This window comes from Gorilla gorilla, chromosome 2 (assembly GCF_029281585.2).
Source record: "Gorilla gorilla gorilla isolate KB3781 chromosome 2, NHGRI_mGorGor1-v2.1_pri, whole genome shotgun sequence".
Lineage (NCBI taxonomy): Eukaryota > Metazoa > Chordata > Mammalia > Primates > Hominidae > Gorilla > Gorilla gorilla.
Genome location: NC_086017.1, coordinates 66,945,763 through 67,476,106, shown reverse-complemented (window position 1 = coordinate 67,476,106; position 530,344 = coordinate 66,945,763). Strand labels below are relative to the sequence as shown.

Genomic DNA, 530,344 nt, shown 5'->3' with positions numbered 1-530,344 from the left:
CTTTGGTCTTTGATGATGGTGATGTACAGGTGGGGTTTTGGTGCGAATGTCCTGTTTGTTAGTTTTCCTTCTAACAGTCAGGACCCTCAGCTGCAGGTCTGTTGGAGTTTGCTGGAGGTCCACTCCAGATCCTGTTTGCCTAGGTATCAGCAGCGGAGGCTGCAAAACCATGAATATTGCTAAACAGCAAATGTTGTTGCCTGATTGTTCCTCTGGAAGCTTCGTCTCAGAGGGGTACCCGGCTGTGTGGGGTGTCAGTCTGCCCCTACTGGGGGATGCCTCCGAGTTAGGCTACTCAGGGGTCAGGGACCCACTTGAGTAGGCAGTCTGTCCGTTCTCAGATCTCAAACTCCATGCTGGGAGAACCACTACTCTCTTCAAAGCTCAGTTGGAAATGCAGAACTCACCTGTCTTCTGTGTCACTCACACTGGGAGCTGTAGACTGGAGCTGTTCCTATTCGGCCATCTTGGAACTGCCCCGCTATTATATACATCTTTAATTTACTAGTCTACCTTCAGTGATATTATACCACTTTGTGTATAGAATAGGAACCTTACAATAATGTGTTTCCATTTTTTCTTCCAGTCTTTATATTATTATTCATAAATTTTGCTTTTATGTGTTATAAATCTCACAGTATGTTATTTTTGTTTAAACAGTTATCTTTTTTTAAAAAAAGTTTTAAATTAAAAAGTTTACATATACACTATTATACTTAATCTTTTCCCATGCTATTTTGTTGGACAGATCCATATGGTATCATTTTTCTTTTGCCTGAAAAACTGCCTTTAACATTTCTGGTAGTATAGGTTTACTGTCAAGGAATTCTTTCAACTTTTGCATGTCTGAAAGCATCTTTATTTTTCCTTCTTTTTATAAGATATTTTTGCTGGACATAGATTTCTAGGCAGACCTTTTTTACTTTCACTATTTTAAGATGTTACTCCACTTCTTGTCTGCAATGTTTCCAGTGAGAAATATGATGTCACCCTTATCTTTGTTCCTATATGGTTCCTAAGTCTCTTTTTCTCTGACTGCTTTTAAGATTTCCTCTTTATCACTGGTTTCAACTTATTTGATAGCAATACACTTTGATATAATTTTCTCCATGTTTCTTGTGCTTGGACTTAGTAAAGCATCTATATCTGTGGTTTAACCAAATTTGGGAAAATGTGGGTCATTGGTCATTATTTCTTAACATATTTTTTTCTGTCCCTCTTCCCTTCTTTTAGGGACTTCAGTTACCCATGTATTAGGCTACTTGAGGCTATTTCACAGCTCACTAATGCTCTTCATTTTTCCTTTTTGACTCTTTTCTGTTTCATTTTGAATAGTTCCTATTTCTATGAGTTTAAGTTTATTAATCTTTTCTTCTGTGTAGTTTAATCTACTATTAATTCCATCTAGTATACTTTTCATCTCAGACATTGTAGTTTTTATTCCTAGATGCTCAAGTCTTTTAAAAATATCTTACATGTCTTTACTTATTTAAAATAACATCTCTGTCAGTTCTGTGTTGGTTTCAATTGATCAATTACTCTCATGATGGTCATGTATTCCTTCCTCTTTGCATGCCGAATAATTTTGGATTAGATGCCAGAATTTTACCTTGTTTGATATTGTGTATTTTCGTTTTACTTTAAATCCTTGTGCGGTTTGTTCTAGGATGTAGTTAAATGACTGGGAAATAATTTGATCTTTTCAGGTTTTTTATAATTTTTAAGGTAGGTCCAGAGTAGTACTCAATCTAGAATTAATTATTCTTCATCAGTGAGGCAAGACCTTTTTGAGTACTCTACCCACTGTCCCACAGGTTATGAGTTTTTTTCAATCTGGCTGATAGAACCAGGCATTGTTCCCAACCAACCCTGGACAATGTTTCCTCTAACCTTACCTGTTGATTTTCCCCTTGGTTTTGGGTAGTTTGCTCAGATTCATGTGCTAATAATTACTCTGCTGAATATTCTAAGGAAACTTCTGCAGATCTCTCTCTTTCTGTGCTGCTCTCTCCTCTCTGGAATTCTGTCCTAAGGTTTGGTTTTCCTAGACTCTCGGCTCAAAGACTCCACCAGGCTTACTCTGTTCCCTGTTTCTGTGCTGCAACTTGGACACATTCCCAAGGCAATAAACTGGGACAATCTCCCAGCTCCCTGCATTTGTGCCTTCTCTTTTAGGAATCATTGTCCTTTGATGCCTGGTATCCAGTGTCTTCAAAAACCATTATTTCATATTTGCTGCCTAGTTTGTTTCTTTTTATTTTATGTGAGTGGGTAAATCTGGTTTTTGTTACTTGGTCTTGGCTAGAAGTGAGAGTCCCAGCAATTTAGTTAGTTATTTTGTTTTAAAAGATGGAGTCCTGGCTGGCATGGTGGCTCACACCTTTAATCACAATACATCGGGAGGCTGAGGTGGGAGGATTGCTTGAAGCCAGGGGTTCAAGACCAGCCTAGGCAACAAAGCAAGACCCCATCTCTAAAAAAATCTTAAAAATTAACCAGGCATGGGGGCACATGCTTATAGTCCAAGCTGCTCAGGAGACTAAGGGAAGAGGATCACTTGAGCCCAAGAGCTAGAGGTTGCAGTGAGCCATGATTATACCACTGCATTCCAGCCTGGGTAACAGAGTGAGACTCTGTCTCAAAAAAAAAAAAAAAAAAAAAAAAAAAAGAAAGAAAGAAAAAGAAAGACATGAGACAGGAGGTCTTGCTTTGTTGTCCAGGCTAGACTCTTAACTCCTAGGCTCCAATAAGCCTCCTAAGTAGCTGGGACTACAAGTGTGGGCCACCATGCCCAGCTTTTAGCATTCCAGTTTTAACAAACCTCAGGCTTAAGTTTGAGAATTCTGTTAAAATTTGAGAACCATATAGATACATGTATTTAACATTCGGTGATTATTTTGTTAACGCTATCAACCACCATTTACCATGAAGACAGTATTACATGAATCAGTAAATCTAATTTTTAGAGGAAAAAAATTTGTAGATTAATTCTCTCGTTTCTATGTTTTGTAGCTTAGAAGATATTTAAGTAATTGTGATACATTAAAAAAAATTTCTGCTGGGTGTGGTGGCTCATGCCTGTATCCCAGCACTTTGGGAGGCCAACGTGGGTAGATCACGAGGTCAGGAGTTCAAGAACAGCCTGGCCAATACGGTGAAACCCCGTCTCTACTAAAAGTACAAAAATTAGCCAGGCGTGGTGGCAGGCGCCTGTAATCTCAGCTACTTGAGAGGCTGAGGCAGAGAACTGCTTGAACTTGGGAGGCAGAGGCTGCAGTAAGCTGAGGTCGTGCCACTGCATTCTAGCCTGGGCAACAGAGTGAGACTCCATCTCAAAAAAAAAAAAAAAAAAAATTCTGGGCTGGGTGCAGTGGCTCACGCCTGTAATCCCAGCACTTTGGGGGGCTGAGATGGGTGGATCACCTGAGGTCGGGAGTTTGAGACCAGCCTGACCAACATGGAGAAAACCCATCTCTACTAAAAATACAAAATTAGCTGGGTAGGGTGGTGCATGCCTGTAATCCCAGCTACCTGGGAGGCTGAGGCAGGAGATCACTTGAAACCGGGAGGCGGGGGTGGTGGTGAGCTGAGATCCCGCCATTGCACTCCAGCCTGGGCAATAAGAGCGAAACTTCATCTCAAAAAAAAAAAAAAAAAAAAAAAAATTTCTGGCCGGCCATGGTGGCTCATGCTTATAATCCCAGCACAGATCAGTTGAGGCCAGGAGTTCAAGACCAGCCTAGCCAACATGTGAAACCCTGTCTCTGCTAAAAATACAAAAATTAGCCAGGCGTGGTGGCTCATGCCTGTAGTCCCAGCTACTCTTGAGGCTGAGGCACAAGAATCACTTGAACCTGGGAGGGAGAGGTTGTAGTGAGCCAAAATCATGCCACTGCACTCCAGCCTGGTGACAGAACAAGACTCTGTCTTAAAAAAAAATAAAATAAAAATAAAAAATAAACATGAAAATATTTGTACAGTCAGGAAGGATGGAGATTTGGGCAAGGGGAGGGAGATTTTGTGAAATAACCTTATTAATGTTGCAGTGGTACCTGGTAAATAGTCTTGGATATTTAGCTTTAAGCTACCTAATTTCTTTAACTGTGAAACTTTTTTTTTTTTTTTGAGATGGAGTCTCGCTGTGTTGCCCAGGCCGGAGTGCAGTGGCACGACCTTGGCTCACTGCAACCTCTGCCTCCCGGGTTCAAGCAATTCTCCTGCCTCAGCCTGCTGAGTAGTTGGGATTACAGGCGCCCGCCACCATGCCTGGCTAATTTTTGTATTTTTAGTAGAGACGGGGTTTCACCATGTTGGCCAGGTTGGTCTCAAACTCCTGACCTCAGGTAATCCACCCACCTTGGCCTCCCAAAGTGCTGGGATTACAGGCATGAGCCACTGCACCTGGCCTAACTGGGAAACTTTTATAAATGCTAAATGGTAGGCCGGACGTGGTGGCTCATGCCTGTAATCTCAGCCCTCTGGGAGGCCGAGGCGGGTGGATTACCTGAGGTCAGGAGTTGGAGACCAGCCTGGCCAACATGGTGAAACACCGTCTCTACTAAAACTACAAAAACTAGCCAGGCGTAGTGGCGCACACCTGTAGTCCCAGCTACTCAGGAGGCTGAGGCAGAAGAATCGCTTGAACCCAGGAGACAGAGGTTGCAGTGAGCCAAGATCGTGCCACTGCATTCCAGCCTGGGCAGCAGAGCGAGACTCTGTCTCAAAAAACAAAAAAAGAGGAGACAATAAAGGGCACTGAGAGTAAGGGAAGGTTTTTAACTTCATGGCAGAGAGCTTGAGTTGTTGAGAGGTAATACGGTGGGCCAAACGATCCAAACACTCAGAATTCACATACCAATCCCCTTCTGGAAGGGAAAGTGGGTGGACAAGACTCTCTGTAGAAGCACAGATATTCTTGTACTGTGCAGATAAATAACAATGTTTAGAGAATGTGAACTTTAAACAAGAGCAGTGGTGAATTACAGTCAGATGAGATCAAAGTAGAGTTTACAAAGGTTAGGAGGAAATGGCAAAAATTATACTGTCATGTAATGAATAAGAGGACTACAACAGAATTGAATCAGTCTCGCAGAGAACAAGGTGAGTGGCATGGATTAAACTGTTGAGAGGATTAAATGGGATAATGCACATTAAGTACAATGGCATATTGTAAGTGCTCAATAACCACTTATTGCTATTAAATAGTACCGCTATTTATAGAATATATCTGCTCAAATGCTTTAAAAAATTCAAAGGCAGGCCATGCACGGTGGCTCACACCTGTAATCCCAGCACTCTGGGAGGCCGAGGTGGGCAGATCACTTGAGGTCAGGCATTCAAGACCAGCCTGGTCAACATAGTGAAACCCCATCTCTACTAAAAATACAAAAAAAAAAAAAAATTAGCCGGGTGTGGTGGTGTGCACCTATAGTCCCAGCTACTTGGGCAGCTGAGGCAGGAGAATCACCTGATCCCAAGAGGCAGAGATTGCAGTGAGCTGAGATAGCACCACTGCACTTCAGCCTGGGTGACACAGCGAGACTGTCTCAAAAAAAAAAAAAAAAGGAAGGAAAGAAAAAAGGAAGAGATATGGTTTCCTTAATAAGCTTGCATTCTAATGAGACATAACAATCAGCAAAAATAATTATAGTTGTACCTGGGTATTTGGGGAGATTGGTTCCAGGATCCCCGTGATACCAAAATCTGCAGATGCTCAAGGCCCTTACAGTTGCCATTCTGCATCTGCAGGTTCCACATCTGCTATTGGCTGAATCTGTGGGTTTGAAACCTGAAGATACAGGGGGTCTGCTGTCTGTACATTATTAAACCCAAGGGACTGGAATGTAAATTCCGTATACATATTTGTGACTAAAAAGATCTCACTAAGAAAAATAGTCAGAGGCTGGGCGCGGTGGCTCACACCTGTAATCCCAGCACTTTGGGAGGCCGAGGTGGGTGGACCACCTAGGTCAGGAGTTCGAGACCAGCCTGGCCAACATGGTGAAACCCCCTCTCTGCTAAAAATACAAAAATCAGCCGGGCGCAGTGGCATGTGCCTGTAATTCCAGCTACCCCGGAGGCTGATACAGGAGAATCGCTGGAACCCAGGAGGCAGAGGCTGCAGTGAGCCAAGATTGCCCCACTGCACTCCAGCCTAGGCGACAGAGCAAAAAAAAAAAAAAAAAGAAAAAGAAAATAACCAGAGATGAGGAAAACATAATACCTAGTGTAGTATGTTATGAGTACATGCTTTTGAGTCTGGGCAACTTTATACAACACTGTGTTCAAAAGCGATGATTAAATGAAGTACATGGCTTAGCAAGTGATCAATAAACTACAGCAATTTTTCTTGTGGGGCTCAATTTCCTCATTTTTAAAAATAAGAAAGATTCTCTTCTGGGTTTGTATTGACAAAAGAAAGGTGAATAGAAAAATATTTTATTTTTAAAATATTTTTAAAAATAGAAATGGCATCTCACTATATTGCCAAGGCTGGTCTGGAACTTCTGGGCTCAAGTGAGTCTCCCATCTTGGCCTCCCAACATGCTGGGATTACAGGTGTGAGCCACCATGCCTGACCTAGAAAAATAAAATAAAATAAAAATAAATTTGGGGTCTGGGCATGGTGGCTCACACCTCTACTACCAACACTTTGGGAGGCCAAGGCGAGTAGATCGCCTGAGCTCAGCAGCTGGATACCAGCTTGGGCAACATGCTGGTCTCTACAAAACACCAACTCTACCAAAAATACATAAAATAGCTGGGCATGGTGGAATATGTCTGTGGTCCCAGCTACTTGGGAGGCTGAGGCAGGAGGAAAAAGGGAGGGGAGGGGAAGGGAAAGGAGGGAAAAGGGAACAGAAGGGGGAAGGGAGGGGAAAAGGGAAGGGTAGGGAAAAGGGAAGGGAAAGGAAGGGGAGGGAAGGATGAAGGAAAGAAAAGAAAGAGAAAGAAAGAAAAGAAAGGAAAGAAAGAAAAAGAAAAGAGAAAAGAAAAGAGTTTGGCCGGGAACAGTGGCTCAGGCCTATAATCCCAGTACTTTGGGAGGCCAAGGCAGACAGATTGGTTGAGCTCAGGAGTTTGAGACCAGCCTTGGCAACATGGCAAAACCCTGTCTCTACAAAAAATAACACTACTTAGCCAATGTGGTGGCGTACCTGTAGTCCCAGCTACTTTGGGGGCTGAGGTGGGAGGATCACTTGATCCCAGGAGGTTGAGTAAGCCGAGATGATGCCACTGTACTTCAGCTTGGGTGACAAAGTGAGACCCTGTCTCAAATAAATAAATAAATAAATAAATGTAAGAAGGTAGTATAGTGTAGTGGTTTAGAGTGTTAATGGCTGGGTGCACTGGCTCACACCTGTAATCCCAACACTTTGGAGGCTGAGGTGGAAGGATCGCTTGGGCCCAGGAGTTCCAGACAGGCCTGGGCAACATAGCCAGAATCCACTTATTAAAAAAAAAAAAAAAAGAGTGTTAATACCAGTTAATACCAGAAGAAATGGGTTCTTATAGCTGTTCCACTGCTTTTAGCTGTGTGACCTTGGGCAGAATATTTAATCTCTCTGACCCTGATTATTTTTATCTGTACAATAGAGATATTACAGTCTGCCATTAACATCCTGTTTTGTAATTTACATTAGCCACTTGATGTGTAGTGTATTCTTACTGAAAAATCTGTTTTGACAGCTTTTGTTTTGGTTCAGGTTTTGGAGGCTAGAGATGGAGAACAGAATTCTTTCGATTTATTTTGCATAACTAAACAGAAAACATGGATTAAGATTTGGAATAAGTTACAGGGAGGAGGGCTCATACGGTTTGTCTTTTGAATTTAAGAAGACCGTAAGAATTAGTTGAAGATTGTTTTAAGGAATTCTACTATATAAAACTAAAAACAGACATAAGGCCTAAAGTGTGAAAGGAAAATAAATCTTGGGGCCTCCACCTCACTAAGCTAAAGAGAAAAGTCAAGCTGGGAACTGCTTAGGGCCAACCTGCCTCCCATTCTTTAAAAAGTCACCCCTCTGCTCACTGAGATAAACGCATATCTGACTGCCTCCTTTGGAGAGGCTAATCAGAAACTCAAAGGAATGCAACCATTTGTCTCTTATCTATCTATGCCCTGGAAGCTCCCTCCCCACTTAGAGTCTTCCTGCCTTTGCTTTGAGTTGTCCAGTCTTTCAGAATGAACCAATGTTCATCTTACATATATTGATTGATGTCTCATTTCTCCCTAGAATGTATAAAACCAAACTGTGCTCTGATCACCTTGGGCACATGTCTACAAGACCTCCTGAGGCTATGTCATGGACGCGTGTCCTCAACTTTGGCAAAATTAACTTTCTAAATTAACTGAGGCCTGTCTCATATTTTGGGGGTTCACAAAAGGATACAAGAAGGTCTGTCACTTAGCAAGCTTCCAAAATGCAATTTTGAGTTATTCAACTGCTAAGCAACTCTTTACATGTATCTCCAATGCAAAGGAGGGTACTTCTGAGTAAAGAAGTTTTTTGGGTTTTTTTGTTGTTGTTGTTTGTTTTTTTAAGACAGAGTCTCGCTCTGTCGCCCAGGCTGGAGTGCAGTGGCGCGATCTCCGCTGACTGCAACCTCCGCCTCCCGGGTTCACGCCATTCTTCTGCCTCAGCCTCCGGAGTAGCTGGGAGTATAGGCACCCGCCACCACGCCCGGTTAATTTATTCTATTTTTAGTAGAGACTGGGTTTCACCGTGTTAGCCAGGATGGTCTCGATCTCCTGACCTCGTAATCTGCCCGACTCGGCCTCCCAAAGTGCTGGGATTACAGGCATGAGCCACTATGCCCGGCCAGAAGTTTTTGCTTTTAATTGCCCAGGGCCACTCCTAAGAAATAACAGTCTCTGAAGGGTAGATAAGGTAGTGCTACCAAGAGAAGCGTTACTCAGCAAGCCTTCAAAAATATAAAAATAACTTACTGTTTCTGAAAGTTTGCAAGTTTTTCTTATTCAACCCCATCCTATGGAAATATACCAGTTGGAATAAGCAACTACAGAACCACATAGGACGGCACTACTAGAAAAATAGATTAAATCTTTATCCTGGCAATGAGTCTAACACATTTATCATTGTTGTGAATTTTAAAAGGTGTAGCAGGCCAGGCGCGGTGAGCCACCGCGCCAGGCCTGATCATAAACACTTTTAAAGTGAAGAGGCTTTCCGCTTCCTCAACATAAGGAGTAAATCTTTCATGCTGCTTCTAGGAAAAAAAGTACAAGAAAAGCAAGACTTCCTCGTTGCCTTCTCTTTAAAAAGCAACAGCCGATGAACACGTGTTGGAGCGCTCTCGCCTTGACAGAATTAGAGATCTTCAGAATCACTTGGCGTGGTGGTCAAAGCGTCTAGCCCTAGCTCATTAGGGTGCCACAGTTTCTCGGCCCACAAGTCAGCTTTTAACCACTTTTCTCCGCAAAAGGCCGGACCGGTCTTCATGCGTTAACTAAAGCAAGCGTCTGGTCCCGTGTGTGAAACGTGTAAGTTCATGGCATCAGGGAATACCCATCGCGCGTACCGTAATAGAAGAGGGCGAGGTTCCTCACCTAACCCATAATGCTCAGCTCGCCTTTCCGGAAGCAAGGACTATCACCCCGACAATGCCTTCATCCGGGCGGAAGCGTCTCACCCTGAGTCTGATTTGGCAGTGACGAAGCGAGGTATTGTGGGACTTTGTCCGTCTCCCAGTACGCATGTGCCTCAGCCGGCCTCTCCCGGCTCCTGGGGCCACGTCCGGGCGGTGGCGTCGTCGAGAGATGCACGTCAGCGAAACTGGCCAATCCCCTGCATGCGCAAGCGCAGTGGCTCGGGCGCACCGGAAGCGCAGGGGGATGGGGCGGCGGTGACGCGATTCTGTCCGCGTTGGAGGGGCCGGGCCGCTGCTGGAGTCGCCGCGGCCGCCGCGTGACGTGGCACAGCCAGAGCCTAAAGGCTAGAGCCGGAGCTGCCGCGCCAGTCGCCTAGCAGGTCCTCTACCGGCTTATTCCTGTGCCGGATCTTCATCGGCACAGGGGCCACCGAGACGTTTCTGCCTCCCTCTTTCTTCCTCCGCTCTTTCTCTTCCCTCTCGTTTAGTTTGCCTGGGAGCTTGAAAGGAGAAAGCACGGGGTCGCCCCAAACCCCTTCTGCTTCTGCCCATCACAAGTGCCACTACCGACATGGGCCTCACTATCTCCTCCCTCTTCTCCCGACTATTTGGCAAGAAGCAGATGCGCATTTTGATGGGTGAGTGAGGGGCTGCGAGTCAGGCGGGACCTGGGAAAGGCAGGGTCTCCACAATTGGGGTGGCCTCTGGGCCTGTTTTTTCCTCCGCCCGCTGTGGTGGGGGAGGGGCGCCGGGTCGGGGGTCGGGAGGAATTCTTAAGGGGGAACAATGGAGCGGAGGGTGAGCGATCCCCCACGCCCCCGATATGTCGCCAGACGAGACAGGGACAGGGCTTCGGGCAAGATTTCTTTCTGGACTCGGCTTTTTCTCCTTGATCTTATTGAAAGCTGGACAACATTGGGCAGAGATGTGGGGAAAGCCAACTCTGGGAAGCAAACACTTGGCGAGGCCCTTTCTGGGGGTGCGATCTGCATACCTTCTTGCCCGGGTGTGGACAGCGGTCAGGAGGGAGGCAGAGCAACTCCAGCCTTTTCCCTCCCCCTCTGCGTTTCGTGTACAGTCCCTGCACACTCCATTGGTATGTAAGCCAGCGGCCACACGGAGCCTGGAGCCGCCCGGGGCAGGAAGTTGCGGTGGCCAGGGAGCACCCAAGGTTTCCGAAGAGTCTGGAGTCCTTCAGCGCTCACTTTGCTAAACTTGGCCTTGCGCTGGATTCCGTTTCAAGTTTTTCGCTCCTTGTTAATCTCATTCTCCGAAAACTGAGCTTATCTTCTATTTCTTTGACTATTTTCAAAAACTTTAAATGTGTTTGGTTTATTCTAGGTTTTCAAGCTTATTTTTAGGCGGTCTAAGGTCTAATGCAAAAAAATTTTAGAAACGAATTTTTAAAAAATACCTGATAAATTTTCAAGTAACTGAACTGAACATCATGACGCTGAATTTTATGGTAGTCTTGTTAAATAGTAACTACAGTTTTTTAAAAATTTCTTTTTAGAAAATTGGCTTTTTAAAAACTACTTTTTAGGGGGCGTGTTTTTGCTCAGCTGAGGGAGAAGGGCTGTCAGTTGGCTGAAGTAAGCAACCGCTCCCGGTTACTGTAAGCAGTCTACATCACAGCTGAGCTCCATGGACTAGAATAACGCTGAAAGAAGTCCCTCTAACTTTGAACGTTGAAACTTGTTGGTTCATTAGCTTGTTTTCTACCGGAGGAGGTTTTATTTTTCTCTTCCTTTTTTTTTTTTTGGAGACGGAGTTTTGCTCTTGTCACCCAGGCTGGAGTGCAGTGGCGCAATCTCGGCTCACTGCAACCTCCATCTCCCGGGTTCAAGAGATTCTCCTGCCTCAGCCTCCCGAGTAGCTGGGATTACAGGCATGCAACACCACGCCTGGCTAATTTTTTGTATTATTAGTAGAGACGGGGGTTTCACCACGTTGGCCAGTCTGGTCTCGAACTCGTGACCTCAGGTGATCCACCAACCCAGGCCTCCCAAAGTGCTGGGATTACAGGCGTGAGCCACCGCGCCCGGCCGGAGGTTTTATTTTAGAGCTGTACTACCATCAAAACTTGCAGACACAAGCTTCTGTAATATTTCAAGGTATATAAAGAGTAACAGTATATACATTGGCTCATGTTTATTTTCCTCTTAGCGTACTTACACTTTGTGAATCAATTGTTTATGATTCATTCATAAAGTGTTTTTTCTTTCAAAGTTTCTTAGATTTCCTTTGTCAAGAGGACAGAATTATTTTAGGAGGGCAAGCATATTTAAGTTTTCAGTGGCTGAAAGTTGGCAGTCTGAAAAAGGATCGGAAGTTAATGGGAGGACTTCGGACTGTGATAAATGAATTTCCAGTCTGTTCCTTAAAGAGATTTAACAATATATGGTTATGTTCCAGAACACATAGTATATTGGTCTTTTTACTTAAGATTTATTGTAAATGAATTGCTATTTTTCAATTCCTTAGTCTTTTGTGATTGATGAAAGTATCAGAGGGGCAAGGAAGATAGAAGTATGCTACCAGCATTTTCATATATTTACTATATGGGGAGGCATTTCCCTCCACCCCAAAAAATGATTCGAAGAAAATGGGAGAGAAAAAATATTTAAGTTTCTGCATTTGTGCGGAGGATTTAGGAGTTACTTGTTTTGAATGTTTTATTACTCAGGCATGCTATCGTTTTGCACTTTAATTTTGGGATAATCAGTTTTCCTTGACTAAAAAACACTTCAGTCACAAGATCGACATTTATGGTAACTCATCAAAGGAAGTATCAACGTACGAGGGAGATATGTGCATGAACAGGGAAAAAGGTGGTTTGGAAGTTTGATAATTCTTACATTTTTCTGTCTGGCTTTATGAGTGACTGACAGCAAAAATAATAGATCACTTTTAAAGTGTCTGCCCCATTCAACTGTTGGAATTATTAATGTTTTACATTAGTGTGCTTCGTTTTTCTTTATAAAGCTTAGATAAGATTCATGCCCTCCTGAGTCAGTGTTTTATTCAGACTTTACCATTTTAAAGTATAAAGGAGATAGCAGTTAGCTGATGTGTCAGGTTTGCCAAACTACTATGGAGAAGTTTTAAATTTAATTCGTACACCTGCTGTTCTTCAAAAGTTCAAGTAACTTTAAAAGATATTGGAAGTTAGCTTGTAGTTAACTGTAATTAAAAAACCAACACAGTGTATCAAATTTAACATCATCTGAACTATTGATTGACAGAAATTATGTACTAGTTATAAGGGGAAGTTATGCAAGTGATGATATTGCCCATACTGCTCGAGTTAGGAAGCAATAGCTTCTGGCCAGGTGTGGTGGCTCACGCCTATTATCCCAGCACTTTGGGAGGCCAGGTTGGGAGGATCACATTGAGGCCAGCCTGGTCAACATAGCAAGACCCCATATCTATTTGAAAAAAATAAAAATAAAGCAATAGCTTCTGTATTTTATTTTGTTTATTTTTTTTGAGATGCAGTTTCACTCTTGTCAACCAGGCTAGAGTGCAATGGCATGATCTAGGCTCACTGCAACCTCTGCCTCCTAAGTAGCTGGGATTACAAGCGCCCACCACCAAGCCCAGCTAATGTTTGTATTTTTAGTAGAGACGGGGTTTCACCATGTTGGCCAGGCTAGTCTCGAACTCCTGACCTCAGGTGATCCACCTGCCTTGGCCTCCCAAAGTGCTAGGATTACAAGCATGAGCCATCACACCCAGCCAGCTTCTGTATTTTGTATATATTTTTTAAATAATTATGTTTTTTTTCCTTTTGAGTAGCTGAGACAACAAGGACATGCCATTAGACCTGCGTGGCTAATTTTTGACATTTTTTGTAGCAAGAAGGTCTCACTATCTTGCCTGTTCTTGGGCTGAAGCGATCCCCCCCACCTCAGCCTCGAAAAGTGCTAGGGTTACAGGGCGAGCCACCGAGCCTGGCTGCATTGTCCTATTTTAAGTCTGGTTTCTGTATCTTGATCCATGATAAGATGTAACGTTGTTAAGTGAATCCTTAAATTATGTATATATCCAAAAATACTAAGGTGTTCTGCAGAGGAATTACTAATTCTGATCTCTTTACTTTGAACTTTCCAGTTCTTGCCTGTTGAAAAGCTGAAAAAGTGTTACTTTTAAAAAGTTTGCTGATATCACTGTAGTGTAGTATCCCAGTGTAGTTCTGTATTGTCTTGAATGTGACTGTGGTTTTGGGGGTCTAGAGATGTTCAGGAGAAAGGATCCTATATTTGTCACTTTAAAAAATATTACCAAGCTAAAGAGTGGTGTTTTATATTTGTTTCTTAGCATATTTTCTAAATCCATCTATTTATGTAATTTTTTTATGTTTTTCCTCTTGATTCTAAAAGTAGTATATGTTTCTTCTGTTAACATTTAGAAAACAGGTAAAAGAATAAAGTGATAATTACCTATCTGTAATTCCACTATTCTGTCATATTTACTCTCAGCCTTATTTTTATTTTTATTTTTTGAGACAGGGTTTTGCTCTGTCACCCATACTCTGGGGCACATACAGGTGGCATGATCATAGTTCACTGTAGCCTTGAACTCCTGGATTCAAGCAATCCCTCCTGCCTTAGGCTCTGGAGTAGCTAGGACTACAGGCGCCACTATGCCCGGCTAATTTTTAAATTATTTTGTAGAGAATGGGGGTCTTGCTGTGTTGCCCAGCTGATCTCAAACTCCTGGGCTCAAGAGGTCCTCCTGCCTCGACCTCTCAAAGTGCTGGGATGACAGGTGTAAGCCACCACACCTGGTACATGCTCAGCCTTTTAAGAGGAAGTTTTTGTTCCTCTAAAATTGTAGTTGTGATGTTTAGTTTTGTGTCCTCTCTTTTTGATTTAGCTTATTACAAGCATTTTCTCAGGTTATTGGTTGAACATATAACTGCCAGCCTTTAAAAAAACAGGCTCTTCTGATTATGTGAATATAGGAAACAGAAAAGGCAAAAATCCTGTTTCATGCCACTGGCTGATAGGTACAGCCATCCTTAGATGCACCCTTTTGCATTATTATAGTAGTGCAATAGGCTGTCAGAAACTTTGATAATTTCCTGCTAATTAACTGATAAAAATGTAGATGTTTCTCATCCGTGTGTAGAAGCAGAACCTAAGTTCACATTTTCCCGTATACCTGGTGGCCTGAGTTTCAGTTTGGTTGGTCAAGCATCTGATGAATTTGATAAAATATATTTGAGATGGAGTCTCACTCTGTCACCCAGGCTCGAGTACAGTGGTGCAATCTTGGGTCACTGCAACCTCCGCCTTCTGGGTTCAAGCAATCCTTCTGCCTCAGTCTCTCCAGTAGCTGGGATTACAGGCCCCCTCCCACCATGCCTGGCTAATTTTCATATTTTTAGTAGAGAGGGTTTCACCATATTGGTCAAGCTGGTCTCAAACTCCTGACCTCAGGTGATCCACCTGCCTCATTCTCCCAAAGTGCTGCGATTACAGGCATGAGTCACCGTGCCCGGCCAAAATATTAAGATACAGTATGTCCACCAGAAAAACCTAAAGGCAGGATGGCAGTATGTAAATAGTATTTGAGGTCTCTGGCATCAGAACTAGGTTTTTTGGTTTTGGCTTTTTAGAAAATTTTTTAATAAAAAAAATCAAGATATAATACATAGACCATAAAATTTACCCTGTTAAAGTGTACAGTTCCGTGGGTTTCAGTATATATATTCAAAGTTGTGTAACCATCACCATTGTCTAATTCCAGAATTTTTCATCATCCCTCAAAGAAACCTGATACCCATTAGTAATAATTCCCATTCCCCTTTCTTCCCAGCCCGTAATCTGTTTTCTGTTTCTATGGGTTAATATATTCCGGACACTTCATTTAATGGAATCAGGATTTATGGCCTCTTTGTCTGGCTTTTTTCACTTGGCATGATGTTGTCAAAGTTCATTCATAATGGCCGGGCGCGGTGGCTCACGCCTGTAATCCCAGCACTTTGGGAGGCTGAGGCGGGCAGATCACGAGGTCAGGAGTTCGAGACCAGCCTGGACAACATAGTGAAACCCCATCTATACTCAAAATACAAAAATTAGCCGGGTGTGGTGGCAGATACCTGTAGTCCCAGCAACTCAGGAGGCCGAGGCACGAGAATCCCTTGAACCCGGGAGGTGGAGGTTGCAGTGAGCTGAGATCGTGCCATTGCACTCCAGCCTAGGTGACAGAGTGAGACTCTGTCTCAAAAAAAAAAAAAAAAAAGAAAAGAGAAGAAAAAAGTTCATTCATATTATAGCGTATATTAGTACTTCATTCTTTTCTTTTTTTTTCCTTTTCATTAAATTCACATAAGCACCTCATTTCTTTTGATGGCCAAATAGTAATTACATTGTATGGATAAACCACATTTTATTTATCCATTCATCAGATGATAAAAATTAGGTTGTTTCCACTTTCTAGCTCTTCAACATTCATGAACAAGTTTTAGTGTGGGCATGTGTTTTAAATTCTCTGATAAATACTTAGGAGCGGAATTGTGTCATGGTAACCGTCTTGAACATTTTGAGGACCTGACAGACATTTCCATTTTACATCCTCGTTTACATCCCCACTAGCAATATATGAGGGTTCTAATTTTTCTGCAAGACTTAGGTTTTTAAATATCTTTTCTTCTGTTTCTGTGACTGTGGGGGACATTTCTGGACATTAAATGTCTCATCTGAAAAGTGAAAGGTTATTGTGAGAATTAAAGTCCAAAAATGTATAGAATCACCTACTATGCTTAGAATGCAGTAAATATTCAATTTTAAATTATTATTTTAAACTATTATGCAGCCTGGGCACCATGGCAAGACCTCATCTCTACAAAAAAATTTTAAAAATTAGCTGGGCATGGTGGCGTGCCCCTGTAGACCCAGCTACTGGGGAGGCTGAGGTGGGAGGATTGCTGGAGCCCAGGAGTTTGAGGCTACAGTGAGCCATGTTTGCACCACTGCACTCCAGGCTGGGTGACAGATGGAGACCCTGTCTCAAAAAAAAAAAATGTATATATATGTACACACACACACTTATAATTATGAAGGTATATTTCAAACTTGTAGATAATTTGAAAGATAAAGGAAAACATGAAAAATCTTTTTATCCATCTGAAAATACTCTTTTGTCTTTCCAGTCTTACTCCTTTCTGCAATATTTTTTTCTCCCTCAAAGTTGAGATCATTGGATCTAACTTTTTTTTTTTGAGACGGAGTCTTGCTTTGTTGCCTAGGCTAGAGTGCAGTGGCGCAATCTCGGCTCACTACAGACTCCGCCTCCCGGGTTCAAGCGATTCTCCTGCCTCAGCCTCCCAAGTAGCTGGGATTACAGGCACCCGCCATTGCGCCCGGCTAATTTTTGTATTTTTTAGTAGAGACGGGGTTTCACCATCTTGGCCAGGCTGGTCTCAAACTCCTGACCTCATGATCCATCCACCTCAGCCTCCCAAAGTGCTGGGATTACAGGCGTGAGCCACCGCACCCGGCCTCAATTTTTCATCACTAATTATGATACTAGCTGTAGGTTTTTTATAGATGTTCTTTTTTTGTTTTTTGTTTTATTTATTTATTTTTTGAGACAGAGTCTTGGTCTGTTGCCCAGGCTGGAGTGCAGTGGCATGATCTCGACTCACTGCAGGCTCCGCCTCCCGGGTTCAAGCGATTCTCCTGCCTCAGCCTCCCGAGTAGCTGGGATTACAGGCGCCCGCCACCATGCCTGGCTAATTTTTGTATTTTTAGTAGAGATGGGGTTTCACCATGTTGGCCAGGCTGGTTTCAAACTCCTGGCCTCGTGATCCACCCTCCTCGGCCTCCTAAAGTGCTGGGATTTCAGGCGTAAGCCACCGTGCCCGGCTGGATCTAACTTTTTAAATTTAAAATGTAAGTATTTCTTGCTGCCATAATTATGGGCAAAGGTTTGTTTTTTTGGGTTTTTTGTTTGTTTTTTTGAGACGGAGTCTCGCTCTGTTGCCCAGGCTGGAGTGCCGTGGCGCGGTATGGGCTCACTGTAACCTCCACCTCCCGGGTTCAAGCGATTCTCCTGCCTCAGCCTCCCAAGTAGCTGGGTTTACAGGCGCCAGCCACCACACCTAGCTAATTTTTGTATTTTTAGTAGAGACTGGGTTTCACCACGTTGGCCAGGCTGGTCGCAAACTGCTGACCTCGTGATCTGCCCACTTCAGCCTCCCAAAGTGCTGGGATTACAGGCGTGAGCCACGAGGCCCGGCCTTGTTTGTTTGAGACAGGATCTTGCTCTGTTGCTCACGCTGAATTGCAGTGGTGTGATCATGGCTCGCTGCAGCCTTGATCCCCTGGGCTCAAGGGATCCTCCTGCCTCAGCCTCCCACATAGCTGGGAATATAGATGCGCACCACCCTGCCTAATTTTTGTTCGTTTTGAGACAGGGTCTCAATTCTGTTGCCCAGGCTGAAGCACAGTGGTGCGATCACAGCTCACTGCAGCCTTGACCTCCTGGAGTCAAGTGATCCTCCCATCTCAGCCTCCCCCAGTAGCTGGGACTACAGGCATGTGCCATCACACCCGGCTAATTTTTTTTTTTTTTTGAGACGGAGTTTTGCTCCTGTTGCCCAGGTTGGAGTGTAATGGCGCGATCTCGGCTCACTGCGACCTCCGCCTCTCAGGTTCAGGCAATTCTCCTGCCTCAGCCTCCCGAGTAGCTGGGATTACAGGCATGTGCCACTACACCCAGCAAATTTTGTATTTTTAGTAGAGACGGGCTTTCTCCATGTTGGTCAGGCTGGTCTCTAACTCCTGACTTCAGGTGATCCACCCGCCTTGGCTTCCCAAAGTGCTGGGATTACAGGTGTGAGCCACTGTGCCCCACTCACACCTGGCTAATTTTTGTATTTTTTGTAGTGACAGGGTTTTGCCATGTTGTCCAGGCTGGTCACAAACTCCTGAGCTCAGGTCATCCACCTGCCTCAGCCTCCCAACATGCTGGGATTACAGGTGTGAGCCACCATGCACAGCTTCCCAGCTAATTTACTTTTTCTTCTTTAAAGATGGATCTCGCTATGTTGACCAGGCTGGTTTCAAACTCCTGGGCTCAAGCGATCCGCCCGCCTCAGCCTCCCAAAGTGCTAGGATTACAGGTGTGAGTGACTGCCTGGCCAGCAAAGATTTCTGAGGTAGTTTTCCTGCTATAGTAACACTTTGGTCAAAGTGCAGGTCTAGTTAAGGAGAACAAGTATTCCAGTACATCTTTAAATACAGTTGCTTGTTTCTGGACACGGAGGGGAGGGAGACCATTGCTGGGCTATACAGATTAGTCTTATCTCGGCTAGTTGAAAATTGGTAATAGTTTTCATTTTGTGGAGAAATTTCATTGCCAAATATTGCAACATTAAGGGAATACATAAGAAATGACTGAATTGTCTCAAAATTGTTGGACCAATGTTTTTGAGTAAAGAACTATAAGTTTTAAGTGATGACTGTATATGTTTAATTCATGCATTAAAGCTTATAAATACCTTTTTTAAAAACTTAATTTGCATTTATACAGCATTGTTATTTTTGATACAACTGCATAAGATATTCTGTGTTGCTGTGAGCCATTAAACTGTTGTCTTGTAATTTATATTTAGAAAATAATTTGTGGATACTTAAAAGTCATTATGGGTGCATTATTTTTCCCCTTGAATTCTGGGGTGACCTAGAAATGGTTGCATGATTTTGTAAACACTTCCCTTTTTAAAAAAGTAAAATGAGTATGTAAAATATTATATATTTAAAGCCCTCAAGCAGTCGTCTTCAAAAAGATACATCAGGAAATGTAAACAGCCCAACACTTTAATAAAAAAAAATCTACTTGGACAATTTTTTTTTCCTCTTTTCATAAAAGTAATAAATGTTTTTTGGGTAAAAAAAATTCCTATCAGTAGAGGAGCAAGGAAACTAATTATTCATACAATATTCATATAAGCACATATAAAACCTATTAAAAGAAAACTTGGATTACCTATATGCTTTTGTATAATTTAAAATGATATAGTCATGATTTGTCTTGGATTTCTTCCATTCTTTTCTTTGTCAGTATTTTTGGATTTACTTTTTTTTTTTGAGACTGAGTTCCGCTCTTGTTGTCCAGGCTGTAGTGCAATGGCACGATCTCGGCTCACTGCAACATCCGCCTCCTGGGTTCAAGCGATTCTCCTGCCTCAGCCTCCCGAGTAGCTGGGATTATAGGCATATGCCACCACATCCAGCTAGTTTTTGTATTTTTAGTAGAGATGGGATTTTACCATGTTGGCCAGGCTGGTCTCAAACTCCTGGCCCTCAGGTGATTCGCCCACCTCAGCCTCCCAAAGTACTGTGATTACAGGCATGAGCCACAGCGCGAGGCCTTACCTTGTTTTTAAATGACAATCTGAGGTCCAGTTGGACCTCCGGTGATAACTGGCAGGTACCATAGTTTTGTGTGTGCGTGTGTGTGTGTGTGTTTTTTAATCAGCGTCTCAGTTTCAATTCTGACTTGGCTTAATCATATTTGAACTTAAAGGTTAATTTTGGTTAACTTAAAAATCTGATGCTTTCAAGAGACAGCTTTGTTGAACCATTTAAAGATCCAGTTGTTTTTTGCCACCCCCCTTTGTTTTATATCTTGTTACTAAAGATGCCAAACTTTAATGTAGCTCCTTTTTATGTATTTTTTAGAATTATGTTTTCTGATTTTTTTGATAATGTTCCATGCTCAAAAAATAAAACACTTGTATAACAGTTGGTTTTTATTATTATGCTCATTAATGAGGGCTTGATGTGGGCTGATCACACTGACTAGTATTTGGGAAGGAATAAACCTGTATCCGAGTACGAAGTGGGGAACAGGGTTTTACAGGACAAAGGAATAAAAGGCTTGAGTCTCCAAAAAGAACTTAAAGTTATTCTTAGTAGGGTACAGAGTAGAAAGGGTTGTTAAGACGGTAGAAGGAATCAGAATTACCTGTAGCCTTCACTTCTGTTTTGGACTGATAAAAGATAGACTTACTTGCATAGGAATGTAAATTAGATAAGTGAGATAATTTCAGCTCTTTTTTAACTTACTAGCATTCCTTTTATGTGCTAAGTCATGCTTTGATTTAAATATTAAGAAAGTGTCCTTGTTTAAATCAATACTTGATTGAATCGATACAAAAATCTGTGATAAGATAAACCCAGGCGGCCAGATATGATATCCTAAGAACAGTGATAGATTCAATGAGGTTATTAGATGTTGATCTTTCATTTATGAGGGCTTTAGCAAACACTGCAGAATATTCAGGTTTTGAGAGATTCATACTTACAAGCATTTAATTTGTTCTTCACTGTCACCCTAAAAGGAGGTATAGCCTCTTGTTCTAGTGTGGATTTTTTTTCACAAGCAAACACATTCCTCCCTACTTGTACTTCTGCCTCAACTGAATCATTTTAAGAATTTAGGCCAGACACAGTGGTTCACATCTGTAATCACAGCACTTTGAGAGGCTGAGGCGGGCAGCTCACCCGAGGTCAGGAGTTCAAGACCAGCCTGGCCAACATGGTGAAACCCCGTCTCTACTAAAAATACAAATTAGCTGGGGTGTGGTGGCACGCACCTGTAATCCCAGTTACTCCCGAAGCTGAGGTAGGAGAATCGCTTGAACCTGGGAGATGGAGGTTGCAGTGAGCTGATATCGCACCATTGCACTTCAGCCTGGGTGACAGAGTGATACTCTGTCTCAAAAAAAAAAAAAAAAAAAAAAAATTTAGATATTATATTGTAGATGAATGTGATAGGGTCTTTTATTATTATACTTTAAGTTCTAGGGTACATGTGCACAATGTGCAGGTTTGTTACATATGTATACATGTGCCATGTTGGTGTGCTGCACCCATTAACTCGTCGTTTACATTAGGTAATGTGATAGGGCCATTTTTATAACAGGTTAATCAGACTTTGGTTTTCATTTTGGCACATTTAATGTTGAAATAGATTTAAGCAGGGGTAAAATTGGCTTCATCTTCCTTTATCATCATTATAAGGTCACTAGGACATAGTTACATTAAGTTCATTAGAACATAGTTATACCACTAGGACATACTTATACCAGTGTATTTTTTACCCCTTTGCATCAAAATCTGTTACCCAAATTTTACTCTGTAAATAAGAGAAAATATTTTTACAAATCTTAAGAATTCTTTATTCACTTACATGTTGTCTGAATCAACTTTTAATTTGTGTTTTTAAAAATGGTAGTACGGCTGGGCACGGTGGCTCACGCTTGTAATCCCAGCACATTGGCAGGCCCAGGCTGGCAGATCACTTGAGGCCAGGAGTTTGAGACCAGCCTGGCCAACATGGTGAAACCCCGTCTCTACTAAAAATACAAAAATTAGCCGGGCGTGGTGGTGGGCGCCTGTAGTCCCAGCTACTCGGGAGGCTGAGGCAGGAGAATTGCTCGAACCCAGGAGGTGGAGGTTACAGTGAGCCGAGATCATGCCACTTCACTCCAGCCTGGACAACAGAGCGAGAGTACGTCCCCCGCTCCCCCGCCCCTCCACCCCCCAAAAAATGCTGGTAGTTCATAGAATTTAATTGGAAGAGATCTTAGATGATCTGATCCAGTCCCTTTATTTATGGCTAATTTCTCTGGTCTCAGTGTCCTAAAGTCACTCAACTAGTTTGTCGCAAAGCTAGAGATTAGAGCCTAAGTCAGCTACATACTTGTTACTTTTTACTAGTACATGCTGTCTGTCTTGGTCTAGAAAGCAGAATGGAAAGGCTTTCTGTAGGAAGTGTTGCCTTTGGGAATCAGAAATAAGGTCATTTCATTTCTAACTCATTTAGAAGTTGTCTTGAACAGTCAACTTCTACTTTTGAACTATAAATTTATTGTAAAATTATTTCTTGGAGTGTGCTTTTGGTCTGGATTTTAAATCTATAATGTCTTCTTCTAGTTGGATTGGATGCTGCTGGCAAGACAACCATTCTGTATAAACTGAAGTTAGGGGAGATAGTCACCACCATTCCTACCATTGGTAAGAAAATTTACAGATGACTTTATATCATATGTTGTAAAGTGAAATATATACAGTCTAGTTTTGAGATTGTCTTTTTGTTAAGCATGTTGATTATCTTAGAAGTACTTTTAAAACAGGCCGGGTGCGGTGGCTCATTCCTGTAATCCCAGCACTTTGGGAGGCCGAGGCGGATGGATTGCTTGAGCCCAGGAGTTCAAGACCAGCCTGCATAACATAATGAGGCTTTGTCTCTGTTGATGTTTAGGTTTAAATATATTTTTTAAAAATAAAAAGAAGTACTTTTAGAACACTATTCTAAGAAAATTCCACAATAAAAGGTTTTATTTTCTTAATGACGCTGCACGGCGGTCATTTTTGTTTTTCTTTGTAGGTTTTAATGTGGAAACAGTAGAATATAAGAACATTTGTTTCACAGTATGGGATGTTGGTGGTCAAGATAGAATTAGGCCTCTCTGGAAGCATTACTTCCAGAATACCCAGGTAAGGGATACTGTATGTTTTTATAACTTTTCTTTGTGGGTTTTCATGCTCTAAAGTTTATATTAGTATCTAGTATTTACTTGGATATTGGTGTTTACTATGAGTTGGCATTTGTCTTATCACCACTTCCACATTCTTCAGTGGACTCTCACTTAGGCCTTGAAGGCTAACTTATATAGGGTGGAAGAGTTGTAAAGCAATTGCGGTAAGTGTTTGGAAGATGGGGTGGGTGCTGGTGTAGTTCACAAGAATGAATTAGGTCTCTTATCCATAGTTCTTTGCTTTCCATCTTAGTTTAGAAAGTAAGGTCTGTATAAACTGTCATTGTAGTTTCTGATGAATGTAAGACAATTGATAGTCCTTTGTTTAGCCCAGTTACTTGTTTACTTTATTAAATACAGTAAAGTCAGTTCGCTGCATTGATTTGTAAGATATTTTTATATTGCCACATAGTATGTATATATAATACTGGCATGGAAGAGACTTTAGTGATCCTGTAGAACAGGAGTTCTCAAATTTGGGGGTGGCACGTAAGAATCACATAGGGACCTTTGAAAATCCCAAGACCTGGATCATCCCCTAGACGACTTGAATCAGAATCTCAGGGGATATAATCCAGGTACAGTAGTGTTTCTTAAACTTTAATATGCATATCAATCACCTGGGTATTTGTTAAAAATACACATTGAGTCCATAGGTCCTAGCTAAGGCCTGAGATTCTGTATTTCTAGCAAGTTCTCGGGTTGTGCTGATACTACTGGTCTGGTATCTTACAGCACAGCACTATTGACATTTTGGGCTGGGTTATTCTTTGTTGTTGGGTATGGGGAGGGCTCTCTATGCATTGTAGGTTGTTTAGTGGCATCCTTGTCCTCTACCCACTAGATGGCAATAGCAGCTGCCCTCAACTAGCAGCCAAAAATCTCTCCACACCTGCAAAATATCCCCTGGGGGCAAAATTGCTCCCTGCCGAGAACCACTGTTCTATCTAACTCTCTTACATATGAGGAAACTGAAACTTGGAATGACTTATCCAAGATGGGAGAGTTTGTTCTCACTCTACCTTTGTTTAACCTGGTCCCACCTCGATTGTGTTTTCTACCACCCAAGGAATTTCTTGTCAGTTTTTATTACTTAAGTTAATAATTTTTTTAAATGTGATATCACTGCCACTTTATATGTTTAAGACTTGCAATGTCATCTTGTTATCAGCCTCTTAAAACATTGCATACAAGTGGGGTTTATTGCCATCAGGTGGCAGTGAATACCCTAGGTGAGTGGCTGGGACAACCAGGTTTACATAGTATGTCATATTAAATAAGTGGTACTACTTTTTTATTTAAAAACGAGAATGTTTAGGCCAGGCACGGTGGCTCATGCCTATGATCCCAGCACTTTGGGAGGCTGAGGCGGGCTGATCACGAGGTCAGGAGTTCAAGACCAGCCTGACCAACACAGTGAAACCCCGTCTTTACTAAAAATACAAAAATTAGCTGGGCGTGGTGGTGTGCACCTGTAATCCCAGCTATTCAGGAGGCTGAGGCAGGAGAATCGCTTGAACCCGGGAGGTGGAGGTTGTGATGAGCCAAGATCGCACCATTGCACTCCAGCATGGGTGACAAAGCAAGACTCTGTCTCAAAAAAAAAAAAAAAAAAAAAAAGTAGAATGTTTATGGTCATCAATATAGCTGTGACTAGAAAAGATACTTGATACAGAGGCACATGCTTTAAAAAGCTTCCTTATGGAAAATGTTAAATACAAGGTGAACATTCCTTATCCGAAATTCTTGGGACCAGAAACCACTGTTTCTGATCTCAGAATTTTGGGGGTTTTGGAATATTTGCATTGTACCCAGTTGAGCATCCTAAATCCAGAAATCCAAAATCCGATATACTCCAGGGAGTTTTTCCTTTGTTATGTTGGTGCTCAGGAAGTTTTGGATTTGGATTTTTGGATTAAGGAAACTCAATCTGTACACCTACAAATAGAATAGCATAATAAACTCACATGTATGTATTATGCAGCTTCAGTTACTAGGATATAAGCAGTGCTGTGTTGTTTCATACTCATCTCTAATGTGCTCTACCCTCTAGACAGTTTGTTTATTTTTTTTGAGATGGAGTTCTCGTCCTGTCACCCAGGCTATGGTGCAATCTTGGCTCACTGCAACCTCTGCCTCCTGGGTTCAAGCGATTCTCCTGCCTCAGCCTCCCAAGTAGCTGGGACTTCAGGCATGCGCCACCACACCTGGCTAATTTTGTATTTTTAGTAGAGACGGGGTTTCACCATGTTGGCCAGGCTGGTCTCGATCTCCTGACCTCATGTGATCCACCTGCCTGGGCTTCCCAAAGTGCTGGGATTACAGGCATGAGCTACTGCGCTTGGCCAATATATTTTGAAAGAGTTAGATGTGAAGTAAAACCTTGCTAATCCTTAAGCCTAATAATTCTTGACCAAGGGTAACCCTGGGTTTATCCCTAGATTTGTTTAGAATGCTTTTAATTTACTTTGCATTCTTAATTTGAAATTAGACCCAATTCTGGCCTCTTTGGACCATCTTAGAATTAAAAGTCCAAGTACTGCTTCCTAGGGAGTTCATGCTAGCTGGGGAAAGCTTTATGTGTTACCTGACAGAATCAAAGCTAAGCTCTTAGCTTGCATTCCCAGCATTACTGATCAGTTCTCCTAGCTATAAAATTTAAAAGAAACTATAGCTTTAACCATGTTTCTAACTTATACTAACAAGCCATGGCACAGTGTGTAGTAAATTCCTCTTATAATTCCAACTAATTTGCCATTGTAAATAAGTAAATATTTGGCTTTTCAAATAATTTCATAGCACTGGGCTTATCTGTAGAATCCTAGCTTTTCTTCACTCTTGATTCTAGGCTGTTCCAGGAAGAAAATAATTAGGGATTAATACCTAAAATAATTCTCCTTCTCAATAATGTTACTTTGGGACTGATAGCATTATTTGCATTTTAAAACAAAGGCTGGGTGCAGTGGCTTATGCCTGTACTCTCAGCACTTTGGGAGGCTGAGGTGGGAGGATCGCTTGAGCTCAGGAGTTTGAGGCCAGCCTGGGGAACATAGTGAGACCCTGTCTTTACATTAAAAAAAAAAAAAAAAAAAAAAAGAATAAAAATGGGAAGTTAGCAGTCAAAATAAAATTAGGTCCCTTTTAGGGGCATTACCTCTTGTAACGGGTAGGTTTCAGGACCGGGTGCTATGGCTTATGCCTGAAACACCAACACTTTGGGAGGCCATGATACGAGGATCACTTGAGGCCAGTAGCAGTTCAAGACCAGTCCAGGCAACAGAGTGAAACCCTGTCTCTACAAAAAAAAAATTAAAAAAAAATTACCTGGGCATGGTGGCATACTCCTGTAGTCCCAGCTACTTGAGAGGCTGAGGTGGGAGGATCACCTGAGCACAGGAGTTGGAGGCTGAGGTGAGCTACAGTTGCGCCTCTGTACTCCAGCCTGGGAGACAAAAGGAGACCTTGCCTCTTTTTTGAAAAAAAGAAGAAACAAAAAAATGGAAGGTTTGGTTCTAAAAAGGAGTAGCTTTTGAAATATGGAAAGGAGGAGACATATTTGCTAAATAAATGCCCATGATAAGCCAAGAACAATGATAGATCTTTTATATCTCTGTGATTGCATTTAATCTTTAACAAGCTTATGAAGTTAGTAGTATTTTTATTTTATTTAGACGAGGCATAGTCAAGGATTAGGTAATATATATAACAAGTAGTATAAGATTTGAATTTGAGTCTGTCTTCCCACCACACTATATTGGCTCCCAAAGCATCAAACATTATTTTTTGTTTTTGAGATGGGGTCTCACTCTGTTACCCAGGCTAGAGTGCAGTGGCACGATCATGGCTCACTGCAGCTTCAGTCAACCTCCTGGGCTCGTGTGATCCTCCCTTCTCAGCTTCCTAAGTAGCTAGGACTATAGACATGTGCCACCATGCCCTACTAAAATTTTAATTTTTTTCGTAGAGACAGGGTCTTACTCTGCCCAGGGTGATCTTGAACTCCTGACTTCATGTGATCCTCCCACCCCAGCCTCCCAAAGTGGTGGGATTAGAGGTGCCATGCCAGCCAAAAGTTTTCTCAAAGGATAGGATATTTAAAGTGATGGTTTTCCAGGTGGTGTAAATGCAGTGTAAAATAAAATAAAAAAATTAAGTTATGGTTTCCAACAGAGATAAAGGAAATGGACTTATAATTTGCTAAAACAAAGGAAATTGTCATTTAATGGATGTAAAATAAGTGTTAGATGCCCCTGGAGAGCCCAGTACTGTGGTAATCCTGAGAGGTAAACAGAAAATGATGTAGGATGGGGCTGGGCGTGGTGGCTCACACCCGTAATCCCAGCACTTTGGGAGGCCAAAGCAGGCAGATCACCTGTGGTCAGGAGTTCAAGACTAACCTGGCCAACATAGTAAAATCTCGTCTCTACTAAAAATACAAAAATTAGCCAGGTGTAATGGTGGGCGCCTGTAATCTCAGCTACTCAGGAGGCTGAGGCAGGAGAATTACTTGAAACTGGGAGGAGGGGTTTGCAGTGAGCTGAGATGGCACCACTGCACTCCAGCCTGGGCGAAAAAAAAGATGTAGTATAGTCCTTTGCCCTTAGTGGATGTAATCTAGTTCCTTTTTTTTTTTGAGATGTAGTTTGCTCTTGTCACCCAGGCTGGAGTGCAATGGCGCCATCTCGGCTCACTGCAGCCTCCGCCTGCCAAGTAGCTGGGATTACAGGTGTGCCACCATGCCCAGCTAATTTTTGTATTTTTAGTAGAGATGGGGTTTCACCAGGCTGATCTCGAACTCCTGATCTCAGGTGATCCACCTGCCTCGGCCTCCCAGAATGCTGGGGTTACAGGCGAAAGCCACCTCACCCAGCCTAGTTACTTACATAAATCAGTAGTGCAAGACAATCTGTTATAAGTGACATGATCAAAATTGATACTTTAGGAGTCAAGGTTTATCTTTTTTTTCTTTTTTATTATTTTTATTTTTGCCCCCCCTTTTCTAGCTGAAAATTCTATACTTTCCCATTTGAAAGTTCTTAGAAAAACAGTTCAACTAATTGCTTCCTAATTCCTTCCATTTATTTTGTAGTATAGAATTCTAATAATGGGCCAGGTGCCATGGCTCATGCCTGTAATCCCAACACTTTGGGAGGCCAAGATGGGTGGATCACTTGAGTCCAGGAGTTCGAGACCACATGGGCAACGTGGTGAAACCCCATCTCTACAAAAAATAGAAAAATTAGCTAGGTGTGGTGGCACGCACCTGTAGTCCCAGCTACTTGGGAGGCTGAGGCGGGAGGATCATTTGAGCCCAGGGGGTCAAGGCTGCAGTGAGCCAAGATTGTGCCACTCTGCTCCTAGGCAACAGAGTTGAGACCCTGTCTGAGAAAATAAGCTAATATTTTTATCTCTAAGAATTGATAACTACCTTCCTTTTTTTAAAGAATGTCTTACTCGATCAGGTAAATCTTGAATTTTTCTTTCTTTTTTTTTTTAAGAGGTAGGGTTTTGACATATTGTCCTGGCTGGTCTCAAACTGCTGGGCTCCAGTGATCCTCCTGCCTTGGCTTCCCAAAGTGCTGGGATTACAGGAGTGAGCCACTGCGCCCAGTCTTGGATTTTTCTTGCTATCATTTTCTTAAGATGTCTTCCTGATCTAGAGTTGGCAGGCAGCATTCTGAAGCAAGTTAATTTTTTCCTTCCATGATGAAGCAGATAAAAACTGTAGTGTACACACTCCTGCTATCCCACCCCCCTTTTATTACTCTGTACATGCCTTTGAGTCAGTAAGCTAATTCAGTTAGTAAATTCATGGGGTTTTTTTGTTTGTTTTTTGAGATAGGGTCTCGCTCTGCCACCCAGGCTGCAGTGCAGTGGCGCAATTTCAGCTCCCTGCAACCTCCGTCTCGGGCTTGTGATTCCTCCCACCTCGTCTCCCAAGTAGCTGGGACTAAAGGCATGCACCACCACACCTGGCTAATTTTTGTATTTTTTTGTAGAGATGACCTTTCGCCATGTTGCCCAGGCAGGTCTCAAACTCTTGAGTTCAAGCAATTTCAGGCCTGATCGTTTGCCTCAGCCTCCCAGAGTGCTGGGATTACAGGATGAGCCACCATGCCTGGCCAAATTCACGATTCTTTAGGATCCTTGATTTGTTATTTTTCTTTTTGTTCCTACTTTGTGGCTATTTTGGTACCTGCACTTAAATGTGAGAGTGCAGAGGGAAGGGGAAAAATAGATACAATTTATTCTTAGGGTAGTTGAGAAAAGTAGTTAATTGGTGAAGAATAAAAATTTTTTAGATTTGAAATAGCACTAATAAATTAAACTTACAAATAGTTCTCAAATCAGCTTTTAGCATTACAGCCTTAAGTTCTTACTTTTAAAGAGACATTTTCTTCCTAATGTCTAACCATTGGTACCATTTTGCTGCCTACACTGTTTCATATAGAGAGTGTCGTTTAACTGTTAAAATTTACTGAAACAATTTTTCCCCAGGGTCTTATTTTTGTGGTAGATAGCAATGATCGTGAAAGAATTCAGGAAGTAGCAGATGAGCTGCAGAAAATGGTAAGAAATATACTTTAAATTCATCATTTTCAAGGTGTGCTTTTCTGGATTAAACTGGTGGTGTTTTAGTACATTTTGACTATGATTAGATTACACAAATGGATTGGGGGGGCTAGAAATAAACTTAAGAAACTATATTATCCACAGGTTCTTTATAATGTACTTCAAAATCTCTTATAGAGCGTTTTAAAAAACACATGGAAGAGTAGCTACTTCAGTAAGTTGGGAGGAAGGCAGAGCAGTGTTGTTTTTTTTTTTTTAGAATGCTTCATGGGTAATCTTGATGCCTGTCTCTGGCTGAGGATATCTGATTTAGCTCAGTCCCTTACTTTACAGATATCAAATCTATAGTGCTGTAGCAGTTTTGACCCTAGGAATCTTGGTTCAGATGTTTTGTTCCCAAGGTCATCGGTTCCATTTTCTCTATGCTGTGCCAATAATTACTTCAGAAATGTTTTTTAATAGTAACCATTTAAGGATAAGGAATTCCTTCTGAAAGTAGAGACAAATGTTTGGTTCACAGTGGCATTTTGCAGCCTTCCCATAGATTGGATTAATGTTTTCATGTGTTCGTGTTGTTAAATGTACTAAATGGAGGAAGACTGCTGAGAATCCTTGTCATGATTTTAAACTTGTAGCCATAAAATATTTACTGAAATGAAATCTTAATTCTCGTTCATTCCTCCTTAGAGGGCAGTTTGTAAAACCATTGTGCCAGTATATGTGTAACTAAGTCATTGTTGGATTTTTGCCTGAGTCAAATGTCACCAGCTTTCCCTCTTCAAAAAAAAAAAAAAAATAGCTTAGTTGAGACATACTTCACACACTATAAATGTCATCCTTTTTAAATGTGCATATCAAGGGCTTTTAGCATACATAGTTGTACAACCATCATCACAATCTAATACTAGAAAATTTTCATCACTCTCAAAGAAATCTTGGACCATTAGCAGTCATTCCCATTTCCTTCCTCTCCTACACCACACTCCCAGCTTCTGACAGCCACTAATTTGTCTTTATACAGTCACCTATTCTGGACATTCACATAAATGAAAACATACAATGTGTTCTTTTATGACTGATTTTTTCACTTAGCATAATTTTTCAGGGTTCATCTATATTGCATCATGCATCAGTACAACTTCTGTTCTTGGTACTTTTTTTTTGTATTTTTCATGATACTGCCAACACCCAGATAATTGTGTTATTGTCCCACTGTTGGAAAGGATAGAAGTCCGAAAAGAATCATCATCTATCTAATATCTAAGTACTTCTGCTACTAAGTACCATAAGAACCTGCCATAAACATTTTATTCCCATATGTATTTCTTGCCCTTATCAGTCCTGACAATGGGTAATCATGAAGGCTGAATGATGAGTGATTTGCTTTAATGGGGTGTCGGATGATTGACTTGGAAAACAGTTCTGTCTTACTTGAAGGCATGATTGTTTGCTCTGGATTTAAAAACTGAAGGATATGAGACTTCAGTTGTAAGAGTGAACTTTGTGTCGAGAAATTAGGTTAATGTTTAATAATGTATTTAATGCTGAGTAAAGTATATATAGGAAGACATTTTCAAAAATTGGATTCCGGTTGGTAGTTGTTAATGCCTTACCTTTTATTTCCAGCTTCTGGTAGATGAGTTGAGAGATGCAGTGCTGCTACTTTTTGCAAACAAACAGGATTTGCCAAATGCTATGGCCATCAGTGAAATGACAGATAAACTAGGGCTTCAGTCTCTTCGTAACAGAACAGTAAGTATTTGGAGGTTGATATTAACCTCTTGACTATTAAGACTTACTAGGATAGTTGTGTCAGCTAGTATTCAGTTTAAACATTTATTATCTCCTTTGGACAAATAATGAGCACATCATTTATTTAAAAATATGGTAATAAACTTTAAATACCTTATTTGATTTTTGTAAAGATACGGAAAACTACTGTAGAATAGGTCTAAAGATTATTGATAGTTTCTTTTTTCTTTTTTTTTTTTTTTTGAAGGGAGAGGTGGAAGGAATGGAAAGATTATTGATAGTCTTAATTTTAATTTTGTATCTTTTAAGTAACCCTACAGCAAATATTTTGAAATCTGGCTTTCTTATTAAGGGTCCAGTAATGTTTGTTTGCTTGTTTTAAAAGTGGAGATGGGGGGCTGGGTGCGGTGGCTCATGCCTGTAATCCCAACACTTTGGGAGGCCTAGGTGAGCAGATCATCTGAGGTCGGGAGTTTGAGACCAGCCTGACCAACCAGGGAGAAACCCTGTCTCTACTAAAAATACAAAATTAGCCAGGTGTGGTTGCGCATGCCTGTAATCCCAGCTACTCAGGAAGGCTGAGGCAGGAGAATCACTTGAACCCAGGAGGTGGAGGTTGCGGTGAGTCGCGATCGCGCCACTGCACTCCAGCTTGGGCAACAAGAGCGAAACTCGGCTCAAAAAAAAAGTGGAGATGGGGGTCTCGCTTTGTTGCTAGGCTGGTCTTGAACTCCTGGACTCAAACAATCCTCTCACTATCTCAGCCTACCAAAGCGCTGGGATTCCAGCCATGGTGCCCAGCCTTGTTTGCTTGTTAACATAACAGTTTATGGAGGAGACTAGGTACCACGGCTCACACCCGTAATCCCAACACTTTGGGAACCCAAGGCAGGAGGATTGCTTGAGGCCAGGAGTTCCAAACCAGCCCGGGCAACAAAGTGAAACCCTATCTCTACAAAAATAAAAATTAGCTGGGTGTGGTGGCATGTGCCTTTAGTCCCAGCTACTTGAGAGACTGAGGTGGGAGGACTGTTTGAACCCAGAAGTTGGAGGCTGCAGAGAGCTGTGATTGTGCCCATTGCACCCCAGCCTGGGTGACAGAGCAAGACTGTTTCTTTAAAAAAAAAAAAAAAAAAATTTGTACTTCTCTAAAATTGCTTATCATTGATCAGTGATTCAATGATGGAGATAAATTATCAGAAACTTAGTGTCATAGGCTTTTTACAGTAGTTTTGCATTAACCTGTAAATAAGGAAAATACTGTGGCTGTGGTAAAAAATGAAACAAACAACAAAGAACCTATTGCAGGCCGGGTGCAGTGGCTCACGCCTGTAATCCCAGCACTTTAGGAGGCTGAGGCGGGTGGATCACGAGGTCAGGAATTCAAGACCAACATGGCCAAGATGATGAAACCCCATCTCTACTAAAAACTACAAAAAAATTAGGCGCAGTGGCAGGCATCTGCAAGCCCAGCTACTCTGGAGGCTGAGGCAGGAGAATCACTTGAACCCAGGCGGCAGAGGTTGCAGTGAGCCGAGATCACGCCACTGCACTCCAGCCTGGGTGACAGAGCGAGACTCCGTCTCAAACAAACAAACAAACAAACAAACAAACAAAAAAAAAAAACAACCTATTGCCTGTTTGAGATATCTCAGGCTGATTTGAAGAACATAAACTGGGCCGGGTGTGGTGGCTCACACCTGTAATCCCAGCACTTTGGGAGGCGAAGGTGGGCGGATCACTTAAGAGAGTTCGAGACCAGCCTGGGCAACATGGTAAAACTCTGTCTCTACTAAAATTACAAAAATTAGCTGGGTGTGGTGGTGCATGTGCGTAACCCCAGCTACTTGGGAGGCTGAAGGCACGAGAATCTCTTGAGCCTGTGAGGCGGAGGTTGTAGTGAGCCGAGATCATGCTACTGCACTCCAGTCTGGGCAACAGAGTGAGTACTCTGCCTCAAAACAATCAGTCGATCAATCAATAAATAAGCAAGCAACACTAACTGTAAATGATACAAGTTTTCCATGCTGTGAAGGTATGAATTTGAGCCTTTCCCCAGCCACCTAGGTTACTGAGATTTGGTATTCAAATAATTGGCAACATGGTATACCTGCAATGGCCTTGCAACATTAAACTGGTCAAAAAAATTAATAAAAGTAAACTATGCCTTAAATGTAAATTGTTTTCTAGGTTTTTTTTGATACTTTCACACAGTTATTAGAGATAAGATTCGTTGCCATTTAAAAGCAAGAACTTTTTGGAATGCATGAGACTAAAGATAGTGAAATTGTCTGAAAAGCTTGCCCTTAAAATATCAACAAACCCTACTCTTTCTTTTTTTTTTTTTTTTTTTTGAGATGGAGTCTCGCTCTGTCGCCCAGGCTGGAGTGCTGTGGCACGATCTCGGCTCACTGCAAGCTCTGCCTTCTGGGTTCATGCCATTCTCCTGCCTCAGCCTCCTGAGTAGCTGGGACTACAGGCGCCCACCACCACACCTGGCTAATTTTTTGTATTTTTAGTAGAGACAGGGTTTCACTGCGTTAGCCAGGAAGGTCTCGATCTCCTGACCTCATGATTCATCCGCCTCAGCCTCCCAAAGTGCTGGGATTACAGGCGTGAGCCACCACGCCCGGCCTAACAAACCCTACTCTTTCAAAAATTTGCCTCTTCTACTTTGAGTTTAGTTTTATGGGAAACGAGAGTTATAAAAACCAGATGGGTAGTTTATTAGTTACTAATTTCCCCATGATTTCTTTTTTCAGATTAAGTGGTAGAAAGTTTACTAAAAGGGAACCAAAAACCAGCACTGAAAAGAAAGCTGAATGAGGGGGGAAAATCTTGTCTAAATATAATGAATAGGTAGAAGTAGCTTGATTAATTGAGACGGAGTCTCACTCTGTCGCCCAGGCTGGAGTGCAGTGGCACAGTCTCGGCTCACTGCAACCTCCAGAATAGGTAGAAGCGGCTTTATTTTAAAAAATAATTTAATCTAAAAAAGTAGAGACAAAGTCTCACCATGTTACCCAGGCTGGTCTCGAACTACTAAGCTCAAGTGATCCTCCCATCTCCACCTCCCAAAGTGCTGGGATTTATAGGTGTGAGCCACCACACCCAGCCAGAAGTAGCTTTAAATATGGGAGAGTTTTGTGAGATGCAAGAGGTGTGAAAAGACTCTTAAGTTTGATTAAGAAAGTTTAAACACTGGTGTTATATATTAACTTTGTTAGTCAAGTATTTTCTTGTCTTTTCTTTACAGTGGTATGTTCAAGCCACTTGTGCAACACAAGGAACTGGTCTGTATGAAGGACTTGACTGGCTGTCAAATGAGCTTTCAAAACGTTAAATGAAATTGGATATCTAACCAAGGACATGTTTGATAAAATTGGTCTAGGCTTGTTACAACAAAATTAGTTTGTATCTTGGTTATTAAACAGTATCTGGGACTGGTTTGGGCAGAATATTAAACTTATTTTGTTGCCAATTATTGTTTACCGAGTATAATGTTGCTATTTAGCAATGTGCTTGGTTTTAAAGAAATTCTCCTTGGGAAAAAAGTATCCTCTTTTAATTTTACTTCCCATAAGCGTAAATGCCTGGACATAGCTCTTGTGAAACCTTTAAATAAATTGTTTTGAGTGTTTTTTGAGCCCCAGACAAATAATGTTTTAAAGTTATCCCCTTGCTACTTTACTGATACCTTTATCATTCCTAAGACAGTTTGCTAATTTAAAAATGTAGCATTCCATTTGTATTTATTTCTCTCCCTTGCCAAAAAGATTTTCTAATAGTGCTTGTACCAGCCAGAGAAAGATCCAAAACACTACTCAGCTCTCTTGCACTGAGGAAATTTTTCCCCCTACATTGACTCCTGGCCTACATCAGCCAAACTTAACCTTGGTGGGGTTTGGATTTGATAGCCAATTAGTTCTGTGCTGGTTGCAAAGAATTGATATTTAGATGGTTTTTAATACTCAGCAGATTGTCTTCCTTTATATTGTGTCTTTTTTATGTTGCATGTTGCTTTTGTTATCAGCCTGATTTTTTGCTCAGTATATGATAGTTCTGCTGATGTTTTGTTTATTGGGCAGACATATCTTCATTAAGAGTTTTTGGAAAACTCATCAAATTCGATGAATACATTTTCTTCATAACCCATTTGGAATTATTCCTAATAAAATGATAAAATACGTAATTGTGTGTGTTCTTTTTGAGTTTTGAAGGTATTTGAAATGTATTTTCTTATGTAGCCAACTTTGCTTGCATATTTTATGTACTGTGAACAGTAACACAGATCCCACTGGTAGGTTACTCATTGTATAAAGTGGAGATCTAGATTGTTTTCATGTGTATAACAGCATGAGGAACACTATTAAAAACATAGTTTTCTAAAGTCAGATCAAGGGTAAAAGGAGGGCCTGGCATGGTGGCTCACGCCTGTAATCCTAGCACTTTGGGAGGTTGAGGCAGGAGGGTCACTTGAGACCAGGAGTTTGAGATCAGCTTTGGCAACGTAGTAAGACCCTGTTTCCCCTGTCTCTACTTAAAAAACTAAAAACAAAACAACAACAACAAAAAAATCAGGTGGGGGGTGGGGAGGGGCGGCATGTGGAGTGGGGTAGGGAGAGTAAAAGGCTGTAATAAAATGAACTGCCCAAAAAGCATGTATGTATATATGTGTTTTTTAGTTAAGGTTAATTAAACAAAAAAATTCAGGTGCTACTTGTATGGCCAATATAGAGACTTAGTGATGCTACTTTCCTACAAAAAAGTTTCACAACCACTTTTCTTTTTAACAGGGCAAATTTTAGAACTTTAACAGAAAGCTGCATATAATTCATACAAAGGTATACCTCATAAACTACATCTATTAAGTTTTAAGGGCTCAACTTGATAACTGAGTAACTTAGTTTCTGTCTATATTCTCATGTTGCATTCTTAATGGCTTGTAAAGATTCAGCTAAATTTATGGATTGAAAATTCCAAAATCAAATGCATACTTTTAAAAAAATGTGTATTTTTGAATTGTCAAATAAATAACAATGGCCCAGCGTGGTGGCTCACACCTGTAATCCTAGCACTTTGGGAGGCCAAGGTGGGCAGATTGCCTGAGCTCAGGAGTTCAAGACCAGCCCGGGCAACATGGTGAAACCCCATCTCTACTAAAAATACAAAAAAAAAAAAAAAAAAAGAGTCTGGTGTGCTGGTGTATGCTGTGGTCCCAGCTACTTGAGAGGCTGAGGCAAGAGAATCGCTTGAACCTGGGAGGCAGAGGTTGCAGTGAGCCAACATAGCGCCACTGCACACGGTCTGCAAGACTGTCTCCAAAAAAAAAAAAAAAAAACAAAAAAAACCACTGGATTAACCAAAAGGAAATTAGAATTAGTTGATGATTAGGTAGGGCAAAGTGTATGTTTAGTTTGTGTTACTTGTTAGAAATGCAATTTCCCTAGCCAACTGGATGAATTCTCCTTTCTTCCTTCCAAAGAAGACAGGTGTCATTTCCTGTAGGATCAAACTGAACTATAGTATAATTGTTGTGTGTGTAGTCTTACGGGGCATCAACTAGGAAATATAAAACATCAGTGAATAAGTTCAGCGTTAGGGCTAGGTATTTAACCTAGTTATGCAAAGGTGTTTACATGGACTGTAAAGGGACTAGAGAATCCATGTAATCTTACTCGTAATGTAAGGCAGCTCTTAGTACCATTGGAAATTACCTTTTTTTTTTTTTTTTTTTTTTGGAAATTACCTTTTTTTTTTTTTTTTTTTTTTTGAGATGGTTTTACTCTGTCACCCAGGCTGGAGTCCAGTGGCAGGATCTTGGCTCACCGAAACCTTTACTTCCTGGGCTCAAGTGATCCTCCCATCTCAGCCCCACAAGTAGCTGGTACTACAGGCATGAGCCACCATGCCCAGCTAATTTTTATAGTTTTTAAAGAAAGTATTAGGCTGGGTGGGGTGGCTCACATCTGTAATCCTGGCACTTTGGGAGGCCGAGGTGGGTGGATCACCTGAGGTTGGGAGTTCAAGACCAGACTGACTAACATGGAGAAACCCCATCTCTACTAAAAATACAAAACTAGCCATGCATGGTGGTGCATGCCTGTAATCCCAGCTACTCGAGAGGCTGAAGTGGGAGAATTGCTTGAACCTGGGAGGTGGAGGTTGTGGTGAGCCAAGACCGCACCATTGCACTCCATCCAGCCTGGGCAACGAGTGAAACTCCATCTCAAATAATAATAATAATAATAAAGTATTAGCAACTTGACACGTTTACTCCTAAAAATTATTTTTTCTTCAGTCTTTGTATTTTTTTTTAAAGTTCCTTTTTTTCTTTTTCCAAACAGAAGTGGTTTAAATGCTTTGGGAGAAAGTATTGAGAGATAACCCCTAGCCTTTCCCTGTTTTATGCAAACATAAAATCACTGTCACTGTCCTTATTTATTGAAGTATTATGAAATAGTTGATGCTATCAAGATTCAATGCTTACTGTTCATTCAAATGTTAAACCTACTGTTGGTCAAGCAATAAGAGTTCTCTGTGACCGCCCCTATTGTACAGAACAGTTGATTATATCCCTAGATTAAAAAGTATTCTGTCAACTAATTGTCAAATAATGTCAGTAGAGAAACTGAAGAGAAATTGTGATTCCCTTACAGGATCACTTGGCAGCATCAGAGTTGAGGATAGTACGATTATCTGCTCTCTGGTTCCCCTGTCCAATAAGCATTTTTTTTTTTTTTGTCCATAACATTTCCCATTGTCTTTTGTCTCACTTTAACATAAGCTGCTTTTCTGTGATGTAATATCTTGATATTTTGTTGAGAGTTTCAATTTCCATGAAATTTTCCACTTACCTTATATACCCTCCATTGAAAATAAAAAAGGCATGGTAGCTCATGCCTGTAATCCCAGCACTTTGGGAGGCTGAGGCGGGAGGATCCTTTGAGGCCAGGAGTTTGAGACCAACCTGGTAAATACAGTGAGACCTCCATCTCTATTAAAAAAAAAAAAAAAAGAAGTGTATCTTTTGTGGAAAGTATTGGTGTCTCATTCAGACACTTCAGTTTACTTGAGTATACAGAATTATCTTTCAGGCAGTAGTAATTACTTTCAGGTCACTTACTATGATCAAACTTTTGTTTTTGAGACAGGGTCTCGCTCTGTCGCCCAGGCTGGAGTGCAGTGGCATGATCACAGCTCACTGCAGCCTCAACCTCCCAAGCTCAAGCGATCCTCCCACCTCAGCTTCCCACATAGCTGGGACTACAGGCCCACGCCATCAGTCCTGGCTAATTTTTGTAGAGATGGGGTTTCGCCATGTTGCTTAGGCTGGCCTTCAACTCCGGAGTTCAAGTGATCCACCCACCTAGGCCTCCCAAAGTGCTGGGATTACAGGTATGAGCCACTCTGCCTTGCCCAAATTTAATTAAATGTGAAATACCTGGTTCTTTGTCATGGAGGTTTGAAAGTGACTCCTAACTTGTCATTGAAAACAAGTGCTTTTTTTTTTTTTTTTTTTTTTTGAGATGGAGTCTCACTCTTTCACCCAGGCTGGAGTGCAGTGGTGTGATCTCGGCTCACTGCAACCTCCACCTCCCGGGTTCAAGCGATTCTCCTGCCTCAGCCTCCCAAGTAACTGGGATTACAGGCACACACCACCATGCCCGGCTAATTTTTGGTATTTTTAGTAGAGATGGGGTTTCACCATGTTGGGCAGGCTAGTCTTGAATTCCTGACCTCAGGTGGGATTACAGGTGTGAGCCACCGCATCCGGCCAAGTGCTTTTCAATGGGGAGAAACTGGAGAGAAAACAAGTGCTTGTACCTTCCGGTAGCTTGTACTTCTGGATGTTTCAATAATGTAAATATTGGTTACCAGCTTTGGTACAATTAGTATGAAAACTAGATTGAATAATAACAGTCTGTAAGTTCATTACCTGAGGGTCTAATAGGGAAAATATATTTCTACTAGTATATACATGTGACATTGCATTCATGGGCCACTACTGGAAGGTTACTTGGCTGCTGTTGTTTCTTACTATGCTACTTTTAGAGAACTATCCCTTTATCTTAAATGGTTAAATTCTAATAAGATTGTGAGAAATGAATAGCAAAAGTGCTTATCTAGACACAGGCAAAGAATAATTAAGGTAGCTGTACTATTGGATGCCTGCCAGTATGGCTTCATGTGTTAGAGGCAGCGGAGTTAGGTTCCTTCCTGACCTTGTCAGTCATTTTTCTATATTGTTCAAATGATACATTTTCAATTTTTTTTTTTTTTTGACACAGAGTCGTGCTCTGTCACCCAGGCTAGAGTGCAGTGGCATGATCTCAGCTCACTGCAACCTCTGCCTCCTGGGTTCAAGCGATTCTCCTGCCTCAGTCTCCAGATTAGCTGGGACTACAGGCGAGTACCACCACGGCCAGCTAATTTTTTTGTATTTTTAGTAGAGACGGAGGTTCACCATGTTGGCCAGGCTGGTTTCAAACTCCTGACCTCAAGTGATCCAACCGCCTTGGCCTCCCAAAGTGCTAGGATTACAGGCATGAGCCACTGTGCCCGACCACATTGTCAATTTTATTGGGCATGTAAGTACTTGGTGTTGGACAGCTTATCCTTGCTTTCTGGGAACTCACCAGATTTTGGTTACAGTGTTTCATTTTTTTAGGCTGGGAACTAAAGGGATGTATGAAGCACAGACTAAGAAAGATTTGCCTCCCGGATGGTCCTGAAAAGGCAAGGGATGATGGATTATTATATTATTTATTTTTTAAGGAGGGGTGGCTAAACAACAAATAACATTTTTAAATGGACAAAGTATTTCAAAAGACATTTCTCCAGAGATATATAGATGGCCAACGAGCACATGAAAAGATGCTTAACATCGTTAACCATCATGGAAATGCAAATCAAAACCACAATAAGATGCCACTTGACACTAGGATGCCTATAATCAAAAAGATAATAAAGTGTTAATGAGGATGGACGGAAACTGGAACCCTCATATTGCTGGTGGGAATGCAAAATAGTGCAACTGCTTTCCGTAATAGTCTGGCAGTTCCTCAAAAGGTTATCACAGCACCCAACAATTCCATTCCCTGTATGTGCCCAAGAGAAACAAAAACACATATTCACTCAAAAACTTGTACACAAATGTTTATGGCAGCATTATTCATAGAAGCCAGGAAGTGGAAGCAATTCAAATGTCTGTCAACTAATGAATGGACAAATGTGGTACGTCCATAAGATGGAACATTCATCATAAAAACAAACTCCTGATACATCCTACAACAGTAAGAACCTTAAAAACATCCTAAGTAAAAGAAGCCAGTCACAAAAGACTACATAAATTATATGATTCAATTTATATGAAATGTCCAGAATAGGCAAATCCACAGAGACAGGTTAAGTTGTTGCCAGGAGCTAGGGGGAATGGGGAGTGACTGCCAAGTGAGTATGCAGCTTCTTTTGGGGGCCAGTCCTTGTCAACTGAGTTGATATGCAGTGACAAAAAAAGCTCTTAAGGAGAATGGGATTATGTGACGTGAGCCACTGTGCTGGCCTGATTCCATTATTTATAATAGAATTATTAAAAACTCTACAGCTGGGATAGAAATACCCTTTCTTGGTTTAAGATACCCAAAACACTATAGCCCAGCTTTTCTGAGGAAGGCCACTGTTTATTTCTAACTGACTTTATCTTTGGATGTACCATTTCTCCAAACTATTCCACAGGGGATATAAGAATTATATGCAATAAATCCTTTTTTTAAATTTAATTTTATTTTATTTTTGAGACAGAGTCCCGCTTTGTTGCCAGGCTGGAGTGCAGTGGCGTGATCTCAGCTCACTGCAACCTCTGCCTCCCGGGTTCAAGTGATTCTCCTGCCTCAGCCTCCCCAAGCAGCTGAGACTACAGGCGCGCGCCACCATGCCCAGCTAATTTTTGTATTTTTAGTAGAGACAGGGTTTCACCATGTTGGCCAGGATGGTCTCGATCTGACCTCATGATCCACCCGCCTCAGCCTCCCAGAGTGCTGGGATTACAGGCGTGAGCCACCGCGCCCAGCGCAATAAATCCTTTTAAAAGTGTGTATATCACATTTTAGAATAACTGAGGGAGTACAATTGGAATGTTTGTAACACAAATGAATGCTTGATGTGATGAATACTCAATTTACTCTATCAAAAGAAATATGTCCCACATATATATATACACCTACTATGTACCCATAAAATGTTTTTAAAAGTTGATAAATATGTTTTTTTCTGGAGAAAAAATTTGTTTTTAATTTTTTTTTAAAAAAGGGCTATGTGTGCTGCCTCACATCTATAATCCCAGTACTTTGGGAGGCTGAAGCGGGAGAGTCATTTGAGCCCAGGAGTTTAAGACCAGTCTGGGCAACATAGAGAGACCCCCATCTCTACAAACAATTTAAAAAATTAGCCAGGCATGGTGGCATGCACCTATAGTCCCAGCTATTCAGGAGGCTGAGGTGGGAGGATCGCTTAAGCCCTGGAGTTTGATGCTGCAGTGAGCTATGATCATGCCACTGCGCTCCAGCCTGGGCAACAGCAACACCCTGTCTTATTTAAAAAAAAAAAAAAAAAAAAAAAAATGTGTGCTGACTGGGTGGGGTGGCTCATGTCTGTAATAGCACTTTGGGAGGCCGAGGTGGGTGGATTGCTTGAACTCAGAAGTTCAAGGCCAGCCTGGGCAACATGGTGAAACCATTTTTTTTTTTTTTGCCTATAAAATATACAAAAATTAGCCAGGTGTGGTGGTGCACACCTGTAGTCCCAGCTATTTGGGGAGGCTGTGGTGGGAGGATTGCATAAGCCCAGGAGGTGGAGGTTGCAGTGAGCTGTGATGGCACCAGTGCCCTCCAGCCTGGGTGACAAAGCCAGACCCTGTCTCAAAAAAGAAAAAAAAAGTGTTTATATTATCCAGTATAAGAAAGCCAACTAAATAAAGCCTATCCATTTCCCCTACTGAACCATCTTCAATATATAAGGAACACAAATGGTATGAAACTAGCACAAATGCAACCTAGGAATACTTCAATACACTAAAAAAAAAGTACATCAATACTTCATGATAACATCATTAAAGTGAATTACTGGGCAAAATGGACTGTGTTATATAAATGCTTTGACATATATTCAATACATAAATTGGACAGAAGATAGAGATGAATAATTCAGTTTTCTGTGAAATTTTGCAAGGAAATTTTAAATTATGAGTAAAAATCTAACACTGACAGTATGAACATGGATTTTTGACAACCCAGAATTTGCTAGCATAGCAGATAGGTGAACAGATTTACTATATTTAAGATTATTTTGCCATTTATATATAAAATTAAAATTTAGGCTGGGTACCGTGGCTCATGCCTGTAATCCCAGCACTTTCAGAGGCTGAGGCAGGCAGATCACCTGAGTTCAGGAGTTCAAGACCAGCCTGGCCAATATGGTGAAACCCTGTCTCTACTAAAAATACAAAAATTACAAGCAGTACTGTATGGTTATTTTGAAGTTAGTGCTAAGAAGAAAAAAAAAATCACGAAGTTAATACAGCTCTAGTAGTTTCAACATTTAAAAAAGTACTTTCATATAAAGTGAGAACACAGAACTTATATATTACCCATGTCAGTTAAAGCAGTTAAAAATTGTCCTCCCTACCCCCTACAACATGAAATCTAGAGTGGTTTTTTGAAGACAGGGTCTTGCTCTATTACCCAGGCTGGAGTGCAGCGCACCTTGATCACAACTCACTGCAGGCTTGACCTCATGGGCTCAAGTGATCCTCTGGCCTCAGCCTCCTGAGCAGCTGGGACTACAGGCATGCACCACCATGCCTGGCTGATTTTATTTTTTGCAGAGATAGGGTCTCACAATGTTGCCAAGGCTGGTCTTGAACTCCTCAGCTCAAGTGATCCTCCTGCCTCAGCCTCCCAAAATGTTGGGATTACAGTCAAGAGCCACTATGCCTGGCCCTCTAGATAGTGTTGCCTTCCTGTACTATATTAAGCAAATTATTAAAATTCTCAAAACACTGAAATATTTTTTATTTGTGTTTAAAAAATTCATTTTCAGGGCAGGGGGAGGGATAGCATTAGGAGAAATACCTAATGTAAATGACGAGTTAATGGGTGCAGCAAACCAACATGGCACATGTATACCTATGTAACAAACCTGCACGCTGGGCACATGTACACTAGAACTTAAAGTATAATAATAAAAAAAGAAAAAAGAAAATTAGTTTTCAGTTATGGAAGGTTGGGCTTGTAATCTCAACTACTTGGGAGGCTGAGGCAGGAGGATCATTTGAGCCCAGCAGTTTGAGGCTGTAGTAAGTTATGACTGCACCACTGCACTCCAGCCTGGGTAACAGTGAGACTCTCTCTCTTAAAAAAATTATGCTGAGAATATTTTCTGAGTTGTCACATGGGTCTTGTGATAAACTAATAATGCAAACTTTTATTTTTCATTATATATAAATATTGGATTTATCCCAACCAAACTAGTTTGCAGGGAACCTCTGCCTTTATTTCAACGGCTGGAGAATGAGATACAAAAGACGTCAATTTCCATCGTAAGAACTTTCCACAGTAGTGTTCTTTGGACATTCTCTCTCTTGTATTAGGCTCCTCAGAAATCTATCTCCAGACTGAAACCAGCACATTCTGATGAGATCATAGCTTAGTACTCAGAAAAATCACTACTCAGTGGAATTCTTGAAATTTTGAAACAACTGATTTTAGCATACAGAATTTCAAAAAGAACATACATTACAGCCAGAAACGATTGTTTGCTCATGAATTTTGATTATTGGCAGACACATTTGCTGTAGCGGCAACTGTGCAAGAGTTCATTTTAACAGAATAATATGTTCTGAAATACTCTTTTATAATCAATATAAAATTTTAGAATGTTAATTCCTATAGCAAGAACTTGTGACATTATAAAATGTGGTTTACCATAGAAAGTCACTAGATTTCCCATGTTTTCTTAAAATTAAATGTACTAAAAAATCCAAATGTAATAGAAAAATGCAATCACATAGGTGCTTTAAACAGACATTTCTGAATAACACTGCATTCTAACTCATGAGTACAAAGAAATGTGTATGCTATTTATACATTTTCTTAGTGTTCCCTACCTTTGGACTCCAATCATTTTAACGTATCTGTATACTGGAGATTTGATCACAGTATATGGCACTTCACAATAACATTCCATGTCCTAATAATCTGAAATGCCTGTATACAATCTGAGTATATTGTTTAGTCAGAAAACATCAAAATTAAGAATATAGGACATGGAATGTCTGTTAAGTGCTGAGTTCTTCTGACTAGAGTTTAATCTAGCCAGTGTTAATGTGGAACCTGTATGCTTTTTTCATGGGCATGTTTGAATTTTTTCTTTCAAAATGTTTCTCAACTTTTTGATGTGACACTTTGTTTTCTCCCAAGTCACTCTAAGGGTTCTATCAACATCTTTCTTTGAAAACAGCCCAAAAACATATTTTTAAAATGAAAAAAAAATTCACAAGAGAATCAAGTTTTGGTTTTAATCTATTATTTACATATTTGTAAACTGCTGTTAAAATGCTCTCAAAAATGTTATTTAGGAAGGCACAATTTGGTAGCATCAATTTTTTATTTATAGTTTTTTCTAAACAAGATCCCAAGAAACTTCCACTTTAATTTTTCCCTTGGAGTACTTAAAGTACTTCAAGGTTCAATGTCAAATGCAGATAAAACCCCTTCATTTTCAAACTTACTAAGAGTTAACAATACATTTGATAGTGAGCAGAATATGAAAGTACAGATGTTATCAAAAGAGAAAAATTCTTATGATACTGGGTTCAGAGATTAAAGAATTTGAAACAAGGGCTTTCATGACTGGGGAAAATCAAAGCTTTTCTTGAAGGGAGTGGGCTTTTAATACTCAAGCTATTAATTAAATGCAGAAATGAGATAACATAGTTATCCTGAACATCAAAAAAGCAACAGCTAATACAGCTAATGCATTATAAATAATGTATTTGATAACTGAATTAGTAAAGCATGGTTACCACTCTAGGCTAGACACTAATCAGTATAACCATTTGTAGTTTCTAATTTTAAAAAGTTTGGCTTCATATTTAAATTTCATTTTACTATATATATATATTACATATATACACACTGTTGTCTGTAACTCAAACTATAATGCTTGTCTGTAAAAAGAATAGTTTTTTATTTCAGAGATGCTTAAAAGTCCCACTACTCACCCTTTTTCCTGTTTATAAAAACCAACAATTTTGAAATTACTTCTAGTGTAGAAATGCTCAATGATTCATCCAAAATTTCAAGCCCATATCAGTAGGTAGTTTCTCATAAAGTAATGTGCTGTATTTTCTAATATCATATGGTCAAATACCCTGTTCATTTATGAACATTTTTCATGGGCAAGAGTAACTGAAGACAATGGGATCAAGTTGAATATGTTGCTACTCACTTTGAATACTAAATTGTGCTTGCATCCTAAAAATTAAAATGAGCTCCAGTAAGAATTAGAATATAAACTGTGTTCATTTGTACCATACACTAAAAACTAAAATCCTAAAAATAAGAATGAAAATACCTTGTTCATTGAAAAATGAAAGATGAGAAGCAATAACAATTGGTGACGATTTATTTTTATCTTTTGTTAAAGCTCTGAAATTGTAGTAAATCGCTAACTAAATTGAGGTAGAGGTAGACCCTAATGTTACTCCTTCCATGTGTCAAGTCTCTCACCTTAGGTCTCTAAGGTCACCTATAACTTAAGTCTCTCACCCTTAACTTAAATACATTTTCCCTCTTAGTACATAAGCATGATTCATTTTGGAATGTGTTGTCATGAAAGAAAAATTAAGATCATTCAAATGGTACTTTAAAAATTCTGAACTCCTAGCTAAAAAAATTCTCTTATAAAAATGTACACAAGGGCCGGGTGCGGTGGCTCACGCCTGTAATCCCAACACTTTGGGAGGCCAAGGCGGGTGGATCACCTGACGTCAGGAGTTCAAGACCAGCCTGGCCAACGTGGCAAAACCCCATTTCTACTAAAAATACAAAAATTAGCCAGACATGTTGGCGCATGCCTGTAATCCCAGCTACTCGGGAGGCTGAGGCAGGAGAATCGCTTAAACCCAGGGGGCGGAGGTTGCAGTGAGCCGAGATTGTGCCATTGCACTCCAGCCTGGGCAACAAGAGTGAAACTCCATCTCAAAAAAAAAAAAAACAAAAACAAAAACAAACAAACAAAAAACACGCTAATTCAATCTTCCTTTTCTGAGAGTCTCAAGTTGGAGAAAAATAATTCAATTTTCTATTTTGCTAGTAAGAAATATATTTGTTTCTCCTCCAATTGTAGAGGAAAACAAGGAAAGAGAAGATGTATGATGCAAACATCAACAGTTTCATAACGAAGACATCAGGAACGTAACTAGGAGGGCTGAACATTTTACCATTCCTCCTTGAAGGTTACATATAAGCTTTGATTCATATTAAATTTTCTGCTAAAATAACTACTTCCTTTTCAGACTTCAATTCCATTAAACACACATCTATTTCCATTTTAAATCACATACAAGTGCTATGTGATCAGAGGGATGGGAAACACTAGGTAAGGCCTGGTGGGTGGTAACTTCTTCATGACTAGGTAATGGAATCACCTGTTCAACCTCTAAAGCATTTAAGTCAATGAAAATGTAATCTAGACATCCATGAAAGCCACCAACATAATTTGTGTAAGCAGGTTCACCACAAGCACTTTTCAGCTTGAAGAAATGCGTAAGAGACATATTGCATCTTTCCTCCTCCCCATTGGAAGCCCAGTCTTCATGATCCTCTGGAATGCTGCCATTGATGACAAAATGATACATTCCTGTTGATGGTGTACTATTAAAGTCCCCACAAAATATAACTGGTATGCCAGGATACAGATCACATGAAACATGTCTAATGTGAGCCAAGGCTACTGCCATTTGAATGAGGCGAATATACCCACCTATGAATATAAAAAACATTAATGTAAGTATTTTTTAAAGTTGTCTTTAAGTTAAAAAAGAAAAACTACACAAATTACAGTCTCTGGGTGACGTTCAAGATATGCATTTGTGTAAAACAGCTTTAAACAACTTTAAGCGTGTTTAAGTCACTTGTGATACCAAATAAAACCTACCTTTAGGATGCCAGTAAAGATGGGTATTAGCAACACATAACCTTTTAGAAGAGTCCTTTGTAGACTGAAGAACTGAAACCTAAAATAAACGGAAAGTGCCAAGAGTTCAGTTGGCATTTGCAAATCTCCTGAATGTTTTTGTTTGTTTGTTTGTTTGTTTGAGTTTTTTCGAGACAGTCTCACTCTGTCAACCAGGCTGGAGTGCAGTAGCGCGATCTCGGCTCACTGCAAGCTCCGCCTCCCGGGTTCAAGCGATTCCCCTGCCTCAGCCTCCCGAGTAGCTGGGACTACAGGCGCGTGCCACCACGCCCGGCTAATTTTTTTGTATTTGTAGTAGAGACGGGGTTTCATCGTGTGAGCCAGAATGGTCTCGATTTCCTGACCTTGTGATCCACCCGCCTCGGCCTCCCAAAGTGCTGGGATTACAGGCATAAGCCACCAGGCCCGGCCTGTTTTTTATCTAAGACTAATGGCGAACTAACGTTTTCTTCCATCTCCTTCCCTTGATGAACTAGGACTGCAGTCATGAAATCCGACTTGTTATTTAAGTTTCAGGATCTACATGACTAGGTTCAGTGTAACATGTTTTAATAATAGTCCAATATAGGCCGGGCGCGGTGGCTCACGCCTGTAATCCCAGCACTTTGGGAGGCTGAGGCAGGCGGATCACGAGGTCAGGAGATCGAGACCATCCTGGCTAACATGGTGAAACCCCAAACCCCGTCTCTACTAAAAAAATTAGCCGGGCGTGGTGGCACGCGCCTCTAGTCCCAGCTACTAGGGAGGCTGAGGGAGGAGAATCGCTTGAACCCGGGAGGCGGAAGTTGCAGTAAGCCGAGATCGCGCCACCGTACTCCAGCCTGGGTGACAGAGACTCCGTCTCAAAATAATAATAATAATAATAATAATAGTCCAATATATAAAGCTAGTAATATAAACAATACATTTTACATGACAACACTTTGACTGGAGAAAGTGTTTTCAAGCATAAGCACAGGCTTTGGAGTCAGGCAGACCTGGGTTTGAATACTCATTTCACCATTTATAGCAATGTGACCTGCAAAAAGATGCTTTTCTAGCCAGTTTCGTACTGGCAGTCACTGACAATACCATCCACCTCATGGGCTGTTGTGTGGAGTCAATTAAATGATCTTATAAGGTGCATGAAACACCTTAGGTACTTAAAAAATGGTAGCTGCTCTTCTTATTATGAACAAAATCAATTACTTAAAAACTTTAACACAAGAATGACATCTATAAAATGGGAATAGGGGACTTACTGTGAAGATTCAATGAGCCTATGATTTAAAAAAAACTAGTTTATATTTATGGAGCACTTCAAAACACACCACGCTCTTAAATTTTAAGTACTTTAAAATGTGCCAGAACAGTGCTTGGCAAGTAGTAAAAAACATTAGCTACTATTGTTCTTGCATTTAGCGTGTGTCCCTCTCGCTAGATTGTAAGCACTGTAAAAGTCCCTGCTAGTCTTGTTCAAGGCAACCTGCAGTGTGGCAGGCACACCAGAGGTGTTCAAAAAATATCTGCTGAATGAATGAAGAGTAAACTTTGTGCTGAAGATACAAGGGCAAACACACCTTTCAACAATATCTGGATACTTTCATCGCAGTTTTAACCCCCACCTCATTCCTCGCCTTCCTGGCCCCTTAGTGGGACAGTATGTGAAGAGACGGGCGGAGCTACTTTACCTGAAGAACAGAAGATCTCTGGAGCACCTTCTCCTGCGCTGATGGGTACAAAACTAGTTTCTCCAGCAGTTCTTTGTGAAGTGGGTCGGACTCGAGGGCTTCGTAGAACGAAATGTCATGCTGGCTAAGAAGGCTGAACTTAGACTTTCGGTAGAAAGTGGCCAGGCCTTCGTGCTGCTTGATTCGAAACACCCCCTCAAGCCCGAAGGCCTCTAGGGCGGGTACCAAGCTGTCAGAAAACACTGCGCGGTCAACCTCCTGCAAACAGATGACATCGGCGTTGTAGCCGGTGAGTTCCTTCTGGATAAGGTTCTGGCGGTAGTCGAGCTCCAGGGCGTAGGGGGCACAGTATGGGTACAGAACCGTTCGCGAGAACTCAGTCTGCGCGTACGTGTCTGCCAGGATGTTGTAAGAGACAGTGCGGATGAGAGCGTCCTCAGTCACCTTCTTCGTGTAGAGATGCCGGTGGTCAAAAGTGCAGGTGCCAGGCCCAGCCTCTACCACACATACACTTTCCAACTCCTGGCTGTGCCCAAAGCGCTGCCCATCGCCTGGGGTGCAATGAAGCTTGAGCCTTAGCCCGATGTCGGCATTGGACGGGGTGTAGACACGCTCCTCCACATCAGTCTCAGTCCAAGAAGAAGAAGGTGAGGAGGGAGACAATGACGAAGGGACACCGACCTCGGGCTCCGCCGCTCCGGGCTTGGCTTCCTTATACCAGCGGAAAAGGGAGCTGGCGGGATCCCCAAATTCGAGGCTGAGTTTGGGGCACACAGGGAACCCGGCCATGATGTAGCGTGGCAACTGCAGTTCGGTGAAGGCGGGCGGGTTGCGCTCCACCTTGTACTTAACATCGCCGATCTGCAGCACCGCGCCGTCTTGCCAGGCATCCACGTTGAGCACGTCCTCAGCCACTGCCTCTTCCCGGTAGTACAGCTTCACCACGGGCTCGCAGGCCACAGCCGGCTCAGGCCCCGGCCCTGAACAGGCCGCACCGCCGCTAGCATTCGGCCGGCTCTTCCTGCTCTTCTTGGCGGCGGCCGCCTTAGCGTGACCCTTTAGGGCATTGGTAGCGATGCGGCTGAGGACTCGACCCAGCGGCTCGCTCTGGTCGCGCTGCATGTTCTTGTGGCTACCATCAGCCAAAGCGAATGACAGGCTCAGCTTGGGTTCCGAAGGTACACAGCGCACTACAGCGCGCTCCATCGCTCCCGCCGCTGTCTGGCTCTCCGCTTCAGCCCGGCTCAGCTTCTCCACCGCCGTCCGGATCACCCGAAGCGCGGCGCGGGCGCCTGGGAGCCTCCACATGAAACTGGTGGCCTAGCGGTCGACAAGACCCGCGGCCGATCAGCGGCCTACTGTCAGGTGGAGCTGAGGAGCCGAGGCCGCCGGCTTTGACTCATTCAGACCTCGCGACTTCCGGCTAGCGAAGAGAGGGAATGAAGTGCTTCCGACTCGCACTTTCGCCTAGCGCGTGGGCACGCATGTCTGTAATACTCTGAAGATTAATTTTTACCTACAAGATAGGTCAGAATTATAGGGAAGTGAAGAAAATATAAAGGTGTCAGAGGAAAATACTAGACTCCACGGTTTTGTCGAAAGTGCACGCTGGTGACGGGAGGGCATGCCCTCCAAGCCGGAAGTGGATAGGGTGGTGTCACGTGTTCCGCTTCGCTGGAGGAGGTGGACACCTGTCTTGGAATCTTGGCTGACTAGCTCTCCTCCCTGCGCCCGGGGCTGGACTGCGCTAGGACGTGGAGGCCTCCACCCGGATTGCGAGCTTTACTCGCAGTGTGGAAGGTGTTGCCCATTTCATCTCCACCACTTTGCCGACCCTGATCGCTCGTTTCGGTGGCGTGGTGGGTTCACCCCAGGCTGAGCCAGCGCCTACGCACCTCTGAGCAGAGCCTTTGTAGTAGTTAACAACGAACGATATACAATAACTCCGTTTAGTGAGCGCAGACTATGCGAGAAACGCTACACACACTATCTTATTTAAGCCTCATAGTTCTTATGAGGTAGGTCTCTTTATCCATCGCTTTACAGATGCAGAGTCCCGAGATATTACCTGTTCAAGGTCACACAACTATTAATTGGCAGAAAGAAATAGTACTGACAAACTGCGGAAGGCTGTTTGTTATTTTTTATTAGAGACAGGTTGTCACTTTGACGCCCAAGCTGGAGTGCAGTGGCCTGATCATAGCTCACTGCCCCCTCGAACTCCAGGGCTCGTGCGATCCTCCCGCCTAACCCTCTCAAGTACAAACAGGCAAGAGCCACCCAGTGTTTATTTTTAGTTAGTAAACAGATAGGAAGACTCTATTTAGTTACTACATTTAACAAAATTACAGGATCTCAGTTAAATTCAATTTCAGATAAGGAATAATAATGGGGCATATATTAAGAAATAGTTGTTTATCTGTTTATTTTTTTATTTTTTAGGTAGGGCCTTGCTCTTTCACCCAAGCTGGAGTGCAGCTGTGCGATCTTGGCTTACTGCAACTTCGGCTTCCAGAGTTCAAGCGATTCTCGTGCCTCAGCCTCCCAAGTAGCTGGGACTACAGGCACACACCACCACGCCCAGCTAATTTTTGTATTTTAGTAGAGAAGGGCTTCACCATGTTGCCTGGGCTGGTCTCGAACTCCTGACCTCAAGCAAGCCCCCCGCCTTACCCTCCCAAAATTCTGGGATAACAAGTGAAAACCACCTCCCCTGGCCTAAGGAATCGTGCACTTTATTGCTATTTCTTTTAAAGGTCTTGAAGAAGCCAGGCCCAGTGGCTCACGCCTGTAATCCCAGCACTTTGGGAGGCTGAGGCGGGTGGATCTCCTAAGGTCAGGAGTTTGAGACCAGCCTGGCCAACACAGTGAAACCCCGTCTCTACTAAAAATACAAAAAATTAGCTGGGCATGGTGGCGCACGCCTGTAATCCCAGCTACTAGGGAGGCTGAGGCAGGAGAATTGCTTGAACCTGGGAGATGGAGGTCGTAGTGAGTTGAGATCATGCCTTTGCACTCCAGCCTGGGCAACAAGAGTGAAACTCCGTCTCAAAACAAAACAAAAAAAGGTCTTGAAGAACGAATGAATTGCTTTACCTGTAGACCAGAAAGAGGTCCAGTGTGATGAGTAAGGTGAGACCAGGGGAGAGTAGCAGATAAGAAAGATATGCATCCACCAGATTGTGTAGTGCATTCTAAGCCATAGTATGAAGTTCTGGATTTCTTCTAAGAGGGCCATTAGAGTTGTTTTGCTTGCAATTATGGAAAAGCTTTAATTTTCATTTTCTTGAAAGGGGAAAAGCTAAAAACATTTGGTTTTAATTGCAAGAAAAAAGGTGTTTGATACTGTAATTGTCATTGGCCTCCATGTAATTATTTTTTTATTTTTTTATTTTTGAGATGGAGCCTCACTCTGTCACCCAGGCTGGAGTGCAGTGGTGTGATCTCGGCTCACTGCAGCCTCCACCTCCCGGGTTCAAGCGATTCTCATGCCTCAGCCTCCCAAGTAGCTGAGATTACAGGTGTGCACTGCCATGTCTGGCTAATTTTTGTATTTTTAGTGGAGATGGAATTTCACTGTCTCTACTAAATATGTTGAAACGCCGTCTCTACTAAAGATACAAAAATTATACGGGGTTTCATCATCTCTACTAAACATGGTGAAACCCTGTCTCTACTAAAAATACAAAAGTTAGCCGGGCGCAGTGGCGGGCGCCTGTAATCCCAGCTACTCGGGAGGCCGAGGCAGGACAATCTTTTGAACCTGGGAGGCAGAGGTTGCAGTGAGCCGAGATCGCGCCACTGCCCTCCAGCTTGGGAGACAGAGCAAGACTCTGTCTCAGAAAAAAAAAAAAAAGAAATATCTTCAGAATTTAATTTAGACATTTTGCCTGCATCAATTGGTTAGACAGATTTATGCTTTCTTTGCTAGATGTTTTAAAGTCATAAAACTGTTGCTTCCGTGATATTTTTAATACTTGCTTGATTTGTGTATAAGTTAAAACTATGAGGTCAGGCTGCTGGGCTCTTCTGAAACCTTGCACACGTTTTGATATGAGCTTTTGTCTTTGGCTTTGGGCCTCTGGATTCTGAGATCTAGACAGGTGGCCATGGTGAAGCCTGGAAACGTGTGTGTCTGTATCACCTGGACCACCAGCTGCATGTAAAGCTGAGTGCAGTATGGCCCTGTCCTCCCTGGCGCAACTCTGCATCCTTATCATGTTGGGAGGGGTTGGAACCTCCACCATCATCTTCACAGCTTTATCCTCTGTACTTGGCTCTATACCTGGTATGTAAATCCAGGACACAGATGGGCTCTGCCCTTCATAGCTGTCCTGGATGCCACATGGATACTCAGGAACAGGGTGACTGGGGTTGGAGAAGGACAAAGGGATATTGGGAAAAGTGCCTGTGTCCAATATCTGAAAGGCCTTGGTTAAGATGAGACTGGCTGATGCAGGGTTAGGTTAGTTTTGTGTTTTCTTTGCTCTTTATTTATTTATTTTTTGAGATGGAGTTTCACTCCTGTTGCCCAGGCTGGAGTGCAACGGCATGATCTTGGCTCAGTGAAAACCTCTGCCTCCTGGGTTCAAGCGATTCTCCTGCCTCAGCCTCCTGAGTAGTGGGGATTACAGGTATGCATCACCACACCCAGCTAATGTTGTATGTTTAGTAGAGACAGGGTTTCTCCATGTTGGTCAGGCTGGCCTCAAACTCCCGACCTCAGGTGATCCACCCGCCTTGGCCTCCCAAAGTGCTGGGATTATAGGCATGAGCCACCATGCCCAGCCACTTTTTATTTTTTTAAGACAGGGTCTCACTCTGTCACCCAGGCTGGAGTGCAGTGGCAACATAATAGTTCACTGGAGCCTTGAACTCCTTGGTCTCCTACTTTAGGTACACGCCACTACACCCAACTAATTGTTTTTTATTTGTTGTAGAGATGGGGGATCCCACTATGTTGCCCAAGCTGGTCTCAAACTCCTGGGCTCAAGCGATCCACCTGCCTCAGCCTCCCAAAGGGCTGAGATTAGCAGTGTGAGACACTATACCTGGTGGCTTTGTTTTTTCAAAATAAATAACTTTCTAGAATGGAAGGGGCTTAATGAAAATAAATAAATAAATAAATAACATAAATGGCTAGTTTTGCTTTCCATAAGCAAATGAAATACAGTTGTTAAGAACAAGTAAATTAGATAAGTGTGAATGGGATAAGCATCTACAAATAAACTTGTCATAGTTTCAAAAACTTTTTCAGTAATTTAAAATCTTAAAGTCATGCTGTATTAAATGAAGTAATAGATAATTATAAATTGTCGGCATTGGCTGAGCACAATGGCTCATGCCTGTAATCCCAGCACTTTGGGAGGCTGAGACGGGAGGATTGTTTGAGCCCTGGGCAACACAGTGAGACCCCATCTCTTTTTTTTTTTTTTTTTTTTTTGAGAGGGAGTCTTGCTCTGTCGCCCAGGCTGGAGTGCAGTGGCGTGATCTCGGCTCACTGCAAGCTCTGCCTCCTGGGTTCATGCCATTCTCCTGCTTCAGCCTCCTGAGTAGCTGGGACTGCAGGCACCTGCCACCATGCCCAGCTAATTTTTTGTATTTTTTAGTAGAGACAGGGTTTCACCGTGTTAGCCAGGATGGTCTCGATCTCTTGACCTCATGATATGCCCGCCTCAGCCTCCCAAAGTGCTGGGATTACAGGCGTGAACCACCATGCCTGGCCCGAGACCCCATCTCTTAAAAAAAAAAAAAAAAGTAAAATGTCTGAGTTATTTCTAAGTGAAAATACTGAAACATTAATTATTAAACTTAAGTTTATATACTTTGATGTCTTTTTTTCATTTTTCCCACTTATTCTCAAGTTCTGTTTTTTTTCATTTTTTTGATGTCTTGTTTCATATGATATAGAAAGCTAAATATATTTGGATTCATTAATAACACATTGAGAAAACATATCTTTTTAGAAATTATTAAGTGGCTGTTGTCTGCAAATACTGATATAAAACAATTCAAAATTACTGACTTCCTGGGTTTTCACTAGAAATTAGGGTTACTAAGAGTTAAAATTCAAAGTAATATATGTAATTAAAACTACTGAAAGTAAGAAATAATTTTGTGGCCGGGCGCGGTGGCTAATGCCTGTAATCCCAGCACTTTGGGAGCCAAGGCGGGCGGATCACGAGGTCAGGAGATTGAGACCATCCTGGCTAACACGGCGAAACCCGGTCTCTACTAATAATACAAAAAATTAGCAGGGCGTGGTCGCGGGTGCTTGTAGTCCCAGCTACTAGGGAGGCTGAGGCAGGAGAATGGTGTGAACCCGGGAGGCGGAGCTTGCAGTGAGCCGAGATCGCGCCACTGCACTCCAACCTGGGCGACAGAGCGAGACTCCATCTCAATAAATAAATAAATAAATAAATAAATAAATAAATAATTTTGTATACCGAGTACGATAAAAACAACATATCTTTTTATTGAGGAAAAGTTAAGTCATGAGTATATGTGCTTTTGTTTAAAAAGTTTTGGCTGGGCACGGTGGCTCACGCCTGTAATCCCAGCACTTTGGGAGACTGAGGCGGGTGGATCACAAGGTCAGGAGATCGAGGCCATCCTGGCTAACACGGTGAAACCCCATCTCTACTAAAAATACAAAAGAAATTAGCTGGGCATGTAGTCCCAGCTACTCGGGAGGCTGAGGCAGGAGAATGGTGTGAACCTAGGAAGCGGAGCTTGCAGTGAGCCGAGATTGCGCCACTGCACTCCAGCCTCAGCGACAGAGCGAGACTCCATCTCAAAAAAAAAAAAAAAATTGTTTCTAGCCACTGAAACAATAAGAAAAAAATGAAAAACTTTTGCCTAATTAAAGGCTATTTAAAGATTGTCTTAGAATAAATGTATGGCACTTTGGGAGGCCAGGGTGGGTGGATCACCTGAGGTCAGGACTCTGAGACTAGCCTGGCTAGAATGGTGAAACCCCATCTCTATTAAAAATACAAAAAAAAAAAAAAAAAAAAATTTAGCTGGGCGTCGTGGTACGTGCCTGTAGTCCCAGCTGCTTGGGAAGCTGAGGCAGGAGAATCGCTTGAATCCGGGAGGGGGAAGTTGCAGTGAGCCAAGATTGCACCACTGCACTCCAGCCTGGGTGGCAGAGTGAGACTCTGTCTCAAAAAATAAAAATAAAAATAAATGTATGGAAAAATGTACACAAAAATAAATGGATATAAAAAGTTGGAGAAAAAAGTTTAAAAACTGTAAGAGTTTATAAAAGGCTTATGGATTTCTTATGTGGTCAAAGTTGACTGAGACTGGATCTATTTGTTTATAAGGTTTTATTATTAATATTTATTTATTCATTGTTTGTTTTGTTTTTGTTTTGTTTTGTTTTGTTTTTAAAAGCAGGGTCTTGATCTGTGACCCAGGCTGGTGTATGGTGGTGTCATCATAGTTCATTTGTAATCTCAAATTTCTGGGCTCAAGCAATCCTCTTGCCTCAGTCTCCCAAGTGGTTAGGACTACAGGTATGTAGCCATGCCTGGCTAATTAAAAAACTTTTTTTTGTAGAGATGGGGTCTCGTTAGCTGTGTTGCCTAGGCTGGTCTTGCACTCCTGGCCTCAAGAGATCTTCCCACCTTGGCCTCCCAGAGTGTTGGGATTACAGGCGTGAACCACCATGCCTGGCCTTATGGTTTTATTGAAATTTGCTTTAGTAATACACTGATACAAAACTAAATTTGGTTCTCTCATTCGAACATGATTTTCTGGTGGTATTAATAAAAGATAGTAAGCCAGGTATGTTGGCTCACACCTGTAATCCCAGCACTTTGGGAGGCCAAGGCAGAAGGATTGCATAAGCCCAGGAGTTTGAGACCAGCCTGGGCAACATGGCAAAACCCTGTCTCTACCAAAAATACAAAAATTAGCTGGGCATGGTGGTTCATGCCTGTAGTCCTAGCTACTCTGGAGGCTGAGGTGGGAGGATGATTTGAGCCTGGGAGGCTGAAGTTGCAGTGAGCTGAGATTGCGCCATTGCACTCCAGCCTGGGTGACAGAGCCAGACCCTGTCTCAAAAAATAAAATAAAATATAGTAAAAGATTTTGTTCACTTTTTGAGTAAATTGCAAAAGAAAGAAGAGAGAGAGAGAGAGATACAGATTGTGTGCCTCATGCTGTCTTTAAACAATTTTTAAAAAAATTTTTTGGGTCTTACTCTGTTGCCCAGGCTGGAGTGCAGTGGCATGATCTTGGCTCACTGCAACCTCCATCTCCTGGGTTCAAGCGATTCTCCCATGTCAGCCTCCCAAGTAGCTGGGACTACAGGTGCGCACCACCATGCCTGGCTAATTTTCATATTTTTTGGTAGAGACGGGGTTTCACCATGTTGGCCAGGCTGGTCTCGAACTCCTGACCTCAAGTGATTTGCCTGCCTCAATCTCCTAAAGTGCTGGGATTACAGCTGTGGCCCACTGCACCTGGCCTGATTAAATTTTTTAATTAAAAATATTTTTTATAGACATAGTCTCACTCTGTTGCCCAGGCTGGAGTGCATTGGCTATTCACAAGTGCAGCCATAATAGCTCACTGCAGCCTTGAACTCCTGAGCTCAAGTGATCCTCCCACCTCGGCCTCCTGAGTACCTGGGATTATGGGCACAGGCCACTACATCCGGCCCTGCTCTCTTTGTTAGATCTTTTCATTATTTGGAAAACTGAGTCTTCTCTCTATGAAAAAGTGAAGGATTTTGCTTTATAAAATCTTTTGTTAAAAAAACTATGGAATGCTTCACAAATTTGTGTGTCATCCTTATGCAGGCACCATGGTAATCTTTTCTGTATCATTTCAGTTTTAGTATTATGTGCTGCCGAAATGAGCACTGCTTTGTAAAATCTTTTAAATTTTTACTTTGGCTAAATGAATAACTGTTATTTTACAGTGACCTGTGATCTTCTTTTGATCAAATGTCTTAAAACTTTCCTCGTTTGTTTTCATTTAAAAAAAATTTTTTTGAGACAGTGTCTCACTCTGTCATCCAGGCTGGAGTGCAGTGGTGCAGTAATGGCTTACTGCAGCCTCGACCTCCTAGGCTCAAGTGATCCTCCCCCCTCAGTCTGCCAAGTAGCTGGGCCCACAAGTGCACACCACCAACGCCTGGCTAAGAAATATTCTGTAGAGACAGAGTCCCCTGATGTTGCCCAGTCTGATCTCAAACTCCAGGGCTCAAGTGATCTTTCCACCTCGGCCTTCCAAAGTGCTGGGATTACAAGTTTGAGCCACTGAGCCTGGCCTTTTCTATTTTAATTGAGTGTTTTTATCCTTTGACATACTTGACAGGCTTCCCAAAGTCAAATTTCAAATTCTAAATTAAGTCTTTTCGGCCTCAAACTAACCTTAGGTTATCCCAGAATGGCCCCTGGAAGACTAAGAGAGACGTATTAGGCTTATTTGATATGTAAATTATACAGGAAACCTTTGCATTACATTTATATGAACATGTTATTAATATGTGTTTAAAAAGTATATGAGATTCCTAAAAGTCTGATGTGTCTTTTTGTATGTTATCAGTCATAATTATGGCTACTATGTAAACTTGTTATAGACTACAGAAAAAAACAAATTTCCTTGTCAATCGCATCATTGTTGTAAACTCTTACCAGGTCTTTCACCATAGCCATTCTAAATCTTGTTGTTTGTAGTAAATTGCTTTATTCTGATGTTTTTTCTAAATGATCTTTGCAAGCAAATAAAATCCTAAAGCATTGTGTCTTCAAAGAGGTTTATGAAAAGGATAAAAAGTCTGATACATACTCTGGAATACAGGCCTCTGTTGATTATTCAGTTGGACCGAATAAGAACTTTAGAAACTCCAATGGTAAAAACTGGACTTAAAATTGCTAATTTATCAAGTAGAACAAAAATTAATTACATGGGACGGAACTGATGAGGACTGAAATGATTTTAATGCCTTTTTTGCTTGAAACATTGCTTTTTATTATTATTTTCTTTCAGAGTTAAGAAAACTTTTTTTCTCTGCATTATCTGTAGTTTTATAGCAATTTGGTAACTTTTTGGTATATTTTGTGAGTAAAATTGAAATATTTATCTTTCTCTCTACCTGATATCTCCAGAATTAGGAAACTATTCATGAGTATTCTTGTTTTATGGCAATATACTTATTTGTATAAGCTCAAGAAGAATCTGTTCTTGTAAAAGAACACACTTTTGGAAACATTGGCTATTAAAAAGGATGTACATCGGCCAGGCGTGGTGGCTCACACCTGTAATCCTAGCACATCTAGAGGCCAAGGCAGGAGGATTGCTTGAGGCCAGGAGTTCAAGACCATCCTGGCCAACATTGTGAGACTTTGTCTCTATAATAAAATTCTTTTTTAAAGTAAAAAAAAAAGGACGTACATTGTATCAGTCAGGGTTCAAAGTGGGAAGCAGACCCAGTAAGATATAATACATATCATCTATATCTATATCTATATCTATATCTATATGTATATATGTGTGTGTGTATGTCTATACATATATATATTTTTTTTTAACAAAGAATTGGCTTATGCAATGGAGGGGGCTGGTTAAGCAAGTCCATGGTCTGTAGGGCAGACTATCTGTCAGGAAGGGAAGAACCAGAAAATGGAGAGCAGTTATAGACCCAGCTGCTGTTTGGAGTTTGACTCAGGGCATGCCCATCTCTTTATTATTATTTTTTTAATTTTTAATTTTTTAAAATAGAGACAGAGTTACACCATGTTGCCCAGGCTGGTCTCAAACTCCCTCAAGCAGTCTGCCTGGCTCGGCCTCCTAAGGTGCTGGGATTACAGGGTTGATCCACTTTGCCAGGCCTAAATCTTTTTAAAAGGATTTCTACTGATTGAGTCAGGCTCACCCAGGATAATCTCCTTAGATCAATGTCAATTGACCAGGGACTTGAATTGATCTGTAATCTCCTCACAGCAGGCCTAGATTAGTGTTTGATTAATGACTGGGAGAAGGTGGGTATATCATACACAAGATTGCTGCCTTCTCTTTAGTTCTTCTAGTTTAGCCTAACCAAATTGACATTCAGGCTAGATATGGTGGCTCATGCCTATAATCCCAACACTTTTAGGAAGCTGAAGCAGGAGGATTGCTTGAGTCCACTAGTTTGAGGCAAGCCTGTGCAACATAGTAAGACACTGTCCCAACAAAATATTTTTAAAAATTAGCCGATGTCATGGTGTGTGCCTGTAGTCCCAGCTACTCAGGAGGCTAAGGTGGGAGGATCCCTTGAGCCCAGGAGTTTGAGGATGCAGTGAGCTATTGCTGTAGTCTCAGCAATGCACCAAGATGTAACAGTTTCTCGTTGTCTGAGATAACACCTGGAGTTATTTGTCCTACCTCCAAGATGATTAAGGAGCGCAGACCCAAAGGTTAGTTTAGAACGAACGTTTAATAAGAGAAAGAAGAAAGCTCTCTGCCAGCAGAGAGGGGGACCTGAATGGGGTGCCCCCTATGAGGCTGGGGTCCAGGGTTTTTATGGACTGGGAAGGGGAAGGAATGTGCTTCTTCCCCCCACCCCGCTACCCTGGGGCTTGGCCTGGTACTAATCAGGAGCTGAAATGATGATTCATAGAAGCTGCTTAGCTTGGCTCGGGACCTATCAGGAACTGAAGCGAAAGTTTGGCCCTGGACCTTGGCTCAGGACAAATCAGGAGCTGAAGTGATGATTCCTACAAGCTGGATTTACAATCCAAGTAAAGGAAAGTAGAGTGCCCACCGGAACCTACTGGAGCCCACTGTGCCCATACCCACAAAAGGAAAATAAACTTTTTTTTCCCTGGGAGCCCATTGACTATACAAAGGACAAAGGCATTTCTTTGTTCCTTTATGGGAGTGAGGAGGAGGTCTGTGCAAGTTTTTGTACAAATGGGCTGGAGATTTTTCTATCTGTGGAGCCATGGGCATGTCTCCAGGCACAACACCCTGTGCTAGTTCCCTTATTGGTGCCTGCCGCTTGAATTTTTTCCCAGGCTGCTTTTTATGTTATGTGGGGATGAGGCACTGACCCATGGGCTGGGGGTTCTCTGGGGACCCTTCCCTTGCTATCTACCTAAGGCAAAAGCTAGCTGACTCCTTTCACTATGATGGTGCTGCTGCACTCCAGCTGCACTCCAGCCTGGGTGACAGAGCGAGAGCCCTGTCTCTAAAAAATAAACCCTAACAAATTGACATAAAAAAACTGTCTAATCTGCCATAGGACTAGAGTTTACAAGAGAAAAGGTGGCATGGTGCAGTGGTTCACGCCTGTAATCCCAGCACTTTGGGAGGCCGAGGTGGGCGGATCACCTGAAGTTAGGAGTTCAAGACCAGCCTGACCAACATGGAGAAACCCCGTCTCTACTAAAAAAAAAAAAAAAAAAAAATTAGTCGGGTTTGGTGGTGCATGCCTGTAATCCCAACTACTTGGAAGGCTGAGGCAAGACAATCACTTGAACCTGGGAGGTGGAGGTTGTGGTGAGCACTCCAGCCTGGGCAACAAGATCAAAACTCTGTCTCAAAAAAAAAAAAAAGTCACATTATTTATACAAGTATTTTATTTTCTACAGAAAGACAATTTGCTTTTACAAACTACCAGGAAGTTTTACTTGTTCATTCACTCGCTTAAATGACATTTTAGAGCACCTACTGTGTGCCAGACACAATAGTGTAGGCTGTACTCTCATTAAAAAAAAAAAAAATTACGTAGCAACTGGCACATAGAAGGTGCTCAAATATTTGTTGAATGAATATGCTGTTAACACACCAGCAGTATTCACTTCCCTAATTTAATTTTGGCACATAGTATTCTCGTAGGCTATTATCATTTAGATGTAGTATGCATTGTGCAGCTCCAAACAGCAAAATTTCACATCTTTCTCCCAGCATACCACTAAATTCACACACCTTAACCTGTTTGATTTTGCCAAAGAATTCCTGAAAGTGCTGTGTCAACAAATAGCAAATCTAGAAGCAAGATAAATTATATTGCTGATTAGTTACAATATTTACAGGGTGTCACTAGGGGACACTTGAAGACTTGATTCTCTTGCTGAGAGTGTTTCCATAAATCTATTTTCCAACAGATCTAAATTTCCAGTCTTGCAGTTTTCCACAGTTTGAAGATTCTAATTTCCTGGTCCCCTTCCAAGGAAAGGCAGTTAGGTTAAAACAAACAAACAAACAAACAAACAAAACCTCACACCCCATTTACTTGAGTAACGAATTATTGTTGTGACAGGTAATCCTAACCCCTTGCAGCTTGGCAACTGCCTCTCCAGGCAACCTTCACCCAGCCCCTCCGGCTGGGGCCGCCACAGTTTCCATGGCGACGACGTTGTTTCCAACCGGTCAGCGACCGCCCTTCTCCAGCTACTCGTTTGAGAGCCGGTGGCGTTCCGGAGGTTTCTCCCTCGTTATCCCCCTGCCTTTCACCTGAGGAGAGGCTCTCTCTCTCTGGCGTCTGCGCAGCGGGGAAGTAGTGAGAAACAATCAGGTACTTGTTCTCTGCTTTTCTCTTCCTTTCTCTCCCAGGGCAGGTATCGCGATTTGGGTGCCAACTTAAACACTCTTTCAAGGCAGGAATCTCCAAATCCTGTAGGCATTCATGGCAAATATAGTTGTTATCACAGTACAATTTTTTTTGAGACGGAGTCTCGCTTTATCGCCCAGGCTGAAGTGCGGTAGCGGGATCTCAGCTCACTGCAACCTCTGCCTCCCAGGTTCAAGCGATTCTTGTGCCTCAGCCTCCTGAGTAGCTGGGATTACAGGCGCCTGCCACCACTCCCAGCTAATTTTTGTATTTTTAGTAGAGATGGAGTTTCACCATGTTGGCCAGGCTGGGCTCGAACTCCCGACCTGAGGTGATCCGCCCGCCTCAGCCTCCCAAAGTGCTGGGATTACAGGCGTGAGCCACCGCGCCTGGCCCACAGTAAAATTTTTGAGCATTTACATGACATTTTATATTTGCCATGCATCAAGTATGCCTATTTTTTGCTTGATCATAGCATCACTTTCTTGGAAGACAGCAAGACTAAGATATCATACTGATGTTTAAAAATATTAATGATTGGCTGGGGGCGGTGGCTCACGCCTGTAATCTCAGGACTTTGGGGGACCGAGGCGGGAAATCATCTGAGGTCAGGAGTTCGAGACCAGCCTGGCCAACATGGTGAAACCCTGTCTCTACTAAAAACACACAAAAGTAGCTGGGCGTGGTTGCGCACCTGTAGTCCTAGCTACTCGGGAGGCTGAAGCAGGAGAACCACTTGAACCTGGGAGGCGGAGGTTGCAGTGAGCCAAGATCGCGCCATTGCACTCCAGCCTGGGCGACAGAGCAAGAATCTGTCTCAAAAAAAAAAAACAAAACAAAACAAAACAAAAAACAACAACCATTAATGATGTTAAATATCAGCTTTTACTGGGAAGGGGATCATCCCTCAACAACTGGATTTGTTGTGGTGGTGGTGGTAGTGGTTTGCATCTCGGGAAAATTTTGCACCCAGAATGCTACAGCTGTAGGGATATTTACAGAGCATCTAATTCGATTCCTTAGTTTCATCCATTAGGAAACAAGCCCTGAAGGGGAACTGACTGGCTCATTGCTTCATAAGTGAGTTTTAGAGTTCTAACAGGAATCCCTACCAACTTACCTCAACTGTCATTCTTTAGACTAATCCCATACTTGGGAGGAAGATCCAAAAGTGTCTAGAATTTTATTTTTGGTATTGATATGTTAGATATGTTATGAATGTATCGAGGCTTGCTGACATAATAATGGCTTTATGGACTTTTTCTCCTCAGAGTACAGAGTACTTTAATCTTTAGGGGATCAAGATGTCAGATGCAAACAAAGCTGCCATTGCAGCAGAAAAGGAAGCTCTGAACTTGAAGTTACCCCCCATTGTCCATCTTCCAGAAAACATAGGCGTTGATACACCAACACAAAGTAAGCTGCTAAAATACAGAAGATCCAAGGAGCAGCAGCAGAAAATTAATCAGTTAGTGTAAGTAGCATATTAGTAGATAATTCTTGCTTGGAATTCAAGTAAAATGATTAGTGTTCATATTCTTATAAAAAGTTTTAACTGTGGAGGTTGTTCATGGGTAAAATACTATTTTCAAGTTAATTAGAAAAACAATTGAAAAGTAATTGTAATGGTAGCAAATATTATACACTGTACACTGACAAACATTGTTCTTATCGCCTATACTTCTTACAACAATCCTATAAGGTAGGTACTATTGTTAGCTCCATTGTTTAGATGAGTAAACTGAGGTATAGAGAAGTTAAGTAACTTGCCTAAGGTTGCACAGCTGGGATTTGGACCTGGTTGGTCTGGTTCTAAAGTTCACATTCTTTAAGCACCACATTATTCCTCCTTTCAATATATTATAACCATACTGGTCCCTGAAAGTAAAATCAAATAACTGAACCTCTACAATTTGAACAAATACTTAATAAAATATCTTGAAACTACTTATATTTGAAATTTTTTTGCTACAAAAGGAAACAGAGTTCGACATCCTACTCACCGCCCCCGCCAATTTAGTGGAAATTAAAACTAATTTGGGTACCTGCTGCCAAAGGCTGTGATGAGGTTGGTTCAGTTCAATTAGACAGTTACTGAGAATTTCCTAGACACCCGATTCTGCTGGTTTCTAGGGATAAATAAAAAGAAAAATACATGGATTTCATTTACGAAATTCCAAGCCAACACTTAAACTATAAAATGAGGTTTTCTCTTTGGTGGATTTCTGTTTCCCTTTCTACATTCTCTTTCCTTTCTTGGTCGGCCTTATTTAAAAACATTTTTTTGCAGCTAAGTATCATTGCCAATTTAATAATTTTAATTTTTGCTAATTTTACTTTCCTTACAATTAAACAGGTCTATTAATCATATAACTTCTTTAGATTTACATTTGTATTAGTCCAGCAATAATTTACTCATATTTAAATATACATTTATAGGGTATATAAACTAATATCAGTATATGTACTATTAGAGATGCTTAAGTATTCAAGACTTAGACAGAAAAAAAAAAAAGATGACATGCCTGTAATCTCAGCATTTTGGGAGGCCACAGTGGGAGGATTGCTTGAGCCCAGGAATTTGAGATGAGTCTGAGCAAGGTAGTGAGACCCTCATCGCTACAAAAAAAAAAAAATTAGCCAGATGTGGTGGGGCATGCCTGTGGTCCTAACTACTTGGGAGGCAGAGGCAGGAGTATTGGTTGAGCCCAGGAGGTCAAAGCTGTAGTGTGCAAGATGTGATGGCATCATTGCACTCCCAGCAATGAGCAATGGAATGAGACCCTATCTCAAACAAGCAGACAAAAATAGTCTTAAAAGAAAAAGAGAGGCCGGGTGCAGTGGCTCACACCTGTAATCCTACCACTTTGGGAGGCTGAGGTGGATGGGTTACCTGAGGTCAGGAGTTCAAGACCAGCCTGGACAACATGGTGAAACCCATCTCTACTAAAAATACAAAAAATTAGCTCGGCGTGGTGGCAGGTGCCTGTAATCCCAGCTACTCAGGAGGCGGAGGCAGGAGAATCTCTTGAACCTGGGATGGGGAGGTTGCAGTGAGCTGAGATCACACCACTGCACTCCAGCCTGCGTGACAAAATAAGACTCCATCTCAAAAAAAAAAAGGGGGTGGGGGAGAGATGCATTCCTCCTTCATTCCTAAGATTCTATTCAGTGTTTCAGTAGATTTAGAGTAGAGAAGGGAGTTCTCTAGGAATTATACATTGTTCCTTTTTTTTTCTTTTTGAGACAGGGTCTTGCTCTGTCATCCAGGCTGGAGTATAGTGGCACGATCTCAGCTCACTGGAGCCTCAACCTCCTGGACTCTCGTGATCCTCCCATCTTAGCCTCTCAAGTGGCTGGGACTACAGGCGTACACCACCACACCTGGCTAATTTTTTGTATTTTTGAAGAGACACGGTTTCGCCATGTTGCCCAGTCTGGTCTCAAATTCCTGGGCTTAAGTGATCCATCTGCCTTGGCCTCCCAAAGTGCTGGAATTACAGGCATGAGCCACTGCGTCAGGCCTAGATTGTTTTTACTCCATGACTTTTCATTATCTTGCATTATCATGTTGAACTACTTGCAGTTTCACAAATATACTGTATTTTTCACAGTTTAGAGATATGCTCTGCAATTTCCGTCACTGCACCGTCTGCCCGAATATTTATCCTAGTTCTTCCAGGTTTAGTTTATGGACCACCTCCTCTAGAAAGCCTTCTCCTAACCCCTCTCCTGCACGCATTTCTCTCACAACAGTTTATTTAGCAGATAGTAAGTATCTGCTGTTACACAGATACTTGTTACTGAGGAGACCATAGAAAACACAACAGACGGTGGCTTACACCTGTAATCCCAGCACTTTGGGAGGCTGAGGCAGGTGAGTCACCTGAGGTCAGGAGTACGAGGCCAACCTGACCAACATGGCGAAACCCTGTCTCTACTGAAAATACAAAAATTAGCCAGGCGTGTTGGCGGGCGTCTGTAATCCCAGCTACTGGGGAGGCTGAGACATGAGAATAGCTTGAACCGGGGAGGTGGAGGTTACAGTGAACTGAGATCGAGCCATTGCACTCCAGCCTGGCAACAGAGCGAGACTCCATCTCAAAAAAAAGAAAAAAGAAAACACAACAGAAAGGATTGTGTCTTTGTTTGTATGCTAGTGAGAGGAAACAGATAGTAAACATGTAAAAAACAAAAAAGGCATGTTAACCTTTTAGATGATGATAGATGCTACGAAGAAATAAGACAGTGGGGCCGGGCACAGTGGCTCACTCCTGTAATCCCAGCACTTTGGGAGGCTGAGGCGGGCGGATCACAAGGTCAGAAGATCAAGACCATCCTGGCTAACACAGTGAAACCCTGTCTCTACTAAAAAAAATACAAAAAATTAGCCGGGCATGGTGGCAGGCACCTGTAGTCCCAGCTACTCGGGAGGCTGAGGCAGGAGAAACACTTGAACCTGGGAGGCGGAGGTTGCAGTGAGCCAAGATCGTGCCACTGCACTCCAGCCTGGGTGACAGAGCAAGACTCCATCTCAAAAAAAAAAAAAAAAAAAGGAAAAGGAAAGAAATAAGACAGTGGGATAGAGAGAAGATATTCCCAGGGGCACCACAGGAAAGGCCTGTGGAGGTAATATGTAAGGAGAGATCCAGAGAATGAGAAGAAGACTGTCATCTAAGTAAACATGAGAAAAGCTCTCTAGCAAAGGGGATAGCAAGCATGAAATCCCTGAAATATGAATACTTTCAGTACATTCTAGGAACTGACAAAGACCAACATCTCTAGAGTATCATGAACCTGGGGAAGGGTAGTATCAGGTGAAGATGGAGAGGGAGGTGGGAGCAGATACTGTAGGGCCTTGTCGGCCATGACAAAGAATTCAGATTTTATTTTTAAGTCCAGTGGAAACTACTGAAATGTTTCAAACAAGGAAGTGACATGAAACCTGATTTACATTTAAAAGATATCACTCTGGCTATTAAGAATAGACTGAGGTGGAGAGGAAGAGGGCAGGAATAGGGGGACACAAAGAGACCAGGGAGGATGCCACTACAGTAGCATAGATGAGAACTTATGGTGGTTTGGATAAGGCTGGAGACAGTGGAGGAGGAAAGTAGGTTTACAAGAGATGTGTGTCAGAGGCAGAATCAGTAGGATTGGCTGTTGGGTTAGCTTTGGTAGCTAGGTGGATAGTAGTACCATTTATAGAGAATTGAGGAAGTCCAGGAGGTGGGGGGTAAAAAGCAATAATTCTCTTTTGGAGCTTAAGTGCCGTATAACATTTAAAGGGAAATACATTAATAGCAGTTGGATATATAAGAGAAGAAGTCTAGGCTGGAGATGTAAAAATTTGGGAGTCACCAGCATGTAGATGATTTTTAAAGCTATAGGGAATTGTTGGAATCACACAGAGAGCGAGAGCAAGAGTTAGGCAAGAGAGAACACGGGAGAGAGCGCAAGTGAGCAAGTGAACTGAGAAAGGCAAAGGCCTAGGGCAAAAGGTTAGATGTGTGGAGAAAAGTCAACCAGCAGGTAGTGTAAGTATAACTGGTAAGGTAGGAGGAAAAGCAGAAGAGCAGGATGTGATAAGCACAGAGTATGTTATAACACAATGTACTTTTATTTTCTTTCTTGTCTTCTCCACTTTGACATGCTTAAGGAGAGGGATCTCAACACAAATCACAGGGTTTGGCATGTTATTGTTGATGAATGAATGAAGGGATGAATGAATTTTTAGGGAAGAACCTTGCCTTATTGTGCTTTATCCAGATCTGTAAGTAGTACAACTTTTATTTTGGTGCTTAATTTAAAAATACTGCCTCAAAATTACCTGAAGCATAGTGCTGTATTAATACTGAGATTAGAATTGCTATGCATTTATTTGGGAAAAATGCATTTTGAATTATTGGTTTTGTTTTATTTTTCCTGGATATGTTCACAATGTTAGGTTCATTTAAAAGAAAAAAAATGTTACTTCAGTCAGCGCTCACTTTGCTAAACTTTACCTCTTACTGAATTCCACTTCATTTTTTTCCTTCTCCTTATTAATAAGCTCATTCTTTGAAAACTATCTTGTGTGTGTTTCTTTTCGCTACTTTCAAAAACTTTAAGTATATTTGGTTTATTCTCCTTGGATTTCAAACTCATTTTTAGCTGTCCAAAGGTCTAATGCAAAAACTTTCAGCCGGGCGTGGTGGCTCGCGTCTGTAATCCCAGCACTTTGGGAGGCCAAGGCGGGCGGATCATGAGGTCAGGAGATCGAGACCATCCTGGCCAACATGGTGAAACACCATCTCTACTAAAAATACAAAAATTAGCTGGGCGTGGTAGTGCATGCCTGTAGTCCTAGCTACTCGGGAGGCTGAGGCAGGAGAATCACTTGAACCCTGGAGGCAGAGGTTGCAGTGAGCCAAGATCACGCCACTGCACTCCAGCCTGGCGACAGAGCAAGACTCTGTCTCAAAAAAAAAACAAAAAACTTTCAGAAACCATTTTTTAAAAAATACCTGATAAAATTAAAGGTTTTTAAAAAAAAACTGGAAACATATCTTTCTGGGTGGCCATGGACTTTGGGATTCTCCATCCCCTTGCTATCTGCACCTGTTAGATGATAGGAGCGCAGACTTCTCTTTTTCAAAGGTGGAGTGAAGTCTGTGGATAGAGGGAGTTCCTGGGGTGAGGTAGGATGTAAAGAGTCATGGGCAGAAGTGGACCCCCTACTAGGACCAGTCCCTGGGAATGCTTGGCTGAGCCAGTAACATTTTGTAGCTTTCCAGAGTCTCAAGAATGAGCCTGCCTTCTTCCTTAGCTACTACCTCATCTCTTGATTCAAGCCAGTTTCTCTCCTTTACTGCATGTGGTTTCTCACCCAGTCATTTGAAATTATCAAGTTTTTATTTATTTATTTGATTTTATTACAAAATTTTTTAGTTTAGCTATGATTATTCATGTTTTTGCCGCCCCCTCCCTTTTTTTTCTGAGACAAGGTCTCACTCTTTTGCCCAGGCTGGAGGGCAGTGGTGCGATCTCTGTTCACTGCAACCTCTGCCTTCCTGGCTCAAGCAATCCTCCCACCTCAGCCTCCTGAGTGGCTGGGACTACAGGTGTGTGCCACCAAACCCGGCTAATTTTTGTATTTTTCTGTAGAGATGAGGTCTCACCATGTTGCCCAGGCTGGTCTTGAACTCAGGCGATCTACCTGCCTTGGCCTCCCAAAGTGCTGGGAGCCACTGTACCTGGCCTGTTTATAATCGCTAATATACAAATCAAAAACAGTCAGGTAGTGAAAAGGCTCACTTGTGTGTTCTTCCCAGCTCTTTTTATTTATAGCCAGTAGGAGAAAACATGCTCCAGAAATTGTTGCTATGTTAAAGGGTGGCATTTATATATAAAGAACAGGAAGTCAGGCATATTTATGTTGGGATAATTACAGTGCAGGGCTAACTATGACTAGTGCCAACTAGCATACCAAAGTATAAGGTAAATTCCTTGGAAGTAGCAATCACTGAGAGCTAGACTTTTTAGGGAGAAATGATGGATGAAGGGAAGCCTGGCCAACATCTTGAAGATTAACAAAGAAAGGAGGAGGATATCCAGGCACATTTTCTACTTCATGTGAGAAAGTCTTAGGAGTTTTAGTTTAGTACAGGCTTAGTAAGATTGAACAGGGAAATGAGGCTGCTCAAAAAGGCTAATTCAGTTTTAGGATACTTTAATAAATGTAGCATGTCTAGGAAATGGGAGAGAAAATTTTCACTCTGCACTGGTCAAACATATGGAATTCTGGGATCACACTTTAAGAGGGACTTTGAGTGCTCACTTTGGCAGCACATGCACAAAAATTGGAACAATACAGGGAAGATTAGTAAGGTGTCTGCGCAAAGATGACATACAAATTTGTGAGGTGTTCCATATAAAATAAAAATAAAAAGAGGGACATTGATAAACTGGAATAGCTACAGAAGTATCCTAGTCTATTTTTTATTGCTATAACTGAATACTACAGACTGGATAATTTATAAAGAATAGAGGTTTAGGCCAGGCGTGGTGGCTCATGCTTGTAATCCCAGCACTTTGGGAGGCCAAGGTGGGCAGATCACAAGGTCAGGAGTTCGAGACCAGCCTGGCCAACACAGTGAAACCCCATCTCTATTAAAAATACAAAAATTAGCCAAGCATGGTGGCGGGTGCCTGTAATCCCAGCGACTCAGGTGGCTGAGGCAGGAGAATCACTTGAACCTGGGAGGCAGAGGTTACAGTGAGCCGAGATTGAGCCACTGCACTCCAGCTGGGCAATAGAGCTAGACTCTGTCTCAAAAAAAAAAAAAAAATTTGGGTGTGGTGGCTCACGCCTGTAATCCCAGCACTTTGGGAGGCCAAGGCAGGAGGATCACCTGAGGTTGGGAGTTCGAGACCAGCCTGACCAACATGGAGAAACCCCATCTCTACTAAAAATACAAAATTAGCCAGGTGCGGTGGCGCATGCCTGTAATCCCAGCTACTCGGGAGGCTGAGGCAGGAGAATCACTTGAACCCGGGAGGCGGAGGTTGTGGTGAGCCAAGATCATGCCATTGCATTCCAGCCTGGGCAACAAGAGCAAAACTCTGTCTTAAAAATAAAAAAATAAAATAAAATAAAATAAAATATAAAAAAAATAGAGGTTTATTTAGCTCACAGTTCTAGAGACTGGGAGGTTCAAGAGCATAGTGCTGACATCTTGTAAGGGCCTTCTTGCTGAGTGATAACGTGGTGGAAAGCATCACATGGTGAGAGGGCAAGACAGTCAGAGAGAGCTTGCTTTTATAACAAAGCCATTCCAATGATAATGAGCCCACTTCTTTGATAGTGACATTGATCCAATCATGAGGGCACAGCCCTCATTAACCCATTAATTCATTCATGAGGACAGAGGCATTAAGTTTCCAACACGTGAACTTTTGGGGGACACATTTAAACCATAGCAAGAGGAGAGTGAGGAAATTTGAAGGAAGCTGATTCACTTAATTAGACTATAGGCTCTGCCATCAATCAGGCCTGAGTTCATATACCATCTCTGCAGCTTATTAGCCATGTGAATTTGGCAAGTTACCTAATTTATCTTCATGTTCCTATCGGTAATATGGAGATAGAAATAGTGTGTATGTTTTAGGAATGTTGTGAGAATTAAATACATATGAAGATCTTAAGCCTATGCCTAAAACATAATAAACTCATAATAAACAGTAATTCATTGACAGGAATAATTAAAGGAACCAGATAAGTAAACATGGACAAAGAATATGACTTTTTTCTGTATAGCTTCAGAGACTAGAAGTTACAAACATACAGCTCAATATAAGAAATTTGTTTCTAAGAATATGAGCTAACTGGCCAGGCATAGTGACTCACACCTGTAATCCCAGCACTTTGGGAGGCCAAGGCGGGTGGATCACCAGAGGTCAGGAGTTCGAGACCAGACTATCCAATATGGTGAAACCCCGTCTCTACTAAAAATACAAAAATTAGCCGGGCATGGTGGCATATGCCTGTAATCTCAGCTACTTGGGATGCTGAGGCAGGAGAATCACTGGAACCTGGGAGGCGGAGGCTGCAGTGATTAGAGATCACACCACTGCACTTCAGTCAGGCAACTGGGCCAGACTCTGTCTCAAAAAAAAAAAAAAAAAAAGCTAGCTAACAATAAATTGAGCTGCCTCAGAAAGTGATCATGGTGGTGGGGTGGGGGAACAGAGCAAGATGGTGTAATAGAAGGCTCCACTGAACATACCCCTCAACAGGAACACAAAATTTAACAATTTTCTACACACAAAAAAACACCTTCATAAGAACCAAAAAATCAGATGAGAACTCACAATACCTTGTTTTAACTTCATATTACCTAAAGGCACTGAAGAGGGCAGGAAAGAGTCTTGAATTGCTGATACCAATTACCCCCCATCCCAGCAGTGGCAGCATGGCATGGAGAGAGAATCTGTGCACTTGGGGATGGAGAGTGCAGTGACTGTGAGACTTTGCATTGAACTCAATGCTGCCTTGTCACAGAGGAAAGCAAAACTGAGCTGAACTCAGGTGATGCCTGCCCACAGAGGGAGCATATAGGCCAGCCCCAGCCAGAGGGGAATCGCACATCCCAGTGGTCAGAACTTAACTTCTGGCAAGCCTTATCATGGAGTGCTAAAGTACCCTGGGGCCCTAAATAAACTTGAAAGGCAGTCTGGGCCACAAGGACTGCAACTCCTAGGTGAGTCCTAGTGCTGAGCTGAGCTCAGATCCAGTGGACTGCAGGGGCACATGACCTACTGAGACACCAGCAGGTGCTGTTAAGGGAGTACTTGTGCCACTCCTTTCCTAACCCCTAACCCCAGGCTGCACAGTTTGCACTCCAAAAGAGACCCTTCCTTCCGCATGAAGAGAGGAAAGGGAAGAGCAAAGAGAATTTTGTCTTGCATCTGGGATACCAGCTCAGTCACAGTAGGATAGGGCACCAGGCAGAGTCATGAGGCCCCCATTCTGGGCCCTAGCTTCTGGATTACATTTATTGACACATCATTGGCCAGAAGGGAACCTGCTGCCTTGAAGGGAAGGACGCGGTCATGGCAGGACCCATCACTTACTGACTAAAGAGCCCTTGGGCCTTGAATAACTATCAGCAATACTCAGGTAGTACACTGTGGGCCTTGAGTGAGACTCTGAGGCATGCTGGCTTGTCTGAAATTATCCAGGTTAGGCCAAGCACATTCACAGCCCTGTTGGCTATGGTGAGAGATGCCATCTGCTTGAAAAAAGCAGAGGAAAAAGTAAAGGGAAATTTGTTTTCCATCTTAGGTAGCAGGTAGGGCACAGTGGGGTAGAGCACCAAGCGGGCTCTTGGGGTCCCTGATTCTAGGCCTTGGCTCTTGGATGGCATTTCTGGACCTGCCCTGGGCCAGAGGGGGAGCCCAATGCCCTGAAGGGTGAGTCCCAGGCCAGGCAGCATTCACCACAAACTGACTGAAGAGCCCTTGGGCCTTAAGTGAACATTGGGAGTAGCCTGGCAGTGATCTATATGGGCCTGTAACATTGGTGGCCGTGGGGTGAGGCTCCTCTGCCTGTGAAAGGGGAGGGAAAAGTAGGAAGGACTGAGTCTCATGGTTCGAGTGCTAGCCCAGCAGCAGTATAATAAGACACCAGGTAGATTTCTAAGGTTTTTGACTCCAGTCCCTAGCTCCCAGTTGGGATCTCTGGACCCACCTGGGGCTTGGGGGAACTCACCTCCTGAAAGGGAGGGACAGAAGCCTGTCTTGCTTCACCACCTGCTGATTGTAGAGACCTATGGCTTTGAGTGAACATAGGTGGTAGCCAGGTAGTGGATACAGTGGGTCTTGGGCAAGACCCAGTGCTATGCTGGCTTCAGATCTGACCTAGCACAGTTGAGTGGTGGTGGCCATAGCAGTGCTTGTGTCATCCCACCTCCAGCTCCAGGCAGCTCAGCACACAGAGAGCGGCTCTGAATGTTTGGGAGAGAGTAAGGGGAAAAAAACCAAGAGTTTCTGCCTGGTAATCCAGAGAATGCTTCTGGATCTTATCCATGACCACAAGGTGATACTTGTATGAGTCTGCAAGAACCATGATGTTACTGGACTTGGGGTGCCCCCTAATGCAGATATGGCTTAGATCACGACACCCAAGTTCCTTCAAATACCTAGAAAGCCTTCCCAAGAAGGACAGACACAAACAAGCCCAGACTGCGAAGACTGCAATAAGTACCTAACTCTTCAGTGCCCAGACAGTGAAGAACTTCTACAAGCATCAACACCATCCAGAAAAACACGACCTCACCAAACTAAATAAGGCACCAGGAACTAATCTGGAGAAACAAAGATATGTGACCTTTCAGACAGAGAATTCAAAATAGCGGTTTTGTGGAGACTCAAAGAAATTCAGGATAACACAGAGAATTTCGAACTTTATCAGATAAACTTAACAAGGAGATTGAAATAATTAAAAATCAAGCAGAAATTCTGGAGTTGAAAAATGCAATTGAAATACTGAAGAATGGATCAGCGTTCTTTTAATAGCAGTTTTAATTACAGAAGTGATCAAGCAGAAAGAATTGGTGAACCTGAAGACAGGCTATTTGAAAATACATAAAGGAGACAAAAAAGAATAAAAAAGAATGAAACATGCTTACAAGATCTAGAAAATAGCCTCCAAAGGGCAAATCTAAGAGTAATTGGCCTTAAAGAGGAGGTAGAGAGAGAGAGACAGGATAGAATGTTTATTCAAAGAGATAATATCAGAGAACTTCCCAAACCTAGAAAAAGATAACTGACATTCAAGTACAAGAAGATTATAGAACACCAAGCAGATTTAACATTTAACCCAAAGAAGATGACCTCAAGGCTTTTTTTTTTTTTTTTTGAGATGGAGTGGAGTCTTGCTCTGTCGCCCAGGCTAGAGTACAGTGGTGTGATCTCAGCTCACTGCAACCTCAGCCTCCTGGGTTCAAGTGATTCTTCTGCCCCAGCCTCCTGAGTAGCTGGGATTACAGGCACATGCTGCCACACCCAGCTAATTTTTTTGTATTTTTAGTAGATATGGGGTTTTGCCATGTTGGCCAGGTTGGTCTCGAACTCCTAACCTCAAGGTATCCACCTCCCTCAGCCTCCTAAAGTGCTGGGATTACAGATGTGAGCCACCATGCCTGGCCCCTCAAGGCATTTAATAATCAAACTCCCAAAGCTCAAAGATAAAGAAAGGATCCTAAAAGCAACAGAAGAAACAAATAACATACAATGGAACTCCAGTATGTCTGGCAGCAGACTTCAGTGGAAACCTTACAAGCCAAGAGAAAGTGGAATGAGATATTTAAAGTGCTGAAGGAACCTTAGACTACTGCATCTGGAAAAAATATGCTTTAAACATGAAGGAGAAATAAAGACTTTCCTAGACAAACAAAAGCTAAAGGATTTCATCAACATCAGACCTGTCCTACAAGAAATGCTAAAGAAGGTACTTCAATCAGAAAGAAAAGGATGTTAATGAGCAGCAAGAAATCATCTGAAAGTACAAAACTCACTGGTAATATTAAGTACAGAGAAAAAACACAGAATATTATAACACTGTAACTGTGGTGTGTAAACTACTCTTAAGTAGAAAGATTAAAAGATGAACCAATCAAAACAATAACTATAACAATTTTTCAAGACATAGTACAGGTGTCGAGCAATGGGCTTCTCTCATGACAACTGGCACAAGTGCTGCAAGACAGGGGCAAGAGTAAGCCCTCCCACAAGAAGTGGAAGTATGAGCTGGAGTGCCCCGCTGCCAACAGCAAGATTGGCCCCTGCTGCGTCCACACAGTCTGTGTGCAGGGACGTAACAAGAAATACTGTACCTTGAGGCTGGATGTGGGGAATTTCTCCTGGGGCTCAGAGTGATGTAGGTGCAAAACAAGGATCATCAATGTTGTCTACAATGTGTCCAATAACAAACTGGTCCATACCAAGATGCTATTGAAGAACTGCGTCGTGCTCAGTGACAGCACACTCTACTGACAGTGGTGCAAATCCCACTATGCATTGTCCCTGGGCTGCAAGAAGGGGGCCAAGCTGACTCCTGAGGAGGAAGAGATTTTAAACAAAAAACAATCTAAAAAAATTTAGAAGAAATATGATGAAAGGAAAAAGAATGCCAAAATCAGCAGTCTTCTGGAGGAGCAGTTCCAGCAGGGCAAGCATCTGGCATGTATCACATCAAGGCCAGAACAGTGTGGCCCAGCAGATGGCTATGTGCTAGAGGCCTGGGAGTTGGAGTTTTATCTTTGGAAAATCAAGGCCCAGAAAGGCAAATAAATCCTCATCCTTTCTGTATTTGCTTATGTAATAAAGGTGTTTATTGTTCTGTAACAAGAAAAAAAAGACATAGAAAGTATAATAAGATATAAATAGAAACAACAAAAAGTTAAAAAGCAGGGGGATGAAATCAAGGTGTGTAGAGTTTTATTACTGGCTGGGCATGGTGACTCATGTCCAGCTTAAACATTCAAAAAATTTGAATTGAACTTAAAACATTCAAAGAATTTGAAATAATATCAAGCACCTTCTCTGACCACAATGGAATAAAACTAGAAATCAATAACAAGAGGAATTTTGGAAACTATACAAACAGATGGAAATTAAAAAATATGCTTTTGAGTGACCAGTGAGTCAATGAAGAAATTAAGAAGGAAATTGAAAATTTTCTTGAAACAAATGATAATGGAAATGCAACATACGAAAACCTATGGGATACAGTGAAAGCAGTACTAAAAGAGAAATTTATAGCTATAAGTGTCTACATCAACAAAGAAGAAAAACTTCAAATAAATAACCTAGTGATGCATCTTAACAAGTGACAAAAACAAGAGCAAACCAAACCAAAATTAGCTGAAGAAAAGAAATAATAAAGATCAGAGGAGAAATAAATGACATTGGAATGAAGAAAACAATACAAAAGATTAATGAAACAGAAAGTTGATTTTTTTGAAAAGTTAAACAAAATAGACAAACCTTTAACCAGACTAAGAAAAAAAGAGAGAGGATCCAAATAAATAAAATCAGAGATGAAAAAGAAGACATTACAATTGATACTGCAGAAATTCAAAGGATCATTAGTGGCTATGATGAGCAACTGTATGCCAATAAATTGGAATATCTAGAAGAAATGGATACATTTGTAGACACATACAACCTACAGAGATTGAACCATGAAGAAATCCAAAACCTGAACAGACCAATAACGTAATGAGATTGAAGCCATAATAAAACGTCTTCCAGCAAAAAAAGCCCAGGCCCTGATGGCTTCACTGCTGAATTCTATTAAACATTTAAAGAAGAACTAATACCAATGCTACTTAAACTAGTCTGAAAAATAGAGGAGGAGGGAATACTTCCAAACTCATTTTTTGAGGCCAGTATTACCCTGATACCAAAACCAGACAAAGATACATCAAAAAAAGGAAACTGCAGGCCAGTATCACAGATGAATATTGATACAAAAATCCTCAACAAAATACTAGCAAAACAAATTCAACGACACATTAAAAAGGTCATTCATCGGCCAGGCGCGATGGCTCACGCCTGTAATCCCAGCACTGTGGGAGGCTGAGGCAGGTGGATCACCTGTGGTCAGGAGTTTGAGACCAGCCTGGCCAACATGGTGAAACCTCATCTCTACTAAAAATACAAAAATTAGCTGGTATGGTGGTGGGAACCTGTGGTCCCAGCTACTCAGGAGGCTAAGACAGGAGAATTGCTTAGAACCCAGATGGCAGAGGTTACAGTGAGCGAAGATCATGCCACTGCACTCCAGCCTGGGCAACAAAGAGCAAAACTCCGTCTCAAAAAAAAAGAAATTGAAAATCCCAGAAAATAATGGAAAGATATTCCATGTTCATTTATTGGCAGAATTAATATTTTTTTTTTTTGAGACAGAGTTTAGCTCTTGTTGCCCAGGCTGGAGTGCAATGGCATGATCTCGGCTCACCGCAACCTCCACCTCCCGGGTTCAAGTGATTCTCCTGCCTCAGCCTCCCGAGTAGCTGGGATTACAGGCATGCACCACCACACCTGGCTAATTCTGTATTTTTAGTAGAGATGGGGTTTCTCCATGTTGGTCAGGCTGGTCTCAAACTCCTGACCTCAGGTAATCTGCCCGCCTTGGCCTCCCAAAGTGCTGGGATTATAGGCGTGAGCCACCGCGCCTGGCCCAGCAGAATTAATATTGTTAAAGTGTCTGTACTACCCCCCAAATATCTACAGATTCAATGCAATCTCTATCAAAATACCAATGAGATTCTTCACAGATATAGAAAAAACAATCCTAGGCCGGGTGCAGTGGCTCACGCCTGTAATCCCAGCACTTTGGGAGGCCAAGGTGTGTGGATCACCTGAGGTCAGGAGTTCGAGACCAGCCTGACCAACATGGAGAAACCCTGTCTCTACTAAAAATACAAAATTAACCAGGCATGGTGGTGCATGCCTGTAATCCCAGTTACTCAAGAGGCTGAGGCAGGAGAATCGCTTGAACCCAGGAGGCGGAGGTTGCGGTGAGCCGAGATTGCGCCATTGCCCTCCAGCCTGGGCAACAAGAGCGAAACTCTGTCTCAAAAAAAATAAGTAGATTAAAAAAAAGACTTAAATCTAAGACTTTGAAACTACTACAAGAAAACACTGGGTGAAACTCTCCAGAATATTGGAGTAGGCAAAGATTTCTTGAGTAATACCCCACGAGTACAGGCAGCCAAAGCAAAAATAGACAAATGGGATCATATCAAGTTAAAAAGCTTCCTCACAGCAAAGGAAATAACAACATGATGAGACAACCCATAGAATGGGAAAAAATATTTGCAAACTACCCATCTGACAAGGGATTAATAACCATAATATATAAAGAGCTCTAACAACTCTAATATAGTTTGGATGTGTGACCCCACTGAAATCTCATGTTGAATTGTATTCCTCAGTATTGGAGGTGAGGCCTGGTGGGAGGTGATTGGATCATGTGGGTAGATGTCTCATAAATGGTTAAGCACCATCCCCTTGATGCTGTCCTCATGATAGTGAGTTCTCGTGAGATCTGGTTGCTTCAAAGTGTGCCTTCCACCCCTGCTCTTGCTCCTGCTTTCGCCATGTGACATGCCTGCTCTTCCTTCACCTCCCACCATGATTATAAGCTTCCTGAGGCCTCCCCAACAGCAGATGCTGCTATGCTTCCTGTGCAGCCTGCAGAACCAGGAGCCAATTAAACCTCTTTTCTTTATAAATTACCCAGTCTCAGATATTTCTCTCTTTTTAAAAAATTTCCTTTGTTTTTGTTTTTTGGAAACAAAGACTCACTGTGTTGCCCAGTCTAGTTTCAAACTCCTGGGCTCAAGCAATCCTCCTGCCATGGCCTCCCAAAGGACTGGAATTACAGGCATGAGTCACCACACCTGTCTTAGTTATTTATAGCAATGCAAGAATGGCCTAATACAAACCCTATAGGAAAAGAAAAACTAATAATCTGATTAAAAAATAGGCAAAAGATCTAAATAGACATTTCTCAAAAGAAGACATGAAAATAGCAAACAGGGGCGGATCACCTGAGGTCAGGAGTTCGAGATGAGCCTGGCCAACATGGTGAAACCCTGTCTCTGCTAAAAATACAAAAATTAGCTGGGCGTGGAGGTGGGTGCCTGTAATCCCAGCTACTCAGGAGGCTGAGGCAGGAGAATTGCTTGAACCTGGGAGGCAGAGTTTGCAGTGAGCTGAGATTGCGCCACCCACACCCCAACCTGGGTGACAGAGTAAGACTCTGTCTCAAAACAAAAAAACAAAAAAGAGGCCGGGTGCGGTGCTCACGCCTGTAATCCCAGCACTTTGGGAGGTCGAGGTGGGCAGATCACAAGGTCAGGAAATCAAGACTATCCTGGCCAACTGGGTGAAACCCCGTCTCTACTAAAAATACAAAAATTAGCTGGGCGTGGTGGTGCGCACCTGTAGTCCCAGCTACTTGGGAGGCTGAGGCAGAATAGCTTGAACCAGGGAGTCAGAGGTTGCAGTGAGCTGAGATCACGCCACCACACTCCAGCCTGGCAACAGAGCCAGACTCCGTCTCAAAAAAAAAAAAAAAAAAAAGATTTGGAAGCAACCTCAGTGTCCATAAACAGATGAATGGGCTGCGCTGTCTATGGAGTAACCATTCTTTTGTTTCTTTACTTCTCTAATAAACTTACTTAAAAAAAAAGAAAACAAAACAAAAACAAAAAACCCAGATGAATGGATAAAGAAAATGTGGTACATATACATAATGGAGTACCATTCAGCCATAAAAAAAGAATGAGAACCTATCATTTGCAACAACATGGATGGTCATTATGTTAAGTGAAATAAGGCAGGCACAGAAAGACAAACATTGCATGTTTTCACTTTTCTGTGGGCACTAAAAATTAAAGTCATTCACTTATCTGTGGGTGCTAAAAATTAAACTCTTTGAATTCATGGAAATAGATTGTAGAAGGATGGTTACCAGAGGCTGTGAAGGGTAGTGGGGGAGATGAGAGGAGGGAATTGGGGATGGTTAATGGGTACAAAAAAAGAAAAAGGGCAAGGCACAGTGGCTCACACCTGTAATCCCAGCACTTTGGGAGGCCTAGGCAGGTGGATCACTTGAGGTCAGGAGTTTGAGACCAGCCTGGCCAAAATGGTGAAACCCCATGTCTACTAAAAATACAAAAAATTAGCCAGTCCTGGTAGCCTGAGCCTATAATCCCAGCTACTTGGGAGGCTGAGGCAGGAGAATTGCTTGAACTGGGTGGCAGAGGTTTTGGTGAGTCGAGATCATGCCACTGCATTCCAGCCTGGGGGACAGAGCGAGACTCTGTCTCAAAAAAAAAAGAGTAAGACATAGTATTTGCTAGCATAACAGGGTAACTATAATAAAAATAATTTAATTGTACATTTTAAAATAAAAGAGTATAACTGAATTGTTTGAAACACAAAGGATAAATGATTGAGGTGATGGATACCCTATTTACCTTGATATGATTATTATGCGTAGCATGCCTGTATCAAAATATCTCATGTAATCCATAAATACATACACCTACTATGTACCCACAAAAATTTTAAAAATAAAGTGATGACTGCCACCTCTCTTCCAACATCCCCACCCATCTCACAGTACTCTCATGGTTCTCTCAAGCTGTGCCCCTGGAGTACCATGGGTACAGCTTGATATTGCTGAGAGGATTCATCTATTAGGTAAGGTACCAAACTAGATATGCAAGATCATTTCCAAATATGCTATTCTGATCATTCATTCACCAGATGCTTATTGAGCTCCTACATCTTCGTGGATACTATTTAAGTGGTGTGGGGAGAGCAGTGAGCAAAATAGACATGGTCCTTGTCTTTATGCTACTTACCAGTCTTTAGTTTTATGGCTCCAGTGGACACCCTTTCCTTCAGATTTTTTTCTTTCTTTCTTTTTTTTTTCGGTTCTCCTCTTACCTACCTGATGGTATCTCCTTTGCTCATTCAATTGTTGTTTTTCCTCATTCCTGTCGTACTTGACACCCTCCAATTTTTTCTGAATTCTCTTTTAATTTCCCTTGTATGCTTTTTTCTTTGGCCATCTCTTTTAGTATATCTAGCCTTATAGACTATTAGATTTGTCTTCCTAAATATGTTTCCATGCTCAAAACCTCTCGATTACTCCCCATTGTCTATCGGATTAAAAAGCTTGTTTTTGAGGCCTTTAGCTGGATATTTCAATCTACTTCTCCAGACTTATCTCCACTTGACACTGTCACCTTTGGGTGGATTGAATGACCCCTGCTTCCTTTTTCCCCCTTTGATCCTTTCCTTGCCTCCTGTTTCTTGGGGTCTTTGTTTTTTTAGATCCCAGGAAAACTATGTCTCCACCTGAAATCCTCTCTTTCATTTAAAGCTCATTGCTAATGGTAACATGTATGTGGCCTTCACAGATGAAAGTGAACTTGTCCCCTCTGTGAACCACAGGGTACCTATATGGCATTCTGTTTTTTTCTTCTCACTTAATCAGTTCATCAGTCCTTGAGATTTGTTGTTATATTTTAATAGGATCTAGTATTGTGATTTACATAATATAGGCATTCAATAAATATTTATTGACAGATTAAGGGATTATACAATAGGATTATACAACTTAATTTAAAGAGAAAATTATATCTTATGGATGCAAAAAAATCTATAAACAGTTTTGAAGGTAAACTGTTTCTTGAGCAGCTACTATGTGCCAGGTACTGTTCTAGGTACTGAGGATAACCACAGTGAATAAAACAGTTTACAAAATATTCTATATCAAACGATGGTAAGTGCTTTGAAGCAAGATAAGTGAGGATAAAAAGGATGGATATCGAAGGAGGTGCTACTTAATATGGGGGTACGGGGAGGCTTCTCTGACAGACTGGCAGACATTTGAACAGAGATAATACATATAAGTGCCCACTATTCATTGGGATTAATTTTTAAATGGTCAGTAAGTTATACTTGAAAAAATTTGATTTTGATTTTTAGTTTTACCCTGTTACATATATATGCATTATTTAAAAATTAAGGTCTCATTGATAATGTCTGTTGGGATTTGTTTCTCATAAAAAATTCAGTAAGATAACTCTTGAATATCTCTTAGTATAGTTGGAAAAATGCTTAAATTGTAATGTTTTAGTAACTTATGCTAGTGTTATCAAGAGAGTCATATTTCTAACTATAAATTTCAGAATTGATGGAGCCAAAAGAAATTTAGACAGAACACTGGGTAAAAGAATACCTCTATTACCACCACCTGATTATCCTCAAACTGTAAGTTTATGTTTTCTCGTTAAAAAGTTTATCCTTATATCACTTTTATTTGTAGTTAAGACAATCTCAATATAACTGATGTTTTAAAAAGGAATAATAGATATATTTAAACTATATATTTAATTTTTAAACAATTTAATTTTAAAATGTTCTCCTTGATTTAATTATATCCTGTTTGTTTTTGACAGATGACCAGTGAAATGAAAAAAAAAGGAGTGAGTTCAAGTTTTTATATTTCTTGTTTGAAAATGTTCAAAGAAATTATTGCAAAGTAGTTTCTTCTAAGACCACCTGCTAAGTCCCATTCTAGAAAATAAATAAATTTAGAAACTGAGGTTTTTATTTTCTCTTCCCAAGGGAGCAAACATGTCATGAACAACAATATGGCAATATAGATTTTGTTTGTTTGTTTGTTTTAAACAGGGTCTTGCTCTGTCACCAAGGCTGGAGGGCAGTGGTGCGATCTCGGGTCACTGCAGCCCCGCCACTCGGGCTCAAGCAGTCCTCCCACCTCAGCCTCCTGAGTAGCTGGGACTGCAATCACATGCCACCGTGCTTGGATAATTTTTAAAATTATTTGTAGAAATGAGATCTCACTATATTGCCCAGGCTGGTCTTGAACTCCTGGACTCAAGTGATCCTCCCACCTTGGCCTGTCAAATTGCTAGAAATACAGGTTTGAGCCACTGTGCCCAGCCAATATGGGTTTTAAGAATTACATTTTTGTTGGCATTCACTATTTGCAGATTAATTACGTAAATATTTTCATTCTTATTCCAAACAACTGAAAAAAACTCAAAGTGGCAGTTATAAAGGAAATCCATCTCTCTTTTTCATTAGGGTAATAATTGAGTATTCTAATATTGATATAATGATATAGTAGCCACTCAGCAAATATGTATTGAGAATCTGTTATGTGCTTGCTGCATGCTAGGTGCTAGAGATTAAAAAAAAAAAGACACTGCATGAGTGACAACAGGGGACTTATGATATGATTGGTGGAAAGACAAAAGCATCTAAAATTTCTTTACTAGCAAAGGATAACAGAAACGTACGGAGCTGGAGACATGAAAGAGGAAATCATGCAGCATGTTTTCAGATGGGGTATAAGCTTCTCAAGTCCCTTAAAATTCACTTTGGGGGATAGAGGCTGAAGATGTGAATTCAGCCTCTATGAATTCAGGATATTTGGAAGAAACTCTTTTTAGCTTTTCCTTGTTTTGGTTTTGGTTTTTAAAATGCTCTTCTTCCTCCTTACCTGCCCATCCAACGTTTCTGGAGAATTTGGATGTGGATCTTTCTTTTTACTAGGTATAATTACTGATACACAACATTCCCAAAACATTAATAAATATTTAATGTACAAATTGCCAAATGTATTTAATATTTGTGTGTATGTGTTTAGTATCCTCACTGTTCCTAGCCAGGCATACAGTCATTCACTCCTGAGCCCACTGCTCTTGGCAATATGGCTTCTAGGAATTCCATCACTTCATCATGAATGTCATCAGTAACTACTAACTGCCAAATTCAAAGGATATTTTTTCTTTTATGTATTTATTTATTTATTTGAAATGGAGTCTCATTCTGTTGCCCAGGCTGGAGTGCAGTGGCGTGATCCCGGCTCACTGCAACCTCCATCTCCCAAGTTCCAGTGATTCTCCTGCCTCAACCTCCTGAGTAGCTGGGATTACAGACATGTGCCACCACACCCACCTAAATTTTGTATTTTTAGTAGAGATGGGGTTTCATTATGTTGGCCAGGCTGGCCTCGAGCTCCTGACCTCAGGTAATAAACCCATCTCAGCCTCCCAAAGTGATGGGATTACAGGTGTGAGACATCTCGCCTGGCCAAAAGATATTTTTTCTATACTTCTCTCTCTTGGACCTCCACCTGTCTCTTTTTTGAGACAGAGTCTCCCTCTTGTCAGCTAGGCTGGCGTGCAGTGGTGCGATCTTGGCTCACTGCTACCTCTGTCTCTCGGGTTCAAGCGATTCTTCTGCCTCAGCCTCCTGAGTAGCTAAGATTACAGGCGCCTGCCACCACGCCGAGCTAATTTTTGTATTTTTAGTAGAGACAGGGTTTCATCATGTTGGCCAGGCTGGTCTTGAACTCCTGACCTCAAGTGATCCACCCACCTTGGCCTCCCAAAGTGCTGGGATTACAGGTGGAGCCACCGCACCCAGCCTCTACCTGTCTTTTTAAAAAAACTTCGATTAGTGGAACAGAATAGATGACCCAGAAATAGACTCACACAAGTATAGCCAGCTGATTTTTTCTTTTTTCTTTTTTTTTTAGAGACAGGGGTCTCTCTTTGCTGCCCAGGCTGGTCTTGAGCTCCTGGGCTCAAGTGATCCTCCTGCCTCAGCTTCCTGAGTAGCTGGGACTACAAAAGCATGCCACCATCCCCCTGATTTTTGACTAAGTTGCGAAAATCATTCAGTGGAGGAAGAATAGTCTTTTCAACGAATGGCGGAAAGCAACTGGATATCCATAAAATAAAAAAAACCTCAGCATAAAGCTCCCACCTTGTACAAAAATTAACTAAAAATTGATCATAGGAGTAAATGTAAAACATAAAACTATAAAAAAAATTAGAAAAAGGCATAGGATAAACATAAACTATAAAACTTTAAGAAAAATCTAGCCTAGGCAAAGAATTCTTAGGTATGTCCTCGAAAGCACAATCCAGAATTTTTTTTTTTTTTTGAGACAGAGTCTCACTTTGTCGCCCAGGCTGGAGTGCAATGGCGCGATCTCGGCTCACTGCAACCTCCACCTTCCCAGATCAAGCAATTCTCCTGCCTCAGCCTCCCGCAGAAAATTTTTAAAAACTCAGTAAATTAGACTTCATCAAAGTTAAAAGCTATTGCTCAGTGAAAGACCCTGTTAAAAGGATGAAAAAACAAGCTACACACTGGGAGAAAATATTCACGAATCGGCTATCCAACAAAGGACTTGTATCTAGAATATATAAATAACTCTTTAAACTCAACAGTATGAAAGCAAAAAATCTGATTAGAAAATGGGTAAAAACGGGCCGGGCGCTGTGGCTCACACCTGTAATCCCAGCACTTTGGGAAGCCGGGGCGGGCGGATCATGAGGTCAGGAAATCGAGACCAACCTGGCTAACACGGTGAAACCCCGTCTCTACTAAAATACAAAAAATTAGCTGGGCGTGGTGGCGGGCGCCTGTAGTCCCAGCTACTCGGGAGGCTGAGGCAGGAGAATGGCGTGAACCCGGGAGGCGGAGCTTGCAGTGAGCCGAGATCGCACCACTGCACTCCAGCCTGGGTGACAGAGCAAGACTCCGTCTCAAAATAATAATAATAATAATAATAATAATAATAATAATAATAATAATAATAATAATAAGTAAAATAATAAAAATAAAAAGGAAAAGAAAATGGGTAAAAATGGTCAGGCGCAGTGGCTCATGCCTGTAATCCAAGCACTTTGGGAGGCCGAGGCGGGCGGTTCGAGACTAGCCTGGCCAACATGGTGAAACCGTCGCTACTAAAAATACAAAATTAGCTGAGTGTGGTGGCACACACCTGTAATCTCAGCTACTAGGGGTGCTGAGGCAGGAGATCGCTTGAACTCCGGAGGCAGACGTTGCAGTGAGCCGAGATTGCGCCACTGCACTCCAGTCTGGGCGACAAGAGCGAAACTCCGTCTCAAAAAAGAAAGGAAAAGAAAATAGGTAGAAGAAAAATAAGGTAACGCTGTAGCCCGTCGGGCGGCCCCACAGAGCCGCCACAGCCTCCGGCTTTCCCCAACCCAACGTCGGCCATCGGCTCCGCGGAGCTAACCATGGCAGACGTGGAAGACGGCGAGGAACCCTACGCCCTGACCTCTCACTCCAGGAGCGCAGGCTCCAAGTCGGGAGGCGACAAGATGTTCTAGCTCAAGAAGTGGAACGTGGTGGCCATGTGGAGCTGGGCCGTGGAGTGCGATATGTGCGCCATCTGCAGAGTCCAGGTGATGGATGCCTGTCTCAGATGTCAAGCTGAAAACAAACAAGAGGACTCTGTTGTGGTCTTGGGAGAATGTAATCATTCCTTCCGCAACTGCCGCATGTCCCTGTGGGTGAAACAGAACAATCGCTGCCCTCTCTGCCAGCAGGACTGGGTGGCCCGAAGAATCGGCAAATGAGAGCGGTTAGAAGGCTTCTTAGTGCAGTTGTTCAGAGCCTTGGTGGATCTTGTTATCAAGTGCCCTTCAAAGGCTAGAACACTCTAGGGGATTAATTCTTCAAATAGGAGTCGATGGATCTGTGGTCCTTTGTGACACATCAAAGGCTTGGTTTAGCATTTTGTCAGTTTTATTTTCAGAAATTCTCTACAATTAAGAAGATAATTTATTAAAGATGATCCTTTCTACCTCTGTGGTGTGTGTCGCACACATAGCTTAGGAGTGCTATAAAAAAGGAGAGAACTTCAAACTGAATCACCTTTATAATTTACCCATTTCTATACAACAGGCTGTGGAATCAGTTTCATTCAGAGGAGAACTTTTTGCATGCTTACGGTTGATCAGTTAGAAAAGAATGCTATGGTAACAAATAAAGTGCAGTTTAAACCCCCTCCTCCCAAAAAGAAAGATATGAACGGACATTTTACCATAGAGGATATATGGATGGCAAATAAGCACGCGAAAGATGTTCAACATCATTAGCCGTTATGGTAATACAAATTAAAACCTTGATTCGTTTTCACTACATACCTATTAGAATGGCTGAAATAAAAAACAGTGAGAATTTCAGCTGACTTTTGACACTACTGACCATTTATTTCCTTTCTAACATTCCTTTATGTTTATTCATCTGGTTCTCTATTATTTCTCTGTCATCTCCACGGGTTCCTTTTTCTTGACTGGCTGTAGCCACTCTTCTCTTTCCTTGAATCGCCATGGATGATTCTCTCCTTTTCTGATTTCAACTACCTTTCATATATTGATGACTCCCAGAGACTTTTTTGCACAAATACCTCTGATTCAACGTGTCAAAAAAATGAGACCACAAGCTTCCTCCATAAGACACCTCTTGCACATTTTCTATTCTAGTTGTTATCACCATCAATCTGGTTACTCATACTTGAAATATCTGAATCTGAACTTCTTTTTCCCCCTCCCCAACTACCTCCCTCCCATATACTTAGTTCCCAAGAGCTCTATATGGTTCTCAAAACAGTCATTTTCTTGTCCTAGCCTTAGATCACAGCTTCATCTCTTGTCTTGACCACAGAAGCCAACAGCAGCTTTTCTTTCTTTTCTTTTCTTTCTTTCTTTCTTTTTTTTTTTTTTTGAGACAGAGTAGTCTTGCTCTGTCACCCAGGCTGGAATCCAGTGGGGCAATCTAAGATCACTGCAACCTCCACCTCCCGGCTTCAAGCAATTCTTGTGCCTCAGGCTCCCAAATAGCTGGGATTACAGGCACATGCCACCATGCCTGGCTAATTTTTTATATTTTTAGTAGAGGCAGGGTTTCACCATGTTGGCCAGGCTGGTCTCAAACTCCTGACCTCAAGTGATCCACCTGCTTCAGCTTCCCAAAGTGCTGGGATTACAGGTGTGAGCCACCGTGCCCGGCCAGGAATTGCTTCTTAATCAACTACTATGATATCGAGCACCAAAAATAGTTACTTAATGAATGATTGATGAATGAATAAATATAAAAACACATGTTCAGTAAAATATAACAGCTGTTATAATAGAAGTGTGAAGGGACTACAGTGAGAGCACAATATAGAAAGTTTTTTTTTTTAAAATTTTTTCTGTTTTTTGAGACAGTTTCTCACTCTGTCACCCAAGCTGGTGTGCAGGGGAGTGATCTTGGCTTACTGCAACATCTGCTTCCCAGGCTCAAGCGATCTCTTAGCCTCATCCTCCCGAGGAGCTGGGACTACAGGTGCGAGGCACCACGCTCGGATAATTCGTATTTATTTATTTATTGTAGAGGTGGGGTTTCCCCATGTTGCCCAGACTGGTCTCTCACTCCTGAGCTGAAAGGGATCCACCTGCTTCGACCTCCCAAAGTGCTGGGATTACAGGCATGAGCCACCGTGCTGGGCCAGGAAGTTTTCAAGAAAAATTTTGAAAGTACATCACTTGACTTAGATAGTGTTTTGCTAAGGAAGATTATATACTTTAATATATAATCTAAGGGTCAACATATTTTTGTTTTAGGAGATGAAATGGTTTTAGAAAGGTATAAGTTATAGATACATAATTAGAATAATGAATTTAAATTTCATTTTTTCTTTCTTTTTTCCACAACAAAAACCACATTCAATAAATTTCCTTTCACTATATAGTCATATAATAATTTTATTCAAGCTTAGTTTTCTATCTAATATTTCAGTGCTTGACCCTGACCTGCTTTCTAGAACTGCTATAGGTTTGGGGTATTGAGAAAATATCATCTTTGTCTGTATAATTTATTTATTCATGAGATTCTTAACAAATATCTATGCATACTTGATCCTGTGCTAGATGCTGAAGATTGATGGACAAGATGGACATATAAGCCCTTATGAAGCTTATATTTTAATGAGGAAGACATATAATAATCAAATTAACAAAATTTTTCTATTTCATTTAATAAAATTGTGATAAGTACTATGAAGGAAATACAGGGTAATATGGTAGATAGTGACTGGTGAGGGAGTGGGGCCATATTAGGCATGTGGTTAGAGAAGGCGTCCCTGAGGTGGTGACATTTATGGAGTCCTGAATGGTAGAAAGGAGCCAGCCGTGGAAAGACCTGGGGTTGAGAATTTCCCAACAGAGGGAACAGCTAAGTTTAAGTTACCTGAAGGAGAAAACAACTGGGTATGTTCCAGGAACTGAAAGAAGGCCAGCTGCTGATTGAGCTCATGGGAAAGTATAAAATAAACTTGAAAAGGGGGTCAGGAGCCAGAGATGAGGGCCTTGCAGGCTATGGTAAGTTGCTTGGATTTTACTCAGAGTGGCAATTGGAAGTCATTGGAGGATTCTACCCATGGGGATAACATAACTTGATTTACTTTTAATGATAAAAAGTCACTTTGACAATTATATGAAAAAGCCCACTTAGATTCTTTAGAAGATGGATTGTGGCTACAGCAAAAGTATAAAGGAAGAACCAGGTAGTTGTACAAGATAACAGTCTAGGTGAGAGAGAATAGTTTAGACTAGAGTGATAGCAATAGAGCTAGAGAGAAATTGTTAGACTCAGGATATATTTTGGATGTAAATGCGACAGGACTTGCAGATAGGGTGCATGTGGGCAGTGAGAAAAAGAGGAACCAAGGATGATTCTTAGTCTTTGGTCTGATTTTGCAGGGTAATTGGCGACACTTATTATTAAGATCATCTAGAGAGGATGGAAGAGCTGGAGTAGGGAGAGGACCAAGTTCATTGCTAGACAGAGGTCAGCCCATTGATATAGTGAGGGACTGGGGACTATCACACAAGACTTTTAAGATTAAGCAGTACATGGGCCGGGCATGGTGGCTCATGCCTGTAATCCCAGCACTTTGGGAGGCCAAGTCGGGTGGATCATGAGGTCAGGAGTTCGAGACCAGCCTGACCAACATGGTGAAACCCCATCTCTACTAAAAAGAAAAAAATTAGCCAGGCATGGTGGCCCACGCCTGTAATCTCAGCTACTCAGGAGGCTGAGGCAGGAACATCGCTTGAACCCAGGAGATGGAGGCTGCAGTGAGCCAAGATCATGCCATTGCACTCCAGCCTGGGCGACGGAGGGAGACTCCATTTAAAAAAAAAAAAAAAAGACTAAGCAGTACATTAATGGAGTGGACATAGAAAATGTCCTTCTGTAAGAATTTTGGAGTGAGCAACTAATTGAAAAAAAATAAAAGTAAGAGACAAAAGAAAAAATGTCCATCTAGGCTACACATTTAAAAAATCTTTTTATCTCAAAATAATTTTAGACATACGGAAAAGTTGCAAAAAAGAGTACAAAGAATTCCCCTGTATGCTTTATCTGTTCCCATAATGTTAGCATCTTTGCCTGTAACAATGATTACTATGGTTGTTGCCAAATAGTAATTTTTCTATCATTTCTTTTACATTTTTTGTTGGAATTCTGTAGTAAGAAAGAACTTTTAATATTTTTCTTCACTTATTCGTTCATTTAGATCAGTGTGGACTATAGATTTTTATTTTAACTATTAAGTTATAATGTATTATTATCATTAATAATAATTATTTTGTAGAGATGGGGTTTTGCTCTGTCGCCCAGGCTGGAGAGCAGTGTTGTGATCATGGCTCACTGCAGCCTTGAACTCCTGGACTCAAGCCATCCTCCCACCCCAGCCTCCTGAGTAGCTGGGATTACAGGCATGAGCCACAAGGCCTGGCTTTATTATTAATTTTAAAGTTTAGTTGTTCCACATTTGGCCAGTGGGAGCCCTTAAAGTTGACTCTTTCGTCTTTTTTTACATATCCCATCATTCTTTGAGCATGTCCTTACTTTCTGGCACAATAAGATGTTCCAGGATCATGCTATGTATACTTTTTCTATTCTAGCCCTATAATCAGTCATTTCTCCAGGGATCTTTTGCTCCTTTTAGTGGAGAATGGTATTTAAAAACCATGATATGTGTGTTAAATGTTCTCCTTGATACTGAGTGTCATTGCTTCCTGGCTTTCTCAGCAGAAGATCTAGAAAATAATTATTTCTCTCTCTCTCTCAAAACCCATGGATTCATTCTGATACCTCCTATTCCAGTAACACCGCAGGGTTTGTTCTAGCCTGTCCCCCTTTCTCTATGCATAGCTTCCTTCTCTGATAGTGAGGGATCTGGCTTTCATCCATTAGCCACAAGGTTTACTTATTTTGTTAAATCCTGGAGTATACATAAATAATTTCAAAATTGCTAACTCATACTACTGTGAAAAACAAACCTCACCATAGTTTAATATTCACCTATTGTCTTTTGTACTTAGCATAAGGATATATGGTTAAAATATTGTGTTCAGTATTGGTTAGTTCTACACTCCTTTTCAATAGGTAATTATTAATACATTTTCAGCTAGGTAATTATTAATAACTTGAAATTCAGGTAGGTTCATTGGTTTGTTTTCATTTGGAGTTTCTTTTCTCCCTCATTCATGATGATATCTTTTACTTATACTTTGAGCAGGTAAAACAACAGCAAGGTTTAAAATCAGAACTATACCAAAAGTACACCTCAGAGAAGCATCTCCCATCCCTTCTACCCTGTTCCCATGCCCCCATACTTTCTATCTGTTCCAAGCTACTGTTTCATATAACCAATCTCATTAATTTTTGATTTATCCTTCCTGTGTTTAATTTTTTTACAAATGAACAGGTATGTTTTCTTATTTCCTTTTATCTTATACAAAATGCATCATACTGTAGATACTCTTGCATTTTGCTTTTTTTTGTTTGTTTATTTATTTTTCTTTTTTTTTTTTTGAGACAGAGTCTTACTCTGTCACCCAGGCTGGAGTGCAGTGGCACAGTCTCGGCTCACTGCAACCTCTGCCTCCCAGGTTCAAGCGATTCTCCTGCCTCAGCCTCCCAAGTAGCTGGGATTACAGGTGCCCGCCACCATGCCCAACTAATTTTTGTATTTTTAGTAGAGACGGGGTTTCACCATGTTGGCCAGGCTGGTTTCAAACTCCTGATCTCAGGTGATCTGCCCGCCTCAGCCTCCCAAAGTGCTGGGATTACAGGTGTGAGCCATTGCGCCTGGCCGCATTTTGTTTTTAACTTAATAATGTATCCTAGAAATCGCTCCATATCAATTTTTAGAGATCTTTCTCATTTTTCACTATTGCTGCACAGAACATGAATGTATGTATCAGCCACTCTTAAATGTTTCCAGCATTTTGCTGCAATGAATACCTTGTATATGTATGCTTTCATACTGCTGGAGGTATTGTTTTAATTTCTCTAAGTGGGACTTCAATATGTAGTCTTATTAGATATTGCAAAATTTATTTCCAAAATGTGCTAGCCATTTATGAGAGTGTTTGCTTCCCCATAGTTTCACAAAAGAATGTGGGGGTCATATTTAAAAAAAAATTTTTTTGTCAATCTGATATGTGACAGATGGTATCTCAGGGTAGTTTAAATTTGCTTTCTGTAATTATGAGTAAGATTATACATTTAAAATATGGTTTAAGTGCCATTTTAATTATATTTTTATTGTGAAATGTTAATTTATATCTTCTGCCCATTTTTCTGTTGTAGTTTTGATGTTGTTTCCCCCTAAATGTTTACAAATTGTGATAAAATACACATAACATAAAACCATCTTAACCATTTTTAAGGGTACAGTTTAGTAGTGTTTTATTTTTTTATTATAATTTTTTAAATTTTACTTTACGTTCCGGGATACATGTGCAGAACGTGCAGGTTTGTTACATAGGTATACGTGTGCCATGGTGGTTTGCTGCACCTATTGACCCATTCTCTAGGATCCCTCTCCTTGCCCTCCATCCCCCAGTGGGCTTTGTTTTGTGTTGTTCCCTTCCCTGTGTCCATGTGTTCTCATTGTTCACCTCCCACTTATGAGTGAGAACATGCGGTGTTTGGTTTTCCATTCCTTTGTTAGTTTGCTGAGGATGATGGCTTCCAGCTTCATCTATGTCCCCGCAAAGGACATGATCTCATTCCTTTTTATGCCTGTGTAGTATTCCATAGTATATACGTACCACATTTTTTTTTTTTTTGAGATGAAGTCTCGCTCTGTTGCCAGGCTGGAGTGCAGTGGCGTGATCTCGGCTCACTGCAATCTCCGCTTCCTGGGTTCAAGCAATTCTCTGCCTCAGCCTCCCAAGTAGCTGGAATTACAGGTGCCTGCCACCACGCCTGGCTAATTTTTTTGTATTTTTAGTAGAGAAGGGGTTTCACCATCTTGACCAGGCTGGTCTTGAACTCCTGACTTCATGATCCACCCACCTCGGCCTCCCAAAGTGTTGGGATTACAGGTGTGAGCCACCATGCCTGGCCATGTACCACATTTTCTTTATCCAGTCTATCATTGATGGGCATTTGGGTTGGTTCCATGACTTTGCTATTGTAAGTAGTGCTGTAGTAAACATATGTATGCACGTGTCTTTATAGTAGAATTATTTATATTTCTTTGGGTGTGTTCCCAGTAATGGGATTGCTGGGTCAAAAGGTATTTCTGGTTCTAGATACTTGAAGAATCGCCATACTGTCTTCCACAATGGTTAAACTAATTTACATTCCCACCAACAGCGTAAAAGCGTTCCTATTTCTCCACAGCCTCGCCAGCATCTATTGTTTCAAAAATATGGAATGCTTCACGAATTTGTGTGCATCCTTGCACAGGGGCCATGCTGATCTTCTCTGTATCATTCCAATTTTAGTATATGTGCTGCCAAAGCAAGCACCGTTTAGTAGTATTTTCACATTCTTGTGCAGCGAATCTCCAGAATGTTTTCATCTTCAAAACTGAAACTCTATACTTATTAAATAACAACTCCTCATTTCCTCTTCCCTGTAGCCCCTGGCAACTACTATTTTGTTTTCTGTTTCTATAAATTTAACTGCTCTATTTACTTTATATAAGTGGAATAATGCAATACTTGTTTTCTTGTGATTGGCTTATTTCACTTAGCATAATGTCCTTAAGTTTCACCCATCCCCTAAATTTTAAAGCATTCTTTACACTTTGTCTGAGATGTATGTTGCAAATATTTTCTGCCAGACTGTCAATTGTCTTTTGACATTTTAAATTGTTTTTGTTATGCAAACATTTATGTTTTTATGTAGTAAAAGTTAATCTATTACTTGTTTCCTTTTTTGTATCTAGTATTTGAATCATAGCTAGGAAGGTTTTTCCTGTACTCAAGTTATAAAAGACTTCATCTATGTTTTTCTTCCTGATCCTTGTATAGTTTCATTGTTTAAGTTAAATTCTGGAGTTTGTTCTTATGTATGGTGGAAGGTATGAATTATTTTATCTTTTTCCAAATGGCTAACCAGTTGTTCCAGAAATAGTTATTAAAACCTTCATATTTTTCCCAGTGATTTGAGATGCCATGTTTATCATATGCTAAATTTTCTGATATACTGGTGTATTTTTGGACTTTCTGTTGTTTTCTACTGGTCTGTCTATCCATACACCTGTGCTACACCAGGCTTTCTGGTATGTTCTACTGTCTCCTAGGGCTAGCCCTCCATTGCAGATTTTCTTTCTCAGGGTTTTCTTGGCTATTCTTGCATGTTTATTTTTCCACATGAACTTTAGGATCAACTTATCTAATTCCATAAAAATATATGTAGATATTTTTATTGGTATTGTGTTAAATCAATTTTGGGAAAAGTGAAATTTTCATGACGTTAAAATGTCTTTACTAAGATCAAGTGTCTTTTCATTCATTCGTGTCTATTTTTAGTCAGACCATTCTTATGGGAGAATTTATGAAATTATATTATACTACTATTGTACTGGAATATAATCTCAAGAGAGCATGGGCTTTGTCTGTTTTGTTCAGCTACTATATACCCAGCATTTAGAACAATGTCTGAATATTTGTTGAATCGGTGGATATACTATAATAATAAGTTAGGTAATAAGGAATAATAAGTTAGGTAAAGAATCTTTGTTTTGCCTTGAGAAAATGAAAACCATACTAAGAATATTAATTTGGCAAGAATTCATCATAAATAAAGAAAAAGATAAAATGGTTTATTTGTGGGATGTACTTTTGGATTAAATGGTTTTTATTCTGAAAATGTTATTTTTCAGAATATTTTTAATCTGAAAAAATGGTGTCTTAGGAAGAGAGAGTTCAGGAGTTACACTGAAATGATACAACCATGCAGAACATTTAATTTTTTCTTATGTTCTCAGTTCAACTATATTTATATGAAGCAATGTGTAGAAAGTAGTCCTTTAGTACCTATTCAGCAGGAATGGCTGGATCACATGTTAAGGCTGATACCTGAGTCTTTAAAGGAAGGGAAAGAAAGAGAAGAACTTCTTGAAAGTCTCATAAATGAGGTGTCAAGTGACTTTGAAAACAGCATGAAGAGATATTTGGGTAAGTAGCATCTAACACACACCAGGCTTCTTTCACCTTGGCCTCCCCCCGTCCCCACTGAATCAAAAATAGAAATAAGCAAAATGAGTAATGAACACTATGTATTTAAACTATATCTGGTTTTTTTCTTCTTTTCTTTTTATTTTTTTTCTTCGAGACGTGATCTCTGTCGCCCAGGCTGGAGTGCAGTGGTGCTATTTCGGCTCACTGCAGCCTCCGCCTGCAGAGTTGAAGCAATTCCCCTGCCTCAGCCTCCCGAGTACCTGGAACTTCAGGCACACACCACTATGCCCAGCTAATTTTTTTATTTTTTGGTAGAGATGTAGTTTCACCATGTTGACCAAGCTGGTCAACCTGGGCTCAAGCCATCCGCCCACCTCAGCCTCCCAAAGTGCTGGGATTACACGCTGAGCCACTCAGCCCGGCCTAAACTATATGTATTTCTTAGATACGATTTTTATTTAAAGTTTTTATTTTGAGTCTATACTTAAGTCAAAATCCTTACAATTTAAGGGTACTTTTTGTATTTTTTTTATTAGCTAACATCTCTTTGATTTTTTACTTTGTCTTTATGATTTTAGCTATACTATTTATAGGTTTGCTAGAAAATACTAATATGTTTTGGGAGATTTATTAGGGGTATAATCTTTGCTATTTTTTAGAATAAACTTTTTTCCTTTTTAAAAATTGACAAATAAAAATTGTATATAATTATCATGTACAATACGTTTTGAAATATGTGTGGAATAGCTAAATTGAGCTAATTAACTGATGCATTTTTTTCACATATTTATCATTTTTTGTGTGTGGTGGGAACATAAAATCTACTCTTGACAATTTTCAAGGGTACAATAAATTGTTACTAACTAGTCACTATGTTGTATAATTGCTTTCTTTTTTTTTTTTTTTATGATGGAGTCTCACTCTGTCACCCAGAAGAGAGTGCAGTGGTGCAATCTCAGCTCACTGCAACCTCCACCTCCCAGGTTCAAGCAATTCTCTTGCCTCAGCCTCCCAAGTAGCTGGGACTACAGGCGCCTGCCACCATGCCCAGCTAATTTTTGTATTTTTAGTAGAGACGGGGTTTCACCATGTTGGCTAGTCTGGTCTCAAACTCCTGACCTCAGGTGATCTGCCCTCCTTGGCCTCTCAAAGTGCTGGAATTACAGGCATGAGCCACCGCGCTTGGCCTCCATGTCGTATAATCTCTTGAACTTGTTCCCTCGTATCTAACTGAAATTTTGTAGCCTGTGACCAACATCCTCCCAGCCCCTGGTAGCCACCATGAAATGCATTTTTTTAAGTGGCCATGCTAGTGACTTTTGAGTAGATGGAATGTGAAAAACTGAGATCTTATTAAAGCTTTTCGTTATCTGAACTCTACTCTAAAGTAAGGCCAAAATAGTACCAAGAACTTGATTTTGTTTCAAATAAAGGAGTTTTTTCTTACATTCCTTTTAATGCACAGTAAACTATACCATCCAAAATCAAAAGTTAGAAACTTTGATATTAATAGATTGTGCAGAGATTTTCAAGAAGCATTAATATATCCGTGTATTTTAGTGCAGAGCGTTCTTGTGAAACCACCAGTTAAATCGCTTGAAGATGAAGGAGGTCCTTTACCTGAATCTCCTGTGTGAGTAAATTATTTTAAAAACAGTACTTCATCCAATTTTTTTTAATTTTTTAATTTTTTTTATTACACTTTTAAGTTTTAGGGTACATGTGCACATTGTGCAGGTTAGTTACATATGTATACATGTGCCATGCTGGTGCGCTGCACCCACTAACTCGTCATCTAGCATTAAGTATATCTCCCAATGCTATCCCTCCCCCCTCCCCCCACCCCACCACAGTCCCCAGAGTGTGATATTCCCCTTCCTGTGTCCATGTGATCTCATCCAATTTTTGATATAGATAAAAAATAAACTGATCTTACATTCAAGTATACAATTGTGATGCTCAAAGGTATTTTGAACACAGCTAAAAAAAAAAAGTACTCTTGTTTTTCCCTCAGAGGTATTCTCTCTACTATGCTCATTTAGTTCTGCATACATAACTGGGGAGATCTTTATGAATGCATAGCTTAACTTAGCCTTGAGTAAGCTTTGGGGTATGCCAGACAGATTTCTCCAGCGCTTTTCTTTAGTCCTAAAGACTGTGTTCTTTCATTTTTACTGGGATAACTGAGCCAAAGCACAGTGGAAGTTAGCAGAGCTCTCAGATCTGGCCCATCACTCTGCCTTACTCACAAATTATTTCTGTTCTCTCTGAAGATAATGCAGTTTTGAGTTCTTGATGTGTTTTTATTAAATGCATGTATCTTAAGGTTCCCATTGCTGACCACAGTTCCCTCTTCTCAAGCCCCAGTTTTCTCACTTCAATACTAATTTCATGTTATAAGCATTATTTCCTAAAGTTTAGGGTGTATTATTTTAATCATGTTTGATATGGTGTTTTGCTTTTCCAGAGGCCTAGATTATTCTAATCCTTGGCATTCTAGCTATGTGCAGGCAAGAAATCAAATATTCTCTAATTTGCACATTATTCATCCAACTATGAAAATGTTACTGGACCTTGGTTATACAACATTTGCTGATACAGTTTTGTTGGACTTCACAGGAATTAGGTAAAATCCTGTTAAATTTAAAATTTGAATGTCTCCTTGCTTGAGTCTATATTTTTGACTGTATTATTTTTAAAATGGAATCCTAAATCTTCAACACTTTTCTCTAGATTTTAGAGTTTAAAAAAATGTATCTTGTTTGTTTCAACAATTGTGTGGGTTTTTTTTTTTTTTTTCTCGTGATGGAGTCTTGCTCTGTCATCCAGGCTGGAGTGCAATGGTGCGATCTCGGCTCACTGCAAGCTTTGTCTCCCTGGTTCAAGCAATTCTCCTGCCTCAGCCTTCCGAGTAGCTGGGATTACAGGTGTACACCACCACACCCAGCTAATTTTTGTATTTTTAGTAGAGATGGGGTTTTACCATGTTGGCCAGGTTGGTCTAGAACTCCTGACCTCGTGATCTGCCTGCCTCAGCCTCCCAAAGTGCTGAGATTACAGGTGTGAACCACCGAGCCCGGCCCAACAATTGTGTTTTAAGACCAATATGTATCATTTGCTTCAAATCACATTTCTTTTTCTCATAAATAGAGCTAAAGGTCCAATTGACTGTGAATCACTGAAAACTGATCTATCAATACAAACTAGAAACGCAGAAGAGAAGATAATGAATACATGGTATCCAAAGGTTATAAATCTCTTTACCAAGAAGGAGGCACTAGAAGGTGTTAAATCTGAAAAATTGGATGCATTTTATAGCTGTGTTTCCACACTTATGTCAAATCAGGTACATACGCTTTATATATATTAAATGATAATGTTATTAAAATTAGTTCAATATTTTAAATAGAATTCCACGTAAACATAGTGCTAAGTAATTATTTTGAAATAAATTAAAATATTTCTACTGTAATTTTATTTAAATAATTTTAGCAGAAAAATACTGCGTTTCTGAAACTATCTAAAATGAAAGGAAATCTAGAAGTATATATTAGTGTTATGAGTAATTACTTGGCTCATGCCTAAAGGATATATAAGTTAATTATAGCTTTATTTGGAGTATGTTAACAAAAGAACTATTCTAGTAACATATTTTTGAATTTATTAGATTCCAAGTTGATTGATTCTCATTTTGTTCTCAGTAAAATCTTGGTTTAAAATGTTATTGATCATTGTATAAGAGGTATCTGGTGGAAAAAATTTTTAAAGTTATTGATCATCTTTAAATGACAAATAGGGAATTTTTAATTTTATGAAATTATATTTATGGCCTCCTCAAATTTTTACTGTTGAAGATATACAATTCTAGAAAAATAGTTTTGAAGAAAAACTTTCCCTTTTGGTAAAGACCTCCAACAATTCCATGAATTTTGTCTAGCATATTTAAAAGGATAATATACATATTTAATATCTAGTATGTAATGCTGTAACTAATATACATGGTTTCCTTTCTACCTTTACCCTCTTAAGAGGACTGTGATTATTTAATAAAAGTAAAGAGATGAGGAATGTCTTGAAGATCATTTAGAACCATGTTTGTTTGCTGGGCTAAATTCCCAACAGTTGGTTCTCTATAAGAAACCATTATTCGTACTTTAGAAGCTCCTTGTGCACGTTTCTAAGTTCCAGTGGCTTTACCTTCACCCAGTAGTGTGCTAGAAATATGGCTCTCCAGGAAAGAAAATCACCCTGAGGCTGGGCACGGTGTCTCACACCTGTAATACCATCACTTTGGGAGGCCCAGGCAGGTGGATCACTTGAGCTCAGGAGTTCAAGACCAGCCTGGCCAACATGGCAAAACCTCCTCTCTACTAAAAATACAAAAATTAGCCAGGTGTGGTGGCATACGCTTGTAATCTCAGCCATTCGGGAGGCTGAGGTACGAGAATAGTTTGAGACCGAGAGGCAGAGGTTGTGGTGAGCCCAGATTGTGCCACTGCATTCCAGCCTGGGCAACAGAGTGAGACTCTGTCTCAACATAATAAATAAATAAATAAATAAATAAATAAATAAACAAACAAAAGAAAAAATAATTACCCTGATATGTAGTGTTTGTCGACTTCTGTGGTGTAAATATTCCCACAGTGGTAAATTTCGAGCTTCTAAGAGTTTAGCAACTGGCTCACAAAATTCTTGAGTATTTAACAATTGGCTCTTGAGAGAACAGGAGCTAGTTCTAGCATTTCATTGTACCTCACTCCATGTGCATGTCCCCCCATTACGCACTTACCTCTGGCTGTCAGGCCTCCCCTCCCTTCAGTCTTTACCATGTTGTTTGATCTTCTGGAACATTTTCTGTACCAGGGACAGAATTACTAAAGAATGTGAAAAGTTCTGAGTCACCATTTTAAGATTGTTGATATTCTATTAAAAAATTAAGGTTTGGCTGGGTGTGGTGGCTCACGCCTGTAATCTCAGCACTTTGGGTGGCTGAGGTGGGAGGATCACTTGAGCCCAGGAGTTCAAGACCAGCTTGGGAAACAAAGTGAGACACTGTCTCTAGAAAAAAAATTAAAAATTAGCCAGGAATGGTGGCTCATGCCTATTGTCCCAGCTACTCAGGAGGCTGATGTGGGAGGATTGCTTGAGCCCAGGATCCCAGGAGCTCGAGCCTGCTGTGAACTATGATTGTGCCACTGCACTCCAGCCTGGGCAACAGAGCAAGACCCAGTCTTAAAAAACAAAAACAGGCTCGGCGCAGTGGCTCACACCTGTAATCCCAGCACTTTGGGAGGCCAAGGTGGGTGGATTACCTGAGGTCAGGAGTTCGAGACCAGCCTGGCCAATATGGTGAAACCCTGTCTCTACTAAAACTACAAAAATTAGGCGGGCGTGGTGGCAGGCACCTGTAATCCCAGCTACTCAGGGGGCTGGGGCAGGAGAATTGCTTGAGCCCGGGAGACAGAGGTTGCAGTGAGCCAAGATCGTGCCATTGCACTCCAGCCTGACCGACAGAGTGAGACTCTGTCTCAAAACAAAAACAAAAACAAAAACCAAAAAACCAAAACCAAAAACAAAATTAGGGTTTGCATATAATGTTCTATTTATTGTTTTAGGTTACCTTTGTTAATGTGTGTTCTCACTTATTTGTGGGAGCTAAAAATTAAAACAGTTGAACTAATGGAGATAAAGAATAGAAGGATGGTTACCAGAGGCTGGGAAAGGTAGTGGGAGAAGTGGGTGGGGGGTGGGGGGTGTGGTAAGTGGAGATGTTTAATGGGTACAAAAAAGTTGGAAAGAATGGATAAGCTGAGTGTGGTGGCTAACGCCTGTAATCCCAGCACTGTGAGAGGCCAAAGCAGGCGGGTCACTTGAGCTCAGGAGTTTGAGACCAGCCATGAGCAACGTGACAAAACCCTGTCTCTACAAAAAATACAAAAATTAGCCAGGCGTGGTAGCTTGTGCATGTAGTTCCAGCTACTCAGGAGGCTGAGGTGGGAGGATGGCCTGAGCCCAGCAGGCAGAGGTTGCAGTGAATCGAGGTCTTGCCACTGTACTCCAACCTGGGCAACGCTGTCTCAAAAACAAAAAGTAAACAAAACAAACAAAAAGAAAAAAGAAAAAAAAAGAAAGAAAAAAGAAAAGAAAAAAGAATGAATGAATAAGACCTAGTATTTGCTAGCACAACTGGGTAACTACAGCAAAACATAATTTAATCATCCCTTTAAAAATAACTAAAAGAGTATAATTAGATTGTTTCTAACACAAAGGATAAATACTTGAAGTGATGGAAATCCCATTTACCCTGATGTGACTATTACACATTACATTCCTGTATCAGAATATCTCATGTAACCCTTATATACACCTATTATGTACCCACAAATATTAAAAATTAATAAGAACATATCATGCTGATTAGCTGGGTGTGGTGGCACGCGCCGTAGTCCCAGCTACTCAGGAGGCTGAAACAGGAGGATTGCCTGAGCCCAGGAGTTCAAGGTTACAGTGAGCTATGATGGCACCACTGCACTGCAGTCTGGGCAACAGAGTGAGACACTGTCTTAAAAAAAATATGTATATATATATATGTGTGTGTGTGTGTGTGTGTATGTGTGTATACACATATATATATAGTATGCTGAATGAAGATAATTTTCAATTAAATGGATTGATAGGATGTTTTAATTATAGACAATTATAATCAGATATAGACAATTATAATCAGTTTACTGATTTTAGTTAAAGGTTGAATTTGTACTCTCTAAAGTAACAGTGATTTATATCACGCAGCTAAAGGATCTATTACGGAGAACTGTAGAAGGATTTGTAAAACTCTTTGACCCAAAAGATCAACAAAGGCTGCCAATATTTAAGATAGAATTGACATTTGATGACGACAAAATGGAATTTTATCCTACCTTTCAAGATTTGGAAGATAATGTTTTGAGTTTGGTAGAACGAATAGCTGAAGCTCTGCAGGTATTACATCTCTACCCATCGGGAAAGAATTTTAAATTATTTGAATCGAATCTCTATGCAGTGTATATGTACATACAATGTTATGACTCTTTCTGTTATTTTCCTCCCCCAATTATTTTAAATTAGAAATTGCTTTCTCTTTGAAAAAGTCTCTTGAAGGCTGGAGATGACATTTTCCTTCTTAGAACTTTTCTTGTAGCTATGAATTGATTTTTTTTTTTTGCATGTCTCATCTCCTCTACTGAGTTGTGAGCTTCTTAAGAACAAGATCTAATTGATATTTGTTCTTTCTAGAGATTTCTGGCATAATTACTTTGTCAATAAATATTTGTCAGCCAGGCGCAGTGCCTCACGCCTGTAATCCCAGCACTTTAGGAGGCCGAGGCAGGCGGAACACGAGGTCAGGAGATCAAGATCATCCTGGCCAACATGGTGAAACCTCATCTCTACTAAAAATACAAAAATTAGCTGGGCATGGTGGCGCGTGCCTGTAATCCCAGCTACTCAGGAGGTTGAGGCAGGAAAACCCCTTGAACCAGGGAGTCGGAGGTTGCAGTGAGCCAAGATCATCCCACTGCACTCCAGCCTGGTGACAGAGTGAGACTCCGTCTCAAAAAAAAAAAAAAAAACCAATAATAAATAAATAAATAAATAAATATTTGACAAATATTTATTTGTCAGTAAATAATTAGTCAATAAATATTTGTTGAATGATAGAAAACTAACCCAACTTAAGGTTTTCTTTGTTTTGTTTTGTTTTGTTTGAGACAGGGTCTCACTGTGTTACCTAGGCTGAAGTGCAGTGGCTATTCACAGACATGATCATAGCACACTGCTGCCTCGAACTCCTGGGCTCAAGTGATCTTCTTGCCTCAGCTTCCCAAGTAGCTGGGACAATAGGCACGTGCTGCTGCACCTGGCCCAACTTGTTTTATGTTAGACTACAAACTATACAATTTTAAATTATTATTTTATGTCAAGTTATTTTTTCTTGGGCCATTGAAATCTGAAAAGAATGTTTTAAAATATAGTATAAGATCTACATATAGGCCGGGCGCAATGGCTCACGCCTGTAATCCTAGCACTTTGGGAGGACGAGGCGGGCGGATTGCCTGAGCTCAGGAGTTCAAGACCAGCCTTACCAACATGGTGAAATCCCATCTCTACTAAAATACAAAAAATAGGCCAGGCATGGTGGCTCACGCCTGTAATCTCAGCACTTTGGGAGGCTGAGGTGGGCGGATCACGAGGTCAGGAGTTCGAGACCAGCCTGACCAACATGGTGAAACCCCGTCTCTAAAAATACAAAAATTAGCTGGGCGTGGTGGCGCGCGCCTGTAATACTAGCTACTCAGGAGGCGGAGGCAGGAGAATCGCTTGAACCTGGGAGGCGGAGGTTGCAGTGAGCCGAGATCGCACCAATGCGCTCCAACCTGGGTGATAGAGCAAGACTCCATCTCCAAAAAAAAAAGATCTACATATAGATTAATTATACAGTTAGATATTTATTGTATACCTTGTTATTATTTTTATTTGTGTTAGAATGTCCAAACAATCCCCTCTTGGCTATCAGGAACTTCAACATCAGTAAATCTTGACACAGAACTTCCTGAACACGTGTTACACTGGGCTGTTGATACACTGAAGGCAGCAGTACATCGGAACTTAGAAGGTGCAAGAAAGCATTATGAGACATATGGTGTGTATGACATACGTAATATTATACCATTCGTCACTTTATTTGTGCTAGAATTTGGTCAGGTGTTTGTTTGTCTGGGGCTGCCATGAAAGAACAGGGAGAGCCAGAAGTGAGCATAGGCGTAGCTTTTGGCAGAGTCAAGAATCAAACCCAGGGAGGCCGAGGAGGGCGGATCACAAGGTCAGGAGATCGAGACCATCCTGGCTAACACGGTGAAACCCTGTCTCTACTAAAAAATACAAAAAATTAGCCGGGCGTCGTGGCGGGCGCATGTAGTCCCAGCTACTCGGGAGGCTGAGGCAGGAGAATGGCGTGAACCCGGGAGGCGGAGCTTGCAGTGAGCCGAGATCGCGCCACTGCTCTCCAGCCTGGGCGACAGAGAGAGACTCCGTCTCAAAAAAAAAAAAAAAAAGAATCAAACCCAGTACATTTTGTTGTCCAGTCCAAAGGGTGCATATGAACTGGAGCAGGGTGATAAAGTCAAAGGCAGAGAGAAGAAATGTTGGGAATAATTCAAGGGTAAAAGCAAGGTAATTTCTGAGAATAGTTTCAAAGAGCCTGTAGCTCAATTTTATTGGTCTGTAGTCTTCTCAAGTGTGTGTGAGGTCAGGATGTATGGTTATTCTTTGACATTCTGTTAACCAACATCTTCTATTAATTGGTGTATATGTACCCCTAAGTTATTCTTAAAAGCCTCAAATACTCTATTACCTTTGTTTTAAAATGTCTGTGTTTAACTTGGTTTGCTTTTATTCTACCCATTTTCTTAAAATATAGTAAATCATGTATGTTAATACTCTATTAATAATAATATTTAATTGAGTAGGTCCCCATTCCATGATCATATAAAAAAAGTGTTTTATCTTCTAAAAAGGGTATTATTGAGATTTTAATTAGATTATTAATTTTCAGTTGAAAAATATAATTGGCTCCTTGATGGGACTGCAGTTGAGAATATAGAGACTTTTCAGACAGAAGATCATACTTTTGATGAATATACAGAGGTAAGTGGTAATTGTTTTTATTAATGCGTTTTGAATTTTTTTGTAACATTAGGATCTTTCCATCCTAAAAAGTAAATGCTTAAATAGAATTTCTTATTTAAAGTATCATTTCAGTAAAACTCATTGTCTTACCTTATAATTTCTTTAGTCATTCATTTACTCACTTATTAATTCAATAAAAAATTCCTTATCACATTCAGACACCTAACAAGATTTGGTGATGCAAAAATAAATGAAAGGGTGGGAATGGTGGCTCATGCCTGTAATCCCAGCACTTTGAGACGCCAAGGCAAGAGGATTGCTTGAGCCCAGGAATTTGAGACCAGCCTGGGAAACATAGTGAGACCGTGTCTCTACGAAAGTTTTTTTGTTTTTGTTTTTGTTTTTGTTTTTTAAATTAGCCAGGTATGGTGGTGCATGCCTGTAGTCCTTCTTACTCAGGAGGCTGAGGCAAGAGGATCACTTGAGCCCAGGAGGTTGAGGCTGCAGTGAGCTCTGATTGCACCACTGTACTCCAGCTGGGCAACAGGGTGAGACACTGTCTTAAAAAAAATGCATAAGCACTGTCTTCAGGAGCTTATATTTGGCCTGGAAGCCTGACACGGAAATAACAACTATAGAGATAAGTACTAGAATAGAGATATGGACAAAGTGTTGTTTGCTTTGGGAAATTGGTGAAGAGATTATGCAAGAAGTGAAATGTGAGTTGGGCTTTGAAATAGATTTTATAGGTGGAGAAGGGAGGGGATGCAGCATGAACCAGGGTGTTCAGAGAATATAAATGAATGAAAATAGTTAAAGAACAGGGAACAGGGACACAGTACATGGAAGATTTAGAATATGATGAAGTTCGAAATGTAAGTTGGAGCCACATGGGAAAATCCTGGAGTATCTTTGCTCAAGAGTTTGTACTTTGTTCTGAAGGTTTTTCGCCATGGAAGTAATCTATTCGGATCTGAGTTTTAGAAAGATAATTCTGGGCTGGGTGCAGTGGCTTACACCTGTGATCTCAGCACTTTAGGAAGCCAAGGTGGGTGGATCACCTGAGGTCAGGAGTTCGAGACCAGCCTGGCCAACATGGCGAAACCCCATCTCTACTAAAAATACAAGAATTAGCCAAGCATGGTGGTCCATGCCTGTAATCCCAGCTACTAGGGGTGCTGAGGAGTAGGATCGCTTGAACCTGGGAGGCGAAGGTTGCAGTGAGCGGAGATCATGCCACTGCACTCCAGCCTGGGCAACAGAGTAAGGCTCCATCTCAAAAAAAAAAAAGGTAATTCTGATAGTAGTGGGGAAAAGGCAATTGAAAGAAAAAAGATTCCTACCTCCTCAAGGGACCTTGTTCTATTGGTTAAAACTGGCATATTTCTTCATTTTCCCCCTTTCTATTGACTGTTTAGATTTTTTAATGTATACTTTATACATCTTAATTTTTCTAACATCTTAAATTTTAAACATATAGAGTTTTGTTTTGTTTTTTGAGACAGGGTCTCACTCTATTGCCCAGGCTGGAGTGCAGTGGCATGATCATGGCTCACTACAGCCTTAACCTCCCGGGTTCAAGCAGTCCTCCACTTCAACCTCCCGAGTAGCTGAGACTGGAAGCGTACACCTCCATGCCTGGCTAATTTTTTTAAGAAGTATATATATATATATATATATATATATATATATATATATATTTTTTTTTTTTTGTAGAGGTGGTGTCTCCTTATGTTTCCCCAGGTGGTTTTGAACTTCTAAGCTCAAGCAGTCCTCTCACCTTGGCCTCTCAAAGTGTTGGGATTGTAGGCATGAGCCACCACACCCAGACTGTACAGAGAAATTGTAGGAATTTTACAAAGCATACCACCTACATTCTAGGATTTTGCTATATTTATTTGTCATTCCATCCCTTTTAAAAATTCTTTATTAATTTCAAGAGAAATTAACTTTAAAAAATCAACTTGAGATTTAGTTTACATACAATAAAATGTACCCATTTTAATTGTACAGTTATATGAGTTTTGACAAATGTGTACACTCACGTAACCATCACCAGAATTAAGATGTAGAACATTTCTTCTACCTCAGAAACTTTCCTTATACCCCATCCTGGTCAATTCTCCCCAACACTGACCTCAGGAAACTGCTGACATGCTTTCTGTTACTATAGATTAGGTTTTTGTTTTCTAAAGTTTCAGATAAATAGAATCACATATACATACTCTTTTGCATCTGATTTCTTTTATTAGCATAAAGTTTTTGAGATTTATTTGTTTTGTGTCAGTAGTTTTTTCCTCTTTTGTTTTTGTGTGTGTGTGTTTTTGTTTTTGTTTTTGTTTTTGTTTTTGAGACGGAGTCTTGCTCTGTTGCCCAGGCTGGAGTGCAGTGGTGCAATCTCGGCTCACTGCAACCTCCGCCTCCCAGGTTCAAGCCATTCTCCTGCTTCAGCCTCCCGAGTAGCTGGGATTACAGGCACCCACCACCATGGCCAGCTAATTTTTTGTGTTTTTAGTAGAGATGGGGTTTCACCATGTTAGCCAGGATGGTCTCGACCTCCTGACCTCATGATCCGCCCACCTTGGCCTCCCAAAATGCTGGGATTACAGGTGTGAGCCACCGCGCCCAGCCTAACTTATTCCTTTTATTGCTTAGTAGTATTTCACTGTATAGGTGTATAGTTTCTTTATTCATTCATGTTTTGATGGATATTTGAGATGTTTCCAGTTTTTGGCTATTATGAATAAAGTTACTATGGTCTTCTGTTTACAAGTCTTTGTGCAGACATATGCTTTCATTTCTCTTTCTAGGAGCTGGATTGCTGGGTGGTATGGGAAGTGTATTTTTAACTTTTTAAGAAACTGTTAAGCCAGGCATAGTAGCTTGCACCTGTAGTCTCAGCTACTCAGGAGGCTGAGGTGAAAGGATTACTGGAGCCTAGGAGTTCGAGTCTGCAGTGAGTTATGATCATGCCACTGCACTCCAACTTGAGTGACAGAGCAAAACTCTTTGTCTCAAAAAACAGAAGAAACTTAAATTTCTTTCAAAGTTGTTATACCATTTACAATCTCACCAGCAGTGTATGAGATTTCCAGTTCTTCCACATCCTTTTCAACCTTTGGGATTATCAGTCTTTTACTTTTTACTATTGTTTTATTTTTTCCCACTGCACTTTCACATCTAGATTATCAGTCTTTTTAATTTCATGTGTATATTGGTATCCCATTGTGGTTTTAATTTGCATTTCTCTGATGACTAATGATGTTTAACATCTTTTAACATGTCACGTTCCATCTGTGTATCTTTTTACTAATAAAAATAAAGTGTCTTTTGTTTGTACATTTTAAATTGGGTTTTTATGTTTTGTTGTTGAGCTCTAATGGATGTATTTTATTGGACTATATTGTTATAATCAATGTTATGGAGTTTTAAGAATTCTTTATATATTCTGGGTAAAAGTCCTGTATCTGAAATAGTTTTGAAAATATTATCTCATAGTTTATGCCTTGACATTTTATTTTTATAACAATGTCTTTCAAAGAGCAGACATTTTAAATTATAATTAATTCTAGTCTATCAATTTTTTTCTTTTGAGGTTCATACGTTTTGTGTTCTAAGAAATCTTTCCTACTGCATGATCATAAAGATTTGTTCCTACATTTTACTCTGGAAGCTTTTCTTAGAATTCCTAAACAACACATGTGATTGTCTAGAAGTTTTATAGTTGTAGCTTTCACATTTAGGTCTATGACCCATTGTAAGTTAACTTTTGTATGTGGTGTGGGATATGGGTCATGGTTCAGGTGTTTTTCATGTGGACATCCAGCTGCCCCAGCATCATATATCAAAAATACTATCTTGTACTCGTTGAATTATCTTGCCATCTTTGTTGAAAATCAATTGACCCTATATCTGTGGGTCTATTTCTGGATTCTCTATTTTCCATTGATTTATGTATCTGTTCTTATGCCAGTACCATGCTGCCTTGATTTCTGTAGTTCAATGGTAAATTGTAAAATCAAGTAGTGCAAGTTCTCCCACTTTGTCCTTTTTCCAAAATTATTTTGACTGTTCTAGGTGCTTTGCATTTCCATATACATTTTAAAATCAACCTATCAATTCCTAAAGAAGCCAGCTAGGATTTTGGTTAGGATTCCATTGAATCTCTGAATCAATTTGGAAAGAGCTGCCATCTTGAAATAGAAGCTTTCAATACATGACCATAGTGTGTATTTAAATTTATTTGAACCTTCTTTAATTTCGCTCAGGAATGTAGTTATAGTTTGCATTGTACAGCTCTTGCAAATATTTTCCTAAATCTGTCCCTTAAAATGTTTCGGGTTTACTGGATTTTCTTATAAATAGCATTTTTTTTTTTTTTTTGAGACAGAGTTTCACTCTTGTTGCCCAGGCTGTAGTGCAATGGCACGATCTTGGCTCACCGCAACCTCCGCCTCCTGAGTTCAAGCAATTCTCCTGTCTCAGCCTCCTGAGTAGCTGGGATTACAGGAGCATGCCACCACACCGGACTAATTTTTGTATTTTTAGTACAGACAGGGTTTTGCCGTGTTGGCCAGGCTGGTCTTGAACTCCTGACCTCAGGTGATCCGCCCACCTTGGCCTCCCCAAGTACTGGGATTGCAGGCATGAGCCACTGCGCCTGGCAATAAATAGTATTTTTAATAGCAATTTTTATTTACAGTACAGTGCTGAATAGCAGCAGTGAGATAGGGCATCCTTGCTGTGTTTATGGTCTTATGGGAAATATATTCAGATTTTCGTCATTAAATACATTAAGAGTAGGGTTTTTGGTAGATGCCCTTTATCATGTGGATGAAATTCCCTTCTATTCCAAGTTTGCCAAGAGTTTTTATCATGGGAGGGCACTGAATTTTGTCAAGTATTTTTTGGCATATATTTAATTGATCATATGGATTTTCTCTTTTTTTCTGTTAATATTTTGAATTATATTTATTGATGTTCAAATATTAACCCAATGTTGTTTTCCTGGGATAAACTTGAATTACCCCCAAAATTTAGTGCCTTAAAATACCAGACTTTATTATCTCATACTATCTGTGGGTCAGGAATCCAGCCTTGGATCAGCTGGGTCCCTGTGGCTCAAGGTCTCTCATAAAGTTGCAGTCAAGCTGTCAGTTGGGGCTATGTTCTCATGAAGGTTTGATTGGGGGCAGAATGATTCCAAGTTCACTCAAGTGGTCATTGACAGGATTCGGTTTGCCACAGGCTATTGAATTTCTGGTTTTGGATACATAGATATTTAGGATTGTTATGTTTTCTTGATGAACATTCTTTATTATTATAAAATAACATTTTAAGTCCCTGATCTTATATATATATAATATATATAAATATATATAAAATCGGGGATTAAAATATATAAATATATAAATAGATAAAATAGTATAAAATATATATAAATATAGAAATATATTTATATATTTTTATATTTATAAAATTTATATATAAAATATATTTTAAAATATATATTTATAAAATATATAAATACATTTATAAAAAACATATAAATATATAAATATATATAAAATCAAGGATTAAAATATATAAATATGTAAAAATATATAAAATAATATATAAAATATATAATATATAAATATATTCATATATTTATATATAATCTCACCAGCAGATATAATCTGGTGAGACTGTAAATGGTATAACAACTTTGAAAGAAATATTTATATATTTATATATTATATAAATACATAAAAATATATATAATATATACAAAATATATAAATATATGTATATTTTTTGAGATAGAGTCTCACTCTTGTTGCCCAGGCTAGAGTGAGGTTAATACTTTTTGTGTCCTAATGTGGCACGATCTCAGCTCCCTGAAACCTCCAACTCTTGAGTTCAAGTGATTCTCCTACCTCAGCCTCCCTAGTAGCTGGGATTACAAGTGCCAGCGACCACGCCCAGCTAATTTTTTTGTATTTTTAGTAGCCGTGGGGTTTCAACCTGTTGGCCATGCTGGTCTCGAACTCGTGACCTCAGGTGATCTGCCCACCTCGGCCTCCCAAAATGCTAGGATTACAGGCATGAGCCACCATGCCTGGCCCCTGATTATATTTCTTATTCTGAAGTTTTTACTGATTCTAATACTCTAGCTTTTATTTTACAAAACAACTTTATTGAGAAGTAATTCACATATTATACAATCAATCTACTGAAAAAGTATAATTTATTTCTGTCATTTACTGTTTCACATATTTTGGTACTCTGTTATTAAGTGCAAATATATGTGTAAATGTCATATCTTTCTGATGGATTGACCCTTTTATTATTTTAAAATATCTCTGTTTATCTCTAGTAACATTTTTTTTTTTTTGAGACAGGGTCTTGCTTTGTTGCCCAGGCTGGATTGTAGTGGTGCTGTCACAGCTCACTGCAGCCTTAACCTCTCAGGCTCAAGTGATCCTCCTGCCTCAGCCTCCTGACTAGCTGGGAATACAGGCATATGCCACTATGGTGGGATAACTTTTGTATTTTTTGTAGAGAAGGGGTTTCGCCATGTTGCCTAGGCTGATCTCAAACTCCTGAGCTCAAGCGATCCGCCTGCCTCAGCCTCCCAAACTGCTGAGATTACAGATGAGAGCTACCACACTTGGCCCTGAATTTTCTGTATACAATATCATGTCATGTGTAATAGTGATTGTCTTACTTCCTTTCTAATCTGAGTTCGTTTTACTTATTTTTCTTGCCTAATTTCACAGCTAGTACCTGTAGTACAATGTTTTGTTTTGTTTTAGTACAATGTTTTGTTTTGTTTTGTTTTAGTACAATGTTTTGTTTTGTTTTGTTTTGTTTTGTTTTGTTTTAGACAGGGTCTCACTCTGTTGCCCAGGCTAAAGTACAGTGGTATGATCTCAGCTCACTGCAGCCTCAAGCTTCCAGGCTCCAGTGATCCTCCCACCTCAGCCTCCCAATTACCTGGGACTACAGGCACAGGCCACCATGCCTGGCTAAATTTTTATTTTTTTTATTTTTAGTAGAGACAAGGTCTCACTGTGTTGCCCAGGTTGGTCTCAAACTCCTGGGCTCAAAGAATCCATGCACCTCGGCCTCCTAAAGTGCCAGGATTACAGGCGTGAGACACCGTGCCCAGCCAATGTAGTACACATTTTTGTTTTGTTTTGTTTTTAAGACAGGGTCTCACTCTGTTACCCAGACTGGAGCGCAATGGTAGAATCCTGCTCACTGCTGCCTTGACCTCCCTGGCTCAAGCAATCTTCCCACCTCAGCCTCTCAAGTAGCTGGAACAACAGGCGTGTGCCATCACACCCAGCTAATTTTAGTATTTTTTGTAGAGATGTGGTCTCACTATATTGCTCAGGCTGGTCTCAAACTCCTGGATGCAAGTGATCCTCCTGCCTCAGCCTCCCAAAGCTCTGGCATTACAAGAACGAACCACCCTTATCTTGTTCTTGATCTTAGAGGGAAATGTTCATTTTTTCATCATTAAGTATAATATTAGTTGTAGGTTTTTCCTAGACATGCCTTATGAAAGTTGAGGATGTTACCTTCTATTCCTAGTTTGTGTTTTTAACATGAAAGAGTGTTGGGTTTCGTTAAATGCTTTTTTTTTTCTTTTTTGACTGGTCAAGTACCCAATAATGAGAAAGGGGAAAGAGTAGAACAAGCAGTTTGATCTGTGATTGACTGTGAACAATCAAATGAGATAACTCACTACCTTTACACCAGTTTGTTTAATGCTTTTTTGGCAGCTATTGACACGACTATGTGTTTTTTTCTAATATGCATACTTTTTACCTTATTTGGTTTTTATGGGTTCATGAAACTATTTTGTGAATGCATAAATGCATTATTACTTTCACAAATTCAGAGATGGTATATAGTTGCCTTTTGGTAGCTGCAGGTATTTGTTCTAGGACCCCTGTATAGATATCAAAATCTGCAGATGCTCAAGTCTCATATAAAATGGTATAGTATTTGCATATAATTTATGCACATCCTCCAGTATACTTTAAACTATCTCTAGATTACTTATAATACCTAATGCAATATAAATGCTATATAAAGAGTTATACTGTATTGTCTTTTATTTGAATTATTTTATTGTTATTTTTATGGCTTTTTTCAAATATTTTCAATCTGCCGTTAGTTGATTCTACAGATATGGAACCCATGGATACAGAGGGCCAATTGTATTCTCTTTAATTTGTATTTTACCATATATCTCAATACAGTGCTATGCAGAGAATAGACACAATAAATGTTCTATGAATTACCAACTAAATTTTTTGTGGTCTGGGTATAACCTGTAGTGTCTATAAGTCCTAAATATCAAGACCAAGTATATGTTTCATTAAAGTTTTGTTTGTTTGTTTTTGTTTGTTTGTTTGTTTTTTTGAGATGGAGTTTCGCCCTGTCGCCCAGGCTGGAGTGCAGTCGTGCCATCTCCACTCACTGCAAGCTCCGCCTCCTGGGCCCAAGCGATTCTCCTGCCTCAGCCTCCTGAGTAGCTGAGACTACAGGTGCCTACCACTACATCTGGCCAATTTTTGTATTTTTAGTAGAGACAGGGTTTCACCATGTTGGCCAGGATGGTCTCAATCTGCTGATCATGATCCACCTGCTTCGGCCTCCCAAAATGCTGGGATTACAGGTGTGAGCCACTGCACCCGGCCTCATTAACTTTGAAAATGATTATTTCCTTAGGTCTATTATTTTGTAGTGACATTTTCTAGAATTTTGTAATAATTTTGGGATAGTTTATATAACTATTTAAAAATTTACTTTTAGATTTAGTAACATATTCCTGGATTTCTTTGTCAGTTTCTGATATACTATAGTTGTGGTTAGTATGCCTATTTTGGGGGAAATTTAAGAATGATGAACTGTAACATCTGTACAGATGAACTTATTTATTATTTATTTATTTATTTATTTATTTATTTATTTGGGTTGGAGTTTCGCTCTTGTTGCCCAGCTGGAGTGCAATGGTGCAATCTCGGCTCACCACAACCTCCGCCTCCTGGGTTCAAGCAATTCTCCTGTCTCAGCCTCCCGAGTAGCTGGGATTACAGGCATGCACCACCACGCCCAGCTAATTTTGTATTTTTAGTAGAGACACGGTTTCTCCATGTTGGTCAGGCTGGTCTCGAACTCCTGACCTCAGGTGCTCTGCCCACCTCAGCCTCCCAAAGTGCTGGGATTATAGGCATGAGCCACCACTCCTGGCCTATTATTTATTTATTTTTTTAGAGACAGGATCTCTGTTGTCCAGGCTGGAGTGCAGTGATGTGAGCATAGCTCAATGCAGCTTCAAGTTCCTGGGCTCAAGTGATCCTTCCACCTCAGCCTCCTAAGTAGCAAGGATTAAAGGCATGTGCCACCATGCCTGTCTAATTTTTTTTTTTTGTTTTTTGACAGAGTCTCAGTCACTCAGGCTGGAGTGCAGTGGTGTGATCACGGCTCAATGCAGCCTCTGCCTTCTGGGCTCAAGTGTTCCTCCCACCTCAGCCTTCTGAATAGCTGAGACTACAGGCACACGCCACAACACCTGGCTAATTTTTGTATTTTTTGTAGAGATAGGGTTTCACCATGTTGCCCAAGCTGGCTGGCTAATTTTAAAAAAATTATTATTTTTTTTTTGTAGAGATGGGGGTTTCCCTATGTTGCTCAGGCTGATCTTGAACTCCTGGCTTCAAGCAATCCTCCTGTCTCAGTCTCCCAAAGTGCTGGGGGTTTACAGGCATGAGCCATCATGCCTGGCTTATACAGATGAATTTATAAGATGCTTGTGATTTGTGTAAAAATAAAACAGGACAGGGGAGTAGTTAGCAGTATAGTTAAAAAAAGATTGGTCATGAGTTGCTAATTGTTGAAACTGGATAATGGGTACATTTTACCTATTTTTGTATGTTTAAAATGTTCCATGAAAAAATTTAATGTAATTGTGAAATAGAACATACATAGTACATATGTATAGACTGATAGGTAATTATAACCTAGGTGTTAATAACCATGTAGCTTAAGAAAGAGAACTTTGCAACACCCAGAAGCCACCACGTGCCTCTCCCCAATTATAACTTTCTTCTGTCTTTATTGGTAACTATTACCCTAACATTTCTTGCTTTCCTTTATGGTTTTACCACCTATGTGTGTATACTTAAATAATATAGTTTAGTTTTGTCCACGGTAAGTTTGTATGAAAGGTATCATACTGTATATATTCTTTTGTGTGTTTCTTCTTTCATCATGGTAAAATTTATCCATATTCATCTTTTTTCAATGCCATGAGTTCTGTCTACCCTTTATTTGGTGTTTTTTTTTTTTTTTTTTTTTTTTTTGAGATAGAGTCTCGCTCTGTCTTCCAGGCTGGAGTGCAGTGGTGTGACCTCGGCTCACTGCAATCTCTACCTCTCAGGTTCAAGCGATTCTCAGCCTCTTGAGTAGCTGGCATTACAGGCATGTGCCACCACACTCAGCTAATTTTTGTAGTTTTAGTAGAGACGGGGTTTCACCATGTTGGCCAGGCTGGTCTGGAACTCCTGCCCTCAGGTGATCCACCCGCCTCGGCTTCCCACAGTGCTAGGATTACAGGCGTGAGCCACCGCACCTGGCCTATTTGGTGTATTTCCAACCAAGAACAAGGCAGGTGCTTACGATAGTCTTTGAATCAATTAATTATTATCTTCCCCCTTGAACACTGAAAAATTTAAACCCAATTCACCACATCCTAGATACTCTAGAAAAATAGGACAGCATTGAGAGAGAGTAACATGAAGGAAAGTTCTCCTGAAGGAAGAATAAAAGGAACAGGCCATTTCAGTAGAGAGTGGAGATCAAGTGAGAAGGTAGGCAGATAGAAACATTAAAGGTGGATTGTGCAATTAAGTCAAAGTTTGTCCAAAGTTGGTAAGTGTGTTTCACTTTTACCAAGTACCACATATCTTGTCAGATTTTCTTGATACTACTTTGTTTAATTTTAAAAAATTACCCCAGTGTTTGGGCACTAAGAAGTTGACATACATTCCAATATCTTGGATCTTGGTAATTGCAGAGCATCTGTTCCTGGATTATTATCATTATATTTTTAACAGATGGAGTCTTACCCTGTCACCCAGCCTGGAATGCAGGGTGCCATCATAGCTGACTGCAGCCTCAAACTCCTGGGCTCAAGCGATCCTCCCACCTCAGCCTCCTAACAGTAGCTGGGATTATAGGCTCAAACTATCATGCCTGGCTTGGAGTATTTTGACAAAAACCAATAAGTTCCTTATATATATGTGTTTTTCCTAAAGGTTGAATTAGAATCCTTGACCATGTGGACGTAAAGTGAAAAAAATAGAATCTTTAATGAGCTATCAGTAATGGCAAAAGCAAATATTTATCCACTATGCAAATTGTTACATGATATAAGTTTGTTTCTAAACAGAGAAATGGGTTGACTCTGGGGATAATTTTAAAAAATAATTATTGAGGGAAATTTTACCGTGTGGTATGTTCAGATTTTGATACTGTGAATGGTATCGTATTGGATATTTACTGGTAGATTGACAAATTCCTTAATGAAAGAATAGGTGAAAAAAATATGTATGCAACAAGGGAAAAAATTTTAGTCACTTAGCAAAAAAGAAATAAAGTTGTATTTATATTATATAATTAGGACTGTCGTAACAATACAATATTATAAAATCACTGAAAGTTCTAAACTTTTTTTTTTCATTTGAACACTTTTTTTCAAGTTTATAGAAAAATTTTTCAGTCTTGCCTCAGAAATAATGCTTTTGCCTCAGTGGATTCATTACCCTATGGTGCGTTTGGATTGTGAAGATTTGAAGACAGGCCTGACAAATAAAGCAAAAGCCTTTGCAAACATATTATTAAATGACATAGCTTCAAAATATAGAAAAGAAAATCAATGGTAAGTAGAATTAATTCCCAAGCTCAGAATTATATGGCTAAAAGAAGTATTTTGCTAAAGTAACTCTTGTTTAAAAACAAAAGCTTAAAATATGTAAGTACGTACAACTTTTTCTCCATAGCTGCCTCCTATAGAGGTGCCTTTGTAGTCCCATTGGGCTGGATTCTTTTTGTTTGATACTGTTTGATACCTTTTTAAATGCAACCCAGGATTTTTTAAAAAAGAAATGGAAATAAACCAGATTCAGGTACAGGTTACGTGATAATAATAAGATTGTAGACTTTTGGTGATATTGGGCAGATCTGGGATCATCCCTGACCCCAATATTTACTTATTGTATCACCGAGCTTATTTTTCTCATCTGTAAAGTGGAGACAGTAATACCTACTTTTCAGGGTGGCTATAAAATTGGATTCATAAACTAGTGGCCTGCTACCTGAGTGTGTCATGTAGATGTGTTTTGCTTGTTTCACACTGTGTTTTATTTTGTTTAAACAGATTTTGGACTTGCTACCATCATTTTAAAATTAGGAGTATACACACGCACGTGCACACACACACACACACTTTGGATTTCTTACCTTTCTTGAAAAAGTGGGAAGACCATGCAACATGGGGCCTGCTGTGGTAAATGGAGCTAAGAAGCAACTTTGCCTTTTAGAGAGGGAATATGTCCTGTGGTTTGTTCACCCAGTGCTCAACCAATTCATCATCCAATTTATTGAACTCATTTGTTGTCTGTGTGTCCCCAAAAAAGCTTGTAACTTCTGTAAAGATGAAAACTAATGTATGTATAGCACCTAGCACACTGCCTGGCACATGGTACTCAATAAATGTTAACTATTATATTTATTTTCCCGGAAGCAAAGTGAAAAAATTGCATGCTTTGGAATCAGAAAGACATTTGAATACTGATTGCCATTAACTAGTTCCATAACTCTGGGCAAGCTACTTAATTTTCCTGAGCCTCAGTTTCCTACTGTGTCAACTATGAAAAATAGTACCTTCCAGGCAGGCACGGTGGCTCACGCCTGTAATCCCAGCACTTTGGGAGGCCAAGGAGGGTGAATCATGAGGTCAGGAGTTCGAGACCAGCCTGGCCAACATGGTGAAACCCCGTCTCTACTAAAAATACAAAAAATTAGCTGGGTGTGATGGCAGGTGCCTGTAACCCCAGCTACTGAGGAGGTTGAGGCAGGAGAATCGCTTGAACCCGGGAGGCGGAGGTTGCAGTGAGCCGAGATGGCGCCACTGCACTCCAGCCCGGGCTACAGTGCGAGACTCCATCTCAAAAACAAACAAACAAACAAAAAGAAAAAGAAAAAGAGTACCTTCCTCGCGGGACTAATATTAGGATCACAGATAACATTTGTAAAATATCTAGTGCCTTGCTTGGCATAGAATAGGAGCCCAATAAATATCTTAAATTGAATAAGCAAATATATGACAGTCAGAAGTCAAATTTATCAGGCATATTCTGTATAAAAGTATACTACACGAGAAGATATCAAAGAGGGTAAAGTATTAGAACCTTTCCCTTTCTTGAGAGTTGTAACCATCCTGATGAGTAACAACAATGACAATGCCATAGTTAGTAAAAAAAAAAACAAAAAAAAACCAAAAAAAAAACACTTTATAAGTTTATGTTTAACATTTTTTTTGTATTTATTTTTGTAGTATCTGTGATTTTTCTGGAAAATTCCATACTTTTCACAAAATAATTATCTTATTATAAAGCTATGATATAAAAGCAGCTGAAAATTTATCCAGTTTCCTTCACCTAGTTTATTCTTTGATTCCTCCTGTTTAAATTCTGTACTTTAGATAACATCAAAAGGAGGAAATGTGTGCCACTAGGTTAAGTACAAGGTCACTGAAGAGCAATTTGCTTACTTCACCGTTTGGTTTAGCATCTGCTTGGGCCATCTTGCTCTCATCATTTTGTTTGCCTCCTTTTCTTTTGCTGAAGTATCTCTGCCCAAAGGACTCAGATTCTGCACTAGCAAGATGATCCCCAGGAGGATTATCTGTCTTTTTGCGTTATCCACATTAATGCTTGCTCTTTCTTTTTTTTCTTTCTTTCTTTCTCTTTCTTTCTTTCTTTCTTTCTTTCTTTCTTTCTTTCTTTCTTTCTTTCTTTCTCTCTCTCTCTCCCTCTCTCTCTCCCTCCCTCCCTTCCTTCCTTCCTTCCTTCCTTCCTTCCTTTCTTCCTTCTTTTCTATTAGAGACAAGGTCTTGCCATGTTGCCTAGGCTGGTCTCAAACTCCTGGACTCAAGTGATCCTCCCTCCTCAGCCTCCCAAAGTGTTGGGATTACAGGTGTGGGCCACTGTGCCTGGCCACATTCCTCCTGTATTTCTGATATTCAATAATTAACTGTAAAGTCCTACATGATCTGATTCCTGCTCACCACTTCAACTTCGTTTGCCATTCCTAAAGTATGCCAAGCTTATTACCACTTTATGGCCATTGTCCTTGCTGGTTTTTCTTCCTGGAATCTCTTTTCCTGGTATTTGAACAACTCATTTGTTTTTTCCCCTCACCTTGAATATTACCTCCCTAGAAAGGCTTTCTCTGGCCCCTCCGTATAAAATAGTGGCTTCTTCTTGACACTCCATCATTCTTTTTCCTTTTACGTTGCTTTATTTTTCTTCATAGCTTTTTTTTTTCCTTTAGAGACAGGGTCCTACTATGTTGCTCAGACCGAAGTGCAGTAGCACAATTATAGCTCACTTCCACCTCGAACTCCTGGGCTCAAGGGATCCTCAGCATTTTTTTTGCTACCCAACAGTGTACATATTTGTGTGCTTTTGTCTCTTTCCTCAGCTTCAATACAAGCTTTATGAGGGCAGGGTCTCATTTGCTGCTATATTTAGAATTTTCCTTAGCATATTGTAGGTACTCAGCTATTTATTAAATGAGTGAATGAGCAAGTATAATTTCCCACATATTTCTCCAAATTCCTGCATGAACTAAAAAATCATTTACCTCTTTTACACTTTGTTTTTACATGGTTTTTTCCTGATATTTCTAGTAATAGAATGACAATACAGATTTCTATTTCTTACTTAAAATTAAAAAAAAAATTTAATAGAGACATGGTTTTGCCATGTTGCGTAGGCTGATTTCAACTTCCTGGGCTCAAGAGATCCTCCTACCTCAGCCTCCCAAAGTACTGGGTTTACAAGCGTAAGCCTCTGTGCCTGGGCTAGATTTTTTTTCTTAAAGAAAAAATTAATTTTAATTTTTAAAATTTCAATAGTTTTGGGGGGTATAAGTGGTTTCGTTACATGGGTAAATTCTTTTTTTTTTTTTTGAGATGGAGTCTCACTGCAACCTCTGCCTCCCAGGTTCAAGCTATTCTCCTGGAATCTCCTCAGTCCCCCAGGTAGCTGGGGCTGCAGGCATGTGCCACCATGCCTGGCTAATTTTGTATTTTTAGTAGAGATGGGGTTTCATCATGTTGGTCAGGCTGGTCTTGAACTTCTGACCTCAAGTGATCTACCCTCCTGGACCTCCTGAAGTGCTGAGATTACAGGCATGAGCCACCACGCCTAGCAGTTAAGTTATTTAGCGGTGGTTTCTGAGATTTTAGTGTACCCATCACTCAAGTAGAGTACACTGTACCAATATGTAGTCTTTTACCCCTCACCTGCCTCTCAGCCTTCCCCACACCGAGTCCCTGAAGTCCATTATATTACTCTTTTGCCTCCTCATAGCCTAGCTCCCACTTATAAGTGAGAATATACGATATGTGGTTTTCCATTCCTGAGTTACTTCATTTAGAATAATGGCCTCCAGCCGGGTGCAGTGGCTCATGCCTGTAATTCCAGCACTTTGGGAGGCTGAAGCAGGTGGATCATGAGGTCAGGAGTTCAAGACCAGCCTGGCCAACATGGTGAAACCCCATCTCTACTCAAAATACAAAAATTAGCTGGGCGTGGTGGCACACGCCTGTAATCCCAGCTACTAGGGAGGCTGAAGCAGGTGGATCACGAGGTCAGGAGTTCAAGACCAGCCTGGCCAACATGGTGAAACCCCATCTCTACTCAAAATACAAAAATTAGCCAGGCATGGTGGCACACACCTGTAATCCCAGCTACTCGGGAGGCTAAGGCAGGAGAATGGCTTGAACCTGGAGGTGGAGGTTGTGGTGTATTGCACCACTGCACTCTAGCCTGGGCAATAGAGTGAGGCTCTGTCTCAGAAAAGAAAAAAAAAAGAAAAGAATAATGGCCTCCAGCTCCATCCAAGTTACAGCAAAGGACATTATTTCATTCCTTTTTATGGCTAAATAGTGTTCCATGGTGTCTATATACCACATTTTCTTTATCCACTCGTTGGTCGATGGGCACTTAGGTTGGTTCCATATCTTTGCAATTGTGAACTGTGCTGCTAATAAACATGCTTGTGCAGATGTCTTTTTCATGACTTCTTTTCCTTTGGGTAGATACCTAGTAGTGGGATTGCTTGATTGAATGGTAGTTCTATTTTTAGTTCTTTAAGGAACCTCAATACTGTTTTCCATAGTGGTTGTACTAATTTACATTCTCACAAGCAGTTTAAGTGTTCCCTTCTCACCACATCCATGCCAACATCTATTGTTTTTTGACTTTTAAATTATGGCCATTCCTGTAGGAGTGAGGTGGTATCTCATTGTGGTTTTAATTTGCATTTCCCTGATGATTAGTTATGTTGAACATTTTTTCATAGGTTTTTTGGCTGTCTTCTTTTAAGAAATGCCTATTCATGTCTTTTGCCTACTTTTTGATGAGATTATTTGTTTTTTCCTTGCTGATTTGTTTGAGTTCATTGTGGATTCTGGATACTAGTCTTTTGTTGGAGGCAGAGTTTGCAAATATTTTCTCCCACTCTGTGGCTTGTCTGTTTACCCTGCTGATTATTTCTTTTGCTGTGCAGAAGCTTTTTGGTTTAATTAGGTCCCATTTATTTATTTTTGTTTTTGTTGTGTTTGCTTTTGAGGTCTTAGTCATGGATTCTTTGCCTAGGCCAATGTCCAGAAGCTTTTTTCTGATGTTATTTTCTAGAATTTTTATGGTTTCAGGTCTCGGATTTAAGTCTTTGATCCGTCTTGAGGAGATTTTTGTATAAGGTGAGAGATGGAGATCCTGTGGCTGTTCAGGTTTCCCAGCACTATTTATTGAATAGGGTGTCCTTTCCCCAATTTATGTTTTTGTATGCTTTATCAAAGATTAGTTTGGCCCAGATATTTTAAAGCACAGGAAAAAATTCTATGAAATGTAACTTTAGTTGAATAATGCTGTAGGATATCTAGGTTCATATCCTACATGGGATATTTTAAGAGAACTGTTAATTAAAGAAACTATGTATAAGGGTTTGAGGGTTTGATCTGTTTACTTGCTGTACTGTCATGTTTCACAAGAGGCACTAATAATAATAAAACTAATAATTATACTAATGATTATAGTTATCAGTAAATAGAGTGTACTATGTGCTAGACCCTTTGCATTCATTGTTGTATTACAACAATCCAGAAAGATGAGTGTTACCTGGGTATTTAAGAGAGTTGAAGAGGTTGCTAAAATTTTTTTCTAATATGCCATAATTTTGCATGTAAATATTACCTTAATTTTATAGGTTTTATTGATGTATAGTATATACTGAATTACAGCAGATAAGCTTTTTTTTTTTTTTTTTTTTTTTGAGACAGGTTCTCACTCTGTCACCCAGACTGGAGTGCAACGGTGCAATCATGGCTCACTGTAGCTCAACCTCCCAAGCTCAAGTGATCCTCCTGCCTCAGCTTCCCAAGTAGCTGGGACTACAGGCATGTGCCACCATGCCCAGCTAATTTTTGTATTTTTTTTTTTTTTTGTAGAGACAGGGTTTCACCACTTTGCACAGGCTGGTTTTGAACTCCTGAGCTCAAGTGATCTGCCTGCCTTGGCCCCTCAAAGTGCTATGATTACAGGTGTGAGCCACTGCGCCTGGCCAAGCTTAAATATTTTTAAGATACCTTAGTGAATCAAGCAATTATTTTTAGGATATCATAGTTCTTATTTTATAGTAATCTTCATAACACACATTTATTGAATATGATATAACATTAATTACCATAAGTCTATTAAAGCAGAGTATTATGTCAGTATTTGCAGTGAATTTGAAGCAATTAAAGAACATGCATTAAAAGTCCCTGAAACAACAGAAGAGATGATGGATCTGATATCTTATGTAGAAAAAGCCCGGACTGTAGGAATCGAAGAGTTGATTTTAAGGATCCAGGTAAGAAATTTTAATTTGCATATTTTGGTTTGTTTTCATTGTGAAATATGATTTTCATGGTGAAGATGTGTAAAATATATAGTTACACAAATAGTTGTAAATTGAGCGGTTATATTGCCACCACCTAGGCCAAGAAATAGGATATTGTCAGCACCCCAGGACTCTGCATATAACTTTCTGATCGCCATGCCTCTCCTTCTCCCCTGTCCTCCTCTACAGGTTTCCAGTTGATTTTTACAGTAATTTTAGCTTTGAATTTCTTTTTTTTTTTTCAATGTTGCACAGCTTTGTTTTTTTATTATTATACTTTAAGTTTTAGGGTACATGCGCACAACGTGCAAGTTAGTTACATATGTATACATGTGTCGTGTTGGTGTGCTGCACCCATTAACTCGTCATTTAACATAGGTATATCTCCTAATGCTATCCCTCTCCCCTCCCCCCACCCCACAACAGTCCCCAGTGTGTGATGTTCCCCTTCCTGTGTCCATGTGTTGTCATTGTTCAATTCCCACCTATGAGTGAGAACATGCGGTGTTTGGTTTTTTGTCCTTGCGATAGTTTGCTGAGAATGATGGTTTCCAGCTTCATCCATGTCCCTACAAAGGACATGAACTCATTCTTTTTTATGGCTGCATAGTATTCCATGGTGTATATGTGCCACATTTTCTTAATCCGGTCTATCATTGTTGGACATTTGGGTTGGTTCCAAGTCTTTGCTATTGTGAATAGTGCCGCAATAAACATACGTGTGCATGTGTCTTTATAGCAACATGATTTATAATCCTTTGGGTATATACCCAGTAATGGGATTGCTGGGTCAAATGGTATTTCTAGTTCTAGATCCCTGAGGAATTGCCACACTGACTTCCACAATGGTTGAACTAGTTTACAGTCCCACCAACAGTGTAAAAGTGCTCCTATTTCTCCACATCCTCTCCAGCACCAGTTGTTTCCTGACTTTTTAATGATCGCCATTCTAACTGGTGTGAGATGGTATCTCACTGTGGTTTTGATTTGCATTTCTTTGATGGCCAGTGATGATGAGCATTTTTTCATGTGTCTTTTGGCTGCAAAAATGTCTTCTTTTGAGAAGTGTCTGTTCATGTCCTTTGCCCACTTTTTGATGGGGTCGTTTGTTTTTTTCTTGTAAATTTGTTTGAGTTCATTGTAGATTCTGGATATTAGCCCTTTGTCAGATGGGTAGATTGCAAAAATTTTCTGCCATTCTGTAGGTTGCCTATTCACTCTGATGGTAGTTTCTTTTGCTGTGCAGAAGCTCTTTAGTTTAATTAGATCCCATTTGTCAATTTTGGCTTTTGTTGCCATTGCTTTGATGTTTTAGGCATGAAGTCCTTGCCCATGCCTATGTCCTGAATGGTATTGCCTAGGTTTTCTTCTAGGGTTTTTATGGTTTTAGGTCTAACATTTAAGTCTTTAATCCATCTTGAATTAGTTTTTGTATAAGGTGTAAGGAAGGGATCCAGTTTCAGCTTTCTACATATGGCTAGCCAGTTTTCCCAGCACCATTTATTAAATAGGGAATCCTTTCCCCATTTCTTGTTTTTCTCAGGTTTGTCAAAGATCAGATGGTTGTAGATATGTGGCATTATTTCTGAGGGCTCTGTTCTGTTCCATTGATCTATATCTCTGTTTTGGTACCAGTACCATGCTGTTTGGTTACTGTAGACTTGTAGTATAGTTTGAAGTCAGGTAGCGTGATGCCTCCAGCTTTGTTCTTTTGGCTTAGGATTGACTTGGAAATGCAGGCTCTTTTTTGGTTCCATATGAACTTTAAAGTAGTTTTTTCCAATTCTGTGAAGAAAGTCATTGGTAGCTTGATGGGGATGACATTGAATCTATAAATTACCTTGGGCAGTATGGCCATTTTCACGATATTGATTCTTCCTACCCGTGAGCATGGAATGTTCTTCCATTTGTTTGTATCCTCTTTTATTTCATTGAGCAGTGGTTTGTAGTTCTCCTTGAAGAGGTCCTTCACGTCCCTTGTAAGTTGGATTCCTAGGTGTTTTATTCTCTTTGAAGCAATTGTGAATGGGAGTTCACTCGTGATTTGGCTCTCTGTTTGTCTGTTTTTGGTGTATAAGAATGCTTGTGATTTTTGCACATTGATTTTGTATCCTGAGACTTTGCTGAAGTTGCCTATCAGCTTAAGGAGATTTTGGGCTGAGATGATGGGGTTTTCTAGATATACAATCATGTCATCTGCAAATAGGGACAATTTGACTTCCTCTTTTCCTAACTGAATACCCTTTATTTCCTTCTCCTGCCTGATTGCCCTGGCCAGAACTTCTAACACTTTGTCGAATAGGAGTGGTGAGAGAGGGCATCCCTGTCTTGTGCCAGTTTTCAAAGGGAATGCTTCCAGTTTTTGCCCATTCAGTATGATATTGGCTGTGGGTTTGTCATAGATAGCTCTTATTATTTTGAGATACGTCCCATCAATACCTAATTTATTGAGAGTTTTTAGCATGAAGAGCTGTTGAATTTTGTCAAAGGCCTTTTCCGCATCTATTGAGATAATCATATGGTTTTTGTCTTTGGTTCTGTTTATATGCTGGATGACATTTATTGATTTGCGTATGTTGAACCAGCCTTGCATCCCAGGGATGAAACCCACTTGATCATGGTGGATAAGCTTTTTGATGTGCTGCTGGATTCAGTTTGCCAGTATTTTATTGAGAATTTTTGCATCGATGTTCATCAGGGATATTGGTCTAAAATTCTTCTTTTGTTGTGTCTCTGCCGGGCTTTGGTATGAGGATGATGCTGGCCTCATAAAATGAGTTAGGGAGGATTCCGTCTTTTTGTATTGATTGGAATAGTTTCAGAAGGAATGGTACTAGCTCCTCCTTGTACCTCTGGTAGAATTCGGCTGTGAATCCATCTGGTCCTGGACTTTTTTTGGTTGGTAAGCTATTAATTATTGCCTCAATTTCAGAGCCTGTTATTGGTCTATTCAGAGATTCAACTTCTTCCTGGTTTAGTCTTGAGAGGGTGTATGTGTCGAGGAATTTATCCATTTCTTCTAGATTTTCTAGTTTATTTGCGTAGAGGTGTTTATAGTATTCTCTGACAGTAGTCTGTATTTCTGTGGGATCGGTGGTGACATCCCCTTTATCATTTTTTATTGCGTCTATTTGATTCTTCTCTGTTTTCTTCTTTATTAGTCTTGCTAGTGGTCTATCAATTTTGTTGATCTTTTCAAAAAACCAGCTCCTGGATTCATTGATTTTTTTGAAGGGTTTTTTGTGTCTCTATTTCCTTCAGTTCTGCTCTGATCTTCGTTATTTCTTGCCTTCTGCTAGCTTTTGAATGTGTTTGCTCTTGCTTCTCTAGTTCTTTTCATTGTGATGTTAGGGTATCAATTTTGGACCTTTCCTGCTTTCTCTTGTGGGCATTTAGTGCTATAAATTTCCCTCTACACACTGCTTTGAATGTATCCCAGAGATTCTGGTATGTTGTGTCTTTGTTCTCATTGGTTTCAAAGAACATCTTTATTTCTGCCTTCATTTCGTTATGTACCAAGTAGTCATGCAGGAGCAGGTTTTTTAGTTTCCATGTAGTTGAGCGGTTTTGAGTGAGTTTCTTAATCCTGAGTTCTAGTTTGATTGCACTGTTGTCTGAGAGACAGTTTGTTATAATTTCTGTTCTTTTACATTTGCTGAGGAGTGCTTTACTTCCAACTATGTGGTCAATTTTGGAATAAGTTCGGTGTGGTACTGAGAAGAATGTATATTCTGTTGATTTGGGGTGGAGAATTCTGTAGATGTCTATTAGGTCCGCTTCGTGCAGAGTTGAGTTCAATTTCTGGATATCCTTGTTAACTTTCTGTCTCATTGATCTGTCTAATGTTGACAGTGGGGTTTTAAAGTCTCCCATTATTATTGTGTGGGAGTCTAAGTCTCTTTCTAGGTCTCTAAGGACTTGCTTTGTGAATCTGGGTGCTCCTGTATTGGGTGCATATATATTTAGGATAGTTAGCTCTTCTTGTTGAATTGATCCCTTTACCATTATGTAATGGCCTTCTTTGTCTCTTTTGATCTTTGTTGGTTTAAAGTCTGTTTTATCGGAGACTAGGATTGCAACCCCTGCCTTTTTTTGTTTTCCATTTGCTTGGTAGATCTTCCTCCATCCCTTTATTTTGAGCCTAGTGTGTCTCTGCACGTGAGATGGGTTTCCTGAATACAGCACACTGATGGGTCTTGACTCTATCCAATTTTCCAGTCTGTGTCTTTTAATTGGAGCATTTAGCCCATTTATAGTTAAGGTTAATATTGTTATGTGTGAATTTGTTCCTGTCATTAAGATGTTAGCTGGTTATTTTGCTTGTTACTTGATGGCAGTTTCTTCCTAGCCTCGATGGTCTTTACAATTTGGCATGTTTTTGCAGTGGCTAGTACTGGTTGTTCCTTTCCATGTTTAGTGCTTCCTTCAGGAGCTCTTTTAGGGCAGGCCTGGTGGTGACAAAATCTCTCAGCATTTGCTTGTCTGTAAAGTATTTTATTTCTCTTTCACTTATGAAGCTTAGTTTCACGGGATATGAAATTCTGGGTTGAAAATTCTTTTCTTTAAGAATGTTGAATATTGGCCCCCACTCTCTTCTGGCTTGTAGAGTTTCTGCCGAGAGCTCAGCTGTTAGTCTGATGGGCTTCCCTTTGTTGGTAACCCAACCTTTCTCTCTGGCTGCTCTTAACATTTTTTCCTTCATTTCAACTTTGGTGAATCTGACAATTACGTTTCTTGGAGTTGCTCTTCTCGAGGAGTATCTTGGTGGAATTCTGTGTATTTCCTGAATGTGAATGTTGGCCTGCCTTGCTAGATTGGGGAAGTTCTCCTGGATAATATCCTGCGGAGTGTTTTCCAACTTGGTTCCATTCTCCCCGTCACTTTCAGGTACACCAATCAGATGTAGATATGGTCTTTTCACATAGTCCCATATTTCTTGGAGACTTTGTTCATTTCTTTGTATTCTTTTTTCTCTAAACTTCTCTTCTCACTTCATTTCATTCATTTGATCTTCCATCACTGATACCCTTTCTTCCAGTTGATCGAATCAGCTACTGAGGCTTGTGGATTCGTCACGTAGTTCTTGTGACTTGGTTTTCAGCTCCATCAGGCCCTTTAAGGACTTCTCTGCATTGGTTATTCTAGTTAGCCATTCGTCTAATTTTTTTTCAAGGTCTTTAACTTCTTTGCCATGGGTTCGAACTTCCTCCTTTAGCTCAAAGTAGTTTGAGCATCTGAAGCCTTCTTCTCTCAACTCGTCAAAGTCATTCTCCGTCCAGCTTTGTTCCGTTGCTGGTGAGGAGCTGCATTCCTTTGGAGAAGGAGAGGCGCTCTGATTTTTAGAGTTTACAGTTTTTCTGCTCTGTTTTTTCCCCATCTTTGTGGTTTTATCTCCCTTTGGTCTTTGATGATGGTGACGTACAGATGGGGTTTTGGTGTGGATGTCCTTTCTGTTTGTTAGTTTTCCTTCTAACAGTCAGGACCCTCAGCTGCAGGTCTGTTGGAGTTTGCTGGAGGTCCACTTCAGACCCTGTTTGCCTGGGTATCAGCAGCGGTGGCTACAGAACAGCGGATATTGGTGAACAGCAAATGTTGCTGCCTGATCGTTCCTCTGGAAGTTTTGTCTTAGAAGAGTACCCGGCCGTGTGAGGTGTCAGTCTGCCCGTACTGGGGGGTGCCTCCCAGTTAGGCTACTCGGGGGTCAGGGACCCACTTGAGGAGGCAGTCTGTCCATTCTCAGATCTCCAGCTGCATGCTGGGAGAAGCACTACTCTCTTCAAAGTTGTCAGACAGGGACATTTAAGTCTGCAGAGGATTCTGCTGCCTTTTGTTTGTCTGTGCCCTGCCCCTGGAGGTGGAGTCTACAGAGGCAGGCAGGCCTCCTTGAGCTGCCGTGTGCTCCACCCAGTTCGAGCTTCCCGGCCACTTTGTTTACCTAGTCAAGCCTCGGCAATGGCGGGCGCCCCTCCCCCAGCCTCTCTGCTGCCTTGCAGTATGATATCAGACTGCTGTGCTAGCAATGAGCGGGTCTCCGTGGGTGTAGGACCCTCCGAGCCATGCACAGGATATAATGTCCTGGTGTGCCGTTTGCTAAGCCCGTTGGAAAAGCGCACTATTAGGGTGGGAGTGACCTGATTTTCCAGGTGCCGTCTGTCACCCCTTTCTTTAACTGGGAAAGGGAATTCCCTGACCCCTTGCACTCCCCAGGTGAGGCGATGCCTCACCCTGCTTCAGCTCATGCTCAGTGCGCTGCACCCACTGTCCTGCACCTACTTTCCGACACTCCCCGGTGAGATGAACCTGGTACCTCAGTTGGAAATGCAGAAATCACCCGTCTTCTGCGTCGCTCACACTGGGAGCTGTAGACTGGAGCTGTTCCCATTTGGCCATCTTGGCTCCACCCCCTTAGCTTTGAATTTCTTTAGTTTCACTAATTGTGTGTATGTCCTTAAAAATATAGATTTTAAAAAATATTTTTTCTTTTATAGTTTCTGCATTTAATAGTATGTTTTTACCTTTTCCAGCACAAGATTATGTACCTATTTACCTATATTTTACTCTTATTCTTTGTTTAAAAAACTTTTAAAAATGTTAAACAACACATATACAAAAATTACATAAAACATGAATTGTACAATTTGGAATGTTCTAAAGTAAACAGCCAGTAATTACCACCTAGGAAAATAAATAGAACCTTGCCAACGCTCTAGAAGCCCATCATAATCCCTTGTCTTCTGGATGTTAGCACTATTCTGATTTTTTTTATTTTTTATTTTTTATTTTTTTGAGATGGAGTCTCGCTCTGTCACCCAGGCTGGAGTGCAGTGGTGAGGTTTTGGCTCACTGCAACCTCCACCTCCTGGGTTCAAGTGATTTTCCTGCCTCAGCCTCCCGAGTAGCTGGGACTACAGGCACCCGCCACCACGCCTGGCTAATTTTTGTATTTTTAGTAGAGACGGGGCTTCACCAGGCTGGTCTCGAACTCCTGACTTTATGATCTGCCCGCCTCAGCCTCCCAAAGTGCTAGGATTACAGGCATGAACCACTGCGCCTTGCCTATTCTGATTTTTATAGTGATTACTTCCTTGTTTTTTTTTATAGTTATACAACTTAAACTTGCATTTCTAATCAATATAGTTAATTTCTTCTGATTTTGGTCTTTATATAAAGGGAATCATACCGTTTATATTCTTTTGCCTCTCGTCAATGTTATGTTAGTAATGTCATTGTTCCTTAACTTTAGCTGATTTTCATTGCAGTCTAGTATTCCACTCCATATTGTATCCATTCCACACTGTATACAATAATTTATTTTAAAAATTTTACTGTTCTGCATATTTGGTTGTTTCTGCTTTTGATATTACTGGCAATGCTTCTATGAACATTTTAACACATGTATCCCAGTGCACACATTCCTTCATTTCTTCCAGGTGTTATAAGATATGCTTTTATTCACCTTTACTAATTAAGGCAAAATTCTTTTCTAAGTAGTTCCAGTTTTAGACTCCTATTAGCAGTGCACAAAGTGTCTATTATTTTAACATTCTTACTTGCAATTGTGAGATCATTTAAATTTTGCCAGTCTATTGGGTGAAAGTGATGGTATTCTCAATTTGCATTCTCCTAAAAAGAAATGAATTTGAACACTTTTCATATGCTTATTGGCTATTTGGAGTGCCTCTTTTGTGAAATGATAGTACATACATTTTGCTCATTTTTTTGGGGGGTTATGTACCTTTTCCTTATTGATTTGTAGCAGTTAAAAAAGTGGTAAAATGAACATAACACAAAATTTACCATTTTAACCATTTTTAAGTATACAGTTCAATGTAGTAATTTTTAATATATTGTTAGGTATCTTTTTATTCACTCTGTAATTTAACTTTTTAATGGTGTTTTTGATGAACAGAAGTCCTTAATTTTAATGCAGTTAAATGGAGCAATCTTTTATTTTATAATAAATGGAGCAATCTTTCTTTCTTTCTTTCTTTCTTTCTTTCTTTCTTTCTTTCTTTCTTTCTTTCTTTCTTTCTCTTTCTCTCTTTCTCTCTCTCTCTCTCTCTCTTTCTTTCTTTGTTCCTGTTGGAGACAAGGCCTTGCCATGTTGCCTTAATTTTAGTGCAGTTAAATGGAGCAGTCTTTTATTTTATACCTAGTGCTTTCTGTGTTTTATTTAAGAAATCCTCTCCTACCTTGGTTCAAAGATATTTTTCTTCCACCCTTTTCTAGAAGCTGTTTAGTTTTGCTTTTGAGATTTAGGTTTCAATCCTGAAAATTTATTTTTGTAAATAATGTGAGGTCCAATTTAAATATTTTCCCATATAGATGAGCAAATACATATTTATTGAACAGACTGTCCCCACTGTGTCCATATATGTGTAGATCTGTTTTGAGGCAGCTTGTTCTGTTCCATTGGCCTTTTTTTTTTTTGAGAAAGAGTCTCGCTCTGTCGCTAGGCTGGAGTGCAATGGCGCGATCCCAGTTACTGCAACCTCTGCATCCTGGGTTCAAGAGATTCTCCTGTCTCAGCGTCCTGAGTAGCTGGGACTACGGGCACGTGCCACCACACCCAGCTAGCACCACCACACCCAGCTAATTTTTGTATTTTTAGTAGAGACGGGGTTTCACCGTGTTGGCCAGGATGGTCTCCATCTCTTGACCTCATGATCTGCCCGACTTGGCCTCCCAAAGTGCTGGGATTACAGGCGTGAGCTACCATGCTCTGCCAAAATTTATTTTTATATACTAATTTAATACCCATCGCTCAATTTTTCTTTTAAAATTTTCTATTTAAAAAATTGAACTTTAGGCCCTGCACAGTGGCTCATGCCTAAAATCCCAGCACTTTGGGAGGCCGACGTGGGTGGATCACCTGAGGTCAGGAGTTCGAGACCAGCCTGACCAACATGGTGAAACCCCATCTCTGCTAAACACAAAAATTTAGCTGGGCGTGGTGGCACACGCTTGTAATCCCAGCTACTTGGGAGGCTGAGGCAAGAGAATCACTTGAACCTGGGAGGCGGAGGTTGCAGTGAGCCGAAATTGCGCCATTGCACTCCAGCCTGGGCAACAAGAGTGAAACTCTGTCTCAAAAAAAAATTTTTAACTTTAATATTTATATATATTTTAAATTTCTCTTCTTAATTTTAATAGTTTATCTGAAGATTATTTTGGAATGTCTGCATATACCATTATATAACTTGCAAATAATGACAGTTTTGTTTTTCCTGATCAAATGTTACACATTTGCAAAACTTTATTTTCTTTGCAACAATGGACTGTCTGGGACTCTAGTACAATGTTGAATAGCAGTGGATGGCAGGTTTCCCATCTTTATCCCAACCTTAAGGGGAAAGCTTTCAAGATTTCACTATTAAGTATGACATTTGTCGTAGGTTTTATACAGGTACTTTTGCCAGATTAACAAATTCCCTTCTATTGCTGATGTGCTACTAGGTTTTTTGAAAAGAAAAATTAGTATGAGTGGACTTTGAATTTCACTACATGCTTTTTTGCATCTACTGTGTTGATCATTTGCTTTTTCTCTTTAATCTATTAATATAACGAATTACACGGATTGCTTTTTATTTTAAAGTTTTATTTCTATGTGCATTGTGTATACATAATATATAGAATGTACAAAATACATAATGTTATTTTCAATACATAATTTTATATCTATATTATATATAGATGTACGTATATATACATATACATATGTATAATATAAAATCAAAAACCTTAAATTTGCCTTTGAATCTGTATTTCAATTCTTAAAAATTAGTACTACAGTACAGCTTATAGAGCAATGAAAGATATAGAGGGTAAAAATATTCAACCTGTCTACTCAGATAATCTATTGTTTAAAGAGTTTTTTTTCTTTGCAACTCACCTCCAACTTTTTTTTTTTTGAGACGGAGTCTCACTCTGTCGCCCAGGCTGGAGTGCAGTGGCACAATCTCGGCCCACTGCAACCTCTGCCTCCTGGGTTCAAGCAATTCTCCTGCCTCAGCCTCCAAGTAGCTGGGACTACAGGCGTGCGTCACCAAGCCCGGCTAATTTTTGTATTTTTAGTAGAGATGGGGGTTCGTCACATTGGCCAGGCTGGTCTCTAACTCCTGACCTCAGGTGATCCACCCGCCTCAGCTTCCCAAAGTGTTGGGATTACAGGTGTGAGCTACCGTACCTGGCCAACTCACCTTCAACTCTTTCTGAACTATTACATACCGCAATATTCTGGACTATTGCATACAGTAACATGTGAAGTAGGCCAAAAAGGTGGTGATGTCAGTGAAGATACAAAACAAAAGAAAAGATACTAAAATCTTTGTCATCAAAGATTCAAAAATAAAAAAATTTATAATAATAAAATAATTTAAAATCCTTTAAAATCAAAATTAAAGGACTTCTGAAGATTTAATTACGTTTTTCAGTCATAAACAAGGGAGGACCAAAAGTTCCTTTATGTTAAATCAACTGCAAGTGAAAACTTTTTAAAAGCCTTATTTCTAGCATAAAAGTATACAATTATGTGGCACGAAGCAAGATAAATAATACTGCAGCTATTGAAATACCCATCTGGTTTGGGTGATATATAAAATATCAGTTAATAATCTGAGTCAAATTGAAATCTGAAAGGGTATTAGATATTGTTGTTGGTTCTTCTCTTTTTCATAATGATGTAGATTTTCTATATGACATATTATATCCAGAGTTTCTTTTGTAGGAATCTAAACGCCAAATGAGTTACTTTTTAGATGTTTTCCTATTTCCTCAAGAAGACTTAGCTTTAAATGCAACTGTCCTCATGTGGCCTAGGAAAATTAATCCCATCTTTGATGAAAATGATGAGGTAAATATATTTTTCAATATGTATTTTTGTAATCTGACATTTCAAGCACATCATTCACATTTAATTTTCATATCTCCTGGCCATCTAACTTTAAAAGTAATTTTGTGTGTCAATATGAGTTTGAGACTGGCCACACTTATGGCCCTCTAGGCTTAAGACAAGCTGTTAGGCTTAACTCACAAGGTCTGGTAAGTAGTGGGGCTGACATTTAGAAAGTCAGAACTATTATATAAATTAATAATAGAAGCACTTAACTGAGAAAGTGCTTTCCATTTATTCAATTATTTAACTCTCATAAAAATCCCACGTGCTCCCATTTCTTCCATTTTATAGATGAGAAATATGAGACTCAGAGAAATTAAATAGTTCAATATCACAGTGATAAAATTTACAATTTTATATCAGACTGAATATATTTCAGATATTGAAAAAGTCCTAATGTAAATCAGTTTAACCTGAATTGGGAGGTAAGATGGTATTGTAATAAAAAGCATGGCCTTCAATCAGATAAACCAAGATTCTAATCCAGATTTTGATTTTTATGATTTTGTGAACATGAACGTGATTTCCATAAGATTCAATTTCTTTTCTCTGAAATGAGAATAATAATACCAGTAATAATATAGGTAAGGTATTTAATAGTTCTTGATACATGGCACATGCTCAATAAATGGTAATTTATTGTTATCCTAGAATCTGTTAAATAAAGTATTTAATTAATGAATACGAGTTGTTAAAGTCACTTTGGAGATCTAGGAATGTTTTTCTGTGTGGTTTATTATTCTTTGCATTTCTATATTAGTAATTATAGGCATTGTTTTATTTTTGTACTCATTTTTACTTCTCTGATGGTTTTTATTATTATACACAGTATTTGGATTTCTGACATGATAATTCTTTGTTACAGATTAACTAACATGATCAAATTGTCTTTTAAAAAGCTAATTGAGAATGCTAAACATAAAAAAGAAAATGAATTAATGGCCAAGAGAGAGAAACTTATTTTGGAAATAGAAAAAGAATCACGCCGCATGGAGGAGTTTACAGAATTTGCAGAGCTGGAGCGCATGCAACAGGTCTGATAAATATATGAGACAATAGCTATGGCCAGCCCATAGAGTCATATAGGACATGTTAACATAAATTTAAAAATATAGAAAAATATGTTTACTAATTTTTTATGTTTACTCTATATTTTTCTACATATTACATATATACATATATATTTATCTAATACTATAATATACAGTAAAATACATAAATATGTATTTAAATACTTTATATGTAGTCTCAGCCTCCTGAGTAGCTGGGACTAACAGGCATGTGCCACCATGCCCGGCTAATTTTTTGTATTTTCTTGTAGAGATGGGGTTTTGCCATGTTGCCCAGGCTGGCAAACAAAGACCTGACTCTTAGGCCCAAAACTGGAACTATGTTATCTTTCTTGTGACTCAGTTCTCTATTTGTAGAGTAGACATAATTGTACCTTTTGCTCTCAATCATAGTTATGTTGTGAAGTTAATATTTAAAGTTGCTGTATAGGCCGGGCGCAGTGGCTCACTCCTGTAATCCTAGCACTTTGGGAGTCTGAGGTGGGCAGATCACCTGAGGTCAGGAGTTCGAGACCAGCCTAGCCAACATGGCAAAACCCCGTCTCTACTAAAAATACAAAAATTAGCTGGGTGTGGTGGTCCGCATCTGTAGTCCCAGCTACTCAGTAGGCTGAGGCGGGAGGATCACTTGAACCAGCGGGGCAGAGGTTGCAGTGAGCCCAGATCACGCCACTGCACTCCAGCCTAAAAATAAACTTGTTGTATAAATACAAGGACATATTGTACACAGTATCATAGGATTTTATTTTTATAACATTACTTGAATATTTTTTAAGACAAAAAACTTATTTGCTTTCAGTATGTGACAGATGTAAGACAACTACAAAAACGTATTCAGGAATCTGAAGAAGCAGTGCAGTTTATTAATAAAGAAGAGGAACTTTTCAAGTGGGAATTGACAAAATATCCTGAACTGGATAAATTAAAAGTTAACATTGAGCCCTATCAGAAGTTTTTTAATTTTGTTTTGAAGTGGCAACGATCAGAAAAACGGTAATTGCTGGTAATGTAATAAAAATCAAGCAAATGATAGAAAATAATTTGTAAAATATAAATTGATTTTTTTTGGTTAAGTGTTTAAAAGTAGGATTTATATGTCCATTTGAAAGAGAACCAGGTACCATGTAGGAGAAGCATCCAGTGCTGCTAAGGTCCCACTAACCTTACTAATACAATATCTGAGATCCTTTTCTGGTTTATGAGCATAATGATTGGATTTTCATGCTCATGTGTGAGAGATATGCCTCCCTCAAACGTTGTTACAATGTCGGCACATTACCCTTCTGACATGAAAAATATATATATATAATATATGAGTTGTCATTTTGGTTTCTGAGAGTCAATTCCCTTTTTAATACAATAGATTAATTTCACTAATGTTTACCCCCAAAATTAGAAGTATGGAGTCAAATTGCATTTTATTTTTATTTTTGTTTTATACTTTCAACTTTTATTTTAGATTCGGAAACATGTGCAGGTTTGTTTCATGGGTATATTGCATGACACTGATATTTGGGGTACAAATGATCCTATCTCCCAGGTAGTGAGCACAGCACCTAATAGGTAGTTTCTCAGCCCTTGCTCCCCTCCCTCTCTCCCACCTCTAGTAGTTCCCAGTGTCTGTTGTTCCCATCTCTATGTTCATGTATACCCAGGGCTTAGCTCCCACTTCAAAGTGAGAACATGAGGTATTTGGTTTTCTGTTCCTGCATCAATTTGCTTAGGATAATGGCCTTCAGCTGCATCCATGTTGCTGCAAAGAGCATGATTTCATTCTTTTTTAAGGTTGCATTGTATTCCATGGTGTATATGTACCAAATTTTTTTTATTCAATCCACTGTTGATGGGCACCTAGGTTGACTCCATGTCTTTGCTATTGTGAATAGTGCTGTGATGAACAGACAAGTACATGTGTCTTTTTGGCAGAATGATTATTTTCCTTTGGGTATATACCCAGTAATGGGATTGCTGGGTCAAATGGTAGTTCTGTTTTAAATTCTTTGAAAAATCTCCAAACTACTCTCCACAGTGGCTCAGCTAATTTACAGTCCCATCAATAGTGCAACAGTGTATAAGCATTCCCTTTTCTCCACAGCATCTGTTTTTTGTTTTTTTGTTTTACTTTTTAATAATAGCCATTCTGGCTGATGGGAGATGGTCTCTCATTGTGAACCTGCATTTTATTTGGGTACTGTTAATCATCCATTTATAATCTGATACATATTTTAGCACATGCAGCATAGTCAAAATGATTATTTTAGCTCTGTCTTTCTACCATCAGCTCTACTTGTGTGCCTGAGAAAAACTGTTAACAGCTCTTGCCCTCATTTTTCTCTCTTAAAAAACAAGGGGTCTAGCCTAAAGGATCTCTAAGGCCCCTTCAAACTTCAAAAGTCTGAGTTCAATAATATTTTTTCTTTCAATTCAGGTGGATGGATGGAGGGTTTTTGGACCTCAATGGGGAAAGCATGGAGGCTGATGTGGAAGAGTTTTCCCGAGAAATTTTTAAGACACTAAAATTTTTCCAAATGAAGCTAAAGAAAGAATTACAAGAAAAAAGAAAGGCAGCAAGAAAACGGTCTTTGGAAGAAGAGAAAATTGAAGAAGAACCAAAAGAGAATGCTACTATTACTATGTGCAGTACAGTCATGGAACAGATAAAAGCTTTTAAGGTATAAATATATATAATAACATTTTAATATTATAGCTATCTTCTCAACTTTTCTGTTACCTAATATATAAATTATAAAGCCTATCTTCTGGTTTTACATGTTTATTATTTATTATTATTAATAATTTTTGAGACAGGGTCTTGCTGTATTGCCCAGGCTGGAGTGTAGTGGTGACTCACTGCCACTGCCACCTCCTGGGCTCAAGCGATCCTCCCACCTCAGCCTCCTGAGTAGCTGGTGCTACAGGTGTGTACCACCATGCCTGGCTAATTTTTTGAAGAGATGGGGTTTTGCTGTGTTGCCCAGGCTGGTCTCAAACTCCTGTGCTCAAGCAATCTGTCCACCTTGGCCTCCCAAAGTGCTGGGATTACAGGCATGAGCCACCACACCTGGCCTATTATTACTTTTTAGATAGGGTCTCACTCTGTTGACTGTGCAGTGGCATAGTCATAGCTCACTGCAGCCTCAGACTCCTAGGCTCAAGAATAAGACACTATTTCTTCCCCTTTGGCTAATGAATTGGGTCTCTGTCACTTGTAATCAAAGGAGTATGGCCAAATGAAGGTACTGAGGAGAAACAATCAGAAAAAAATAAGATTTTGAATTCCTCTGCTATGCCTCAGCCTCTTGGTCAAGCTCTGGACTCAAAAGCCTTCATCTAAGCATTTTGCAAATGCTAAAATTTTTTAATGTATTCACTCCCACCTCTGTTCTAGGCATGGGTACTTGTGACAGAGCTGAGTGATTGGTTTTGGGAGGAAGTGGTAAGGGCAAGAGAGGGCACTTTATTCCTCTCATCTTTTGAATTACATCTGTTTGCATCTTTGATGTTTTGGTGTCTCATTCCCACAACTTTAGCTCCTCATCATGAAGCACCACCGTGGAGTGTAGGAAAGGCTGGTTAGGTGGTGAATGGCAGCCACATTTGGGGCAGATCAAGGAGAATACACATATAAAGCCAGATCTGGCAAAACTGGGGCAAAGAATTCCTCTGGCCCAAGAAAGGCAGTAGAAGATTGCTCAGACCTATTAGGGCAGATTGCATACTTCCTGAAAATGACACTAAGTCATTTTCCTATGGAAAACATAGGAAGAGTATACCATTGTTTATAATTTACTATAATAAAACTAAACAAACATAATAAAATAGCCTACCATTAATTCAGCATAATCCAAACTTTGAAGTGAGGTTATAACTATTTTTTCTAGATGAATACATTAAAAAATTTTAGCATTTGCAAAATGCTTAGATGAAGGCTTTTGAGTCCAGAGAAATTGTTGACCTATGGATTCTGAATCTTAAGAATTACTCAAGGCCAGGCATGGTGGCTTATGCCTGTAATTCCAGCACTTTGGGAGGCTGAGGCAGGCAGATCACCTGATCTGAGGTCAGGAGTTTGAGACCAGCCTGGCCAATATGGTGAAACCTCTCTACTAAAAATACAAAAAATTAGTTGAGCATGGTGGTGCATACCTGTAATCCCAGCTACTTGGGAGGCTGAGGGAGGAGAATCATTTGAACCCGGGAGGCAGAGGTTGCAGTGAGCCGAGATCATGCCTCTGCATGCCCAGTCTGGGCAATAGAGCGAGACTCCAAAATTACTCAAAAAAGCCTTGATAGAGCTATTCTCATCATCAAGTGCTAATGAAGAGAAATAGAAAGGTTTGGAAGCAGGCTGGGTATAGCGGATGACACCTGTAACCTGTAATCCCAGTGCTTTGGGAGGCCAAGGCAGGAGGATCATTTGAGGCCAGAAGTTCAAGACCAGCCTGGGTGACATAGTGAGACCCTACCTCTACAAAAAATAAAAAATTAGCCAGGCACGGTAAAAAAAATTCAGCTACACCTGAAGTCCTAGCTACTCGGGAGGCTGAGGTGGGAGGATCACTTAAGCCAAGGAGTTTGAGGTTGCAGTGAGCTATGATTATACTGCCGCACTCCTGGGCACAACAGAGTAAGACCCTGTCTCAAAAAAAAAATAAGGGCATAAGTTTACTAGGGCAGACCACTTAGCCTATACTAAGTGCAGCAACACAGGGTAACAGTTTACTGGGAAGGATTTGGAACCACACTGCTTAGTTATAGCACAGTTCTCCACTTGGCAGTGGCATACCTTGAGCAAGATATTTAGCCACTTGTGCCTCGGTCCTCTCATTTATAAAGAGAGAATAAGAACAGTTTTTTTGACAGTCAGTAATACATCCTTAAATTTCCACTGTCAGCATGCCCAGAGTGCAAACTCTGTGATTGGATTCAAGCATTGTTCCTGTCTATGTCTATTCATCTCAGAGATTCCATGGCTGTCTGATTTTTTTTAACTTAAAAATTATTTTCAATGTTGAATACATTTGCGTGGTCTAAAAAATATAAAAAGAGATATCTGAAAAGTCTCCTCATGGTTCTCACCTATATAACTCAGGTGATCAATGTTATTACCTTCTTGTGTATAGTTCCAGAGTTTTATTACATATATAACAATGTGACTATATATTCTTATCCTTCTATCTTTTTACATGAAGTGTAGCATACAATGTATATTATTTTCTTTCTTTGTTTTGCTTAATTTATCTTGGAGACCTTTTCTTCTTGTATATAGGGAGCTTCTTCATTTTTTTCACACCTATATAATGTATGTATGACTAATCTGGTGTGTGTGTGTGTGTGTGTGTGTGTGTGTGTGTGTGAATTGCATGTGTTTGAAGGTGTGACTGCAGCATAAATTGTGGAAGAGTAAATGCCAGGTTAAAATCTACAGTTGAATTACCCTCCATAGAAGTTATACCAATATATACTCTCATCAACCTTCATAACAAAATATCATCAAACTTTAGGTTTTTGCTACTCTACTAGGAGAATTTTCATTTCTCTTACTGCAAGTAAAATTTTAAGCATATTTTCATATATTTCATATATTTAAGTGTTTTATATTTCTTTTCCTGTAAACTGTTTTAACTTACCTCTGCCTATTTTTCTGTTGAATTATTGACCTTTTTCTTATTGATTTCTTTTCTTGTATATATAGGAGATTAGGCTTTGTCTGTGATGTGAATATTTATTATTTGCTTTTTGACCTTGCTTATGATAGCTTTTGCCTTGTGGAACCCTTTTATTTTTATGTAATTATTTTTATTCTTTTCCTTTATGGCTCTTGGATTCTGAACTGTAGTTTAAAATGCCTTCCCCATGTCAAAATATTTTTTTCTAATACTCTTATAGTTTGTTATTTGTTCATATTTCATTCAGGATATTTGAGGTTATGTTCAGGAAGGATCTTGGTCTTAGTTTTCTTGTAATGTCTTTGTCAGATTTTGGTATCAGGGTTATGTTGGCCTTATAAAACAAACTGGGAAGTTTTATTTTCTCTATTTCTGAAAGAGTTTTTTAATAAATTGATATTATTTCTTTCTTATTTTAGAGAAACATTCACTCATGAAACCATTTAGCCTGACGTTTTGTTTGTAGGAAAGGTTTTAAAAACAGACTCTCTCTCTATATATATTTTTCAAGTACTTATTTATTTCTTCTTCATATTCCATGAGGACCACGGGTTAGCTAAGTCTCTGCTCCCAGTTGCAGTCCTGTTCTGCTCCTGAGTTTTCTAACTTCCAGGACACAGGCTATGTCCTGAGCTAATGTGGGCCAATCTCGCATTAGAGAGAAAGAGCAAGGGCTGAGCTAAACCATGTACCTGAGTTTAGATCTTCCACTCAGCTGTGACATACTTCATATCCACCCATATTACGTTGGCTGAAGCAAGTCCTGTGCCAATTCCCCCTCTAGGGGACGGAAAAGAGAATTTCTTTAATAGATATAGGGGCTATTCAGATTTTGTGTTTAATTTTGGTAGATTGTATTTTTAAGGAATTTGTCCATTTCTTCTAAGTCATTGATTTTGTCGCCATAAAGTTGCTAATAACATTTCTTTATTATCTTTTAAATGTCTGTAGAATCTATAGTGCTAACTCCTTTTTAATTCTAAATATTGATTATTTTAATTTTCTCTCCTTTTTGTTGATCAGTCTAGTTAGGAATTTAGTTGTTTATTGTTGGTCAGAGAGCTCACGTATCCCTGTCTGGTTAGAGTCAGTTACTGGTTCTTTGCTTCGTCTGTTTGTGGAGATCATGGTTCCCTGTTTGCTGTTGTTTTTGCTGGATGTACATCTGTCTTTGCATTGAAGTATTATTTATTCCAGTGTTTTTTGTCTGGCTTGTTTTGGTTTATATTGGATATATTTGCTTAGAGTTTCTTTACCGCTAGGTCACTGCTTCCTTTTCAGCTCCAAGTGGCACCTTAAGCCCAGGTTTGGCTTGGCTCTAGTACCTGATGGGAGCGCTGCCCTTACCGAATGCAGACGGTCCCACAGGGTATATTCTGGCAATGTGGGAAGCTGGCTAGGAGTTTGTGCCCAGGAGACCTGTGGGACAAACCTCCTACAGTGTGGTGCTGCAGAATAGCCACTCTGATTTGGCATCTTCTGTGGCTTACAGAGTAACATTTCCAGGGCTGGGGATGGTAGTCCCACTTCCTCCCTTTGTCTCTGCTTGTCCACAGGAATTATTTATCCCTTCAGGCACTGGCGTTGCTTCCTGTGGGTTAAGGCAGGGCAGGTCTTCTGCTAGGGAACCCAGGGTGGTGGGGTAGCTGGTTGTCCACTTTGACCTTGCTCTTATCAGGGTAGAAACAGTGAGTTGGGGGGATATTTTCTGCCCTTTTGGTACCAGACAGAATAGAGGGAGGGGCAATGCAGATGTGGAAGTCCGATTCTCTTACTGTCTGCTCATCTGCTTGGAGTTTTTTCACTTTTGTGTGGCCCAGCTACTCATGAGGCTACTCAGGAGGCTGTAATCCCAGTTACTTGGGAGGCTGAGGCAGGAGAATCTCTTGAATCCAGAAGGCGGAGGTTGCAGTGAGCCGAGATCGCATCACTGCACTCCAGCCTGGGGGACGGAGCAAGATTCTGTCTAAAGAAATAAATAAAGAGTATGTCCTTTCTACTTTTTAGATGTTAAAACTTCATTTATTTAAAAAATACTTACTGAGTGCCTGTTATGTTCTGATGAATTCTAGGGAATATGTGATGATAAGCAAAAACATGATGGTGATAACCAATGGGAGGTTAAAACGAAGTCCTTAACTAAGCAAAACAAAAAGTGTGCTAGTTTATGGTCCTCCAATTAAAAAAATTTACAATATTAAGTTATTACTTATACAAAGTTAAAACATGACTCATATAAAAATAAAATAGGGGGCCAGGCATGGTGGCTCATACCTGTAATCCCAGCACTTTGGGAGGCCAAGGCAGGCGTCACTCAGCAGAGATAAAACATTATTACATTTTGGGATTTGGGCACACATATTTTCCCCATTCATGCTATGTATGTGTGTTTATAACTATATATTATATATTTCTGCAAATAGTATATATAACGAATTTGAATTTCTAAAATAATACTTTTTTTTTTTTTTTCTAAATAGAGACAAGGCCTCACTCTGTCACCCAGGCCGGAGTGCAGTATTGCAATCTTAGCTCACTGTAACCTCAAATTCCTGGGCTCAAGCAGTCCTCCCACCCCAGCCTCCCAAAGTGCTGGGATTACAGGCATGAACCATTGCGCCTGGCCCTTCATTCTTCTTTTTTACTCTTATAATTTTCCTGGCTATTTTTATATGCTTATTTTTGCAGGTGAACTTTAGGTTCATTTTCTTAGTATCTCTCTCCTTCCAAATCTAATTGAGGTTTTGATTGTACTGATAGAAATATATTAAATAAATTGAAGAAATGTAACCCTTATATCATCAAGGCTTCATCTATGGAATCTATGTGTGTGGAAGTCAAATGAGTGACTCATAATTGTTTATATTTTTGCCATTAGGAATATATTCCTACTGTCTCCATTCTGTGCAATCCAGGAATGAGAGCTCGTCATTGGAAACAGATATCAGAAATTGTAGGCTATGACTTGACTCCAGACTCTGGAACTACACTGAGAAAAGTTTTAAAATTAAACCTTACCCCATACTTGGAACAATTTGAAGTGATAAGTGCAGGTGCAAGCAAGGTAAACATAAAGATCAACTGAAATACTTTATGTGATGACTTCGTTAATCAAGTAATCATAGTTTTTGTTGGGGTTGAATGTGTATAGCACTGGATAGCGCGGGAGGTGGTGGGGGAGAGTGATAGAAGACCACTCTCCGGCCGGGTGCGGTAGCTCACACCTGTAATCCTAGCACTGTGGGAGGCCGAGACATATGGATCATCTGAGGTCAGGAGTTTGAGACCAGCCTGGCCAACATGGTGAGACCCCATCTCTACTAAAAATACAAAAATTAGCTGGGCATGTCGGTGGGCGCCTGTAATCCCAGCTACTCAGGAGGCTGAGGCAGGAGAATCGCTTGAACCCGGGAGGTGGAGGTTGCAGTGAGCTGAGATCACACCTCTGCACTCCAGCCTGGGTGACAAGAGGGAAACTCTGTCTCAAAAACAAAACAAAACAAAACACTCTTTCCCTCCCCACAAAGTGTGTACTTACTTGTCCTGAATCCAGACAAGAAATGACTCCTTTGATCTCCTCTTAATTCTGCCACATTCCAATGTCGTTGGATGATGTGCTAGTGTTGGTACATAATTTTTTCATTAAGAGTACTGTTGTATATGTGGCATGTGATATGTATGTGTTCTAGCAGGGTAAGTATGGCCCTAAAGAATGGGTTCTTGAAGTACACAGAAAACATCTTCAGACTATGGGCTGCCGTAGAAAGGCCACTTCAGAGAAAGTGCTACAGGTATTTTATTCTCTTGTCCATTTTTAATATTGACAGCAGTAGTTTTCATAGCAAGTGAATTCTTTAAAACTACATAATTGTTCTTCTTAGGAATTTTTAAATTGTTGAAAAACCTTCTAACTTAAAAAGTTATACTGTACTCACAGATTATCTTAAGGAAATGATAATGTAATACATCAAATTCTTACTGAATTCACTAGGGAAAGTCAATATAGTAAATAAGATCCTTTCTTCACCATCCCATTCTTTCTTCATTCCTCCGTTTTAGGAATTTTCATTAGAGAAAGCCATGAATACAATGATAGGAACTTGGGATGATATTGCTTTTCATATAAGTCTATATCGTGACACTGGAGTCTGTATTCTTTCTTCAGTGGATGAGATTCAGGCCATCCTTGATGATCAAATTATAAAAACTCAGACAATGAGAGGCTCACCTTTCATCAAACCATTTGAACATGAGATCAAGGTATGTTAAATGTGATAATCAGCTCTTGGTCATTTATACAGATTGCAATCCTATTACATATACGCTCTCATGGTAATAAGTAGCTTATTGGATGGTTTTTTTAAGTATTTATTCAAATCATAGACATATAACTTTGATATTTTATTTCATAAAATACAAAATGATATTCAAAATTTAATATAGAAATATATACATCTGAGACATAAATGATTTTTAAAAGAAAAATGTCTTATTAAAATCTTCTCCAATGGCAGTGATAGACTTGAGAGGAAAACAGGTGGTATTACTTATTCTAACTTTAGAAAACCTAGACCCTGTTTTTTGTTGCATTCTTGTAACTTGTAGTAACCATATTTTAATTATAGTTGTAAACAGCTAGCATGAGGATCTTTTAGAGTAATTAATAAATTATTGTTCACTTGAGAAAAACAAATGGTATTTGAGGCTCCAAGATTATTTCATATCTTATTGGATATGAAAACTATCCTAACCGGGGACTGTATAAATTGGGGAAAGACAACTGGATTTTTTACCCTGATATCAATTGATTTGAAACTATGTTTCAGATGCTGCTCTGGAACTTTGCACTTATTAACCCACTTGATCCCTGCAGCAGACCTTCAAAGTAGGCACTGTTATTATCTGTATTCATGGACAAGGAAACCAACGTATAGGAGGATAGGCAATTTTTCTAAGATCATCTAGCTAATAAGTGACAGAGCTGGGGTTCAAACCAAGGCAGTTTGGTTTTAATATGAGCAAAAATAGTGTTTTATAGAAGATTTTGGCTGTCATTATTCAGAGAAAACAGAGTAATGTTCTTCCAAGAGGACATAAGGCTGGACATTATCCCAAGAAGCAGGCTAACCTAGCCTTTCCTGATAAGATATTACTTTTCTGTAGAAATTTACTTGTCTAACAAGAGGAATTTAGAAGACAAATTTAAAAGCTGTCTTAGAGATTTTTTAAAAATCGGAGATATGAGACAATCTCTTGACACAGAGACTTAGGCACATATTTAAGAACCAAAGAGAGATATTATATTAATGGTCTTCAGCTAATGAAATATCTTGTCATTTCTAGGGGATCTTGAGAATAAGGAGGCTTATTTCATTTTATTTTTCATTTCAGTTCATTTTTCTCCAAATTGTGTTGATGTAGAGTAGAGCAGGATTTCTCAACCTGTCACTGTTGCTATTTTGGGCTCTATAATTCTCTGTGATTGGGGCTGTCTTCTACATTATAGGTTGTTTAACTGCATCTCTGGCCTCTACCCACTAAACATTAGTAGCATCTTCCCCCATCAGTTGTGACAACCAAAAATGTCTACAGACATTGTCAAATGTTCCCTGGGGTGGGAGGCAAAATTGCCTGTGGTTGATAACCACTGCTGGTAAAGAAGGATATATTCTTGGATGGTTTTGGGACTCCAGATGGCTCACCGAGAAATTAGGAAACTGGTCAAAATAACGTTACAGTCATTTCCAATTGTGAGTTCCAGTGATTTCCTAAATGGAAAACCTCAGACCTCTTAGAATTTTTCTAAGCCTTTGTGAGACATACATAAGTAACCTTAAGCTGTGAGATGTTTGCACTTATTTAAAAATAATAGTAAATTTAAAATGTATTTTCCTTGCTATAATTTATAGCCTTTCTTTAATAACTAGAATTTAGTGCAGTATACTTTTCATTAAGGCCTGGGAGGACCGCTTGATTCGAATACAAGAAACAATTGATGAATGGTTAAAAGTACAAGCTCAATGGCTGTACTTAGAGCCCATCTTTTGTTCTGAGGATATCATGCAACAGATGCCCGAAGAAGGGCGTCAATTTCAGACAGTGGACAGACACTGGAGAGATATCATGAAGTTTTGTGCTAAAGATCCAAAGGTGAAGTGTTTGTTTTCTCTCTCACAGTAGGTGAACCTTTGTTTTTGGAAATTAAGTAAAACATGTGACTTTTTTTCTGATTATAAAAATTAAACTTGCTCATTGTATACAAACTGGAAAGTTCAGAAAAATATAAGAAAGCATAAAAGTATTAAAATAAGTTTACTTTTCAATTCATAAGATACATTGCTTGTAACTCTTTCCCGGTGGAGCTGCTTCAAATGTACATCTGATTCACATGCCTTCTACTATAAACACTCACTGCTCTCCTCCTCATAAAATAAATAGATAAATCAAATCAAATGGAGAGAGGAGAGAGTGAGAACAAGAGAGAGGGAGAGAGAATGAATAATGTAGGTGACTCACCTGACATTCTACTAGTGACTCTGTATACTCGGAGTGATGGGGAAGAATCTGCTGTTCTCTCCATTGGTCTCACTCAGTTCTTATGTCTCTCCCAGTAAATGTTGAAAGACAGACTATATATTTTTCATACACACAGTGAACATAGTCCATAGATATGCATCCACTTTTTCATCTGGTATTCAATTTAAGAAATAACAATTTATTCCCATGCTGAATGAAAAACTAGCTGTGCTGGACTTACTGAGAGTCAGTAGTACACTGAAATTTATGAGTTTTAAGGATTTTGCTTTACCTGTTGACTTCAGAATCTTTGTGAAACATCATTTCTTGCAGATCAGAGGTCAGCAATTTTTTTCTGCTAAGGGCCAAATAGTAAATATTTTAGGCTTTGCAGGACAGGTCTTTCTTGCAGCTACTCAATTCTGTTGTCGTTGCAGTGAGAAAGCAGCCAGAGATAATCTGTAAATGAATGAGTGTGTCTGTGCTACAATAAAATTTTATGGACACTGATATTTTCATATGTCACAAAATATTCTTCTTTTGATTTTTTTAACTTCTAAAAGTGTGAAAATAATTTTTAGCTTACAACTCATACAAAAACTGACAGCAGGCTGGATTTGGTCTGCAGGATGTAGTTTGCCAACTCCTTGCTGTAAATTGTTACATTTATGGTTGACAGTAGTAAAAGTAAGAATTAAATCGAGCACCAGCCAAACAGACTTTTCTCACATCATTCGAAATAATATAGGAGAAATGACAATATGCATGACAATCATAACTTGTCATTTTAACTAGTGTCTTTGGATAAGTATTTATAACTTACTGAATTTTAATAGTTTTTACACTACAAAAAATTTCATTGCACATTTTATAAACCTTTGACCTTTTTTCATAAACCTTTTAACATTAAAAGATTTTAACATATAGTATAGATTGACATTTAAGTCTTATAATTATATCTGGCATAAAAGTGCTGACTTGAATGCATGTGTCTCGTTTAGGTTCTTGCTGCCACTTCTTTAACAGGTTTATTGGAAAAACTACAGAACTGCAATGAACTTTTGGAGAAAATTATGAAAGGTCTTAATGCATATCTTGAAAAGAAACGTCTTTTCTTCCCTCGGTATGATAGATAATCAATTGTGCTGTAATTAAAAACATTTTCTTATGTGTGATGAATTATAACTAAAACTTTTGTATTTGCATGTTTTTCCCTAGTTTTTTCTTCTTATCTAATGATGAAATGTTAGAGATTTTATCAGAGACCAAAGATCCACTTAGAGTTCAGCCACATTTAAAAAAATGCTTTGAGGGCATTGCTAAATTGGAGTTCCTTCCCAATTTGGACATTAAAGCCATGTATAGCTCTGAGGGCGAGCGAGTGGAGCTGATTGCACTCATTTCCACGTCTGCAGCGCGGGGTGCTGTGGAAAAGTGGCTCATTCAAGTGGAAGACCTAATGCTCCGGAGTGTTCACGATGTGATCGCTGCAGCCAGGCTGGTGTGTTTCCTAGGATTTGATATATACCCTATATTCTGCAAATGCTTTAAGAGGTTTTGGAAACCAGTAAATTAACACTTAAAGTTCTTACTATTTTAAATCATTTATTTTCTTTACTTCTTTGTTTCCAACATTATTAATATAACAATATTGCTATGAATTGATAATAGTATATGATTGTTATAAAAGAGAAAAGGTATTATGAGAGAGAAAAATAAGAGGTATATAATTTAGAATGGGGGGAAGGTCCAGTGATAGGCTATTGGAGAAAGTGATGTTGAAACTGAGACACAAAGGACAGGTAGGAATAAGCCAGGTAAAGAGCAAGTGAGAGAGCATCTAGGTATCCTACGTAAAGCCCCTGAGATCAGAGAGAACTGGGGATTTGGGAGATCCTGAAAGAAGACAAATATGTCTGGAGTAGAGTAAGCAAAGTGGAGAGTAAAGTGACATGAGGTTGGAAAGGAAGGCAGTTAGGAGTTTGCATTTTATTTTAAATGCAATGGAACACCATCTAAATATTTTAATCAGGGAAGGGACATAGTCTGATTTATATTTTTATACCACTATGGCTATGGTATAAATAATAGATTAGTGGAGGTGTGAAAACAGGAAGGCAAATTAGGAGACTCAGATTAGTTCAGATGAAAGATGATTTGGGCTGGTTTGCCAGAGATTCAGGTTCAAAAAATAAAAATAAAAACCAAAAATAAAGGAAAAAAGATGTGGTCTGTCACTAGGCAAATGGCAGAAGATAGGGAGCAAAGTAGAATATCAGAAATAAATTTTGTAGTTAATTTCAACAGGTCTTGATGATGAATTGGTTGTAGAGTACAAGGGTAAGGAAGGGGAGGTCTCAAAAATCACTTTTAGGCTTCTAATTTGAGCATATGGGTGGCATTTACTCTGGGTGATTCCTGGAGGAGAAGCAGGTTTGTGGAGGCTTAGGGTAATATCAAGAGCTCAATTTTAGATATATTAAAATTGAAATGCTATGAGCTAGGCTAGTGGATATGTTTCATAGGCAAACAATCCTGCGCATTAGCACATGTGGATCTGTAGGACAGTTCTCTTCAGACACGAGTGGTAAATGCATGACCTAGTTCACTTACTGCTTTTTACACTTAAACAACTACTTAAAAACTCAAATGAGATGAACAAACATTAAAGGGGGATATGTCATAAATTTGAAAGAAGGATAACACTTGGCACTACATGTATCTCACTTATGTTAATCCAATTAACCTAATCTTGAATGATAAACAGGTATATTTCTGCCTTTAGGACCACAAATGAGCAGTTGTAAAGTAGTAGAATAGTTTTAAAAGGCATCGAAGCTTTATATTCAGCAACTCACTATATGTGAGTGAGTGTTCTTTTTCTTTGACTGAGAGCCCTGTGGAGCTCATATTCTTGTGGTGGCAATTCTGTTCAGCTTCAGTGTTCCTACAGATAAATCTTGACTTTTTCTCTCCTTTTACTATTTACGATTCAAAGCAAACTAAAACACATAGGAAAGAACCACCATTGTCCATGAAAGTATTTCTTTAATCAGTATAGAAATTGGCCTTCTATGTACCTAGCAATAGCTCTCAGTCACCATTCATCCTTCTTTGAAGCTTAGGTTAGCTTATAATTTGCATTTATTTCTAAATATGGCTAAGAAGCATTTTATAATAATACTGATATCCTATTTTAACTTTCTTATATCTAAGATGATGTTATTTTATTGAAAATATAATTTGCATTAGCATCAGCTTCAAAATTCATCTTGTAGTTGTTTTCAATTTATAGTTTGGATCTGCTAAAATCACTTACTGTTGAAAAAGCTATTTTTAAAAAGATTAAACCTCTCCCTCCATAAATCCATTTAAATGCATTTTGAATATCAAAGTGTTAGAAAAAAATGAAAGTATACCTTGAATTCAAAACTATAGATGGTTCAATTATACATAATTGAACAAATATATAATTGTAAAATTGTATACCCTGGTCATATAGGTTTTCAGAAAAGCTATAGATAAATAATACAAGGGCGCTATTAGTGCAGTTTTTAACTATATTGTATAATCTCCTTTTCAATTAAATCTTGGCATCAATATACATAATCTATTTGACTAGTTTTGTTGTTGTTGTTGTTGTTGTTGAGACAGAGTCTCACTCTGTTGCCCAGGCTGGAGTGCAGTGGCGTGATCTTGGCTCACTGCAACCTCTGCCTCCCGGGTTGAAGCAATTCTCCTGCCCCTCAGCCTCTTTAGTAACTGGGATTTCAGGTGCCCACCACCATGCCCAGCTATTTTTTTTTTTTATTTTTAGTAGAGATGGGGGTTTCACCACATTGGCCAGGCTGGTCTCGAACTCCTGACCTCAGGTGATCCATTGCCTCGGCCTCCCAAAGTGCTGGGATTACAGGTGTCAGTCACCACACCTGGCCTTGACTAGTTTTTTCTAAGTTTACTAAAATTTTTATATTTTATTATGATAGAAGTAATAGGTATTCTATATGGAAAACTTGACAACTCTCCACAGCAAAGGAACATAAAAATCACATAGAAATCAACTTCCAGAAGAATCAACAGTTAAATCTACCCATTATTAACATGTTCGTGTTTATCTTTCCATTCTTTTATAAATAAATATTTCAAAAACATAATAATAATTTATAAAATTTTGAGGGAGTCTTTTAGTCATTTAACATTTTTTATGACTATATGACATTCTAGCCTATGTATGTACCAAATATTGCATTTCTCTATTGTTAGACATTTAGCTATTTTTTCTCATTCAAGCTTTTAAAGTTAGAAATTTATTTTAATTGTTCAGGCTTATCCAGAATCTGCAAGAAGAGACTGGGTTCGAGAGTGGCCTGGCCAAGTTGTACTTTGTGTTTCTCAAATGTTCTGGACATCTGAGACACAGGAAGTTATAAGTGGCGGGACGGAGGTAAAGCATTGTTTGCTTTTAAGTAACATCCTTTATTCCAGGTTTTTTAAAATTTAATTTTATTATTTTTAGAAATGAGATCTTGCTATGCTACCCAGGCTAGTCTTGAACTCCTGGCCTTAAGAAATCCTCCCACTTCAACCTCCCAAAGTATTAGGATTAGAGGCATGAGCCACTGTGCCTGGCCCCGTCCTATGTTTCTTAGTTAACTTATCTATTGTTTGCAAAGACAATACGTCTGTCAGTTTCTATATATAATCTTAAAATTATAACTATTCATTGAGAACTTTTTTTTTTTTTTTGAGATGTAGTTACGCTCTTGTTGCCTAGGCTGGAGTGCAAAGGCATGATCTCGGCTCACTGCAACCTCCGCCTCCCAGGTTCAAGTGATTCTCCTGCCTCAGCCTTCCGAGTAGCTGGAATTACAGGCATGTGCCACCATGCCCGGCTAATTTTGTATTTTTAGTTGAGATGGGGTTTATCCATGTTGGTCAGGCTGGTCTTGAACACCTGACCTCAGGAGATCCGCCCACCTTAGCCTCCCAAAGTGCTGGGATTACAGGCATGAACCACTGCACCTGGCCTGAGAACTTGTTCTTCATATTTTACTGGGCTTAGACAAAATCACTCACAAAATTCATTTCTCCATGTGTGTATGTGTGTGTGTGTGTGTGTTTAGAGACAGGGTCTTGCTCTGTCACCCAGGCTGGAGTGCAGTGGCATAGTCATAGCTCAGTATAACCTCAAACTCCTGGGCTCAAGCTATCCTGTTGCCTCAGCCTCTGAATAGCTAGGACCACAGGCACACACCACCACATCTGGCTAATTTAAAAATTTTTTTATAGAGACAGGGGTCTCTCTGCTTTGCCAGGCTGGTCTTGAAATCATGTCCTCAAATGATCTTCCCACCTTGGGCCTGGTGCTGTGGCTCACGCCTGTAATCCTAGCACTTTGGGAGACCGAGGTGGGTGGATCACTTGAGGTCGGGGTTCAAGACCAGCCTGGCCAACATGGCAAAACCTCGTCTCTACTAAAAACACAAAAAATTAGCCAGACCTACTGGCACATGCCTGTAGTCCCAGCTACTCAGGAGGCCGAGGCAGGAGAATCGCTTGAACTCAGGAGGCGGAGGTTATAGTGAGACGAGATCCCGCCACTGCAGCCTGGGCGACAGAGACTCAGTCTCAAAAAAAAAAAAAGAAGATCTTCCCATCTTAACCTCCTAGATGCTGGGATTTTAGGCATGAGCCACCGCGCTTGAACTCATTTCTATATTGAGATAGATTAAGAAGTCAGAATTGTTTTATAAAAGACTAAATATATAAAATACATGTTTTAAGTATGATGTGACATCAATTAGATTGCTTTTTTTTTTTATTTTGTAGGGATTAAAGAAGTATTATAAGGAACTTCAGAACCAACTGAATGAGATTGTAGAGCTGGTAAGAGGAAAGTTGTCTAAGCAGACCAGGACCACTCTGGGGGCTTTGGTTACTATTGATGTCCATGCTAGAGATGTGGTCATGGACATGATTGAAATGGGTATGTGACTTTTTCTTTAATTTTTAAAGATAAAATGTTGATAGCATCTGGAAACAAAGACTTGTACTATATGTATTCTTCTCTCAACAGAATTTTTTTAACACAATCTTTTTTATAAGTTGGCAAACATGAATTATTTTTAGTATTTGCTGTTATAAAAGATAAAATACTTCTTTTTAAAATTATTTCCATTTAAGGATCATGTGTCTTATTTTACTTTATTTTTTCTAGGTGTCTCACATGATACAGATTTCCTGTGGCTTGCTCAGCTCCGATATTATTGGGAAAATGAGAATGCCCGAGTTCGTATCATTAATTGCAATGTAAAATATGCTTATGAATATCTTGGTAACTCACCTCGACTTGTCATTACGCCTCTAACTGACAGGTGTTACAGAACATTGGTATGCATTTAAATTATCTTAATTCACACATTAATAATTACTTTTTTTTTTTTTTTTGGGACGGAGTCTTGCTTTGTCGCCCAGGCTGGAGTGCAGTGGCGCGATCTCGGCTCACTGCAAGCTCCACCTCCCGGGTTCACGCCATTCTCCTGCCTCAGCCTCCCGAGTAGCTGGGACTACAGGCGCCCACTACCACGCCCGGCTAATTTTTTGTATTTTTAGTAGAGACGGGGTTTCACCGTGTTAGCCAGGATGGTCTCGATCTCCTGACCTCGTGATCCGCCCGCCTCGGCCTCCCAAAGTGCTGGGATTACAGGCGTGAGCCACCGCGCCCGGCCTAATAATTACTTTTTGCTGTAGCGTCATCTTTTCTCACTTGTCTTACCTGTAGTAGTTGAATACAATTATCCCTTTCTAATCCCGAATTCTCTTTATGCAAAATTATAATAGTGAATATTTACTTCTGGGTGCTTTTGTAGCATACAAGAGTGTTTGAACTTTATTGTATGAAAGTTGTGAGTCACTCCGATGGGGGGTAATTAGAAAGAGGAGAGTATTGACAATATAATGAGAAAACTGGAGCTTTGGAAAATGGTATCAGTTTTTGCAGTGGCGTCTTGGGAGAGATGACAGGAAGATGAGAAAAGTACATTTGGGCCTTAGGACACCAAATTAGTGCTGTTAAATAGGATGGAGAGATGAAATGTATGGGGGTGGTGCTGAGACCTGAGATCCAGAGCTGAAGCTATGGAGGATAGAGCTGTAACTATAAAAACCCTGGGAATGTGGTTGCCGGATAAAATACAGGATTCCCAGGTAAATTTGAATTTCAGACAAACAACAAATAATTTTTTAATGTAAGTAAATATGTCCCAAATATTGCATGGGACATACTTACACTAATAAGTTATTCATTGTTTATCTGAATGGTAGCAGTGGAAATTACCCAAGTCACATGGCACCAAAATATGTTACCCGTGGAGCATATCTGTATCGGTACCAGACTGCAGCGACCTCAATTCTTACCTCCTCAGAAGAAAGAATTCGACTGAGGGGCATAAGGCAGAAAGAGACTGAGGCAGGGTTTAGAGCAGGAACGAAAGGGGGTAAAGTACACTTCAAGGAGGCCCAAGTGAGTGACTTGAGAGATCAAGTACGCAGCTTGACCTTTTGACTTTTATACATTGGCATACTTCCTGGGTCTTGCATTACTTCTCCCCACTCACCCAACTCCTGAGATCTTATGGGGAAACAGCTGATCACCAGTTTCAGGTGTTTTCTATTTGTTAGGATCACGCCCATCCCTGGTACCAGCTGTGACCAATTATTACTTTAGAGAGACAGTTAACAACACCTGACCATCACCTGATGGTCACCAGACACTCCTGGTGTGTGTGGGGTGAGGAGCGCTCTCCGGCTCTGCTCATACCTGACTAGCTACCCACTGTAACAGAATTTTTTGTTTGTTTTGTTTTGTTCTGAGACAGAATCTTGCTCTGCCGCCCAGGCTGGAATGCAGTGGCGCCATCATGGCTCATTGCAACCTCTGCCTCCTGGGCTCAAGGAGATCCTCCTACCTCAGCCTCCTAAGTAGCTGGGACTACAGGCAGATGCCACCACACCCAGCTAATTTTTGTATTCTTTTAGTAGAGATGGGGTTTCAGCCACGTTGCTTGCCCAAGCTGGTCTTGAACTCCTGGGCTCAAGCCATCTGCCTGCCTCAGCCTTCCAAAGTGCTGGGATTGCAGACGTGAGCCACTGGGCCCGGCCGTTATCTGAAATAAAATTTAACTGGACATTCTGTATTTTTATTTGCTAAATCTGGCAACCCTTCCTACGGGAATTGAGAAGGAGCATCAAGAAGTACCACTCTACCTGTGCTGAGTAAGTGAAATTAAAGTGTCTTCGAATGAGTTATCTTAAAGCAAAAATGAAGTGGCAATTCTTGTGCAAAGGATTTATTAGGTAATGTTCTTAGTAAAAACCTGTAGGGAAATAAGGACAGCAGGATAGGACAGTAAAAAATTAAGCAAAGATGTGGTTTCAACAGATGTACAGTTGTAGCCTGCTCTCACAGGGCACTCTGAAGCATGAATGGCACAAATTATTCCACTTCAAAGCAGCAGGGTCTGGCTTTTGTACCCGTTTAATGTCATTGACTAAGGGTCACCCCTGGGGCAGGGATATGAGTAAGCTTTCAGGCATTTTCTTGCTGATAAGGAGAAAAGAGCAGCTGTGAACTATTTGCAACTGACACAGCAAATGGGGGATGAATGCAATGGCTGGGTAAAGGGGCTCTGGGTAGGGCAACAATGGATCTGGGAGAAAAGATTTCACCAAACCCTTTATTTTCTCGGGTAGCTGCCTGTGGGCAGGAACTATGTCTGTCTTGTTCTCTACTCTAGTGCTGAACAAGGACACAGTTATCCCTAAATATTTGTTGAGAAGATGAATTTCAAGATAGGATGTCATATCTGTTACCTCTGTGAAGTCAGAAGCTGTGGTGTGCTTGTAAGGTGGGGGCTAACAACTTTTGAGTTGTAAAAATCAGAATCATATTCAACACTTTTTGAGATGGAGTTTCGCTCTTGTTGCCCAGGCTGGAGTGCAATGGTGCGATCTCGGCTTACCACAATCTCCGCCTCCCCGCTTCAAGCGATTCTCCTGCCTCAGCCTCCCGAGTAGCTGGGATTACAGGCATTTGCCACCACGCCCAACTAATTTTGTGTTTTTGGTAGAGACAAGGTTTCTCCATGTTATGTAGGTTGGTCTCAAACTCCCTACCTCAGGTGATCTGCCCACCTCGGCCTCCCAAAGTGCTGGGATTACAGGCATGAGCCACCTCACTGGGCCACTTTTTTTTTTTTTTTTTTTTTTAAATTGAGACAGTCTCACTCTGTCACCCAGGCTGGAGTGCAGTGGTGCGATCTTGGCTCACTGCAACCTCCGCCTCCCAGGTTCAAGTGATTCTCCTGCCTCAGCCTCCCAAATAGCTGGGATTACAGGCATGTGCCACTGTACCTGGCTGATTTTTGTATTTTTCATAGACAGGGTTTCGCCATGTTGGCCAGGCTGGTCTTGAACTCCTGACCTCAAGTGATCCACCTGCCTATGCCTCCCAAAGTGTTGGGATTACGGGCGTGAGCCACTGTGCCTGCCCGGGATCATATTAAACGCTTGAATATAACACTAGACACTGAGAAAAAGTCTCCTAGTGAGAGGTGACAGTGTGCTGGCAGTCCTCAGAGCCCTCGCTTGCTCTCGGCGCCTCCTCTGCCTGGGTTCCCACTTTGGCGGCACTTGAGCCCTTCGGCCCACCGCTGCACTGTGGGAGCCCCTTTCTGGGCTGGCCAAGGCTGGAGCCCACTCCCTCAGCTTGCAGGGAGGTGTGGAGGGAGAGGCGCGAGCGGGAACCGGGGGGCTGCGTGCGGCGCTTGCGGGCCAGCTGGAGTTCCGGGTGGGCGTGGGCTTGGCGGCCCCCGCACTCGGAGCAGCCGGCCAGCCCTGCCAGCCCCGGGCAATGAGGGACTTAGCACCTGGGCCAGTGGCTGCGGAGGGTGTACTGGGTCCCCCAGCAGTGTCAGCCCACTGGCGCTGCACTCGATTTCTCACCGGGCCTTAGCTGCCTTCCCGCCGGGCACGGCTCGGGACCTGCAGCCCGCCATGCCTGAGCCTCCCACCCACTCCATGGGCTCCTGTGTGGCCCAAGCCTCCCCGAGGAGCACCACCCCCTGCTCCACGGCACCCAGTCCCATCGACCACCCAAGGGCTGAGGAGTGCGAGCGCACAGCATGGGACTGGCAGGCAGCTCCACCTGCAGCCCCGATGTGGGATCCACTAGGTGAAGCCAGCCGGGCTCCTGAGTCTGGTGGGGACGTGGAGAGTCTTTATGTCTAGCTCAGAGATTGTAAATACACCAATCAGCACCCTGTGTTTAGCTCAAGGTTTGTGAGTGCACCAATGGACACTCTGTATCTAGCTGCTCTGGTGGGGCCTTGGAGAACCTTTATGTCTAGCTCAGGGATTGTAAATACACCAATCGGCACTCTGTATCTAGCTCAAGGTTTGTAAACACACCAATCAGCACCCTGTGTTTAGCTCAAGGTTTGTGAGTGCACCAGTCGACACTCTGTATCTAGCTGCTCTGGTGGGGCCTTGGAGAACCTTTGTGTCCATACTCTGTATCTAACTAATCTGATGGGGAGGTGGAGAACCTTTGTATCTAGCTCAGGGATTGTAAATGCACCAATCAGCACCCTGTCAAAACAGGCCACTCGCTCTACCAATCAGCAGGATGTGGGTGGGGCCAGATAAGAGAATAAAAGCAGGCTGCCTGAACTAGCCTTGGCAACCTGCTCGTGTCCTATTCCACGCTGTGGAAGCTTTGTTTTTTTGCTCTTTGCACTAAATCTTGCTACTACTCACTCTTTGGGTCCACTGAGTTGTAACACTCACTGGGAAGATCTACAGCTTCACTCCTGAAGCCAGCGAGAGCACGAGCCCACCAGGAGGAACGAATAACTCCAGATGTGCTGCCTTAAGAGCTGTAACACTCACCGCGAAAGTCTGCAGCTTTTTTCCTGAAGCCAGCGAGAGCACGAGCCCACCAGGAGAAACGAACAACTCCAGACATGCTGCCTTAAGAGCTGTAACACTGTGAAGGTCTGCAGCTTCACTCCTGAGCCAGCGAGACCACGAACCCACCAGAAGGAAGAAACTCCGAACACATCCGACCATCAGAAGGAACAAACTCTGGATGCGCCACCTTAAGAGCTGCAAGACTCACCGCGAGGGTCCGCGGCTTCATTCTTGAAGTCAGTGAGACCAAGAACCCACCAATTCTGGACACACTAGTATATTTATTATTAACAATAAAGGGAACATGTTTGTGAACATTTTCTTAAACTTGAAAAGGAAGAGCCCGAGGTTTTCAGCAATCAAGTTAATGGGCATTAACAATATGGCATCCATTATAAATTTAAAATAGGTTGGCCAGGTGTGGTAGCTCATGCCTATAATCCCAGGACTTTGGGAGACTAAGGCAGGAGGATGGCTTGAGCTCAGGAGTTTGAGACCAGCTTGGCCAACACAGTGAGACCTCTTCTCTACTAAAAATACAAGAAATAAACTGAGTGTGGTGGCATACACCCATAGTCCTTGCTACTAGGGAGGCTGAGGTGGGAGGGTTGCTTGAGCCCAGGAGGCAGAGGGGCACCTAGTCAAGATCTTACCACTGCGCTCCAGCCTGGGCAATAGAGCAAGACCCGGTCTCAAAAAATAAAATGGATGAACTATCACTGATACTGCATTTTTTACACTAGCTGTCTCTCTTGGATTTTTAAAATAAAAATATTTATCATTTTGTGGTTTACTTATTTTTAAAGATAGACCTTTTTTTGAGCAGTTTTAAGTTCATAGCAAAATTAAGAGCAAACTACAGAGTTCGCTTATTCCCCCTGCCCCCCTTACATGCACAGCCTTGGTCACTTAGCCGTACTTTTTCTAAAAGAAGTTAAATTTGAAACTCCTGTGAAACAGACTCCATAGTTAGAGCTGACTGTAATTTATGTTTCTAAAAATTTCTAGCCACTATTCCAGTCATTGTGGAGACCCAGGAATAATTCAAATACTGCTGATATTGTCATTAAGCACTTTAAAGACTAGTTGATGAGAAAAAAAAGTACGTAATTAAGTATAATACAAGGTAGAAAGTGATACTACCGGTAAAAGAAGCATAGAGCAGTTTTATGGGAATGTAGAAATTGGAGAACATACCAAGAGTAAAAGGCAATAGCCAGGCAAATCATAGACAAAATTATATAATAGGTCATCTGTTTCTTTTCCCAATGATGGGTGCCATTTATAGCTCTCACTTTCTGGTGTTTTACCCCCTTTGCAGTGAGCCATCTAGAATGTGTCATTATTGTCCTCCACAACCACTTCTAATTAAAACCTTCCTGAACTAATTTTACCCCCATAAGGCTAGATTGTTTTTAAAGACAAATGGGATACCTATGAAAGTGTCAGAAGACAAGTTTTGATACATTTTCACTTTTTTGAACGTTTTAAAATGCTTTCTCTTCATGCAGCTAGAAAAATTTGGGCTAAAAATTAACTAAACAATGTAATTATATAATGGCTTCTCTGAAGCTACAGAACAGGCTAAATCCACTTGGTAAACAAGTGTCTGTTGTTTTTTTAAATTTAAGCATGGATTTCTTTTCACATGTATTTTTCATTTCAGATAGGTGCTTTCTATTTAAACCTTGGAGGTGCTCCAGAGGGGCCAGCAGGCACAGGAAAAACTGAAACCACCAAGGACTTGGCTAAAGCTCTTGCTGTACAGTGTGTGGTGTTCAACTGTTCTGATGGGCTAGATTATCTAGCAATGGGAAAGGTAGTTAAATTGCTGAATCAATAATATTAAATGTTACAAACTTACAGCTAGGTCTAATTGGATAAATGGAAGCAAACTCATGTTTAAACATACGAATGTGGTTTGAATATTACTTGGACTTTCATTTTAGGAGTAAAGACATTGTTTTTATCCTTGGAACTTTTACTAAATTTAACTTTCAATTCTGACTTAAAATATTAGATATTTGTTTTAAGAGATGATATCCTTTCCTGAGAAAAAAATCACTTTCCTTTTTCTTTGTCCTTAGTTTTTTAAAGGATTGGCTTCTTCTGGTGCTTGGGCTTGCTTTGATGAATTCAATCGAATTGAGTTGGAAGTGTTGTCAGTGGTAGCTCAACAGATCCTTTGCATTCAGAGAGCTATTCAACAGAAGTTGGTTGTGTTTGTTTTTGAAGGGACAGAACTTAAGCTCAATCCGAATTGTTTTGTAGCTATTACCATGAATCCTGGCTATGCAGGACGCTCTGAATTGCCGGACAATCTTAAGGTAATATTATTTATTTATTTATTTATTTATTTTATATTTTTGAGACACTCTCACTCTATTGCCCAGGCTGGAGTGCAGTGGCGCGATCTTGGCTCACTGCAACCTCCACCTCCCGGGTTCAAGCGATTCTCTTGCCTCAGCCTCCCAAGTAGCTGGGACTAGAGGCACACGCCACTACACCTGGCTAATTTTTTGTATTTTTAGTAAAGACAGGGTTTCACCATGTTAGCCAGGATGGTCTCTATCTCCTGACCTCATGATTCGCCTGCCTCAGCCTCCCAAAGTGCTGGGATTACAGGCGTGAGCCACTGTACCCAGCCAATATTTTTTAAGAGTGTAAGTTCGTGAATTAAAAAAACCCAGCATAATCCATTCAAAATGATTTTTTTCCATAAAATTGTAATTTCCCTCCCAAAACTTTTTTAAACATCCAAAAAAATACTAACTGTATAAAAATATTAAAAGTACTACTGAAAAAAAATTAGAGTTTAGAAAAAGGTGCTGCATTTGGAGAATAAACTTGACAACACCACACCTTTGAATACTTATGCTCAGCTTAAAAACAGCTTCATTTATGTACGTAATATATTTCATTTATTTTATACTTCAGGTTCTTTTTAGAACAGTGGCTATGATGGTTCCAAACTATGCACTTATAGCAGAAATCTCCCTCTACTCTTACGGATTTTTGAATGCAAGACCTCTGTCTGTGAAAATAGTAATGACCTATAGGCTTTGCTCAGAGCAGCTCTCATCGCAATTTCATTATGACTACGGAATGCGAGCAGTAAAAGCCGTTTTAGTGGCTGCTGGCAATCTAAAACTAAAATACCCAAATGAAAATGAAGATATACTTGTAAGTATTAAATATACACATTGGGAAAGTTTCAGTAGAAAGATAATTTTCTTTAGTGAGGTTAATCAGGAACTACAAATAGGCACTTGAGAGGGTTGAGCTTTGTCTTTTCATATGAGGTTGAAATGATGGTTTTTTGGGTTATGTTGTTATACTTCATATGAATACAAAGACTTTTTAGTTTGATAAGCATAGTATTGACTTTTTATTATAGGGATTCCATAGAGCAATGTAAAATAAACTTTGACTTTTAGCCAGGGGGGTGGGGTGGGGCAGGCCGGGGCGGGGAGAGGAGGGAGAAGTGGGGTTGCAATTGCTGGCAACTAACTTACATTGTACTTCTTGGGTAATTTTAGCTTCTTCGATCAATTAAAGATGTAAATGAACCAAAGTTTTTATCACATGATATACCTTTATTTAATGGAATAACTAGTGACTTATTTCCTGGTATTAAACTTCCTGAAGCTGACTATCACGTAAGTAAACCCATGAGAATGACTTATTCGGCATAATAAATTCATCCGATGACTCAATTGTTTACCAAGATTTATTAATGTGTGAAATTATTCTGTTTTGAGGAAAATCCCCTATTTTGTCCACTTTAGTTAATAACAATAAGTAAATTTGGGTACTTTCATATTATATGATACCAGGGTTAACCTGTCAAGATTCAGGTTAAACAGGCCAGGCACGGTGTTTCACACCTGTAATCCTGGACTCTGGGAGGCTGAGATGGGTGGATCATCTGAGGTCAGGAGTTTGAGACCAACCTGGCCAATATGGTGAAACCCTGTCTCCACTAAAAATACAAAAAATTAGCCAGGCATGGTGGTGTCCCACCACTGTACTCCAGCCTGGTCCACAGAGCAAGACTCTGTCTCAAAAAAAATAAAGAAGTAATGTTCTTTGTAAGAGAATAAGTATTATTATTATTTTATTTTATTATAATAATTATTATTTTTTGAGACAGAGTTTTGCTCTTGTTGCCCAGGCTGGAGTGCAATGGTGCGATCGCAGCCCACTGCAAGCTCTGTGTCCCAGGTTCAACCTGTTCTCCTGCCTCAGCCTCCCAAGTAGCTGGGATTACAGGCAAGCGCAACCACGCCCAGCTAATTGTATTTTTACTAGAGATGGGGTTTCTCCATGTTGGGTAGGCTGGTCTTGAACTCCCAGCCTCAGGTGATCTGCCAGACTTGGCCTCCCAAAGTGCTGGGATCACAGGTGTGAGCCACTGTGCCTGGCTGAGAAAAAATATTTTGTTTTCTATCTTGTGATTTATAATATTAGTATACATACTGTAATAGTGTATTACACTATTGTGTAATATATAGTATTGCATACTAAATACTATTGTGTATTTTATTAGATAGAAATGAAAGTAGTAAAACATCCTATAGGTAACATAATAAGGCTTTGTTTCTCAAATTTACTTAATAGACTCATTTTTATTTTTTTTTAAAGGAAACAGTCCTTAACACAAACACGCACGGTAACTGTGGGTAGTGATGGATATGTTAATTAGATTGTGGTAATCATTATATAATGTATATGTTTATCAAATCATCATGTTGCACCTTAAATATATAAAAATATTTGTCAATTAAAAATTTAAAATAACAAAAATAAGACACAAACCACTCACATTTCCAACTTCATGTAAATTATACATATTATAATGAAGCTTAAATATGTATATACTTAACTGCTGCTTATAGCTGTTATAGAAAACCAGAATATAATTTAAAATTAATTACAGGCCAGGCATGGTGGCTCACACCTATAATCCCAGCACTTTGGGAGGCCGAGGCAGGTGGATCACCTGGGATCAGGAGTTTGAGACCAGCCTGGCCAACATGGTGAAACCCTGTCTCTACCAAAAATACAAAAATTAGCGGGGCATGGTGGTGCACGCCTGTAGTCCCAGCTTCTTGGAAGGCTGAGACAGGAGAATTGCTTGAACCCGGGAGGCAGAGGTTGCAGTGAGCCGAGATTGCGCCATTGCACTCCAGCCTGTGCGACAGAGCAAGACTCCATCTTAAAATAAAAATAATAAATAACATTACAAACAAAACAATCTCAAATTCAATTTAACACAATTAATGAAATAGGTAATATGTGGCTGAAAGTAACTTGTTACTTTATGGGAATTTCTATTGTGAAATGTACAGTGAAGATTCTCTTGAGTTCAGCGTTCATAAACCACCTTTTGCCAAGTGATGATTCAATTCTTCCATGTCTTCTCTTTACGATATGACTGCAAAATCTTTTCGTTTGAGCTGTCAAATCATTAAGAGATCACTTAACTTAAAGGCATCTTTATTTTTTTGTCTTTTTTTTAAATTCTTATGGTCAAATACTAATATGCATTTTATGGCAGGTTAAGGTGACTATCAAGATGATTCAGGATATGCTAATATGATTTTTAAACACCAAAATGAAAACACAAAATTTTAATATTTTCTTGAAGAACTCTTATGTACTCTTATGAATACAGCAATAAATCCGTAGATTCCAGTTGGAAAAATAGTACTAAATTGCCATCTTGCTTTTTAATGGGTTCTGTATTTGTTTTACTGACTTCTTTTGGATTTCAAAAAATGTTTATCACCCCATTTTATCTTCTCTATTGGCTTTATAGTTTTACCTTAGTGGTCACTCCACAGGTTGCAGTATATATCCTTGGCTTATTACAACTTTACAGTTAGTATTTTACCAGTTGACAAAAAATATAAGCACCTTAAATGGTATAGTTTCATTATCCACTCACTCTTGCCCATTGTGCTATTGTTGTCATATATTTTACTTCTATATATTTTGTAAACACCGCAATACATTGTTATTATTTTCTGCTTTAAGTATTGTATTTGAAAAAAAAAAGCCTCTTACGCTACCCTTTCTAGTGCTTTTATTCTTTCCAGCAGATATATGTTTTCATTTGGGATTTTTTATTTTTAACCTAAAAAACTTCCTTTAGTATTTGTGTGTATATGGGTCTTCTGGCAACAAATTCCCTCACCTTTTGTCTGTCTGAAAATGTCTTTATTTAATCTTTATTTCTGAAGAATATTTTCACGGATATAGAATTCTAGATTGGCAAGGTGTCTCCTCCCCACCCCACCCTGCCCCCAGCATTTAAAGATGTTATTTCATTGACTGCTGCCTTTCAGTGTTGTGCTTAGAAGTCAGGCATTTTTCTTATTTATACTCCTCTGGCTTTTTAAATATTTTTTCTTTTTCTTTTTTGGTTTTGAGCAGTTTGACTATGTGCCTAGTTTTGTTTTGTACTTTATTGCCTGGGATTTGCTATGCTGCTTGAATCTGTGTGTTGATGTGTTTTGCCAGAAAATTTTCTTTTTCTTTTCTTTTTTTAGAGACAGGGTCTCACTTTCGCCCAGGCTGGAGTGCAGTGGCATGATCATAGCTCACTGCAGTGTCAACCTCCTGGGCTCAAGCAATCCTCCTGCCTCAGCCTCCCAAGTAGCTGGGACTACAGGCGCGTGTCGCCACACCCAACTAATTATTTTATTTTTCGTAGAGACAAGGTTTTACTTTGTTGCTCAGGTTGGTATCAAGCTCTGGGCTCAAGCAGCTTCCTAAAGAGCTGTGATTACAGGCATGAGCCACTGTACTCAGCCAGAAAATATTTAGTAATTATCTTTTTATATGTTTTTATGCCTTAATTTTTTCTCCTCTCTCCTTCCGGAACTTCAGTGACATGTGTATTAGACCATTCTATATAGTTTCATGTGTCTCTCATGCCTCTTTTTTTTTCTTTTGTTTTTCATTACTTTCTCTCTGTAGTTTGGATACTTTCTAACTGACCTATCTTCAAGGTTAGTGGTTCTTTCTTTGGCTTTGTCCAATTTGCTGATAAGCCCATTCAATGAATTCTTAATTTCACATATTTTGATTTTTTTAGTTCTAGTGAGTCCAATTGGTTCTTTTTAGAGAGTTCTCTTTTCTGCTAAAATTCTATATTTTTTCCTCTATTTTTTCTATCTTATAATCTATTCTTTTTATACTTTGTAAATGTATTGTCAAGTTCTTATCTGTTAATTATGACATCTGGGTCATCTATGAGTTTGTTTTGTTTACTGTTTTTTCTCTTGGTCATCAGCTATTTCTCATGACTTCATTATTTTTTTGGCTCTGTTATGAAGTGACTATTTAGAGTTAGGGTCTTGCTCTGTTACCCAGGCTGGAGTACTGCAGTGCAGTCATGGCTCACTGCAGCCTCCAACTCTCCAACTCCTGGGCTCAAGCAATCCTCCTACATCAGCCTTCTGAGTAGCTGGGACTACAGGAATGTACCACCACACCTGGCTAATTTTTTTGTATTTTTAGTAGAGAGGAGGTCTTGTTATGTTGCTCAGGCTGGTCTTGAACTCCTGGGCTCAACCCATCCACTCACCTTGGCCTCCCAAAGTGCTGGGATTACAGGCATGAGCTACCACTCCTGGCCTATTTACTTATTTTTAAAGGAATTTCAACTTTTAGATTCAAGGGGTACATGTGCAGGTTTGTTTCATGGGCATAATCATGATGCTGAAGTTTGAGGTATTATTGATCCCATCACCCAGGTACTGAGCATAGTACCCAATAGTTAGTTTTTCAGCCCTTGTTCCCCTCCATCTCTCTTCCCTTTAGTAGTCCCCAGTGTCTGTTGTTGCCATTATTATGTTCATGAGTACCCAGTGTTTGCCTACCACTTATAAGTGAGAACATGCAGTATTTGGTTTCCTGTTCCTGTGTGAATTTGCTTAGGAGAGTGGCCTCCAGCTATATCCATGTTGCTGCAAAGGACATGATTTTGTTCTTTTTTATGGCTGCATAGTATTCCATGGTATATATGTACATTTGCTTTATTCAATCTACTGTTGATGGGCACCTAGGTTGATTCCATGTCTTTGCTATTGTGAATAGTGCTGTGGTAAACATAATGCATGCATGTGTCTCTTTGGTAGAACAATCTATTTTCTTTTGGATATATACCCAGTAATGGGATTGCTGGGTCAAATGGTAGTTCTGTTTTAAGTTTTTTGAGAAATCTCTAAACTGCTTTCCACGGTGACTGAACTAATTTGCATTCCTACCAACAGCATATGAGTATTCCCTTTTCTCTGCAGGCTTGCCAGCATCTGTTGTTCTTAACTTTTTAGTAATAGCCATTCTGACTTGTATGAGATGGTATCTCATTGTATTTTTGATTTGCATTTCTCTGACGATTAGTGATGTTGAACATTTTTTCATATATTTGTTGGCTGCTTGCATGTCTTTTGAGAAGCATCTGTTTATATCCTTTGCCCATTTTTAAATGTTTTTTTTCCTGTTCAATTGTTTCAGTTCCTTATCAATTCTGGATATTAGACCTTTGCTGGATGCATAATTTGTGAATATTTTCTCCCATTCTGTAGGTTGTTGTTTTTTCTGTTGATAGTTTCTTTTGCCATGCAGAAGCTCTGTAGTTTAAATAGGTTCCACTTGTCAGTTTTTGTTTTTGTAGCGATTGCTTTTGAGGACTTAGTCATAAATTCCTTCCCAAGGCCAATGTCCAGAATGGTGATTCCTAGGTTTTCTTCTAGGATTCTTACAGTTTGAGATCTTAACTTTTCAGTCCATATTGAGTTAATTTTTGTATATGGTGAAAGGTAGAGGTCCAATAATTCTTCTATATATGGCTAACAAGCCATCCTAGCACTATGGATTGAATAGGGAGTCTTTTCTCCATCGCTTTTGTCCACTTTGTTGAAGATCAGGTGGCTGTAGGTGTGCAGCTTTATTTTTGGGTTTCTAGTCATTCTATTGGTCTGTGTCACTATTTTTGTACCAGTACCATACAGTTTTGGTTACTGTAATCTTATAGTTTGAAGTTGGGTAATGTGATTCCTCTGGCTTTGTTCTTTTTGCTTAGGATTGCTTTGGCTATTCAGGCTCCTTTTTGGTTCCATCTGAATTTTAGAATAATTTTTTTCTAGTTCTGTGAAAAGTAATCTTGGTAGCTTGATAGGAATAGCATTGAATCCGTAGATTGCATTGAGCAGCATGGCCATTTTAACAATATTGATTCTTCCAATCCGTGAGCATGGGATGTTTTTCCATTTGTGTCATCTATGATTTCTTTCAGCAGTGTTTTGTAGTTCTCCTTGTAGAGATCTTCATCTCTTTGGTTAGATATATTCCTACTGTGTGTGTGTATGTCTATTGTAAATGAAGTTGCTTTCCTTTTTTTTTGTCTGAGACAGAGTTTCACTCTGTTGCCCAGATTAGAGTGCAGTGGCACAATCTCTGCTTACTGCAGCCTCCCAAGTAGCTGGGATTACAGGTGCGTGCCACTACTGCCCAGCTAGTTTTGTATTTTTAGTAGAGATGGGGTTTCACCATGTTGGCCAGGCTGGTCTTGAACCTCTGACCTCAAATGATCCACCCACCTCGGCCTCCCAAAGTGCTGAGATTACAGACGTGAGCCACCGCGCCCGGCCGGATTGCATTCTTGATATAACTTTCAGCTTGAATGTTATTGGTGTGTGGAAATGCTACTGATTTTTGTACATTGGTTTTGTTCCTGAAACTTTACCATAGTCATTTATCAGTTTCAGGAGCCTTTTGGCAGAGTCTTTAGGGTTTTCTAGGTGTGGAATCATATTGTCAGAGAAGACAGTTTGACTTCTTCTTTTTCTATTTGGTTGCCTTTTATTTCTTTCTCTTGCCTGATTGTTCTGGCTAGGATGTCCAACTTTAAGTTTTGATTGTATGTTAAACAATGTGTATAAAATAATTATACAGGCTAAGGTGTTTTGGTTTTTTTTGTTTTTTTTTTGTTTTTGTTTGTTTGTTTTTTGTTGTTGAGACAAAGTTTCGCTCTTGTTGCCCAGGCTGGAGTGCAGTGGTGTGATCTTGGCTCACTGCAAGCTCCACCTCCCGGGTTCAAGCAATTCTCCTGCCTCAGCCTCCCGAGTAGCTGGGATTACAGGTGCCCGCCACCATGCCTGGCTGATTTTTTGTATGTTTAGTAGAGATAGGATTTTGCCATGTTGGGCGGGCTGGTCTTGAACTCCTGACTTCAGGTGATCCACCCGCCTTGGCCTCCCAAAGTGCTGGGATTACAGGCATGAGCCACCGCACCCGGCCAGGTGGTATTATTTTCCTGCAGAAAAATCATGAGTTTTTTCCCTATTTCAGGTAGCTAGGTTGCATTGCTGATCAATTCAATTGAGTGTTGACCTAAGTCAGAGTTTTGTTGCAGCATTACTGAGCTGTAGTTTACTTCTGGCTTCAAATGTCTTCAGAGTAAGAATTGTCCTGCCATATGATTGGCCCTTCCCTGTAGTAGGATTTTGGGATCTAAGCATTCTGAGACTAAAGAAATCTCTCTGTGTGTCTTTCCAGCCAAGCCCTTGGTCTCTTGTGTCACTACATGCTGAGCAAAAGCATGGATGTTCGGGAGAACCAGCTTGGCATTTGGGCTCCTCCAAATTCAAATCTGTCACATAAGCCCACACAACCATTAAAATCTCTATTGGTTTCTTCCTACTTTGGCTAAGTCCTTCTGTCTATAGCAGGCCCAATCCAATATCCACCATGTCCAGACTTAGAAAATGTACCTAGGGTGAAAACAGCTGTTGCTTTGTTCTTACCTAGGAAAGGCTCATCATCCCTTTCTGAAACTGAGTTCTTTTATATATTTATTTGCATCCAAAGTACTTCTATGTGTTTAAATTTTTTATAATTTTAAAAAAACTTATTTGTTTATTTCTGGTTACTACAGTGTGCAGGATTGTCTGACAGGTCTTTCTATATCCTAACCAAAAGTGAAATTCTGGGAAACAGTATTAAAAGGAGTTATTTTCATGCAGCATACACCCAATACTATGATCATTCATAACTTACAATAGGGAAGACTAATACATTAAAAGTATTTTGAGTCTGTTTCTCCTCTTGATTTGAAAAAATAATAAAGTTTTAAGAAATAATAAACAATGATGATAGTTTTTTTAACTAGTAAATTTAAAATCTACACTTATAAGACAGGTATGACATTTATAATATTGTGTTGTAGAAATGCATTACTTTTTTTTATTTCAGGAATTTTTGGAATGTGCTCATGAAGCCTGCAATGTACATAATCTTCAGCCTGTTAAATTTTTTCTTGAAAAAATAATTCAAACATATGAAATGATGATTGTTAGACATGGGTAAGATTATATATTGCTATAGTTAGATGTTATTTCTTAATTAAGCTGGTAAAACAACTAAAATCCATGAACCAAAGACTTGGCAAACTGATTAGGTGAGTTGAGAGCAACCCCCGCCCGCCCCCTGGCCCCCCAGTGGCTTAAAAGGCAAAGGTTTATTTCTCATACTACATGTCCAACAAGGGTTGGTAAGAAGTGCTCGTTCAGTGACCTAGTACTAATAAATACCACCATTTGCATAAAAACACACTCTTCCCTTCCCAGGGAGGCACCTAAAAGCTCTAATCAATAAATGAACCAGACTCAAAGTTCCGGATCCCTAGGTGACGATGCATGATAGCCTTTGTATCATACCTGGAAGTTGTTCCTCTTGATCCAGAGACCTACAACCTAGAAAGACAAGTTATCTTTTCTCCACAAACCCAGTGCACAATAGTGGGCTTATCAGAACAGGGTTACCAGAGCAAACACTCCCATTCAGAAACTGAAGAATAGAAGACACAGCCAACACTGTAATGTGACAATTCTGAAATCCAGCTGGTCATGTAAGGGCCCCAGTTCTAGAGATGGATTGATTGTGAAACTAATAGAGTTTAAACTTCAGGACCTCTCACTTGAAGGGCCTCATCTAAGGAGCCATAAGCATTTTGTATATGTGATTTATTATACAGGGTGTCATTAAAGTGGCTATGGACATTTTGTATTTATAGTTATATAAGTAAAAGTTATATATATGTTATATAAGTAAGTTATGTGTGTGTGTATATATATTTATATTTACTTAGAGAGCCGCCTTTCTTAAAACCTGAATCTACTTCTGCTTGGTTTTTGCTACCTGCGAGGGGCTTTCCAGTTTAATTCTTCTTCTTGGGCCTTAGTTTAACCTTCTGAGAGGTCTTTCCATTTCCATTTTCTTCTGTGGGCACATATGAAGTGGGCAATAGAGAAAATACTGTTCTTGGGAGAGTTGAGAAATGTTTTCAGCCTGCTTCTTGCCTGTAGAAAGTTGGGATCTCAATGGTCACGATTTTTTCTAAAGGTAGGGTTACAAAAACATGTAAATTTTTAAACATATACAAAAATAGAGGGAATAGTACAATCAACCCTTATGCATCCAATACCCAAGGATTATTTTAAATATTATTTATTATGTATTTTTGAGATGTAGTCTGTTGATATCGCCCAGGCTGGTCTCAAACTCCAGGGCTCAAGTGATCCTCCCACCTGAGCTTCCCGAGTAGCTGGGACTACAGGTGCGCACCACCACACCTAGTTCCCAAGAATTATTTAAGTCTTGAACATTCACTTATGTTTTAGACTAGACTCACAGTTTTTTTGGTCAGTGAACTCCCTCAAAAACAATCAGCTTTTTATCTATTTGATTCTAGACAGCTCCATGTTCCTATATCCATAACTACTGTCCTTAATAAGCCATACCTTTTAAAATTTCATTGAAGTATCCTTGACCTTATCAGGCTTTGTGGAGGGAGCCACAATCTTAGTCTGTTTTTCATGAATCATTTTATTCTCCTGAAATGATTACTGGGAACTATATTCTTTTTTGGAGACAGAGTCTTGGTCTATCACCCAGGCTGGAATGCAGTGGCAAGATCTCGGCTCACTGCAACCTCCACCTCCTGGGTTCAAGTGATTCTCATGCCTCAGCCTCCTGAGTAGCTGGGACTACAGGGACATGCCATCACGCCCAGCTAATTTTGGTATTTTTAGTAAATACAGGGTTTTGCCATGTTGGCCAAGCTGGTCTTGAACTCCTGACCTCAAGTGATCTGCCCACCTTGGCCTCCCAAATGCTGGGATTACAGGCATGAGCCACCTGGCCCATATTAATCCTTCATAGGTTTTAATAATGTGATACAATGACCCTACCCTTGATTTGATACTTGATGCCAAACTGAGTTTTAATAGATTTTTGTTTAAAGGTTTTCTTAATTTTATCTTTTACCAATTGCGAATGAGAATAACTTGATACATTCAATTCCAGAAGTCCCTGAATTTCTGGACTCCCTCTTTCATTCCTGCTTGCAAACTGACCATGTTTTTTTCTGGGCTCATTTCTTTGTTATGGTTCTTTTTTAAATGAAAACCAGTACCTGTCATTATATACTAATAACATTCTGTTTACTATCCTTTTCACCTAAAATTCTCATTTCCTTAGGTAATTAGCTGTCTTCCAGGTAATCTCAAGGAATACATTTACCAAATGTTTCATCATTCATTGCATGACAATGATTGTCCATATTTTAGCTTCTGATACCAGTTAATTTGTCACTCACAACCTGGCCTTTAAGCCAATGCCACATTAGGTTTTTTTTATTATTATTATTATGGCAAGAATACCCTCCCCTCTTCTAGGTACCAACTTCTGTTATTAAGGATGGGCTAGGATATTCTGTAAGAACTGTCAACACTCAAATGTTAGTGATTTAAAAAACAAAGATTTATTTCTCATTTATATATAGTAGGTTACCAGGGCAGCCATGCTCATTATGACCACTCAGGGCCCAGGCTGTTAGAGTAAGCACCACCTCAACGTTGTGGGTCACGGCCATGCTAGAGGGAAAAGGGAGCTCTGTGAGGTCTCTAGCTGGCAATTACCTATCCCTGCTTGGAAGTAATGCCCATCATTTCCATTTATTACGCATTGGTTAGAACTAGTTACCTAGTCTTTCCACAAGAGGGCCAGAAATCCTATATGTGCCAGGAGGGAGGAGATCCAGAAATAGTTGGTAAAGAACACTAATAGTTTTATGGCAAGTGAAGACTTTGGGAATATAAATCTTTCCCAGTTCTCTACTTAGTGGGCTTCAGGTTTAGTTGTTTTAAGAGTACACAGATAATAAGTTTTCATTGTCATTTGGAGATTGTTTATTATATTCCCTTTTGGAGAAAATAATATTAGAGTGAAGAATTTGATTTGTAGTCAATCAGTTCAGAAATTAAATATGTTTTCTTCATGTCTGAGAAAAATTCATATGATTTCAAAAATTATAAGTAGTAATTATCACAGGGTAAAGTTTTATATACTGATATAAATTATTTAACTCTTTAAAGACTCTTATTGTATAATTATTTCTTTTCCTTCATAGTTTTATGTTAGTAGGAGAGCCTTTTGCTGCTAAGACAAAAGTTCTGCATGTGCTGGCGGATACGCTAACTTTAATGAATGAACATGGCTATGGAGAGGAAGAAAAGGTCATTTATAGAACTGTAAACCCCAAATCTATTACTATGGGCCAACTTTTTGGACAGTTTGACCCAGTGTCTCATGAGGTAACCTAAATATAAGTATTCCCAACTCTTATGGAAAGTGCCTGTTAAAACAAGAAATGTGAAGTATTTTCATAGTTTTACTCCTAAATCTAATTTTATGAGGAGAGCTTTTTAATTCTTTTTTTTCCTCCTCAGTGGACTGATGGTATTGTGGCTAACACTTTTAGAGAATTTGCCTTATCAGAAACACCTGACCGGAAATGGGTTGTATTTGATGGTCCTATTGACACTTTGTGGATAGAGAGCATGAACACAGTATTGGATGATAATAAAAAGGTAAATCTTGATCAAAAGAGAAGCAGATTCAGCCATGATTAAGCAATTTTCTGTGTTCAACAACTAAACTAGGACTCTATTTAAAATAAAGGACGCAGCAAGTTGAGTAGGTTTATAAATTCTCTTTTCAATGAAAACTGCTATAGTAAGTCCTTGGGTTAATTTTTTTTTTTTTGTAGAATGAAAGTATATTGTATTAAAATTACTGTGTTAGCCAGAAGACATAGTAATCTAGGGTGAGAATAAGTTGTTAAGAGACTTCAGTCTTATGGTTTCCTATAGAACTTCAATATTTTAGGATAAAATAACAAAAGCCTAATTCCTTTTGAAAACATGGAATGCTTCAGCGTTTATATACAGTATATCACCTTCAGCACTATGAGATATACCAAAGAACTAGAAAGTGAAAGTATTCTAATATTTATTTTAATTGAGAGACAACATATATAAGGTATAAAATGTATACCAATTTCAAGTGTAGATTCTATGATTTTTAAAATGTGTTTGTATACTCACATAATCATCACCTAAAAAATGACACATGAAATTTCCTATACCCTACAAGGTTCACTCATGTTCCTTCCTAGTTTATCTTCCTCCAGAGATAATCACTCTTCTGACTTCTATGATGAATTAGTTTTGCCAGCTCTTGAACTTCATACATTGGAATCATATTCTTCAGTGTTTTTTTAAAATCAATATATGTGCGATGTTCATATTACTGTAGTTCAGTTTTATTAACTTATTTATGTCTATATTAGTATCCTAGTGTGTGAATATATCACAAATTATTTCCATACTTACATGAAATGACTGCCCTACTAAATAAACAAACTCATTTAATTAGCATTTAAAGATACACTCAAGGCCGGGCGCGGTGGCTCACGCCTGTTATCCCAGCACTTTGGGAGGCTAAGGCAGGTGGATCATTTGAGGTCAGGAGTTCGAGACCAGCCTGAGCAACATGGTGAAACCCTGTCTCTACTAAAATACAAAAAAAAAAAAAAAATGAGCTGGGTGTGGTGGCACGCGCCTGTAATCCCAGCTACTCAGGAGGCTGAGGCAGGAGAATCATTTGAACCCAGGAGGCAGAGTTTGCAGTCAACCGAGATCACACCACTGCACTCTAACCTGGGCGCCAGAGCAAGACTCCATCTCAGAAAAAAAAAAAAAAAAAAAGATATACTGAAGTACTTTATCATAGGTGGTTAGTCATTCACATTCCTTCTTTCATTCATTCAGTAATATTGGTTGAGCTTAGGGTAGAAAGTAAATAGAGAAGAAGCAGGAAGGTTATTCTAATTGTAGAGTGAAGTCTAAGGGTTCAGAGCCAAGTAGATGGATTGTCTCTTACTGCATGAGAGGGAATTATGAAAAGACAGTTATAGGTGAGTGTATGGATTTGACTGTGGAAATTTGAAGGCAAATCCTTATGATGATTTCTCTTTTCTTCGTGAAGTGATGGGCCTTGGTTCTTTGCAAAATTGAGGATAAAAGAAGAGACTTAAATTAGCCTTTGTGGAAGATGGGAAAGAGAGCTACCTAGGAAAACATAGAAGCACTTCTGGGTAGCACTGAGAGCCTGACTGAGTGGAAGACCATAAATCATCATTAGTAGTACCAAGGTCTGCCTTTGTGAGATACTCTCTACCAGTCTAAGCAGCTTAGGCGTAGGTAATATTGTAGGCCTGGAAATATAGTAAGACTTTAAAGTTATTGACATGAGAATGGTAGAAGCATTAGACCATAGGACAAAAGCTGCCTAATGAAAGAAGTCAGAACATCAGGGATGTGAAAATCTTGTGAAAATGAGGAGCAAGTGTAGTAGGAGACAATGAATGAAATAACTGGATGGATTGGAGGCTGTGGGCAGAGACTGAGATACATGAATTTAATATTTCAGAATTGTGTATTATTTCTGGAGAGAAGGTCCCAGATACATAAAATGGACAGCTGGAGTGGAGCAAGGTGGTCAAGGATCTGATGGGCAGCTGTATTGAGATTCTCAGTCTTTATAAACACTGGATCAGGCCAGAGTTATAGTAGAGAGTGAGATTAGGCCATGTCCCAAGGACTTTAGCTATTGAGGAGGGAATCACTGAGTACTGAAGCAGAAAGGAAACACTGAAAACTAAATGTAGAAGAATTTAAAAGACTTAGTAATAAATTAATTTAGGTATCAAGTTAATTATTAATACTATTAAAAGTTAATGATAATTCCATAGCTGCAAGCCAAAGAGATTGAAGAGATAGGATGGCTTTAATAATAGACAAGATAGAAGTTTGAGGGAAAGGAAGCAGTTGATAAATTCAGTTTTTGACATATTTGATAAAAGAAGAAATGTTTTAGATTAAGAGACCAAGGAGACATAAAAAACTCAATGCATAGTCTTTGATTGAATTTTGCTTTAAATAAATCCATTGAAAAGACATTTCTGGTACAACTGAGGAAATTTGAGTATTGACTGAGTATTAGATGATAATAAAGAATTATTCATTTTGTTAGGTGTGATAATGTTATTGTGATTACATAGAAAATATACTTATTTTTTGGAAACATAGGCATTTGAATGTGAAATGCCATGATGTGATGTCTATAATGCTCTTTAAACTGTTTTTTTAAAAAGGTAATGGCAATATGGCAAAATCTTAACATTGATTAAATCTATGAGCTGGGTATAAGAGTATGCATGCTATTCTCTATTTTCTATTTTTTAATTTAATAAAAAGGTCTATGATCACTTTATAAATTCAGGAGTATTTCACTTAATTTTCTTAATAGCCGATATTTGTATAGGATTTTATAGGTTTTGGACTTTGTCTTATAGTCCCCCTTCCTACAATTCTACAAGAGCACTATTATCCCTGTTTTATAGATGAAGAGACTGAGACTCGGAGATGTTAAGTATTTGCTTAAATACTTAATAATTAACAGGGCTAGACCTAGAATTAAGATTTTCTGGCTTCCATTCTAATTCTTATTCCATTATATCACAGGAGCTACTTTATTTTATATATAGTATAAATTTTTATCTGAGAAACTTGAAATTTTAAAAACTAAACATTTGAAAAATAATTGCTTTTAGCTTTGCCTTATGAGTGGAGAAATCATTCAGATGTCCCCCCAAATGAGCCTCATCTTTGAAACAATGGACCTTTCCCAGGCATCCGTAAGTTCATAATTTAATACAATGGTGGTTTGTTCATTTCTTCATTCTTTAATTTAGCCAATAAGTATTTTTTATTATATGTCAGAAAATGGGTTAGGCACTAGGAATATAAAGATGAATAAGATACAGTGTATGCTCGTTTAGGGAGGATGAGAAGCATGTTAATAATCCCAATACACAGCTACATGTTAGTGCTTTAAGAGTGTGAAGAGGATGGCTGGGCACGGTGGCTCAAGCCTGTAATTCCAGCACTTTGGGAGGCTGAGGCGGGCAGATCACCTGAGGTGGGAAGTTCAAGACCAGCCTGACCAACATGGAGAAACCCCATCTCTACTAAAAATACAAAATTAGCCAGGCGTGGTGGTGCATGCCTGTAATCCCAGCTACTTGGGAGGCTGAGGCAGGAGAATTGCTTGAACCCAGGAGGTGGAGGTTGCAGTGAGCCGAGATCGTACCATTGCACTCCAGCCTGGGCAACAAGAGTGAAACTCCGTCTCAAAAAAAAAAAAAAAAATGTGTGGAGAGGAGTGAGCATCTGTGAGGAGGATGGATAGAGGAGCACCATGGAAGGTAACTGAGTGTTTGATCTGATTTTGAGGAAGATGTAAGAGTTCTCCAGGGAGATTGGATTTGGAAATCCTAGGCGTTTCCAGATCGAGATAATGTTTAAAGACATGGAGCCTTTACATATCTGGGGAACTGAACTGCAAATAGTTTTCTGTATGGGGAACGTCTAGACTGTGTGAAGCTATGTGAAGCAGATGGGAGCTAGATTATAAAGGATCTCATAAGTCATCCTAAGAAATAGTTGATAATTGCCAGGTGCCACTGGTATAAAAGCAACAGTGCAAAAAGTTGCCTTTTTTCTCTAGCCTGCCACTGTAAGCCGTTGTGGTATGATTTATTTGGAGCCTTCACAGTTAGGATGGGAGCCACTTGTGTCTTCTTGGTTGAATTCACTGAAAGGACCTCTGTGTGAACCAGAATATCAAGCTCTTCTGAGAGGACTTTTTGCCTGGTTAATACCACCCTCTTTAAACCAGCGTAAGAAAAAATGCAAGGTAATCCTATAATTCTCTGACCTATTCAAGTTTCTTTGTTTCCATTCAACTTGACTAAGTCTAAAGTCACAGTGGTTGGTAGAATGAATAACTAAATCCAGTTTGTCCTTATGCATTTACTATCCACCGTTGGTTTTATATTGCTTAAGTTATAGCTGCATAACTCAGGGGTTGAATTTATTCCAGCTAAACTATTTGTATACAACCATAGTGTCTAAAATTTTAAAAATTCTAATTACTTTCCGTATTTCAAATTATTTTAAATATGTGCCTCTAAAAACTCAATGTATATTTAGTGAGTTTATGAGTTATTTAATATTTAGTATTTTATGAGAAAACTTTACATATTGTATTAGCTTCCCAGGGCTGTCATAACAAATTGCCATAAACTTGATGGCTAAAGCTACAGACATGGTGGCTCACTCCTATAATCCCAGCACACTTTGGGAAGCTGAGGTGGGCGGATCACTTGAAGTCAGGAGTTTGAGACTAGTCTGGCCAATATGGTGAAACCCTGTCTCTACTAAAGATATAAAAATTAGCCGGGCATGGTGGTACATGCCTGTAATCCCAGCTACTTGGGAGGCTGAGGCAGAAGAATCACTGGAACCCAGGAGATGGAGGTTGCAGTGAGCCGAGATCTCGCCACTGCACTCCGGCCTGGGCAACAGAGCAAGACTCCGTCTCAGAAAACCCGCCCCCACAAAACCAAAAAACACCCCAAAACCAGAAATTGATTCTCTCACAGTTCTGGAGACCAGAACTCCAAAATCAGGATGTTTGTAGAGGGCTATACTTCCTTGGAAGCTCTAAGGGAGACTCTTTTCTTACCTTGTCCAGATTCTGGTAGCCTCAGGTGTTCCTTGGCTTGTGGCTACATAACTCCAACTTCTTCTTCCATCTTCACATGGCCTTCTTTTTATTTTATTTTATTTTATTTTTGAGATGGAGTCTTGCTCTGTCTTGCTCTGTCACCCAGGCTGGAGCGCAGTGGAGTGATCTTGGTTCACCACAACCTCTGTCTCCCACGTTGAAGCAATTCTCCTGCCTTAGCCTCCCGAGTAGCTGGGATTACAGGCACATGCCACCATACCCAGCTAATTTTTTTTGTATTTTTAGTAGAGACATGGTTTCTCCATGTTGGCCAGGCTGGTCTCGAACTCCTGACCTCAGTTGATCCACCCACCTTGGCCTCCCAAAGTTCTGGGATTACAGGCATGAGCAACCGCATCCGGCCAATCTTCACATGGCCTTCTACTCTACATGTCTCTCCTCCATGTGACAGTTACAAGGACTTGCATTTAGCACCCACTAGATAATCCAGAATGATGTCTTCCTCCTGAGATTTTTAACTTAATTGCTTCTTCTGAGACCTTTTTCCATATAAGATCACATTTATAGGTTCCTCAGGTTAGAACATGGAAATATCATTTTGGGGACCATTGTTCAACCATTTCCACCATCTCCTACACACACACACACACACACACACACACACACATTTGCTTCTTACATATAAATAAATATATTGATATAGAGAGGGGAAAGAGATACTCAGTTTTATCCTAAAATGTTGTTCTAGGGATAGAAAAAAGTGCCATTTAAAAGAAAAAAATGAGCAATTCCACTTTATGAAGATTCTGTATAATGTCTTCATAGAGAAAATAGACAAAGTCCCTTACAGTTTTAAAACTCTAATGCTATATATTATAAATAATACAAAATAGGCTTCACCTTTCCACGTAATGAGTAATGGATTTTCTTCTCATAGTTCATTCTCACCCAGTCAGTCTCCAGATTTTTTTTTTTTTTTCTGAGACAGAGTTTCTCTTTATCTCCCAGGCTGGAGTGCAGTGGCACTCCACCTTTCAGGTTCAAGTGATTCTCGTGCCTCAGCCTCCCAGGTAGCTGGGATTACAGGCACAATTACAGGCGCGCACCACAACACCTGGCTAATTTTTTTTTTTTTTTTTTGTAGAGATGAGGTTTCGCTCTGTTGGCCAGGCTGGTCTCGAACTCTTGGCCTCAAGCAATCTGCCCACCTCGGCCTCCCAAAGTGCTGGGATTACAGGTGTGAGCCACCTGGTCCAGGCCCCAGGATCTTTTGATTTTCCCTTCTTGATAACATTTATACCTGTCTTCTTTCCATCCCTGTTTCTGCAGCCACCTCCTCGCCCCACCCTTCCCATTATAGTATCTCAATTCTGACCATCACTTCCTACCTGAATCAATACCATGCAGCTGCTCTGGTCCAGTCTATATCCTGCTACAGAATGAAGTTTCCAAAACACAAATCCTTTCTGTTTATTCCTTTATTTAAAACCCTCCCTTGGAACTCTCTTCCTCTTGTAATTAAATCCTTAATACAGCATATAAAAACCTTTTAGGATCTGACTCTTGTCTATTTCTCAAGCCTAATTTTTGGGCATTCCTCCTTCATACCCTATTTTCATATCCTACAGAATCCCCTTAATAATCTCTGTCTGCTCACATCTCCATTTCTTTGTATACATTCCCCTGCCTTGAATATCCTTCCCTTGTTCACCTGGCAAACTTACATTTTCCTTCCAAATTCAGCTCAGCTATTATTACTTCCTCCAGGAAGCCCTCCTTGGTGTATCTCTCTCCCGTTTTCCTCCTTGTGCACTCCTCCAATTGTTTATCCCAAGCACTCTAGTAGCCGCCTCCTACCCTGAGACTTTCTCTGTCGTATCATTATTACATCATATTATTTTTGTCTATTTAATTTTAATATCATCCATTTTTAGGGATTCTTTTATTTCTGTATCTCCTAGCTTGCCACATAGGTATAGTATGTTTTTCATAAATGTTTGTTGAATAAATAAATGAATGAATGGCTCTTAGAGACTTCATTTCTGCTATCCTTAGAACACTGTTTATTCTCTTGCAGTAGCTAGTTTTCATTTGTCAGAGAATTTAGAATGTATTATGTGCGATTGTACAATTGTTATGTATAATTGTGTAATATAATATGGGAAACTAAAATATTTGAGAAATGTTTTATCATGCCTACTTAAAGTTTTTAAGTTTAAATATTATAAAGACCTTATGAGGCTAGTTGTGGTGGCTCATGCCTGTTGTCCCAGCACTTTGGGAGGCTGAGGCAGGAGGACTGCCTGAGTCCAGAAGGTTGAGGCTGCACTGAGCTGTGATCACACTACTGCACTCTAGCCTGGGCGACAGAGTGAGAGCCTATCTGGGAAAAAAAAAATAGCCTGGTGGTGCGCACCTATAGTCCTAACTACTTGAGAGGCTGAGGTAGGAGGATCCCTTAAACCCAGGAGTTGGAGGCTGCAGTGAGCTATGATTGTGCAACTGGGCTCCAGCCTGGATGACAGAGTGAGACCCCATCTCAAAAACAAAAAAAAAAAGACCTTATTAAAACCATGTATGCTTTTATCAGTTTTTAAAAATAAAGTGTTTTTCTTATTTTCTAAATAAGATGAAAATTAAGAAAGTTATCTTATTTTCACCTTGCAGGAACTGATTCCTACAAGCAATAGCAATGTGGTTGTATCTCTCACACGCCTCTTTGAAGTGCTACTTTGCAATGTGGTAGAAAATGATCCTACTAGCAAGCACATTCGTGTTTGGATTATGGTTGGTTTTATACTTCATGTAGTTTTAAATTATGAATAAATTATGCTTCTGGTACATGATGTTTATATTGAGAAAGACATGACAAGACCCAAAGCTATTTTTTGGTGAGCATTGAAAGAATAGCTAAAGACACTAAAGTTGCCCTGACACCTGGTATTCTGATAATAAAAAACACTTTAAAGAAATTAAAATGTCAGAAGGAACCAAAACTATCTTTTTTTTTTTTTTTTGGAGACAGGGCAGAGTCTCACTCTGTCACCCAGGCTGGAGTGCAGTGACGTGATCTCAGCTTATTGCAACCTCCACCCCCGCCTCCCCCAGGTTTAAGTGATTCTCCTCCCTCAGCCTCCCGAGTAGCTGAGATTACAGGTGACTGCCACCGCACCTGGCTAATTTTTGTATTTTTAGTAGAGACGGAGTTTCACCATCTTGGCCAGGCTGGTCTTGAACTCCTGACCTCGTGATCCACCCGCATCGGCCTCCCGAAGTGCTGGGATTACTGGCGTGAGCCACCGCGCCTGGCAACTATCCTATTTTTTTTTTTTTTTTTTTTTTGAGATGGAATCTTGCCCTGTTGACCAGGCTGGAGTGCAGTGGTGCGATCTTACCTCACTGCATCCTCTGCCTCCTGGGTTCAAGTGATTCTCCTGCCCCAGCCTCCTGAGTAGCTGGGATTACAGGTGCGCACCGCCACACTGAGCTAATTTTTTTTATCTTTAGTAAAGACAGGGTTTCACCATGTTGGCCAGGCTGGTCTTGAACTCGTGACCTCAGGTGATCCACCCACCTCGGTCTCCCAAAGCGCTGGGATTACAGGTGTGAGCCACCACGCCCAGTCAACTATCCTATTATGAAAGATTATAATTTGATCAACAATAAAGTGATTTAATATTAAACAAATTTGGACATTAGGTGAATTAATTTTATTAATTAATGTTAAGCCAGCATTTAGGCAACATAAAAGCTAGCTATGAAAGACCAGGAGTAGGCCGGGTGCTGTGGCTCATGCCTATAATCCCAAAACTTTGGGAGGCCAAGGTGGGCAGATCATTTGAGGTCAGGAGTTCGAGACCAGCCTGGCCAACATGGTGAAACCCCATCCCTACTATAAATACAAAAATTAGCCAGGCGTGGTGGCAGGCGCCTGTAGTCCCACTTACTCAGGCTGAGGCAGGAGAATTGCTCCATCTCAAAAAAAAAAAAAAACCGGGAATAGGCATCCAGCCAGCTAGGTGGAGTGTTGCAGGCAGAATCCATGGAGGCCTCAGGTAGGGAGAAGTCAGTAGTCTTGGTTAGCTAGGCCAGAGGGAATGGCACAAGTAAACAGATTATCAAGAGCCTGAGGAAAGAGGTTTTTAGTGTCTTTTTCCTGGTCTATGCTGGTTTCCCATGCACCACCTTATTCCTAAATGCATTGATCTCCTCCCTCTCCCCTCACAGCATAGCAGTTCCCTCCCATTGTTTTTCCTTCCATTTGCTGCCCAAAGTATCTGCTGCCTCAGACATCTCACATTCCAGGGTTTCCTGCTAACCAAACCCCTTCCTTTTGTCCTCCTTTTTCACCTTTATATCCTTCCGCTTTAGAAGATATTGAACAGACATGTTTGAAGTATAATTTATTTATTCCTTTTTCTCCCTAGGTTTGGAACCGCCTTTTACAAAACTAAGTTTTAGCTTTCTTCCATATCTATCAGTGTTACTGTTTATAAAAGTATCATGGGAATAGTTTACCTATATAACCTTCAAGTTTCATTTTTCCTGAACATTTTATTCTGTTGGTAAACCTAAAACCTAAACCTTTCAAGTGGTTCAGAATCACTTCAAGAGAGTTATACAGATTGATATCTACGTGAAATTTTTCTCTGAATATATATTTACTTTTGGATTTGATAAGGCATGTACCTAGAGTAAAATTCAAAAGGCAAAAGTGGGTTTTCCCCACTTTTCCGTAGCAGTCCCCCAGCCACACTGAAGGCAGCTAATATTGCCAGTGCCCTATATAGAATTCTAGAAGTATTTTATGCACACACTCTTTTACATGTATACATTTTTAAATACATTAGCATACATTGTCTACTGATTTGCATCGTTTCTCTATTGTAATATGTCATTTTCATATTAGTGCTTATAGAGTGACCTTGTTTTTTAACAGCTGCATGTATTTCAGTGTATTAGCAGAATCCAATTAAGCAGACCATTTCTGAAGAACAATTTGGGTTGCTTTTGATCTTTTGCTATTACAAATAGTGCTGCAGTGAATATTCTTGTACATGTATCATTTTCACAGGTGGAAATATATTTGAGTATAAACTCCCACAAGAGAAATTCCTAGGTTATTTGGTAAGGACATTTTATTTATTTATTTTTGTTTTAAAAAACATTTTGTAGAGATGGAGTCTTACTATGTTGCCCAGGCTGGTCTCAAATTCCTGGCCTCAAGCAATCCTTCTTCCTTGGCCTTCCAAAGCTCTGGGATTACAGGTGTGAACCACTGTACCCAGCCAGTATGGGTATTTAAAATTTTGTTAGAGGCCGGGCGCGGTGTCTCACGCCTGTAATCCCAGCACTTTGGGAGGCTGAGGCGGGCGGATCACGAGGTCAGGAGATCGAGACCATCCTGGCTAACATGGTGAAACCCCGTGGTGGCGGGCGCCTGTAGTCCCAGTTACTCGGGAGGCTGAGGCAGGAGAATAGCTTGAACCCGGGAAGTAGAGGTTGCAGTGAGCTGAGATCGCACCACTGCACTCCAGCCTGGGTGAGAGAGTGAGACTGTTTCAAAAAAGAAAAAAAAAATTTTTTTTGATAGATATTGGGCCAGGCACGATAGCTTATGCCTGTAATCCTAGCACTCTAGGAGGCTGAGGCAGGTAGATTGCTGAGTCTAGGAGTTCAAGACCAGCCTGGGTAACATAGCAAAACCCCGTCTCTACTTAAAAAGCAAAAACAAAAAATTAGTCAGGCTTTGTGGTGTACCCTGGTAGTCCCAGCTACTTGGGAGGCTGAGACACAAGAATCACCTGAACTGGGGAGGTTGAGGTTGCAGTGAGTTGAGATGGTGCCACTGTACTCCAGCCTGGGCAACCAGAGAGAGACGCTGTCTCAAAAAAAAAAAAAAAAAAAAAGACATGCAAACATTTTGATAAAAATTGTCAGAGAAATGACTATGTGGCTTAGCAGTGCTCCATTCCACTTTATTTACACTTATGACCTTGTTCAAGTAAGTTGAGCATGTCCTAATATATTGAATTTTGGTTAATGTTTCTCCTAAAATGCCTTTTAAAATAATTGCTATAAGTTAAATTTTTTCTCCACCAACAGGCTTGCTTTATATTCTCTTTGATTTGGTCGATTGGAGGAAGTTGTGATACAGATGGCCGTCATGTTTTTGATAGTTTCATACGATTAATCATACTGGGAAAAGATGATGAAAACCCAGTGCCAGATTCTGTGGGTAAATGGGAATGCCCATTTGATGAAAAAGGCCTGGTCTATGACTACATGTATGAGGTATGACATAAAAAGCTTGTTATGGTAAGATAAAACACAAAGGCTTAGGCCAGCAGACAAAGCTCCTGGGTTTTCATCCTAGAGTTATTTTGACTCCTGCGGTGAGCTTTTTAAGCTCCCTTCTTTTAGTTTCACCTCCCATAACTTATTGGCTGTATAAATAAATTTGCTTTAATAATATTTTTATAATTTCACATTTAAATTAAATTTATTTTTCCATTTTATTAAATAATTCCCCAAAGCATTTCTTAAACAGCAAGTATTTGAATAATTATTTGATTCATACAAATTTTATTTCATCCCCCATAAGATCTAGATAGAGCATTAGTTATAATTTCACGTAAATCTCAAGTTTTATGATAAGGAAGTAAACCTAAAAAGATTAATGGCTAGCAGAGCCAGAACTTGACTCAAGTTCTCCTGACTGACAGTGCAGGACCCTTTCCCCAAAACCATGCTAACACAGAATTTTAAGAATCTGGCCAGAAAGAGAGTTTCATCCTCATTAGCTATAGCGGGAAGTCAATAAAGTAATCTCTAAAAGTGAAAAAAGAGGTGGTAACACAAGCATATTCTTTCTTTCCTTCCTTCTTTCCTTCCTTCTTTCCTTCCTTCCTTCCTTCCTTCTTTCTTTCTTTCTTTTTCTTTCTTTCCTTCCTTCCTTCCTTCTTTCCTTCCTTCCTTCCTTCCTTCCTTCTTTCTTTCCTTTCTTTCTTTCTTTCCTTCCTTTCTTTCTTTCCTTTCTTTCTTTCTTTCCTTCCTTTCTTTCTTTCCTTTCTTTCTTTCTTTCTTTCTTTCCTTCTTTCTTTCTTTCTTTCTTTCGTCTCTTTCTTTCGTCTCTTTCTTTCTTTCGTCTCTTTCTTTCTTTCGTCTCTTTCTTTCTTTCGTCTCTTTCTTTCTTTCTTTTCGACGGAGTCTTGCTCTATTGTCCAGGCTGGAGTGCAGTGGCGCAATCTCGGCTCACTGCAAGCTCCGCCTCCCGGGTTCAAGCCATTGTCCTGCCTCAGCCTCCCGAGTAGCTGGGACTACAGGTGCCCGCCACCACGCCTGGCTAATTTTTTGCATTTTTAGTAGAGACGGGGTTTCACCGTGTTAGCCAGGATGGTCTCGGTCTCCTGACCTCGTGATCCACCCGCCTCAGCCTCCCAAAGTGCTAGGATTACAGGCGTGAGCCACTGCGCCCGGCCCACAAGCATATTCTTTAAGAATCGAAAATAAATACCAAACTATCCAGCTTAGAGAAGGTAAAGATCTCTAGGAAAGGGAAAGTGACAGTAGGGAAATGCTGTTTTTCTTAACCTTGTAAATCTTTTGACTGTAAAATATGTACATATATAATGTTGATAAAAAATAAAAGCTAAAACTTAAAAAAATACAAATATGAACTACTAAAGAAACATTCACCCAAACTTACAAAGTTACCACAATTCAAACATGTAACATATACGTGTACAATTTGCTGGAAAATAGGAAAAGATTGTGAGATTCCAGCCACAGCTCTGGAATAGGGTCCTAGGGGGCGACTTTGGCAGGTATTAAAACTTTTTTTACTTAATAGTGGAAGGGCTGGGGGTCTCCAGGGAGGGGTCAAAACAACCTGCAGAAGAAGATAATGGTTGGGGGTGGAGTGAAGGTTGGGAGGCACTCAGGGGTGTCAGGACAGCAGTTATTTAGCCAGTGATTCAGAAGAATTTCAGTATCATAACAATTAATACAGCTATGGTGATATATATCCTGGTTGTTTCAGTCTGGATCAAAATGCCAAAGAGAATAATGTTAGAGAAACAAATATAGTGGTTTTATGTGATATTTTATTTTTAGTTAGATTATTGCCCATTTATTTTAAAATATAAAAAAGTAAAGCCAAAACCCAGGAAATTGTGACTTGAAGTACATTAGAGTGGCTTTCAAATAAATACTCAGTGTAAGCAAAGGGACATCTTGAAGGCATTTGGGGAATATTGGAGTGTTAAGAAGACATAAAGGCAAAAGTATCTGAAATGTTAGATATGTTGAATATGTGATAACAAAAGTTACATTATGTTTTTCAGGTTATTAAAAAGGAAAATTGAAAAAATATATATTTTTTAAATTGGTGTTTTCATGAATGCTTATTTTATTAATCTGCTTATGACTTAAAATATGCTATATGTGTTCTTTTATATGAATGTAATATTTCATTAAAAGGGGGAAGACTAAAGTTTTTAAAAGCTAATATAATAGTATACGTGTTGAAAAGAGCCTTTGAGATACAGCAAGTACATGGTTTTAATATTTTAAAACTTGTATTTTCTTGTAGTTGAAAAACAAAGGTCGCTGGGTCCATTGGAATGAATTAATTAAAAATACTAATTTAGGAGATAAACAAATCAAGATTCAAGATATCATAGTCCCTACGATGGACACAATTAGATATACGTTTCTAATGGATTTGAGTATTACCTATGCAAAGTAAGGAACTCTGCTATAAACAAGCATTTTGAATGTAAAAGTACCATTTTAATAGGATTATGGCAATTTTTGAAGTATTTGAGATCATCCTTTTTCAGATAACTGAAATCCTGGGGGACTTGTTGGCATGTTGAAAGTGACATCTGTTGCTATTGGCAAACCTGGAATACACATTTCCCATTGCCCACTCCAAAGCCCTTGCCATCATACTTTGCTGCCTCATAAGTTGCCTTACATTTTTGATCTGTAACAGCACACTGAAAGTCTGCTGCTGTGTTACTGTTAAAAAGGTATGCAGTCTAATTAAAGATTCAGCGTACTCCTGAGACATCAAAGTAACCATGATCCACATTCTCCTATTACATTTAGCATTTTTCTCCTATGTCCTGTGCCAGTTCTGGATTCCATAACTTAAGATGAATATTAAAAACTCAGAAGAGTCCATCAAAAGTAAAGACACATGAAACTGATCAAAAGCCTAGATGTGTACTGTTTGCATATCCATACCAACTTTCTTAATAACATTTAATAGTTATTTTTCTTTTAAAACACTTGGTATAATTTACCATTCATACTATTTAAACTAGACAAGTTTATATAATCATAAATGTCATTTTTTTGATAAAGAACCTGTTCCTGAATGCATTCTGTGACCAATTTTATCTCGTTTAAAAAAACAAAAAAACAGGAAAAATAGCTTATGAGGGAAAATTAGTTTACCCCTATTTTGTGTCCGTAGTTGCATTTTTGCATTTAGAAGCTAAGCAAGGAAGACAATTGCCAATTCTGTGACATTTCTAGTATAACAGTTCTTTTTTTTTTTTTTTTTTTTTGAGACAGGGTCTCACTCTGTCACCCAGGCTGGACTACAGTGGTGCAATCACGGCTCACTGCAGTCTTGACTTCCCAGGCTCTAGCGATCCTCCCACCTCAGCCTCTCAAGTAGCTGGGACTACAAGCACGCACCACTATGCCTGGCTTTTTTTTTTTTTTTTTTTTTTTGGTACAGACAGGTTGCCCAGACTCATCTTGAACACCTGAGCTCAAGCAATCCACCTGCCTCAGCCTCTCAAAGTGCTAGGATTACACCGTGCCTGGCAATACAGTTCTTTTGTGCCAAGAACCATTTGTCAGAATAATACTTTTAAATAAGTGCAAATAGAATTATAAAGTAAACCATACATATATTTATTTATTTGTTTATTTATTTCAGACAAGTCGCTTGCGCTCTGTCTCCCAGGCTGGAATGCAGTGGTGTGATCTCTGCTCACTGCAACCTCTGCCTCCTGGGTTCAAGCACTTCTCCTACCTCAGCCTCCTGAGTAGCTGGGATTACAGGCACCTGCCACCACGCCTGGCTAATTTTTTGTATTTTTAGTAGAGTCGGGGGTTCACCATATTGGCCAGGCTGGTCTTGAACTCCTGGCCTGAAATGATCCACCCACCTTGGCCTCCCAAAGTGCTGGGATTACAGGCTTGAGCCACCGTGCCCAGCCTGTTTTTTTCTTTTTATATCGAAATACATTTATGAAAATATTGAACACATTTTGGCCATAGTAGTAATATATATATGTTTCTTTATTAACACATTAAATAACAAGATCTGTCAGTGGATCTGATGACTATAATACCTTTGAAGAAGGAATGGGCATGAGTGATATTTTTGAGATACTGTAACAATTGTAATGTGTAGGATAATAGCTATGATTTCTACTGGTGACAAAGACACAGGTACTATTCATACAATTGCTACATTTTAGAGGATAGCAAAAAGTAAAGGTATAACATTTTTGTCATTCAAGTTCACAGATTCTCTGAATTCTATGAATGTTTTTAGTTGGCTCATGGACCCCAAGTTAAGAACAGAAATTTATTAATACTATTTTAATAAGTAAATTTTCATAGAGCTAGTGTTACTCAGACTGGAACATGTAGATGAATTCTCAGGGGTCACTCTGTTTCTAAAAGAACTTTAATTTTGTGTTCATATTTCAGTAACAATTTTCAAAATTAATAATAGCATAGTTTGGCTTACTTAGATGACCCCTTAGAACTGAATATGGCTATTACTCAGTTTCAGTGCTGGCCTTTGTGTTTGTCTTTTTTTTAATTTTTTTTTAGAAGGTGTTTCACTCTTCTTGCCTAGGCTGGAGTGCAATGGCACAATCTCAGCTCACCACAACCTCTGCCTCCCGGGTTCAAGCGATTCTCCTGCCTTAGCCTCCCAAGTAGCTGGGATTACAAGCATTCGCCACCATGCCCAGTTAATTTTGTATTTTTAATAGAGATGGGGTTTCTACATGTTGGTCAGGCTGGTCTCGAACTCCTGACCTCAGGTAATCCGCCTGCCTCGGCCTCCCAAAGTGCTGGGATTACAGGCGTGTGCCACCGTGCCCAGCCTGTGTTTGTCTTTATGTATTGTGTAGTAACAAGTTATCATTCAAAATGATAGTATGTTATTTTTAATGCAGCATTTCTCAAACAGGGATTCTCCAGAGTTTTGTGAACATAAACTCATATGATTACTTTTCCCCTTAAAATTAGTTATGATCATTTAAGAATGGGAAATCTTGCTTGAATTCCCCATTCACTGAATGGGGAATTCCTTAGAGTTTGCTTTTAGACAAATATTTTCAGTTAGTAATTGAATTGATTTTAAAATGCTATTAACAGTATACATATACATAACTGTTAGCTTTAGAATTGACTGTCATTCCATCTTTCAGAAAACCTTTGGCTATTGAGATCACTGGGAAACAGCCTACAGCTAGCTGTCTTATTGTCCTCACCTTGTTATTCACATGCTGCCCCCATGTCTGTACCCTAAAAGTACAAATACAGCTCTTTTCTGAGGAGACAGACTTTGACTTTCTGCTCTGAAAAGTTAAGCATATTATTACTTGTTTCATAAGTGTTTTATTTATAGCGATATTACATCTATTCAAATAATAGTTTATTACTATTAAAGTATCTACAAGGCCAGGCCCAGTGGCTCCTGTCTGTAATCCCAGTGCTTTGGGAGGCTGGGACAAGAGGATCACATGAGGCCAAGAGTTTGAGACCAGCATGGGCAACATAGCTAGGCCCTGTCTCTTTAAAACATTAAAAGTAAAAAAATTAGCCTGGTATAGTGGCATGCCACCTGTAGTCCTAGCTACTTGGGAAGCTGAGGCAGGAGGATCACTTGAGCCCAGAAGTTCAAGGCTGCAGTGAGCTATGATTGTGCCACTTCATTCCAGACTGGGTGACAGAGTGAGACCTTATCTCAAAACATAAAAATAGATCAGGCATGGTGGCTCATGCCTGTAATCCCAGCACTTTGGGAGGCCGAGGCAGGTGTATTACTTGAGGTCAGGAGTTCAAGACCAGCCTGGCCAACATGGTGAAACCCGTCTCTACTAAAAATACAAAAATTAGCCGGGTGTGGTGGTGCACGCCTGTAGTCCCAGCTACTTGGGAGGCTGAGGCAGGGGGATTGCTTGAACCTGGGAGGTGGAGGTTGCAGTGAGCCAAGATCACGTCACTGCTCTCCATCCTGGGGAACTAAGTGAGACTCTGTCTCAAAAAAAAAAAAGAATAAAAAATAAAAAGACACAAAATAAAGTCTGCAATGTTATGCAAAAATATATGCCAATCATTACTTTTATCTGTCTTTCATGAAATAACTATAGGTAAAAATGAGTTTTTAATGAAGATGATTTGATTCTTATGTACGCTTTTAACTACCGCCTCCTTTAGTAGAAATGTATTCTGACTTTTTTTCCATTTTGAATAATATATTCATTGTTTTCATTAAGGCCACTCCTTTTTGTGGGTCCAACGGGTACAGGAAAATCTGTGTATGTGAAGGATAAGCTAATGAATCACTTGGAAAAGGACCAGTACTTTCCTTTTTATATTAACTTATCTGCACGGACCAGCGCCAATCAGGTTCAGGTTAGTTTAAAGACAGAAATGGGGGTCTATCATTAATTTTTTTGTCTTATTTGCTCAGTGTTTAAAATTGTACATTAAATAAGCAACTGTGTAAATCTATGAATTTAAAACTTTCAAATGTTTGGGGAGTTACAAGTTTTTGGAATTAATGATACAAGTTTCAGAGAACATTTTTACATTAATAGTGGGTTATTGAGCTTTATCACCTGTTTTTTTTTTTTAAGCCTGAGAAGAAGCAACGATTTCTTAACTGGTAAAGGGAGTATAAAAGACACACGCAGCACACTCACACACACACAAACACACACATAGGGTGGGGCAGGGGTGGGGATACCCAGGGAGAAATGAGAGAACTTTGAATTGTTCTCTTAAGACCCTCCTGGATGGTCGTTAGGGGCATTTGCTGCTCCCTGGACCTTTCAAACCATGGGCCTGTGACAGGAACCACGTGAGTGCATCCTACCCTTTGCCCTCAAATGTGTCAAGGTGAAACTGACCTTGACACATTTCATGAAACTGTTTCTATGCCGTTTTTATCATCCATTCCCAAATTTATGCGTATCCATTCTCTCCTGGCCTCATTTCTGTTGTTTTAAGTCTATGTTCTTCACTGAACTTCAAAATCTTACAAATTTAGAACTCCTTTACTGTGGAGCTTTATTTGAATGAAAATAATTTTGGTTTATTTTTCCAATGGACAAGTGAGTTCCCAAAGTATTAGAACTATAAGAAAGCATCCACATTTATTTTAGCTATAAAGAGCTGCCAAATGTAAAGATTAATGCATTTAAATATTAAGTAAGTTAAAGTTAATAGATACATTGTTGAGTACAGATGGACACAAAGAAGGGAACAACAGAAATCGGGGCCACCTTGAGAGTGGAGCGGGGGAGGAGGGTGAGGATTGAAAAACTGCCTATCGGGTACTATGCTTATTACCTGAGTGATGAAATAATCTGTACACCAAACCCTCACAACACACAATTACCCATATAACCTGCATGTGTACTCCCTGAATCTAAAAAGTTGGAAAGAAAAATTATTCAGTGAAGAAAAAAATAAAAATATGTTGGTTATCCAGTGAGGAAAATATTGTAGAAATTTTGGTGACATTTATAGAAATGTTGTAGAAACATGCATGTACTATACAAAGATAATACATAAATATACGTGTGTAATAATTGTGAGTGCATAGGATTTCAACAAATGTTTGAGTGATGTTGATTGTGAAGTTTAGTATCACCCTAAATATGAATAAATAAAAATAAACACACACATAATGCTGCTTGGTATGATTTCCCTACAGAAACTTGAACTTTTTTTTTCTGGTGATAAATATGGTATTTTATGTTAAGTTAATCATTGATAAATTAAGCAAATAGTAATTGTTACTGGTAAAAATCCCATGGATTCTGGCAAAATGGGTTGTTTTACTTGTTGATACTGATTTAATATAAGTATGATAAATTCCTAATTCAGTTATAGGTAAATATACCATTCTTCCTTTATATTTTAGAACATTATCATGGCTAGATTGGATAAAAGACGCAAAGGAGTCTTTGGACCACCTATGGGAAAGAAGTGTATAATTTTTATAGATGATATGAATATGCCTGCATTGGAGAAGTATGGAGCTCAACCACCTATTGAATTATTACGACAATTTTTTGACTGTGGACATTGGTAACTATTTAATTCGATAAGTTATGCTGAAGTTATACCTCAGTTTTTATTTTAGGTTTTTAAAGTAAAATAATACATTTTTCAAGATATTTAGGGAAAAGAATGGTTGCTCAGATTTTCCTATACATGAAGCCTCTCTAATATATTTCGAAAAGACTATTTTAAATTAAGAGGAAGGTACAGAGATTTCCTGTATACTCCTTGCCCCCCGACACATGCATAGCCTCCTCAATCTCTACATCCCCACCAAATTGGCACATTTGTTACAATTGATAAGCCTACGTTGGTATATCACAATCACTCAAAGTCCATAGTTTACTTTAGGGTTTGCTTTATGTGTTGTACATGCTATGGGTTTGGAGAAATGTATATGATATGTGTCCATCATTATAATATCATACAGAGAATTTTCACTGCTGTAAAGATCCTCTGTGTTCTCTTTTCATTCCTCCCCCAACTTCAGCCCCTTTGTAAGAGATCCATTAATCTCTTACTCTCTCTATAGTTCAGCCATTTTCAGAATGTCATATAGTTGGAATAATACAGTATATAGCCTTTTCAGATTAGCTTCTTTCATTTAGTAATATGCATTTGAGTTTCATTCATATCTTCTCATGGCTTGATAGCTCATTTCTTTTTAGCACTGAGTAACATTCAGTTGTCTGGTTAACCACAATTAACTAATCCATTAACCTACTGAAGGACATCTTGGTTGCTTCCAAGTTTTCAACAATTATGAATAAAGTTACTATAAACATTTGTGCATAGGTTTTACATGTACATAAGTTGTCAGCTTCTTTGAGTAAATACCAAGGGACACAATTGCTGAGCAATATGGTAAGAATACGTTTAGTTTTGTAAGAAACCACCAAACTACCTTCCAAAATAACCATACCATTTTGCATTCCCATCAGGAACGAATGAGAGTTAGTGTTGCTCCACGTCTTCTCTGGCATTTGGTATTGTCAGTGTTCTAGATTTTGGCCATTCTAATGAGTGTGTGGTGGTATTTCATTGTTTTAATTTGCATTTCCCTGATGACATACGGTAAGAAGCATCTTTTAATATGTTTATTTGCCCTCTCTGTATCTTACTTGGTGAGGTGTCTGTTAGGGTCTTTGGCCATTTTTAAATTGGGTTGTTTGCTTTCTTATCATTTAGTTTTAAGAGTTCTTTGTATATTTTGGAGGATAATAGTCCTTTATCAGATGTGTCATTTGCAATTATTTTCTCCAAGTCAGGCCTGTCTTCTCATTCTCTTGACATTGTCTTTGGCAGAGCAGAAGTTGATAATTTTAATGAAGTCCAGTTTCTCAACCAATCTGTTGGTGTTGTGTCTGAAAAAGTCATTGCCATACCCCAGTTCAACTAGGTTTACTCCTTTGCTATCTCCTAGGAGTTTTATAGTATTGCATTTAATATTTAGGCCTGTGATCCATTTTTAGTTAATTGTTGTAAAGGGTGTAAAATTGTGTATAGGTCAGTTTTTTACATGTGTATGTCCAGTTGTTTAACAATATTTGTCTTTTGCTAAAAGACAGGGGTCTTGCTATGTTGTCAAGGCTGTTCTCAAAATTCTAGCTTCAAGCAATCCATCTGCCTCAGCCTCCTAGGTAGCTGGGATTATAGGTATGAGCCACTGTGCCCAGCAACATTCCTTGAAAAGACTATCTTTGCTCCATAATATTGCCTTTGCTCCTTTGTCAAAGATCAGTTGACTGTATTTATTGGGTCTATTTCTGGGCTCTCTATTCTGTTCCATTGACCTATTTGTCTGCTCTGCCAGTACCAGATTGTCTTGACTACTGTAGTTTTATAGTAAGCCTTAAAGTTGGGTGTGTCAGTCCTCTGACTTTGTTTTTCCCTTTCAATAGTGTTGACTAATCTGGGCCTTTGGCCTCTCCATATCAACTTCAGAATCAGTTTCTCAATATCCAAAAAATAACTTGCTGGGATTTAGATTGGGATTGCATTGAATCTACATGTCAAGTTTGGAAGGACTGTCATCTTCATAATATTGTTTTCCTATCCATGAACATGGAATACCTCTTTTTACTTAGTACTTCGATTTAGTTCTTCAGAGTTTTACAGTTTTCCTCATATAGATCTTCTATATATTTTGTTAGATATATCCCTAAGTATTTCATTGGGGGTGGGTGCTAATGTAAATGGTGTTGTACTTTTCTTTCTTTCTTTTTTTTTTTTTTTTTGAGACAGTGTCTCGCTCTGTCACCCAGGCTGGAGTGCAGTGGCATGATCTCGGCTCACTACAACCTCTGCCTCTGGGTTCAAGAGATTCTCCTGCCTCAGCCTCCCAAGTAGCTGGGATTACAGGCATGTGCCACCATGCCCAACTAATTTTTGTGTTTTTAGTAGAGACAGGTTTTCACCATGTTGGCTAGGCTGGTCTTGAACTCCTGACCTCAAGTGATCCACCTTCCTCGGCCTCCCAAAATGCTGGGATTACAGGCATGAGCCACTGTGCCTGGCCCAGGTGTTGTACTTTTAATTTCAAATTCCACTTGTTTATTACTGGTATGTAAAAAGGTGATTGACTTTTACATGGTAACTCTTTACAAGCTTGCTATAATCGCTTATTAGTTTCGGGAGTTTTTTGTAGTTCTTTCAGATTTTCTTTATAGATCATCATGTTATCTGCAAACAAGGACAGTTTCATTTCTTTCTTCCCAGTCGGTATACCTTTTTTTTCATCTTATTGCTAGCCCTTAGTATGATGTTGAAAAGAAGTCATGAGAGGGGACATTTTTATCTTGTTCCTGATGTTAGTGGGAAAGCTTGGAGATTCTCACCATTAAGTATGATGTTAGCTGTAGGGTTTTTGTAGATATTCCTTACCAAGTTGAGGAAGTTACCTTTATTCCTAGTTTACTGAGACGTTTTTGGGTTTTTTTTTTTTTTTTTTTGCCTTTATTTGAGACAAAGCCTTGCTCTGTCACTCAGGCTGGAGTGTAGTGGCATGATCTTGGCTCACTACAACCTCCGCCTCTCAGGTTCAAGTGATTCTTATGCCCTAGCCTCCCAAGTAGCTGGGACTACAGGTACACACCACCACACCCGGCTAATTTTTGTATTTTTAGTAGAGACGGTTTTGCCATGTTGGCCAGGCTGGTCTTGATCTCCTGACCTCAAGTGATCCACCACCTTGGCCCCCTAAAGCACTGGGATTACAGGTATGAGCCACCACGCCCGGCCTGGAGGATTATTAATTGGCCTAACTTCCATACTGTTTATCTCAAGGAATAGGAAGGTCTGAGAAGAGGCAGAGAGATGGGGAACAGCCAGTCAGTGGAACAGTCAGAACACACACAATATTTATCAGTTAAGGTTTTCTTCTTATGTAGGTCAATTCATGGTGCTCCAAAACAATTACAATAGTAACATCAAAGACCGCAGATCACCATACCAGATATAAAAAAAAATGGAAAAGTTTGAAATATTGCAAGTATTACCAAAATGTGACACAGAGACCAGAAGTAAGCAAATGCTGTTGGAAAAATGGTGCCTATAGACCTGCTCAACACAGGTTTCTAAAAACTTTTTCAGATTGTAAAAAAACACAGTATCTGCAAAGCTTAATGAAATGAAGTGAAATAAAATGGGGTATGCCTGCACTTTTCAACTATTAGTTTCAATTATTGAAAATAATTTACAGGTTACATCCTTCAAAGTACCATTCCCCCAAGTCAAGAATTTGTGGGTAGTGCCCAACCTAAGTAACCATAATCAGCACCCTATTTTTCTACCATGTATTTAACTGTATGTTTTCTGTGGCTGCTTGGAACTACCTACCATATCTTTGAGATGGCTTGTATTCAACAGCAATCTCATGGATAACCCTTCCATTCTCCCCACACCAATTTATGGTGATATGGTTAGTTTCTCACATGTAAGATATAGCACCTTTTAATTAGGATTAATAATTCTTCCTTTCCTCCTCTTAAATGTACTTTTCTATTCCTCAGTATGCCATGATTTTTATCTCAAGACAAGGGTAGACGAATTTCAAAGCTAAGTCATATTTTACAGATGCATTTTTGTTATTACTATAGGCCCTAGGAATTCTGCTTTCAGGAGATAACCATTGTTGAGATAATCACTGCGATTATCTCAGAAGATAGTCACTCTCCTGAGTTAGTGATTATCAGGAGGTAATCACTATTCCTCAGTGATTTTTTTCTATATAAGTCTATTTTCATGTGTAAAAATAGGCTCATATTACATGTAATATTTTGTAAATTATTTTACACTTATATATTTATCTCAAATAGCCATATCAGTGCATATTTGTCTACTCATTCATTTTATTGGCTTTAATATTATGTGGATGTCACCGTAATTTACTTAGCTGGTCTTCTATTGTTGATTATTAGGGTTGTTACCAAAAACCATATTTTCATACTTCCTAGCATGCTTTTAGTCTAAGGACTGGCTAGATAGACTCCTACCCCAGCCTCTGTATGTATATGTCTGTGTGTGTGCAATAACTTCAGTATTAGAGACTTGATGGCTTATTGACAATAGCAACCTTTTACTCTGAGTGGTTCCAGCTAAATTGTGTCATTTCCTATTTCTTTCTGATTAAAACTTCTTTGAAATTTCATTTTTCCCTAATGGGTCCCTTTCTATAACAAAATGTATAGATCCTATTTAGACATCTTTATCCACTCTGAAGATACAGTTTGAGATGAGAAAAAATCAGGACATTGCTATAACCAGTTTTAGTATATAACTTAGTGTTCAAACTGTGACATTTCTGGAGTAAAAGGGGAGTGTTATTAATAATTACTTCGGTACAACAAGCACAAGCCAGAATTGTCCTAGGTAAAATGAGATATATGGTCACCTTATCTATAAACAGCTACAAATAGGATTGATCACTCATCCATGCTTCTAGATTTGGAATAAGAAAGGAGAAATGGAGAGTCAAACTGTAAGGAAGAGTAGGAGGAAAGAGAGGGAAAAGTAAGAGGAAGGGTCATTCCAGATACCCAAAATCTGGGTGGCAGAATCAGTCACTGAGGGGAGAAACCAAATTCTGCTTTAAAAAAAATTTCTCTCCTACTCAAAGTGTTATCTGAAGTTATTCCTTTTAGAGAAGCTAAAATCTGATTAAATTTCTTGGGAGATCTATATTTCATCCCATCTTACTGTCTTTATAACAGATAATCTAAATTTTTTGTGTGTGCTTTCTAAGGTACGACCTTAAGGACACAAGTAAAATCACGCTGGTGGACATAGAGCTGATTGCTGCAATGGGCCCTCCAGGTGGTGGAAGAAATCCAGTTACTCCCCGTTGTATTCGACATTTCAACATCTGCAGTATTAATTCTTTTAGTGATGAAACTATGGTCCGAATCTTCTCATCTATTGTAGCATTCTACCTTAGAACTCATGAATTTCCTCCAGAGTACTTTGTAATTGGGAACCAGATAGTCAATGGGACTATGGAGGTCAGTCAATAATGCAATGTAAATGTTTTAGTATTACATATTTCCCTCATTTGGCCCTTATTTTATTTTTTTGATGCTATCTGCTTTGGTCTTTGGTGTCAGAGAAACTGTTTAGAAGACCAGAGAATAGGAAGATCACAGGATTTGAAATGAGGGAATCCAACTTGGGTTGAGCCTTGACTGCTATTTCCTAGCTATATGATTTTGAGCAAGTAATTTGACATTCCAGAGGCTGTTTTTTTAATGACTAAAATGGAATAAAACACCTATTTCACAAGGTTGTTATAAGGAAAACATCTAAAACTAGTATCTGCCACATCACAGGTATTTTTCTATTAGGTTCCTACTCTGGTACTTGTCGTTTCTTCTCTCTATCTTCCCTCCCATTTTGCATGCTTGTCTTAAAGAAATTTAAGCAGCTTATGAATACGTTACTTTTAGTCAGACCACATAATTTATAAGTAGCAATGAAAAAATAATTATAAAAGAGAAATACAAGGGTAGAAACAGACAACAAGACTCCCCATGTGGGCAAAGAACAGTTTTTAACTTATTTTGGGTGTGTTATTTGCCTCTGTTCAAAGACTAGAGACAGCCTCATCTCTAATGGTAAATGAGAAACAATATATTTAAAGGCATGTCAGTCATGATGTTACCAAACTACACTTTCTAGAAGCTTCATAAAGCAAGTTTCATTTTGTGATCACTGCAACAGGAAGCAGAAAACTCCCTAGAATCCTTCCATCCATTTCCAAGAACATCAGTCTTATCTTCTAAAATTCTCCCCTTGTTTCAGTGGAAAGTGTGTGCTGTTCAAGTAAAGAAACTACTACGAGCAAAGAGATAGTACATTTGTTCTGATACAGAAAAGTGCTTCTATTTATAAAACATAATATTTCTATTTCAGGCATGTCCTGGAAAATACAGAGGTGTTGGTCAGGTAGAAGGGGTTACAGAAAGCATCCCTGCCACCTCCCTACCCCCGGCTTTTTTTTTTTTCTGTCTTTGAAGCATTATAGACCTACCATGTGTGGAGGTTGGAGCAGGGAGATGAATCACAGAACACATACAAATAAAAAACGTTGGCTGGGCACAGTGACTCACGCCTGTAATCCTAGCACTTTGGGAGGCCAAGGTGGGCGGATCACAAAGTCAAGAGATTGAGACCATCCTGGCCAACATGGTGAAACCCTGTCTCTACTAAAAATACAAAAATTAGCTGGGCTTGGTGGTGTGCACCTGTAGGCCCAGCTACTCGGGAGGCTGAGGCAGGAGAATCACTTGAATCCGGGAGGTGGAGGTTGCAGTGAGCCAAAACCTCACCACTGCACTCCAGCCTGGCAACAGAATGAGACTCCATCTCAAAAAAAAAAAAAAAAAAAGTTTTTTGGTTTTCCTTTTTTGACTCTATTATAAAAGGCTTAATTCACCTTCCTTTAAGAGAACGTTAAACTTCATTTGGTGAATTCAGTACATAGTAAAAATATACTTCATTTCCTTATAGCCAATTTAGATATAAGGAAGAAGGGGGGTGAGGGAATAAGAGAAGGGAAGAGAGAGAACAAATTGATTTATTTTGAAGTTGATTGTAGTAACAAGAAAATTATTTCATCTTCCTCTTCATTTGGAATGATTCAGCATGAGTTATCTGATTTCCCTTTCTCTGAAAGATTTTGTTTTTCACTATTTAACCTCAGATTATTCACCTTTAAATGGCGTAACCATAATAACTGGGAAATAAAAGTAGAGACAGGTTTCTACTTGGATGGGCTGGGCTTGGAGGGAATCGGATATTAAGTTCCCTCAAGTTAATAATGCCTGGTTGAGTGCTATAAGCCAAAATAAACATATATGCCATGCTAAGCTTAGTACTATGCAATTTTCCAAGCCAGCATAATCTTTTTTTTCTTTTTTTTTTTTTTTTTTTTTTTGAGGCAGAATCTCACTTCATTGCCCAGGCTGGAGGGCAATGGCGTGATCTTGGCTCTCTGCAATGTCTACCTCCACCTCCCGGGTTCAAGCCATTCTCCTGCCTCAGCCTCCTGCGTAGCTGGGATTACAGACATGTGCCATGACACCTGGCTAATTTTTGTATTTTTAGTAGAGATGGGGTTTTGCCATGTTGGCCAGGCTTGTCTCGAACTCCTGACCTTAGGTGATCTGGCCACCTCAGCCTCCAAAAGTGCTGCGATTACAGATGTGAGCCACGGCGCCCAGCCCAAGCCCATATAATCTGACAGAGTAAATATTTTGTATAACATTCCACTGGTTACATGACTTTACTGATTATAAGCATTTTATTTTTGCTTTGTTGCTTTTTTCATATTCAGATATATAAACAATCTGTGGAAAATCTTTTACCCACTCCCACAAAATCCCATTATACTTTCAACTTGCGTGATTTTTCACGCGTCATCTGGGGCTGTTTACTCGTTGAAAGAGACGCCGTGGCGAACAAACACACTATGATCCGTCTGTTTGTGCACGAGGTTCTCCGAGTGTTTTACGATCGCCTCATTAATGATGATGATCGAAGATGGCTGTTCCAGTTAACTAAAACTGTTATAAAGGACCATTTTAAAGAATCATTTGACAGTATCTTTTCACATTTGAGGAAACAAAATGCACCAGTGAGTATGGCGATTAAGAACATATTGAGTTAAAGCAGTACCATATATGAATTATTACAATTAAGTTATATTTTTAAAAATCATTTCTTAATGAACATAGTCTTTTAGCATTCCTTGTAAATAGGTGTTTGTTTTGAGAAGATTTATCTTCATAGGAAAGTATGTAACATACAAGTTATTTAAAGAATAACACCTTATGTGATAGGGAATAAATGATATAATAGATATAAAGTGCTTAACATGATGACCATCACTTAGTAACTACTCAATAAATGGGAGTCGCCCAGAATGACTTCTCTAGCCTAACAACAACAAAACATATAAATCTTACTTTTCTTTTTATATCCTAAGGATATAATTTCAGGTATTAATTTTATAAGTGCATTATTTACTACCCTAATGTTTAAAAACTTAATTACTTTATAACATGGATGAAACAAAAATTTTGTTTTCTTAAATTTATTTTTAAATGTTTTAAGTTTTAAAATTTGTTGATTTCCTTTCTATAGGTAACTGAAGAAGACTTAAGAAATCTCATGTTTGGTGATTATATGAATCCTGACCTTGAAGGAGATGATAGAGTTTATATTGAAATTCCAAATATTCATCATTTTAGTGATGTTGTGGAACAGTGCTTAGATGAGTATAATCAAACACACAAAACAAGAATGAATCTTGTCATTTTTAGGTACCTATATATGGTGTTGATGCTTGAAATTGCTATCTGTAAAATGTTATTATGAAATGCTTGAAATGTACCAAAAGGTGTAAAGAAAAATACAGTGAATGACTTTGTACCCATTATCCAGCATAAAACATAAAATATTAGTAATTTATTTGAAATTCCCTGTTATAGTCACCCTGTCTCACTGCATCCTGTGTCATACGAGTAGTAGTGAAAAGAAACTTGTGTTTCTTTTTTCTTTTTCTTTTTTTTGAGACTGAGTCTTGCTTTGTTGCCCAGGTTGGAGTGCAATGGCACTATCTCAGCTCACTGCAACCTCCGCCTCCCGGGTTCAAGCCATTCTCCTGCCTCAGCCTCCCAGGTAGCTGGGAGTACAGGCATGCACCGGCATGCCGGTATTTTTAGTAGAGATGGGGTTTCACCATACTGGCCAGGCTGGTCTCGAACTCCTGACCTCAAGTGATCCGCCTGCCTTGGCCTCCCAAAGTGCTGGGATTATAGATGTGAGCCACCACGCCCGGCCGAAACTTTTGTTTCTTAGAACTTTTACTATACATGTGTGTATTCATAAATATATATGTAGTCTTATTTTGCATATTTTAAAACTGCATATAAATGGTATAATACTGGATATAATCTTCTGCTAGTTGGTTTATTCTGTATTGTGAGAGTCACAGAAAAATGAATATTTACCACTATATTGCATTCTATTATATAATTGTACCACAATGCAGTCATTCTTCTGAGACAAATTTTAGGTGACTTCTAGTTTTTGCTATTATAAAAAAGGCTTTGAAAATTCACATCCGTGTCTCCTTGGGTACATGTGTGAGAATTTCTCTAGGCTATTTTCCTATAAGTGGGATTATCATGTCATAGTATATAAGCATCTTCAACTTTACTAAATTTTGCCAAAACATCTTTTAAAGTGATTATTATTTTTGAGAGCTTCCATTGTTCTTCACCTTTGCTGATGCTTAGGACTGGCAGATACTGTAAGTTTTTCTAGTCTAAGGAGAGTGAAATGGTATCTCATTATCATTTTAATTTTAATTAACCTAATTACCAGTGAAGCTAAGTGCCTTTTCTGAATTTGTTATTTTATAGGTAATGATCTTTTCTCACATAGAAATCTTAAGAGACTGAAGAAGCATATTTAATAAAAGTGATAATATACTGCCAGTATTAGCAGTTAATATTTCATTTTATTTGTATAACTTGTATATCAGATTTCCTGAATTTGAACTTTTAATTAGTTTTCCCCTACATCAAATGATCCAGTTGTAACTGCTTTTGAAAAATCACACTTTTTGATAGTAAACTCTTTAAAATTGGAATAGTAACATATGGGACAGCAGAGTCACATTCTTCTAGGAAAGTAAAACAATAGTTACATGTAACTATACATTTACATTTATATTGTAATGCATTAATAAAATTTTTCTTTTGTGGTAGGTATGTTTTGGAACATTTATCAAGAATATGTCGAGTTCTAAAGCAATCTGGTGGAAATGCTTTGCTTGTTGGTCTTGGAGGAAGTGGTCGTCAATCTTTAACTCGTCTGGCTACATCCATGGCAAAAATGCATATTTTCCAACCAGAAATTTCTAAGAGCTATGGTATGAATGAATGGAGAGAGGATATGAAGGTAAAATTATGAAGAAGCCTAGTATCTAAAATGAAAACAGTACATTCTTTTACTCGTAAAGAGAGAACCAGCCTGTGTAGCTGTGTACTGAACTCCAGTGATGATGATGATGCTAATACTGTCCATAGAGCATCTACTGTGTGTGTTGAGTTCTGTCCTGAGTGCTTTACCTAGCTTTTACCGCTTTTACCTACATGATCTCATTCTATAAGCACAGCAATGCAATGCAGCAGGTGGGTTGTCTCTGTGTTTTACCGAAGCTGAGTGACATGTGACACACAACAGAGCAAGGCTTTCTAACTCAAGTCTTATCCACTACACTATTACCATGGCTGCTGCTTTAAAAAAAAAATTGATGTCTAATATTTGTGCATATTTATGAGGTACATGTGATATTTTGATACATGCATAAAATGAATAACTATGGAGTCAGCATATTTAGGATATCTATCACGTAGAACATCGATCTTTTTGTGTTGGGAACATTGCAAATCTTCTATCTTGAAATATGCAATACATTGTTAAATATAGTTGTGCTATTGTACTATTGAACACTGGAACTTCTTCTAACTGCATGTTCGTACCCATTGACCTGCTTCTCTTTATCCTCCCCTGTCTGCCTCTCCTTTCTGGCCTCTGATAAGTGTCTTTCTACTCTCTACCTCCATGAGGTCAACTTTTTTGGCTCCTACATATAAGTGAGAACCTGTGATGTTTATCTTTCTGTACCTGGCTTGTGCCACTGATTATATATTTATTCCAGTTCAGAGAGGACTTATTTCAGATAAATAAATGGTTTCTAGCAGATTTAACCATGAACCTGATGATGATGTTGATGGCATTAATGTTGTCTTAGTAGTAACCTTAATAGTTTCTTTAGAGCTTTATTGCTGTCCCGGTAACCAACAGGATAGTGGAGTGCATACTTGGGGCTTCATCCTTATATGCCTAGGGGTCTGTAGCCCCAATAGAGAGATGATACAAAGTGGAAAAAAAAAGAAGGGAGAAATTGCTGGACTTCTTTCACTTTCACTGACCTTTCACAAACAATTTCTACAACCTAAAAGTTAGCATAGAGAAATGGATTTTTCTTTGCTACTTCTAGGCGGAAATGGTAGAATCTGAGCTCATACCAAAGAAATCTATCTACATAGACGTGAAAGGATAATTACATTGTTTCTTTTTCTGCTTACACTTGAGAGGAAAACTTTTGATGCATTGTCTACCAAATTAACTACAAATTTAGAAATCAGCATACTTCATAGTAGCAAGAACATGGACTTTGAAATTAGACACAGTATTAGTTCCTGCTTTGCATGATTTGTTAGCTATGTTATTTTTAGCATATTACTAAATTGATCGGTGCTTTAGTTTCTAGGGACTTATCCATATCTGCTAGGTTATCCAATTTGTTGGCATACGATTGTTCATATCATTCTCCTATAATTCTTTGTATTTCTGTGGCATTGGTTGTGCTACCAGAGTGTGCTACTATTTTCATTTCTGATTTTTGTTATTTGAGTCTTCTCTCTCTCTCTCTTTTTTTGTATTGATCTTCTATTCTCTATTTCATTCATCTCCCCTCTAATCTTTATTATTTCCTTCCTAGCTTCCTTGCTAGCTTTGGGTTTGGTTTATTCTTCTTTTTTCTAGTTCCTTGAGGTGTCTAGTTAGGTTGTTGATTTTATGTCTTTCTTCTTCTTCTTTTTTTTTTTTTTTTTTTTTTTTTTTTTTTTTTTTTTTTTGAGGTGGAGTATCGCTCTGTCACCCAGGCTGGAGTGCAGTGGTGCAATCTCGGCTCACTGCAACCTTCGCCTCCCAGGTTCAAGTGATTCTCCTGTCTCAGCCTCCCAAGTACCTGGGATTACAGGTGCACACTGCCATGCCCGGATAATTTTTTCTTTTTTTTTTTTTTGTATTTTAGTAGAGATGGGTTTCACCGTGTTGCCCAGGCTGGTCTCGAATTCCTGAGCTCAGGCAATCCACTTGCCTCAACCTCCCCAACTGCTAGGGATTACAGCTGTCAGCCACCGCGTCTGGCCTCTTCTTTTTCAATATATGTATTTACAGCTACAAACTTCCCTCTCAGCACTACTTTTGCTGCATCCCTCAAGTTTTGGTTTGTTTGTTTTTGTTTTAATTTTCTCAAGATATTTTCTAATTTCCCTTGTGATTTCTTCTTTGACTTACTGGTTGTTTAACAATTAAATTAACAGTTTAATTTTCATATATTGTGAATTTTTAAATTTTTCCTTCTGGTATTGATTTCTAGTTTTGTTCCATTGTGATCAGGAAAGATACTTTCTATGATTTCAATCTTTTAAAATTTGTTAAGACTTGTTTTGTGGCCTAGTGTGGTCTATCCTAGAGAATGTTTCATGTGCACTTGAGAATAATATATGTTTTGCTGTTGCTGGATGGAGTGTTTGGTAAATATCTGTTAGATCAGTTGGTCTACAATGTTCAAGTCCTCTATTTCCTTATTGATCTTCTGTCAGGTGTTCTATCCATTATTGAAAGTGGGGTATTCAGGTCTCTTACTATTATGGTAGTCCCCCCTTACATGTGGCTTTTCTTATTGCAGTTTTAGTTACCCACAGTCAACTGTGGTCCAAAAATAGATAAGCACAGTACAATAAGATATTTTGAGAGTGAAAGGGACCACATTCACATAACTTTTATTACAGTATGTTGTAATAATTGTTCTCTTTATTATTTGTTGTTAATGTCTGGCTGTTAATTTATTAATTAAACTAATCATAGGTATGTATGGAAAAAAATAGCATATGTAGGATTCAGTACTATCTGTTGTTTCAGGCATCCACTGGGGGTCTTGGAATGTATCCCCCGTGGATAAGGGGGGACTACTGTATTGTGTTGCTGTACAATTCTTCTTTCAATTCTGCCAAAGTTTGCTTCATATATTTAGGAGATCTGTGGTTTGGTGCATAAATATTTATACAGTTGACCCTTAAACAATACCAACCCCCAACACAGATGAAAATTCACATATAATTTTTTTTTTTTGAGATAGAGTCTCGCTCTGCCCCAGGCTGGAGTGCAGTGGCACAATATCAGCTCACTGCAACCTCCACCTCCCGAGATCAAGCGATTCTCATGCCTCAGCCTCCTGACTAGCTGGGATTACAGGTGCACACCACCATGCTTAGCTAATTTTTGTATTTTTTGTAGAGATGGGGTTTCGCCATTTGGCCAGTCTGGTCTTGAACCCCCGAGCTCAAGCAATCCTCCTGCCTTGGCCTCCCAGAGTGCTGGGAATACAGGCTTGAGCCACTGTGCTTAGCCCACATATAACTTTTGACTCCCCCAAAACATAACTACTAATAGCCTAGTGTTGACCAGAAGCCTTACTGGTAACATAAACATTTGATTAACATGTATTTTGTATGTTATATGTATTAAACTGTATTCTGATAATAAAGTAAGCCAGATAAAAGAAAATGTTACTTTAAAAATCCTAAGGAAGAAACATATATTGACTATTCATTAAGTGGAAGTGGATCATCACAAAGGTCTTCATCCTCACGATCTTCATGTTGGGTAGGCTGAGGAAGAAGAGGAGTGAGTTGGTCTTGCTGTCTCAGGGGTGGCAGAAGCAGAGGAAAATCTACATATAAGTGGACTCACATAGTTCAAACCTGTGTTGTTCAGTGGTCAACTGTAATTGTTATATCTTCCTGGTAAATTGACCCTTTTATCATTATGTAATATCCTTTCTTGTGGTTGTTTTTGACTTAAAGTCTATTTTTGTCTGATATTAGTATAGCTATCCCTGCTCTCTTTTAGTTACCATTTGGTTGGTATATCTTTTTCCATTCTTTAGCTTACATATTTCCTTGGATCTAAAATGAATCTCTTGTAGGCAGCATATTAATGGATCTTTTTTTTAATCCATTTGGCCACTCTATGTCTTTTGATTGAGGAATTTAATCCATTAAATTTAATGTAATTACTGATAGGGAAGGATTTATTATTGCCATTTTGATATTTGTTTTCTGTGTGTCTTTTAGCTTCTTTTTCTCCTCATTTCTTCTTTTATTGCCGCCTTTTATGTTATGATGATTTTTATTTGTAGGGGCATTCTTTATTCCCTTCTCATTTCGTTTTGTTTATATTCTACGTTTTCTTTGTAGTTAACCATTACTATTACATAAAACAACCTAAAGTTATAGCAAATTATTTTAAACTGCTAACAACCTAACTTCAGTTGCATACAGAAATGTTACTCCTTTATAGCTCCACCCCTCCCCCATTTTTTGTTCTCGATGTCACAAATTGTATCTTTATATATTAGGTACTAATTAACGTACATTTATAAGGCATGTTTTTGTTTTTTAGAATTAAAAGTAGATTTATGCACCAAAATTACAATAATACAGGATTCTCTATTTGTCCACATGTTTACTTTGACTGGAGAACTTTATACTTTTGTATGGCTTCATGTTGCATTCTAGGTTCTTTTGTTTCAACTTGAAGGATTCCCTTTAGCATATCTTGTCAGGCAGATACAGTACTAAGGACTCCCTCGGTGTTTGTTCATCTGGAAAGGTTTTAATTTCATCTTCATTTTTGTAAGGCAGCTGTACCAGATACATTGTCCTTGGTTGACAGGTTTTTATCTTTCTGCAATTAGAATATGTCACCTTACTTCCTTCTGGTCTGTAAAATTTCTGCTGAGAAATTCACTGCTAATCTTAAGGTAGTTCCCTTGTAGATGACAAGTTGCTTTTCTCTGGCTGCTTTCAGGATTTTCTCTTTGTATCTGACTTTTGACAGTTTGATTATATTGTTTCTTAATGTGGATTTCTTTGACTTCATCCTAGTTGGAATTCATTGATCTTCCATAAAATGGAATTTTTATATCCACTTCTTTCCTGAGATTTGAGAAATTTTCAGTCATTATTTCTTGAAAAAGCTCTCTGTCCTGTCTTCCTCTCTCTCTCATTCTGGGATTTCCATAATGCATATATTCGTCCACTTGATGGTGTACCATAAATCCCTTAGGCTTGCTCCACCTTCGTTTATTGTTTTTGTTTTGTTTTTGCTCCATTAACCCGGTGATTTCCAATGACTTGTTTTCAAGTTGGTTGACTCTTGATGCTGCCCAATCAAGTCTAATGTTGAACCCCTCTAGATAATTTTTTAGTTCAGTTTTATGTTTCGGGTCCAGAATTTCTATTTATGTTTTATAGTTTCTATATCTTTGTTAATTCTCATTTTGTTCATGCATTGTTTTCTTGATTTAGCTCTGGGTTCCTTTCAGCTCATTGAGCATCTTTAAGGTAGTTATTGTAAATTTTTTGCTAGTCAGTTCATAGATCTGCATTTCCTTATGGTTGGTTTCTGGAGCTTTATTTTGTTTCTTTGATTGGGCCACGTTTCCTTAATTCTTTGCATCCCTTGTGATCTTTTTGAGAGCTGACCATTTGAAATACAGCCACCCCTCCCAATCATTATGACTGGCCTCATGCAGGGAAGATCTTCACCACTCAACCTAGCTAGAGGTTCTGGGACCTTTCAGACATGTTCTGGGGACGTGTCTTTGAGGTTGTATGTGTGCTTTTATTGTTGCATGTGTGAGTACTTTTGACTGTCTTAATTTCCTGTTTCTTCTCAGGAGCTTTCAGTTGCTGATTCAGTTGTATTCCTCTGCCCTTGATCTCTTGCTCTCCCTGGTGCCTGCCTGTAGAACTGCAGCTTCTGCTGCTCTAACCCACCAGGAAACTCACCTATGTTTCAGTGGCCTCCAACCTGGTGTCCAAAATTGGCCATTGTTCCTGTTAGCACCTGAAGGCAGGTGAAACAGCCCCCACACAAGCCAGTATTCTGGGCTCAAGTTCAACTATATTTCTTCTGTCCTGAGGAAGGAGCCATGATTTGGATGGTATTCTCTAGATCTCCCCACGCTATGCCCAGCTGGGGGAGGAGCTAGAGTGAGAAAAATATGAGGTACTGTCTTACCCTTTGGGGAACAGTCCCTTCTCTTGTTCATGCTCTTTTCTGGGTGCTGCAGCTACTTAACTAGTTTCTAAAGTTCTCACAAAGGTAATTGTGTTCTGTATATTGCTAATACATGTCTTCAGGGGAGAACAAGGGTCTAGAGCTTCCTAGCCCATTATCTTGCTGATGGTCACTTTCTAGATTTTTCATTTGTAAAATTTGGGTAATACCACCTATTTCAAAGATTATTGTGGTTAAATTATATAATGTATGTAAGGATTTTCATAATATTCCTGACATATAATTAATATCTATTTTTTTGAGATGGAGTCTCACTATGTCACCCAGGCTGGAGTGCAGTGGCACGATCTCCACTCACTGCAACCTCCACCTGCCGAGTTCAAGTGATTCTACTGCTTCAACCTCCCTAGTAGCTGGAATTATAGGTGCCCGTCACCATCCCTGGCTAATTCTTTTTTTCCTGTATTTTTACTAGAGACGGGATTTCACCATGCTGGCCAGGTTGGTCTCGGATCACCTGAGGTCAGAGGTCTGAGACCAGCCTGGCCAACATGATGAAACTCTGTCTCTACTAAAAATACAAAAATTAGCCAAGTGTGGTAGAACAGACCTGTAATCACAGCTACTCAGGAGCCTGAGGCAGGATAATCACTTGTAGTGGAATGCACCTGTAATCTCAGATACTTGGGAGGCTGAGGCAGGAGAATCGCTAGAACCTGGGAGGCAGAAGTTGCAGTGAGCCAAGATCATGCCACTGTACTCCAGCCCAGTCAACAGAGCAAGACTCTGTCTCAAAAAACAAAACAAAAAAAATCACGATGATGCTCATGACAATAAGTTAAATATGTTTGTTTATATTGTATTGTAAATTTTATTTTAAATTAAAATTTTTATGGTTCTCTTTTTTTTTTTTTTTTGAGATGCAGTCTTGCCTTCGATGCCTAGGCTAAAGGGCAATGGCGCAATCCTGGCTCACTGCAACCTCTGCCTCCCAGGTTTAAGCGATTCTCCTCCTCAGCCTCCCAAGTAGCTGGGATTACAGGCATGTGCCACCATGCCCAGGTTATTTTGTATTTTTCGTAGAGATAGGGTTTCCTCCATGTTGGTCAGGCTGGTCTCGAACTCCCAACCTCAGGTGATCCACCTGCCTCGGTCTCCCAAACTGCTGGGATTACAGGCCTGAGCCACTGCGCCCAGCCTAAATTAAAATTTTTAAATTTTTTATTTAAAATAAGACAGAGTGAGGTGTCTCACTCTGTCACCCCAGCTGGAATACAGTGGCATGATCATAGTTCACTGCAGCCTCAACCTTCCAGGCTCAAGCAATCCTCCCACCTCACCTCCCTAGTAGCTGTCTGTGAGACTACAGACATGTACCACCATGCCCAGCTAATTTTTTTTTTTATTATTTTTTTTAGAGACGGGCTCTCTTTACGTTGTCCAGGCTGCTCTCAAACTCCTGGGCTCAAGTAATCCTCCTGCCTCACCCTCTCAAAGTGCTCAGATTATAGGGGTGAGCCACTGCACCCAGCCTAAGATTTATTTTGATATAATATTAATAATTATAAACCTGACATGATTTGATACAATACTACTTTAAAAACTAGACTCTCTAGTTTTGATGACAGAAAATTATTTCTAAGAACAAAACAGCCTTCATATTGGAAGATGGCTTTAATGGGAAAAGGACATAGTTGTTTTTGTGTACAATATAAAAATCCACCATTTATTTTATGGAGTGAATATATTAGTTAATATTTAATGATTTAAAATACATAGTTTTACAATATAGAAGGTTATTTTTTAAAATAACTTAGAGAAGTTGTAATGCTATTTTCACTGTGAACTACAGCCAGTTTGTATGCTGACAAATGTTTAACAACCAGCTTTCCAGGACCGGGGGTGAGAGGGAGTCTCTGATGGTAGATTTTCCAATTTCCATGATGTAAAAACTCCCACCATGGCTGATTTGAAGCTCCCAACATGCTGTCACTGAGAAAAGAACTGAAAAGAGATATGCATGGAACACCATGACATTGTATTTTACTGTATTGATACAATAACTTGAAAAACTTTCCAGAGCATAGATAATAGTAACATAATAAAATAGGAGATGATGACATTTACGCATTTACCTCCCTTTTAAATATAATTATATTTTTATATAATTGCAAGTTTACATAATTCAATTTTTAAATCCTAGCTATGTTTTACAAACTACTGACAAGTTCCTGAAATTATAACAATCAGTTCTAACAAGTCTATACAAGTCAGCTTCAGCACACTACTGAGCCCATATCTTATATTAGGAATTTGGGTTGCAGTTGACCCCTGCATAAAAACCCCAGCCTGTCTACACTGAAGCGTCTAGAGGTAGATAGGCTTTTGACATAGCTGAATTTGGGGTCTTAAATTATTTCCTTAGTAATTACTCTTTCTGTCTCCTGACACAACTCCTCCATTTGGCTTCCTTCTCCAGCAGGCTCATACCATGAGGCAAACAGTTAGCTCCAAGTAATTTAGGTTACTGGCCTTTATATATTCCATCTCAGAACAGCCAGGATTCTTTCTGTTTCAAGTCTATCTCAGTCCCTGAAGTAAGACTATGATTGGGCCCTGCTTAAATCATATGCCTTCCTCTGAATCAGTGATTATGTCTAGGGTTTTGGGGAAACTCTGACCAGTTTGGATCTCCCACCCAGGGGACGGAGGCAGTGGAGGTCCCAATTGACAGCCCCAGTAGAAGTGGGGAGAGGTACTGCCCTAAAAATCAAAGTGTTGTTATCAAAGGAAAGGCAAAGTGAGGGAAATCAAAACCAACAGATGTCTACCACATTCTGCTTACAAGTCCATTTTTATTTTAAGGGTCTGTTAAGGAATGTGGGCATGAGGGGCCAGAAGACCGTCTTTCTTATCACGGACACTCAGATTAAAGAGGAAGCTTTTCTAGAGGATATCGACAGTGTGCTCAATACAGGAGAAGTGCCTAACATTTTTGCAGCAGATGAGAAACAGGAAGTGATGGAGGTAAATGCTTTTGGGGAAGTGCTGCTCCTAGCACAAAAACTTTATTTCTTGAAACCGTTTCTCTGCTCTTCAGGTTAAATATAGTTTGTACATATGACTTTGGGGGTAATTAAAAATTTAAAGTATATTAGTTTAATACATCATTGTTTGATGAATTTTAAATTGCTTCTACCATAGTTATGAGGCATAATTTTTATAACTCCTATCTTCATAATAATGGCAGTTTGTTTCACCTGTTTAATGTTATTTAGCATGTTTTATGAGTGATTCGAGATTTTTAAATCATCTCTTAAGGTTACATTGATGTAAGAAAACATGATTTTAAATGCTACTTTATTAGTCTTTGTGGTTTACACTGGTTAGTAAATTTTTTTAAAGTTTTAATAAAACTATCTTATGGGTTTGATACATCTGAAAGTCTTGTTTGTGATTTAATTGACAAAAAATACAATGGTGACGTGTCTGCTACTATTACCTACTTTAACCCTCATTTCTTTTTCTTTTTCTTTCTTCTTTTTTTTTTTTTTTTTTTTGAGACAGAGTCTTGCTCTGTCACCCAGGCTGGAGTGCAGTGATGTGGTCTCGGCTCGCTGCAACCTCCGCCTCCCGGGTTCACGCCATTCTCCTGCCTCAGCCTCCCAAGTAGCTGGAACCACAGGCGCCTGCCACCAGGCCCAGCTAATTTTTGTATTTTTAGTAGAGACGAGGTTTCACCGTGTTAGCCAGGATGGTCTCAATCTTCTGATCTCGTGATCCACCTGCCTCGGCCCCCCAAAGTGCTGGGATTACAGGCATGAGCCACCTCGCCCGGCCACTTTAGCCCTCATTTCTAAGATGAAAGTAATGTCACACTTTCTCATTACCATAATCACTTTTTCCCACAAAAGATATCACTCACACCTGGATATTTAATTCCCAACCTCCAGCCATAACATCTGGAGTGAAATGGACTCACACTTTCAAGTACTCTGCTTTTCTCTTCCATGAAATGGCAGCACAGATAAGAGTTCTTCCTACATGGGGTTGTTGTGAGGTTTGAGAATCAAACAAAATAAAGCACTTATGTAGTGTCAGGCACTTACACAGCTCTCAGTAAATGGTGCATTACCAGTTCATGGTATGGAGCGTGAAGGGATAAAAGAGGATAAAACAACAACAACAACAAAAACCCATGTTCTTTGCTTTTATCTGGGATATGTCAGAGATGTGACCAAGGCTGTAAATTAGTGGTACTCTCCTGATTTATAGGAGAAATGCGTCCTCCATATGCCCATCCAAGGAATAGTCACCTTTGGGGAATGGAATTTCCTAAGCTTTGCTAGGCTTTCCTGCTGCTTTAGCTATTATCTATCTTTTCTTCCCATCACTTTGCTACTAAACTTTTCCATTGCTTCACTATTTCTGTTTTATATTTGCTATTTTATATACATCTTTATTTTTTAAACAGGATCATATTCTATATACTGTCGCAAAACTTTGTTTTTTAGTTATTTTATCCTGCTTATCTTCCCGTAGCACAAGATACACCGTGTGTGTGTTTTTTTGTTGTTTGTTTTTGTTTTTCTAGAGATGAAGTCTCACTGCTCTGTTGCCCAGGCTGGAGTGCAGTGGTGCAGTCATAGCTCACTGCAGCTTCGAACTCCTGGGCTCTTACCTCAGCCTCCCAAGAAGCTAGGATTCCAGGCATGAGACACCAATTTATTATTTTTAACTGTTATATAAAATGCTAATATGTGGATGTTTTACATTTATAACTAGTTCCTTACTGATTGATACTTCAGCTGTTTACATTTTTTTCTCTTAAAAACAATGTAAAATTATATTTCTATACACCTTGGTGAATTTTGTGATTATCTTTAAGGTAAATTCTTGTCAGATAACTTGTTTTTAAATTATAGAATTTTGGAGTTGGAAGAGGTTTTCTAAGTACAAACTATGTCAAAGCCATTCTATTGATATACAACCAAAATTTTACAGATATTTACAGGGTGCAATAAAACTTGTTCATATTCTAATATCCACCAATCTCATTACCAGCTTATCTATTTTTATTTACAAGGTTTTTATTTTCTGATATTCCCTAGGGTGTTCGCCCAGTAGCTCAGGCTGGCAATAAACATGATGAACTCAGTCCCTTAGCTCTGTTTGCTTTCTTTGTGAATCGCTGCAAAGATAATCTTCATGTCGTGGTGGCCTTTAGCCCCATTGGAGATGCCTTTCGAAATCGCTTGAGACAGTTCCCATCCCTCATCAATTGCTGTACCATTGACTGGTTTCAGGTTTGTAATTTTTCTTGGTTGGAGAGGGAGGCAACTAACTCTTTTGGAATTTTACTGAAATATTTGAAAAACTTTATTAATATACATTCAGCAAGTGTTTCTTGATCACTTACTGTAATGACAGGCATAATGTTCAGCACCAGAGACTGATAAGTCTACATGATCCTCACAAGGAGCTTACACTGTAGACTGGAAGACAGAAAAAGCAGTCAGTAATCATGATTATATAAGAGAGCCACAATGTTGATGTGCAAAGGGTATACATATGAAGGCAGTGAATTTCTGAGTCATGAAGATGAGTTAGTTACATAGAGAGGGAGTGTATTCGGAATCAATAGGAAATTTGTATGTAAAGAAATTTATTATGAGGAATTGGCTCATATGATTATGAAGCCTAAAAAGTCCCAAGATCTGCAGTTGGCAGGTGAAAGCCCAGGAAAACCAGTGATGTAGTTCCAGTCTGAAGGCTGGCAGGCTCAGGATCCAGAAAGAGCCAATTCAGTCCAAGTCTGAAGGGAGGAAAAAAAATAATGTCTTAGCTTGAAGGCAATCATACTGGAGGAATTTGGGGGAGGGTCAGCATTTTTGTTCCATTGGATTGAACAAAATTGGACAAGGACAATTGGATGCAGCCCACTGACATTAGGGAGGGCACTCTGCTTTACTCAGTGTATAATAATTTAAATGTTGAATTCATGTAAAAACACCCTCACAGAAACACCCAGAATCATGTTTGACCAAATATCTGGGAACCTCATAGCCCAGTCAAGTTGACTGACACATAAAATGAACCATTATTAGAGAATAGTACTTGGAAAAGGAGAAGGGTGGGAAGAGGATGGCTCATCTGCCCCACTGAAAATTGTTTGGTATAGCTGGCTGGCATTTTAAGGGCAGCAGCAGTTGAGTTGGAGCTTTGGGTGGGTACCAGGCTACAAAGACATTGGCAAGGTATTCCCAGGAATTTGGTTTTATACCAGAGATATCACAGTAGCATCAACATATTTTTAGATAATCTGCATTTAGGAAAAAAACCAAAGCAGTTGGAAGCTGTGTGGTAGGTGAATTGGAGTAGGGCAAAACAAGAGACAGGAAAACCAACTGGGCAACAGTTTCAGTCATGCTGGAAGCAAATGATGAAGGCCACTGCCTCGCCTAAGACAGACTGTCACTGCATGTTTAAAACCATTTGGTATTCATACTCTTGAGAACAGTAGCTCATGATACCTTCTATTTAATTGTTTTATGCCCAATAGAATGTGGACTGTGCATTGACCCTGGATAATTTTTTAAAAAGTTTCTGGTACTGATTTGTTTTATTCTGTTTGCCTATTTATTATCAACTGCATTCTGGTTTTGTTTGGGAAATCACCCTCCATGTAGCTATGTATCAGAGGGATTGAATCATGGTTGGTCTAAGTATATACATATACATATATATATATATATATATATTTTTTTTTTTTTTTTTTGAGACAGGATCTCTGTCGCCCAGGCTGGAGTGCACTGGTGCAATCACAGCTCACTGAAACCTCTGCCTCCTGGTCTCAAGCAATCCTCCCACCTCAGCCTCCAGAGTAGCTGGGACTATAGGTGTATGCCACCATGCCCAGCTCATTTTTAAATTTTTTTAGAGACAGGGTTTCTCTACGTTGCCCAAGCTTGTCTCCCACCTCAGCCTCCCAAAGTGCTGGGATTATAGGCACGAGCCATTGTGCCCAGCCCTCAGTCAATATTGGTGCTCTCAGTTGGGCACGGTGGCTCACGCCTGTAATCCCAGCACTTTGGGAGGCTGAGGTGGGTGGATCATGAGGTCAAGAGATGGAGACCATCCTGGCCAACATGGTGAAACCCCATCTCTACTAAAAATACAAAAGTTACCTCAGTGTGGTGGTGCACGCCTGTAGTCCCAGCTACTCGGGAAGGCTGAGGCAGGAGAATTGCTTGAACCCAGGAGGTGGAGGTTGCAGTGGGCCGAGATTGTGCCACTGCACTCCAACCTGGCAACAGAGTGAAACTCCATTTCAAAAAAAAAAAAAAAAATTATATATATATATACACACACACACACACACACACACACACACACACACACATATGTGTATATATATTTATATGTATATATGTATGCTTTCATTTCTCTTGCTAGTGATTGTTTTATGCCTGAGCCCATGTATGAGCCATTCCTTGCTAATGGGTCTTGAGGTAAAGTCTGCTGGGGAGCTTTGGGGAAAAAAAGTATTTTCACTATAAAAAGGAGTCACATGGTAAGAAAAGGGCCTTTTTTGTCTCTCAATCTTGTTGCTTGAGAATGTGATGCCCATAGCTGCAGCAGTCATCATGTCACCATAATGGGACAAGCCCAAGTATGAAATAAAGTGCACTGAGAAAGGGAACAACAAGACAGAAAGAACGTGAATACTTGATAATATAGTTGAGCTTCTAAATGAAGCAACCCTGGAAATACCCTACTTCTGGGTATTACTCTATAAGAATATGCATCTTCTTTTTTTTGAAGATACAGTAAGACTGGTTTTTCTGCCTCTTTAGTCATAAATATTCTAACTGCTACAGATAGTATTAAATATGCATGATTATTAGCAGGATGATTAAAAATGAAGCACCCAGAACATAAATATAAGCCTCTGTAATGTTTTGTTTTTTTTTTTTCCTGTGGACCTGCTTTTTAATGGAGGGGACAGAGAGTAAATAAGATAAAGAAGTAAATATACACAAGATAAAATGTATATGAACTGGTGACAAACACTAAAGGGAAGACTAAAACAGGAAGAAGTGCATGGGAAAGGTGGGGGAAGAGAAAGAGGATGTTGTAATTTATTTTATTTATTTTTTATTATACTTTAAGTTCTAGGGTACATGTGCACAACGTGCAGGTTTGTTACATATGTATACATGTGCCATGTTGGTGTGCTGCACCCATTAACTCATCATTTACATTAGGTATATATCCTAATGCTATCCCTCCCCCCTCCCCCCACCCCACGACAGGCCCTGGTGTGTGATGTTCCCCACCCTGTGTCCAAGTGTTCTCATTGTTCAATTCCCACCTGTGAGTAAGAACATGCAGTGTTTGGTTTTTTGTCCTTGTGATAGTTTGCAGAGAATGATGGTTTCCAGCTTCATCCATGTCCCTACAAAGGACATGAACTCATCCTTTTTTATGGCTGCATAGTATTCCATGGTGTATATATGCCATATTTTCTTAATCCAGTCTAAGCCTCTGTAATGTTTTTTAATGATGTGTAAGTTATATGACATTTAACCTGGCATTTTATAAAATTTCACTAATCTTAATAGTTCTTTAGAAGTCTCTTTTTAGATTAAAATATATATTGGTACAATTGGATCACATGAATATAACAATCTATTAATAAAAAATGCATACACTGGCAGTATGTGCTTAGGCTAGACACCAAAAAAAAAATTGGTCTTAAAATGCATATTGTCTGCCACAAAGGAAAAAAATTATAAGCATATTATTGAAACTAAATGAAAGGAAATCTGGAAAATACTCTAGTGAACAAGTAAAGATTAATGATATGCCATGTATTGGTAAGTGCTGAGAAGAAAACTCAGTATAAAAGACAGAGTAATGGGGGAAGGAATGCTGTTTTATAAAGAGTGCTCTGGGAAGGCCTTCCCGGTAAGTCAGTATATGAGCTTGGATGTGAAGGAAATGAGAACATGAACCACATGGAGATCTGAGGGAAGAGGGTTCTGGTCAGAGGGAAAAGCATGTCCAAAGACTCAGAGGTAGGAGCATGCTTGGCATATTCCAGGAAAGCCAAGGAAGGAACCATTTCACTAAGATGGAGAGGACTGGCTAGGAAGCAAATTTGTAAGGAAGAAAATTTAAAAATCAATTTTGGACATTATAGTAGAAATTGTGATGGTCTCCCAGTAACAGAAACCCAAACTAAACACATTGGGTTTTTTAACTCTCATATGAAAAAAAAATCTAAAGGTAAGCAGAGTGGGGCTTTTGTGGCTTAACAAAGTCATGAGGATCCCAAGTTATTTCTGCTTTACTCTCCTTAGCATGTGATTTCCATTCTCAAAGTAACTTAGGACCTGAGGTGGCTGCTGGAGTGCCATTGTTCACAACCATGTTCCAAACAAGAAGTAGAAGAATGAAAGTAGGCCAAAAAGGATATCCCAGCTCTATGTAACTCTCTAAAAAGTCTTCCCTGAAGTCTCCACCCAACAACTGCTTATGTGTCATTGGCCATTCTGAATTCCAAGGGAGTCTAGGAGATTTAGTCTTTTAGCTGGGTATATTGCTATCTAGAATAAAATTGGAGTCCTAAGGAAGAAGGGGCTAGTAGATATTGGGTGGGCAACTAGCAGCTTCTGCCACTGTCATGATAAATTTGGGATGCCTACTGGACATGCAAGTAGAAGAGTTGGGAAGACAGTGTAATATATCTTTGATAACTAAAATTTCATTGATCCTTCCTTTATATTATCCTTTTTTCATTTTAATATATAAGAATATTAGGTCTTTCAGAGACCTCAGTCCCTCTTATTCTGTTTTCTTCATTAAAGTTTTGATTTTCTCAACACCAAATTATTCTCCCATAGAAAGTCATGTAACTTATTATGCATTAACTTATGGAGTTGGAATAAGACTACTGTTCATCTTAAATTTCAAGTGTTTTTCTTTTTCTTATTTTTAGTCATGGCCTGAAGATGCTCTTGAACGTGTAGCTGTGAAATTCTTAGAAACACTGGAGCTTACTGAGGTTGAACGACAAGAGATAGTTCCAATCTGTAAACACTTTCACACCTCCATTATGGATCTTTCAGAAAGGTTAATATTAGTGAATTTAAAAATGACAATGAAGGGATTTGTGAAGGCCATTTCCAAAATAATTCACATGTATTTGCTATCTTATCTGCTATCCCCTTTCCTACTGTACTTAACCTGGTTTACATGATATCTTGGGTCTCTTACCAAGTTAGATCCTCCTGGCTTATGAAACATGTGAAATAGTCTGATTCTTTCTTGTTGTAGTTCATCTTTTATTAGACATATTTGTTGATTTGTGGTTTTTTAAAAGATAGGATCTCACTTGATTTGTGCCTTTTAAATATGTCACCACTAGTTGGTATTTTAGAGACAAGAAATTATAATGTGGTAATATGTAGGATTCTAGTCTTAAAATGTTCAAGTACTCAGTAGCTTCTGTATAAAATGTAATCTTTATTAAATGTCTGTTAATGGTATGTTGAATTTACCTTATTGTGAAATCCATTACTTAAAGTGAGCTATGTTACCTGCCTCTCTCTTAGGTTCTTGCATGAGTTAGGACGACGTAACTATGTTACTGCTACTTCTTATCTTGAACTCATTGGCTCATTTCGACAGCTTTTGACACAGAAGCGACAAGCTGTCATGGAAGCAAAACAACGATACGTGAATGGGCTTGACAAATTAGCTTTTGCTGAGTCTCAGGTAAATTTGATGAGCTGCTCAAAATGGTAACATATACTGAGAAGTATAAGAAATAATAATACAAGCTACAATTTATTGAGAATATGTGATATGCCAGGCTCTTTGTTATGTCTTTCACATCTATTCCTTCAGTTATTCTTCATAACAACTCTATAAGGTGAACACTTTTATGATCCTCATTTTACAAATGAGTACAGTAAGTTTTACAGAAGTTCAATAAGTTGCCTAGATCACACAGACTCAAATATATCATGTTTTATTTTTAATTAATTTTTTACCATTTAAGAGAATATAAGTTTAGGTCGCTTTTTATTGTAAAAGCTGGTTAAATATAAGATTTGTGGTTTTTTTTTTTTTTTAATACTTTAAGTTTTAGGGTACATGTGCACATTGTGCAGGTTAGTTACATATGTATACATGTGCCATGCTGGTGCGCTGCACCCACTAACTCGTCATCTAGCATTAGGTATATCTCCCAATGCTATCCCTCCCCCCTCCCCCCACCCCACAACAGTCCCCAGAGTGTGATATTCCCCTTCCTGTGTCCTTGTGATCTCATTGTTCAATTCCCACCTATGAGTGAGAATATGCGGTGTTTGGTTTTTTGTTCTTGTGATAGTTTACCGAGAATGATGGTTTCCAATTTCATCCATGTCCCTACAAAGGACATGAACTCATCATTTTTTATGGCTGCATAGTATTCCATGGTGTATATGTGCCACATTTTCTTAATCCAGTCTATCATTGTTGGACATTTGGGTTGGTTCCAAGTCTTTGCTATTGTGAATAATGCCGCAATAAACATACGTGTGCATGTGTCTTTATAGCAGCATGATTTATAGTCCTTTGGGTATATACCCAGTAATGGGATGGCTGGGTCAAATGGTATTTCTAGTTCTAGATCCCTGAGGAATCGCCACACTGACTTCCACAATGGTTGAACTAGTTTACAGTCCCACCAACAGTGTAAAAGTGTTCCTATTTCTCCACATCCTCTCCAGCACCTGTTGTTTCCTGACTTTTTAATGATTGCCATTCTAACTGGTATGAGATGATATCTCATAGTGGTTTTGATTTGCATTTCTCTGATGGCCAGTGATGATGAGCATTTTTTCATGTGTTTTTTGGCTGCATAAATGTCTTCTTTTGAGAAGTGTCTGTTCATATCCTTCGCCCACTTTTTGATGGGGTTGTTTGTTTTTTTCTTGTAAATTTGTTTGAGTTCATTGTAGATTCTGGATATTAGCCGTTTGTCAGATGAGTAGGTTGCGAAAATTTTCTCCCATTTTGTAGGTTGCCTGTTCACTCTGATGGTAGTTTCTTTTGCTGTGCAGAAGCTCTTCAGTTTAATTAGATCCCATTTGTCAATTTTGGCTTTTGTTGCCATTGCTTTTGGTGTTTTGGACATGAAGTCCTTGCCTGTGCCTATGTCCTGAATGGTATTGCCTAGGTTTTCTTCTAGGGTTTTTATGGTTTTAGGTCTAACGTTTAAATCTTTAATCCATCTTGAATTGATTTTTGTATAAGGTGTAAGGAAGGGATCCAGTTTCAGCTTTCTACATATGGCTAGCCAGTTTTCCCAGCACCATTTATTAAATAGGGAATCCTTTCCCCGTTGCTTGTTTTTCTCAGGTTTGTCAAAGATCAGATAGTTGTAGGTATGTGGCGTTATTTCTGAGGGCTCTGTTCTGTTCCATTGATCTATATCTCTGTTTTGGTACCAGTACCATGCTGTTTTGGTTACTGTAGCCTTGTAGTATAGTTTGAAGTCAGGTAGTGTGATGCCTCCAGCTTTGTTCTTTTGGCTTAGGATTGACTTGGCAATGCGGGCTCTTTTTTGGTTCCATATGAACTTTAAAGTAGTTTTTCCCAATTCTGTCAAGAAAGTCATTGGTAGCTTGATGGGGATGGCATTGAATCTGTAAATGACCTTGGGCAGTATGGCCATTTTCACGATATTGATTCTTCCTACCCATGAACATGGAATGTTCTTCCATTTGTTTGTATCCTCTTTTATTTCCTTGAGCAGTGGTTTGTAGTTCTCCTTGAAGAGGTCCTTCACATCCCTTGTAAGTTGGATTCCTAGGTATTTTATTCTCTTTGAAGCAATTGTGAATGGGAGTTCACTCATGATTTGGCTCTCTGTTTGTCTGTTGTTGGTGTATAAGAATGCTTGTGATTTTTGTACATTGATTTTGTATCCTGAGACTTTGCTGAAGCTGCTTATCAGCTTAAGGAGATTTTGGGCTGAGACGATGGGGTTTTCTAGATAAACAATCATGTCGTCTGCAAACAGGGACAATTTGACTTCCTCTTTTCCTAATTGAATACCCTTTATTTCCTTCTCCTGCCTGATTGCCCTGGCCAGAACTTCCAACACTATGTTGAATAGGAGTGGTGAGAGAGGGCATCCCTGTCTTGTGCCAGTTTTCAAAGGGAATGCTTCCAGTTTTTGCCCATTCAGTATGATATTGGCTGTGGGTTTGTCATAGATAGCTCTTATTATTTTGAAATACGTCCCATCAATACCTAATTTATTGAGAGTTTTTAGCATGAAGGGTTGTTGAATTTTGTCAAAGGCTTTTTCTGCATCTATTGAGATAATCATGTGGTTTTTGTCTTTGGCTCTGTTTATATGCTGGATTACATTTATTGATTTGCGTATATTGAACCAGCCTTGCATCCCAGGGATGAAGCCCACTTGATCATGGTGGATAAGCTTTTCGATGTGCTGCTGGATTTGGTTTGCCAGTATTTTATTGAGGATTTTTGCATCAATGTTCATCAAGGATATTGGTCTAAAATTCTCTTTCTTGGTTGTGTCTCTGCCAGGCTTTGGTATCAGGATGATGCTGGCCTCATAAAATGAGTTAGGGAGGATTCCCTCTTTTTCTATTGATTGGAATAGTTTCAGAAGCAATGGTACCAGTTCCTCCTTGTACCTCTGCTAGAATTCGGCTGTGAATCCATCTGGTCCTGGACTCTTTTTGGTTGGTAAACTATTGATTATTGCCACAATTTCAGCTCCTGTTATTGGTCTATTCAGAGATTCAACTTCTTCCTGGTTTAGTCTTGGGAGAGTGTATGTGTCGAGGAATGTATCCATTTCTTCTAGATTTTCTAGTTTATTTGCGTAGAGGTGTTTGTAGTATTCTCTGATGGTAGTTTGTATTTCTGTGGGATCGGTGGTGATATCCCCTTTATCATTTTTTATTGTGTCTATTTGATTCTTCTCTCTTTTTTTCTTTATTAGTCTTGCTAGCGGTCTATCAATTTTGTTGATCCTTTCAAAAAACCAGCTCCTGGATTCATTGATTTTTTGAAGGGTTTTTTGTGTCTGTATTTCCTTCAGTTCTGCTCTGATTTTAGTTATTTCTTGCCTTCTGCTAGCTTTTGAATGTGTTTGCTCTTGCTTTTCTAGTTCTTTTCATTGTGATGTTAGGGTGTCAATTTTGGATCTTTCCTGCTTTCTCTTGTGGGCATTTAGTGCTATAAATTTCCCTCTACACACTGCTTTGAATGCATCCCAGAGATTCTGGTATGTTGTGTCTTTGTTCTCGTTGGTTTCAAAGAACATCTTTATTTCTGCCTTCATTTCATTATGTACCCAGTAGTCATTCAGGAGCAGGTTGTTCAGTTTCCATGTAGTTGAGCGGCTTTGAGTGAGATTTTTAATCCTGAGTTCTAGTTTGATTGCACTGTGGTCTGAGAGACAGTTTGTTATAATTTCTGTTCTTTTACATTTGCTGAGGAGAGCTTTACTTCCAACTATGTGGTCAATTTTGGAATAGGTGTGGTGTGGTGCTGAAAAAAATGTATATTCTGTTGATTTGGGGTGGAGAGTTCTGTAGATGTCTATTAGGTCCGCTTGGTGCAGAGCTGAGTTCAATTCCTGGGTATCCTTGTTGACTTTCTGTCTCGTTGATCTGTCTAATGTTGACAGTGGGGTGTTAAAGTCTCCCATTATTAATGTGTGGGAGTCTAAGTCTCTTTGTAGGTCACTCAGGACTTGCTTTATGAATCTGGGTGCTCCTGTATTGGGTGCATATATATTTAGGATAGTTAGCTCCTCTTGTTGAATTGATCCCTTTACCATTATGTAATGGCCTTCTTTGTCTCTTTTGATCTTTGTTGGTTTAAAGTCTGTTTTATCAGAGACTAGGATTGCAACCCCTGCCTTTTTTTGTTTTCCATTTGCTTGGCAGATCTTCCTCCATCCTTTTATTTTGAGCCTATGTGTGTCTCTGCATGTGAGATGGGTTTCCTGAATACAGCACACTGATGGGTCTTGACTCTTTATCCAACTTGCCAGTCTGTGTCTTTTAATTGGAGAATTTAGTCCATTTACATTTAAAGTCAATATTGTTATGTGTGAATTTGATCCTGTCATTATGATGTTAGCTGGTGATTTTGCTCATTAGTTGATGCAGTTTCTTCCTAGTCTCGATGGTCTTTACATTTTGGCATGATTTTGCAGTGGCTGGTACCAGTTGTTCCTTTCCATGTTTAGCGCTTCCTTCAGGAGCTCTTTTAGGGCAGGCCTGGTGGTGACAAAATCTCTCAGCATTTGCTTGTCTGTAAAGTATTTTATTCCTCCTTCACTTATGAAGCTTAGTTTGGCTGGATATGAAATTCTGGGTTAAAAATTCTTTTCTTTAAGAATGTTGAATATTGGCCCCCACTCTCTTCTGGCTTGTAGGGTTTCTGCCGAGAAATCCGCCGTTAGTCTGATGGGCTTCCCTTTGTTGGTAACCCGACCTTTCTCTCTGGCTGCCCTTAACATTTTTTCCTTCATTTCAACTTTGGTGAATCTGACAATTATGTGTCTTGGAGTTGCTCTTCTTGAGGAGTATCTTTGTGGCGTTCTCTGTATTTCCTGAATCTGAATGTTGGCCTGCCTTGCTAGATTGGGGAAGTTCTCCTGGATAATATCCTGCAGAGTGTTTTCCAACTTGGTTCCATTCTCCGCATCACTTTCAGGTACACCAATCAGACGTAGATTTGGTCTTTTCACATAGTCCCATATTTCTTGGAGGCTTTGCTCATTTCTTTTTATTCTTTTTTCTCTAGACTTCCCTTCTCGCTTCATTTCATTCATTTCATCTTCCATCGCTGATACCCTTTCTTCCAGCTGATCGCATGGGCTCCTGAGGCTTCTGCATTCTTCACGTAGTTCTCGAGCCTTGGTTTTCAGCTCCATCAGCTCCTTTAAGCACTTCTCTGTATTGGTTATTCTAGTTATACATTTGTCTAAATTTTTTTCAAAGTTTTTAACTTCTTTGCCTTTGGTTTGAATGTCCTCCCGTAGCTCAGAGTAATTTGATCGTCTGAAGCCTTCTTCTCTCAGCTCGTCAAAATCATTCTCCATCCAGCTTTGTTCCGTTGCTGGTGAGGAACTGCGTTCCTTTGGAGGAGGAGAGGTGCTCTGCGTTTTAGAGTTTCCAGTTTTTCTGTTCTGTTTTTTCCCCATCTTTGTGGTTTTATCTACTTTTGGTCTTTGATGATGGTGATGTACAGATGGGTTTTCGGTGTGGATGTCCTTTCTGTTTGTTAGTTTTCCTTCTAACAGACAGGACCCTCAGCTGCAGGTCTTTTGGAATACCCTGCCATGTGAGGTGTCAGTGTGCCCCTGCTGGGGGGTGCCTCCCAGTTAGGCTGCTCGGGGGTCAGGGGTCAGGGACCCACTTGAGGCAGTCTGCTGGTTCTCAGATCTCCAGCTGCGTGCTGGGAGAACCACTGCTCTCTTCAAAGCTGTCAGACAGGGACATTTAAGTCTGCAGAGGTTACTGCTGTCTTTTTGTTTGTCTGTGCCCTGCCCCCAGAGGTGGAGCCTACAGAGGCAGGCAGGCCTCCTTGAGCTGTGGTGGGCTCCACCCAGTTCGAGCTTCCCGGCTGCTTTGTTTACCTAAGCAAGCCTGGGCAATGGCGGGCGCCCCTCCCCCAGCCTGGCTGCTGCCTTGCAGTTTGATCTCAGACTGCTGTGCTAGCAATCAGCGAGATTCCGTGGGCGTAGGACCCTCCGAGCCAGGTGTGGGATATAGTCTCGTGGTGCGCCGTTTTTTAAGCCGGTCTGAAAAGCGCAATATTCGGGTGGGAGTGACCCGATTTTCCAGGTGCGTCCGTCACCCCTTTCTTTGACTGGGAAAGGGAACTCCCTGACCCCTTGTGCTTCCCAGGTGAGGCAATGCCTCGCCCTGCTTCGGCTCGCGCACGGTGCGTGCACCCACTGGCCCGCGCCCACTGTCTGGCACTCCCTAGTGAGATGAACCCGGTACCTCAGATGGAAATGCAGAAATCACCCGTCTTCTGCTTCGCTCACGCTGGGAGCTGTAGACCGGAGCTGTTCCTATTCGGCCATCTTCCACAAAGTTCCAGATTTGTGGTTTTTTTAATGAGTCAAGTGCTAGTAATACTTACTAGTGTTAGTTCAACATAAGTAATAGAGGTTTGGTTGGTTGATCTTTGTATCATGTCATGCACATAGTATATCAGGAATACTCTGAGATGCTGCTTTGTTTTCAATCTACATTTCTTCCATGGTGACTGCGTTCTCCTACTGAGGTCTTTTGTGAAGAAAACTGACCCACACTTTTTTTTTTTTAGATGGAGTGTCACTCTGTAACCCAGGCTGGAGTGCAATGGTGCAATCTCGGCTCACTGCAGCTCCACCTCCCGGGTTCAAGCAATTCTCCTGTCTCACCCTCCCAAGTAGCTGGGATTACAGGCACATGCTGCCACGCCTGGCAAATATTTTTATTTTTAGTAGAGACGGGATTTCACCATGTTCCCCAGGCTTGTCTCAAACTCCTGAGCTCAGGCAGTCCACCTGCCTCGACCTCCCAAAGTGCTAGGATTACAGACGTGAGCCACCGTGCTTGGCCCTGGCCCACACTTTCATAGTTTTGTTTGTCATGCAAAGAACTAGAAGAAAAAGTTAAGATTTTCTGCTCCAATACTTTTATGGATACATTTAAATTTCTATTTTCTGCATTTGGTTTCAATAGCAATTATAGCAATGGAAACTTAATCATATTATAAACTGTCTCTTTAGGTTGGCGAAATGCAAATGGAGCTTGTTGAATTACAGCCCAAATTGGAGGAAGCTAAAATTGAAAATGCAAATATGATGCAGGTAGAGTATCCTGAATGTTTTTGATGTCAAAGGACAATTGAAATAAGTAAAATTAGCCTTGAAAATAAGGGTTAATGTTTTGCTACTAGACTTTAGAGACTTTACCCTTTTCCATTGACTGGCTATCTCATTGGGTCTAACGTGGTTTCTGTCTTTTTTGAAGGAATTTTTGAAGCCCATTTCCAAATTAGTTCACATGTATTTGTATATATCCTCATTTTATTATAGACCCTTCTATCCTTCAAAATGATATGTTAGATTCCCTAATTTTCAAATATTCTTTTGTCTAGGATTGAGAAAGCAGTAGGGTGTTTGAGAAACTGTCTTCATCTTTCACTTCTTTAGGTTATTGAGATAGAGTCTGTACAAGTGGAAGCGAAAAGACAATTTGTGAAATTGGATGAAGAGATAGCCAGTGGGAAAGCTGAAGAAGCCCAAGCTCTGAAAAATGAGTGTGAAAGTGACCTAGCTGAGGCGATTCCAGCCTTGGAAGCAGCTCTGTCTGCACTGGATACACTTAAGGCAAGTGTTTGAATTAGCTACTTTGTGTTTCATCAACCAAGGGAAGCTGAATATGGGTATTTGGCGTATTAGAAGTGGCTGTATTTCAGTGGGTGATATTATATTGTTTTTGTCCAATCAAATGAAACTTGCCTCTTAACAGTTTACTTTTGATATATTGTTGTTTTTATTTTATTTTATTTTATTTTATTTTATTTTTTGAGACAGAGTCTCACTTTGTTGACCAAGCTGGAGTGCAGTAGTGCAGTCATGGCCCACTGCAGCCTCCATCTCCTGTGCTCAAATGATTCTCCTACCTTAGCCTCCTCAGTAGCTAGGATCACAGACACACACCACTAGGCCTGGCTAATCTTTTTAAACATTTTTTTAATAGAGACAGAGTCACCCTGTGTTGCCCAGGTTGGTCTCAAATTCCTGGGCTCAAGTGATCCTCCCACCTTGGCCTCCCAAAGTGCTGGGATTACAGGCATGAGCTTCCATGCCTGGCCTATTTTTGCTTTTTATATATTATTTATAATTTTCGTTGAGGATATTCTAGTGGGAATGAGACGAATAGACTCCAAGAGGCCAAAGTGGTTCTGTACATGGACCAGCAGGCATATGTTAAGTACAATGTGCAGCCTCCTGGACCTGCATACACAGAAAAACTTAAAGGCCATTTCCAGTACAGCTGTGAGTGGCACCTATCCGTACCACATTATGTTGTACATAACTTTTTACAGGTCTTTAGGCAAGACCAGAACAACTGCACCAAGCACAGCAGGAGAGATAGCATCTGTTGACTAGGGAGTCAACAGTGTATTCAGGTCCCATTCTTTGCCTTTTTTCCTAATCAATACTCTTTCATGTAACAGGCCTGACAAGACTGTAAACTCAACCTGTGGGTAATTCAGCATCTCACAGGATCAAACTCTGATTTTTCAGTAACATCAGCCCTGTAGTTATAAGACAAGATTGTTTTAGGGCCTTTATAGAAATTTCCTAGTGCTGTGAATCAGGAATTTAAAACTCTGAGCTTATTATATTCTTTATGCATGCTCTCAGTACTTTTTTTCTTTTCTTTTTTCCTTTTTTTTTTTTTTAGACAGGGTCTCACTCTGTCACCCAGGTTGGAGTGCAACGATGTGATCATAGCTCACCACAACCTGAAACTTTTGGGCTAAAGTAATCCCCCCCGCCCCCCACCCTAACTCAGCTTCCTGAGTAGCTGTAACTACAGTCACATGACACCATGCCTGGCTAATTTCTGGCACATTTAAGAGTCACTTATTACCCTGTGATCTTTCTGCATTCTCTCCTTAGAGATTTATTACAGCAGCTACTTAGTTTGACAAAGCCTTTTTTTAAGAGGCACTCCATTCTAGGTGACCATGAGCATTAATTTAAGTAACTTCTCCCTATGTTCCATGAACTTGCAGCACTCCATCCCCTGATACAGGATTCTTGATGCCTTCAAACTCTCACCAATTTAGGTCATTAATATTAGGTTCCCCTTTCATTGAGAGTCTGTTGCTTATACCCTTCCTGATATCAAATGCTGTATTACCTGAGTTAGAGTTCAGTTTCAGAGAAGAGAGTTGATTCTATTTAGTATAAGTAGACAAAGATTCTTCAGGGAATTTTATAAATGGATTACAGAATTGTTGGAAGAGGTAAAAGAATCAGATCCCAGGCTGAGCTTCCAGGAATGACTCACAAAGCCACGCTGCAGAAATGGTCTACTAGAGCAGCTGTCTCTGAGTAGGAAGCCTGCAGAGCTTCCTACACTGCCACGTAACCTCCACTATAATCTGTATTGTCACAATGGATGTCTTGCACCCTGCCACTCTCCCCATTTATTGTCTGAATTCTAGTATCACTCAAGTGATCTGGAATCTAATTCTCACCCAGAACTCTAATTGCATGAAAAACTAAGATATATGGTTGTTAGCTTTCCAGCATTTGCATCTTGCAAGAAATGTCAGAAATATATTGGAGTGGGTAAGTGAATCTATACTATCTATTATAACAATATATACCTTTTTAGAAAATAGGCTTGGAATTGGGACGTACCTCTTCTTTCATCTTCTTCAATAGAACTAATATATATAAGCAAATATAGAGTTAAGTCTTTGTCTAAATTAGGATTCTTAACCTAGGTTCCACGTATGGGTGTGGTATGTGATTGTATATGTGAAAAATTATATTTTCTGGTGGATTTATAGCTGCCATTGTGTTCTCATAGGCATCTATGACTGACCCCTCCCAACATTTGAGAACCATTAGTCTTAATCTGTGCTGAATTCTCTTTTGCTAATTCTTTCATAACCTGAAGTAAAAAAAAAAAAACAATTTTGATTTCAAATAAAAAGGAATGCTTTTATTATTCCCCAACATTACTTTAAAATTTTTCATTATTTAAAAGTAAACTATTCTGAAGATGTCCTGTTTGTTTTTTGTTTTTTTCTTTTAGCCAGCCGACATTACGATTGTGAAATCAATGAAGAATCCTCCATCTGGTGTTAAACTAGTTATGGCTGCTGTTTGTGTCATGAAAGATATAAAACCAGAAAAAATTTCAGATCCTTCAGGGACTGGAGGCAAGGTAATAACTTGACACAGATTTGAATCATATTCATGAATGTATAGAACTTGTCAGCAGCAACTATTATCAAATATCAACAGTACCCAAATTAGGGAAGAAACATTGTTTTCCAGATATTGTCTGTATATATTCTAGGGTAAAGCTAAGACAATGTAGTGTCAAAAAACGTGGTTCCAGACCAGTCTGGCTAACCTGGTGAAACCCCGTCTCAACTAAAAATGTATAAATTAGCTAGGTGCGGTGGTGGGCACCTGTCATCCCAGCTACTCAGGAGGCTGAGACAGGAGAATTGCTTGAACCCAGGAGGCAGAGGTTGCAGTGAGCCAAGATTGTGCCACTGCACTCCAGCCTGGGTGACAGAGTGAGACTTCAGCTCAAAAAAACAAAAATGTGGTTCTAGTTGCTTCCATCTCCTTTTCTGTCTATGCAGAATTCTCCACTACCATGGGCTTGGAACTAAATGAAGTACTGAGGTACCTGTACTTTTCCAGCTAAGATCCTTTCTGGGTATTCCAAAACATCTGAGTTAAGCAGTATAGCAAAGTTGTTAAAAGCATGTGCCCTGGAGCTAGAATGTCTGTATTCAGAAATCCGGACCCCACTAGGAGTGTGACCTTGGTTAAGGTATTTAACATGTGTGGAATTCCATTAAAAAAAAGACGGTACTCATATTATCTACCTCAAAAAGCTAATAAGAGAATTAGATTAGTTAATACATATAAAGTTCTTAGGTATAAAGACTCACAAACAATAAGTACACAATAAATGTTAGCTGTTATTATTACAATTATTATTCCAGGATACATCCCTTAAAAAGGAAGGCATAGTATCCATTCTAAACTGAATTTACAGACTAATTTTATTTTCAGGTTTTTTTAATACCTGGGTATAAATTCCTGAATTAAAGAATTAGATTTTTTTTTTTTTGGCCATTCTGTCCTTCATTGAGATAATAAAGAAAATAAATAGGCTCTTACCTTATTAAGTTATTCTCATTTACACACATACACACACACCTCCCTATCAGGCTTCCGGAAGTAGAGAAAAAGAACTTTCAGCTGGTTATTTCAGCTCTTTTGCCAGTATAAGTAGCATGTGCTTTTACCCTATGGTTGGCAGAGCAATGTGTACTCTTTGGCCTTCTGCTTTCTCCTTTAATTTCGCTTGGAGAGCCTAGGTAAGTGCGGAATTTGTCTTTAAGAAAAAGTTTGCTACTTTTCTTATTTGAAAGAGTCAAAGAATAAAGGAAAATAAATTTAGAAGTAATAAAAATTTATTTTCTTATATGAAATTGTGATGGCGTTTATGCAAGTAGCTTAAGTTTTCAAAAGAAATAACCACATTATTTTCCTTTCAGTGTTTACTTTTTTAAACAAATTCAGTCTATAAATGGATTTCCATATTTAAAAATATTTTGTTTAACATGTTCTTGAGGAAAGTCTTAATTTCCAAGGAGATGTAAGTTGATATTTTGAAAGTATGTGATTAAGCTGGGCATGGTGGCTCACGCCTGTAATCCCAGCACTTTGGGAGGCTGAGGCAGGTGGATCACTTGAGGTCAGGAGTTGGAGACCAGCCTGGCCAACATGGTGAAACCCCGTCTCTACTAAAAATACAATAATTAGCCAGGTGTGGTGACAGATGCCTGTAGTCTCAGCTACTTGGGAGGCTGAAGTGGGAGAATCACTTGAACCTGGGAGGCTGTGAGCCGATATTGCACCACGGTACTCCAGCCTGGGCGACAGAGCGAGACTCCATCTCAAAACAAACAAAAAGTATATGATTAGTTTCTCTGGATAATGCCTCTTAAACTTCAAGAAGAAAAATTTTGCATCTAGCATTTTTAGTTGCAAATTTAACAAATTTCCATAAATTTTATTTGTAGATATTAGATTACTGGGGACCTAGCAAAAAACTTCTGGGAGATATGAATTTCTTAAGAGATTTGAAAGAATATGACAAGGACAACATTCCAGTGAGTTGCATTGGGTTTTTTTCTATAAATGTGACTTGGCTAAAATGTTTAAGAATGTTAATATTATGCAATAGTTTACAACACATACAGAAATAGTCCATTTTAGGATTAAGATAATTAATAAAGAGATATTACCTTTATTAATGATACTATGAGTTTTCATAATGTTTAAAACCATTGCTGTCTCAGATAGTTAAAAAGTTATTTAAGAAGATACTCTTTTAGTGTATAATTGAGTTGAAAGAGTTGTCTAAATGTCTTGTTACGATAAATTAATTATTAAGAAATCTGATACACAAATTTATGTAAGATTTAAAAAGCATAGCATATTATTTTCTATTCAAATTCTTATTCTTAATGTTTAATTGTTCTTTTCCATTGTTTCCATTTGTTCTCTCAACTTATGTCTTTTTTTTTTTTTTTTTTTTTTTTGAGACAGAGTCTCATTCTGTCACCCAGGCTGGAGTGCAGTGGCGGGATCTTGGCTCACTGCAACCTCCACCTCCTAGGTTCAAGCAATTCTCCTGCCTCAGCCTCTTGAGTAGCTGGGATTACCGGCACCCACCACTATGCCCAGCTAATTTTTGTACTATTAGTAGAGACATGGTTTTACCATGTTGGCCAGGCTGGCCTCGAACTCCTGGTCTCAAGTGATCTGCCAGCCTTGGCCTCCCAAAGTGCTGGGATTACAGGTGTGAGCCACTGCATCCAGCCTAAACTTGTAAGTCTTTTAATATTTTTGGAAGAAACATTTTGCCTTAATATCTGTAGTACATTTGCATATTTTGCTCACAAATATGACATACTTCTGCTACAATTATGCTTATTTTTAAATTATCTCAAAATACTTATTTTGGCTTTTAAAGCCAACATTAACTTTTTTATACAAATGTTTTTATTGTATATAATTTTTTTCCATCTGATGATTATGTGATCTATATTGAAATTTTAAAATTTAAATCTTTGTTGTATAGGTGACTGTTATGCAGAAGATTCGTAGTGAATACTTAACGAACCCTGAATTTGATCCCCGTAAGGTTGCTAAAGCTTCTTCTGCAGCTGAGGGTCTGTGTAAGTGGATCATGGCCATGGAAGTGTACGACAGAGTTGCAAAGGTATTTTGAACATTAGCACATCTGTGTTCTACTAAGATATTCCCAGGAATTAGAATCTGTGCTTATATTTACTGGTTAAGAAGTATCTCAAAGTAACCACAGAGAGAATTTGTTCTGCTGTAGTGTATTATCATATATCGATTGCATACCTAGCAGACGAGGAGAATGTTTGTGCATAACATAACCTGGTTGGGGCTGGTGTAGGTGGTAGTGATGCAGGAGCAGGGATCATGAGTAGAATTAGTCCGATTTACTTATAGCTTTAGGACCCAGGAGAAAACAGAATTAAGGTTTGATGAGGCAGAAGCAAAGAAAAATCTAAAACATCAAGGGGAAAGTGCCAGATTAAAAAGTTGATTCAAAGGATCAGAAGTAAGAGGATCCAGCAGAGTTAAGAGGCAGAGCATGGAAAGATCCCCTGAAACAAGAACATGCATTGACATAGAACCTTTTATGGAATACCCACTGGGTCCAAATTTCTGGGAGAGCAGAGAATAGTTAAGAGCATTTTCTAAATTTGGCTAGCAAAGGACCAGGGCAACAAAGGCTTTGCCCTTGCAGCTTGCAGAATTCTACCTAAGGAAGAAAGAAATATAAATAAAAAGGTAGATGAAAATATATGGTAGCTTGTGTTTAAAACAAGCTCAGAAGATAGAATAAATGATCAAGCTGTAATAATTGGGAAGGTCTTCCTAAATGATATATGTACATGTACCTATAGAGAGATAGAGACTTTGTTAGTTTCAAAGGAGCAGACCTGAATAAACCTGTTAAAGAAATAAAATTAATTTTATCTAGGATGTCTTTCCATTAAACATCTTGTCCCTTCACACAGTAGTCTCATGGTAGCTCAGCTAATTTCCACATGTTCCACAGATGTGTAGAATCTTGTGGATCCTTTCTACAAAGCAGAGAAGCCAGGGCACTCAGGCTTTTTCTTGCCTTCCCACTCTATAACTCCACACTGCCATTTTTATTCTGATACAAGCTGCCCCATGTTGATACAGAAGCATGGGAGGGAAATATGCAGCAATGTCTTCTCTGAAGTCAGAAGCAGAAAAGGGAGCTTCCTGCTTTCTGTCTACTTATTTAACACATTTTCTTTCATGATTTCAATGCAGCAGAGAGAAAGCAGGGCATTTTGTGTCTGATACACTGCTCTCTCTCTCGTCCCTCCTTGCCTTCAGCTTCATTCACAGCAATTTACCAGAAGAGTTAGGTCTATCTTCTTTCTAACAGGCACACACTCTCTCTGGTCATCTTCTACATTCTTTGTACCAAGGGCTTGGAGGACGCTTGGTGATCCAGTTGGCCAAACTGCATTCTTGATAGCCTGATGAGCATAACAAAAAAACTTTAGGAAATCCCTTTTCTCTCAATCAAGTGTGGCTTTTCAATATTTGTTGGGGAAAATTCAGTTTTGGTAGTGAAACTGAGCATCGAGGTTTTCTTCCTTTTTATTCCCACCATCACAGCTCTAATCCTGGCAAGGCAGATGTAAGCCTCAGTCTGACTGGGAAGAAAATCACAAGCTGGAAAGGAAAAAAAAACACCCAAAACATATTCATGTGTTTAAACAAACACTTATTATTTCATGTTGTATGTTTTTCTCTGTTATTTGACAACAGTTAAGTGACACCTACTCATTATTTTGAGACATCTTGTGACATTTTTGCTACATATTTTGACATTTTGTTAGCCCAGTATAAATTATCTATTTTATAGGTAACAATTTGCTAGTCCAGATTTATCTATTTTATAAAATATATAGGTATATTTTACTTTGTATGTAAAAACAGAAGATTTAAGGCAAAATGTTTATATAATTTATTACCATGCATTTCTAATCCATAATATTTATAAGGGAGGAATTATATAGATATCAATTTTACAAAGTACACATCATATCTGCATATATTCTTCCCAAAAAGGTAGTGGCTCCTAAGAAAGCTCGCTTATCAGAAGCTCAGAAGTCTTTAGCTGAGACAATGGAGCTTTTGAATCAGAAGAGAGCAGAACTGGCAGAAGTAGAACATCATCTGGAAAATTTACAAATGACATTTCTTGAGAAAACAGAGGAAAAGGCTGCTTTAGAAGACCAGGTGGAACTCTGTGCTAAGAAGCTTGAAAGAGCCTCACAATTAATTGGAGGACTGGGTGGAGAAAAATCAAGGTCAGATTTCTATTTGTTTTAGCAAGATTTAGGAATGTCAGCCTTGAATATATGACCTTCTTTGGGTATTTATTGTGATTACTGATTTTACAATGGCTGGTTGAGAATGTGGGACATTCTGGAAGACACCTGGCCAGGCTTCTCCAAACAAGGATATCAGTCTTGAGGATGGTGTTTACAAATTGCTTTCACATGGTCTTTTAAAAGAGGCAAACAAGGCAAATGGTAACAATTTTTTAAATCCAAGTGGTGAGTATGTAGTTGTTTGTTGTACAATTCTTTCCAATTTTATGTATGTTCAAAATTTTTTGTAATGTTTGGAGGGATCACTGAATGCATGGTTCATTGGTTAAATTTTATGTTAAGGAAGATATAACTGGCTTGATCTAACAAAGCCAGTAAGCTTTATTCTAATGTATTTACTTGGATTGGACAGCCAGCTGTTTCATTTATTCTATTCGTTGAATGAATAGCATGATAAAGTAATAATGTGTCTTTGACAAGACTTTGTAGTACAGATTAGATAGTTTTGGAATACACTTTTTTATTGTATGAGTTTCATTAAATGGGAAAAATACCAATCTTAGTATGTCAGCTTCTATACAGCTTAAATGTAATTTTTGGTAATGAATTGCAAATGTTCCTATGTTTTACAGTCTAACAATAAATACTAAAACAAATAGCACAGCCACTAGACCAAATCATCCAAGAGAAAATTATTAGGCAAAATGTTGGTGTTTGGGTTTTTTTTTTTTTTTTTTGCTTTTTCTGAAGGGCCAAGTTCTGCAAGAAATGTCTAATATTGTAATAATGAAAGGAAGATTGTCATTCACATAATATAGATACATGTTATAGCGTATAAGAGCTAGAAGGGTTCCAACCTCATTTTACAGATAAGCAGGTGTCCAACATTTTATAGCTTTTTGTTACAGAATTGGACTGGAAACCGTTGCCCTTTCTATTACTCTCTCCCATCATTCTCTGTTGTAAATCTATTTTGCCTTTGGTTGATGGCACAGATGGGCCCAAGCTGCAGATGACCTTCAGATAACATATGAAAATTTGACTGGCGATGTCTTAGTATCAGCAGGAGTAATAGCTTACCTTGGTGCTTTCACTTCTGGCTTTCGACAAACATGTACAAAAGATTGGAGCATGTTGTGCAAGGTAGTGGTTTTATATTTTGTAAGTCTTGTTTTAGAACATCCAAAGTATGTTTTGGGATATTTTGGGGGAAAGGATGATAATAACGGCAGAAAAGAAGAAATAACTGAAAACATGGGGTCTTTCTTTTTTTGCTTCTTGTTTCATCAGTAAAATACTTCCACTATTCAACTTTTAGTTTCTTTTCTTTCTGTTCCTTAGAGTTATTAAATAATGCCTAGTGACAATTAAACCAATATTTTAATTTAAAAAATATTTCAGTTAACAAGGTGAAGGAAAATAGATTTTTGTTTATTTCTTACAGAAGAAAAAAATCCCGTGTTCAGAGGAGTTCTTGTTGAGTAAAACCCTGGGTGATCCAGTAAAAATTAGAGCTTGGAATATTGCTGGTTTACCAACAGATACATTTTCCATAGATAACGGAGTGATCGTTAACAACTCTAGGCGTTGGTAAGAAATATAAACTGTTTATTTTTTCTGTTGTTCTATTTAAAAGTTTTCAAACATATAGAAACATTGAAAGAATTTTATCGTAAGCACCAATATAACTACCACCTCCTAGATTCTGCAATTAACATTTTAGTATTCTCGCTGCTTTATCACGTACCTGTCCTTCCCTCTATCACTCCATCAACCCATCTTTTAAAATGCATTTCCATGTAAATGGCAGACATAGGTATACTTCCTTCCAGATACTTCAGCATGCATATCATCAACTAAAGTTCAATATTTGCTTATGTTTTATTCTTTTGAGGTAAAATTTACATACATGAAATACACAAAACCATACCATTCAGTGAGTTCTAACAAAGATATACAGTGGTGTAACGCAAATCTCTATCAAGATACAAAACATGACTACCACCAGGGAAGTCTCCTTATGTTCCTTTCTTGTAAATCCCTACCCTCATCCCACCCCAGGAAATAATTGTTCTGATTATTTCCCGCCATAGGTTAGTTTTGCCTAGGTTATTTTTGTATGGATTACTTCTAGAATTTCATATAAAGGAATCATAATGTATATGTTATTGGGTAAGGCTTCTTTTGGCATATTTTTTTCTGAGATTTATCCATGTTATTGCATGCATTGGTACTCTGTTCCTATTTTTTGTTGCTGAGTTCCATTTTATGAATATATCACTGTTTATGTATTCTCCTACTGATGGACCTCTGGGCTATTTCTAGTTTCTGGCTATGCAATGTACTTGTTTTAACTAGGTATTGCTACCCATCTTCAAGATACTGTAACTTGATAATTTATGCAATTTCATGGGTACCTTTTTTATTTGCTATCATTGTTAGTCTGATAACTATAAAAACTTTTCAAATGGCCTTTATTGTTATCCTTTAATTTATATCACTTTGAAAAACTTGGAAAACTACTTTCCTTTGAGAAATAGTTTTCTATAATGGTTATGTAGTGACACTATCATCTAATTTTAAGTCTTTTCATGGGACTGTGTCTCAAATATGCTGTGATAGATACTATGGAGCTCTTAGATTTATCAGATACTAGTCTAAGTGCCCTACATCTTCACAACATCCTGTGAGTTAGGTATTATTATTATCCCATTTTATAGATGAGGAAATTGAAGCCCAGAATGATTTAGTAATTTTAAATTAGTAAAGATAACTTAGCGAATAAGTGATAGAGTCAGAATTTGAATCCAGGCAATCTGACTTTCAAATCCTTGCTCTTAATTACTATGCTGGAGTGAATTGTAGAATAGGATATCACACTCACTGCCTTTAAAACCATAATGGAAATTTCAGTCTTCTTTTAGATGAGATAAATTAAAGATATAAGGAAATCTAATATCCTGAAAGTTTGAGTTATTGTTTGTTTTATATTCTTTGCAAATCTTTCTGGAAGCTTCAAAACAACTAACTCCTGTTTATATTGACAGTATTGTTTTAATAAAATAAGAATGTGTATAATCATATATTGAGTTTGCACTCAAAACTTTACTTGAGAGCAAAGATACTTAGGTTGAAACTTATAAGCAATAAGCAAAATTTAACATAATCTGAAAAAGAATATATTTTGGTTATAAAAAATGTGTTCTGTGGTAGAGCAGGGAACATTCTGTTTAACAGAATGTTAGGCCCTTGAGTTGGTTAATTCTGTTTTAGAACCCATTTCCATGTGTTTCATGACCATTCAGATTGTTTAAATTGCAATTTAGAAAATGGCTGTTGTGGGCTGGGCACGGTGGCTCACACCTGTAATCCCAGCACTTTGGGAGGCTGAGGCAGGCAGATCACAAGGTCGGGAGTTCAAGACCAGCCTGGTCAATATGGTGAAACCCCACCTCTACTGAAAATACAAAAAAAAAAAAAATTAGCCAGGTGTGGTGGTGTGTGCCTGTAATCCAGCTACTGAGGAGGCTGAGGCAGGAGAATCACTTGAACCTGGGAGGCGGAGGTTGCAGAGAGCCAAGATTGTGCCACTGCACTCCAGCTGGGGTGACAAAGCGAGACTCTGTCTCAAAAAAAAAAATCAGTTGAGTAATATAGATTAACTATAACCACTGAGTCCAAATTCTAATTCCTGTGAAAAACATCTGATTGGTCTAGCTTGGGACAAATATTCACCTTAGGTCTAGTAACTTACAGCTGCGGGACCCAAGCCAGAGTAACAAACATGAGTATTGAAGACCAGGAGTGTAGTTCTCAGAAAAAGAGTCATGACCTGGAAAAGCAGTGTACTTTTTACAGTTAGGACTCTCGTGTTTGCTTCCTTCTTTTTGCATTTTTGGACATGATGAAAGGTAATTTTATTTATTTTTATAATGATAGCCATTTACTCCAGCACTATTTGTTGAGTTATCCATTATTTCCTCACTGCTTTGTCCCTTTAGTCTTTCTAATTTTAGTGAGGACTTGTGAATTGCTTTTAAAATGACTTTTTCTTTCTACTTTTAATCACAGTATTTAGATCATTTACATTTAGTGGAATTATTGATACACTTAGATTTAAATCTACCGTCTTGTTCTTTTCTATTTGTCTCCTTTGTTCTTTGTTCCTTTTTTCTTCTTTTTCTACTTGGATTTGGATTAACTGAACTTTTTTTTATGATTCCATTTTATGTCCACATTGGCTTATTGGTTAAACACTCCCTATTTTTAGTGTTTGTGCTAGTATTTATAATATCATCCATCTCTAGTTCTTTACTGAATATCTTCAAATAATTTTATGCTATTATATATATAGCGTAAATATCTTTCAACAGTATAATTCTCTTTTCTGTCTTTTGTGCTGTTATATATTTCACTTTTTCATATGCCATAAATTCTATAATACATTCTCTTTATTTTTACTTTAGACAATAATTTATCTTTTAGAGTGATTAAATATAAGAAAAGTCTTATGTTTACCTTCATCTTTTTCCCATTTTGGGAACTCTTAATTTCTTTGAGTTTCTATTTGGTTTCACATTTCTTCTGCCTGAAGAATGTCCTTTAACACTTCATGTGAACAGGTCTACTGGCAGTGAATTCAGCTTTTTTCTTTTTCTGGTCTAAAAAAATCTTTTAAAACAATTAATATGTAATAGTTGTACATATTTCAAGGATATATGTGATATTTTAATACATTCATTCCATGTACAGTGATCAAATCAGGATAATGGGGTATTCATCACTTTAAACATTTATATTTTCTTTATGTCGGGAATATTCCAATTCTTCTTTTCTAGCAGTTTTGAATTATACAATAAACTATTGTTAACTATAGTTACCCTACTGCACTATCAAATGCTAGATCTTGTGCCTTCTACTTAACTATATTTCTGTATCTATTAACCAACCTTGAAAAAAGTCTTTATTTCATCTTCATTGTGAAAGAATTTTTTTTTTTTTTTTTTTTGCTGAGTTTAGAATTCTGGGTTGACAGTTGTTTTTTGCTTTCTGCTTTTGTTTTGGGGCTTTTTGTTTTTTCTTTCAAGATGTCACTACATTGCTTCTGACCTACATAGTCTGATGAGAAGTCTACTCTAAGTCTTACTTTAGTTCCTCTTTATGTAATGTATCTTTTTTTCCCTCTGGAAATTTTCCAATTTTTCTCTGTCTTTAGTTTTCAGCAGTTTGATGTGTCCAGGTGTGTATGCACGTGTGTTTGTGTGTGTGTGTGTGTGTGTGTGTTTTGAGATGGGGGTCTCAGTTTGTCACCTAGGCTGGAGTGTAGTAGTGCAGTCATGGCCCACTGCAGACTTGACCTCCTGGGCTCAGCCTCCTGATGTAGCTGGAACTACAGGCATTTGTAGTGCCCCCACCTCCCATCATTTTTAACAGCTGTATTGATTTATAATTCATGTACCATAAAATTTACCCTTTTAAATTGTACAATTCGGTGATTTTTAGTATGAAATGCTACACTTAAGAAATACAAATACATTTTTAAAGTAATTTACCATTAATAGCCTAAAATCAAAGAACAAGTCATTTTCTAAGAAATGAATACTGTGAGTATATGTTAAGATGTTAAAAGAAGACATTTCATTAAAATTTTTCTTATCTTTGATATTTATATATATTATGCTTTCCAAGAATAAAAAAGACTAAACTTCAGTTAGGGAACCACTGGAGTGGCAGTAGGGGTAAACTTTCAAATCTACTTTCAGCTGCAGTGTGTGTGTTGCCTTTACTTCTTCCAGGATTCTTTGGTGTATTGCTGGCCACAAACATGTTAATTTTCCATCTTGGAGTTTCCTCAGTCATGTAGGTGGTATAAATTTATATCCTAAACCTGTATGACATATAGACCCACAGCTACACATTCACATTTTCAGGGGACACTTTTTCCTAGCCAGATATGAGATGGGAATCAAAACATTTCCTTCTTATCTCTTTATGCATAGGCTTGAAATCTTTCTGTCAGTGACTTCATTAAGCCTTTTGTGAGTTTCAGCTTAATGCAAAGGTCTCAGTTCCGGCCTCCCCCAACATATGGACCTAGTGAGCCTCTAGGTTATCAGACTGACACTCTTCCCAAGTCCAGGTGTCAGTTTAGCTCACAAACTTACTGTTCTGGATTTTAGTTTTATCTGTTTCGGCACCTGTGTTTTTCTGTATCTATGTATTAGATATATGTGAATGTATGTATGTGTCTTTTAAATGCAAGCCTCAATTAACCCGTGCATTTAAAATAATGTCATATTTTATCCATCAGTACTAGGAGGAAGAAGGATTTTTAGCCAGTCATGCTGTTGTGACCATAGTTTATAATTAATCATTGTGCTTGCTCTTTATAGTTTCTAACAGTTTGTCTGTTTATAATATTGTGCAATGGTTGAGAGCAGTTCAGACTCTGGAGTCAGGATATTTGGGTTCAAGCTTCCTCACTTTCTGTCTTGAGATTTTGGTAACGTATTTGACCTCTCAATGCCTTGGTTTCCCCATCTGTAAATGAAAATAACTCCTACTTCATAGAAATGTTGTGAGAAAGCACTTAGCACATAAGTGCTCAAGAAATGTTAGTTTTTTATAATTATCTTTGAATATCTCATTGTAGTCTATATCTTAAGCTCTGATTTTGCTATGTTTCAACCATGATGAAAACACTATGTCTCCTAGGTGGAGGTAGGAGACAAACAAATAAAATGCAAAATAGTGTGTTCCTTTTTTAGTGTTTATACATTGCTTTGGCTACTTAACAGCAAAGCTTATTTTCCTCCAAATTACCACCTCTGTCATAAACATAGATAGATAATGCTGCTTTCTTCAGACTGCTCAAAGATCTCAAATATAGCCTAGTATTATTTTCATACCTAGAGTAAGGTATACTTAGAATGCAAATACCATGGCCTGGCCTTATTTCTATGGTGGACACAACAATCCAATTTTCCAGTATTCACATAAGGTTATATTAAATAGAAGTCAGATTTCTTTCAGAGTAGACAGGAATCTCTAATTATTGGGTAACCAAGAACATTTATTTAGGCATTACCAAGGACATTTATTAACATTAGAATGTTAATTTATAGATGTTACATTTTGTGAGGGAATGAACACTTAACTGTATTTTTCCAATAATAAAGACATGAAAGGAAGAAAATAATGTCTCTTTAAACAGGGGCTTGAAAGGTACTAAAAGCATTTACTAGTCTAACTACTAGGTAACTTCTATGAAAAAATAACTTTATTGTTTGCAGAACGCCTTTGCTTCCTTGCTGTGGTAGGAAAAGTAGATTTTAAGTACTGTCTGGACCTTTTTGTACTTTAAGTGGGATTTCAGCACAATTAGAGCCAAAAAAGAAAACATCTAGTCAGCTAGTTTTGTCTTTGGGGAAAGAAAGAAACTAAAAGAACACAGTTATTTGAGAATAAATTAAAGAGTTTATTCACAGGGAAAGGGGATTTTAGCCCTAGCCCTAGAAGCTGTTGGAATAGAAAGAGAATGGGAAAGCTGAAGTGACATGGGACAAAAACTCCCTTTTCTGTTATTTATATATATATATTTATATTTATTTAAATATTTATAAATATAAATATATATAATTTATAATATATAATTAAACAAAATTCTATATGTAAAAATTATATATATAATTAAATACAATTTTATATATATATATATTTTTTTTTTTTTAATGGAGTTTCAATCTTTGTTGCCCAGGCTGGAGTGCAATGACGCAATCTTAGCTGACTGCAATCTCTACCTCCCGGGTTTAAGTGATTCTCCTGCCTCAGCCTCCCCTGTAGCTGGGATTACAGGCACCCACCACTGCGCCCAGCTAATTTTTGTATTTATTTACTTTTTTTTAGTAGAGACGGGCTTTCACCATGTTGGCCAGGCTGGTCTTGAACTCCTGACATCGGGTGATCTGCCCGTCTTGGCCTCCCAAAGCGCTGGCATTACAGGCCTGAGCCACCGTGCCCGGCATCTGTGCTATATTTTTAAAAGAAAATTTAATGTACTGTACTGAATACAAGAGAAACCTAGGGCAGTCAGCATCATCCATGAGGAAGAGAAAAGCACATCATATATTACACATCTGAACCATGAATCATATGTTCTTGAACACAGTCTTTACTATACTAACTCAGAAGAAACTCCTAAATAGATCTCAGATATATACCACCCTAAACTTGGACACAGTTTGTAACTCTACTCATAATCTGAGGAAATCCCTTATATGCTAGTGGATCTCTTGTTTTAAATGTTTATCAAATATTTTATAGTATTATTTTCATATTATGTTAACAGATGTCATGTATTAAAGTTACCAGGAAGACAGCATATTATATTGGGAAGAGCAGAGCTCGTAGATTCACAAGGTCCTACTACTTCTAACACTGAACTAGTTTTGGAACCTTGGAACCTTGGGCAGAGTACTTCCTGAGACTGAATTTCTTCATTTGAAAAATAAATAAGAAAAAAAAAAACTCCTTTTCACTTTTTTCTCATAGGACTTTTGTGAAGAGTAATGCTGATAATGTATGTGAAATACTTTGTATTTGTACAGATTGATGGTGATGTTTATTATTTATATAATTTTAAAGAAATCTCAATGTCTATGTCTTCCTCTCAGAATTTTTCTTATTATATTCTAGGCCTTTAATGATTGACCCCCAGGGTCAAGCCAATAAGTGGATCAAAAACTCTGAAAAAGAAAATCAGCTTAGTGTTATTAAGCTATCAGATTCAGACTATATGAGAACATTGGAAAACTGTATTCAGTTTGGAACTCCACTTCTATTAGAAAATGTTGGTGAAGAACTGGATCCATCTTTGGAGCCTTTACTACTCAGACAAACTTTTAAACAAGGTATAAAGCAATTACTATTAATCTGTAGAACTGAAAGATGATTGAATTATCTTGGAGGCATGAAAGAAGCCTACTACATAAATTTAATAATAATGTTAATAATGCAGAACTTCTGGCTCATTGTTATGAGTGAAAGGAAATTTGGAACAAGCTATCAGGAATGAACCTTAGCCAGGTATTCTAAGATAAATACCTTGCCCTCTCTTCATTGCCTTAACCACTGTTATCTAGACTGTCAGAGAACATAAAGAGGTTGAAGCCAGCTTGAAATTCCTTTATCCTGTGACCCTTGACCACAAAAAGTCTGTTGTTATGAATAGTGATGGTGTCAAACTCCTGGCCTCAAGTGATCCTCCTCCCTCAGCCTCCCAAAGTGCTGGGATTACAGGAATTAGCCACCATGAATAGTGATGGTGAATGTGGGCCTGAGTTGAGTTTAGGTAAACATTGTCCAGCTAATATCTTTCTGTTTATAAAAATTTGCCTCTGCCAAGTGCTATTACCTTTAAGAGCTTTAGTCATTTACATATATTTTAGAATCATGATTGAAAATTGATGGAGGAAGAAAGCTCAAAATAAATCTTGATTTACAAAGCTCTATGACAACCAGAGAAAATGTCCTATATTAACCCAGAAAGAGTCCTGCTGTATAATTGCTTACTTGCTGCTGTGTCTGTGACTTTTGCCACTCCTGTTTTCTGTATGTTGTTAGTATCATTTTGAGACAGAGTCTTGCTCTGGTGCTCAGGCTGTAGTGTAGTGGTGCAGTCTCAGCTCACTGCCTCCTGGGTTCAAGCAATTCTTGTTCCTTAGCCTCCAAAGTAGCTGGGATTACAGGTGTGTTCCACCACGACACCCAGCTAATTTTTTTAGTATTTTCAGTAGAGATGGGGTTTCACCATGTTGGCCAGGCTGGTGTTGAACTCCTTACCTCCAGTGATCCACTTGCCTTGGCCTCCCAAAGTGTTGGGATTATAGGTGTGAGCCACTGAGCCTGGCCCTGTTTTCTATTTTAAATTACTTTAGGACCGTTTATTTGTAACCTAGGCAAGGCCATAGAAGTACATAGCATGAAGGGCCATGTAACTAGCTCACTTGTTATGCATTTGTTTTCTGAAATATAGGTGGCATTGATTGCATCAGACTTGGCGAGGTCATTATTGAGTATTCCTTTGATTTCAAATTTTATATCACCACAAAACTGAGAAACCCACACTATATGCCAGAGCTGGCTACAAAAGTGTCTTTGCTCAATTTCATGATAACTCCAGAAGGACTTGAAGATCAATTACTAGGTATTGTTGTTGCAAAGGAGAGGTATGTATTTTCTTAGATGCTTCTAGATGGTTTAAAAAGGAATATTTGTAGGTCATTAATATTTATGTTTTGTGAATATTTTAAAACTTTGTCAAATTTTATACTTTGTTACTATAAATAATCACATAATCCTCTAAAATAGCCATCTGTAACAAGTAAGTTATAAGCCAACTGTGTTATATTGGGCTTTTAGTATGGGCAGCTGGGTTCAGGTTACCTGCCATTGTTACAGGAAAGGGATCCCGATCCAGACCCCACGAAAGGGTTGTTGGATCTCGTGCAAGAAAGAATTCAGGGCGAGTCCACAGAGTATAATGAAAGCAAGTTTATTAAGAAAGTAAAGGAATAAAAGAATGGCTGCTAGTCGTCCATTTTTATGGTTATTTCTTGATTATATGCTAAACAAGGGGTGGATTATTTATGCCTCCCTTTTTTAGACCATAGAGGATAACTTTTTGACATTGTCATAGCATTTGTAAACTGTTAGGGCACTGGTGGGGTGTAGCAGTGAGGAGGACCAGAGTTCACTTTTGTGGCCATCTTGGTATTGGTGGGATTTAGCCAGCTTCTTTACTGTAATCTGTTTTATCAGCAAGGTCTTTATGACCTGTTTCTTGTGTTGACATCCTATCTCATCCTGTGACTTAGAATGCCCAACCGTTTGGGAATGCAGTCCAGTAGGTTTTAATCACATTTTACCCACCCCCTGCTCAAGATGGAGTTGCTCTGGTTCAAATTCCTCTGACACCATGACTTCTGACTTGTATCTGAATGAGCCAGAAATTTCACCCCTAGGAATCTATGCTATGACCGTAAATAGAAACACATTCATTTATATATATATATATATATATATATACAGGATATTAATAAGAAAATGCTTAGCAAAAGAAGGAAAAAGCAGCATATAAAACTATATCCAGAATAGGTGATATTTTGTTTAAAAAAAGATTGATATTTATCTACATATATAAAAAGAATAAAAAAAGATTGGAAAGGAATACACTTCAATGTTAAAGTAATTATCTCTGTGGTGGTAAGATTATGGGTAAGTTTTATTGTTTTCTTTATACTTTATATATGTACTATTTTTATTTTATTTTAAGTTCCAGGGTACATGTGCGTGATGTGCAGGTTTGTTACATAGGTAAACGTGTGCCATGGTGATTTGCTGCGCTTATCAACCCATCACCTAGGTATTAAGCCCAGCATGCATTAGCTATTTTTCCTGATGCTCTCCCTCCTCCTACCCACCCTGACAGGCCCCAGTGTGTGTTGTTCCCTACCCTGTGTCTACGTGTTCATATTTTTCAGCTCCCACTTATAAGTGAGAACATGTGGTGTTTGGTTTTCTGTTTTTGTGTTAGTTTGCTGATGATAATGGCTTCCAGCTCCATCCAGGTCTCTGCAAAGGACATTATCTTGTTCCTTTTTATGGCTGCATAGCATGCCATGGTGTATATGTACCACATTTTCTTTATCCAGTCTATAGTTGATGGACACTTAGGTTGATTCCATGTCTTTGCTATTGTGAATAGTGCTGCAGTGAACATACATGTGCATGTACCTTTATAATAGAATGATTTCTATTCCTTTGGTATATACCCAGTAATGGGATTGCTGTGTCAAATGGTATATCTGGTTCTAGGTCTTTGAGGAATCACCAGACTGTCTTCCACAATGGTTAAACTAATTTACATTCCCACCAACAGTGTAAAAGCGTTTCTATTTCTCTGCAGCCTCACCAGCATCTGTTGTTTCTTGACTTTTTAATAATCGCCATTCTGACTGGCATAAGATGGTATCTCATTGTGGTTTTGATTTACATTTCTGTAATGATCAGTGATGTTGAGCTTGTTTTCATATGTTTGTTGGCCACATAAATATCTTCTTTTGAGAAGTGTCCTTATGTCCTTTGCCCACTTTTTAATGGGGTTGTTTGTCTTTTCTTGTAAATTTGTTTAAGTTCTTTGTAGATTCTGGATATTAGACCTTTGTCAGGTGGATTGATTGCAAAAATTTTCTCCCATTCTGTAGGTTGTCTGTACATTCTGATAGTTTATTTTGTGGTGCAGAAGCTCCTTAGTTTAATTAGATCCCATTTTTCAATTTGTGTTTTTGTTGCAATTGCTTTTGATGTTTTTTGTCATGAAATCTTTGCCTGTGCCTATAATAAGGATTAAAGACTTAAATGTAAAACCCCAAATATGTATTTTTTTTTAAATGAGGAAAAACACTATGGTACCTGGGAGGGCTACTAGTAAAGAATTGCTTCTGGAAGGAAATCTGATTTCACTTGAATCTAAATGTAGCATTATCAAGTGGTCTAATAAATGAAATCGAATTAAAAGTGAAAATATGTAACCATGAAGTGTTTCTTCCAATATTTAAATCCCACTTGTAGAGTGTCCAATATGGAACCATGTCATAACTTATTCTAGTCCATGGTAGACTGTGTTATTTTGAAGTTTCATCCCATTTTTGTTTGATATAAGTGTTTTGACATAAGTGCCAATTTTGCCTTTCACTTAAAGAACCAGCTTTATGGCCAGTCATCCTTTCAATGTGTGCTACTATAGAAACTATGATGAAAATGAGACTTAGTGATGACAAAATCAAGAAATAGATAAGAAGTTCATACTTTGAGTTTCTTCTCCAGTTCTTACTCTTGCATACCAGCTATGCCATATGGATAAGTCTAATGTATTCTTCGACTTACTGTGGCACATGTTATTGCCACATTTTACGTGTATACAATTAATGCTTTTTTTGCTTGAACTTCTCAAATAGTTACATGTGTGAAAGTATTCTTCCCTTAAAGCAATTAATCACCTTAGTTTGTGTTAGATGTCTACAAATTTGTTATATGTAACACTTAGATATAAATTTAGATAAAATACTACAAATTTGGACTAAATGTTTCTATCTTTTTAGACCAGAATTAGAAGAGGAACGAAATGCCCTTATTCTTCAGTCTGCAGCTAACAAGAAACAGCTGAAAGACATAGAGAAAAAAATTTTAGAAACATTATCATCATCAGAAGGAAACATTTTAGAAGATGAAAGTGCAATTAAAGTCTTAGACTCTGCCAAAATGATGTCCAATGAAATAACAAAGAAACAGCAGGTGAAAAAAGAATCCTAGAAGTCTTTTGATTTAAATCTTAAGATTCTTAAGAAATCTTAAGATCCTGATTTGTTTCCAGTCCCCAAGGAAGGTGCTGGAGTAGCCTTGCTGGAAAGGAAAAAGAAAATGATAAAATACCAAACCATAAATTTAAACTCATAAGAGAATATCTTACTGTTAAATTATTTAAAACCTGGTCTGATCTATATGGTATCTATACACAGAAGAAATAAATTTAGAATGAACGTTTTAAAATATATTTATTTTTATTGGATAGGTATTATTATAAGTATCAGATAGGTATTATTATTGGATAGGTAAGGTATTATTAGAAGTATTGGATAAGTATCCAGTTTCAGCTTTCTACATATGGCTAGCCAGTTTCCCCAGCACCATTTATTAAATAGGGAATCCTTTCCCCATTTCTTGTTTTTGTCAGGTTTGTCAAAGATCAGATGGTTGTAGATGCGTGGTGTTATTTCTGAGGGCGCTCCGTTCTGTTCCATTGGTCTATAACTCTGTTGAAACTGGATCCCTCCCTTATACCTTATACAAAAATTAATTCAAGATGGATTAAAGACTTAAATGTTAGACCTAAAACTGTAAAAACCCTAGAAGAAAACCTTGGCAATACCATTCAGGACATAGGCATGGGCAAGGACTTCATGACTAAAACACCAAAAGCAATGGCAACAAAAGCCAAAATAGACAAATGGGATCTAATTAAACTGAAGAGCTTCTGCACAGCAAAGGCAACTACCCTCAGAGTGAACAGGCAACCTACAGAATGGGAGAAAATTTTTACAATCTACCCATCTGGCAAAGGGCTAATATCCAGAATCTACAAAGAACTTAAACAAATTTACAAGAAAAAAATGAAACAACCCCATCAAAAAGTGGGCAAAGGATATGAACAGACACTTCTCAAAAGAAGACATTTATGCAGCCAACAGACACATGAAAAAATGCTCATCATCACTGGCCGTCAGAGAAATTCAAATCAAAACCACAATGAGATACCATCTCACACCAGTTAGAATGGCGATCATTAAAAAGTCAGGAAACAACAGGTGCTGGAGAGGATGTGGAGAAATAGCAACACTTTTACACTGTTGGTGGAAGTATAAATTAGTTCAACCATTGTGAAAGACAGTGTGGCACTTTGTCAAGGATCTAGAACTAGAAATACCATTTGACCCAGCCATCCCATTACTGGGTATATACCCAGAGGATTATAAATCACACTACTATAAAGACACATGCACACGTATGTTTATTGTGGCACTATTCACAATAGCAAAGACTTGGAACCAACCCAAATGTCCATCAATGATAGACTGGATTAAGAAAATGTGGCACATATAGACCATAGAATACTATGCAGCCATAAAAAAGGATGAGTTCGTGTTCTTTGCAGGGACATGGATGAAGCTGGAAACCATCATTCTGAGCAAACTATCGCAAGGACAGAAAACCAAACACTGCATGTTCTTACTCATAGGTGGGAATTGAACAATGAGAACACTTGGACACAGGGTGGGGAACATCACACACTGGGAGCTGTCATGGGGTGGGGGGAGTGGGGAGGGATAGCATTAGGAGGAATACCTAATGTAAATGACGAGTTAATGGGTGCAGCAAACCAACATGGTACTTGTATACATATGTAACAAACCTGCACATTGTGCACATGTACCCTAGAACTTAAAGTATAATTTTAAAAAAATATTGGAAAGGTATTATTATTGAACAGGTAAGGTATTATTATTGGATTGGTAAGGTATTATTAGAAGTATCGGATAGGTATTATTATTGGATAGGTAAAGTAGGATACTTGGGTTCATTCAGGTTTTAATTGACTCTTCTCTGGGAAATTGAATTTGAGAGCTTGTCTTACCTCTGTTTCTGATTGGAGTTCTTGGTGGAGGTAGTTGCTAGTTGATTGAACAATTAGGGATTCTAGGAATAAATAGAGATTCTTAGACATTAATTCCATCATTATCTTGTCATTCGTCGGGAAGACAGGTATAAGAGTTGAGGGTGGCAGGTAGAGGAAGAGAGGCAAATAGTTTACAGCCAATAATGGATTTATTGCAAATTCACCTAACAGAGCTGAATGAGATATATATATATATATATATGTATAGTGTGTGTGTGTGTGTATATATATATATAGTGTGTATGTATATATATATATATAGTGCGTATATATATATTATATATATAAGTGTGTGTATATATATGTATATATATTTTTTGAGACAGAGTTTCACTCTTGTTGTCCAGGCTGGAGTGCAGTGGCGTGATCTCAGCTTACTCCAACATCCACCTCCGGGTTCAAGTAATTCTCCTGCCTCAGGACTCCTGAGTAGCTGGGATTACAGGCGCCCACCATGCCGGGCCAATTTTTTTGTATTTTTAGTGGAGACAGGGTTTCATCGTGTTGGCCAGGTTGGTCTTTGGTCTTGAACTCCTGATCTCAGGTGATCTACCTGTCTCGGCCTCCCAAAGTGCAGGGATTACAGGCGTGAGCCACCGTGCCCGGCCCTGAATGATATTTTTATATTACTTCTCTTTTTATAGAATAATACAATGTTATAAGCAGAAAAGGCGTTAGCAAGCAGTTATTTTTTGCACTTCATAGTTGAGGAAACTAGGGCCCAGAAAGGTTGGCTGAGGCCCAAGTTTACACAATTAAATGGTATTACAGAATGACTTCTGTAAGCTAACGTTATTGATCTTCAGGCATTTCAGTTTTCCTTGACCCACCCAGTGAATTATGTGCTCCTTCACTTTAGGGTAATTAAAAAATAAAAAGACACCTAAACAGAGATTGCACTAACTACTCAGCATCTCTGCACTGCTCCCCACCCCACAATGCACCCTTGCTCTGGGACAGAGGACTTGTTGTTGTTGTTCTTGTTACATAGTTTCACTCTTGTTGCCCAGGCTATAGTACAGTGGCACCATCTTGGCTCATTGCAACCTTCGCCTCCCGAGTTCAAGCGATTCTTCTGCCTCAGCCTCCTGAGTAGCTGGGATTACAGGCATAAGCCGCCACACCTGGCTAATTTTGTATTTTTAGTAGACGGGGTTTCTCCATGTTGGTCAGGCTGGTCTCGAACTCCCAACCTCAGGTGATCCGCCTGCCTTGGCCTCTCAAAGTGCTGGGATTACAGGTGTGAGCCACTGTGCCTGGCTGGACAGAGGACTTTCTAAAGCTCTAGGTACCCTTCCCTTTTGGATAGATTTATTTTGCATGAATGTGATGGTAATCATGCTTTCTGGTCACTTGTACTATTTGGTGCTTTGTTTTGTTTTGGGTTTTTCATCTTGGGGGAGCCAAAGGAGTAGGGTCTTAGAGTAATATTCTGTGGCAGCCCCCAGTCTGGGACCATGGCTGAGATATTCTGTAGTGTCTCCTTTCCCAATACCCGTCCATCAGAGCAGAACAAGCTACTTCTTGTTCCCTCACCAAACTAGTTTTCAAAGGGGAGAGAAGATAGGGAGCATTTATTGGCTTATTTCCTATTAAGATTTGAAGAGAAAGGAAGATATAATTATTTATTGGTTCAAGTGCTTTATCTTACAGTGAGAAAAATACAATAAATGATAGGACCTTTCTGACTGGATCCCATTGATCATTGCAAACACAGTTTTAAATTCATTATATGGTTTGAGCTAAAACATACTCTGTATCTGACCCTGACTTCTATTCTACCTTTCTCCACCTACCTAAGAAAAAACATCTTCAGGGAAGGCTCTCCAAAATAGTCAAAATCTGCTTTTCCCTTTTCCCTGAACCCACAAGATTAAACAAACAAACAAAACTTTACAAGTTTATTCTAGAGATTTCAAAGTTTACCCCTACTGCTACTCCAGTGGTTTCCTGACTGAAGTTTAGTCTTTTTTGTTTTTGGAAAGTATTATATATATAAATATCACAGACCAGAAAAGTTTTACAAGTAATGAGTTGCCCTCTTTTAACATCTTAACATATACTCACAGTATTTCTTTCTTTCTTTTTTCTTTTTCTTTTTTTTTGAGATGGAGTTTCGCTCTTGTTGCCCAGGCTAGAGTGTAGTGGCGCAATCTCGGCTCACAGCAACCTCTGCCTCCCGGGTTCAAGCCATTCTCCTGCCTCAGCCTCTGGAGTAGCTGGGATTACAGGCATGCGCCACCATGTCCGGCTAATTTTGTATTTTTAGTAGAGACGGGGTTTCTCCATATTGGTCAGGCTGATCTCGAACTCCGGACCTCAGATGATCCACCCGCTTCAGCCTCCCAAAGTGCTGGGATTACAGGCGTGAGCCACCGTGCCCAGCCCACAGTATTTATTTCTTAGAAAATATCTTGTTCTTTGATTTTATGCCACTAATGGTAAATGATTTTTAAAATGTATTTATATTTATTAAGCCTAGCATTTCATGCTAAGGATTCAAGTTTAGCAAACACTGTTTGTAAGTATACATAGATCAAGCCATGGAATACGAATTAAGTTATTATTTAATGTTTAAAAATTATGGCCGGGTGCAGTGGCTCATGCCTGTAATCCCAGCACTTTGGGAGGCCAAAGCAGGTGGATCACCTGAGGTCAAGAGTTCGAGACTAGCCTGACCAACATGGTGAAACCCCATCTCTACTAAAATACAAAAATTAGCCAGGTGTGGTGGTGGACTCCTGTAATCTCAGCTACTTGGGAGGCTGAGGCAGGAGAATCGCTTGAACCCAGGAGGTGGAGGTTGTAGTAAGCTGAGATCGTGCCACTGCACTCCAGCCTGGGTGACAGAGCAAGACTCCCTTTCAAAAAAATAAAAGTTATATTTCCTGTTTGTTTCTGCTTGCTATTGCTATTAATTGCAAAATGGCATTTGAATTGAAAGTCAAAGTTTAAATAGCAAAAGGTTTAAGTGAGAATACAAAAATTATGCTTTCTTACATAAGATGTCATTAATTCCCATTGTCGATAACTTTGTTTTACTTATTTATAGCTAGGACTGAGATTCCAAACTTATTTTTAGTTCATTTGTGGTTATACAGTATAATTTTGGGGAAAGTTTGTTTGCAAGGAACAGGAACCCACTTGAATTAGCTAAAATAAAAAAGATACAAGGGAATAATTTATTTTCCCAATTATAGGACATACATCCAGACCTCAAGGATGAATGGAAGGCCTTAAGTTTCTGTACTCTCTGTCTCTTCCTCTACCTCTGGGGCTGTGTGGTCATTCTGTGCTTCCCTCTACTCTATCTGAAGACCAATTTCTTTTAAGACTTTTGTATCTGTTTCTTTATATACTCATCTAGCATGTAGAAACCAACATGTAGAAAAAGTCCCACTACCTTTTACTCCTAATGCCAATGCCACCTAACTTCAGTTTCCGAGGCTTTTAAAGTTTTAATTCTCCAGGGAAATTTTTGATTACCTTATCTTGGATCTGGTTCTAGCCCTGCCTCTTGATTAAATTAGCAACAAACAGAATTTGATATAAACATGACTACATAGGCATACCATTCGTCAGAGTCTGTGGATAGCATTACCAAAGAAGGAAGCGTGAGTTGGAATAGTGCTCAAAACATTTTTTTCTATAGAATATCAACCTATCCGATTGAGTTGAAGAGCTATTACCTTGGAGAACATTTTTCTTTGGGGATTGAATATCTACAGCCCTGTTAAGTTAGAAAATTAAACATATGAGAAGCTAGTTGAAAAAGCATTCTTGTATGTAAAACCATCAATCAACAAATAGTTTTGAATACCTACTTTGCCAGACTGTGCTGGGTTCCAGTACACGAGTTAACACCTTAAATATACACACATGTACACTTGCTCTCCATCCCTCTCTCCCTCTTTATCTCTGACCTGTTAAGATAAAAGAAGGTGAATGACTACAGTAGACACAGTTCAGTCAGTCAAAGAATAAGCAAAGCTTTCTTATTTGGTATGTCTCAAGAAAGAGATGGTTGGTAGCTGATCATACTGTTAATCTAAAGTTTAAACTTGTTTTTTCTTTTTTCCTCTCTTGTTCCTCCTTTCTCTCCTTCCCCTTTCCTCCATCCCTAGTTCTTTCCTTCATCCCATTTTGTTTTCTTTATTTCTGGCTTTTAGTATGATAAAGCCCTCTCTTGTAAACCATACTTAAACTCATATACTGTTATTGCACTGAGATTTTTAAAATATATATATACTTCATTATATGAAAAGTACATAACTAAAATACTCTTCCTATTTCTTAATCTTGCTTTTTCTGTTCTCCTAGATTGCAGAAAAAACAGAACTCAAAATAGCAGAGTCTCGAGAAGGCTATAGACCCATCGCCAAACACTCGTCAGTGTTATTCTTTAGCATTGCAGACCTGGCTAATATTGATCCCATGTATCAGTACTCTCTCACGTGGTTTGTGAACCTTTATATCAACTCTATTCATGACAGGTAAACATTCTCTCACTTTATTCATCTTCCCGAGGTTGGATTTTCACAGCCCTTTCCATTTAAAAAAATGTAACTTTTTTTAAAACTTATATAATGTATATCCATTACAGAACATTAAAAATGTGGAAAAATGGCCGGGTGCGGTGGCTCACACCTGTAGTCTCAGCACTTTGGGAGGCTGAGGCAGGCAGATCACTTGAGGTCAGGAGTTCGAGACCAGCCTGGCCAACATGATGAAACCCCATATCTACTAAAAATACAAAAATTAGCCAGACGTGGTGGCAGGCACCTGTAATCCCAGCTACTTAGGAGGCTGAGGCAGGAGAATCGCTTGAACTCAGGAGGTGGATGTTGCAGTGAGTCGAGATGGCGCCCCCGCACTCCAGCCTGCGCAACAGAGTGAGACTGTCTCAAAAAATAAAAATAAAAATACAAAATAAAAAAGTGGAAAAGTGAAAGAAAAAAAGACATATGAAAGATAATCAAAACCTCCTTTCTATTTTAAGTTGTTGTTTCACTCCTACTCAAGATTTAGGCATGGAAGGATTAACTTTAGTTTTTTTCTTCTCTCTTTCAAATATTTCAATGAGGCAGGCACACGATTTATTTTTCCTAGCAACTGTAGCGCATCTTTCTCCAAGATTGAGGTCTCTTAAAGGCTTCAGTCCCACATTTCTTTTTTCTTTATTTTATTTATTTATTTATTTATTTATTTTTGAGACAAGGTCTCACTATGTCACCCAGGCTAGAGTGCAGTGTCACAATCACAGCTCACTGCAGCCTCAACCTCCCAGGCTCAGGTGATCCACCCAGCTCAGCCTTCAGAGTAGCTGGGACTACAGGTGCACACCACTATGTCTGGCTAATTTTTGAATTTTTTTTGTAGAGATGGGGTTTCACCATGTTGCCCAGGCTGGTCTCGAACTCCTGGACTCAAGAAATCTGCCCGACTCAGCCTCCCTAAGTGCTGAGATTACAGGAGTGAGCCACTGCACCTGGCCCCACATTTCTAATAGTTTTCTAGATATTTGCACTTTAATCACTTAATGAATGTATGCAAATTTTGGAGTCAGACTGGAGTTGGGGATTACACCTCAGTTCTGCCACATACTAGCTGCATGCCTACAGGCAAATTCGTTAACGTGAGGTAATTGCCTCAATTTTTCTTATCTATAAAATTGGGATAATAATAGTACCTACCTTTTGGGTTTTTATGAGAATTAAATGAGATAATTTTTGTAAAGTGTTTATAACAATGTCTGGTATTTACTAACTGCTGTACTTGTTAAGTAAAATAAAAATACGACTTGAGCCAATCATGTATGCTGTGAGAAGTTTCTACATTGGCTCTTGGTAGAATAACCTCTGCTGAGTGATTGAAATCCCTTCTCAGTTGGGATTTGGAATTTGAATTTATACAACCCACATGATGAAGGAAATTCAAGTTAAAGAATTGACATAAAAATGTCAATATCAAGTTTTGGTGAGGATGTGGAGTAATTGGAACCCTCTTACACTGCTGGTTGGATTTTAAAATAATGTGGCCACTTTGTAAATTCTTCAAAATATTAAACCTAGATTTGCCATATGACCCAGCAATTCCATTCCTGGGTATATACCCAAAAGAATTGATTGCATATGTTCATACAAAAACTTAAAGTTAAAAAAAAATTTAGGCATAAAATGCTATATTCAACTTATTTGGGTTTTTCCCCCTTCAACATGTGATGTTATTCATGTGAAATACAGTTAGGTTCATTTGTTTATTTTTACGTTTCATTTTAGGGTTTTTCTTCATCTTTGTTGACTTTAATTTTATTATATGTTTGAGTACATGAACCATTAATGACTCCAGAATTCAATCCCGTACCAAAAGATTTACTCAGAGAAGTGTCAATACCACCATCCCTTCCATCCCATTCCCATGGTCCTATGTATTACTTTTTAAAAATCAAATTTTTAATTTTGGGTTAAGTGTAGATTCACATGCAATTATGAGAAATAATAAAGATCTCATATACGTTTTACCCAGTTGCCCCAATGGTGACATTTTGAAAACCTGTAGAACAATATCACAACCATGATAATAACATTAATACAGTCAAGATACAGAATATTTCTACCACCACAAGGATCTCTGTGTTCCCCTTTTATAGCTATACCCACTTCCTTCCCATCCTTACCCCTTCTGTAACCCTTGGCAACCACTAACCTGTTCTCCATTTCTGTGCTTTTGTTACTTCAAAAATTTTATATAAATAGAATCATATGGCATGTAACGTTTTGAGATTGGCTTTTTTTACTCAGCATAATTCTCCAGGGATTTGTTCAAGTTGCTGTGTATATAAATATTTGGCTCTTTTTGATGGCTGAGAAATAATTCATAGCATGAATTTACCACAGATTAAAATCTGTTTAATCATCTACCTGTTGAAGGACTTCTGAATTACTTCCAGTTTGGGGTTACTATGAATAAAACTGCTATAAACATTCATGCATGTGTATTTGTGAATAGAAATTTTTATTTCTCTGAGATAAATACCCAAGAGTGCAATTGCTGGGTTATGTAGCAGCTGTTTGTTTAGATTTTTTTTCTTTTTTTTCTTTTTAGCAAACAAGACATAGGGTTTATTGAGGACTCTTTTTTTAAACTTTCAGGTTCAGGGGTACATGTGCAGGTTTGTTATACAGGTAAACTACATGTCACAGGGGGTTAGTATACAGATTATTTCATCACCCAGGTAATAAGCATGGTACCCAATAGGTAGTTTTTTGAACCTCACTGTCCTCCTACTCTCCACCTTTGAGTAGGCCCCAGTGTCTGTTGTTCCCTTCCTTGTGTCCATGTGTACTCAGTGTTATAAGTGAGAACATGTGGTATTTGGTTTTCTGTTCCTGCATTAGTTTGCTTAGGATAATGGTCTCCAGCTCCAAAGGACATGAGTTCATTCTTTTTGGTGGCTGTGTTGTATTCCATGGTGTATCTGTACCACATTAGTTTTATCTAGTCTACGATTGACAGGCATCTAGGTTGATTCCATGTCTTTGCTATTGTGAATAGTGCTGTGATGAACATACGCATACGTGTCTTTATGGTAGAACAATTTATATTCCTTTGGGTATGTACCCAATAATGGATTGCTGGGTCAAATGGTAGTTCTGTTTTAAGTTCTTTGAGAAATCTCCAAACTGCTTTCCACGGTGAACTAATTTACATTCCCACCAGCAGTGTATAAGTGTTCCCTTTGCTCCACAACTTCACCAGCTTCTGTTATTTTTTTTTGACTTTTTAATCATAGCCATTCTGATTGGTGTGAGATGGTATCTCATTGTGGTTTTGATTTGCATTTCTCTAATGCTTAATGATTTTAAGCATTTTTTCATATGCTTTTTGGCCATGTGTATGTCTTCTTTTGAAAAGTGTCTATGTCCTTTGCCTACTTTTTAATGGGGTTGTTAGTTTTATGCTTGTTAATTAAGTTCCTTACAGATTTTGGATATTAGATCTTTGTCAGATGTACAGTTTGAAAATATTTTCTCCCATTGTGTGGGCTGTCTGTTTACTCTGTTGATAGTTTCTTTTGCTGTGCAGAAGCTTTTTAGTTTAGTTTTTAAAAATTTTTTAAAGAAAGTGACAGCCTGGGCAACATAGTGAAACCCCGTCTCTACAAAAAATACAAAAAAACTAGCTGGGCATGGTGCCATGCACCTGTAGTCCCAGCTACTTAGGAGGCTGAGATGGGAAGATTACTTGAGCCCAGGAGGTAGAGGTTGCAGTGAGCTGTGATCATGCCACTGCACTCTAGCCTGGGTGACAGGGTGAGACCCTGTCTCAAAAAAAAAAATAAAGTGCCAAACTGTTTTTAGAATGGCTACATCATTTTATATTCCCATAAGTATTACATTTAAAAATTGAACTGAAAAAAAATTGAAAGCCATATATGCTTATTGAAAACATTTTTTGGAATATGAGAGTATAAAGAGTATCAGTCATAACTCCACCCAGTAACTACATTTATCCATATGTTTTCTGACTTTTTATGCATTTTTTTTTCTTTTTGAGACGGAGTCTCATTCCATTACCCAGGCTCGAGTGCAGTGATGTGATCTCACACTGCAACCTCCACCTCCCGGGTTCAAGCAACGCTCCTGCCTCAGCCTCCCTCGTAGCTGGGATTACAGGCGTGTACCACCATCCCTGGCTAATTTTTGTATTTTTAGTAGAGATGAGGTTTCACCATGTCGGCCAGGCTGGTCTCAAACTTCTGACTTCAAATGATCCACCCACCTCGGCCTCCTAAAGCGCTGGGATTACAAGCAGGAGACACTGCGCCTGACCTTTTCATGCATTTTTAAAATATGTAGATTTTTATCTAGACTTTATGCTTCTTTGGGGCGGGCGAATGTTTCATAATGCTTTGTCTGTTACATTTCCCTCCCTAGCTTAGAGCCTTACACTAATAGAGATTTAATAGGCATTTTTTTTTAATTAACTGATTGTTTTCAGTCACTTTGGGGCAGAATAAGATATTTAGGATTTGGAAAATAGAGAGATGGTGTAAACCATATTTCACTTTCTTAGAGAATTATACCCTACATTTTAAAACTTTTTATTTTAAAATACTTACAGACTCACGAGAAGTTGCACACAGAAAAATACGTGCAGAGAGGTTTTATGTACCCTTCATCTTGTTTCTCCAGTGCTAGCATCTTGCCTATAGTACAACCAAGAAACTGACATTGCTACAACCCATAGAGCTTATTCAGATTTCACCAGTTTTACATGCCCTCGTGTGTGTATCTTTATACGTTTTTAATAGTGATACTTTCTTAAAATAAAGTGTATATGTTAATTCACGTTGCTTATATTTTCTTAGTTTTGTTTGACAATACGTTTTCCTTCTTTTTAACTTTTAGTAACAAATCCAAGATTTTGGAAAAGCGCCTACGATATTTAAATGACCACTTCACCTACAACTTATATTGTAATATATGCCGATCACTATTTGAGAAGGACAAGCTGTTATTTTCCTTTTTATTATGTGCCAATCTTCTTCTGTAAGTTACTTGCTTTTACCATAATTTATTTATTTTTAAAACCTCCCTGGAAAATCAAATCTGTGAATATGTCTTCTCACAGAAGTCTATATTTTTCTTCGCTTAAGTCATGATTTTACTTGTGCATTTCACTGATAACAATGGCTTCTACGATAGTATTGGTGTTTATTTAATTTTTAAAATTTATGTAACAGAAAAGTTCAGAGTATTAATGTACAGTTCAACAAATTCTTACAAAGGGAGGATCTGGTGACGAAATAGAACATTTCCCCACCATCCTTGAAGCACTTGTACTCCTTTCAGTTACCACCTCCTTACTACCCCAAAAAGGTAACTACCATAGACTCATTTATAATACTGCAGATTAGCTTGACATATATATATATATATATATTACATATATGAATGAAAGCAAGTGATATGTATTCTTTATTCTTTTATCTGGCTTCTTTTCCTCAACATTACTTTTGAGATTCATCCATGTGGTAGCATGAGGCTAGTTCATTTGCTTTGACTGCTTTACAGTATTCCATTATAAGAATACATTGACCTTACCTGTTCTACTCAATGAACAGATGGGTTGTTTCCAGTTTGGCACTATTATAAGTAATGGTGCTATGAACACTGTTGTGTATAAATGTAGGGGCACATGTGCACACGTTTCTGTTGGGAAGATGTCCAGAAAGAAAATTGCAAATTGTTTTCCAGAATGATTGTACCAGTTTATATCCCATTAACAGAATTTGAGCATTCCATTGCACCAGCTCCCCACCAACGTTTTATTTTTGTTGGTTTTTTGTTTGTTTGTTTGTTTGTTTTGAGACAGTCTCGCTCTATTGCCCAGGCTGGGGTGTGGTTGTGGGATCTTGGCTCACCACAACCTCTGCCTCCCAGGTTCAAGTGATTCTCCTGCCTCAGCCTCCCGAGTAGCTGGGACTACAGGCGTGCACCACCATGCCCAGCTAATTTTTGTATTTTTAGTAGAGACAGGGTTTCACTATGTTGGCCAGGCTGGTCTCAAACTCCTGACCTCATGATCTGCCTGCCTCGACCTCCCAAAGTGCTGGGATTACAGGCGTGAGCCACTGCACCCGGCCCCCACCAACGTTTTATATTGTTGTTTTAAAAAAATCTGTTTTGGTATGTGATACATATTATTGCATCATGGTTTGAATTTATATTTCTCCGATGACTAATGAAGTTGAACACTTGTTCATGTTTATAGGCCACTTGGAAATCTTCTAGTGTACTTGTTCACATCACTTGTCCATTTCTCTGTTGGGTTTTTCTTAGTGATTTGTATGAGTTCTTTATATATTCTAGACACAAATCCCTTGATAATTGTATGTGACAAATTGGCACTCACTCTCTAGTTTGCTTTTTCTTTCTCTTAATGCTGCCTTTTGCTGAACACAAGTTCTTAATTTTAATATAATCTGATTTATGGTTCTTGCTTTGTGAAAACTCTTTTCACAGCCTAGTATTATGAAGGTATTCTCCTATATAACCATCTGGAAGCTTTATTATACGTTTCACATTTAGATGTACAAGCCACATGCAACTGATGTGTGTGTGTGGTCTAAGGAAATGTCAAATTTTACATTTTTTCCATGCAGCTCTCCACTTGTTGAAAAGACTTGGCCTTTTCCCTACTGCTCTGTAGTGCCTTCCTTGCCATAAATAATACATTCATATATCTAGATCTGTTTCTGGACTGTCTATTCAGTTCCATTAATGTGTATGTGTGTAATTAATCTTGATGTCTGATAGTGTTTCATCTTGTTCTTTAATTTTTTATTTATCTCAACTGGTTTTTGGGGGAACTGGTGGTGTTTCGTCACATGAATAAGTTCTTTAGTGGTGATTTCTGAGATTTTGGTGCACCCATCACCAGAGCAGTGTACACTGTACCTAATGTGTAGTCTCTTATCCCTCTCCACCCCCTACACTTTCTCCCAAGTCCCCAAAGCCCAATGTACCATTCTTATGCCTTTATGACCTCATAGCATAGCTCCCATATATGAGTGAGAACATACGAAGTTTGCTTTTACATTACAGTAAGTGAAGCGAGTTACTTCACTTAGAATAATAGTCTCCAGTCCGGGTGTGGTGTCCCACGCTTGTAATCCCAGCACTTTGGGAGGCCGAGGCAAGTGGATCGCCTGAGTTCAGGAGCTCAAGACCACCCAGGGCAACATGGTGAAACCCTGTCTCTACTAAAAATACAAAAAAATTAGCCAGGCGTGGTGGCGCATGCCTGTAGTCCCAGCTACTCAAGAGGCTGAGGCAAGAATCAGTTGAGCCTTGGAGGCAAAGGTTGCTGTGAGCCAAGATAGCGCCACTGCATTCCAGCTTGAGCTACAGAGTGAGACTCCATCTCAAAATAAATAAATAAAGTAGTAGTCTCCAATTCCATCCAGGTTGCTGCGAATGCCATTATTTTGTTCCTTTTTATGGCTGAGTAGTATTTTGTAGTATATATATGTCGCATTTTCTTTATCCACTTGTTGATTGATGGGCATTTGGGCTGGTTTCATATTTTTGCAATTGCAAATTGTGCTGCTATAAACGTGTGTACAGGTGTCTTTTTCATATACTGACTTCTTTTCCTCTGGGTAGATACCGAGTAGTGGGATTGCTGGATCAAACAGTAGATGTACTTTTAGCTCTTTAAGGAATCTCCACACTGTTTACTGTAGTGGTTGTACTAGTTTACATTCCCACCAACAGTGTAAAAGTGTACCCTTTTCACTGCATCCACGCCAACATCTATTTTTTTTGTGGCCATTCCTGCGGGAGTGAGGTGGTACCATGTTGTGGTTTTGATTTGCGATTCCCTGATAATTAGTGATGTTGAGCATTTTTCCATACGCTTGTTGGCAATTTGTATATCTTCTTTTGAGAATTGTCTATTCATGTCCTTAGCCTGCTTTTTTATGAGATTGTTTGGCTTTTCTTCTTGCTAATTTGAGTTCCTTGTAGATTCTGGATATTAATCCTCTGCCAGATATATAGATTGTGATGATTTTCTCCCACTCTGTGGATTGTCTGTTAACTCTGCTGATTATTTCTTTTGCTGTGCAGGTTTTTAGTTTAATTAAGTCCCATCTATTTATCTTTGTTTTTGTTGCATTTGTTTGTTCTTCTTTTATACAAGAGTGTCTTTCTTATTCTTGGATCTTTGCATTTCCATATAAATATTAGCATCATCTGGTCAAGTCCAAAGTGGAAAGATACCCAGTAATACACTGAAGTTTTGATGAGGAGTGCACTGGAACTGTAAATCAGTTTGTGGAAAATTAACAATTTCACAATACTGAGTGTTTCAATCTAAGAACATAATATGTCACTCGATTTTCCTTAGTTCTTTTTCATTTCACTCTATAATGTTTCATAGTTTTCTACATCTTGCCCATCCTTTTTTGAAAAGGCTTTATTTTGTAGAGCAATTTTAGATTCACAGCAAAACTGAGCAGAAGATAAGAGATTTCTTATGTACAACCTCCTGCACTAACAAAACCCCTTACCAGAGTGATATATTTGTTAGCATCTATGAGCTTGCATTAACATATCATTATCACTCCTAAGTAAGTTCATAGGTAACATCAGGCTTCACTCTGGGTATTATACACCTATCAATTTTGGCAAGTGTGTAATGTCATATATCTATCATTATAGTTTCACTGCTCTAAAAATCCTCTGTGTTCTATTTATTCAGCCCTCCCTCCCCTCAACCCTGCCAATCACGGATTCTTTTGTTATCTCCATGGTTTAGTTTTGTCATTTCCAGAGGGTTATATAGTTGGAATTATGCACTATGTATGCCTTTTCAGATGGGCTTTTTTCTCTTAGTAATAAGGTTCCTCTATGTCTTTTCACGGCTTGATAGCTTATTTCTTTTTAGTGCTGAATTATATTCCATTGTTTGGATGTATCACAGTTTATTCATTAACCTACTGATGGACATCTTAGTTGCTTCTAAGTTTTGGCAATTATGAATAAATATGCTACAAACATTCATGTGTAAGTTTTTGTGAGAACATAAGTTTTCAACTCCTTTGGGTAAGTACCAGGAGTGCAACAGCTAGATTGTATGGTAAGAGTATGTTTAGTTTTGTAAAAAACTGCCAAACTGTCTTCCTGAGTGGCTGTACCATTTAGCGTCTCCACCAGCAATGAATAAGAGTTATCATGTTGCCTATTTTGGAAAGTGGCCATTTTAATAGTGTTTAGTGGTATTTCATTTTAATTTGGAATTTCCTAATGAAATGTGATGTTGAGCATCTTTTCCTATTCTTATTTGCCAACTATATATCTTCTTTGGTGAAATGTCTGTTCAGGTCTTTTGCCTTTTTTTTTTTTTTTTTTTTAAGACAGATTCTTGATCTGTCACCCAGGCTGGAGTGGCAGTGGCTCTATCTCGTCTCAGCTCACTGCAACCTCTGCCTCCTGGGTTCAATCAATTCTCCTGCCTCAGCCTCCCTAGTAGCTGGGATTACAGGCACCTGCCACCAAGCCCGGCTAATTTTTGTATTTTTCATTGAGACACAGGGTTTTACCATATTGGCCAGGCTGGTCACGAACTCCTGACCTCAAGTTATCTGCCTGCCTTAGCCTCCCAGAGTGCTGGGATTGCAGGTGTGAGCTCCTGTGCCCAGCTGTCAAATGTTTTTTCTACATCTTTTGATAGGATCATATGGTTTTACTGCTTTACGCTCTTGCTATGATGAATTACATTAATTGATTTTCAAATGTTGAATCAGCCTTTCATACCTATAATAAATCCCACTTAGTCGTGGTGTATAATTCTTTCTATACATTATTGGATTTGATTTGCTATATTTTGTTGCTAACATTTTGTTCCTTTTGTTAAGGATTTTTGCATTTATTTTTATGAGAGATTTTGGATTGTAGTTTTTCTTTCTTATAATGTCTTGCTTGGCTCTGGTATGAGGTAATACTGGCCTCATAGAACCAGTTTCCACTATGTCCTGGAAGACATGGTGGAATTGGTTTAATTTCTTCCTATATGTTTAGTAGAATTATTCAGTGAACCCATCTGGGCTTGGTGCTTTCTGTTTTAGAAGGTTATTAATTATTGATACAATTTCATTAATAGATACAGGTCTATTCATATTATCTATTTTCCCTTGTGAGAGTTTTGGGAGATTCTGACTTCTTTATCTTTACGTAATGCTCCTTTTAATTCCAAATAATTTTCCTTGCTCTGAAGTCTTCTTAGTCTGAAATTAATATAGCTACCCTACTTCCCCTTCATTAGTGTTAGCATGGTATATCTTTCTCTATCTCTTTACTTTTAATGTATCTGTGTCTTTATATGTTTAAAGTGGGTTTCCTGTAGACAGCATATAGTTGGGTCTTGCTTTTGGATCCACTCTGACAACGTGTCTCTTAATTGATGTATTTAGACCATCGACATTTAAACTGATTACTGATACAGTTGGATTAATATCTACCATATATGTTACTGTTTCCTATTCATTGCCCTTGTTCTGTTGTTGTTGTCGTTATTGTTTTCCTCTTCTATTTTTCTGTCTTCTCTGGTTTTAACTATTTTGTATGATTCCATTTTTTCTCTTCTCTTAGCAGATCAATTATACTTACTTTTTCAAAAAACTTTTTTTGTTATTGCCCTTGAGTTTGCAATGTACATTTACAACTAATCTATCTAAGTCCTCATTCAAATAACACTATACCACTTCCTGCAAGTACTTTGTAACAGACTGTTTCCAGTTTCCCCTCCCCCGTGCCTTATAACACTGTGGTCATTCATTTCACTTATCCATAGCTATAGTCACCAAATACATTGTTGCTATTATTATTTTGAACAAGCCATTATTTTCATTTTTGTATCTTTTAATTAACACATAATAATTGTATGTATTTTTTGGTTCCATAGTAATATTTCAGAACATACAGGTTATAGTGATCAGATCAGGGTAATGAGCATATCCATCATCTCAAACATTTATCATTTCTTTGTGCTAGGAAAATTCAGTATTCTCTCTTCTAGCTATTTGAAAATATATACAATTGACCCTTGAACAACATGGGTTTCAACTGCAGCAGTCCACTTATACACAGATTTTTAAAAAATAAATGTATTGGAAAAATTTCTGAAGATTTGAGACACTTTGAAAAAACTCACAGATGAACTGCCTAGCCAGAAATATTCAAAAAATTAAGAAAAGGTTAGGTATGTCATAAATACATAAAATATATGTAGATACTAGTCTATTTTTATCATTTACTACCATAAAATATATACAAATCTGTTATAAAAAGTTGAAATTTATCAAAGCTCACACACAGTTCATACATGGCATCATTTGCAGTCAAGAAATGTAAACAAATATAAAGATGCAGCATCAAATCATAACTGCATAAAATTAACTGTAGCACACACTGTACTACTGTAATAATTTTGTAGCCACCTCCTGTCGCTGTTGACATGAGCTTAAGTGTTACAATTATCCACTTAAAATGTCAGGTGATGCTCATCATCTCAAGAGCAGTTCATCTCTTCAGTACATTGGATATGGCAGTAAAAAGTGATCTCTTCATGGTTCTCGTGTATTTTTCGTTGTGTTTAGTAAAATATCACAAACTTGGAATAACATAAGACCCATACAAAGTGCCACTAGTGTATAATTCTTTGTATACATTATTGGATTTGATTTGCTAATATTTTGTCGAGAATTTTTATGTCTATTTTCATGAGCGATTTTGGTTTGTAGTTTTCCTAGAAGTTCTCCCAAGAGACAGAGAAGAGTCATTACATTACAAGAAAAAATGGAATTGTTTGATATTTACCATAAATTGAGGTCTGCAGCATGGTTACCCACCATTTCAGGCAGACATTTCATCTTGTAAACAGATGATGTAAATGTACAGTATTGGTAAATACAGTATATACCGTAAATGCGAGAAAAGAAATAAGACACAGAGACAAAGTATAGAGAAACAACAGTGGGTCCAGGGGACCGGTACTCAGCACACCAAGGACCTGCACTGGCATCGACCTCTGAGTTCCCTCAGTTTTTATTGATTATTACTTTCATTATTTTAGCAAAAAGGAATGTAGAAGGAGAACAGGGTGATAATAAGGAGAAGATCAGCAAAAAACATGTGAGCAAAAGAATCTATGTTATAATTAAGTTCAAGGGAAGATACTATGCCTAGACGTGTACGTGAGCCAGATTTATGTTTTTCTCCACCCAAACATCTCAGCAGAGTAAAGAATAACAAGGTAGCATTGCTGTAAACATGTCTCGCCTCCCACCATAGGGCGGTTTTTCTCCTATCTTAGAATTGAACAAATGTACAATTGGGTTTTATACCGAGACATTCAGTTCCCAGAGGCAGGCAGGAGACAGTGGCCTTCCTCTATCTCAACTGCAAGAGGCTTTCCTCTTTTACTAATCCACCTCAGCACAGACCCTTTACAGGTATCGGGCTGGGGGACGGTCAGGTCTTTCTCATCCCACAAGGCCATATTTCAGACTATCACATGGGGAGAAACCTTGGACAATACCCAGCTTTCAAGGGCAGAGGCCCCTGCGGCTTTCCGCAGTGCATTGTGCCCCTGGTTTGTTGAGACTAGAGAATGGCGATGACTTTTACCAAGTATACTGCTTGTAAACATTTTGTTAACAAGGCACATCCTGCACAGCCTTGGATCCCTTAAACCTTGATTTCATACAACACATGTTTTTGTGAGCTCCAGGTTGGGTCAAAGTAGTTGGGTCAAAGTGGCTGGGGCAAAGCTACAAATTAACAACATCTCAGCAAAGCAATTGTTTAAAGTACAGGTCTTTTTCAAAATGGAGTCTCTTATGTCTTCCCTTTCTATCTAGACACAGTAACAGTCTGATCTCTCTTTTTTTTCCCCACAATTTCCCTAATTATTAGTGATATCAAACATTTTTTCATGTGTTTTTGGCCATTTGTGTGTTGTCCTTTGAGAACTGTCTGTTCAGATCATTTGCCTATTTTTTTTTTCTTTTGAGACAGAGTCTCACTCTATCACCCAGGCTAGAGTGCAGTGGCACTTTCTTGGCTCACTGCAACCTCCACCTGCCCGGCTCAGGTGATCCTCCCACCCCAGCTTCCCAAGTAGCTGGGACACAGGCACAAGCTACCATGCTTGGCTAATTTTTGTATTTTTCTTTTTGTAGAAACAGGGTTTTGCTGTGTTGCCCAGTCATGCACTCCTGGGCTAAAGTGATCCACCTGCCTTGGCCTCCCAAAGTGCTGAGATTACATGCATGAACCACTGTGCTAGCCTCATTTGCCCATTTAAAAATTAGATTTTTTTGTTCTGTTGACATGTCTGAGTTCCTTGTATATTCTGGATATTAATTCTTTGGTGGATGAATAGTTTACAAATATTTTCTTTTCTTTCCTTTTTTTTTTTTTTTTTTTTTTTTGAGTCTCAGTCTGTCGCCCAGGCTGGAGTGCAGTGGCGCGATCTTGGCTCACTGCAACCCCTGCCTCCTGTGTTCAAGTGATTCTCCCGCCTCAGCCTCCTCAGTAGCTGGGTTTACAGGCGCCCACCACCATGCCCGGCTAATTTTTTTTTTTTTTTTGTATTTTTAGTAGAGATAGGGTTTCACCATGTTGGCCAGGCTGGTCTCGAACTCCTGACCTCGTGATCCACCTGCCTCAGCCTCCCAAAGTGCTGGGATTACAGGCGTAAGCCACCACGTCTGGCCAGTTTGCAAATACTTTCTCCCATTCTGTAGGTTGTCTTTTCATTGTGTTGTGTCTTTTGGTGTGCAGAAGCTTTTTAGTTTGATATAATCCCACTTATTTATATTTTGCTTTTGTTGCCTGTACATTTGAGTTCTTATTCATAAAATCTTTTCCAGGACCAATGTCCTGAAGCATTTCCCCAGGTTTTCTTCTAGTAGTTTTATAGCTTCAGGTTTTACATTTAGGTCTTTAAGAGATTTTGAGTTGATTTTTGTGTAGAATAAGAGGAGAGAGTCTAGTTTTGCTCTTCTGCATATGGATATCCAATTTTCCCCAGAACCATTTACTGAAGAGACTGTCCTTCCCCAATCAATGTTCTTGGCATCTTTGTCAAAAGTCAGTTGGCTGTAGATACATGGATTAATTTCTGGGCTCTCTATTCTGTTCCACTGGTCTATGTGTCTGATTGTATGCCAGTACCATGCTGTTTTTGTTAATAGAGCTTTGTAGTATATTTCAAAGCCTGGTACTGTGATGCATCTAGATTTGTTCTTTTTGCTTAGTATTGTTTTGGCTATTTGCGGTCTTTCGTGGTTCCATGCAAATTTTAGGATTTTTTTTTTCTATTTCTGTGAAGAACATCATTGGTATATTGATAGAGAGTGCATTGAATCTTTGGATCACCTTGGGTAGTATAGTCATTTTAACAATATTAATTTTTCTAGTCCATGAAGATGAGATGTCATTCTATTTTTTGATGTCTTCTTCAATTTCTTTCAAAAAATCATTGTTTTTTGGTGTTTTTTAAGTTTTCCTTGTAGAGAGCCTTCACCTCCTTGGTTAAATTTATTCCTAGGTATTTTATTTTTTGTAATTTTTGCAGATGGAATTACTTTCTTAATTTCTTTTCCAGCTAGTTCATTGTTCTTATATAAAAACACCACCAATTTTTGTATGTTGATATCTATATCCTGCAACTTTACTGAATTTATTAGTTTTAAGAGTTTTTTGGGTACAGTCTAAGTTTTTCTATATATAAAATCATGTCATCCACAAACAGGGACAATTTGACTTCCTTCTTTCTAATTTGAATGCCCTTCATTTTTTTCCCCTTGCCTAATTGCTCTGGCTAAGACTTTCAGTACTATTAATATGTTGAATAAGAGTGATGAGAGTGGATATCCTTGTCTTGTTCCAGTTCAGTATATGGTAGCTGTGGGTTTGTCTTATACGGCCTTTATTGCGTTGAGGTACTTCCTTCTATGCCTAATTTATTGAGATTTATGAGGGATATTGAATTTTATCAAATGCTTTTTCTGGATCTATTGAGATGATCGTGTTGTTTTTGTCCTTCATTCTGTTGTGATGTCTCACATTATTTGTGTAGGTTGAATAATCCTTGCATCCCTAGGATAAATCCACTTGATTATAGTGCATGATATTTTTGATGTGCTGTTGAATTCAGATTTTGTTGAAGATTTTTGCATTTATGTTCATCAGAGACATTGGTCTAGTTTTTTTTATGTTGTGTTTTTATCTGGTTTTGGCGTCAGGGTTATGCTGGCCTTGTAAAATGGGTTTGGAAGAATTCTCTTCCCTTCAATTTTTGGGAATAGTTTGAGAAGAATTTTTAAAAATATTAGTTCTTTAAAAGTTTGGTGGAATTCAGCAGTGAAGACATCTGGTCCTGGACTTTTCTTTCTTGATTTCCTTTTCATTACTGTGATTCAATCTCATTACTCATTATTGATCTGTTCAGGTTTTCTATTTCTCCTTGGTTCAATCTTTATAGGTCGTATGTGTCAACAAATTTACCCATCTTCTCTAGGTTCTCAAATTGATTAGTTTATAATTGTTTATAATAGTCTCTGATGATCTTTTGTATTTCCACAGTATCAACTGTAATGTCTCCTTTTGTTCGTGATTTTATTTGGGTCTTCTCTTTTTTTCTTAGTCTAGTTAATGCTCTGTCAATTTTGTTGATCTTTTTGAAAAACCAACTTTTTGTTTCATTGATCTTTTCTATTTTTTTAGTCTCAATGTCATTTATTTCTGCTTTTTATTTTTTTTCCTTTTTCTAATTTTGAGTTTGGTTTGTTCTTGCTTTTCTAGTTTCTTGAGGTGCATCATTAGCTTATTTATTTGAAATCTTTCTGCTTTTTAATATAGGCATTTATTGCTATAAACTTGCCTCTTGCTATACTTGCTGTAAACTTGCTATAAACATGGCTTTTGTTGTGTCCCATACATTTTGGTATGCTGTGTTTCTATTTTCATTTGCTTCAGGGAATTTTTTTTTTTTTTTTTTGAAACAGGGTGTCACTTTGTCCCCCATGCTGGAGTGCAGTGGCATGATCACAGCTCACTGTGGTTTCAACCTCCTGGGCTCAAGCAATCCTCCCATATCAGCCTCCCGAGTAGTTTGGACTGTAGGCATATGCCACCACACTTGGCTAATTTTTTCTGTTTTTGATAGAAACAAGGTTTTGCCATGTTGCCCAGGTTGGTCTTGAATCCCTGGACTCAAGCAATCTGCCTGCCTTAGCCTCCCAAAGTGCTAGGATTACAGGGGTGAGGTATTTTTTACTTTCTCTCTTAATTTCTTTTTTTAATCAATTGGTCACTCAGGAGCATGTTGTTTAGTTTTCACGTATTTGTATAGTTCTGAGTGTTCCTCTTGTTATTGGTTTATACTTTTATTCCATTGTGGTCAGATAAGATACTTAATATTAGTTCAATTGAAACATTTTTTTTTCAAAGTTTTATGATTTGTGTTGGGAACATTCAAAATCCTCTTTTCTAGCTATTTGAAAGTATATAATAAATTATTATTAACTATAGTCATCTTACAGTGCTACAGAACAGTAGAACTTATTCCTCCTATCTAGCTGTAATTTTTGTATCCTTTAACAAGTCTATCCTTATCCTGCCAACCCCTCCCAGCCTCTGTTCTACTCTTTCTTATGAGATCAACTTTCTTTTTTTTTTTTTTTTTTTTTTTTTTGTATTTATTGATCATTCTTGGGTGTTTCTCGGAGAGGGGGATGTAGCAGGGTCATAGGATAATAGCGGAGAGAAGGTCAGCAGATAAACACGTGAACAAAGGTCTCTGATTTTCCTAGGCAGAGGACCCTGCGGCCTTCCGCAGTGTTTGTGTCCCTGGGTACTTGAGAATAGGGAGTGGTGATGACTCTTAACGAGCATGCTGCCTTCAAGCATCTGTTTAACAAAGCACATCTTGCACCGCCCTTAATCCATTTAACCCTGAGTTGACACAGCACATGTTTCAGAGAGCACGGGGTTGGGGTAAGGTTATAGATTAACAGCATCCCAAGGCAGAAGAATTTTTTCTTAGTACAGAACAAAATGGAGTCTCCTACGTCTACTTCTTTCTACACAGACACAGTAACAATCTGATCTCTCTTTCTTTTCCCCACATTTCCCCCTTTTCTTTTCGACAAAACCGCCATCGTCATCATGGCCCATTCTCAATGGTCGTTGTCTCTTCGGAGCTGTTGGGTACACCTGCAGAAAGGCTGTCACTTCACACTTGGAAGATTGCACAGCGGCCAGGCAGAGGCACTCCTCACTTCCCAGACGGGGCGGCCGGGCAGAGGCGCTCCTCACTTTCTAGACGGAGCGGCCAGGCAGAGACGCTCCTCACATCCCAGACAATGGATGGCCGGGCAGAGGTGCTCCTCACCCCCCAGACGGGGCGGCCCGGCAGAGGCGCTCCTCACTTCCCAGATGGGGTGGCCGGGCAGAGGCGCTCCTCACTTTCTAGATGGAGCGGCCAGGCAGAGACGCTCCTCACATCCCAGACGGGGTGGTGGCTGGGCAGAGGCGCTCCTCACTTCCTAGACGAGGTGGCGGCCGGGCAGAGACGCTCCTCACCTCCCAGACGGGGCGGCCGGGCAGAGGGGCTCCTCACATCCCAGACGATGGGCGGCCAGGCAGAGACGCTCCTCACTTCCTAGACAGGGTGGCGGCCGGGCAGAGGCTGTAATCTCAGCACTTTGGGAGGCCAAGGCAGGCGACTGGGAGGTGGAGGTTTTAGGGAGCGGAGATCACGCCACTGCACTCCAGCCTGGGCAACATTGAGCACTGAGTGACTGAGACTCCGTCTGCAATCCCAGCACCTCGGGAGGCCGAGGCGGGCAGATCACTCGAGGTCAGGAGCTGGAGACCAGCCCGGCCAACATAGCGAAACCCGTCTCCACCAAAAATAGAAAAACCAGTCAGGCATGGCCGCGCATGCCTGCAATCCCAGGCACTCAGCAGGCCGAGGCAGGAGAATCACGGTAGCCCGAGGCAGGGAGGTTGCCGTGAGCCAAGATCACGGTAGTACAGTCCAGCCTCGGCAATGGAGGGAGACCGTGGAAAGAGAGAGAAGAGAGGGAGAGGGAGAGCGAAACAATTTTTTAAGGTTTCTTTTTTGTGTCCTAACATATGGCCAATCCTGGAGAATGTTATATGTGCTGATGAAGAGAATGTGTATTCTGCAAGTACTGTGAAATGTTCTGTAAATGTCTTTTAGGTCTTTTTGGTCTATGGTACAGTTTAAATTTGCAGTTTCTTTGTTGACTTTCTGTCTAGATGATCTGTCCAATGCTAAGAGTAGGGTGTTGAAGTCTCCAACTGTTGTTGTATTGGGGTGTACCTCTACCTTTAGATCTAATAATAATTGCTTTATATATCTGGGTGCTCTGGTGTTGGATGCATATATATATATACACACATATATATATTTTTTTGAGAAGGAGTTTCACTCTTCTTGCCCAGGCTGGAGTGCAATGGCACAATCTTGGTTCACCACAACCTCCACCTCCCAGGTTCAAGTGATTCTCCTGCCTCAGCCTCCCAAGTAGCTGGGATTACAGGCATACGTCACCATGCCTGGCTAATTTTCTATTTTTATTAGAAACAGTGTTTCTCCATGTTGGTCAGGCTGGTCCTGAACTCCCGACCTCAGGTGATCTGCCCTCCTTGGCCTCCCAAAGTGCTGGGATTACAGGCGTGAGCCACCGTGCCCGGCTGAAAAGTTTTCTCTTTTACAAAAATTTTATTATTAAAATAGAGGGTCTCCCTATGTGACCCAGGCTGGTCTGGAGCTCCTGGGCTCAAGCAGTCCTCCTGCCTATGGCCTCCTAAAGTGCTGGGATTATAGGCGTGAGCCACCGTGCCTGGCCAGGTGCACGTATTTTTATAATTGTTATATTCTCTTGCTGAATTGATTCCCTTATTATTATATAATGTTATTATTTGTCTCTTGGTACTTTTTAACTTAAAGTCTGTTTTTTTCTGATGTAAATATAGCTACTCCTACTTCCTTTTACTTTTCATTGGTGTGGAATATCTCTTTTCATCCTGTTACTGTCAGTCTCTGTCTTTTCAGGTGAGGTGAATTTCATGTAGGCAGCATATAGTTGGGTGTTTTTTATTCATTTAGCCAGTTTATATATTTTAATTGGGGAGTTTAATTTGTTTACATTCAAGGTTATTATTGATTATAACCTGAGCTTCTGCTCAAGTAATTTAGGATTCTCTGTATTTATCTGTCTCTTACCAGTTGGGAGGTAGTGAGTTAGCCATATGACCTCAGTCCTCTGATGCATCTAAGAAAAGTTGCTGATTTTCAGTTTGTTCAGCCGTTCTCTTATTGTGAGGATGTGAGTGATGACTTCCAAATTCCTGACATTATCTTTTACAGACACTTAAATATTAATGATTTTTTTAAAAAATCTTTTATGTTTACCTACAAAGTTATCATTTCTATTGTTCTTTATTCTTTGGTATAGATCCAGAGTTCCAATTATCTGAAACTTCCCCTAAGAAATCTTGTAGTGTAGGTCTACTTGTAATGAATCTTTTCAATATCTATACATCTGGAAAAGAAATAAGTAAATATCTCAATTTTTATATTTTTATCTTTAGGTTTTTTTCTATTCCTATAACAGATTATGTATTTTTATTTTTAGGAGTTGTGTTTGATCTATTTAATATTGCCTATTTCTTCTATTCATGCTTTGCTTTAACTCCTTCAGTATGTTTATGATAACTATTTTAACATTCTTATTGGCTAGTTAAATTATCTCTTTTACATCTACATCTAAGACCAATTTTTTTCCTGGTTATGGATGCTGTGAATTTTATATTGGTAAATGCTGGACATTTTGTATTCCTTTAAAGAGCTTTAGACTTCACTCTTTTAGGTAGTTAAATTGCTACTGGATTAGTTTGATCTTTTCAAGACTTATTCTAGGTGCAGTGGCCCACACCTCTAATCTCAGCTACTCAGAAGGCTAAGTCAGGAGGATTACTTAAGCTCAGAAGTTTGAGGCTGCAGTGAACTATGATTGTGCCACTGCACTTCCAGGCTGGATGACAGAGCAAGACGCCATCTCTTAAAAAAAAAGAAGACGACTTGTGTTTAAGCTTTCTTATAGTAGTTTTAGAGTAACCTTTACTCTACTTCACTACTAAGGAGACCTGAATTCCTCTGGTGCTGAACAAAGACTCAACTCTGGTTGGCAATAACTTATATTTCCTAGTCTTGTGTGATCTCTGGGAGCTTTCAGTTTACAGCCCCTTAGATGTTCTTTTGCTGGCTTCCTGGAATTTTACCTTACTGATGCATGCCTTAGTACAGTCATGTGCCACATAACAATGTTTCAGTCAGCAACAAACTGCATATGCAACAGCGGTGCCATAAGATTATAATACCATATTTTTACTGTTCTTTTCTATGTTTAGATACACAAATACATGCCATTATGTTACAGCTGCTTACTGTATTCAGTACAGTAATATGCTGTACAGATTTATAGCCTAGGAGCAACAGGCTATACCATATACACCATCTAGATTTGTGTAAGTACACGTTATGATGTTCACACAATGATGAAATCGCCTAACAACACACTTCTTAGATTGCGTGACTAAGAATTCTATGAGCAATGCCTGGCTGTATTTATCAGTAGAACCAAGAGAGCACCTCTGTAGATTATTAAGACATTCATTCACCTTTTCCATTCATCTTCCTCCTCTGCTCACAAACTCCAGTCACCTAAGCTTTCCCTAATGCTGATGTCCTCAACTCAGCAATACTGTTGAGGAGAACTTAATGCTGGTTTCCTCAATTCAGCAATACTGCAGAGCTCTGATTCTGATCACACCTCCCTGCTCTGTAGTCTAGAAAGTGCCAGGCAGCCTGCTGAGGAATGGGGGTCACCTTATTCACCTCTCTTCTCTCAGAGGCCACAGTCCTGCACTGGCTATTGCACAATTTCAAAAAAACAGTTGTTTCATTAATTTTGTCCAGTTTTCTAGTTGTTTACAACAGGTGGGTAAGTACAGTCTAAGTTGTTCTATCCAGGTTACAAAAGCGGAAGTTGACATCATTCAATTTTAAAATCAACAATTTTATAACAGTCCTTATTTTGGGAATACAGGGCAAGGAAAGAGATTGAATACCAGGAACTGATGTTTCTTTTAACTGGAGGAGTAAGTCTTAAAAGTGCTGAGAAAAATCCTGATCCAACTTGGCTACAGGACAAAAGCTGGGAGGAAATCTGTCATGCAAGTGAATTTCCTGCCTTCAGAGGACTCAGGTAATTGTTTAAATTTGATGATTTATCATTGAATGGCAATATGTAAACTTGTTCTTCAATTTAGTGATTTTTAAATGGTCCTATAGCTGTCTGGTTACTACTCCTTGTTGAACAATCTCTTTTAAGTTTTTCCCAATAAAAAGAATAATTCTTAAGCTTTTTTCTATTAGGCAACATTTTTGTGAACATATATATGAATGGCGAGAAATCTATGACAGTAAAGAGCCACATAATGCTAAATTTCCAGCACCAATGGATAAGAACCTAAATGAACTACAGAAAATAATAATTCTTCGGTGTTTAAGACCTGATAAGGTAAAAGACCAATGTGTTCTATTTGGAACCTAGATAATTTGCCATTTATGAAGTGCTAGGCTTAAAGTTCTTGTTATTTGATTCTTTAACTCTCAGATTGATTATCCAGCTTACAGTTCATTGAGCTCCTTGGATTTAGATCTGTGGGTTTACTGTTTTCCTCAATTTAGGAATATTTTTGGTTATTATTTCTTCAAATATTATTTCACCCCACCCAGGATTTCAGTTGCACATACATTAGATTGCCTAATGTGATGCTAATGTAATATAATGTAATTGATACTTTGTTAATTATTTTTTAAGCCGTGGTATCTCCTTGCATCAGTTTGGGTAGTTTCTGTTGCTATCTTTACATTTGTTGATTTCTTCTTTTGTATTGTCTAATCTGCTACAAATCCCTTTCCCGTTTTAATTTTAGTAATTGTGTATTTCATCTCTAAAAAATTTGTTTGGTTCTTTTTGTGTATCCTATTTCTCTTTTTAATCTGCTAATATTTTCTTTTAAATAGTTGAACACAGTTATAATAACTGTTTTAAAATTACTGACTACTAATTCCATCATTTCTGGATCTGTTTCTATTGACTGATTTTACTTTTAGTTATACATGATAATTTCCTGCTTTTTGGCATGTCTAATAATGTCTGATTGGATACGGGACATTGTGAATATCACATTGTTGATGAGTTAGATTTCATTTTCCTATAAAGATTGTTGAGTTCTGTCCTGCTAGTTCAGGGGTCAACAAACACTTGTGGGCCAAATCCAGCCCCACGATGTCTTTGGTCCATCCCATGAACTAAGAATGTTTTCTATATTTTTAAAGAGTAGTTTTGACTGGGCACAGTGGCTCATGCCTGTAATCCCGGCCTTTGGGAGGCCGAGGAGGACAGATCACTTGAGGTCAGGAGTTCAAGACCAGCCTGGCCAAGATGGTGAAACCCTGTCACTACTAAAAATACAAAAAATAGCCAGGCATGGTGATGCATGCCTGTAGTCCCACCTATTCAGGAGGCTGAGGAAGGAGAATCGTTTGAACTGGGGAGGCGGAGGTTGCAATGAGCAGAGATCGCACCGCTGCGCTACAGCCTGGGTGACAGAGCGAGACTCCATCTGAAAAAAAAAAAAAAAGTTGCCTTAAAAAGAACATGTATCCGGGCATGGTGGCTCATGCCTATAATCCCAGTACTTTGGGAGGCTGAGGTGGGTGGATCGCTAGGTCAGGAGTTCGAACTCGGGAAGCTGAGGCAAGAGAATCACTTGAACCTGGGAGGCAGAGGTTGCAGTGAGCCAAGATCGAACCACTGCACTCCAGCCTGGGTGGCAGAGCGAGACTCTGTCTCATAAAAAATAATAATAAAATAAAAAAGAACATGCAACAGAAACTGTATATGTCCCACAAAGCCTAAAATATTTCTTATCTGGCCCTCTACAGAACGTTTATCAACTTCTGTGGTTATGTAGTTAAATTACTGAAGTTTGAATTGTTCCTTTCAAATATTGTTTAAGATTTGTTAGGATGGTCTAGAATAGCCTTTATTCAATGCATTGTTTAGCTCTACCAAAGGTGCCACCCGTCTGGGGCCTTTACTGAATGCTCCAAGCGATCACTAAGGACTCTCTATGGCTTTTGGGAAACTGAATGAGTCCCAGCCTTCATGAACAGTGGTAGCTCCCCAGATCTCCTGGTTACAGCACCTCAGATGCTCTTTTCTTGGTCTCATGCATACACCATAGTGTTCAGCAAGGATTCAGAGGTACTGTGAGCAGATTTCTGAACTCTGCCTGGACAGTTCTATCCTAATTAGAACTCTGCAACTTCCAGCAGCCTTGGCCCCTTTGTAGTCTTTTTCTTGTTTTTGCAACTCAGTGACACTGCATTGCTCTGCCTTAATCACTCTCCCTGTTCCACAGTCTAGCATACTTCCAAGAAGAAAGCTGAGAGAATAGCGTTCAGTTTGTTTTCTTTTTCTCAGTGATCACAGTCCTATACCACCTATTGCCCCCTGTGCAAAAATGGTGGTTTCATTAATTGTGCCTGTTTTTTAAATTGTTTGTGGTGGTAGGGTAAATCCAATCCCTATAACCACATCATAGCTAAAAGTAGAAGATGGCAGAAAATTTTGTACATGTCACAATTTTATTAGTTCAAACATGCACAGAAATCTTTCTAAAGGTAAGATAAGTAGGCTGATATCAATTTTCACAAATTTAAGAAAGGTGATCATAGTATTACAAAGGGATAATTTTGTAATAGAAAGAAAAAAAGAAACCATGTTCATACATCTAGTTTAAACTTTGACTAATGTTAAAAAATTATTCATGACAAATGTTAAAGCAGTAAGGAAGATTTTGTTCAAGACTATCACAGTAGGAAAGAGAGCTCAGGCTTAGTTCGAAATACAGCAGAGACAGTTGGGGATTTATAGTCAAGGAGCAGGGTGGGGGTAAATTACTAAGAAGAGACACCAAGGGTAGGGGGAATTCTTGCTACCCTGACCTAACAGAATTCTTGCTGAAAGCAGGCCAGGGTGATGAGATACCACCTGGGTGATGGCAGGGTATGAGGAATTTGATCAGATATGGAGGGCGATCGGATGTAGAGGGTGGGGGACTCTCACTAAACTGGCTAGCAGGATTCTTGCTACAACTGGGCTCTTGAAGACAAGGCCTCATAGAAAAAGGGGTTCAGAGGAGCCTGTCTAACTAAGGTTTGTTTGAGGAAAGAATCTTTACCAGTAAGTCACTTCACCTACACCATGAAAAATATGAAGGTGTTGAAAGTGATTGCAATAGTCCCTTCATTTCTTCCTTCTTTTTTAAAAAAAAAAATTTTACCGTTTTAGTAAAGTCTCACAAGGAACATTATCTAATGCTGTGTCTCTGGGTAGATTTAAACAGAGGCCTACATAAATGTTTTACTCCTTACCCTGATTCCCAAAGACCTTTGTACTTGGTTAATATTCATCTCATTCTTGCCTGATAGTTGTGTGTGCATATGTGTCTGTGTATAGACATACACAGTGACTCTCACTAGAGAGTCACTTTAAGTCCCTGGAACCCCTAAATAATGGTTTATTCATTATTTTATCACCAGTAGCCTCCCTTGTTCATGACGAAGACTTAATAGCTATGTATCTGGGAACACCTGCCTATTTGCACTTTACAGAATGGCTCCCTGATGGCAGTAGAGATATTGTTTCAATACCACATGTAGGGTTTTTGCTTTGTCTGCCGTGTTTGGAAGCCTGTGCTTATATACCATAGCACTTACCCCATTAGAATGTACAATAATTGTCTGCTTACTTTTTAGGATCTCCCACTAGACTGTGAGCTTCTTGAGGTCAAGATTCATGCGTTATTTTCCTCTGTATCGCCAGGATTTAGAGCAATGTCTGGCAGATGGTAGAAGCTCAACAAATGTCTATGAATTAAGTTGAATTGAATTGAGTTAAACCAAATGGAATTAAAGCCTATATTATTCAGGCCTTCTACTTGTTTCCCTCTGTTCTCCAGAGAAATAAAACAACAGGGGAGGGAAATTGATTGATTGATTGATTGATTTTCTGAAAGGAATTGGCTGGTGTGATTGTGGAAGCTGGTGAATCTGCATGGTAAGCTGGCAGGCTGGAAACTCAAGGAGGAGTTGATGTTGCAGCTCAAGTCCAAAGGCAGTTCGCTGGCAAAAGGTCCTCTTTCTCAGGGGAAATCAGGCATTTTTCTTTCTTTTTTTTTTTTTAATTATTATACTTTAAGTTTTAGGGTACATGTGCACAATGTGCAGCTAAGTTACATATGTATACATGTGACATGCTGGTGCACTGCACCCACTAACTCATCATCTAGCATTAGGTATATCTCCCAGTGCTATCCCTCCCCTCTCCCCCCACCCGACAACAGTCCCCAGAGTGTGATATTCCCCTTCCTGTGTCCATGTGTTCTCATTATTCAATTCCCACCTATGAGTGAGAATATGCGGTGTTTGGTTTTTTGTCCTTGTGATAGTTTGCTGAGAATGATGGTTTCCAGCTTCATCCATGTCCCTACAAAGGACATGAACTCATCATTTTTTATGGCTGCATAGTATTCCATGGTGTATATGTGCCACATTTTCTTAATCCAGTCTATCATTGTTGGACATTTGGGTTGGTTCCAAGTCTTTGCTATTGTGAATAGTGCCGCAATAAACATACGTGTGCATGTGTCTTTATAGCAGCATGATTTATAATCCTTTGGGTATATACCCAGTAACGGGATTGCTGGGTCAAATGGTATTTCTAGTTCTAGATCCCTGAGGAATCGCCACACTGACTTCCACAATGGTTGAACTAGTTTACAGTCCCACCAACAGTGTAAAAGTGTTCCTATTTCTCCACATCCTCTCCAGCACCTGTTGTTTCCTGACTTTTTAATGATTGCCATTCTAACTGGTGTGAGATGATATCTCATAGTGGTTTTGATTTGCATTTCTCTGATGGCCAGTGATGGTGAGCATTTTTTCATGTGTTTTTTGGCTGCATAAATGTCTTCTTTTGAGAAGTGTCTGTTCATGTCCTTCACCCACTTTTTGATGGGGTTGTTTGTTTTTTTCTTGTAAATTTGTTTGAGTTCATTGTAGATTCTGGATATTAGCCGTTTGACAGATAAGTAGGTTGCGAAAATTTTCTCCCATTTTGTGGGTTGCCCATTCACTCTGATGGTAGTTTCTTTTGCTGTGCAGAAGCTCTTCAGTTTAATTAGATCCCATTTGTCAATTTTGGCTTTTGTTGCCATTGCTTTTGGTGTTTTAAACATGAAGTCCTTGCCTGTGCCTATGTCCTGAATGGTAATGCCTAGGTTTTCTTCTAGGGTTTTTATGGTTTTAGGTCTAACATTTAAGTCTTTAATCCATCTTGAATTGATTTTTGTATAAGGTGTAAGGAAGGGATCCAGTTTCAGCTTTCTACATATGGCTAGCCAGTTTTCCCAGCACCATTTATTAAATAGGGAATCCTTTCCCCATTGCTTGTTTTTCTCAGGTTTGTCAAAGATCAGATAGTTGTAGATATGCAGCGTTATTTCTGAGGGCTCTGTTCTGTTCCATTGATCTATATCTCTGTTTTGATACCAGTACCATGCTGTTTTGGTTACTGTAGCCTTGTAGTATAGTTTGAAGTCAGGTAGTGTGATGCCTCCAGCTTTGTTCTCTTGGCTTAGGATTGACTTGGCGATGCAGGCTCTTTTTTGGTTCCATATGAACTTTAAAGTAGTTTTTCCCAATTCTGTCAAGAAAGTCATTGGTAGCTTGATGGGGATGGCATTGAATCTATAAATTACCTTGGGCAGTATGGCCATTTTCACAATATTGATTCTTCCTACCCATGAGCATGGAATGTTCCTCCATTTGTTTGTATCCTCTTTAATTTCATTGAGCAGTGGTTTGTAGTTCTCCTTGAAGAGGTCCTTCCCATCCCTTGTAAGGTGGATTCCTAGGTATTTTATTCTCTTGGAAGCAATTGTGAATGGGAGTTCACTCATGATTTGGTTCTCTGTCTGTTATTGGTGTATAAGAATGCTTGTGATTTTTGTACATTGATTTTGTATCCTGAGACTTTGCTGAAGTTGCTTATCAGCTTAAGGAGATTTTGGGCTGAGACAATGGGGTTTTCTAGATATACAATCATGTCATCTGCAAACAGGGACAAGTTGACTTCCTCTTTTCCTAATTGAATACCCTTTATTTCCTTCTCCTGCCTGATTGCCCTGGCCAGAACTTCCAACACTATGTTGAATAGGAGTGGTGAGAGAGGGCATCCCTGTCTTGTGCCAGTTTTCAAAGGGAATGCTTCCAGTTTTTGCCCATTCAGTATGATATTGGCTGTGGGTTTGTCATGGATAGCTGTTATTATTTTGAGATACGTCCCATCAATACCTAATTTATTGAGAGTTTTTAGCATGAAGCATTGTTGAATTTTGTCAAAGGCCTTTTCTGCATCTATTGAGATAATCATGTGGTTTTTGTCTTTGGTTCTGTTTATATGCTGGATTACATTTATTGATTTGCGTATATTGAACCAGCCTTGCATCCCAGGGATGAAGCCCACTTGATCATGGTGGATAAGGTTTTTGATGTGCTGCTGGATTCAGTTTGCCAGTGTTTTATTGAGGATTTTTGCATCAATGTTCATCAAGGATATTGGTCTAAATTCTCTTTCTTGGTTGTGTCTCTGCCAGCATCAGGATGATGCTGGCCTCATAAAATGAGTTAGGGAGGATTCCCTCTTTTTCTATTGATTGGAATAGTTTCAGAAGGAATGGTACCAGTTCCTCCTTGTACCTCTGGTAGAATTCAGCTGTGAATCCATCTGGTCCTGGACTCTTTTTGGTTGGTAAGCTATTGATTATTGCCACAATTTCAGAGCCTGTTATTGGTCTATTCAGAGATTCAACTTCTTCCTGGTTTAGTCTTGGGAGAGTGTATGTGTCGAGGAATTTATCCATTTCTTCTAGATTTTCTAGTTTATTTGTGTAGAGGTGTTTGTAGTATTCTCTGATGGTAGTTTGTATTTCTGTGGGATCAGTGGTGATATCCCCTTTATCATTTTTTATTGCATCTATTTGATTCTTCTCTCTTTTTTTCTTCATTAGTCTTGCTAGCGGTCTATCAATTTTGATCCTTTCAAAAAACCAGCTCCTGGATTCATTAATTTTTTGAAGGGTTTTTTGTGTCTCTATTTCCTTCAGTTCTGCTCTGATTTTAGTTATTTCTTGCCTTCTGCTAGCTTTTGAATGTGTTTGCTCTTGCTTTTCTAGTTCTTTTAATTGTGATGTTAGGGTGTCAGTTTTGGATCTTTCCTGCTTTCTCTTGTGGGCATTTAGTGCTATAAATTTCCCTCTACACACTGCTTTGAATGTGTCCCAGAGATTCTGGTATGTTGTGTCTTTGTTCTCATTGGTTTCAAAGAACATCTTTATTTCTGCCTTCATTTCGTTATGTACCCAGTAGTCATGCAGGAGCAGGTTGTTCAGTTTCCATGTAGTTGAGCAGTTTTAAGTGAGTTTCTGAATCCTGAGTTCTAGTTTGATTGCATTGTGGTCTGAGAGATAGTTTGTTATAATTTCTGTTCTTTTACATTTGCTGAGGAGAGCTTTACTTCCAACTATGTGGTCAATTTTGGAATAGGTGTGGTGTGGTGCTGAAAAAAATGTATATTCTGTTGATTTGGGGTGGAGAGTTCTGTAGATGTCTATTAGGTCCATTGGTGCAGAGCTGAGTTCAACTCCTGGGTATCCTTGTTGACTTTCTGTCTTGTTGATCTGTCTAATGTTGACAGTGGGGTGTTAAAGTCTCCCATTATTATTGTGTGGGAGTCTAAGTCTCTTTGTAGGTCACTCAGGACTTGCTTTATGAATCTGGGTGCTCCTGTATTGGGTGCATATATATTTAGGATAGTTAGCTCTTCTTGTTGAATTGATCCCTTTACCATTATGTAATGGCCTTCTTTGTCTCTTTTGATCTTTGTTGGTTTAAAGTCTGTTTTATCAGAGACTAGGATTGCAACCCCTGCCTTTTTTTGTTTTCCATTTGCTTGGCAGATCTTCCTCCATCCTTTTATTTTGAGCCTATGTGTGTCTCTGCACGTGAGATGGGTTTCCTGAATACATCACACTGATGGGTCTTGACTCTTTATCCAGTTTGCCAGTCTGTGTCTTTTAATTGGAGCATTTAGTCCATTTACATTTAAAGTTAATATTGTTATGTGTGAATTTGATCCTGTCATTATGATGTTAGCTGGTGATTTTGCTGATTAGTTGATGCAGTTTCTTCCTAGTCTTGATGGTCTTTACATTTTGGCATGATTTTGCAGCGGATGGTACTGGTTGTTCCTTTCCATGTTTAGTGCTTCCTTCAGGAGCTCTTTTAGGGCAGGCCTGGTGGTGACAAAATCGCTCAGCATTTGTTTGTCTGTAAAGTGTTTTATTTCTCCTTCACTTCTGAAGCTTAGTTTGGCTGGATATGAAACTCTGGGTTGAAAATTCTTTTCTTTAAGAATGTTGAATATTGGCCCCCACTCTCTTCTGGCTTGTAGAGTTTCTGCCAAGAGCTCAGCTGTTAGTCTGATGGGCTTCCCTTTGTGGGTAACCCAACCTTTCTCTCTGGCTGCCCTTAACATTTTTTCCTTCATTTCAACTTTGGTGAATCTGACAATTATGTGTCTTGGAGTTGCTCTTCTCGAGGAGTAACTTTGTGGCGTTCTCTGTATTTCCTGAATCTGAATGTTGGCCTGCCTTGCTAGATTGGGGAAGTTCTCCTGGATAATATCCTGCAGAGTGTTTTCCAACTTGGTTCCATTCTCCCCGTCACTTTCAAGTACACCAATCAGACGTAGATTTGGTCTTTTCCCATAGTCCCATATTTCTTGGAGGCTTTGTTCATTTCTTTTTATTCTTTTTTCTCTAAACTTCCCTTCTCGCTTCATTTCATCTTCCATCGCTGATACCCTTTCTACCAGCTGATCGCATCGGCTCCTGAGGCTTCTGCATTCTTCACATAGTTCTCGTGCCTTGGCTTTCAGCTCCATCAGCTCCTTTAAGCACTTCTCTGTATTGGTTGTTCTAGTTATACATTTGTCTAAATTTTTTTCAAAGTTTTTAAGTTCTTTGCCTTTGGTTTGAATTTCCTCCTGTAGCTCGTAGTTTGATCGTCTGAAGCCTTCTTCTCTCAGCTCGTCAAAGTCATTCTCCGTCCAGCTTTGTTCCGTTGCTGGTGAGGAACTGCGATCCTTTGGAGGAGGAGAGGTGCTCTGCTTTTTAGAGTTTCCAGTTTTTCTGCTGTGTTTTTTCCCCATCTTTGTGGTTTTATCTACTTTTGGTCTTTGATGATGGTGATGTACAGATGGATTTTTGGTGTGGATGTCATTTCTGTTTGTTAGTTTTCCTTCTAACAGACAGGACCCTCAGCTGCAGGTCTGTTGGAGTTTGCTAGAGGTCCACTCCAGACCCTGTTTGCCTGGGTATCAGCAGAGGTGTCTGCAGAACAGTGGTTTTTCGTGAACCGCGAATGCTGCTATCTGATCGTTCTCTGCAAGTTTTGTCTCAGAGGAGTACCCGGCCGTGTGAGGTGTCAGTTTGCCCCTACTTGGGGGTGCCTCCCAGTTAGGCTGCTCAGGGGTCAGGGGTCAGGGACCCACTTGAGGAGGCAGTCTTCCTGTTCTCAGAGGCAGTCTGCCTGTTCTCAGATCTCCAGCTGCGTGCTGGGGGAACCACTGCTCTCTTCAAAGCTGTCAGACAGGGACATTTAAGTCTGCAGAGGTTACTGCTGTCTTTTTGTCTGTGCCCTGCCCCCAGAGGTGGAGCCTACAGAGGCAGACAGGCCTCCTTGAGCTGTGGTGGGATCCACCCGGTTGGAGCTTTCCGGCTGCTTTGTTTACCTAAGCAAGCCTGGGCAATGGCGGGCGCCCCTTCCCCAGTCTTGCTGCCGCCTTGCAGTTTGATCTCAGTCTGCTGTGCTAGCAATCAGCGAGACTCCGTGGGCGTAGGACCCTCCGAGCCATGTGGGGGATATAATCTCCTGGTGTGCCGTTTTTTAAACCCATCGGAAAAGCGCAGTATTCGGGTGGGAGTGACCCAATTTTCCAGGTGCCGTCTGTCACCCCTTTCTTTGACTAGGAAAGGGAACTCCCTGACCCCTTGCGCTTCCCGAGTGAGGCAATGCCTCGCCCTGCTTTGGCTCGCGCACGGTGCGCTGCACCCACTGACCTGCACCCACTGTCTGCCACTCCCTAGTGAGATGAACCCAGTACCTCAGATGGAAATGCAGAAATCACCCCTCTTCTGCGTGGCTGACGCTGGGAGCTGTAGACCGGAGCTGTTCCTATTCGGCCATCTTGGCTCCTCCCCCGAGGCTTTTTTCTTTCTTAAGGCTTTCACCTGATTGTATGAGGCCCACCACATTGTGGAGGGCAATCTGCCTTACTCCAAATCTACTAATTTAAATATTAATCTCATCCAAAAATACCTTCACAGCAACATGTGTAGACTGCTGTTTGACCAAATATCAAGATATCATGGCCTCCCAGGCCATCTTTGGCTGATTTATATAACAATTCAATAGGTTAAAAATGGTATCTAAGTATAGTTATAATTTGTATTTTTCTTATTATGAGTATTAGAGTATAAATGAAGCTGCTGTAACAAAGGGACCTAAAGTACAGTGGTTTAAATCAAATAGAAGTTAATTTCTGTCTCTCCTAACAGCTCAGAGGCAAATGATGAAGGGCTGACAGGGAAGCTCTTGCTCCTGAGATCACCCAGAAACTCAGGTTCTTTCCTGCTTACAGTGTGGTCCTCATCAGCAAAATGGAAGCTGGCTTGTGAACACTATGTCGAAAAGAGAAGAAAGTGTTGAAGGCAAATAGCTTCCTTAAAATATTATCTGGAAGATCCATAAGTAATTTCTACTTGTATCTCTCTGGCCAAAACTTAGTCACATGGCCACATTACCTCCAAGAAATGCCAGGAAAACTTGGGGTTCTAATACCAAACAGAGACAAATAAGTGGGACAATATGCAATCTCTGCTATAATGAGTGACATTGAGCATCCCTCATATGTTTAGGATCAATTCGTACTTCATTTTCTCTAAGCAGTTTGTCTCCTTTGCCCATTTTTCTTTTGGATAGTCTTCTCCTATAAATGTATATAGTTTTTATTTATTAGAGAAATTAGTGCTTTGTCTATGATGCTATATGCTTTTTTTGACCATTAGGCTCAAATTGTATTCTTTGTTGTTTTTCAATAATATTCAAATCTGTTATGTGAAATAAAAGTTGCTCTAAAGATCATATCTTTTCTCTTCAACAGATAACCCCAGCTATAACAAACTACGTAACTGACAAACTAGGGAAAAAGTTTGTAGAGCCTCCACCATTTGATTTGACAAAGAGTTACTTGGATTCAAATTGCACCATTCCCTTAATTTTTGTTCTATCTCCAGGAGCAGATCCTATGGCCAGTAAGTGCATATACTGTAAACTTTTAAGAAATTATAAATAAAACATCTTGCTCAATACTGATTCCTTATATGATTATAAATCAGTTAGTTAATCTGATATTTACAGAGAAGCGTAACTAGAATTTTTCATGATAAAACACCTATACATAAGGCACCTTTTTATAATTTTAGAGTAAGTAGTGTGAACATTTTTTTGTGCCTCTTATAGGCCTGCTGAAATTTGCAAATGATAAATCTATGTCTGGAAATAAGTTTCAAGCTATTTCACTGGGACAGGGACAAGGACCGATTGCAGCAAAAATGATTAAAGCAGCAATCGAAGAAGGAACTTGGGTGTGCCTACAGAATTGCCATCTTGCAGTGTCCTGGATGCCCATGTTGGAAAAAATATGTGAAGATTTTACCTCTGAAACCTGTAACTCATCCTTTAGGCTTTGGCTGACAAGCTATCCATCTTCAAAAGTATGTTTATTTCCTTATAGAGTTCAGTACATTTACTTAGCTATCTGTATATCTTATTTGTTTTGTTTGTTTGTTTTGAGATGGAGTTTTACTCTGTCTCCCAGGCTGGAGTGCAGTGGCGCAATCTCGGCTCACCGCAAACTTTGCCTCCCGGGTTCAAGCGATTCTCCTGCCTCAGCCTCCCCAGTAGCTGGGATTACAGGCGCATACCACCATGCTCGGCTAATTTTTGTATTTTTAGTAGAAATGGGGTTTCACCATGTCAGCCAGCCTGGTCTTGAACTCCTGACCTCAGGTGATCCACCTGCCTCAGCCTCCCAAAGTGCTGGGATTTCAGGCGTGCACCACCACGCCTGGCCAGCTGTCTGCATATCTTAATCAAGCCTCAGATGCTTAACCTTAAGAGGTTTTTTGAATATTTCTGGAGTTCTCCATTATGCCTGTTTTTTAATCCACGTGTATATGCACTTTTAGAGCCTCCACTTGCTATCTTGTATAATGCTCTCCATTTATTTTGTCTTAGTTCCCAGTAACGATTCTACAGAATGGAGTAAAAATGACTAATGAACCTCCCACGGGTCTTCGGCTGAATCTCCTTCAATCATATCTCACTGATCCAGTTTCTGATCCTGAGTTTTTCAAGGGATGCCGTGGAAAGGAACTGGTAATATTCATCTTTTGGAACTTTTAAAATGTGTTTTATAGTGATCAAATATGGAAGTATAAAATTTTGTTTAATAATGCTTTTATAAAATTTTTATTTAATGTTTTTAAAACTTTAAGCATTTCCTAACAAGATAAAAATTGTACTTATCTTGTTCACCATTTTATTCAATATAGTTTGTGTTCCACTTCCCACACAGTAGACATCGAAATAAATATTTGTTGAATGAATGAATCTTAGTTTGTCAGCCAAAGCCCAGTAATGTTTTTGATTAGGACCCGAGAGTAGAAATCTATTTTCCCATTGTTTATTCTTTTTCAACAAGTATGTGGGCCAGGCCCTCTCCTAGGTAGTGTAGATATAAAGCAATGAGAACAAAATAGACAAAGAAATCTGCCTTTATGGAACTTAAATTCTAGTAATAATGTTAAGCATATTAATAGTGCTTTTTCGTGTATCCACCTTAAACAGTTTTGTTTACAGTACTGGAGACTTTAAGGGTCCCAGTACAGAGTACTCATTTCCCTGCCTGAATTCTTACCAATTGAGAAACAGGGAAAAGTATAAATGTATGGTAACCAAATTATAGGCTTAATTATTGATATAGGCTAGATGGGAAGATATAGCTTATATCTGTGAACAAATGGGATTCATATTACTGAGCCCTAAAATTAAACAAATTTATCCACCCAGAAGAGTAAAGGAAAACCCAGGTCCCTGTAAGAAGCTCACTTCTAAGAAAGAAAAGGGAGAAGCTGGGCTGAGCATATCTGGTTAATTTTCCCCAAGTTTACCAGTCAGGTAGGTCACTCCCCTCTCCTGCAGCAAGTGAGTACAAGAATGGAGAAAAGTCCAGTGTGTTACATTATTAATTGGGCACATGAAACATTACTGAGGGAAAATCATCCCCTGCCCTCACCCCAACATGTACTATTTATCATATTTGCATGTTTGAGCTAGAAAAAATGATATTGAAGGTAAAATTAACTAAATTCTTTGAAAGTCAGGTATTTTCCCTCTGCTTAATGATACTTTCTGTGTACCCTAGTTCTGCGCCATAATTTTGTTTGCAAATCTTAGAACAAGAGAGGATATTTTGTGGTTTTATTTAGAAAGAGAGCTTAGTAGAATGGAGAAGATAGTATGGTGTCTAATCCCCATCCAGAGTTTGAGCTCCTGCAATTAGAAGAGCGAGGGCAAGAAAGAGAGAAGGGAAGTTTTGAAAGATTCTAAGCTCAAGCAGAGCTAATTTGGGACTCAGATTATTCAAATAAAAATGGCGCTGAGTTAGAGAGAAGCATTCTCACTCCTTGGGTATTACAACATTGAGCAAGCCACGTTGGCACCGTAAGTACTGGGATTTGTTGGGATATCTGAAGTTAGTATCCTTGCCATGTATCATCATTTTTGTGATGAACAGTGGTAATAGGTAAGGCTTCACCAAGCAACTTCTCTGGTAGTACAAACAAATGAAAGCTGGGGTAAGAGAAGTAAAAAATGTAAATGCCCTGTGACATGGGTTCTCAGTATGCATCCGATTCTCTTAGAGGGCTTGTTCAAACACATCTTGCTGGGTCCCATCCCCAGAGTCTCTAATTCAGTGGGTCTGGGGTGAGGCTTAAGAATTTATGGTTCTAACAAATTCCCTGGTGATGTTGATGTGGCTGGTCCTGGAATCACACTTTGAAAACCATTGCCTTCTAGTTTCTGCAGGTGACTGGTTTGTAGACATATTGAAATTCCACTGAGGCTTCCAGAAATAGCTGGAATGCCTTTCGATAAGGCTAATTTCTTTTTTTTTTTTTTTGAGATGGAGTCTCGCTCTGTCGCCCAGGCTGGAGTGCAGTGGCGCGATCTCGGCTCACTGCAAGCTCCGCCTCCTGGGTTCACACCATTCTCCTGCCTCAGCCTCCCGAGTAGCTGGGACTACAGGCGCCTGCCACCACGCCCGGCTAATTTTTAGTATTTTTAGTAGAGACGGGGTTTCACCGTGTTAGCCAGGATGGTCTCGATCTCCTGACCTCGTGATTCACCCACCTCGGCCTCCCAAAGTGCTGGGATTACAGGCGTGAGCCACCGCGCCCGGCCGATAAGGCTAATTTCTGACAATTAGGCCAGCAATAATTTGAACTATCATCATTTGGCCATTAAAAGTAAATAAGATCTTTTTAGTCACAGGTTGTTGATATCTTGGGCGTTTGAATTACCTAGCAATGATAAGACATTCGTTGTGAGTCTATAGATCTGTCTGCTGTACTCACTTTATTCTCCTTAAGGGCAGGGATACATTTCTGTATCTTCACTTATTTATTTAGTAAATATGTATTGAGTACCTACTAGGTGCAAGGCATTCTTATAGGAACTGGTAATATGGCAATGAACATATATAAAAACATGTAAAAATTCCTATCTTTATGGAGCTGACATTTTAGTCAAAGGAAACCTGTGGAAGGCAAGCTCAACCATAATCCCCACAAACCTGGGGGACTTGTTAAAGCTACAGATGTCAGTGCCCTACTTCTGGAATTCTGATTCACTAAATTTGAAGTAAGGCTCAAGAACAAGCATAAATATAGCATATCATATATATACATCATGGCCAAGTGGGATTTATCCCCTGGGATGCTAAAATGATTCAACTTATAAAAATCAATTAATGTAATACACATTAACAGAGGAAAGATAAAAATCACATGATCATCTCACTAGATGCAGAAAAAGCATCCAACAAAATTCAACACTTGTTTATAATATAAACTCTCAGCTGAGCATTGTGGCTCATGCCTGTAATCCTGGCACTTTGGGCGACTGAGGTAGGAGGATCACTTGAGGTCAGGAGTTCGAGACCAGCCTAGCCAACATGGTGAAACCTATCTCTACTAAAAATACAAAAAAAAAAAAAATTAGCAAGGTGTGGTGGCATGTGGCTATAATCCCAGTTACTCAGGAAGAGGCAGGAGAATTGCTTGAGCCTGTGAGGCGGAGGGTGCAGTGAGCCGAGATCGTGCCACTGCACTCCAGCCTGGGCAACAGAGCAAGACTCCATCTCAGGAAGAAACAAAACAAAACCAAAAAACAACTCTTAACAAACGAGGAATAGAAGAAAATTACCTCAACATAATAAAAGCCAATATGAAAATACCACAACTTATATTATACTCAACCATGGAAAAACTGAAAGTTTTTCCTGTAAGATCAGAAAGAAGGCATGGAAGCCCACTGCTTCTACTTCTGTTCAACATAGACTGGAAGTCCTAGACTGAACAATTAGGCAAGAAAAAGAAACAGGAGGCATCCATATCAAACCAGAAGAAGTAAAATTGTCCTTGTTTGCAGATGATGTGATCTTATGTATATAGAAAACCACAAAACTCCACACAAGAAAAACCTGTTAGAGCTAATCAATGAATTCAGTAAAGTTTAGAGTACAAAATCAACATATAAAAATTAGTTGCATTTCTGTACACCAACAACAAACTATCTGAAATGGAAATTAGGAAAACAATCCCATTTATAATAGTACCAAAAACAATAAAATACTTAGGAATAAATTCAACTGAGGAGGTGAAAGATATATACACTGAAAACTACAAAACATTGATGCAATAAGTTAAAGAAGACACAAACATGGAAAAATATCCCATGTTCATGGATTGGAAGACTTAAATTATTAAAATGTGCAAACTAACCAAAGTGATCTACAGATTTAATTTAGCAATCCCTATCAAAATCCTAATCTTAAAAACTCTAAAATTCATATAGAACCACAACAGATCTTAAATGGCCAAACCAATGTTGAGAAAAAACAAAGCTAGAGGCTTTGTTCTCTGAAATCAGGCTACTTCCTGATTTCAAAATATAATACAAAGCTACAGTGATTAAAACAATATGGTACAGGTTAAGTATTCCTTATCTGGAATGCTTGGGATTTTTTTTTTAATTTTGGAATATTTGCATTATACTTACCAGTTAACATTCCAAATACAAAAATACAAAACCTGAAATGCTCTAATGAGCATTTCCTTTGAGCATCATGTTGGTACTCAAAAAGTTTTGGATTTTGGAGCATTTTGGGTTTTGGGGTTTAGGATGCTCAACCTGTACTAGCATAAAGTCAGACATACAGACCAGAGGAAAAGAATAGAGAGCTCAGAAATCAATCTACACATATAAGGTCAACTGATCTTTGACAAAGGTGCCAAGAATATACAATGGGAGAAGTATAGTCTCTTCAACAACTGGTATTGGGAAAACTGCATATCCACATGCAAAAGAATGAAATTTAACTCTTATCTTACACTATACACAAAAATCAACTCAAAATGGATTGAAGACTTACATGTAAGATTTGAAACTGTAAAACTTACAGAAGAACACTTAGAAGGAAAGCTTCACGACATTGATCTTAGCAATAATTTCATAGATATGACACCAAAACACAGGCAACGAAAAGAAAGTGGGATCAAATCAAACTAAAAAGCTTCTGTACAGCAAAGGAAATGATCAACAAAGTGAAAAGCCAACCTAAGGAATGGGAGAAATTATTTGCAAACCATATATTAGATAAGGAGTTAATTTCCAAAATATATGTGGAACACCTCAATAACAACAACAGAAAACAAAGAATAACGAGATTAAAAATGGGCTAAAGATTTGAATAGACATTTCTCCAAAGAAGACATACAAATGGCCAACAGATATATGAAAAAATGCTCAATGTCATTAGTCAGCAGGGAAATGCAAATAAAAACCACAATGAGATATCATCTCATACCTTCTGGGATGGCTATTTTCAAAAAAACAAAAAACAGCATGTATTAGCAAGGACAAAATTGGAGCCCTCGTACACTGTTGGTGGTAATGCAAAGTGGTGCAGCCATTAAGGAAAACAGTATGGAGACTCTCAAAAAAATTAAAAACAGAACATATGATCCAGCAGTCTCACTTCTGAGTATCCAAAAAAAATTGAAATCAGGATCTCTAAGAGATATTAGCAGGCCAATGTTCATTGCAGCACCATTCACAATAGCCAGTATGTGGAAACATCCTAAATGCCCATTCGTAGAATATTATTCAGCCTTAAAAAGAAGAAAATACTGCCATATATGACAACATGGATAAAACTTGAAGACATTATCCTAAGTGAACTAAGCCAGTCACAGAAAGAGAAATGCTGTATGATTCCACTTATATAGGGTATCAAAAATAGTCAAACTCATAGAATCAGAAGGTGGTTACCTGGGGCTGTGGGAGGGGGAAATAGGGAGTTGCTTATTAATGGGAATAGTGTCTCAATTATGCAAGGTGAATAAATTCTGGAGATTAGCTGTACAACATTGTCCTTATAGTTAGCAATACTGTATTGTACATTTAAAAATTTAAGATGGTAGATTTCATGTTAAATGTTTTACCACAATAAAATGAAAATTATTAAAACATATATGATGTAAACAAACAAATTTGCATGTTCAACTAAGCAACCACTGCGCGCAACAGCCATGATAGTGTTATGAACTAAGGGAGGACAAAGAAAGGAAGGGAGGAAAGGGGTAAACATTTATTGACCACCAGCAGATTTCAGTTAGTTTAAATATATAAGCCTTGCAACAGTCCTCTAATATAGGTATCATTTGCACACATCTATTTGTTAAATAAGGAAACTGAGGCTCAAATGAATTAAATAAATTATTGAGGTCATTGAATTAGTCCGTTCTTAAACTGCTATAAAGAAATATCCGAGACTGGGTAATTTATAAAGGAAAGAGGTTTAATTGACTTACAATTCCACATGGCTGGGGAAGCCTTGGGAAACTTACAATCACGGTGGAAGGTGAAGGGGAAGCAAGCACCTTCTTCACAAGGCAGCAGGAGAGAGAGCAGCAAAGGAAGAACTTCCAAACACTTATAAAACCATCAGATCTCGTGAGAACTCACTATCACAAGAACAGTATGAGGGAAACTGCCCCCATGATTGAGTCACCTCCCTCCCTCAACACGCAGGGATTATAGGTCCCTCCCTTGAAAAGCGGGGATTACAAATTGAGCTGAGATTTAGGTGGGGACACAGAGCCAAACGATATCAGTCGTACAGCTCAGCCCAGTGTTGGAGGTGGGATTTGGCACCCAGGACATCTGACTCTTTCCATTTGTGTGTGATTAACTCTGCTTGGCTGAGTTGAAAAAAAGCTTCATGGAAGAAGTGATATTTGAAGTAGGCACAAGAAGTATGTTTAATATGTACAACTATTATGACAAGGTTGTTGAAAGAGCAATAAGGACCTCATTTTGGCTAAACTAGTAGGAAATAAGAATGGGAAGGAATATTGGGTCAAGACTGGAAGTCTTTACATGCCTTGCTAAGGAGTTTGAATGAGTCAACACAAAACAGCATCATGTCATAGAAAACAAACTAAAATGCATACCCTCACTGATGGCAGGTCAGTGGTATCATCTTTAGGCAGAGAAGGCAGCATCCTACTGCCCCCTTGGCTTAGTCAAAAACAAGCAAAAAAAAAAAAAAGGGGGGGGGGGAAGGGGTTATTTTTTAAGAAAGTATGTTTTAATGTTTAAAAGTTTTTTAAAGAATATCTAGTTTTTAGAATATCTAGATAACAGGACTGTGGCAAACTACTCTGACGTCCTTTGTCACAGCTCTTCGGTCCATATCTAATTTCAGCCACAATTGTAGAAGATAGTTCTTTGTGAGTTCAGACTCTTCATAGGCTACAGCACCTTATCTCAAGTATGCATCTTTCTGTTTTCTTTCCTCAAGATTTCTCTGATGCAACAGGAGCCTTCTTGGCCTGTAGACACACAAGCATAGACCAAAAATGTGGAGAAATTATCAACCCCAGGGGCAACCTTCAACTATTCAGAGACCACTTGTCCCAGCAGAACTGAGTCCTCATCACAGCAACAACTTCCATAATTCTTCCTGATACTTTTCCTCTTTCTCTGCCTCCCTTTCCCTACTCCTTTCCTGCTTCCTGGGATCACTTCTCCCATACACCCACCTTCACCCGCATCTTTCTCTCAAGGTCTACTTTTGAAGGAACCCAGTCTAGATAGAGTCCAAAGACAGAAACAAATGCGATCATTCAGTTTTCCAGAATTTTAAGGATGGTTCCTGCCTTAAGAAAACCCACTATTTAAAAATATGTAGAAAATATATGTAAATTAGATCATTGTTCTTATTGCTAAAGGTTCTTCCCCTATGAAATGTTTCACCACAGCATTCATCTAGTATGTTTAAAATATGCTTTGATGTACTTAGAACATTTCAAAAACGTATCTACTCAGTAAAGCATAGTGTACTTGCATTTTAATATTGAAGAATAATGTCTACTACTGCATTATATGAAAATAGCTGGATGGATTTTCACTGGATTTGGAGCTATGTTTGAAATATTCTAAATTAAAATACATGCTGTGTATCATACTTGAAATTTACTTGGGGGGACTTTAAAGAGTTGGGCGACCATCCTCTGGAACACTGACACAGATTTCTTGAGAAGCCCATATGACATGCATATCACAGACACGGGGATGCCACAAAGCAGATCAAATAAACAATGGTTTCAAAAATGATTTTCAAATGGAAAGTCACAAAGTCATGAATGACATATTGGGATTTATTCATATCATAATGGTTAATCATTCCCCTGCACTTACAGTCTCAAGCATATGCCAACAAGTTTACAGAATAACATTTAAGTATTGAAGTTGTAAATCTCTGCGAGTAATACCAAAGTATTATTAGTCAATACTTTGGTAAAATGATAACGTTTTTGCATTTTAACAAGGCTTAATATTACTATGGTTTGTCCAGATTTGGAGATTTGAATTAAATCATAAGATGAATACTATTTATAGTAAGTATTATTTTAGATAGGATTTTTTTAAAATAGAAGTTTGTAGAGATACGTGATCACAGAATCTTGTGAGAAAGATCATTTATCTATTCCTCTCATTTTACTGATGGAATCTGACCGGAATTTTTTTCTTGTTATGTACTTTTTATATTAAAGGCCTGGGAGAAGTTACTGTTTGGAGTTTGTTTTTTTCATGCCCTTGTGCAAGAGAGAAAGAAATTCGGTCCTCTTGGTTGGAATATTCCATATGGATTTAACGAATCTGACTTGCGCATCAGTATCCGACAACTGCAGGTAAAATTAACAAGAAATTAACATTCATGAAGGATCACTATTTATCAGGCCCTAGGCAAGTCTTTTGCTTGGAATAGCTGATTCACTTCTCCCAACACCACTAACAGGTGGGTAGATGGTAATAACTATGGCTTATGAAGCACTATCTCCATCTGGATTCTTTGTGCTGCAAGTAGTGGGAAATCTGATTCAAACTGGCTTAAACCACAATGAAACTCATTACTCACATAATAAAGAGGTGCAGAAGGACACACTCTGGGTTTGGTTGATTCGGCAACATCACAGTGTTGTCATCGAGGACCCTGGTTCTTTGTCTTTGTGCAGTGCCATCGTCAGTGTTGGCTTAACATATGTCCCCACTATCCTCTACTTTCCTCCACTTGGTCAAGTCTACAGCTTAGCTCTATCAATCAACAGAAACAGCTTGTCTACTTTCAGCAGAAAAATAATTTATTGAAAGGATATTGGGTAGCTCAAAGTATCACCAAGACAGCTGGAGAGTCAAGTTCAGAGAAGAGGCATCCAGAGTCAAATCCAAAATCACTCTGTGTCTGATAAGGCAGCATCTCTACCCTTGTTGAATATTAGACCCCGGAGCTTGTATGGCTGCCACATAGACTCTAGTCTACTGCAGGCCTCTGATGTCGTGACCACATTCAAAGAGATTCTTTGCTGTTACTAATTTTTTTTGAGATGGGGGCTCGCTGTGTTGCCCAGGCTAGAGTGCAGTGATGGAATCATAGCTCACTACAGCCTTGAACTCCTGAGTTCAAGCAATCCTCCTGCCTCAGCCTCTGGAGTAACTGGGACTACAGGCACATGCCACCATGCCCAGATAAATTTGGAAACACAGTTTCACTCTGTCACCCAGGCTGGAGTGCAGTGGCATGATCTCCACTTACTGCAAGCTGTACCTCCCAGTTCAAGCTATTCTTATGCCTCAGCCTCCCAAGTAGCTTGGACTACAGTTGTGTGCCACTGTGCTTGGCTAACTTTTTGTATTTTTTAGTAGAAATGGCGTTTTACCATGTTGTTCAGGCTTGTCTCAAACTCCTGAGCTCAGGCAATCCACCTGCCTCACCTCCCAAAATGCTGAGATTACAGGTGTCAGCCACTATGCCCGGCCCCTTGTAAGTTTGTTGTTGTTTTTTTTAAACGTATTTTGTAGAGACAGGGTCTTGCTACATTGTCCAGGCTGGTGTCAAACTCCTGGTCTCAAGCTGGGTTACAGGCATGAGCCACCATAGCTGGTCTGTTCTTGCTTCTCTGTACATTAATCCCCTACTTAGTTTAAGGTGGACGCATCTGAGTAGCCAAGCCCAGGTCACAGGCGTAGGCTTTAGCTGTAAGGGAGCTTGGGAAAGTGAGTAGCTGGCCTTTCACACAAACACAGAATATTAATATTTTTCTGCTCTTTTGCTGTTCTGAGGGGCCTTTTTGAAATAGGACCTAATGAAGTGAAAAGAGAAGCATTGATAAAGTCTAATTAATTGGTGCTATTAGATTTCAGTCAGGTAGGTTTTTGTAAGGCTATAAGCATTTAATCATATTTACACCAACCTTTAAAATAAAAATTGTTAACACATAATTTGTATAGAAATAGTTGATATTTTATCGAGTCTTTAAAAAATATCAGGGCAGAAACCTTAACTGGAATAAATATGTCCATTTGAAAATCCTTGTAACAGTTGTTGAGATTGGTGCCTATGGAATTGTAACTGCATGATGAAATGACATTGATTTTAAACATTGGTTTTCGAGACCAATTTAGTTGGTACAGCCTAAGCTTGGAGAACATTTTGCCAAAACCATCATACTGCATATAATCAATCATCTTGTGGCCAAGCCCCAGCCTACAGCTTCTGATGTCATCAACCTTTCTAGCCCCAACATTGGAAACTGCCAGCATTGGCTGGATCCGTGTTTCATTTCTTCAGAAACTGGAAAGATGATTGAGGATTAATCCTTAAGCCATCTTCACCTGGTATGAGCAGGCTGCCTCTCTCCAAAAGGCAAATCAGAAAACTGATGGCTAAGTGGAAAGACAGCCAGAGAATGAGCTGTTGGTCTCCACTTCTTGCATATGCCACAAATTTAACATTAAATTCTTGTGAAGTCTCTTCCTTCAGCTTTGGGAGGGGAAGGAACCCAGTTGAACACACCCTTCCCCTGCCCCAAAGAAGAGACATGGAAAAACTTTACTCTTTTTGCAAATAATTCATTTCCCAAAACGACGACCTTCCCTCTTTCTCAGTCCCCTTTCATATCTCTTAACGCCTCTCTTCCTCTTCAAAACGTGGGAGTCTTAAAGGATTAAGCCTTCTTTCAACTTGGTTCTAGAGAATTTAGAATTATTTTTTTCTCAACTGTGCATAATTACTATTAAGTAAACTTCAGGGGCAGGAAAAGCTCTCAACTCACAACTTATACCATCCCAATACACATACTATCAAAAATTCCTGTATATTAGAACAAGTATGGGATCTGGAACTGGAAGAAATAAATTCAGGCCTTCATATTACTTCACATTTACTAGACTGTTTGCTACTCTGCAGAGTTATTGAGAGGCGAATAAGACAATATAAAAACTATGCAAATGATAGTTTTTATTACTATTATTACAACAATAATAAGGAAACTAGAAATGATATGTATTGCCAGTGGAACTGTGTCATAGAGTGTGATTTATGCTGTTGCACTAATGTTTGAAATTGCTTTGTTTTTAATCACATTGTGAAAAGTCTCCTAAACCAGGCACCTGGTTCTCAGCCTCGGCATGATTGGCATTTTGGGCCAGATAGTTCTTTGCCGTGGGCAGCTCTCCTGTGTATTGTCTAGCAGCAGCCCAGGCTTCTACCCAATAGATGCCAGTAACACCCCAGACCCCACCACAGTTGTGACCATCTAAGTTATCTCCAGACATTGCCAAATGTAACCTGGGGGACAAAATTAACCCCAGTTGATAGCTAGTGCCATAAAACAAGGTTTATCCACATTCATATGAAAAATACTTGGTAATTTCCATGTCGTCTTTTTTTATTAAATGTTTTTCTCATTACAGAAGCAATATGTCTTTATTTCAGAAAAAATTAGAGACACAGACAAGCAATTTAAGATAAAATACTATCAACCAGGTGCAGTGGCTCACGCCTGTAATCCCAGCACTTTGGGAGGCTGAGTTGGGTGGATCACCTGAGGTCAGGAGTTCAAGACCAGTCTGGCCAACATGGTGAAACCCTGTGTCTACTAAAAATACAAAAAATTAGCTGGGCGTGGTGGCACACTCCTGTAATCCCAGCTACCTGGGAGGCTGAGCCAGGAGAATCGCTTGAACCTGGGAGGCGGAGGTTGCAGTGAGCTGAAATCATGCCCCTGCACTCCAGCCTGGGCGACAGAGCGAGACTGTCCAAAAAAAAACTAACAATCTCAGCTACCGAAAGACAACTCATGATAATTCTTTCAACCCCCTTTCTAGATAGATAGATACATACTTAAAATGGAAATGAAGTGAAATACTTTAAGGTTTTTCTTGTTTCATTTTTCCTTTGCTTCAGTTATTTATCAATGAATATGATACAATTCCATTTGAAGCTATATCTTACCTGACTGGGGAGTGTAATTATGGAGGAAGAGTGACAGACGATTGGGACAGACGTCTCCTATTAACCATGCTGGCTGACTTTTATAATCTGTACATAGTTGAAAACCCTCATTATAAGTTTTCTCCCAGTGGAAACTATTTTGCACCTCCTAAAGGCACTTATGAGGACTACATTGAATTCATTAAGGTAACGATGTCACCAAAAATAAGGTTAGATTAATGTGTGATTTTTCTAACAGCAAATGGTGAAATGTTCTTCTCTAATATATAGGTTTAGACAAATATTATGGTTTTAATCAACTTTTAATAACTTTTTTCTAGTAATTACTGAAAATTGGAAAAGTTTGAGTATTCCATTATTTGATGTTGATTTTTAACCCTTTTTTGGTCTGCACATGTCTGCCTTATGAATTCATGTATTGTAGGAAAGGAAAAACTTTACCCTCTTATGTTCAGTGCCAGGGGCCTGCCAATCAAACTGACAAAAAACAAATTAGCAGGAGAAGAGGCAGTATAGTTTATATGGATATTAACACTTTTCTGTGCACATGAGCTTTGCAGAAAAGGAGTGAAAACCAAACGATGCAGTTGTACTTGGGCATTTACCATTTTAACAGAGGGTGATAAATTGTAGAGACATGACTAGATAAAGGAAAGGGGGTTTAGAGTTCTAGGGGCAATACATTGTGGGAAAGTGCTTAGGAAATATATGGGGTAAACTAGTGGAAGATAACGATTATTTTGACTGAGGTCTGTTTATACAGACTCATCTCAGTGCCAGTTCTGTCTCCAGTGAGAAGGGTCATTCTCTTCATCCTGGTACAAGAAAGAAGAAATGTATGCTACAAGTCAAAAATGGAAATTGATGCCCTACTTTTAGACAGATAAGGGGAAGGCAGAGACCTCTTTCTGTATCTGTTAATTATTAATTGCCTTCAACTCACATAACCCCTATGCCAAAGTAGCATATTTTGGAGTAGCGTATCCTGATCATCCCTTTCAGTATCCAGGGAAAATATGATGCATGCTTAATTTGTTTTCTGGTAGAAACTTCCATTTACTCAACACCCTGAGATATTTGGATTACATGAAAACGTTGACATCTCCAAGGATCTTCAACAAACAAAAACCCTCTTTGAGTCCTTGCTCCTCACCCAGGGAGGCTCCAAACAGACAGGAGCCTCAGGAAGTACTGATCAGATTCTGTTAGAAATTACCAAAGATATCCTCAACAAGGTAATGTTTAGCTTAAAATATGTTACTTATAATATAAATAAAAATGATACTGAAATGACAATCTGAAAACTCCATGTACTAGCATTATGATCTTGAGCAAGAACTTTGCCTCTCTAAGCATTAGCCTCCAAATCTGTTAAATGATGATAATACTACCAATTTTTTTAAGTTTTTTGAGAACATTAAAGACATCATGAATTTAAAGTGGCTTATAAAATGCCTGGCATATAGTAAGTTCTTAGTAACTGTGGTTGTGGATGAGCTAAGGTACATAGGACTTATATACATTACTGTACGTTATGAGCTAATGTACATATACACCCTAGTATTAGCTATTATTATATAATGGCTGAATTAAGCTAATTATCCATTCTGAGAATAATTTGTGATCTTCAATATCTATTCTTTTAGCTCCCTAGTGATTTCGACATTGAAATGGCACTACGGAAGTATCCTGTGAGATATGAAGAAAGCATGAATACTGTGTTAGTACAAGAAATGGAAAGATTTAACAAGTAAGGATCTATATCCCCAGTGATTCAGAAGGCAACTGTCTTCTTATATTAATAAGAAAAATAAAATAGTGTTGAAGTGTTGGGGCGGCGAAAATTTTGAGGGTGGTATGAAGAGATAATGGGTGATGTTTCTCAGGGCTGCTTCAAGCGGGATTAGGGGCGGTGTGGGAACATAGAGTGGGAGAGATTAAGCTGAAGGAAGATTTTGTGGTAAGGGGTGATATTGTAGGGTTGTTAGAAGAAACATTTGTCTTAAAGAATTATTGGTGATGGCCTGAATACGGTTTTGTATGAATTAAAAAATTAAATGGAATAAGAGAAGGAGAAAAACAGGTATTAAAGGACTAAGAATTGGGAGGACCTAGGACATCTAATTAGAGAGTGCCTGAGGAGGTTCAGCATAGCCTTGCCAGCAAAGATTATTTATTTACTTTAAGAGTTAAGAGTGGCGGTTTGGGGATAGCACCAGGAGATATCAACTGTGATGGCTTGGAGAAACAGTGTAAACTGGCAGTGTAAACAAGAGCAGGGCATTTATGAGTAGTTGAGAATGGTGAATAGGAGTATGACTAGACAGAAGATAGCAGGGATGACAAGTTTTTTGGGGCACAGTCCAAGTTGATCTGATGTCTGGAATGAGACTGGGGCCTAATAAAAAGGAGTGTCTATACAGGAGCTTAAATGGGCTGTACCTTGTAGCATTCTGAGGACAGGCCTGAATTCTGAGAAGGGCAAGTGGTAAAAGTATTGTCTAGTCCTTTTTAAGTTGGTGGCTGAGCTTGGTGAGGTGTGTTTTTAAAAGACCATTAGTTCACTGAATACTAAGAGCCTGAGGAACTGCTTGGGTGATTTGACTAATAAAGTCCGGTCCATTATAGGACTGTATAGAGGTGGGAAGGCCAGACGGAGGAATTATGTCTGACAGAAGGGAAGAAGTGACCGTGGTGGCCTTCTTAGACCCTGTGGGAAAGGCCTCTACCTATCCAGTGAAAGTGTCTACCCAGACCAAGAGGTATTTTAGTTTCCTGACTCAGGGCATGTCAAGTAAAGCCAATTTGCCAGTCCTGGGCGGGGGCAAATCCCTGAGCTTGATGTGTAGGGAAGGGAGGGGGCCTGAATAATCCCTGAGAAGTAGTAGAATAGCAGATGGAACACTGAGAAGTTATTTCCTAGAGGATGGAGTTCCACGATGGAAAGGAAATGAGAGGTTCTAAGAGGCGGGTTAGTGGCTTGTACTATAGCATAGCCTGCCTTTGCTGGTGTGTGGCAATTAGGCCTGGTGGAACTGCCATCAATAAACCAAGTGTGATCAGGGTGAGGAACAGGAAAGAAGGAAATATGGGAAAATGGGGTGAATGTCAGGTGGATCAGAGAGATACAGTTATGGGGGTCAGGTGTGGCATCAGGAATAATGTGGGAGGCCAGATTGAAGTCCCTGCCAGGAACAATGGTAATTGTGGGAGACTCAACAAAGAGTGAGTACGGCTGAAGGAGCCGGGGAGCAGAAAGTATATGTGTCAGGTGTGAGGAAGAAAATAGATTTTGGAAGTTATGAGAACTATAGAGAGTGAGTTGAGCATAGTTTGTGATTTTAAGGGCCTCTTAAAAGTATTAGGGTGGTGGCGGCCACCGCACGCAGACTTGAGGGCTAGGCAAAACAGTAAGGTCAAGTTGTTTGGATAAAAAGGCTACAGGGCGCAGTCGCGGTTCTCGTGTAAGAATTCTGACTGCACAGCCCCGTATTTGGGCTGTGGGTAATGAAAAGGGTTGGGATGAGTCAGGGAGAGCTAGGGTGGGGGCAGTCTCTAAAGCTGTCTTCAAGGAACGGAAAGAGGAGTGGGGAAAGGATTTAGGATCTATGGGGTCAGCTAGGTTTCCTTTTGTGAGTTTATCTAATGTTTTTTGGCAAAACCAGGTATCTAAAGTCGAAAGTATCTAACCATGCCTAGGAAGGAAAGGAGTTGTTGTTTTGTAGGTGCTGGGGTTTGAGAGATCAGTCGGACACGATCAGCAGGGAGAGCACATGTGTTTTTATGAGAATTATGCCAAGATAGGTAACAGATGAGGAAGAAATTTGGGCGTGACTGAAGAAATGGGGGCTGTCTGTGAAGCCTTGTGGCAGTACAGCCCAGGTAATTTGCTGAGCCTGATGGGTGTCAGGGTCAGTCCAAGTGAAAGCGAAGAGAGGCTGGGATGAAGGGTGCAAAGAATAATAAAGAAAGCATGTTTGAGATCCAGAACAGAATAATGGGTTGTGTAGGGAGGTATTGAGGATAGGAGAGTATATGGGTTTGGCACCACGGGGTGGATAGGCAAAACAATTTTGTTGATAAGGCACAGATGCTGAACTAACCTGTAAGCCTTGTCTGGTTTTAGGACAGGTAAAATGGGGGAATTGTAAGGGGAGTTTATAGGCTTTAAAAGGCCATGCTGTGGCACGCGAGTGATAACAGACTTTAATCCTCTTAAAGTGTGCTGTGGGATGGGATATTGGCATTAAGCAGGGTAAGGGTGATTAGGTTTTAATGGGATGGTAAGGGGTGCATGATCGGTCGCTAAGGAGGGAGTAGCAGTGTCCTATACTTGTGGGTTAAGGTGGGGAGATACAAGGGGAGGATGTGAAGCAGGCTTTGAACTGGGGGAAAAGGCGGCAATGAGGTGTGGCTGTAGCCCAGGAATAGTCAGGGAAGCAGATAATTTAGTTAAAGTGTCTCAGCCTAATAAGGGAACTGGGCAGGTGGGGATAACTAAAAAGGAGTGCTTAAAGAGTATTGTCTAAGTTGGCACCAGAGTTGGGGAGTTTTAAGAGGTTTAGAAGCCTGGCCGTCAATACCCACAACAGTTATGGAGGCAAGGGAAACAGGCCCTTGAAAAGAAGGTAATGTGAAGTGGGTAGCCTCCGTATTGATTAAGAAGGGGACGGACTTACCTTCCACTGTGAGAGTTACCCGAAGCTTGGCATCCGTGATGGTTTAGGGGCTTCTGAGGCGATCGGGCAGTGTCAGACTTCAGCCGCTAAGCTGAAAAGATCTGGGAAGGAGTCAGTCAGAGAGCCTTGGGCCAGAGTTCCAGGGGCTCTGGGAGTGGCTGCTGGGTGAGTTGAACAGTCCGATTTTCAGTGGGGTCCCGCACAGATGGGACATGGCTTATGAGGAATCCCGGGCTGCGGGCATTCCTTGGCCCAGTGGCCAGATTTCTGGCACTTGTAGCAAGCTCCTGGGGGAGGAGGTTCTGGAGGAAAGCCTGGCCGCTGTGGTTCAGGCGTTTTGAAGTTCTTGTGTGCTGGAGATGTGGCTGGGGTTTGTCTCACAGTGGAGGCAAGGAATTGCAACTTTTTTCTATTATCATACACCTTGAAGGCAAGGTTAATTAAGTCCTGTTGTGGGGTTTGAGGGCCGGAATTTAATTTTTGGAGCTTTATTTAAAGTCGGAAGTGGATTGGGTAATAAAATGTATATTGAGAATAAGACGGCCTTTTGACCTTTTAGGGTCTAGGGCTGTAAAGCGTCTCAGGGTTGCCGCCAAACGAGTCATGAACTGGCTGGGTTTTTCATATTTGATGAAAAAGAGCCTAAACACTAACTGATTTGGGAGAAGTGGGATAAAGAAAAAGGAGCATTAACCTTGACTATGCCTTTAGCTCCAGCCACCTTTTTAAGAGGAAATTGCTGGGCAGGTTGGAGAGGGCTAGTCACGGAATGAAACTGTAAGCTGGACTGGGTGTGAGGAGGGGAGGTGATAAAAAGATTATAGGGTGGAGGAGTGGAGGCTGAGGAAGAATTGGGACCTAGCTCGGCCTGGCGAGGAGCAGCCTGGGGAGGAGGGGAGAGGTCAGATGGGTCTGTAGAAAAGGAAGATTAGAAAGACTCAGCGACGCTTGGGGTTGGGACTTGAGGGGACAGGCGAGAGGGAAAGAAGGAGGGTTTGGGATGAGTCACATCGGGAACAGAGACTAGGGAGGGAACAATGTGTAAAAGAATGCCTGGACGTCAGGCACCTCAGACTGTTTGCCTATTTTACAACAAGAATTATTTAGATCTTGTGGGATGGAAAAATCGAAAGTGCCGTTTTCTGGCTATTTGGAACCACTGTCGAGTTTGTATTGGGGTCAAGCGGCATTGCAGAAGAAAATAAGGCATTTAGGTTTAGGTCAGGTGTGAGTTGAAGAGGTTTTAAGTTCTTCAGAACACAGGCTAAGGGAGAAGAAGGAGGAATGGAGGGTGGAAGTCTGCCCATGGTGAAGGAGGCAAGCCCAGAGAAAAGAGAGTAGAGACACAAAGAGAAGGGGTGGGGGGTGCTTGCCCCCCAGGAAAGTGGAGAAGGGGTAGAGACATGGAGAGAAGGGGTCAGAGAGTTCTTGCCTTCCAGAAAAGCAGAAAAGATGTAGAGACACGGAGAAAAGGGGTCGGGGGGTTCTTGCCCTCCAGAAAAGCGGAAAAGGGGTAGAGACACGGAGAGAAGGGGTCGGGGGGTTCTGCCCCCCAGAAAAGCGGTACTTGCTGCTAAGGGTGAAGGACCAAGGCAGGCATCCCTGTGTGGTCAGACACCTCTGAAACGTGGGTGGATAATCAGGCAGGTGTCCCCTGCGTGATTAAAAACCAAGAGAAGACTGTCTTCCCAAGTCCATGACCAGCGCCGGAGTTTTGGGTTCACGGATAAAACGCATCTCCTTTGTCTCTACCAGAAAAGGAAAGGAACTGAAACTGAGAGAAGAGAGAGATTGAAGTTTGGCGCCAAGATTGAAAGGAGAAAGAGGTTGAGGGATAGTAAGAGAGGTTGGAGAAGAGAGTAAAAAAAAAGGCTGCTTACCTGATTTAAAATTGGTGAGATATTCCTTGGGCTGGTCAGTCTGAGGACCTGAGGTCATAGGTGGATCTTTCTCATGGAGCAAAGAGCAGGAGGACAGGGGACTGATCTCCCAAGGGAGGTCCCCCAGTCCGAGTCATGGCACCAAATTTCACTCGCGTCCATGTGGAGAGACCACCAAACAGGCTTTGTGTGAGCAATAAAGCTTTTAATCACCTGGGTGCACGCAGGCTGAGTCCGAAAAGAGAGGTTTTGTCAGTGATGGGAGATGGGGTGGGGCTGTTTTATAAGATTTGGGTAGGTAAAGGAAAATTACAGTCAAAGGGGGGTTGTTCTCTGGCGGGCAGGAGTGGGGGTCATAAGGTGCTCAGTGGGGGAGCTTTTTGAGCCAGGATGAGCCAGGAAAAGGAATTTCACAAGGTAATGTCATCAGTTGAGGCATGGACCAGCCATTTTCACTTCTTTTGGGGTGGAATGGCATCAGTTAAGGCAGGAACAGGCCATTTAAATTTCACTTCTTTTGTGATTCCTTAGTTACTTCAGGCCATCTGGATGTATACGTGCAGGTCACAGGGGATATGATGGCTTAGCTTGGGCTCAGAAGCCTGACAGCAACCATCCAAAGTCAATGAAAACACACAATGGTATTGAGCTGAAAAGACTATTAAATCCTGTCATTTCATTGGAATTTTCCCCTTTTAAAAAGTTCTGGCCAGGCTCAGTGACTCATACTATAACCCCAACACTTTATGAGGCCGAGGCAGGAGGATCGCTTGAGCCCTGAAATCCCAGCTTCGGAAACATGGCAAAACCCCGTCAACAAAAATTTAAAAATTATCCAGGCGTGGTAGCGGGCGCCTGTAGTCTCAGCTACTTGGGAGGCCGAGGTGGGAGAATCGCTTGAGCCTGGGAGATGGAGGCTGCAGTGAACAGAGATCGTGCCACTGCACTCCAGCCTGTGTTACACAGTGAGACTTTGTCTCAAAAAAAAAAAAAAAAAAGAAAGAAAAAGTTCCATATCTTCTGTCTCAGAAGAGAGGGTATTTTTTTTTTTTTTTTTGAGGTGGCGTCTTCACTCTGTCGCCCAGGCTGGAGTGCAGTGGCAAGATCTGGGCTCACTGCAAGCTCTGCCTCCTGGGTTCACGCCATTCTCCTGCCTCAGCCTCCTGAGTAGCTGGGACTACAGGCGCCCACCACCACGCCTGGCTAATTTTTTGTATTTTTAGTAGAGATGGGGTTTCACCATGTTAGCCAGGATGGTCTCGATCTCCTGACCTCGTGATGCACCCGTGTTGGCCTCTCCAAGTGCTGGGATTACAGGCGTGAGCCACGACGCCCAGTTGAGAGGGTATCTTTTAAAATGTAAAAATGATGATGAAAAGAGATCTGTTATTACTGGTTAAAAATATTCATTAATCATAACTTCTCATCCATCTGTTAACTATTCTTCTTAGGAATTAGAGACAGAATAAACATTAGCTAGACCTATGTGTAGTCACATCTTTTGTCATTTTTCTGCTACCTGGCCAGGCGCGGTGGCTCACGCCTGTAATCCCAGCACTTTGGGAGGCCGAGGCAGGTGAATCACCTGAGGTCAGGAGTTCGAGACCAGCCTGGCCAACATGGTGAAACCCCTTCTCTACTAAAAATACAGAAATTAGCTGGGTGTGGTGGTGCATGCCCGCAATCTCAGTTACGCAGGAGGCTGAGGCAGGAGAATTGCTTGAACCTGGGAGGGGGAGGTTGCAGTGAGCCGAGATCGTGCCGCTGCACTCCAGCCTGGGCAACAGAGTGAAACTCTGTCTCAAAAAAAAAAAAAAAAAAAAAAAAAAATATATATATATATATATATATATATATAAACACCTGATGCCTTAGTTAATTCAGCATTTCTTATACAAAAGTTATATTTATGTATATATAATAACACAGTATCTCTCAGCTGCTCAGGCTTCTAGCCTAAAAACTCTCACTACAAGTATATTTATGGTGTTCTTAACAAGTTGGGCCTAAGTGCAAGTAAAGTATTTGCAAGTGTATAAATGAATATACAATTTATGTTTTCATGCAGTGTTTCTTAGTTTCAGCCATTGCACGACATCATTACAGCTTTTTCATATTTGCCTGTCACCTGAAATATTATTTACCTAATATTTTTCCTTAAATCATTCTCTGCTTAAATTAGCCAGGTCCTAAGCAAAAATAGCCAGAAAGCAAAAATTTTGATATGCTAGTTGTATTACTTTCTATATTTTAAAATATGTATGTAATGATTAAAATGAAAAATGTTCATACATGTATCACTTAACATTAGCTCACGTACCACCACATGGGAGGTGACACATTTTGGGAAGCAATCCCATAAAGCTGGGAATGAAATTCCTGCTGTTCTTCTTCTGGAAATACCGTATGTTGATATTATCATACATGTTGATGACATAATTTCTTTCATTGCAGTTTAATTATAACTATACGTAACACTCTACGGGACCTTGAAAAAGCTATTAAGGGCGTGGTTGTGATGGATTCTGCATTGGAGGCACTCTCCAGCAGCTTACTTGTTGGAAAGGTTCCAGAAATATGGGCCAAACGTTCATACCCAAGCCTTAAGCCCCTGGGAAGTTACATCACAGATTTCTTAGCCCGGTTGAACTTTTTACAGGTAAAAGTGTGTGTGTGTGTGTGTGTGTGTGTGTGTAAAATACATGTATAAATATGTAAAATATACGGACACATGTAAAATTTTATTTTTTGGGTTAACTGGGGAGATATTAGTTGTTGGCTGTGGTCACTTGAGTGTCTCTGAGTTGAATGAAATGTGATGAGTAGCTTTGTGATAGTCTGATGAAAATTTTAGAATACTGAAAAATATACACATTTCAAAGTACTGAGTGGAAAATTAAAATTATACTTCAGCCAAACCAATGTAATATGTGACATTTATATTTTTCAAAATTCTAAGTTTGTGGTCCTGTAAGACCACAGTTTAAAGTTGTCTTGTGATTTTAATACTGATGGTAAGTCAAAAATCCTAAGGCTTGGATTTTTTTTTTTTTTTTTTTTTTTTCTGAGACAGGGTCTTGCTCTGTCATCCAGGCTGGAGTGCAGTGGTGTGATCTTAGCTCACTGTAATCTCAAAATCCTGGGATCCTCTTGAATAACTGGAACTACAGGCATGTGCCACCATACTTGGCTAATTTTGCTTTTTGTAGAGATGGAGTCTCACCAAGTACCCCACACTGGTGCCTCACTCCTGACCTCAAGCAATCCTCCCACCTTGGCCTCCCAAAGCACTGGGATTACAGGCCAGAGGCTTGGGTTTATCAATAATTGGCCATTGTCTTTAAATCAGTGCCTCTTATCTCAGAAAACCAGGAAAAAGATAAGTATTTTGAATACCCCCTCTGCCCTCCCCCCAGCATAAACATCAGACAGAACACTGCTTTTCCTTCTCAACTCCACTGCCTGCCCCCATTCTATGGTTGATGTTTATGAAGGAGTATGGGGTGGGGAGAATCCCAAAACTATTTTTTTTTTGGAAATTCACAAAGGTATATGATCTTTCAGTATTCAGTTGCCTTTTTATTGCACAAAAGCTTTGTTTCACTGTATAAGCTAATCATAAAATAACCAGTGCTTGTAAGAATGTAGAGAGACAGACTTTCTCCTATATCGCTTTAAAATTTTTGCCAATCTGATAGGTCAACCATATCTTGCTGTTTCCATTCGACTTTCTTTAATGACTAGTGAGCCTATGCTTCTTTAGTATGTGTGATTTCCATTTGTGGTGTGTGTGGGTGTGTGTGTGTACTGTCCATTCATATCCTAGGCCCATTTTTCTTTTGTATTATTTATTAATTGATAGGAGCTTTTCATGTAGATTATATGTTTAACAGAAGGAATAATATAAAACAGAATATTGAAAGGGTTTCCTCCATTGTTCTCTTACCCTTATAGAAGCTATAGTTCTCTCATTATCTTTCTTTCTCTTGGACTCTTCTTTACCTCTTAATGGTTCTTAGAGTTAACAAGTTAAGCAAATGAGTCATCTGAATTTTCTATTATTTCTGTCTTGGGTGCAACTGACTGGGGCCAGCATCATGGTCAGTAAAACAATTTACCAAGACAATCGTAGGTAAAGAAAGGCAGATTTATTAGAGAAAGTATGAAAATACATTGCAAGAGTGCAGTGGGCAGCACAGCAGAGAAGAGGCTATCTGCAAAGAACCAGAGGCTGGAGGGAAGTTTTGTAGGGTGGTACTAGAGGGGCTATGCAGAACAAGGTGGTGCTGCTCGGGCTACAGGCACAGCAAGGTATTTGGAAACAAGATGTGCTAGTGGATTGTCTGTAATTAGACATTTTTCAGAACAATTGTTCTCCCCCACGTGGGGCCCTTTCCTCATTGTTACAGGACTCTACACTTTCCTCATTTCTCTCACTGTTCACCCTATCGATCTCCTTTTTAGTCAGTTCAGGCTGCTATAAAAAAGCAAAATAGACTAGATAACTTAAAGAACAGACATTTATTTCTCACAGCTCTGGAGGCTGGAAAGTCTGAGATCAAGATGCCATCATGGTCAGGTTATTGGTGACAGCTCTCCTGGTTCACGATGAGAGAAAAAGACAGAGAAAAATGTCTCTTCTGTTTCTTCTTATAAGGGTGCTAATCCTATCATGAGGGCTCTACCCTTATGACCTAATTACCTCCCAAAGGCTCCATCTCCAAATACCATCACCTTGGAGATGAGGGTTTCAATCTATGAATTTTGGAGGAAAACAAACATTCAGTCCATAGCATCTTCACATTCTCTCCTTCCTGTGCCTTTTTTAAAAAAAAAAACTTTTTGCACACTGCCTAAAATCCCAGCATAAATCCTGATCTAACACTTAACTATCTTTGTGACTTTTAGCAAGTTACTCATCTTTCTGTACCCCAGTTTTTTCATCTGTAAAATGAGAGAAATAATATTCAACTCACTGTTATTTTATAGAGTAAATGAGGCAATGCATATGAAATGTTTAGCACAGTGCCTGGCATGTACTAAGCACTTAGTAAATGGTAGCTAATTCAGAGGTAGTACAAGTAGCTGACCACAGACACTAATGACACTCTGGGATAAAGGAAGCCACGGGCGAGTGGGTTTTCTAAATGCTTGCCTTGTGGGTCTTTACAGCCTTCTTGTGCTTGGTGCTCGCTCTGCCTGGTTTTGCCCTTATCAGACTTCATCTCTTTCTCTGCCTCTTCTTGACCTGACAGCTTGTACTGTTGCAGCATCTCCAGCAGCAGTTTGTTCTCTTCCTCCTAGGGAGCAAAACTGTCTTCTTCCCAGAGTGTATTGCCTGCTCAGAGACAAAGTCCATTTCATTGATTCATCTGTTCATTCCATAAATATGAATTGAGACCTCATTTTATTCAAAGCACCTTGTTGTGTGTCCTTTGATAAAAAGATAATTACAACAAAAGTCCTGCCCTGAAGCTGCCAAGAGCTTACAGGGAGACAAGCCATGTATCTAAAGAAAATTAGTACACTATAGTAAGGGATGTTCCATAAGAGACCAACATGTAAAATGCTCTGGGATTTCAAAGAAGGGAGAGAGTTCTTATGGCACAAGAAACCAGAGATTGTTTCATGGATGAGGTAGCATTTAAGTGGGATTTAAAGAATGAATGGTTTAGATACTGCAAAGAAAGGAAAAAGAGATCACTATGTAGCTTATGGGATAAAAAGCACTGTACCACTTTGGATTGATTCCATTATAAGTAACAAAAATTCTGACATAAGCAAAAATGAAGTTTGTTCCCTCATGTAACTGCAAACTCCAGGAGCTAAAGTGGCTTCAGGTAACATTTGACCAGGGTGCAAACATGGATATCTTGTCCTGGCTTCTTGCACTTCATCTGTTGTCTCCATTCCCTTTGGGTAAACTCCATTCTCAGGCTGTCATCTGATGGTAGCAAGATAGCAACAGCAACTCTGGGCTCACATCCACACAACTTTGAGGAGTTGAGAGTGAGTCTTTTCTCCAAAAGTCCCAGCAAGAGTTTCTGCATCTCTGGCTTTGATTGGGTCACATGTCCATTTCTGAATCAGTCACTCAGGCTGGAAGTATGACTGGCCAGGTGTGAGTCACCAGCCTACCCTGCATGGCTAGGTGGAGTTCTACCACCAGATGTGCCTGGACTGAGAAGCTTGGACTGAGAAGGATGGTATCACTTCAAGATAGGCAGGAAAACAACAAATGTCCACCCGGCACAAAGAGACCAGCAAATAGTCCAGTCCCTTTAGTCCAGTCCAGATTAGAATGCAGGATGCCTGAAAGGAAGTAAAAGAGATATAATAGAACTGAAAATACATTGGGGCTGGATTGTGAAGTATCTATGTTTTTGGTTTGTTTGTTTGTGTGAAGTACCTTGAATAGGAGACCAAGAGGCTTAAGCTTTAATTTGGTGCATCACTGAACAATTTGGTAGGTCACTGATGCTACACTGATGCAAGATGCTACATCTGATCCAAATTCTGCACGGTGAGTTATATTCTGGCAATTCTTCTGGATAGATTGAGCAGAAAGGGAAGCAAGAAGACAACATGCACTGGTACAGAAAGAAGACCATGAATAGCTGAACTGGAGTGAGGGCAGTGGACACAGAGACAAGGGGTTTAAGAGGGTTAAGGAACTGGGGGCCGGGCACGGTGGCTCACACCTGTGATCCCAGGACTTTGGGAGGCCAAGGAAGGCAGATCACATGAAGTCAGGAGTTCCAGACCAGCCTGGCCAACATGCTGAAACCCCATCTCTACTAGAAACACAAAAACTAGCCAGGCATGGTGGTGCACGCCTGTAATCCCAGCTACTCAGGAGGCTGAGACAGGAGAATCACTCGAACCCAGGAGGCAGAGGCTGCAGTGAGCTAAGATCATGCCACTGCACTCCAGCCTGGGTAATGGTGCGCGATTTCATCCCCCCCCCCGCAAAAAAAAATAGGGTTAAGGAACTGGAATCAACAAATGAGGTCTATAGTTAGACAATGTGTAAGATGTCTAACGATGGTTGCTTTTGAGTGGGATGATATAATAAAGCGTCAAATAATTTACATTTGGCTTTTGCAGAAGATTTGACTCTTCAAACTGTTTCATTCACGTTAATGCTCAAATTGTTCTGAGTTTTCCAAGAAGAGTAGAAGGGGAAAGAGGTGAGAGGGCCAAGGTAGGCTGTGTGTTTGACGTCAGGGAAGAGGGCCTCGTGATGGAAAATGTGGGCAACATAAGCAAAAACCAGAATCAGGAATTGTACATCAGGTGGCACTTGTATAACTTTAAAAACTGACATAGTGTGTTTTGTTTTCCCTTTATAGGACTGGTATAATTCAGGAAAACCTTGTGTGTTTTGGCTGTCAGGTTTCTTTTTCACTCAGGCCTTTTTAACTGGAGCTATGCAGAATTATGCCAGAAAATATACCACCCCTATTGATTTGCTAGGATATGAATTTGAGGTATAGTAACTCCTTAAAGTCAACAGTATATCATTACATTGTCATGTATTTAAACCGAGTTTGTATATTGTAACCCATTGTAAGCAATTTTACTTCATTCTTTGTGTTGTAAGAATATTTGTCTTGCTATCCCTTAGAACTTTTATATATTGCAATATTTGATTTAAATAATCCAATGCTGTTCTTCTACTTTAGCAAAAATTATTATGAGGTACAGTACAATCTGATACAATACCTCAAAAAGAAGTACTTTTATACTTTTTTACAAACTATGGCTGAAAAAATGTATAGTTTAACAAGCTATTATACAATAGAGTTTCCCTGAATGTGTTCTGAATATTTCGCTAATGTGTTCTTTATGAGATGAAGTTGTCTGGAGAGGATCACTGCTAGTGTGTGCCTATCCCTTCAGGTTATCCCATCTGATACATCTGACACATCACCAGAAGATGGTGTTTATATCCACGGATTGTATCTCGATGGCGCACGCTGGGACCGAGAAAGGTCAGTGGTTTCAGCTGCCAGGACCTCTTCATTTGTAGCTGAATCATAGATAAGATAAGCAATCTGTTGCTTTAAAAAAAAAAAAAAAAAGTCCTCTTTTAAGGCAAGTAATAATAACATCAGAACTCTCACATAAATTATTAGTCAAGCTGGGACAACTGATGAGTTGTTATTTTTAGGTCCTGAATAATTTTTAGTCAATATTTCAGTAGTATTAGTAGAAAAGTTAGCTGAAATTATTTTCCCACCTATTCCATTTTATAACAGTTTCCTTCTATTTTGTAATGTGTAGGACCACCTCACTTTTAAACAGTTTACAGTTAGTTATAATGAAGTTCACCTTTCTGTTAGTGAATGGGAAATCTTTTCTTGCATTTTGATGGGATAATAAATAAATATTTACAATAAATACTGAATTTCCTGCTTCACTCAGGAAATTAAGCAATACTATTCCTGTTTAAAATATATGGGATAGAGAAAAGGAGAGAAAGTTTCCCTTGGAGCCCTGGCCACATGGACAATCATTAAAAATTGGCGGACATTGATATGTGTCCACTGTTTACCCTTTGCCTTTCCATCATTGTCTTTTGTTTCTCTCAATTCTTCATTGCCATTTTCTCATTTTCTTTTTTTTACATTTCTTTTTCTCTATGCCTCTAGTCCTTTCTTTTAGTAAAAGCCAATATCTAAGTAGCAATCTTTTCTCAGAAGCAAATTTCATGTTATTTCTAATAATTTCTGTCAATTTCTCGTTACAGCGGATTGCTTGCTGAACAATATCCCAAACTTCTGTTTGACCTGATGCCCATCATATGGATAAAACCAAGTAAATATTCTCTCAACAAAATTTATTTGAAGTTTAGGGAGAATAAGGATGGATATTATACACTGCTCCCCAAAATAAGTTTTTGCTCAAACCTTTTAGGATCTAGCTCAATTATAATAAACATTAATAGAACATTTACATTAGAAATTATTATTATCTCTGTGTGTATGGCATTTATATTATTTTGGGAATACCATGCTGCTTTTTTATCGTAGCCTATGGGATATGTCATTATTTTCAGCCCCTCCCCCCACTTCTACAAGGGGGTTCACAGATTGAACAGCTGCCCATCCATATTTTGATTCTGAATTCCCTTTACACACTGCTCAGAGGCACAACTTAGCTTGACACAGTCTCCAGCTAGTGACTAGCATTTTCTGGCTATAAGAAACGGCTAGGCCTAGGAGCCAGCCAGGTCCCCCAAGGCATAGATGTTGCTAGCCACATGGGGTGGGGGCCAATTTTGCCCCATTTAGGAAACTGCTTGCTCCTCCCCTGCTGCTGCCATCATCATCTTTCTACAAGTCTGGAAAAAAAAGTCTCATTCTTTTATTTTCTCTTCCCTAACTTTTTAATTCTTAAATAACAACAATTTCTTAAAATATTTACTGATCACCCAGAATCACCATCCAACCTATCAAATATTCTCATTACGAATGTGGTTCAGTTATAACTATGAGAAACGTGACCTTAGTTTGGAAAGACTCTTAATATCTTATATCTGGCTTTTTGGGGATTGTATATAGTTTCTTTTCATGAATTGGTAAGAGTTGACATGTTTTTCTTATTATTTACCTGCTAAAAACAAATAGAAATGTCAGCTTCTTCTAATGTGTGGGTTTCTTGGATTAGAGCTCTAAGCAGTTGTATTTCTTCTTTTGAGTCTCCCCCACTACCTATACTGTATTTTATTCCTTCTTCCCTCCCTTCTCATTCTTCCCTCCCAAATCCTCTTGAGTTTTCTCATGCCTGCTAAGCGGTCAGAACTTTAAAGTCTATTCCTGTCTTCCACACCTAGAATCATGCACCATACGAAATACTTGCCTTGGGCTGGGCACGGTGGCTCACGCCTGTAATCCCAGCACTTTGGGAGGCTGAGGCGGGCAGATCACGAGGTCAGGGGTTCAAGACCAGCCTGGCCAACATAGTGAAATCCTGTCTCTACTAAAAATACAAAAATTAGCAAGGCATGGTGGCAGGCACCTGTAGTCCCACCTACTCAGGAGGCTGAGACAAGAGAATCGCTTGAACCTGGGAGGCAGAGGTTGCCGTGAGCCGAGACTGTGCCACTGTACTCCAGCCTAGGTGACAGAGTGAGACTCAGTCTCAAAAAAAAAAAAAAAAAAAGAAAAGAAATACTTGCCTTGTTTCACAACCGTAATACTATATGTACTGTAAAAAAAATATATGCTGTAAAACCTTCATATATCACAATTATGATCTTAGATTTAGTTCTGGCCATTTTATTACAAGATAAATAGTTCTTTTCGTACCAATGGCTGTTTTTCCCTTTATCAAGTGAATATATTTTTTTTTTTCAAGCTCAAAAATCTCAGATTATAAAGTCGGATGCCTATGTCTGTCCCCTCTACAAGACAAGTGAACGTAAAGGAACTCTTTCCACTACGGGACATTCTACTAACTTTGTCATTGCAATGTTGTTAAAAACAGACCAACCTACTCGGCACTGGATCAAGCGCGGGGTTGCTTTGCTTTGTCAGTTGGATGACTAAATTGGACAAATTTATAAAACATCCAAAAGTTAAAAAAAAAAAAACCTGTCCTACTTAAAATATATACATTATAAAACCAAGTATCTTGGTGTTATTCTTTTAAATGGTCTTTGCAAACACTCATTGCATTGTTCTCCTTCCTGAGGAGAACTTTTTGAAGTTTGATTGTATGTGAAAGATAGATTTGGGGGTTAAATGGATAACATTTAACAAATATCAGGAATTATCTCCTTCACAAATGTTAAGTCATTCCTTCAGCTTCAGTATAGTTTACTTTCCACTCTCCTACCTAAAGTAATTATACATAAATATTTCAAATACATAAATTAAGAAATTATAAATATGGAAAATATTAAAAGTTACACAACTATACCTCTTTATTTCTTACCTCTAAGACATCGGTTCCATTTCTCACCATATCCTTGTGACTAGGAAAGGAAACTCAAAGCTGCGAAGTTGGCCTGCAAAGGCAGTAGGATGGCTTGAGGGCAGTCCGAACTTCTACACCTGCAGTGACAGTGTGCTTCTCAGCATTTGCTTCATATTTCATTTGAAATGTCAAGTGGTCCCTTTGCTTTTTTTAGTGTATATTAACAATTTAAAAATATTTCAACAAAACAGAATTTTGGTCAAAATTTTATCTTGTGTAGAGTGAATTCTTCCCTTAGGATTCCAAGGACACTGAAGGCCACAGTTCTGTAACCCAAGGAAAATGTAGTCACAGCTACCTAGTGAATCTAGTACATTGGGACAGTCACTTTGGATAATTGGGTCAGAGCAAAATGTTTGGGTTCTCTTAAATGAAAAATTGATTGTGGTTTGCAGTGGCTATGTGCATGAATTCTCTTTGCATGGCCAACCCCCTGCAAAAGCATTTTATTCCAGGAATAAAATATTTAATCCTTTAAATTTGATGAATGTAGCATTGAAGAAAAGAGATCATGTTTCCAAAAAGAGCTAAACCACAAGTAAAAAACAAGGAGAATGTGCCAGACTGTCTTATGATGAAGTATTTATAGTAAAGCTATTAATGGAATAGTCACTACAGGGGAGAGGAGAGCCTAAATATAAATGAAAATTCTGAGGCTTACATGTGTTAGTCCTTAACAGTGAAAACTTCAGTGCTGTCCTAGAGGATAAAACAAAAGGTAAAAAGTCTTTGAAATGTGACCAAATGTATTCTGTGCTAAAACTGACATTTTTCTTTTAAAACCATTTAGATATTGCCTAGTAAGATACATTTGTTTTTACTACTGCTGTATCTATGTTGTAATTATGAGAATACATTTGTTCCTATAACATGTTTATTTTTAATGTACATTAAGTAAAATATTATTTTCAGCATCACACTGTGTGTAGGAAAGATATTATTTTGGATGAGTGCTACAATCACTGTGAAAGACTCACAGCCAAGTTGAACAGATCAGAGTGTTGTCAGTGTTAGAGTGGCACTAACCGAAGTCTTATTTGAAAGGTGGTTTTTCCTGAATAAGCTTTAAGTCAATGGCTACTCATGGAAACTTCTAATTTTTGTTGAATCTGTGGCAGTCCAGAAAATTTTTTTAAGTTTATAGAAATTTTTTAGTGAATATTTTGTTTCCTAAATTTTATATATTTTTCATTTGTTAATCCTACCAATTTTCTAGATTTCTGAATTTCATTTGTAATTTTAAGCAGTTGATCTCTTCACAACTGGAAAAATACTTTTAATTCACTCTGACTTTAAAGTAAACCTGTCCACGTTTCACATGGATAATTACACCAGCGATGAAGACATAGATGAAGACTTTGACACCCAGCTCATCATTCAACAGAGTTTACAGGATATTTATAAGCCAGGAACAGCACAACATGCACCTAAGGATGAGAGGTAATGGTTTTCTCATTGGCAACATAGTATTAAGTGTTGCATTCAACAGCTGACACTTGTCATTAGCTTAACTCTAGTGTTGTGACAAAAACAGGAGGGTCAGAATCCAAGGAGCTGTCAATTAAATATCTGTAAGATATTATGCCTAACTAGACAGGAATAATCTGGAAATAATTCAGAATTTAATTAGGCAATAAAAATATCTGAAGGAGGTTAGCAGCAAATCTGGGTGAGGTGATACAGACTGGAAATCAGAAGAAAGAAAGGAGGATATGAAGGGCTAGAGAAAAACTAATACATCTTGTCTTTGGGAATTGAAGAAATGCATAAATCCAACCGGGACACATAGAAAGTTAGTTATCTTCAACCTTAGTAGGGTAGGTGGGGATGGGGTCCAGTCTTTGATCTACTCAAATCAAAAGGAGGAATTACATAAACTTGAACAAGGCTTCTGAAAGTGTAGATTCAGAGTTTTGTTGGACAACACTGAAAAAGGACCAGTGGGACCCTGTGTGGGGTGTAAGAAGAATCGTCCTGGATATGGGCAGTCTGCAGTCAAGCACACCTGCTCACACACTCGCTGGCCAATCAGCAACCTTGGTCTCCTGAGGCAGTAACCATCATTTTTTCTGGGGTGATAACCCAGTTTACTTGGGATGGTAATCTCTATTTGCCTGCTGGATGTAAAACTAGAAAAATGTCTTTTAATCCCAAGAGATTTCATAACTAAATAGAGACAATGAAGTACATCAAACCTATATAGTATTTTTAAAATGTAACAAACCATGGAGTGATCACTATGTGTCATGTTATTTTAAGCACTTCATAAATACTAACTTTTAAATTCTAATTCTCATTACCTCTCTATGAGGTAGGTCCTGTTATTATCCCTACTTAGAGAGGAGGAAAGTGAGGCACAGAAAAGTTAAGTGGCTTACCCAAGGTCACAGAACTAGTAAGTGAAGAGCCAGGCAGTCTGATTCTAAAGTCTGTGCTCTTAGCCACACACTATTCCTATACTTTTGTGTTCAATTTAGGATTAGTTTTTAAAATAATCTTTAAATATTTAAAGTTTTGTAAAGAAATTAGCCTTATTAGATTATGTTATATTAACCTTATGATTAAAACCTTAAATTGCATAATTGAGTAACTGACTTTGAACTTATAATTTTAGGTTGAAAGGTATAAGAGAGCTGGGCTAAGGAGAGTATTGAAATGTTTCAGAGAAACTGAAATTGACTTTGGTTATGCATTTACTTGATTAGATTTGCAGGAAGTGTATGATACTTAGGCAGGCTCGCTGATTTAGTCAGGTACTTGAAGGAATTAGAAAACTAGAACGTACTTGTGACATGTGGAGTAATGGCCCATCCAAAGATGTCCTAATTCCTGGAACCTTATATGGCAAAGGAGAAGTAAGGCTACAGATGGAATTATGGCTGCTAATCAGCTGACTTTTAGATAGGGAGTGTATTCTGGATTACCCAGGTGGTCCCAGTGTAACACAGGATCTTTAAGTGTGAAAGAGGGGGAGCCAGGAGAGACAACTTGGGAGATGGCAGTGTTAAAAGGACTAAGCCCAACATTGCTGGCTTTGAAGATGGAGGCAGAGAGTCCACCAGCCAAGAAATGTGGGTGGCTTCTAGAAGCTAGAAAAGGCAGAGATACAGTCTCCCCAAGAGCCTCCAGAAGGAACAGAGCCCTGCTGACATCTTGATTTCAGTCCAGTGAGGACTGTTTTGGATTTCTGAACTACTAAACTGTAAGATAATAAATTTGTTTTATTATTGTTGTTTTAAGCCACTAAGTGTGTGGTTACTTCTTACAGCAGCTATAGAAAACTAACACAATACTCTATGAATGCAGGTTTAAATGTTTACGATAATGTAATTGACCAAATTGTAAACAGGACAGAGTGTCTGAGGGAATTTATTCTCCTCAACCTGGGTTCGTTAAATAATTAAAGAGTGGAAGGTGGCCGGGTGTGGTGGCTCACGCCTGTAATCCCAGCACTTTGGGAGGCCGAGGCGAGCAGATCACGAGGTCAGGAGATCGAGATCATCCTGGCTAACACAGTAAAACCCCATCTCTACTAAAAATACAAAAAAATTAGCCGGCCATGATGGTGGGCACCTGTAGTCCCAGCTACTCTGCAGTGAGCTGAGATCGCACCACTGCACTCCAGTCTGGGCGACAGAGTGAGACTCCATCTCAAAAAAAAAAAAAAAAAAAAAAAAAGAATGGAAGGTGACAATCCTTATTTGCTAGGTTTTAAAATAAGTTTCATAAATTGAGATTTAAAGCCTTAAATAATAAAAACGTTACTTAACTGCTAATAGTGTTTTCTGAGCACACATTCTGTGAATATTTTTAAATACTCACACCATTTTTATTTACTATTTTTTAAAATAGTTTCTGCTAGAATCGTTGACATTCTATAATGGCCATCAAATTTTACCATGAGATAGTGTGACATTTTAGTCATAGGCAGGCTTGATTCAGTTCAGCCAACACTGATTAAGGGCCTACTGCAATCCAGGCTCACATAGTCCTTGCCCTAAAGAAGCTAACAGGCTAATGCAGAAGACAGATAGAGTTAGGGAGCTTCCCTAGAATTTTGTTAAGGGCCACATTACATTTTACAAATAGAAGTATTTCTATTACGCCTCAGTCATTGCCTCCTATGAAAGTTCATCCCGGATTAACTACTGCTACCATTACCCTTTCCTTTTGATTTATATCAGATAACAGTTTTTTCTCCTCAGTTTTGGAATTACATATGTATTTTTTTCTATGCAGTTTCCATTCCTTTTTGAGCGCTGACTATAAGAAGATAGTTGAAACAATAGAGAAAGTTAAGTACTCCTCTTCTATCCCCTTTAACTTGTGGTAAGATGTGACGGTGACATTGGCTGCATGCAGTGGCTCACGCCTGTAATCCCAGTACTTTGGGAGGCCAAGGCAGGTGGATCGCCTGAGGTCAGGAGTTCGAGACCAGCCTGGCCAACATGGTGAAACCCCCTGTCTCTACTAAAAATGCAAAAAATTAGCCGGGCATGGTGGCGGGCGCCTGTAATCCCAGCTACTTGGGAGGGTGGGGTAGGAGAATTGCTTGAACCCAGGAGATGGAGGTTGCAGTAAACCGAGATTGCGCCACTGCACTCCAGTCTGGGCAACAGAGCGAGACTCCGTCTCACACACACACAAAAAAAGGAAAGATATGATGGTGACGGCTGGCAGCATTTCCCCTCGAAGCTCAGGAAGCCTAGAAGCAGGAGCTCTTTGCTTCATTGAGCTGAACACTACAGGGGTCCACAGCTGATTGTCAAGAGTCTGATGTAGGCTTTTCTGGGAGAAAATACTTCAGCTCAATGAAGCAAAGAGCTCCTGGGTTCCTTCCTAGACAGAGCTGTTTTTTCGTAAGTAACAAGACGCTGGGGGTGTTCGCAGGCCCAGGTGTGGAATGCTACATGACCGGCCTTACTGTCTGTCATATGCCATTTGTCTTTCATAAAAGGTGGTGCTAGAATTCTGTTGTCTTATGCATGAACTTTGGTGGTAGAATTCAGGAAGCAATATGGCTTCCTTGTAAGTGTGCCAAATGTGAATCTGTTCTCATTTGACTCGTTAATAGGTAAGGAAGATGCATTGTCACACTTAACCAAATACCATTCCGCATTTGATGAAACTGATGAGATAGGCTGGATTCCTCTGCATAAGGCTGCAGTGCAATTAAATAGGAAAATTTTGGAAATAACCCTAAGCGGTAAATTCCCTTTGATTCTTCTTGATGCTTCTGAGAGATAAATTTAACATTCATTTCTATATCTTAATTTGTGTGGTATGATGAATTTATTTCAGCTTCAGACCCCAGTCTGTGGGAGCAAACCACTCACAATGGTGAAACGCCACTTTTTTTGGCTGTCAGCAGTTGCCTCTTAGAAAATGCCACTTTTCTTCTTCTCAATGGCTGCAATCCAAATGCTAAGAATTTCGAAGGCAATTCTCCTCTTCTTACAGGTAAATGAATACCTTGTTTCTGAAAAAGAGTCTGTGGCACTGAGTCTCCTTCATGCCCCCAGGTTTCAAAGGCAGCTTTTTGTGCATAGTTGCAGCACTGTCACTCTGTTCCCAACTGACCAGACATGGGTACCGACCCTCCAGAAGCTTTCCATAGGCTGGCCTGTGAGGTGGCCTGATGCAAAACCTCTGCCCAATTAAGAGCAGTTCATTTCGCATGGTACCTTGATCAAGCCAGTTAATTCTGATACAAAAAATCAGAGGGGAGCAGAATTACCTCATGGAGCAGGGGTGAAGGGCAGGCAGCTGAAACAGAAGAGTTGGTTGAAGACTATTAAGAAGCAGATAGTCAGATCTCTAGATCATTCCTGCCCAACCCCAGCAGAATCCTGGAGGTTTATTCTCTGCCTAGCTTAAACAGAGAGTCTCTGGACCACGGAATTTTAGGTGAGGGTGGGAGTACTAGATTGAAAACACTGGAGGAATTAAGCAAACATAATTGAGACTGCCCAGCCCTCCTCCTAGAAGGCTGGCAGCCAGGCCCTTACCCTCCAGGCTGCCGGGGGTTCTCTGGAGGAATCTGACCAGCCCAAGAAGAAAGAGCTAAAGATAGTGACATCGGGGCTTTCCCAATAAGTGGCCCAAACATATCAACCTATTGTTAAACCCACAGTCCACAAGCCCCACTCTCTGCTTAAAATTTCCAACCAGCTTTTTAGTCTCCAACTTTTAATTATGAGCAAATAGCCAAAGGCTATCTGAGGAAAATCTTCAACAGAGTTAAGCAACTTTAAGATTATTTAGGAAAACTAAAATTTAAAGGGAAATTGTCATTAACTTCCTCAGAGAAACCATTTTAATAAGAACAAGATGTTAGCAAAATTAGAAAACAAAATATTCTTGAAAATTAAAAATATGAGCAGATATTTTAAAAACCAAAACAATGCTGGAAGATGGAGTTCAGGAAAGCTTCCAGAAGAAGAAAATAAGAAATGGAAAATAGGAAAGAAGTGAAAATTAGTTGGATGATCCAAGAGTAGCAACACGTGAATAAGAGGAATGAGAGAACAGACAAGACGGAGGTGGTATATGGCCAATGCAATAAGTCAAGAAAATGATTTCCTAAAATGAAGGACAAGTGTTTCCAGAATAAAGGGCCACACTAAGTGCCAGCTCAATGAACCGTAAAAGACCCAATACCCTCGGCACTTTGTTTCTAGTCTTAGAGCAATAAGAGAACTTTCTGTGGCAAATTATAAATGGTTATTAGCAGAATTCATACTGATTCAGCACCTCAGCAGCTAGCAAGACTCCTCGTACACATTTGATGCCAGTAATTAATGAATGAATAGCGAGATGGATAAAGTTAGGTGTTTTAGGATCTTGGGGGTCTAAGTATTCTTCTCTAAATGTGAGTTCACACTATAAATGCAGAAAAGCCAATTATTAGAGAATTTTGTGTAACAAAAAGTTCTTTAAAATGTAACATGTAGAAATAATTCAAGGATACATGTGAAAATGTTAAAGATCATTTCAGAGGTGGAATTAAACTTTTCTACTTACATAGACTCTTTTAAATTATAACAAAAATCATAAAAAGCTAAAAAAAAAAAAGACAAGTCACTAGGGAAGACTCACAAGTCACTGTGGAAAGAAGTTTCCACAGACTTCCTGAGAGAAAAAAAGGAATACATAATATACAAAAGATGAAAAATCAGAATGGTTTCAGACATCTCAATGGTAACTAGAAGCTTGAAGTAATCGGTGGTGAATAATAGTTTTACAGATTCTGAGGAAAAAATACTTCCAACTTAAAATTCTATATTTGCTCCAACTCTCAAATCTGACAGTAGATTAAAGACATAAAAGATATTTTCAGACATAGGAAATCTCAAAAACTTTCTTGTTCCCTGCTGTTAGGAAGCTAACGGAGCAAATGTTCTACCAACATCAGAGTAAAGCAGAAAAATAAAAGCTTGGCATCCAGAAAACAGAAGATCCAAGCCAGGTGGGAGGCAAATGAGATCCCTAAGATGAGGGGAATAATGATCTTAGGATGACCAAACATGACCAGGCACTGAGGTCCAGATTGGAACAGGTCAGGAGGCCCCAGGTAGAGGCTTCTTCAAGACCATGGTGGGCTAGGAATGACATCTTGAAGGGAGATGTAGACAGTTTAGAGAGTTTGGGGTGGAATTAATGATAAATTGGAAACTAAGCAAATGAAACATAAGACAAGTATTAACTCCAGGGAAAACAAAAAGATGTGCATAAAAGGAAATGTAAATATGGCCTACCTTTGAATGACATACATGAAGGTAAATATTAAATATTTAACAAAAATTATGCTACAAAAATATTAGGATGGTGGGACAAGAAATGTGCACATGTGGTGGGGACAGGAGGAAAAAAAGTTAAATCCTCATTTTCTATGGTAAGAAGTCATTAAATTATACCAAAACCAAAAATCAACAAGTATCAATACAAGCAGGTTACTTAGAGACAGGGGCATGAAGAGCAAAGAATCAGCTAAAGGATCCCTCTGGAGAAGGAAAAAGATTGTAGTGAAAGAGTGATGGACTTCACAGTAATTGGCTCTTTAAGTTCTGTACATGTATAACTTTTATCAAAAGCTGAAAATTAGGCTGTGCACAGTAGTTCACACCTGTAATCCCAGCACTTTGGGAGGCTGAGGCAGGCGGATCACCTGAGATCAGGAGTTTGAGACCAGCCTGACCAACATGGTGAAACCCTGTCTCTACTAAAAATACAAAAATTAGCAGAGCATGGTGGCGGGCACCTGTAATCCCAGCTACTCGGGAGGCTGAGGCAGGAGAATCGCTTGAACCAGGGAGAGATGAGGTTGCAGTGAGCCAAGATTGCGCCACTGCACTCCAGCCTGGGTGACAGAGCAATATTCTGTCTCAAAAAAAAAAAACAACAACACTGAAAATTAAAGAGAGACCAACAGAGTACTGCCAAAAATTAGGATTTGGGGTCCCTTCATGGTTTGTCCCAAGATGCTAATGCTTTGCATTTTATAGAGAAAACACTGAGCAGAAAAGCCTTCTCTGAGAAAGCACACATAAACCATAAAGCACCCTAGCACTGTATAGTGAAAAGAACTCTGGGTCAGATCTAACCTCTCTAAACCTGTTTCCTTGTCTATAAGATAGTACTTGTCTTGTGCGTAGAAAAATCACATATGTAAAAACTGTGAGGCTGTGAAGCCTGTTGTAACAACGGTAGAGCTAGTTTTCCTCTCTTCACTTCAGCCTATCTGGTAGGTCAAATGATTCCATTTCTGTGGCACCTAAACAGCATGTCCCCATTGATAGGTCATGGAAAATGCCGGGTTAAAAAGTTAAGCAAATGCATTGCAAGAGTCCTCAGAGACTTCAATATACCAGTGTACAAAGTGAACCCTGAAGAGGGTGATAGAATATACAGTGCTGGCTGAGATTAGTGGCTCACGACGGTAATCCCAGCCTTTGGGAGGCTGAGGCAGGAAGATCACTTGAACCCAGGGGTTTAAGACCAGCCTGGGCAACATACCAAGACTGCATCTCTACAGAAATTTTTAAAGAAATTAGCCAGGCATGGTGGCATATGCCTGTAGACCCAGCTTCTTGGGAGGCTAAGGCAGGAGGATTGACTGAGCCCAGGAGTTCAAGGCTGCAGGGAGCTATGATCGTACCACTGCACTTCAGCCTGGATGACAGAATGAGACCCTAAATATATATATTTACATACATACACACACACATATACACACACACACACACACACACACATATACACATACACAGTGTTCCCAAGCCTTTTATTATTATTTTTTTAACTACAAAATCATTTTCTTTACATTTCCTTACAGAAACTTAAGGGGCTTTCTGTACAACATACTTTGGTGTGTTGCCAAAGTGTGGTAATGCAGAAATGATAGGCCAAAACTATCATTTTCATTTTCTATGGCCTCAACCACTCCCACCAGATATGCATATTTAAATTGTGTTTTAGTCATTCATTTTCTGGGGTAGATTCTGTTTTTGTTTTTGTTTTTTTTTAATTTTTGGCATGTTTCAGAGTCTGGGCTGTCTTTTGTTTGTTTTTTTCTTATTTTAAAGCAGCTACAAACATTTCCAGGACTGTACTGAATAATTAAGTTCCCATTTTCTTGAAGAATAAAGATAAGTGAAAAGTTTACATTTGTGTTTCAACCACATAAGCAATGAATAATTACTCATGGCTTACAGAAAAACATAGTCCATTGATGTAAAACATTCTCAGTATTATTTGACACATGCCTTACTTTACAATCTGTTTCCTAAACACAGAATGTTCGGGTCTGGGAGTGGGTGGGAAGAACTCCTTAAGAAAGCCTGAGGGATACTTGCAGATATGCTATTTTGGGCTTAACTTCCCGTTGAACATGCCCACCACACTTCTCATTTCCCAGCTGTGCTGCGTGACTGCTATGACATGGCTGCCTTGCTGATCAACTATGGAGCAGATGTCAATCTGCGTTGTGCCAACGAGAGGACAGCTCTCCACGAAGCAGCCAAACTGGGCAGAGAGGACATGGTGAAGCTTATGCTGGTTTCTGGGGCACACCCTGACCCACAGAGCACGTATGGATTCACTCCTCTTGCTCTTGCTGCCCAAAGTGGACACACTGAAATCATGGAAATGTTACTGCGGAAAGGCAAGATCTTCTGTTTGGTCAGCACACTAACAAAGGGTAACATGATCCAGGGGTTCTCCTCTTAATGGAGAGCTTCAAAATAATAAAAGTTAACATTTTATTTAAGCCTAATATAAATGTTTGATAAAAATTATGGGTTAATAGTGATTACTGAGAAACCTAACATAAAGACTGAATTTTTTATTAGGTCTGACATAATTTCCCTAAAGTTACTAGGATGCAGGTTACGTTTACTTAACATTCCCTCACTGTGCTAAGATGATGATGGTTTTTTAACTTTTTTGTGGTGTTGTCCTTTTCTAGAATCATAAAATCAAACACCCTGCAACATACTCTACACATTACCTCTGCCTAAGTCCAAATCATGAGGCAGTTTAATCTGTTACCAAATGGCTTTAGATGTTAGGAAATTATTCCTGATTTCTTCTCTTTGGGTCCCAGTTTTTCACTCTAGTATAACCAAAACTCCAAGAGAAGGGGAAAGCAACTTAAACTTATTGGGTACTGTCTAAGCAAAAGCATTAAACTACCCATGTTGCCTCGTAACCCTTTAAAAACTCTGTGAGGTAGGTATTATCCTAATTTTATACTTGAGGAAAGTGAGGGTCAGCCATGGTACCAGCTGCAGGACTTCCCTTCAAACATGCCCCCTCCCCTATCCCCAGCTCTGTAGCTGTGGTCATTTTGAATCCTGGCTTAACTAGCAGGGACCCTTGGCTCAGAGAACTTTGTCCTTTAATGTCTTTGAGGAGAGCTCATTGATGACACTGTTAGATGAAGCAAGGTAGGATCAATCTAAAGCTTTTTTTCAAAAAAGCAAATTTTTACCAAGATTTTTAAAAGTCTCGATAATAGAATTATCTTTATTCTCCTCCCTGTCTAGAAGTATTATTTTGTTCTTTAACAATACACAGTCCTGGTCTCCAGTATTCTAGATGGCAGAGACTCCTATATTTAAAAACAACTTGTGCTTTTTAGACGTTATCTAAATCTTTCCTGTCATATAGGGGAGGCTAGTTTCTAATCAATGGCCATAAGACATTTTAAGTAAGATGTTTTAAATGATCAATATAAGAAATGTCTAAAGTCATTAGCTGGAATAACAAAAGTAAACATTGGAATCTTTCATTTATGAGGAAAGAGTAACCTTTTGTATAGATCATTGATTAAAATACAGAGAAAGAAGCAACAGATGTTAAATCCTTTACCCTGCAAAGAAACCAGTATCAGTTGACCTCAGTGAGTAAGCATTTCCTTTAAGTGACTCCTTACAAAGTAATTTGCACCAAGTGACACAGATGGTAAATCACAGAGCCAGTATTTCAAGGTACATCTGTCTGATTCCAAATCATATTACCACCCTGCATTGCTAGAGTGGCAACATGGCATCATAGATATAAGCCCTGAGTCTAGAATAACTGTATATGAATCCTGACTACCTTGCTTACTAGGTGTGCATCTTTGGGGAAGTCACTGAAACTCAATGAGTTTCTTCATCTTTAAAATGAGTATGTTAAGCACCTACTGCTGGGGGTTGTTACAAAGTTTAAAAATTATTATACACATAATGGAACCAGCACATAGTGGGCACTCAATAAACAGAGGCTTATTGGACTTCTAAAGCATTCTTGGAATGGGGTTCTTGGGCAGCCACTGGACCCTGATGACTCTTATGGAGTCTGTGTTAAATTAAAGTCACTACATCTTTTTTTATATGAGCTTCAGAATGCTCTCTGTAACTTTTGTCCATTCAAATGCTACTCTTTCTTCAGAGCCCATTTTACTGGGAACACTTCCACAACTGACCCAAACTCTTTTCTCCTTCCTTCACCTCCCAGCTCCCCTTACAACCCCAGCCCTAGATCTTCTAGAAGATCTTTTGCCTGTACCTGTACTCTTATTATTCACATCACTCACATAACACTTTACAGGGTGTAAGTTAAGCATTCTTAATCTGAAAATCTGAAATCCAGAATCTTCCAAAATCTGAAACTTTTTGAACATCAACATGATGCTCAAAAGAAATTCCTACTGGAGCATTTCAGATTTCGGATTTCTGGATTTGGGACTTGTAAGTATAATGCAACTTGTAAGTGTAATGCAAATATTTTTTTAAAAAACCCTGAAATATGAAACACTTCTGGTCCCAAGCATTTTGGATAAGGGATACTCTGTACTAATAACTACAACAACTTACCTCTTTGGCTATTGGCAGTTCCTAACCTCAATTAAAAACAGTTACAGTGTCTCCTACTATGTTCCCCTACGAACAAGCTAAAACAGAACAAATGCCCTTTTCCACCAAAACAGTATCATTAGATGGCATGGTATTATAGTTTGATAGATTTGTTAGTACCACCCTATATGTGTGTTATGAGTTAAGTGGGCTTTTATAGGCTGGTCTAGAAATAAAAGCAACTTTTATAACAGTATTTCTACTGGAATTTTCAAGTTCCAAACAAATGGACATCAAATTACTTCAAAAACTAACCTACTTATAATTTAGAAACTGCCATTTTTTTGTTCCCCAACTAGTTTATAAGTTACTTGAGAGCAGGAGGTATATATTGTGTTACTTTGATTCTTGGTGCTTTGCTAGAGTGCGTGCTCACTAATTGCTTTTTGGTGATGGGGATATATTTTTAAGATTGCTCAAGAAATACAGTGGAAAATAATTTTTGCATTAACAAGAGTCTTTCTCCTCTTAGGAGCTAATGCTCATGGTCAGGCCTCTGATTCTTCTTCCATCTTACTTGAAGCCGCAAGTGGAGGAAATCCAGATGCTGTGGCTCTCTTGCTGGAGTACGGAGCTGATGCCAACATCCCTAAGAATTCAGGCCACCTGCCCATCCATGTGGCAGCTGACAGGGGCCACTTACTGTTAAGTTCAATTACATTATTATAAATAATAAAAATAGTAATAGCTACCTTTTATTTTGTGCTGCTTGTAGGAACTTTATAATCTTTAATCACTGATCCCACAACCTAAACATACTGTTGTTGTTGTTGTTTTTTTTTTTTGAGATGCCGTCTCCCTCTGTCGCCAGGTGCTGGGTCTGAACCATAGACCCTGGCCAAGTGACAGATGAAAGTACTTAGACATAGGTATCCAGTGAAAGAGTGGGCTAGGGGACCAGGCTGCTTAAAGAAAGAGTTGTAGCAGCCATGGCCCTGACAAGCTGGTGCTTCAGGCATTTATTTAGTACAGATTTAATGACAAAGGCTTTGAGTCAGCACATCTTGTGAGTAATTAACACGGTTCCCCCCCAACCCCTGCCACCAGAGCAGTCCTACATGTGGATGATTAAAGGCCAGTTCTGAGGCCTAAGTAAACTAACTTATCTAGATCAATTCCCTTACACTTCCTTGTAACCTACTCTGAGAGAATTCAGCTGCCTTCAGCCAAATCCTTTCCTGAAGCTTTTGCAAAACCTCCCGGCCTTCCAAGAAGGTGTGCTTCTTTCTATAATTTTAATAATATTTCCCATCACGCTGACTGAACTCCTGCAGCCAGGCTGGAGTGCAGTGGCATGATCTCGGCTGACCGCAACCTCTGCCTCCCGGGTTCAAGCAATTCTTCTGCCTCAGCCTCCTGAGTAGCTGGGACTACAGGTGGGCGGCACCACACCAGCTAATTTTTGTATTTTTAGTAGAGATGGGGTTTCACCATGTTGGCCAGGATGGTCTCAATCTCTTAACCTCATGATCCGCCCTCCTCGGCCTCCCAAAGTGCTGGGATTACAGGCTTGAGCCACCACCCCAGCCCTAAACATACCTTTTAAAGATGAGAAACTCTTAGGAGAATTGCTTGAACCCAGGAGGCGGAGGTTGCAGTGAGCCAAGATCGCGCCACTGCACTCCAGCTTGGGCAACAAGAGGAAACTCCGTCTCAAAAAAAAAAGAAAAAGAAAAACTCTTGACCAACTAGGAAGAACTAGAAATGGCTGTTTAACCAGGCATCCTCTGAAGCCACCGAAGAGATATAAAACTTTTTTCTCAGGTACTTAGACAATATGGGAAGCCTCAGGTCTCTGAGCTAATTCTGAATTTTATAGCTTAGACGGTAATTCCATTCAATTTTACTTGGTATCTAAGCTTCTGGATGAAGGAATTATGTTTTTTTTGGTTGTGGGTTCTAAATGCCCCCTGAATATTGATACTATCTAGTATTGCTATAAAACAATAATAAACAAGTTAGTGCTACATCTTAAAAACAATGTTGAAATGCATTTTGAAATTCTTTCTCAGAGCTCTAAAGATACTGATTCCAGTTACGGATCTTGCTGCCATTAAGCAGAGTGGGATCAGTCCAGTTCACTGTGCAGCAGCAGGAGCACATCCTCAGTGCCTGGAACTCCTCATCCAGGCTGGATTTGATGTGAACTTCATGCTGGATCAGAGAATTAACAAACACTACGATGACCACAGGAAGTCAGCTTTGTATTTTGCTGTATCAAACAGTGACCTCTCTTCAGTCAAGCTGCTTCTGAGTGCTGGAGCTCTGCCTAATCAAGACCCGGTTAACTGCCTCCAGATAGCCCTCAGGATGGGCAACTATGAGCTGATCAGTCTGCTGCTAAGGCATGGGGCCAATGTCAATTACTTCTGCAAAGTTAACCCTTTACATTTCCCATCAGCACTGCAATACACTCTGAAAGATGAAGTCATGCTCAGGATGCTGCTGAACTATGGGTATGACACAGAGCGATGTTTTGATTGCCCACATGGAGACAAAGTCCATCCTTCCTATACTGTTGAAGGCTGGACATCTACAGTTATCAAAGATACTAAGGTAAGTCCACAGTATTGGCTGTATTCCCTTACAGTCATTATTTGTGGCCCTGGAACTATGGCAATAAATAGATTACATCCACTCTCTCCAGAGGCTTGGTTGAAGAGATCCTAGTATAATAATTATATGATAAAATAATTATGATAAAATAAACACAATAGTAGAAAGATACAACAGGAACAAAAACAGTACAGAGGTAAAAGTGATTTAACTCTGCCTAGCAGTGTGAGGAAGTTTCATAAACGAAGCAACTGATTAAATGATTTTGATCTTATTTCTGATGAAAAAAAGAATCAGAATAAGTACAGTTGACCACTACCATCCCTTCCCGTTTTTTTTGACATTTTTCTCTCTTGGCTTTCATCACACCGCATCTCCTTTGACTACTATGCTAAACCATAGATACTTTGTGTTTTTCCTTTACTTTCCTAATTCTGACTTTGTTTCCCTCAGTTCTGTGAAGTAATAACTTTGTCATGGCTGCAACATCTCTCTGGAAAGGTTGTTCGAGTGATGCTTGATTATGTTGATCAAGTTCGGATCTGTTCAAAGTTGAAAGCTGTGCTCCAAAAACAGGGGATCTGGTCAGAAATACATTTTATCTTAAGTAAGTATCCTTCTCATAGAATGACTTTTTACAAAAATGCTAATTGTATTCTTATTTGGTTGTTTTAGAATTAGAACACCCTTCTCTTCTGGTTAAAAGCTTGACTTAAACCAGAAAAATACTATTCCTATCTTAAAAAATGTTACTAACTACACTTAATTTGTATTTATTACCTTTTCCGAGGAGACAAAATCTGTTAGGTAACTATTTATTATATAGATAGGTAATACTTTCATCCCAATCCACCTAAATCATGGAAACAAAAGAACACCATGGACACTGGAATGAAAAGCTAACATTATATGGCAATAAAAACAAGGATGAGAAAAAGCTAAGAGCCATATCTGTAGAGGGTATCAAAATGACCTTCTTCAAAGCAAATTCTTTCAAAGTAGCACGTAAGACAAATTAATAATTTATTTCATGTTATTTCCCTTTGGGTGGTAATCTTCAGTTTCTACCCTGTCCCTGAGGGGGCTAAAACACACCGATTTTTTTTTTTTTTTTTTTTTTTTTTGAGACACAGTCTCACTGTGTCAACCAGGCTGGAGTGCAGTGGTGCAATCACAGCTCACTGCAACCTCCACCTCCTGGGTTCAAGCGATTCTCCTGCCTCAGTCTCACGAGTAGCTGAGATAACAGGCATGCAGTCACTACACCCAGCTAATTTTTGTATTTTTAATAAAGACGGTGTTTCACCATGTTGGCCAGGCTGGTCTCGAACTCCTGGCTTCAAATGATCCACCTGCCTCGGCCTCCCAGAGTGCTGGGATTACAGGCATGAGCCACCCCGCCTGGCCACATGCAGATTTAAGAACTTCAGATCTCACAGGCCAGATCCATGATTGATGCCAGTCTTTGGATTCTAACTTGACATGGCTCTAGAACCATATCTACAACAAGGATTGCAATAAGAACTGAAAAACTGTTTACCTATTGACTTTGCCATTTAGTAACAGCAAATGAAATGCTATCAAATATGTTTGCTAACAAAACCCTAAGATACTAAAAAAAAAGTTCTTTTTCTCTTTGGATAATGTGCCTTTTCTTTTTAGCAAACCCTCGCTCCCTAAAACATTTGTGCCGCCTAAAGATCCGGAAATGCATGGGACGGTTACATTTGCGCTGCCCTGTCTTCATGTCATTTCTTCCATTACCCAATCGTCTAAAAGCATATGTCCTTTACAAAGAATACGACCTTTATGGACAAGGAATTTTTACAGGAACCTGGTAATCAAACCATTCTAATGGAAAAGGTATAATTTTGCAGCTGTATTCCTTAAAATTTCACTTATGTATGATTCATATTTTTTGCTTTACCCACCAACTAAAATCTCAATGCAGTCTAAGTCCTTTAAAAAGTAGCTCTGCTTGGGAGGCTGAGGCAGGAGGATTGCTTCACCTTGGGAGGTCAAGGCTGCAGTGAGCTGTGATCATGCCACTGCACTCCAGCCTAGGTGACCGGAGCAAGACCCCATCTCTAAAAGAAAAAAAATTTTTTAAGTAGCTTTGAACATAGCCTCTCAACATATAAATGACTAGCATTCTCTAGGCAGTTAAAAAAAAAAAAACCCAAATAGTAAAAATTTCATTAACTGAAATACACCAGTTTTAATTAAGTGTATAAATCCAGTGTCTATGTGCTCAAAAGAATAGATGCCACTTCTGACAAGTCAAGATAACTCACTGCAGTATCTTTTTTATAGAGAAGTATATATAATACAGTAGTCTCCCTTATCTTCAGAGGATACGTTCCAAGACCCTCAGTGGATGCCTGAAACCGGGGTTAGTATAGAACCCTAAACATACTGTATTTTTTCCTATAGTTACGTATCATACAATGTTTCAGTCATCATTGGACTACATATGTAATGGTGGTCCCATAAGATTATAATGCTTATTTTTACTGTACCTTTTCTATGTTTAAATATATATTTACTATATAATTGCCTATTCAGTACAGTAACATGCTGTACAGGCTTGCAGCCCGGGAGCAACAGGCTATATAACACATGGCCTAGTGTGTAGTATACCATCCCATCTAGGTTTGTGTAAGTGATTCTATGTCTGCACAATGACAAAATCACCTAACAACACATCTCTCAGTAGGTATCCACATCTTTAAGCCAGTTGTTAAGCAACATACAACTGTACATGCATGCCCTACAGTGTGGATACACTGGACAGAGGGATGACTCACGTCCCACGTGGGACAAGGCAGGATGGTGAGAGACTTCATCATGTTACTCAGAATGGTGTGCAATTTAAAACTCATAAATTATGTATTTCTGAGATTTTCATCTTAATACTTTTTTTTTTTTTTTTGAGATGGAGTCTTGTCCTGTCACCCAGGCTGGACTGCGGTGGCATGATCTCAGCTCACTGCAACCTCTGCCTCCCGGGTTCAAGCAATTCTTGTGCCTCAGCCTCCCGAGTAGCTGGGATTACAGGTGTACACCACCATGCCCGGCTAATTTTTGTATTTTTAGTAGAAACGGGGTTTCATCATGTTGGTCAGGCTGGTCTTGAACTCCTGACCTCAGGTGATACGCCCGCCTTGGCCTCCCAAAATGCTGGGATTACAGGCATGAGCCACCATGCCCAGCCTCCTTTTAATAGTTTTGGGCCGCAGGTAACTGAAACCACACAAAGGGAAACCAGGGATAAGGGGCCTACTGTACATTTCAGTGATTGGACTGAATATATACTTACCCCAGTACATGACTCAGGAGTATGCTGTTCTTGTGGGAAAGTCCCAATACCAGCTTAGTGTCTATTACTGTTTCTTTGTAGAGTCAAGTACAGAGGTAGGGTAATTCATTTAATTGAAATAGAACCCTCAATTGAAATTTCAATATTAATGAGAAATGTGTGTCCCTTCTTTCCACAAAACCCTGGCTATGGCTGACCATTTACCAGTTAATGTGATCACTGGAATTGGAATTACAAGTGTTTTCAAATGAATGATGGCTTATGGTTTCTGTATTGAACCTAGCCTGATAATGGACATGAAGAGGCTCACTGATGGTAGTTACGTTAAATTTTTATTTCTATATATTTCAAACTGCATGCAAGTATAGGTTCCTTTTTCTGAGATGGAGTCTCGCCCTGTCACCCAGGCTGGAGTGTGGTGGTGCAATCTCAGCTCACTGCAACCTCTGCCTCCTGGGTTCCAGAGATTGTCACGTCTCAGCCTCCCGAGCAGCTGGAATCACAAGAGTGTGCCACCACACCCAGCTAATTTTTGTATTTTTAGTAGAGATGAGATGGGGTTTCACCATGTTGGTCAGGCTGTCTCGAACTCCTGACCTTAAGTGATCTGCCCACCTTGGCCTCCCAAAGTGCTGGGATTACAGGCATTGAGCCAGTGTGCCAGGCCTGTAAGTATACATTTCTATGTGTGGAAAGTGAGGAAAGAAACTGAAAAAGACATTCATTCAACCATACTTGTGTCACATTTAGAAGCCATATCAACAGGGAAAACAGGTAGAATGATATCATCCATTTTCACTACAGCCCAGTCAGCTATGGCCTTGATGTTTACATGTTTAGTCTTGGTACTTTTTAAAAGAACTAGATAGTCCATTCTAGGGAAACTGAAGCTATATGATTTTTTTTCTAGTGTAGGGATTAATGGCTATATAGACTATTTCAGTAAGCACAGACTTTAAATTATTTTTATAGTTTTTTTCATTAAAAAATTTATATAGCTGACATGAATAGTTTTTTTAAATCAAACTGATAAGTGAGTGGTAGATTATATATCTTTCAATATAGAAATATATTTAGGCTATACATGCACTTATATCACATAAATTATATAATTCTAAAGTTAATTTCATCTATTCCCTGTACCTTCTAAAAGTGTATATACATTTCTATAAAATCCAAAACAAAACACTAAATCCCAGAAGAAAGTAACTAATTGACATAAGAAACTATAAAGAGCACATGGGATGAATATGCATTAGTATTGAAATTACAGATCCAAGCTATACTGTGGTATGCACAATAACCTGCCCCTGTAAATTAGAGGAATTTCTGTAAGTAGGACCAAACAGTAGCAAGTATACGTCAATTAATGAAGTCTTTTTCCTTTGCTAAAAGAAAAAAAGTCACCAGTGATCGATTAGTTTGCTTCTATAGCAAACTTTTCCCAATAAAGTGACTTTTTTTTTTCATTTTAGCTGCTGTGGAATTATAGTTGGGCCAGCTGTGTAATTTATAATGTCATAACAGCTTAAGAAGTCCATTGTTTTACAAACATCTGAAATTACTTTGAGAAATAAAGTTCAGAGTATCAAATATTTCATTAAAAAACACTGTACAAAAATCATGGACTTTATTATACATTAAAAAATCTTCTAACAACTTTTTTCCTGAAGCCTTGTCAGTATATACCTATTGTGACAAAATGAAAAAATAAGTTCTCCACCCCACATGTATACCAATACCATGATCACATAAAGTCGAGTTCTTCAAATCCAATTCTAAAGTGAAACATTGCATGATTTTGTACACTGCATGATTAATAGTATCAGTGAAATAAGAATCAATTCACTTACATTACAAAATCACCAAATATACAAAGCAATTTTGCGTATTAGTTACAACTTAACCCCCAGTCTCATATTAACTGAAGTAAATTTCATGAGTGAAGCCACAGAGATTGGTTAAAAAGTATAATATAGTTCCAGTTTCAAAGCTTTATGTATTACTAATTAATGTAGAAAGACAAAATCTCATGGGAGAAGAGTAAACCAAACTTGCTAAAAATAAAGGGTTGCTTTCTACAATTGGTGTGTTTAAGTATTTAAAATACAATCTGAATGCTAAGAGGTTGTTTCAGAACCAACATTAATAATTTCATTTTAGGGCCGGGCACGGTGGCTCACGCCTGTAATCCCAGCACTTTGCGAGGCCGAGGCGGGCGGATCACGAGGTCAGGAGATCGAGAACATCGTGGCTAACACGGTGAAACCCCGTCTCTACTAAAAATACAAAAAAATTAGCCGGGCACGGTGGTGGGACCCTGTGGTCCCAGCTACTCGGGAGGCTGAGGCAGGAGAATGGCATGAACCCGGGAGGCGGAGCTTGCAGTGACCCAAGATCACGCCACTGCACTCCAGCCTGGGCAACAGAGCAAGACTCTGTCTCAAAAAAAAAATTTTTTTTTTTCATTTTATTCAGGTGGCAGGTTTTACAATATACTAGCTCTTAGGATCTCTCAGCATTAATAGGATTCAAATTTTAAATAATATGGTTCCTAGATATAATGCAAAATTAACTCAGATGCCTTTACCATATACGATTTTATCTTCCCTAGGATGCACATCCTACTGACCTTTTCCCAAGCATAGTGGAAACACATTTACCACCCCTAGATTGTAGAGCCTGAGGATTCTTTTGAAATTAAACAATAATCATTGCAGATGTGGCAAAAACTAGACTAGCTTTAGGGACTCTGTTCAAGATAATAGCTTTAGTCCCTTGTTGGCAAGTTCTCAAAATTTTTAAAGGTAGAAGGAATAACTGGTTTCCCATCTACTGACTTCATTGCCATAGTTAGTTACAAACATACTGTTCAAATAGGTAACAGAATGCATCGTAGAAGTAGGCAGGCTTAATATCTTTTCTTTTTAAAAAGGAGTTGTGTTGATTTCTAACACCATTAAGTGTAAGTCTGAATGTGAGAAAAGATATCCCAAAATCGAATCCAATTACCCTCAAAGCATCTCAGAACTAGAAGGGATTTCAAAGGAGGGTAACAATCAGCTTTACCACTAGGCAGAAACCCATAGGCAGCCTTTAAATAACAAAAAGAGCTTATTAAAACAGATACTTAAATCTCTGCAGTAATGGAATAGTTCATATAGTTCAACAGTAATGGAACAAAAGCTGAATCATCTAAAATTGTTAAACCCACTCATAACTTCTATTTAGCATTGGAATGCACTTCGATCTGACCTATGGAGATGATGGGTTTATTATTGTAGAAATTCCTGTGAACATGACTTAAAACGAACTACAGGTCTGTCCAGCATCCCTAAGTCTGCCAGTGCCTTAACTCTAGCCTACACTATGACCCAGGGTGCTGACAAAGGGCAGCACTTGCTACCATGCAAAGCACCAGCTTAGTAAAGCTGCCTCCTAATGATGAACACCTTCCTTGTAGAGTAACAGATTTCATCTGAACTAAGTGAGGTGACAATTTGTAGTATAAACAAAAGACTTAATGGAACAGAAAGCTCCAGTCTCCAAAAGGTCTTAAAAACAGGACTTGCCATGACTACTTAAGTGCTGGCAACAGAATAAATTCCAACTTTAACAAAACAAAAGAATTGATACACTATTGTGAAAGCATTCCCTTTGGTAAGCACAAAATAAACTTTTGATAAAAAGTATTTCATAAATTTCTACTTTTTTACTGTATGTTTTGGTAACATAAAGCATCAGTAAATAAACATTACACCCATTTGGCACATGGATAGAAGGAATATCATGATCCTATATATCATTATCCTATTCCTACAGAAAACAATGTACATATAGTGTGAAACAGCCGAGTTGAGTTATATTTTGAGACCTAAAACAGATGCCATTTCTAATGCAGAACTAAGAAGAAAAAACTGTATATCAAAGAAAAAAAAAAGCTTTTTCCCTTGTAAAATTATTAAAGTCTTAGTGGCTAACCTCTTGAAAAATTTGTAAATGTGTGACTATGTAAAGTATTTTACTCACTATATTAACTTTGTATATATATGCTTTTTCATGTGAAACACATGAAAACATAATTTCTATTAGCAGTGTTAAAAGTGATTACAGAAAAAAAATTAAGGTTTAACATAGACAATAGGCAGTAGAGAAATGTTATTTTAACCTTGGCACCAGGTTAAATCCTTCCTTGGTCAACTTCTCCTATACTCTACTAGGCATTCAATTCATTTTCAATCTTTCACAAAATTGGACCTTTTACTCATTTGAAGAGTAGACATATTTACAATAATTAGTGCAAATTATTCTATTCTCATACATTAGTTATTTGCCTTTGTGGATATAAAGTGGTGATTCAGTACTTTATCAAAACATGGCATTATGAAAATATTGGGAATATCAGTCTGAAATTTAAAAGATTACATTTTCTAAACTAAACTCTGGGAATTTTTACTTTAAGCATGAAACAATTGTTATAGAACTTCTTTTGAAATGTCACTTGACTTTCAATAAAAACTATTTCACACAATGCAGAAAATACAATGTATCATTCCATAGCAATATCTTGTCAATCCTAATCTAAAATGTATTGAACAAAAATCTTTTAATAAATTCCAATATCTTATTTTTAACCACTACTGCTCTGCAGCAGTAATTGAAGTCCCAACCTGAGAACTAAGAACGTGATAATAAAATGCCAAGGGCTCTATCAATCTTGAACTGAAGACACTTAAGCTTCTTTCCTACTGGCATCAAGTGCAGTACATTAGAGAAATGTGAGCAATCCCAGAAAGTACCCTGAGATCAACAGTACCACCTGCCACAATTTGAAACCTTAACTGTAAAATCTCTGTTCTAATTATTTTATAAAAGTTCTATTGCACATTTAATATTGTTAAAATATTTGCAAACTTGTAGAATTCTCTGTATAAAGGGCTTTAAACTTATTCAGCTAAATGCTTCCTCATCACCAGCAAAATGTTCCTAATGAAAGAAAAGCATATCCATGAATGTCTAAGCCTGAAGAATAAATGATTTCTTACGGACACAGCCAATTACAATGCAAGAATTAAAAGTTCACAATTTGATGGAAAAAATTCTTGAGCAAATGTAATTCCTCAGCAGTCTGCTTCAGGAAGATGAGCAGGTTTCCTTTAGATGTTAATACATAGTACATTATGTTTAAGGGGGAAAAAAGATCAATGCAAACCTAAGTCATCAAGTTCAATCTTTTTTTTTAAAATGTAGCTACAACAAATAAGCAAATATAAAGCTTAATCTCCTCCTTGATATTTCAACATAGTTGTTACCTTCTGCCATTTCACCATAGAAACTGTCAAATTCCAAGGGGGAATATCTACCAAAAGTATAAGCTTATGCTTCTGATTCTCTCTTCTTTCCTCCTTCTCCCAAATCACTCTCTTCTGACTGGCTACTGCTAAGGACAACAAACTGCCCCTCACTACTGGCTTGGTTTGGTCTACTGGAAGCAGCTATCAACCGACTTTGTTCTTCCAAGTCCTAGTGGAAAAGACAAAAAAGAAACTAAGTTACTTGTCTGCAGTCAAATGGCAAATTATGCAGTTAAGATACATTCTTGAGAGCCACTTCAATTCTTCTGTCATAAATATGTACGCATACTTCTGACAACTTGATAAAAAGAAAAGCTACACCCAAACAATACAACACCAAAATGAATTTTGGCACCATCCTATAAAAGCCAGCATTCAAACTAAAATCTAATATTTTCTCTTTCTTTTTTTATGACCAACAACCAAATAAAGCCCATCATCATCTCTCACTATATATTACAGTAAAACCCTCGAAAGGGATCACCCCACACTCCTTTCCCTTCCCCTCTCCAGCCCTTTTCTCCATCCCTGTCCAATTCATCTTTGCTAAATCAGGTGTCACCTTCCCTCAGCCTCGCCTATCAAGAAAGCCTCACTTCAATGTCATCTTTGCCACTTCCCTCTTCTTTGTCCAGACAGACAGCCCACAGCCAATGCTTACTGATCTGTTCTAAGCATCCCAGCTGTCTCCTCTTTTCTATTCCTACTGTCAATCTACAACCCATAACATGCTCTTACAATTTCATGGATCATTTAATGCATTCTTCAAGTTTTGCTCTGAAATTTGTCTTTTAAAATTATCCTGTTGGATGGACAATGATTTGACACTCCTGGCAATATTAAAAATATACATTTCATTATATATTTCATATAACATATATATTTATTTATTTCCCCCCCATAGAAGGCAAAATGGCTTTCAGCAATGGCAGTTAAGTCTACACAGCCTCTCAACTGCTTTGACAGAGACAACCTCCTCTGAAATATTAAAGTTCTGGTATATTTTTGAAACAGTCATATTACATGTCAACATAACTATAATGTAAACATCATATCAAAAAACAGATGTGACCCTTTTCTGCTATGGTATGAATCATCTGTTTATGAAGTGGCTGAACAAGCAGAAACAGCCCTTCATTTGGAAATTCAAATCTGAAAGTCATAGTGCTGAATTAAGTCTTCACAAACAACACATAAAGATCCAGACATTAGGACTGTATACCTTTTCAATCTGTTTTTGTTTATTGAGTTCTTTCTGTTGCTTCTCTTTTACTCTCTCTATTTCTTTTTGTTTTTCTGATGCCCTACGATCCTAAAGAACAGATGAATAAAACTAATGAATTAAATATGAAATAACTTTAAATTTTAGACATTTCAGTTAATATCACATGTGTAACCTTTCAATATTTTTTTGCATTTATACATAAGAAAGCACATCAACAGTTTATATTCAATGGTAAACAATTATCCAAATTCTAAATGCTATGTTGGTAATAGTATCACTGTTAACCTTGCTTAGCAAAATCATTTTATTTACTTGCTAATATGAAAGAGCTAATATACTATTTTAGTTAACATTCTTGGAAAATCAAGCATCTTGGATTCCTTTTTTTTTTTTTTTGAGATAAGAGTCTCGCTCTGTCGCCCAGGCTGGAGTGCAGTGGTGTGATCTCGGCTCATTGCAACCTCTGCCTCCCGGATTCAAGTCATTCTCGTGCCTCAGACCTCCTCAGTAGCTGGGATTACAGGTGCACGACACCACACCCAACTAATTTTTGTATTTTTAGTAGAAACGGGGTTTCACCATGTTGGCCAGGTTAGTCTCGAAATCCTGACCTCAAGTGATCTGCCCGCCTCGGCCTCCCAGTGTGCTGCGATTACAGGTGTGAACCACTGTGCCCAGCCACATCTTGGATTCTTACCAGTTCAGCATGCAAAGCTATCTGTTTTGCCAGTCCAACAGAATCACATATCTAAAAAGAGAAAAAGTATGAAAAATTCAGGCAGTTCTCACAACAAAGCAAAAATGTCAAGTATCCAAATAACTGATGGAACTAGTTTTATAACTAATCCTAATACATTGCTTCAAGCAAAAGCATATTTAAGAATGCTCAAGCCCCCAAACCAAGGCTTTGTATGTTTTCCTTGAAGTCTATAGGATTCCACTGCTGACTCTCACCTTCATATATACCCCACTTCTTGTTATGTCAAATTCATTACTGTCATAGTAAGGCCTACGAGGAAGAAGCATGCAGCTGCTAATGCTATTTTCAGCTGAAGACATCTGAAAATGGCTGGTTTTGGTTCCCAACATAAATGAGAGGCTAAAAGATTGCACCAGCTATCAGTGGCAGGGAAAACATGGGTCTGTAGAGTCAGAAGGCCCAAACCATCAGCTTGGCTCTATTCAGAGATGCTTTGCTCAAGCAGCTCAGTAAGCCTAGGCAAAATTTGGGAGTTTTTTCCAAAAATCTTAGAATTATATAAGAATTTTATTTACACAAAAAACTACAAAACACTGATGAAAGAGACTGAAGACACAAAAGAACATCCCATGCTCATGGATCAGAATAATATAGTTAAAATAACCATATTGCCCAAAGCAATCTATAGGTTCAATGCAAATAGCCAAAGCAATCTTAAACAAAAAGAACAAAGCTGGAGGCATCACATTACCTAACTTCAAAATATATTACAAGGCTATAGTAAGCAAAACAGCAGGGGGTTGTTATAAAAATAAGACACATGGCCAATGGAACAGAACAGAGAACCCAGGAACGAAGCCACTTGTTTACAGCCAACTGATCTTTAACAAAAGTGACAAAGAACTTTCACTGGGGAAGGGATATCCTCTTCAATAAATGGTTCTGGCAAGATTGGAGAGCCACATGTAGAAGAATGAAACCAGACCCCTCCCTCTCACCATACACAAAAATCAACTCAAAATACATTAAAGACTTGAACATAAGACCCAAAACTGTAAAAATACTACAAGAAATTATAAGGATCAGAGCAGAAATAAATGAATCTGACATGAAGAAAACAATACAAAAGATCAACATAACAAAAAGTTGGTTTTTTTGAAAAGATAAAACTGACATTTAGCCAGACTAAGAAAAAGAAGACTCAAATAAAATTGGAGATTAAAAAGGAGACATTACAATTGATACTGCATAAATTCAAAGGATCATTGGTGGCTACTATGAGCAACTACATGCTAGTAAATTGGAAAATCAAGAAGAAATGGATAAATTCCTAGACAAATACAACCTACCAAGATTGAACCACGAAGAAATCCAAAACCTGAACAGTCCAATAACAAGTAACAACATCCAAACCATAATAAAAAGTCTCCTGGTAAAGAAAAGCCCAGTACCTGATGGCTTTCCTGCTGAATTCTACCAAACATTTAAAGAAGAACTAATACCAATCTTACCCAAAATGTTCCAAAAAATAGAGGAGAAGGGAATACTTCCAAACTCATTCTAAGAGGCCAGTATTACCTGATACCAAAACCAGACAAAGACATATCAAAAAAAGAAAACTACAGGCCAATATATCTCATGAATATAGATGCAAAAATCCTCAACAAAATATTAGCAAACCGAATTCAACAACACATTAAAAAGATCATTTATCATGACCAAGTGGGATTTATCCCAGGAATGCAAAGATAGTTCAACATATGCAAATCAATCAATATGCTACATCACATCAACAGAATAAAGGACAAAAACTATTTAATCACTTCAATTTCTGCTGAAAATGCATTTGATAAAGTTCAACATCCCTTCATGATTAAAAACCCTCAAAAAAACTTGGTATAGAAGGAATATAGCTCAACATAATTAAAGCCATATATGACAGACTCACAGCTAGTATCATACTGAATGCAGAAAAACCAAAAGCCTTTCCACCTTTTAGACAGAAGATGAGTAATCAGGTAAGAGAGGAAAAAAGGCATCCAAATTGTAAAGGAAGAAGTCAAACTATCCTTGTTTGCAGATGATATGATGATCTTATATTTAGAAAAACCTAGACTCCACCAAAAAACTATTAGAACTGATGAATTCAAAGTTTCAGGATACAAAATCAACATACAACAATTAGTAGCATTTCTATATGCCAACAGTGAACAATCTGAAAAAGAAATAAATAAAGTAATCTCACTTACAATAGTCACAGATAAAATTAAATACCTAGGAGTTAACCAAAGAAGTGAAAGATCTCTATAATGAAAACTACAGGCTGGGCGCAGTGGCTCAGGCCTGTAATCCCAGCACTTTGGGAGGCCGAGACAGGTGGATCACTTGAGGCCAGGAGTTTGAGACCAGCCTGGCCAATATGGTGAAACCCCATCTCTACTAAAAATACAAAAATTAGCCAGGTGGTGGAGACACACACCTGTAATCCCAGGTACTTGGGAGGCTGAGGCATGAGAATCACTTGAACCTGGGAGGCAGACATTTCAGTGAGCTGAGATTATGCAACTGCACTCCAGCCTGGGCAATAGAATGAGACTCTGTCTCAAAAGAACAAACCAAAAAAAACAAAAAACTATAAAACACTGACGAAAGAAATTGAAGAGGACACCAAAAATGGAAACATATTCCACGTTCATGGATTGGAAGAATCAATATTGTTAAAATGTCCATACTACCCAAAGCAATCTATAGATTCAATGCAATCCCTATCAAAAAACCAATGACATTCTTCACAGAAATAGAAAAAACAATCTGAAAATGTATATGGAATCATAAAAGATTCAGAATAGCCAAAGCTATTCTGAGCAAAAATAACAAAATTAGAGAAATCACATTACCTGACTTCAAATTACAATGCTACAGAGCTATAGTAACCAAAACAGCATGGTACTGGCAAAAAAAAAAAAAGACAGATAGACCAATGCAACAGAATAGAGAATCCAGAAACAAATCCACACAACTACAGTGAACTCATTTTTGACAAAGGCGCCAAGAATATACATTGGGGAAAAGACAGTCCCTTCAATAAATGGTGCCGGGAAAACTGGATATCCATATGCAGAAGAATAAAACTAGACCCCTCTCTCTCACCATATACAAAAATCTATTCAAAATGGATTAAAGCCTTAAATCTAAGACCTTGAACTATGAAACTACTACAAGAAAATATTGGGGAAACTCTCCAGGACATCAGTCTGCACAAAAATTTCTTGAGTAATACCCCACAAGCACAGGCAACTAAAGCAAAAATGGACAAATGGGATCTCAAGTTAAAAAGTTTCTGCACTGCAAAGGAAACAATCAACAAAGTGAAGAAACAAGCCACACAATGGGAGAAAATATTTGTAAACTACTCATCTGACAAGGGATTAATAACCAGAATATACAAAGAGCTCAAACAACTCTATAGGAAAAACCTTAATCTGATTTAAAACTGGGCAAAATATTTGAATAGACATTTTTCAAAAGAAGACATACAAATGGAAAACAGGCATATGAAAAGGTCCTCAACATCACTGATCATCAGAGAAATGCAAATCAAAACTACAATGTATCATCTCACCCCAGTTAAAATGGCTTATAGCAAAAAGGCAATAACAAATGCTGGGAAGCATGTGGAGAAAAGGGAAACCTTGTACACTGTTGGTGGGAATGTAAATTAGTATAACCACTATGGAGAAAAGTCTGGAGGTTCCTCAAAAAACTAAAAATAGAGCTACCATATGAACCAGCAATCCCACTGCTGGGTATATACCTAAAAAAAGGAAATCAGTATATTGAAGAGACATCTGCACTCCCATGTTTGCTGCAGCTCGGTTCACAATAGTTAAAACTTGGAAGCCACCTAAGTGTCCATCAACAGATGAATGGAAAAAAAAAAAAAAACAGATGAATGGATAAAGAAAATGTACACACACACAATGGAGTACTATTCAGCCAGAAAAAAAGAATGAGATTCTGTCATTTGAATGGATGATACATGGATAAAGAAAATGTGGTACTTACATACAATGGAATACTATTCAGCCATAAAAAAGAATGAGATTCTGTCATTTGCAATAAGATATATGGAACATGGAGGTCATTATGTTAAGCAAAATAAGCCAGGCACAGAAAGACAAATATTGCATGTTTTCACTTATTTGTGGGATCTAAAAATCAAAACAATTGAACTCATGGAGCCAGAGAATAGAAGGGTGGTTACCAGAGGCTGAGAAGGGTAGTGTGGGGATGGGGGGTGGGAGGATGGTTAATGATTAAAAAAAAAAAATAGAATGAATAAGACCTGGTATTTGATAGAACAGGGGGACTACGGTCAATAATAACTGTACATTTAAAAATAACTAAAAGAGTATAATTGGATTGTTTCTAATACAAAGGATAAATGCTTAAGGGAAGGAATACTCCATTTTCCATGATGTGGTTATTATGCATTGCATAAGTGTAGCAAAATATTTCATGTACTGCATAAATATATACACCTGGCCGGGCGAGGTGGCTCACACCTGTAATCCCAGCACTTTGGGAGGCCGAGGCAGGCGGATCATCTGAGGTCGGGAGTTTGAGACCAGTCTGACCAACATGGAGAAACCCTGACTCTACTAAAAATACAAAATTAGCTGGGCGTGGTGGCGCATGCGTATAGACCCAGCTACTCAGGAGGCTAAGGCAGGAGAATCGCTTGAACCCGAGGGGGCGGAGGTTGCAATGAGCCAAGATCGCACCATTGCACTCCAGCCCAGGTGACACAGCAAGACTCCATCTGAAAAAAAAAAAAATGCATACACACACACACACACGCACACACACCCCTTGTACCCACAAAAAACGAAAAACAAAGATCATCCTACTTTCACCATTTTAGCTCTAATTAGTCTCTTGAGAAACTTTGTTAGTACGATATTCTCAATAATTGTTCTATTAAAGGTTCTTTTTCCAGCTGGGTGTGGCAGCTCATGCCTGTAATCCCAGCACTTTGGGAGGCCAAGGCAGGTGGATCACTTGAGGTCAGGAGTTCAAGACCAGCCTGGCCAACATGGTGAAATCCTGTCTCTACTAAAAAAATTAGCCAGGCATGGTGGCACACAACTGTAGTCCCAGCTACTCGGGAGGCTGAGGCAGGAAAATCACTTTAATCCAGGAGGTGGAGGTTACGGTGAGCCAAGATTCTGCCACTGCACTCCAGCCTGGGCAACAGAGCAAGAGTCTGTCTCAAAAAAAAAAAAAAAAAAAAAGGTTATTTTCCATAGAAAAAAAAATACTAGAAGAAAATGAAGGGAAAACTCTCCTGCACATTGGTCTCGGCAAAGATTTTATGCCTAAGACCTCAAAAGTATAGGCAATAAAAATAAACAAATGGGACTTAAACTAAAAAGTGTCTGCATAGCCAAAGAAATAACAGAGTAAACAGACAACCTGTTGAATGGGAGAAATTATTTGCAAACTGTTCATCCAACTGGGGACTAATATCCAGAATATACAACGAACTCAACAGGGAAAAAATCAAATAATCCCACTTAAAAGTATGCAGAGGATATGAATATGCATTTCTTAAAGGACACAAAAACAGCCAACAGGTATATGAAAAGATGCTCGACATCACTAATCATTAGAGAAATGCAAATCAAAATGACAATGAGCCATTCTTACCCTAGTCAGAATGGCTATCACTAAAAAGACCAAAAATAGCAGATGTTGGTGAAATGCAGAAAAAAGGGGAACTCATACACTGTTGGTGGGAACATAAACTAGTACAACCACTATGGAAAACAGTATGGAGATCTCTCAAAAAACTAAAAATAGACCAGGTATGGTGGCTCACGCCTGTAATCCCAGCACTTTGGGAGGCTGAGGCAGGCAGATCACGAGGTCAGGAGATCGAGACTATCCTGGCTAACACGGTGAAACCCCGTCTCTACTAAAAATACAAAAAATTAGCCGGGCATGGTGGCAGGCACCTGTAATCCCAGCTACTCGGGAGGCTGAGGCAGGAGAATGGCGTGAACCCAGGAGGCAGAGGTTGCAGTGAGCCAAGATCGCACCATTGCATTCCAGCCTGGGCGACAGAGTGAAACTCCGTCTCAAAAACAACAACAACAACAAAAACTAAAAATAGAACTACCATTCGATCCAACAATCCCACTACTGGGTATCTACCCAAAATTAAAGAAATCTGTATCAAAAGGATATCTGCACTCACATGTTTACTGTAGTACTATTCACAATAGCAAAGATATTAAATCAATCTAAATGTTCATTAGCAGATAAATGAATAAAGAAAATGTGGCACATATACACAATGGAGTACTATTCAGCCATAAAAAGAATGAAATCATGTCATTCGCAACAACGTGGATGGAACTAGAAGTCATTATCTTACGTGAAATAAGCCAGGCACAAAAAGACAAATATCACATGTTCTCACTTGTATGTGGGAGCCAAAAAATTGATCACGTGGAGGCAGAGTGTGGAATGATAGACAACAGAGACTGGGAAGGCTGAGTGATGAGGAAAGGGGGAGGATGAAGAAAAGTTGATTAAAGGGTACAACCATAAATTACGATAGAAAGAATATATTTAATATCTGACAGCAGAGTAGGGTGACTATACTTCACAAAAATGTATTGTACTTGGATGATGGACACCCTAAATACCCTGACTTGCTTACTGTATATTCTATACATGTAACAAAATTCACATGTGCCTCATAAATTTGTATAAATTGTAAAGAATTCAATCAGTAATTACTAAGTAATTTAATTTGTAAGAATTTAATTATTATTAAATCTTAGTAAGAATCACTTAGTAAGTGGTTATGACAGAGATATTCTGAAAAGCCATGTACCTTTTCCCCCTCATTGTTTGACTCAAATATATAGCAGACTGATGACAGATTACTTTCACTTCTCCCGCTTGATGTCCGAAGAACAAATCCAAAAAGGCGCTTATTTTCCTGGTGTGTAGCATACAAAACTACACAAGGTAATGGAAACTGCCACAGAAAACATCAGAAGCAAACATGAGATCTTACAAGTCATTACAGCAGCACCTGTGACGAACTCATATGCTAAGTTCTAAAAATATAAATATTTTAATATATTAAAGCCAATTATTTTAACAGACTTGTAATGCAGAAACAAGTAATGTCATATTTGGTTTGAATTAACAAGCAGAAAAAGGTTGTTGAATATTACATTTGTTTTATTAGTCATTAACACATTTTACAAAGTCAAAAAGAACTGTGTTAAAAAAATTACAAAAAGAATTGTGTTAATTCTTTTAAGTTACATAAAATGTTCAATGATAACTTTTTGGAGATGGCCATAGACTTAACTACAACAGCCAAAGACCAATCATAGCTGATACTATCACACTTGAATATACAGGATCAGGATTATTATCAAGTTGTAAGATGTGTATATATACAAAGGGACCTAAAACAAAGCTTAAATCATGTGGAACTCACTGTGAGCCTTGTAACTTGTGTCTGTGGATCAATTAACCTAAAATAATAATTTAAAAATTGGAAAACAAATTTTAATTAGGCTGAAATCATGTAAATGTTTTTTCTACAGTTTTTTAAGGGAGGGTTTTACTTACTTTAAACAGTCACAAGTGACTAATAAATGCGATTCTGTCATACGAAAGATGTTATGGATGGCCCGGGCAGCTAAGATCTGGCGCATAGTTTCATAAACAACATCTGGATGGTCATCTGATTTCACCTCCATTGAACCAAGGAATCGGACAATAAATAACTGATGAAGAATAGAATCTATAATAGAACAAGGTGTATTACATTTTTTTTTTTTTACTGTATAAATTTACATTTTATTTTTTTCACCATATTTCTTTTCCAAAAGAATAAAATACACTGCCTCCTTTTAGGTTTTCCAGTGAAAAATTCAACAACCTAAGGGAGACATTTCAAAATAACTCCTAACTACAGTATTCCAAGTTATAGGAAAATTAGGGTTTCAAATTCAAATAGCTAAAAGTAATGCTTCAACAATTGGCGGTTCTGAGGCCAGGCGTGGTGGTTCACACCTGTAATCCTAGCACTTTGGGAGGCTAAGGCAGCAGGATCCCTTGAGCCCAGGAGTTCGAGACCAGCCTAGGCAACATAGGGAGCCCTGTCTCAACACACACACACACACACACACACACAAACACACAACAATTGGTGGTTCTTACAGCATTTCTGTAAGTTTAGAATTCAAATAAATAGTTAGTGGCGGAAAAACAAAATTTATGCTCCAGTACCAGAAGAGAAACATCAGCTGTTAGGAAAAGCTTGAAAGGTATCTTAGGCCCTGAGAATTTTGACTATAAGGTCAAAAGTATGAGAGTCTATTGTTTTGTATGAATCGCAACATCTTAAGTCAGATTAAGTTCTGTTGCTTCAAGTGTACTATAAGTAAGTAGAGGAAATTCTGAAGTAAAGATAACATTAAAACTGAGCTTAGTAGCAGAGCAAATATAAACAATAAATTATTCACTGTTTGCTGAGAAGCAGTTCTAAAATATATGAATGCTGCACATCTGTCTTACCTTCAGTTTCAGATTTTGTACTTCCTCCAGATTCTCCAAATGGATTTGTACGCCTAAAAAGTTTAGAAGAAAATATGAACACATGGTCAGTTACCATGAGCCACATAGAAGAAATCTAATTATTAAAACCACAGTTAACATTTTTAAAAAAAAGCTCTAAAATGCCCCATCCTATTAAGAAACACTATTGATCACTAAATTACTATGATGAAGGCCTCTGCCCTCACACACTAACTGATCAATGTTGGTGCACTTTAGAAGACACAGATGAATTGGAAGTTTAGACATACACAACAAAAAATCAACATAATAAACCATGTTGCAAAAGTTCTTGAATTTAAATAAGCTAGCACAGAGGAACACTTATTTAACTGCAATCTTAGTTGCTTGAGAAAAATGCCAAGAATGTCCTGGAATTGTAAAAACTTCTTTTTAGGTTCTGTAAGTACATGTTACAAGTTACCTATAATCTAGTTTTAAACCTGTATTTCTTAAAGCATAAGTAACAATGCAAAAAGAAAAGTGAACTGGAGATGGAAGCTACCTTCCTCCTTAGTGTGCATGGCTTGTGGCACACCACAGTGAAGGAAGAAAAGTACAACTCAAAGTAGGTTTTGGAGGGCTGGGCATTGTGGCTCACACCTGTAATCTCAGCACTTTGGGAGGCCGAGGCAGGAGGACTGCTTGACCCTGGGAGTTTGAGATCTGCTAGGGCAACACAGGAAGAACCCGTCTCTACCAAAGAAATTTAAAAATTAGCTGGGTGTGGTGGCGCATGCCTGTGGTCCCAGGTACTCAGGAGGGTGAGGCAGGTGGATCCCTTGAGCCCAGAAGATCAAAGCTGCAGTGAGCTATGATCATGCCGCTGCACTCCAGCCCGGGCAACAGAGTGAGACCCCCATCTCAAAACAAAACAAAGTAGGTTTTGGAAGCAGAGAGCTAAGTGGTTTTAAAAAAACACTGACAGTAAGATAACAGGAAATTAATCTCTTTAGTATGTGTCCTATTACATCAAATGCTAAGTGTATTTCTGTGATCAAATGTAAATGACTTTTTCTGGGTCACAGCCATGTATATCCAAATTAATATATTATCAGTTTATTAGGTGTCCACTCTACTTAATAAATGATTTGCCTTAAGTCTTGTTTCCTTCAACCACAGCCAAGGAAAAATTTTAACTGCTTTGGTGAGAATATTCATCATACAACTAAATGATGACTCATTCATAATTCATAATAGTGATAATGTTTTAGTAACTTCCTGAAGATTTCTTATTCTGGTATAAGATAATATTTTCTAATAAACCTATATCACATGTATTACCCTCAAGAATTTTTAAAAAATTGTCATGACCTAAAGACAGCTATCAACTTTCTTCTGCAATTTTAAGAGCAAGTATCCAAGAAATAGACCTAATAAGCAATACAGAATTAAATATTGGGAAACTAAATTCTCTTAACTCCTTAACTGAGGCAGAAGACATAGAGAAAAAAACCTGCATGGTTCTTCCCTAACAATATGTTACATAATTAAACAAAGAAAGTACAACATAGCTGATATACATGATAAATAAGAGATGACTCTGAAATGCAGACAGGGGATTATAAGCCTTACAGACCACAGCACAATGTACCTGTGATGCTATCACCCACCTGCCTCCCTGGCCAAAGGCTTTTGCCTGGCCAGGCTGATCTTCACACACAGGAGAAATTATGTCAAACTGTATTGGGGTGTCTGGGGCAACAAGAGAATCTAGAGAGAGGGCAGCCAAATTTGTAGACTCAGATCCTAAGGATCCTGAACTGCTGGTTCGAGCTGTCGGTGGCCGAGATTGTCTAAGCATAAAACAAGAAGGCATTGCATTTAATTTTCCCTTTTGGATATTAAATATTTAACAAACTATGAAAAAAGAAAACACAATATTATAAGTCAATGAGAAGTCTTAAGTTTCAGTACAAACATAATCCCAGATCACAGACACTTTAAATAGCCCATCTCCTTCTTTAAATAACTCACAGTGTGGTATCTTACCCTGCTGCTGGCCGCAGGCTCTCGTGCCTCTGCTGGAAAGATGGGGAAGGAGTGACAGCTTCCAGAGCTGATTGATTTACTCGTGCAGCAGTTTCCTATTTTAATTTTTTTAAAAAAGGACTAGTATTAGTAAAGTAAGCAAACCAAAAGTTTGAATGTAACTCTGAATTGTTATAATGCTTCTGAGTTACACTTAAAATATAAATTAGAGCTACTAAAGTAGTACTATATTCCCTCGTCTTAATATTAGGGTACATAACTGATTTCCTCTTACTTCCTATAATCTAGCAAAAAAATCTGATTTTCTACTTATACATAATTATTAGATATTGCTTTTTCTTTAATTTTTTAAAATTCCCTGCAAGTGTTGCACACTTTAAATTTTTAAAGAAAATATTGTTTTCTTTACATTTTTAACTACCAGATATTTTTTATTAAAGTTTGTATTGCTAGCACACAGCCCAGTGCCTGGCACAATGGACAATCGATACATTTGTTGAAAAAAGAAATTTAGAAGGAATAGGAAATATTCACAAAATATGAGTATTTTATAACTATGCTGGTAAAGTTTTCACAATTTTCCAGAATATATTTATGCTCAGAAGTATCTGTTTATTAATTTATAAAGCTGTCATATTTTCAGACCAAAAAATTGAAAATAAGAAAGCTTTCCATAAGAAATACTTTAGACTTACTGTTTTATTTAAAATACTGGCTAAATAAAAATGGTATTTAAATTAGAGATCTGTTTTAATCACGTACATATAGTTAACATTTCCATATACTTAAAAATGGTTAACATGGTAAATTTGCAGATTTTTTCACAATTTTTTAAATGGTCTTTTTTTGGGAGATACGTTCTCTATTGCCCAGGCTGGCGTGCAATGGCATGATTATGGCTCACTGCATCCTTGATCTCCTAGGCTCAAACAATCCTCCCCGCTTAAGCCTCCTGAGTAGTTGAGACTACAGGCACTATTCCATAAAAATGGTCTTTAAATTAGAAAAAAAATCACATAACAATTTTGCATTTCTGTGTCTTATGGTTAGCAAAATGACCAATACAATGCTACAAACTGATCAAAATTCCTGTTCTCACTAATACAGATAAAATAATTCTGGATAACCTAGGAAATATTAACTAAAAATTAGAGTTCTGATAATTGGTAGTAAAAGACTGTAAGTATTACAAACTATTCAAATCCAAACACTGTATGACCTAAATGATAAAATAAATTATTTAATTTGTATTTTAATGGTATTTTTTGTTGTTCCCAAATAACCTTACAAAAAGGAAAAGCTAGATTGGCAGGAGATCAAATTACTAAAAGCAAAAGGCTTCTCTATAGTTAACACTGATTTTCCGTAATTAAACTCATAATTTATTTTATTAGACATAATTGTAATAAATGTTACAATGTAAATATAATAACATTATAAAACTAACAAATTACTAGTATTTTGGAGGTCATGAGATTTTGTTTCTATGGTTCAAAACTTCCTCCTAGGCATTCCTTAGCTGGCACCTCAAAGCCATTAAGATAAAAACAGAACTCTTCTTTCCCAAATTCTTCTTCTCTTCTGTTGGGTTTAAAACCTGGAAGTCGTCTTTACCTTAGTCATCTCTTTCATCCTTCATATCAATCAGTTACTAAATTAGTCTAGCCCTCCCATCTAATCCACCATTACATCAACAGCAGATTAAGATTTAGAAGAGTGAGAGCCTTCCAAAGAAATTAGCCCTCCCAGCCTCAGCTGAAATCATCAGCCAGGAGTTGCCTGGACTCTCATAGCACAGACAGGCCCACTAAGAGTGGCAGAGGTCAGACAGCTCCTGTCCTAGAGTCAAGTCCTTTTCCAACTATACTGCAGTACCTACTTGACTCCTTCCAGAATTCTCTGTACCCCTGGGTTCTACCTGTATGTTTGGACTGCACCTGTGGCTGTGTCTACACTTCAGGGTTCATCTGGTTTGATATCCTTGCCACACAAAATATAATTTGCAAAACTGGGAATTCACGCTATATCACCCCAGACATACTGAATCATATTATGCATTTTAACAAGACCCCTAAGTGACTTGTATGCACATTTCAGTTTTGTATTCTCTATCAAGAACCTTTAACTTGGCTGGGCGTGGTGGCTCACGCCTGTAATCCCAGCACTTTGGGAGGCTGAGGCAGGTGGATCACCTGAAGTTGGAAGTTCGAGACCAGCCTGGCCAACATGGCAAAACCCTGTCTCTATTAAAAATACAAAAATTGGCTAGGCATGGTGGCGCAGGCCTGTAGTCCCAGCTACTCAAAAGGCTGAGGCAGGAGAATCGCTTGAACCCGGGAGGCAGAGGCTGCAGTGGGCTGAGATAGCACCACTGCACTCCAGTGTGGGCAACACCGCAAGACTCTGTCTCAAAAAAAAAAGAATCTTTAATTACACTGCTAGTTTCATAAACCTGCCATTTCTGCATTTGTATTCTTTTTTTCTCTTATCTGCACTGTGTCTTCTTTTCCTCAAAACAAACAAATCCTACCCAACTCAGGTTTCCACCATCTCCACAGAGCTTTCTCTAAAGTCCACACTGATCTTAATATTCTCAAAACTATTCTCAAAACCTAAGCCTTCAGTCATCGCCATATGCTTTCAGTTACATCCTGTTTTATCTGAAATGTTACTTAAAGTTTTAGTTTTGTCTCTCCATACAGATAGGCTCCTAGAGGGCAGAGGCCATGGCTCAATTTTCTTCTATATTTCCTTTCTTCATGGTGCTCAACGCAGAGTTAAATAGTCCACACCCAATAAATATTTGTTGGTTGACTATCTTTTGAAATAATTTATTGTTCTAGGAAGACCACTCATTACATTCATGGCACATTAAAGCTACTCATTCAGGCCAGGCACAGTGGCTCATGCCTGTAATCCCAGCACTTTGGGAGGCCGAGACGGCCAGATCACCTGAGGACAGGAGTTCGAGACCAGCCTGGCCAACATGGCCAAATCCTGTCTCTACTAAAAATACAAAAATTAGCTGGGTGTCATGGCACATGCCTGTAATCTCAGCTACTGGTGAGGCTGAGGCAGGAGAATCACTTGAACCTGGGAGGTGGAGGTTGTAGTGAACAAAGATCAGGGCACAGCACTCCGGCCTGGGCAACAGGGCGAGACTCTGTCTCAAAAAAAAGCTACTCATTCAAGGTCAAATTAAAAAATTACAGAACCTGAGAAATTATGAATTAATAAAAACATGTAAGCCACAAAATTACTCAATTTTGCTAGATCTGGGTAACATAAAATAAAAATATTACCTCTGGATTTTCACTTAAGTATATTTGTTTAGATATGTTGTTTATTGTACAGATCCACTGCAAGAGGAAAAAATAGAAAAATATAATTTTTTTTTCTACAAAGCTTCTCTTGTAAAGGCAAATGTTCAATACTCAACGGCAACAGATGTTTCATTAGAAGTAATACATTTATCTTCCTTATAAGAAAACATTTCATAAGGAGGGTGCATATATATAAACATATATAAAAGCACATTCAACATTTTTATTATTTAAATATATGAAAATATTTAGTAGATTTATGTAAGAATCTCAAGTTTAATTCATATAAGGAAATAAAAAATATAGCAATCATGTTAAATTATACTTAATAATCTATATTTATCTTTTTATATTACTTCCCCTCCTAATCCCCACCAAACAAGACAGTGTGAACTCGGGTATCATAATTAACACAAATGTAAAAAAATTTAAAAGATAAATATATTCTTGGTGAATATATTTTACATGCCTCCCTTCTGTCAAGTTTATAAATAATTAGCATAGAAAACAATCTCTGCTCTACATCTTCTGCTTCACTCTCGAGGATTCAAGTGCCCAAAGAGCCTCACTAATCTAAACAAATATTTTGTTTGGCAAACTATGCAGAGAACAGAGATATTTGTCTGTGTTCCTCAGAGACTAAAAGCAAGTTTTAATATTACTCTTTTCCATAAGAAGTAAATAAAGGTAGATCTCTATAGCATTTCCAACTTTTATGTTTTACCAACACAATTATAATGCCAAATTAAAAGGCTAAAAATCAAGCTAAGATACATTTTCATGGAAGAATGTTTCTCAAGATAAAGGTTTGAAGCATCAATTATTGCTAATACCTTACCTTCCATATCTGATATACTAGGAGTAAAAATGGAGCCAAAAATAAAAGGCTCATGAGGAAGAACAGAGACTCCCAAATTTTTGTTTTTCTATCTTTCATTTCTCCAAGGTTTTCAGCTTTAGTTGCTTCCTGCCATGTCACATCTGCTGCCACTATGTTCTTAGTGCAGCAAATAGTGTCTCAAAGGATTGGTGAGAGAAGGGAATAAATTAAACTGTCACCTCATGATACTAACAGCCTGCCAGACAGCAACAGTCACAAGGTCATTTCTCAATCTGAGCCTTTAAAATAGCAGAGATGATCTCTAAGGTCCCTCCCACTACAAAATTCTGTAAGAAACTTAAGAATATTGCTCGAGGACAATAGACTTTTACAAAAACAAAAAAGAAAAAGAAAGATTTTTAATTAACTAGGATTTTCCAAAATTTCTACAATGAACACATTAATATATGTTTTGTCATCAGAAAAATATTTTAAAATGTCAATGAAGAAATGAACTAGGTAAAATCTTACCTCTTCATGATCTTTTTTACTCTCTGCTTGCAAAATTGAAGATCTGGAAGAGAAGAGACGTTTGAGCCTCAACTGTTTAAAAAAGTATTTTCAACATAATCCGAGATAACTTTTTAATCTTTAAAGTTAAAGGCATATATAAAAATCGATATTAAAAGAACAAAAACAAAACACAACCAACGATATCTTAGGAAAAGGAGACCACCAGAGGTATCAGGATGCAGACTTTAAAAACTCTGACTTTGACTATCAATGCCAAGATGTACCAAAAAGGGAACAGGTGCTGATCCTCAGAAGACAGACCATGACAAAGTTACATTTCAGTGAAGGCAATGCATTTCAACTTATCATATATATTTCATATATATTATGAACTCATATACATTTCAAATATACATCAATGATCCTAATAGAAAAAACTTTACTTCATTATTTCTCCTTTAATATTAAATCAAATATTTCAATGTTAATCACTAACATATCATTATTTCGCTTTTCTATAGATATTAGAGTTTGAGAAAATAATAATTTTTACTAATTTTGCATCACACCAGGAATGTGAAACGGGAAATCATGGTAAGCATTAAGCAAAAAGTAAATACTTATAGTAAGTAATATGTTAACAAGTTGGTAATTTTGATAAATGAATACAGTGATTCCAACATCTAGTGTGATAAATCCACACAATATTGGCATTCATTATATGTTTGTAGAAGGAATGTGAAATTAAACAACCATTTTGATAAAGGATAGTGAGCTATAGTATCTTTTTTTTTTTTTTTTTTGAGACAAAGTCTCACTCTGTCACCCAGGCTGGAGTGCAGTGGCACAATCTCGGCTCACTGCAACCTCTGCCTCCTGGGTTCAAGCAATTCTCCCTGTGTCAGCCTCCCAAGTAGGTAGGATTACAGGCACCCACCACCACGCCCAGCTAATTTTTGTATTTTTAGTAGAGACTGGATTTCACCACGTTGGCCAGGCTGGTCTCAAACTCCTGACGTCAGGTGATCCACCCGCCTTGGCCTCCCAAAGAGCTGGGATTACAGGCGTGAGCCACCAAGCCCGGCCTATAATATCTTTTTTTCAGGAGTAAAGGTCAAATTTATTTATTTTTATAATATCTTAATGTGCATAAATACAGGGGAAAAAATGACTGTCAGGGAACCCACAGGCTGCTCCTGAATATTAAATTAAGAAAGTTCAAAGGTCAAAAGCAGTATTTTAATTGAGTGGGGGAAAAATGGCAGATAGTCTAAACATCTATCATTAGGAAAATGTTTAAATTATAATGTATGTCCTTAAATAGATTATAGAATAGCCATTATAACATGTTTTTAATAGGTGGCTGCAAATCCAAATTATAGTATTTCTTCAACTATTTTAAAAATGTACTTAAGTTAAAAATTGGAAGGCAATGGACAAAAAAGTTAATTGTCGCTTTTGATTAATAAGACAGGATTTTTTCATACTCCTTTTTACATTTTCCATGCTTTTTGAAAATTTCTTTTAAATGCTACCTTAAAGATTCTCATTTAATGCAAAGGTAATAGAAGCCTGGACATGCTGGCTCATGCCTATAATCCCAGCACTTTGGGAGGCTAAAGCAGGAAGATCACTTAAGTCCAGGAGTTCGAGACCAGCCTGGGCAACATGATGAGACATCTCTACAAAAAAAATTTTTTTTAATTGCCAGGCACAGTGGCATGCACCTGTGATCCTAGCAACTTGGGATCCTGAGGTGGGAGGATCCCTTGAGCCCAGGAGGTTGAGGCTACAGTGAGCCATGTTTACACCACTGCACTCCAGCCAGGGAGACACAGTAAGACCCCGCCTCAAAAAAAGGTAACAGAAATTTTTTAAATGGTATTATAAACATTAATGGAAAAATAATCTGATCAGAAATATTTGATTAACATTTTAAAATAACACTATTGTTAGCACCTACTATATGTCAGTCACATTACATATGTTAGAATTTCTGTTCCTCACAACAATTTACGATAGGGATTACAATCCCCCCATTCACATTTTACATGAAGAAAAATGGAGCTGAGAGGGGTTACAGACATTACTGTACTGTCTGAGACCACACAGTAAGTAATGGATCCAGAATTTGATCTTTCTGACCCCAGGTTTTAGGACTCTTTCCATTAACTTGTTCTGTCTTCCCTGATACTATGCAGGATTTTCAGTTCCAGTTCCCTAACATGAAATCACAGGTCTTTACTATATGACATTGCTTTGACAACTTCAAAACATCAAGAAACCATTTAACCAAGTCAGAGACAAAAATTCAATATATTTCTATAAGATTAAAAAGCAATTTATCTTAATACATAATGAACCTAAAATGTCCATAAAATTTCTAAACAAAAAGGAATTATCTCACATTTCAGAAGTTTAAAATACTATAGATTAGTAGTAGTAGAAAAAAAAATACTAACTTTTTTCCATCGAAAGAGGTGATCTGAAAACAATATCGTCTGTCTTCACAGTCCACAGCCATCACTGAACAGTTGTCTATGTCCATGGCCAGGCCTCCTGCTACATCCCCACGGGCCTGACTCATTAAATTTCCACCCTGCGTGAAGTAAAACTGTCTGTCCCAGGTAGATGACACCAAGCCTGTTTTACTGAATGAAGAAAGCACATTCACTCTTTAATAACAACATACCTGAAATCTCATCATCAGCTAGACACAAGATAAAGCATGTTACAATGAACTGGCTTGCGAAGAGGCACCAAGATGCCAAGAAAATAAATATAAATATGCTTTCAGTCTCTAAAATAAATTCATGTATGTTGACTCACTTTTGTGAATGTGTATACAGTTTCCAAAACAAGGCTGGAAATTATCAAACTGTGGCTGTTATAATAATGATCCATAAAATATAGGTTATAGTTCAATTTCCAAGGGAGTAAATTCAAAACAACAGAATTTATTTTATTTCTAGGGTTAACCTGCTTCATCCTATCATCAGGTGAAAACTAACATTTGACTTGGTGCTATAATTACAAATATATTAAAGTAGGATAAATGATATTTCACAGCATTCTCATGTTATGATACAATATGTGAATATTTATTTAAACTCAAATTAGTTTCACTTCATTTTTTTTTTGAGACAGAGTCTCACTCTGTCCCTCAGGCTGGAGTGCAGTGGTGGGATCTCGGCTCACCACAACCTCTGCCTCCCATGTTCAAGTGATTCTCATGCCTCAGCCTCCTGAGTAGCTGGGATTACAGGTGTAAGCCACCATCCTCAGCTAATTTTTGTATTTTTAGTAGAGGTGGGGTTTCACCATGTTGGCCAGGCTGGTCTCAAACTCCTGACCTCAGGTGATCCGCCCGCCTCAGCCTCCCAAAGTGCTGGGATCACAGGCGTGAGCCACCATGCCCAGCCCTGGTTTCACTTCTTTTATCATTCTACATTATTCAATAAATATCTAGGTAGGATTTTACTTCTGAAAAGTATTCATGTACTTCATCTGTCAAAAAGTTCACACAACTACTAACACCTCTAAAAAGTTTCAACCTTTAATAAAAATCAAAATATGACAGACATCAATTATTTACTATATTCATTTGGTATTGTCTTACATGATACACAATATACAAAAATAACAATAGTTTTCTTACTTCCTAGCATTAAGGTATCCGGCCTTTCGGGTTAAATTTCGATTAACAGGAAATTTGGCGGGGTCTGGGTCAGGCACATATAAGGGATCACTGGCTACTTCCAAATCCTCTATTGTCTGTTGCATGGTCTCTATATCACTGTCCATTTCCCTGCGAACACTGACACAGAACAGATTATTTACTACAAATCACAACCAATAAAGAACTCCTTACCAATCATGTTTACCTGCATATTTGTTTTGGGTATGTTTTCTTAAAGAGAGGAAGAGCGGCATGGGTGGTTAAAACAACACGAATATATTTCAAAACAGGTTTACAGGTTATTTGAAACTTAGATATTTTGGAAACAACACTAAATTCAAAAAACGAATGAAGCCCCCCGAATGCCTGATTTTGGCGTAATTTTCAAACTGTTCTGCCCTGTGCCTTTAAAACAACAATCACTCTCATCTCTCTCCATACCGTGGACTGACCACATACACTGCTCGGCATTTTGAACCTGATAAGAACTGCTTTCTCTCTAAGCTTTCATGGCTTGGAAACAATATTTAGTAATCTCCCATCAAACTCCCACAATTTCAAGTTTAAAGATAATTTCACTTATGGGGAGTTACTATTATGTGTCTGTTATATTCAGACATAAAACTGAGTGTAGAATCAATAAAATTATCACTATTATGAAATTCAAAGTTCACAATCTATGGAAAAAAGAGGTTAAAAAAAAACAAGAAGTAACCATGAACCACATAAGAAACTCTCATGGCAGGGAAAATATTCCCTCAGGAAAGTAAATGATAAATATCTTTACATTATGTCATTGAGCTGTTATCATTCACATCATTTCATTTTCAATTTTAAGGAAAAAAATACTTACTTCTGAACGCTTGTTCCAATATTAGCTAAAAATTCTTCCAGTTGTTCATTAAGATTTTCAGAACCCATCTTAAAGAAACTTATCTGGAGAGTGGGGAGTGGGGGGAATTGAACAATACAAAAATAGATTAAGCAATACTTAAAGTAAATCATATAAACAATCTCTAAGACACATGGTTAAGTAAAAACCAAAGGAATATTCCCATTTGTGTAAAAATACATTGTGGTTTGTGACTTCTACTGCACAGGGAGCCATTAAGGAAGTTAGACTTAAATTCCACTGTATATCCTTTTATATTTTTTGAATTGGAACAAGTAATATATATATATGGTTAACAATCTTTTAAAATTGGAAAATAAATTTTAAAGTATTTCCAATAAATTATATAAAGTATTTCATGTTTACTACAAAGATAAGTTTTCTATCTGAGGAATAATCAGTAAAGTACTCTTTTACCTAAATAGATTCAATTTTTTTTTTTTTTTTTGAGACAGGGTCTCGTCTGTCATCCAGACTGCACAATAAAACCTCACTGCAGCCTCAGCCTCCTAGGCTCAAGGGATCCTTCCATCTCAGCCTCCCAAGTTGCTGGGACCACCGAGGCATGCTACCAAGCCCAGCTCATTTTTTCATTTTTTGTAGAGATGGGGTCTCCCTACATTGCTGAGGCTAGTCTCAAACTCCTGGACTCAAATGATCCTCCTACCTCGGCCTACCAAAGTGCTCGATTATAGGCATAAGGCACCGTGCCTGGCCTCAATTTTCTTTAAACTCTTGATTTTTAGGAGACTGACACTTTGTCTTATACTACCCAAATTTTCTAGCCCCCTTCCTGATGTACTCTTTGGGCACATTGGAGTTCATCTATTATTTTTAACTCAGGAAGTATGCAAGGAATATGGGATAAACTCAAACTTGTTTATTCTCTTTCAGATCTATTATGAAGCAAGTGTTTAGCTGAAGCTCTAGCAATAGGTGTAACTCTGAAATTCATTTAGTTTTCTGTTCTCAGTCCCCAGCTATGGTGAACAAGTGGTTTCATTTACCTAAAATATTTGAAATCTTCATTTGCAAGGAAAACCATTCTTCCTAACTTCCTTAAAATAATAGTCTGATGACATTTTAAAAATTACTTCTTAAAACACAGACATAAACAAGGATGTTGAAAATAGTTTATAATACCCTTATACTTAATGTAAATATCAAGCTTAATATAAAACTTTTAGGACAGTTATAATCCAAATACAGTACAGTATTTACCTGAGCTTGCATGTACCCAAGTAGAGGTTCTAACAATGCTATTTTCTTCTTGTACTGAAGAGTATTTAATGCACAAAAATAATGCATCATGGTCTGGTGTTGTTTCTTTCTGGATGTGTACACATCTTCTGTTACTTCATACTTCACCTTTGAATGAAAAGATTTAAATAATTAAGTAAATAATCTGCTATTATTTACTTAATTTTGTATTATCTTCAGTAGGAGCTGTGGAGAAGAGCCTACCCAAGGAAATGAGTATCACAAGCAATTGAGCATTAATGTTCCTGTTTTCTGATCTTTTAGAAATCCTTCAACATACTGGTTAAGCAAATTTTCCTGTTTAACTTCCAACCACATAATTTACAAAATGCACATTGAGGCCAGGCGTGGTGGCTCATGCCTGTAATCCCAGCACTTTGGGAGGCCGAGGCGGGATGATCACTTGAGGTCAGGAGTTTAAGAACAGCCTGGCCAACATGGTGAAACCGTCTCTACTAAAAATGGAAAAAAAAATTAGCCGGGTGCGGTGGTACACACCTATAATTCCAACTACTGGGGAGGCCGAGGCATGAGAATAGCTTCACCCTGGGAGGGGGAGGTTGCAGTGAGCCAAGATTACACCACTGTACTCCAGCCTGGGTGACAGAGAGAGACTGTCTCAAAAAAAAAAAAAAAATGCATATTGAAAACAGAATTCTGTACGTAACTAAGAATGGTACAATAACTAAACTAAGCATGGCAGAGAAAGCTTACGACAAGGAGGAAGGGCAGACAATTGTTTGTTATTAGCTTAGTCATTAGTCTTTGACTTTGATCAGTTCACAGCATACCATTCTCCCCTCCTGGTTCTCTCCCTATCAGTCTTCCTCTCTTGCACTTGCTTGTCTTCCTTCACCCATACTTGAAATATGTGTGCTCCCTAGAGTTCTTTTATTCAGACAACAAATATTTATTGAATACCTATTATGTAATAGGCATTAGGTTCTTCTGCCTTCCTGCTTTCCTTAGAATCCTCAAGTACCAAGAATATTCTAATATTCCAATACACCAATGACTCAATGACTCACAAATTTTATCTCCTCCCTCTCACTTTCCCAAGTGACAGAGTAAACACATCTCCAGCTGGGTTCTTTATGTGTGTTTACGTGCTAAAAATGTACAAAACTGAAGATAGTTTTGTACACAAAACCTGTTCTTCTGCTTTGTTTCTTAGCTTTCTTAATTACTACAGGATCCATCCAGACATCCAAGAAATCTAGGACTCATTTTTTATTCCTCCTATTACCACAAGTCTTGTCAATTCTACTTAAAAAATATCTCCCAAAAGTACTCCTTCCTCTCCAGTTTCAGTAACAACCTTAGCTGAGGCCTTCATTATATCTCTGCAAACTATTCCAATTCCTTTCACTGGATACCCTCTAGTCTTGTCCTCTTCACATTTTCATTAGTATGTTTGTTCTATAACACAATTGCATGATGTTATTCACCTACTTAGAATCCTTTGGCGGCTGTCCACTCCCTCTAACACAAATTTCAAGGTCATTAATATAGTAATCTGGTACTAATATACTTCTTACCCTTTCTGCCATATCTCCAAACATTTCCTTTATTGTCACAGAGTACTCTTAACCTTTACACTCTCCCAACTCCACCATGTGCCTCTGAAAGGCTGTTTTTCTTTCAGGAAAGCACTCTCTCCGATTCCAAACTGGTGTTATCCACTTATCTTTAATGTAAATGTCACCTTCTAAAAGTGTAACCTTTGCTGGCCGTGTGTGGTGGCTCAAGCCTGTAATCCCAGCACTTTCGGAGGCCGAGGCAGGCAGATCACCTGAGGTCAGGAGTTCGAGACCAGCCTGGCCAACATGGTGAAACCCCACCTTTACTAAAAATACAAAAATTAGCTGAGCATAGTGGCTCACATCTGTAATCCCAGTTACTGGGGAGGCTGAAACAGGAGAATCACTTGAACCCAGGAGGCGGAGGTTGCAGTGAGCCGAGACGGAGCCACTGCACTCCTGCCTGGGAGACAGAATGAGGCCCTGTCTCAAAAAAAAAAAAAAGTGTAACCTTTCCCAATTCACCAATCAAAAAAGCGAACTGCTGCCCTCTCTGTGCTCTCTCAGCATTTTATTAAAACCCCTATTATTGTATTTAACTAATAACAGAGTTAATTCATGCCTTCTTGTCATCCTTGTACTCTGGTTCCTAGTCCACCTGCATGCCTTCACACAGGTAGCCTTCAATAAATGTGGAGTATCCAGTCTTTGAGGGCAGGAGTGAAGCCTATTCATGTTGTTCCCCCAAGGTATCCAACAGACTGCTTGACGTATATTAGGTGCTCAATGAATTTTTAAATAAAATGAAGTTGGTGACAGAGTGTTTTTTAAAATACTTTGAGCAGCCAGAAGTAATGTAAAATATATCAAATTTTATACCCAGAGCCTTTAACTACTTCTCTAAGGCCAAGTGACTAATAGAGATCTCAAATGTATACATTTTATCAATACACCATTAAGTAGTAGTCTGCAGCTAAAATTAGAAACGAAAAGGAAATCAATCTTTGTACTAAACTTTGTGTGAGAAACATTTCCTTTGTCACAGTAGCTGTTGCACAGTAAATCCTACCCAACTGTGGATTCCCACAAGCAGTCACTGTGTTTCCACCAGCAGCTGCAGCCAAGGCTGCAGACACCAACACCCAGGCACAGAGATCACCTCAGTCACAAGCATCTAGAAAGACCTACACATCAAGCCTTGGACTAGATGCTGGAGAAAGACATGATCTTAAGGCATGCCCAAAAGAACCTGTTAATACTCTGTACTCTCATCTTTACTTGAAACTTGAATGCATTTCTCCTCAAATATAGTGTAATATTTCTGTATTTTACTCCTTGAACAAATATCAAAAGATATATATGTCTGTAAACAAGGAGGGCCTCATAACAGAATTTCATTATGTGTGTGACCACTCTATCTCAGAAGACATTTTTGAACACACCTATATATTCAAACAGAACCAATGCCATGTCATCAAAATACAAAGCAACAAAAGGCAATGTTATATACTGGGCATCAGTTAAATTTCCAGAATAGTTATATTTACTTATAACATCAAATTTTGGCAGAAGAAAATATTTTGTTTAAAGAGGTCAATGATTATCAGAAAGGTTTTGAACAGCTAGAAGGAAAGAATAAACTAATAGTAATATGACAAAACATACAAAGTAACTGCTGGCTCTATTTTGATAGAGGAAAAACTAAACCACCTAATGAATAGTTAATTATGACACTGAAGGAATAAATATGTACCACACCTTGTCATTTTCTCTTTTTTTTGATAAACGGCTATATCTATTAATCGCAGCATCATGATCTGGAAAAAAGAAATGAGTGTTAACAATACAACAGTACTTTTCAAAACTTACAAATGCTTTCAATGGTCTTCACATGTGCACCTTTCCACAAACGTACTAAAGCAAGAATTTCCTACCACATGACCACTGCACTCAATTTTCCCCACAGCCAAATTTCCCCTAAATTATGTGTCTACTTCTCAAATTGGTTTTTAAAAAATTAATTCCAAGGAAACTAATGCACTAAAGCTTTTTAAAGTATTTTCTAGTACAAAAATAGCAAACGCAGCTTAGACACAGTGGCATATGCCAATAGTCCCAGCTACTCAGGAGGATGGGGCAGCAGGATCACTACAGTATGCCATGATTGTGGCTTGAAAAGCCACTGCACTCCAACCTAGGCAACAGAGCAAGACCCCGTATCCTAAAAAAAAAAAAAAAAAAAAAAAAAAAAAAAAAATATATATATATATATATATATATAACACTCATTAAAGAAAAATTGGGATATATAAAAGAAGGGTAAAATATTACACTACCTCTTTAGGCATTATGAAGATAGTAACCTGTAAGACTTAATTTCCTTAAGATTTTTCTTAAATTACACTGTATAAACAGTGTAATTTAAGTAGCAATACTGATTTAAGTAATGTTCACTTATTTTTAATTGGGTTTTTTTTCAATTTTTACAAAGAATCTGGCCACAGATATGCACAGATAAACAAATACATAACTGCAAGAAATAAGTGTGTAAATTATAGGGCTTACCATTACTTGCAATCTGAAATACTTCCTTTAATGTTAGTATTTCTGAAAAAGTTCAAGAATAATTTAAGTTTGGCACATTTATGAAATACATTTGTTTGGAAAACAATAACTGCTACTTAAACTATAATTAAAACTCAAAATAATATTTCATAGTTCAACATTCAGGGTGAAAAAGCTACTCTGTGTTTCAGCTAGTCTATGAAACATCTACTATCATTAGCAACAGTTACACCACCAGAAAATCTACTTGCTACAAATTAGTGATATGACATAAAAACAAATTTAAAAACCCACTGTAAATGGTAAGATATGCAAATATTCTGATTTAGTGCCAGAATCATGCATTTTTGATATATGAATCTAAATATTCAAATGCTAAACGAGAAACAAAACATCTCATTAATAAGATTATGCCATTCAGTCCCCTTACACTGAAGAAAAGAGATCTTGTTCTAGACCTTAGAAATGACCATTCTTGAGGATCACAACCACAATTAGTAACTCCATCTTTAAAATACATTAGATGTATTGGTGACTGAGTAAAGTAAAGGTGGCACGGGTTGCAGTCCAGAAATGGTGTAGGTGTAGAATAGTATAATACGCATTTGTCTGTATTCCATGTATAATTTAAATACTTTACCATTCACTGATACATTAGTTCAATATTTTTAATCTCTCTACATATTTTGGAAGTAAGTGTGTATGGCTGAGATTACAAGTTATGGGAAAGCAAAACCAATTCTATAAAACTCTCATTGTATCACCTAGTAATCCTAAGTGGGTAAAAATAAAACCCACAAACGACTAGGTTGCAGATTGTTAGATGTGCCAGTACCCCTACCTCTTGCCACTTCGGCCCATACACACACCTCTATACCCTGTGCCACTATCCTAACTCAGGCCTTGGTCATATCTCACTGGACTCCCACAACTTCCCAGTCTAGTCTCCTACATAACAAGGCTACTCTATTCCATCCTCCAAAGGAATTGTGTCTCTCCTTAAAGACCCCCATTGGCTTCTCCTTCGCTCATAATCTGAAGTCTAGCCTCTTAGCATGACCTACTCCCATCTACTCTATTTCTGGATTCATCTCCTGCCTCACTCTAACACATACAGCATTGCAGCCACACTGAGTTTCTTGCTACTGTCAAATAGGCTGTGTATTTCTAAAAGCCATATCTTGTGCACTCTAATCCCTCTAACAGAACAATGACTGTTCTCCTGGCAAATTCCTCTTCACTGTTCAATGCTCATGTCACATCCTTGGGTAAAGCCTTGCTGACCCCCTCCTAACAGCCCCGCCAGCACCTTGCTCATTCCCTAATTATAAGAGACATAAGTGTTGTAATTATGCGTGTGCCCACTTCCTTCTCTAGAATTTCTCAAAAGAGGGGATATCTTATCCATATTGGTATTTCTCAATATCTAGTTTGACATCTAGCAGGAGCTCCTATAAATGTTTGGTAACTGAGCAAAGTAAGAGTGGCATAGGCTGTCATCCAGAAATTGTGTAAGTATAGAGTAATATGCATTTTACAAGCGTTGATCTCACAGCCAATGAAAGTAAACATAAGCTTGACTTCAATACCTTTCAGATCTCTTTCTTTAAACTGGGTAATGGGGAACATCATGGCATCAGCAAGTTGAGTTGAAAGCACTGCATGACAAGAGCTAAGCTAGAAAAAGAAAGACCAAAAAGGCCAAATAACTATACACAGACATTTAACCAGTGTTATGTAAATTAAACATAATCTAGTAAAAATGGTTCTGATATATTTTATATAGGAAAACACTAAAAATTATGTGATGTAGTACAAAATACTATATAGTCAAAAAATACCATTTACTAAACTCTTAGAAAACACAGAATGACCTTGGATTTGGTAACACTTTCTTGCATATGACACTAAAAGCACAAGGAACAAGAGAAAATATATAATGGACATCATCAAAATTTAAAACTTCTATGCATGAAAGCGCACCATCAAGAAAGTAAAAAAAAAAAAACAACTCAGAATGGGAGAAAATATTTGCCAATTATGTATCTGATAAGTAACTTGTATCTAGAAAGAGAACTTTTACAACTAATAAAAAGACAACCAATTTAAAAACGGGCAAAGGATCTCTATAATTTCTTCAAAGATAAACAAATGGCCAATAAGCACATGAAAAGGTGCTCAATATCATTAGACATCAAGAAAATGCAAATCAAAACCACAGTGAGATACCATTTCACACTCACTCAGATGGCCATAATTTTTTAAAAAATTTTAAATACACACAAACTAAAATAATTGTTGGCGAGGATGTGGAAAAACTGGAACCCTCCTACATTGCTGGTAGGAATGTAAAATGGTGCAGGCACTGTAGAAAACAGTTTGGTGGTTTTCTAAAATTATTTAACTTTTAAATAAACATAAAATTACCATGCAATGATCCAGCAATCCCATTTCTGGGTACCTACTCAAGAGAACTGAAAACTGTTGTTCAAAACAAAAAAAAAATCTCGTATATGAATGCTCATAATAACATTATTTGAACTAGTTAAAAGGTAGAAACAACACAAATAAACAATGACTAAACAGATACACAGATATATAAAGAGATGACCAGATAAACAAAACTTGGTATATCCATAACAATGAAATTTTATTTAGCCAAAAAAGGAATGAAGTACTGAGGCATATTACAACATGAATGAACCTTGAACACATTATGCTAAGTGAAAACAGACATAAAAAAGTCTAAAATTATGAGTCCATTTATATGAAATATCAAAAGTAGGCAAATCCATACAGAAAGAAGATTAGTGGTTGACAAGGGCTGAGGGAGCAGGGAGGTGGAAGTGACTGCTTGATATGGTTTGGCTGTGTCCCCACCCAAATCTCATTGTCAAATGTAGCTCCCATAATTCCCACATGTTGTGGGAGGGGCCCCATGGGAGATAACTGAATCATGGGGGCAGTTTCCCCCATACTGTTCTCGTGGTAGTGAATAAGTTTCACGAGATCTGATGATTTTCTAAGGGGTTCTCCTTTCCTTGTCTTTCATTCTCTCTCATCTGCCGCCATGTAAGATGTGCCTTTCGCCTTCCGCCATGATTGTGAGGCCTCCCCAGCCACATGGAACTGTGAGTCCATTAAACTTCTTTTTCTTTATAAATTACTCATCTCAGGTATATCTTTATCAGCAGTGTGAAAGCAGACTAATACACTGCTTAACGGGCACAAGGCTTCCTTTGAGATGATGAAAATGTCCTAAAAACCATACAGTGGTTATGGTTGCATAGCACTGTGAATGCACTAAATATCATGAATGACAAATTTTATGCTATGCGTACTTTACCACAATTTTTTTAAATGAAAAAAATTACATTATTTCTTTATCTTGATTTCCCGGTAAAACATTTTGCTATAATGGGTTATTAAAATATTTCAAAAAAATCACTTTTCCAGTTAAGAGTCTAGAAAACACAGGACTATCGAATGGTCCATGTGAAAAGAAGAGGTTTTACTGCAACAGTAGAGAACAGTTAATGATTCTCCATAATCTCTCACTACCTTTTTTTCCTCTTACCTTTTAGGTCTTTGTTTTAATGATTTGTTGTGATAACTGATTTGAGGAATTCAGGGTTGATTCTGGCTGTTTAGGATAGCAGGATTAATAAAGACTAAACAGTAAAATGTTGCTTAATAGCAAAAGAGCAACCACAAAGAACCCAGATGTAGTTCACTACCTAACTCTTCTCTCCCTGCCTACATCAAATGACACATGTCAAGATTGAATGTTAACACGGACTGTGTATAGAAGAAGCACGTCTGTAAGTTTATTCCTGGAAAACAATGTTTAATCAGGTAAAGAAAGTATTGTTTTGATGAGCCAGCCACCAGGATGTGGAATTAAGGTTCCTCTTTAGTCATCTCTTTAATAGAGCTTTATTCATAAAATAAAAGCTAAGCAACTGGGTAACTTAATTATAAGACCATTTAATCAAGCAAAATAAAATAAACGTTTACCTCATCTATAACTTTTGAAAACTGTTGCAATGTAGAGCTCATAACTTCATCATCACCTCCCAATGGAAAACGCTGAAAAGCAAGAAACAGATGAGGTAAAGTTTCAATGCTGTGTCTTTTGGGAATGACATTACTATAATTTACATTTTTAAATAACTTCAGAAAACTTCCAAAATTTTGAAAAAGCTCTAAAATATCATTTAACTAAAATTGTGTAATGTATATAATAAACATTAATTGTTTATTAAGTAACCAATTGACATGGCATATTGGAATACCCACTGTACTGGAAGTTCAAAGATTTAGCATTTAGCTCCAGTTCCTCCAATAACAGTGTAATGTTCAGCAAGTCACAACTTCTTCATTTGTAAAAAGAAAACAAGTAAACTAGATAGCCTCTGTATTTAATATTAAATCATTAAAATTATCTGAACATAAGTGCTATCATGAAATTTCAATGGCATATTCTGTGAATTCAAGAAAACTTAAGGATTCTTGTTGAAAGTCTATCTATACAGATACTATACTTTTAAAATTATGCTTTTAAAACTTTGATATACAATACCTGTTTTTCATATTCTTTTAAAAGTTTTGAGGTCAGGTGTGTTGCTGCACTTAATTCATTCTATGGAAAAAGCATTCAAATTAGCATATTACTGAGAAAAAAGTTTTAGTTTTTTCTAATTAAATACCTAATTTATTTATTATCACTTAATATAAATATTGTACATGTTTTTTAAAACCTTCATTAAATCACTGGAAAGGGGTACTACCATTAAAGCACTTTAAAAGAAAACTCAAACCATAAAATAGACACTCTCAAGGAATTCAGCAGTGTTCCTGGTGTTTGTTTTTGCTAATAAAAACTAAGCACTAAATACTTTAAAGCCTAGAAATAAACTGATATAACCTTAGCAAAATCTTTAGAGCATCTACGTTGATGACTGATTATTGCCCTCTGTAGATGCTGATACTAGACTACAGTAAGCACTTAATAACATACAACCAAAATGTGGTTGACCCAGTCATATAACAGCAACACAGCCATATGAAAAACTTTAATTTAGTTTTTTTGGTGAATATAACAAATAGAACATTTCTTTAACATATTAATCATATATCTCTGTAGTCAGAAAGCAAACCTTCAGAGCCTGATCACAAGGAAAAACTAAACAACAACATAGCAACTCTTAAGTACGTAATGAAAATGTGAAGCCAAAAAGCAAACAATATGAGAAGGGAAAAAAATAAAACTTGTATGCTTAATTAATCCCAAAGAAAGTATATTACAGAACCTAGATTGCTGTTTAAGCTTATAATTAAGTTATCCAAACATAGCTTCAAATTTTATTGCTGGTCAATAAGAAAACTTAGTCATACCCTTCATCTTCTTGTACTCCAGAGGTACATCTAATTTTTAGTGCCTTCTTTTAACTAGACAGAGGCAGCCAACTTTCAAATACTCCACTGAAAAAGGGAAAGTGTTGGCCAGGTGCAGTGGCTCACGCCTGTAATCCCAGCACTTTGGGAGGCCGAGGCGGGCAGATCACCTGAGGTCAGGAGTTCGAGACCAGCCTGGCCAACATGGTGAAACCCTGCCTCTACTAAAAATACAAAATTATCCGGGCATAGTAGTGCATGCCTGTAGTTCCAGCTACTCAGGAGGCTGAGTCAGGAGAATTGCTTGAACCTGGGAGGTGGAGGGTGCAGTGAGCTGAGATTGCACCATTGCAATCCAGCCTGGGAGACATTAGCAAAACTCCATCTCCAAAAAAAAAAAAAAAAGGGGGCCGGGTGCAATCTCAGCACTTTGGGAGGCCAAGGCGGGCGGATCACCTGAGGTCGGGAGTTCGAGACCAGCCTGACCAACATGGAGAAACCCTGTCTCTACTAAAAATACAAAATTAGCCGGGCATGCTGGTGCATGCCTGTAATCCCAGCTACTTGAGAGGCTGAGGCAGGAGACTCACTTGAACCCAGGGGGCGGAGGTTGCAGTGACCCAAGATCACGCTACTGCACTCCAGCCTGGGCAACAAGGGCAAAGCTCCATCTCAAAAAAAAAAAAAAAGGTGTGGGTGGGGAAGTGCTCCATAAGATTGTAATAAGCATGATTAGGGAAAATACCGGTGATGACATGGGGTCTTCATTCAAATCTTAGGAAAGATCACTATCAGTGAGTTTAATGGGGGGTTTCCCCCAAACTATGTTTGGGGAGAATGGGCAGATGCTTCAATCTTCTATCACTTTTGTAGTGCTACAAACTGTACACTAGTAGTTGAAATGTCAGTTCTGTAATACAGTCAATGTTCATTAATCCATTCAACAAATATTTATTACTATGAGCCTAACACAGGGCTAAAGCAGTGGTCAACAAGACAGGCACTATCTGTACTCATGAGGCTTAAAGATTCGTGTTTTAAAAGCATCAAGTTAGTCCTTAGTGTTTTACCTGTGCATCATAAATCCGATGCATAGCTTGATACAACTGGTTCATATAGTTGGAAATAGCTGTGGCATCTTCTTCAAATACACCTAGTAAAGACCTTGTCTGTATAAAACAATAGCAATAAGTTTATGTTAATCATTATACAAATCAGATGGAAAAATATTTTTTCTAAAGGAAGCAAAAATCGTAGGATATTAAAGTTCTAGTAATTCTGAGTTTTAATCTATTTTGTCTCTTTTGATAGTAATGTTAAGAAGTCTGTTTTTTTTGTTCTTAGTTTCACTTCAACAAAGCAGAGGTATTTTCCAACTATGTCACACAAACTTTAGGAGAAACAACAGAGGTATATTTTCATAAACTAAAAATTCTATAAACTAAGAACAAATCAACAGAAACATTCAAAGCTAAATTAACAGCATTCCATGTAGTATAAATATTTTAAATGTCTTACTTCAGGATAATTTAGTATGATTATTTCTTCTACAGTTTTTGCTAGAAGAGGCCAAACCCCTCCCTGTCCTAATCTAAAAATACCACAGTACACCCTCCCCAACATGGCCGACTCTTCAGCATATAAAATGCTAACTAGGTTTTTCTGAATGCACAATTTGGGGGTTTTCCTTTCTTCTTCTTTATACATGTCTATATTGTTTGGCTTTTGTTTTGTTTTGTCATTTTTCTACCATGCACATTTAAAAATTATCTTCATTTTAGGCCGAGCACAGTAGTTCATGCCTGTAATCTCAGCACTTTGGGAGGCCGAGGCAGGCAGATCATGAGGTCAGGAGATTGAGACCATCCTGGTTAACACAGTGAAACCCCGTTTCTACTAAAAATACAAAAAATTAGCCGGGTGTGGTGGCACGTGCCTGTAGTCACAGCTACTCAGGAGGCTGAGGCAAGAGAATAGCTTGAACTTGGGAGGTGAAGGTTGCAGTGAGCCGAGATCACGCCACTGCACTTCAGCCTGGGCGGGCGACAAAGCAACACTCTGTCTCAAAATAAAAAAAAATTTTTTTAATTATCTTTATTTTAAGGGGGAAAGCTTATAAGTAAATGTTAAGAATGTCAGGCCGGGTGCAGTGGCTCACACCTGTAATCCCAGCACTTTGGGAGGCCGAGGCGGGTGGATCACGAGGTCAGGAGATTGAGACCATCCTGGCTAACACGGTGAAACCCCGCCTCTACTAAAAATACAAAAAAATTAGCCGGGTATGGTGGCGAGCCCCTGTAGTCCCAGCTACTCGGGAGGCTGAGGCAGGAGAATGGCGTGAACCTGGGAGGCGGAGCTTGCAGTGAGCCGAGATCGTGCCACTGCACTCCAGCTTGGGCAATAGAGGGAGACTCCGCCTCAAAAAAAAAAAAAAAAAAAAAGAATGTCAATAAAAATTTATCAAAGATAAGGAAACTAAGGCTATCAAAGGCAAGGTAGACATACTCACATTACATCCCAAAGGCCCAGGGGAAGAATGAAAATACCAACAACTACTGGAGATAACTGCAGCTTAAAATCTAAAAGATGTATTTTTATTCTAAAAATAATTTATGCCTCAGCCTTAGAAACTGTTGTGGGTGTCGCTGTTGCTGTTTGAGACAGGGTCTCATTCTTCTCCCAGGCTGGAGTGCAGTAACATGATCTCGGCTCACTGCAGCCTTGACCTCTTGAGCTCAAAAAATCCTCCCACCTCAGCCTCCCAGGTAGCTGGGACTACAGACATGTGCCACTATGTCTGGCTACTTTTTTTCTATTTTTTGTAGTGACAGGGTCTCACTATGCTGCTCAGGCTGGTTTCAAACACCTGGGCTCAAGCAATTCTCCTACCTCAGCCTCCCAAAGTGCTGGGATTACAGGTCAGGTGTGAGCCACCACACATGGCCAAAAATTTTTTTTTCTTTTTTTTTTTTTTTTGAGACGGAGTCTCGCTCTGTCCCCCAGGCTGGAGTGCAGTGGCGCGATCTCGGCTCACTGCAAGCTCCGCCTCCTGGGTTCACGCCATTCTCCTGCCTCAGCCTCCCGAGTAGCTGGGACTACAGGCGCCCGCCACCACGCCCGGCTAATTTTTAGTATTTTTAGTAGAGATGGGGTTTCACCGTGTTAGCCAGGATGGTCTCGATCTCCTGACCTCGTGATCCACCCGCCTCGGCCTCCCAAAGTGCTGGGATTACAGGCGTGAGCCACCGCGCCCGGCCAAAAATTTTTTTTTCTTAAATCAACTTATTCCTTAGCTTCCTATTTTCAGAGGAGGAAGCTAAGTCAATATAGTATAAAGAAGGGGAAAAGACACAAAATCATGACGCCAGTAAGTCCCTATTTTCAGTCCTCTACTTCCCCAGGCCTCAGAGATTTAGATTTGACAGAATCTTTTTCAAACACTCCACTACAATTCCATATAGTGCTATTTTAAGATGTAAAAAAGAAAGCATCAGGAAATCTTGTTTGGCTAGTGCCATTCTCAAGAAAAATCTGCCGCTTTGTTTTTTTTTGTTTGTTTGTTTGTTTTTTCTAAAAATGGGTAATTCCAATTCAAGGAGTTACATATTTATGTAAAAACTTGTAGCATAATTAAATTTAAAAGCTCTTCTTAGCACAAAGCAAGTTGAAACAGATTCCCTATTTTAAGCTAACAATATCAACTTCAACACTGGATAATTACTGTTTGTTTAAAGTTAGTAGCTTAAAAAATAGAATCAATATGGTACCATTTCATCAAGTCTACGATGGTATCCATTGTAAAATGCATCATTTTTATTTTTGTACTACTCAAACAAAACAATGCTGGCAATTAAGCTATGATTTAAGGTTTTCTTATGTCTTGAATTTTTTACCTTATATTTATGAAAACAGACCTTCACACAGAATTTTATCATATACAGCTCTCATGTAAACATAAGAAATATAAGCATCATAAATTTATTTCTAAAACTTCACAGAGTTCGAATCTTATGAACCACTCTTTTTTTTTTTTTTTTTTTTTTTTTTTTGAGTCAGAGTCTCACTGTGTCGCCCAGGCTGGAGTGCAGTGGTGTGATCCTGGCTCACTGCACGCTCTGCCTCCCGCATTCACGCCATTCTCCTGCCTCAGCCTCCCGTGTAGCTGGGACTACAGGTGCCAGCCACCACACCCGGCTAATTTTTTGTATTTTTAGTAGAGACGGGGTTTCATCGTGTTAGCCAGGATGGTCTCGATCTCCTGACCTTGTGATCCGCCTGCCCCGGCCTCCCAAAGTGCTGGGATTACAGGCGTGAGCCACCGCACCGGGCCCACGAACCACTTTTCAACTCGAGAGTCATCAATATGCATGTTTTCCTATACATTATCATTCTCTGTGCCATGAGGAGATAAGTATTTCTTAGAAGTACTCCATTTTTGTCCCTAATATTTTCTTCCAAGAAACTGATACTCATTCAGCAAATTTTGATGATGTCATTTGACATCTCACCAGGTGTCAAAGGAAGGTTTTCGGACAACAACCAGGACTGATATTCCTTTCTCAAATGGTGGCAAAATTGATTTGTTAGTTGAACAGTGAGAGACTACACTTGGCCAGTATGCTACTAGGAGAAACAACCAAGTATGTACATTTGCAGGCAATGTGAAATACATTACTACTGCTACCTGGCTGATAGCAATTGTTAATATACCATCAACTCTAAGAGGAATCCCAATCAGAGACATCAAAATGTTGGGAGGAAAGGCACATCTCATGATTAATTCATATTATGCAAAAACAGAAGATCCCATTTGGCACTGGGGTTTGTCTTCACTGTTCTATCATAGATGAATCACTAAGATACATATCTACATATAAAATCAATTAATTTTTTAAAGATCATTATCTGTTCTTAGTAATTAACAAGGTTTATTTTGATTTTGATTTTCAAAACAACATATAAATATGGACAAGGCATCTACTATAAGCTTAAGATTTTCTGGCTCAATGGATGATCTTTTGCAGAACTGTCTGGTTTGGGCAAGATAATTCCAAACATGCTTTTTCCCCCCCTAGGTTCCAGGCAGTATTCTTAAAAGATGCTTGTTTGATCAGCTGGATTTTGGACTTGCAAATTCTCCCTAATTTAATACGTAGTTACTATAAATCAAAACTAAAAGAAGGGTAACTGTAATTCAGGATAGTCTTCCATCACTCCCAGGCTCTTTTTTTTTTTTTTTTTTTAAGAGCCAAAGCCTCGTTCTGTTACCCAGGCTGGAGTGCAGTGGCGTAATCATAGCTCACTGCAGCCACGGACTCCTGGACTCAATCGATCCTCCTGCCCTAGCCTCCTGAATAGCTGGGACTACAGGTGCATGCCACCACGCCCAGCTAATTTTATTTTTTGTAGAGATGAGGTCTTGCTATTTGGCCCAGGGTGGTCTTGAACCCCCACCCTCAAGTGTTTACTAGCATGAGCCACTGTGCCAGGCCAAGGCTCTAACTTCTTTAGGTAGCAACTGGCAGGCCACTTTTGATTAGATCTAAACGATCTAAAAAAAATTAAAAACTAATCAAACAAAAAACTTTTAGGGCCTGGTACAGTGGCTTACATCTGTAATCCCAGCACTAAGGCCAGGAGTTCAAGACCAGCCTGGCCAACATAGTGAAACCCTGTCTTTACAAAAAAAAAATTTCTTTTTTTTTTTTTTTTTTAAGACGGAGTCTCGCACGGTTGCCCGGGCTGGAGTGCAACAGCGCAATTTCGACTCACTGCAACCTCCGCCTCCCGGGTTCAAGCGATTCTCCTGCCTCAGCCTCCCAAGTAGCTCGGATTACAGACGTCCGCCACCACGCCCGGCTAATTTTTTGTATTTTTAGGAGAGACGGGGTTTCACTATGTTGGCCAGGTCGGTCTCAAACTCCTGACCTCATGATTCGCCCGCCTCGTCCTCCCAAAGTGCTGAGATTACAGGCGTGAGCCACCACGCCCAGTCTTCTACAAAAAATGTTTAAATTCGTTGGGCTACTTGGGAGGCTGAGGAAGCCGAATCACTTGAACCCGGGAGGTGGAGGTTGCAGTGAGCCAAGATCATGCCACTGCACTCTAGCCTGGGCGACAAGAGCAAAACTCCATCTCCAAAAAAAATAAAATAAAATAAAATAAAATAAAATTAGCTGAGCTTGGTGGCGTGTGCCCAGGAGTTTGAGGTTTCTGAGCTATGGCTGCGCCACTGCAATCCAACCTACGTGACAGTGAGACTCTGCCTCAAAAAAAAACAAAAAACTTACCATGAGCTTTAAAAGTCTTCATATTCTTTGCTGCTCTGCTTCTTGGACTCTATTCTAGATAAAATAGTTCAAACTGAGAAGAAAATTTATGCTCCAAAGCATTAATCTCAGCCCTATTTATAAAAGCAAAACTTTGGGAAAACTCAAAGTCCAGCAAAGGGTCGTGAAATCAGTTAAGGAAATGTGTGGTCTTCAAATGTTTTTATTTGGAATGTAAAAACATATGAAGATACTTAAGTGATAATGTTAAGTTAAAAGCAGGATAAAGATCATTATGCACAATATAATCTCAATTCCATTAAAACATGTAGAAGAAAAAAAACAGTAGAATAAAGAAAGCAAACTGTTAATAAGGTTTTGCTGGGTAACCAACAGGTAATTGTGTGTTATTCTTTTCTGGACCTTCCAATTTTTCTGAAGGAAGCAACTATTACTTCTTTTTAATCAGGGTCAAAAATAAAAACATGTCATTAAGACACAACAGCTGAGGTTCAGAGAAGTTGAATGATTTGCCCTAAAGCAGAAGGTAGTAAGTGGCAGTGATGACTAAAAACCTCCTCAACCCTAGATCCAAGGCTTTGCATTCTGCCACAGGTTCAACCTAAGAATCACCTCCAAGTATGTACACTTCCTAAATCCCAGTTGTACCAATTAATTTTCCCAAGTAAATTTTACCTAGTTCAAATTTATTGCCTTTCAACATTGAAGGGATATCAATGTGGCTACTTCATTAAAAATTAGCTGGCACAGGCCAGGCGCGGTGGCTCACACCTGTAATCCCAGCACTTTGAGAGGCCAAGGCGGGCAGATCACCTGAGGTCAGGAGTTCGAGACCAGCCTGGCCAACATGGCAAAACCCCGTCTCTACAAAAAATACAAAAACTAGGTGGGCGTGGTGGCACACGTCTGTAATCCCAGCTACTCAGGAGGCTGAGGCATGAGAATCACTTGAACCCGGGAGGCAGAGGTTGCAGTGAGCCAAGATTGCAACATTGCACTCCAGCCTGGGCAACAAGAGCAAAACCCCGTCTCAGGAAAAAAAAAAAAAAAAAAGCTGGCACAGTGGCACACGCCTGTATTCCCAGCTGCTAGGGAGGCTGAGGCAGGAGGATCACTTCAGCATAGGTGTTCCAGGACATAGTGCACTACGATAGTGTCTGTGAACAGCCATTGCTCTCCAGACTGGGAAACATAGCAAGATCCCCATCTCAAAAAACAAACAAATATACTGTAAAACGGACACTAGTATGATGCATGCTTGTAAAGAAAAAAAAAAAAAACCACAATTCTTAAGTTGTAAACTAATCTGGCAAAAACCTCAAGACATTAGATGAGTCAAGAGTTTATCTCTGCCTCACAAGTCATTTCCAGGGCAGTGTGCAATCCATTATGAGTTTATAGTCTTTATGGGCTATTAAAAAAAAAAGCCAAGTAAGAGAAGAAAGGTAAGGCAATCTGTTGAATCTTACATAATAAAAAGTAAAATGACAAAGTACACCTGACCAATTCCACAAACTTTTTGCAAATCATCTGAAACAAATACAGTTTATAACTTTATATGGAGAAATCATCAAGAAAAAAATTGAACCGAGTATACTGGCAGTCAAGATAAACCAAATGTGAGTTTCTCTTTTTGTCACTATCGGCTGATAAGAGTACATTAGCAGCAGGCAACTGGCCTGTGAAGATAACTTTCAGAATAAAAAAGAACAAATCAATTCTACAATCAGAGCCCCATTTCAACTTGGCAATTAACATTGGCACAAAATCCATGGCAGAAGTGCCATCCAGGAAAAGGAGATCTAGACCTCTTCTGCTTTTCTTCTTTGGGGGCCATGTTCAACTGTAAAGACACACGAAATGGTGCAACTGCATTTCTAAATCAGCAACAATTCAGAAATGTTTCATTCTAAATAGTGTCCAACCAGCAACACCGTCTTAAATCGTTTAAATTATCGTGTAAAACGGCTTAGAGATGAAGTTTTCCCTATGCAAGTTACAGCCCCTGCCAACATTTTAAAAAATATAGCTGGTTTCATTCTTCAGTACTGAAAACATATTAAATGGTTACATTTTCCAAAACTGTCTTAAGCTAGAGCAACCACATCAGCATCATTCCGACGCACAGAACACAGGGCTTTTATTTTGATGAGTTTATTAAGGCCAAGTCTGCAGGGAGCAGCGCAGCAGTCGAGGAGCGGCGAAGGCACCGTCCATCCCTCGCCGTGCACAGCTCGAGTGACAGCGACCACAGTCACGGCCGCGACACGGGCACACTCGGCGGGGAGAGCGGTCTTGGGCTCCGGGACCCGTCGCGGGCTTTGCCGTTAGGGCTCCACACACAACCTTACAGCCTCTCCCAAAGAAAAACGATCCATTTCCTTCCCTAGCTTGCTGAGCCTCGGAAATCATTAAATAAGACTATCGGGGTTTCTCTCCCTTCTGCAATTTTTCTGAAGAGGTTCTCAGGGAGAAAATTCCAGGATCGAGATTTGGCACCTCACATCACCGCGATAAAAACGGCGCCTTTCGTCAAATAAAAAAGAGACCCGCGCGAGTACGTGACCGCCCGGCCCACGAGCACCAGCGGCTCGGTCTCCGCCTGCGGCCCTCGGCCCAGCCGAGCAGGCCCACGCGGGCCTTGGGCGGCGGGCCCAGCCTCCACAACTCGGGGCGCGGCCTGCGACGGGCGGTGACCTAGGGCGGCGGCGGCCCCCACCTGGGCCGGGCCGGGCCGGGCACCTGCGGGAGCCGCGGAGGCGCCAGAACTGGGGTCGGCCCGCTGGGCTCTCCCTCGTCGCCCACCAGCTCCCGCGCCTCACCTGCGGGCTGTCCTCCAGCGTCTCCTCGATGGGCAGCTTGTCGATCCCCGGCATCGTGGCAGAGGGAGGGCGGTGGCAGGAGACGCAGCGGCCGCCCACAGCTCCCCGCGCCTGCCCGCCCGCCGCAGCTGACCCCGGCCCGCCCTCTCCGGCAGGGGCTGCCGCCGTCCCCGCCCGCACAGCCTTCTCCAGGCGCCGAGCGGCCGTGCGGGAAATCCCGCCCCCTCGGCCTCCCTGCCCCGCCTCCCGGCGCGTCCATTGGCTCCCGGGGACGCCCATCCGCGCTGCGGCGGTGGTCGGGAGGTTCCCGTGCGGCGCTCGGCTCTCCCGCGAGCGCGGGCGTCGGAAGCGGCGGAGGTGGCAGTGTCTGCCCTGGGATGGCCTTCCCTGCACGCGCGCGTTTGTATCTAAATCGCAGGGGACCGTCTCTTCCTCAGCTTGCCGGCGCGAGGAGCCGGAGCCTCAAGTTAGGGCCACACGGGGGAATTTGGGGCGGGTTGACTTTTCCCGCAACATATTTTGTCAGAGACCTTGGAGAAAGTCCTACTGCTGGCGCCTTTTAGTTTCCTCAGATGATAACATTCCCAACTCCGTTCGAAGCGTCCAGTCTTAATCCCCTCCAGCAGAATGGTGCTGACTAACTCAGATGTCTGAGATCCGCAGCTGTGTCAATAATAGGGCTTTCTGGCAAACTTGTGAACGTAGGCTCGAAATTGTTTTTCTGGACGCTTGAATATCAGTATATTCAGTTGAAAACATGTGATTTTGTTGCCAGTTTATCAGTTCCTACCTGGCCTCCCGAGGTCAGTCCTTCAGGACTGACGCTGCAACTCCAACTCCCATGTTTCTTTTAAATCACAAAGGAAAATATCTTTTAAAAATCAGGATACACTGATTAATTATGTTAGTAACTAATTGGCATTTCTGTTGAATCAAAAAGTTTTGGAAGCGTTAAATAGTTTTAGCCTCTAATTTTACAATAAAGTGAAGCTCAAAGTTGGGAATTTGACCAGATGAGGGCTACAAGCCCATCCTTTCCTCCTCCCTCTTCATCTTTCCCAACCTGTCACCCTGGCTCGTTTATGTCTCTGTATAGTTGTAGGCTTTCATCATTATACAGAGAAAATAACAGAGTAACTAGTGTCTTCTAAACATCTAGCCATTAATTCCATCAATCCATTCCATTTTCATTCAAGAAATACCAGAGATGCTGAGTAAAGATCAATTAGCTGCCTGGTTCCACAGATACATGGGAACAAATCCAGAATAGTAGTAGCTCAAATCCAAACATAGTAACAAATAGAAGTTATATATTTTAAACGAAAATAGTAGATTTTCCCATGATCTCTTGAAAGAAAGATAAAATTATATTTTTAAAGTTTTGTTGAGTAGACTTGCATTGTAGTTTTACGGAATTATTTTTAGTGTTACAATCTTTAAAAGTTTTCCCCTTAGATTGTTTATCAGCCAGTCTCTCTCTCTCGAAGAGTTCTTTAGTTTTTGAGGAAGTTGATTGGGAGGCAGTTCTTACAATGAGTTAAGGGTTCCCAGTTGTGTTACAGTTTCTTTTTCCTTGATATCTCATTTCTACTCTGCCAACAAGAACACCATGCACCCCAGCTCTAAAGAAGGAAGACTTTCAAGGTAAGTGACCTTCCTGATTGAACTGAGTTAGATTTTAAATGAAGAAGAAAGGTTGTGGCAACTGTTAAGAATCAGGAGTAAGTGAGGAGTGTAAACAATGTATAAGAAAGAAAAAAAAAAAAGGCCTGGCGCTGTGGCTCACGCCTGTAATCCCAGCAATTTGGGAGGCCGTGGCAGGTGGATCACCTGAGGTCAGGAGTTCAAGACCAGCCTGCCCAACATGGCGAAACCCAGTCTCTACTAACAATACAAAAATTAGCCGGGCGTGGTGGCGTGCCTGTAGTCCCAGCTACTCAGGCGGCTGAGGCAGGAGACTCAATTGAAGCCGGGAGGCCCAGGTGCAGCGAGCTGAGATCATGCCACTGCACTCCGGCCTGGGCGACAGAGCGAGACTCCGTATCAAAAAAAAAAAAAAAGAAAGAAAAGAAAAGTATTTGTTACCTAATTAACTTGGCCAAACCAAATAATTCCGATGAAAAATTCGATTAGTTATCTGAATTATCTGGGTGTGGTATTGTTAAGTTAAATGATTTCCTTCTTAGTGTGTTATGTACATCTAAACTGCGTTTCTGTAAAGGACTCTCAAGAGGCCATTACATTATCGCAGAATGGCAAGGAATTCTTGCCGGACTCAGCTGGTTAAAAAATAAAACAGGCTGGGCGCGGTGGGGCTCACGCCTGTAATCCCAGCACTTTGGGAGGCTGAGGCAGGCGGATCAAGAGGTCAAGAGATGGAAACCATCCTGGCCAACTGGTGAAACCCCGTCTCTACCAAAAATACAAAAATTAGCTGGGCATGGTGGCACGCGCCTGTAGTTCCAGCTCTTTGGGAAGCTGAGGCAGGAGAATCGCTTGAACCCGGGAGGTGGAGGTTGCAGTGAGCCGAAACTGCACTCCAGCCTGGGCGACAGAGCCAGACTCTGTCTCAAAAACAAAAAATAAATAAAAATGAAAAAATAAAACAAACAAAAACAGGTTCACATTCAATTGGATGGAGAGGTAGGTTTAGTCAAATCTAGTTTTAACCTATTTGTACTAGAATCCAGTTTTAACCTTCCATTTGGATTCTCTAGCTTTAGGCCACTGTATACCCTGCTCATCCAAAAATATGGTTGTATTTCCTAAGTTAAAACATCTCCAAAGCTGCAAAACTCATAGTCCTTTTTGATAACCACTTTAAGTTTATTCAGCCTAAGTTTTGTGCAGTTAACCAAACTCAGTTCATTTTAAGCCAGTTTTCTTTCATACAGGAAATGAGGCTTGTTCAGAGAATGCCTTAGGGGTTACTGGAGACTCGTGTGGGTAGTAGAGTAAAAACTTTGGGCAACTGGTTAATTTTATGGAAAGCAAGTCAGGATTAAACAACATCCACTAAAGATTTCTTTGAGATGTTTCACATATATACCTTGAGACATTTCACACATATAATTTACAATAAAAGGACATACAGTCTTGTAAATAGAGTTGTTAATTATTAGTCTCCTAAAATTATATTTGGTCTTATAATTAGGTTTTTACATGATACTCCTTGAAGTTCTGGTCTGTGATCTGTAATAGGAAAGAATCCAATAACCCAAGTGATGCTGGTGCTTTACTTTTAAAAATTATCCCTTTAGGTCAGTGGTTTCCAAACTTAATGCACACATAAAAGTTATCTGGGAAGGTTGTTAGCATACAGATTCCTGAGCCCTGCCGGAAGATTTTGGTGTAGTAGGTCAGAGTCAGGGCTGGGAATCTCTCCAGTTAAGTCTGAAGTGGGTAATCCACAAACCACATGAGGAAAAACTCTATCCAAGATGGAGAATGATCATTTCCCTTTCCTAAATCACTTTGTATTTAAAAAAATTTTTTAAAGAGTCAGGTGGGCACAGTAGCTCATGCTTGTAATCCTAGCACTTTGGGAGGTCAAGGTGGAAGGATTGCTTAAGCTCTGGAGTTTGAGACTAGCCTGGGCAACACAGAGACACCATCTCTACAAAAAAAAATTAAATTAAAATTTTAAAAAATTGGCCTGGTGCAGTGGCTCACGCCTGTAATCCCAGCACTTTGGGAGACCGAGGCGGGTGGATCACCTGAGGTCAAGAGTTCAAGACCAGGCTGGGCAACATAGTGAAAACCCGTCTCTGCAAAAATTAGCCGGATGTGGTGGTAGGTTCCTGTTATCCCAGCTATTCGGGAGGCTGAGGCAGGAGAATCGCTTGAACTTGGGAGGCGGAGGTTGCAGTGAGCCCAAATCACACCACTGCACTCCAACCTGGGTGACAAAGCGAGACTCAGTCTAAATTAAAAAAAAAAATTAACAAAAAATAAAGAGTCAAGCAAACATTTAGAAAAGGAATCCTGGATTCCAGCTACGGATGGTGAGAAGGACATGATTTCCAGGCTAACGAGCCTGGAAACCACCTACTCACAAATATTCTCTAAAAGACTCCATCAATCTAAAATTCTGGGAAATTCATACTGCTTTTAAAGAGTATAATGTATAATGCAAAAAATTCTGGTTGTTACCTAGTAAATCACTCCTTAATAGGACTAACTTTAACAGATAATTCATTATTTTCTTAATACCAGCTGAGATAAAGCAGATTCAGGAAAGAGCAGATTTCAAGAAAATTGATAATTTGGGAACTTCAGTCATTTAATCTATTTTAAAACATTAGAGCCAGTGGCAGAGTAGGGGGAAGCTTTGGACAATTGGAGGGTAGAACAAAAAGTTCTGAGGAATGGGTTGCAAAAAGAGGTGGGAGGGCACTAAGGACCAACTGGTTCTTCATTGTGCCACTGCAAACTAACTTCTGCCTTTGACCTTGACCTTGATGTCACTTTTACTCATTGCCACAGCATCCTTAGAATGTGGGACAATTCTGCAGCTTCAACTTTCTTGATGGTAAAAAGAAAAAAAAAAAACTTCTAGGAAAATTGTATATGCTTTTGTTTATCTATGGTTGCCTTGATTCCTTTTTAGAAGAACACGTTAATTAATTTGTCTGAGCAGGCCAAGAACTTTAACACAAAATAGCATCATAGCCCTTCTGTGGGGAGGTAGATGAGAACATGGTTATGAGCTCATGAGCTTGGGCTGTGATTTAAATTCTGGCTCCACTGTTTAGTAGCTCTGTGACTTAAGTACGGTTATTTAACTTCTCTGTTTCTCCATTCTGTCATGTGAAAAATGGAGCTTAATACTAGAGAACTTACATTAATAGTGTTGTTAAGATGATTAATGAGCTTTTAGAGTAGCTCCTAGCGCAATAAGCATTCAGTAAAAATTAATTATCTTTTTCATTATCAACTATTAAATATTAAAATATTTTAATACATTTAAGGAAGCTTTTTTGTCTCTATCATATTTTTTTAAAAACTAATATTTTTTAAATCAGAAGATTGGGCTCATTACCTTAGAGAATTCTGATGCTATTTTAAATAACATTAGTTACTCTTGCTAATGTTTTATCACTTTGATTTGGGGGCTTTTGAGGCCAAAACCAAAATTTCAAAATCGATAAATATGTACTTTGAAATTCTGGTGGAAAAGTGTACCAAAACAATTACCAAAATAGCCAAGATTATTGCCATTTTGAGGTTTTTAGGAGTTTTTGTTTTGTTTTTTGTTTTGTTTTTTGTTTGGCGGGTGGTGAGTGGGTAGAGGTGCCCCAAAGTTAAAAGATTTTCATGACACTTACCCCACATGGGAATTCTGGAAGGAACAGTCAAATCATTGGGGAAAAAATTGATCATAGGCTGGGGGCGGTGGCTCACACCTGTAATCCCAAAATTTTGGGAGGCTGAGGTGGGAGGATCGCTTGAGCCCAGGAATTTGAGACTAACCTGGGCAACATAGTGAGACCGTGTCTCTACAAAAAATTTAAAAATTAGCCAGGTGTGGTGGCACATGCCTGTAGTCCCAGTTACTCGGGAGGCTGAGGTGGGAGGATTGCTTAAGCCCAGGAGGTCAAGGCTGCAGTGAGCCGTGATCTTGCCGCTGTACTCCAGCCTGGTGATAGCGAGACCCTGTCTCAAAAAAAATGCTTTTAGGGAAATTAATATGTCCTGTGCCTGTTTAATCATTGAAAACATTTTAATATGTTCAGAGCCATAGAGGGCAGTGAAAAACAGAGTAGCAGAATTGATTATACCAGTACTATTTATCCAGTGGCTAATATAAATAAGACTCTCAGGGATAATTCACACGTGCTTCCAAGAACACTAGATGGCACCAATTATTTAGGATTCAGACTACCTCAGGGAACAGCTGTCTTCATTCAACAAATATTTATTAAATAATGAACAAAACAAAAATATCTGTCATTGTGGAGCTACAGGTTAGTAGATATGGTGAGGAGAAAGACAATAAAAAATAAACATAGTAAGTAGTATTAGAAGTATAGCATATTGGCCGGGAGCAGTGGCTCATGCCTATAATCCCAGCACTTTGGGAGGCCGAGGCGGGTGGATCACGAGATCAGGAGTTCAAGACCAGCCTTGACAATATGGCGAAACCCCATCTCTACTAAAAATACAAAAATTAGCTGGGCATGGTGGCACGCGACTGTAGTCCCAGCTGCTCGGGAGGCTGAGGCAGGAGAATCGCTTGAACCCGGGAGGCAGAGTTTGCAGTGAGCCGAGATTGTGCCACTGCACTCCAGCCTGGGTGACAGAGCACGACTCCATCTCAAAATAAATAAATAGATATATAAGAAGTATAGCATATTACAGCTACAAGGCTGTAGTGAGCTATGATTGCACCCCTGTACTCCAGCCTGGGCAAACCTTATCTTATATAGTAAAATAAAGAATAATATGTTAGAATATCATAAGTGCTATAGAAAATAGAGTAGGGAAGGCCAGGCACAGCAGCTCATGCTTGTAATCCCAGCACTTTGGGAGGCTGAGGTGGGAGGATGGCTTGAGCCCAGGAGTTCAAGACCAGCCTGAGCAACATGACAAGAACCCATCTTAACAAAAAAAAAGTTTTTAATTGGCTGGGTATGGTGGTGTGTACCTATGGTCCTAGCTACTTGGGAGGCTGAGGTGGGAGGATCGCTTGAGCTGGAGAGTTGGAGGCTGCATTGAGCCATGGAGTAGAGGCTGCACTCCAGCATGGGTGACAGAGCAAGGCCTTGTCTCAAAAAAAAAAAAAAAAAATTAGGGAAAACAGAGCCGGGGCAGCTGCAATTTTAAACAGGTTCTTCAGAATGGGCTTCATTGAGAAAGTAACATCTGAACAAAAACTTGGAGTGGCTGGAATGAGCCATGGGGATATCTAGGGAGCAAACATTCCAGAAGGAGAGACCATCAGGGCAGAAGCCGTCACCCCTAATGTAAGAGTGGCCTGGCCTGGTTCAAGAATTGCGCAGAGCCCAAGATGACAGGAGAAGAGCAAGCCAGGGGAAAGCCTGAGGTGTAAAGGAAGGGAGAGGAGGCCACGTCAGGCAAAGCCTTGTGCCCACTATGAGGACTTTGGCTCTTACCCTAATTTTGGACAAAAACACCTTTAATAAAGGCAGCAATTTGAAACAAGTGTTGGGGAAACTGGAGAATTGGTGATATACTATATAATAAATTATGGGTGGCCAGGCGTGGTGGCTCATGCCTGTAATCCCAGCACTTTGGGAGGCCAAGGTGGGTGGATCATTTGAGGTCAGGAGTTCAAGACTAGCCTGGCCAATATGATGAAACCCTGTCTCCACTAAAAATACAAAAATTAGATGGGCAGTGGTGGTGCACGCCTGTAATCCCAGCTACTTGGGAGGCTGAGGCAGGAGAATCACTTGAGCCTGGGGGGCAGAGGTTGCGGTGAGCCAAGATCGCACCGCTGCACTCCACCCTGGGCGACAGAGTGAGAATCTGTCTCAGAAAAAAAAATAAATAAATAAACAAATGGCAAATTAACTTTGTCTTAAGTAAACTCAATCATTTACGAGATCCTTTGATTTAAAGGGAAAAGACTACATTAGTGATTTAGCTAAATCACATTCACTATAAACAGGACAAAAAGCAATGTCTTAAGACAATGCTTTAAAAAAAGTCATAAAAAATGACTTCATGCTCTGCTACAGGGCTACAGTAACCAAAACAGCATGGTATTGGTACAAAAATAGGTACATAGACCAATGGAACAGAGTAGAGAGCGCAGAAATAAGGCTGCACACCTGCAACCATCTGATCTTCAACAAAGCTGACAAAAACGAGCAATAGGGAAAGGACTCCCTGTTTAATAAATGGTGCTGGACTATCTGGCAAGCCATATGTCGAAGATTGAAACTGGACCCTTTTTTACGCCATATACAAAAATCAATTAAAGATGGATTGAAGACTTAAATGTAAAACCCAAAATTACAAAAACCCTGGAAGAAAACCTAGGCAATACCGTTGTGGACATAGGATTAGGCAAAGATTTCATGATGAAAATGCCAAAAGCAATTGCAACAAAAGCAAAAATTGACAAATGGGATCTCATTAAACTTAAGAGCTTCTGCACAGCAAAAGAAAATATCAACAGAGTAAACAGACAACCTACAGAATGGGAGAAAATTTTTGGAAACTATGCATCTGACAAAGGTCTAATATTCAGCATCTATAAGAAACAAACAAATTTACAAGGAAAAGCAACCCCATTAAAAAGTGGGCAAAGGAGGCCAGGCACGGTGGCTCACGCCTGTAATCCCAGCACTCTGGGAGGCTGAGGTGGGTGGATCACGAGGTCAGGAGATCGAGACCATCCTGGCTGACACGGTGAAACCCCGTCTCTACTAAAAATACAAAAAATTAGCCAGGCGTGGTGGTGGGCACCTGTAGTCCCAGCTACTCGGGAGGCTGAGGCAGGAGAATGGCGTGAATCTGGGAGGCAGAGCTTGCAGTGAGCCGAGACCACGCCACTGCACTCCAGCCTGGGCGACAGAGCAAGACTCCGTCTCAAAAAAAAAAGAAAAAGTGGGCAAAGGACACGAACAGACACTTTTCAGAAGATGTCATACATGTGGCCTATAAGCATATGAAAAATAACCCAATATCATTGATCATTAGAGAACTGCAAATAAAAACCACAATGAGATACCATCTGTAGGGAGTAGTAGGCCATCATCATTAGCAAACTAATGCAGGAACAGAAAACCAAATACCACATATTCTCACTTACAAATCGGAGCTAAATGATGAGCATACATAGACACAAAGAGGGGAACAACAGTCAGAATAGCTACTATTAAAAAGTAAAAAGATAACAGATGCTGGTGAGATTGCAGAGAAAAGGGAACACTTGTACACTATTGGTGGGAGTGTAAATTAGTTCAGTCATTGAGGAAAGCAGTGTGATAATTCCTCAAAGAGCTAAAAACAGAACTACCACTCAACCCAGCAATCATATTACTGGGTACAAACCCAAAGGAATATAAATCATTCTACCATAAAGGTACCTGCATGTGAATGGTCATTGCAGCACTATTCACAATAGCAAAGACATGGAATCAACCTAAATGTCCATCAATGGTAGACTGGATAAAGAAAATTTGGTACATATACACCACAGAATACTATGCAGCCATAAAAAAGAGTAAGACTGGCTGGGCATGGTGGCTCATGTTTGTAATCCCAGCACTTTGGGAGGCCAAGGCAGGCGGATCACCTGAGGTCAGGAGTTCAAGACCAGCCTGGCCAACATGGCAAAACCCGTCTCAACTAAAAATACAAAAATTAACTGGGTGTGGTGGCGGGTGCCTGTCATCCCAGCTACTTGGGAGGCTGAGGCAGGACAATCACTTGAACCCGGGAGGCAGAGGTTGCAGTGAGCTGAGATCACGCTACTGCACTCCAGCCTGAGCAAAAGACTGAGACTCCACCTCAAAAAAAAAAAAAAAAAAAAAGAATGAGATCATGTCCTTTCCAAGCATGGATAGAGCTGTAGGCCATCATCGTTAGCAAACTAATGCAGGAACAGAAAACCAAATACCACATGTTCTCACTTAGAAATGGGAGCTAAATGATGAGAATACATAGACACAAAGAGGCAACAACAGACACTGGGGCCTGCTTGAGGGTGGAGGTTAGAAAGAGGAAGAGGATCAGAAAAAAATAACTATTGGGTACTAGGCTTAGTACCTGGGAGATGAAATGATCTGTACAAGAAACCCCCATGACACAGGTTTAACTATGTAACAAACCTACATGTGTACCCCTGAACCAAAAATAAAAACTAAAAATTAAATACAAATGGGTTTATAGTTTTTCCTCTTCCCTTTCTGAATACTAATGCAGCCTTAAAGCCATTAGGTGCGGCCAGGTAAAGTAGGAGTAGATACAAAGTGGAGAAGCCACGGGGGCCCAGAATAGGGTGTTGGAGTCCAAGCTGTGTGAGGAGGACATCCCCACAGAGGAGTGGCCTGGTGTTAGGTTTCAGAGCCTGTGCAAGATGAGGAGGCATCTGTGGAGGGGGTTTTCAGAGCACAAAAATGGTAAAGAGGGTGTTTGGTGGCCGGATGTTGGAACAAAAGTGGGGTGAAGAGGGCACCTGCATGAGAGTGCAGTTTGGAGCCCAAGCGTGATGAGGAGGACTTTTGTGTGGGGTGGGAGTTTGTTGCAGGATTTCAGAACCCAAGGGGTGAGGGAAGTACCCATAAAGGAGGGAAGCCTGAGGCAGAGTCTCAGAGCCTTATACCTCAGAGCAAGGTGAAAACAGCATTCACCTGGAGCATGGCTAGGTCTGGGGTGTCAGAGCCCAAGTAGGAAGAGAAGGGCTTTTTGGGCTTTGAAGCACCTAGCACTAGCACAGGGGATTGGTCCTCAAGTGAGGTAAGGAAGCCATCTCTGTGAGTAAGAGGTGATGGCAATGAAAGTTTGGTTATATACATGGGACAGATCAAATAAGTAAATATATTGAAGATAATGGAAGCCAGGTTTCTCACTATCAAAGGGATTACAAATATGGAAAGGGAGAAAATTGGAATGAACCCTCTGGTGCTGGATTGGAATTAAAGTATCCATGTGAACTCACAGATTTCAGTAAATATATGGAAATAAATGTAGATATAAACGTGTATATGTATCACATGCATGTGTTTCCTAGCTCTTCCACTGAGAGGGCCTGGAAGCAGAGATGCCCCCAGTGGCAACGAACACACATACAGCCCAGATTTTGCCCTCTAAACACCATTCTCCACTAATGGTGGAGCTTGGAGGGCTCCTTGGAGGAATGGCTTATCCTAAGTCCCTGGAACAAGAAAAGAACAAGATGTACCTGGGACATCTTGTTGTGCCAGAAAGTGGAAAGTGTTCAAAAATGATGTCAGACTTGAAGGGGACTCCCATTGGCCAAATCTGGGGAAATTTGAACATCATAATAAATAATGAGATTATAACCTATTAAAGTAGGAAACTGTGAGTCCATACTGATATAAATAAATGATATAAATAATTCAAAAATTTGATGAGAAACAATATTTACATAGGGTTAAAGTACCTCCTCCACACAAAATACTATATTATAAAGGGGAAAAGAGTAACTTTACAGTGGAGAAACCTGGCAGACACCATCTTAATCAAAATTAAATATCACCAGTAATGGGACATATCAAAATCATGTGCTACCTGATTGGAAATAATAAGAACACAGCATTACTTCTGTGACATTCCTACCAAAGATGCTCAACCTGAACCTAGTCACGAGGAAACATCAGATATAACTTTATTTTTTATTTTTTGAGACAGAGTCTCACTCTCACCTAGCCTGGAGTGCAGGGGCACAATATAGCTCACTGCAGCCTCGACCTCCTGGGCTCAGGTGATCCTCCCACCTCAGCCTCCTAGGTATCTGGCGCTACAGATGCACACCACCATGCCTGGCTAATTTTTTGTGGCTTTTATAGAGATGAGGTCTCCCTTACCAGGCTGATCTCTAACTGCTGGGCTCAAGTGATCTGCCTGCCTCAGCCTCCAGCCTCCCAAAGTGCTGGCATTACAGGTGTGAGCCAATGTGCCCAGCCCAGATAACCTTAAATGAAGGACATTCTACAAAGTAGCTGACTGTAATCTTTGAAAAGTGTCGAGGTCATGAAGGTCAAGAAAATACTGAGGATCTGTTGCTGATTGAATGAGACTTAAGAGACACAATTGAAGACAATGTGTGATTCTGAACTGGATTATTTTACTGTGAAGGAAGTTATTTGGGGCAATGAATGAAACTTGATGGGGTTTGATGATTACATGGTAGTGATATAACCAATGTTACTTTATTGATTTTGATGGTTTGATTGTGATTATATAGGAGGAAATCCTTGTTTGCAGGAAAAACACTATTCAGGGTTGATGGGGCATCATGTCAGCAACTACTCAAATTGTTGGAGAGAAAGGTTTTTGTACTGTACTTGCAACTTTTAAGTGAAGTTTGAGATTGTTTCAAAATTAAGTCAAAAACATTACAGTTTAAAACCAGGTACATAGCTATAATCATGAATAGACCGTTGAACATGATACATTGCTAAATTGTTTATTTTTGTGTTAACATTTTTCTGTGGTTTTTTTGTTTGTTTGTTTGTTTTTTGAGATGGAGTCTCACTGTATCACCCAGGCTGGAGTGCAATGGCACGACCTTGGCTCACTGCAACCTCTGCCTCCCGGGTTCAAGCGATTCTCCTGCCTCAGCCTCCCGAGTAGCTGGGATTATAGGCGCCCACCATCACACCTGGCTAATTTTTGTATTTTTAGTAGAGACAAGGTTTCACCATGTTGGCCAGGCTGGTCTCGAACTGCTGACCTCAGGTGATCCACCTGCCTCAGCCTCCAGAAAGCTGGGATTACAGGTGTGAGCCACCGTGCCTGGCCAGCATTTTTCTGTTTTTAAAGAGAGATTATTAAATAGGTGTCTTGGCTATAGAAAAGAAGAAACTTTGGGTCCTGGAAAGTGGTAAGACCTCTGGGCACTCAAAGTAAAATATTCCAAAGTTCATCTTTGCTCTTTTCTATCCCTACTTTTATGAGAACCTAGACACCACTGAGAATTCTCGTACCTCCCTAGAAGAATCCATTGGTAACCATGATAGCTGCCTTATTTGATTACAACCTTTTAGAAATATATATTTATTTTAAACTCTTTCTAATATCTGAGTTGCTAGATTTCTGAACTGTTATTTGCAGTCTTCTAGTACTAAAATGAACTCACTTATTTAGGTTATATGTGTGAGATATATGACAATAATATTTACTATTCTAGATAAAGTTATTCCCTAAAATATTTTTAGATCTTTATCATTTATTACATTCTGTCCATTTTCACTGGAGTTCTACCATCTCATTCTGGGAACTTTGTCTTAATTCTGAAGTAATTCAGTTTGCTAAATACTTGCCCATTTGTGTATATAATTAGAAATACAATTTGTATTGTATTTTTATTGATAAACCCTCCTTCATCTATATTCCCTTCTTAGTTAATGATACCATCATTCATCTGGTCATCTAAGCTAGGACTATTGGAATCACATTAACTTTCTCCTCCTCCCCTCAACAGACAAGCACACACACACCCCTGTCTCTGATGGGCCTTATGTTATGTTGCTTTTCTCTGACCTTTTCTTGAAACATCTCTGCCTCAGCACATCTCTGAAAAGCCCTTATAATAACATTGATAACAGCAATAAGTAAGTAATGGTAAGCAGTTTATGTAATGTCTACTATGTGTCAGGCTCTATTCCAAGAGCTTTGCAGATATTAATATATTGGATCCTTAATTAGGCACTATAATAATCCCCATTTTATTGCAGAAGAAACAGGCTCAAAAAGGCTAAGTTATATGCTCAAAGTCACATAGCTAAGAGGAGCTGGAATTTAGACCCAGATAATCTGACATCAGAGTTCGGTTCTTAACCCTTCCTCGGTCCTATTCAATCTCGCTCAAGTAGATTTGGGACATTTTCTATTCCCATAGTCACTTGTGCCTGTATCTTTATTTTATTATATTGTAATTGTGTATGTACATACTGGTGTTCCTAGAAGACTAAAGAGAATGTTACTATTTATATTTACAAAAGTAGAGAGAATAATGAATCCACATATACTGGTCTCTAATTCAACTCATCAACATTTTGCAATACCTGCCTCAATTATCTCTTTCTTGGTTTTCTGTTTTCCTAAAATATTTGAAAGCAAAACCCAGACATCATGAAATTTCACCTGTAAATACTTGAGTGTCTTTTAAAGGGGCATATTAGGTAACCATAATCACATTATCATACCTAATAAAATCAACATTAATTACTATCCTCTTAATCATGAGTTTCTTGAAGGCAGAAATGATTTCATCTCTATGCTCTGAGTCCTACTGCACTCCCTGATATATGTTGGAGTTTAACAAATGTTTGTTATCGTTGAAAAGTTTATTTATTTATTTGTTTATTTGAGACGGAGCCTTGCTCTTTTGCCCAAGCTGGAGTACAGTGGCACGATCTCGGCTCACTGCAACCTCCGCCTCCTGGGTTCAAGCAATTCTCCTGACTCAGCCTCCCTAGTACCTGGGATTACAGATGCCTGCCACCGCAGCTAAGTTTTGTATTTTTAGTAGAGACAGTGTTTCACCATGTTGGCCAGGATGGTCTTGAACTCCTGACCTCGTGATCTGCCTGCCTCGACCTCCCAAAGTGCTGGGATTACAGGCGTGAGTCACCGCGCCTGGCCAGAAAGTTAAAGTTGTTTAAAACCATAACATTTATCCCCCAGGAACAATGTTATAAATAACTCTCAGGTTCTTGGGTTAACTGACAACTCCCATTTAATCTACAGCGATTAGATTAAATAGCACTAAAGTTTAGGCCTGAGCCCTTTGGAGCCTTAAATCCTAAACCATTTTATCTTTGAATGTTGAGTCTGAGAAAAACCTGAGTCTAATTTAGCTCAGCCCTGAGTTTTCTTGTTCCCACTGTCAATCCAGGCAGGACATAAGAACAAGGGTTCGACTGGATCAGAGTGTTCATTGGTAAAGATTTCTTAGAAGGAAATATGGCAGCATCCACTAAAAAATAATATGCTTTTCAAAGAAAGTTTTCCATGGATTTCCATGCATTTCCGTGCACCCCTGCATGTGTGCTAACATGTATGTAGAGGATGTTCATTGCCAAAATGGTATAGTAAAAAATTGGAGACAACCTATATGCCTCATTATCAGGGGTATAGATTGATAAAATTATGGTTCATCCACTTGTAGTGCCAAGCAGGTGTTGAAGGGAGAGGCAGAGCTATACATGTTTGTGGTGTGTGTGTGTGTGTGTGTGTGTGTGTCACACTATGGGAGAGTGGACCACATTACAGAACAGTACACGTTTGACCCCATGTGCATGTGTGCCAGGGTGGGGAACATCACACACCGAGGCCTGTCGGAGGTGAGGGGCTGGGGGAGGGATAGCATTAGGAGAAATACCTAATGTAAATGATGAGTTGATGGGTGCAGCAAACCAACATGGCACATGTATACCTATGTAACAAACTTGCACGTTGTGTACATGTACTCTAGAACTTACAGTATAATAAAAAAAAATATGTGCATGTGTGCATCCTCCTATTTCAGTCAAAGTATTTTGAAAGACAGGCAGGAGAAACGCTACATTGTTAGTGGTGATAGCCAGTAAGCTGGGGAGGTAAGATGGGGTAAAAGTAAAGGAGACTATCATATTTTACTCCATGTACTGTTGTATAGAATGAATCTTTTTTAAAATTTACGTTTCTCTTTGCTACTTGGATCAGCATAGAATGAATCTTTTTTTTTTTTTTTGAGGCAGTGTCTTTCTCTGTCCCCAGGCTGGAGTGCAGTGGTGTGATCTTGGCCCACTACAACCTCTACATCCCTGGTTCAAGGGATTCTCCTGTCTCAGCCTCCCAAGTAGTTGGGACTACAGGCACGTGCCACCACACCCAGATAATTTTTGTATTTTTAGTAGAGACGGGGTTTCACCATGTTGGCCAGGATGGTCTCGATCTCTTGACCTCGTGATCCACCCACCTCGGCCTCCCAAAGTGCTGGGATTATAGGTGTGAGCCACCACGCCCAGCCTATAGAATGAATCTTTTAAAAATAAAAATGCATTTGTCTTTTGGTTGACTTCATATCAAATTTTTTAAATCAAGGGCTTGATATGTACAAGACATTATACTGTAAACAATTTTAACTGGTTTGAAAATGAAAAATATAATACTTTACTCTTTTGAGATTTGAGGAGAGCAAAGGCTGAAATGCTTTTTAATTGTTATAAACCAAATGTACTCAATAAACTTACTTAACATTTCCTATGTGACAGGCACTGTGCTGGGTGCAGGGGAGATCAAAGACTGTATGAAACAGACCTTGCTCTCCTGAACCTTGTAATCACTGGGAAAGCTCCTGTGTGTCTCTAGTAACAATGGCAGACAAGGGCCATAGAAACCACAGAGTGCCACAAATATGAATTGTTCAACATGACTCGAGATTTTTAGATTTTAAACTTGGATTTTTTTTTTTTTTTTTTTTGAGATGGCGTCTCACTCTGTCGTCCAAGCTGGAGTGCAGTGGCGCGATCTCACCTCACTGCAACGTCTACCTCCTGGGTTCAAGCAGTTCTCCTACCTCCTCCTCCCCAGTAGCTAGGATTATAGGTGCTTGCCACCACGTCCGGCTAATTTTTGTATTTTTAGTAGGGACGGGGTTTCACCATGTTGGCCAGGCTGGTCTTGAACTCCTGACGTCTTATGATCCACCTGCCTTGGCCTCCCAAAGTACTGGGATTACAGGCGTGAGCCACCGTGCCTGGCCTTTTTTTTTTTTTTTTTTTTTTTTTGACAAGGTCTCTCTCTGTCACCCAGAATGGAGTGCAGTGGCATGATCACAGTTCATTGCAGCCTCAACCTCCTCCGCTCAAGTGATCCTCCCACCTGAGCCTTCTGAGTAGCTGGGATCACAGGCGCATGCTACCACGCCCGGCTGAAGGTTTTTCAATTTTTGAAGAGACGAGGTCCCACTGTGTTGCCCGGGTAGGTCTTGAACTCCTGGGTTTAAGCAGTTCTCCCACCTCGGCTTCCCAAAGTGCTTGGATTATAGGCATGAGCCATGGCACCTGGCCTAGACTCAGATTTTTATTTTTTTTTGAGATGGAGTTTCACTCTTGTTGCCCAGGCTGGAGTGCAATGGCACGATCTCGGCTCACCACAACCTCCACCTCCTGGGTTCAAGCGATTCGCCTGCCTCAGCCTCCCTAGTAGCTGGGATTACAGGCATGTGCCACCATGCCCAGCTAATTTTGTATTTTTAGTAGAGTTGGGGTTTCTCCATATTGGTCAGGCTGGTCTCAAACTCCCGACCTCAGGCGATCCGCCCGCCTCGGTCTCCCAAAGTGCTGAGATTATAGGCATGAGCCACTGCGCCCAGCCTAAACTCAGATTTTTAAATGAATGCCCTATCTCAATTTTTATTAAATTTTAGTTACAGAATGCCATAATGTCCTCTCTTCTGTAGATTGCCCTGGAGTGATACACATGTAGTTCAGAGAAAACTGGGATTACTTTACACATTAAAAAACAATAGTTAAACCCTGTTCAAGTAAACTTAAACAATAAACAATACTAGTACAGTATTTAAGTTGCCTGTCAGGTTTCAAATGTCACATCTTGCTAGTCCCATCTGTCCATCCATCCATTTAATTCACTTATTCAACAAATTTTATTGAATGTCTACTTGGGCATTGTTCTAGGAAACACTGAAGGCATTGCAGTAAAAAATAAACTTATATTTAAGAAAACACATTTTAACATTAAAAATACTGAAAGTGTGAAATCAGTGCAATTCCTATGCAAAAGTAAGGAAGGGGCAAGGTTCACTGGAGCTTCGCTTATTCCATTTCTTATTACGCTCACAGCATAATAATTTTATGGCTGGTTTACAGAAATCTCTGCCAAAACACCTCAGACCTAGTACGTTTTTCCTGATGTTAATGATTTGGATATTAATTGAAATACACAATTTAAAAATAAATATTTATCAAAACATGAATAGATTTACATGTTCCTAAAACAAGAAAAAACATAAACCTCTCAGTTTTTACTTCGTCTTGTATGTATAGATATTTGAAATATAGACTGTCCAATTTTATTCCTAAAATCTCTTCTCTCTAATATCAATATGTCAGACTTTTCTTTCTCATAGTAAGTGTTGAAAGATACTGAGTATCATATGCAAAGTTTTCACAGTTTTTTTCTTAATTGATTAGTACACTTTGGTATTTATACCATGAGATCATTGGTGAAGATGTTACAGTGGCCATTAATAGGTGAAGTCAATAAAACAGGATTTGGAGACAGAAAATACAAGTCAAGGCTCTGCCACTTCCTAGTTAGTGACTTCTGGTATTACAACTGTACTCTCAATTTCTGTTTTCTCAGCTACCAAATGATAAAAGATTTGTGAGAAGATTAAACACAAATATGCTAAAATGCTGGAGAAGCAATAAAGCTCTGTAGATATTTTGTGTTTGTATTCATTATAACATTGTGCTAAATAAACAGCATTTATTAGAAACCAGCAGAAGATACTATTTTAATGGTGAAATACTGTTCTCATGTCAGAACAAAACAAAGGTGTTTGTTTTTTGTTTTTATAATCACTATTTTCTTTTCTTTTTTTTTTTTTTTTTTTTTTTTTTTGAGATGGAGCTTTACTCTTGAGAAAAAGTCTCACTGAGATGGAGTCTCGCTCTGTTTCCCAGGCTGGAGGGCAATGGTGTGATCTCAGCTCACTGCAACCTCCACCTCCGGAGTTCAAGCAATTCTGCTGCCTCAGCCTCCCAAGTAGATGGGACTACAAGCCCCACCACACCCGGCTAATTTTTTGTATTTTTAGTAGAGACGGGGTTTCACCATATTGGCCAGGCTGGTCTCAAACTTCAGATGATCCACCCCGCCTCCACATCCCACAGTGCTGGGATTACAGGCATGAGCCACTGCGCCCGGCCTACCATCACTATTTTCAGTATTGTTCTATACTTCTAGACCAGCACTATCCAGTAAAACTTCTTGCTGTTATGGAAATGTTCTCTGTCTGTGTTATACTGTTTGGAGCCACTAGCCATGTGTGTCTGTCCAAGTTTAAATTAAGTTAAACTTAATTACATGTAAAATTCAGTTCCTCAGTTGCACTAGCAACATTTCAAGTGCTCATTAGCCACATGTAGCTAGTGGCTACCATATTGGATAGCTCAGATGAAGAACATTTTCATCATCCCAGAAAACTCAATTGGTTTAGAAGTTCTAATCATCCAGAATTACACAATAATGTTGAATAAGAGTGATAATGAAAGCATCACATATTTATCCATCCATCCATTTTATGTTTTATGCATTTTTTTCTTTTTTTTTTAGATACAGTCTCACTCTGTCATCCAGGCTGGAGTGCAGTGGCATGATATCGGCTCACTGTAACTTCGCCTCCCCAGTTCAAGCTATTCTCATGCCTTAGCCTCCCAAGTAGCTGGGATTACAGGCGTGTGCCACCATGCCCGGCTAATTTTTGTATTTTTAGTAGAGACTGGGCTTCACCGTGTTGGCCAGGCTGGTCTCGAACTCCTGACCTCAAGTGATCTGCCCGCCTCGGCCTCCCAAAGTGCTGAGATTACAGGCGTGAGCCACCGTGCCTGGCCTACAACTTACTTTAAAATGCGTAAAACAAGTCCGGGCACCGTGGCTCATGCCTGTAATCTCAGCACTTTGGGAGGCCAAGGCGGGTGGATCACTTGAGGTCAGGAGTTCGAGACCAGCCTGGCCTATACGGTGAAACCCCATCTCTACTAAAAAAAATACAAAAATTAGCTGGGTGTGGTAGCATACGCCTGTAATCCCTGCTGCTAGGGAGGCTGAGGCAGGAGAATCGCTTGAACCCGGGAGGCAGAGGCTGCAGTGAGTTGAGATCGCACCACTACAGCCTGGGAAACAGAGCGAGACTCCATCTCAATCAATCAATCAATCAAGTTGTAGACGTCAATATACTTCCCTCTTAAACTCTTTAGCATACATAACATTGACAAGTTAAGTACTTGTTTATGCTTTTATAGATAAAATTTTGCATACAGTGAACAAATTTTAGAGTACCCATCAATGAGTACTGACAAATGCATACAGCTGTGTAATCCAAATCTATCAAAATATAGAACATTCCCATCACCCCAAAAAGTTTCCTCATCTTTCTTCCCATTTAGTCCCTGCCATCACCACCACCTTCTGAAGAAAGTGAAGAAACAAACAAAACAATCACTTTAATAGAAAAATGGGCTGAGGGAATACACTATTATTTCACAAAAGAAGAAATACACATTGACCAATAAACCTGTAAAGAAATTAATGCCCAACCTTACTTGAAGAAATGTGAAACAAATTATTTTATGTGTCAGATTGGCAATAATTTAAAATGTTTATAACAGTGAGTATTGGCCAGGGTGTGGGGAAGGGCGCTCTCATGACGACCCAAAATGCTCTTTAACTTATCCAGAGGATATTTCAATAATTATATGCATTTTTTATTTTATGAATTCCATTTAGTTCTTTTTAAAATCTTCCCAGTCATTTCTGATAATTTCTTCTTGCTTGCCCCTATTGATGATTCTAACTTCTAGTTCTTTAAACTTTCACTTGTTAGAAATTTTATAATCTGTTGTTGTTAACTCCCATATCTGAATTTCTTCTAGATCTGCATCAGTTATGGTATAGACTTGACTGCTATAACTTACAGACCCCAAACAACAAGACAGACATTTATTCTTTGTCCAAGTAGGTAGTCCCGTACTGATATGGAAAGTCCAATCCACAATCCACAGGGCTCCAAGTCCTCTTCTCATTACACTGCTATTCTCAACATTTCGTCAGCTCCCACCATCTTGTCCACAGTCCAGACAGTAGAAAAGAGAAAATGGGAACACAGAGGGGTCACGCCCACCTTTTGATAGCTGGGCCTGAAAGTTAGACATGTTGTTTCTGCTCACATCTCAGAGGTAAGAAGTCACATGATCACACCTATATGCAAGGCAGTCTGGGAAATGTCATTGTTAACCTTTACCTAAAAACTATATTGTGGCCCAGTATAGTGGCTTATGCCTGTAATCCTAGCACTTTGGGAGGCCGAGGTGCGTTGGATCACTTGAGGTCAGGAGTTCAAGACCAGCATGGCCAACATAGTGAAACCACATCTCTACTAAAAATACGAAAAATTAGCCCGGCATGGTGGCATGCACCTGTAATCCCAGTTACTCAGGAGGTTGAGGCAAGAGAATTGCTTGAACCCAGGAGGTGCAGGTTGCAGTGAGCCAAGATCGTGCCACTGCACTCCAGCCTGGGCGACAGACTGAAACTCAAAAAAGAAAAAAAAATTATACTGCTACTGAGGAAGGATAGAATGGATATTGGTTGACAACTAGCAGTCTCTGGAGCAAGCTATAAATCTCGTTTCTGCTGGCTTTCCCTCATGAGGTGGCTGGCCTCAGATGCTTGATGATCTTTGATTATGAGCTTATGTTTGCTTGCTGTTAATCTGTGGAAATCTTGTGAACCTAAATTAGGGATGCTTTCCTCCAGAGAGGGTTTAGTTTGCCTTTTCTAGGAACCAAGAGGAGTCTTCAGCCCCACCTACTGCTAGTCTGAGGATTAATATCTTGGTTTTTGATGCTAAAGTTATTTGCCCTTGGAGGCGACCCCATGTTTACCATTTGGTTACTGATCACTGCTCGCAGTTCTGATTTCAGTGCTTGGTTACTGGTTTTGGTTTTTGTTTTGTCTGATGAACAAACACATTTTCTCTTACTTGTTGAGATCTCAGCAATGCATTTAAAGGTATGTTTTATCTATAATCAAGCTGTTTTGTAATAGAAGGGTGTTACAAGGAATATGACCCAGCATATTGCCAGACCAAAAATGTCCCATTCACTCTTCAGTTTATTTTCAAGTCTGGCTTTTTCTCTACTTTTTAGGCTTGCCAAAGCTGCCAATACCTCTTTGTTAACAAACCTAGTGGATATATTTCTGTCTTCATGTTACTCAACTTCTCAGCGGCATTGACACAGTTGACCATCATTTATTCTTTCACCTAGTATGAGCTAAGCACTGTTTTGTTTTGTTTTGTTTTGTTTTTGTTTTTTTGAGAAGCTGTTTCGCTCTGTCACCCAGGCTGGAGTGCAATGGCGTAATCTCGGCTCACTGCCACCTCTGCCTCCTGGATTCAAGTGATTCTCCTGCCTCAGCTGCCCCAGTAGCTGGGATTACAGGCACGTGCCACCACACCCAGCTAATTTTCCTATTTTTAGTAGAAACACTGTTTCACCATGTTGGCCAGGCTGGTCTCAAACTCCTGACTTCAAGTGACCCGCCGACCTCGGCCTCCCAAAGTGCTGGGATTACAAGCGTGAGCCACTGCGCCTAGCCCAAGCACTGTTTTGAATGCTAGGGAGTGAACAGGACACAAAAAAATCCTATAGAGAGGAAACAGACAATAAACATAATAAACCTATATTTTGTAATATGGCCAAAGGTGGTTAAGTGCTGTGGAATAGAAATGGGAACAGGGCAAGGGATGTCAGGAGTGCTGGAAGAGAGGTTGCAGGTTAAAAGGGGAGAAAGGTAGGCCTCATTGAGAAGATGATATTTGAGCAAATACTTGAAAGAGATAAATGGGTAAGCTGTGGGGAATCATAGGGGAGGAACATTACAGATGGTGACAACAGCCAGTGTAAATGCCTTGAGGGAAGATTGTACCAGATATTTTCAGGAAGAGGAGGAAGAGTCCAGTGTGGCTGGAACAGAGTGAACATGGGAGGGAGGAGTAGGAGGTGAGATCAAGTAAATAAGGAAGGCTGGCAGGTCATGTAGGGTCCTGCAGGCCATTGTAAAGACTTTGACTTTTCTTGAGATGAGGAGTTGTGTTTGTGTTTGTTTGTTTGTTTGTTTGAGACAGGGTCTTGCTCTGTGTCCTAGGCTGAAGTGCAGTTGTATAGTTCACAGCAGCCTTGACCTCATGGGCTCAAGCGATCCTCCCACCTCAGCCTCCCAAATAGCTGGGACTATGGGTGCAGGCAACCATGCCTGGCTAATTTCTTAATTGTTTTGTAGACTTGGGGTCTCACTGTGTTACCCAGGCTGATCTTGAACTCCTGGCACCAAGTGATCCTCTGCCCTCGGCCTCCCAAAATGCTGGGATTATAGGCATGAGCCACCATGCCCAGCCAGGAGCCATTTTTTGAGCACAGTTGTGACATGAACTGACTTATGTTTTTAAATGATCCCTCTGGCTGCTGTGTTCATAGAAAGCCATGGTGGGTCCAGGGTGGAAGCAGGGACCACTAGAGATGCTATTGTAACCATTCTTTTCCTTGACCCTTTTCCCTCTCTTGACTGTATTCTTGTATCTCCAGATTTTTCTCCTGTCTTGCTAGCTGCTCCTTTTCCAGTACCACTTCTGCCCCAATCTCCAAATGTTGGAGAACCTTAGACTCAGTCCTGAGACCCTTCTTATATCTAGCACCATTCACTAAGTAATTTTTTTTTTTTTTTTGAGACAAGGTTTCACTCATATATCCAGGCTGAAGTGCAGTGGCATGAATACAGCTCACTATAGCCTCTACCTCCTGGGCTCAAGGGATCCTCCTACCTCAACCTCCCAAAGTTCTGGGATTACACTGTGCCCAGCCACTGGATGATCTTATGCAAACCTATAGCTTCTAAAACCATCTCTTTGCTGGTGATGCATAAACTTAGCACTCTAGCACTGAGCTTATAGCAACTTGCTATCCAAACTGGAGGTGTTCATTACTCCCCAAACCTTTACTTCCCTAGCCCAGGCTTTCACATCCCAGTAAATGGCATTGTATTTGCTCAAGCCAAAAAACCTAGACTTCTTTAATGCCTTCCTTTCCCTCACCTCCCTATCCAATCCATCAGCAAGACATGTTCTTTAACCTCTGAATCAAAGAGCTATTTCCTCTAAAATGCTATGTATATAATAACCTCAAAAACTTCAGTGGAGCCAGTGTAATGGCTGGCACCTGTTGTCAACAGCTACTCTGGAGGCTGAGGCAGAAAGATTGCTTGAACTCCAGAGTTCAAGATCAGCCTGGACAACATAGTGAGACCCTATCTCTAAAAAAACATAAAATAAAATAAAAAGAAAAGAAAAAACTTCAGTGCCTTAAACAATGAATATGTTTCTCACAAAACTGCAGGTCAGTTGGTATTTGGCTGAGATTGGCTGGACTTGGCTGACTTGGCTGCAGGCTGCAAGATGGATTAGGATCTGATCCATGTGTGTTCATTCTGGGACTCAGGCTGTAGGGCAGCAGCTATCTCAGGGATGATCTCACAGTGAAGTCAAAAGCACAAGAGGGGGCTGGGCACCTGTAATTCCAGCACTTTGGGAGGACGAGTCAGGCAGATCACTTGAGGTCAGGAGTTTGAGACCAGCCTGACCAACATGGTGAAACCCCGTCTCTACTGAAAATACAAATTACACGCCTGAATCCCAGCACTTTGGGAGGCTGAGGCAGGCAGACCACTTGAGGTCAGGAGTTCAAGACCAGCCTGACCAACATAGTGAAAACCCATCTCTACTAAAAATACAAAAATTAGCCAGGTGTGATGACATGTACCTGTAGTCCCAGCTACTCGGGAGGCTGAAGCAGGAGAATCACTTGAACCTGGGAGGCAGAGGTTGCAGTGAGCAGAGGCTGCGCCACTGCACTCCAGCTTGGGTGACAGAGTGAGACTCTGTCTCAAAAAAAAACAAAAACAAAACCCCAAAATGGGCACACTGAGCTTCTGCTCACATCACTTCCCACAAACAAGCCCAAAATCAGGAGGTAGGAAGTATACTGTATTCACCATGAAACCACAGCAAGGGGATGGTTGTATAAGATATTATAGGGATTGGAGAATTGGGACCAAGTATTCAATTATTCAATCTCCCATAACCTTCTAAAGAATTGCACTTCTCTCCAAATCTACCCTCTCTCCTCACGCTTTTTTCAAAGGATCATCATCTTTTGCCGCTAAACAATTGTCTTTGTTTTCACCACTGTATCCCTCACACCTAGAACAATGTCTAGCAGGTAGTATATGCTTAGCAAATATGTGTTGAATAAATAACTCCCCAACTGATCTCCCTGGTTGCACTCACTTCTCTCTAATCCCTTTCCACAGAGCAGCCAGAGTAAGGTTTAAAAACATAAATTCTATCATTTTGGTCCCAGCTTAAAACCCTACCCTGGCTTCTCTTTGCACTGGAACTCCTTACCATGTCCTTTATAAAGGCCATCCATTATCCAGCCTAGCCTGGCTCTCCAAATGCACCTGGTACCACTAACTTCACTCCAACTACTGCCTTCTTCCTCCTCAAACATTCCAAGTGATTTTCAACTGCAAGACCTTTGTACTTGCCATTGTCTCTGAGTACAGTGCTTTTTCTCAGGCTCTTGGCATGCTGGCATGCTAGCTCAGCTTCAGCGAAAATGTCACTTCCTTAGGCCCTCCTCCACCATCGACCATCGACCTCTGTATTTTAAGTCACCCTCTGCCATTATATTGCATCTCCATCACCTTGTTCACTCCTTTCAATGTATTTATCATGCCATGAAATTAGCATGTTTTGTTCGTCACTGATCTCTAGCACCTATAATAATGTCTAGCACATATTAAGTGCCCTGTAAAAGTCTGTTGAGGCCAAGCGTGGTGGCTCACACCTGTAATCCCACCACTTTAGGAGGCCGAGGCAGGTGGATCACTTGAGGTCAGGAGTTTGAGACCAGCCTGGCCAACATGGTGAAACCCCCATCTCTACTAAAAATACAAAAATTAGCCAGGCTTGGTGGTGCACACGTGTAATCCCAGCTACTCAGGAGGCTAAGGCAGGAGAATTGCTTGAACCCAGGAGGTGGAGGTTGCAGTGAGCCGAGATCGCGCCGCTGCACTCCAACCTGGGTAACAGTGAGATTCCGTCTCAAACAAACCAGCAAACAAACAAACAAAAATCTGTTGAGTGAGTATACGAGAAAATGCTTCCCTCACATTTTTAGATAATTTTTCCTGCCTTTTATTTTCATCTACTTATCCATATATAAAATGATATGTGTAAATCCAGCCGGGCATGGTGGCTCAAGCCTGTAATCCCAGCACTTTGGGAGGCCGAAGCAGGCGGATCACGAGGTCAGGATATCGAGACCATCCTGACTAACACGGTGAAATCCCGTCTCTACTAAAAATACAAAAAAATTAGCCGGGCGTGGTGGCGGGCGCCTGTAGTCCCAGCTACTCGGGAGGCTGAGGCAGGAGAATGGCGTGAACCCAGGAGGCGGAGCTTGCCGTGAGCCGAGATCACGCCACTGCACTCCAGCCTGGGCGACAGAGCAAGACTCCGTCTCAAAAAAAAAAAAAAAAATATATATATATATATATATATATGTATGTAAATCCAAGGAAAATCAATTTAAGCTGAATAAAAATATTGGAACATCTTTGTTAATAAAGAAGAAGTTGAAAACTGGAGTTGCTCTGGCATGCGCTGTGGCATCCTTCTGTCTTGTGCCTCTTAGGCACTCATCTGCGGGGCTCAGGGGTTCAGTGAGGCCTACACTGACATCTACCCCTCCACTTCCTGCACTAATTCATCTTACCTGGCTCACCTGTTTCTTTTTCCCATTCTTACCCTGGCTAACATACTAGATAATTTACCTATAATTATTATTTGTTTCCTGCCCCCCACCCTGCACCACTGTGAGCTCTATGAAGGCAAGGATAGTATTTTGTTTTTTTCTGGTTCTGAGAAGGTGCTCAACCAATTGTGGAAGGAAATAATGAATGTCTCAAAGGAGAGAAAGAAAGCTGAGAAGGTCCTGTATTCTCTCGCTTCCTCCTAGTCGTCCCAGATTAAGATACCCCCCACCTTTGCACAATCTACATCTCAGCACTATATACAAAATCTCCATGAGGTGTAAATGTTCACCGGTTTATTCATCCGCAGAATGGTTTTACACGTACATTTATAAATCCGTATGCCTGTTGATGTTTTGCATGTGAGATCCTTTATTTACCTGAGAGCTTTCATCAGGAGGAATTTAGCTCAATATTTGTGAGATCATAATAGGATAAAAGCTGACGAAGATGAGCTCCATCCTACAGAGGCTATTTCCTCTATGAGTGGAGACTGTTTTTCCCTTCCCTGAAGGAAAGACCAGCAGTTGTTTAAATAATGAATAAAGCTAAGCACTTAAATTTATCTTCAGGAAGGTACTGGAAGAAGAGGAGGAGCAGAGTATAAGAACTACAAGTATACCTTTGCGGGGGGAACAGCCAGTTCAAAATCTTCCCAATCAGCAGTTACACTTTAATTTTAATTTCAAGTTTTCTTAGGATTATGAAATTAAAACATTCTGTTCTTGGTTATTTTCATAAGCCTTACCATCTTGAAAGACTCCATCCTCTGCCCATCCCTCAAAAGATCAACAGATGGAAATTTTTCTTTAGAAAGCAAACTATGTTCTTTTCTTTGAAATAACTGTGATAGAGAAATTATTCACTTTAAGTAGTCATGCTTCTAAGTTGCTTGGAGGTGATTACATATGAACCTTCATATAAACATGTATCTCTCTCATTTAAAAGAAAAGAGGAAGGAAAGGAATTAGCCCATTAATTATTTAAAATACTTGGTGCAACTGTTCCTATGAATTAATCCAGGCACTTGGAAGACAATTACACTCCATGTTAATAACATTGCCAACCTTTTCCACTATGCTGCACTCCAAATACTATTGTGTTTTCATTGACAACATTCCCTATTACATATGCATATGAAAAACAGGCATTTTCATCAGAATTACCGTAATAGCATTAAGAGATTATTATTTTTTCCCATTTCCTTGGAAGAAAATTTACTTAAATTAGATTATTTATTACTCGACTGCTCTCGTATCTTGCCTGTATGTTTAGGTAACTGGAGTCCATGAAAGTATAAACTTCAGAATAAAAAGCTTGATTTTATACATTAATGATTTCAAATAAAAGATAAGTGCCACATTTGTGCATCACTTCTTTAGAGAAAGTTAAGTCTGTGTTCTGCTTAGGAGAGATAACACTTTTTGTCCCTGTAGGTGGCCCCCCTGGTGTAGCCATTAGTTGCTAATTACTTGCAAACAAATAAACAATTAACTCCTTAAGCTGCTGGCTGGGCAAGTGTTCATTGACATGCTAAAACTTTCTAAGACTGGATTTTAATTAGTGACGTTCTAAATCCAGCCCCCTTGTCAGCGGAGCTATAAGGTGAACTGCAGGAAGATCCCAGCCCTATACACGTGGGGCAGAGCCAGCAGAGGCCAGAGCTGTTGCTCTGTGCAGACCACGAGAGGATGTCTCCCAGCCTTCAGGAAGGCGCTCAGCTCGGGGAAAGCAAACCCTCAACTTGCTCCTTTTCAATTGAGAGAATCTTAGGACTGGACCAGAAGAAAGACTGTGTTCCATTAATGAAACCCCACAGGCCCTGGGCAGACACCTGCAGCTCCTCAGGTATGCCACAGCTTAATTGTTTCAATTCTTTGTTATTTCATTTACAGTGTTTAATTTGCCCTTTATTTCATACTACATAGAGCTAGAGTTTAGGATTTTAATTTAATTTATTATTATTATTATTATTATTATTATTTTTTCTGAGACGGAGTGTTGGTCTTGTTGCCAAGACTGGAGTGCAATGGCATGATCTTGGCTCACTGCAGCCTCCGCCTCCTGGGTTCAAACGATTCTCCTGCCTCAGCCTGCCAAGTAGCTGGGATTACAGGCATACACCACCATGGCCTGCTAATTTTTGTATTTTTAGTAGAGGGGGGTTTCACCCTGTTGGTCAGGCTAGTCTCGAACTCCTGACCTCAGGTGATCCGCCTGCCTCAGCCTCCCAAAGTGTTAGGATTACAGGCATGACCCACCACGCCCAGCCAGAGTCTAGGACTTTTAATGCCTCCAACTGAGTCCTATGGGAAATGAAAAGAATATCAGCTTTGGATTGAGCAAAGTGGATAAGTTCACTCACAGGAAATCCCAAGAACCTGCATTTACTTCAGAAGATCTCTCCCTGTTTGACACATCAGATATTTGAAATCTCTTTTCACTGAAAAATAAACGACATTCAGAGACCAAAGAGGCAGGATTACCAAGACAGGACCTTCATTTTTGATTGGTTTTTGGTTAACGGGGTGCAATTCTCTTGTGAACCCTAGAATTCCACTAGGAAATGAAAGATGAGTTCCTGAAACTACCTCTATAGAACTTTGTGGAACATAAGATTGACCATCTAAGATAGGGCTTATTTTTCTGTTTTTAGGGAAAGATGGTAACTTATATCTACATGTCCCAAATCCTCCCAGTGGGATTTCATTCCCTAGCATGGTGGATCACCCAATGCCAGAAGAAAGAGCTTCGAAATATGAAAATTACTTTTCAGCCTCAGAAAGACTGTCTTTGAAAAGAGAGTTGAGTTGGTATAGAGGCCGAAGACCAAGAACTGCTTTTACTCAAAACCAGGTGGGAAGTTTTTTCACCCAATAATGATAATATAAAGGCTTTAATTGACACCAAGTTGAGCAAAAGCCCACTCACTTTGGTATCTCAGTTTAGAAGCCTTATTAATGAAACAGTAGACTATCATATTTTAACAATTTCCAGGTAATCATTTTTAAAAAGACATCCAGATTAATTGCCAAGATTTAAATGTAGTCATTTTACTCTAGAAATTAAAGCTCATTTTTGGTGACATACTGAATATCAACATTTTTTTTTCTTAGATTGAAGTGTTAGAAAATGTCTTTAGAGTAAACTGCTATCCTGGTATCGATATTAGAGAAGACTTAGCTCAAAAATTGAATCTAGAGGAAGACAGAATCCAGGTAATTTTCAAATTTAGTTGTTATTCATGATGTTGAAATGTTAAGAATAATAAAATAATGTTTCTGAGACCTATTTTATTTTTCCTTAACTTTAGATTTGGTTTCAAAATCGGCGTGCAAAACTGAAAAGGTCCCATAGAGAATCACAGTTTCTAATGGCGAAAAAAAATTTCAACACAAATCTGCTGGAATAGATAGAAAACTAAACAAGTGAAATTATCTTCTAATTGCAGAGCATGAAGAATCAGTGGAAATATTAAGTGTTAAAATGTGATGTTTTCTTTCCTGCATTTAATCTGAATATTGTCATTTTTTCTGAAAATATATTGTAAATAATTACTATTATAGCATGGTACATATTTGGGCACTTTTAGTTATAGTAAAGACCTTTTCTATATATTTTAATAAACATTTTCAGAAAAGATTGCTATTTTTTAAGCCAAATTAATCTAATAAATTAGTTTGTTAAAATCAATAGACTCATGACTAAGTGATTCCACAAGCTGGATTCTAATTATAAAGTATTTCAAGTAAAATAATCTGAAGAACAAAAGTGTGAGTTGTTTCCATTAGTTTCTTCCATGCACATTTTGAAACATAATTATGCTTCACTATATTATAGATTATGATTTATTCATGAATCTTCAACTTCTCTTGATTTATAGCATAAAGCAGTGAGAATTTCTCACCATTTATCAGAACAAATTCTTACAGCATGTTAGTTTCAAGTTTTTTTTCCAAACAAAGTCATTATGCCAAAGTAGAAATATACAAGCATCAGCTATCATATTTATACCATTGGTATTGAATTGCACAAAAGAAGTAAGCAGCAAATAAATGCAAAATTTTAAATAGTTTTCTAGTTTAATTTTGCACTTTACTTTCATTCGTTAGTGATAGTGATCATGTAGCTTATATCTATTTCCAGTTTAAATGATTTCTAATCAACTGCAATATTAAGTTGACTGAGAAGGATAACTGACCCACCTTTTGTAAGTGCTCTGACATAGTCACTGGAAATAATCAAGGTGCTTTCTAAGTAACAAAAACTATGTGTTTTCATTTCCCATTTTCCCATTTTACCTGCCAATTAAAGATGAGGGGCTGGGCGCGGTGGCTCACGCCTGTAATCCCAACACTTTGGGAGGCCAAGGCGGGCGTATCACGAGGTCAGGAGATCGAGAACACGGTGAAACCCCGTCTCTACTAAAAAAATACAAAAAATTAGCTGGGCGCGGTGGCGGGCGCCTGTAGTCCCAGCTACTCCGGAGGCTGAGGCAGGAGAATGGCGTGAACCTGGGAGGAGGAGCTTGCCGTGAGCCGAGATCGCGCCACTGCACTCCAGCCTGGGGGACAGAGCGAGACTCCGTCTCAAAAAAAAAAAAAAAAAAAAAAAGATGGGAATAGGATAAGATATATAACAAGAAGGGAGCCCTCTCGGCTGGAAATCTGGGCATTTGTTTTCCGGTTAATGGAAGACTTCAGTGGGTGGTTTTTGTTTTTGTTTTTGTTTTTGTTTTGAAATGTCAGCTTAAGACTCTGACTTTGTCCAGTGGAAGCCAAATTTCAGCTTTGTCCATTTGAATTGAATTCTCCCTTGCTTCTCTTTTCTTTCTGTCCTCTGTCCTTTCTGATGTCCCAGTGATGATCAAGGTGGAAGGTTCTCATTGAATTATTGAATCTATAATCACTATTTTTTATATATAAAAGACTAGAGGGAGTTTGCATATTATTTCTAAGGAAAAGCAGCATGACTCAGATTTTAGAGCTTTTTAAAATTATTTACTGAGAGCACATTTGAGGTAGAGAGCTATGTGTCCCAACAATTGGTCAACAATAAGCGTGCTTATTCTATTCCACTGTTGCTGAGATGGAGAGGGAGGAGGAAAAGAAGGGCAACAGGGTAGTTAGGAAGAACATAAGCATTACATGTTTTCCAAAAAAGACTGAGCCACTTTTTCCAATATAAAGAGCTGCTTCCATTCATATAAAAATTGGAAGCACTATTTATGAAATGTATTAGTTCAAATTTATCCACAAAGAGTTTTCTTTGTTCTCCAATAGGTTATTATGAAATTATGTTAAATTGAAAGACTGGAAGTTACCAGGAGTAGGCTCTGGGGGAGTGGGTTGGAGGGGAATGTGTCACATGATGGGTAAGCTTTTATTTTAATTCCAAATTTATTGTCATTCTGTATTCTGCAAACAATATAAGCAGTATAGAAATAGAGTAAAATCCCCCTTGAATCTCATCCTTCAGAGATAACCATCATTAAACATCTTTATAGATCTTTTTGTGTATCACAAAAACATCTTTATATATGTACACACACACATATTTGTTGTTTTTGCTGTTATTTTTTAAAATGTGATCACACTTGACATTCAGTTTTGCATCTCTCTGACATCCTGCCATGTCAGAATTATAGCTCTGTCTCCTGAACGTCTGCTTGGTTTAGGATAAGATTTCAAGTCTTATACACAATAAGAAACTATTCCACATTATTAATATTAATATTAAAGTATTTTTGAAGTAGTGCTTTTCATAAATTGAGATTTTTCAGAGTAATCATAGTTTATCTAGAATTTCTACAATTAAACCTAATTCCCAAATCTGTGAGGAATGTAAAGATTCTGTGCAAAATGATAGAATCTAGAAAAAAATGAAACACCATCACAGATATCGATTGACAACTAAGAATGCACTTAAGTTTTTTTTTAATTATAAAAACTGGTCATACCTCTAAAAAGTCTGGTGAGGAGAGAAACATAATAACCCTAGACCATCATTGTCTCAGTATTTTCCAATGACAATTTTATATAACTGATTTATGTGGCCCTAAAATTCAATTTTATTTATAATTGAAATAAATTGTGTTTACAACTGAAGTTATATATTTATAACTGAAGCTACATATGTATAACTGAAATCATTTATAATAGAAATGATATATTTATAACTGAAACATAAGTCAGAAAAATTAAAACAAGAATTTATAATATTAAATAAATAACTATAAATGTAATATGCCTTTTTTATATTTTTTGATACTAATACAATATAAGTTCTATTATAACTTTTGTGAAGCAAGTTCATAATATATAAGAATATTCAAGAAGCAGGGTAATAGAAAAGATTGCTAGTGTATTTCCCCTAAAATCTTTTTTAAAAATCTAAAGATAAAGGCTGATCTTGTTAAAAGAAATAATGAATCAGTAACATTTTTGGAATTACAATTGCTAGAAATTTGGAGAGAATATAATGATATTCAGGGGGAAAATTGGACTCGGGAAAAACCAAGCAAAATGAAAATGGAAAGGAAAACCCGAGATAGAATTATCTTTCCCTCAAAACACGTAGGCTCTAATCCACAGCTTATCTCTGTTCCTGGTAATTCTAGGCCTTTTGTCTCCATTAATGCTCAAGACAAGGTGAACAGTAGTAACAAATCAAGCTAATGCAGTCAGGCTAATACCTGGAGCGTCTCTATTATCTGACAACTGCCTAAATAAGGTTATTTGGTCTCCTGTAATGGCATTTGTCTTTTGTGAAGCCAGCCAGACAAAGCCCATCACTAAAGAGTGCTGCTGGAAACAATGGCTGTGTGTGCTGGTGGTCAACTTTTGAGTTAATCAGTGTTCATAGCCGCTTTCACCTCCTGCATCTTATCACACATCAGACGAATGGCATAAATCTCCCATTACCAAACCCAGCACAGAGCATCAACCTGGGCCTTGTTTCTCCCTCTTGTTCCTCCCAGCAGAGAGCTGGGAACTGCTCAATTTTCTCAATATGGAACTCAACTCACATTCTGACAAAGGGTGACTTGCTATCTCCATTTCACTGAGCCCCATAGGAATAAAACCCCCTCCAAAGTTAGTCTTTGGATACTTTTCATGGTCATTTTGACTGTTCTGACTCCTGTTGGAACATCAGTCCACAGCACAAGTCAGCTCCTGGTGGCTCTCAACACTCTACACCCCATTAGACTCACTTCTTCTGCCCATGCTTTAATCTTGGATTTCACAGCCTCCAGAATTGTGAGAAATAAATTTCTGTTGTGTATAAGCTGCCCAGTCTGTGGCATTTTTGTTATAGAAGCCCAAATGGACTAAGTGTCCACCATGAGCTATGCAATATGGTTCTTCACATGAATATTCCCATTTAATTTTCACAGTCACTCTGCAAAGTGAATATAGGCAATCCACTTTACAAATAAGAAAACCTAGCATCAGATATTTTTATTATGATGATGATTTTTTTTTTGAGATGGAGTCTTACTCTGTTGCCCTGGCTGGAGTGCAGCGGCATGATCTCGGCTCACTGCAACCTCCACCCTCTGGGTTCAAGCGATTCTCCTGCCTCAGCCTCCCAAGTACCTGGGACTACGGGCGTGCGCTACCATACCCAGCTAATTTTTGTAGTTTTAGTAGAGACAGGGTTTCTCCATGTTGGCCAAGCTGGTCTCAAACTCCTGGCCTCAAGAGATCTGCCTACCTCAGCCTCCCAAAGTGCTGGGATTACAGGCATGAGCCACCACGCCGGGCCTTTATTATGATTATTATTACCCCATTTTACAGATGAGCTGATTGAAGGACACAGATTAAATGACTTGATCATGGCCACACAGCTGAAGCAGCTCAGCGAGAATTCAGACCAAGTTCTGCCTGACTCCAGAGTTGCCTCTTCCTCTTAAGCCTTCCAGTAGATGGAGTTACTGGCTGTGATGCTAATAGCTAGAAACATGTACTACATTTTTCTTTTCTTCCTCCCTTTCTTCCTTCCTTCCACGTTTTTTTTTTTTTTGGCAGGGTTGGGTGGGAGTAGGGGGATGGGATTAAAAGTCTGAGTGTTTGATACCTAAAGTAATCAATAATTACTTAAGTCCCAATAATTTTTTGGAAATAATATTTTCTCTATATATAAATGGTATTTTGTCTAGATAATATGTACATCCTTACCTGTATAAATATTAAGCCTCATTAAGATTTTTTTTTTTTTGTATTTTAAACCTTATTAAGATGTAACAACAATCACTAGATTTAAGTCCTTTTTCCCTGAAATTGCCATCAGAAATTTGTGGAGGCCAGGCATGGTGGCTCACACCTGTAATCTCAGCACTTTGGGAGGCCAAGGCAGGATGATCGCTTGAGGCCAGAAGTTCAAGATCAGCCTGGGCAACATAGTGAGACCGAGGTCTACAAAAAATTAAAAAATAAGCCAGCCACGGTGGTTCACACCTGTAATCCCAGTACTTTGGGAGGCTGAGATGGGCAGATCACTTGAGGTCAGGAGTTTGAGACCAGCCTGGCCAACATGGTGAAACCCCGTGTCTACTAAAAATAGAAAAACTAGCTGGGCATGGTGGCAGGTGCCTATAATCCCAGCTACTTGGGAGGCTGAGGCAGGAGAATCGCTTGAACCCATGAGGCAGAGGTTGCAGTGACCCAAGACCACCCCCCTGTACTCCAGCCTGGGCAACAGAGCGAGACTCCGTCTCAAAAAAATAAATAAATAAGCTGGGCATGGTGATGTGCACCTGCGGTCCCAGCTACTCAGGAAGCTGAGGTGGGAGGATTGCTTGAACTCAAAAGGTTGAGGCTGCAGTGAGCCATGATCATGCCACTGCACTCCAGCCTGGGTGACAGAGTGAAACCCTTTCTCAAAAAAAAAAAAAAAAAAAAATTTAGTAAAGATCTCAAATCAGCAATCTAACCTTTTACCTTAAGAACAACAAAAAAGAGAGCATAATAAATTCAGAATAATCAGAAGACAAAGATCAGAAAAACCATGGAGAAAAGTCAATGAAACCAAAAACTGATGCTTTACAAATATTAATAAAATTAATAAACCTTTAGCCAGACTAACAAAGAAAAAAAGGAGAAGATACAAGTCACTGACATTAGGAATGAAAGAGGGGCTATAACTACAGACCACATCAACATTAAAAGAAGAATAAGATAATACTATGAACAACTCTATGCGCACATTTGATAGCTCAGAAGAAATAGATCAAATCTACAAACTACTAAAATCCACCCAAGAAGAAACAAATAACTATAACAGTTCTATACTTATTAAAGAAATGTGAAATAATAATTTTATACCTCTGAAAAGGTAAACTCCAGGCCCAGATGGTTTCACTGGCAAATTCTATCTAACATTGAAAGAGGAAGTAACATCAATTCTACACAATCTCTTCCAGAAGATACAAGAAGAAGATCACTTCTCTACTCATTTTATGAGACTTATATTACCCCGATACTAAATTAAAGACAGTAAAAGAAGGGAAGAAAAAAGCCCAAGTTCACTATCCCTCATTAACCAAGACGCAAAAATCCTCAACAAAATATTAGTAAATAAAATCCAGCAATACAAAAAAGAATAACACAGTATCACCAAGTGGGGTTTACTTAGGGGATGACAAGCCTGGTTTAATATTTGAAAATCAATTAATGTTATCTACCATATTAATAGACTAAAGATGATAAATCACATTATTATACCAACTGACATTGAAAAGCATTCAATATCCATTGAAATGCAGTAGCCATTTATGATAAAAATTCTCATCAAACTAGGAATAGAAGGGAACTTTCTTAACATCTACAAAATATCTACAAAAAAACCATAAAGCTAACATGATGTTTAATGGTGAAATACTAAATTCTTTCCCCCTAAGACTGGGAACAATGCAATATCCACCTTATCACTCCTATCCAATGTTGCCTTTGTAATTCTAGCCAGTACAATAAGGCAAAAAAATGCATAAAGATTGGAAAGAAAGAAAGAAAACTATCCCTATTCACAGCAACATGATTATCTATGTAGAAAATTCCAAGGTATCTACAAAAAGTGCCGAGATTTAGTGAGTTTAGCCAGGTTGCAGGATGCAAGGTCAACATACAAAAGTCAATCATATTTCTATATACAAGCAACTAACAATTAGAAACTTAAATTTAAAAAAATAGTTCCCTCCAGAGCATGTATAGGATCTGTATACTGAAAACTACAAAAAGCTAATGAAAGAAATCAAATAAGACCTAAATAAACAGACGGATATACTGAATTTAGTGATTGTAAGACTCAACATGGTTGAGATGTCAATCCTCCCCACAGTGATGTATAAATTCAACACAATTCTCATCAAAATCCCAGCAGGATTTTTTGTTTTTTTAAAAATAATAGCATATGGAAAGGCAAAAGAACTAGAATAGACAAAACAGTTTTGAAAAATCACAGAAAATTTGGTGCAATCATACTACCTGGTTTTAAGATTTACTGTAATGCAGTAAAAGAAAAACATAGATTTCACTAAAATATGAAACATTTTTGCTTTTTGGAAGATACTGTTAATAGAATGAAAAAACAAACTATAAACTAGAAAATATTTGCTAATGGTATATCTGACAAAGGACTTGTATCCAGAATATATACAGTGTAGAACACAATCATAGGCTGGGTACAGTGGCTCATGCCTGTAATCCCAACACTTTGAGAGGTTGAGAAGAGCAGATCTCTTGTACCAGGACTTCAAGACAAGCTTGGGCAATAAAGTGAGACCCTGTCTCTACAAAAAATTTTAAAAGTAGCTAGGTGTGCTGGCACAGACCTGTGGTCCCAGCTACTCAGGAGGCTGAGGCAGGAGGATCACTTGAGCCCAGGAGGTAGAGGCAGCAGTGAGTTATGGTTGCACCACTGCACTTCAGCCTTGGTGACAAAGCAAGACCTTGTCTCAAACTGCACCCCCCCACACACACACACACACATTTGGTTCAGAAGATAAACGGAATAAATATGAACGAAAGATTCAAACAGACACCTTATTTAAAAAGATATACAGATATCCCAGCACTTTGGGCGGCCAAGGCAGGCAGATCGCCTGAGATCAGGAATTCGAGACCAGCCTGGCCAACATGGCGAAACCCCGTCTCCGCTAAAAATACAAAAAAATTAACTGGGTGTGGTGGTGGGGACCTGTAATCCCAGCTACTTGGGAGACTGAGGCAGAGAGAATCACTTGAACCCAGGAGGTGGAGGTTGTAGTGAGCTGAGATTGTGCCATTGCACTCCAGCCTGGGCAACAGAGTAAGACTCCATTTCAAAAAAAAAAAAAGATATACAGATAACAAATAAGCATATGAAAAGATGTTCAACATCATTAACTATTAGGGAAATGCAAATTAAATCACAATGAAATACCACCACATACCTATGAGAATGGCTAGGGAGAAGGGGGGAAAAGCTGATAGTAGCAAGTTTAGACAAGAATGTGGAACAACCAGAACTCTCATCTATTGCTGGTAGGAATGCAAAATGGCACAACCATTATGGAAGACAGTTTGGCAGTTTATTATAAAGTTAAACATATGTTTACCATATGACTCAGTAATCCCACTTCTAGGTATTTACCTTCAAAACTCTACACAGATGTTTATAAGCAGTTTCATTCATAATCAGCAAAAACTGGAAACAATGGGTGAGTGCATTTATAAACCGTCATACATCCAAATAATGAGGTGCTACTCAGAAATAAATTTTAAAAAAACTACTGGTCCACACGACACATGGATGAATGTCAAAGATATGCTGAGTGAAAGAAGCAGGTCTCAAAAGGTTATATTCTATAGCAGTCCACAACTCGCACATGTAGATGACACTGAACAAGTCCTAGCTATAAGGGTGAAGAACAGATCAGTGGTACACAGGATTCATGAGAGGGGAGGTGTTTGACTACAAAAGCGGCAGCATGAGGGAATTTTGGGGGAGGATGGAGTAGTTGTTCTGTGTCCTGACTGTGGTTACTTGAATCTATACACATGTTAAAATTCCTGGAACTGTGCACCAAAAGATAGTTTTTGTGTGTGTATATATATATATATATGTATATGTATACACATATATATACATATATAGACATATACATATACATATATATATATACATATATTTATATTTTTTTTGAGATGGAGTCTCTCAAGGTTGCCCAGACTGGAGTGTAATGGTGCGATCTCGGTTCACTGCAACCTCTGCCTCCCAGGTTCAAGTGATTCTCCTGCCTCAGCCTCCCAAGTAGCTGGGATTACAGGTGCCCACCACCACACCCGGCTAATTTTTATATTTTTAGTAGAGACAGGGTTACACCATGTTGGCCAGGCTGGTAGTAGAGACAGGGTTACACCATGTTAGCCAGGCTGGTCTTGAACTCCTGACCTCCACCTGCCTGAGGTGATCTGCCCGCCTCAGCCTCCCAAAGTGCTGGGATTACAGGCGTGAGCCACCACACCTGGCCTATATACATTTTTTAAAAACTGCGCTGAGATACCATTTCTTACCTGTCACATTAGCAAAAATTTTAAAGTTTGACAAAGCCTTCAGCTGGCAAGTCTGTGGGAAAACAGACACTTTCATATGTTGCTGGTGAGTATGCAAATTGCTAGAACTCATATGAAGGGAAATCTAATAACATATAACAAAACTACATACATGTTTAACTTTTCATCTGGCAATGCAACTTCTGAGGGTTTACTCTAAAGAAACATTTCTGGCCCGACGCGGTGGCTCCCGCCTGTAATCCCAACACTTTGGGAGGCCAAGGTGGGCAGATCACGAGGTCAGGAGATCGAGACCATCCTGTCCAACATGGTGAAACCCCATCTCTACTAAAAATACAAAAATTAGCCAGTGCGGTGGAAGGTGCCTCTAATCCAAGCTACTCAGAAGGCTGACACAGGAGAATCACTTAAACCTCGGAGGCAGAGGTTGCAGTGAGCTGAGATTGCACCACTGCACTCCAGCCTGTGCGACAGAGTGAGACTCTTTCTCAAAAAAAAAAAAAAAAGAAAGAAAGAAAGAAAGAAAGAAATATTTCCAACAACACAAAACTCCTTATGCGTAAGATTATTCACTGAAGCACACTTGGAATTACAAAATATTAGAAACAACCTAAATGCCCATACACAGAAGAGTGGTTGGGAAAACCCTAGTACAGCCACATGATGGTATACTACATAGCTGTACAGAAGCTCAGATGCCTCTACGAACTGTTGAGTGATGTCCAGCATACAAGCAAAGAAAAGTGCTAGAGAGTGTCTATATTGTGAAAATAAGGACAAATAAAACCTAGATGTATCTGGTTATTTTTGAAAAGAGATATGCAGGAAGGATAAACTAGGAAACGAGATTGGTTACTTTAGGAAGTAGAGATATGTGGTAGAGATGGGAGCATAGGAACAAGGTGGAAGGGATGGGTGGGGGAGTTACACTTGCCTGCGTATATTATTATTTTTTTTTTTTTTTGAGATAGGGTCTCACCCTATCACCCAGGCTGGAGTGCAGTGGTGCAATTGTGACTCATTGCAGCCTCGACCTCCAGGGCTCAAGCAATCCTCCTACCTCAGCCTCCCAAGTGGCTGGGACTACAGGCATGAACCTCCACATCCGACTAATTTTTGAATTTTTTTGTAGTAACAGGGTTTCACCATGTTGCACAGAATGTTCTCAAACTCCTGAGCTCAAACGATCTGCCCACCTCCCACCTCCCGAAGTGCTGGGATTACAGGCATGAGCCACCACCCCCAGCCTCTGCATATACTTTTAATGGTGTATTAATGTTTCACATACTCAAAATTAAAACCAACAAGTATGAAAGAAAAGAAATCCCTTAAATGTGAATATTAGCAGAAGCAATGAACTTGACATTAATTAAAATGAATAATAAAACGAATAATGCAAAATGATGCAAACACACTGAAGTGGGCAGAGTGCGGGAAAACCAACCCAAGTGACTTTTGCATACTGTGTTTCAACTATATACCCTCAGACTAAAGATAAAGAACTATAAGCAAATATTGAACTCTAGTTAGTAGGCTTCCTTTTTTTTTTTTTTTTGAGACAGAGTCTTGCTCTGTCGCCCAGGCTGGAGTGCAGTGGTGCAATCTTGGCTCACTGCAACCTCCGCCTCCCGGGTTCCAGCAATTCTCAGCTTTCTCTACTGGGTGCAGGTGATACAATTGGACAACACAAGGCTCATCTCTGGCCAATTTGGGAAGCCAGGAAGAGAGGGAGCCTGACTCTGAGTCTGTCGAAGAAGTCCCAGGGAGGACTCTGATGGACCCAACTCCTGGGGTTGGAGAATCACTCCTAATGGGAGGGTTGGCTGGTACAGGGCCACCTTGATTGGCAGCCCCCTAGAACTACAGGGAGGGAGGAAAGAGTTCCTAAAAGAACTGACAGAGAGGAGACGTTGACAACAAAGTCATGGCTCTTTACTGCTTGTCCTTGTCATGGCCTCTTTGTGAAGTTCTCACTTCTGCTTACCCTTACCACCTGCCTACTAGGTGGGAATAGAAAAACTCCTCAAAAACAATAAAAAATAAAACTTCTCAATCTACTTTGCCCCATGACAAGCTCCGTTGAGGGGCTGTAGGCCCTTGTGGGCAGGCTAGGCAGATCTGGGCCCACCGTCTTGCTTCCCCTCACACTCCTAGCATAGGAACTTGCCTGTAGTGTCAGCTCAGTGTTTGCTTAATGCTTCCAATACCTTCCAATAGGTCATTTTAATTTGACCCAATAATTTGTCCTCTGTGAACCTTTCAGGGTGACTAGTTCTTAGGCAGTCAATATCTGAATATATCTCAGTCCCCAAACCCCATTTTAAAGGAAGGTCAAATTTGTTATGGTTACCTTATGTATAGCTTAGTAATAGATGAATACATAATTGTCACCACTAAAAATCTTCCTGGGCCGGGCATGGTGACTCATGCCTGTAATCCCAACACTTTGGGAGGCTGAGGCAGGCAGATTGCTTGAGCTCAGGAGTTCAAGACCAGACTGGGCAACATGACAAAGCCCTATCTCTACAGAAAATACAAAAATTAGCCAGGCATGGTGGCATGCACCTGTAGTCCCAGCTACTTGGGAGGCTGAGGTGGGAGGATTGCTTGAGGCTGGAAGGTCGAGGCTGCAGTGAGCCATGATTGTGCCCCTGCACTCCAGCCTGGTTGACAGAGTGATGAGACCCTGTCTCTCTATATATTTAAAATAAAATAAAAATCTTCCTAGACAGAATGTCGGCCATTCTGGCCTTTGGTGGGGGCACTTCAAGCCCTAAAATGCCATCCTTCTATGAGCCGACATACCATACCCAGGTCCTTCTTGAGGAGCATCGTGGTCCAGGGGACCCACCTTGTCTCGCAAAAGGCTGAGAGAGAATAGCTATACTCTAGGCATCTGTCAGAAGTTGGTTCTTGAACGCCCTTCCCCTTAAACACTCATCCAAATCCAGAAACTCTGAAATATAAGTGTGCATGAGCATCATGTGAAATACATATTTAAAATGCAGATTCCTGGAGACTCTGGAGGAGCAGGGCTGAACATGTGAGGAGCTGAGGGAAAAGCATAGGAAACAACAAGTACAAAGGCCCTGAGGCAGGAAAGAGTGTTCCAGGAATGATCAACAAAGTGAGTAAAAGGAAAATGGGCAGGAGAAGAAGGAGCAAGGGCAGGAGGGGCCGGGCCTTGAGTGGGATAAGGAGATTGGGTGTTTTGTTTTGTTTTGTTTTGTTTTGAGACAGAGTTTCCCTCTTGTTGCCCAGGTTGGAGTGCAGTGGTGAGATCTCAGCTCACCACAACCTCTACCTCCTGGGTTCAAGTGATTCTCTCGCCTCAGCCTCCCGAATAGCTGGGATTACAGGCATGTGCCACCACGCCCAGCTAATTTTGTATTTTTAGTAGAGACAGAGTTTCTCCATGTTGGTCAGGCTGGTCTCGAACTCCTAACCTCAGGTGATCCACCCACCTCGGCCTCCCAAAGTGCTAGGATTACAGGCATGAGCCACCGTGCCCGGCCGGAGATTGGGTTTTTATCTATGTGCAACTGGAAGCCACTGAAGGTCGTATATGGAGGGAATAATGGATCAGATTTTCATTTCAAGTAAACACTCTGGCTGTTCTGTAGAGATGGATTATTGAGGAGCAACAGCAGGCAGGAAGACCAGACAGGAGACGTCACTAGAGGTGCGGGCCAGAAGGGAAGGTGGCCTGGCAGGGGAATGGATTTGGAGCAGGACAACTATTGAGTCTGTGAGGAGTTTGAGTGCTAACCTCAGTCCTGGCACATCTTATTATTCCTGTTGTCATTTTCTTCTGTTCCAGTTATTTAATCCCTTATTCCCTCCCCACATTTTTTGTTGTTGTTCCAAAATGAAAATGTTCTTTTTATTGTAAAAATAAAATATTCTCAATATTCAAAATTAAACAATACAGAAAATTAAAATAAATTAATCACCAGCAATCCTACTACCCTGAGATACTGCCATTCTTCCAGATATTCTCTACGTGAGGACAGATATGTTTTGCACAAGCATAATTTTTTCTTTGCTGTTTGTGCAAATTTCCTGAATCAAAAAGAAACCTTCAAAAGGAATAGCTTTGAGTCTGTAAGGTCAGAAAACACAAGTAATTTTCCTAAAAGGCAGGAGAGGGGCTAGGGGATTTAAAAATTAAAATACCAGAAAATATACTCCAAATAGAGAAGCTAGAAAATGAGTATGGTAATTTCCTCCTAGAAGGGAATGTGATGCCTGGGCAAAATTCTGTTGTTTATTTTGCATGGTCTTAACCCGAGCTACACAAAAACAGAGAGCGGGTGGCAGGAAGTGCCTTCCCACGTCAAGGCGGGATGGGGCTCCCCATGTGAGGCCTCTAGATGTCTCAGGATTAGCCAAGAATCCTCAGAGCAACTTGCTCGAAACACTAATTGTATTTGTGTCTCTGTCTTTGATTAGTGGCTTAGTCAGCTTTCTGGCTCATTATCATCTTAATCTTTTTTTTTTTTTTTAATGTAATAAGACTAACGCTGTAGTTTTACTTTTTCATTTTCCCCAAGGGAAATATAATTTAACTACATACTTGAAAAGTATTTTATATACTTTTTATCTTTAGAAATATATTTAATAACCTCAATGTGAGAATGTTTTCTCCTCTCTGACCTCAATCATCAAATGGTTGAAATAGAAAGCAAACGACTTGGAGTACCTGAACTCCGTCCTCAGCCATCAGTTGTTTTCCTCACATGGAATATCCTATAGCTTAGCAAAGAACAGAATCAAAGCAGACAATGCATATTGAGAGAAGTGGAGTTTTACATGTCAATGATCGCATGTGAGAAAGCAAGAATAGTCCAGCGTTAAATGTAGTATGCAGGTGGTGGGTGTATGGTGTTCACAGCAATATTAGATTCTAGATTATTTCTTTGCGTGCACTGCTTGGTTTTATTAGCAGACAACAAGCCTTAGTTAAGCAGGCAATTTTTAGAAAGGGATTCTCACATTATATGGGGGTAAAGGGAGACTGTCATTTTCCAGGATTTTCTGTAGGAGGAAGATACTGATACTGAGTGAGTCTGTGTGCTTCCACAATAGATTGTAGTCACTTTTTCAAGGGTTTTGAGGTCTAATTAATGTAGTCTGTTTTGCTTATTTGTTGTACTTGTTTGTTTTTAATTATACAAATAATAATTACATTAGGATTGAAAAAGTGAACACATTACAGATAGAAGCTCTTTTTGAGACCCTTCCTCCCAAACCCCCAGTCTCCTCCCTCCAATAAAACTACCTTTTTCAGTTTGATATCTTTGCTTCCAAAATCTTTTTCTTATGGATTTTTACACAAGGGTATGTACCCACATAAAACATGTGGCATTGCTTTGTAGTTCTATTTATTTGTTGATTTTTCATAAACGGTATTTTAGCATACTTATTCTATAATTAGCATTTTTCCTCCACTCAACAATATGCCTCAGGGCTTTTTCTAAGCTCCTCGTAGCTGTACCTTGTTAAAACAAACAAAGCTATTGCATTGTGTAGTGTGACAGGGTGGGTGTTCCACAGTGTGTTTTCAGCCATTTCTCTCTTGACAGACACTAAGGTTGTTTCTGTTGTTGTTGTTGTTTGTCCCACCATTAAAAATAGTGCTATTGCTATGGGCTGAATATTTGTCTCCGAAAATTCAAATATTGAAATCCCAGTCCCCCAAATGATGGTATTAGGAGGTAAAGCCTTGGAGAAGTGATTAGATCATGAGAGTGGCGCCCTCATAAATCAGATCAGTGCCCTTATACAAGAGGCTTGAGAGTGCTCCCTTTCCCCTTCTGCCATGTGAGGACACAGCAAGAAGGAACCATCTATGAACCAGGAAATGGGTCCTCACTATGATGGCAGTGGCTGCTGCAACGGGGAGGCACCGCTCCGCTGCACACTCCATGGAGCCGGTGGGAGGCCCACCCCTTCTGAATTGGGGTGGGAGCTCCCCGAGTGCCACTGCAGCTGCCCAAACCCAGGTGCAGGACCCGGGTGTCTCTGCAGCCTGCACCCTTCCTGCAACCCAGGAAGAACCCCCCGCTCCCCCGCAAGTCCCTGCAGGCTTGGGGGTGTCTGCTTCTGCTGCCTGGCCTCTCTCCACTCCTGGTGCCTGCTCCAATCTTGGAGCAGGGTTTGGGCCGAGCCCCAGGGGCCATGAATAGCAGCAGGAGGCAGATTGATTCCTAGGTGGAAGGGGGCAGGTTTCCAGTAAGACCCCACCTTCAGGCCAGGGAGGGCCTGAAGGCTGGGAGCCAGTCTGCCAGTCCTTTGGACTGGAGTGGGGACTCATGGTACCTCTTCTGGCCGGCCCATGGCCACTCATGGACCAACTGGCATGTGTTTCTTCCCCTCTGAGGTCCATAAAAGCCCGGAGTTTAGCCAGAGCAGTGCAGACGATGGCCAGAGGACAAAGAGGGTAGAGAGACAAGGAATGACCAGCTGCAGAGAGGAGTTACCCTCTCTGCTGATAGCTGGAGATGACAAGACAACCAGCAGCAGAGAGGAGCTACTGGCTCTGCTGAAAGCTGCAGAGATGACCTGCTGGCAGAGAGGAGCCACCCTCTCCAGGGCCTCCTCTCTGCTGAGAGCTGTAGACATTGGGACAACCAGTTGCAGAGAGGAGCTACCGTCCCCAGGGCCTCCTCTCTGCTGAGAACTGAACACTGAAGGATGACCTGCCTACGGAGAGGAGTTAACAACTGCAAGTCTCCTCTGGGCTGTTGTAACACTCAATAAAGTTCATCTTCATTTTCTTCACCCTTCACTTGGCTGTGTACCTCATTCTTCCTGGATGCAGGACAAGAACTCAGGTGCCGCGGGCACAGAGGTTTCTGGCCAGAAAATCAACACCCCGAAGATCCTGTAACAACTAGACACCAAATCTGCTGGCACCTTAATCCTTGACTTCCCAACCTCCAGAATTGTAAGCAATAAGATTGTGTTGTTATTAAGCTACCCAGTCTATGGTATTTTGTTATAGCAGCCTTAATGGATTAAGATAGTTACCAAAAACAGCTTTTATATATCTACCTGTGCACAGATATGAATTTTTTTCTGAGGTTAAACATCAAGAAGTAGAATCACTGTGCATTACAAATTAGAGATTATTCATATGTTTTATTTTAATAGAAATGGCCATTTCTGTGGTCTTCCAATGTGACTTTCAGTGGTCAACTCCAGTAAATATTTATCTACTTTGGGATGGACACAGCCTGGGCTCCAAACAAAGTAGGGAACAAGAAGAATATGAACCTATGTCTTTACTCCCTAGGAAGGCTTAAGACTCATCTTTAGACCTCCCATACATCATCTGGTTAAAACATGGGGTTAATAAACTGCGAAAGAGTATCTATGATGTAAAGAAAGGGATACAAGAAAATGTGCATGCATCTGCTTATTTGTGCAAATGAAATCCAGTAGAGATGAACCAGAAGCCAAAAAGTCTGATTACTTATAGAGAGTGAGTGGATGGGGATGGGATGGAAAGAAGGAGGGAATAATGGGAATGGGTGCTGAGAATACAGGGGCACAACACTTCTCTGAGTATATATATATATAATATATATCATATATGTACTATATATACTGAACATATAGTTTATATATTATATATTATATATGTGTGTATGTGTATATATATATATAAAACAGAGTCTAGCTCTGTCACCCAGGCTGGAGTGCAATGGCACAGTCTTGGCTCACTGCAACCTCTGCTTCGCGGGTTCAAGTGATTCTCATGCCTCAGCCACCAAGTAGCTGGGATTATTGGCATGCACAACCATGCCCTGCTAATTTTGTATTTTTAGTAGAGTCGGGGTTTTACCATGTTGTCCAGGCTAGTCTCGAACTCCTGACCTCAAGTGATCCGCCTGCCTTGGCCACCCAAAGTGCTGGGATTACAGACTGAGTAGATCCTTTTATGTTGCTGTGACTCTTAGAACCACAGTAATGCTTCACATACACCGAAAATAAATAACTAATTTAAATGAACCAGGACAAGAGGAGAACCCAAAATGGAACACCAACACCAATGAACCTCAGTATATCCCAAACGAATAGTATAACCATACTGGAAATAGTTAAGAAAAGACCTAACTTGGGTAACTCTGGAAACCAATGTTTTAACTAGATACTATAAGACTAAAGATGGAAAAGAGCTGTACACACAGATTATAGTTTCATTAGCCCGGGCACAGTGGCTCATGCCTGTAATCCCAGCACTTTGGGAGGGCAAGGCGGGCGGATCACGAGATCAAGAGTTCGAGACCATCCTGACCAACATGGTGAAACCCAGTCTCTACTAAAAAATACAAAAATTAGCTGGGTGTGGTGGCATGCACCTGTAGTTCCAGCTACTCAAGAGGCTGACGTAGGAGAATCGCTTGAGCCTGGGAGGCGGAGGTTGCAGTGAGCCGAGATCACACCACTGCACTCCAGCCTGGTGACAGAGCAAGATTCCGTCTCAAAAAGAAAAAAAAAAAAGATTATAGTTTTGTTAGTAGATTTGTTTCTGTCTATGGCTCTCACAGGGGAATGAGTTAATGAGTTAGCAATTCTGAAACTATTCTTTGTGCAGACTAGTCTGGGTCCAGTCAGTAGACAAACTACATAGTAATTTGAACAGGGAAAGTTTAATATAAGGAATTATTAACTATAACAAAAGATTGGAGAAGTGATGGATTCACTAGTAAGAAGTAGAGAGAATGCTAAAGAATGTAGCAATAGCATATAGGAGGAGCAGCCACTGCCTACAGCTGAGAGAGACAATGCAAGGAAGGGCCCTCTCCCCCGGTCAGAGATCAGACGCCACTGGAGGGGACACAGCCATACCTCACTGAATGGCAAAGAAGTTGCTGTGAGGCTTCCGTGTCAGAACTTGTCACAAATCCACCCAGTATAGTGCCAGGGAAAGCTTTCATGGGAAGGTGTTTCTCTGGAGGCACTCTGCTATGAAACTGTTCAAAAGGAGTGCCAGGGGAAGCTGCTGGCCACGGGCACTTCTGGCTGCCATGCACTGCAGGAGCCAGCTGCTGTAGGAACATGGCACTGGGGAAGCTGTGTTTGTAGGAGCTGAACACTGGAGAAGCTGCCTGCAATGCAGGTGCTAGAAAAGCCACCAGTGCTGCAGGAGTGGGTGCTGGAGAAGAAGCCCACACTGCAGAAGCCTGATGGAAGGAACACAGCAACCAGGTTTTCCTCCTTCCTCCTACAATGTCTCTCCATCAACCTCTACTGACAGAGTTTAACATAGTGCTAGCTGACAAATGAAAATAATTAAATGGACCAGATCCATTTTTGCTTAGCATCAGATAATGAAGGGTGAATTTGGTTCTGAGAGGCAATAAATTGATAACTGGTAGAGTTCTCCTCTTCGGCTGTTCACCTTCCATATGCTCCCTTCTACACACATTTGAACCTTTATACAACAAATCACCTCTACAATTCTACCTAACAAGATAGAGCTATTCATCTTAGAAATGAAGATGTCCTCATGCTCTCCCCCAAATGAGAAGACACTCAGTCCCAACAATCATTACATCCATTCCTGGCTCTACTAATTATTTCTTATATTCAGTCACAGTCCCATGGAATCTTCTGTTACCTAAAGACTAAACTGTAGCATTAACTTTAGCAACTTGTATATAAATTAAAATGGCAAGAAGAGAAAGAAGGAGAAAATGATTTATATAGACAAACATATAACAAGCAAATAGAATGTATTTTCCTTAATTGGTCATAAGACATAATTGATATACATGACTTCCTTCTACCTCTACCCATTCAATATTTCCCTAACCTCAGCCAGAAACTTAGCTAGTTAGGGTTCTTTACCTGGTGGACTGACCCAAACCTTAGGCCCCCAGAATTCTGAGTACTCAATTGCCTTGCCTTTTCTGGTTGCTCTAGTTGTTCGTTAACCCTTACTATTGGGCATGGAAGTACTAAGGGGTGCCCTGGAGAATCCCTGGGTTCCAAACATAGTCTTCCTTGTCCCCGTTGTAAAGCAATGATCCAAAAATTTCCCCCTTGTAATAGAGATCAGTCACTCTGGCCAGTAGAGTAACACCTTTCAGTGGCATAAGGAGTCCAAAATGGCCATGTGGCAGTCCTATCTTTCAATTCAACGGAACCATTATTGGGTTCCCTTTGGGGATTAAGACCTCTAAACCAGCAGAGCTCAAAGTTGCAGGGAAGGGAAGCAAAAATCCTGCAAGAGGGTTAGTATGTAATAGTGAGAGAAGCCACTTCCACTTCTACTCCTTGCATCATGGAGCTATTTATTGTGGCTAAGAGGGAGACAGCACCATATGATGATCCCTAATTCAAAATATATACCGCATCCTATAAGACAGAATCCATCCTGTCAGGGTATTATTTCCCAAATGGCACCATAATAAAGTCTTCAGTAAATTTTGCTAACTTTTAATTATGTCTGCTGCCTCAGGGTAATGGGGTATGTAATAAGAACAGTTAATTTCATGAGCATGAGTCCACTGTTACACTTTCTTTGCTGTGACATTTCACTTTTTACCAGATGCAATGATTTGGGGATGATGTTGGATAAGGTATTCTGTGAGTCAGCAGCAATATTGCGGTGCTGGCAGAAGCAAATAAGAGAATGTATTGTGAATAAAGACAGCCAGGTTTCTCACTGTGGAAAAAAGAAGTGACAAGGAAAGGGAGAAGGCTGGATTGAACCTACAATGTTGGATTAGAATTGAATTTATTAGTATAAACTCATGGCTTCATGTGTGTGTGTATGTGTGTGTTAGTATACATACATACATTTCCCAGCTCTGTCTGCTGGGAGGGACTAGGAGCAATGATACCCCAGTAGCAATGCGCTCACCTAGTGCTTAGGTCTTGATTTCTAAATATGATTCTCCAGTAAAAGGAACCAAAAATCCTTATAGAAATTATTGATTCCACATACCTGTAATCCCAGCATTTTGGGAGGCCAAGGTGGGTGGATCACCTGAGGTCAGGAGTTTGAGATTAGCGTGGGCAAACCCTGTCTCTACTAAAAATATAAAAATTAGTCGGGCATGATGGTGGGCACCTGTAATCCCAGCTACTTGGAGGGTGAGGCAGGAGAATCACTTGAACCCAGGAGGTGGAGGTTGCAGTGAGCCAAGATCGCGCCACTGCATTCCAGCCTGGGTGACAAAGTGAGACTCCGTCTCAAAAAAAAAAAAAAAAAAAAGAAAGAAAGAAATTGTTGATTCCAGTACTAGGACACAGGAAATACAACATGACCCTGGGACATTTTCGTGTACCAGGTAGTAAGGACATACTAAAAAAAAAAAAAAAAAAAATGATAGGGCATACAGAAAGGACACAGGACCACCCTGAAGGTGTTCTCAACAGCGAAAGCTGAAAAAAATTGAGCACCAAATTAAATTATAATAGTACAGGAATAAAACCTACCAAATAAAATATTCATGAGTCCATATTTATATAAATAATTGAATAAATAATGGTAGAAAAGAGACAGGAAACTTCTCCTTACAGAATTCCAATTAATAAATAAAGAGGGAATAAGAGAAATTTGAAAATCACTATTAGAACACCGCAGTAACAATTTTTAAATGCCAGATCCACTGATGGATGCTAAAATCAACAACAAAAGTTTGAGGAGTAACAGGATATTTCCACCATCTAAAATATCTCCACCAAGCAGGCTGGGTGCGGTGGCTCACGCCTGTAATCCCAGCACTTTGGGAGGCTGAAGCGGGCAGATCACGAGGTCAGGAGATCGAGACCATCCTGGCTAACAGGGTGAAACCCCGTCTCTACTAAAAAACAAACAAACAAAAATTAGCCGGGCGTGGTGGCGGGCGCCTGTAGTCCCAGCTACTCGGGAGTCAGGAGAATGGCGTGAACCCGGGAGACAGAGGTTGCAGTGAGCGGAGATCGCACCACTGCACTCCAGCCTGGGCGACAGAGCGAGACTCCGTCTCAAAAAACAAAACAAAACAAAAAGAAAATGTGTGGCACATCCCCCCTCACTCTCCCTCTCCTGCCACCTTGTAAGATATGCTTTGTTTCCCCTTTGCCTTCTGCCATGATTGTAAGTTTCCTGAGGGCCTCCCAGTCATGCTTCCTGTTAAGCCTGTGAAACTGTGAGTCAAGTAAACCTCTTTTCTTTATAAATTACCCAGTCTCAGGTAGTTCTTTGTTTGTTTGTTTGTTTGTTTGTTTGTTTGTTTGAGACGGAGTTTCCCTCTTGTTGCCCAGGCTGGAGTGCAGTGGCACAATCCGAGCTCACTGCAGCCTCCAACTCCCAGGTTCAAGTGATTCTTCCACCTCAGCCTCTCTAGTAGCTGGGATTACAGGCACCCGCTACCATGCCCAGCTAATTTTTTGTATTTTTATTAGCGACAGGATTTCACTATGTTGGCCAGGCTGGTCTTGAACTCCTGACCTCAGGCAATCCACCTGCCTCAGCCTCCCAAAGTGCTGGGATTACAGGCGTGAGACACCGCGCAGGGCAGGTAGTTCTTTATAGCAGTGTGAGAATGGACTAATATACACAGATTAAACTAGACCATGGAGACAAAACAACTAAGTGCAATTAGTGTATGTCCAGGATTCTGGATTGTATTCTGGACCAGAAAAAGGACGTCAGTGGACCCTTGATATGATGTGATAAAGATGGCACTTTACCTCCATGACCTTGTCTTAAAAATCCATAACCCTGGACCAGACATGGTGGTGCACCTGTAGTCCCAGCTACTAGGGGGGCAGAGGTGGGAGGATCCCTTGAACCCAGCAATTCAAGGCTACAGTCCACTATGATTGTGCCTGTGAATAGCCACTGCATTCCAGCTGGGCAATGTAGCAAAACCCTATCTCTAAATAAAAATAAATCCACAAGCCTAGTCTACTTATGAGAAAAACACCAGCCAATTACAATTGAGGGGTAGCCTACAAAATATCTGACTAGTATTCCTCAAAACTGTCAAGGTCATGAAAAAACAAGGAAAGTCTGAGAAACTATCACAGCCAAGGGGAGCCTAAGGAGATACGACAACTAGGTATTACATGGTATCTTGGATCGGATCCTGGAACATTACATTAAAAACTAAAGAAATGAGAATCAAGTATAGGTTTTAGTTAATAATAAGGTATTAATACTGGTTAATTAATTGGAGCAAATACATCATACTAATGTAAGATGTTAATAGTAAGGAAAACTGGTTGTGGAGTGTATGGAAATTCTGTACTATCTTTTCAATTTTTCTGCAAATCTAAACATTCTAAAATTTAAAAAACTGTTTTTAAAAATGAGACATTAGAGCTGGGTGCGGTGGCTCATGCCTGTAATTCCAGTGACTCAGGGGGCTGAGGTGGGAGGACTGCTTGAGGCCAGGAGTTCAAGACCAGGCTGAACAACCTAGTGAGACTCCTGTCTCAAAAAAATTTTTTTTAATTAGCTGGGCATGGTGGCACACTCCTGTAGTCCCAGCTGCTTGGGAGGTTGAAGCAGGAGGTTTGCTTAAACCCAGGAGTTTGAGGCTGCAGTGAACTGCGATATTGCCATTACACTCCATCCAGGGTGACAGAGTGAGAGACTCCATCTCTTAAAAAAAAAAATAGTGGGAAGACTGGTGGATTTCCAGTAATGTCTGTAGATTACGCAGTAGTATTTTAGTGTTAAATTTCTGGTTTTGATTATGGTGCTATGGTTATACTATAAAAGGTTAACATTAGAGGAAGTTGGGTGGAGAGCATATGGGTACTCTGAGCTATTTTTGCAACATTTCCATAAGTTTAAAATTATTTCAAAAACTTTTTAAAAAATTAGCCTGAAATGTTGCCAGGTTTTTAAAAAAAGAACCCAATCTATGGCCTTGCATACCATTCTCAACCTTGGCCTCATGATGATATATGCATGCTTTTGAAGGTATAAACTATGTTGAGAGTAGCCAATGTACATATGGCTCAATTTTATGGAGAGCAGTTTGGAAGTCATGAACAAAGCTGGAAGAGCACCCAAAGCAGTAAATGAGACCGCCTGGAGGGTCCCTGGGAAACATTGTGAGACATTACATAATGGCAGCCAGCAGCAATGGAAGAATTTATTTTAGGTTTCAGGTTTTAATGTATATCTTTAGTCAAGCTGAGAAAGGCCAATGGAAGTTACCATCTGATCTCTCCAGTGAAAGACGGAGTGAACCACTTTCCTTCACACTCCTCCCCACCCTACCCATGCCTTTGACAACCTGCAGGGGATTCCACCTGTCCCAGGCAGGGAGGCAGAGCTGCTGTCCCACCTGAATCTTTGGGTGGCTCCTGTGGGAGGAGGAAGCAGCCTGGCAGGGAGGGTGCTTGGTGGATTTCATTGCTGGCATGGGGCTGACTTTTGCTCATGAATTTGGCTCAATGTTTTGCTCTGCTGCTGTTTTTGAGATCTGTAATCCTTGCTCCACCTCTAGCAAAATTTAGCGTACATTCAGAAATTTAGAATTTCTTTTCTTTCCTTTTTTTGAGACAGAGTCTCGTTCTGTCACCCAGGCTGGAGTGCAGTGGCACAATCTCGGCTCACTGCAACCTCCAACTCCCAGGTTCAAGCAGTTCTTGTGCCCCAGCCTCCCGAGTAGCTGGGACCACAGGCTCGCACCACCATGTGCAGCTAATTTTTGTGTTTTTAGTAGAGACAGGGTTTCACCATGTTGCCCAGGCTGGTCTTAACCTCCTGATCTCAAGTGATCTGTCTGCCACAGACTCCCAAAGTGCTGGCATTACAGGCATGAGCCACCACACCTGGCCAGAAATTTAGAATTTCTTGCAATTTCTTGCAATGGCACTGGGTTGGCTGAGAGACCAGAGTCACAGCTCATTGCATATTTTCAAAACTGAGGGACATTGGCCTTCCCCCTGCAATGGAGAGGACACCCTAGAAGGCTCTGACCCACCCAGTTGCCAGCCACTGCTTCTAGGTGTGTAAGTTATTCAATTTGAGGATTATTGCCCACGAGGATTTAACTCTAAAAGAGTAGAGAAAACATTCCCTGCAACTGTAAAATGAACACAGCATGTCTTTTTTTCTCCTCTGTCCTCTCTTTCCCAGAAACTTCTCCTTGTCTCCTAGGTGCTCCTGCAGGCCCTGTTCCCCCACTGAGTGCCCTGAGCCAGTCCCTGCTAAAATGTAAACTGGGGAGGCTAGGGCCTGAGCAAATACTTTGAAACTCTTTTTCCCCTTGGTTTCCTCTTGGTTCTCCCCCTGTCTCTCTGAACTCTCCTTTTGTGGTTCATTTTCTCTGGGTTCTATTTATACCCGAGCTTTTGAAACAAAGAGTGTAGGAGAGGAAGATTTGGGTTCATGATGCAGCACAGTCTCCAAATAGCTGCGTGTCATTAGGCAAACCAGGGAACCACCCGGAGCCTCACATCCTTCACGTCTGTTAAATGGAACTGCAAGTGGCTGCCCCTCAGTCTCACTGGCACTGGACTCTGCTAAGTGTAAGGGACTGCCCTGGAGAGTGAGTTCCTGGAGGGCAAGGACATCATGACCTTGATCATATTCCTTTCCAGTGCCTTGCACAGTGCCTGGCATACAGGAGACACTCAATAAATGCTTGCTAGATTAACAGTTGAATATAAAAACGCTATTCATTATGATTATGCATTCATTTATATCACAAGCCATATCATTTAGATTCATGATGGTATCAGAGAAAACAAAAAACAATTCATCTAGGTGAAGGGAGAGCTAAACATTATAGGTGTGATAATTCACAAAGTAAAATGGCTGAGAGTTGCCATGGTTGCTCCAGGTTGTTTATCAACCACATCCATTTGAGTGGTTCAGTGGAACCTCTTTCCTCTTGATATATGTGACCTATCTTCGATCTTTGTTTGTGGATGTCAATTACCCAGTTTAAGTCCTAACCTGCTAATATAGCATATCTATTTTCCACTTTTAGAGGAGCCATAAAAAGTTGATTCTGTTTTAAAATTTCAAACAAACAGAAAAAAGGCATTTGGAGGAAACAGAAGAGACCTTCAATAAAACTATTTCCTCAGAGAGATAAGAGAAAGAATTACTTCTTTAAGCAAGAACAAGATGCTCAGCAAAAGGGACAACAACTAAATAAGAAAGAGCTTCTGTTGGATAGTAAGAAATATAGGCCAGGCACAGTGGCTCAAGCCTGTAATCCCAGCACTTTAGAAGGCAGAGGCAGGAGGATTGCTTGAGCCCAGGAGTTTGAGATCAGCCTGGGCATCATGGAAAAGCCCTGTCTATGAATTTTTTTTTTTTAATTAGCCTGGCATGGGACTAACCATCAAGGAAATGCAAATCAAAACCACAATGTGATACCACCTCACTCCTGCAAGAATGGCCATAATCAAAAAATAATAGTTGTTGGCATGGATGTGGTGAAAAGAGAATACTTCTACACTGCTGGTGGGAATGTAAACTAGTACAACCACTATGGAAAATAGTGTGGAGATTCCTTAAAGAACTAAAAGTAGAACTACCATTTGATCCAGCAATCCCACTACTGTGTATCTACCCGGAGGAAAAGAAGTCATTATATGAAAAAGATACTTGCACATACATGTAAACATACATATATAAACATGTATGTTTATAGCAGCACAATTTACAATTGCAAAAATACAGAACCAGCCCAAATGCCCATCAATCAACGAGTGGATAAAGAAACTGTGGTATATGATGGAATACTACTCAGCCATAAAAGGTATGAATTAGGTTGTGCACAGTGGCTCACGCCTGTAATCCCAGAACTTTGGGAGGCCAAGGCGGGCAGATCACCTGAGGCCAGGAGTTCAAGACCAGCCTGGCCAAAATGGTGAAACCGCATCTCTACTAAAAATACAAAAAAAATTAGCTGGGCATGGCGGCGGGCGCCTGTAATCTCAGCTATTTGGCAGGCTGAGGCAGGAGAATCGCTTGAACCTGGGAGGCAGAGATTGCAGTGAGCCAAGATCGCACCATTGCACTCCAGCCTGGGTGACAAGAGTGAGACTCCGTCTCCAAAAAAAAAAAAAAAACCTGTCAAGGTCACCAAATACAATGGAAGTCTGAAAAATTGTCATAGCCAAGAGGAACCTGAGACATGACAACTAACTGTAACATGATACCCTGGCTGGGATCCTGGATAGAATAAGGATATTAAGTAAAAACTAAGGAAATTTGAATAAAGTTTGGACTTTAATGATAATGTATCAGCCTCAGTTCATTAATTGTGCCCTACTAATGTAATATGTTAATAACTAAAGAAACTCTGGTTTCTTTTGTATAAGAACTCCTGTACCGTCATCTCAGTTTTTCTGTAAATCTATAATTGTTCTTTTAAAAGTCTATTAAAAATAAGACAGAAATTTACAAAATAAAAATAACCTCAAAAGATGACAAGAAAATGTTTCTGCACTTTGTTTCATTTGCATTATTTGGAGCTTTAGTAGGGTTGGATGTTTTCCTAGGGTTTTTAATGAGTCTTGGATTCATTCAAGACATTAAAACTCAGAATTTCAGTAAAGATGGTGATCATTCGTTCATTCACTCAACAGTATTTATCAAATGCTGGCTAAATGCCAGGAAATACCCTGTGCTCAGCACTTGGAATGCAGGAATCTTTTCAAAATATAGCCCCACTGCTGCCCTTAAAGTAATCCTAAGAAGCTGTTAGCTACTTTTAGGTTCAAACCAGGACATAAAGTACTGCCTGGCTGCCCCTGTAGGCCTCACCAGCTCACCTTGCACCATTCCCCCACACCTGACTGCTCTCCAACCACATTAGCCTCTTTCAGCTCCTTGAAGTTGCCACATTCCCTACTGCCCCAGGGCCTTTGCACATGCTATTCCTTCTGCCCAGAACAGTCCTCCTCTCTCTGCTCCCCTCCCCTTTGCCCAGGTAACTCGTATACTTGGAATCTCAGCTCAGGGATCCCTTCTTCAAAAACAACTCATCTACTAGTAATTCCTCCCTAGTCATAGGGCTATTTGAGTAATGCCAGTGTCCTCCACGGAATGTTTGTTTGCAGGTTAATGACAACTATGACAGTGCCCTGTTGTTCACTCTGATCCCCACTCCTGGCATAATGCCTGATATGGTGCAGAGATTCCATCGATACTTGTTGAATGAATTAATTAATGAATGGAAAACAGGATATGGTCCTTAGCCTTCCAGTATAGTGCGGATCCAAACCAGGATGTTATCTCCTGAAGATTAGACGTGGCCATTTCCCCAGGTCTTACCTGAATTGCAAATAAGAGCTGGCCCTGGCTGCATCAACTCCTGGTCCACTACCTGCAGTAACATTCACACAGGCTCTAAGTCATTTGCTTACTTCAGGTTCGGAAAAAAAACAAAAAACAAACAAACAAAAAAAACCCGAGGTCTGCATCCCCGTCATTCCAGTATTGCCATCTGAGAAAACTGACATCCAGAGAGATGGAGTTGCCCAAAGCCACATGGTTACTGAAAAGACCCATTTGATCCGTTTTCTTACGACCCCCTGGACTCTACTTCCCCTAAAGCTTAGCACCAGCTCTGAGTAACAGCAGAGTACTCGCACCTGCCCTGGGGGCTTTGATCTAGAAAGACTTGTGCGGCCGCAGTGCAGGGTCGTCTGGGGCGGCGGTCTCCGACCTGGACTGCGCGCGCCCCCTCGCGGTTACCTTGGAGACTAGACATCCACTCTTCTTTTCCTCCGGGAAAAGAAACGGGAAGTGGCCGTGGGCCGGTGAATTCCGTGTAGTGGCCAAGGTACGCACCGCCCCAGAACTATAGGGTGGGCGTCCTGGGATTCCTGGGCGCAGGGCTGGGTCCGCCGCCCCAGGTTTTCTGTTGTCCGCCGCCCTGGGTCTCTGGGCTGTGCAGGAGGCGCCAAGGCTGGGTTTAGGAAGGCCATGTTTTTGGCGTCCTAGACAGGAAGAGTCTGGAGGAATCAGCTGAGTCTGGGGCTTTTCGTCCCAGGCAAGGCGGTCCCAGGCCAGGCGATCGGGGTCCGGTTTGAACCCCAGCTCTGTGACCGCGAGCAGACTTCCCCTCGCTGAGCCTCAGCTTCCCCATCTGTGAAGTGGGGATGATGACGCCTACCCCATTGGAGCCAAGACTGCCAGGTAGCCTGATTGACATCCAGGCAGTCTTGTGGGGTCTCAGGGACTAAGGGCTTGCAGGTGGGTACCAGTTCTCCACATATTGCTCCCTCCAAAGCCTGGGAAACCTTGCACCCTCAGCCCTCTGGGAGACTGGGGTCAGGGGTACAGTGACATTCTTTACCTTTAATGTCTTTATTAATACAGAAAACATACACTAATTTCTCACGATACCAAAATAAATTAGAATTTGGGCCGACTGCTTCTAACACTGTTCATTAAAATAGTATTTAGTTATTCCCTGCTCAAAATGATTCATGATACAAATTACTTCCTCCATCACTTTATCTTTTTTTATGTTTCACGGGATAATTTGACCCCTAACAAAATCCAATCCTTGCGTTAAGGATTTTTCTTATCTGGCTAGGTTATAGTTAGAGTGAGAAAATATATTTGCATTTCATCAACAGCTTATTTTAAGGTGATTTTATCTGTTTAATTCTCAGCTTTGTTCCAAAGAGGGGGAGGTGGTGACAGTCTCTTGCCCACTGAAGCGTGCCAGACAGAGTGCTAGGCATGGGGGCAGAGGTGAATCAGACGACAGCCACCTCTCACCACGAGGAGTGGCTGAAAGTGTGACTGGACTACAGGCAATCCTGGCCTTGGCAGGTGAGACCAAGTGTTGTATTGAGGGAGGGTTTCCCTAGCTCATCTTCTGGTCACCTCCACAGGTGAGCTCCACTGTGGCCTGGAGGAAACTGTGATCCATGGAAGGCATGTGGGGACTGGTCCCCTCATTTTAGCTCAGCTTCCAGGACAGAGAGGTCCACTCCCTGCAGCCTTAACAGCTATTCTGAAGGGTTGGGATAAAAAGAGGAGATGGAGACTGGGAGCAGCGGCTCACGCCTTTAATCCCAGCACTTTGGAAGGCCGAGGTGGGTGGATCACCTGGCATCAGGAGTTCCAGACCAGCCTGGCCAACATGGTGAAACCCCGCCTCTACTAAAAATATGAAAAATTAGCCAGGCATGGTGGCAGGCACCTGTTATCCCAGCTGCTTGGGAGGCTGAAGCAGGAGAATCGCTTGAACCTGGGAGGTGGAGGTTGCAGTGAGCCGAGACCATGGCATTGCACTCCAGCCTGGGCAACAAGGGCAAAACTCCATCTCAAACAAACAAACAAACAACAACAAAAACAACAACAACACAAAAAAACCAGAAAGGAGGAGATGGGAGAAAGAATCAATGGGAAAGACCAGAATACAGAGAATGTTGCCAAATGCCAATTTACAACCTTAATTTCCTGACCAGATTTGACCCTTTGGTGTCTGTGGCTCTCCTCCCACTCACATACATGCTGGTGGCCTTCCTAGAAAGGAAATAGGAGGGCCTCCCCGTCCCTGGTCCTGAGGGATGTCATTCTAGGCATGTTTTAGACTGGACGCTTAAGCCTTTTCCTTCTTGTGCCCTCCACATGGCTTCAGGAAAGCTGGTGCTCTCTCTGAACCCTGCAGCATGTTTTCAGAGGCTGTCAGTTGCCAGATTCTGCAGTGAGCTGTGGATGGGAGGGAATTCAATAGTGGGTGGGTGTGCAGACAGAAAGGGAGCAGGAGTGGGGCTCTGCCTTCCCTGTCATGCAGTCATATGGTGACATGAATAAAACCCAGGGAGAAACAGTTTTCTCTAACCAATGTTCTCCTTGAGGTTCTCTTTCTCTTGTAAGTGCTAAGTACTGCTCCTTTTCCTGGAGTCCAATTCCTGAAAGAAGACAAATGGGCCAGGAGTGGTGGCTCACGTCTGTAATCCTAGCACTTTGTGAGGCTGAGGCAGGCAGATTACCTGAGGTTAGGAGTTCAAGACCAGCCTGACCAACATGGTGAAACCATGTCTCTACTAAAAATACAAAAAATTAGCTGGGTGCAGTGTTGCGCGCCTGTAATCCCAGCTACTCGGGAGGCTGAGGCAGGAGAATCGCTTGAACCTGGGAAGCGGAGGTTGCAGTGAGCCGAGATTGCATCACTCACTCTAGCCTGGGTGACAGGGTGAGACTTCGTCTCAAAAAAAAAGAAAGAGTACAAATGGCCAACAAATACATAGGAACATGATCTACCTCATTCGCAACCAGAGAAGCCAATTAAGATGGTGATAATACCATAATGAACAGTTTGACAATTTTAAATGTGCATAATCCAGCAATTCTGATTCTAGAAATGTATAAAATCATTGAATCAATGTGTCAAGATAAGTGTGTTAGGGTATTTTTGAATCACTGATTCTAACAGATGTCCCTTAGCATGGGGTTGTTTAATAAGTTATAAAGCATGTATAGGCTGGAATGTCACATAGATTAAGGAGCTGGTCGCCTCATTGTTTCCTCCCTGTTTCACCAAAACCCATATGGTCCTGGCCTCATCTCAGCCCCTGGCACCCCTGACTCTCATGGCCAAACGCTGGACATCCCTGCTGTGGGGGCTGAGAACAACCCAGGGACAGGTACCAAGAATATGAGGGAGGGTAGGGAGGCACTGAACCAGCAGCTCCTCCAAAGGAGTGATGTGCTTCCCGAGGTCTATTCACAGAAGGCTACTCCAGAACAGCCTTATGTGGATCCTAGCTATTCTGGTGTCTGAAGAGGGTATGGTAAACCTCACTGGGTCTGGCTGAATTCCTGAATTCCAGGCAGTGAGGTAAAAAAAAAAAAAATTCTGCCCAGCATCTGGGTCTTGAGGTGGATGCTGTTGTTTGGGGAACCCAGCACCCATTCTCTCTCTCCCTGGCAATAATGTCAGTGTTCCTTTGGGCCACCACTGTTTCACACTTCCAGCCCCTGAAGTTCAGGTGAGGCTGGCTCTACTCCTTGGTTCTAGATGTAGCTACTTCCAAGCAAATCCCCAGGACTTCTGCTAGCATTACCAAGACGAGTTCTCTTCCTCCACTTAAGCCCTCCAAGGACATGTGGGCAGGGTGGTGGAGACACAAGCCACAAGAGAAAGTGCAGGAATCCTGTGTTAGCAGTGGCTGAGCTTAGGCCAGGCCAGACAAGGAGAGGGAGGGGATTCTGGGCCCTGGAAGGAGAGTCATATAGAGGAGGCTGCCCTGTTGAATGGACGGAGGTGACAATTTCCAAGGTTTCCTGAGGCAAAAAGACCAAGATAAGGCTGGGGCTGGGGGGAGTTCTGTGCAGCAGGAGCCAGGTGGTAAAGACAGAGTGGAAGAGAAAGCCAGTATGGATTTTATTCTAAATGGCCTTTGCATAAAAGCCACCATAGAACAGTTTTATTTATTGATTTTATTTTTATTAATCCTCCTCCAAACACAGAACACATAATTTTACTGTTTTTTGTTGTTGGTGGTGGTGGTGGTAGGTTTGTTTGTTTGTTTGTTTTTAGAGACAGGGTCTTACTGTGTCACTCAGGCTTCAGTGCGGTTGGCAGGATCATAGCTCACGGCTGCCTCTAACTCCTGAACTCAAGCGATCCTCTAGGATTGGCCACTGCACTCAGCCTAGAGTTTTAATTGGGATAAGTCAGTAGTCTGATTTGTGTTTTTGGAAGATAACTTTGGATCCAGGCTAGAGAAATGTATCGGACACGGGGACAAAGTCAGAAGTAGAAAAAGCCCTTAGGAAGAGGAGGTGGTGTTCTTGAGGAAGCGGGTAGTGGAGAGGGACAAAGTGGGAGAGTTTAGGTGCTCAGATACAAGGCAAAGCGCTAGGAGGAGTGCGGTGAAACTCTGGATAGCTTGGGCTACTCCACTTCTCTGAGCCTCAGTTTCCTCTTCCAAACAGAAATAATATCCACTTCATGAGGTTATGTTTGACAAGTGTAGTAGCTGAGAGTATTGTTTTTAGTCAGGTCTGGATTGGATCTCAGGTCTGGCAGGTAACAGCTGTGTGACCTTATGAGAGTCAGTTAATGATAGATTGTAGCCTTTATGGAGCACTTGTTATGTTTCAACCAACAGAACTCTCCCCAGACTAGGATACTTATTCTAGCTTCCAGGAGGGTGAGGGGGACGGGGGGGTTGTGGTGAGGAAGTACTGTGGAGACAGCAAGCCTTTTGTCCAAAGTCCTACTAGTAAATGTGGAGCCAGGATTTCTCTGTCACGTTCCCCTAACTTTTCTGCTCCTAAAACTGGGATAACAATAATACACTTCCCTGTGTGGTTGGGCGTATACAGAAAGGGGTCTGGCACATAGCAGGTGTTCATTAAATTATTATTAAAATTATTATTATTACATTCTTTGTGTTTTCCTCAGGTTTTGCATAGAGTGAGCATCACTTGGACAAATCCTTTGGATTAAAAAAAGATCTACTAAGTGAGGGGGAAAAAACTGCGGCTGCCAGAGTCTCAGCGGGGGCTTGGGGGCGTGGTCTACGGGGGCAGGGCCACAACTGGAGGGCCAGGCTGTGGGGGCGGGGCCAGCACACGAGGACTGAGGGTGGGGGCGGGGCCCGGGCTGGCAACGCATGCCCAGTGCGGTCCCCTTCGCGGCCGCCGCGGCCACCGCCCACTCGGGGCTGGCCAGCGGCGGGCGGCCGGGGCGCAGAGAACGGCCTGGCTGGGCGAGCGCACGGCCATGGCCCCGTGGCTGCAGCTCTGCTCCGTCTTCTTTACGGTCAACGCCTGCCTCAACGGCTCGCAGCTGGCTGTGGCCGCTGGCGGGTCCGGCCGCGCGCGGGGCGCCGACACCTGTGGCTGGAGGGTAAGGCGAGGGCGGCGGGTTTCTTGCCGTCGCCAACTCGCGGGGGACGCAGTGCGCACAGGTGCTCGCGGGGAGGCGAGCCCATGCCAACCTCTCTGCTCTTCGCGGGGTCCGCGGCGGGCCTGGGTCTCACTCCTCCCGCGCATCCTCCTGGTTTCCCTCCCCGGGCGCGTGTCCTCCGGCCCTGGCCGAGATGAAAGCGGCTGCCCGACCCCGGCTTTGTGTTGCTAATGAGGTGCGGCCGCCGGCCGGGGTCCCATTCAGAGGGCGGGCGTGAGGGGCGGCGGGGCTGGGCCGGGCGCCCCACCCTTTGTTCTTGGCCCGGGACCTCCTTCGTCCCAGGGCTGCGTGTCCCGGGCTGGGATCCCCCGAGCCACCCGGACCGGGTTGCGCTTTGGAGAGGGGAGGGGGTATTCTCCCGGACTTTCAGTCCACAACCCTGCTAAGGCCCGGGCGGCCGGAGAGGGGACTTGGAGCACCGGGGAGGGATGCGCCCCGCTCTCCTAGTAGCTTTGTTCCTCCTCGCCTGGGGCCGTCACCCCACTCCTACCCCTCCTCTGACTCCGGGACCTCCTGAGAAACTTCGCCTCCCGGTTCAGCCCTTCGTCTTGTGAAGGTCTCGCGGCTGATATCCTCCTTCCCTGCTTCGAGTTGCGGATATTTTTCCGCCAAAGGGCCGCGTGGGTGTCATCTGGGTGAGGTGCCTGAGACGAGACTGGAGAGGTGCCCAGACTTTCGCCGTGTGCGTTGAGCCGTCTTCGTGGAACCGAGCGCTCCTTTGACACTGTCTGGGCGATGGGCGCGGATGATTGCCATTCCCCTCTCAGCTTCCCTGCTCCCTACCTGGGCTTCTGGCCTTGGGCGGCCCCAGAACCCAGAGGTGATGTCCGTCTGCCCCGAGTCTCCCACCGAGGCCAGGGTGGGCCCGGCGTCAGGGCACTCACGGCCTTAAGCTTGTGGAGAAAACGCAGGCTTTGCACTCAGGCAGCAGGGACATGACCTTGGCTCTGCTCCTGGGGAGCCATGAGCCTCAATTTCTTCATATGAAAAATGGGATGAAATGAGAATTTCCTTAGTATTGCTGGGCTGAGGGATAGGTATGGAGTGGTTTGCTTAGGCGAACGTTGACTCAGCCTCTTCTGGGTGGTTCTAAACAGCCTCAGCACAGTCAAAACCTAGGACATAACACTCCCTTAGGCACACAGGCTGGTGCCTCCAAGCGCACTTGCCCCACAGTCCCAAGAAATGTGGTGCAGAAAACCAGGTGTGAGTCAGACAGCTGGGATGTCTTCAGACTCAATAGCTAAGCTATGGAGACAGCTATGACCCCTGCTCTGCCTCCGCCCCCGCCACCCCCTCCCCCCCGCCCCATTAGGCTCTGTCATTCCTTCCTAGTTGAGTAAAGCATCACATTTTCTTACTCTGTTCCATTTCAGTAAAACATCACTGCTCTTGTTTTATTGTTTAAAAAAATTTTAGTAGCTAGCAAGTTTCCTCAAGGAGGATCTCGTGTTGACTTAAGGATCCTACTAGAATTTTGGATTTAGACTCCTGTTGGCTTTTGAATGACTACAATATCACAGGCGTTTTATTTTGAGTGTTCATGTGATGGCGTAGGTAAATCAGTCCGATTCACTGTTTTGCTGCAGTTGCCAAGGTGGCTTCTTATGCCACTGTACAAAACTCGTGAAGTTTTCGTGCTGTGGGGTATGGTAGTGCCCCGACGGAGCCAGGCTGGTGATTTTCTTCTACCTGTGCGAGTGTGTTCTCCTCTCCCAAACCTGCACCCTCATAAAATGGTGGCTCTGTCGCAGTCACCTCACACTCATGCTGACCTTTTCTCCACCACAGCCCCTAGTTGGGGGTGACTTTTCTCAGCTGCTCCTGCCTTGGCCCCACCAATCCTTTCCTTGGGTCATCCTCATTCCCCTCCTGGACGATCGTAGAGGCCTCTGGGCCATGTTCCAGATTCCAGGCTCATCCAGGCTGATACATGGTTCCTTGTCTCCTGGATTTGCTGCTTGGTGGATTTCATGGACCCAGTTTCCCCACATGCTTTGCATTCCCACCCTTTCCAGCCTCACCCCCTACCCCTCTCATCCTGCTCCTAACTCCGGATGGATGCCCTCTGTGCTTCCAAGACATGCTTTTCCCTCCTCCCAGGATGCCTTTTCCTCCCTTGAGAATTCCTTGCCTAGCTTAAGACTCAGTTCAGGTGGTACCTCCTCAGGGAAGCCCTCCTGAATGCCATGCCCCTTGCTTTACCTTCTCATGCAGGTCCTTGCACTTTAGTCTCATCAGACCGCTTTGTCAGTATTTGTTCACTTCTGTGTCTTCAGACTAGTTTCTTTAGCCAGGCACTGAACCTCATCTTGGTGGCGTCGGAGCCCTGTAAATATTGGCTGAACCAAATTAGACCCTGCTGCCTTCCTGCTAAATCCTGTATTTCCTGATAGATTTTAAGAAGTAGAGGCAAAGATCAGGGCATCAAGGTCCATTGTCTTTGCACATGCTGTTCCTGCCTGTGTTCCTTTACACCTCTGCAGCTTCCTTTCTCGGCCCTAGCATCACTTCTGCAAAAAATTGTCCCTGTCCACACCCCCCTAGGTCATGTCTTCTAGAAGTTGCTCTGTCAGGGAGTCAGCTAGGAAGTACTGGTACACAGTGACTAGAGTATTTGATTCATGTTTGGGTCCCCTACCAAATAAGAGGTACTTAGTCCATAGATGTTGGCCTCAGCTCTAAGGTTGCTTACAGTGGGGCTGTAGGAACATAAAAGGATAAGGGTTGACTATATGTGATGCAAATCAGAGGAGGCTTTCTGTGGGCCTGGGCCATGCTCAGAACCTGAGAGGGGGCAGCAAGGTGCAGCACCAAGTCCTGAGAAACTGGATTTGGGTGCTGGAGCAGAGCTGAGCAAATGACCCCCTTGATCTTCAGGGAATATTTGTTTCAGGAACCCTTGCCCTTGCAGGAATGTGTATTTATGCAAGACTTGCAAGGTGACTGCAGCCAGCCAACCCTCTGCAGCCCTGCTAACAGACCCTTCAGGGCTGCTCCCAGAGGAGCCACGGGCTGGCCTGGTTTAAGTGGTCAGGTTTCACAACCTCTCCATTATTAGTGGGGCAATTAAGAGGCTGATACCATCTTGAACATAGGTCAGTGTTTTAGAAATGAGTTGTGGGCACACTTCCTCAACTACTTAAAAAAAATTCTCTTAGGGTCCTTGCCAGGTAAGGTTGCTCTTTGAGTGATAAATACTGTGTTCGCAAAGAAGTAATGATTTGTAAAACCTCCAGAGGGACCACCATCCTCATTTACACTGGCTCTTGCTTCTAGAGTGGAATGGTTTTGTTTGCAACTAGAAGCAAGTTTGGTTCATAACTTTAATTGTGTCAGTCACTCATACTGAAGTTCTCCCTCCCCTTGTCTTGCTGGTCTAGAAGCCTTTTTATGGAATAAGGAGTTAGGAATCTACTCCCACAGGTTTGTATTTAGTGGCTTTTCCTGCAGTGGGGGAGGAGGGAACATTTCTTGCCTCCTTACCTAAATGGGGTCCACCTTCTCTGGTCTATTATCCCTGGAACATAATTCCTACTCCCCCTGCAAGAAAACACTGCTCCTTCAGGAATTTGGGAAGCCAGGATGCTGGCATCATCTTTACAATGAAATGCAAGTTTCCCATTTAAGGCAAATACTTCATCACAAAAGGTAGGAAGGAATAGGGTGGTACTTGGAAAAGAGAAGTTCCAGCTGGTTAAAATTTAGGTTCCTGATAAAAGTCCAATCCAAGAATTATCCTTGGCTGTGGGCCCAGACATGTTTATTTGATTCTGAATTGGATGCATTTTCATTCACTTGCAGCTCATGGCTCCTAAGCCCACATCTGGTCTGCCTATCCTATGGCCATGTTGTCCATGTTACAGATGCTCTTGTGTCTGTTACAGAATTCTTGGTTAAAAAATTACTCAGTCCTGGTGGATACATTTTTTAGAGAGACGTTTTTATAAGCAGTGCAAAGCTTTCTTCCAGCCTGTTTTGCCTAGTTAATTGGGAACTCTTCTGGCCCATGTCCATCTTTCTTGAGCAGCCCTCCCTTCTCTCCCCAACCCCACCCATCCACCCAACCCCAAGCCCCTGCAGTGCCTGGGGCATTGTGCTAGTTATTAACTTGGGCATATAGCTCGGTGACCAGGAGACCAGCAGTTAACTTTTTCTCCAAGTGACACCCTGGGCCTTCCAGTATCAGAATTGCCTCAGGAGCTTGTTAAAATGCAGATTGAAAGCTAATGGGATCAGAGTGAGAGTGAGGTGGAACCCAGGAATTGGCTTTTTAACAAATTCTTTTGAGGATACTCATGCTGTAACCAGGATGAGACCTATTGTTTTAGGGGACAGGGGTCCCACAATCCAGAGAAGGGGAGAACACACATTCTAAACATTTAAAATCAGAGTTTGGCTTTAAATTATGTCACTGGCCTTAGAGAAGAATGTGAAGACTTTCTCAGAGCCCTGACCAATAAAAGGGGTCAGGCTGGGTGGGGAGTGTGAGGATGGGAGGAGCAGGGAAGCGGGGCGGGGGAGAAGCTAGTTTGGATGGGTGCCTCTGGCCTGGGGCAGATGAGGAGGCCTGGAGTGAAGAGGACTTGACACTTCCCCTGAGTTCCTCCCTAGAACAGCTGGGTTTGTCTGAAAACAGTCTCAGGAAGGAGTAGCACAGGATCCAAATCAGATTCTCAGCAGTTCAAATCTTACAACTTCCCAACAAAGGAAAGAACTGCTAGTGCTTTTAAGTATTTTTCATGCTTCATTTGGCCTAAAACATGTTTTTTTTTTCTTTTTTAAAGCTTTCAAGGCTTTTTCTTTCTCTGTCCCTGAACTTTTTATATACTGTGCCCCAGCAGATGTCTGCTCCTGCTGGGGCTATCCCATCAACAATTTTATTGTCCTCCTTCATTCCCCGCTGCCTCTTTTTTTGAGACGGAGTTTCGCTCTGGAGCCCAGGCTGGAGTGCAGTGGCATGATCTCAGCTCACTGCAATCTCCGCCTCCCAGGTTTAAGTGATTCTCCTGCCTCAGCCTCCCGAGTAGTTGGGATTACAGGCGTCCACCACCACACCCAGCTAATTTTTGTATTTTTAGTAGAGACAGGGTTTCACCATGTTGGCCAGGCTGGTCTCGAACTCCTGATCTCAGATGATCTGTCCACCTTGGCCTCCCAAAGTGCTGGGATTACAGGCGTGAGCCACCGTGCCTGGCCCCCCACTGCCTCTTCAGCCTGCTTCTGATGGATGGGTTTTTAGGCTTCTAGAAGCTTGAGCCTCCACCCTTGATTTGTAAGAATGTGGGGTGAGGAGAGGGCTCAGGTATCTCCAGGAGCCTGACAGGTTGAGAGGTGCAGTGGCCTTAGAGCAGACCTCTCTCTGGCCACCCTGCCCTGGCAGCCAGATCTTTTCCATTTCCCATCTACCCCCAAATTTGGAGAGCTCCTGCCCTCAGTCAGCCGGGGGGCTGTCTGTGCTGGAGCTACAGGCCCCATCTCCAGCCAGCCAGACTTGCCCAGCCAGTGGGAGGCATTGTCCTCCTGGGCAGTGTTTGTCTTGGCTGCTTGGATGTTCTGAATGGGCCTGACACACGATTAGGTGACTGATGGCCTCCGAAACACATTGTCTCCTCCGGGGCCCACAGCCTTTGAAGCTCTTCCCGGTGGGAAGTAAAGAGACTATTTGCTCTATTAAAATGCCTTGGTATTTCCTCTGTTTAACCACAGGCCACTTCCCCTCTGCCACTCTAAACCCGGCAGGGCCACCGGCTGATTGAAAAGACACAAGCCCTCAAGTGATCACATCCTATTGAAACAGATAGTCTTACTGCAGATTAAAGCTAGGGCCAGTCTTGAGGAAACAAATCCAAGGGGGGAATCTTTGAGATGGCCCCTTATCTTGCTCAGAATTTAGTCTGTTGAACAGAATTCACACTTGAAGTCCTGAGTGCATAAATGTAAATGTGTCTTTAAAAAAAAAAAAAAAAGAAGAGATATCAACATTGTAAATTAAGTCAGTGTGTGTTTTATCTATATATGGCAGGTTAAAGCAATCCAATCAACAATTTCTCATTGTGTGAGTTGGAAACCCTTTGGTGTCTGGGAAGGGCATGTTGTCTGTTCATAGAAAACCACACCCTGCTGCTTTCTCTATTTGCAGATTCTACCTGTTCAGTCATATGCTGAAAAGTCCAAGTAAGAAAGAAGTCTGTAGCTGAAATAATACCAAGAATATCTCTGGGGAGACTCCTTCATCCTTTCCCAAACAATATATTAAAAGAAGGCTTTTAATTAATAACACCAGGCAGGAAACTAAAAATTGAACAATTTAAAAAATTACCTACATAACAAAAACTCCATTTGTACCATGTTTTTGTGAAGTGGCCTAAAAAACGAATAACTAGTTTCTAATAGAGACTGTTAACATTGATGTTTGCAACTCCATTGTTCAAAGTATCCATGATAAAAATGGATTCCCTTTTCTTTGGTTCCTTGTTTGGAAATGTTGGGGGAAGGTGGATGTAGCTGATTAAGGCTACAGCATTTAAAGGGGGAACTTAATAGGTACCAGCTGTCCTCAACAAATCACTGGGTGGACGACAAAATAAAGATGTGATGTGAACACACATGTAATTCTCTTCTAAAACGGAAATGGGCTCATAAATTTTCTGATTTAATAGTGTAAATGAAAACTACCTCTACTGTGCTTATTTAAGAAGCATTCATTTTATGGTAAAACTAATGCTAAAATGTCTTATTTGCATATGGCTGGTACCTTAAGACTTGAAAGGGCAGTAGATGGCAAGTATTATTGGAAGCTTAGTAAATTGTAATTTTATAGTACCTTTCTTCATTCCATACCTGATCTAATAGACGTTAATCATGAGGCTTTTCATTAAAACTACTACATGGTAGGGAAGCATGCTTGAACGTACCAGAAAAGCCATATAAAATTCAAGTATCAACTTTGAAAACGGAATGGAAATTGGTAGCATTAATTAAAATGTTTGGATGGATATTTACATTTCACACATTAAATGAATACTTCGTATGAATCCTTTTGAAATCATGAGGGATTAGGCCTTAAATAACAACTTTTTTTCAGATGTAAAAAGTACTTTATTGCCTTCAAAACTAGGAGTTTTTCCAAGTGTTCTGTTTGGTCATTTTTGTAGATCTTTTCCCCCCATTGAATAGTAACCCTTTAAAAAATGCTGGCAGTGTCCCCAGACTTCTGTGCTGCGATGGACTGTTCTACTCGAGAGTGGGAGGGTTGATGGGATAAAGGGAGGGCTTCCTTGGAACGAAGAGGTGTGTTTTCCTGAGATAGGCCATATGGTTTAGAAACCCTTCCCCTGTGATTTTATTCTGTCCGGGTGATTTCTGGTTTCTTCTCTCCCAAAACGGCCCCCTTTTATCTGAGGAAAATGCAGTGCAGTACGGACCAAATGTAGCAGCAGTCCGCCGCCTGAGCGTGGTCTCTGTTGAGTGACGGTTTATGGCCCCTTCCTCTGGAGTGTGCACATTTGCTCTGGGTGGAGCACAGGCACTCACACGGTTAGGATTTATTGTAACTGCTCAGTATCTGAAGCTCAAAAAGACTTATTTGGAGTGAGGAGGCAGGAGACCCTTTTTTTGAGCAGCCACCCTGTGTTAAGTTGTGGGACCAGTCCCTCATCCATAGTGGCTGCCTGTCTGGGCCAGGAGCAAGACAAAGGAGTAGGGGCCTGGACAACAGGGAAATTCAGGAAGAGATTCTGGGGCCACAGTACCGAGCACTCCCCGTCCTCTCTCCACACTTCCCTACTCATTCCAGAGAAACATGAACGGGCTTCTGCTGCTCCTCATCCTAGAACTGCCCCCGTGAAAAGCAGTTTGTTGACATTCAACTGCCTGAGGCCACTTTAGAACTCTGGCTTTTTAGCCCATGTCTCAGTTGGTTCCCAGTATCTCTGGCTTCTTGCTCTGCCTCAGTTTCCCCTGCTTTGGTGGAGGCCCCCTTTTCTCTGTGAGGCTTCTCCATACCACTCTCTAGCTTTCCCATGTGCCACAAAGCCTGGCCGACCCCATCATCCCTCCAGATTTCATGAGAACGTGTCCAAACATTGCAGTGATGCATTGAGAAACAAACAAATTTGATGTTTTTATAAAGAAGAAATTGAATTTCAATGGTTCGTGGGAGGCTTAGATGAAGAAGACAGGTCTTACCAAAGGGACTTTGAGCAGGGCCTGACCAGTGAGCGGACCCAGGCGCTGGGGGGACAGTTTGGGCAGAAAGTAAGATGTGGGCAAAGCTGGAGAAGGGGGCTCATTGGTGGGGGGATGGTAAGGTTGAAGATATAGGTACTAGATAACAGGGCACCTTGAAGTTTGCCTGTGTATGTTCTGTCAGAAGTGGTGAGGCTTGGAAGATTTCTCCAACAGGTGAACGGTTTGATAAGAGGGACACTCAGTGGCCATTCATTCATTGAGGGAATATTGGTGCGTTCTCTGTGTTAGGTCTGATTTCTAGAGCTTAGATTTTATTTTATTTCCAGAGACAGGGTCTCTGTCACCCAGGCTGGAGTGCAGCAGTGGCGTGATCATAGCTTATTGCAGTCTTGAACTCCTAGGCTTAGGCAATTCTCCTACCTCAGCCTCCCGAGTAGCTGGGACTACAGGCACGTGCCACCAAACCTGGCTAATTTTTTACATTTTTTGTAGAGATGGGGTTTTATTATGTTGCCCAGGCTGGTCTTGAATTCCTGGCCTCAAGCGATCTGCCCACTTGGGTTTACAGACATGAGCCACCATGCCTGGCCAGAGCTTAGGTTTTAGTAGGGGAGACAAATAGGATAATGAAGTATCAGACCTTACCATGCTCTTTCCAATAGCAACTTGCTGCTCACTGTCCTCTTTTCTTCACTTTTTCTCTGCAGAACTTTTCACCTTGGGACATACATAGTATTTTCCTTGTCCATCCTTCTTCCCCATTGCAGTGTCAGCTCCATGTGGGTGGGGCCTTTACCTGTTTTGTTCCCTTCTGCATCACGAGAACAGTGCCTGGCACATAGTAGGTTCTCCATACATGTTTCTTAAATGACTAAGCACTCTACAGGAAATTAAAATGAGGCAATAAGAGCAATGGGTGTTTGCAGGTAGACACTCTCCAATGGCCTCTCTGAGGAGGTGACATGTCAGTCAAGCAACTGTAATAAAAAGTTCCTCTGGGCAAGGAGTGGTGGCTCATACCTGTAATCCCAGCATTTTGGGAGGCCAAGGCGGGCGGATCACCTGAGGTCAGGAGTTCAAGACCAGCCTGGCCAACATGGTGAAACCCCGTCTCTACTAAAAATACATAAATTAGCTGGGTATGGTGATGTGCACCTGTAATCCTAGCTACTCAGGAGACTGAGGCTGGAGAATCACTTGAACCCAGGAGGCGGAGGTTGCAGTGAGCCAAGATCGTGCCATTGTACTCCAGCCTGGGCAACACAGCGAGACTCTGTCTCAAAAAAAAAAAAATTTCCTCTGAAATTGCTTTCTTAACATTGGCTAATCATGTGGCAGTTAGTGCTGAGAGTAGCATAAAAAATATGCTTAATTTATTCATTCACACCACAGTTATTGGCACTCCTGCCAGGGGCCACATACTGGTTAGAGGCTGGGCTTCAAGCCAGGTTCCCACTCATGACAGGGAGAGTGTGGGCTGGTGTTGTGTGGGAGCCACACCTGGCCGAGTGTCTGTTGCTTGAGGGGGTTGCTTGGACTGTCCACTTTACCCTGTGCTGTGGATGAGAAAAATGTGAAAAGTTACTGCTAAGCAGTAACTAAGCATCCCGGTTTTGGACTTTCTGAAACGATGTGAACGGAACAAATCTCACTCCCTGGCAGCAGCCCTCAGTTTGTATGAAACTTTGTCTTCTTAACAGAGGTGCAGGTCTCGTTTTTGTTTGCTTCGTTCCCCTCTGGTGGTGAATGCATTTCATTTTCTGAAGCCACTTGAAGGTCTGTCCATAATCAGAGGTGCTCTTTGCCTTCTTTCCGGGGCTGCGGATTTGCCGGCCAGCTGTGGAAATGAGTTTTTGCCCGGCTTTGATTTTCATGCCTTGCCTCCCCGTGGGAGGAACTAGATATTTCTGATCTTACCTCTGCTCATATTCAGATCCAGCCAAGCAATCAGTGACTTCCCGGGCTTTTTTGTGGGAGACTGTGGGAAAAGTCCTGGTTGGCTGGCTATGAATTAATGAAATCCTTAGAAGGCTTCACTAAAGATAGCTCCTGTGGCTTACAAAAAAAAAATGGCATTGCCTTTTTAATTTGAGAAGGACGTCATGGAGTTTTACCAAAATTAAGCAGAAAAAATGTAACATCTGGTTGTGCTGGCGGAAGACTGCTTCAGGGCCTCTGGAGCTATGAGTTCCCAGTGCTGGCATGCCCAAGGTGACTGTCACCAGCCCCTATAGTGCTGCTATGGACAGGCCGCCTCTCATTGTTCTTCTCCTTGGGTTTTGAAGTCATTGAGAGACAAATTCTACCTCCCACATCTTTTCACTTGAGCACATTTCCCATCTACTGAGCTTTCTTATTTTACTTAAAGGGTCACACATTTTAAAAAGTACAGGGTTTTCGAGTTGATCAAGACTAGTGTAATCATTGCTTTTATCTCATTAAAAAAGGATGGGGGTAGATAATGGGGGCAGCAGGCCAGCGAACTTTTAAAGAGTTCTAAAAAGGAGAGGGAGAATGGTAAATTGCTGGAGAAGAGTTTTAGGGAAAGGCATATAGGAGATTTTAAATGGATTTATGACGTGTATGAATGTGTCTGTGTGTGTATATATATGTATATATAATTTTTTTTTTGAGACAAGGTCTCACTCTGTCACTCAGGCCAAAGTGCAGTCATGCAATTATAGCTCGTTGCAGCCTTGAATTCCTGGTCTCCAGCAATCCTCCTGGCCCAGTCTCCTGAGTAGCTGGGACCACAGGCGTGTGCCGCCAAGCTTGGCTATTTTTTTACATTTTTTTTGTTAAGACAGAGTTTCACTGTGTTACTCAGGCTAGTCTCGAACTCCTGGCCTCAAGCAGTCCTCCTGCCTTGGCCTCGCAAAGTGCTGGGATTACAGACATGAGCCACCATGCCCTGCCTAGAGCATACGTTTTCTGAAACGATACAGGAAGATGAAGTTGTTGCCATCCCAACCCCCCAACCCCTCAAGCAGGCAGCTAGTCATCTGTACAAAATACAGGTATATATAATGTATAAAATGTAAATATAAATGTATATAGTGTGTAAAATGTATGTATATAATGTATAAAATACAGTCACCTGTATATTAGAGTCCCTTACAGCCCCACATGGGGATTCCCCATTATTGTGCTCTTTCTCCCATCCTTTGTATTCTGAAAATTTTCCAATCTGTAGAAGAATTGAAATAACAGTAAAGTGAACACCCATTGTCCCTTTGTCTAAAGTTACCAATTCATAACGTTTTGCTACACTTACCTCACTTGTCCTTTTAATGTCATTCATAATTTCTTTCTGCATCACATTCTAGGGGGCAGAGAAGGGTCACTCATTGCTTTTTGATGTCCTGTCTCTTTAGCCTCCTTTAATACAGAACAGTTCCTCTACCTATTTTTTGGTCCTTTATAGCCTACACATTCTGAAGAGTCAAGGCCACTTGTGTACACAATTTGGATTTTTGATTGTTTCCTCATGAATAGGTTCAAATATTTTGACAAGACCCCTCTAAAGGTGATATTGTGACTTTGTTGGATTTTACATATCAACTGGTAACAAATGTAGATGCAGTTTTAGCAATAAGAAAAATTTGTTTTTTCTGTGTGAAATTGTTGTATTTAGAGATCTATGCTAATAGTAGTACCCAGTTTAGTCTTGTGTTATTTGTCTTTTTAAAAATGCAGTGTTTCACATTAAGCCTTCCCTTTTACTTTATTGAGAGTCTAAGGAAATGCAGGATGTCATTTGTGCTATCCTGTAATAAACTTTTTCCTTAAAGATTATTTGAAATCAACCACGCTCTCTCAAAATTAGGAGTGCTATTTCTCAAGAATGCCCAAGGCTTTTGCTATTCACAAGGGCTTGTTGCAGTTATAGATGTCGCCCTCAGAGACAGGGAATGAGTTCCTATTAAAGACCTGTGTTTGGCCGGGGCAGGTTTACGGTTGACTGCTTCCTCACACCAAAATTCAGCCATTTCTTTCCTTTGTGCTAAGAAAACATTGAACTTTATTTCCAGTAAAGGCTACTTTACTAAAAACGTATCCTCCAAGTCAGTTTCTAGCCTTTTAGTTCTGTGATTGCATGTTACCTACATTATTTTATTAGAGTCCCTTACAGATAGTTTCATTAGTTTAACTTGAATTATTATCTTCTACCTAATTACATGGCTTTTGTTTCTTTCATTTTACCCCACTCCAGATTTAAGGGCCAAGACATGTAAAGTTAATATTGGTCATTTTTCAAAGTAAGTTAAAATGTCAAAAAGCAACAAGTTGTTATTCTTACAGGGTACCAGGGAAACAGCAGAGACAAAACCTCCATCTTTTATTCATAAGTCCAGAGAGACTACGAGGGCGCAGGCAGGCCTGTGTGCCGGGCGTTTGTTCAACTTTCAGGACTGGGCCTCCTCCCCTGCTGGCCATGAAATGTCATGCCGAGATGTAATAGTGGGACATTCAGCATCCAGAGAATGGTCTGCAGAGATTCAACTTTGCTTTTCATTTTCTTTTCTGGCACCAAGTCCACAGTCCCCTCTGTGGCCTGACAGTGAAAGGCCAGAAAGCAGCGATTTAGATGCTGGCAGGAATGGTGTGCAGCCTCTGCCCAGCGGGCCGGAGCTCCTGGGCTGGAATGCATGCTGGACACAAAGGTCAGGTGAGGGTATGCTTTGGTGGAGGGCGGGGGGCAGCTTGCCTTTGCTTGGTCTCGTTTGCTCTGGTCACAGCCGAGAGAGTTCTCGTTTCTATGGCTATGCTACCTTTAGTTTTGTGGAAGAGGGAGTGCAAGGTGCTTTTGATTTCAGAAATCACTCAGGGTTAACCATTTTTGTGTAGAAGGAGGCACTGGGGGCACAGTACTGAGGCTGCGCAGCTCCCCAGGCTCTGACGTTTCCTTCCGATGAAGCAAACATAGGCAGCATTTGCTAAACAAGCCTAGACTTTGATTTAGAGCAGTGGTTTTTGATTGGGGGAATTTGGGGGATTTCTTTTTTGTTTGTTTGTTTTGAGACAGGGTCTCTATCAACCAGGCTTGAGTGCAGTGGTGTGATCACAGCTTACTGCAGCCTTAACCTTGATTTGGGGAATTTCTGGAGACATTTTTGGTTGTCACAGCTGGGGTAGGCTGCTCCTGGCAGTCAATGGGAAGGGCTCAGGGATGTTGCTAAACATCTTGAAATGCACAAGTCAGTCCTCCATGACAAAGAATTACCTGGCCTAAAATGTAAATAGCGCTGAGACTGAGAAACCCTGATTTAGGGGTCCCATCTTAGTATTTTGATTTCTCAGCCCTCTTAGCCTCATAACACTTTTGAGCTTCCTATCTGTTTAACAGAAGCTGCTGGTTCTATAAATTTGCACTCAGGATGAATTTCCATGAAACTCTCCAAGACATATGATTAAACTATTGTGGTGCTCCTTGAAGATATGCCCTGAATGCAACTACTATTTTAAATGCAAAAGACAATTTTTTGCCATAATTTGATCAAAGTAGCATAACCTGTGCCTCTGTTTTTGTTACTCACTGATGGTCTGTGGATAACATTACATTTTTTCAGCATGAAACCCAACACTTCAAATCCCTAAAGCAGTCTCAAATTTATGGTTAATAAAAGCATTTATTGTACTGGATGTCATCTGTTATATCACTCTGGGGCTAGAAACTGGCAAGCAGTGGACAGGAAATATTTTCATTTCAAATCGCTTCAATCTTATGGTCTAGGGGCAAAAGTGTCTGATTTCAGGAAAGCCGCAGTGAATAGCATAGTAATGAATGCATTTTTAGTTGATTAAGCAGGCATTCTCTCCCTTTCAAACAATCTTCCCTCTTTGGCTTGGAGGGGCTAAATAAACATGTGATATTAAATGATAGCATTTCTTGTGTTGGCCATGCCTTTTCTTTGATCATCTTAAACTTTTCAAAGTGTTTTCCAGGAATCCTCGGCAGAGCAGGAGCAAGCCAGAGGAGAATGGCTAAACTCAAGTTTTGGCTCCCTTCGTAATTGTTTACTTTCTGAGCGGAGGAGGTTTTCTGAGAAGATGCTGACTCTTCTGAATTCCTCTTTAAAAATGGAATTTGGTACCTCACCCTTGGGATCATGAATTTAGGAGGAAAAAATATTTTGAGTTTTTGTTTATTTTCAAAAAGTCTGCAATTTTATTGTAATTTGAGTCCCGATCTCTCACATCCATCAAGTAAATAGGGTGAGGAGAGTTCCATCCAGAGGAAATCTGGTGAGGCGATGACATATCCGGGATAGTGTACCTTTCGTCCTGACTGCCCAGCCTTTGAACATGTTACCTAAGTCATCACTTCCCAGCAAGCCTCGGAGGTAGACAATTATTTCTGATGTGGTTCCCTTTTTTCCAGATGAGGATTCCATGGCACAAAGAGCCAGGAAGGGATTAAGATGAGAATCCATGTGACTCGGAGAGGCCTCTCTCTGCCAGAAACCGGAGCTGCAGAGTTCTTACCCTGCCCGTGCCCCCAGCAGTCGGGCTTGCCCTGCCTTCCAAGCACCCTGTCTCAGATGGACGGCTGCCATGTGCAACAAAGCAACTAATGGGGGGTGGAAAGAGAGCGAGACTAGACAGCACTTTGGAGATAATTAAATTAAACTCAGATTAGGCAATTACCCCAAAGATTCCCAAACCTGGCTGAACACCAGAATCACCTGAGGAGCATTCTTGGAGTGGGGGGAGATTCCGGGCCTCACCCCAGACCTGCTTAAGTGGGATTTCCAGGGGAAGGCCAGGAATCTGAGTTTTTAAAAAAGCTGCCAGATTAGTGATTGCCAGGGTTTTGGAGGGATGGAGGGAGGGCTTGACTACCAAGGGGCAGTACAAGGGAATTTTTTGGGTTGATGGGACTGTTCTGTATACTGATTATAGCAGTGGATACATACATATATATGCATATAACTTGTGGACCCATACACCAAAAACTGTCAATTGTACTGTGCAAATAAAAATAAATATGCTGCCCAGGTGAAACTGAGTTATCTAGGTGTCAGTTGAGGTGGCCTGTGGTGCCTGGTGACAGCTGGGAAGAGCTGCCCAGCTATGAGAGAGTGTCATCTGTTATTGCAGAGGCAGGCGTGGGCAGGTGCTAAACTCTTTAGCCCAGTGCTATCCAACAGAACTTTCTGTGACAAAAAATGTTCTTCCCAGCACCGTTCAATTCAGTAACCATCAACCACTTTTGGCTACTGAGTACCTGAAATGTGGCTAGCACAACTAACGAACTGAATTTTTAATTTTACTTAAACTTAATTTAAATTTAAATCATCACACATGGCTAGAGGCTACCCTATTGGACAGCTCACCCTCAAAGGTAGACATGGTGATATCATGGAGCTTTGGCTCTGTGCAGGATGCACACCGTGGTACTTTATACTTGAGGGACAATAGTAAGTCATCCCAAACATTGGGTAAAATGGAAACATGGACAGGACTTACCAATATGGGTAAGTACAGAGAAGAAGGAACCTTGGGATGAAGACTGACCTGAGATCTGCCCAGGCAGAGGACAATTCTGCCGAGTGAAGGAATCTGCTTTTTTTTTTTGAGATGGAGTTTCGCTCTTGTCACCCAGGCTAGAATGTAATGGCGTGATTTCAGCTCACTTCAACTTCCACCTCCTGGGTTCAAGTGATTCTCCTGCCTCAGCCTCCCATGTAGCTGGGATGACAGACAAGTGCCACCACACCCAGCTAATTTTTGTATTTTTCACCATGTTGGCCGGGCTGGTCTCGAACCCCTGACCTCAGATGATCGGCCCGCCTTGGCATCCCAAAGTGCTAGGACTACAGGCGTGAGCCACCACGCCTGGCCAGGAGTCTGCTTTTTCTTCTCCAAAGATAGCACCATCTTTGGCCCACTTCCTTCCCCAACCTTCCAACCTTGTTCATTTTAAAAGGTGCAGAGGTTAGTTGGGATGCTCTTGAATTATGCTCCCATTCTTCTGCAGTGATAGGATATACAGGAAGCCATCAGAGGGGCCAGGTGAGCCCAGTGCAGAGAGATGGGGATGTTCTGGGCTTCACTGGGCCCACCTGCCTCCCTAGACAGAGTGTGATGAAGAATCTGTGTGGGCATATTGTATTCCTTTTTGGGGAAGGAGAGCATATAAAAAAGGCAATTAGGCATAAACTTCCTGCTTTATGCTTTGAGCACATGACCTTTACCTTGGCTTGTGTTCAGACGCTCCTAAACCCACCTCCTCTACCCCCATTGATTTATGTTATCTTAGTGTTACTTTTCCAAATGTGTTATAAAAGAATGAGATTCAGGGAGTGTGGACTTTTATTAGTACAAACCAAATGGTGGCAGAAAGAATGTTCCAATTTGTAAACATATGTGTTCTTAAATAAATTTGCTAAATGGGTAACAAAAAATTTCGTGAGCTATGGTCTTATAACTGGAGGTTTTGTTAATCTGATTTAAAAATAGGACTGACTTGAAAGCGTAAAAATGGGGAGGTAGCTTTAAAATTAGTGGGTCTTCTTTCCTTTTTTCTTTTTCTTTTTTTTTTTTTTGAGATGGAGTCTTGCTCTGTTGCCCAGGCTGGAGTGCAGTGGCGCCATCTTGGCTCACTGCAACCTCTGCCTTCTGGGTTCAAGCGATTCTCCTGCCTCAGCCTCCTGAGTAGCTGAGATTACAGGCATGCGCCACCACACCTGGCTAATTTTTGTGTTAGTAGAGACGGGGTTTCACCATGTTGGTCAGGCTGGTCTTGAACTCTTGACCTAGCAATGTGCCCCCCCCCCCCCCACCTTGGCCTCCCAAAGAGCTGGGATTACAGGTGTGAGCCACCGTGCCTGACATTCTTTATTTTTTATATGAAAACTTGACTTCTTTCGATCAGGAAGAGAACATCCTGGATGGATCATAACATCTCTAAGGAGTGTTTCCTTGTATTGCCTTTACAAATCGGTTACTTCAACCTTATAAGAAAAATGAAGCTTACTGAGTATTAAGCTCCATTACATACTGATTCTTCTACCCTTGAACACACAAACAGATCTTGTTGCATAGCTGCTATAATCACTGTATGTGTTTTATTTATTTATGGTTATTTTTTACTTATGTTTGTTTTCCAAAGATATTTCCATGTATTGATGTAGTGCACAGACATGTCACTTTTAGTGGCCATATGATATGTTCATGTAGTAAGCTCCCCTCCCCTTTTTGCCAGTCCTAACCCCACATTTGATGAGGCATTTGGGCTGTTTCCAAGTTATTACTGTTACAAAGCTGCTATGAACATCCTCATACAGATGGGTTACCTGCCCATCTCCCTTGCCGTTTTGGTTTATTTCCTTGGCATTTATTCCCCAAAGTGGAATTACTGGGTCAAAGGATTTGTGGCTCTCATTTCATACATGTTTACCAGCTTGTCGTGTATAATGACTGAACCAGTTTACTGGGAGGAATTGTGTTTTGAGAAGAGAATAGGTTTGTTTCATGAATCCCAGCTCCACCATTTGCTACCATTTATTTAGACCGTGGGCAATTTTTTCCCCGAGGCTATTTCTTCATCTGTAAAATGTGTTATTAATAGTTCATCTCCCAGGGTTGTTGTTTGTTTTAAGATGTAAGCAAGATACTGTTTTTAAAACATCCAGCTCTGTGCCTGGCCACATGGTAACTGCTTAGTGACTGGCTGCAGTCTTTTTATCAGCAGTATGCATGTACTCATTCTTCTCCATCCTAATAATATTGACATTTATCGGCCAGGTGGGTTACGCCTATGATCCCATCAGTTTGGGAGGCCAAGGTGGACGAATCACCTGAGGTCAGGAGTTTGAGACCAGCTTGGCCAATGTGGTGAAACCCTGTCTCTACTAAAAATACAAAAAAAAAAAAAAAAAATTAGCCGGGCATGGTTGTCGGGCACCTGTAATCCCAGCTGCTCGGGAAGCTGAGGCAGGATAATTGCTTGAACCCAGGAGGCATAGGTTGCAGTGAGTCAAGATTGTGCCATTGCACTCCAGTCTGGGCGACAGAGACTCCATCTAAAAAAAAAAAAAAAAACCTCTCACACGCACACGAAATATTGACGTTTATATAATTTTTTTTTCTTTTTTTTTTTTTGAGATGGAGTCTCACTCTGTCACCCAGGCTGGAGTGCAGTGGCGTAATCTTGGCTCACCGCAACCTCTGCCTCCTGGGTTCAAGCGATTCTCCTGTTTCAGCCTCCTGAGTAGCTGGGATTACAGACATGCACCATCACGCTCAGCTAATTTTGTATTTTTAGTAGAGATGGGGTTTCTCATGTTGATCAGGCTGGTCTCGAACTCCCAACCACAGGTGATCTGCCCACCTTGGCCTTCCAAAGTGCTGGGATTACAGGCGTGAGCCACCGCGCCCAGCCCTAAGTATAATTTTTCTTTACCTTTGTTATTTTGGTGGTAGCTTATACTTGTTTGATTTTGGATTTATTAGAGAAGGACTAAATCTTTCACCTGGTGACTTACCTTCTGAGTATGTTTTAGTGCCTTTAAGTCTAGTAATATTAAAGCTAGGTGTGGGCGAAATGTCGCTTAGTAGAGAGTGTTAGGGAAGATGTTTTAAGTGAATAAATAAGAATTTAAGAATTTAAAATAATTATTGATTAGTAAGTCTAAGAATTATTGATTAGTGAGTCTTCCTGACTTACCAGCATATTATGAAAATAATTGAATCTGAATATTATCATGGAAATTCTATTTGTACTGCCAATTTAGCCAGCAAACCTTTGTTCCTTTGTGTGTGTGTGTGTGCGCGTGCGTGCATCAGTGTGTGTGTGCGCATGCGTGCGTGAGAGAGTGTGTGTGTGCGCGCACGCTTTCCCCAAAGTCTTTGGATTGATCGCACATTACCCATAAAGAGAATATATGTTAATTCTGTTTTATTGGAGTTTAAAAAAAATCCCGATCTTGGGCTAGAAGCCACCCTGGTTAGGCTGTCTCATTGAGGTCACTGCGACATGTGTGATGAGAGCATCTCAGGCTGACTGCTTGTGACTATGGACAGGGCAGGTGACCCATAAGGCTGTCAGTTTTCTTACTACCTGTAAAGTGGGACAGTTACACTAGAATTATTCTCAAGATTTTAACTATTATTTTTATTGAGGTGATTTGAACCTTTAATTCAGAGGGTGTAATTGTCCTGTCCTACCCACTCCGTGTCCTTATTGAGTTGCCCACCTCTTTTGCTACCTAGACACTTGCCTCTTGCACCTGGGTGTCTGTTTTTCATCTCACTTGGGAAAGAACACCCAACCTCTGGCCATTGTTGCAGATCTTTCTCTAATACAAGAAAAGCATTTGTCCTACATGTAGTTTTTATTTTTTAAATTGAGACACAGCTTTATTTTTGCAAAATGTGGCCTGTCGGCTCTGCTGGTCACTTTTGATGTGCCTGTGTTGCTTGCGTACATGGAGGGTGCCCACGTCTCCATCTGCCTTCATCCTTCACAATTTCACGTGTGATCACCCAGCTCATCCACATGGCCAAAGACCCAGTGCATCTCCCAATTTTTAACATCAACACTATTGTTAATGATTGATTACAACCCATTTAGTCTTCTGGGCCAGGAGCTTTTAGGGCCCAATCAATCACTGAATCCATAAACAAGGGGACCGCCTCAGACTCCCTGGGAGCTCTGAATCACACTGGGGTGTTGACAGTCCCAGAGGCCTTTCTGTCAGCAGCTGTCTGGGTTGGAGAGGATTTGGGTACTGTGCTAGGTGTTGGCGAGGGCAGAAGAAAGGCAGCCACAGATATAGAAATAGTTTGTTTGACAGTTGATCTGCATATGGGTAATTGCAGAACTGAGTCGTTCATTTTTTACCCTCTTTACTCCCATTTACACCAAGCTGTCTTCTTGTCAGGAAAGCTGGAAGTCAGAATAGTGATACACACATACACACACACCTACACCTTCCTCACCTGTTTTTAAAAATGACTCCTTCCTGGGAACCCCAACATGAAGCAGATAAGAGTGCAGCAGCTCTGGTTGAAGAGAGTGGGGAGAAGGACCCTGTCTGAGCCCCGCCCCACCCACAGGTCCTTGCCTCTCACGCAGGCATTGCTGTTCTGTGGGTTTCCCTCTCAGTCCAAGAACACTTATCCTGAGTGATTGTCCACCTGCCCTGGTTGAAGTGGCATTGTTTTAGTAGGTCCTCTGGGATGATCCCTGGATATGATAAGAACATTTCTGGAAGAGCCCTGTAAAAGCAATTCCTTCCCCTCCACAAGGGTGAGTTTGGGACTACCCTTAATACACCAGAGTGAAGATCCTGGACTTAGAGTACATGGGTGGGTGGACTTAAAGGGACCAGGGAGACAGAGAAGATAAAAACAGAGATAAGCTTTAAGAAGATAAGGTTATAGCTTGCACTGGCATCCTGTCGTGAGCAGGAGAGGAACCAAGAATGCCTGATAGTCTGTCAGGAAGATGGACTCCTCCACAGGGTCTGTGACACAAGCCAGAGGAGGAAGAGATGGTGAGCGGCTAGGGAACAGGTCACTCATTCAGAGACCAAAAGGGCAACTGTGTGTGATAACAGGCCCTAGAGTATGAGGGCACCAACAAGGCTGACTTGATGAAATACCTTATCTCCAGGGGTCACACCCCGTGGAAGCACACTGAGCTTAGACAGAAGTGATGACAAGTTGTTTTGGGAAGGGACCGTGGTTGAAACCAGTGCCTCCACCTGCAGCAGTTTACTAGGGGCTCTTTGCCCTCATTCAGCCCTGGGCTGATTGAAGCTTCAGCCACCTTTGCAGAAAGCTCTTGGCTCCTGGTGAGAACATCTTGAAATGGGCCTAATATCTGTGGAAAGTGAAAAATGAGACCAATGGTGTGTACTGTTTCCACAGTTCTGATATGCCTCTTGCCCCTGTAGGTACAGAAATATTGAACTCCAAATAATTGACTTGAGTTGTAACGCTGTGTTCTAATTTGGAAACGTGAAGCTGACCACTTCCAGAATGTGCCCCCCTCGCCTTCACTCAGAAAAGCCGGGTGTGTCTCTTCCACCCGAACATCACTGCCCTAGGCACATTGCACTCATTTTCCTAGGGCCTGGCCCTGGACTCTGCACATCCTGGGAGCTCTATGAAGAAGGGCAGGATTACCCTATTGAGTACAGATATTCCTCTCACACACATTGAGGGCTTTGGATTAAAGTGGTTTATGTGGGGCCAGCATTTTTGGGTGCATATGAAGCCTAGGGGATTTGTGACTTGGCAGATTTGTGTGTAAGCACAGCTCCCCAGCCTCCTGCCTACTTCTGATAGGGGTACTGGCAGCCTTCAGGGACTGAGGCTGTAGACCCTGGAGATGTTCCTCGCACTCTAGGGAGGCAGTAGCAGGGCACCTTCAGGACTGGCTCCTCTGAGGGAGTCCCTGTTTTTACCTCATCACTGATGAGAATGACGTAGCCTTTGTCGAGATTATCAAGGCAGAGTGGAGATAGGTCCCTCCAGCACTGAGACAGTTTTGTGCCTGTGCAAACAAAATACTTCAAAAAGGATACTGCCCCTGCCTCCATCCTGGTGTAAGGTGGCAGAAGGAAGCAGTGGCTGACAGCAGAGTTAAACACACTTTAAGGTAGGTCAAATTTTTGACATACCATTTTCCTCTGCCGTACCAGCAGCTGCTCTCTACTTTGAAAGGGGGCTTAGCTGCTCACATAAACTTTGGTTTGTGATAATGTAAACTATTATTAGGATTATCTTTTTATTCATAATATATGCCTGATTCTCTGTCTACTTTATTTATGCTCCGTTTGAAACACTCATTTACCTTCACTACTCAGAGCCAGCATCAACCCCTCTGAAAATGAAGGGAAACTTTATAACAGATTATTTAAATCTCTCTGTGGTTAAAAAGGACTCTGGGAATGAAATCATTGGGTTGAGGAAGCTTCAAATCTCAGCAAAGCTTCCAGGTTAAAACTGGGATGCGATGTTGACAAAACATTCCAGTTTAAAGTTTTTTTTTTTTTTTTTAAATGAAGCTTTATCCCCAGGGTGGTGGTTTTCATAAAGAAATGCTTGATTCTCAGTTGAGAATTTTTGGCCTTCAAAGTCTCCTCTTCCCTCCCACCAACCTCCCCCCAGCCCCGCCCAACTTTTCATCACCACCTGGTGGAACCATTTGTCACTGAGGACGTTCTGGAAGTTAGAGAAGTTCCTGAGGCTCAGGTTGGCGACACCAACACAGCGGTCAGCCAGGCCCTGTCTCCCTGCCAGGAGGCCGGAGTGGGGGAGGTCAGACGGGGCGGTTGGAGGGGGAGGGATGCCACGTGCTTCTGCCTCAGGTGTTCCCGCCTTGTTTGTCAGTGGAGAGCAGGTTAGTGGGTGAGCCAAGAAAAACCAATATGTGTTTCAATTTTTAATAAAATGTCTCTCCTACCCTTTGTTTCTCCCTCCACTTCTCCACAAAAGAAAGAACAGAGTGAATTTTTAAGCACATCTGGACACTGTTTTTGTAAAACTTTTACCCTGAATTCCCAGAAGGAATGTATTGGCTCCCATTTTTCCAAGCAAAAACTGAAATGATTCCTTTGTTTATAAGTACTGTGCTTGCATATTTTAATAAAACAGTAAAGAAAGGAATTGCACTGATTTGAAAATCTTTAGCTAGGCCGAAGCTTTGCCCTTTATGCCTCTCTTGAAGTCTTTGAGAGGTGCTAAAAGTTTATGGTTGGTTATTTTTGGTGTCAGTGGGAAAGGGAGAGTTAGGAAGGCTCCGTGTGTCCCTTTTTGAATTTTTTTTTTCCTGTGGCTATAAGAGTGTTCAGGCAATGGGGCAGGGGCTGCTCTTGGTCCTTGTTCCTCTGTTCTGCTTCCTCTACCATGCAGTGCCCTCTGGTGAAAACCGTGCAGATACAATCAGATAACAGTGTTCCAGATCTGAGAGCCCAAGGCCTGCGGTGGAAGACAGAATCCATCTTTTCCTTATCAGATAGTGTTTGTTTTTTTCTTAGGTGATTCTTCTGTAAGCCTATTGTTGCCAAGAAAATGAGGTTGATCTTTCATTAATACCAGTCTTATTAGGATGTTGGCATGGTGTTCTAGTATGGGGAGAATTGCAAAAGAAACTTAGAGTGTCGAGCTTTTTTTTTCTCCCAGAAATGTTTACTATAACAAATATTAATAACATTTAGCAGTTTGTGTATACAGATAATGTACAAAAAATAGACCTTCAAAAATTTCTAATCTGAAGTGACAAATAATTAATGTTTAATAATCACTAGTTGTTCTGCTCAGGATTATGTTCAATTGTATATAGTATTTTTAATTCAAACAATACATTAGAGAACAAAGAGTATTTTAATGTTTATTCCATCCCTCAGAAATGAAAACTGCTAACAATACAAAAAATAGCTACATATTCCCTGAAAAATAAGTCCTGAGTGTCAAGCTTTTAAAGATGAAATACAGAGACATTTGCTATTTTGGGTAACTTGTAAGATGACATGGTTCTGTTCAGACCGGTGGTTATAGAAGTTCTTTTTTATGCCCTCAAAAATTATGTTTTTTAATTAAAGTTATATTGTCAGGAAAACATCAGTGTACTGTGGTTAAGTTATGAGGGTCAGCTGGGTGCTGTGGCTCACGTCTGTAATCCCAACACATTGGGAGGCTTAGGCAGGAGGATTGCTTGAGCCCAGGAGTTTCAGCCCAGCCAGGGCAACATAGCAAGACCCCATCTCTACAAAGAATGAACTTTTAAAAATTAGCCAGGCATGATGGTACATGCCTGTAGTTCTCCCAGCTACTTAGAAGGCTGAGGCAGAGGATCGTTTGAGCCCAGGAGTTCGAGGCTGCAGTGAGCCATGATTGTACCACTGTACTCCAGCCTGGGCAACAGAGTGAGACCTTGTCTCCAATTTAAAAAAAAAAAAAAAGTGTGAAGGTCAGTCACAGCTCTGCTACTGCATAATAAATGTTCATTAGTGATAAGCATTGAACCAGTGTAATAGTTACTGTTTCCTAGAATATTACTTTCCCTAGACCTGTTCTGGGTGTCTGGAAATAAACTCTAGAGGTATAATATTCCCAGAGTAGACCTCATCTCAGAGATCAATCAAATTTCAGAGATGACCACACCTCAGCTTTTCTACATTACTTTTGAGAAAGAAAGTTGTTAGCCATGATGCCAAAACTGACCCACTAAGCCTTTCGGGGCTATGGATGTACATCTGTCAAATGGCAGCAAATGTTGAATAATGCCCAAAACAGGATGGTCTGAAAATTAATACTTGTATTAGTGCCGTCATGCAAACATTCACCATTTTTGTGAGCTTTTAACAAAAATGGTTTGCCTGAATTGAAATCTAATTCGATAACTTTGAGTCCTACTGATACCGTTCTAGCCAATCTTTTGAACTTTTATTTCTCTTTGAGTTCTGGGAAATTGCCAGTTATTCTAAATGCTAGCTCTTAGACCAGTTGGTTAGGAGTATCTGGTTAAAAAAAAAATGACCTGATTTAGAGCTCGTAGTTCAGTGTTGGTAGTCTCTACATTTTCCATGTAGCATTGTTTCAAAAACTGCAAAAAGGTATATTTTAACAGTGGTTCAAACTGTAAAGTGCTGAGCAGATCTTGGGGAACATCAAGACATGGGTTCTCTGTGTTCTTCTCCATAATGTGGGAGATTAGAGGGCTGTCTGGCAGAATTGTGAGCTCTGAGCACAGCCTTGACTCTAAGGTGCCTGGCTCGGTATCTTTATGCAGAAGCCTGACAGTGAACTAGCAGTCTTTTCAGTACCTTTTTCCAGGGCCAGATTTTTTTTTTTTTTTAAGTTTTAAACATATGAAAACATTTGATTTAAATGGTCCTAATAATATGTTTTTTATTTTTCCTGTAAAACTAGGATTTGAGTTTGAATAACAGCAGAAAACTTAGGAATTAATATGGAGGAGCTATTTTAAGTGATCTAGCAGTATAATTATTTGCTCAGAGATTTGTGTAATCAAAAAGGTTTTCAGCCAGGCGAGGTGGCTCACGCCTGTAATCCTAGCACTTTTGGAGGAAGGCTGAGGTGGGCGGATCACCTGAGGTCAGGAGTTCGAGGCCAGCCTGGCCAACATGGTGAAACCCTGTCTCTACTAAAAATACAAAAATTAGCCAGGCGTGGTGGCACATGCCTGTACTCCCAGCTACCCAGGAGGCTGAGGCAGGAGAATCACTGGAACCAGGGGGCAGAGGCTGCAGTGAGCTGAGATCATGCCACTGCACTAAAGCCTGGGAGACAGAGCAAGACCCCGTCTCAAAAAAAAAAAGAAAAAAGGAAATTTTCATTGCATGTACCCCATAAATAATATACACTTATTTGTATATATAATATTCACACTCAAATTCACATTCAGTTCAAAATTACACAAAAATTCAAAATAAAAAATTTAAACATAGGAAAAAGTTTAAAAAGCATTTAAAAAGATGGTTTTCATGTTGAAAACATCCATCTTGACATTCTTTTACCCGTAGCCTGTTTAATATTCTTTATTTTAACTGTATTTCATTCTCCTACTTTGCCAAACTCACTTTTTCAATCTTCTTTTTCCTCCGTGCATGCCCTAACTATGGGTAGTCTCACAAAGCCCAATTCCTGGCTTTTTGTTATTTTTTTACACTTTCTGTTAATTTTGTATACCTCTTATGAATTAGCCTATCTGTCCTTAAGTTTCTGTGGCATGCCGTCATACATGACGTCCTGCCTTTTAATCCTGCATTTTTCCCCTCCCCCCAAAATATATGATATTGTAAAAAGATAGTAGGCACCTCACTTTCACTGTTTTTCTGCAGCCTACTTTTAAAAAAAAGACTCTCTTTCCCCAGTGTTCTCTTTTTTTTTTTTTTTTTTTGAGATGGAGTTTTGCTCCTGTTGCCCAGGCTGGAGTGCAATGGTGCAATCTCAGCTCACTGCAACCTCTGCCTCCCGGGTTGAAGCTATTCTCCTGCCTCAGCCTCCTGAGTAGCTGGGGTTACAGGCATGCACCACCATGCCCAGCTAATTTTTTGTATTTTTTTAGTAGAGACGGGGTTTCTTCATGTTGGTCAGGCTGGTCTCGAGCTCTCAACCTCAGGTGATCTGCCTGCCTTGGCATCCCAAAGTGCTGGGATTACAGGTGTGAGCCACCGCACCTGGCCCCCAGTATTCTCGTTATTGCCTTAAAATCACTATCTTCCGACTTCCCCAAATAAGAGCCTGCAGGTCACCTTTGAATATTTCACCATCACCTCTGTATTGTATTTGTCACCAAGTCCTGCAATTTTTTCCTTAAAAATGCCTCTCAGACCTGTCCTTTGATCCTCATCAGTACATTGCTGTCCCTGTCATGTTATATGTGGACTGCTGCAGTTGCTGGCTATCTGGTCTACCTCGCTCCAGTCTTCCACCCTGTAGTCTCTAGTTCTTCCTGCATATGTGGCCCTAACACTGTTTTGTTGTTATCATTCCTTTCCTGGTTCAGTTTCCTTTAATGTTTTTTGTTTGTTTGTTTTGTTTTTTCTTTATTGTGTTGAAATACACATAACATAAAATTTACCACTTTAACCATTTTAAATGTACAGTTCAAAGATTTTTAAGTAAATTCACAATGTTTTGCAACCATCACCACCATCCACCTGTAGAACTTTTTCACCTTCCTAAATGGAAATTCCATAACCATTAAACAATAACTCCCCATTCTCCTCTCCCTGCAGCCCCTGGCTATCTCTATTCATGTCTCTATGAATTTGACTGCTCTAAATACCACATATAAATGTAGTCATACAGTATTGTCCTTTCTGTCCTTTTGTGCCAATGTCAAATTTTTAAAGATTGTTTTTAGTGGTCTTGATCTGTAGGGAAGTTGATGAAGATTTGGTAAAAGCTAACAAAGGGCCTTTGCTTTGAGTCTTCTTATCTCTTTAGTATTTAGTGAGCTCTGTTTGGAAGCATGACACTGGTTTACTCTGAGTACAGACAGGAAAGTCAAGGCGTGTAAGAGCAACAGGGGAAGGTTAGAGACTCCCAACTTAGGCCTCTGTGGCACTAACCTAATACCAAAAGTTTTTCGTCATGGAGGGAAGAGAAGTGAAAATTGGAAGTGGCTGGTGACCAGGACTCACCTTCCCCCTTCTTAAATACCTTCCATCTGTATTAGGGGCAGGGAATCAATTTCCATCTTGAAATGGATATGTGTTTTGAGACCCCAGCTCCAGTCTTCTGTTTTATAAGTGTCACTTCTGCTCTCCAGGCCCTGGGGTTTGACTCATCCCATCTGTTCAATTCTTGGGTCCTTTGGATTCATCCTTTGAAGCTGTGGTTTCATTGCCTCTTTCTTCCTTCCTCATCTCCCCACCTACCCCATTGCCACCTTCGCCTGTATCAGAGACCTTTTCCCTGTACTTCTGTCTGCCAAATCTAGGCTTGTGCTCACATCTGTAAGGACCACTGTATTTGGATCTTGCCTGTCTCCAAGATGTACCACATGCAAAGCTGAACCCACTTGGCTATTTCAGCCCCTATGGTGCCCATCTTTTCAGGCCAGTTGGGGGTGTCTAACAGAGAAGCAATGAGGGTGTGTTGGTCACTTCCAGGGATGTGGGAAGTGTTTATTCTGGATGACCAGGAAGACTCTGTGTCATCCCTGAGAAATAGGAACCATTTCCTGAATGCTTACCATGTGTTGGGCACTGGGTGGTACAGTTGGTAGCACAAGCTCCTGGGTCTGTGTTTGCTTGAAAGAAACTTCCTTCCCGTCCGCAACCCCAAAGCTTGACATGCCTCCTCTGAAGACACTTCTCTGGCTAGCCTTCCTCTGTTCAATTACCCCTTGTCTGAAATCTTATGACATAGAGCTCAGTGGCATAACTTAGCCCATTCATTCTAGGCAGTGTAACCTTATCTACTGTAGTTTCGTGTCTTTTAGCTTTGTTTTCCAAAACTAATTGTAAACACCTAGAGGCAGGGGTCTAGTTTAGCCTTATTCTCACTCAAAATGGCTTTCCCAAGTGCAAAAGCATATTTCAAGCTCTTGAGACATCTGGTTGATAAATCCTGGGGCATTTGCAGAGGTTTTTCATGGATAAATGAGAAGGAGAGAATCTCAGGGTATAGTTAAATATTGCTTTTAGATCAGCTAAGTTTTTTTTTTTTTTTTTGAGTGGGGGGTGGGGGCGGGGGAGGGGTAGACAGAGCTTTGCTCTGTTGCCCAGGCTGGAGTGCAGTGGTGCAATCATTGCATCCTCAACCTCCTGGGCTCAAGAGATCCTCCTCAGCAGCTGGGACTACAGGCGTATGCCACCACACCCAGCTAATTATTCTTATTTTTCATAGAGACAGGGTCTATGAGATGGAGTCCAGGCTGGTCTTGAATTCCTGGTCTCGAGCATTCCTGCTGCCTTGGCCTCCCAAAATGCTGGGATTACAGGTGGGAGCCACCATCCCTGGTCAGGCTGTTTTTGAGGCAGAGCTCATTCTTTCTTCTTCCACACCTGGGCTACATATGTGTTGTGATTCTAATCACAAAATGGAATTTACCGTTTTTTACCAGTGAGTGGTTTTTATCTCCTTAGCTTGGTCTGTAAAATCAAGCCACCCTGACTCTCTGGAAAGAGTTGGAGGTCTTAGGTTTCCACACGGCTGTATTGTGATTGTTGTGCTGGAGAGAGGAAGACATTGTTATCTGCTTCCTGGATTTGCCAGTTTCCCTTTTAATTTTACACAGTTCTGTTATTCACTGGAGATCAGTCATCTAATCATAAAATCTCCTACATTTATGTAATTTTAAAGAAACATACAGGATAAATTATAGTAATTTGGTTACCCTGCAGAACAGCGTTTGGGATACCCACATCAATAGGCAACCTACCAACGTATCAACGTGTGTATACTGTGCAAGTAGCCTTGTCACTACATGTGTCCTCTTGCCTTTTCCATGTACACAGCCGGCTCTGGAGCAGGTGACGGGGCCTGCTATACTACTTCCTACTAATGGTGTTTTCCCTTTGTAGAAAATGATGGTTGATGACAGTTGATAAGACCCTTAGAAAGAATTTTGCCCAGTGGTCCTAACTCACTTTATTAGGCTCTTTTTGTTATTTCCTCCATAGATCTTACATATTTCACCCAGAAGGAACTGCATTAACTGATAGCTGGTGGAGATTTATGAGAGCAAATGTTATATATATTAGGATCTAATTTATGTCAAGTCACAGTCCATGTGATGCAGGCAGTAAAGACCATCTGGAAGAGTCTTCTTCAAAATGATGGAATGGGAGAAGTTTCATATTCTTCTTTGTACTTAATTTTATTTTACCTTGAACTTGTTATCTTTACAAAAATAATAAAGCTGTCTTCAAAAGAAAAGCCTACAGTTCTAGAAACTTGAAAACCCCCTCTTAGGGAATCTCTGAGAATCACTGAGCATCCCACCACTTCGCAGGCAGTTGGGGAAGTGGCAGGCAGGAAGTGGCACATCCTGGCCTGGCCTTCTGCCTCCTCCCAGCCTCCTGCCCACCTTGCTCTGAACCTGCTGTGCCTTTGGGGCTTCACCTCCTCAGTGCTCCAGGAAATGCCTGAATCTGTGTCCCTAGAAGCAGTGCTGCTCACCTGACAGCTTGGCCTCACACTGACCCAGCTCCCCATTCTTTGTTTTTTTTGTGTGTGTTTTTTGTTTGTTTGTTTGTTTTTGTTTGTTTTGAGACAAGGTCTTGCTCTGTTGCCCAGGCTGGAGTGTAGTGGAGTGATCATGGCTCACTGCTACTTCCATCTCCTGGGCTCAAGCCATCCTTCCATATCAACCTCCCAAGTAGCTGGGACTACAGGTGCATGCCACCATACCTGGCCAATTTTTGTGTTTTTGTTGGTAGAGATGGGGTTTCACCGTGTTGTCCAGGCTGGTCTGAAACTCTGGGGCTCAATAATCCCCCTGCCTCAAAGTGCTGGGATTGCAGGATTGAGCCACCACACCTAGCCCCCATTCTTAGCTTATTTATTTATTTATGGCAGGTAAAGGCTTGTTTTATTTTAGTGGTTGATCTACGTAATCACTGAGGCCAGTATGTACAGACAAAGGGGGAGCTTTCACTTCTCAGTCTCTTCCTCCTTAGACAAAGTCTTGATGACCTCCTCCTTGGCCTGTAGGCAGTCTTCATGGTGCTTGCGTGCTTCCTTGGTCTTAGACCTGCGGGCCTTAGCCTGGTCAGCCTGCAGCTTCTTGTGGGCCTTGTCTGCCTTCAGCTTAAGGATGTGTTCCATGAGAATCCACTTGTTTTTGAACACATTCCCCTTCACCTTCAGGTACAGGCTGTGATATGTGTGGTGATCAGTCTTCTTAGATTCACAGTATCTTCTCAGCAGCCAGCACAGAATCCGCATTCTCCTCATCCAAGTTACGTTCCCTGGCATTTGGGCATTGGCTGTACCCTTTCACTTACTTATGCCCATGTGCCTGCCCTTCCAGCGGGCCAAGGTGTTTTCCTGGCATCAAGCCCGGGAATGGAAAGTCACAGGTTTGTAGATGATCAGCCCATCTTTGATCAGCTTCTGGATCTGCTGATGGGAGTTGGCATTGGCGATTTCATTGGTCTTATTGGGGTCCAACCAGACCTTCTTCTTGCCACAGCAGAGGACACTAAAGGCGAGCCTCATCTGAAACCTGAGCATACTCATGGCTGTGGCCGCAGCAGTGAAAGCAATGAGCTCCCCGATTCTTAGTTTAAAGTCAGTTTAGCCAGAACCTTTGGACTTTCCTTTAAAAAAGAATTAATCACTGCTTTTAATCTTTTCTGGTTAGCTTCTGTTTCATGCTAACTTCATGACAAAATGTTACAGGTTTCTAATTTAATTTCACCATATTACTTTGATTTTGTAAACATTTCTCCATGGGAAGCCTTAATGAAGTGGCAAGATACATTGAATTCTTTCTGTTGACAGGTGAAGGGACAAGGTCGTATGTGCCATTTACTTGCCTCAGCCCTATAGGAGAGGACTAGGAACACACCACCAGGCCCACTTCATCAGGGGTGGAAATATGCTCCTACCTGCTGTTCCATCTGCTGCGTCTGCCTCACAATGGATTTGCTTTATAATTGACCTCTCTATACCACTCCTTGCCAGAAATCCTTGGAGAGGGAGTGCAGGGAGACCTTAATTCCTGGGAACACCCCACTGCCTTCTTCACCCACAAAAAAGACATTTATCAAAATCTAAAATTGACCAAGACATCAATACTTCATTTTTACATCATTCTTTGCCTTCTCAGAATGACATTTTAGTGGTTCAAGGAAATTAAAACAAAGCTGAATACTCCTTGGCAAACATAATTATTTCCTGGCCTAAATGTCACAAAATGATTTAATTGGTATGTCATTGTGTGTATGTGTGTTTGCATGTGTGTGTGTGTGTGCTTTAATGGAAATTCCATGTGGTATCTTTGGGAAATTAGGAAAGAGAGTCTTCTAGATTTATTGCTTATAGTTTAAGAACAGACTGCTGGCTTCCATCCAAATAGTAGGACGATGTAAAGTAACAGGGATCATTAGTGTTTGAATATATCCTTCCAATTGCCTGCTATTTTAAAATTAGTTTGGCAAAAGGTAAAAGTCAGAACTGACTGTGAAATTTTTTACGCTTTGAAACTTGTAACATTCATCAAAATAAACTTGTGGGGGACTTGGCATCATGTAAGCGATGGTGTCCTTTGCTTTATACCAACATCTTAATTCTGAAGCTGAATGAGTTTTGCTGTGGCTGGAGTAGGAGTCAGAGACATAGATTATTCATTTTGGAAAGTTGGAATTTTAGATTATCCTTCATAGTGGCTCATGCACAGATATTATAAAATATATCCCAAACCCAACTCAGTTTTGTGTGTTGACCGCAAATACCATACTCTGCAAAGGCAGTTGAGCAGGAGTGGGAAAATCAGCTGTTTTCTTCATCTAGTGGATACTATGAGTATTTTCCTCCACACTCAGTGATGAAAAAAAAAAAGAATAAGAATTAGCCACATCCTAGTTCACTTTTTATCTTGATTCAGTGCAACTGACTTGGCTGCAGACATAACTGTTGTCACCTGTGATCCGAAAAGTGACTGCTGTCTTGATGGGTTTATGTGCTCAACAGTGTAAGTGGTTGCCTTTCATGTTTCTCCTTTGTAAAGTTCATGAGTCCCAGCATCTTGGACAAAGTGTTCAGTTACTGAGTTGTAACAAATACTGCCTATAAAGGATTACAGTTGGATGGCATTAATCCAATAATTCTATTTAAAATGGAGATTTTACATCAACCACTTCCCTCCCCCATTAGAATTTTTTGTTTTTGTTGTTGTTGTTGTTTCTGAGATGGAGTCTTACTCTGTTGCCCAGGCTAGAGTGCAGTGGTGCGATCTTGGCTCACTGCAACCTCTGCCTCCTGGGTTCCAGCGATTCTCCTGCCTCAGCCTCCCGAGTAGCTGGGATTACAGGCGGGTGCCACCACGCCTGGCTAAATTTTTTTTTGTGTGTTATTAGCCATGTTGGCCAGGCTGGTCTCGAACTCCTGACCTTGTGATCCCCCAGCTTCGGCCTCCCAAAATGCTGGGATTACAAATGTGAGCCGCTGCGCCCGGCCGTTGTTTTACAGTGTCTTGCTCTGTCACCCAGTCTGGAGTGTGGTGGTGTGATCTCGGCTCACTACAGTCACAACCTCCTTGGCTCAAGCGATCCCCCTGCCTCAGCCTCCCGAGTAGCTGGGACCACAGGTGTGTATCACCATGTCTGGCTAATATTTTTGTATTTTTTGTAGAACGGGTTTCACCATTTTGCCCAGGCTGGTCTTAAACTCCTGAGGTCGAGCAATCCGCTGGCCTCCGCCTCCCAAAATGCTGGGATTACAGGTGTGAGCCACCATGGCTGGCCTGAATTTTGTTTTTAATCACCAAAGTAAAACCACTCTCTATTATTCAACAGACGTGGCTTTAAGCTATCAAGCTATTGAGTGGAGCTGGACTATAAGGCAGGTGAGAGGTCTGGGGGCTTCAGGGGTCCAGAAGCCTCCTGAAAATACCATGTGCCAATGTGTGTGCACACATGCACCACAGTTCTCCCCCAGATAAAAAGCTGTGAGTCTCAGTAATGAGGGGTAAATGAGAGCAAAGTGATTTTGGCCTTGGTGGTGATAGTATTGCCAAGAGAGGGATGACGGTAGGATTGCAGCTGTATAGCAACTCACACTCACCCCGTTTTCAGAACTCACCAGTGTTTTTCTGAAGGCCTCAGGATATCACTCAAACCTTCAAAGTCCTTGCATCTTGAGGCCAAACTTTGTACTTCAGTCCATGAACACATGAACAGAGTGCACCTGTGGTTGATGGGCATTGGGCTGGGTGTGGCACAGCCTGGGACTCCTGTTGGCTGAATACTTTCACCTTTCTTTGTTTCACCCTTCTTAAGGCAGGACGGTGGTATTTTGTAACCAGTGGGCACTCAGCGAGTGTGAGTTGCATGCTTATACTGAAAGGTTCTAGGAAATCAGGTTTGGAGGCTCTTTCTGTAGAAAGGCAGTGCTGCTCGCCCAACATTGAGATTTGATATTTCTCCCGAGTAACTGGGATTCCCACAGCTTGGGGAGAACCAAGGCAGTTGAGAGTGGTGGGCTGGAGGAACAGCTGAGGTAGGAGGGGGTGGGGGAGGGGAAGCTTGTTCACATGCTTGTTAACATTTAAGGGTCTTTGACAAAGGAAGTCTAATGCCTTGCCCTGGTCAGCCGGTGATTGCCCCCCGGGAGGCCCCGTTGTGCACAGGAAGTCAGACACTAATGATGTTAGTGAGGGGACAAAGGCGCCTGGCCTGGGAAGGGTCTAATTGCTGTGTCCGGCTCCCAGGCGGCTGGCCTCAAGCTGGAGGGGGCTGGGCAGGATGCGCTAAGTGTTAACACCTGGAGCCGGCACTGCTGACTTCCTGGTGCTTTTTTGTTGTTGTTGTTGGCTTTGTGGCTGGGCACACATACTGACAACACACACACTCAAAGGCATTCAGAAACCCTGACTGCATCTCAGGGGGATGTTTCAGGACTTGCTATCTAAGAGACTAGATGGAAATGGTTTGATCAGGTGGTAACACCGTGAGTGTCACCCCTGGGCCGGGCAGGGCCGTGAAACAGGAGGCTTTACTCCTGTTTCTCCTCCCATCTGCCCATCAGAGCTTGGTGACTGTGGCTTCACCTCTGGGCTGACTACTTCCCTCTCCCCCAGAAAGCTCTGGGAAAGGCCAGACCTTGCAGAGAGAGGCAGATACTTATTAGTAGGGTCACTCTGGCTTTAGCTTAGAACATTCTAGTCAGAATGAATGGGAGAATATTCACTCCTGGAGGACAGAGAGAACCAGCTGGGGTCACCCAAGGGTGGTTATGGTATATGTGTGGATATTTTATATATTGCTATCTGAATTCACACCTGGAGAGGTAGTTGGAGGGTCTGCATCCCAGGGAACTGGCAAAGCCAAGATGCACCCTTTGATTTCTGAGTGGGGTCTTGGGATTTTTTGTGTCTAAACATGGCTTTGGACCTGGGGGCCTGTGAACCCCTCAGAGGCCCCTGGGTGGCCTTCATGAGCTCTGGGAGCCTCCCAAAATTGTGTATGAAAAGTTTCTGGGGGAAATTGGGTAAGGATTATTTTTCACAGGATTCTCCAAAGGTTCTAGTAAACTTTTCCTCTTAACAAAAACAGGGTCATCACTAATTAAAAGCAAATACACCCTGCCTTGGCCAGTAGCCCTGCAGGGTGGGATTAGAGGTTCAGTTCAGCAAGGGCAAGGCTACCTGGAGCCTGAGGTGGGCTACCAATGGCAGGCAGTTTTGAGCACAGGTTGACTCACTTGGATTTTTGCAGCTAGAGAACAGGGGCGTTTAAAAGGATGCTTGAAGCCTGTCTCCTTCCTAGAGAAAGTGGGGGAAAGCCACAAATTTTGAAAAAGGGCCTAATGCTGACTTACTGCTTCCCACTGTTATTTTAAGGTTTTTCTATCCGAGACCACCATGTGGACAGACTTAATCGGCTGACAGAAGGGGTTGCCTTGCTTTCTAGCATGTCCTGTAATGTTTCCATTAACACTGAAACCTAAAATGATGGCCTTCCATAATTTCCAAATATGCGAAATCCACCTTGAAGGAAATGTGTGTGGGGCTTGCCGGGGACCTGTTGGAGTGGAGGAGGCTGGGTCCCCATGGCAACGTCACAATCCCCCATTTCTATAGGCATTTGTGCTGTAAAAGCAGAATTCCAGATGTGACATAGTATTTGGAGACTCAGTCCCTGTGCCTCGGAAACGGTGGTATTTGAAGTCGGCACAATTCGGTGCACCTCTCTGTGTGGTCCTAAGGCTTTTCATTAGTAGTTGTGTTTTGATCTGAACATTTCCTCTCAGCTTAGGCATAACAATCATGTTTATAGCTTTAAGTTTTCCTCTATTGTCTAATCACTATTTTGCCCTCATAGGAAGACTTTTTCGGCTTCTGGAGTGAAGTCTTTGTAACTGTTCCTTTCACAGCTAAGTGAGAGTGAGTCAGTAGCCGATTTGCTGGGTGGGTATTTGGGTGGTTGGTTGTTTGCTTCCTCTTTGTACCCAGTATTTATGGAAAAAGCATACACAGACACAGTTAATCTGAGTCTGTGTATGCTTTTTAAACTACAGATGGGTTGACTGTTACCTTAAAGATGCCAGTTCTCTAACATGCGGTTCTCATTTGAGTGGATGGGAGTGGTGTGCGAAGCAGAGGGAAAGGTCTGGCTCTCTGTCCATAGGCATGCTTTATAGCGTGTCTCTAACGTTTTCGGAATTGGAAAAATGGAACAATCCTGTCTATTTGTGATTATCAGCCATGGGAGAACACACGGCCCAGATCCTTAACAGACTAATTGGAAAAAGTACTTGAGTTTTTGCTTTGTGAGAACTAAAGAGACTGCACAACTTTGTTTTGCCTTGTTTTTAAACCCAGGGAGAAAGTTTGCTTGTGTGCATTGCGTGTGTGTGTGTGTCTGTGTTGATATCTCTGGGTTTTAGCTGCACGGCTGGTTCCAGTGGCAAAGCAATAAGAAAATCATAAAGTCAGGCGTGGGGAAGAACATTAAAAAATATATGCAGTTCCATTCAGGCCACCATCATTTAGAGAGGTTGCTGTCGGAGAAACAACTCACACCAATGTCCTAACATATCTTTATCTTTAGTGAATGGATTTGGGGGGGCAAAGTGGGTGGAGGGGTGGGATAGTGAAAAGAAATTTGGATGAAAACTAGAGCTTTCAGTTTGATAAGCAGGACACATGGTAACTTGGCATGGGTCGGCCTCATGTTAGAGCTCAGAAACAATTGTCCCTTCAGCTTTCCTTTGGAGAGCGTGAAATTAGGAACATGTGTGTGCTGATTAGCAACATGTCAGAGATGAATCACGATTACGGCTTTGGTCTGGTGCACAGGCGGTGCTCTGGAGTGGTGATTTCCTACCTCCCTGAGCAAATCTCTTTAATTAGCTTAAGATCTCCGGGTCTTTTTGGGCCAATGTGATAATTGCTGGTGGGAACCCAGCAGCACTCCCCAAGAGCTTGTGTGTTCCTTGCTACGCATCCAAGACCTCACCTCCAAATCACACTGCTGGCATCCTTCATTTCTGAAGTTGGTTGCATCTCAATTTGAGAGAGAGAGAGAGAGAGAGAGAACAGCTCCTGGGAATGTGGAGAGAATATCTTGAATAGATCCAGGCCCAGGCTGGCTTTTGATTTATTTTCCCTGCGTTTTGCGTTCACCAGCATTCTCTTCAGCTTACATCACCTGGGGCTTCTCTGCCTTTGCCGACTTTTTGTTGTTGTTGTTAAAGGTTTGAACTGAAGTAAGTGGGGTCTATCTTTGTTTAGGAAACCATCTGAACTGGCATGGAGTCAAATGGCCCCATATTCTGCTTCGTCTCACCCTTCTCATGTCCATTGGTCAGAGACAAAGATGTTAGTCCCGTTGTACATTTTAAGCCTCACAGCACTGTCTGCTGTTACACAGTGGAAGCCCAAGATGGAGAAAATGTTATAGAAAAACAGAAAGTATGGCCGGGCCTGGTGGCTCACGCCTGTAATCCCAGCACTTTGGGAGGCCAAGGCGGGCAGATCTCTTGAGATCAGGAGTTCGAGACCAGGTTGACTAACATGGGGAAACACTCGTCTCTACTAAAAATACAAAAATTAGCCAGACGTGGTGGTGGGCGCCTGTAATCCCAGCTACTTGGGAAGCTGAGGCAAAAAAATCTCTTGAACCCAGGAGGTGGAGACTGCAGTGAGCCAAGATCACGCTATTGCACTCCAGCCTGGGCGACAAAGCAAGACTCTTATCTCAAAAAAAAAAAAAAAAAAAAAAAAAAAAAAAAATATATATATATATATATATGAGTTGGCCTTAGTTTTAAGTAGTTACTAGGTGTACCTTTAAAAAACCCATCTTCCGGCCGGGTGCAGTGGCTCATGCCTGTAATACCAGCACTTTGGGAGGCCAAGGCGAGTGGATCACCTGAGGTCAGGAGTTTGAGACCAGCCTGGCCAGCATGGCGAAACCCTGTGTCTACTACAAATACAAAAATTAGCCAGGCATGGTGGTGGGCACCTGTAATCCCAGCTACTCGGGAGGCTGAGAGGGTAGGATCACTTGAACCTGGGAGGCGGTGGTTGCAGTGAGCCGAGATCGCACCACTGCACTCCAGCCTAGGCAACAAAGCAAGACTCCGCCTCAAAAAAAAAAGTCTTATCAATTCTTTGTGCAAATGCTCTTATTTAAATTTTCACTCTAACTCTGTTCACTAAAACATTACTGGCTTTCTGAAAGTTCCTTACTTGATTTGAAAGTTTGGCCTGCCTTCCACTGGAAGAGGGGTGCTATATTTAGCACAGTTCTTCTTGAAATGCATTTTTCCAAAATGGCAGTTAAGCTATGCTGGAGGTGAATTGGAAATGTTGCTCTGGGAAGTTAGTGTCTTCAAATGGCTTAGAATGCCCAAAGGCCCCTCAGGAAGTTGGCTGTCTGATCACCTTCATGGCTGCCCCTGGCTGCTGCCTGTGGATCCTGCTCCGCTGCCGGCCTCTCTGTATCCAGGCCTTTGCTTCTTTGCCATATATGGCTGGAGCATGGTGTGGGTTTTTAGCTTTTGAATTTTATTCATTTAGAGCACTTAAGGGTTATCCTCCCCTCCCTTCCTGAGTTAAAGATGTTTTCTCCATTATGTTCCCATTTGCTGCTTCCGTCCCTACTGACCATAGAGCACCAACCAAAGGAATTTCATAGCAGCGCTCCAGGCAGCCGGGGCTTGCTGCTTAGCTCCCTTTGGAACAAATTAAAAGCTACCCGTTAGTGCAGCAAATGGGGGTGCTTAATTAACTAAGAATGTGGCACCCTGAGGCCACTGCATTGGCATTTATAGTTTTCAAGTAACAGGCAACAAACAAGTATTTTTAATCGTCAGCTCATTAAATATCAAAAATGGTATAGTAGCTAAAAGCTTGGGATTGTTTCTTGAAGAACAGTTTACAAAGCTGGTCAACAGCCTTGTAAGTTGCCTTATCTGTTTTCTCTTAGTGTGGGCCCTCATTCTAAGCCCGTAAATCAATGTAACACCAAGCTAGGTTCTTGTGGTATATTACTTGGCTTAATAATGCATTCATTTATTCAGGCAGAAAACTTATACTTATCAAGGACTATGTGTCAGGCCCAGGACTGTAGGCAGGGGTTTTGAGGGCTGTCCTCCTGGGCTCTGTCTTCAGCCTCTCCTTTTCCAATCCAACCTATGCCCTTAACAAAACTGGAGTTACTGGGCCTCCGTGACCGTCTGTTGAATGCATTTTAGTCTGGTGATCAGTGACTACCAATACCTTGCCCTGACCTGTCTGTCTGTCTTATCTTCCACAATCCTCCAAGGTTCTGGATGCAGAAGACAGATCACACCTAGGAAATGCACCACCTGTGACCTTTCTCCAGTCTTCCTCATTATCTCTTTGTAACTTGTCCTGCAGTACAACTCTCACCTGCTTATTGAGGCAGTAACCTTCTTGGGAAGGATGACATAAACATTTCTGAGTTTATTGTGTGTCAGATGCTATGCTGAGCACTTGATATATGTCATCTCACACAGTGCTTTCCACAAAGTTTTATTCAAACACTTTTTTTTTTCTTTTGAGATGGAGCCTCACTCTTTTTGCCTAGGCTGGAGTGAAATGGCACGATCTTGGCTCACTGCAACCTCCACCTCCCAGATTCAAGCAATTCTCCTGCCTCAGCCTTCCAAGTAGCTGGGATTACAGGCACCCACCACCACGCCTGGCTAATTTTTGTATTTTTAGTAGAGACTGGGTTTTACCATGTTGGCCAGGCTACTCTCAAACTCCTGACCTCAGGTGATCCGGCCGCCTTGGCCTCCCAAAGTGCTGGGGTTACAGGTGTGAGCCACTGCACCCAGCCTATTCATATACTTTATAGCTCAGGGAGGTTCAGAAATTTACCCAGAGTCACACAGCTAGAAAGCTGGTGGTTTAGACACACATCTGCATAACTCCAAAACCCACTGTCTTAACCACTTCTCTACTTCTGGGGGTCAGCCCTAGGTCAGCCCACAGAAGCCTACATCTAGGACAGTAGAATCTCAAGCGGCAGCTCTGATGGGTCCATGTTCTATGCCTGCCTGAAGCTTGGGTTGGGGAGAACACAAGGACACGGATCAGCTCTGGGTGTTGGGGGGCAGGGTGGAGGAATGACAGCACATGCCATGTGTGTGTGACATAGAGGTCTATTTTATCCATATTGCAGCTGAAATTATATGAGTGTATATTAGCTTTCAGTTGCTTCTATAATAAATTACCAAAACCTTAGTGGCTTAAAATGACATACTTTATTGTCTTATTATAGTTCTGGAGGTCAGAATTCTAAAATGGATCTTAATGTGGCCAAAATCAAAGTGTTGGCTGCGCTGGCTCCTTCTGGAGGCTGTAGGGGAGGATCCATTCCTTGCCTTTTTCAGTCTCCAGAGGCCGCCTGCTTTCTGTGGCTCCTTAGCTCCTCCTTCCTCCATCCTCAAAACCAGTACTTAAAATCGATCTCTCTTTCTCCCTCTCCTCATTCCATTGTCACATGTCTTTCTCTGATTCTGACCCTTCTGTCTTCCTCTTGTAAAGACCCTTGTGGTTATTGGGCCCACTTGGATAACCCAGAATACTCTCCCCATCTCAGGATACTTGAACTTAATTACATCTCCATAGTCCCTTTTGCTCTGTAAAATAGCATAGTCACAGGTTCTGGGGACTAGAATGTGGACACGTTTAAGGGGCTATCATTCTATCTATCCTGAGGTGTAAGGAAAATAGAAGTGCACCATGGGCTAGCCTGGGATACCATTGCTAAGGTGGTTTCTGAGGGCTCTAGAGCAGCTGAAGTATTATTTGGGCGTTGAGCTAAGGACAGCCTTATAGAGCATCTGTGATGCATGTGCTGAGAAGCTGTGCACTTGAGGAATTCCAGGAACGAAAGGTTTTTGTTTGTTTGTTTGTTTGAGATGGAGTTTTGTTCTTGTCACCCAGGATGGAGTACAATGGTGCGATCTTGGCTCACTGCAACCTCCGCCTCCCGGGTTCAAGCGATTCTCCCACCTCAGCCTCCCAAGTAGCTGGGATTACAGGCGCCCGCCACTATACCCAGTTAATTTTTTGTATTTTTAGTAGAGATGGGGTTTCACCATGTTGGTCAGGCTGGTCTCGAACTCCTGACTTCAGGTGATCCACCTGCCTCGGCCTCCCAAAGTGCTGAGATTACAGGTGTGAGCCACCACGCGCAGCCAAAAGGTCTTTAAAATGCATGTAAGAACTAATACCTGGGATGTTTTCTCCTGCTTCTGAGCTCCATGACCAGGCGTGGATGGCCACGGGGTCTTATGATCTCTGATTTTCTGTGGAATTGGAACTACCATATTGCATCTACATCCCTAAAAGTGCCATGGTACTCAAATTGTGGGAATGAATTACCATGTTCCCCTCAAGTGAGTAGCAGGCAGACCGATGTGTCAGGAACACAGTGTGATGCGGCAAGCAGCCCACCAGGGGAGGGGACCTGGGTGATAGGAAGAGAAGAGGAGGGGATTCTGAGAATGCAGGCATGCCCAAGGACATTTTCCGAGCAGAACTGCAGTGCCCAAAGGGTTTAGAAGGTGCAAGAGGGAGTGACTGGGAAGGTAGGCAGGTGTCACATCAGGAATGACCTGGAGGGACAGGGAGCCAGTGAAGGGCTCAAAGCAGGGGAGTGAGGGCAGATATGCACGTGGCCAGAGCCCCTTGAGGTCAAGACCTGGGTCTGCTTCATAGCTGAGTGCCCAGCCTTGTGAGTCTTAGGCCAAGGTGGAATGCTCAGCAGAGAGTGAATGGATGCCACAGGTAAGCTTCACCTTCCTTCCAGGCCTGCCTCACTGGACCCCCCTCTGAACAGTTCCACACACATCACAGAGACTTTATTTGGAGGGATTTAGGTTCTTGAACGCATGGCATAGCACACCTCACTGTCTTGGGCTCCTTTCCACAATGCATTGGCCATTGCCCAATAAATACCTGCAAATAACATGTTGCAATAGGAATAAGAGGAAACAAACAAACAAATATAAGGGAACTGGAACAAAAAAAAAAAGCTACATCTGACAAGTAAGGTGATTGGTCGCCAGGGTCCCTATGCACTAGGGAGCATAGTGTTAGATGGAATGTGTTTCCTTTTTGAGAAGTCCCTCCTGTACCCGGCTTCATTTGATCTTCCTCAAAACCACCTCCTAGAGGAAAGCCATGTAAATTCTTTAAAAAAAAAAAAAAAAAAAGACAGTTGAGGAGACCCAGACCCAGTGGTGTAGAGCAGCGGTCCCCAACCTTTTTAGCACCAGGGACTAGTTTCGTGGAAGACAATTTTTCCATGCACTGGGGGGTCAGTAGGGGATGGTTTCGGGATCAGACTGTTCCACCTCAGATCATCAGGCATTAGTTAGATTCTCATAGGAGCACAGAGCCTAGATCCCTCGTATGCACAGTTCACAATAGGGTTTGTGCTCCTATGAGAATCCAGTGCCACTGCTGATCTGACAGGAGTCGGAGCTCAGGTGGTAATGCTCTCCCACTGCCCACCTCCTGCTGCGCGGCCTGGCTCCTAACAGGCCATGGACCAGGACCAGTCCAGGGCCCGGGGGTTGGGGACCCCTAGAGTAGAGTGGTTTGCCATCGGGCATTCGGTGGAGGATGGGAGGATTGAGGTACTAACCTTGGCTTCTAGATTATAGTTTTCTTTTCCTCCCATGATGTTACTCTGCTTTCCTCTTCATTCTAGCCCAGTTATCCTTCTCCTTGTTAAGCTTCTGGAATCTGTTATCTTACCCATCCTTCATTCATCCTTACTCAAGGGCTGTCTTGTGGCATTTCATACACTGTACTTACTTATGCCAGGCTCTTTCACCCTTGCTATATATACCTTGTTTTGCCATCTAAACTGGGCATTCTTGGAGGGCCAGGGTGTGATTTGAAATTTATCTGCATGCCTAGGATATAATCTACCTACCCAGTTAATCTTCTTTGAAATAATGAACCCCATGTTAATTCATTTCATGAGGGCAGGGACAGTGGCTGTTTTGTTTGCCAGCATAGCTAGCATAATGTCTGGCTCCTAATAGATGGGGAGTGAGTTTATGTCTTAGGGGCTTATAAGAGCACAGAACAGTGTGATTTGGGCATCTTGGGCTCTGGTCTTGGGGGATTGGATTGTCTCGTTCCTGGTCTCCTACCTGGTTGTGTTACTCTGGTGTCTGCCATCTGCAGGTTGAGCAGCCTTTAGTTGCACAAACTGTGGTCTTGTCCCTAAGCAGTTGTAGACACTCTTAGGATTTTAATAAGTTCACAACACTTTCCAAAGTGTTTTAGTTCAGGTGAGGAATTCTGGAATCTTGTATATGTGGGGAAGAGAGGCTAGAAGGAGGAAAGCTGGAGAAGGAAGGTGAACTATGAAGAAGGGGAGCTTCAGTAGATTGTGGGCTGGTGTGCCATGTGGATTTAGGTTTTCTGTTACTTATTCCTCACCTTAGAGTGGGGGGTGGGGGGTGTGTCCATGTGCCCCTCTCTGCCCAATTGTGCTTTCCCAAGGCCCATGTATATCTGAGTTCAGGGATACACTTTCAGTGGGTGTGCCTGGCTTCAGGATAAGCAGCGTGAATATGCCTGTGGCATATGGATGTCATGTGGTTGTGGCTGAAAACCCTGGGCTCCATCAGAAGTGTTCTCCACATTTTGTTTTGGTGTAACAATTACCCATTAAATGCCAGGCTGCCCGCATATGGTTCCCTCCAACATCCTTCTTGTTGAGTGGAAACTTTAGCTGTGTGGCTGGAATATTTTCCCATCATTTAGCATTTCAGAATTAACATATTTTGGAGAATTCTGTGATTAATGCTGAACGGCACATTTGCAGAGTATTACAGAAACAGTTAAATTGGAGTTGGTAGATCTGTAGCTGCTCTTTCTCATGATGCATAAGTGGTGGAAAAGGCGGGGTCAACGGGAGGATGCCGGGGCTCACTCTGTGGATGCTATGATTAAAGTGGGAAGTCTGGCACAGTTGTTAGCCCTGGTATTGAGTGCAGATGGCTGACGGCCACATCACCAAGAGTAAGAGTTAGGCCTTTTAAAGTCTTTTTTCTTTTTCTTTTATGACCCACACTATGTATTCCAAGCATAGGTATGGATGCAGTGAAGAATTTTCTCATTAAAAGTAACAGCTTATTCCCACACTCATTCCCAGTCTTGAAATGAGAAACCAGTTTCCTTAGAGTTGAGGAATTGCCTATCTGTCGTGGCTTAATAGAGCTTGCGGATGAGGGCGTCTGGAGTAGATGAATTTTATAACCAATCAGTGCTCAAAGTGGATCTAACTGGAAGGGCTCCAGCTGGCAGCTCTTGGTCTCTCTCCCAATTTTACTGTTAATGAATTATTATTTAACCCCTAAACATAGAACAGCCTGCCCTTATTGTTTTAGGGGAAGTGAGTGCTCATGATCCCTATGGCCTGGCAGTTAGGAATCTCCTGGGCTGGCGGGAGTTTGACAGCTGTGGGGGGCCATGAAGCGGGCAGAAAGAGTGGTGGATGATGTCCGGGGGCTGGCATGACCCTGGGTCTCAGCAGTGCTGCCTGCATTTGGACTCCATGGGGCTTTGTGTTGGAAGAGCAAATTGGCTTCACTCTGCATCATGTTCTCTTGTTTTTCCACAGGGAGTGGGGCCGGCCAGCAGAAACAGTGGGCTGTACAACATCACCTTCAAATATGACAGTAAGTAACCGCCTTTATTGCTGAAGAATGGAGCCCTTTGAGTCATCTAGAGATTACATAGCCATGCTTAATCAAGGACTCTGCAGTCTTGGGGTTGACGAATTTTCTGAACCTGTTCAGGTTTGTCAACAGCTAAAGCAGCTCAGTCTCAGTTAGGCCACTCAAGTATTTGGGAGCTTGACCAGGTCAAGTGTCTTCCATAGTGTTCAGAAAAGTTGTGTAAGGAGACTTTCCCTGTGTTCCTTGGGGTTTATCTGCATGTGTTGTTAAGGACATAGCTGCCAGTATGGCCCAGCAAGGAACACATAAACAAAGTTGCCCCAGTGCAGGGTGCTAGGGAATGGTGGACAGTATGGCAAACTGGATAGCTCATGTCTAGTCTGAGGGGAGCCTTGACTCCTTAATTCCAAATATGGTAGCCATGAGGAATTCCCACTGAAGGTAGCAAATTGATTTCCAAGAATAGTGAGAAATTTGTGCTTTTTGTGTAAACATTTTTTAATAATGGCAGTTATTTTTAAAGTTTCACACAGAGTGAATCTGTGTGAAATTCACACAAGGTGAATCTGTGTGAATCTGGGTTCCAGATGGGCCAGGGATCTGCAGTCTGCAGTTGGTTGGCCATCGCTGACCAGGCCTGGGCACCAACCGCAGTACCCCATCTATCAGTTCTTTTTTCTTTTCTTTTCTTTTTCTTTTTTTGAGATAGAGTCTCACTCTGTCACCCAGGCTGGAGTGTAGTGGCGTGATCTCTGCTCACTGCAACCTCCACCTCCTGGGTTCAAGCGATTCTCATGCCTCAGCCTCCTGAGCAGCTGGGATTACAGGTGCATGCCACCACACCTAGTTTTTTTTTTTTTTTTTTTTTTTGAGACAGAGTCTCACTCTGTCGGCCAGGCTGGAGTGCAGTGGCGCGATCTTGGCTCACTGCAAGCTCCGCCTCCTGGGTCCATGCCATTCTCCTGCCTCAGCCTCCCGAGTAGCTGGGACTACAGGCGCCTGCCACCACGCCAGGCTAATTTTTTGTATTTTTAGTAGAGATGGGGTTTCACTGTGTTAGCCAGGATGGTCTTGATCTCCTGACCTTGTTATCCTCCTGCCTCGGCCTCCCAAAGTGCTGGGATTACAGGAGTGAGCCACCGCGCCCGGCCACACACCCAGTTAGTTTTTGTATTTTTAGTAGAGACTGGGTTTTGCCATGTTAGCCAGGCTGGTCTTGAACTCCTGGCCTCAAGTTATCTGCCCGCCTCTGCCTCCCAAAGTGCTGGGATTACAGGTGTGAGCCACTGCGCCTGGCCCCACCTATCAGTTCTGTGAGCTGTGGCTAGTGATTTGACTTCTCCAGGCTTCAGTTTTCTCTTTTAAAATAAAACTTAGTTTCCTTCTTCTAGCATCATTTTGAGGTTTAAATGAGGTAATGCTTATAACTGCTCAACTTGGGAGCTGACTGCAATGTACATTCATTAAATTGATATCTATTAATATAGAAGCCAGTCCAACTGGAGTTGGAATGCAAGTACCACTTTTTTGCCCTTTCTCTCAAAAAAGGGTGACTCTTTCTGACTGAACTGTTTTCTAAGGGCATGTGGGGGGTGCTTTTTCTAAGCAGCTCCTTTCATTCATAAGAAGGTAGTTGTATAGAATTGTGATCATTTTAGCTTTATCAGCCATAATTTAAGTAAAAATGACAAGAAGGAACTTGACTCATATTTAGTGACTTCTGGCATCTGATTAATCTCTTGGACAGGGTTATGAATCAATGTAAATAAAGAGCTTAGGTTGCATTGAGGCCTCTGGAATAATCACTGCTAAAGCAGGATTGTAAAAGTTGCGGTTACAATCTAACAATTTTAAGATACAAATATGTGTGTCAGATTCACACCCACAGTTGCTGGCATGGCTATTTTAGGCTAACCAGTGAGGACTTACACATGCAACTCAGGCAGCTCACATTGGTGGTGTATATATGTTCTGGGTAAATGCTGGGTAGATGCTAATGAAAGATTTGCACATCCATGATACTTGGTTCAGCTAAGTAAAGACGTGGAAGGGATCTTTCTTTGAGTTACAAAGTGAATTTCTAATATGTGCTCTTGGTCCTAGCAGATCTTGTATTACATTCAAGAGTTCAGAATTTTCCCGTCAGCTGCAAACAAACATTTGTATCTCTAATTTAATATGGGGTTTGTGAAGGAGGATCTCTCCATGTAAAACTTTAAAGTATCTTGCTGTTTTTTTAATAATACCAAATATTTGGCCCACATACCTATGCCTGTCTCTTAGTCATTACTTTCTTTTTAATTCTTCAACATTTAATTAAAATTTAATTCACAGCTTGTATTGACTCCTGAGATGTTTGAAGTTCAGTTGCATTTTGGGAAAATGTCATTTGGACATAAATTTTTTGTAACCAGAATCCAAAACTTTGGACTTGCTAGTAATTGGATCCAGGCTGTGTAGAAAAACTTATTCCATTATTTTCCATTGAAAAAGATATTTCTGTCTTCCACAAGGAAGTTCCTGTTACTGCTCAGTTGACTGGTTACTAGTCAACTGAAATAACTTGTTTGAAATAACTAAGAAACAATTACTGGGTTTTCAACAAAATTACTAAAAATCGTATTTTTCTATTCCTTTGTCATTTAATGTTATACAGGAAGAAAATGTCTTGCCATTAAGTCAAAATTAAATTTTATAAGTCTCTCTGCCTCCTTTGGCCTTGAATTCCATGTTTTTTCCTTTACATTCTGAGGTGGTATGCCCAAGTAGGTTATATTAAATTTTCTTAATTCTTAGACTTTATATTGGCTGGGCACAGTGGCTCATGCCTGTAATCCCAGCACTTTGGGAGGCCAAAGCAGGTGGATCACCTGAGGTCAGGAGTTCGAGACCAACCTAACCAATAAGGTGAAACTCTGTCTCTACTAAAAATACAAAAATTAGCTGGGCATGGTGGCATGTGCCTGTAGTCCCAGCTACTCAGGAGGCTGAGACAGGAGAATTGCTTGAACCCAGGAGGCGGAGGTTGCAGTGAGCTGAGATTATGCCACTGCACTCCAGCCTGGGTGACAGAGCGAGACTCTGTCTCAAAAAAAAAAAAAAAAAATTCTTAAACTTTATATTGCGTAACTATATTTACAGAAACCCAAACAGTATTAATTTTGGCATTAGGAATGAACAAAGAAAACAATTACAACAACAACCATTATTTGCTCTTGTTCATGCATCTTTTCAGAGCTGTTTGATTCTCTTTCATTATGGACCACAATAAATCAAAATATTTGAACTTTACAAGTATGACAGGATCTTGCTTTTTTTTTTTTTTAATATTTTGGGAAGCTGGTCTCAGCCAGGATTTTTGCAGGCTGAATACCTCTGATTCAGAACTCATGTTGGTAGCAATAAGCTCTGTGCTGTGATAGAAGTGGTAAGAGCTGATCTCTCATAGCTGCAGTTTCCTCATTTGTATAGTGAGGATGTTAAACCAGATGTTATAAATTTTTTCCTATTCTAAAATCTCTTCTTTACCCAGAGAACATATGTTGATTGCTTTGAGAGTGAATTTTCACTAGAAGTAGAATTTGGTTTTATTAACATCCTTTGAAAGAAGTAATATTGAAATGTAAATATGGGCCAGGCATGGTGGCTCACGCCTCTAATCTCAGCACCTTGGGAGGCCAAGGTGGGTGGATCACCTGAGGTCGGGAGTTCGAGACCAGCCTGACCAACATGGAGAAACCTCGTCTCTACTAAAAATACAAAAATTAGCCAGGTGTGGTGGCGCGTGCCTGTAATCCCAGCTACTCGGGAGGCTGAGGCAGGAGAATCGCTTGAACTCAGGAGGCAGAGGTTGCCATGAGCCGAGATTGCGCCATTGCACTCCAGCCTGGGCAACAAGAGCGAAACTCTGTCTCAAAAAAAAAAGAAAAGAAAAGAAAAAAAGAAATGTAAATATGACTGCTTTTGAAGCTGACGGAGTTGAGTGGAGGAAGGGAGTGTGCCTAATGTAGTCAGGCAATAAAGGAGAATACAGGCAGCATGAAGGATGGAGTTTTACAAGTATGGGGGGTGTGTTTTAGTGTGTGTATGTTATGCTTTAATACATTTAAAAAGAGGAATATTATGTGCATGTTAAAACAAGGCTTGGAAGGGTATTCATTAGAATGTTCATTGCACCTCTGTGTGGTAAGAGGTTATGAATGCCTTTTATATTTTTCTTATAGTCTTTCGTGGTTTTTCAATGTCTGCAATGAACATTTTTAGTCATAAAAATGGGAAATGTGCAGGGAGACTCTACAGGGAGAAAAAGGGAGACTCACAGAGCTTCTTACAAAGTCCCCTGGAATGCTTTATCCCAAATAAAAACACCCTGGCTTCAGAGGGGTAATGGACAGGTTTGGATGTTTGATGGAACTGATGATCTTTTGCAGCAGATACTAAAAGAGAGGGTGTTCAAGTCTGATCATTGAGAAGGAAATGGGGATGAAGCAGCATAAGAATTACGAGTGGTGTCTGCTGGGGATGGTGAATGGTTCTCCCTGCAAGAGTGGCCAGACAGCTCATGGCCATTCTCTGAAGTCACAGCCTGATTCTGGCCGGAAGGTTTTGGCAGCTTTTTAGGAAACTTGCAGATTTTGAAGGTGTATTTAGCAAGACCAGGTGGTGCAGCTGCTATGGCTACATTGACAGGTGGCAGTGAGTAAACTCCTCAGGCAAAATCAAAGATTGGTGTGGCTTCTGTTTTTTGAGCAATGTGGGGTGCCTTGGATTTACTGGGGGTTGCTGGTGTCTTTGATGACACATAGTGTCTAAGAACAAAAATTTTACCTTTGACCAATGCTAGTTAACATCTTTATCACTTGTCACTGAGTTAGTAGCCTGTGCTAACTGGGTTAAGAATCTTGCTGAGAATCTCTCCCCTATGAATTCACATCTGAGTGTTAGTTCCTTTCCCCCAATCACCTGGCCCTCTAGGTTTTTTCTAAAAACAAACAATGCCCAAGTTATTTAGCGATTGTTTTGTTTCATATCACTCTTTAATGCTGAAAATTGGTTGAATTGATGTAAATAATTACTGATTTAGGTCTAAAAAAAGTTAATGCCAGGTACACACACAAACTCCACACTGTATAAGATCCTCCCAACACTGCCCTGGAATTTAACATGGGATGAGTGGGTGGTGGTGGTGGTGCTACAGATCATTCCTCTGTAGCATCTTACAGTTTTCCAAGCAGTAGTCAACATCTCATGTCTTATTTTGGGCTTTTGAGGCACACATCTTTAACAGAATGGATTTGGCCACCTTCAGACATGCCCTGTTTATTTTGATAAGATGAACCTGAAAATAAAAATGAAATTTTAAATTTAACTGTTCTCATTCTCCCTACTCTCTAGATTGTACCACCTACTTGAATCCAGTGGGGAAGCACGTGATTGCTGACGCCCAGAATATCACCATCAGCCAGTATGCTTGCCATGACCAAGTGGCAGTCACCATTCTTTGGTCCCCAGGGGCCCTCGGTGAGTGGTCAAAAATCGAGTGCATGGTGATAACCTGGGTGGATAGGGCCCAGTGCAAAGGTCCCACATGATGGTCTCCAGGAACCAGGCAGGTCTTGATGTGAGTGAGGCTTATGTTGGATTGGGCACAGATACACTTTGTTGCATATATTTGCTGGGCGTACACATGGCTTGAGGCTGTGCTCTATGGTCTTTTGTTTCTTCTACTGTTATTGTTATTCACATGGGCTTGAAAAGTAATATTGTGTGAGTAATAAATGGCACTGATGTCTTGGCCTCTGTCTCAGCCCTAGTCAGCGGTGGGAGGGCAGCAGTGCCAAGAAAGCCCATGGCCCATCCAAGGGCATAATGGCCATCCAGCATTAGCAGTCTCTGCGGACACAGAGACATGCCAGCCCAGCATTGGCACATGTTGTGATTTTTCAGGAAAATCCCAGTGTTCATGAAAGACAATGAAATCAATTAATTTTTAAATGTTGGCAACAAATTGAATTTTTTTTTTTTTTTTTGAGACGTAGTTTCGCTCTTTCACCCAGGCTGGAGTGCAATGGTACGATCTCGGCTCACTGCAACTTCCACATTCCAGTTTCAAGCGATTCTCCTGCCTCAGCTGCCCGAGTAGCTGGGATTATAAGTGCCCGCCACCACACCAAGCTAATTTTTGTATTTTTAGTAGAGATGGGGTTTCACCATGTTGGCCAGGCTGGTCTCAAACTCCTGACCTCGTGATCCGCCCGCCTCGGCCTCCAAAAGTGCTGGGATTACAGGCGTGAGCCACTGCGCCCAGCTTTAATTTTTATTTAAACTGTGTAAGCCAAAAAATCCAAATGGAAAAGAACAAAAAAAAGGAGGCCAAGCATGGTGGCTTACACCTGTAATCTCAGCACTTTGGGAGGCCGAGATGGGAGGATCATTTGAGGCCAGGAGTTCGAGACTAGCCTGGGCAACAAAGTGAGACCTCCATTTCTACAAAAAGATTAAAAAATTATCCAGGCATGGTGGCACAAGTCTGTAGTCTTAGCTACTTGGAAGGCCGAGGCAGGAGGATCAGTTGAGCCCAGCGTTTGATGCTACAGTTAGCTATGATTATCGTGCCACTGCACTCAAGCCTGAGCTATAGAGTGAGACCCTGTCTCTTTATAAAACAAAACAGGCTGGGCGTGGTGGTTCATGCCTGTAATTCCAGCACTTAGGGAGGCCGAGGCAGGTGGATCACCGAGGTCAGGAGTTTGAGACCAGCCTGACCAACATGGTGAAACCCCATCTCCACTAAAAATACAAAATCAGCTGGGTGTGGTGTCGCATGCCTGTAATCCCAGCTACTTAGGGGGCTGAGGCAGGAGAATCACTTGAACCCACAAGGCAGAGGTTGCGGTGAGCCGAGATCGCACCATTGCGCTCCAGCCTGGACAACAAGAGTGAAACTCTATCTCAAAAATAAATAAATAAATAAAAAACAAAAGAAAAAACTAAAAGAAAAAAGCAAACCTGTATTATATGGCTAGATTTGGGTTGGGGCTAAATCTGCTTGTCCTCTTGAATGAATTGAAGATACACAGGAAAGAATGGGTTAGCCAAGTGTGAGACGTAGGAAGGGGACCATTTGTTCAGGTGGGCCTGGGTTTGAACCCCCAGAATTGATCTTTCACATGAGGCATTGAACCTCACTGAACCCCAGCTTCCCAGTCTGTAGAGGGGAGATGAGAACTGCCTCATGGTTAGAGACACACATGGTACATTTTCAGAGAGAACTCTCAAAGAATAGTGGCTGCTATTACCATGATCAGAACCTGGTTCTCAGGACTGCCGCTTTGACACTGCCACCTGATGTTACAAGTTTGTGAAAACCTGGCCAAGGGAGAAGTAAAGTCTGAATTTCTTAATCGGAACAGGATAAATCTCAGAAGAACCAGATTGCAGGAGAGGGAGGATGAAGCAGACCCATGGGCCGAACCACTTCTCCACATCAGTACTTCTGGGTTTTAACCTACTGGGGTTTCCAAAAATAATATTATCTTAACATTTAAAGATTAAAAACATTTTCTGTAGATAAAAAGGAAGTGGTCATTCCATGTAAGGCTTAAATGGTTAAGGAGTTGGCCTGACGAATTGCAGGCCCCCTTGTTAGAATGAAAGTAAGAGATGTGAGCTGGTGGCAGGAAAACTGAACATGGACCAGTGGGGGCAGAAGTCTGTGCTTTTCCTGGATGCTGATTTATGGGTGGGGGTGGCTGGAGAGTTTCTGTTAGGTTCTATCAAGGACACTTCTTGGAAGGTAGAAAAGCATGTGAGTTAAGAGCGCTGGCTGAGAGCCAGATATTTCCTGGGTTCGAATCTCACCTCTGTCATTTTATTCCTGTGTGACCCTGGGCAAGCCAGTTAGCTACTATAAACCTCAGTTTCCTCATCTGTAAAATGGGGATAATAACACCTTCCTTCTGTGGTTGTTGGGAGGATTTGATGAGTTTAAATGATGGGAGAGAGAGCAAATAAGTTCTTTCCTGGGAAGCTGCTCTATAAAATTACTAATCATTACATAACTACAAGGTGTTAATAGTACTGTAATGTGTCACAGTGATAAAGGAATTACGTTTGCTGCCTCTTCCCTCGGCCTCAGAACCTTGGCGTAGCGGTTTTTAGGCTAATCTTTTAAAAATGAGAACAAGAACCACCGCTTGCCACCCCAACTGATGAATTTTTTTTCTTTCTTTCTTTTTTTTTTTTTTTTTGAGACAGAGTCTCGCTCTGTCGCCCAGGCTGGAGTGCAGTGGCACGATCTCGGCTCACTGCAAGCTCCGCCTCCCAGGTTCACGCCATTCTCCTGACTCAGCCTTCCGAGTAGCTGGGACTACAGGCGCCCACCACTGTGCCCAGCTGATTTTTTTTTTGTATTTTTAGCAGAGACAGGGTTTCACCGTGGTCTCAATCTCCTGACCTTGTGATTCGCCCGCCTCGGCCTTCCAAAGTGCTGGGATTACAGGCGTGAGTCACCGCGCCTGGCCCCAACGATGAATTTTTATGTGATTGTGAGATGTATGGCTGTTAATGGTATTAATCACTTGGCTTTTGTTAAATAGTCATTCTGGGAATGTTGCGTAAATTAAATCTTAGTATTAATACTAAGGATTTGTTTTAAAAGTTTTTTTGGATCTCAAAAGGCAAGTCCTGTGAGATCTAAAATAGTTGTTGGTCTAATGACTTTGTCATCACCTTGTCTGAATCTCTGGTGGTTGCTCAGCTGGCTTTCACCCCCACAGGAAGCTTTGTAATTGAAATACAGCATGGCAGAGTAGATACCTGTGCACAGTAATACTCTGAAACCCTAAAATGTGAAGCTCTAATTGTTGCTCCTCTGCCCTACTCACCAAGAAATATGTATTCTTCATCAAATAATTATAGGATTGGAGAACCTATTTGAAAGAGAAAAAGATTTTCCTGGCCTTTATCATCAATAAATTTCCCACCTGCTTAATTGCATCCTGTGTAATTACTTTTGTCCTGGGAGGGGAAGGGTTGAAAATGTTCAGAAGGAATGTGAAATCGATATCTCGCCATTGCGGCAGGCTTTGGGGCTCTCCAGCTGCAGTTGGACCACTTCAGTCTCCGTGGGATACACAGACCCGGTGCTGGCACTTGTGACCGTCAGAGCTTAATCCTTTTGAAAGCATCTAGTCGGACGTGCAGTGGGGGGAGCTCAGGTGGCAGGAGGCTGGGCTGGTGCCTTTCAGCGGCGCTGTGGGTGTCTCGGGGCCTCGGAGGCTGTATGAAGAGCACACACTGGGCAACCCTTGGGTGTCTGCCTTTCAGGCATGATTAGAGCAAGAACCGCTTTGTAAATCACACAGGCATTCCCCTAAGCTATTTAATCTCAAGCCTCAGAACCCCTTGGGTGCAGACACAATTTGTTGGGAATTTTGTATGTTGCTCAGTGAGATGTGCCAAAAAATGTAGAGCTAAAACTTAAAGTGGAAACATGGTTTTGGGGGATTCTCTAGTCAACACTGGGAATTATCATCAGCCGAATGTATTCTGTGTAATGACCTAGAAATTATATATTCCACTTCAGACTTTTTATGACCAATTGTAACTGGAGTCTAAATATTTGAACCCTAATGCCAGAGAGGCAATAGGTATTTATGAAATAGCTGGCTGGATTAGGGATTAATTAGTAATGGTGGGATGGAGAAAATCACCTGGTCTTTACCAGAGGAATGCAGGGATGTGTTTTTTCCATTCTATAGACTCAGATACCCTGGCCACAGTTAGAATTCCTTTAACTCTGGTGTGTAGGTAGAGAAGATGGTAATCTTGGAGGAAGAAGAGTGTGTTCAGAAGTAATTAGGTTCACTATTAATAAAAGCATTCTGCTTTGCTTAGGCATCGAATTCCTGAAAGGATTTCGGGTAATACTGGAGGAGCTAAAGTCGGAGGGAAGACAGTGCCAACAACTGATTCTAAAGGATCCGAAGCAGCTCAACAGTAGCTTCAAAAGAACTGTAAGTCACACTGGGGAATGTGCTCCTGAAGACATGCCATTGTTTCAGGGTCCTGAATAGTGTATTCAAAGTCTGAAATTGGAGAAGGAGGGGCTATGGGGTCCACCCCACCCGCCAAGGTGGGCAAGAATGGTACAGCAGCACCTTCAGCCTGCTCCACGCTCCCAGGGAAATTCTTCAGCACCTCCCTGTGTAAACATGCCTCTCGGGTTACTGCTGGAGCAGTGATCCTGGAAGGTGTCTTTGTGCTCCAAAGAGTGTATGTGGGCTCACCCTGCGCCCCAACTCTGAGGTTCAGTATTAACAAGCCATGAGTTATTCGCCAAAAAGCAGACTGCATTGTCCATCTTCATGGTTAAGCGATCCAAATCTCAAGTTAGTCCAGAAACTAGACCTGACTTCCTGCTTCCCTGGAACATGTCCTGCAGCTCTGGAGTTGTGTCTGGGTGGCAGTTGGGGTAGGAGCGAAGACCTTATGAAGGTGGAGGGGTGGGTAATTTCTCCATGATGTCACTGTGTTTTTGTTCCCTTTTAGGGAATGGAATCTCAACCTTTCCTGAATATGAAATTTGAAACGGATTATTTCATAAAGGTTGTCCCTTTTCCTTCCATTAAAAACGAAAGCAATTACCACCCTTTCTTCTTTAGAACCCGAGGTGAGTATGGCCTTTCCTGCCTGGTTCCCATGAGAAGACTTTTCTCCGCTTTTAATGATTTTTCTACAGAAATGTGTTCAAGAATGTGCCAAGGCCGGGCGCGGTGGCTCACACCTGTAATCCCAGCACTTTGGGAGGCCGAGGCAGGCAGATCACAAGGTCAGGAGTTCGAGACCAGCCTGGCCAACATGGTGAAACCCTGTCTCTCTAAAAATACAAAAATTAGCCAGGCGTGGTGGCAGGCGCCTGTAATCCCACTACTCGGGAGGCTAAGGCAGGAGAATTGCTTGAACCTGGGAGACGGAGGTTTCAGTGAGCCATGATTGGGCCACTGCACTTCTAGCCTGAGTGATAGAGCAAGATTCCATCTCGGGGAAACAAACAAACAAACAAACAAACAAAAAACATGCCAAATACTGGTATGAAACAAGCATGGCAAGGAGAAAAGCATCCAGAAAAACACTTTTTAGAATTAAGGTTAGGTACAGACACTGCTCATCTAACCAGATATACCCACTCCTGGCTTGTTCTAGAACAGACCTGACAGTTGATATTTTTGAGGGTGCTGTGACCACCGCTAAGACAGTCTGCATTACCAGGCACAGCACATGCCAATGCTCTCGGCTATTTGGGATGCTGAGGCAGCAGGATCACTTGAGCCCACGAGTTTGAGGCTAGCCTGGGCAACATAGCAAGACCCCATTTCTAGTTAAAAAAGACAGCTGGCCAGGCGCGGTGGCTCATGCCTGTAATCCCAACACTTTGGGAGGCCAAGATGGGTGAATCACCTGAGGTCAGTAGTTAGAGACCAGCCTGAAAAATATGGTGAAACCCCATCTCTACTAAAAATACAGAAATTAGCCGGGCATCATGGTGTGCGCCTGTAGTCCCAGCTACTCAGGAGGCTGCGACAGGAAAATTGCTTGAACCCAGGAGGTGGAGGTTGCAGTGAGCTGAGATCAAGCCACTGTACTCCAGCCTGGGTGAAAGAGCAAACCTCCATCTAAAAAAAAAAAAAAAAAAAAAAAAAGACAGCCATGTATCAAAACGATTAGATTAAAGAAAAAAAACTGGCCTGGCTCGGTGGCTCATGCCTGTAATCCTGAGGCAGGAGGATTGCTTGAGCCTAGGAGTTTGAGGCCAGCCTGGGCAACATAGCAAGACCCCATTTCTAGTTAAAAAAGACAGCTGGCCTGGTGCAGTGGCTCATGCTTGTAATCCCAGCATTTTGGGAGGCCGAGGCAGGCAGATCACGAAGTCAGGAGTTCAAGACCAACCTGGTCAACATGGTCCGTGTCTCTACTAAAAATACAAAAATTAGCCGGGTGTGGTGGCATGTGCCTGTAATCTCAGCTTCTCAGGAGGCTGAGGCAGGAGAATCACTTGAACTCGGGAGGCGGAGGTTGCAGTGAGCTGAGATCGTGCCGCTGCACTCCAGCCTGGGCCACAGAGCAAGACTCCATCTCAAAAAGAAAGAAAAAAAAAGGAATAAAAAGTGTAAGTTGATTTTGTGGTAAAGGTAGGAGCATGAAATGATTCCATCTTTTACCTGTTATCAGGAGGGTGGCCTGTCATTTTCAGGACTAGATTAAGAAAATTATTTTCTAGAAAGTTCTGTTTATTTAATGTCCATGTGCCAGGCCCTGTTCTAAAGGCATTCCAAATATTAACTCCAAATACCCTCTGTGACAACCCTACAAAAAATTTAATCGTACCATCCCCACTTACTAGATGCCAAATCCCACACAGAGAAGGTGAAGGGCTTGCCGGGAGTTGGATTTGAACCCCAGAAGTCTGACTCTGGAATCCATGCTCTGAACTCAACCACCCACTGTGCTGGGTCTGTTCACCTTCTGTTCTGTACAGGTTATCTCTTTAATCTTCCTGAGTTGCTGCTTTCAAACTTTGGTGGCTGGTCACCCTGCAACAGGCAGCAGCTCCTTCTTGCTTTCCTGATCAGTCTTTCTGTCATTCAAGGCCTTGGATGGTCAGTCCTGTCCAACATCCCCTCCTGTGAGGTCTGGTTGCAGCCCTCATCCATTGTGATGTTTCTGTTCACAACTCCAGCCTACATCAATGTTTCCCTCTGCAGAATTCTTATTGTGGTTGTTTTCTATGCAGCAAAGTTATTTTAACAATTGATTTCATAATTTTTTTTTTTTCCGAGATGGAGTTTCGCTCTGTCGCCCAGGCTGGAGTGCAGTGGCATGATCTCGGCTCACTGCAAGCTCCGCCTCTGGGGTTCACGCCATTCTCCTGACTCAGCCTCCTGAGTAGCTGGGACTACAGGCGCCCGCCACCATGTCCAGCTAATTTTTTTGTATTTTTAGTAGAAACGGGGTTTCACCATGTTAGCCAGGATGGTCTTGATCTCATGATCCACCCGCCTCGGCCTCCCAAAGTGCTGGGATTACAGGCGTGAGCCACCGCGCCTGGCCCTCATAATTCTTAAAATAAAATTCCACAGGGCAAAGACCATGTGTATGTCACATCATCTCTAGATGACTTGCACGTAATAACCAGATAGAAGACTCAAAGAATGTGTTTATGAAAGCCTCACCTAAATCAAAATTAGTGTAATTTAAGATGAATTTTTCCCGTTGGCATAGAATGAGTGTGTCTTTTTGGGGGTAAGGTGGAGGCAGGGGGTGTGTTCCTGGAATGCAAACATTTATAACCATTTCAGTGCCCTGTGGTTTTGATGCTGCCTTCAGTTTTCTTGGCATTATATGGAGACTCTCCCTGGGTTAGCAAGCAGCATGGCACAGTGGACTAGCTGTTTGGCCTCTCTCATTGTGTTTTTATTGCGTTTAGATTCTGTTTCAAAGCTATTGGCTTTGGTACCTGGTTTTCAGTGCTGACACTACTACTTATATGCCTGCATGTAATTTCAAGAAACCATCAAAAGCATCTTAAATTAGAATACTAGTGAAGGTTAAAATAATCCTGCAGCAGTTACCAGGACCACTCCAAAGTTCTCTTGTGTCTAAACATCTCCACAGTGGGGTAGGGGCCAGCATCATTTCTGTTTACAGCTGAAACAGAGCCTCCATGTGACTGTAGCATGAACATAGCTCTGCTGCCCTTGGCCACCAGCCTTGAAATTATGTAATGCCTGACAAGCTTTTAAAATCTGGGTGACTTTACACTGTTACCATTTATGTGGCATAAAGTGAACTGCATTAATATTTTTATATTGTACCATTTAAATTTTCATAAGATACAACTGCACAGTAGTGAAAATCCTCATTGAATTGATGTATTTTATACCTTTTCTAGCATCACCCGGCACAGTATCTTTATATTTCATTGGGTCGTTGGGAGAGGAAAATGTCTAACTGTCCTAAAACTAAAAACATGTATCTTTATTCTCTTAATAGCCTGTGATCTGTTGTTACAGCCGGACAACCTAGCTTGTAAACCCTGTAAGTAATACTGTTCTTATCTATCAAGTCTCAAAGTATTGCCACTATGATGGTGTTGGGGTAGCCTCTGGTTGCTCACTCTGGGTCCTACCTCCTTCCAGTCTGGAAGCCTCGGAACCTGAACATCAGCCAGCATGGCTCGGACATGCAGGTGTCCTTCGACCACGCACCACACAACTTCGGCTTCCGTTTCTTCTATCTTCACTACAAGCTCAAGCACGAAGGACCTTTCAAGCGAAAGACCTGTAAGCAGGTGAGCTGCTGGGTGTACATAAAGGAACACTGTGTGTTTCAAAGCGACCCCCGGGCCACTGGAATTTGGGTTGCTCAATGTGAGCATTAGGCTTTGTTGGCTCTCAGTGGTTGGTAGATACTTGAGAATGTAATCACTGGGCATGTCTCAGGGCCATCTTGCCACTGTCCTTCATTCCCTAGTTATCTGTAACCCAGCTGTCCTGGTGGTGATATAGCCTGGTAACAGTATTGCCAAGGAGTAAACGAAGTATTTCTCATTTGTTCATATATATGTATGAACAAATATATATATATATATATATATATATTTTTTTTTTTTTTTTTTTTTTTTGAGATGGAGTCTTGCTCTGTTGCCCAGGCTGGAGTGCAGTGGTGTGATCTTGGCTCACTGCAGCCTCCGCCTCCTGGGTTCAAACGATTCTCCTGCCTTAGCCTCTGGAGTAGCTAGGATTATAGGCGCATGCCACCACGCCCAACTAATTTTTGTATTTTTAGTAGAGACAAGGTTCACCATGTTGCCCAGGCTGGTCTTAGACTCCTGACCTTAAGTGATCTACCCACCTTGGCCTCCCAAAGTGCTGGGATTATAGGCCTGAGCCACCACACCTGGCCTGTCCTTTTATATTTTCAGCATTCATCATGTGCTCTCTGTGTGGCAGGCCCTGAACTTTATGCTCCTTGAATCCATACCACTCTATGAAACAGAGGCTGCTGTCATCCCCATTTTACAGATGAGAAAGCTGAGGCTCAGGGAGGTCACCTGGCTTGCTCAAGGCCGCACAGCTAGTAAGTGGAAAAATCAGATCTAGGAGCCAAGCCACTGATAACTCAGTGGCTACTGATTTTACAAATAGGCCAAGGTTAAATAGAAACTGAGTAACCCAGCCTTTAAACTGGGAGTGGTCAGAAGAGTGGAAACCGTTTCATGGATGTTCACAGGACTGTCTGATTGCCTCTGTGGATACCAAGAAAGTTTTTGGTCGTGGTGGCAAAGCCCAGTACCTCCTTAGACATGCTCCTGTGTATGTCAGGTTCTGTCATAGTTTGCTCTCCTTGCTGGCTCTCATCTCTATCAAGGTCTTTGAACTCCTGCTCATGTTAAAATTATGGCAAATAAAATATGTATAAACACAGACTGGTAATTTCTTTCCTCACCCTTTTATTAAGTAAAGGTTGTTCAAACCAGTTTCTTTGTCTTCAAATCAAATATTCCTGCTGAGGGTGCCACCAGCTAAGCAAAGACTATGGCAAGGGTCCTGGGCTGTCCTGGGCCTTTTATCAAAGGGAAGTTCAGATAACATGTGGCAGATAAACACAGTTGCTTTTCGATCTAATCACATTTTCTGAAAACTGTGGTTGAGACTGGTGGCAAGTCTCCTTCAGCTCTGGGGGAGAAGAGGTGTCCTGATGACCTTTGCCCAAGAAGTGAGTTTTTAAAGTGTTCTTTGGTCTGTCGCAGGAGCAAACTACAGAGACGACCAGCTGCCTCCTTCAAAATGTTTCTCCAGGGGATTATATAATTGAGGTATGTATAACACAAGAAAGCCCTATTAATGCTATAGAATGAACCCAGTTCATATAGAATTCCAACTGTTTACAACACTAAAATTTCAAGCTATTGAAGGTGTGCACAGTTATATTTTTATATGGTTCTTAACATGCTTTTAAAAATAGTTTATATATAATTGATTTTTGATCTCTTCATTAAATATTTCAAATAAATATTTTTATGTAATCATATGATCCATATATAACCATGGTTTAAAATCTCTAGTATTCCTTAATACTACAAAGATATATTTTTAAGATTTTAGCTTAAATTTTTTTTGTTTTAGTATGAAAACAGCAAAATAAGTTATGCCCATTACTTTTGCCTACACTTCTCTAAGTTTCTGTTGCTATTCTTCTATGTATGTATAAATGAATTCTAAACACCACTTCAAAGAACATGTAAATGTAATGTTTCAGTGAAACCCCGTCTCTTCTAAAAATACAAAAATTAGCTGGGCGTGGTGGCGGGCGCCTGTAATCCCAGCTACTCGGGAGGCTGAGGCAGGAGCATCACTTGAAACTGGAAGGTGGAGGTTGCAGTGAGCCGAAATTGCACCACTGCACTCCAGCCTGGGCGAAAGAGTGAAACTCCCTCTCAAAAAAAAAAAGTAATGTTTCATTTCCTTTTTAAGATTACCTTTTCCTGTATCAAATTGGTACTACAAATAATAAGAGTATAAGGAAAATAGAAAAGGAAATTAACAATTTGTCCATAATGCCACCATTCAAAGACAACCAACATGTCTTAACATTTTGATAGAAACACCTAGTTCTTGCACTCCTTGGAAGCAGTGTGTGGTTTTTGACTGATACACCTTCTTAAAGCATTAATGGAGGCCCAGTAAAATCAGTGGAAGGATGCCAGTTTAATTGAGCATTATTAGAACGTGGGACTCACCAGCTGACTTCTTCAATGAATACACAGCCTTTTGATTAATAAAAGAAAACATGATGAACTTAGAGTTTCGAGTTGGTAAAGCAGAGATGAACCTGAGTACACATGATGTCTAGTCTCAGTCTGGCAGATGATTACAGGCTCCAGCCATTCTTTTCCAAAACTCAGCCATTCTCCACTACTTGCTTCCCACCCCTTCCCGCACTGCCCACTGATGGAAAAGATGAATGAAATTACCATTTTTTTCCTCTTACCTGGTGTATATCACTTTAAAAAAAATAATGCAGCATCCTCTGTTTTGCAGCTGGTGGATGACACTAACACAACAAGAAAAGTGATGCATTATGCCTTAAAGCCAGGTAGGTGCTTTTTTGTTTGAAATTTGGCCCTAGACTACTATAGACCAAGGTATGTGATACTCTCTGTACTTCATGATTTACAGAAACAAAACAAAATTCAGCTCCTCTCTCTTAAATGATGTTCCATCAAATCTGACTTTTCTTCCATTCTAATGTTTCTAACCTGGAAGATTAAAGCCAGTTTGGTGTGTGTAGCTCGGACTAGATAAATAGTCAATTGTCCTCTGAAGAAAAGTGGTGGGAGGGGAGATTTCCTTAGGCAAAATTCTCACTCAAAGGTATTTTATGTCCCAGCCTGACTCTTAACTGTTGAATTGTTCTTTGCAACTCTTTAAATATGAACCTTTGAATCCTTTTTTAATCACGAAACCACACTAGAGAAAGGTGGTTGCATGGTCCTAGAACCTGTTATGCAGCTTATGTTTAAAAAGAAAAAAAGTTGTTTCTCTTTGAACCTTTACACTGCTTAAGTTTAAAAACTTTTCCTTTGAAATTTCCCAGTGCACTCCCCGTGGGCCGGGCCCATCAGAGCCGTGGCCATCACAGTGCCACTGGTGGTCATATCGGCATTCGCGACGCTCTTCACTGTGATGTGCCGCAAGAAGCAACAAGGTATCTCTTTGTGTGCTGTGTCTCCCCACAACAAGGGGCAGACCAGGGGTTGCTGCCAAGAGAAAGAGAGACTGGGAGTACCTGGGTCCTCCAGGATGGCGCCTGGGAAGCCTCATAGCTCCTACTATTCAGTTCCCAGAATTAAAATATTTGGCTTTTAACCTCAGGAGCCACTAAAAAAACAGGTATCATTATATATCTGTTTCTTGAGACAGGGTCTCGCTCTGTTGCCCAGGCTAGAGTGTAGTGGCACAGTCATAGCTCACTGCAGGCTCAACTTCCCAGGCTTAGGCCATCCTCCCACTTCAGCCCCCTGAGGTAGCTGGGGACTACAGGCATGCACCACCATGCCTGGCTAATTTAAAAAAAAATTTTTTTTTGTAGTCATGGGGTCTCACTATGTTGCCTAGGCTGGTCTTGAACTCCTAAGCTCAAGCATTCCTCCTGCCTCAGCCTCCCAAAGTGCTGGGATTACAGGCATGAGACACTGCATCTGGCCCATAATTCTATTTTCAATGATAGGATAGTAAATTCAGGGTCATAAAGGAAGCCTGAAGTATAAGTAAGGGTATAGGTAGGGCTTGGTCATTTACAAAAGTCACCATGAGACAACCTTCTGAGAAGTTGGAAATGATCCATAGCTTGGTCTGGGTGAGGATTACACAGTTATATACTTCCATAAAAATTCACTGAGATGTACACTTAAGATTTATGTACTTTACTTTTGTAAATTTTACATCGATAAAAACTTTTTAAAAAAATCAGCTCTGCCTGTGCTTAATTGGCCTACTAAGTGCACTTGGCTGCAAGAGCCAGTTCTGGGCACTCTGCTAACTAGGGTAGCGCTCTGCTAACCAGGGTGACCCCTGCAGCATTTCTTAGTTTATCCAAGGTCAATTTCAGGTAAAGAACAATTTTTGACCATTCGTTGCTCCACTGTGGAAATCAGCTGTCCCATTCCAAGTGATGATCAGAGGGGGCTGATGGAGTTGGGGAATGGGACTGCTCTAGGTAGACGTGTTCTTTCTTGAAGATAGCACTGGGTTTCAATTCTTAGGGAACAGAAGAAAGCGTTGCTTGCAAGTATCAACCTTATCTTCTTTTCCAATTTAGAAAATATATATTCACATTTAGATGAAGAGAGCTCTGAGTCTTCCACATACACTGCAGCACTCCCGAGAGAGAGGCTCCGGCCGCGGCCGAAGGTCTTTCTCTGCTATTCCAGTAAAGATGGCCAGAATCACATGAATGTCGTCCAGTGTTTCGCCTACTTCCTCCAGGACTTCTGTGGCTGTGAGGTGCGGAATCTAAAGTTCCTTCTCCTACCCTGGCCAGGACACTTGCCCCGTACTCTCTCCCCGCTGCCTTCTCCTCTCTTCTGGGCCTCCTGTGGTGACACCTGCCCTTGACTAGTGCCACAGCTTTCAAACTGGGGATAGTCTCGCACTCTTTTTTCAGTCTGTCTTACCCATCACCAGCACTAAATATTTCATAATACTTAGTTCTAACTCTGACAAACTCCTGCTCTAAAGCTTTGAGTGGCACCCACCTGGCAGGAAGTTTTGTAAGCATTAAGAAGACCAGTAGCTTCCATGGAAACATGCAGTTGGAGTTGAGGGATGTCACTCATGACATCCTAGTGAGCATGTTCAGGACAGAAGCCCCACTTGGAGAGTCAAAGAGAGAGCGGCAAGTAAAGCAGTGAGTTCGCACAATTGTTTGGAGGAGTTCTGCTGAGAAGGGGAATGAAGGACGGGGCTGCCATTAGAGGGGATCTTGAGGTCCAGGGAGAAGTGATAAACGAAGGGCTCTGTGAAGCTGTTTGACCATTGACTGGTGGAATCATAGACAGGGAGAAACTCATGATGCAGGAGACGGCACTGGCCAGAGAGAACAGGGAGATAGGAAGGGAGCACTCCCAGAAAACAATATTGTGTCAAGCACTGAAATGATCTGCTCTGGTTTCTTAGCTGTTCTCTTGAGTTATTAATATGTTATTAATATGCTTTTCTATAATGTCAGAATGTACATTTTTAGAGTGAAGTCTGAAACTCTCATGCAAGACATACCCTATTTCTTGAAAATGCAAGAACTGTACAATAACTGTGTGATCGGAAGTTGTTTTTGCTTTGAAACTGCCCATGGCATGTTTTTCAGAATCTCTCCATGTGGTGAGGCTGCCCCCTAGTGTCAACATAACATACTACGCTAGCCTAGTTTCCCTCTGCATGAAAGCGTGAGGTTGGTGGATCAGCACGTGCTGAAAAATAACTGCACTCTAGCCAATGGCACACAGTTTTCAGATACCACGGGCAACCAAGTTTGCTCTACTTCACAAGTATTTAGCCTCTGGGGAAAACGCTCTTCCAGTTATTAGTGTAATAGTTACTGTAGAAAATTTGGAACTAGAAAAGGATGATAAATAAAACATTGTCTGGAATCCCAAACTGATTAAGGAAAATCTTAGAAAGAGGAACTCACATTTCATGTGTGGTTTATTTCCTTCCAGTCTTTTTCCATATAGGTGAACTCACACATACAGTTTTGCCTTTGGGGCTGATTGAAATGATTTTTTGCAGTCTCTTAATAATTTTTTACACTATTAGTAGTTATATGTCAACTGCAATTTTAAATAGCTACATGATCCTCCATATTGATTTGCCATTACTGAGTTAATACAAATATTAAACATCTCAGTGGTTCAATATTGTCCCATTTGTGATGATTTCCCAAGAAAGATGCCTGGAAATGGAATTGCTGGGTCAAAGATAGAAACATTTAAAAAATGCTTGGTATATACTCCCACTGAGCTTTTAGCATGTGTAATGTTAGCAAGAATTAAGGAAAGTATAAGACAATTCAGGGTTATTTTCAGCAAGTGGATGGATGTTGGGGCTTTTTCCCCATTGGTAACATCTTAGAGCAGAAAAGGAGAACAAAGTCATTTCAGAATGCCCTTCCCTATAAGATAGTGTGGCTGCTGTGTTTCGTCATAGCCATTGGGAATTAATAACTACAGAAGGAAAGACACCAACACAATAACCAAGAGATGTTTCCGGTAGAATTAGGTAAAAGTGGTCTGAGAAGGTGAAGTCCTCTAAGGGGCCACACATGTCTGATTTTTCTCTCCTTTGTCAGCCACGCCCACAGTCTCCCTACCAGACTGCCTTTGGGGGTAAAGCTTTGTCAATTACCAGCCTTGTAGAGATGTAGCCTTGTATACCTGTGTGAAGCCATAGAGGAAGGTGCTAGCCAGTCCTGAGTGAGTTACTCAGAATGACCATGTTAATGCAGTTCACTAGCCTCCTCTCCAGCCATGGACCAACTAGTAAACAACATAGGTGAGCCTGAGGCTATGAGAGTGTCGAGATAGGTCCCCTTTGTCAGTCACTGTCTGGATGTGAGTCACCTATAATTGTGGGTGACTGGCATCCAGGCCTGAGCCCCATCTCCCAGCTCACTTTGGAGTCACTCATCCACATCCTCCTCTCCGAGCCTGCCAGCTTTCTCTCCAGAATCTGCCCCTCCAATCTAGGCACCTCACTCACCAGATCAACCAACCTCAGTTTCTCTGTCCTGTGCTCTCTACCACCTGTTGCTTCCTTGACGATATCCTATGTAGGGTGTGACTTGGGCAAGGTGCCAAAAGCACTGCGCTTCTGTCCCCTCACTTGTAGGGCAGGAGTGGTAATGACTCCATGTGATACAAAAATGGATGGGTGGCAAGTTTTTGCAGAGGGACTAGGGTATGACCATCACACACGGAACTTTAGCTGTTCCTTGGTATGGTGTAACCTGGAGCCTGCACATAGCTGTGCTAATAAGGGTTAAGGGGCAGATGAGATGGCCTCCTTCTGACATTTCCCTTCCTGTTACTCACTTCCCGAGCCTCTTCCCGAGCCTTCTGTATGGGTGAGGTGCCTTGTTCTCTTTCCAGGTGGCTCTGGACCTGTGGGAAGACTTCAGCCTCTGTAGAGAAGGGCAGAGAGAATGGGTCATCCAGAAGATCCACGAGTCCCAGTTCATCATTGTGGTTTGTTCCAAAGGTATGAAGTACTTTGTGGACAAGAACTACAAACACAAAGGAGGTGGCCGAGGCTCGGGGAAAGGAGAGCTCTTCCTGGTGGCGGTGTCAGCCATTGCCGAAAAGCTCCACCAGGCCAAGCAGAGTTCGTCCGCTGCGCTCAGCAAGTTTATCGCCGTCTACTTTGATTATTCCTGCGAGGGAGACGTCCCCGGTATCCTAGACCTGAGTACCAAGTACAAACTCATGGACAATCTTCCCCAGCTCTGTTCCCACCTGCACTCCCGAGACCACGGCCTCCAGGAGCCGGGGCAGCACACGCGACAGGGCAGCAGAAGGAACTACTTCCGGAGCAAGTCAGGCCGGTCCCTATACGTCGCCATTTGCAACATGCACCAGTTTATTGACGAGGAGCCCGACTGGTTCGAAAAGCAGTTCGTTCCCTTCCATCCTCCTCCACTGCGCTACCGGGAGCCAGTCTTGGAGAAATTTGATTCGGGCTTGGTTTTAAATGATGTCATGTGCAAACCAGGGCCTGAGAGTGACTTCTGCCTAAAGGTAGAGGCGGCCGTTCTTGGGGCCACCGGACCAGCCGACTCCCAGCACGAGAGTCAGCACGGGGGCCTGGACCAAGACGCGGAGGCCCGGCCTGCCCTTGACGGTAGCGCCGCCCTGCAACCCCTGCTGCACACGGTGAAAGCCGGCAGCCCCTCGGACATGCCGCGGGACTCAGGCATCTATGACTCGTCTGTGCCCTCATCCGAGCTGTCTCTGCCACTGATGGAAGGACTCTCGACGGACCAGACAGAAACGTCTTCCCTGACGGAGAGCGTGTCCTCCTCTTCAGGCCTGGGTAAGGTGCCTTTGGGGCCGGGTCCTAACAGGCCGCAGCCTTTGACCATGCTTCTGAAATCAGTCAAAGCGTTTTTCCACTTTTGGTGCCAACTTATTGGGCAATGAAACCTGATGAGAACACAGCTCGTTTGGTAGTCTTGATTTATACCAGGTGATGGGAGTACTCACATGTTTGAGTTGCAGAAATACTAATGCTAAATTATAGTGAGCTGCCCAGACCCTGCAAGGGGTGTTGTGCCACATACAGACTATGCACTGTATCACTTTTCTAAACTCCAAAAACATCAGACACGAAAACACATTGGGCCCCAAGGGTCTTGGGTAACAGTTTGTGGATGCGTCTTTTTTAGACCTATAATGTTCACCGCCGCCCGCCCCCGCCCCAATTGTCTTTAAAGCTACATTCATTGAGTCTGGGATTCATGGGTACAGTATTCTTTCTATCCTTCAGCATAGGGTCCCAGGTATGAGGGCTCTCTAGGAAGGCTTGCTTCCGCAGGGAGCATCAGGTAGATGCCATCTCAGGCTGTCCCTTACCATGTCTGTAACTAGTTGGAGTCATGCATACAAACCCTTGACTTTTTTTTTTTTTTGAGATGGAGTCTCACCCTGTCGCCCAGGCTGCAATGGCACGATCTCAGCTCACTGCAACCTCTGCCTCCCGGGTTCAAGCGATTCTTCTGCCCAGCCTCCCGAATAGCTGGGATTACAAGCATGTGCCACCATGCCCAGCTAAATTTTTGTATCTTTAGTAGAGATGGGGTTTCACCATGTTGGCCAGGCTGGTCTCAAACTCCTGACCTCAAGTGATCCCTCAACCTCGGCCTCCCAAAGTGCTGGGATTACAGGCGTGAGCCATTGCGCCTGGCCCAAACCCTTGACTTTTAAGAAAGATCTCTTCCTTCCTCAACTAAGGGAACTAGAACCTGTTAGGAGGATGAGAGTGCCCCATCTTGAGTTGGTTGGGATTCTTGCCTCGTTTATACAGAGCCCATAGTCCAAACCCAGATCCAGTCACATTCTGGCATGAGCACCTGCCCAGCCCAGTGAAATGCAATGACAGTGTGACTCTGTACTCTCTTCTCTCCTTAGGTGAGGAGGAACCTCCTGCCCTTCCTTCCAAGCTCCTCTCTTCTGGGTCATGCAAAGCAGATCTTGGTTGCCGCAGCTACACTGATGAACTCCACGCGGTCGCCCCTTTGTAACAAAACGAAAGAGTCTAAGCATTGCCACTTTAGCTGCTGCCTCCCTCTGATTCCCCAGCTCATCTCCCTGGTTGCATGGCCCACTTGGAGCTGAGGTCTCATACAAGGATATTTGGAGTGAAATGCTGGCCAGTACTTGTTCTCCCTTGCCCCAGCCCTTTACCGGATATCTTGACAAACTCTCCAATTTTCTAAAATGATATGGAGCTCTGAAAGGCATGTCAATAAGGTCTGACAACAGCTTGCCAAATTTGGTTAGTCCTTGGATCAGAGCCTGTTGTGGGAGGTAGGGAGGAAATATGTAAAGAAAAACAGGAAGATACCTGCACTAATCATTCAGACTTCATTGAGCTCTGCAAACTTTGCCTGTTTGCTGTTGGCTACCTTGATTTGAAATGCTTTGTGAAAAAAGGCACTTTTAACATCATAGCCACAGAAATCAAGTGCCAGTCTATCTGGAATCCATGTTGTATTGCAGATAATGTTCTCATTTATTTTTGATGTAGAATTTACATTGCCATGGGTGTTAAATAAGCTTTGAGTCAAAAGTCAAGAAAGTGACTGAATATACAGTCACCTTTTATGAAGTGAGTCTCTGTGTTACTGGGTAGCATGACTGATTGAGGTGAAGCTCACAGGGCCAGGCTGACCGTCTTGACCGTTCCACTTGAGATAGGTTGGTCATCGTGCAGAAGGCCCCAGGACCTCAGCACACACAGCCTCCTCTTGGTCTGAGTAGGCATCATGTAGGGGCCAGATCTGCCTGCTATTTCCATGGGTTACCTTTACTGTGCTGTATCTCAGATGTTGGTGTCTGGAAGTTTATTCTTAAGAGACTGCTACCCAGCTGGTCTGTATTATTGGAAGTTGCAGTTCGTGCTTTGGTTGGCCTTCTGGTCTAAAGCTGTGTCCTGAATATTAGGGATCAGAATTCACTGAAATACAGCAGTGTGTGGAGGTGATGGCCAGTTAATCTGCTGAACTGGTTTTGACTAATGACAAACCTCTTTTTAAGATGGTAGAATGGAGGTGATAGTCACAAAAGTAAATGTTCCATTTTTATGAATGACTTTCTACAGAGTTTCTATTTCTAAAGAAAAAACACTTGTTCACATCCCATCTGATGATTAGCATGTGTGTAATGAATGCTGTCTTGGTCTCCCCTGTGGAAACCCTTCTCCCTGTGCCTTAGAGCAGGTGTGTACATCTCTCACTACCTTTCTCATGGGTGCTGTTAGATTTTGGCACCCCGTTTTCTCAGCATTCAGCCCAGGGAATGTGGTTTTCACTCCTTCGTCAGATAAGACCAACATGAAGGGGTATGTTGAGAAACATCCTGAGGCAAGGTGGGAGGTGGGATGGGGCAGGACTTTCCCTTCCAAGCACATGCATGGCAGGTGGGGAAAGGGGGGCTTGCACCCCTGCTGGAAAGAAAAGGTTTGTATATATTTCTGATGCAAATGTCATACTCACTGCTCTGTAAAGGCAGCTGGCAGCTTTTTGGGAAAAGAACATGCTCGTCTGTTCTCTGGCATCGAGTTTCTTGCAGCTGCTCTGAGCGAGAGACAGTGACCTGCAAGACTGCCTCCCCATAAAAACAGGCAACTCAGAGAAGAGTCATTTCATGTTGTTCCTATGGAATCTGGAATGAGTGCAGAGCTCCTACCCACAAATGACTGCCCCGCCATTTCATCCTAGGCATTCTGTGAAGGAGATTGGTTAGTCCAAACTTGCTAACATACGAAAATTCACTTGGAACATGATGAGAGATTTCTTATTGAGGCCAAGAGATGTTTCCTGTCCCAGAGGAACCATTAGGAGTCGCTTTTAGGGTATTCAGCTTTGTTCACGAAATAAGGCATCTCTGAGAAAGTGGCCCCAGGGAGAGAATGGAGGACTGGGAGGAGAAGCATTAACTGAGCTCCAAGAGTGTGTGGGCAGAGAGCTTGCTATGTGAACTCACTCCTTAAGAAAATGGAAGAGGAAAAGAGAGTGCTAGTTAAAAAATTGGGATGTTTTAGTTTGGATTTAGGGTTTTGATACTTATGTTGAAATACTAATGTTTCTGATCAACAAAATCAAACTCTTAATATACCGAGTAATGAAACCACAGTGTGATTGCCTCAGAATAAATTGAGAAGTCCAACTTCCTAGTTTTGTTTAATTAGTTTCACTTTTTCTACTCTCCCCAGTATGCTAGAAATGGGAATCGTTGCCCTGCAGATTACGGCAAAACATCTGTTTTAAGCAAAGCTGCATTTTTTGACTCAGAAATTGTCCCAGACGATGGATATAAGATGAAATTCAGAAAAACGTTCTGCCAAGTCACAGGCTTTTAGATATTGTGGAAACAAGAAATGGAAAACAGGATGATCTCCATGAGAGGCCTTGATCCTGAGAGTAAAAGGCTTGTGTAGATAGGTTAGACAATGTCCTCTAGAAAAGAGACCAGGGATAAGTCCAGGTTTCCAGGAAAACCAAGAAGCCTGCGGGTAGCTGAAGGTAGAGTGCTAGTTGTTCATCTTAACTTACCAATGAGCTACAGAAAGGACTTAGCATCTGATGTCATCAGCTTTGCCAGGAGAGTGATCAAGGAGGTTAAAGCTCAGGTAAAGGTGTGCCTTCTCAGAGATTGGCTACAAGCAACAGAGACCACCTCAACAGAGACCACCTCAACAGACTCAGCCCAGCCATACAAGGTGCCGAAGCTCCTCCAGAGGGCTGTCTTGGGCCTTTGAGGCAGTTGATCTCCAGAAAGAATCAGAAGTCTTTCCAGTCCAGGCCCAGGTATTCAGATGGTGACCCAGCCAGATAATAGTATCTTGAGCAAATAATAGTATCTTGAGTGCAAATAAGCAGGAAGACTGTCCTTCAAAAAATGTGGGGTTACATGATTTTCAGAGCCTTTTTTTCAGAGTTGAGCATCTTTTCTTTTAAAAGAAATAAGGGGCAAGAGAACCAATTTTATTCCTTGAGGAAAAATGACACACCCTTCTCCCAAAAGAAAGAAAACTCTCTGGCCCCCCAACTTCAACACTAATTTGGCTCCCTGAAGAAGAGAGAAAATATTATTTCTGTCTTTATTGAAGAGAAATGGGCAATGCCAATGTGAAGGTTACTAGTCTTTTTTATTTTCTATTGGTGAAGACTACTACTGCTCTTATTTAGCAGATCTTATACCTTCAGTGGTCACCAGTATAGCAGGTGAGGTATAAGGAAAACAGCGGTGTGATGATAAATGGTAATTAATATACTTTGTCTGTGTCAACAATAGGGAATGGTGGGGACTGTGGCAAACTGAAGCGCCCCTGTTCCACCCACAGGGGGTAATTTTCCAGTCGACTGTGGCCATGAAGTATTTCCTGATCTTCCCATTTTTCAAGAAAAGCTGACAATCTGGATTTTTATATGAAAAATTCTGATTTTAAAAAACATTGGCAACTAAGTTAAAATTCAAGTGAATTTAGACCCAGCAGAAGACATGGATGGACCTGATTTGGTCCACTGACTACCAGTTTGTTAACCTATGCTTTATAAGATTTGAAGGAAAGGCATTCATGGTAATTACAGATGGTGCCACCAGAAAATGCTCTTGCTAAATGCAGCCAGTAGTTAGATTGCTTCCTTCTCCAGTCTCCCCTGCAAAGAAATTTGACGTGATTCTGAATGCATTGGACATGTCTTGATTGCGTCTTTACATTTCATAGTGTCTTAAAAGAAAGGCAAGCCAGTTGTTAATTTCAGAATCAGATTTATGCTCTCTCAATTTAAAAAATGCTGGGAACAATTTCTTTCTTTTTTTTTTTTTTTTTGAGATGGAGTCTTGCTCTGTTGCCCAGGCTGGAGTGCAGTGGCGTGATCTCGGCTCACTGCAAGCTCCACCTCCCGGGTTCACACCATTCTCCTGCCTCAGCCTCCTGAGTAGCTGGGACTACAGGCGCCCACCACCACGCCTGGCTAATTTTTTTGTATTTTTAGTAGAGACGGGGTTTCACTGTGTTAGCCAGGATGATCTCGATCTCCTGACCTCGTGATCCGCTTGCCTCAGCCTCCCAAAGTCCTGGGATTACAGGCGTGAACCACTGCGCCCGGCCTAACAATTTCATTTAAACTCCACAACCTAAAGGGCTTTGTTTATAGTTTTAGCTCTTGGCATAATAATTTTTTTCAGATGGTGTGCAATTCTGAGCATAGGCCAAGACATGATTAGGAAAGCAGGCATTTGTACAGAGTAAGGCAAGGAACCTCCTAGCGTCCATTAGAGCCAGGTATTTGCATTATCTTCTGTTTTAAGTGGTCTGTGAATTGACTGTGTTTTGGAGGTGTGAAACAGTATACAGAGAAAAGCTTTTCCTGATACTGAGATATCAGTTAGGAGTCCAAATGGGGTGTTGGGTCATCCTTGCCATATCACCTCCTTTCCAGGCCCAGGGTGAAAATAGACAAAAGGAAATCTGACTGCAAGCCAGTGGCTTTGATTCTAGTTTCAGAGTTTAGGGACTAGGAGAGAGTTTAGATTATCTAGCATATTCTCCCCCTGGTGTCAGACAGGGCTGTGCCTGAATTATTCCAGACATATGGCTGTAGATGGTATTCTTTATTTTACAAGAAGGAGATTCTGTAACCTACCCTGCTGATCAGATAGTTCTTTGTATGTCTTAGAGAAATTCAAGCCGGCTTCCTTTTGTTCGGCTTGTAGTGGAGAAAGAACAGCTGGTCACCTTCCATGTATTCGAAAACCACAGTGAAGTCATCCCCCTGGTGTTTTTATTTCAGTGATAAATAATTCCACCCACTTAAACCATTCTTCATGGCTCTTGTTTTCCAGGGGCCTAATAATTTTCACTGCTGTAATGTTTCTCAGCTTCACACTTAGTTTAGTTGCCCAAACAATGTTGGTGCCTTACTCACATTGGTGCCTGGTGAAGACCAGGATCAGGATGGGGATTATGGGGAAATTCTTGCACACCCAGCTCCTCTTACCACTTAAAAATATAATGGCACTTTTACAAAATGATATGTCACCTATATTCATTGAGAATTATTTGACTACCACATTTTCCCCCTGATGATAGTCATCTATCATAACTTGTGTTTGTTTTCCTCCTGAGATCAAACACTTGGTGCTTATTCCTGATGTATACTCTGAGACCAGCTCTTACCTTCTGAGTGGCAGCTACCCCTCCCTCCCAATTTTAGATCCTATTTTTACACATCTCTATAGATATCACCTTTATTTCATGACTCACAATATTAAATGGTACAGACTTCGGTTTAACCACTGGTGTGGTAACAGCAGTAGTTGCTAAGTACCACCTTCCCATTGCTGTTTGAGGGCTAATTTGCAAAGACATTTGAATCTCCCAGTGAAGATGTCTGGGGAATTTTGGCCAGTTGTCTTCCCTCTTGCCCTTTTGTTCTTTAAAATTCAGCTTGGACCACAGACACCTCCAGGATCTTGTTTATGTTCTGCTCTCAATTGACGAAGCACTGCGTTTTGCACAATCAGAAGTCTCACAAAAGCAAACAGTTATGACTGCATATCTGATGTTTATATCCTATAAAATTTCAGGAAGATTCAGAGGCAATCTTCTATTTGTACATGATGTAGACAAAATTAGCTGCTCCAATTGTTAGACAAAAAATTGCCATTGGATTACACTAATGTGCTCATCTGTTGTTTTAAAAGTTTGGTATCAGGCGGGGCACGGTGGCTCACGCCTGTAATCCCAGCATTTTGGGAGGCCAAGGTGGGCGGATCACCTGAGGTCCAGAGTTCAAGACCAGCCTGACCAACATGGTGAAACCCTGTCTCTACTAAAAATACAAAATTAATCAGGCGTGGTTGTGTGTGCCTGTAATCCCAGCTACTCGAGAGGCTGAGGCAGGAGAATCGCTTAAATCTGGGAGGCAGAGGTTGCAGTGAGCTGAGATCACGCCATTGCACTCTAGCCTGGGCAACAAGAGCGAAACTCCGTCTCAACAACAACAACAAAAAGTTTGGTATGTTTCTCTCAAGAAAAAAGCATGGTGAGTCCAGACAGCAGCAAAAGCTTTTGTGAAAACCAATTGTGTTCATCTAGATAGTAAGTAACTCCTATTTTTACTGTTAATTTTTTAAAAGAGAATTTTTCCCTGTGGAAACTCCCTGTTATTACGTCCTAGGGGAGAAAGCCTGTGGAATATGGTGGTTATTGATGGCGTTGCCTTTGTTTCATCTTTGAGTTTGCCCTTTGTGGGATCTAGTGGGATAATGAGCACTGACAGAACTCTTAACAGTGTGCTGTATTTTTGACATTGAAAATGTTAATGACTTGATTTGTACATAACTCTGTAAATAGGTGAAAGTAGATCACAGCTGACATTTACAAAATGTTTTTGTACCTTAGAATTTCTGCATTAAATAAAATGTTTTGTTTTAAGGTTGTAGTGGCTCATTTTTCAGCACATCTTTCTTGTTTCCTGACTGTCTGGGGTTCCCAGCCCAGTTTTCAGAGGGCTCTGCCTCAGGACGAGGAGGCCAGGGGTGGCCAGTCTTCCTTGTCCTTTAGAGAACAGGACCCTGCTGCCCTAGACCTTCAGCTTGGCTCCACAGGCAATCAGTCGCCCATTACCCGTGTGGCATCAGGAGGCTTCCCTGCTGTAACAGGGTTACTTATGTCAGAAAGAAATTTGACTTCTCAGAACAAATGGACTTTCTTTTTAGAAATTTGAAAAAAGCCACTGAGATTTGGGGGCTGCACACAAATTTTTTTTTGTCACTCAGAAAAAGAGATGCCTGCTCAGTCTTCCATGGACATTCTCCCCTCCTGTGACCCCCATGATCTGTGAGTTAACTTCTTGGTGTCCATCACCTTCAGGGTCAGGTCCCAGCTCTGCTGAATTTTTTTTTTTTTTTTAAAGAGGTAGGCTCTCCCTAATTTGCCCAGGCTGCTCTTGAGCTCCTGAGCTCAGGCGATCCTCCCGTCTCAGTCTCCCAAAGTACTGGGATTACAGGTGTGAGCCACTACGCCTGGCCTCTGCTACTGTTGCTGTGCCCCAGTGACTGTCAGACTCTGCCCCTCAGCCTCTCACCCATAAAGAGGTCCTACTTTAGAGGGCAGTGAATTAAACTGCATGGTGAATGTAAAGTGCCACCTGCGCATTCCTGGCTCATAGTCCATGCTCAGTAAATGACAGTGTCCACAGGAGAACAGTGAGGGTTAACAAATAGCAAGGACATAGAATACAAGCTTTTGACCATTGCCTGAGCAGGATATACTCTAAGTTTGGGGTCGTGGGACCATAACAGATTTTAAAAATTGGATCTTCCTTATTTACTTGTTCCTCCTCATACTTCACTGGGATGTTAATGTGCTCAGGGCCTACAACCTACTCTGTTTGGGGAACCCAAGGAAAACAGAAGGAGTGGTAAAAAACAAAACCCCCTCAAAGAAAACAGCTCTGAGGGAAGCATTGTTGTTTCTGAGAGGAGGAAATTCTCACACATTCTTGCCTCCTGACCTTCGCATATCCTTCGTTTCTCCTGGGTAGAGTCACCCAGGAGGCTCCTTGTCATTTCTCCCATTGATTTCCTTTTCCCCCACACTCTGTCAATTCTTTTTAGTTCCAGGAGTGCTAAGTGCTTTACACACATCATCTCATTCATCTTCACGGCTGCTCTGTGAGGTGGCCAATCGTACTGTTCCCATTATACAGATGAGGAAACTGAGGCTCAGAGAGGCTATAACTGACTTGTGATCCCATAGCTGGCTAGTGGCAGAGCCAGGATATGAGCTGAGGCAAACCCTACCTAGACTGCTCAGGTATCCCCTTGGTAAAGGTCAAGCCAGCCAGGTAGGGATGGACTCAAAAATGTGTGGTCAAAGGCAATAGAAAGCTTTCCCGTAAAATGAGTGGCAGAGAGGAAGTGATGATTGCCAACCTCTGAATGTCAGTAGGACTGGTTCCTGCTCTTAGTGCTCTTCATGTTTTTTCTCACCATGACCCCCTATGGGGGGCACTATCAGCAGCCTCAATTTTGAGATTCTGATGTCTAGAAATTCTATAGCTTTGCCAAGGGCACAAACAAGGAATTGGCAGCACTGAAGTTGAAGTCTCTGATTGAAGCATCACCACTCCTGATCAATAGGCTGCTCTGTCCCTCAGTAACAATTTAAGCGGAAGGAAGAATCTTGAGTGACTTGGTTCCTTTCTCTTGCAAATTCTGAGTGTAAATCTGGTTCAGAGTTGAAGGAAATGGATCTCGTTAGGCAGATACTGCAATACATGAATTTCTCTTTCCTTTTCTTTCATTAAAATAAAAGTTACAGCTGGGCTTGGCGGTGCACACCTATAGACTCACCTACTTAACAGGCTGAGGCCTCAAAAAATACAAATAGTTCAGGCATGGTGACTTACACCTGTAATCTCAGCACTTTGGGAGGCCAAGACAGGAGAATCACTTCAGACCAGAAGTCTAAGACCAGCCTGGGCAACATAGCAAGACCCCATCTTTACAAAAAAATTTAAAAATTAGCTGGGCATGGTGGTGTGTGCTAGTAGTCCTAGGTATTCAGGAGGCTGAGGTGAAAGGATCACTTGAGCCCAGGAGTTTGAGGCTGCAGTGAACTATATGATCACACCACTTCACTGCAGCCTGGGCAACAGAGCAAGATCCTGTCTCAAAAAATTTTAAGTTAAAATTAAAAAGTTAAAAAAGAAAAAAAAAACATTGCAGCTAGTACTTTCTATTAATGTTCTCTTGGGACAGCATGAGAAGCCCTCATTTTTACCATGATGTTAGAAAGCTGTCTGTTTTTACAGCTGCCTAGGGTTCTTGCAGTCCCCAACATCTGTGGGGCCCTGCCACTGGCTTTGCTTTGTTTTAGAAATACCAGCATTAGAGGAGCAAAGACCAGCTTCCTCTTACAGGCTCTAATTACAAAAAAAAAAAAATTGTTGCTTTAGTTGAATAAGAACTACAGGTGATAAGCTAAGCAGGTGGAGGAGGGAGGAGACATAAAATCTATCTTTGCAGTCCTGGGCACAGTGGGTCCCCAATAAATGTGTTTCCCACTGCTCCCTCAGCATATTCTGTCCTCACTGTCCACAAGGAATGAAATCATAAGAGGCCCAAGAATAGGATAAGTTAGAGGATGCAATGAAGGGGAGAGATGGACACAAACACAGCATAAGAACTTTTGCAATGAGAAAATTCAAATGGGGCCCTTGGGATTAAAGAAAAGAAATGCAAGATCAGTGAGCTTGGCTCCCTGGCCTCTTTCTGGAAGGGACCTTGCACCATCTTTCACATTTATACACGCTACAACTGCCTTAACAGGGTTAATTCCAAAGTGTGTGCTGGGAAACAGACATAGTGATGGACATGGTACACAGTACTCCTGCCCTCCTGACTCCACCTCTTCCTATGTATAGAGTTGAGGGCAAGTCATCTAAATGTTCTGAAACTCAGTTTCTTCATCTGTAAGATGGGCCTAATACCCACCACAAAGGGTTATTGTGAGGATTAAATGAGATGGAGTATATAAAGTACCCAAGGCTGTGCTCAGCAAATGCCAGGTACTTGGTGAATAGTAGCTATTAATTATATAATGGAAGAGCAGGTCTTGGGCTTTTTGGGGGCCATATTGGGATGGGTGGGAGACAGTTCCATGCCCACAAGGAGCTTTAGGCCAAGTACTTTGTCAGGTGATAAGTTATATCATTTCTATCCCCTAAAAGAAAAGGGTGGGTCCATGCCTGGCTGTTGCAGAGGTGAGGGTTGAAGAGGAACTTAATTTGGCAAAATTAAGACATTAGCTCTGGGGTTCCCAATAGCTGACCACACATAGCCTGTGACAGTTGACTGTGCACCTTGAGATCTGCTGATGTTCCATTCCCCAGACTCCTTTTTTCCTGGTTGCCATTTAATCCTGATAGAGATACATTTTTCTGGACTTGCTGCTGTAAGGTCTCTGTGCCAGGCAGATGACCACTCTCCACTCTGAATGTGAACAAAGGCAGGGGTTGTTTCTCAAACCATCAGCACAAGGTCAGGGCAATTTCCCAAGTTTTAGAAATTAGTGGAGGGAGGTGGGAGGAGATAAATAACAGTCTTCCAGAATGAGATGGCTCTGCCTGGTCTTTTTCACTCTTGCTGGTCAGAGACATTCTGGGGAGTGGGCAGACGTCAGCCTCAAAACAAACCATAGACTTTTCCTACCAGGTTGGGCAAGGCCAGGCCAGAGGAAACTTGTAGAAAAGAAAGGCAGGAGCATGCCTGGCAGCTGAATGCAAATACAGTCAGGTCCTGCCTTTGGTTCTGTATCTCTGGAGGTAGATATGCTTCAGTATCTTGCACACCTGTGTATAATTGTGTGTTATTATTCATGAGATGAAAATTAGCATTGTGATTAAAGTTGAGGCAGGCTTTGGTCTGAGGCATCTTGAACTTAGATCTCAGTTTGCCATTTTCTGTGTTTCCCTAAGCAGGTGCCTTGCCCTGTTTAGGACTTATTTTCTCCATCTAGAAAACAGTTAATAATAGGGCCAGGCACAGTGGCTCATACCTGTAACCCCAGCACTTTGGGAGGCTGAGGTGGGCGGATCACCTGAGGTCAGGAGTTCGAGACCAGCCTGGCCAACATGTTGAAACCCCGTCTCTACTAAAAATACAAAAATCAGCTGGGCATGGTGGCATGTGCCTGTAGTCTCACCTACTCAGGAGGCTGAGGTGGGAGGATCACTTGAGCCTGGGAAGTGGAGGTTGCAGTGAGCCGAGATCGCACCACTGCACTCCAGCCTGGGCGACAGAGCAAAACTCTGTCTCAAAACAACAAAACAAAACAAAAAAACAGTTAATAATTCAGTACCTAATGGGTCTATTTTGAGGCTGGGTGAAATTCTGGGCACAAAGGATGGCACGCGGAAAGCCCCTGTTCCTATAGGGATCAGTCATGGGGGCAGGTTAAGAGGTGTACAGTTATGAAATGGGATTTCTCCTGAATGTCTCCCTTGGCCCTGGCCTGGGTAGCTGATGGCGTAGCTAACTGAAATGGAATCCCTGCCTCCTGGAGGTCTCAGTTCCACAGGGCAGCTGGGAATGGTCTTCAAGGGAGATGGGTACTTGATCAGATGTCACTTTCTGCTGAAAACCACTAGTGGCCCTGGAAGTGAATACCGAATCTCTTATGTAATGCCTTGCTGACTTCTCCTCTCTGTGTCCCTTCTTTCTCTGATCATACCAGACTGTTGAAATTCCTCATTCCTGTGTTCCTGCCCCGGGTTCTTTGCATGTGCTGTTTCTTCTACCTGAATCACCCTTTCTCAGTCTCCATCCCTCCTTTGCAATGAGACCTTCCCTGTCTACTGTCCACCTCTAGTCTAGGTCCTGACATGTGTCTTCAGGAACCTCTTGCTCACTAGAATGCTGCTTCATAAGGGGAGGCCGTATCCCTTGCGGAGGCCTTCCATCTGGACTGGACTCTTGTTTTACTGCTTTAACCAGCTTGCACCCCACCCTACCACTGAGTAGTCACTGGGGCAAGTCACCTCATCTCCCTGGTTCTCAGTTTCCTCATCAGTCAGACGAAGGTAAAAAAATGTACCTGCCTCATGGGGTTGTTGTGAGGATAAAGCAGGGGATGGGAGGGGATAGCCCGCTCAGTGCCTGGCACATGACAAGTGCTCAAAAACATTACTATCTGTTTTAGCTGTCATCAAGATAGGGAATAATAGTGTTTTTTTCTTTTCTTTCTTTATTATTTTTATTATTTATTTAACAGGGTCTCACTGTGTCACCCAAGCAGCAGATCCACTCACTACAGCCTCAACCTCCCAGGCTCAAGCAATCCTCCCACTTTAGCCTCCTGAGTAGCTGGGACTATAGGCGTGCGCCACCATGCCCCACTGATTTTTGTGTTTTTTGTAGAGATGGGGTTTCACCATGTTGCCCAGGCTGGTCTTGAACTCCTGGGCTCAAGCAATCTACCCGCTTTGGCCTCTCAAAGCGCTAGGATTACAGGCATGAGCCACTGTGCCCGGCTGAGAAATAACAGTTATTAGTAAATTTAAAAGGCTCCCTAGAAGAGAAAACTGCATCTGTGCCTCACTTTGCAAATTGGAACATGGCTCCCATCCATTTACCATGATCCCAGAGTGGAGAACGACTGGGCTGTTTTATGTATTTCCCCCACAAGCCTCTGTTATCCCAAGGTTTTACACCCTGTGGTTCCTGTCCTCAGGCTGGATAATAGCTTGCTATAGACACAGGTTTGGTTAGCAACACGAGCCGTATCAGAATTACCAATGTGTGTTCGATGCCTGCTACTATGCCATGCATTGCATAGTGCCTGAGCTCCCCTCAGCCTCCCAAAGGGACTTTGGAGCCCATGTCCCACCTCAGGACAGGGCTCAAGTTGTATTTGAACTCAGGTATTTCCCACTCCACAGCCTCTCTCTGTCTTTCCACTCCCCAGCTCAGCCTTGCTCCTCAGGTTTTCTAACCCAGATTATGAAAGCAGAAAGGACTTGCTTCCAAAGAAGACTTTTTAGTAGCACTTGAAGAGCATTGCTTAGGCCTGAACAATAAGACTGACGCACAGGCCAGGCGCAGTGACTCACGCCTGTAATCCCAGCACTTTGGAAGGCCGAGGCGGGCGGATCACGAGGTCAGGAGTTTGAAACCAGCCTGACCAACATGGTGAAACCCCATCTCTACTGAAAATACAAAAATTAGCTGGGTGTGGTGGCGTGGGCCTGTAATCCCAGCTACTCAGTAGGCTGAGGCAGGAGAATCACTTGAGCCCGGGAGGCAGAGGTTGCAGTGAGCCGAGATCGCGCCATTGCACTCCAGCCTGGGTGATACAGTGAGACTCTTGTCTCAAAAAAAAAAAAAAAAAAAGACCAATACCCAGACGCATCACCATCCCCTGGGTGAAGACCGCAACTGGACACGGCACACCTTTCAAATGCCAAAAAGTGGGGGAGGGGGAGCATCTGTACAGTGCATTGCTACAGGCAGAGAGTTAAATGTCTCTTCCAGTAATTCCACTTCTGGGGTTTTATCTTTAGTAAGTAACTAAAAATGCGTGCTTACATTTGTTGTGCAAAGATTTTCGAGGCTGGATATGGTGGCTCATGCCTATAATCCCACCACTTTGGGAGGCTGAGGTGGGTGGATTGCTTGAGTTTAGGAGTTGGCGACCAGCTTTGGCAACATAGTGAGAACCTGTCTCTACAAAAAAATACAAAAATTAGCTGGGTATGGTGGTGCATGCCTGTAGTCCCAGCTACTTGGGAGACTGAGGTGAGAGGATCACTTGAGCCTGGGAGGTCAAGGTTGTACTGAGCTGAGATTGTGCCACTGCACTCCAGCCTGGGCAAGAGACCGAGACCCTGCCTCGAAAAAAAAAAAAAAGATTTTCAGGCCAGAAGTGGTAGCTCACACCTGCAATCCCCGCTTTGGGAGGCCAAGGTGGGTGGATCACTTGAGGCCAGGAGTTTGAGACCAGCCTGGCCAACATGGCAAAACCCCATTTCTAATTAAAAAAAAAAAAATTAGCTGGGCATGGTGGCGGGTGCCTGTGATTCCAGCTACTCGGGAAGCTGAGGCACGAGAATCGCTTGAACCTGGGAGGTGAAGGTTGCAGTGAGATCACTTCACTGTATTCCAGCCTGCGCAACAGAGTGAGGTTCTGCCTCAAAAAACAAACAAACAAAAAATTCGTTACTAAGCATTATCCTGATAACGAGAAATGAGGAACAAACCAAGTACCAGTCGGAACTGATTATAAGAGGGCACATGCATACAATGGACCAAATGGCCTTCAGCAATCATGTTGTGGGAGAATATTTCATGACAAAGGAAAGCATTCGCAATATGTTAAATGAAAAATAAAGGACACAGATTAACAGTGGTTACTGCTGGATGGTGTGATTGTGGGTGGGTTTTCTTATTCTTTGTACCTCTGCTGTTTTCTATATTGCTTTACAGTGAGTAGTGTTACATAAGCAGAGGGTTTTAAATGTAAGGTTACACACAACAGACACTCAGCAAGTGTTCAAGGTACACAGTGGTTACTAGGTGGCTGGGGCCAGTCATCTCAGAGTCCCACCCTTGACCCTGGTTGTGCCTTCTCCTGCGGCTGCTTTCCCTGAAGGTGCTACCCAGCCCCTTGCCCTGGCCCCTCTCCATTGCGTTTCTGCCTGGTGTCAGTCATAGCTCATCCTCTGCCCATCCAGGTGGGGGTTTCTTGCAGAAACCCTGGCTTCCCCAACTGATGATTTTGTGAAGTAACTGCCCTGATCCCACCCTAGCCTGATTTTTTTTTTTTTTTTTTGAGATAAGTTTTCTCTATTAGCCCGGGTTGGAGTGCAGTGGTGTGATCATGGCTTACTGCAACCCCAAACTGGGTTCAAACAATCCTCCTGCCTCAGCCTCCTGAGTAGCTGGGACTACAGAAACACACCACCACGCCGAGCTAATTTTTAAATTTTTGGTAGAGACAGGGATCTCACTTTGTTGCCCAGGCTGGTCTTAAACTCCTGGCTTCAAGTGATCCTCCCACCTTGG

General features: G+C 40.4%; 7 protein-coding genes, 1 long non-coding RNA gene, 4 other non-coding genes and 3 pseudogenes across 16 annotated transcripts; 9 read left to right on the top strand and 6 right to left on the bottom strand.

Moving 5' to 3' along the window:
- Window positions 1-8,548: 8,548 nt before the first annotated feature.
- Window positions 8,549-35,687, top strand: ARF4 (ARF GTPase 4). The gene is made up of 6 exons (XM_019023705.4): window positions 8,549-10,250; window positions 22,566-22,646; window positions 23,020-23,129; window positions 29,669-29,740; window positions 31,370-31,495; window positions 34,752-35,687. Exons 1-6 carry the CDS (start codon window positions 10,184-10,186, stop codon window positions 34,836-34,838), a joined length of 543 nt encoding a protein of 180 aa, XP_018879250.3. The 5' UTR covers window positions 8,549-10,183; the 3' UTR covers window positions 34,839-35,687.
- A 9,370-nt stretch (window positions 35,688-45,057) lies between these two features.
- PDE12 (phosphodiesterase 12) lies at window positions 45,058-51,533 on the bottom strand. The gene is made up of 3 exons (XM_004034352.5): window positions 49,423-51,533; window positions 47,714-47,792; window positions 45,058-47,539 (listed from the first exon to the last, which is right to left on the bottom strand). Exons 1-3 carry the CDS (start codon window positions 50,728-50,730, stop codon window positions 47,097-47,099), a joined length of 1,830 nt encoding a protein of 609 aa, XP_004034400.3. The 5' UTR covers window positions 50,731-51,533; the 3' UTR covers window positions 45,058-47,096.
- A 6,654-nt stretch (window positions 51,534-58,187) lies between these two features.
- Window positions 58,188-58,295, bottom strand: LOC115934108 (U6 spliceosomal RNA). Its single transcript, XR_004069956.1, has one exon. It is a non-coding gene; the product is annotated as a U6 spliceosomal RNA (small nuclear RNA).
- Window positions 58,296-62,734: 4,439 nt separating this feature from the next.
- On the top strand, window positions 62,735-320,310 carry DNAH12 (dynein axonemal heavy chain 12). Of its 2 annotated transcripts, XM_055383181.2 has the most exons (74): window positions 62,735-62,938; window positions 64,246-64,448; window positions 83,236-83,317; window positions 83,506-83,532; window positions 96,180-96,369; window positions 97,933-98,005; window positions 98,840-98,998; window positions 99,523-99,718; window positions 103,165-103,353; window positions 104,896-105,052; window positions 105,965-106,056; window positions 117,798-117,976; window positions 124,104-124,239; window positions 134,996-135,121; window positions 136,063-136,197; window positions 137,033-137,226; window positions 138,662-138,905; window positions 144,781-144,966; window positions 145,962-146,162; window positions 147,858-148,052; window positions 149,420-149,541; window positions 149,637-149,919; window positions 152,743-152,862; window positions 154,248-154,404; window positions 154,636-154,808; window positions 161,053-161,205; window positions 161,474-161,713; window positions 162,324-162,569; window positions 162,926-163,045; window positions 170,652-170,761; window positions 173,869-174,052; window positions 174,188-174,328; window positions 177,415-177,498; window positions 178,371-178,559; window positions 182,061-182,180; window positions 185,499-185,687; window positions 187,987-188,138; window positions 191,936-192,074; window positions 193,591-193,757; window positions 198,973-199,228; window positions 201,559-201,858; window positions 202,368-202,546; window positions 203,999-204,191; window positions 213,039-213,200; window positions 215,285-215,479; window positions 220,177-220,310; window positions 220,793-220,955; window positions 228,007-228,087; window positions 228,433-228,613; window positions 231,066-231,193; window positions 233,079-233,168; window positions 234,143-234,283; window positions 236,215-236,456; window positions 237,476-237,623; window positions 237,925-238,070; window positions 245,175-245,389; window positions 246,514-246,706; window positions 249,641-249,833; window positions 256,093-256,265; window positions 261,183-261,323; window positions 277,490-277,648; window positions 277,819-277,963; window positions 288,803-288,953; window positions 289,162-289,415; window positions 289,939-290,079; window positions 298,107-298,244; window positions 301,799-302,032; window positions 302,893-303,081; window positions 303,493-303,596; window positions 310,860-311,064; window positions 315,758-315,895; window positions 316,308-316,399; window positions 317,158-317,225; window positions 318,768-320,310. In XM_055383181.2, the coding sequence occupies exons 2-74, from the start codon at window positions 64,279-64,281 to the stop codon at window positions 318,956-318,958; spliced, it is 11,883 nt and encodes a 3,960-aa protein (XP_055239156.2). In that variant the 5' UTR covers window positions 62,735-62,938; window positions 64,246-64,278; the 3' UTR covers window positions 318,959-320,310. The 2 variants fall into 2 exon arrangements, with proteins under 2 accessions (XP_055239156.2, XP_004034401.4); XM_004034353.5 differs by lacking the exons at window positions 117,798-117,976; window positions 124,104-124,239; window positions 134,996-135,121; ... (58 more) ...; window positions 317,158-317,225; window positions 318,768-320,310 and adding an exon at window positions 108,849-109,386.
- LOC129532659 (uncharacterized) lies at window positions 64,677-101,232 on the bottom strand. The gene is made up of 3 exons (XR_008678493.1): window positions 101,162-101,232; window positions 65,020-65,103; window positions 64,677-64,852 (listed from the first exon to the last, which is right to left on the bottom strand). It is a non-coding gene; the product is annotated as an uncharacterized lncRNA (long non-coding RNA).
- LOC115934122 (U6 spliceosomal RNA) lies at window positions 70,786-70,892 on the top strand. The gene has a single exon (XR_004069967.1). It is a non-coding gene; the product is annotated as a U6 spliceosomal RNA (small nuclear RNA).
- Window positions 76,182-76,807, top strand: LOC101125283 (small ribosomal subunit protein eS8-like; annotated as a pseudogene).
- LOC101124916 (RING-box protein 2-like) lies at window positions 87,133-87,478 on the top strand (annotated as a pseudogene).
- LOC115934084 (U6 spliceosomal RNA) lies at window positions 94,608-94,713 on the bottom strand. The gene has a single exon (XR_004069933.1). It is a non-coding gene; the product is annotated as a U6 spliceosomal RNA (small nuclear RNA).
- Window positions 137,417-137,522, top strand: LOC115934222 (small nucleolar RNA U13). Its single transcript, XR_004070043.1, has one exon. It is a non-coding gene; the product is annotated as a small nucleolar RNA U13 (small nucleolar RNA).
- Window positions 320,311-320,639: 329 nt separating the features above from the next.
- ASB14 (ankyrin repeat and SOCS box containing 14) lies at window positions 320,640-336,329 on the top strand. Its single transcript, XM_055383180.2, has 10 exons — window positions 320,640-320,828; window positions 323,628-323,682; window position 323,922; window positions 324,463-324,594; window positions 324,690-324,848; window positions 329,305-329,550; window positions 332,259-332,430; window positions 333,799-334,342; window positions 334,796-334,949; window positions 336,005-336,329. Exons 1-10 carry the CDS (start codon window positions 320,707-320,709, stop codon window positions 336,181-336,183), a joined length of 1,764 nt encoding a protein of 587 aa, XP_055239155.2. The 5' UTR covers window positions 320,640-320,706; the 3' UTR covers window positions 336,184-336,329.
- A 2,911-nt stretch (window positions 336,330-339,240) lies between these two features.
- On the bottom strand, window positions 339,241-384,875 carry APPL1 (adaptor protein, phosphotyrosine interacting with PH domain and leucine zipper 1). Of its 2 annotated transcripts, none has more exons than XM_031009361.3 (22): window positions 384,663-384,875; window positions 376,621-376,719; window positions 374,736-374,795; window positions 374,171-374,242; window positions 371,743-371,830; window positions 370,154-370,195; window positions 369,347-369,405; window positions 366,030-366,176; window positions 364,770-364,852; window positions 363,896-364,054; window positions 362,700-362,888; window positions 360,256-360,298; window positions 358,884-358,940; window positions 355,582-355,676; window positions 355,203-355,385; window positions 353,551-353,603; window positions 352,600-352,774; window positions 352,466-352,502; window positions 351,845-351,991; window positions 344,938-344,988; window positions 344,238-344,327; window positions 339,241-343,184 (listed from the first exon to the last, which is right to left on the bottom strand). In XM_031009361.3, exons 1-22 carry the CDS (start codon window positions 384,714-384,716, stop codon window positions 343,038-343,040), a joined length of 2,130 nt encoding a protein of 709 aa, XP_030865221.1. In that variant the 5' UTR covers window positions 384,717-384,875; the 3' UTR covers window positions 339,241-343,037. The 2 variants fall into 2 exon arrangements, with proteins under 2 accessions (XP_030865221.1, XP_055239154.1); XM_055383179.2 differs by lacking the exon at window positions 384,663-384,875 and adding an exon at window positions 381,841-381,894.
- Window positions 384,876-384,938: 63 nt separating this feature from the next.
- Window positions 384,939-414,755, top strand: HESX1 (HESX homeobox 1). 2 transcript variants are annotated; one of them, XM_004034349.4, is made up of 6 exons: window positions 384,939-385,065; window positions 386,266-386,306; window positions 412,566-412,832; window positions 413,641-413,840; window positions 414,101-414,202; window positions 414,298-414,755. In XM_004034349.4, exons 3-6 carry the CDS (start codon window positions 412,676-412,678, stop codon window positions 414,394-414,396), a joined length of 558 nt encoding a protein of 185 aa, XP_004034397.3. In that variant the 5' UTR covers window positions 384,939-385,065; window positions 386,266-386,306; window positions 412,566-412,675; the 3' UTR covers window positions 414,397-414,755. The 2 variants fall into 2 exon arrangements, with proteins under 2 accessions (XP_004034397.3, XP_055239153.2); XM_055383178.2 differs by having other exon boundaries at window positions 384,954-385,128.
- Window positions 414,756-447,118: 32,363 nt separating this feature from the next.
- IL17RD (interleukin 17 receptor D) lies at window positions 447,119-522,212 on the top strand. 2 transcript variants are annotated; one of them, XM_031009730.3, is made up of 13 exons: window positions 447,119-447,342; window positions 491,880-491,937; window positions 497,332-497,457; window positions 501,835-501,953; window positions 502,489-502,609; window positions 505,990-506,034; window positions 506,136-506,287; window positions 507,749-507,814; window positions 509,040-509,094; window positions 509,596-509,706; window positions 510,820-511,004; window positions 513,644-514,583; window positions 515,678-522,212. In XM_031009730.3, the coding sequence occupies exons 1-13, from the start codon at window positions 447,217-447,219 to the stop codon at window positions 515,788-515,790; spliced, it is 2,217 nt and encodes a 738-aa protein (XP_030865590.3). In that variant the 5' UTR covers window positions 447,119-447,216; the 3' UTR covers window positions 515,791-522,212. The 2 variants fall into 2 exon arrangements, with proteins under 2 accessions (XP_030865590.3, XP_055239152.2); XM_055383177.2 differs by lacking the exon at window positions 447,119-447,342 and adding an exon at window positions 483,081-483,136.
- LOC109026400 (large ribosomal subunit protein eL19-like) lies at window positions 477,682-478,278 on the bottom strand (annotated as a pseudogene).
- Window positions 522,213-530,344: the final 8,132 nt, after the last annotated feature.

Coding starts and splice junctions, on each gene's coding strand:
- ARF4 (XM_019023705.4), top strand. CDS start 10,184: ATGGGCCTCACTATCTCCTCCCTCTTCTCCCGACTATTTGGCAAGAAG. Junction 10,251..22,565: donor GCAGATGCGCATTTTGATGG/GTGAGTGAGGGG, acceptor GTCTTCTTCTAG/TTGGATTGGATGCTGCTGGC. Junction 23,130..29,668: donor ATTACTTCCAGAATACCCAG/GTAAGGGATACT, acceptor ATTTTTCCCCAG/GGTCTTATTTTTGTGGTAGA.
- PDE12 (XM_004034352.5), bottom strand. CDS start 50,730: ATGTGGAGGCTCCCAGGCGCCCGCGCCGCGCTTCGGGTGATCCGGACG. Junction 47,793..49,422: donor AGAGATCTTCTGTTCTTCAG/GTAAAGTAGCTC, acceptor CGTTTATTTTAG/GTTTCAGTTCTTCAGTCTAC. Junction 47,540..47,713: donor TCTTTACTGGCATCCTAAAG/GTAGGTTTTATT, acceptor TTATATTCATAG/GTGGGTATATTCGCCTCATT.
- DNAH12 (XM_055383181.2), top strand. CDS start 64,279: ATGTCAGATGCAAACAAAGCTGCCATTGCAGCAGAAAAGGAAGCTCTG. Junction 137,227..138,661: donor TGGCAACGATCAGAAAAACG/GTAATTGCTGGT, acceptor CTTTCAATTCAG/GTGGATGGATGGAGGGTTTT. Junction 231,194..233,078: donor CTTCAGGGACTGGAGGCAAG/GTAATAACTTGA, acceptor TTTTATTTGTAG/ATATTAGATTACTGGGGACC.
- ASB14 (XM_055383180.2), top strand. CDS start 320,707: ATGGATAATTACACCAGCGATGAAGACATAGATGAAGACTTTGACACC. Junction 332,431..333,798: donor GCTGACAGGGGCCACTTACT/GTTAAGTTCAAT, acceptor ATTCTTTCTCAG/AGCTCTAAAGATACTGATTC. Junction 334,950..336,004: donor AGAAATACATTTTATCTTAA/GTAAGTATCCTT, acceptor TTTTCTTTTTAG/CAAACCCTCGCTCCCTAAAA.
- APPL1 (XM_031009361.3), bottom strand. CDS start 384,716: ATGCCGGGGATCGACAAGCTGCCCATCGAGGAGACGCTGGAGGACAGC. Junction 364,853..366,029: donor TTGGGTACATGCAAGCTCAG/GTAAATACTGTA, acceptor CCCACTCTCCAG/ATAAGTTTCTTTAAGATGGG. Junction 355,386..355,581: donor AGCCTGCGGCCAGCAGCAGG/GTAAGATACCAC, acceptor TTTTATGCTTAG/ACAATCTCGGCCACCGACAG.
- HESX1 (XM_004034349.4), top strand. CDS start 412,676: ATGTCTCCCAGCCTTCAGGAAGGCGCTCAGCTCGGGGAAAGCAAACCC. Junction 412,833..413,640: donor AGACACCTGCAGCTCCTCAG/GTATGCCACAGC, acceptor TTCTGTTTTTAG/GGAAAGATGGTAACTTATAT. Junction 414,203..414,297: donor TAGAGGAAGACAGAATCCAG/GTAATTTTCAAA, acceptor CCTTAACTTTAG/ATTTGGTTTCAAAATCGGCG.
- IL17RD (XM_031009730.3), top strand. CDS start 447,217: ATGGCCCCGTGGCTGCAGCTCTGCTCCGTCTTCTTTACGGTCAACGCC. Junction 491,938..497,331: donor CATCACCTTCAAATATGACA/GTAAGTAACCGC, acceptor CCTACTCTCTAG/ATTGTACCACCTACTTGAAT. Junction 497,458..501,834: donor TTGGTCCCCAGGGGCCCTCG/GTGAGTGGTCAA, acceptor TGCTTTGCTTAG/GCATCGAATTCCTGAAAGGA.